General features: G+C 51.6%; 1 protein-coding gene across 1 annotated transcript; it reads left to right on the top strand.

The window, feature by feature from the left end:
• The first annotated feature begins 224,998 nt into the window (after positions 1-224,998).
• Positions 224,999-225,493, top strand: LOC140392344 (histone H2A.V-like). The gene has a single exon (XM_072477651.1). The coding sequence runs from the start codon at positions 225,024-225,026 to the stop codon at positions 225,408-225,410; it is 387 nt and encodes a 128-aa protein (XP_072333752.1). The 5' UTR covers positions 224,999-225,023; the 3' UTR covers positions 225,411-225,493.
• Positions 225,494-571,503: the final 346,010 nt, after the last annotated feature.

The following is a 571,503-nucleotide window of genomic DNA, read 5'->3' as shown; positions in this document are numbered from 1 at the left end:
ATATAAGGAAAGTAGGAAGGAACTTAAGCAAGGAGTCAGGAGGGCTAGAAGGGGTCACGAAAAGTCATTGGTAAATAGAGTTAAGGAAAATCTGAAGGCTTTTTACACGTACATAAAAAGCAAGAAGGTAGCCAGGGAAAGGTTTGGCCCACTGAAGGATAGGCAAGGGAATCTATGTGTGGAGCCAGAGGAAATGGTCGAGGTACTAAATGAATACTTTGCATCAGTATTCACCAAAGAGAAGGAATTGGTAGATGTTGAGTCTGGAGAAGGGTGTTTAGATAGCCTGGGTCACATTGAGATCCAAAAAGACGAGGTGTTGGGCGTCTTGAAAAATATTACGGTAGATAAGTCCCCAGGGCCTGATGGGATCTACCCCAGAATACTGAAGGAGGCTAGAGAGGAAATTGCTGAGGCCTTGACAGAAATCTTTGGATCTTCACTGTCTTCAGGTGATGTCCCGGAGGACTGGAAAATAGCCAATGTTGTTCCTCTGTTTAAGAAGGGTAGCAAGGATAATCCAGGGAACTACAGGCCGGTGAGCCTTACATCAGTGGTAGGGAAATTACTGGAGAGAATTCTTCGAGACAGGATCTACTCCTATTTGGAAGCAAATGGACTTATTAGTGAGAGGCAGCATGGTTTTGTGAAGGGGAGATCGTGTCTCACTAACTTGATAGAGTTTGTGAGGAGGTCACAAAGGTGATTGATGCAGGTAGGGCAGTGGATGTTGTCTATATGGACTTCAGTAAGGTCTTTGACAAGGTCCCTCATGGTAGACTAGTACAAAAGGTGAAGTCACACGGGGTCAGAGGTGAGCTGGCAAGGTTGATACAGAACTGACTAGGTCATAGAAGGCAGAGAGTAGCAATGGAAGAATGCTTTTCTAATTGGAGGGCTGTGACTTTGCTGTTTGTAGTATATATAAATGATTTGGAGGAAAATGTAACTGGTCTGATTAGTAAGTTTGCATTGCGGATAGCGATGAGGACTGTCAGAGGATATAGCAGGATTTAGATTGTTTGGAGTCTTGGGCGGAGAGATGGCAGATGGAGTTTAATCCGGACAAATGTGAGGTAATGCATTTTGGAAGGTCAAATGCAGGTAGGGAATATACAGTGAATGGTAGAACCCTCAAGAGTATTGAAAGTCAGAGAGATCTAGGTGTACAGGTTCACAGGTCGATGAAAGGGGCAACACAGGTGGAGAAGGTAGTCAAGAAGGCATACGGCATGCTTGCCTTCATTGGCTGGGGCATTGAGTATAAGATTTGGCAAGTCATGTTGCAGCTGTATAGAACCTTAGTTGGGCCACACTTGGAGTATAGTGTTCAATTTTGGTCGCCACACTACCAGAAGGATGTGGAGGCTTTAGAGAGGATGCAGAAGAGATTTACCAGAATGTTGCCTGGTATGGAGGGCATTAGCTATGAGGAGCGGTTGAATAAACTCGGTTTATTCTCACTGGAACAACGGAGGTTGAGGGTTGACCTGATAGAGGTCTACAAAATTATGAGGGGCATAGACAGAGTGGATAGTCAGAGGCCTTTCCCCAGGGTAGAGGGGTCAATTACTAGGGGGCATAGGTTTAAGGTGCGAGGGGCAAGGTTAAGAGTAGATGTACGAGGCAAGTTTTTTTACACAGAGGGTAGTGGGTGCCTGGAACTCGCTACCGGATAGTGACATTTAAGGGGCATCTTGACAAATACATGAATAGGATGGGAATGGAGGGATAAAGACCCAGGAAGTTCAGAAGATTGTAGTTTAGTCGGGCAGCATGGTCGGCACGGGCTTGGAGGGCCGAAGGGCCTGTTCCTGTGCTGTACTTTTCTTTGTTCTTTGTTCTAAACAATTGAAATTTGGGTCATAAATGTCTTTTCAGCCTTGAACTAATTGAAATATTCCCCTCAGTAAGACTGAGTGAGTATTGTGTTTGGAAAATAATGCAATATTTCCCTCCCAAACAAGACTAGAATGTTGCAAAACTCAATTAATTAATCGATCAATTAAATTAATCAATTCGGCCAAACAATGCTATGACATGTGTATCACCAACAAAAGGGATCTAATAACAAACAAGTTTCAGTTCTGTAATCAAATTCTTTAATAGGTAGATAAAACAAGTATACCTAGGGGTCCATCATCAAAACAATCTTCAATGTTGAATCCACATTCAACAGATGACACCCAAAGCAGACATCCAAAGCCTTGGATTTCTGAGAAGGGATCTTTGATATCGTAATGAAAATATCAGAGTTACAGCTTGTTAAATACATTTTCATCCAATCTTGAGTATGCAAGTTGTGTGTGGGATCCTTGTAAATTTGGGTTGTGTTTACAGTAAACATTGTGTTCTGTTAAACAATAGGGCAAAGTACTGGCAGCGGCAGGTATGCCACTGGTAGTGGTAATAATGGGAACAGATAATAATGGGAGGTGCTGAATTGAGAGCACCAGATGAGCACAATATCAAACCATATTTGTTTTGGCGCAATTATTCCAGTACTGTGCTGGTACCAATATGTTACATAAACCTGGAGAGAAAACTGATGAGTATCACAACCTATCTCTCCTGCTTCCCTTGATGATTGGTGGTCCATTTTGGCTCTTTCCTCAACAACTAACTTCTCTCTTTTCGCAACATAAATCTATATTCATTCCAAGTCATATTAATTTCTGCTTGTTACAGTTCAGACAGTAAAGGAAAAGTTGATCTAAACAATGAAAATCAATGCCCTATTTGCCCAGCAGCCAAAAGTTGCAAACAATGTCCTCATGTCACTTTCACATTTCTATTGCCCAATAGAAGTGATGCAGATAAATAGCAACAAAATGCTTAAGTTAGTTTTTTTCTATAAATTTAGAGTACCCATTTCTTTTTTTTTTACAATTAAGGGGCAATTTAGCATTGCCAATCTACCTACAATGCATATATTTTGGGTTGTGGGGGTGATGCCCACGCAGACAGGGGGAGAATGTGCCAACTCCACACGGTCAGTGACCCGTGGCCGGGATCGAATCCGGGTCCTCGGTGACGTGAGCCAGCAGTGCTAACCACTGCACCCCTGTGCCATAACTGAGATTGGTTTATCCTGGTGTAGAGCCAGGAGAGATTTTTCATAGTTGAACATTTTCTTCCTGTCTTAAACTTGAGACTTTGAATTCAGTAGTATGCTTGACCCAGGATAGTTTCCCGTACAAGTGAGATTTAATGCATGCATCTGTGCTTTGCTTCCAATGCAGAGGATTGTGAATAACATTTTTAAATTTTGTTCTTTTGGCTGAATATGAACTAAAGACATTCTGGTGTTGGTCATTTCGGACTGAGGCAACAAATATTTCCGTTCGGGGCTTGTGAATTTTTTGGCTTCCTGAACTGGGAGGGCTGTGAATGTTCAGTCATTAGAATGTATTCAAGAATGGGATCGGTTAGATTTTTGTATACTGGATAACACAAAGGGGATATGGGAATAAGGCAGCAAATTATATTTGAGGTGGAAGGTCAGCCAAAATCTTATTCGTTGTTGGAAAAGGCTTCTCATGTTATTTTTTGAATGTTCTTGGGACCTCCTGCTAAGTTTATCGTATTCTGTTTGCCTGAATGTTAAATTCCACTCTGCTGGGTGCAAAGAGGTTTCCTTTTAATGTGTGATTGTGTTCATAAAGGAGGTAAACCTGTGACAGGTTTCCTGAAAAGTAATTATATCCTTATCCATATTTATCTTCTGCAAGATACAATGGAGAAATCAACAGCTCAGACCTTTCTGTGGGACAGCAGCAATGAAGGAACATGCTGAAGGTCTTTGACTGATTTTCAACCTAAATCTGTGCAATCCAGTCTGGATAACAGAGCATGATAGCTTATCCACTGCCCAAGAAAACTGGCACCAAAGCCCATATTACCAGTAACACTGCCCAACTGCGATCAGCTCACTCCATATGAATCAATGATGGAATATGGAGCCTTCGATATATCTCAGCTACACAGATCATTGGGAAGTTCAATCAGATTATAGTTTATTTTGAAGGTGATGCATCCTGTGAAGGATGGGATTGGATTTGGTGCATATTCCAGTTATTAAATGAAACTGTTTTGAGTAAGAGCAATGACATCGCCAGGAGGCCTGTGAGGGAACTAAGACCTCACACTGTATATTTTCATAAAATAGATATATGTTAAATATATATAAATATCCTTACAGCTACTTCTAAAACAATTTAAACTGGACAAAGACCTTTTAAAATGGCTGAACTTGTGTCCGTCTATGACCCTCGGTGAAAAGGAGCTACCTGGCAGCATTGTGGAACCTTGCACCTTGTTATCCCTGAAGAGACATTAATGACCCCCTGGTCAGCTGCTCAGACCAAATTCAAAGAGGAATGTACAAAGTCCATCTGCATTTCAGAGCCCAGGCTTGCCAACCAGAGTCTACTCATCTGCTAGGACAAAGGCCCCTCTGCAATCTTCCTTTCAATTCTTAATGGTAGCATTTAACAATCTTGGGGACCCAGATTGTCAAAGGTGGTGTGGAGTGATGGGAGTCAAGTGACATGGACCTGTAGCTGTGGCACCAGTTATATTGCCTTTCTGTACTGCAAACCCAGTCTGCCATTTAACTAGAAGCGTCACAGAAAAGGAGCTCTGCCTAGATTGAATACCTGGCCCCATCTATGCTATTTCTGCTGGAACTTCTGTATCATTGCTAACAAGACTGATTAATCTCTGTGTGTTTCACTCATCATGTGAAGTCAACTCTACTGGAAAAGTGAATTATACAGCATAGGTTTTCGGATGCCGACCTCCATGGAGGAATACTTATTGGACTTGCTTGTGGACCCAAGTGAAACAACATTTCTTTTCTCTGTGGTCTCTGCACTGTAAAACGTTTTTTTCTCTAATGCTCTTTTACTGTATGAGTACAAAGGGGGCAATGTTGTAACCCTCCTCCTGGGCTTTGACTGTGTGCAAATAAACAAGCCCTATGAGTTCAGCTTCTCTTGGGTTTGCTGTGGAGTTATTAATAGAAAATTGGATCATGCCGAGACTGAGGGGTTGGGAAATACATCATCGCTTATAAAGAGGAAAGCAAATCAAAACACCTTTCTGTTCATGGATGGGTGGTGAGAAAGAAATTAGTGATGTTTAAATTAACCTTGCTTCCTGCCTGTAACAGCTTTTTGTTTTCTTACCCATGAGAATTGTATTTTCTTAAGCTTGGAATTTAAAACAATTTTTTTTATGCAGTGAACGTTTTTATTTTTTTAGTGAAATGGACTGCAAAGCTGGATTTCTTTGGAATGTCCTCTTCTTTGCCCCACTGAGTTTGCCGAAAGATAGAAACAACAATCAGATCTGATCTGTGTTGACGAGAGATATGAAAAGCGAAGGGTGCTATGTTATTCCTCAGGAGGGAAGGAAAATCAGGAGAGGGACCATTACATCTCGGGAGTGGCGACCAGTGGTCTAAGAGTAATTTGTGCTTTGGCTTCAGATGTGGGAAGAAAAGGGGGCAATAATAAATAAGGAACTTGGACATTAAAAAAACTCGGAAAATTGCGACCCGGTTTTTGGGGTCTAGTTGCTTTCTTTAAGATTTTAGGGTGAATGCTTCTGAAGTGAAATGCCAGACCGAATGCACATGTTCCTGTACATGTCTACAGCAAGTCCACAGTTCCATGAAGTTTTTTCATGGAATTGCATGATCCACTGTGGCAGTTGTAATTTCCTTAGCCACCTGGGTAATTTGTCTGTTTGTGTATCATAGGAACCTAGGAGCAGGAGTAGGCCATTCGGCCCTTCGAGCCTGCTCCACCATTCAATAAAATCATGGCTAGTCTGCTTGTGGTCAGTCTTATTTCTCACCTATTCTCCCTTGGAAAGTTGAAGCTGATGTATCAAATTAAGTGCTTCCAGTAATGCAAAATGGTGGATTCTCTATACTAGTCTATCAGTTGTACACTAATTTCACTAGCACACAAAAATGACCAATATAAGATGACTGCCCAACATCATCCTACAGTTAACCAAAAAGTAGAAAATATTGACAAAACTGGCAATATGTTTTCCCTGTAAAAATGTTAATTAATAAAGTATTCCATGGAACTTGCCCTGCTGCAACTTTTCCATTTTCCTTGGCCATGTAATACCTCTCTACCTTGTTATATGTTTTTTCCAACCTCTGCAGATTGAAACAATATTTTACACTTCACACTTGTTTTTATATTTTGAGCGTAGCATGGGAGTATAATGTGGGTTTCTAATTTTAACTTTCTTAATTATGTTGTTTATGTTGGCATGTGTTTGTGATTTGTACAGAATGTTTTCATTTTGCTGCACTTAGTTCAATAAAATTGAACTTTATTAGTTCAGCTCAGGGGGATCTGAGAAGTAACAACTTCTGGGGACTGTTACCCTTCGTCTGCTGAAACATGAGAACAGAAACTGGCGGAATTGGTATTTCTCAGGTTTTCCTCCTATCCTCACCAGCTCTTATTTATTCATTTAACCCGTTTTAAGTTTCCAATGCTTCATTAAACTCCTCCAACGGCGAGAACAGTCTTGTACTTGTTGTCAGGCTTCAGATAATTCTTTTAACCTTTTCAGAAATGTTGATTTATAGAGGATCGTCTTTTTACAGACGATTGATTTTATTTACTCCCCCCGCTCCATACCATTGTCTGGTGGAGGCACGATGGGCTGATTGGACTTTTTCTGCGTCATAACATTAATGTGGATGTTTGGTCTTGGCAACTCCCTTTGAACGCAGTTTTTTGTTTCTGGTTTTTAGCTGGCAGATTAGAGGGTCACAAGAAAATGCAGCCGTGAACACCTGAGCTGAAACTGTTGTGTACTTTTGTGACACTGACATTTGATATTTAATTAACTAATTTTGTTCTCACTCCTGTAAGTCACTTTGAGGCATTACCAAATGAATGATGCTTTATAATAGCCAATTTTTTTGTGATGAAAAATAATGCCCATCTACAAATGCTAAATATATTATTCAAGAAAAGTTTTCAATGCTGTAGCATTAAGAGGGAAAAGTGACAGGTGTGAAACCTGAAGGAATCTAAATGGGTATAAATTGAGGGTGAGCATAAAACAGTTAATTATTTCCTCCAAGTACTAGCAATAATCCAAATAGAGTTCATGACTTCAACGTAAATGGAATGGACATTCTAGACTGGCTAAAGGAGCTGAAATCCCGAGAGATGAATGATATTCCTGCAAAAGCCCTCTCTTGTGGCTATTTGTGCATGTATGTATATAAGCAAACCAGAATAAACCAGTTTCAGTGGATCCTTGAACTTTTGCGCGTGCAACAGTCTCTTTCAGAAAATATCACAATTCATCCATAGTGAGATTAATGAATGAGATTTTTTGAGAGGTTGATGATTTTTAGGAAGAATTCCAGGAACACTGGTTAAGTTGTGGTAGATTGAAAATACCTATTTTAAAGACTGGTGATAAAACAGATTGAGACGAGTATAGTCCTGTGAGTCTTGCTTTAGAGGCAAAGACCCTGCCTGAAAATCTTCCTTGATTTAGTTTTTTGCTCCTGGAAAGCCTGTTGAGAATTTAGGTGAATATTATGAAACAGTGGGTGTTTGTTAAAGGTGATACGACCAGGTGGGAGCTTGATAAAAGCTGATTATGAAACCACGGATAATTTGTGAGATCCCTGACTATTTCTAAATTAGTGTACAGGCATGGACCAAAGCCCAGTATAAATGCATCACATTTACAGATGATACCAAGAAAGAGGGACACTTGAATCTAAGAGACAGTTTGGGAACTACAAAATGAGTTAAACGAAGAAGCTTTGGGCAGAGTGAAGGCAAGTAAAATGTAAAATGTGTGTGTGTAACGTACCTCACATGAGGAAAAATTGGATGAATAGTGTTGAAAATTCTTCAGGGAGAATCTGAAAGTAGTATAGAGATTTGAGTGGATTTTGGCCCTCTCCCCCCCACACACACACACTTAACCTTAACCAGGCTCTACAGAACAGCAATTTAAAAAGCTAGTGAGCCAGAACAATCAACTCCAAGTCAGAGAACTCCATGCTTAATTTGTGCAATGTATCGATTAGACCACACTTGTAAAATGTATTGAAATGGTAAATCTGAGAAGCTTGTTAAAACTAAAAGATACCATTCAGATTGGGGGATAAAAACAGAAAATGTTGGAAAGACTCAACAGGTTTGGCAGCGTCTGTGGAGAGAGAAACAGAGTTCATGTTTCCAGTCCTGTTGACTCTTCAGAGCTAGGATGAGGGGGGGGCATAGATTTCAAAATAATGGAAGGCAAATTTAGAATTGGTATTAGGAAGTTTAGCTTCACTGTGAAGGATGGGTATCCATTCCAAACATCTGGATCAGATCGTGGTGCAACAACATGGATTTAAGAAACAATTGGATGTTGTGCTTAGAAGGGATGGACTGAAATTGTTTTCAGGATAGAAGAATGCATCTCCATTTATCCTTGGATTGACCTTCCCACTCTCATCCTTCCTGCATGTTACAATGTCCTCTCCAATATTACAGCAGTCATTGGAAACTCAGTTTGTGGGGAATCTTGAGCGTACTTTTGTGCCTTGTCTATCTATGGAGCCACCCATTGGAGTTCTTGCTGCTTAATATCCACTCGACATTTAATAGAATCATAGAGGCCGCTCTGCCTTTGACATTCAATTTAGTTGTCACTTAATGACTTCTGAATTATATGGACAATGGGGATAGTCATAACTATCTTTAAGTTGCAACTTCAATAAAACATTAATCTTTAATTTAGAGGATAAAAACATGTGCAAGGATGTGACTTGTTCACCAAATCTTGTGGAACTCTGATCACATGTTCATAATCGAATAACGAAAACTGCCGTAGTTGATAACGGTGAACCTTTTGAAAACTATTGTTGCCTTTTGGATGAATGTTGGGCTGAATGAGCTACCTTTCCTCTACTGATGTCTGCGAGCAACTTAGAGCAATATAATAATCAGAACTGTGAATGTTGTAATCTGAAATGGAAGCACAAAATCCTCAGACGACAGTGGCTCATCTGAAATATTAACTTGTCCTTTCACTTTCGTATTCACAGACCATCTGTGCGTTTACAATATTTTATGTTTCTGCACCACAATTAGGTTTACCAAGGGAAAATCTTCTGATAAGATCCTTCATTATATCCTTCAAGTTTCCTATTTTCATCATCTTTATTTACTGTACTTTCAAATAGTCTGCCACTCTGTGGGACATTGCAGGGATTAATCTGCATACATTGCAGCACATTACAGCAAAATGTGCATTTAAACATCCAGCAATATTGGGGACTTCCGGTGACGGCAGACGGGAGGCAGCCGCGCGTTGGAGGGCTCCCGTTCAGGAACGGCATTGTCGGGGGTTAACGCCCAGTCCTAGGGCCAGCGAAGGCAGTAAAAGTCAGGAGACAGCACAGAGGAGGGGAATGTCGAAGACCAGCAAAAAAACGGCTGTGAAAAAAGTGGCTGAAAGTCCGTCGGGGAGTGGAAAGGTCACCGCGGGGTCAGTAAAGAAAATGGAGGCTGGAGTACCAGGGGAGGCCGCAGTGCTTACGGCTGAAGGAATAACTAAGGTGATGGCTGCGGAATTCAAAAGGCAGTTTGCGAAATGCATGGAGACGGTGAGGAAGGAGATGAGGGAGGTTTTGAGTGCGCTGGTGGAGGAGGCGATTTCCCTGGTGATGACGGCGGTGGCGAGCGCAGTGGCGGAGGTGCGAGAGCAAGGGGAGGCGCTGAAGGAAGTGGAGGAGACGTTATTGCAGCACGGTGATCAACTTGCCTCGATGGAGAAGGAGATGCGGAAGGTGATGGACATTAACAAGGATCTGCTAGGAAAAATGGAAGATCTGGAAAACAGATCCAGGCAACAGAATTTGAGGATTGTGGGGCTGCCCGAAGGAGTTGAAGGACCGAAGCCGACTGAGTATTTTGCTGTGATGCTGGCAAAACTATTAGGGGAGGGAGAGGATCCCTTTCATATGAACTGGATCGGGCTCATCGGTCGTGGAGGCCTGTACCAAAGGCGAGTGAGCCGCCAAGGGCAGTGACTCTGTGCTTCCATAGGTACAGGGTGAAGGAGAAGGTCCTGAGCTGGGCCAAGCAGAAGCGGGTGGTGCAGTGAGCTGGAGCTGGTATACGTGTATACCAGGACGTTACGGTGGAGCTGGCGAGGAGGCGGGCTGCCTTCAACCGGGTGAAGAGGGCACTGTACATTAGCAAGGTGCGGTGCGGCATTGTATATCCAGCGAAGCTGAGGGTGACTTATAAGCTCAGGGACTTTTATTTTGGAACGGCGGAAGCAGCGGAGGAGTTTGCGAAGGCAGAAGGACTGTGGCAGAACTGAGAAATTGAGAAATGGCCATGTGCCGATGTAACCTCATGACTGTATTTTCTTCTTTTATGTTTCACTGCGTGCGGGTGTATGGGCTAATGGAGCAAATGTTGTGTATATTTGGACAAGGGAAGGGATGGGACTTTCACTCAAAATGAGGGCTCTTTGGGGTGTAGGTGGATATGCGGGGTGTGTATGCTAAAAGGGGATCTCTGGGCTTTCCTCGGGCCGGGAAAGGGGGAAAGGGACCCGGGCGGGGGCCTCCTAAACCGGCCAGTGAACGGGAGTGAGGTGGGGGGAGGGGCTGCGGCCATCGGAGCCTGGCAGAACAGGGTCTGAGTGGTCTAGCCGGGGTGGAAAGTTGGGGGGAAGGAAACGAGGTTGGGAGGAGGAGTTTTACGAGAGGCAGTGGACGGGAGGAGCTGGAGACTTGGGGGGTTGGGGGGGGTGTACAACTCTTGGGTATCATGTGCGGTACTCTTTCAGAGGTTGGAGGGCGTTGAGTGTAGCGGGGAGAGGGGGAGTGGACTCTATAGGTCAATGGTGACCTTGGGCGGTCCCGGACTCCTTTTTCTTTTTCTCCTTTGTTTTCTGTTTCCACCGTGGAAGGGTTTGGTTTATTGGATGCATATATTGACAGGTGGGCTGTTGTTTGGGGTGGTGGGAGGATGGGATCGTTGGTATTGTTAAGGGGATTGATTTTGGATTTGTTACCATTTACTGTTTGTGGGTGGGGTGTAAACTTTTGAAGGAAAATGTGAAAATGTAGAATAAAATTAAAAAAAAAAACATCCAGCAATATTTTCACCTGGACGTCAGTCAAATATTTCATGTTTTGAGATCAGTTTACTTTTCTAAAATACTTCAATTATTAATTCTTATACTTGTTTTCACCAGAACTTTAAAATATTAAAGCAGTGCACATTCTTCAACTCAGGGTAGAGGGACTGTCTTAGCATTTATAGATGAACACCATAGTTATTAACTAATGTAATTTCATTTTCATTTTCACACCACTGTCAAGTACCAGTATTGCCGTGCTCCATCTTGATTCCCAGATGTTTTTTCTCTTGTTACGATACCCTGAACTAGTGCACGGTCGATTCCAGCCCCACAGTCCATTGAGTCCCAACACAAGTGAATTAATGTTTATTTATATTTATTTATTTATAACAGGAATAAATACAGTAGGTTAATGGCAAGCTAAACTACTACCCCCCTTTTACTGTCCTACCCTCTACCCACACACACAAGACAGGCAAACACAGAGGGGTGGAAAGGGGTAAGAATAATAAGGATTAAAGTAAAAGACGGGCAGCACGGTAGCCTTGTGGATAGCACAATTGCTTCACAGCTCCAGGGTCACTGTCTGTGCGGAGTCTGCACGTCCTCCCCGTGTGTGCGTGGGTTTCCTCCGGGTGCTCCGGTTTCCTCCCACAGTCCAAAGATGTGCAGGTTAGGTGGATTGGCCATGATAAATTGCCCTTAGTGTCCAAAATTGCCCTTAGTGTTGGGTGGGGTTACTGGGTTATAGGGATAGGGTGGCGGTGTTGACCTTGGGTAGGGTGCTCTTTCCAAGAGCCAGTGCAGACTCGATGGGCCGAATGGCCTCCTTCTGCACTGTAAATTCTATGATAATCTAAAAAAAAAATTCTATGATAAAAGAAAGGCAAGAGTCCTTGGTTTCGATGTTGAATTCTTCACAGCAGGCTTCCCTTCCAGCACGCTGATTGATCGAAACCACTGGTATACAGTTGGTGATGGTCTTCTTGCAGAACCACATTCAGTACTCACAGGCAGAAGGATTTCTTCTGAAGAGCCACTTTAGCCTTTATTAAACTGGGTCGTCAACTCAAAGTTCCACCTTTAAGTCCACTTCTCTCTTAAGACTCTTTGACTCACCTCAAACTCAGCTTCCAGCCGGAGATTTAATCTTAACCCTTTATAGTTTCATTAAAATGATATCCAGCCTTACTGGAGAGAGAGAAGAATTCTTACATTGGATTGTTCGAGAGATTTCATCATATCAGAAAAAGAAAATCAACGATGCTTCTTCCAGCTTCTGAACTGCAAGTGAAAACTAAAACAACCCAGGCAAAGTCTGCGTTAAAGTCACAGGCTAATTAATCATCCATGGATAAAAATTGTAATGCCAAAAAATAAAAGGTAGTGCAAAACAAGGAGCAAACAGGATCTAGACAACAGGATCCTGACACTTTACTGTCCCTGCAAATTCATCTGCTGCTCCCCTGAAGATATTGACTCCTCCTTGGATACAGTTGCACTGATGAATCTGTGTCACCTAAGTTGCTGTTTGTGTGCGATCTTAAACGGTGAATGATGGAAGGCTCTCCGGGATAACAACTAACCTGTCTAATCTTGTGTCCACACTGAGGCACTTCACAGCAAGGGGTCACTGGTGATCAGTAAGAAGTTGGAACCGCAGCTGATTTTTCCGCTGTCTATACTGTGAATGCTGAGGGTACTTGTACCCTCATCCCATCTCTCCTGATATCCCCAAAACAAAGACTTTCTGATCCATATGCTCCAATTGTTTTTATAACTAAACTAGTTGGGAGCTGTGGTTTTCAAAAAACTCAGAGAAAATGTCTGTCTTCCTTTTTGTTTTTAAAAAATAAATTTAGAATACCCAATTCTTTTTTCCAATTAAGGTTCAATTTAGCGTGGCCAATTCACCTACCCTGCACATCTTTTTGTGTTTGGGGGGTGAGACCCATGCAGACATGGGGAGAATGTGCAAACTCCACAGTGACCCGGGGCCGGGATCGAGCCATGATCCTGGCGCCATGAGGCAGCAGTGCTAACCACTGGGCCACCGTGCCGCCCCAATGCTTTCCCCTCCTTGCTTTAACACAGTGTACTTTTATTGTTGAATTACCACAGCCCTTCTTTCATCCCACCATTCTGTCGCAACCATGTACCTACATCTAATAATTTCATTATCAAATGGTGACAAATGTGAAATCTAGTACTGTGAGAAATAGAAATGAGCATGGCAATGCTGCTATTATTTCCATGTTTCTCTACAACTTTGTATGTGGTCGAGATATTTTGCTTGATAAATAGAGCAAAACAGTAATTCTTGAATTATTGTAACTAGCAATAACCGTTCCAACCTGCCTCCATTTTAAAGTTGTTCATGGCCCAACATGCTGTGATGGTTTTGAATGGATGTGCAGTTCCCACTTTGTCCAGTATTTTATTTAAGAACTTAAGTGTCACATCCTTGGACGGATACACTAAATAAGATTAGCTGCTTCATTTCTTTTCTGTTTTCATTTTTCTGAATGCTCATTAGACAGATGACCTGGATTGAATTCACTGACAATCTGTATAGTCTGCATGTTTTGAGAGCAAGTATAAGTGACAAGCAAATCCAGTGTTCTCCAGCGAAGGAGAATTGCAGCAGATGGAAGATGAGGTTTCAGGAAGGAGATAGCTGGATTACATATGACTCCCAGTCTTGAGTAACAAATAACAAACTATCACCTGGCATGATGCCTGCACACTCAGTAGTAGGGTTTCAGCTCCTTGAATCATTCTAGCTTTCTGAAGATAAAAAAAGACAACAAAACAACCTTTTTAAATTGCAGTTCAAAACTAATAATGACCAGGCAATCCTCCCGTCCCACTCTCGACTCCAACACACCATTTTCACAGCAAGCTGCACACCTACATGCAACTCCATTTTCAGACGTCATGCAAGTTCCAGTTAAACTGTCATTCGGAAAAAGTTGGGATATTTATTTACAGTTTGGTTTACATTGGTTAGCAATCATCCTGGAAATTTAAAGTATACATTGACAAACACATTAGGCACTGCCCTGTTCTTTCAAGCCAGCATCATTGAAACCATCCTCCAAAGGTCCATATTTTGCATGGCCAACTTTAGCCTTCCCCTTTTCTTTGGTATTATTGCCTCCCGGTTCTGTGTTCGTGGCTCCATGTCTTTTTGTCCAGCTGTTGACCTGCTCACAGCACCAGAATTGTAAGTGGAGTGACATCAGAAGAATCATCCTTTGCGCTCATGGTGCATTATTCCTCTCCATTCTCAAAGCTTTAGTAGTGCTCAATACGGAAATTACATTTCCTCTTGGTTGTACATTCCTGTGAGATGATACTTGCCTGGTTCCATTGCTACCTGTCCAAACACACCCAAAGCATCTGGAGACATTCTTTCCTGCTCTAATGCATTTGCCTCAAGCATCTGTCCTTCTTTCTTTACTCTCATCTATATAATGCACATTGATGATGTTATCCTCACTCACATGATCGGTATAATTGTGGCCCGTGCTCACTCTCAGCTGTACCTGAACTATCTTTTGCCTCAATCTTGCAACAACCAGTGTGCTGTGAGACTGACGGGGGGGACATCAAGTTGTGGACAACCTAAAATTTCAGTCGACTGAATGATCAAAGCCATCAATTTTATTCTCCCTTGCTACTTATTCCAATGTCCCTCTGGCCACTTGCATTGGCTAAATCAAATGTAAGATCTTGACTTCTGGTTTGATTTGGTCACATTTGCTTCAATGGATTAAAATTCAATAGCAACCATAGTTAAAATGGAAAGCAATTTTGAGAAGATGTTGGTTTGACAGAAGAACCTGGAGTTTAGCTTCAATTTCTGGAATGATTTTGAAGTAGTGAGCTCAATAATGCTTGATGTCATTCAGCCAGACGTGGTGATTGATACCTTATCCAGTGAAGTGCTGGACATACTCAAATCTTCAACATCTTTCTTAGATTTTAGGAAGTGAAGGTGGGGGGTCATAATATGAGAATGACTAGGATGGGAGCGAGTAAAGGTTTTACTGGGGAAATAAAGGCCGCCAAAAGTGGAGGCGAGAGAATGGTTGATCAGATTGATCACTGCAGAAGCGTCGTGGTGTCAGGGCCAAAGGCTTGCACATTGAAAGTTTGAAGAATGTGGGTAGTGAGGGATATAAAGTGGCCATGTCTGTGATTGGGAGCAAGAAAAAAACAGAACATGAAAGACTGAAAGATGGAAATGACTGTTTTTGGGGGAAGAGGTTTAGCAAGGAATAGAATAGACTGAATTCTGAAGCGAGGCAGTCAGGGTCGCTGAGACAGACCTTGAAGTTCCCAAGGATGAGGAGTCAGCACAGAGACTGTAGGAGGAAAGGGAGAAGGATATCTTAGGGTGGGGCTAGAAGGGCAGCAAACGGTGAGGAGTTTAAAGGAGAGATGGGCAGAGTTCAACAAGGTAGTGTTCAAAGGAGAGGCAGCTAGCAGAGAAGTATGGATAAAAAAACAAAGTGTGGGGTTTGATGATGAATGCCATAAAGCCACCATGACTGTTTGAACAAGGCTGGTAGAATGTATGATGTGGGTGAGATTTTCAGTGAGGGGCAAATTATTGCTACCTAGGAGCCAAGTTTCAGTTAAAGCCAGGATGTCAGTGCTGATATCTACAATAAAGTTGTGTGGATAGCAAGACCTTGTTCATGAAAGGCGATTCTGAGAAAAGGCAGAGCGGAATAATGACAAAGCACTTGAATTCATATCCATCTGACTCGGGCAAGCCTGCTGATATCAGGGTACAAATATATTGCATGATCATGTACATCCTGTGTTGTACTGGCAGAGTCCAAGGGGCAGAAAGGAGATTGGTGAAGTTAACCTGGATTAACTTGTCAGAAATAAAGCCATCTGGGATTTATGCTTTTAAAAAGAGTATTAGATGCTCAGCGGGAGTCTTCAAAGTATGCTGAGAGGCACAGATGATTGCTTTGAGCTTAATCACAGGTGTTGTTAGGAAAACAGAGGTAGTTTTAAGGAATTTGTATTTTGTGTTGGTAAACATTAGAAATAAGGTATAGTTTTAAGTGGGTATAATTTAATGTTTCTGCACCTGGAAGGGTAAAACCTACAGTTCGATTCATGCTGGACAAATGTATTTGTCTGTGTGGGGGTTGGTTAAGTTTCAACTGTGTTTCAGTTGTGCTTAGAAAGGGCTACAGCATGAGAATAAATAAAAGGCATAAGCATGTGGGTGTTGTTTAGCAACTGGACTCCTGTAAAATAGAGAAGCTTTTAAGTTGTAGTTTCAGCTGAAGTTGGAGGTAGGACACTACGAGTGAACTTTTCTTAACTCTGTCAGGAGAAGCTAGACAGGACATGGGCGATGCAAAGATGCAAGCTTCCTAAGGAACAAGATAAAATCCAGATAACCAGGGAATTGGGACAGAAAGAACGTTGAAAACACCTGAAGGTAAGAGAACAGAGACCAAGATATTGTTCAGAAGAATTCAAGGACGTGTAAACAAAATGTTCTGAGTTAAAGAGAATTGCAATAACTAGATTTAAAGTAGGACAGAAGACTTCAGAGGTAGATGTAACGTTTGATGTCAATTTAATACAATCTGGGAATCAAGAGTTAAAGCAATTGTGAGCAGTTTGCACATCATTCAAGATAAAGAAATCCGAAAGAGGTTGGTATAAAATCCTGGACTGGATTCGCTGTTAAAAGCAGAAGCTTTGTTTGAAAGTGTCATTTGGAAAACCTGGCCTGAATTTAGGCATGCAAACCATTAATGGAAAGCATACTTACGAGAGAAGATTTTGAAGTGTGCTTTTGGGAACCGAGTTTGGAAACTCATGTGTGACAATCATCTGGGGGGATTCTGAGCAGACATTCCTAAACATTCACTTGGGGTTCAGAGTCGAGGGTATAGAGTCATAGAATTTACAGTGCAGAAGGAGGCCATTCGGCCCATCGAGTCTGCACCAGCCCTTGGAAAGGCCCACACCTCCACCCTATCCTCTTAACCCAGTAACCCCACCAAACATTTGGACACTAAGGGCAATTTAGCATGGCCAATCCACCTAACCTGCACGTCTTTGGACTATGGGAGGAAACCTGAGCACCTGGAGGAAACCCATGCAGACATGGGGAGAAAGTGCAGACTCCACATAAACAGTGACCCAAGCCGAGAATCGAACCTGGGTCTCTAGAGCTGTGAAGCAACAGCGCTAACCACTGTACTACCGTACCGCCAATATATTTGCCCACAGTCATCTTGTGTGCTTAGAAAGGACTTTTTGTTTCACAGGACAGAATTGCTACAGTGATGAAGGAGGCCATTCGACCCAAGCATTTGGTCACCTGACGGAACATCCCCTTATATTACTCAGTGTCAAGTTTGTTTGATTACAGTCCTGTTAAACTCATTGAAACTCTTTTCTTTAACAATGTTAAAGGTGCTATATAAGCACAGGTTGTTGTTCCGCAAAGCACTTGCGTCCATGACCACCTTACTCGAGCAAGCCTGCTGACGTCAGAGTATGCTTGTGTACATCATGTGCAAATGCAACATGGGCCTCACGGTTGTTCACCTGCTTAGAAATCCTAATGCAGCTGGGCTATATGCAGTCCCTGTTGTGGTGCAGTTCATGTCTGAGGTAATTAATCATTGCTATACCTGTATTACCCCTACATTACTTTAATCTTCCAGTGCTTCTTAACAAAGAATCAAATCTTTAAACAAAAAAACATTCAAAATGTCATTGGCAATATCAAACATCTCTACAAATCACTTATTCTAATAAATAATTCTTTGCAATAAGGAAATTTTATATTCTGCCAAATATAGCAAGGAGTGAATTAATTGACAGTCATTCCATCTTCGAGTACCGTAAGCAATGTGTTCAGCTGATGTCAAAAGTACCGACTTGAAGTAGCTTTCAGAATACTTGTTCCTTTTCATCACTGCTGTTCCCCAATTCTTGTATTCAAAAGCTATTACCTTATTCTGTTATTTTTATAAAAACATTTTACTAGTTATTACTAGTAAAGTTTATAGTGGTGTTAGATTGATTATGGTTTCTTTAATCTGTAAGCAAACACCACAAAGTAGTCATTTATTCAATATTTAGCTACGCTGCGTTTATTAATTGTTATGCTACAGGGCATTTTCAGTGCTTCTGTACGTAGCATATTTGTAGAGCGTTTGTGGTTTCTTGAAGCTATTTCAGTAATTTGCCCTCAAATACCTGTTGAGGCTCATGGTGATTCTTTGTTCCATTCATCCAACCATTTCCGAAGGAACTTTGCTTTTTTCGAAAAAGGGAGTGGTAGTAATTTAGTCCTACTCCGAGTGCACGTGGAACTATATTGTGTATTGGTGAATTTTCCTCTGAACTCAAATAGTTTTCATTATGAATTCGTATTCCAGCTGGGAGCTGTATATATTCAGTTGCCATCCGCCCGCCCCACCTTGCTCAGTTGGCTCATTTGCTGATCTACCTCCAGGCCATTACAGTGAATCTTACGATCCGGTGCTGGAAGCTGTGTAATGTTATGGAGATGTGTTTTCCAATTTTTCCTCTCCCCATTTGGATCCTGCGGACTGGAGGTTTGAAGGTAAGTTCTTGAAGGGGCTTTGGTGTAATAATCTTTATTAGTGTCATAAGTAGGCTTACATTAACACCGCAATGAGGTTACTGTGAAAATCCCCAAGTCGCCACATTCCGGCGCCTGTTCGGGTATACTGAGGTAGAATTCAGAATGTACAATTTACCGAACAGCACGTCTTTCGGGACTTATGGGAGGAAACCGGAGCACCCGGAGGAAACCCACGCAGACACGGGGAGAACATGCAGACTCTGCACAAACAGTGACCCAAGTGGGAATCGAACCTGGGACCCTGACGCTATGAATCAACAGCGCTAACCACTATGCTCCTGTGCCGTCCTTCTCAGCTCAAACTTAAAATTCCCATTCCTTTATCTTTTTCCTCAAATTCTCTCTCCTTCTGTTCCTGCACCCCCCTCTCTTTTTCCCTTTCCTTAAATTTCTGTTCCAATTTCCACTGCTCCAAGCTCAATTTCTCTGTTGCTAATTTATTGGTTTCCATGTCCTCAACTTCCACCTCCAAATGTTTTGGCAGCCATTTAAAAATGATTGTTTTGGGTGGCACGGTGGCACAGTGGTTAGCACTGTTGCATATGGCGCTGAGGACCCGGGTTCGAAAGGGTTGGGGGCTTGTCTAGAGGAGGAAGGAGTTGGTGGAGGTCAGTGGGGAGTCTGGAGTCAGTTAGTACATTTACCCAGGAGTTAAACTTGTTTTGTTCTGCTGTCCAAAGTCTCAGCTCTGACTCAGACTTGGAAATTGTTTTTGGAGGTCCCGGGAACCAGAGGAATTGCCCATTGGAAGTTGAAACTTCCCAAGCAATTCCCGCAGAGACGTTGCGTTGGTAGTTCCAAAGAATCCCAGAGCGCATCTTCCAGGGTATGTCCAGTCTCCGACCATCTGGAGACCAGAAGATTTGTGCCCATGTTTTTTGCATATACTTGGTATGCAAGTTGCCACTACGCCCCCCCCCCCCCCCCCCAACCACCACCACCTCCCCAACCCTTACTTTTCACTCCACTCAAAATACATGTTTTACTTGAGATCAAGCAGTTGATATAGAACATGCAGTGCAGAAGGAGGGCATACGGCCCACCGACCCACTTAAGCCCTCACTTCCACCCTACCCCCTCAACCCAATAACCCCTCCTTTTTAAAAAATAAATTTAAAGTACCCAATTATTTTTTCCAATTAAGGGGCAATTTAGCAAGGCCAATCCACCTAACGTGCACATCTTTGGACTGTAGGAGGAAACCAGAGCACCCGGAGGAAACCCACGCAGACATGGGGAGAACGTGCAGACTCCGCACAAGCAGTGACCTAGCAGGGGATCAACCTGGGACCCTAGCGCTGTGAAGCCGCAGTGCTAACCACCGTGCTGCCCAGGTGGGCTGTGTTGCGAAGATGCACAGAAGTTTAAGGCACGTCCACTCTGTGTCAGAAACCAATAACATTTCAAAATGGTGACTACCCATGCCACTGGTTTACTTTATACTTGACACATAAGTCAACCACCATTTTAGCAGGCATTGTTCAAGGCTTTAAAAGTCAACTTCTACATCTACAGCAGCATACTTGGATTTCAAAAAGGCATTCAACAAAATGCGACACAAAGGTTAATACCCAAGCTGAGGGCTTATGAAGTTGGGGTAATAATATTGATAGAGGATGGACAGGAAGCTGAGAGAGTAAGGATAAAGGGGGCATTTTCAATTTGGCAAGTATAACCAGTGGAGTGTTGTAAGGATGAGTGCTGAAGCCTCAGCAAATTACAATCTATATTCATGGCTTGGATGAAGAAACGGAGAGTAATGTATCCAAGCTTGCTGAGGTGGGAATGTGAGCTGTTAGGAGACCCAAAAAGACTTCTGAGAGATGTATAGAATTGTTGAGTCGGCAACAAAATGGCAGATGAAATATTATGTGGGGAAGTGTGAGGTTATTCATTTTGGTAGAAATAATAGAAAAACAGAGTATTTTTAAAGGTTGTGAAACTTGTAACGGTTCATGTTCAGAGAAACTGGGGTGTACTTTGTACTTGAACGCATAGCTAGCATGTAGGTATAACAAGCAATTAGGAAGGCAAATGGCATGTTGGCCTTTATTGCAAGGGGATTGATGTGCAAGAATAAGAAATTCTGACTACAAATGTACAGAAATTTGGTCAGACCACATCTGAAATTTTGGTCCGCATATCTAAGAAAGGAAAAACTTGCATTGGAGGCGGTATGATGAAGGTTCACTAGATTGGTTACTGCATTAAGAGGGTTATCCTGTGATGAGAGGTTGAGTAAATTGGGTCGATGCTCTCCGGCATTCAGAAGAGTAAGAGGAGATCCCATAGAAACATAGAAGATTCTGAAGGACCTAGACACGGCACAGACTGAGAGGTTGTTTCGACTGGCTGGGGAATCTCGAAAATGGGGGCGTTGTCTCAGAATAAGGGGCAGATCATTTTGGACTAAAATGAAGAGTAATTTCCTCACTCAAAGGATTGTAAATTTTTGAAGTAATTTACCCCAGTTGGTTGTTGATGCTCCATCGTTGAGTAAATTCAAGGCAGAGATAGACAGATTGTTGGTTTCAGGAAATCGAGGGATAAGCGGAGCGGACAAGACAGTGGAGATCCAACAGAAGATCAGCTGTGATTATATTGAATGTCAGAGTTGACTCGAGGGACCATATGTTCCACTCCTGTTTCTTACGTTCTGATGAGATTGTAGGGTGTGATCCTTAATGCAGTGGTTCACAAATACATCTAATAAAAATGAAATCTGGCTCACTCAGTCCAAAATAAGGTTTGTTTTGATTATACATCACCCTCCACTAAATGTAATGTAAGCATGCCAGGTGAAGTGGAGACTTTAAAATAGGAGGAAAGGTACAATATTAGATTCACTGGCAGTTCTGCTTCTAAGTTGGCATGAACACACTGTGATGAAGTTAAAAAGGGGAAAATGCTCAAAATAGGAAATGCAGAATCCCACATCATCTGAGAAAAGAAATGAGAGGTTATCATCTGTATGTCAACATCAGTTCTTCACCAAAACGTTATCTTATTTTTCTTTTCAGCTACTGCCAGACCTGTTGTATAAATCCAGCAGAGATTTCCAGCGTTCATTGCTTTCTGTACAACAGTCACACGGCGATGGGATTGATTCAATCTGAATTTATATAACTGAGCTGAAATTGGTAATTTGCTGGGAAGTGAACAATTCAGCTTGGGAAGATTTTTTTGAAGTAGGAGTGTGGAGAAGTAACCAGTGCTACTGGGCATGAGATACAGCTTTGAGCTTTGCAGGAGGTTAGCCTTAAAGAGACTAGAAGCAGCTGTGTCATCTTGGAACTTTCATGGAGGCTTCACACCAAGAACAATCATCACTTTCTGATTTGCCTCACTGTCGTTCCTATTATTTTCAACCCGTGATGCTGTCCTGCAACATGGTCCCTCGTCCTTAATTCAGATTTCTTGATAAAAACAAGCTTCAAAGTTTTGCGAGTGACTGAATCTGCGCAAAGGTGGTGCATTTTTAACAGGAGATCACATCAACCATTTCATTCGCATACTGCTAAATGTAGTGTAGATGGAAATAATGTTTCCAAAATTATAAAGCATTTGCATCAATGTCTTTTCCTTGGAGTTCGCAGAAACATCAGTGGTGGGATTCTCCCGCAATTGGCGGGGTGGCCCGACGCTGGAGTGGTTTGCGCCGTTCTTGGCGCCGGCATCGGGCCATCTCGCCAGTTGCATGAGAATCCCGCCCCTGATGTTTCTGCGAACTCCAAGGAAAAGACATTGATGCAAATGCATTGACTCCAGTTGTGCTGGGGCTCCTTGATGCTTTACTCAGTCAAATGCTGCCTTGATGTCAAGGGCAGTCACTCTCACCTCACCTCTAGCATTCAGCTCTTTTGTCCATGTTTGAACCAAGGCTGTAATGAGGTCAGGAGCTGAATGACCCTGGCAGAACACAAACTGAGTGTCCGTGAGCAGGTTATTGCTGAGCAAGTGCCGCTTGATAGCACTGTTGATGACTCCTTCCATCACTTTGCTGATGATGGAGTAGACTGAGAGGATGGTTATTGGCTGGGTTGGATTTGTATTGTTTCTTGTGTACAAGACACACCTGAGCAATTTTCCACATTGCTGGGTAGATGCCAGTGTTGTAGCTGTCCTGGAACAGCTTGGCTAGGGGAGCGGCAAGTTCTAAAGCACATGTCTTCAGTGCTATTGCTGGAATATTGTCAGGGCCCATAGCCTTTGCAGTATCCAGTGCCTCCAGCCATTTACAGATATCGTATTGGCTGAAGACTGACATCTTTGACACATGGGACCTCTGGAGGAGACTGTTTGCAAAGGATCATAGACAGGTTAAGTAGGAGCAGCGTGGTGGCACAGTGGTTAGCACTACAGCCTCACGGCGCCGAGGTCCAAGATTCGGTCCAGGCCCCGGGTCACTGTCCATGTGGAGTTTGCACATTATTCCCATGTCTGCGTGGGTCTCACCCCCACAACCCAAAGATGTGCAGATTGGTGGATTGGCCATGCTAAATTGCCCCTTAATTGGAAAAATATGAATTGGGTACTCTAAATTTATTTTTAAAAAACAGACAGGTTAAGTGTGGAGGCAATATTTTGGCAGGTGGAATATAATATGTGAAAATGTCAACTTGTCCACTTTGGCAGGAAAAATTATAAAAGCAGCAAATTATTTAAATGGAGAAAGATTGCAGACCTCTGAGATTCAGAGAGATCTGAGTGTCCTGGTCTATGAATCACAAAATGTTAGTATGCAGGGACAGCAAGTGATTAGGAAGGCAAATGGAATTGTGTAGTTTATTGCAAAGGGAGTGGGCCATAAAAGTAGGCATGATTTGCTACAGTTCTACAGGGTATTGGTGGAACCGCACCTGGAGTAATGTGCACAGTTTTGGTCTCCTAATTTAAGAAAGAATGTAAATGTATTGGAAGCAGTTCAGAGGAGGCTCACTTCAGTAATACCTGGGATGGGGGGGGAGGTTATCGTACGAGGAGTGGACAGAATGGGCCTGCATCCACTGAAGCTTAGAAGAATGAGAGATGATCATATTGAAACATATATGATCCTGAAGAGACTTGATAGGCTGGATGCTGAGAGGATGTCTCCCTTTGTGGGAGAGACTAGAACCAGTGGACACCGTTTAAAAACAAGGGGCCTCCCATTTAAGATGGAGATGAAATGAAACTTTTTCTCCGAGGGTCGTGAGTCTTTGGAACTCTCTTCCCAAGAAAGTGGTGAAGGCACTAATATTTTTAAGGTCTCGGTAGATATATTCTTGACTAACAAGGGAGTCAAAAGTTATCAAAGGTAGGTGTAGTATGGAATTGAGGCCACAATCAGATCAGCCATGATCTTATTGAATGTCAGAGCAGGCTTGAGGGGCCAAACGGCCTACTCCTAATTTGTATGTGGTCTCAGTGAAGCCCTGCATAGCTGCAGTAAAACTTCCCTACTTTTATATTCCATTCCCCTTGCAATAAACGCTAACATTTCATTTGCCCTCCCAATCACCTGCTTAGCCTTTTCTGAATCATGTACCAGTACGCAAGGCCCCTCTGTACTTCTACAATCTCTCTCAATTTGAATAGTGTACGGCTTTTCTATTCCTCCTGTCAAAGTGGACAAGTTCATATTTTCCCACAGCATAATCCGTCTGCCAGATTTTTGCCCTCTCACTTAAGCTGCCTACTATATCCCTTTGTAGACTCTCTACCTCCTCTTGACAACTTACTTTCCTCCCCATCTTGGTGTCATCAGCAAATTAGGCAATCATACATTCAGTCCCTTCATCAAAGTTATTGATGTAGATTGTAAATAGTTGAGGCTCCAGTACTGATTCTTGTCAACCTGAAAAATATCTATTTATTTCTACTCGGGACTGTGGTTAGCACTGCTGCATCACAGTGCCAGGGACCCGTGTTCAATTCAGGACTTGGGTCACTGTCTGTATGGAATTTGCACGTTTTCCCCGTGTCTGCTTTGGTTTCCTCTGGTGCTCCGGTTTCCTCCTACGGTCCAAACATGTGCAGGTTAGGTGGATTGACCATGCTTAATTGCGCTTTAGTGTCCAAATAATATCGGTGAAGGGATTATTGGGAAAGGACGGAAGAGTCAGAAGGTCAGTGCAGAAAGGGGAGATGGCCTGCTTCTGCACTGTCGAGATTCTATGATTCCATACTCTCCGCTTCCTGTTAGCTAATCAATCTTTTATCCATGCTAATATGTTACCCCTCTATACCATATTCTCTTATTTTGTGTAGTAACGTTTTATGTGGCCCCTTATCAAATGCCTTCTGGAAATCTAAGTATACCACCACCGCAAGCACTCCTTTATCCAGTGTGCTTGGTACATGCTCATAAAACTCTTACAAATTAATTAAACATGATTCGCCTTTCACAAAAGCCATGTTGACTCTGCCTGATCACATTATGATGTTCTCAGTATCCTGCTATAAATTCTTTAATAATGGATTCTAACAATTTCCTTATGACAGATGTTAGCTTAACTAACCTGTAGCTTCCTGATTCCTGTCTACCTCCTTTCATGAATTGCGCTTTGTTACATTGTTACATTGGCTATTTTCCAGTCCATTGGGACCCTTCTAGAATCTCAGGAATTTTGGAACATTATGATGGAGATATGTAATGCCTTCCAGGATGAATTTTCCCCCTTCACATTAGAGAATCAAGAAAACAGTTGATTTGAAAATTATTTGTGTGGGCATTACAAAGAGCTATATCTTCAAAAAATACTTTGATAAATTGCAATCATATTGATGTTGCAGCATTGCCAATGGATACTGTAGAGGGCAGCAATCCCACAGTGACCAAATGAACTTGCTCCCCCCCCCCCCCCCCCGAGAAATATCTTTGCAGCTCAGCCAAGTGTTCTCTGTTTTATAGCATCATTCTACCTAATGGAAGAAAAATTATGGTATATCAGATATCAATTTTTAATTCATTGTTTAAAAATAGTTAATCTTGCCATATGGGCATTTCAGGCACTTTATTGTCCATCCCTTTGAGTCAGGATGGTGTGTGGTTTGGAGGGGATCTTGGAGCAGATAGTGTTCACATGTACCTACTGCCCTTGTACTTCCAGTTAGCCGTGGTTGTGGGTATTAGAATTTCTGCCAAAGAAGCATTGGCCTACAGTCCACTCTATGGACAGTACACATTGCAGCTACGATATGCAGTGGTGAAGGGCGTTAAAGCTTAAGGTGATTGATGGAGTGCTGTACAAGTGGACTGCTTTGTTTTGGATGGTGTTGAGCCTTTTGAGTGTTGTTGCAGTGCACCCATCCAGGAAAGCCGAGTTATTCCATTATATTCCTGCCTGGTGCATCATCAACAGTGGAGAGGCTTTGATGAGTCACACCACAGAATATCCACCTGCTGACCTAACATAGATACCCACAACACTTGCTTTGCTGGTTCAGTTGTGATTTTGGTCACTGATGTGAACACAGTATGTTGATGGTAGACACTTTGTGATGGTAATACCACTGATAATAGGAGGTGGTTAGACTTGCTGTTGTTGGAAATTGTCATTGCATCACAAATGTTAGTTGCCATTTGTCAGCCCAATCCTGCATGTTGTCCAGGTCTTGCTGCGTGCAGCATGGATTGCCCCACCATCTGAGAATTGCAAATGTAAACTTGTGCAATCATTGTCATTGTTGACTTCATGATGAGTGAAGGACATTGAAGAAGCAGCTGAAGATGGTTGAAACTAGAATGCAGGATCTCCTGCAGAGATCCCCTAAGGCTGAGTGATTATTGTGTCAGGTATGACTCCACTTAACTGGAATTCTCTCCTTCACCGTCATTGACTGGTGTTTTAGGAAGTCTCCTTGGTGCCCCGTGGTCAAATGCTGCCTATATGTCCAGACACACTCGGCTCGTCTGCAGAATTCATTATGCTCTTATGTTTACTTGGGCCAATGTAATGAGCTGCAGAAGGGTCCGTTTGATTTGTCCTGCTTTTCATGGATAGAACATACCTGTGTAATTTTCTGTCGTGTTGCTCGACACTGATATTGCTGTACTGGAACTTGGTTTGGCCGGAGGTGGTGTTAGTTCTGCAGCTTGTCTATGTCGTGTTAATCGCCCTGGGGTAACACGGACTGCAACTGGATGCAGTTGTACTTGAAAGTAGACTCCAAGCTTGGGTGTTGGTTCAATACACTTTATTGAACTTTGTTAAGCAGTGCACACAGTTCACTGTGGGTTTGACACTCTACTAATCTAAGCATGCTTACTATAACTAATGAGACCAGACTAGCTCTGAGCCACGTGTGGAAGGTGCTAACTGATATATACACCTTGACTGTCACTACAGTTGTCATCAGTGGAAAGAGGCAGAGTGTTGATGCCTCGTGTGTTTTATAGTGGGAGACCACCTTCTAGTGTTCTGCCGGGTGACTGGTTGTGTTCTGTCCTGTGTGTTGATTGGTTGTACTGGGTGTCTGTCACTGCCTGTCTGTATCTCATTATGTGCATGAGTGCATATCATGACAGTCTCTAGCAATGCAGCTTAGATGTTGTTGGCTTCCATAATCTTTACTGTATCCAATGCACTTAACGTCATGTGGAGTGAATTGAATAACCTGAAGACTTGTACCTGTGACGGTCGGGACCTCAGGAGGAGGCTGAGAAGGATCTTCCTCTGTACATATTTGATTGAAGATGTTTGCAAATGCCTGAGCTCAGTCTGTAGCATGCTTCTTCTGTAGATATCACCCTTTTGTTTCTGGCAATGAAAGCACAGCTGGCCTAAGAGTGTCTGGGCAGTTTTACATGTGTCTTACAGCTGGTTGAACCAGCATCTGTATCATGCAAAATGTAAAAGCAACTTTAATCTTGCGTGCTCACAACCTGATGTCCCAGTACAGATGACTTGAGCTAGATTTTATCTTTGTAGACTTTATCAGAACCATAACATTTTATGAAAATGATTCTGCCACATGGAAGATATTTTATCTTATGGCAGTTTAGTTTTCAGGACTAATCCATCCTGGCAGTCTTAATAGCAGATAATACAGCAAATCTATCATCAACGGCTTGTAAAAAAGTAGACAGCAATTTATATTGTTTTAATTGCGCTGGTTACGATTCGAAGATGACACATTGTGTTTCTTCAATAAATCTGTCATCTCAAATCCAGGAGGGGACCAGATCTCCACTTCTCCTACCCCACAGCCTGTCCCTATATTTCTTGCGCTGCCTGATATGTAAAACAACTCAGAAGGCTCTCTGTCTTATCCTTCGCTGCTGATAATCTAGGATGACGGCAGGAGGACTGGACACAAATATATGAATGCATGTCTCCTAAAAATGTGCCATTTTACTTTAAAAGGCAAATTAAGCAATTTACCATCATTTCAGATCAAGGGCTTTCTTTTACATTTTAATTAATTTTTTAAAATGTTAAACATTCCTACTCCTTTAAGTGGGTTTTGCTGTGTTCTTAACGTGTGCCACTTGAGCTTAACAACAGCAGCAGTTGCCAGGCGAAGGAAGAACGGGTTCTGGCCCTAGTTTTCTGACACTAATTGGTTTAGTTTCCTGTTTTTTTAAACAATACTTCTTTCCAAATCTTTTGGTAAGTTTGAATTTGTAAGGAATTCAGCTGTAACCAATGCAAATATGGTGGGGCAATCTGCTTTCTGATATAATCTGATTTACTAAAGTATTACCTGAGCTGCTTCAGTTGTAAAAGTTGCCATTTTTCTGACCAATATTGTGCCTGTCAGGAATGGTTGTTACAAAGAGTATGCCTCTTGCAATCTGATATGCACAGTATTGCGAAGCTCACCAGTCACTGTTTTTCTCTTTCTTTTGAAATGTTGTATTTTTCTTTCCCTATGTTTGTTTTCCTGTGGTGTGCACACATTTGCCAGCTGGGAAGGACAGCGGGTATGAACAAAATGTAATAAGCCTCTGCCAGTGCTGCCATCTAATTTTTCCTTTGATCGCTACATCTCTGGTCTTGGGAGGCTCAGGTTTCTGTTTTTCACCCTGCCACCTTCATTCACATTACTTCCCACAGTGGAGCACCTCACCATTGCCCCTGCCATTATCAGCATGGGTAAGAAGTCATGGGTGGAATACTTGATCTAACACTCTGCAGCATGGTGCATTGTACTTCAGTCACAATTATGTTGCAGTGTTGTTTGAAGAAAATATATTGACGTGGATGTTTGAAGAACTTCCCTGCTTTACTTTGAATAGTACCATGGAATCTCTTGCATCCGCCGTAGAGGGCACATGGGGCCTCAGTTTAAAGTCTCATCCAGAAGTCTTCACCTCTGCCAGTGCAGCACTCCCCCAGGACTGAACTGATGTGTCAACCTAAATAATCTGCATAGGTTCCGGGGTGGAGTTTGAATCATGACTCATGACGCAGCGCTGAAATTGTACCAAAGCTCGCACCTAATACCGTAATGATGGCTTGTTGCATTTTAATGCAATGTTCCCTTCAACCACATAAAATGCCCAATTCAGAGATTCTGGATTGAATCTCGAAATAGCATTTGAGCTGTATAATGGGGTGAAGTATTTTAGCAAGATCAGTTTGAGCCAACAAATTAGGAGAACCAGATAAGGAATGTAGTGGCACAGCATTTAATTTTTTTGATTTGGTTAAGGAGTGATTTTCCAATTCCCCCCTCCCCGCACCCAGTTTTGTATTTTAATAAAAAATGAATTTAGAGTATCCAATTAATTTTTTCCAATTAAGAGGCAATTTAGCGTGGCCAATCCACCTACCCTGCACATGTTTGGGTTGTGGGGGCAAAACCCACGCAAACACGGGGAGAATGTGCAAAATCCACATGGACAGTGACCCAGAGCCGGGATCGAACCTGGGACCTCGGTGCGATGGGGCAGCAGTGCTAACCACTGCGCCACAGTTTTGTATTATGACCAATTCACTAAACTCAGTGAAATCTGTGAGGGGTGGGTACCGTGTGTTTGTTTTGTGAAAATGAGCTGATCTAGCTTTGTATTGGCACCAATATAGAATGGTGCCGTTTCCTTGTTGTTTAATGGTTAGTGTGATATGTGGAATGCTACGTGATTGATTTTCAAATCTTTGTTACTGTTGACCATTTAATAAACAAAATATTCTCAACACTTTGGCAACACTGCTAATTAGCCCAGAGCTGTAGTCAAAGGGAATGTATTAGAGGAAGGATAGTGTGTCATAAAGTAATATATTTTCATAGTTGAGGGAACAGTCCAAGTTCTCTTTCTAACCAAGCTCAAAGGATAGGAATTTGCTTTAGGCCAACATAGAGACAAAAATAAAGTTGTTCCATTTACTTGTTCTACCCCGGTGCTGCAGAAAATGAAGCTGGCCTGTGTGTACCTCGGGCAGTACAATAACCAAGCTGGTAATTTCTGCCATCTGACTCAGAGAGCTATGCATTTTTAATTGACGTGTTTAAACAAAAGGAAGGTAAAACAAAATGACTGGGTTCACATTATGGCAATGCTTGAATAATTGGAAATGCTCATTCCACAATATCTCTTTCAACAGATTAAGGATTTGGAAAACTATTTATTTTAACAATTCAGTATCCTAACAACTCCAAGAAGAACAACAGCTATATTGATATGCCCGGAGTGCCTCGGGATAATGCTATTTAATTATGTAAAATATACACTGCACACTATTTAGTCTGTATTTTAACATGTAGGATTTTCTTGGTGTTCTGCGGATTGTACAAGGTAAGTAGGTTTTTTTTTTATTCCTAGCCTCGGAACGGTGTGGAAATTCTTGTGATGTTTTGATTCATGGCTGTTCATCCTCCTCGGGTTTCTTACAAATTCACTGCAGGGTTCAGGACTCAGAATCTGAAATAGAAAACTGAGTCAGGCATGAAGATTTGAAAATCCTGCTTTGAACAAAAGGCAAAGGAAGACTTGAGGCAACGTGTCAATACATCCTGTAAGAATTTCCATACTGTGCTGAAGCCAGAATGAGAGAGCCCAACACAGCAATTTAATATGAGAAATGCCAGGGATACTCTTCAGAACACATTCAATGTGTCTTCATTATTCCCTCTGCATCTGTAGCTTGTTACACATATTTTAGTAATTCGTTTTTGATTCTACTGTTCCTTTATTCTTGAGCTGGGAGGAAGGAACTTGATTTGGAGGGTTGAGACTAATACATGATGGCTTATCATTCCATAGAAAGACATTTTAATTTATCTTGGCTCTTCCATCCAGAAAAACAAAAATGATGTACGGTTTACCCTGCTCTCCGCATCCACCTGTTTCCTTCTTTGCTTTTACGCTTTTACCATCCTAGTTAGACACCCAGTCTATCTTTTGATTGCATGAAAATATCCTAAAGTCATTCCCATGTCATGTGCTTCCCCCCCCCCCCCCCCCCCCCCAGTTTAAATCTGTAACCCTTTGTCCTGAAACCATGGTTTAATTTGAGGTCAAGCTTTACATTGACCTTTCTGTTCCATTTACGATCTTGTGTAGCTCTGAGTTCTCAGAAACGTTTGTAACTCAGTCTTCTGGCGATAAAGGTCCTCGTCTCCTGGCACTTCTCCGAATCAAATTCAAGGTCAAAGAATCTCCCTTATATCTTGGTGTCTATACTTGGGTGCAGAAGAACAAATGTGCTCTGACCAGAGCAAGACACATTACAAACAATTCTTTTGCCTCGTTTCTGGCGACACATTTACTTGCTAAGCTCTGGACGAACTCTATGGCATCTGGTAGCACAAATTCCCTTTAAAGAAGGCAACCTACTGCCCCTAAACTGGCCTGGTCTGCATATGACTCCAGTCTCACCCACATTAAAGTTGGCTCATGAATGCAAACCAGAATAAATATTGCCCAGCCGGCATCATTCATGTCCCAAAACACACATTTATAAGAAACTTGGAGAATCCTATTATTTGAGAGCAGCACACAAAATATGCTGTAACACAGGACAAGAAGCAAGCAATTTCATGAAAAGGGTGGAATCTGAAGCTTTTAAACGGAGGATTTTTTGAACAGGGCACTGTGATAGTTGCAGAGGCCGGAGGACTTAGCGGTGAATGCCAACATTTTGTGATTGATTGGTGATTCCCCCTCATTTTTTTCATGTATTCACTTGCCAACCTTTCTCTGTTCTTCAGTCTGTTTCTTGTTCTTTCATTACTCTGCCTCCAATATTTGGAGATTTGCTTAAGATCAAGCGAATAGCTTAAAGCCTGGAGTCTGTAGATGAAAACTGTAGACGTAGCAGGTTGGTTGTTATGGAGTTGTCCAGGAAAATGACATTGCGGTGTCCAAACTGAATTTTAATCTTGTGCACCTGAAACCTTTTTTTGAAGACTTGAACATTGTAAGAAGATATTGTACATGCGTGAATAAAAAAAGTTAGAAATTTGAAGGACGTGACTAATGGTTCTAGCTTTTAGAAATCAGACATTTGAAAAATTTGTTTTTCTTACCTTCTGAAGGTTATTTTTCCCCCTGTAAATATACCACTGCTGATAACATGGTTTGTCCCAAAAATTATAAATGTGACGTCCTTGACTTTAAAATACAGATGAATTGAGTATTTAAAACCTAGAATCAGTCTGGTATGATTTTCCCTTACTGTCATTGGATAAAGCGTTTATCTTTTCACTAGTTTTAGCAAAGTGCCTCCCTGTCGGCATAAATTATTAGTTGCATTTCTCAAGAGACAGGGTGTTGAACTTAGTTAAGATATTGGCCCAGGTTCTCCTAATGACTCAGTTGGTGCAGGGAGTCCAATTGAGCCAAATAGACGAAAAGGTTCAGAAGATTCATTCTTGGTCTGTGCTGAGTTAGCTATCTCGCAAGAATAACATTAGATGCTGATGCCATCTTTGGTTGTTAACACAAGACTTCTGAGCTAAAGGTTCTTAGTTCAGGCCTTACAGTAGGCTGGAGCACATAGTCCATACCAGAACTTGTGTTCCTAATTGAATGAATTTACATTGGCAGATCAAATATTAATCTGAGGTTCTATGAGAAAGGGATTTTCTCTGTGTCTTGCCCAGAATTCTTCACCCACTACCAAAGTAGGTAATCTGGTCAGTTATTTATTCATTGATATTAGGACTTTATTGTGCATAAAATTGGCTGACGTTAGCTGACAGAATTTTTTTAAAAAGTAAACCTTTGTTGTAAATTACTTCTGGATTACTCCTGAGGATGTGAAAGATGCTACATAAATTCAGTACCAAATGAGTTTCCCATAATTTGTCTTGTAATTGAGCGGTTTCAATCAAGCCACAAAGAAGGCTTTTGTGAGAAATTCCATAGAATTCCTACAATGCAGAGGAGGCTATTCGGCACATCGAGTCTGCACTGACCCTCTGAAAAATCCATGCATTGATCATGGCAATCCACCTAACGTGCATATCTTTGGACACAAAGGGGCAATTTAGCATGGTCAATCCACCTAACCTGCACATCCTTTGGACTGTGGGAGGAAACCGGAACACCTGGAGGAAACCCACACAGATACGGGGAGAACGTGCAAACTCCACACAGATAGTCACCCAAGGCCGGAATTGAATCCAGGTCCTTGGTGCTGTGAGGCAGCAGTGTTAACCACTGTGCCATAGTGCCAGATGAATATAGCAGGATGTTTTACAAATGGAGAGAGAAAAATGGCCAAAATTATCTTGTGATTCTGGCAATCACCAGGATGAATTTTATAAACTGCCTTTCTTTGTTAGCTGCCGCAAGTTCAAATGTTGTTAACTTCTAAAACTGTTGCTATTCCCTTTGTTAAAGCTATTGTACGTTTTTGTAAGGGCGACATGGGGAACAATGGTTAGCACTACTTCCTCACACACCAGAGACCTGGGTTCAAATCCAACTTTGGGCGATTGTATGTGTGGAGTTTGCACTTTCTCCCATGTCTGCGTGGGTTTCCTTTGGATGCTCCGGTTTCCTCCCATAGTCCAAAGATGTTCCAGTGAGGTGAACTGGCCATCTTTGATTGCCCCTTCGTGTCCAGGGATGTGCAGGTTAGGTGGAATTATGGGGTTACGGGTTAGGGTGGGTGGAGTGGGCCTAAGTATGGTGACCTTTCAGTGGGTTGGTGCAGACTCGATGGGCCGAATGGACTGTAGGACATCTGTGGTGTAGCATACTACAAGTTGCGACACGTGTGGAATGCCTCAGGAGATCACTTTCCTCACATAAGACATACTGGAGCATTCATCCCACAACAAGTGGGCTGGTTCAGATGTGGCGTAGAGAGGAAGTATTTTCATGGAGGCTGCATGACTCTCTGCTCCCACCTCTCTGATCACTATTGTTGTAATTAGCGTACATACCTGATGAAAAACTATCGGCCTGAAGTATTAACTTTGTTTCTCTCTGCAGAGATACTACCTAACCTGCGGAGTATTTTCAGAGTATTCTGCTTTTATTTCACATTTTAAGAATCCCCTTTATTTGCTTTTGTACAGATCTCGATTCAGTACATTACTAAAGATTGTATATTTCAAAAGCTGGAAGGCTATAGTTTTTGTCTGCATGTAAATAGGGTTGGATTGGTATACACTGATGTATAAAAATCTGTTTTTCGAGCGGCCTTGACAAGGTATTGTGCAGCCCAGTACTGCTGGATTCTTCTAATGGGATGCCATAATGGACAGTGAAGGTGGAGCTTCTGCATACTGCAGAGAAACCAATGGGCCAGAGATTGGGTCGTGTTATGTGCCTCAGAACAAATAGAAACAAGGCCAAAGATTAAGAGTTATGGCAAAGCCAAAAATGTGCCTGAACCAATGAAATTGCATGACTAGGACCAGAAACTGCTGAAGAATGATGCAAGATTTTTTAATATGATAAATTGTGAAGCTCATTTGTAATGTGTTGGCAGCTTTCTCCATGTTGCACTGAATTGTATTCCCAGATGATGCACTCACCTATTTAATATGTAATAATTAATATGATGTATGTACTGTTATTGTCAATAAGAAAACATATTCTTTCACTGACTATTGTTTGCCTAATTTGATCTTTGAAACTGCTGTTATTTTACCCTAATCATCCATAATATGAGATTTTTTTTTTTTGCAATGTGTATAACAATGCATCCTTCTTGCTGTGTTACTGTACGGAAATGGCCATGTCAAGGCAACACTGCAAATCCCATTTACTGAACCCATATAGTTTGTAACTATTAACTGTAATGTTTTTACAAAGTATTACAATTTCAAAGTAATTACAGCAGAGTCATTCAGCTCAATATATCCCATTACAGTGTTTATGTTTCACATGAGCCTCCTCCCGCCCGTCTTCATCTAACCCCATAAATATATATTCATCTATTCATTTCTCCTTTATGTACTTTTCTAGCTTTCCCTTGAATGCATCCACGCTATCCGTCTCAACTGCGTAGCATATTCAACATTCTGAGTACATAAGTTCACCCTGACCCTTTTGGATTACCAGTGACCGTCATATATTTTATGGCCCTTAATTCTGATCTTGCCCACAAGCGGAAACATCTTCTCCATGTCAAATCCTTTCGTAATCTTGGAAGTTTCATGGTTATCAGGTGGAGGAAGATTTATTAATACTGCCACACAGATTTTCGAAGCACACCCGATCGCACACTTTGAAGGACTGGAGATTTGCTGCTAAAGTGCAAGAGCATTCACCAGACACCTGACTAAAACAAACTAATACTTTGCATGTGTAGTTGACGGATTCAACACCAAGCAGCATTGGGATTAAAATTCTCAAGGACAGTGTTGTCAACCAAAGCAAAGTGCTGGAACTGTGTAGCAATCAGACAGGAGGAAGCCCCTTCATCAGAGTTCTGACCGGTTCTAATGAGAAGCTGCAACCTAGCATTAATTTGTCTTTGAAATGCTGATTTAGCCCACTGCGTATTTTCAAGATTTTCTGTTTTAGATTTCCAACGTTTGCCATTTTTCTTCTCTTCTTGAATTGATGTTAATTCGTGCAAGGAAAAGAAAATTGGCAACTTTAAATGTTATTCCTGGGTAAATTACACATTTCTGCAGGCTCTTCTCACTCTGTTTTGTAGATTATAAGTGAAATAATTTTTAAAATACAGATTGGTGACATCTTGGTAACTAACTTAGTGATGGAGCTTGTGTTAGCTACAATATTACCTGCAATTCCACCCACTGGAGATGGGTGGAGGAGCAGGCGGACAAATGAGGTAGAAGATGTGAAATGGCTGAGTTTAATAGGCACAAATTAAGAGTGCAATAAACTGAATATATATCCATTCAGTGTCCTTACAGACATGTTATCAAGCAGGGAACACCACACCATATCTAATTTGGCCATATTTATAAAGGGTTCAGATAGCAGTTCTAAAAGTTGAGTAAATTGGTAAGACAGCCTACTGAAAAGGGAAAGTGCGTGTTTATTGCATGATAATCAAAAGGGATCGCTTTTTGTTTCAGAAGTAAGGCACTACCATCCTTATAAATGTTTGATATCCTTTGGTATGATTTTTTTATTGAAAAATATATTTTTTGAAAATTTAAGTTTCATCAAGTCTAGCATCCCCTTTAGGAAGAGCATTGCTTTTGCACAGAATAAGATGTTGTCTAGCTGCTGAAATGATGGAGTAGGAATGACAACATGATTTATAATACTTGTCATAATTGTAGAGCCTCTGTTGTGGTTTATCATGGTTCAATATTATAGTAATATCTCTACAACTATACTTCAAGGTGATATAATATCAGAATGACATTGCTGATGTTTGACAGTTGCAGGGTTGGAAAATAGTTGAATTTTTCATGCAAAATAAAATGTTACGTTTGAGAAACAAAATTCTCTAATATGATGAAGCTATATTTTGCAACAGAGCTCACACCATTTTTTTTATAATCTGATACAGTAATTGTGTTTGGTGTACCCTGAATAAATGAAGGAGTTCCAAGATGATTCAATTACTGAGCCCGGAGAGACGAACAGTAGCATATCTATGAACTGCACAAGAAAATGTGTTTATGTTAGCGTATTCGATTTATTCTGCAAGCGCTATTCACCCTTTCCAGACCAAGTTTCACTGTGGCTTGCAATGGAAGGTTCACGTCTGCCATTTCAAGGATTTCTTTAAATCGCGGGGTAAGCCGATAATTTTGGGAAAGGCGTAGCTATTGGATTGTTCGGAAGTTTTACTCTTCACCAGACGGGAGTACAACAACAACTTGCAGTTATACCGTGCGTTTCAAGTAGCAAAATGTCCTAAGAGGCTTCACAGATGTTTTATGGGACAACGTTCTGACACCGAGCTGCATAAGGGAATGTAGGACAAATAACCAAATGCTTGATCAAGGAGATGGATTTTAAGGAGTGTCTTAAAAGGAGGAACGAGGCAGCCAGGCTTTAAGCCGTAGTGCACTCAAATTCTTTACTTTGCAAAATGCACTTTCAAAAATGTAGAAGCCTGATGTCAAAGTGGAAAGCAGGTTTGTTAATGTTTTCTAATTGAATGTGCCTCAGATAATGAGAATCAATTTGGGGTGCCTTTGTGCATTGGAAGAATTGAGGGAAATCAAGCAAATGGAACCAGAACCAAATCTTCAAATCTGAATGTTCCCCATCAGGCCACATGTTTGAGATTATTCGTGGTTATATTCCAGACAGCCAGTTGGTGAAGGATGGAACTGAAACCATTCTTTACCCAATTTTATAAGCTTTTATTTGCAGAGTCACACATAACAAACTAGTACCTCCGAACCCCAACAACCACCGTTTCATATTGTCTATTTACAGGGGGTGCAAGTGAATTAATGCTCACAAATTATTCATAATTAATATACAATTAACAGTCAATTCCCAAATGCAAATAGGTACCAGAGATGAAAAGCAGCTTTTTGCAAATGTCCTGCACTCAGCTCGTGGACTTCTGCGAATTGCAACTTTGATCTTAAAATCTTACTTTTATGAAAAATTCACTGCAGAATTTGGATGCTCTTTTCATAGTTAAAGTACATTTTAACTGTTCTTCAGCAAGGGAGTTATTTGTCCGAAATCATTCACTTCTGCTCGCTTTGTACTTTCCACAGATGGGAAATGCCAATTTCCACAAATATGTCTTAGAATTTGGGCATAGATAATTGAGTTGTGGTACAAGCCCCCAGAAAAGAGCATTCCAGTGCAGAGGATAAATGAAACCAAAATAATTTGATGCATTTCTATTGAGAGAAAAGGATTAAGGGAATAGAATCTTAGAAGTTACAGTGTAGAAGGAGTCCATTCGGCCCATCGAGTCTGCACCGGCTCTTGGAAAGAGCACCCTACCCAAGCCCACACCTCCACCCTATCCCCATAACCCAGTAACCCCACCCAACACTAAGGGCAATTTTGGACACCAAGGGCAATTTAGCGTGGTCAATCCACCTAACCTGCACATCCGCACAGACAATGACCTAAGCCGGGAATCGAACCTGGGACCCTGGAGCTGTGAAGCAATTGTGCTAACCACTATGCTACCGTGCTGCCCACGGAGAAATGAGAAGATGGATCTGCAGGGTTCAACCCTGGAAAATGGGATGGACTTGTTGGTCCTGACAATTTTTTCTTCTTTTGATGAAAGAGTTTAATTACTGTGTATAATTTCAGTTGACTTAGAGTTCTCCCATTAGCTGGACAATGTGTATTCTCCATGTCCAGTCTCTTTCTGATGCTGACCACCTCCATTTTGAATCCTTATCAAGCAGACTTCCCATGAATGCTACGGTTGTCTTTGACTCATGTTATAACCCTCAGGGAGGTCACAAGATCAGGACAATCAGATTCCAGATGCCCTCCTGTGAATATGAGTTCCCCCGGTAATGAGGGGCAAGATATCCCCCTTAACTGAGAGCTCAGCTCTCCAGTATACAATCCCCAGCCTGGGAGCAGGTCGAGGAGGAGGCCCTTCGGGGAGTGGAGAGTGTAATATTGGGAATAAATAAAATCTTTGTTTTCTACCTGGCTGACCCGTGTGTCCTGCTTTTGTGGATCCTACACTGGCGATGATAATAAAGTGGAGCTGCCGCTGACACCAGATACTACGCTACAGCGCCACGTTGTCTCGGCCAAGAGAGGCCTCTCATCCATCCGCTGACATGCCACACATTGGTAAGCTCGAACCTTTTCAAGCAGAGGTCGGTGACGGGCCAGTATGTCGAATGAATGCTGTACTTTTTTCGTACAAATGGGAACGACAGGGGCGGGCGGCAGACAATGGCGTTGCTTACGGCTTGTGGGGGGCCCTCTTAGAGCCTCATTAAGAGCCTCACCCCCTCCACAGCCGCTGGATACCTGGTCGTTCGTCGTGTTGGTGGCCTCAGTGAAGGGAGATCTAGACCTGCAACTGCCATTAATCGTCCAAAGGTTCTGATTTCACACAGCTGCTCCGGCTTAGCTCCATAGACAACGGGCTGTATTCTCCGTTTCAGCGACTATGTGTTGACGCCAACAGAGCATGTGCGATCTTTTATGACCAACAATACAGCGTGAAACCCTCACTGATTCCGGGACCAGTGAGGGGCTAGCAGAGGCGCCGGGTGAAACTCCCGGCTCCTGCACCGAAAACGGCCGGAAAATGGCCGGGTTCCTGACTGCACATACGCATGGCTGGCGACCTGCAGCGGTCGCACCGTACAACATGGCGGCAGCTGTGTGCGGACCCAACCCGAAATCCGCGACCCTACACCCTGGCCATCCCCCACCAGTCCACCCAACCCTCGCGTAAGCCCCCTGGCCAGCGGCAGGAACCCTGGCTGAGTGTGGCAGAGTATGGCGGCGTTGGACACAGTCAGCAGCCGTCACGCCGGGTTCCTGCATGGCTGAGACGACGGCCGGAAATTCTCCGAGCCCGCACCGCCGGGGGGGCGGGGGCGCGAATCCCGCTACGCCGCTCCGATGCTGGGCCGCCGATTCCCCAGCGACCAGAGAATCGGTGGAAATCGCACCGGCGCGGTCGCTGCGGCGCGGGTCAGGGGCCGTTGAAAGCGGCCCAGTGGTGATTTTGCACGCTCAACAAGCCGAGTGCCTGCCGAGTCCCGCCAGTGTCGTTTGCGTATGGTCCTACCCGGCGGGACCTCGGCATTCTGGCTGCGGGTGGAGCCGACTCCGGGCGGGGGCCCCCACGGTGGCCAGGCCCGCGTTCGGGGGCAACCGATCGGCGGGCGTGCTAATTCCGGGGGGGGGGGGGGGCTATGTTCCTCCGTGCCAGGCCCCGCCATGTTGCCCAGGGCTGTTGTGGAGACGGCCGTGGCGCGCATGCGTGGACCCGTGCCGGCAATGGCGGGCCGGCTTTTGGCGCCGGAGCAACGCACAGCACTGCGGCGCTGTTCTAGGCCCTGAGGACGGGGACAATGACTGGGCCTGGAGGCCCATTGACGCCGGCGTCAACACTTGGCCGGGAATTCGGAGAATCCCGGCCCACGTGTCCCGCGCCATCAGGAACTCGGCCCATCGGGGGTGGAGTATTGCGGGTGGGCGGCCGGTGACGCGCCTACGCCGTTACAGCGGCGCGCAATACGTGATGCCATTTCAGAGGGGGCGAATCATGCTGACCGCCGTCAGACCAGCACCGGCCCCGATTTGGGTGTGGGAGGCGATTCTCCGCCCGATCACCGATTATGATATCAGTGTCGGGCAACGCATAATACAGCCCACAATATTTCAGTGCCTGAAATCCAAAGCAACACCTCTGGTGCTGCTGCTGAATGGGGTTTCTCACAGGAGGCATGCTTTGTTTTTCCTGTGGTATAATGTTGCCTGTAGGTTTAGTGCTAGAAAGAGTGTTTGGATATTAAATTTGCCTTTTGTTGGTTTTGACAAAAAAATGGTGCGTTAGCAATTTCCCCATTTATTTCCATTATGCACCTATATTTCCAAGAGGAAATATTTCACCATCAGTATACCACGTCTATTATGTTAGTGTTCCCTTTTCAGTCATTGCAAGTTGATATAGGGTAAAATATACTGACTTTGTTGCAGGGCGAGTAATCCAGAGACCTAAAGTATAATTCCAAAGGACACAAGTTCAAATCCCACCTCAGCAGTTTGAAAATTTAAATTCTGTTTAAAAAGAAAAGCTGGAAATAAAAACCTGTTATCCATAAAGTGAACATGAAGCTGTCTGCTTCTGGTAAAAACCCACTGGTTTATTAACATCCTTCAGGAAAGGAAACCTGATGCCCTTACCTGGTGTGACCTATATGTGACTCCTGTCTAACTCCAGCATGATTGGCACTTAACTCTTAATTGCCCTCCTAATTGTGACAAACTCTATATTTGGCAAAAAGTTAGTATCTGTGAATTATCCCTTTAAAGCCAATGTGAAGCTAAGACATTTAGAAAAAGTGGGTGGGAGGGTTATTGGATTTCTTGGTTGTGACATCACTTTTTAACAAGAACTTCCTAACATATGGAAATCAGACTAAACAAGTAACATTTTTGCTAATTGCAAAACCAAGTTTCATCCAACTTGACCTCTCTTTTAAAAATTTTTTTTTTGATTTTCCCTTGTATTTCTAACAAAAAAAGATAAGACACAGGAAATAAAAACAGAAACACGAGGCATATTATCAGTAAACTCCAAATGAACGGTTACAACAACTATACCTTTACCAGTATATACATGCTACCCCATGGTATGAAAACATACTGGGGGGGGGGGGGGTTTGAGACAACAAGGGGGTAACCTATTAGTTGCCGTGGCAGCATTAAAGGTTTTTTCCCCTCCCTCAGTATATTTTAACCCACTGTACTTGCTTCGCATGCACTCTGGGTGTTGCCTCTTCTTCTGTCCCCCCCTTTTTCCCCTGGTTAGCTCGCTCCCCCCCCGCCCTCGTGGCAATTCGAGAAAGGCTGGTGAATTACCTACTGGTGAATTACCTACATGTAATGTGGAAGCCTTCTTCCACCCCCTGATGGCAAACTTTATTTTCTCCAACTTGAAGAATTTCTCCCAAGTCGGACAGCAAGGGTGGTTTTGCTGAGCTCCAGCTGAGCAGGAGTCTCTGGTGGGCGATCAGGGAGGAAAAGGCTGGAGCATCTGCCCTTCTCCCTGTCGAGAGCTGTGGCCTATCCGTCACCCCGAAACTGCCACCAGCGGGCATGGCTCCACCCTCACTCTTTCAACCCTGGACATGGCTTCAAAAAAGGCAGTCCAGTGCCCGACAAGTTTGAGGCAGGCCCAGAACATGTGGGTATGGTTGGCCGGGCCGCCCTGACGCCATTCACATTTGTCCTCCACCTCCGGAAAGAACAAACCCATGTGTGTTCTGGTCAGGTGTGCCCTGTGCACCACCTTTAACTGTGTTCGGCACAGCCCTGCGCATGAGGAGGTGGAGTTCGCCCAATGCAGTGCTTTGATCCAGAGTCCTCCCCCTATCTCTATGCCCACCTCCGCTTCCTACCTTTCCCATGTCTCGTCCAGCGGAACTCTAGCCTCCTGTAGCATTCGCCGATGCCAGTAGTCTGTCCAGGAGGGTGTGTCGGGGTGGCTGAGGAGATTCTGCGGTCTCCTTGCGGAGGAAGTTCCTCAGTTGCAGGCTTCAGAGTGTGTTCCCTTTCGGGACCTGGAGATTTCTGTTAGTTGCCCCATGGTCGCTACTCTGCCCTCTACATACAGATCCCCTTCTATCAGTACCCCTTTGTCCTATCTCCATGTTTTGAAGGAGGCGTCTATTGTTGCCGGGATGAATTTTGCAGATGGAGGCCGTAGCAGACATTGCACCAAAGTTGAAATAGTGCCTAAGCTGGTCCCGGGTTCTTTGCGTGGTCACCACCACTGCATTTCTCGAGTATTTGGCTGGGGAAATGGGAGTGGGGTTGTGGCCAGTGTTCGGAGGGATGTCCCCAGTCAGGGTTACTCTTTCATTTGCACCCATTCCGCCTCTGGCAATTTCATCCACCCCCATACCCTTTCTGCATTTGCCACCCAGTGGTAGAATAGAGGGTTCAGCAGAGCCAATCCCCCCATATTCCTCCTCCTTTGTAGGACGCTTTTCAGGATCCTGTTTTTTTTTCTTGTCCACACAAATGCCATAATTAATTTATCTACCTTGGTGAAGAAGGCCTTGGGGATGAAGATTGGTAGGGACCTGAATAGGAAGAGGAATCTTGGCAGCACATTCATTCTCATTGTCTGCGCTCTTCCCACCAGGAAGAGTGGGAGCAAGTCCCACCTCCACTGGTCTCTCTTTACCTCTTCCACTAGGCTAGGCAGGTTCCACTTTTGGATCCATGTCCAGTTGTGGGCTATTTGGGTTCCCCAGGTATTGGAACTTGGTTTGGGCCAGTTTGAATGGCAGTGTCCTCAGCTCTGATTCTGCCCCCTGGGGGTTCACAGGGAAGATTTTGTTCTTGCTCAGGTTAGGTTTGTAACTTGAGAAGGTTCCGAACTCCCCCAGAGTTCCAGTACTTCCCCCATGCTGGCTAGGGAGTTTGAGACATAGAGGAGTAGGTCATCCGCATAGAGTGAGACTCTGTGCTCTCTGTTTCCACTTCGGTTGCCTTTCCACCCCTTCGTCCTGAGGGCGATCAGCAGGGCAAATAGAAGCGGGGACAATGGGCATCCCTTATTCGTGCCTCTGTGCAGCCGAATTATTCAGAGCTGGTGTTGTTCATCCGTACGCTCGCCATGGGAGAACTGTGCAGTAGATTCACCCACTAGGTGAACCCTGGCCCAAACCCAAACCGTTCCAGCACGTCCATTTGACTCTGACGAAGGCCTTCTCTGCGTTCGGGGAGATGATCACTTTTGGTGCCTCCTCCCCAGGTAGGATCATCATCGCATTTAGCAGGCATCTGATGTTCGCCGTTAGCTGTCTGCCTATGACAAATCCTGTCTGATCTTCTGCGACTACCTCTGGCACGCAACTCTCCAGTTGCCTCGCCAGGGCCTTCGCCAGGACTTTGTTCAGTAGTGAGATGGGTCTGTATGACCCGCAGTGCTAACCACTGTGCCACCGTACCGCCTTCTCCAGATCCTGCACCACCGCTTCCTGGATCTCCAGTCTCTGCTCCGCTCTGTCTATTGCCTCCTTTATGGGGGCCAGTGCTGCTTCTATTGCTGACCTCATGGCCGACATAAGGTCGTCATTTATTGAGTTCCTCTGTCAAAAGAAGCTTCATCAACTGCTCCATCGTCAGGTGGGCCGGCACTTGTGTTGGTGACCCTGCACAGTCTGCCAGGGTCCCTTTTGTTTTGCCCCGCGTCTCCCCTCATTCTGAGGTTGGGGTGTTCCTTTCACGACTTTTGCTGTTTTTACGGCTCCATGGCTGGTTTGACTGCATTCCGGTCGGTTGGGGTGAAGCTGAGGGCATTTTGTGTTGTTTTTGTGCCTGTTTGATGGGTTAAAAGTGCCTGGTAAGACATTCCCAAGAGAAAGTCACTTTTCGTGGGCCCGCTCAGATCTTGGCCGCCACCGAAAGTCGTGACGGCACTTCTGAGAAGTTAGACTCTGTTGAGATTGTTTTGGGGATTAAAATTTCAAAAAAGGCTTATTGAAGCTAATTAAGACGTGCTATGTCTCAGTTTGTTCTGCTGCACTAGCCCACAGTTGGAGAACACAATTCTGTAAGGAGGAAGAGGCAAATCTCTCTTCGGAAAGTGTCAGTTTTCTGTTTGCTAGTAAGAAATGTGGGACTCCAGAAACTCTTGGTGAAATGAAATGAAAATCGCTTATTGTCACAAGTAGGCTTCAAATGAAGTTGCTGTGAAAAGCCCCTAGTTGCCACATTCCAGCGTCTTGTTCGGGGAGGCTGGTACAGGAATTGAACCGTGCTGCTGGCCTGTCTTGATCTGCTTTCAAAGCCAACGATTTAGCCCAGTGTGCTAAACAGCTAAAGCAATGGCGGGAATAGCTCAGGCATGCCAAAGAGCTGAGTCTACCAGAGAGTCAGACTGTGAACTGAATGTTATTTGGTTGGTTGAAAAGGAAGTCTGGAAATCTATGCCATCCAGACTGACATGATCCAATTGAGAAAGTGTTTGCAGACATGCACCTTGTTGGTGTTAACCGTATCCCCCAGATAGAAGACAGCTGACTTGAGGGCCAAATCCATTGAGAGATGTTAAATGAGACTAAGCTAGAAACTGAGAAATTGTACATGGTGTCTCATTTGTGTGGGGAGTGATGCAAGTGCTTTTGTGCAGTGTATCTTTGCTGCATCGATTATTGAAAATGGAAATTCACCTTTTCGAGTGAAATATCATTTACCTGTTGATACATGTTTAACTTTACGTTGGTTTTGGGTTTGATTGTCACAGCAAAAGTTTTTAAAAGTGCAATCTTGCCCATCAATTCTTTTCTTTGAATCTGTTTGTGGATTCCGTTTCAGGATATTGGTCTCGATGAGGCTTACAACTAATGGACTCTGTTATATTACTAACCTCTCTCAGCAAATTGGGAATGACATTCACAAGAATTTTTTGAAATGATAATATTACTAAATGTTTCATGTCAAAGGCCTCTTTCTGTGCTGCAAAGACAATCGAACAGAAAACAAAAGCTGGACCAGATTTTCCTTTTTAGGAAGTGTAAATGTTAAATCACAGATTTCTAAACTGATGAAATATTGTTAATTGATTCTTCCTTTCACCCACTTTTGCATATGGTCATACAAAGTTTGGGCATTCCATTCAAATGTGAACCATTTATTATTTTGCTTTATGCCTTTTTGTTGAGCGGTACTCTTAGGAATAGTAATACAGTAGCAGAGGTTCTCTGCAGCATTGTCATTTAGAATTGTTTTCCTCCATCTTCACATCTGTTGGATAATGAGTTTCAAAAGGTGATGTAATGCAAAAGTATTTTACTTAATGTTTAATCAAAAACATTTGAATTTAACAAATATACCAAAATCACCGTTTGAAAACCTTTTAACTTGCCACTTGATTGCTGTTGCAAATGATTGAAAACTATTGATGTTTTGGCTGAGAGGGGAAGTCATTTCTTTCTGTTAATACAAACACAGTAAAATGTGTTTGCTTCTGTGCTGCAGATTTAAACAGTGTCGTAACTCAAAAAGCCTGAACATCTGCCTCCCAAATGTATTGTCATTTAGAGTCCCAGGGCTGCCTGTCATTCAAGTTTTAACTCCCTTTAAAGGATGTGTTGCATTGTCCTAACAGCGTTACTCAGTATCCCAAATAATACCAAACTCGTATACCATCCTCACTGATGTTGCAACAAAATGCTCGATGAAATAACAGACTCAAGTCTGTACTTGCAATTTTCTTATGCTGTGACCTCCTGATGTCAATCATGCCACCATAACCAGTAACCAATTGGATTCCGGTCGCAGCCAACAAAAACAAGCGATTCCTTTCACATCCTTCAAATACTGGGTAATTCTCACCTTTTATAATAATAATCTTTATTGTCACAAGTAGGCTTACATTAACACTGCAATGAAGTTACTGTGAAAAGCCCTTAGTCACCACATTCCAGCGCCTGTTCAGGTACACAGAGGGAGAATTCAGAATGTCCAAATTTCCTAACAGCACATCTTTCGGGACTTGTGGAAAGAAACCGGAGCACCCGGAGGAAACCAGGGAGAACATGCAGAGTCCACACAGACAGTGGCCCAAGCCGGGAATCGCACCTGGGACTGTGGAGCTGTGAAGCAACAGTGCTAACTACGATGCTGCTGTGCCGCAATTCTTTTGTTTCTCACTGAAGATGCTAAATGGAAAGAAAAGGATCCACTCCGAACTTGGCACCATATCGCGGGCAAGCTATGAATAAAGACGGACAGGCGGTTAGAGTAGCAGGGCAGCCGGCGGCATGGTGGTGCAGTGGTTAGCACTGCTGCCTCATGGCATTGAGGACCTGAGTTCGATCCCAACCCCGGATGACTGCCCGTGTGGAGTTTGCACATTCTTCCTGTGACTGCGTGGGTCTCACCCCCACAACCCAAAGATGTACCACGTTAAATTGCCCCTTAATTGGAAAAACTTTTAAAAAAAGAACAGCAGGTCAGCTGAGGACTGTGTATAATGAGAAGTGGTTGCAATGACCCCTCGATCCTGTTTTTTTGAGTAACAATGATATGGAGAAAGACATTAAATATTGGCCAACTGCTTAGCTAGCATAGTTCTCGGTCTAGTTTGAAAGCACATTCATCTTCCACTACTTGCTTTCCCTATTTAGTCAGCAGCATGTATAATCCTATTGGAATCTAAAGGCATATTATTTTTCAATTTATTTCATATTTTGAGATTGGTTTTGCATTCTGCTTTGTAATTGGAAATTTGCAATGTCACTGTAGTACTAACACTAAGAACATCTCCATGAGTATCTTCTAACCACTTCCGCTTATTCCGCATTAATCATAGAATTTACAACGCAGAAGGAGACCATTCGGCCCATCGTGTCTGCACAGGTCCTTGGAAAGAGCACCCTACTTAAGCCCATGTCTCCACCCTATCCTCTTAACCCAGTAACCCCACCTAACATTTTTGGACACTCAAGGGGCAATTTAATATGGCCAAACCACCTAACTTGCACGTCTTTGGACTTTGGGAGGAAACCGGAGCACCCGGAGAAAACCCACGCAGACATGGGGAGAAAGTGCAAACTCCACACAGACGAGGCCTGGGGCCCTGGAGCTGTGAGGCAGCAGTGCTAACCACTGTGTCACCATGCATTCCAAAAGACATTAACTATTCCTCAGTATACGATCCCACAAGTGTTGGTAACCCATTGATACTCACCAAGTGGCCATTATTCTTTTAAGCCTGGGAAGTTTGAGTTTTGCAAGCTACTCAAACATGGATCAGGATCGACTTTTTAGCAGGGATTGAGGTGGCACAGTTCTTCAATTGCCGCCTTGGGTGATTGTCTCTGTGGAGATTGCAATTTCTCCCCATGTCTGTGTGCGTTTCCTCCCACAGTCCAAAGACGCGCAGGTTAGGTGGATGCGCCATGCTAAATTGCCCCATAGTGTCCAAAGATGTGCAGGTTAGGTTGAGGGGTTATTGGGAAAGAGCGGTGGTGTGTTCTTTCAGAGGGTTGGTGCATACTTGATGGGCCAAATGGCCTCCGCCTGCACTGCAGGGATTCTATGATTGCTGGATCGCAATCAGAATGTGAATCCTTGTTAATCTTTTCTTCCCTACCCCATGGACTCTTAGGGTAATTGCAGCACCACTGTGCCACCCTGATTGAGGTCCACTAACTTGACACGGACCTGAAATCAAACTTAGGATCTTATGATTGGCTAGTTTAGTGTTATAGTGGGTGCAGCCCCTACTCACTTGGCCATTGGAGAGACATGTCTGCTTCTTTTCCCTTGTTTTGAGTCTGCTTTTCATTTGAGAAAAGCAATTAAAGTGCACAGCTGCTTAATTAAACTTTTAGAAAGTTGCTGGTGATTGCTGCAGGCATTTCCCAATGGTGCATGATCATTATCATTTAATGCACCTGGTAATGACTTTCGCACTGCTCAAATACTTCATTCTTGTCATCCTTAAACCATATTCAGATGAGAAGAAATATTAGCACTGACTGTATGAGAAGGGAAGCCCTCATCCAACAGTTTTCCCACAGCATCTCCCAAAATTTAAGCACAGAATAATGATGAGCCAATTAACTCAAAAAAAAATTGGTGATCACAAACGATTGCACCCAGCACCATTTTAGAAGTGCCAACGCCTTGAATGTTGAATATTTCCTTTCAATCTTATATTTTGGATTAATTTTTGTCACAGTATCAAGATAGAAATGGGATAGTTTTCTACATGTTAATGCAAAACCTCTCCACATAGTTCAGATGCAAACACAGCCTAACAATGTGCCCTTTGCCTCTGTCAGAAGAATACTCCTTATTGCATCAATTTGATTTCCTTTCTGGATTTCCCATACAAATTGTTGCCACCGTTCTGACTAATCTTGCTTTCCATGTGCCAGTTTGTGTGTCTAATATTGTGTTATCGGTTTGGTATGTGACTAAGGACATTTCACATTGGACTCATCCAGATCCTTCCCATGTGGTTTGCTTTGGAAGCTTCACAAAAACCATTTTGTGGCAAAAAGTGGGCAATAAAACACAATAATATGAGGGAAAGGAACAAGGGCAGCACGGCAGCATTGTGGATAGCACAATTGCTTCACAGCTCCAGGGTCCCAGGTTCGATTCCGGCTTGGTTCACTGTCTGTGCGGAGTCTGCACATCCTCCCCTTGTGTGCGTGGGTTTCCTCCTGGTGCTCCGGTTTCCTCCCACAGTCCAAAGATGTGCAGGTTGGGTGGATTGGCCATGCTAAATTGCCCTTCATGTCCAAAATTGCCCTTCGTGTTGGGTTGGGTTATGGGGATAGGGTGGAGGTGTTGACCTTGGGTCGGGTGCTCTTTCCAAGAGCCGGCGCAGACTCGATGGGCCGAATGGCCTCCTTCTGCACTGTAAATTCTATGATTTTCATTAAACTTGACGTTATTGATCAGCGAGCTGTAAACAGTGGGTTCACAGACTTACAAAGAAGTTGATAATCACGAGATGCAAATTCCAGAATTTTAATTTTACAATCTTCCTTGCTGAGTGTTGTGTGTGTTTCCCCACCGTATTACTTTTGTGTCTTAAACGTATTTGTACAATAATTTTTTTTTAATAACCTCCTAATGACTGCTATGTCGAGATGATTTAGTATACAACCTTAACTTGATTCTGTGAAGTCTTAACAGTGGAGTGTGAAAAGAAAGAAAGACTTGGATTTATGTGGTACCTTTCATGACCGTAGGATATTCCAGTCCCCGTTACAGCTGACAATATACTTTTGAAGTTCCAATCCTATTGTAGAAACAGTGGCAGTCAGTTTGCCCACAGACAGCACTGTGATACTGAATGAAGAATCTGTTTCTGTGACGTTGGTTGAGGCATAAATATTGGTTAGGACACCAGCGAGACCCCCCCTGCTTTTCTCTCAAATAGTTCCATGGGATCTTTTATGTCCACCTTAGAGGACAAACAGGGCCTTGGGTTAATGTGTCAATTCAAAGACATGGGGCGGGATTCTCCGACCCGAGAGATTCGGCGGGGGCAGGTATCGCGCCGCGGCGGTCGGCGGGCCCACCCCCGGCGATTCTCCGGCCCGCGATGGGCCGAAGTCCCGCCGCTGTCAACCCTCTCCAGCCGGCGTGGATTAAACCACCTACCTTACCGGCGGGACCAGGCGGCGAGGGCAGGCTCCGGGGTTCTGGGGGGGGCGACCTGGCTCCGGGGGGGTGCCCCCACGGTGGCCTGGCCCACGATTGGGGCCCACCGATCCGCGGGCGGGCCTGTGTCGTGGGGACACTCTTTTCTTCCGCCTTCGCCATGGTCTTCACCATGGCGGAGGCGGAAGAGACCCCCTCCACTGCGCATGCGCGGGGATGACGTTAGCAGCCGCTGACACTCCTGCGCATGCGTGGACTTATGCAGGCCGGTGAAGTCCTTTCGGCCCTGTCTGGCATGGCGCCAAAGGCCTTCTATGCCAGCCAGTGGAGCGGAACCCACTCCAGCACGGGCCTAGCCCCTCAAGGTGAGGGGCGGCCCGACGCCGGAGTGGTTCCCGCCACTCCATTACGCCGGGACCCCCCTGCCCCGCTGGGTAGGGGAGAATCCCGCCCGTGGTTTGTATTCACCTTGAGGGGCTAGGCCCGCGCCGAAGTGGTTTGCGCTTCACCGGCTGGCGTGAAAGGCCTTTGGAGCCACGCCAGACAGGGCCGAAAGGATTTCGCCGGCCTGCGTAAGTCCACGCATGCGCGGGAGCGTCAGCGGCTGCTAATGGCATCCCCGCGCATGCGCAGGGGAGGGGGGTCTCTTCCGCCTCCGTCATGGTGAAGACCATGGCGAAGGCGGAAGAAAAAGAGTGTCCCCAAGGCATAGGCCCGCCCGCGGATCAGTGGGCCCCGATCGCGGGCCAGGCCACCGTGGGGGCTCCCCCCGGGGCCAGATCGCCCCGCGCCTCCCCCCCCCAGGACCCCGGAGCCCGCCCGCGCCACCTGCTCCTGCCGGTAAGGTAGGTGGTTTAATCCACGCCGGCGGGGGAGGGTTGACAGCGGCGGGACTTCGGCCCATCGCGGGCTGGAGAATCGGCAGGGGTGGGCCCGCCTACCGGAGCGGCGCGATTCCCACCCCCGCCAAATCTCTGGTGGCGGAGAATTCGGGACACGGTGGGGGCGGGATTCACGCCAGCCTCCAGCGATTCTCCGACCCGGCGGGGGGGTTGGAGAATCCCGCCCGAGGATAGATTTTGTAACTATTTTTAATACAGGTGGTTATGGAGTGGACATAAAAGGGTCAGGAGGAAAGTGAAAGAAGGCAAATTTCTTCACCCGAACAGTTTTAAGATTGTAGAGAATCGCGAGATGTGGGGATATGTAGTCTGCTAAGAAGGGTTGTAATATCTGTGCTTTTAAAAACACAGAAAAGGATGGAAATGTGCAGAACAGATTTTCCAAGGCCACCCAAAATGTTAACCTATCTTTTTCATTTGCATACTAATCAATTTACAGTTTGTTTCTTTTCGAACTATATTGACATTTGATGGATTTGTACACGATTGTTGGTACATGGTACATATGTGGCAGTTGAAAAAAATACAAATTGCAGAAACAAAAGGGAAAATGTATTTGTCCATTTTACTGAGGGCCCATTTCACATCATATGGCAAATGTAAAAAGAACATTGAATTAGCAATGTCATCATGTGTTGACATTCAATGCCACTGTACCAAGGTCGAAATTCATGAATTCACATGGAAGATTCCATCAACAGCAAGCCTCTGGTCTCGGTTATGTGGTAAGTAGAGACAGAGTTCAACAGATTGTGAAGAAAAGTGGGCAGAACAGTCACTGTACACCCATCCCAAATCTCTGGATCAAAAATATCAGAGGGACAAGAGAGTATCCCATCTGGCAGGAGAGAGGGTGCCGTTTAAGACGGAGATGAGAAATGTCTTCACTTGAAATGTAGTGTATCTTTGGGATTCCTGGAGAGCCGTGGATGCTCATGTCCGAGGTTGTTAGATTTTTGGGAAAGGGAGTAACGACGGTTAAATAATGGGAAATGAGCAAAATTATATCCTCAGACAATGAAAGAGAAGAGCAAGTTAAAGCTCTCTGTTTTCAATTGAAGTGAGCATTTGACTGTCCACCTTGCACAAAACATTATGGTTCATTTTGGAGTTTATTTGTGTGGTAATAAAATGTGTCCATCATCTGCTTTATTAATACCTGGTGGGAAAGCAGCATTTAAGATTGTTTTAAATGCCTTCCCTGACCAGAAAGGTTAGACCTCAATATTTTTCACGATTGGATCTTTATGTAATGAAAACTGTCACCAGCATGAGGATTTATATAAAAACAGAAGCAAAAGAAGAAAGTCATACTTCAGTGGTGCTTTGATGTGCACAGGGACCAGTTAATGATAATAAATGGAATAAAATAGCTCCTAAGCCCCTCGCTTAGAGAGAAGAAAGATCAGGCAGTGTTTCTACTCTTCGTCATTATATAGTGACTTGCTGGAAAGGCAGGTGAACGAAGAAATAGCTGTCACTGTGATGTTCCTCCATTGTTTCAGTGCTGGCAGTCCCTTGCAGCCTAGGGCAGGGTAATAGGTGGTGACTTGGGTGCTTACTGTAGTTCGAACAATATATCAGAGGTATTGCCTTCAGGAGAGAAGAACAGTTGCAAATAATTGAAATATCAGAAAACAAAATGCCTAGCAGCAATTTAAGCATCTTGACTGGCCAGGTTTTGGACAGATCTACAATAATATGGCCTGCTCGTTTTTTATCCTGACCAACATTTCTCCCTCAATAACATCACTAAGACAGACAATCTGGCCATCATCACATTGCTGTTTGTGGAATCTTGCTGTGTAGAAATGGATGCCATGTTTTCTACTTTGCAACAGTCACTGTGCTAAATTAATTTCATCGAAAAAAAAAAAGCTTTTGAGTCATCCTGTGGATATGAAAGGGGCTTTATAAATTCAAGTGCTTCCTTCACATGAATTGACTTAGTTTTGTTTCTTGATACTTTACGAAGAGGATGGTGTGCTGTCAAAAAAACTGCAGCGATCTGTGTCCCTGGTTTGAAATGGGGCGGGCTTCTTTAGAGGCACGTTTTTTTTTCCCCCAAAAAATAAATTTAGAGTACCCAATTATTTTTTTTTTCAATTAAGGGCCAATTTAGAGTGGCCAATCCACCTAACCTGCACATCTTTGGGTTGTGGGGGTGAAAGCCACGCAGACACAGGGAGAATGTGCAAACCCCTTAAGGACAGTGACCCAGGAGCGAGATTCGAACCCGGGTCCTCAGCGCCTTAGTCCCAGTGCTAACCACTGCGCCACACATGCCGCCCCCTGAGGCACGTTTTTCTGAGGTAGGAAATGGAAGTTACATCACAGAAACAGTTCATTTGATGTAACCAGTTCATTTTGTAATCTAACTTCCACGCGATGTATCATGCTTGTTTCTGAATGTTGGTTTTGTTTAGCACCCATTCATAGGCCTTTCGAACACTCATGGTCACGGAATTGATTCCTTTCAAGGAAAAGGTATTGTCTACGTGACGGAACCAGACCAGGTAATATCAACTTGGATCAGTTGTCAGCATTAAGATTGTAGCTTCAAACTTCAGTGCAGGCTAACAGTCCCGATCACTTCTGCCAGAGTGCAACATTTTCAGATGAGACATTAAATAGAGACATTATTGGGTTTGTTCAAGTGGATGTTAAAGATCGCATGGCATGTTTCAAATCGAGGGACTCTCCCAGGGTTCTGGCTGAAAACAAGGCTATCTCACTGAGGTGATGTCCTGTGTAGCAAATGAATGACTCGTTTGCCTCCTAACTTCATATTAATCTGTTGTAAGTGAAGCACTCAAATGTTCCAGAGAGACACCATAAGATGGTATATCAATGCAAGTCTGTCTTGTTTGGACAGGTAATAAATGGTATCCTGTCAAGATTCCGTCCCTTCAGGGTAAGAGAGTAGAATCCTGGAGAGGGGAAAATTAGGGGATGTAATTTCTTTTGTCAATAATTTAAGTGAAATGAGAGTGACGTTTCATCACAAGAAATGCAAAAGCTATCGACGGGAAGTTGTTTCCTCAACCTCAAAGTGATAACGCAATTTTCACAAAGATATTGGAAGTAGCTCCGAAAAGAGGGATGAGTATGATTTGGGAATTTGCTGCTCTAAGTTATGAAGACGGACTTGCAAAATCAGATTATTTTCCATTAAAATATAGAAACGTGGAAAATGGGTGCAGGAGTAGGCCCTTCGTGTCTGTACCAACATTCAATATGATCATGGTGATCGTGCAAATTCAATATTTCATTCCCGCTTTCTCTCCATACCCCTTGACTCCTTTAGCTGCAAGGGTCATGTCCAGCTCCCTCTTGAATATATCCAACAAACCGGCCCCAACAACTTCCTGTGGTGGAGAATTCCACAAGTTCACAACTGTCTGAGAGAAGTTCTTCCTCATCTCAGTGAATGGCTTACCCCTTATTCTTAGGCTGTAACCCCTAGTTCTGGACGTCCCCAACATCGGGAACATTCTTTCCGCATCTACCCTGCCCAGTCCCATCAGGATTTTATATGTTTCTATGAGATTCCCCTCTCATTCTTCTAAACTCCAGTGAGTACAAGCCCAGTCGATCCAGTCTTTCTTCATATATCAGTCCTGCCATCCCAGGAATTAGTCTGGTGAACCTTCACTGGGCACCTTCAATAGCAAGAATGTCCTTCCTCAAACTAGGAGATGAAAACTGCACACAATACTCAAGGCGCGGTCTCGCCAAGGCCCTGTATAACTGCAGCAAGACATCCCTACTCCTTTTCTCAAATCCTCTCACTATGAAGGTCAACTTGCCATTAGCTTTCCTCACCGCCCGCTGTACCTGCATGCCAACCCTCAGCGACTGTTCCACCATGACACTCCGGTCTCGTCGCAGTTCCCTTTTTCCTAAACTGCCACCATTCAGATAATTTGTCTTCCTGTTTTTGACACCAAAGTGGATAACCCCACATTTACTCACATCATGTTGCATCTGCAAGTATTTGTCCACTCAACCAGTCTGTCCAAGTCACCCTGCAGCCTCTTTGCATCCTCCTCACAGCACACACTGCCACCCAGTTTCATGTCGTCTGAAAATTTGAAGATATTGCATGCAATTCCTGCGTCCAAATCATTAATGTATATTGTGAACAGCTGGGGTCCCAGCACTGAACCCTGCGGTAACCCACTAGTCACTGCTTGCCACTCTGAAAAGGACCCATTTGTTCATACTCTCTGCTTCTTGTCTGCCAACCAGTTCTCTTTCGACGTCAAAACATTACCCCCAATACCATGAGCTTGAATTTTGCTTACTAATCTCTTGCATGGGACCATGTCAAAAGCCTTTTGAAAGTCCAGATACACAACATCCATTGACTCACCCTTGTCCACTCTACTGGTCACATCCTCAAAACATTCCAGAAGATTTATCAAGCATGATTTCCCTTTAGTGAATCCATGCACACTTTCCAAATGCTCAGTCATTTCATCCTTAATAATTGACTCCAGCATCCCCCCCCCCCCCCCCCCCCACCACCACCACTGATGTCAGGCTAACCGGTCTATAATTCCCTCTTTTCTCTCTCCCTTCTTTTTCAAAAAATGGGGTTACATTAGCTCCCTCAAATCCATTGGAACTCTTACAGAGTCTATAGAATGCTGGAAAATGATCATTAATCCACTATTTCTAGGGCCATTGAGATACAGAGCATCAGGCCCTGGGACTGATCGGGTTTTAATCCCATCAATTTCCCCAATACAATTTCCTGACATAATAAAGATTTCCTTCAGTTCCTCCTTCATGCTAGACTTTCCAGAAGGTTATTTATATCCTCCTTGGTGAATGATGTGGAGATGCCAGCGTTGGACTGGGGTGGGCACAGTAAGAAATCTTACAACACCAGGTTAACGTCCAACAGGTTTGTTTCGAATCACTAGCTTTCGGAGCGCAGCTCCTTCCTCGGGTGAATGAAGAGGTGGGTTCCACCTCATGTGTTTCTGGAACCCACCTCTTCTTTCAGTCCAATTCTCGAAAGTCCATAATGAATAACGCCCATGAATTGTAGAACCCCTCCATCCTTCCCCTCAGTTCAAATTTGACCTTTTCAAGCATCAAGAATTCCAGCAGGTCCCCCCCGCCACGCCAGGGCACAGGGTGGAGAGGTTAATCTCCATCCTAACTGGATTCGCCTTTGGGTGATCAATGAGACGAAGGCTACAACATCTGCCTCTGCACCCATTTCTAACCCCGGCTGATCCGACACCCCGAATATGGCCTCCTGAGGGCCTGGGCCCAGTTTCATGTGTACCACTTTAGAGATTACCCTAAACACCTTCTTCCAGTAATCCTCCAGATTTGGACAGGACCAAAACATATGAACGTGGTTTGCGGCACCCCCTGCAACATTCACACACATCTTCTACCCCCTCAAAGAGCCGGCTCATCCTCGCCCTTGTAAGGTGTGCTCTATACACCACCTTCAGCTGTATCAGCCCCAACCTCGCACACGAGGTGGCTATATCTTTTTCTAACAAATTATTAAATACGTAGAGTGATGCCTCTGCTATTTCTTTCCTAGATTATTTTTGAAATATGTGGTGCAAACCAATCTGGACCAGGATCCTTACTAAGTTTGTTGAGTTTATTCAATACATTCCCTTTTTCTAAAATTTTAAATACATATATCTCGTTGTTCATCTCATCATTCAAAGTCCTGTCTTACCTGTTCTTTCTCCTAGCTAAATACCAAAGTGAAATAATTACTTAATATATTAATATATCATCTGTGGAGTGATGACCTCTTGAAGCATAACAATGACCTCTTGAAGCTGAAATGCCTTCAGGGATTTGGGGGCAAGACAAAATAAGTCTCACAAAATCTAGTAAGAGTCCTGATTATTGATTTTCAAACGTTGAACACAGTTTTATCAAATGTAATTTTGGCTTGACTCGGAAAGATTAGATACCGCCTGTTAAAGTTCTACAATTTAAAAAAATTAATTCTTGGGACGTGTCACTGGCATGGCAAGCATATATTGCCCATCCCTAATTGCTCTTTAGAAAATTGTGGTGAGCTAACATCTTGAATTGCTGCAGTCCATCTGGGTACACCCACAGTGTTGGGGAGAAAGCTTCAGAACATTGACCCGGCGACATGGAAGGAACGGTTGTCATAGATCCAAGTGAGGATGGCGTGTGATTCAGAGAGGGCATTGCAGGTGTCAGTGTTTCCATCCATCTGTTCCTATTGTTTTTGAGGTGGTGAAGGTCGTGGGTTTGGAAGGTGCTGACAAAGAAGTCTTGACAAGTTGTTGCAAAGCAAATCAGATATTGTATACACTGCTGCCACTGTGTGTCACTGGTGGAGGTAGTGAATGTCGAAGGTGGTGGGTGAAGTGAAGATAAAGCGGGTTACTTTTTCATATATGGTGTTGAACATCTTGAATATTGTTGGAACTACAGTAATCCAAGCAACGTGGAGAGTATTCCATCATGCTTGTGCCCTGCAGATGCAAGACGGACTTTGGGGAGTCCAGAGGTGAGATACTCGCTGCAGATTTCCCAGTCACTGATCTGCTGTTTCAGCCACAGTATTTATATTTATATGGCTGGTCCAGTTCAATTTCTGATTAATATGGTAACCCTCAAGATGTCGATGGTCGGGGATTCAGTGATAATAATACGATTGAATGTCAAGGGCAATGATTTGATTCTCTGGTTGGAGATGGTCGCTGTGTGGTGTGGTGCAGATGTTGCTTGTCAGTTGTCATCTTAAACCTGAATATTGTCCAGGTCTTTGTTATTTGCACGGACTGCGTCAGTATCTGAGGAGTTACAAACCGTATTGAACGCTGCACAATCATCAGTGATAATCCCCACTTTTTACCTCATGTTGGAGGGACATAATTTATGAAGCAGCTGGGGATGGTTGGCTTGAGGACATGGCCCAGAGGAACTCCTGGGACTGAGATGATTGGCTTCCAACAATGTAAACCATTTTCCTTTGTGCTAACTATGACTCCAACATTGGGAGAGTTTTACCCCCGAGTCCCATTGACTTCAATTTTGCTAGGGCCCCTTGGTGGCACACTATTTATTGTTAGGTTTCCTAAGTGTTATTGAGCAAGTTTGCTTCTCAAGGTAACTGACACTGCTTGTGAATTTTAATTTCCCTTTCAATTTCCGCCCTATCTCTTGAAGGCGCTAAATGGTCTTAGCTTGTGATGGCTTACGGAGAATGGCTGCATTCAGTAGATGACCAAATTGGTCACTCTCTGACAGTTGTGAAGAAGGATGTGCTGGATAGTTACATACCAGTGGACCATGTTTATTTAGCAGGAGTCCATCACAGCCAAGTCTTCATTTGAAACAACTACAGCGAACTATATATGTATCATACAAATGACTTGGATGAAGAGACTTAAGATATGGTTGATGACTCAAAAGATAGGTAGGAAAGTAAATTGTGAAGATGTAAGGAGGTTACTAAAGGGATATATATATAGGTTATGTGAGTGGGCAGGGGGCAGCACTTTGGCGCTGTGGTTAGCAGTGATGCCTCACGGCGCCGAGGTCCCAGGTTCAATCCCGGCTCTGGGTCACTGTCGTGTGGAGTATGCAGATTCTCCCCGTTTTTGCGTGGGTTTTGCCCCCACAACCCAAAGATGTGCAGGGTAGGTGGATTGGCCAAACTAAATTTCCCCTTCATTGGAAAAAATGAATTGGGTACACTAAATTTATATTGAAAAAAATGTGAGTGGGCAAAATCTGGCAAATGGAATATAATGTGGGCAAGTGTGTAATCATCCATTTTGGCAGGAAGAATAAAAGATTATTACCTAAATGGTGAGAGATTACTGAGCTCTGAGGTGCAGAGGGATCTGGGTATCCCAGTGCATGAATCACAAAAGGCTAGTATACAGGTATAGCAAATAATTAGGAAAGCTAAATAGAATGTTAGAATTTATTGTGTGGGGGATTGATTACAAAGGGAGGGAGGTTAGGCTTAAGTTGCACAGGGTATTAGTGAGACCACATGTGGAGTACTGTGTACAGTATTGGTTGTCTTATTTACCAACATTTCTAAATGCATTAGACACAGTTCAGAGAAGGTTTACTAAACTAATTCCAGAAATGGCCACTTTGTCTTGGAAGGAAAGGTTGGAACGGTTAGATTTGTACCCATTCGAATTTAGAAGAGTAAGAAGCGACTTGATCCCGAGGGGCATTGGCAGGGTGGATGTGGAGCAGATTTTTCCTCTTGTCAGAGAATATAGAATCAGGGGTCAATGTTTAAAAATAAGGGGTCGCTCATTTAGTTTGGAGATGATAATGGTTCTCCTCTGAGGGTTGTGAGTGTCTGGAACACTCTTCCTGAAAAGGCAGTGGAAACAGAGCTTTATGGCGGAGCTAGATAAATTCTTGATTAACAAGGAGTGAAAGGTTATTGGGGGTGGTAAGGAAGGTGGGGTTGAGGTTACAATCCGATCATCCATGATCATGAATGGGGGAGCAGGCTCGAGGGGCCGAGTGGCCTACTCCTAATTTACTCCTAAACTGTCGCATTGCGTACACGGCATACCACCCAAGTTCTCGTTCAAGAGCAAATTACGTTGGTGACCATTTTGCATCCTTGTATACATAATGTTATGGTTGGGCAACTGCAATTCAGGTCGAAGATATTTTTAAACCGTTTCCAGTGGTCTTCTATTGGGAATATGCAGTAGAAAGAAGACTTGGAGCCATGTTGTTAACTGTAGACTTGTGAATGAAGAAAGATGGAGTGTGATTCATTCCAGCACCTCACTGTTGTATTAAAGAAGCTATATTGTCTTGTAGTCCCTTACTATTTTGCATTCTGTTCCTTTTGAGAAAGTAGTGAATATATTAAAATTGCATTGCACAGGCTCTTAAATCGTGCAACCATAATTCATGAGGTGCCAAGTAAACTGTATGACCAGTTAAGAAGCAGTGTCAGTCTGAGAAACATGGGCTAATTGAAATTCCTCACTTGCTGCACAAGCTTTTACTAACGTTTTCCAATTAGAAAATGTACAAAAGCCAAAAATTCCATATTGAATTGTAAGTTTTTGGTTACAATGAAATGTGTGTCATTGCAGTGTGCGATGTTATCTGTGTCTCAGTATCCCTTTACAGTACCAGGCAGCACAAGTGGCTAGCACTGTGGCTTCACAGTGATAGGGTCCCAGGTTCAATTCCCCGTTGGGTCACTGTCTGTGTGGAGTCTGCACGTTCTCCCAGTATCTGCGTGGGTTACCTCCTGAAACTCCGGTTTCCTCCCACAGTCCAAAGACATGCAGGTTAGGTGGATTGGGCATGCTAAATTTCCCTTAGTGTCCAAAAAGGTTAGGAGGGATTATTGGGTTATGGGGATAGGGTGGAAGTGAGTGAGGGCTTAAGTTGGTCGGTGCAGATTCGATGGGCCGAATGGCCTCCTTCTGCACGGTCTGTTCTATATCTATAACTCGTATGATTGGGCAGGTCAATGAAGAGAGGAAATTAAGGGGGAAAATATGAAACCGATTATAAAGTGAAAGGAAGGAAATACATGGCAATGTATGCCAATAGATTGATGAACTAAGGCGATGCTACAAGTTAGATGGTGTTTTGTGCCCATTACGATATTTGTATTGGATTACAGCCAAAAAGAGCAATATTGTTCCTCAAGGTGCTTCCAAGTATTGTCATGAGTCTGAGGTGTTAGGCCTTTCAATGTACAACCTGTTCAGGAGATATTAATCAAGGGCCTCTCGGGACATTACACTTGATCCTACTGCATGTCGGGGTGGATTTACAATGAAACACACACCATGCCATGGCGGGAGAGTTGCTGCAACTTTGCAATAAAAGCTGGTGTTAGGTCCACTGAGATTCTCCCGAGAATCACCATATGCTCGGGCGCTGGATATGGGATGTTCAAAGACCCGAGTGTCACTCAGCTCCTGATATACCCGAGCGTGTTATACCGCCTATATTAGAATGATCAACTCGTGAAATACTCTCAGATTGACTCAATTTCAGTGAGAGACATTAACCCTTGCAAAAGCTCCTCTCAATGCCCAGAATTAGAAACTGCAGTGGGATTTTATCCTTGTGAAAGAAACTGCTCAAAACCGTCAAAAAAAATAACATCTGAGTAACAGTCTGCAAATAATGATGCCCTCAAAGTTCCCGGCAGAATTTTGTTTCAAAGGTCTGAATCTGAGAATAGGTCTAGTACTATACTGAGCACAGAACTTCCCTGCATATCTCTCCCTATGAGCTCATTACCCGTCTCTGCAATCCTGAGCACGGGATGGTGAGGGTGGCTTGCTGCGTTTTGCCTGTTGAATTGGTGAGCTGGGCTGGCGCTTTCCACCCGCTGACTCTGCACCTAATCCTTAACGACGCTTCGGTCCGAGGAGGATGAACTTCGCTGTCACGTGCGCGTGCCCACGTCCCAGCGAGAAGAGAACAACAAATTCCTTGTTGCAGAAGTTGGAGCAACTGGCGCAGCAGCAACGTCAGGCGGAGCACAGTGACCCCTCTGGCCGAACAGTCCCAGCTTGGCGTGGTCCTGTTTACCGTTGCAGCTTTTAACAGGCAAATCGCAATCAGGCGCTCCCCACTGTGAGACATGTGCAACATGATTTGATTATCAATTAACCCAGAGAAGGACCATTCCCCAGAGTCATCCACACTCAAAACATAGAACATACAGTGCAGAAGGAGGCCATTCTGCCCATCGCGCCTGCACCGACCCACTTAAGCCCTCACTCCCACCCTATCCCCGTAACCCAATAAGCCCATCTAAAAACGTTGGTCACTAAGGGCAATTTAGCATGGCCAATCCACCTAACCTGCACGTCTTTGGACTGTGGGAGGAAATCGGAGCACCCGGAGGAAACCCATGCAGACACGGGGAGAACGTGCAGACTCCGCACAGACAGTGACGCAGCAGGGAATCGAACCTGGGACCCTGGCGCTCTGAAGCCACAGTTCTAACCACTGTGCTACCGTGCTGCCCTCAATGTTGGCTCCCTTCTCTCTCCACAGATGCTGTCCGACCTGCCGAGATTGTCCAGTATTTTCTGCTTTTGTTCCTTTCCCCAGCAAATGGACAAGGGGGGGCTCCAGGGATGAAAGACAGCCATTTAAAAAAAATCTAAGAAAGCAATTTAAAAAATCAAATTGCGAGTCCAAAATGGTAAAATTAATGAAGACCTGAACACTGTGCGTGTGAAAATGCATATGGTAATGCGCATTGGTCATTATGTGACTGAAAAAGTAATTGAAATAACCATTGCCCCGTATTTTTGGGCTGTGTGCAGGGGTGGGGAGAGGCTGAACACTGGGCCCCACTATCTGCAAATCCGCCACTGGTGTGTGTGTGTGTGTGTGTGTGGAGCACATTTGTAAAGTCATGAGAAGCGAAGTGAAATAGAAGTATTTCCACAGTTCTCTACACCATATGTGTGGTATAAATAATACATTTTGTCAGTTAATATGCTCAGAAGGCAGCATTACTGGAAGTCATTTAAAATTCAGTGGGCATTATTTTTAACAGAGGAGTTTGTAGCAGTATCTCTGACCTGTCTGACGTTTGTTGTATCTCTTATTTTGTTGGTAATTGTGCTTTTTTTAAGAAACTGGTATTATTTGACATTATCTGTTGCATGTTTCATTAATAATAAATATAACACTGGGTGAACTCCGCTCTTGCTGTGGTGCCATGAGATCTTGAGTGCCCACATGTTTAAATGTTTAATTTGAAGTAAGGCACTTACATAGAACATACAGTGCAGAAGGAGGCCATTCAGCCCATTGGGTCTGCACCGACCCACTTAAGCCCTCACTTCCACCCTATTCCCCTAACCCAATAACTCCTAACCTTTTTGGACACAAGGGGCAATTTAGCATGTTCAATCCACCTAACCTGCACGTCTTCGGACTGTGGGAGGAAACCGGAGCACCCGGAGGAAACCCACGCAGACACAGGGAGAATGTGCAGACTCCGCACAGACAGTGACCCAGCAAGGAATCGAACCTGGGACCCTGGCACTGTGAAGCCACAGTGCTAACCACTATGCTACCGTGCTGTCCCATTCTAACAATGCAGCACATAATCTGGACTAGCCCAGATTATGTGCTGAGGGGACGGAGCTTGAACCCACGACAAACAGGCTACGAGTGAATGGTGCCCCTAACGAACCCACACTGACTCATCTCGATCTAAGGATGAGACTTGGGGCTCAAATTATATACATTCATAATCTAGATATTTTTGAATGGGTAAACTCAATCCTTTAGTCAGCTGAATCTGGGGGAGTATTTCTTTTGCTTCACAAAGCCACTCTCTGTTTCGACATTATTGCCAGACTTCAAGATTGTGTTTTAATTTTTTTCCCTGAACCTTTTGGGTTTAAATTTCTAGCCTGCTTTTTTTGTAGTCCTATTTGAAGGAGAATACCTGCTTTCAGCTGAAACATCAATGCTTCGAATATTTCCATGTAGCAAACAATGGAAAGATTGAAGTACATCTGTATAGATAAAGGAGAAATTAGCTTGAAACAACTAGAGTAAGAACTGCATTTATTTTTAGATAATTTGAATGCCTGGTTCATTATGGTATTGTGCAGAACTGTGCAAGTTATCAGTGTTCTATGTTTGCAATACATTAGGTCACGATATGGATCACTGAAGGAAAACATCATCCCCAACAGATAATTGCTTTGAAAAAATTCAAACAAAATGCTCTTGGTTGTCTTTGCATACTTTAATTTGATTTTTCACCTCCCCCTCCCTTCCCTACTGCCATTTTAACTATCTCCTCAGATTTCCTGTTCCCTACAGTACAGGTATTCCCAAAGTGACATTCTGATCCTGGACCCCGGATTCTCTGTAATTGGTTGCCAAGTTGTAAGAATCCTCCTGTTAAATCTGGTTTCCCTTGTGTATTCCTTTTATGTTCTGTTATTCTTTGTATCTATAACTTTTGTGCCTGGGCAGTTGCTGGGATTTATGCCTTTCAGATGGATGGCACTTTTAATTTTAAAACAAAACGGGACACCCACCTCCCCCCACCAGACGTTGTGCTTTTTGTTCTGATCTCAGGACGCCCCCCCGGTGAGATGGGCTGCTTGGTTTGGCCCAATGATGACTCATCTTGATGGACTTGGATGGCAGCCAATCAGTTACTTTAACTTCCTGGGACTCAACAGATCCTCGATGCTGATTGGTGCTCATCGTTCCAGAAAGTTCCTTGCTGTGTGAGACTGTTCTCATCTCAGTTTCGATTTGCACTCAGAGCTGAACAGAATTCTTTTGAATGTCTTTCCCAGAAAGGGTGGAACTCTCTCTAATACCCTGGCTGGGGCTCACTCCAGGCAAACGAAGCAGCCAATGTTTTTCTCCCTGTCCAGCTTGTGAGGGTTTAAAGCTAGAAGACAGAGTTGGGGGGAACTTTCCGGATTTGCCTGTAAGATTACCAGATCACAGGTTACAGTCGTCGTGGAAGCTGCAACTCTGATATTCTGTTTATCTGAGACGAACTGTTGGTCAGTCTGCTAGAGCTGGCATATTAATTTACAGAATGGTAGGATGCTATTCTGGAGATTCAGTTACCAACCCACAACAAATAAGAAACTCCAAACCTGGAGTGCACCTTCTGTGTGAAGGTCCAGGTTAATACAAGTTAAAATGACTCCCTTGAGGGATCCCACAACCTGAGGATCTGACCTGAATGTTCAAGCCAGAAGATCCAAACCAAATGGTGGTTTCAGCACTCCATGTCTTGGGAAGATAGCTGGCTACAACGGTCTCAAATATCAGCAACAAGGATACTTATCTCTCTCTCTGCCATTTTAATCCAGATCATGTTACCCCTTTCCCATTTCCCTGTATGTGTTTCTGTCTTGTGCGTGTATTTAGGTAGAGGGTGGGATGGAAAGCGGGTTGCGGGGGGCGGGGGAAGTAATAGATTAGCTGGCCGATATTCTGTGATAATCATCGCATGTCTTATCTCTTCTGATGTTACAAATAAACATTTTTTGTGTGTTTCACTTACAAGTCTGGTTACTGTAAGTCATTGAAGCAGTCAAGGGTCAAAGATCTCAGAAACGTTCTACAAATTGTTGGTTAATTCACTTGTATTGGGACTTTGGGCCTGTGGGACTGGTTTTGACCGTGCACTCGCTCAGGGTGTCATAACAAAGTTGACTAACCCGCCTCCCATTATCCAAACTCTGATCTTGTGCTCCATAAACTGCTTGTTTCCAGTTAAGATCGCCTCCAGTTTATCCATCAGTCATTGGGATTTTTCTGGGTGGATTGGTAAGTGAATCCCCAGATTAGCATCCTCCCATTCTGCAGATTAATATGTTGACTCATCACACCACCCTACCTGCTGTTTAGGCTGAACTGAGTTATCTAGAAAGATCAGGCTGCTCTGCTTTCAAGCCCCTACAAGCAGTTAAGGATAAATCTTGTGATGCTGTGTTCCAGGTAAGTCGGTATGAATGTGCAATGAGTGCTGAAGTAATACAAAATAGGGAGGGTGTTCAGTTCTGAAGATGTAGTTTGCAGAATTAAAGCCCATGTGCCCATTTGATACTGGGCCTCCCAAGGCCCAATATCTGATGGTAAACACGCGATGAACTCCTTAATATTTTGCTCTTGCAACAGATTTGGCCTTTTTAGCATTGTGATTGCGTTTTGAGACTTGTTCCCCTATTTCTGATATATTGGGCGAGATTCTCCGACCCCCCCGCCAGGTCGGAGAATCGCCGGGAGCTGCCGTGAATCCCGACCCCGCCGGTTGCCGAATTCTCCACCACCGGATATTCGGCGGGGGCGGGAATCGCGCTGCGCCGGTTGGCGGAACCCCCGCGATTCTCCATCCCGGATGGGCCGAAGTCCCGCTGCTAGGATGCCTGTCCCGCCGGCGTAGATTAAACCACCTACCTTACCGGCGGGACAAGGCGGCGCGGGCGGGCTCCGGGGTCCTGGGGGGGGGGCACGGGGCGATCTGGCCCCGGGGGGTGCCCCCACGGTGGCCTGGCCCGCGATCGGGACCCACCAATCCGCGGGCGGGCCTGTGCCGTGGGGGCACTCTTTCCCTTCCGCCTTCGTCACGGTCTCCACCGTGGCGGAGGCGGAAGAGACTCCCTCCACTGCGCATGCGCGGGAATGCCGTCAGCGGCCGCTGACACTCCCGCGCATGCGCCGCCCGGAGATATCATTTCCACGCCAGCTGGCGGGGCACCAAAGGCCTTTTCCGCCAGCTGGCGGGGCGGAAATCAGTCCGGCGCCGGCCTAGCCCCTTAAGGTTGGGGCTCGGCCCCCAAAGATGCGGAGAATTCCGCACCTTTGGGGCGGCGCGATGCCCGACTGATTTGCGCCGTTTTGGGCGCCAGTCGGCGGACATCGCGCCGTTCCCGGAGAATTTCGCCCATTATGTGGAAACATAGACAATAGGAGCAGGAATAGACCATTCAGTCCTTCAAGCCTGTCCGGCATCGTTATGATCATGGTTGATCGTCCAACTCAGTAACCTGCTCCTACTTTCCCTCCGTATCCTTTGATCCCTATAGCCCCAAGAGCTTTATATAAGAACTAGGAGCAGGAGTAGGCCATCTGGCCCTTCGAGCCTGCTCCTTCTTGAAAAGATTTTTGACTTTGTGTGATAGCAAATTCCACAGGCTCACCACTCTGGAGAAGGAATTTCTCCTCACCTCAGTTCTAAATGGTTTACCGCGCATCCTTCATTGTGACCCCTGGTTCTGGACTCCCCTCGCCATCAGGAAGTCATCCTTGCATCTACCCTGTCTCGTCCTGTTAGAATTTTATAGTTTACAGTTTTTGAAGTCAATTTTATTTGCTAATTCTTGATAAATACATTTTTAAATGAATAAAGTACATTATGGTTGAAGTAGTACATGATAGAACCATAGAAGGTTTACTATGCAAGAGGAGGCCACTTGGCCCATTGTCCCGTCCCTGTCCTTTCCCCCAAACAATCTACATTTCCCCTTTTTAAAAACTCTTACGAATTCTGTTTCCACCGTGTCTTCTTCTGGGACATTCCATGTCCCAACAATCTGCCACAGAAACAAAACTTTCCTAACAGCTCCCTTGGTTTTTTTAGTGCCAATTTGAACGCAGCACCCTCTAGGTAACCAACTCGCAGTCAGTGGAAATTGGCCTTTTCAAAACTTTCAATTAACTAAAAGGAGTTTGAGTTTCTCCATTCTCTGTTCGCAATTAAATAGTCTAATCTTGGGGATCATTTTAGTGAATCACTTCTGCATTGGGACATTGAAGAGACGGTTGTAGAACTCTACCATCTGAAGCAAAAACAATGTTAACCAACTTGCAGCAAAAGTATTGCACTGCCAGTAACTCACCGGGTGGTCATTGCTCTCAACTGTTCTGCCTCCACCTTATTCCTGCTATCGCTGCATTATCAACAAATGTGCTGCCCATTGATATATAAAATGATGACTATTGCATTGATGCAATTTTCATCTCCCTTCCCACACAATAGCACGATAAGGCTGCCTAAATTCAGCATATTGGCGCATTTTCCAAAGTATGTGTGATCACTTAGTAGCCATGTACTCGAGCTTGGCCCACCGTGGGTGTTTGTAAATTACTCTGATGTGGAAATTAGATTGAGACCAAATTGAGGCGAGTTGCCAGTGAAAATGCCTAATGAGGTTGTGAATGGCAAATTAAACCACCATATCATTGAGATAGTGCTGGCAGGCTGCAGCTACCATTCATAGCCTCGGGCACCTCGCTAGTGAGGGTGTAGAAGGTGGAGCAGCAAAATCAACTGGCCAAGATCCTACATGGGTGGGGGCTGTTGTGAGCATTGGCCAGCTGAGGCCCACTGTCTTAAAGTGGAGAATTCCTGTTACACAACAAAGCTACATTTTAGAAACCAACCTTGAACCTGATTGGTACCCACCAGCAGTCCCTTTTAAGAATAATTGGTTTGGTTGCTAAGTGTCTGAAGAAACTGAGCATAGTGTCTGTTATGGTTATTCATGATCCAAGGAACCGAAACCAGACATTATATTACATCTCAGGTTTACATAGACCGTCTGTCTCATAGCAATTTAAGATATGCACCCTGGATGTCGACTGAGCAGCCAATAATATTGATGTCAGTAAGCTTCCAGCCTGGAATGATCGTGTATTCCAGTTGTTAAGCCCTTTCAGGTGCTTATTTTGCACATGTATAATGGATGCAGTGCAATTGCGTTTCTATGTTTGTGTTGCAACGATTTGCTGTGTGGACCTTTGAAGATGTCCCTGTGACGAGGGACATTAATTAGGGGCAGCACGGTAGCACAGTGGTTAGCACAATTGCTTCACAGCTCCAGGGTCCCAGGTTCGATTCCCGGCTTGCGTCACTGTCTGTGCGGAGTCTGTACACTCTCCCCGTGTTTGCGTGGGTTTCCTCCGGGTGCTCCAGTTTCCTCCCACGGTCCAAAGATGTGCAGATTAGGTGGATTGGCTATTCTAAATTGCCCTTAGTGTCCAAAAAGGTTAGGTAGGGTTACTGGGTGACAGGCTAGGTTGGAAGTGTGAGCTTAAATGGGGTGCTCTTTCCAAGGGCCGGTGCAGACTCGATGGGCCAAATGGCCTGTGTAGTAAATTCTGTGAATTGTATGTTGTAACTTGACCCGAGTGCTGGCTGGAATGTGGACTTGATGTAGCTGAGCAGTATATTGAAACTGGTTGACAGGAACCCACTTTATGGCATGGATATTGAGTTAGAGGCTTGATAACTAGCAATGTTAAGTATTTGTTTTTCACTAGCTTCTTCGAAATGTGCCATCCTCTCCTGCACCTGTTCTCAAGCTTTGTTGTAGTGGAGTCGTCACTGAACCTGGTTACTACGTCCTGCCTTTGGAGAAGGTTTCCTGGAGTGCCAAACATGGAGAAATGTCACACCCACCTCTTGCAACTATGTATTCTTTTTGCTATCAAATGGAATCAACCACCCCATGTCCACAACTCAATTTGTACCTCCACATTGAGTTTTCCATCTCTTTGTTTGTTCTTTTACCTTCCCCTGTAGTCTAAATTGAGATTAACAGAATCAAAACCTGCCTTTTGGGCCTTATGCTGCCACACAACCTGAGTGGTCAGATTGGCCTAAATTTGCTGCAGCCTCTTTTAAGGTCCGTTAACTCAATAGATTTCCTGACGTTGCCAACTGCCTTCCAATTTGGTTGCCTCCCCAACAGAAAGCTGAAGCTGCGCAGGAAGCGTGGTAAATTGGTTGATTGTATTGGGCTAACCTTGAAGAATTGAATGAGATCTGCACCCTTGCTACTACCATTCTTGATGCAATGTTGTCCTGCTGTTCCTTTTCGTAGGATTGGAAACTCTCCTCTTCCATGTCTAAGTTTACGCTTGAAGAATGGCTATTTGGGAAAGGTACCAAGGGGGGCATAATCCCATCAAGGAATGCGCATCATGGGGAAAGGACAGGAAACTGGAATAACACAAAAGATGTTATGTATCTACTTAATGAGAAGAAAACACGCAGTTATCTATCAGTTGACGGGTATTGTACCTTAATGCACACAGTATACGGAACAAGGTAAATGAACTTGTTGCGCACATTGAAATTGGCTAGTACGATGTTGTGGGCATCATAGAGACGTGGCTGCAAGGGGATCAGGGTTGGGATCTAAATGTACAAGGATATGTGTCCTATCAAAAGGACAGGCAGATGGGCAAAGGGGGCAGGATTGCATTGTTAGTAAGGAATGAAGTTAAATCGATAGCAAGGAGCGATATAGAATCAGAAGGCATAGAATCTCTGTGGGTAGAGTTGAGGAATCACAAAGGTAAAAAACCCTGATGGGAGTTATGTCCAGGCCCCATAGCAGTAGTCAGGATTGGGGCAGAAAATAAATCAGGAGATAGAGAAAACCTGTAAAAAAAAAGGCAATATCACAATAATCATGGGGGACTTCAATATGCACGTGGACTGGGAAAATCAGGTTGGTAGTGGATCCCAAGAAAAGGAATTTGTGGAATGTTTAAGAGATTTTTTTTGGAGCAGCTTGTGGTAGAGCCCACTAGGGAACAGGTCATTCTGGATTTGGTGATCTGTAATGAGGCAGACTTGATGAAGGAACCCTTCGGGAGCAGTGACCACAATATGCTAGAACTTACCCTGCAGTTTGAGAGGGAGAAGCTGGAGTCAGATGTAACGGTATTACAATTAAATAAGGGTAACTACAAAGACATGAGGGAGGAGCTGGCCAGAGTTGATTGGAAAAGGAGCCTAGCAGGGAAGACAGTGGAACAGCAATGGCAGGAGTTTTTGGGGGTTATTCGGGAGGCACAGCAGAAATTCATCCCAAGGAGGAGGAAAGGGCAGGATAAGGCATCCATGGTTGACGAAAGAAGTCAAGGACAGCATAAAAGCAAAAGAAAAAGCATACAAAGTGGCAAGGATTAGTGGGAAGCCAGAGGATTGGGAATCCTTTGAAAGTGAGCAGAGAACAACTAAAAAGCAATAAGGGGAGAGAAGATGAAATATGAGTGCAAGCTAGCTAGTAATATAAAAGAAGATAGGAAGAGTTTCTTTCAGTATATAAAAGGTAAAGAAGAGGCAAAAATAGACATTGGACCACTGGAAAACGTGGCTGGAGAAGTAATAATAGGAAACAAAGAAATGGCAGATGAACTGAATAGTTACTTTGCATCAGTCTTCATGGTGGAAGACACCAGTGGGATGCCAGAGCTCCAGGAGAAGCAGGAGGCAGAGGTGAGTGAAGTGGCCATCACCAAGGAGAAGGTTCTGGGGAAACTGAAAGGTCTGAAGGTGGATAAATCACCTGAACCGGATGGACTACACGCCAGGGTCCTAAAAGAGATAGCTGAGGAGATTGTGGAGGCATTGGTGGTGATCTTTCAGGAATCAACGAAGGCAGGAAGGGTCCCAGAGGATTGGAAAGTGGCTAATGTAACACCACTGTTTAAGAAACGAGGGAGGCAGAAGACAGGAAATTATAGGCCGGTTAGCCTGACTTCGGTCATTGGTAAGATTTTTGAGTCTGTAATTAAAGAAGAGATCACGGAGTACTTGGAAGTGCATGGTAAAATAGGACTGAGTCAGCACATCTTTGTCACAGGGAGGTCATGTCTGACAAATCTGTTAGAGTTCTTTGAGGAAGTAACAAGGAAGTTAGACAAAGGAGAACAGTGGACGTGATTTATTTAGATTTCCAGAAGGCCTTTGACAAGGTGCCGCATAGGAGATTGCTAAATAAGTTGAGCCCATAATGTTCCTGGCATGGATAGAGGATTGGCTGACTGGCAGAAGGCAGAGAGTGGGGATAAAGGGATCTTTTTCAGGATGGCAGCCGGTGACTAGTGGTGTGCCTCAGGGGTCGGTGCTGGGACCACAACTTTTCACAGTATACATTAATGATCTGGAAGAAGGAACTGAAGGCACTGCTAAGTTTGCAGATGATACAAAGATCTGCAGAGGGACAGGTAATATTGAGGCAGCAAGGGGGCTGCAGAAGGATTTGGACAGGCTAGGAGAGTGGACAATGAAGTGGCAAATGAAATACAATGTGGAAACGGATGACGTTATGCACTTTGGAAGGAGGAATTTAGGCATAGACTATTTTCTAAATGGCAAAATGCTTAGGAAATCAGAAGCACAAAGGAACTTGGGAGTCCTTGTTCATAATTCTCTTGAGGTAAACGTGCAGGTTCAGTCAGCAGTTAAGAAGGCAAATGCAATGTTTGCATTCATGTCAAGAAAGTTAGAATACAATAGCAGGGATGTACGTCTGAGGCTGTATAAGGCTCTGGTCAGACCCCATTTAGAGTATTGTGAGCAGTTTTGGGCCCGTATCCAAGGAAGGATGTGCTGGCCTTGGAAAGGGTCTAGAGGAGGTTCACAAGAATGATCCCTGGAATGAAGAACTTGTCGTATGAGGAACGGTTGAAGACTCTGGGTCTGTACTCGTTGGAGTTTAGAAGGATAAGGGGGATTATTATTGAAACTTACAGGGTACTGTGAGACGTGGATAGAGTGGACGTGGGGAGGATGTTTTCACTTGTAGGAAAAACGAGAACCAGAGGACACAATCTCAGATTAAAGGGACGATCCTTTAAATTAGAGATGAGGAGGAATTTCTTCAGCCAGAGGGTGGTGAATCTGTGGAACACTTTGCCGCAGAAGGCTGTGGAGGCCAAATCACTGAGTGTCGTTAAGACAGAGATAAATAGGTTCTTGATTAATAAGAAGATCAGGGGTTATGGGGAGAAGGCAGGAGAATGGGGATTAGAAAAATATCAGCCATGATTGAATGGAGGAGCAGACTTGATGGGCTGAGTGGCCTAATGCTGCTCCTATGTCTTATGGGTGGAGGAGGAAAGAAAATGAGTGACGGGATAGGATGTCTGGAGCAAGGCAAAGGATGCTGTTTCTTCATTTATCAAATTGCTACACTGCAGCAGGAGAATTCTCCCACTGAAAATGCATCGAAAATCCCCACTAGCCTTCAAAATATCAAAGCTGGAAAATCTGCATATGGGTCTCATTTATCCCTTAAGAAGAGGATTTTTTTTTAATGCTGTGAAATTTACATGCTTCCAGCTGATGAAACAAGCGCGCAGATATTTATTCTTCCAGCACCCGCAACAGCTGAGAAGCAATGAAAGTCATTTAATTTTCATGCCACATCACGTCCTTGCACCCAATCTCTTTCCCCAGCCTTGCTGCTAGGACTGTCAAAAGCACACTTCATTTTAAGACAATTTGCTTATCAGGAAGGAGAGGGAGAGAACGAGAGCATTGTCCTGAAATAAATTAACTCTCTTCCAACAGAATGGTTCAATCCTGCAAAACACTAACAAATGCCAATTTTTAAAAAAATTATTAACTCTTGTTCTGCATGTTTTACAGTAGGCTTCATATCCAGCACTATGAGACAGATTATTTCAGATTGTACGTTGTATTTTAATAGGATTGCTCTTTTGTATGTTGCCCCGTGCTGTGCATGATCTCTTGTTATTGAGGCAATATAGCCTTTTATTTTGCTGTTACGATTGGCCATCTTTGGACGCTGACATCACTGGACATGTTTGTAGAGAGTGATATCAGTGAGAATTGTTGCGAAGTGTTGGCCACTGCTGACATGGAACACAGACTGTAGTTTGTACGCTCCAAATGACATGTTGTCTTCCCCATACTACCCCTCCCAGACATGCATTCAAATGTGTCTCATCGTAGGTCAAAGTGCTCAATGTACAGCGAGTTAATCAGTTGGAGGGTGGGGGGTCTGCAGTGTTGGCTTGCAGGATGCAGGAGTGACAATTGTAAAACTATTAGGGTGATACCAACAATTTGCATTTATACATTGCCGCTGCAGAGCACTTTTAACAGGAACAAATCTGGGGGATCAAAGGCACAATCAAAAAGGCACAACTAGATTTTCTGACGCATATTGAAGCGAGGCACATTTCGTGAGGTGGCAAGGTTTTGGGAAAGAATTCCAGAGTATGTTTTTTAAAAAATTGTTCTTGGAGTGTGAGGAATGCTGATAAGCCACCAATTTTGCCCATTTCCTAATTTGCTCCTGCAGTCTGTGTGAGGTGGGTACACCCACAGTGCTCACCTGGAGCGGTTTTAGACAATGGAAGAGTCAACAACAATGTTGTGGAGCTAGAGTTGAGTGTAGGCCAGACCAGGCAAGGGTGGCAGATTTCCCCAGAAAGTCATTTGTGAACAAGATAGGTTTTGTGTGATCCGGCAGTTTCATGATCATTATTAATGAGACTAGCATTTTCCTCCAGTGGTGTTAATTCATTGAATTTAAATTCCCCCAGCTCTCACGGGATTTCTACTCTTGCTTGCGGAGCAGTTGTGTGGGCCCCTCTGGATTACTATTCCAGTAACATTACTGCTCTCTGACCTAAGCAGTCAGTCACCATTGGTGGTGTGGATGAGTTGGGGAAGAGTGGTAAGTTAGAGTTGAGGGAGCTGGATGCGGCCGGCGAAGATGGAGAGATGGAGCAGCATAACTTTGCTGCAGCATTTCTAAGGTCTGTTCACTCAGATTTCCTGACCCTGCAATCTGCTTGCAAAATTAATTGCCTTCCCAACAGAAAGCTGCAGAAATTGAAAAAGGGACTGAGTGCCAATGGGACCTAGCAGGGAGAGAATATCCAGGACTTTGTCCAGAGAGATGATACAGCTGCAACATTCCGATTTTGTGACAGATGGAGGAGAGGCTAATGTGCAAAGCATTTCAGGATTCTGAGGTATGGATCAGGGATTTGGTTGTGGGCGGAGCGAAGTATGGAAATGTTGTGAAGATGCAAAAATGGAGTTTGAGAGTCACTGATGTAGTTTGTAATGCGATTGGGCACAAATGAATCCTGTTCAATGTACATTTTTCTGGAAATGGCGGAGTTGGCAACCTGCGATATAATTGTTGAATAATATTTCTGTGATAACTCCTGTATTTATCATGCAACTCGATGGACTTCGCATCCATTTTTATCACATCCCTAACCCGCTATGGAATAAAACTGTCTTAAAACAGAAAGTAAGAAAGGCTCCTAATTAATAAATGATGTGAGAAATTAAAGTTTTTATTCTGTTTCATGAAGTCTTAAAGGACACCTTTGTACATGACATATTGTAGCAAATGTGGTACAAGTCTGGAGATCACTTGTTTGACAGAAGATATTTTGTATAGATTCACCTCATTATTCAGGACAAGCACTTCTCGTAGTCCCAGAAGAAAGGATTCTGCACAAAATGTGAAATTTCACATGCCTTACAAAAGCAATATGGAAGCATAAAACAGGAGCAAGGAAAGAGACTAAAAGATAGGAACCAATATGCAGATCTATCTCCACATTCAGAAATGTGTGCAATTTACCAAAATACTCTGTGCCTTTTAAACTGGTTGGGGTATACATGAGAAATAATGAGACCAATTAGAGCCTCTTAGAGCTAGTTATTATGTAATTAGGTGGGATGTACTGTATCATTAAAAAATTATATGATGACTTTTAGATGTAACCTTTCTAAAATAACATCACACAGAATTTTATTGCAGAACTTGTCAAAGCATTTTGTTTCTCTTTGCTCTGTGCAGACATTATTTAAATAACATAGCCGGGAACGCCAACAACTTGGATTTATATAGGAGGCCATTCAACAACAAGTCGACATGTTTAACAGATATGGTAACACAGTGGTTAGCACTGTTGCTTCACAGTTCCAGGGTCCCAGGTTCGATACTAGGATTGGGTCACTGTCTGTGCGGAGTCTGAACGTTCTCCCCGTGTCCTCCAGGTTCTCCGGTTTCCTCCCACAAGTCCAGAAATGTGCAGGTTAGGTGGATTGGCCACGCTAAATTGCCCTTAGTGTCCAAAAAGGTTAGGCAGGGTAACTGGGTTACGGGGATAGGGTGGAGGTGTGGGCTTAAGTAGGGTGCTCTTTCCAAGGGCCGGTGTAGACCCGATGGGCCCAATGACCTCTTTCTGCGCTGTAAATTCTATGAAAAGGAACAGATGACATTTTGTTTGAGCGGTGTTAGGGGAGATGGTTTAAACCTTGCTTAGAGAAATGGATTTTGAGAACGCTTTCAAAGGATGCGAGAGAGGTAGAGAATCTGAGATATCTTGGGACAGGACAGAGGATAGATCTGAGATGGCCAAAGTTTTGGATGTGTGATACAGCAAGCCAACCCGAAGGAAGATAGCAAAGATAGGATGGGCAAAGATGTAATTTGTGGGCAATATGGAAAATTGCCCATATGCAAATGCCCTGTCAACAAAAGGCAGGACAAAGACCATCTAGCTAATTACCACCCCATAAATTTGATCATCTGAAAAGTGATGGAAGGTGTCGTTGATAGTGCCAGCAAGCGGCAACTACACAGCAAAAACCTGCTTTCTGATGCTGAGCTAGGGTTTTGCCAAAGCTACTGGGCTCCGCATCTCATCACAGCTTTTGTTTAAGCAGAGACTTGGTTCATAAAAAGAGCTGAATTCGAGTGAGATGAGAGTGACTGACCTTGACATCAAGGCAGCCTTTAACCGAGTTCAGCTTCAAATATTCCCAGCAGAATTTTCAATCGGAGTTGGGGGAAACCAGTCTCCACTGGTTGAAGTCATACCTAGCACAAAGGAAGATGGTTGTGGTTCTCTGGAGGTCAAGCATCTTACTGCTGCATGAGTTCCTCAGGATGGTGCCCTCAGCCCAACCATCTCCAGCTGATTCCCTCCATCATTAGGTAGAAATGGGAGATGTTCGCTGGTGGTTGCACAGTGAGAAGTACTGTTCTCAACTCCTCAGATATTGAAGCAGTAACATACAGACAACACATGTCACAGGCAATGACCATCTCCAACCATCGCCCCATGATATTCAACGGCATTACCATTTCTGAACTCCCATCAAGATCCTAGGGGATTACTTGTGACCAGAAACTTAGTTGCATTAGCCATATAAATACTGTGGTTACAAGTGCAGCTAGTTAATGTCCTCCTAACTCCCCAAACCCTGTCTGCCATCCATAAGGTATAAGTCAGGAGTATTATGGAATGCTCTCCACTTGTCTGGTTGAGTGTAGCTCCGGCCAAAAAGCTCAACATCAGCTCGGGCAAAGCAGCCCACATGATTGGCACCCTGTCCACCACCTTAAAACATTCATTTCCTGCATCGCAGTTACCCAGTGGCAGCAGTGTGTTCCATCCACAGGATGCACTGCAGCACCTCGTTAAGGCTCCTCAACACCACCTTCCATTACAATAACAGGAGAGAAAATTGGCAAAACAAATCAGCTGGGAAAATAATTACTGGAGGCTTTGGTCTAGTTTGCATAGTACTGCTTTGCATCTATCACATTATCAGATGTGGCTGCAATATGGATAATTCTGCACTGAACAGCAATTGGGGAAAATTAAATGTAAGAAGGCTGTTGTTTAATGTGTTGGAAGTCTAAATGAATATCAATAGTTTGATTTTTATTCTCGACATTTAAAAGTAAATTCCAAGGTACAGTCTCTTTGGGGTATTGCGTTGATGTTGTAAGGTTACTTTCTAGATTAATGTTGTGAAATGTTCAGGTTGTGAGATTGTCATGTAGCTGAGCCTTGCAGAATTTGGGGTTAACACCTGCTCAGATGGAATACAATGTTGACAAATGTGAGGTTATCCATTTTGGTAGGAATAACAGCAAAAGGGATTATTATTTAAATGATAAAATATTAAAACATGCTGCTGTGCAGAGAGACCTGGGTGTGCTAGTGCATGAGTCGCAAAAAGTTGGTTTACAGGTGCAACAGGTGATTAAGAAGGCAAATGGAATTTTGTCCTTCATTGCTAGAGAGATGGCGTTTAAGACTAGGGAGGTTATGCTGCAATTGTATAAGGTGTTAGTGAGGCCACACCTGGAGTATTGTGTTCAGTTTTGGTCTCCTTACTTGAGAAAGGACGTACTGGCACTGGAGGGTGTGCAGAGGAGATTCACTAGGTTAATCCCAGAGCTGAAGGGGTTGGATTACGAGGAGAGGTTGAGTAGACTGGGACTGTACTCGTTGGAATTTAGAAGGATGAGGGGGATCTTATAGAAACATATAAGATTATGAAGGGAATAGATAGGATAGATGCGGGCAGGTTGTTTCCACTGGCGGGTGAAAGCAGAACTAGGGGGCATAGCCTCAAAATAAGGGGAAGTAGATTTAGGACTGAGTTTAGGAGGAACTTCTTCACCCAAAGGGTTGTGAATCTATGGAATTCCTTGGCCAATGAAGCAGAAGAGGCTCCTTCATTAATGTTTTTAAGATAAAGATAGATAGTGTTTTGAAGAATAAGGGGATTAAGGGTTATGGTGTTCGAGCCGGAAAGTGGAGCTGAGTCCACAAAAGATCAGCCATGATCTCATTGAATGGTGGAGCAGGCTCGAGGGGCCAGATGGCCTACTCCTGCTCCTAGTTCTTATGTTCTTATGTATTCAGTTGGCTGAGCTACATTGGGACAATGGAGGCATTAAAATTGGGCTTGTTAGGCACAGGGAAATAATGCTGGATCCCATTTCTGATCCCTGCTGGCTTGGATGTGATGCTATCATAATGGAATAACAACTGTCACATGAATAATTTCTCCTTGGGTCAGATGGCTAAAAAGCACCTGATGCCTGGGAACCTGGACCTAATCAAGATTCCATGGGATGGATTCTCCGCCCCGCCCACCACATTTCTATTTCACCCCGCCGGCGGGATGCTCCATTACGCCGACCGGTCAATGGGGTTTCCTATTCATAGAATTTACAGTGCAGAAGGAGGCCATTCGGCCCATCAAGTCTGCACCAGCTCTTGGAAAGAGCACCCTACCCACGGTCAACACCTACACCCTATCCCCATAACCCAGTAACCCCAGCCAACACTAAGGGCAATTTTGGACACTAAGGGCAATTTATCATGGCCAATCCACCTAATCTGCACATGTTTGGACTGTGGGAGGAAACCGGAGCACCCGGAGGAAACCCACGCACACACGGGGAGGGGAGGATGTGCAGACTCCGCACAGACCAGTGACCCAAGCCGGAATCGAACCTGGGACCCTGGAGCTGTGAAGCAATTGTGCTATCCACAATGCTACCGTGCTGCCCAGTTTTGTGGGGCAGCCCCACACCGTCGGGAAACCCCCGTGCTGCCGCCAAAATGGAGCATCCTGCCGGCGGAGAATCCAGCCCCACATCTACAGAAGAAGAGGATGAGGACAGCAAACCTTTCTAGTTGATAGATGCCACTCTCCCTGCACACATAGCCTCTATTAGGCAATTCCCCTTGCATAAAAACACAATTTTTACAGAATAAAACAGGGTAATAACCAGCAAAGAAGTATGAGGTTCACCATCCTTTTATATGGTTTGAACAAGTTGGGCTCGAAGTAGTACTAACATTTACAAAAAATATTGTGATCCAGTTCTATTTTATTTAAAATTATAACATTGAAAGATATGATTTGGTAACCATTGCGCACCACCGTGCCGCCCCAGTCGTGTATTCTTTAAGGATCCACGAGGAATGTATTTGAGAGTAACGAGTATCTGGGCTGTATCGGAAACTCTGTCACAAACGCAAATGATTTGAATTACCAAACAAGCCACCACAGTAGATTTTAGACATCAGCCTCTTAAAAATGTGTTACAGCCTTGAGCAGGCTCTGAACCATGGCTTTATTATTTATAATAATGCATATCGTTTTCCAATAATTAGACTTTCCAAATGTTGATCCCTCATTTCCATTACCAGCTTCTTTATACAGCCACTGTTGAGGTTCGCTGTACAAATCATATTTCTAGTTGGAAATCTAATAATATTGCTTCACATTTATTTTTCTGACGATAGACCGGGAGTTTTACTGCCTCCACTAACGGGGAGAGTTTGAGAGAGGTGTGTTCTTGCAAGATAGTGTAAAGTTACTCAAAAACCTATTTGTCAAGGGTACCACAGCCCTGGTGTTTATCCCTGTTTCCCTTTGTAGCCCAACTCCAGCAACCTGCTAGTTGGCCTTTGATGACTACCCACAAACATGGACATCAGCACATCTAGTTGCATAGAGTACAAAACAAGAAGGCAACAATGAACTTTTACAATGTATTTCCACCCCCCCCAATCATGAATACTTTGTAGTTGTAGAAAGTTGTACAGAGAAAATGACATATATTCACCACAATAATGTCTGGGGGAAAACGCATGGTAATATTTTATCTCAAGGGGTCTGGAATATAAAGGGGCGACAGCTATGTTAGAGTTCTTTAAAGCTCTGGTTAGACTGATATTGTTTTGTTAGACAAGGGTATCAGTAGTTATGGAGCCAAGGCAAGTAGATGGAGTTAGGAATACACAACCTCCATGATCTAACTGTATTGTGGAATAGACTTGTAGAACTGAATGGCCGCCCCCTGTTCCTATGAAGAACTCAAGATACTGAGATGATTTCCGTTGGAGCAGAGAAGGCTACTTCCTCTACTGGAGGGGGGGGTGGGGGGGGGTGGGGAGTTTGTGGTGATTGACAGTTTAAAATGCCCACAAGAGGAGGAGGAGCGATGAGTGACATTTCTGTACATAAAATTGCTGGAGCACCGAAATGGCAGAGATCATAGCCAATTTTATTTCCATTTTTAAAAATGCAAAACATTTGAAGCAGAGGGAAATATAGGGTTATAGGAAGTGGGCAAGGCAATGGAAATTTTTTTTGTTACGTCGAAAAGGGTTGTCACAGAGACAATGGTGAATGACCTCTTCAGGTATGTTAAACTTCTCCCAGTGTCCCAGGGGGCATCCGAGGGAGGAGATGGTGTGCAATGGACCCCAGCTGCACTGAAGGACAATGGATACCAGGGCAATGACATGGAACTGAAAGAAACATTTGTCTTCGAGTCCACTTTAACACTATAGACCTTTAACACTAAAGCTGACTTTTCCCAAATTAGCTGTCCTGATAAAGAACAATGACCAGCTTACAATCAGTTGGAAATGGCAATTCAATGGAACCATAAATCAGTTGTTTGTTTTCTTCCTAAAACACAAAACCAAATGATATATATGAACCATCACGCACATTTGTTAAAGGAAAAAAATAGCTATTGACATTGCGATGTACCAATGAGCTTTAAAGTTAATGAAGTGCAGTCACTGTTGTAATATGAAACACAGCAGCCAATTTGCACACAGCAAATCTGTTTTTGCGATGTTGATTAAAATATATATTGGCCGGAACACTGGGGATAACTGCTCTTCTTTTATTGAATCATAGAATCCCTACAGTGCAGGAGGAGACAATTTGGTCCATCGAGTCTGCACCGACACTTTGAAAGAGCACTTCACCAAGCTCACTCCCCCGCCCTACCCCAATAACCCCTTAACCAAACCTACACATCCTTGGTCACTAAGGGGCAATTTCTCACGGCCAATCCACCTGTGAACTGCAAACCATATTTGGTCCAAATTGCAACCAACAGCTACACAGAACAGCCCCAGGATTTCTGAGTCCTGACTGACTCGAGCCTGCTGACAGTAGCACCCTTTTAGTATCCAGCCTCTTCCCCTGCTACAGAACGCTCAGATCAATTGAACTCACACAACCTTTTTAAGCCTCAGCTATTTCAGTGACAATGCTTTTAAACAAATTTAGCTCTCCAGCTAAATAAACCTCCTGACGTTTTAGGATTTTACCTTTATAGCTACTTAAGTCAGCATGGCCCGAACATGTTAAGTGTAATAGACTCCAAGCTGCTTTAGTTGCGTTTATCTAATTTTCTACAGTTAAACTTTAATTGGCCCAGAACTAAATATTACCTCTGAAATATGAACACGGACCACGAGCTAGATATTTATGCCAAGTGAGACATGAACCCTCAACCTTTTGATCAGATGAGACTGCAACCGATTGAACCACAACATACCTTAAATATTCTAATCAACTTAATGTCTACACTCGAATGCTTCCTAACAGGAGTTACTGTTTATCAATGGAACAGAAATTCTGGCTCTTCCCTTTTCTCCTTTGTCATCCTGGAGTATTGAGATCAGTCGTAGGATCCCGAACATGTTACTTTGGTTGAAGTCACCTACCTCAGTAAAGAGCAAGAATTGAATCTGGGACCTTGCTGTCTGTGAGGTTCAGCAACTTGGCCATTTAGATGAAAGCTAATTTTATTTGCGAGCATATGGTAGAAGTTTATAGTATGCCACTGAAGCAGTCAATCCTAATTACTGTAGTCACACTGTAAATTTGAATTTTTAAAATCATGACAAAAAGCTAGGATTAGCATTCAACACGGGGAAGAATTGACAGTCATCACTCAATGTAATGCGAGCCACCCACTGACTAAATCCCTCATCCATCAGCAGAGACTCTGTTTACTCTCAGACTGGATCCTTTTGCAGTCTGCCCCAGGACTCATCGTAAAGAGTTTCCATTCCCAGATCCCAGATTCCAGTTGCAAGCACCTTCTTTCGCCTGCAGTGATTTCCTTGTCTTATACGGCTAACTATTCTCATAGCCCAAAGGTTTCTTGGGAAACTAAACAGGACTTTCCCTGCATTAGAATAAATAACGTTGTCGCCAATTACAGGGGACTTAACTAATTTCAAGATATGTTATTGGCTAATTGTGACGACCAATTCTGGACTCTTTCCATTGTGCCAGGGTCATGTGAAACTTACGTGAGTGAGGAATTAAATTAGTGACAAACTTTATTGTTCCTCTTTTGTCCTTCTATTATTTTTTCACCTACCCATTCCCTCTCTGCTCCAAAATACTAGACCATAATTCAACTGAATATTCCTCATGTGAGGCAATACAGTGAATGTATGCAGGATATTTGGCTGCCAAGGTCACCTACATTGACTAATTCTGCTCTCGCCCAATTTGCGTATGCTCAGTTCCAGCAGATATCATAATTATGATAATCTTTATTAGTGTCACAAGTAGGCTTACATTAACTTTTAAAAACAATTTAGAGTATCCAATGTTTTTTTTTCCAATTAAGGGGCAATTTAGTGTGGACAATCCACCTACCTTGCACATCTTTGGGTTGTGGGGGTGAGACCCACGCAGACACGGGGAGAATGTGCAAACTTCGCACAGACAGTGAACCGGGGCTGGGATCGAACCCGGTCCTCGACGCTGTGAGGCTGCAGTGCTAACCACTGCGCCACCGTGCTGCCCTAGGTTTACATTAACACTGCAAAAAGTTATTGTGAAAACCCCCTAGCTGCCACACTATGGTGCCTGTTCGGGTACACGGAGGGAGAATTCACCTAACAGGACGTCTTTTGGGACTTGTGGGAGGAAACCGGAGCACCCGGAGGAATCTCACGCAGACACGGGGGGACCGTGCAGACTTCCCGCAGACAGTGAACCAAGACGGGAATCGAACCCGGGTCCCTGGCGCTGTGAAGCAACTGTGCTAACCACTGTGCCACACTAGATTAAAACTGGGATTTAGGCTGAACTCTTTTCTCTTCCTGAGGGGAATCTGTTTAAAATCAAATCAAATGGGAAGCTTGGGCAATATTTTTAAATGGGACAATGAAACAGATTAGCAGCAGGAGTGTGGAACAGAGAGCCAGGGCAGGCTTTAATGAAAGGGAAGAATGCATTCCTGTTAGGAAAGGAGATACAGATGAATAATTCCAGAATCGCAGCTGGAGGTTTTTATGGTCTAGTTGGATCATAGAACCAAGTTCTGTCATGTATATGAGTTTTCGAGGCAGGGTCAATGACTCTGCTGATGGGAGGACCTTCAATGGGCACCCTTTTTGATTTGTCGTCTCAATTCTTGTGTTTGCTGTTAGCACAGGATTTTGAAAGACTAGGGCACATATATTTGTGTCTTGCAGGCGCAATAATCTGCATTCAAACCCATAGCTAGCTAAATTAATGATTTTTTAAAAAATCAATCCAGGCTGAAAATAATTTTTGGGGCTTGATTGGTAGGGCTACTTCACCTAGCTGAAAACCAATTAGCAAACCTCGAAACAACAAGCTGTGCTTCCCTGGAGGCTGTAGATTTTCGGACTGCCTCTAGCTTCCAGTTATGTATTTGAACCACCATCAGCTGGCCTCTGTGCCATTTCCCATGACCTTTCTTACTTCCTGTTAAGTGCTGAAGTCTGCAATTAGCCATTGCTTCTCAATCACTAAATTCTGATGACTATTCATGTTTTATTTTGTATATCCCAATTTTCTGAGGAACCAAGACCTAAATGTAACCTTCAGGTAAAGCAGTGTTATAGGGAAAGGGATCATTCTGCATTGTAAATTCTATGATAATCATTGGATCAGGATGTATTCACGTCATTCAGTCCCAATTTTAACGACAATTGTTTTGCTCTTATTGCATTATTATCTATAGTGAGCAGTAGAGTTAATTAGAACAGGGACATGATGGGTTGTATTTAATGTGGCCAATGAGGATCTCGCCCACCGGCTGGAGAACAGGTGAGAGGCTCATACCACTTTTTTGAGAAGGCAGTAAGTTGCAATCTGGCACTTAACTGGGCAGCAGCGGACCTCTCCAGGGTTCAGGATCCCAAGGGATGGAAGTTCTGCCCGCCAATAGCTGCCTGCCTCTGGGGAGGTGGTGCTGCTGATGATGCACCCAGCCTAGGCCCAGGATCGCAGAGAGACCCAAGCAACAGGTGAGTGGTGGCGGTGGGGAAGGTAGGCATGAGGAGGTTGACAGCAAGGTAGGGAGGGGAGTAGCTCTTCACAGGGACCTCACTTCACAATGCTTGCTGCATCAAGCACTAAGTGCCTTTGAGGATTTGCTTCTCTGGTTTCCCGCATGGTGAATACCAGTGGTGGCCAGATGAGACACTTGAGTGGATATTAATTGCCCATTTAATGGCCTCAATTGGCGATGAGATGGGAGGCTTTCCAACCATAGACTTATTTATGGCAGAGGCAGGAAGGTGGCAGGGTCCACACCTGTCACCTTTTGCCCCATCTCTGGGGGAACCCCCCACTTGCCCCCCCCCTTCAAAATGAACTTAACCTCCTCCAAGTACAGGAACTCCATCAAGTTCCCAAGCCACACTGAGGCACAGGGTGGAGAGATTGACCTCCACCCCAACAGGACCCGCCCGCGAACAATCAATGAGGCAAAGGGCAAATCATCTGCCCTCACTCCCTCCGACAAGTTCGACATCCCAAACATCGTTCCCAGGGGACTGACCTCCAAATCCGCATGCAGGATCGCCAGCATGGAGCTGAAAAACACCCTCCAGGATTTCTCCAACTTCGGGCGGGCCAGAACATATATGTGATTGGCCCGGACCCCTGCCACACTGTCCACAAATGTCCTCCACCCCCTGAAACAACTTTGTCGGGAGCGCTCTATGTACCACTTTTAGCTGCATCAGCCCAAGCCTCGCACACGAGGTTGAGGCATTCACCCTCCGCAACACCTCCCGCCAGAACCCCTCCTCCAGCGCCATCCGCAGCTTCTCCTCCCACTTGGCCTTAACCCCCTCCAACGCAGCCACATCCTCCACCAAACTCCTCCCGCAGATCACCGAGATGACTCTTCCCCACTCCCCTCCAGCTCCATCACCGACAGCACCCCCTCCAACAACGAGGAGGGTGGCGCCAGCGGAAAATTCAGGAGAACCTTCTTCGCGAAATCCTGCACCTGGCTATACCTAAAACTCCGTTTAAGAGGCATCTTGACGAATACATGAATCGGATGGGAATAGAGGGTTATGGACCCCGGAAGTGCAGAAGGTTTTAGTTTAGACAGGCATCATGTGCGGGGCAGGCCTGGAGGACCGAGGGGCCTGTTCCTGTGTTGTTCTTTGTTCTTTCTTGTTCTTGTAGCTTGAAATACTAAGACAAAGGGCCAGGATTCAATGCTGGACAAGACCAAGGCTGCACAAGCCTAATAGTATTTAGGTTTTGCAACAGTTGGATTTTAAAATTGCGCAAAATATAGAAGGATTGTTGGTTGAGCTTTTGCAGCTATTGTAAGGATGTATCTGAGTTTATTATTTAATTTACACATTGTGTTTTTTTTAAATAGCAATTGCTATTTTTCTCTCTCTTCCATGGAGCATCCCCAGAAGCCAGATTAATGATATGGATGTTGACACAACACCAAAGGTTTAAACTGTGAGGTATGTCAGGATATCTTCCATGATGTGTTTGAAAACCTGCTGAAGGATGCAACAGCAATACAATCCATGCCAAATGGGTTTCAAATCAAAATATTTAAAACTTAATAACAATGAATGGCTTCATTTTGGGGCTTATTTTCTGCAGTTTTCTTTCTCTTTGAAATACAAAACGGATAGAATTTTCCAGTAGATCAGAAAGTTTGCCCATTCAGTAGAGCCACCTTTTTCAGTCCTTCCCCTGTCCCTAATTTGTCAAATTGTTTGTCCAACATCCAGTGTGCGATGACAGATTTTCTTTTAAGGGCTCGGAGTGTTGCTGGCAAGGTGCTAGCATCTGTTGCCAAATTGGCCTGGAGGAGGTGGTGGTGAGCTGCCTTCTTGAACCCCTGCAGTCCATCTGCTGCAGGTACACCCACCGTGCTGTTGGAAGGGAGTTTCAAGGTTTTGACAGTGAAGGGAAGGTAATATAAATCTAAGTCAGGATGCTGTGTGACTTGGAAGGGAATTTATATGTGGTGGTTCCCAGATTTTCTCCAGCTAACTTTGGGAAATGCTGAAGCGGTTGTCTTTTGTTGCTGTCAAAATGCATTTGTTAACAACTAATTACATCCTGATTTCTCACTAATGTCTTAGCCTGAACCAAATGAATGGTCATCCACACCATCACTATGATTCCCTATTCTCACCTCCATAACATCAAAGAACAACAAAGAACAAAGAAAAGTACAGCACAGGAACAGGCCCTTCGGCCCTCCAGGCCCGTGCCGACCATGCTGCCCGACTAAACTACAATCTTCTACACTTCCTGGGTCCGTATCCCTCTATTCCTATCCAATTCATTTATTTGTCAAGATGCCCCTTAAATGTCACTATCGTCCCTGCTTCCACCACCTCCTCCGGTAGCGAGCTCCAGGCGCCCACTACCCTCTGTGTAAAAAAACTTGCCTCGTACACCTCCTCTAAACCTTGCCCCTTGCACCTTAAACCTATGCCCCCTAGTAATTGACCCCACTACCCTGGGGAAAAGCCACTGACTATCCACTCTGTTTCCCTCATAATCTTGTAGACCTCTATCAGGTCGCCCCTCAACCTCTGTCGTTCCAGTAAGAACAAACCAAGTTTATTCAACCTCTCCTCATAGCTAATGCCCCCCATACCAGGCAACATCCTGGTAAATCTCTTTTGCAACCTCTCTAAAGCCTCCACATCCTTCTGGTAGTGTGGCAACCAGAATTGAACACTATACTCCAAGTGTGGCCTAACTAAGGTTCTAAACATCACCTGACTTCATCCCTGCCTCAGCTCATATGCTGCTGAAACTCTCATTCTTTGTTATCTCCAGACTTGACTATTCCAATCGACTGTTGGCTGGCCTCCCACTTTCTACCCTCCATAAACTTGAGGCTGTTTGAGGCCCAACTCCCACCAAGTCCTGTTCACTCATCACCTCTAATCGTCGACCTGCAATGGTTCCCGGTTAAACAATGCCTACATTGTACAATTCTCACCCTCATTTTCAAACCCATCCACGGCTTCACCCCTCCCTTTCTCTGTAACCTCCAGCCCTACAGTCCTCTGAGATACCAGCACTCATCTAATTCTGATCCCCTAAGTATCTCTGATGTTAATCGCTCTGTCATTTGGGCCAGGGTGTTGCTATATTTACTTGCTATAAATATGGCAGTCAATCAGGTTGCCCTTCTTTTGTCTAGATATTGATATTATATTGCTTTCAGAGTCGCCAGGTATCAAATGATACCACCACAAGGTTCAACTGGATATAAATCAAAGACACAACAACCAGTTTGTTAGTTCAAGTTCAATAATACTTTATTTACACACAAGATTAACTATACATGCAACATAAACACTACGAGCTAAATTTCACCTAACAGTATGACGACCTGTACTTAACTTCAGGTCCCCAGCTTAGGTCAGAGGAACAGTGGCCTTTGTTCGAATCTGGATCTGCTGGGTCTGGAGAAATAACTGTGGTTCAGCTGGGCTCATCCGTCTGGTGTCGAGCGTTGAACTTGAACTTGCTTCTGGTGGTGCTGCAATTGGAGGTGGACGTTGCCGGAGCGCCAGGTCCAAAAGAGGTCGAACACATGGCGGTCTCTCTCTTTATCCTTGGGGTTTCGTGCTCTTTTGGCCGGTCCTTAGGTTTGGACCCAATAATTCGGCAGCCTTCGATCACTGCCTTCGATCTGAGCCAATAAAGGGGCGGGTGCCTTGATGGCTGGGCGTGTCCTAAGCGGTCATTGACCTTGGCTGTTTGGGCTTCCTGAGTAAAAGGAGTGGCGCCGATGTGTCTGGAATTGTATCGGTTACCTGAGTACCAGTCCTTTGTCCTAGGGAAATGGGTCATGAATGCAATGGGAAATGGAATGCAAATCGGCTGGGGGTTTCGATGCTGTCTGGTTCTCTGCTTACAAATATACATTTAGGCTCTGAGCCTGCCTGAATCTTGTATTGGCCATATTTCCCATGAGTCTTTGCAAATGTCCATGTTTCTTTGTAAGTGGCCATCCTAGATGGCTACAAGGGCCAAGGCTTTGGAATTTCCTCCCTAACTTTCTCCACCTTTCCAACTCTCTTTTCTTCTTTAAGATAGTTACTGAGAAACCGGAATTGCCCTGGAGAGTTTCACACCCACAGTGCTGCGAAGAAGGGAGTTCCAAAATTTAGATCCGCAGATGGTGAAGGAACAGAGATAAAGTTCCAAGTCAGGATGGTTACATGGCTTGGTGTCAAATTTTGTTTAATAATACTTCTGTGACGCTCGTTGGGCCATTTTACTGCAGTAAAAGCTCGATCTAAATGCAAGTTTTGTTGATAAAATGACTATGGGGTGCTTGATAATGTGCTTCTGGAGGTATGCAGGCCTTGTGCAATTGTGTGGGAATGTACTCCAAAGGAACTGAAATGTCCTATAAATGTTAGCAAACTTGAATACTATCAATTATTATGCTCCATTTATCAGTTTTATTTGTGGTATAATTCCCGTTCTGTTTATTTTTCTAATAAAACATTGAAGCAAGCGGAGATGGAGTTTCCCAAAATGTATTTTTAAATTCTGCCCCCTGCCACCACCCCACAAATACTTCCCTTTCCCCCCGCCTCTTGGGAACACGCTGACTCACAATAAAGTACTATTTTACAGCTACAGTTGCCCTACCATTCCTCACCCAAGGTCATTATTGAAGTCTGAGCTTGGGCGGAGAATGTTGGCAGATTATTTGATGGTTGATGGAGAATCACAGCCAAGTCAGTCCGTATGCTCGTCGCTGGTTAGAAATTTCTCCTTGCCTTGTGTTTATCCACAGCCAAACATAATTGCAGAATCTTAACAGCACAAAAGGAGGCCGTTTGGCCAGGGGTTCCTTTGCTGGCTTTTTGAAAATACAGTTATGCTTTGTCCTCCCCATCTCTTTCATTATTTTCTAACCCTATCAGTTCCACATCCTCAAGAACTGTGCACGACACTAATGCACATGTGTAATGAGTACTGGGTTTTCTCATGTTAAATTTAGCACACGTAGGAATCTCTATTTAACCCTGACCACACATATATCCTTTCAAGGAGGAGTTACTGGAAAGAGATACAGAGCATGAATATTGATCAATTATTCATCCCACTGCTGGAATGCCTGTCCCGCCGGCGAGAATCAAAGCACTTCTCTTACCGGCAGGACTAGGCGGCGCAGGCGGGCTCCGGGGTCCTGGGGGGGGGGGGGCGATCTGGCGATCGGGGCCCACCGATCCGCGGGCGGGCCTATGCCGTGGAAGCAATCTTTTCCCTCCACCTCGGCCACAGCCTTCACCATGGCCGACGCGTAAGAGACATCCCCCCCCCCCCCCCCCCACGCATGCGCGGGGATGATGTCAGCAGCCGCTGACGCTCCCGCGCATGCGCGGACTTCAGCTGGCCAGCGAAGTCCTTTTGGTCCTGGCTGGCATGGCGCCAAAGGCCTTTCCCGCCGGCCGGCGTCTCGCCAGCCACTCCAGAGCGGGCCTAGCCCCTCAAGGTGAGGCCTTGGCCCCTGTTCTCCGCACCTTTGGGGCGGCCCGACGCTGGAGTGGTTCCCGCCACTCCATCACGCCAGGACCCCCCGCCCCGCCGGGTAGGGGAGAATCCCAGCCCAGATTTGTAAGTAAAACACAAAAAAACGTTATTTATAGCAAGAGAAGAAATAAACATGTAATGGTGATAATAGAACAATGGGCTGCTAATCTAAGTACTACCCTTCACCGTCCCACTCTACCCACATACACACACAAGACAGTCGTACAGTCGGAAGTGGAAGGATTAAAATAATGTGGATTAAAAGGGCGTGGTGTTCTTGGACCAGTCTAAATAGCACATTCTACTGAAGTGTTCCTCTTCAAAGAATAACGGTTGGGGTACTGTAGAAGCCAGCAAAACAGAAAATAAAGGAACTACAGGACAGAGAGGTAGCATTTTAAGTGCTGGTGGAGATTGCTATTATGATTGCTTCTCTTGGGCAGCAGTTGGTGTCACTTGATATAACATGAAAGTTTGTGAACAAGTGTAAGATTGGTCAATGAATTGACATAAATTAAATCTGTCAGTACTGAAATGACAAACGCAAAGCAGCCCTGTTCATGCGCTACCAGCATCCATTCGGTTTGGTGTTTGGCCTATCAAAGGCAGATTCATGAAAAATGCCTTGGTACTTTGTATACCTCACGGCCAATTCTGGAGCAGAGGTTTCACCTCAAGGCCACTATCCTTTGGTGAGGGCTTACAGCAGCTATTGTGAAGCACTGTAAAAGGTTTTGTGGCTTGTAAGTGTGGCACGCTGCTCCTGGTTTACAAATACAGCTCTAAAAAGATAAAGAAAAACTATCTATTTGTTTATCCACTCCAATAACTGGGGTAATTGCTGACATATGTTGCCAAAACCACGCAAGGGTTTTGTGCAGAATATGAGATTTGGGGATTTTTAGCTGGCATAACTGTTTGAGCTTTGATAAAATCAAATTAATTCTCAAGTCGTTGCTGAAGTGGGATAAAATGTACATTTTCGCAGATTGAGAAAACCACCCAGCCGTCACAAACAGGTCACTTTTGATTGCGCAACCGGTGCTGAATTTATTGCAATGTAACAGTGATGATGGGTAATTACTCAAAGAGAGACCATGAGGAAACGTGAAAAGATATCACTGGCGCAGCTGTGATTTTCTTTTATTACGCTACTATCCTCCTCGTTCAGATATTCTGCCTTTGCTGAGGTTCAGACCTACAGAACTCATCTACCCTTTGGTACCCCTTCAAAGTGGCTACTCTTAATGCGTAGGCCTAGAAAGCAACCACCAGCAGGCTGCTGTTGTGTTACAGGCCTCGCAGTTGAGCCCAATTCAGCACTCGCCCAACATTCCGTGACACACTCGCTCACTCACGCCTTCCCTCACTGACTCACCCGTTCACTCACTCTTTCCAGCTGGAGTCATTAGGAGCATGAATCCTGATTGTTTTTACTTTCCAAATCGGTCCAGATATTTCCGGAAAATTGCCATGTCCCAACTTTGTTGAGCACGGGTATATCAGTAGAGATCAGCGACAGGATAAAAGGCAAAAGCCTCTTTTAAGGGAAATTTGGATAAATATTTGAAAGGAATAAAGGTGCAGGTTTGTGGGGAAGTGGGTGTGGGTAGTGGGATTATTTTGGATTGATTTAGGAAAGGTGCAGTTGGCACTTTATGGATCAAATGGCCTCCTTTGCTGTAAACATATATCATTCAAAACATCAGAAAGAAAGGTTCATACTGCGGTAATTTAATCTGTTTTCTAATTCTTTGTGAATGTGTCCTTGGTTATGAAGGGGCTTCGTTCCAACAAAGAAAGATAAACGATAATCTCAGGTGTGGGTGTATAACTCTGAAAGAGGTACGCATACTCTGTGTTCAAAACCCTCCATTGCATCTCCCCTCCCTGTCTGTACTTGTAACTTCCGTTAACCGTACAATCTTCTGAGATGAATGAAATGAAATGAAAATGAAAATCGCTTATTGTCACAAGTAGGCTTCAAATGAAGTTACTGTGAAAAGCCCCTAGTCTCCACATTCCGGCGCCTGTTCGGGGAGGCTGTTACGGGAATCCATGTACGATCTCCATACTCTGATTCGAGCCTCTCTCACACCCAAACCACTGATTTTCATCACTCCACCATTGGTGACCATAGTTTCAGCTGCCGAGGCCACCAGCTCCATAATTTACTCCTTTAAACTCATGGCCTCATTAGCTTTCCTCTTCGTTTAAGGTGTTCCTTAAAATCTGCATCTTTGACTAAGGTTTGAGGTACCAGTCCTAATGTCTCTCTATGGCTTTTTTGCTTGATAATGCTCCCGTGAAGAAGATAATGCTTCTGGGGAAGTTTTAGTATGTAAGAGACACCAACAGAAATGCAAGTTGTTGTTAAGAGGGATCCCAGATTGTTTTTTTTCACTATGAAATAACAATAGAGTGCACAGGAGTCTTCTAATGTGATTTACTGGTCTATTCCTTTGCGTTGATTCCAAACGAGCACTTAATTTTGAAGAGACTTTGTTTCCTCGGGTAGTTATTGTTTCCTCACTCATTGCTTCCTAGCCATAAACATAGGTGAAAAGAATTTAATGGCTGTACGTAAGATCACTGTGGTCTGGGAGTGCATATTTAAAACAGCTGCACCTGTTGGGATTGTGGTGTCCAAGGGGTCAGAAGTTATAGAATCCCTACAGTGCAGAAGGAGGCCATTCGGCCCATCGAGACTGCACCCCACCCAGGCCCACTCCCCCGCCCTATCCCCACCTAACCTGTACATTCCTGGACAATTTAGCATGGCCAATCCACCTAACCTGCTCATCTTTGGACTGTGGGGGCAAACCAGAGCACCCGGAGGAAACCCACACAGACACGGGGAGAAAGTGCGAACCCCAAACAGACAGTCAGCCGAGGCTGGAATCGAACCCGGGTCTCTGGTGTTGTGAGGCAGCAGTGTCACCTTGTTTGTGGTCGCAGGTTTGTTTTCTTCCTCAAGAGTTTGTTTATATGATGATGAGAAAAAATAATTTGCAACGGCCGTTAAAATATATGCAGAAGCTTGAGATTACCAGCAGAAGCAGTACATTTTTGCCAGAATTCTGTCCTTTTTTTGAAGGAATAACATAAAATGCACACTGTGAAAATGATCAGATTTGTCTTTTAAGTGTTAATAGCTTCTAGAAGTTCAAATCATACCTACATTTATTTTTACACGTGCCTGCTGTTTGTAGTTTCTAACAGGTAATTTAAAAAGCCTTTAAACTTGAGTGTTAAAGTGCTCTGTGTCTAATAAAGTGTGAAATGGACTTCCTTTGTAAGTTATAGTTAAAAATTGATTCTTTATTGCTATGGGCACTGAGGGGAAACGAACACAACCAAATATTTAAATTTGAAGCAACATAAATTATTTTCAAGTCTTGAATATCCATGATTCATTGATTTTGGCACTTCTATCGGTGCTATTGATATGAAAAAGTCTTCCTTTCACTGTTGACATGTGAGACTGATTGATACTGCCTTTGAGACTGACCTTATGTCTTGGATAAGCATAATTTATATAGCCAGAGGGGTTCACTAGTGAAACCCTCAGAAGTTAGAGCCTTTTAATGAAATATCGTCATCCTTATCACGTAGATTTCACTTGCCAAGCCAAAGGAGCAAATTTGCCGCATGGCAATTTGCCGCATTGAGTTAGGCAACTTGGGGCTCTCCTCTAAGATTATGAGAGAGTTTACGATGCAAAGACAAAGAGTGTAATATAGAGGAGGCTGAGATATCCCACATGGTGTCTATCATGCCACATGGTTAGGACATCAATGGCATTTTCATCTGCCGGTATCAGGGTGCCCAAAGTTGTATTGCTGGCTCCAGATGGCTAATCCTGAGGTGCCGTCAACACAGAGCTTTCGTCAAAAATGTGCGGTCTTTGACTACCTTGGGCAGTAATAATGAAAAGACCAGGGTTTAATGCAGGGGATGGTTCCATACATATTCTCTGTAAGTACAGGAAGCTCGGTGTCTTAGTCTCTTGCTCGCCCAGTGCTGATCAAACAAGGTGAGCTGTTATTCCAGTCTGCTCACAGATGACCTATCATTTGAGCTGTGTATTCAATGACTGACTTGTATTCAATGAGAGATTTCAATGACTTGTGGAATTTCCTGACGGTTGACATGTAAATGAAGCCAGACTCTATCCTTCACCTATAAAGACTATTGTCTGCCACGTGACAAAAAATGACAACCTTTTCTGTAACATTTTTAAAATATGACTAGGAAATGCAAACTGCTGTTTTTGGTAAACTGTTATTTAAGACAACTTTGCTAGATAGATTCAGTGCCTCTTCCTTTATCGCCTCCTCCTCTCCTGTCAGTTTTCCTTTCATCACTCCCCCTTTCTTAAAATCTCTGGAGTGCAGTTCTTCAATCTCATCCTTTATGTGCATCTAGTATCGGTGGGAAGTGGGCAGTGGAGGGCATCACACCCAGGTCAGGACGTGTTTTAACCCCTTGTCTGGATCAACACTTTCCAGCAGGGATCATTGGACAGCAAGCAGGAACCCCAGCTGTTTTTTCAGTCCAGGTGCAGCTCTCTGCCAACACCTTGGCTGAGAGCAGTTAACTCGGCACAGTCTGCGAATAGAGCCTGGAATCTTCCTCGTGTGTGGTTCAGATCTCACACCCTTTAATAGCTGGTTGGATGGACAGACTCCTTTTCCACTTCCTGTCATCTAATGAACCAAAGTTGGTATAGTCACGATAATGTGTTGTGTGCAATAGAACGATACAGCGCAGTACAGGCCCTTCGGCCCACGATGTTGCACCAAAACAAAAGCCATCTAACCTACACTATGCCATTATCATCCATATGCTTATCCAATAAACTTTTAAATGCCCTCAATGTTGGCGAGTTCACCACTGTTGCAGGTAGGGCATTCCACGGCCTCACCACTCTTTGCGTAAAGAACCTACCTCTGACCTCTGTCCTATATCTATTACCCCTCAGTTTAAAGCTATGTCCCCCTCGTGCCAGCCATTTCCATCTGCGGGAGAAGGCTCTCACTGTCCACCCTATCTAACCCCCTGATCATTTTGTATGCCTCTATTAATCATTTGTTTAATCGGCTGGCATGGTGGCACAGTGGTTAGCACTGCGGACTCACTGCGCCAGGGACCCGGGTTCAATTCTGACCTTGGGTGACTTTGCATCTTCTCCCCGTGCCTGTGTGGATTTCATCCCGCTGCTCCGGTTTCCTCTCACAGTCCAAAGATGTTGGGTTAGGTGGGGTTGTGGGCCGAGGTCGCGTGCTCTTTCGAGGGGGTCAGTACAGGGCTGAATGGCTTCCTTCTGCAGTGTAAGGCCTCTATGGATTCTATGGTTGGTGTACTGTCTTGGATTCTTTGAAAAAAGCAAAAGAAACAGGTAGAGCTGCAAAGATACTGTGGCTAGATAATGGCTGCAGAAGTCACCGGAACTACAAATTGGTCAAATTTCTAGACGCCTCTGAACATGGATTACCAAGGTCATGTCTAGGTGACTCCGTAATGGATGCCACACCTGCCATTGTCTGAACTCTTGGCAAATAAAGAAGGACAATAGGCCACCAGGCTTCCTGGCTCCAGAAACTGCCAGGAATGAGACTAACAAATCGTATTATTCGGGGGGGAGGGGGGGGGGGGGGGGGGGGGGGGATACGAAGGACCCTCATTGGCACCTTGATAGTTTCATTGGCATCTTGATAGTTTTTACAATGGGGGAATCAAAGCCTCTTTGTTAATATGGATTGTCCTCCATTTTGTGCCAATAGCAACTGTTACATGTACTTGTGAAAACCTATGGTTCTACGTTATCTGTAGCAGCAAAAGAAGAACCTGCAGATGGGGTCAGTAACATCCAGAGAAGATTGTAGAATGTAACACCATCTCTCTCTCCCTGCTATTGTCAAGTTTCGCCCCTCTATCTATTCAATTTTGGAACACAGAAATTGACAATTTTAATCGAAAGGAAGTGTCGTGGTATCCACTTTGGGAAAGGGATTACGGTTTAAAAAGAACCTGTCTCCAGAAAAACAATCAGCATACATCAGCTGCAACACCCCTGAAATTTCAAGACCACCAAAGGAATGCTGGGACATATATTTATTTTCTTTCCTTCTGGACTTTTAACTCTTATCGATTCACCACTGTTTTGCATGCTAGTGTGCTTGTACTTGTCGCCAGATTGAGGGTGTGTTTCCACCTTTCTGATAAATCTTATACTTTTACCTGAGTAATTTGGAATAATAATAACTAAATCCTTCCTTGTTGACGCAAGAGAGATGGTTGGCTTATTTCTTCACACAGCTTTACACATAGCCAGGCACTGAATTGAAAAATAATAACAAAAAAAAAAATTCAAAGTCGCTTCTGACCAACTTGCAGAGTAGAAAACAGTCGTCCCTCCAGACTTGGTTGTAACATTATTATTACCTACAGGTGAGAAAGGTGCACAACACTTGAGCACAAAAACCTGTGTACAGGTGCATAACTTGAGGTGCCATCCTTTCGGGGTGAGGTGTTAATCTGAGCCTTTATTTGTTCTGATAGAGGTAGCTAATTCATTAACACTAATCGGTGGAAAGCAGACAGCCTCTCCTTTATCCTGGTCAACATTACCCCCTTAATCACTGGTGCACTATCAATTACGACGAGACGAGAGTAGAATGTAATCGAGGCTTTATTACACAGAGATGTGTGGTCTCCTACAGCAGCTTACAAAATGGCTGCTGTTCGGAGAGCACACACATTTATACTCCGCCTACTGGGCGGAGCCAGCAGGCAGGGATCTACCCCTGTACCTGTAGTACAGGGGCCTTACCGTAATACCCATATATACAATATAATACAACAGTGGTGCCTACCACAACCACCATCACCAAAAATAGATTGTCTGGTTACCAATATGTTTTCTGTTCATAGGATCTTCCTGAATGCAAAATTGGCTGCTGTGTTTACTGAGACAGTAACTGAACTTCAAAAATAAGATGCTTTGGAAGCATGATGAGATGTTATAAATCGAGTGCAAGCCTTTCTTTCAAACTACCGTCCTTCCATTTCAGCTTGCTTTAAAAAATAACCAACTCCCTCCCAAAATGAACTGTCCCAGCACTGAGTGGAGCACTGGAATCATTCCTTCTTTGCTACTTCCACCATGAGAACCAGGAACCTGTTTAAGGAATTATTTTAAAATGTATGTTAAATGGAATATTACTCATTACATTGTAAAACAATCTGATGTAGCTGACCTCACCTTAAGTAGGATCTGGATATCATATTTGGTCTCAGCACTCCCTGGATTGGAGAGAAGAAAACTAGCTTGAAGCACAAGGTAAAGGACTAAACTCTGGTGACCCTGGATTGTGCCCAACATGAATCAGCATCATTCTGAAATGAGACAATTGGAGGCCAAAGATCAAATTTTGTACTGGTAGCTCTTCTTGTAAACTGTGAAAATAACCGAATGAATGGTGGAATAATTGTTCTTTACCTTTCTGAAGTTTAATTGCAGGTTACCATTCTGGCAGTAACATTCACTCCTTTGCTGAATCAACAGGACAATTGAATATCAAGGCCCTCCTCAGCAATTTTAATTGCTGCATCATTGAGGGTCGTAGCTTTAGCTGCTATGATCCGAAGCTCTGGAATTCACTTCCTAAATCTTTCTGCCTCTGGCTCTTTTAAATGCATCTTAAACCCATTTCTTTGACCAAATTTATGGCCTCTTGTACCTCTTCTGTTTGATAACGCTCCTGTGAAGCACTTTGGAACATGTTTATAATATTTTTTTTAATTTGCATTTATCCAATGCCTTTTACGACCAATGGACATTTCAAAGAGCTTTACGGCCAATTAAATACTTTTTGAAATATCAACACTGTTATAATGTGGGCAGCCAATTGCACACACCAAGGTCCCACAGATAGCAATGAGATAGCAATGAAGCTCTGGAATTCACTTCCTAAATCTTTCTGCCTCTGGCTCTTTTAAATGCATCTTAAAACCATTTCTTTGACCAAATTTATGGCCTCTTGTACCTCTTCTGTTTGATAACGCTCCTGTGAAGCACTTTGGAACATGTTTATAATATTTTTTTAAATTTGCATTTATCCAATGCCTTTTACGACCAATGGACATTTCAAAGAGCTGTACGGCCAATTAAATACTTTTTGAAATATCAACACTGTTATAATGTGGGCAGCCAATTGCACACACCAAGGTCCCACAGATAGCAATGAGATAATGATCAGATCATCTGTTTTTATTGATGTTGGTTGAAAAATGAATATTAGCCTCAGGACATGGGAGATAACGTCCCTGCTCTTTGAAATAGCGCCATGAGATCTTTTACTTGCTCGCCAATATTGTTAAGAGAACAGACGGGACCTCGGTTTTACTTCTCATCTGAAAGATGGCAACTCCAACTCTGCTGCACTCCCTCCATCGCAGAGGCAGCCACACTTTTTGCGATCAAGCTCCGTCGTGGGATATGAACCCAGAACTTTGTGACCCAGAGTTGAGAATGCGGCTCACGCGATATAAATGCAATTTAGTGTTGTTGATTTTCCAGATAGCTGGAGAGAGAAGAACTTTAAGAGGAATCTTTACTCTGCTTTAAAGCAATCGATCCCTAAGCCGTAGCACTCTTACAATCTGGTGCATGTAGCTCGGTATCTGATCACCAAGTACCTTTATCAGCGGTAGAATTTGCAGCGTCCTGGAGAGTTACTTTGTCCACCCAATATAATTGTGTGAAGGTTAAATCATGTTTCGAATTTTTTTTTCCTTTTCAAGATATGTCGTGATTTTAAAAACTGCCAGTCTTCCACAGTGAAAGGTAACATGTTATCATTGTGAGAGAAGATCAGGCAGCACCTATGAAGCAAGGCTGGGCAGCTTAAAACTTAATTGCTCTCTGCAGTAAAAATTATTATTGCCTGTTGGGATTTTAAAAAACTTGTTTGCTGTTTTGCAGGCCACTTCTCCAACTGCACAGGGCTAAATAGCTGGTTTCTAAAGCAGACTAAGGCAGGCCAGCAGTGCGGGTTCAATTCCCGTACCAGCCTCCCCGAACAGGCGCCGGAATGTGGCGACTAGGGGCTTTTCACAGTAACTTCATTTGAAGCCTACTTGTGACAATAAGCGATTTTCATTTCATTTTTCATAACCCCTTCTGTATCCACCCCTGGAAAAATCTATGCTGCACTTCACATGCAACAGCACTTTGAAAATCCCACTGTCTAGCCTTTGGCCCTCTGTTAGCCACAGCATTTCTGCAGCTCCTGATTTGCATAGTTTCACCCCCAATTCCACCTTGAATTTCCGAATAAATCAATTTTTCTCTCTCCCGCTCACCCTGGTTGTTTTTCCTGGTACAGAGACCCATCTTTGCGCCCTTAAGCAGGCTTGGACATGGTGGACAACTGACTCGGCCATCCACTGCTAATCTGGCTGAACCCACATAAAACACTATGGGATTCTGCTCAAACCGCTCAATATTCCAGGGCTTGCAATGACTTTTTTTTCCTGTTGAAAACTGACTTCTTAAAACCCTCTCCCCTGTCTCATCCACCTTCATGAAATGAAAATCGCTTATTGTCACAAGTAGGCTTCAAATGAAGTTACTGTGAAAAGCCCCTAGTCGCCACATTCCGGCGCCTGTTCGGGGAGGCTGTTACGGGAATTGAACCGTGCTGCTGGCCTGCCTTGGTCTGCTTTCAAAGCCAGCAATTTAGCCCAGTGTGCTAAACAGCCCCTATGTGCTAAACAGCCCCTGTTCACCAACAATATGTGAGAGGAGCTCATGGACGTTTTTGTGATCAAGATCACCCAATTAGCTGTCTCTGCTGTGGACCTCCCTTTCATAGCCGACCGGGCCAAATTTCCTATAAAGCCCCCCCCCCCCCCCCCCCCCCCCCCACCTTAGTCCTGACCTCGCAGCTTTCCCTTTCTTTTCCATCTCACCTCATACATTCACTGAGCTCATCTTGTCCATTAAACCTTATCTCTGTCCTGTCAACAGTATTTCCACTAAACTGCAGACCTTCCAACTTCCCCTCCCTGTCTCCATGTTAGCCGATATTGTTAATGGCTCTCTCCATGTTTTGTCCTACTCCCCTTTGAATCTGCTGCTGTCACCACCTTCCTCAAAAAATCTAGCCCTTGACCTGACCATCCTTGCAACCTACTGCCCATCCCCAACCTCCTTCTCTTCTCTAAAGTCTTTGAATATGTTTTCGCCAAGTACATTCCCACCTTTCCCGCAACTCCGTGTTTGAATCCCTCCAATCAGATTTCCTTTGCCATCACAGTACTGAAACAGCTCTTCGCAAAGTCCTGAATGACATTCTGTGTGACTGTGATAAGAGTAAACTTTCCATTGTCCTTCTTGACCTGCCTGCAGCCTTTGGCATGGTTGACCACACCATCTTCCTCCAACGTCTCTCCATAGTTGTTCAACTGGCTGGAGCTACTCTCACTTGGTTCCATTCTTATTTATCTAATTGTATCCAAATGATCACTTGTTATGACTTTACTTCCTGCTCCTGCACCATTACCCCTGATGTCCCTGAATGATCCAACCTTGTCCTCCTTTTCTTAGCTGCAGGCTGCTGCTCGGCAACACTTTCTGAAGACACTGTGCAAGTCACCACCTCTCTTGACAGCTCTGCTTTTGCTAAATTATCAGACTGCTTAACCTACACCCAGTACTGGACGAGCAGAAATTTCCTCCAGTTCAATATTGGCAAGACTGAAGCCATTGCTTTACGTCCCCGGTCCAAAATTCCTGACTACCAACTCCATCTGTCTCTCTGGCAACAGCCTGGGATTGAACCAGCCTGTTGCAACCTTGGTGAGGCGTTTGTGCCCAAGATGAGCTTCTAATTACATGTTTGCGCTGCCATTACAACTGCTTCTTTCTACCTCTGTAACATTGCCTGTCTCAGCTCACCTGCTTCTGAAACCTTCTTTTGTGCTTTAGCTACTTCTAGACTTAATTATTCTAATGCATTCCTGGCTGGTCTCCCACATTCTACACTCCACTGTCTTGAGGTCACCCAAAACTATGCTGCCCATGTTTTAAATTGCATCAAGTCCTGTTCACCTATCACCCTTGTGCCAGCATTAGCTTTCAGCAAGCAACGTCTTCATTTTAAAATTCTCATCCTTGTTTGGAAATTCCTTCATGGCTTCACCTTTACAGCTGTCCTCATGTGTTCCAGCCCCATAAGCCTCGAAGATCATTTTGGCCTCTTGATCATTCCTGATTTTAATTGCTCCTCCATTGGTGGTAGCGTCTTCTGCTGTCTAGACTCTGGAGTTCTCTTGCTACACCTTTCCTTTCCTCCTTTAGAACACCCCTTGGATCAAGCTTTTGGTCACCTGTCCTAATGTCATCTTCATTGAATCTTAGAATCACTACAGTGCAGAATCAGGCACTTCAGCTCAACGAGTCTGCATCAATCCCCTGAAAGAGCACCCTATCTAGGCCCACTCCCCTGCTGTCTCCCCATAACCCATCTAACCTTTGGACCTGAAGGGCAATTCAGCCAATCCACCTAACCGGCACATCTTTGGACTGTGGGGGGAAACCGGAGCACCCGGAGGAAACCCACGCAAACAAGTGAAGAATGTGCTAACTCCACACAGTCGGCCAACATTGGAATCAAACTCGGGTCCCTGGCGCTGTGAGGCAGCAGTGCAAACCACTGTGCCACCGTGCTGCCCTTGTGTGACCAATATCGCCAGGTGTGACTCAATGCTTTTATAATGCTACTGTGAAACACCTTGAGACATTTCAATTAGTGAAAGACACTGGGCGCGATTCTCCGATCGCGGGACAGTGTCTGCGCCGTCGTGAACGCCGTCGCGTTTCACGACAGCGTGAAACGGGCGCAGGCACTAGCGATTCTGTCCCCCACAGGGGGCCAGCACGGCGCTGGAGCGGTACACGTCGCTCCAGCCTCACTTCCTGGCGTGCACTGGGGGCGGCACCAACCCGCGCAGGCGCAGTGGCGATGTGCCAACCCGTGCATGCGCGGTGGCTTTACGGAACGCGCCGGCCCCAATGCAACATGGCGCGGGGGTTCTAGGGTCGGACGTGCAACAAAGTAGGCCCGGGGGGGGCAGAGGTCGGCCCGCCGATTGGTGGGCCCCGATCATGGGCCAGACCCCATCGGAGGACCCCCCGGGGAAGGAGCCCCCCTCCCCCCTCAGGCCGCCCACCTGACCCTTCGTGCAGAGTTCCCGCTGGCAGCGACCAGGTGTGGACGGTGCCGGCGGGACTCTGCTTTTTCCGCGCAGCCGCTTGGCCCCTCTGGCCTGGCCTCGTACAGCGGCCCACGACCGGCGCCGTGCCAAATGCGGCAGCGCAAATGGCGTCCATTTTCCGCACCTCGGAGAATCGCACGCCGGCGTCGGGGCGCGTGGCGCAGTTGCGTCGATTCTCCGGCCCGGTGCGGGGCTGGGAGAATCGCGCCCACTATATAAGTGTTAGATATTGTTTTTCTTGTTAATGCCCAAGACTGCTCAGAACCAAAAACATTGTCTGGAATGGTGCAAGCTTTTATGGCCTGCACAATGGTTATCTGAAGTGTTAATTAGCCGTTCACCCTGAGGCCATTACTTGTGAATACAGACATCTTTGCCATTGTGAAAGACTGGCTGTGCATTCATTACTGATGAATGGCTGTTTTACATAACTTATTTATGAAAGATCTGACCTCGCCAAGGTTCTGAGGTGAAACCCCATCATCTTGCGCAGATGGGAGGATGCCAAGAAATTTATGAGTGATGCACCATTACTGATTTTGTTCGAGAATAACAGCAATAGCAACCTGCATTTTATTCAGCCCCCTTAATAAAACGTCCCAAGACACTTCTCAGGTATGTTATAAAGCAAAGTTTGACGAAGAGCCGCATTAGGGCAGACGGCCTAACGTTTAGTGAAATCGGTAGATTTTAGAAGTTCTTAAAGGAGGAGAGAGGTTTGGAGGGGGAACTCCAAAGCTGAGGATCTTGGCAGCTGAAGACACAACCGCCAATGATGAAGCAAATAAAATCAGGGGTGCTCACCAGGCTGAGAAATGTCCATGTCTTGGAGAGCTGTGCAGTAGGAGGTAATTACACTGATGGAGGTAAAACCACGGAGACTAGCGAGAGGGGAATGGTCTCATCCTACTTGATGGAGATCAAAGGATTTTGTTCAAAAAGGGGAGCAGAGACAACCCCGGCAACTATAGACCGGTGAGCCTCACGTCTGTAGTGGGTAAAGTCTTGGAGGGGATTATAAGGGACAAGATTTATAATCATCTAGATAGGAATAATATGATCAGGGATAGTCAGCATGGCTTTGTGAAGGGTAGGTCATGCCTCACAAACCTTATTGAGTTCTTTGAGAAGGTGACTGAACAGGTAGACGAGGGTAGAGCAGTTGATGTGGTGTATATGGATTTCAGCAAAGCGTTTGATAAGGTTCCCCACGGTAGGCTATTGCAAAAAATACGGAGGCTGGGGATTGAGGGTGATTTAGAGATGTGGATCAGAAATTGGCTAGCTGAAAGAAGACAGAGGGTGGTGGTTGATGGGAAATGTTCAGAATGGAGTACAGTCACAAGTGGAGTACCACAAGGATCTGTTCTGGGGCCGTTGCTGTTTGTCATTTTTATCAATGACCTAGAGGAAGGCGCAGAAGGGTGGGTGAGTAAATTTGCAGACGATACTAAAGTCGGTGGTGTTGTCGATAGTGTGGAAGGATGTAGCAGGTTACAGAGGGATATAGATAAGCTGCAGAGCTGGGCTGAGAGGTGGCAAATGGAGTTTAATGTAGAGAAGTGTGAGGTGATTCACTTTGGAAGGAATAACAGGAATGCGGAATATTTGGCTAATGGTAAAGTTCTTGAAAGTGTGGCTGAGCAGAGGGATCTAGGTGTCCATGTACATAGATCCCTGAAAGTTGCCACCCAGGTTGATAGGGTTGTGAAGAAGGCCTATGGAGTGTTGGCCTTTATTGGTAGAGGGATTGAGTTCCGGAGTCGGGAGGTCATGTTGCAGCTGTACAGAACTCTGGTCCGGCCGCATTTGGAGTATTGCGTACAGTTCTGGTCACCGCATTATAGGAAGGACGTGGAGGCTTTGGAGCGGGTGCAGAGGAGATTTACCAGGATGTTGCCTGGTATGGAGGGAAAATCTTATGAGGAAAGGCTGACGGACTTGAGGTTGTTTTCGTTGGAGAGAAGAAGGTTAAGAGGAGACTTAATAGAGGCATACAAAATGATCAGGGGGTTGGATAGGGTGGACAGTGAGAGCCTTCTCCCGCGGATGGATATGGCTGGCACGAGGGGACATAACTTTAAACTGAGGGGTAATAGATATAGGACAGAGGTCAGAGGTAGGTTCTTTACGCAAAGAGTAGTGAGGCCGTGGAATGCCCTACCTGCTACAGTAGTGAACTCGCCAACATTGAGGGCATTTAAAAGTTTATTGGATAAACATATGGATGATAATGGCATAGTGTAGGTTAGATGGCTTTTGTTTCGGTGCAACATCGTGGGCCGAAGGGCCTGTACTGCGCTGTATTGTTCTATGTTCTATGTTCTATGATTTGCCCCAGCCAGAGTTAATGAGATGATTAAAGTCTCTTTGTGCCACTACTGAGATGGAATTACTGGTAGTAGTCTTTGAGCTGACAGTAATTAGTTTGGGTGCTGGGTGCAGCCAGTTGCAGTTACAGTCAGTATCTTACTCGTGTGACCAATCCACAGAACTGCTACAGTGCAGAAGGAGGCCATTTGGCCCATCGAAACTGCACCAACCCTCTGAAAGAGCACCTTACCTATGCCCACCCCCCTGCCCTATCCCCGTAACCCCACCTAACTGCACATTTTTGGACACTAAAGGGCAATTTAGCATGGCCAGTTCACCTAACCTGCACATTTTTGGACTGTGGGAGGAAACCGGAGCACCCGGAGGGAACCCACGCAGACACGAGGAGAACGGGTAAACTCCACACAGACAGTCACCCAAGGTTGGAAGTGAACCTGGGTCCCTGGAGCTGAGGCAGCTGTGCTAACCAATGACGCTGGAGGAATGTGTATTTTCTGGTTTTGTTCTCGCCAGGATGTTGGGGCAGACCGAAGTCACGGTAAATCAACTTCTGTTCAAAGTCAATTTTTCGAAAGTGATGTCTTTGTTATTTGACAATAAACTCACCTACCCCTGGCTGGAGACAATCCTTTGATCTACATCAAGTGGACTGAGAACATTTGCTTCTTGCTAATATCCTGTGACCTTGCCCCTCCCTGTCTCTGTAATCTCTTCCAACCACACAGCTCTCTAAAATAACTAAATTCCTCTGGCTCTAAACTCTTGAGCATCCTTGGTTTTATTTGCTTCATCATTGATGGCCATGTCGGCAGCTGCCAAAGTCCTAAGCTTTGGATGAAAGCAAAATGGTATAGATGCTGGAAATCAGAAATAAAAACAAATTCTGGAGATACTCCAAATACTCTTGTGGTGAAGAGTCATATTTGACTCGAAACATTAACTCTGCTTCGTTCTCCATAGATGCTGCCAGGCCTCCTGAGTATTTCCTTGTTTGGCAGTTTGTTTTCATTCGTAAGTTTCTCTCCCGAAATCTCATCGCTTCTCGGCCTCTCTACCCTCAAAGTATTCCTTTGAACCAATGTTATTGACCAAGCTTTTTGTCATTGTCTTTCCATGTGACATGTCAAATTTTGAGTTAACATGTTTCTGTGAAGTGCCTTAGGGTTGTTTTAATATATTGAAGGGGAGACTGGGGGAGGGGAGGTCAGATAAATATTCAAATCAATGTACTTTTGTTGTAAGGCCCAGGTTCACGATGTGACACAGTTGGCAGTGCAACACGGGCATTACTGTTTTCAAATTGTGTTCTGCATCTGCCGATCTTAAGCCAGTAATAGGGTAATTGCACAGACCAGTTGCCTCTGCCCAATACTTCGCAATGTTGTGCACTAACATAAAGGGTCACCAAGGCTGCTGGGTTAATCAAGTATGTGAAATCGATAAAACATGCTGCAATCAGCATAACACGCGGCTCCCATTGATTGTAAAAAGTGATAGAACACAATCAATTGTAACTGGCATCATTTAACTTGTAGTGTGTGCCTCGGGCCCTTTTGAATGGCACTTTAAGACATTGGGTAACCTTCTGAAGGACTGCACATCCTTCTAGTATTTATAACCTTTGAAACATTTGGCTCCAGAATTCCAATAATCGAAACTCAAATTCTAGGGACAAGGGTTTAAAAGTAGAAAGTAAGGAGCTATCACACGATATTGGGCAGCATGGTAGCATAATGGTTAGCTCAGTTGCTTCACAGCTCCAGGTCACAGGTTTGATTCCCTGCTTGGGTCACTGTCGGTGCGGAATCTGCACGTTCGCCCCGTGCCTGTGTGGGTTTCCTCCGGGTGCTCTGGTTTCCTCCCACAGTCCAAAGATGTGCAGGTTAGGTGGATTGGCCATGATAAATTGCCCTTAGTGTCCAAAAAAGGTTGGGTGGGGTTACTGGGTTACGGGGATAGGGTGGAGGTGTGGGCTTGGGTAGGGTGCTCTTTCGAAGGGCTGGCGCAGACTCGATGGGCCGAATGGCCTCCTTCTGCACTGTAAATTCTATGATTCTATGATTGCAGAACTTGAGTATTCCTGATTTAAAAAAAGACTTGCTGTTGAGGCGTTCCATCTTACACTCAGCAAGGCTTTTTCAGAAACACTAAAGTAAGGAATGGAGGGAGGTCAACTGGAATGTCTTCACCCCTCGGGAACATGGAGCTTGCATTAAGTCACTGTGGAAAAGCGATTGAAACATAAAGTGCAAATAGGTTAAAGACATTTGCATTCTTTCCTGGAGAAGGGCTTGATGAATATAGTGGAAAGATGCATAGGTGGGATTTGCTTGAGAAGAGGACGGGCCATTAGCACTGAACAATCTTTACTTCCGAAAAGGTTGGCATGTTCTCACAAAATGTACACGTGTTCCCATTGTTGTCTGATATGTTTATATATTCTCACAGCAAATGTTGTTTTTCCCGCGGTTCTGTGTCTGCAGAGGTAACTTGCAGCAACTGTCTGATCTGCAAAACGTTTTCTATAGTAACCTGTAAATCCTCTTACCGTAAAGACTTGTTTTTTTATACTGAATTCAACACTTTGCAGAACTAAACCATACCATGGGCAGGAAGGAACAGTAAACATCACCATCTAAACTCGAACTGACAGTAGGAGCAATGGACTCAACCTTTAAAAGCATATTTAGCGACTTGTGATTTGCTCAGCACAAATTTGCCAAAATGTAGCGAGTAATCAGCGTTCAACTGTAAAAATCGCATTTGAAATAACCCTTGGAACTCAAACCCACACAGCCGTCACAAGGTTTTGCAAAGCTGATATTGTGTAGAGACACCTGAATGAGTTCTCTTAATTTCTTGGCCCTCAGAGGAATACATTGAGACATTTCAGGAATATGCCAATGTCTTTACTTCATGGGCGGGATTCTCCCATTCGGCAGCAGAGTGTCCACGCCGTCGTGAAACCCGACCGCGTGAACGGGCCGCTGGGAGTACCGATTCTGGCCCCTACAGGGGGCCAGCAGGGCCTTGGAGCGGTTCACGCCGAGGGGGTTCAGTGGCCAGCGCGTAAGAAAATAGGCCTGGGGAGCGAGGGGCCGTCCCGCCGATCGGCGGGCCCCGATCGCGGGCCAGGCCACATCGGAGGCACCCCCCGGAGTCGGAGCCCCCTGACCCTGCGCGCAGAGTTCCCGCCGGCTGTGACCAGGTGTGGACGGCGCCGGCGGGACTCTGCCTTTTTAGAGCGGCCGCTCAGCTCATCCGGCCTGGAGAATCGGCAGCCTAGAGTGGCCCGCAACCAGCGCCGCACCAAACACGCCGGCGCCAATTACACCGATTCGCCGTTGCGCGGAGAATCGCGTGCCGGCGTTGGGGTGGCGTGGCGGGGTTGCGGGGATTCTCTGGCCCAGCGCGGGGCTGGGAGAATCCCACCCCATATTCCTACATCAAAATCCCATTTAAAGCAAATTGGTTGTGAAGTATTTCCATGAAATTGTTGCTGTATGGTTGTGCTGAGGCATCCTGGCTTGGTTCTGGTTCTAAAAAGGATTTTTTAGAACCTCGCACTGAGGTTATGTTTCTGTTTCTGTGAAAAGCAGACATTTTAGATCAACTATTTTAGTGCAGCGAGGAACTCTGGAACTGCTGCATGGTTCCCAAAGGGAATTTATGAAAACACTGCCCCTGGGATCCCTTGCATTTCTAGCAGAAAGTATAACGTGTGAAGGCGTAGATGTGTCATTGACAGAGTCCTAGGAGCAACTTGACCGCTGTCACCTCCAGGATTGAGGAGAAAATGAAAGATTTGATACTTCTTAAAAGAATAAGTTGGATTGGATTGGATTGGATTGGTTTATTGTCACGTGTACCGAGGTACAGTGAAAAGTATTTTTCTGCAAGCAGCTCAACAGATCATTAAATACATGAAAAGGAAGTAAAAGAAAATATATAATAGGGCAACACAACATATACAATGTAACTATATAAGCACTGGCATCGGATGAAGCATACAGGGTGTAGTGTTAATGAAATCAGTCCATAAGAGGGTCGTTTAGGATCTGGGGACGGGGAAGAAGCTGTTTTGAGTCTGTTCGTGCGTGTTCTCAGACTTCTGTATCTCCTGCCCGATGGAAGAAGTTGGAAGAGTGGGTAAGCCAGGTGGGAGGGATATTTGATTATGCTGCCCGCTTTCCCCAGGCAGCGGGAGGTGTAGATGGAGCTTGATAAGAACACGTGGAGCATGATAAAACATAACTTGCAAAAGCAGCATGCCTTTATACTCCTTCAAGTCTGCTGTTACTTTTCAGTCAGATCATGGCTGATCCTCTACCTCAACTCCAGTTTCCTACCTTATCCCCATATTCCTTGATGATGTCATTGGTGGTACAGCGAAGATTCACTAAATTGCTCTCGGGGAGTTACCATTGACCAGAATCTGAACTGGACGAGCCATCTAAATACTGCAGCAACAACAATAGGTCTGAGGCCCGGAATCATGCAGCAAGCAACTCACCTCCTGATTCCCCAAAGCCTGTTCACAATCTACAAGGTGCAAGTCATGGCTATGATGGAATTATTTCCCCTTGCCTGGACGAGTGCAGCTCCAACAACACCGAAGAAACTTCACACCATCCAGGACAAAACAATCTGCTTGATTGGCACCCATTCACTCGCTCCACATTGACACACAGTGGCAGCAGTGTGTGCCATCTGCAAGATGCACTGTATGAACACACAAAGACCAAAGTTCCTTAGGCAGCACCTTCCAAACCCACAACCACTCCCATCTAGAAGGGAAAGGTCAGTAGATACATGGGAACCCCACCACCTGGAAGTTCCCCTCCAAACCACTCATCATTATGTCTTGGAAATACAATCACGTTCCTTCACTGGGGTTGGGTCAAAATCCTGGAACTCCCTCCCTAACAGCACATGGACTGCAGCGGTTCAAAAAGGCAGCGCACCATCACCGTCACCAGGGCAATTTGGGATGAATGGCAAATCTGGCCTAGACAGCGAAGCCCATGTCCATTGAATGAATAAAAAAAGGGCAAAGCCTCACCCCCATGTTGAGCAAATTGGGCTTGTATTCTGTGGCGTTTATCTCATTAAAACCTTCAAAATACTGAACAAGCTTGATAGGGTAGATGCTAACATTGTTTCCAATAGTTGGGGGATCTAAATCATGGGGGCACAGTCTCAGGATAAGGAGTCAATGACTTGGGACTAAGCTGAATAGAAATTACTTCACTCAAAGGCTGGTGAATATTGTGGATTTCTCTATCCCAGAGAGTAATTTAATACAGCACACAGGTGCAGCAGGTAATCAGGAAGACTAATGGAATTTTGGCCCTTATTCCAAGGAAGTTGGCGAATCAGAGTCGGGAAGCCTTGTTGCAACTGTACAAGGTACTGGTGAGACCACATCTGGAGCACTGTGAGCAGTTTTGGGCCTCTTATTTAAGGAAAGATATTATTTCAGTAGAGGCGGTTCAGAGAAGGTTCACTCGGATGATCCCCAGTATGGGGTAGGGCGGGATTGTCTAATGAGCAAAGGTTAAACAGGTTGGGACTCCTGTTTCCCCACATGGGAGAGTCTAGGACCAGAGGGCAAAGTATCAGGGATGCCAAGTTAATACCGAGATGAGGAGGAATTTCTTCTCTTACAGAGTTATGAGCCTTTGGAACTCCTTACCGCAGAGAGCGGATTCCTTGTGTGTATTTAAGGCTGAGATAGATTCCTGATCAGTGAGGGAATCAAGGGAAAGGGCAGGAAAGTGGACATGAGGAAAGTCGGAATAGCCATGATCCTATTGAATAGCGGGGCAGGCTCGAGGGGCCAAATGGCCTAGTCCCGTTCCTATTTCTTATGCTCTTAGACCATTTGCCGTACTGATTGCCTGCTGTCCCTGCATGTTAACCTTTTGTGATTTATATACAAGGACACCCACGTCCCTCTGAATACCAATGTTTGCTGGCGTCTCACCTTCAAAAAAAAAAACGGCTTTCTATTCTTCCTTTCAAAGTGGATTATTTAACTTCCCCACATAAGACTTTCATTTGCCATCCTCTTGCCCACTCGCTGAACATGTGATAAGGAATAATTGATTGTAATTTATTGTCCTTTTACCAGTGGGACCTTGACTTGAGTTCAGCACAGACAGAAAGAATGAATGCTTCTCCCCTACAGAAAGAAGGTAAAACAGCGCCCACACTATCAATTCTATTCTTTTTGGTAGTTGGCTACTGAAACACATTTATTGTGAACTGTTTGCAGTAAATCCGATAGGAGTGGAGGAATCATTAATCCTTACCACTGGACTAAACATAAAACCCTGTCTCAGTGGAGGGCCCAGTTTACAGAGCAGAGAATGACCAAGGTTGAAAAAAGTGGGTGAAAAGATAGCATAAATCAGCAGAACCTCCCAGCCGGGCACTTCAATTCAAGAAGGGTAAGAGTAGCCAGATCAGTTCCATTCCTAATTACAACCTGATATTACCTACTTAATGTCATCAGAGGGGCAGCATTGTCACGCAAGCTGTAGTAGTTCAAGAACGGTCACAACCACATTACATAAGAACATTAGGGGCAGGATTCTCCATTCCCTGATGCTGACTTCGTAATTATCGATCGGGCGGAGAATCCCTTTTTACGACCGAATCAGGGGCGGGGCCGGTTTTCGGATGCTCCGCTCCCTCCATCGGGGAGTATGCCGCACGCCGTTGGGACTGCCTCAGGCCATTACCTGAAGGCCCTCCCTCGATGCTCCGCCCCCGATAAGCGGAGTTCACGACGGCGGGGGGGGTGGGGCATGTGTGCTCTCAGTTTTCTGTGTCCAGCGCCGCCACAGTCGTGGGGAGGCGAGGGGGTGGTAGCCGTGCCACTTGCCGGGGGGGCTTCGCCGAGGGCTGGGGGGGGGGGGGGGGACTGGTTGGGGGGGGGGGGGGTCCGGGGGTGGCGAGGCGGTGTCCAGGGGGGCACTATCTGGCAGGTGGGTCCGAGCGCGGCCAGCGCCATGTTGTACGGCACGACCGCTGCAGGTCATCGTCGCATGCACAGCCACGGACCTGGCTGTTGTCCGGCCATTTATTTCGTAAAGGCCGTGTGTTTTCCGTGGCGAGGCTGCTAGCCCCTCACCAATCGGAGGGTCAGTGCTGGGGCCTCGCCGATTTTTTCATTGTAGGACTAGACACATTCTCCGGACAAAGCCTCAACAGCAGAGAATCCAGCCCGAGGTATAGAAGCAGGAATATATTTTTGGCCACTTGATCCTGCTCCTCCATTGAATATGATTATGGCTGATCTTTGACTGCAACAATTCTCTGCCCTAAATCCAGTCCTCTTGATTCCTTTGCAACTCAAAAATTTAGTACTTAACCACTGAGCGTCCACTACCCACATCCATAATCTTTTCAAAGAAGCAATCAATGCAGCCTTGCCAGAGTCTTAATGAGAAAATAAAAATACATTGCAGCGAATGGGTGATGCTAAGTTGCACCTTGCCCTGTAGATTGTCAGGAAGGCTGTGGGAGGTAAGATGTTGCGAGAGTTGGATAACGCCTTTAACTTCTCGAGCACTTCACAGTTGGCGATCAGATGCAAGTGTGCAACATCTCTGGATTTCAGTGCAATGAAGGTGCGGGGGGAGGAGTCACCAGAGTATATTTGGAGTTTGAGAAACTGGGGAAGCAGGTTCAGAGAATCATAGCAGTGAATGGATGGCGTTTGGCTGGATAGTGGTTGAATTATCTGCTACAGTGGACATTCTCCAGTACCGTCAGATCCTCATAAACGTTTATGCCAGAAATGGTTTTAGTTTGGGATTACATTTGTAAAATGCAGCATGGTAGCACAAGTGGCTAGCACTGTGGCTTCACCGCGCCAGGGGCCCAGGTTCGATTCCCTGCTGGGTCACTGTCTGTACGGAGTCGGCACGTTCTCCCCGTGTCTGCGTGGGTTTCTCCGGGTGCTCCGGTTTCCTTCCACAGTGCAAAGACGTGGTTAGGTGGATTGGCCATGATAAATTGCCCTTAGTGACCAAAAAGGTTAGGAGGGGTGGTTTCATTACGGGAATAGGGTGGACGTGAGGGCTTAAGTGGGTCGGTGCAGACTCGGTGGGCCGAATGGCCTCCTTCCGCACTGTATGTTCCATGTTCTATGTTCTAAAACCTGCAGATGGGAATAGAAAATGTATAAACTGTTGTTCCACAGCAATCACCGAGCAGTGCAATGAGAACAAGGACCAGAAACCTCTTCGAAAATACCTTTTACACAAGAGGAATTTAAAGCTGCAGTGGCTTGGTAATATCTGGCAGTGAGTTGATTACTGCTGAGCATTAAGAACAGTTAATTGGGCGATGTTTTGCACCAGGATCACAATTTTTTATTACAAGTGCTACACCTGGATACTCTATTTCATGTAGTCAGAGTAAATTCAAAGTGGTTCAGTGCAACAAAATATATTGAGGGTGGGTCAGGTCGAGTTGCTTTGTTGACCGTGAGATTTATCAGATTTCCTTTGGCAATGTCCATGTTTGAGGTGCAACGTTCTTGATGGAAAGCCACATCGCTGATGTATCTGCCTTACTCAATAAAAAACGCCAAAAGGCCGTAGGTTATGTTCCTTACAGGACGGCTAAATTATTAAACGTCTCCTACCATCTCATCCTGCTTTTCCCAGTGAACAATTACAAAGACACAAAGCTCACTTAGTGGAATTGAATCCTGCCTGTGTGCGACTTATTTTTCTTTTAACTGGGAAGCCAGTGCAAATGTAACATATCTGCTGGTAATGAGGTGGACCAAATGCGCACCCACACACATTGGAAGCTGCTTTCTTTGTTTCTAATCCGCTTCTATTCAGCGAGCTGTTTTTGTTCAGGTCTCCGAAAAATTGAAATCTTTCCCAGACGGTGGAAAGAAAATCAAAAGACAGACCATTGGACCAATGTGCCGGTGTAAGCAACCAGAGACAGATTAAAGTTTAGAAGGAGGAGAAGCAAAGTGTCTGTGACAAGGATTTGGAAGGAAGTATTGATTGAAATGTCGACGGTATTAGTGTAATAGCAAGCTGAGCACTGGGGGCCGAGGGCCATGTGTGTGGCTTTTTGTTTTGGTGAGGGGAGTGAAGAGCTTTATAATCCTCTCCTGGGCCACCTTGCAGCAGATGTTTTGAGTGGTTATCATGGTATAATATGATTTGGAGTAAAATGATTTTGAGAGCATGAAACCTGAAACCGTTTTAATAATTTAACAAATGTGCTGTATTAGCGAGGCGGATAAGTTGACAAAAATGTAAAGTTACAATTGGCCACTTTAAAAAATAATAATAATCATTATTGTCACACGTCGGCTTACATTACACGAAGTTACTGTGACAACCCCCCCAGTCGCCACATTTTGGCGCCTGTCCGGGTACACGGAGGGAGAATTCAGAATGCCCAATTCACCTAACAAGCGCGTCTTTCGGGTCTTGTGGGAGGAAACCGGAGCACCCGGAGGAAACCCAAGCAGGCACGGGGAGAACGTGCAGACTCCGCACAGACAGTGACCCAAGCTGGGAATCGAACCTGGGACCCTGGCGCTGTGAAGCAACTGTGCTAACCACTGAGCTACCGTGCTGCAAAAGAAGAGCTCCACTTGTCTTCCCTTCTTTCAGGGAGGTGCGATTCCACTAGTTAAATATTACTCACATACAAGCTCAGATTGAGAGTTTGCCGGTTATTCAGTCAGGTGGGGATTCATATCTGAGAAGAATCTCATCCTTGTTCCCAGATCTATACACCCACTTACCAGCAGGGGTCACTGCACTGAGACAGCCCGAAATGATGCTTCCTCCCCACAATACCCTCCCAACCACTGCAGTTCAGAGTTTTGAAGGTGATTGTAGTACTTTTGTTCAGATCATCTAACACTGCAACCAGGGACTTCCTCGTCTCTCGGGCTTAGTAACATGCCTCGGCAACGCCTGCAAGCACTGTGCCACTCTGGGTGTTGTGCCTTCGCTTTTTTCTTGTCCTTCCTTGTCTGCTTTATGTGCCTCTCTAGAAATTCTTCTACGTTTCTTCTTCCCAAGGCAGTACAATGATGAAATGTATCTCTGAGCAATCTATCAACAAAAGAATTGTTTCAGACAGTTCCTTCTGTCGCAACCCGTTGTATGTAATTTATTAGGTGTAGTTAACATACAAGTATGTAATTTATACAGCAATCCTATTGGGCTTTCTCGGGTTTAAATGGGGCCAGGGACCTCCAGACTCTCTCAGCCATGACTGGTTGAAAGTCAATGTTGCTGTTCATACAGTACGGTTGTCATAAGCCACCCCAGCAGATTTGTCAGAACTGTTCAGTGTTATTGCTGAGACTATTCATATTGCTCATCGCCAGAGGTGAAATGTGGCTTACAACATTTATCTGAACACTGTGGACAGATGAGTTAACTCAGCATTTAATAAACTGCTTATTACAGGGTCATTCACTTAGCAAGATAAAAAGATTCTTTCATATTGCCTGTAAAAATGATTATATTAAAAAAAATCATTGCTGCCCTATGTCATAAGTTAAAAGTAATTGGAAGTATTTAATCTGGGGTTCAACACGATCTGACAGAATGATATCTCACTTGCATTTATGTGTGATTTTTCACTATTTTCTTGGCAACTATCCTTTTGTGCAGATCCCAGATCTGACTGGTCTGCAGCTACAGGTTAATTTTCGGAGGAAGGCTTTGATGGTTAGCAGCGCCTTGCTTGAGGACCACTCTGTAATTGAGTTTGCTTCTAGCCAATCTTTGAACAGGCCAATATTAATCTTCCAAATGACATCATTAGATCAGATTATCTGACCATTAACACATTGTGTTTGAAGGAGCTTGCTGTGCACAAACTGGTCGCCTTGTTTCCGACATTAAAGCGATAGCTGTGTTTCAAAAACACTCATTTGACTATCACTTAAAATTAATTTGTGGGATATGAGAGAAGGTGGCGGCGAGCTGCCTTCTTGAGCTGTTGCAGAATATGGTGAATCTGCTTCCACAACCCTGTTAGGTGGGCGTTAGATCCAAGGTCAGCAGTCACGCATGAGCCGTAGGTTAGGGCACAAAGAGGTATTATTACTTACAATCAAATCACCAGGAGGGTTTCCTTCCCCGACCTGGGTTTTTATGTGGAGGGGCTACTCTGCCCCTCAGCATAAAAGCTCCGCCCCTTTGCCGGGGAAGTTCATGTTCCCCGGAGGGCACAGGAAACCTGATGGTTCCTATCCTGTGACCTCCGCTGGGGTTATCACAGCAGGGAATTCCAGGACTTTGACCCAGTGACGATGTAGGAATGACATATATATTTCGAGGTTAGGATTTGGAGGGCAACCTGGAGGTGATTAGTGTTCCTCTGCACCTCACGACCGTGTGGTGGTGGAGGTCACATGATGAGAACTGCCCCCATGGAAGCCTTGGCAAGTAGCTGCAGTGCTTCTTGTCGATGGTACACATTGTAGCCACATTGCCTTAGTGGTGGAGGGAATGAATGTTAAGTTGTTGTCGGATTGTCAATCAAGCTGTAAAATGCTTTGTGTTGTGAAAGGTGCTATGTAAGTGCAAGTTCTTTCTTTCTCTGCCCCTGTCTGGTTTTGGATATGGTTGTGGATATGGCAGAAAGTTGGGAATTGTATCAGTTGGTAGTTTGCATCCCTCTTTGCCTCAAAACAGACTTATTGTATCAATGACACCACATTGCAGAGTTACTTGTGCAGCCATGTTGATCATAGAATTTACAGTGCAGAAGGAGGCCATTCGGCCCATCGAGTTACCACAGGCCCTTGGAAAGATCACCCTATCTAAGGCCACACCTCCACCCTATCCCCGTAACCCAGTAACCCCATCTAACCTTTTAGGACACTAAGGGCAATTTAGCATGGCCAATCCACCTAACCTGCACATCTTTGGACTGTGGGAGGAAACCGGAGCACCCGGAGGAAACCCACGCAGACACGGGGAGACCGTGCAGACTCCGCGCAGACAGTGACCCAAGCCAGGAATCGAACCTGGGGCCCTGGAGCTGTGAGGCAACTGTGCTAACCACCGTGCTACTGTGCCGTTTCATTTGTGTTGAAATCGCCCCGCCGCACTCGCCTGCTTTCTGATGGAGCAGTGAAGTGACCTTCTGTTTTGTCTTCGTTTCTCTGCTCAGTTGAACACGGGACCGATTTTCCATTATGGATTGGAAAGAATAAAGGTTGTGCACGTAAAAGGTAACATTTGCATTCTCACCAGCAAGACATTACTCCTTTGTGCAGGTCATTTTATTTGAAACAAAGTTCAGAGAAGTTGGCCATGTAACTCTGGAGAGCAGGAGAGGAACCAGGAGCAGAACTGAATGCCAGTTCCAGCAATATCTCATTGCAGGTGAATTGCGCAGAGGAACCCAGAGATGCCTTGATCAAGTTGCCATAGACGCAAAGGTGTAAGTAGCCCAGATGACTGACAAAATGTAAGAAATAGGAGCAGGAATAGGCCACACAGTCAAGTCCAGGTGTAGCAGGCATGGATGAAAATTTAAACGGCAAGAGAACTGATGCAGAAGCAGAGTAGGGCAGCGTTATGCAGGTGTGCAGGCCCCCTCCCCTGGGTGACTAAATCCGGGACATTGTTGAACAATCAAAGGTTGAGTTCACCTTGGGCAGGAAAAAAGTATATGGAAAAGACAAATCAATGGACTCCCCCAAGGCTCAGGACTGGCTTCAACTCTGTTCAACTTGTACTCGGAGGATCTTACAAAAACTACCACCCTAAAATTGATATATGTCGACAATACCTGCTTCACAACTCAAGCCCCTGATGGCAACGCCTCAGACCGGACTCTAAATGATGACTTGTCACCACTTGATCAATACTGCAACACACGGTGACTCAAGCCAAGCTTTGCAAAACTGTATCCAGCTTATTCCATGTTTACAATGCAAAATCCAATAAAGAGCTTAACATGCAAATGAATGGCTGCAAGTTAAACCCCCACACAACTCCAAACATGCGTCGGAGTGACCTTAGATGGTACACTGACCTTCAGGGAACATCTAGAAAGCACTGCCGCCAAGGTCAAGTACAGAAAAAACTTGATTGCTGAACTAGCTGACTCAACATGGGATGCTGCTATCACCACCCGCCGAACCTCCGCAGTCGCACTCTAACACTCAGTAGCAGAATGTGTGCCCGTTTGGTCAAGATCATCAACACAAACACACACACACACACACACACACACACACACACAGATTTGACACCCAGCTGAATGCTACCATGTGTATTATTACTGGAACAATATGCTCAACACCACTCCCTGCCCTGGCAAAACTTAACTCATCCACACATCTGCCGACTTGCAACAATCCACAAATATATAGATAAAGTTCGCAATTCCCCCCTGCTGCCAGTTCATGCTGATCTATTCAGCCCACCCTAGGTCTAACTCCCATCAAGAAGGCCGATTTGGGAAAACCCTCCCACACAGAACTTCAAAGAACAATACAGCACAGGAACAGGCCCTTCGGCCCTCCAAGCCTGTGCCGATCATGTGTCCTATCTAGACCAACCGCCTGTATCCTTCTATACCCATTCTGTTCATGTGTCTTTCTAGATAAGTCTTAAGGTCTTAAGTCTTAAGGTTGCTAACGTATCTGCCTCAACCACCTCACTTGGCAGAGCATTCCAGGCCACCACCATCCTCTGTGTAAAAAAACTCCCCTGCACATCTCCACTGAACCTATCCCCCCCTCACCTTGAACTTGTGCCCCCGTGTAATTGTCGTTTCCGCCCTGGGAAAAAGCCTCCAGCTGTTCACCCTATCTATACCCCTAATAATTTTATAAACTTCTATCAGGTCGCCCCTCAGCCTCCATCTCTCTAGGGAGAACAATCCCAGTTTATTCAATCTCTCCTCATAGCTAATACCCTCCATACAGTCAGTATTCCACTGGGATAAATGAACGGGAATTATTGGACAATGACAAACAAGTGCCTGGCCTCAAACCCAACAGCTGCCTGGTTTCAACCTTCCAAGAAAAGAGCGATCCACCCTCAACAGATTCAGGACCAGCCACGGCCCCTGCTTGGCCAAACTCCACAGATAGGGCATTAGCGCCAGCCCCCTATGTGCGCCTGGGAAAGAGCAAACATCACCAAATGATGTCCAATCCACACACTCCGCAGTGGCCTATCCGCGCTCAACACAACGGGACTGGGAGAAATTGCTTGGCTACGGGGCTTTGCAATCACCAAATAAATAGAGGTGGAAGTCGGTGGTCTTGGTGGTAGTGCGCACATGTGGTCAAAAGCTTGTGGTAAAGGGTCTGGCATAGAAAGCATTAACAGTACCATCCACCATGTGATGTAAAGAAACACATGACCCGGATCTAGAGAACAGCCTTGTACTGGACAGAGGCTTGTGTAGAGGCAAGCATGGAGATGGCTCTTAGCTTAGACTTTGTACTCTATATATGTATATAGTTTCAAGTAATTAATAGGCACTTTTAAACTATACAAGACTCAGAACCTCTTCATAAGACCTACCAAACTATGCACACCATCTTACAATAAAGCTCATTTAAGTTTCAATGAAAACCTTAGGCAATTGGCAGGGAGGGAAATTAATTGGTGCCTGGGGAATAGAGTATGTAGCAGGGCCAAAAGACAGTGGGGTTGGTCTTCCCAATATGTAATTGGAGGAAATTTCTGTTTGTCCAATACTGGATATCAGAGAAGCAGTTTAATAATTTCATAGCACTTGAGTTGGTGAGAGAGTGGGGTGGTGAGGTAGAGCTGGATCTCATCAGTGTGTGTGTCACTTTGCACCAGGAACTGTACAGGTGTATTATTAGTACTGATGGTGATGCTCGTGCCTGATTGTTCAATTTGGTGAGGTCAAGGTTCATTTTCACGTTCATGTAAATTGAGCTAAATTTCTCTTGCAAGCAACTATCCTCAGTTCACAGACTTCTGAGGGAGGTCATTTGTTTCCGAAACTCAACTTGGCATCCTCAGAAGCTCGCTCAGATGGTGGAACTGCAGCAGTCCAAGGAGAAGGCCCACAGCCATCTTAGTTAGGGGAACGGGGGGGGGGGGGGGGGGGGATGTGCAGCAAATGCAACCTTGCCTGTGCCATCCACACCCTGAGAGCAAATGCTACAAACTAGGGCATGACAGTGTAGGGTTTAGAGTTCTGAACTGGTGACTCCAAGGCAATGCTTTCAAACACCACTGTGGCAAACTGAGATTGAATTCGATAAATCTGGTCATTCATGGACTTGCCCTCAAAACAATGATCACAAAACTGGCAGATTGTACAATTAAAAAGCAACTGGTTCAGTCATGTCCTTCAGAGAAATGAATCTGCCACTTCTACCCTTTCTGTCTTAGTCATCATTCCAGTCCCACAAAATGTGGCTGACTTTTAAATGCTCTCTGAAGAGCAATTGGTGATAATGACAGCCCTACCAATGTTGCCCATGTCCCCAGAATAAATAAGAAAAAAATGCACTGTTTCATAGCACTGTCTGCACACAAAGGCAAAGTCTCAAATATGATCCCAGGTCTCAATTGAGTTAGCTGATGTCAGCCAGGGACAAGTAGCAATGCTACAATTTTCCATGATACCCTTTGGACTAAAGGAAAACAAATGTCAGCCATTTTCTTTTGCAGTTGTTGCCATTCCCACCCATCTCCAAGAAGAATGGCGTTTGAAGGATGTTGGAAGTTGTGATGTTATGTAGGTTATTGTTATGCATTCTTTATGCTAGCATGTAAAGAATAGCTACTTAACAAGGTACTGGGGACCAATATAATTAGTTAGGGTTTTCAGGTGTAAACTGAAGGAGCAGGAAAGGGGCATTTAAAAGACAACGCGAGTGTCAGACAAATTTAAGCACGTGTAAAATTTACCTACAGTGATGGCATGAAACCACAGCCATCTTGTTCTGATATATCCTATTGAAATATCCTTATTGCATTTGTCTGTATTAAAACCTATGCTCATCTATTACTTTATTTTGCTGTGATTATGAAGTCCAAACTTGTGTAACACGTACAGTGAAAAGTGCATTATATGTAAGTACCGGCTGACAGTAATACTTCTCTTAAAAGCAAGTGGTTTAGAAACAATTTATCTCTCAATATTAGTTCAAGGATCAGTTACTAACAGTGTGAACTGGGGCTCCTAATATCAGCAAGCAGCCTTTTTCTTGGTAAATTGGAAATCATGTTTATAGAAATTTACTGTCCTTTTATTTGGTTGCTAAGAACCATTGTAATTTCCATATTTTAGTAATAGCTACAGCACAATTTGCGGAATACTTACTGAAGTGTAATGTAGTACGACTCATTTTTCAGCTGCTAGCTTCGTTTTTTTTCTCTTTTTTAATTCTTTCACAGGATGTGAGCATCACTGGCGAGGCCAGCATTTGTTGCCCATTCCTAATTGCGCTTGATGAGGTTCTTTAACCTTGTGCAGCATTGTGCTTTTATGAAATTGTTATTCATCTGGCTACCTAACTGCTAGTATCCTAACAATTGAGATTTACAGATAGATAGAAATATTGCATTGGCCTTGTACCCTCTGTCCATGAACCTTATTTCCTGTTGTCAAGACTCTTGGTCATGCATTTATCACGAATCCTGTTGTAAATTACTGTATCAACATTTCCCATTTAATTTTGCTATGCCATCTGTCACGGTTTAATTGAAGGGTCTGCCCACTAGATTGCTGTGTGGAGCAAGTACTGAGACTCCCTTCTCAACTCTGGCATTATCTTCGGAATAAAGACTTGTATCCGTCCATTGTCCATGGGCAGTAACACACTGATCATTTACGTGTTTGTCTTTATAGTATCACAGAATTCCTACAGTGCAGGAGGAGGCCGATCAGCCCATCGAGTCTGCACTGGCCCTTGGAAAGAGCATCCTATTCAAGCCCACGCCTCCTCCCTATCCCCGTCACCCCCTCCTAACCTTTTAGACACTAAAGGGCAATTTAGCATAATCCACCTAACCTGCACATCTTTGGATTGTGGGAGGAAACCGGAGCACCCGGAGGAAATCCACGCAGGCACGGGGAGAACGTGCAAACTCCCCGCAGACAGTCACCCGAGGCTGGAATTGAACCCAGGTCCCTCGAGCTGTGAGGCAGCAGTGCTAACCATTGAGCAACCATGCCGTCCCAAATCCACTGCTCCCTCGCACGGTTTGGACAATGAATGCCAATTCAACAGTATTCAAAATATATAAAAGAAAACTGTTGCTTCCCATTTAGTTTGATTTCATGGTAATCTTTCCCTCAAAAGATGAACAAAGTGGTTGCTCAAGATGGAGAAAGTTTTGCAAACAGGAGCAATTTGTCCTCCTGCTGTGTCGATTTGAACCATTTCACAGTAGCTAATCAATGATAGGCCAAGGCCAAGTTTTAAAAAAATGAATATTTTTATTACATTTTCCATTTTATAAAACACAAGATAAACAAAACCATACAAATGAAATTCCATTTACAAACCCCAGCCCTTGGGGGGGGGGGGGGGGGGGGGGGAACCAAACCACAAACCCCACTTAACATCCCCCCCCCGCCCCCCCCCCCCCTCCCCACCCCAACCACTGACTATGACCAATTCCTAAAGATAGAAAACAAAGGTTACCACCTCCAGTAGGCCCGGGCCTAGGGCCCACCTGAGACAGCCACCAACCCCGTCCCTAAGACGGGACAAAGAGAAGCCCTTGGGCCCAGTCAGATACCTACCCCTTCTCCCTCCTGGATTATACATATTGGTTGAAAAGAAACAGAATTAGTAATAACACCACTAGATAGAGTGGCTGAGCTACAACATTCTCACTTTCAACAGGAGTCACACACACACTAGAATGCATGGAGGAGCTGTGCAGGAATTTACAGGCATGTAGCTGACTCTCGATACCTAGAGAGTGGGAGAAAACAATGGAAGGCCCTGGAGGCAAAACACTCTACGCTTTCATCAATACACTGAAAATTCTCTGGCAAAACGAATAACACCTCAGCCACAACTGCAAGGCAAATTATAGACCAACCCCACAGGCAGGTGAGCTGCAAAACAACTAAGTGAAACACAGGACAAAGAAATTTTCAGTAATACCACAAGTTGAATGTGACTTGGGTGATCTTCTCAGTATTTTAGCCATGTTTATATTTGTGTCACGGATAATGGCTCCTACCTGAAACTCCCACATCCAGGATCTCCTCTGCGAAGTACATTGCTCATTACGGGCAATCAATATACATTGAATATGTGATGTTGGGCACATTGGTCACTTTTTCTCGAATATTAAACCAGATATGGGGTGGAACATCCTTAAAATAAGGTTGTGAGCACTTGCAAAACAAGACCCAGTCATTGTGTGCACATCAGGCCTTTTCGATGTTGTGTACAACCTCTTTATACATTTCAAGCATTAGAAAACTAGGCCTTTTGCTGTCAAATTTTCAATTATTTTAAGATACCTCGGTTACTATTGAAAGCCTTGGGCCATTTAAAATAACAAACAAACAATGGGATTCATCGGAGCAGTGGGTAATGGTGTTCACCTTGGAGCTAAAATCATTGGGTAATCCATCCAGTATCACTGCCACACATCCATCTTGTAACTAGAGTTAGAATTTGAACAGCCATGCTTATTTGCTGCCATGGTATATTGCCAGTGAACGCCTGCTTTATAAGCAGCAAAAAGGTCAGATACTAAAAATATATATTGGGAAACATGGTGACATACTGGTAATGTCACTGGATTGGCAAGCTTCCCGCCGGATTGCAGCTAAACTAAAGAACAAATGGGAATCTATTCAACCTGCCTCACCTGCAGGCCAAGTCTAAGGTTGTTCCTCCTCCGTCATTGAACTATAGTATGCAGATAGTGCTTGCGTCTGCACGCAGTCAGAGTCTGGGCTCCAAACTGTCATCAACACCTTCACTGAGGCATAGGAGAGCATGGTTCTTACATTAAACATCCATAAGACAAAGGCCCTCTATCAACCTGCCCCCGCTCCTCAGTACTGCTCTCCAGTTATCGGCGGGGGCGGGGGCGGGATTCACGGCGGCCAACGGCCATTCTCCGACCCAGTGGGGGGGTCGGAGAATGACGCCCGTGAATCCCGCCCTGACGCCGGCTGTCGTATTCTCCGGCGCGTTTTTCGGGCGGGGTTCACGCCGCGCTGGTCGGGGGCCGTTGGCAGCGCCCCCCCCCCGGCAATTCTCAGGGCCCCGATGGGCCGAGCGGCCGTCTATTTTTGGCCAGTCCCACCGGCATAGGTTACGCATGGTACCACACGGCGGGACCTGGCAGGTAAGTCGGCTGGGGCGGTCCTCGTGGGGGGGGGGGGGGGGGGGGGGGGGTGCGCAGGGGGGTCCAAACCCGGGGAGGGGACCTCCACGGTGGCCTGGCCCGCGATCAGGACCCACCGATCTGCGGGCGCGCCTGAGCCGTGGGGGCACTCCTTCCTTCTGCGCGGCCCCTGTAGGGCTCCGCCATGGCCGGCGCAGAGGAGAACCCCCCACGCATGCGCCAAAACACGGCGGCGGTTCCGCGCATGTGCGAGATCACACTGGCCCTCTGGCACATGTGCGGACTCGTGCAGTCCCTTCGGCGCCAGCTGGAGCAGCGCCAACCCCTCCGGCGTCCACCTAGCCCCCGAGACAGGTGCGAATTCCTCACCTTGGGGGCCCGTTGACGTTGGAGTCATTGGCGCGGTTTTCCCACAGGCATGGGGACTTCGTCTCCGGAAAGGAGAATCCCGCCTGTTAAGTGCATTTATGCGCAGTGTCTTCTGGTTCTGAGGAATTTGTATTCCCACAGTTAGGAATGAAATCAATACACTGCGTAAGTGAAGAAGATCTAAATGTGTTTATTTCTGTACAATAGGCAATACTGCTGTCATTTTCCTTAACACTGGGCTAGAGAAGGAAAATTTATCTTAATTTTCTTGTGTGCACTGAAACTCCTCCTGGTTTCTTATTGGCACTGATTATGGTCTTTCCTTGCAAGCGTATCGACCCCGCAGCAATGACACCATCCTTAATCTGACACTATGCATTGATTTAAATCCAGCTTCCAGTGAACTCCTTTTCAGCAGACAATCCAGATTGGTTTGCTGAGTGCTTTTGCTTTTCAATCATCTTGCATAGTCATAAGCAAGGTTTTACATTGCGGCTGGATTTTAGCAAGGTGAATGTGATCTTGATGGCCCCTGCCCATATTAGGTGAGATTGGGTAAATTGCAGAGGCAGGTATGGGTGCCTCTTGGGTCCTGTGAAAGGAATGACTCATTGTGCACATGCACACAACGTACCGCTAGGGTTTGTCTTGTTAAGTTTTTTAAAATTATTATGACTCATTGGAAATGTTCAGAGAATTCCTCTTGAGTAGAGGCTGTACATACAAAACAGGCTTCTGCCTTTCATTTGTGAAGCTTCAAACCCACAATAATAGAGCACAGGCATGCGTGGGTGTCTTCAATTAACAGCTTTCAGAGCTCTATGTGAAAATATTTCTGAAGCACTTGGTGGAAGCTGGGCTTTACTGAGGGATTCAGCTGTCAGAATGCCAGAAATGTGTTTCACCTTCCTTTAGTTTAAATGCTGCTTCAGTGAACCTTCTGCCTCGGAGAGAGATACTATTATTATGGGTAACCTGTAGATTAGAAGTAATGTAATATTGATGTGAAGTAGTTTGGGAGCGCTTTCCCCTTGGTCCCCCTCTCTACGGTGGAAAGCCTGTTCTTTGTTTCATTTAATCCTAAATATATTTCTCTCAAAATAGATTTGAAAACTCCCAAAATAGATTTGAAAAATCCCGAAATTGACCCCCAGGTAAATGCAGCACATTGTTTGTCATATTGACCGGAAAATTTCATGTCTCATGGTCTGTTGAATTAGCTGATTTCCATTCGGGCAGCAGATGAGGTGTTACAGTTGGCCTCAGTGCCCCTAGTTTAATTGGTAAAAGTTAACTAATGTTCCTGCTGATTTCTGCCATGGACCACTGAAAAGTACACGTGGTGATCAGGTGAAGACTATCCAACTCTGCTATAGTTTAATCCTCCAACACCACAAATAATTAATAAATTGTTACTACAGACTGTACTTGCAAGACTTGGTGAAGCTCTGCGGGATGACCTATGGAATTGTGCCCCAGCATTGACCCATATTCTATGAAGAGGCACTAATTAGGGTGAGGGAGAGAGCCAAAACAGGACCACTTCATACTTTGCCAGCTTGCTGGAAATGTGCTTTGGATTGATACGGTGATGTTGGGTGTTATCCACAGGCAAGGTAGAAAAAAAGCATCTGCATCTGTATCGTGCCTTTCACCACCTTAGCACCTCACGAAACATTTCACTGCCAATGAATTGTAGTCAGTGTTATAATGTCGGAAATTCAACAGCTGATCTTCACATAGCAACGCCCTGCATACAGCTATGTGATAAATGACGAGGCAATCTCTCTTTTGGTGATATTGATTCATAGAATCATAGAATTTACAGTGCAGAAGGAGGTCGTTGGGCCCATCGAGTCTGCACCAGCTCCTGGAAAGAGCACCCCACCTAAGACCACGCCTCCACCTTAATCCTGTAACCCAGTAACTCCACCTAACCTTTTTGGACACTAAGGGCAATTTATCATGGCCATTCCACCTCACCCGCACATCTTTGGACTGTGGGAGGAAACCGGAGCACCCGGAGGAAACGCATGCACACATGGGGAGAACGTGCAGACTCCGCACAGACAGTGACCCAAGCCGGGAATCGAACCTGGGACCCTGGAGCTGTGAAGCAACTATGCTACCGTGCTGCCAAGTGTTGGTCAGGACACGGAGAAAGCTCTCCTGTACCTCCTTCAGGTGCCGTGGGATCTTTTACTTCCACATGATAGGGCAGGCACATTCAACATTTCCTCCAAAAGTTGACACCTCTGCTTAGATTGATTATGTTGTTATAATTGAATTGTAACCTGGATTTTGGGCTCAGATCCCTGAAGGTAGAATCTTACAGCCATGATTTTCTGACTCGGGTGAGTGCAGTGAGAGGCAATTGTCCTTGGCCATTCTGTGGAACCTTTAGAGCTCTATGGACAAAAGCTTCAGGAGGTTTTTCTATAGTCCTTGACACAGATGGTGTGTGGCACAAAATCAAAGCATGGCAAACAAAATAAATTATCTTCTAAAAATTGAAAAAAACAACTTTGAAGAAAATTGAGACGTTTTGATGATGGCCCAAGCCCCATAGAGTAGGGCAGCAGTACTGTTAATGAGAGAAGATGAATTGAATTGAGCACTAATTGTGTCCAAGTGTGGAATCTAACAAAACCCCCATTCCACAGTTTTGAGATCATGTGAATCTGTTAAATTAGAAGAGGGTGCAATTAATCTTGATTTTACCAGTCAGGATGCATGGGAGGAGGAAGAGTGTAGAGGGTGGGATTTTTCCTACTGAGAATGAGCAAGAGGACAGTTGAGAGGTGCAGCGATCACAGTGTGTATAATAGAACAGGCAAGAAACTGTGTGAGGGAGCAAGTGAGCTGGAGGCTGGAACTGAGGAGAGGGATAATGTAGGAAATGGAGCGGACTATTTAACCTCTCAAACTCATTGTGCTCCATATCTTTCAATACCTTTCATAGAATTAACAGTGCAGAAGGAGGCCATTCGGCCCATCGAGTCTGCACCGGCCCTTGGAAAGAGCACCCTACTTAAGCCCACACCTCCACCCTATCCCCGTAACCCAGTAACCCCACCTAACCTTTTTGGACACTTAAGGGCAATTTGCATGACCAGTCCACTTAACCTGCACATCTTTGGACTGTGGGAGGAAACCCACGCAGACACGGGGAGAACGTGCAGACTCCGCACAGACAGTGACCCGAGCCGGGAATCAAACCCGGGACCCTGGAACTGTGAAGCAAAAGTGCTAACCACTGTGCTACCATGCCACCGTTAACATAAATCTGTCAATCTTTGATCCAAAATTTACAATTGATCTAGCACCAATTCCTATTTGCAGAAAAAAGTTCCAGACTTTCTCTAAGTATATTGCATGCAGAAATGGTTCCTAATCTTGCGTCTGAAACACCTGGCTCTGATTTGTAGTCCATGTCTCCTAGCCTTGGATTTTCCAACCAGTGGAAATAATTTTTGATCTATCTTGACAGTTTTCCCCCAGTAAGAACAGAAATAAGGAGCTGGTCATTGACTTCAGGAAGCGAAGTGTCGTACACACCCCTGTCTGCATCAATGGTGTTGTGGTGTGGATAGTTGACAGCATCAAATTCCTAGTCTGTACATCACCAACAATCTGTCCTGGTCTACCCACATCGACGCTACTACCAAGAAAGCACAACAGTGCCTATACTTCCTCAGTAAACTAAGGAAATTTGGCATGCCCACATTGACTCTTAACAATTTTTACAGATGCACCAAAAAATACATCCTGTCTGGGTGCTTGACAGCCTGGTATGGCAACTGCTCGGCCCAAGACCGTAAGAAACTACAGAGTCATGAACACAGCCCAGTCCATCACGCGAACCCGCCTCCCATCCATTGACTCTGTCTACACCTCCCGCCTCCTGGGGAAAGCGGGCCGCATAGTCAAAGACCCCTCTCTTCCAACCTCTTCCATCGGGTAGGAGATACAAGAGTCTGAGAGCACGTACTAATAGGTTCAAAATCAGCTTCTTCCCACTGCTACCAGATTCCGGGATCACCCTCTTATGGACTGAACTGATCCCTCTACACATCTTCTCTACTGAGTCGCACTACACTCTGTATGCTTCACCCGATGTCTATGTCCATTTATTTACATTGTGTGTTTATCGTATGTCCTGTGTTTTTCATGTATGGAACGATCTGTCCAGACTGTACACAGAACAATACGTTCCACTGTACCTCGGTACACATGACAATACATCTAAATCTAAATAGGAACAGGAGAGGACATATGGCCCACTTTGCCTGCTCTGCCATTCATTACAATCATGGCTGAACCTCTGACTCAATTCCACTTCCCTGCCCACTCCCCATATCCCTCAGGTCCCCGGGAGACCAGAAGTCTGTCTATTTCATCCTGAAATATATTCAGTGATTGAGTATCTGGGGTAGAGAATTTCAAAGATTCAACACCCTTTCAGTGAAGACATTTCTCCTCATCTAAGTCCTAAATTATAGGTTTGCAATCTTGAAACTGTGCTCCATTGTCTAGACTCCCCGCCAGGGCAAATAACCTCTCCGTATCTACCCTCCAGAATCTTGAATCTTTCAATGAGATTACCTCTCATTCTCCTCTACTCCATGGAACTAATTTACTCAGCTTTTCACCGTTGGTTCCTCGTGAGCCCATTTATTGCCTCCAATGCAAAATCTCCTATGATTTTGAGGCCACAATTGCACACAGTATTTTAGGTGTGGTCTCACTAAAGCCCTGTAACAACTTAAATAAGACTTCTTTATTCTTGTACTCCAATCTTGAAGACTTGATCAAATCGTCCTTTAATTTTCTGAATTCCAAGGAATTAGTACTCAGTTTGCATAACCTGTCTTCATAATTGAATCTTTGGAGTCCATTACCATTTTGCTAGATCACCTTACTGCTCAATAATGAAATATCCCAAGGTGCTTCACAGGAACGTTATAAAACAAAGAATGAGCTACATCTGGAGATATTTGGTCAGATGACCAAAAGCTTGGTCAAAGGGGTGGGTTTTAAGGAGCCTCTTAAAAGGTGACAGTGAGGTAGGTTTTGATTTGATTTATTGTCTCATGTACTGAAGTACAGTGAAAAATATTTTTCTGTGGCCAAGGGAACGTACACAGTACGTACATAGTAGACAAAAAGGAAAAATCGACAGAGTACATTGACAAATGGTACATCGACAAACAGTGATTGGTTACAGTGTGGAACAAGGGGCCAAACAAAGCAAATACATGAGCAAGAACAGCATAGGGCGTTGTGAATAGTGTTCTTACAGGGAACAGATCAGTCCGAGGGGGAGTCGTTGAGGAGTCTTGTAGCTGTAGGGAAGAAGCTGTTCCTATGTCTGGATGTGCGAGTCTTCAGACTTCTGTACCATCTGCCTGATGAAAGGGTCTGGAAGAGGGCAAAGCCTGGGTGGGAGGGGTCTCTGATAATGCTGTCTGCCTTCGTGAGGCAGCAGGAGGTGTATACAGAATCAATGTGAGGATGGTAAGCTTGTGTGATGCGTTGGGCTGAGTTCACCACACTCTGCAGTTTCTTGCGTTGTTGGGCTGAGCAGTTGCCATACCAAGCTGTGATGTAGCCAGATAGGATGCTCTCTGTGACACATCTGTAGACGTTTGTGACAGTCGATACAGGCATGCCGAATTTCTTTAGCTTCCGTGCCTTCCGTACCGTATAGAGGTGTAGAGAGGGTACTCCAGAGCTTGGGGTTGAGGCAGCTGAAAGCATGGCCGCCATTAGTGGAGCAATTAAGATAGGGATGCACAAGAGGCCAGAACTGGAGGAGTGCAGATATCTCAGGGTTGTGGTGCCGGAGGAGATGGCAGAGATAAGGAAGGGAGAGGCCATGGAAGGATGTGAAAGCACAAATGAGAATTTTAAAACCAAGTTACTGCTTGACCAGAAGCCAATGTAGGTCGGTGAGTACAGGTATGATGGAGGAACTCACTGCAAGTTAAGACGCGTAGCATTTTTGGATGACCTCAAGTTTACGGAGGGCAGAATGTGGGCAACAAGCCAGGGGTGTGTTGGTAGAGCTGAATTTAGAGGTAGCAGATGAGAGGAGGCGGGATGAAGTTGAGCAATGTTTTGGAAGTGGAAATGGGCAAGCTCCTCTCCGTATGAGCTCCCCTGAAGTGTGACAACAAGGTTGCCAACAGACTAGCCGTATCTCACTGTTGCCAGGGAGGGGGAATGGCTGGGGAACTCCCTCAGAAACCAATCTAACTTTCTTCATGAATCAAAATTCAAACATTTTACATCCTGTTCAAAAGCAGGAGATGGAAGTGTTTGAAGAGCCAAATAATTACTGGGAAAGTAATCAAACCATGGCCGGAATTGTGTTTTATAAAGAGTTATGGCTTATTGTAAAAATCTACGTATGTGTGATACAAAATCAAATAAAGGCACTGCCTGCGGTGTTATTTAAGAGTTCTAAACTTTCCTTTTACACGAGGACAGGTGCAGTAGAAACAAATTTTAAACTTTTTTTCTTGAACACATTTATCAAAATGAAATCCTATGGTATGCCGCTGAGATTGAAGTCCAGTGATTCAACAAGCAGAGATTATTTCACAATTGCTGCCTATTTGAATCATGGCCCTACCAGGCCTTGTCACAGCCCTGGTGGTTTTTTATGATCTGAAATTGAATAATCACAACCCCTCGGCACCTTGATTCTATTCCTGTTGCAAGCCAGGTAAAGAACGCATCTCATTAATTCTATTGTTGCAGATAGTTTCAGGCCCTGTTTAGGGATTCTGGCCACTGATCCTTCCACAGGGAAAGATGTGGATGTGAATGGAGCGTTTCAGCTCTGCACTTGCAATCCAGGTATGACTATTGCAGACCTCCGTTAAAGAGGCCCTTCACTCTGTGGGGGGGGGGGGGGGGGGGGGGTTACATAATAGAGTATCAAGTTTTATTATAAGTATTTTTCAGAATTGGAAGTGGTCAAAGAATCCAATACTTTTTTGCCAGAACTGAATTCCACCTCTTTTCATCACATTACTCTTGAAAAACCCATGTAATTGCCTCTGGGCAGTTTATACTGCCGACGTCTATTTCTGTGCTAATTTATTCTGTAATTCTATTACTCTTTGGGTGAAAAATACCTCTGGTTTCTCTTTACTGCTCCTAGCTTTTGGGTGGTGACCCGTACAGTAATCCAAGAATGTGCCTGATCAATTCTGTGTTTTATTTCCTTTCACACTTGGAGTATAGTGTTCACACACTTGGAGTATAGTGTTCAATTCTGGTCGCCACACTACCAGAAGGATGTGGAGGCTTTACAGAGGGTGCAGAAGAGATTTACCAGAATGTTGCCTGGTATGCAGGGCATTAGCTATGAGGAGCGGTTGAATAAACTCGGTTTGTTCTCACTGGAATGACAAAGGTTGAGGGGCGACCTGATAGAAGTCTACAAAATTATGAGGGGCATAGACAGAGTGGATAGTCAGAGGCTTTTCCCCAGGGTAGAGGGGTCAATTACTAGGGGGCATAGGTTTACGGTGCGAGGGGCAAGGTTTAGAGTAGATGTACGAGGCAGGTTTTTTTACACAGAGGGTAGTGGGTGCCTGGAACTCGCTGCCGGAGGAGGTGGTGGAAGCAGGGACGATAGTGACATTTAAGGGGCACCTTGACAAATACATGAATAGGATGGGAATAGAGAGATACGGACCCAGGAAGTGTAGAAGATTGTAGTTTAGTCGGGCAGCATGGTCGGCACAGGCTTGGAGGGCCAAAGGGCCTGTTCCTGTGCTGTACTTTTCTTTGTTCTTGTTCTTTGTTCTTTATTTTGGAAGGTGGAACCCTGGTTGTAAATTGTAATAACAACCTGACAGCTGTACACATTTCCTGGTACACTAGACACATTTGGGAATGTCAGCTCACCTTGAAGATTGCTCTGGGGCAGCACGGTAGCATAGTGGTTAGCACTGTGGCTTCACAGCGCCAGGGTCCCAGGTTCGATTCCCGCTTGGCTGTGTGGAGTCTGCACATTCTCCCCGTGTCTGCGTGGGTTTCCTCCGGGTGCTCAAGTTTCCTCCCACAGTCCAAAGATGTTCAGGTTAGATGGATTGGCCATGCTAAATTGCCCTTGGGTTAGATGGGGTTGCTGGGTTCCGGGGATAGGGTGGAGGTGTGGGCTTGGGTAGGGTGCTCTTTCCAAGAGCCGGTGCAGACTCAATAGGCTAAATGGCCTCCATCTGCACTGTAAATTCTATGATTCTATGATCCAAAATGTCTGTTGACCAGGAGCACAGTGTGTGGTTTCTGTTATTTGCAGGGGATTGTAAATGTGCATCAGATGAAATGGTCTTCAGGTACTCCTATGTACTAATGACAACATTTCGGTAAATGCCCTGGTTAGATGTCCCCTGGTTAGATGAGCAAACAGAATTTCCACGGATTCTTTGCCGAATTAGCAACAGAAATTCCTGACACGAAGCTCTGGAAACATTGCATCTATTATGTTCCATACTTAAATATTTAAAATACAACAAATTATTTACAACCTGAGAAACTCCACAAAGGACATTGTCAACTGACGATGGTCGTAATGATTGTATCCTTTGACTGATTTTACGAATGACATGAGCCTTGATTTCAAGAATGTGGAGCAATTACACCATATGGCCTTAAATGGACACATGTTGACACCTTAGCCACAAAAGAATCCTTTTTTCTATGGGTGTGGAGAATGGTGGTGCGCACATTCTGATTAGAGGACACTTTTGTTCTCAGAAATATATTCTGTTCGTAAACAAAATTGGAAAATTACATTTCCTAACAGTTCAAGTTGGACATTACCAAAAATCCAAACAAGTTCTTTCCCACACAGCACTTGGCACTCCGAGGTGTCGCAATACAATTGCAATTACATGTGATATTTAGAATATACTTTCCATGGGTTTTACGCCATTTCCAACACTTTGGTGTACCATGGCAGGTGAACCTTAGATTGTGGCTTTGTAGTGGCTGCACTGGGCCTGCATCCCTCAACATGTAGTCCTTGGAATGTGGCAATTTGCATTATTCAGTTGTGGGCAACTCTTTAGACTGGAAAAACCAACAGATTTCAGGAAGACCAAAGAGTGATTTTTATAGTGTTGATGATCCTCCAACAACAACATGTGTTTGTCTCTGCGTGTGTCCCCAGGAAGGGAACAGCCCCGAGAGCACAGAGTCCTTATTAGAGGATGTGTTCCCACTGTCAACTTTCACACTTGTGGGTTTCTATTACCAGAATGACACCAGACATTGAATATTCTGAAACGCAGTTGTTTCCAAGCTTTCGTTTGGCTGATGGACCCCAGCCTCCCATCTAAATTATATCCTGTAAAACCCGCAATATGAAAATGATACATGTATCGAGTGTTTTAGTAATGCTTTCAAGAAAACAGGTATTTACTTGCAGGTATCAATGAAATGGGTAGACCTGATCCTCAGTGTAGAATCTGCCCATCCTTGGTGTGATGTTGGCCGCACTCCACCCCCATCTTGCATCAAATTTGCCTCATTATTACTTTCGGCTTACACAACAGCCGTCAAGAGCCTCAACGCCCACTTGATTGGCATCCGGTCCACTACCTTAAACTTTCACTCTCTCCACCACTGTCACAAATTACTGTAGTATGGCGATCTACAAGACGCGCTGCAGGGACATGCCAAGGTTTCGTCAACAGTATCTTTCAAATCCGTGACCTCTATCACCTAGAATGATAAGGGTAGCAAGCATCTCCCAAGTTCCCTTCAAGTTACACGCCATCCTGACTTGGACTCCTCACCATTGCTTCATCATCACTGGGTCAAAATCTTGCAAGTTCACTGACTACCTAACAGTGCTAGCACCTTCACGCCATACCTGCAAGGAGGCAGCTCGTCACCATTATCTCAAGGCAGTTACAGATGTACAATGAAAAGTTGGCCCTGCCAGCAGACCCACATCTCTGATTGAATAAATTACAACAACAAATATTTTTTTCTAAAAGTACTCAATGAGGATGAGCACTGTATTTAACACAAAAATGATTAACTGGGACAAAGGAGTGGAGTGTAAAGATAATTCAGGCAGTGATCTTGCTTTGCTTACATGCCAAATGGATGTAAATGGTCAAAGATTGAAGTTGTTGAATTTGGATGTATTTAAGACATTGTGACATAATGCAGCATGAGCTGAACCTACTATTAGAAAGCTCATAAGTGACTCTAAATGTTGTCATTTTGTTCCATGTGACTCAGATATGAGCCCACAGCAGGCAAGTGAGTTAATGGCTCAATCTAGCCTCAAGAAAGGTCAAATGCTTGTGATTAATTTGATTCAAGCCTCAGAAGGACTTGTGGGATCTGGTTATTTTTATAATAGGATAATTTCATGGTAATCGACACGGTGAATCAAATTTACCAAAACCGTTATAGCAGCGTGTAGCCGCAACATTTTTTCTCTCAAGATAATCTCTCCTTCCCCCTTCATGTGCTTAACCCAGTTGGGGGAGGAGACAAGTGGCAGAGTGCCTTTGATTAACTTTTATTTTGTTCCACTCGTCTCCCTTTCCTCTCCAAAAAATATTGTCCCTTGTGCGGATCCTCATTCTTTAATGGTTGACTCTTGCATGCGATCATGCAAATAGACCCAAAACAACTCGTTCATGAAGGGCATCGCAACTGAGCCCAATCCTGCCCTTGCGCAACATTCACATAATTACTTAGCAGTAGGATGGTTTATTTAAGCAGCCGAGTGCTCCAGGGAGTCGGTGTTGCAAATGAGGCATCCCGTGCAGTATAGCTCAAGGAGGCTGGAGACGGCACAGTGGCATATCCACCCAGTGACGGAGGAGTCTACATTCTGCTTTCTCAACAAATGTACAATGTGGAGGTGGGAAAGTGAAGGATGTGAAGATACAGAAAGCTGGAGAATTGAATCATATCTTGTCAGCAAGCCAGGCTCTGAAACACGCCGTGTACCACGAGTACTTGAACACATATTTGATGTCAACTTTCCGAAATGTTTTGCAGAAGCCAGCCTGTATGTGAATGTTTTTGCCATTTATTGCTTCACCTCCCACTTGACAGTTTGTGTTGTAGTGTCAGAAATGGATGATCCGAACAATCTTTGGTTGGTTGCACAGGAGGTGAGAGCCTGCAGTGCAAAATGCTCAACTTGTGATAATCCTGAAAGGAATTCTGGCTAATGGCTCCAAATATCTATTTTCAGTGGTCCCTCATAACAGGGCAAGGCCTTGCATAAAACTAAAATTCTTTTCTTCTGTCCTTTTCTAAGGGAAGACTCTAAACTGTGAAGAGTTCTAAAAAATGCGTTGCACTCCAGGAATTTTAAAAGCTGTTGTGATTGATTTGGGCAATTAAGAAAAAGAAATTGAAAAAAAAAGGACACTCAATTAATGTTGCATTGCTGTCCAGTCAAGTAGTTCCAGCTCACTTTGTGGTTAATCGGGTTCTCCCAAGTCCAAAACAAACAAGACACATAGGATGGACCAAGGATGGTGGGATTGTGACTTAGTCAGTGTTTCGTTGTGGCTCTTTTCTCTCCTGTAGGTGCTGAATTCTGGCTGGGGTCTCCCAACTAAGAATACCTAATAATACCTACAAACCTAAATTGTAAGTGCCAGTAGTCTATTCAACCTCAGGAGGCACCACAGCCTCACCCTGACCCATTACATGCACATGTGGGAATGTCCAACAGCTCTATAGTGGTCAGCAGGAGTGGGCAAATCTGTCTGGTTTGTTTTTGAGACCTTTGCTGACTTCGAGCGCCAAGGTCTCCTTTGCTTGCTCAGGAGAGGAGAGATTCTTTGAACCTTTCTGCTGGTGTAACTCAATATAAGAATTTAAAAATGTTTAATTTAGCTCAAGTGTTGCGTTCCGGTGACTTTGTTAATTGGAACCAAATGAAATAACTCTTAATTCAGTTTGTGTAAAGCTTCTGAGCATGACAGAAGGGAATTCCCGCCTCCTGGTCCCCACCAGTGTTGTTGAGTTAAAGAAAAGCCTTTTGTGTTTCCAGGCTGATGACGGTCACTAATGGCTTCTGTGATGAAAGATGCTGGATGACAAAATGGCTGAATAGTGGTTGCAGACAGGTTGTTTCCCCTGACCTTGTCTCTGAGTGACTAAAACAGCACCCTTTCACAAGATTCTCATTTTAACACCAGCCCGTGTGGCTCTTTTCCTCTCCAGTGTCAGTCTGGAATGCTGGCTGGAAATGAAATTCCATATTTATCGCCATTGCGTTTGCTATCCATATGCACCTGAAATATTGCACAGCCAGTCCTGTCCTCCCAACACTTCTTTATGATATGAAATGAAATTTCTCAATTGAGGTCGGGCTACCTCATTGGGATAAAAACGGTCTGAGGCCAACTTTCTGTTCACTTACTTGCCATAGCTGAGGCCAATCATCTTTCAAAGACTCAATTCTCATTCGATTACAGATAACCTTCATCGCGTCCCACACTCTGAATAGTAATCTATATTTAATATCGCCTTCTGTCTTGTCACAGACCACACTGAGGGATGTTTGCTCAGTCTGATGAGGTACCTGGTTTGTGTTTTGCTATGCTTATTAAGCTGAGGGCCAAGAATGCTGAAGAATGGATTTTTTAAAAAATTGTTTAGACTCGGTGCTGAGGGTTCTGCCTTCGTGTAGACTGTAGCACTGTTACAGTCTCTTTCTGTTCCCCTGCCAATGTGACTCGCTGCTAATCCCAGTCTCACTTGAGCACTTCCAGGCGACATTTCTGCCCTCTGGTATCTGTGCTCCAAACGGCAGAGCTGGGGCTGCTGCACTCATTGCCGTGGTTAGGGCAACTTGTGGTTGTGCGTCCCATATTCACCTGCTTTCACTGACACACTCCATCATTCCTCTCATTTGATCACTCATTCACTCAGTTGCTTGCTCTCATGCATTCATTCGCTCACCTCATGCATTCGGTACAAACCGTTAAAGTTGTCCCTCTATCCTTGGGGCTCGATTTCCCTGGATTGTTAGAATTGAGATTGCAAAGCGCGAATTGTGGATTGCTACTGCACAGAAACAGGCCAATTGACCCATCAAATCGGTGCATTTTGTTTTATCGTACAGGGGTGCTGTGAACATTCATGGCAGGCCAGCATTTATTACCCATCCCTAAATGCCCTTGAGAAGGTGGTGGTGAGTTACTCCACATAAGCCACTAAACATAACTCCACTCTCCCTGCCTGTTCCTTGTATCATTTAACATTGTTCTTTGTCATGCAAATAGCTGAAGAATTTATGGACTCTCCTGCAGCAAAGGCAGAAAATTCAGCATTTTAGCCGCCCCCTGTGCAAAGAATTCTTTTCTCAGCCTCCCTATCAATTCGTCTTCTGTTTGAGCTTAAATTTGGGCCCCCTCATTTTAGTTTTGCCGACTCGGAGAAACATGGATTTTATTTTAACCTTTCATTAATTGGACAACCTTGATCTGGTCACCTCTTCACCTCCTGAATCTTAACATTAACCCCCTCCCTCATTTTTGCTCGCCTCTGCAGGCCCTCATTTCTGGCAACATTCTGATGGATAGACTAGGTAGGGAGCAACTGTTTTCACTAGCAGGAGAGTCAGTAATTAGAAGACACATTTAAAATAATTGGCAAAAGAGCCTGAGGGGAAATGAGTATTTTCTTTTTACGCCATGAGTTATTATGATATGGAAGGGTGGTAGAAGCAGTTTCAATAATAATTTGCAGAAGAGAGTTAGATAAATACTCACAGCAAAGTTTTGCTGGGCTCTCTGGCGGGGGGAAACAGGGAAGTTGAACTAAACGGGTAGCTCGTTCAAAGAGCATGATGGACTGAATGGTCTCATTTAGTACTAGATGATTGTTGAAGTGAAGCTCTGCTGCATTTTCTAAGTTTCCTATAATACAGGCTCTACAAATCACTCTGGTGACGTCTGGATGGTGTGCAGTGCCAGGTGAGGACGTGATCAGGTTCCAGTGTGACTCCTTCTGATGTAGAATAACACTCGCAGGAAGATGAGAGGCTCTGGGAGGTGCTGGTGGGGTGCCTGAACCTGTGGAAATGAACCTCAGTCAAGAGTCAATGTCTTGAGGGAAAGAAGTGATTTATTTTTAAATAGTGTCGCTATTGTGTGAGTCACATGTTGCTGCCTTACTGCTCTGGCTCAGCTGTCTCATACGTGTGTGGGCACCCATCTGATAGTCTGGCCACTCGGTTGGTTTGCTTCATTGAGTAAGTTATGCAGAATTCCGAGAATAATGAACAGGAATGTGTTCAGTCCAAAATGTTTTTTTTTCTCTCTTGTTGCTAGGATACAGTTTCCTGGGCACTGGCAGCCCTTTGGTGCCTCACTCAAATGGCCGCACTTTATCTGTGAGCCCAGACTCATTCATAGAGCTAGATATATTTTTGATCAATAAGGGGATCAGGGGTTATGGGGAGAAGGCAGGAGAATGGGGGTGAGAAAATATCAGCCATGATTGAATGGCGGAGCAGACTCGATGGGCCGAGTGGCCTAATTCTGCTCCTATGTCTTATGGTCTTGTATCCAGAATCTCTCCGACCAGCAATGTGTACTGTGCCCACATGAGACATATTACCAGTCTCCTTGGCAGAGGAAAGTTAAAAGAAAGATTTATCTTTATGCAGAACCTTTTCCCATCCCATTCTTCACACAATTTACTTTTGAAGTGCAGTCACTGTTATGTGGGCAAATGAAACAGCCAATTCGTGCACACAAGTCCCACAGAGAGAATGAAGATGGAACAATGAATGATGTTGGGTGAGGGATGAATGTTGACAAGGACACCAAGCATTCTCTTGTTCAAGCAATACCGTGGGATCTTTAACTGAGGACCAGTATGGTGGATATTAGCTTCTCACCCAAAGACAGCATCTCCAATGTGCTGTATTCCCTCGGCACTGCACTGGGAGTGTGTGCTTAGATAGTGCTCAAGTGAGTGGACTGGGGCTTATATCCACAACCTTTGGACTCCGAGATGAGAATGCTGCCCCCATTGAACTACTCAAATTTTGAAATAACTAAAAGCACAAATGTATCCGCTGTGGTAAAATAAGCAAAGTCGCCAGTCTCTGCTGACCATAGGCTGCTTTCCCCTTTGACGGGTGGGGGTTGGGGGGGGGGGGGGGGGGAGAAGAGCTGACCGGTGGTGATTTAATCTGAGGACCACCACACCCCAGGCGAGGGGCAAGGTTGAGAAGACAGGGCCTCAGCTGGTACAGGAGAACCTGCACTGCTGGCTTTACTCTGCATCACAAGCCAGCTGTCCAGCCATCTGAGCTAAACCACTGTAGTGGGACCATTAGAATTGATCTCAGTGCTTCTGAGGGGACAGTCAACTGCACTGCTATCCAGTGAGTCTCTACTGGAAAGAGTGCATGCAGAGATGCTCAGTGGAGGCAGGATCCGACTAGCTGTGATGTGGACTACAGCTATCGAGACTGCTGAAAGTCTTAAGTCCACTTAACGAGGAAGGTCACTTGAAAGAAGGAATAAAATGCCTTTATGTGGCACCTTTCATGACCTTCATGTGCAAAGGCTCTGTGTGTCAATTAAGTACTTTTGAAATCTAATCACTGTTATAAAGTAAGAAACGCTACACCAATTTGCACTCAACCATCTACCACAAATGACAGTATGAAAATGACCAAATAATGTTGGTTAAGGTGAGGACACTTGGGAGAACTCACCTCTTTTTCAAAATAGCACTGTGGATATTTTACATTAACCTGAGAGATAGCAGCTCCGACATGGCAGAACTCCTTCAATATTGCACTGGAGTGATAATCTAGTGTTGCCATGACAATGGATCGTAGCCCCGAATTACATACATTTTTAAATAAGATGTGTTTTTTTTAAGATGTTGAAAAAATTTTAAGTTGTTTTTTTGCAAGCAAAAACTCACTGACTTGAGACTACATAGTAACCACTTGCTGGGATTCCGAGGTGGATTATACCTCACCCTGAGAGAGACAACGGAATGTTGCATCCTTGTTTCGGGCAGAGACGCTTCAAAGGAAGTGAGGCATTGCAAAAACTGAACTGTAATCTCTTGTGGAGGTAATGGAAGCTGATTACCACCTCAGTAGGAACAATACAAAGAACAAAAAACAATACAGCACAGGAACAGACCCTTCGGCCCTCCAAGCCTGTGCCGATCATAGAATGATAGAATTTACAGTGCAGAAGGAGGCCATTCAGGTCATTGAGTCTTCACCGGCCCTTGGAAAGAGCACCCTACTTAAGCCCCACACCTCCACCCTATCCCCTTTTATCCCCGTAATCCAGTAACCCCCACCTAACCTTTTCAGACACTAAGGGCAATTTTGAATAGCCAATCCGCCTAACCTGCACATCTTTGGACTGTGGGAAACTGGAGCACCTGGAGGAAACCCATGCAGACACTGGTAGAACGTGCAGATTCCGCACAGGCAGTGACCCAAGCCGGGAATCTAACCTGGGACCCTGGAGCTGTGAAGCAACTGTGCTAACCACCATGCTACCGTGCTTCCCGGATCACATGTCCTATCTAGACCAACTGCCTGTATCCTTCTATACCCCGTCTGTTCATGTGCCTATCCAGATAACTCTTAAAGGTCGCTAACGTATCTGCGTCACGCACCTCACTTGGCAGTGCATTCCAGGCCACCACTCTCTGTGTAAAACACCTCCTCCACACATCTCCGCTGAACCTTTCCCCCCTCACCTTGAACCTGTGCCCCCTTGTAATTGTCATTTCCGCCCTGGGACAAAGCCTCCACTGTTCACTCTATCTATACCACTAATAATTTTATAAACTTCTACCAGGTCACCCCTCAGCCTCTGTCTCTCTCGGGAGAACAGGGATAGTAGGGACAATATTCTGGCAATAGACTTGTGCTCCAGAACTGCTGCACCTATAGCCATGCTGGTCCAGTACAGCTACAACACTGCATCTACCCGGCAAGTGTAAAATTACCCAGTGTGTAAACAAGAAACAAGAAGACAAATCCAACCCAGCCAATAACCATCCTATCAGTCAACTCTCCATCATCAGCAAAGTGATGGAAGGAGTCATCAACAATGCCATGAAGTGGCACTTACTCAGCAATTACCTGCTCACAGACGCTCAGTTGAGTTCTGCCAGGGTCACTCAGCTCCTGACCTCATTGCAACCTTGATTCAAACATGGGTAAAAAGAATTGAATCCCAGAGGTGAGGTGGGAGTGACTGCCCTTGACGGCAAGGCAGCATTTGACTGAGTTTGGCATCCTGATAATAAAAAAGTCTCCTTCTCTCTGATTGCTGGAAATAAGTCAAATCAGCAAAGCCACAGTCAAAATGGAAGTGGGGGACAACTCCTTTCAGCCAACCTACAGAGTCAAGAATCTCCGAACCAACTGCTCAACTGCTGAAGTCAGCACCCCATTTAAAACATAAATACATTTGGACTGGGAAAAGGCATCCGCGAGGACAGGGATCCTTTTAAAATTTGGAGGTATCCCGTCTGGAATCATAACAAAGTAGGGGGGGGGGGGATCTCGCCCACAAGCAGTCGTAACAATGCTCAGAACTCTGAACCCTACAGGCCAGCACTCTTGCAACTGTTCCAGCTTCTGTTATCACTTTTGGCACAGTGAATATCTCCCAGAAGGTGTGATTTTTTTTCCTCTATATTATTTTATGCTGGCTGAATTAGGGGGAGGTGCTTTGTACCATACCACCTCCTTTGAAAGTGCAAATGCTCTTGCATGGTGCACATAATTTAACTTTTACGTTGGCGGTTTACACAAAAAACGTGGATAATAGGTTATTTGTTCTGCCTACTCCCCGCTTCTCATTTACCAGCACTGCACGCAACTCTGAGCCCTCGGAGAATTCCTCACTGTCAGTAGGTCAGGAGAGATGGAACTGGAGCTTTATGCTGTTGGTAAGGAGGGGCGACCTGCCACCAAGTACAAGTTTGAGTATTGGTGTTGATTGTGTCTGGACCTGTAACTACAGGCCGGAGGAACCAAGCTCTGAATCAGCAGAACCCCCGGAGAGTCATTTCGTAGGGGTGACTGCTGAGTTAGAAAACCAAAATGAAGCTCTTCCTCCTGCATCACACAATTTCAACCAAAACCTGCTGTATGCTTTTACTATTTTTCAACATCCCTTTGCAGTTTCTTGTATAACAAAATACACTGCTCAAGTTCATTAATGCCCAGTGATCGGAAGGTAAAAGGGGGACTGACTGATAATTGCATTACTTCCCTCCTGTGTCTGTAATGTGGGAAATGTCAAACACTGTCGGGTGACATTTCAGGAGAGCCTCAAGTTATATTGACAATTTCTGACACTTCTGGTACGATCAGGAAACACATTAAAAACAGGCAAAGGCCAAAGCCCCTGATGTAAGTAGAGATAAAGTTCGGAAGGTGCGCTAGACTCGGCTGCCTCCATGAGGAGGAACCTCAAAAGCTGGTGCGCAAGCTGGGCTTTGTGGTGCCGTGTCAAGGGACATGAATGGCCTGGTTAAAACTGTCAGTGAATGTGATTTTGGCCAGGCGGTTTGGTCACACAACTATAGCTTTACTCCGGACTAGTTCTGAAAAGAAAAACTCCATGCTTGTTAAAAAGTTGGAAGTGCTTCCTTTCAGAAGGCTGATTGGTAATTAAACATCCGTGATTGGATAGCCAGGTTTCAGCTTCATTCCCCAGTCTGTCTTGCGTTGGCCTTTTTCAGGGATGCAAAATGATAGAATCATAGTTTTACACAGCACGAAGAGTGTGTCCAGCTCTTTATGGCTGTCTCTCCCTAACCACGCCACAGCAGTTAGCTCTGCTGCCTCACAGCACCAGGGACCTGGGTTCAATTCCGGCCTTGTGTGACTCTTTGGCGTTTTCACGTTCTCCCCGTGACTGCGTGGGTTTCCTCCAGGTGCTCTGGTTTCCTCCCACAGTCCAAAGACATGCAGGTTAGGTAGATTAGTCGTGTTATAGTCCCGAAAGATGTGCTATTAGGTGAATTGGACATTGTAAATTCTCCCTCTGTGTACTTGAACAGGTGGTGTAGTGTGTCGACTAGGAGATTTTCACAGTCACTTCATTGCAGTGTTAACGTAAGCCTACTTGTGACACTAATAAAGAGTATTATGACTATTATTATGATTAAATTTCCCCCTAGTGTCTCAGGATGTGTAGGTGAGGTTGGTTTATGGGGTGGGGAGTGGGCATTGGAAGGGTGGTCTTTCGGAGGGCCGGTGCAGACTTGACGGACTGAATGGCCACTGTAGGGATTCCAGGGAGTGGTAACCTCACCTATTTGTGAATACTTCCCAGTGACAAAAGGAGAAAGTTTGACACGAGTGCTGCTCACAGCCTCTCATGTCAAGAAGGAACACCTGGACCAGGTATCGGAGCAGTGGGTAATGCCAGTGGAACTGTCCGCCAGCAACAGTCAGCTCCATCTGGCAGAATCATAGAATTTACAATGCAGAAGGAGGCCATTTGGCCCATCGAGTCTGCATTGGCCCTTGGAAAGAGCACCACACTTAAGCCCACCCTGTCCCAGTAACCCCACCCAACCTTTTTTTTTGGATACTAAGGGGCAATTTAGCAAAGCCAATCCACCTAACCTGCATATCTTTGGACCTTGGGAGGAAACCTGAGCACCCGGAGGAAACCCACGCAGACACGGGGAGAACGTGCAGACTCCACACAGACACCCAAGCCGGGAATCGAACCTGGGACCCTGGAGCTGTGAAGCAACTGTGCTAACCACTGTGCTACTGTGCTGCACACGAATAAAACTGCTGGGGAGATGCAATCTCTCAGCCAGTGAATTTTGAGGGGAGGGCTGGTGCTTAGGAACAAAATGGGAGGGTGCAGAGAGAGGGAACATTGTTGAAAGAGCATTCAGGGAGGGTGGGGGAATAAAATCTAGACAATATATAATTGCAGGCTCTGACTCTTGTTCTCTGCGGCAACACAGCTTTTTCACACACATGCCCTGTACGAATGGAATTAGAGCTCATCACACGCACATCTCGATATAATCATGGGCTGTGACTAGCTGTGTATCTTAATCATATTATGCAGGTCTTTATGGACTCAAGGACAGGAGTTTGGTGGCTGGCTGCATAAAAAGGGTAATTATGGTAAGTAGATAAGACCGGATGAGCGCACACATCTCCTTCATCCTTATGCAGGGGCTGAAGGCCGGCATTTGCTGTCGCGTTCTGATTCCGGAGATGTCAAGCTCTCAATCAGCCCGAGGAATAACTGAAAATACCAAGCCGTCCTCTGAGACATCACAGCTACATCTGTCAGATGCTGCAAACCCCTGCCCAGTATATTAGAAGGGGAAAGAGGTCAATGTTAATTGGTCTGCTGGGAACTGGCTGCCATTTTCAGACCATCACAGATGCCTTGTTTACATTAGTGAACGACAATTTGTATTTAATTATAATTACATTATATTCTTAGTCGTGCCACGGTTATTTATGTATTCTTGAACTATTTAATTTTCTCCAGTGGTTTCATGCCGACTCTCCAGTTTTGTTTCTGGTTATTACCGTCCCACCCACTAATTCCTGCACCTCCAGAGAGTGAAGGAAGGAGCGATTGGAAAACGTGCTAAACGCCCGTGGGGGGGGGGCGGGGAGTCTGCTGATTTTGGTCTGACCTTGCCCCCTGACGATTTGGTTTGTTTGTCTATCTATGCATCCATTTTATGAATTCATTTTTGAGTCCCACTTCTGACAATTGGTTGCCGTCCTGTGCCGTACCCATGTGGACATATTTTTATGGCTGAACCTGAACTTTGGATGGCATCGGGGGAGGCATGTGAGGTATCATACACGAGCCATCCAACATGCACACACGCACATAGTGTACAACAGGATAGCCATGGAGACCAGGGATTTCCCTCACTCCCCCCCCCCCCCCCCCCCAACCACACACACACACACACACACACACCCTCCTCCCACTTCCCTCTGTTCTTATACTAGGATTATAAGGAGTGTAAGCCCCCCCTTTCTCTACCAAACTGAGATCCGTTTACCAGGATGGACTGGAGTAATCATACCTGGGACCTTCCCGTCTGTGTAGCTTATTTTAGTAGTCAGTTTATCATGTGTTGCACTCAATGCATCAGACGTGTATGTATATCAGACAGGTGGATATATGTTTCGCTTGTAACAGTAGCTAAATTACAGCTAAACTGTTCAGCCCTCTAGATAATCAATTGTCTCAGTTCATGATCTAAACTGGTGTCCAAAGAGATTCTGATGAGTCAGCTTGTGCTTTCAAAACCATGTGGCGAGTTTTGCTTTAATACGTGGAGTGAAGGTGGGTTTAATTACTGGTAAGAATGTCTAATCTGGCCTTTCATCTGATGATTGGATGCCTACTTCCATTGTCCATTGAATCGCAAGAACATATATCAAGATAAGTATTTTTCAAAATTACTGGCAGTAAAATATTTCAATGTTAAGATTTCTTGCCCTTCCATCCCTCACCAAGTATGATGGCCATTCAACTAGCCTTCAATACTAACCTCACCTCAGCGACTGCCCACCCTGATCGTAAGTTAAATTTGGATAATTGACGTGACTATCAGTTTACAGTGGAGTGCAATTATTCAGGACTGAAGACAATCTGTGATCGTATTGATGGAATAGCAAATTGCTTCTAATGCTTGTAATGAATATATAATGCTTCATCGCAAGCATTCAGCAATGTCTCGGATGCATCACCAACAATACGGTACTTTGAAGTTCATTGACAGTTGTTGCGTAAGCAAAATTATTGGTTCAGCCTAAACTGGAGTATCATGTCCAATTCTGAATACCACACTTTAGTAAGGACGTCAAGGCTTTGTAACGGGTGCAGAGGAGATTTTATGAGGTTGACAAGGGACTCCATTTATGCGGAGAGGTTGGAGAAGCTGAGAAGTGTCAGGACCCAGAGGACACAGGTTTACGTTAATTGACAAAAGAATCAAAATGGAGATGAGAGTTATTTTTATGCAGCAAGTTATGACCTGAAGCACTTTACCAGGAAGGCTGGTGGAAGCAGATTCAGTCGTAACTTTCAAAAGGCAAATGGAGGAATACTCTGAAGAAAGAAACAAGGCAGGACGATGGGGGAAAGAGCAGGGGGAGTGATTGTTAACTTTTTCAAAGAGCTGGTTTACTCACGAGAGGCCAAAGTGGCCTCCTGTGCTAGATGATTGCATTAAACGTATGCACCGTGCGATCGCACAAACGGCTATGAGAAGAACAATCAGCTCATCTGTTTTTGATGCTATTGGCAGGAAGAGGAATGTTAGACAAGGCACGAAGAGGAGAACCTGCTGTTGCTGTCTTTAACACTGGCCAAGAGAATCGTGATGTAATGGGTGCGATTTAATGGCTGTGTTGTGCTTAAGTGAGAGCACGATGAGACCGTTAAATTGTGGGAGAGGCCAAAAATGAAAATCATGCCAGGAGCCGATCTGTCTAACCGGCCAGCCGCCATAGGCAAAATCAGGATCCTACTGTAGCGTGGCGAGAAACTAATAATCACCACTGAGACTTCCGGTTGCGGCTATGCGGAGCTAAGTCGCATGTTCGGCAGCTCCTGTTAAAAACGGACTTTTGGGCTCTTTTTAGGGCCCGTAACGGCGCTTGTTCGACGTTTCCCGGTGTGGGAAGGGGACAGCAACATTCCCCCAATAGTGTATGGATTGGACCAGGAATGGTGCGATTTAAAAAAAAAAAGTGGCATTGAAGCAAAGAAAGGTGCGAGGGAGGAGGACCAAGATGGCGGCGGGCGGAGGCCAGGCAGCGTGGAGGCAGTGGGCGCAAGAGCAGCAGGAGCTTCTCCAGCGCTGTTTTAAGGAACTGAAAGCAGAGCTGCTGGAGCCGATGAAGACTTCAATCAATAAGCTGCTGGAGACCCAGACGGCCCAAGGGGCGGTGATCCGGGAGGTCCGGCAGAAGGTCTCGGAGAACGAGGATGAGATCCTGGGCCTGGAGGTGAAGGTGGAGGTGCACGAGGCGCTCCACAAGAAATGGCAGGCGAGATTAGAGGAGATGGGGAACCGGTCGAGGCGGAAAAACCTGCGGATCCTGGGTCTCCCGGAGGGGCTGGAGGGATCGGACTTTGGGGCCTACGTGGTCACCATGCTGAATTCGCTCATGGGAGCGGGGGCCTTTCAGGGGCGCTTGGATCTGGAGGGGGCCCACCGAGTGCTGGCGAGGAGGCCCAAGCCCAGCGAGCCGCCGCGGGCGGTGCTGATGTGGTTCCACCTGTTTGCTGATCGAGAGTGTGTGTTAAGGTGGTCCAAGAAGGAGCGGAGCAGCAGGTGGGAGAACGCGGAGGTCCGGATCTACCAGGATTGGAGCACGGAGGTGGCGAAGAAGAGGGCCGGTTACAACCGGGTGAAGGCAGTGCTGCACAGGAAGGGGGTGAAGTTTGGTATGCTGCAGCCGGCGCGTCTGTGGGTCACCTATAAGGATCGACACCATTATTTTGAGTCCCCGGAGGAGGCGTGGGCCTTTGTTCAGGGCGAAAAACTGGACTCAGACTAAGGGTCGGGGACGAGGGGCCGCGGTGGAGGGATGGTTGGGGATTGTTGGGTTGTGTTTCGAGGGGGGTTCCTTGTTTTTTGGGGGTTGATTGGGCATTGTTTTAATTAGGTCCGCCAGGTGGGCTTGTGGGAGGGGTAGGTTAACTGCTTGGAGGGTTGATGGTCGGTAGGGGAGATGGGGCCCCGCGCGGTTGGTGGGGGAAGAGGCCTGAGTTGGGGGTAGTGGGACCGGGTCTGGAAAGGGCGCTGCGCCAGGGGAGGCGGGGCCGGGCGAGTGGAAAGCGCGGGCTTTTCCCCGCGATTAGGGCTGAAGGGGCGGGGCCGGAGCTGGGAAGCGCGGGCTTTTTCTCCCGCGCTGGGAGTGGAATGGATGAGATCCTGCTGGTGGACAAGGTGGGGGAGGGGAAGTTCCACACTAGGGGGGGTCGATGGAGCGGCGGGAGTGGCCAGGGTCAGCAGGAGTCAGCTGACTTGCAGGGGTGCAATGGGGGGAGCAATGCAGCTAGGGGGGGTCCTAGCTGGGGGAGGAGTTGGGGGGGGGGGCGGGTTGCTGTTGGCATGGCCAAGGGGGAGCTGGATTTGGTAGAGGAGGTCGGGGCGGGGGTCTGCCGCTGTGGGGAACAGGTTGTGCGGGGGGCGTGGGCACGTGGCTGGCCTAGGAAGGGCTATGGCTAGTCGGCGGGGGAGGGGGGTGAGAAGCCCCCATATCCGGCTCATAACCTGGAATGTAAGGGGACTGAATGGGCCGGTCAAGCGGGCTCGGGTGTTCGCGCACCTGAAGGGGCTGAAGGCGAATGTGGCCATGCTTCAGGAGACGCACCTGAGGGTGGCGGATCAGGTAAGGTTGAGGAAGGGGTGGGTAGGACAGGTGCTTCATTCGGGTTTGGATGCAAAAAATCAGGGGTGGCGATCTTGGTGGGGAAGAGAGTGTCGTTCGAGGCGTCGAGCATCGTGGCAGATAATGGCAGTAGGTATGTGATGGTAAGTGGCAAGCTGCAGGGGGAGCGGGTGGTGTTGGTCAATGTATATGCCCCGAATTGGGACGATGCGGGGTTCATGCGGCGTATGCTGGGCCGGATTCCGGACCTGGAGACAGGGGGCCTGATAATGGGGGGGGGGGATTTCAACATGGTGCTGGACCCGGCACTGGATTGCTCTAGGTCTAGGACGAGCAGGAGGCCAGTGGCGGCCAAGGTGCTGAGGGGGTTCATGGACCAGGTGGGAGGGGTGGATCCATGGAGGTTTGCGAGGCCTGGGAATTTTCATTCTTCTCCCATGTCCACAAGGCTTACTCCCGGATTGACTTTTTTGTCATGAGCAGGGCGCAGATTCCGAGGATGGAGGTTAATGAGTACTCGGCGATAGCCATTTCTGATCATGCTCCGCACTAGGTGGACCTTGAGTTGGGGGAGGAGAGGGACCAATGCCCGCTGTGGCGCCTAGAGGTGGAGTTGCTGGCGGACGAGGAGGTGAGCGGGCGGGTCCAGAAGTGTGTAGAGAGGTTCCTGGAGGCTAATGACAATGGGGAGGTGCAAGTAGGGGTGGTCTGGGAGGCGCTGAAGGCGGTGGTCAAAGGAGAGCTGATCTCCATTAGGGCACAAAAGGAGAGGGGGAGAGGAGAGAGAGGGAGAGGTTGGTGGGGAAGATGGGGAGGGTGGATAGGAGGTACGCGGAGGCCCCGGAGGAGGGATTGCTTAGGGAGCGACGTAGCCTCCAGGCTGAGTTTGATTTGTTGACCACCAGGAAGGCGGAGGCACAGTGGAGGAAGGCGCAGGGGGCGGTATATGAATATGGAGAAAAGGCGAGCTGGATGCTGGCACACCAGCTCCGGAAGCGAGAGGCAGCTAGGGAGATCCGGGGAGTTAGGGATGGAGGAGGGAGCACGGTGCGAAGTGCGGTGGGTATCAATGGGCTTCAGGGACTTCTACGAGGAACTGTACCGGTCTGAGCCTCCACTGGAAGAGGGAGGGATGGGTTGCTTCCTGGACCGGCTGAAGTTTCCGAGGGTGGAGGAGGAGCAGGTGGCGGGGTTGGGGGCGCCGGTTGGGTTGGCGGAGTTGGTCAAAGGGATAGGGAACATGCAGGCAGGGAAGGCACTGGGGCCGGATGGGTTCCCGGTTGAATTTTACAAGAAGTATGCGGACCTGCTGGGCCCGCTGTTGGTAAGGACCTTCAACGAGGCAAGGGAAGGGGGGGCTCTGCCCCCGACGATGTCTAGAGCACTGATTTCCCTGATCCTGAAGCGGACAAGGATCCCCTACAGTGTGGGCCATATAGGCCGATCTCACTTTTAAATGTTGATGCAAAGTTGCTGGCAAGGATTTTGGCCATGAGGATCGAGGACTGTGTGCCGCAGGTCATACACGAGGATCAGACGGGGTTCGTGAAAGGGAGGCAGTAAAATACTAATGTACGGAGGCTCTTGAATGTTATAATGATGCCGGCGATGGATGCGGAGAAGGCCTTTGATAGGGTAGAGTGGGGGGGTACCTATGGGTGGTGTTGAAAAGGTTCGGGTTCGGGGAGGGGTTCGTCAGGTGGGTGAGGCTGCTGTATGGGACCCCGGTGGCGAGTGTGGCCACAAACAGAAGGAGGTCAGAGTATTTCCGGCTACACCGGGGGACGAGGCAGGGGTGTCCCCTGTCCCCCCTGCTCTTTGCGCTGGCGATTGAACCCCTGGCCATGGCGTTGAGGGAGTCGAGGAACTGGAGGGGGCTGGTGCGGGGTAGGGAGGAGCATCGGGTGTTGCTCTATGCGGATGATTTGCTGCTATATGTGGCGGACCCGGTGGGGGGAATGCCGGAGGTGATGAGGATCCTTAGGGAGTTTTGAGATTTCTCCAGGTACAAGCTTAATATGGGGAAGAGCGAGTTGATCGTAGTGCACCCGGGGGACCAGGAGAGGGGGATTGGTGAGCTCCCGCTAAAAAGAGCGGAGAGGAATTTAAGGTACCTGGGGGTCCAGGTGGCTAGGAGCTGGGGGGCCCTGCATAAGCTTAACTTCACGAGGCTGGTGGAGCAGATGGAGGAAGCTTTTAAGAGGTGGGACGTGCTGCCACTCTCCCTGGCGGGTAGGGTGCAGTCAGTTAAAATGACGGTACTCCCGAGGTTTTTGTTCCTGTTCCAATACCTCCCCATCCTGCTCCCTAGGGCCTTCTTCAGGCGGGTTAACAGGAGCGTTATGGGGTTTGTGTGGGCGCAGAAGACCCCGAGGGTGAGAAGGGTGTTCCTGGAGCGGTGCAGGGATGGGGGGGGGGGGTTGGCGCTGCCTAACCTCTGTGGGTATTATTGGGCCGCCAATGTGGCGATGGTGCGTAAGTGGGTGATGGAGGGGGTGAGGCGGCATGGAAGGGGGGAGGTTGGTCTTTTATTTCTGTATTTTGTTGTTGATATTTTGTGAAAATTTGAATAAAAATTATTTTTAAAAAAACTAATAATCACCACGTAAGCCTAATGGATGGATTTGTTTATTGTTACGTGTACCGAGGTACAGTGAAAAGTATTTTTCTGCGGGCAACTCAAACAGATTATTAAGAACGTGAAAATAAAATAAAATAAAAAGAAAATACATAATAGGGCAACACAAGGTACACAATGTAAATACACAGATATCGGCATTGGGTGAAGCATACAGGGTGTAGTCTTAATGAGGTCAGTCCATAAGAGGGTTGTTTAGGAGTCTGGTAACAGCGGGGAAGCTGTTTTTGAGTCTGTTCGTGCGTGTTCTCAGACTTCTGTATCTCCTGCCCGATGGAAGAAGTTGGAAGAGTGAGTAAACCAGGTGGGAGGGGTCTTTGATTATGCTGCCCACTTTCCCCAGGCAGCAGGAGTTGTAGATGGAGTCATTAACGGGAGCGACGCCCTATCTAACAGTCCCCCCGTGATCTAACGGCCTCCCCAGCAAGTGGTCATGCGGGCGCCGATTAGTGCTCCTTTTTAAAAATGTGAAGCTCGCAGGAGGGCTGCTGCGGGGACCCGAGGAGGGGAGTAGCCATCTTCGCTCACAGGCAAAGAGCCCGGGGGTGGGTTGTTGCGCCGGTGCTCGGAGGGGGAAGGGGGAACCACTGTGGGGGCCTGCCTCAGTTGGGCCATCACCGGGGGAGGTTGCGGAGCAGGCGGGTGGCCACTCATGGCCTGGGCTAGGCTTGGGGGAGGGGGAGGGGGAGAGAAGATGGGTGTCTCAGTGACCCTGGGCTCACCATGCAAACCCCTGGACTGTGTAGCCCAGTTCCGGGGGCAGCCACAGCCCGCCTGCCCCACCCACCACCTGTAACTCCTACTGACTGCGGACGCCTCTGGCCGTGCGGCTGGAGGCGTTTGCTAATTGGGAATTGGCAATCATAGTTAAGTGAGCCCTTCAAACATCCCAAGTGGATGGGCGTGCCATGGAGCGAGCGGGAGTTATTGCCCAGCAGTGATGCCTGGACACTGCGGGAAGCAACACCTAGGACGTAGCGGGCAACATCTGAACACCCAGGGGCTCTGCAACCAGAGGGTATGTACACTGGGGAGGGAACCAATGCCTGGTCCAGGTAATGTTACGCGCAGGTGCCTGGGGTACAGGGTCTGTGGTCCGTTTACCAAGGGACCCTGCAGTGGCCAGGAATGTGTGGGCAGGGGGGGGCAATGGGGGTACTGGGGAGTCCCGGAGTGGAAGACACCACTGGTTGTCAGTCTCACGCCGTCACCAATCCCTTACAGATATTGCACGGGATGGACGATCTCTTAGACCCCCGCGGACGCTGCCCTAGGAGTGCTGCTAACAGCCAGGCAGCCAGACGCCGGAGAAGGCAGCGGCAGCAACGTTGACACAGGCTCGAGGCGGCGGCTCATGTGCAGGGCCCCACCCCGGGCGCCCATCGGCCGGGGAGGGACCCAGAGGGGGAGGCGTGCAAAGGCCCAAGGTATACAAACATCGCTGGTCTTTCAAACAGATGACGGACAGCATATGCTGCAGGAAACTCTGCCTCAACAAGGGGACGGTGCGGCACCTATGTCATGTCCTTGCGGTCTTAGTGTCACCTAGACGAGGAGGACACCCGCTCCCAGTGCCCGTTAAGGTCACCGCATCCCTGAACCTCTACGCCTCAGAGCACGAGCAGACTGCAAAATTACGATATTTCTTAAATAACTACTGAAACAGATCTGCTGCCATACCTTTTGGCCAGTAATGTAGTGTCCTGTTTATAGTTTATTGGCCACTAAAAACAGTTTTTACAACATTCCAGCTGTCTGCAAAAAATATTTATTTTTAATACCTATTGATGAGGACCTTTACAGTCTATGGCCTTTGTTCGATGAGCAACGTCAGAACTCATTGAGTTTCTGTTATGAAGCAGAAAATAATCAATATAGGAATAAAATCCTTAGCAAGCACAAACTTATTTTGGTCTTTGGCGGCCCCAGTGGTTTTTAATGCTGAAGTAGATGTTCTTTGTTCTGAACTAGAAGAAAAATGGGATTCTCCAGCATTGAAACTATAAATTAAATGTAACTTGTTTTCTTCTGGAAGCTTCTTACCTGCCGGGAAATTCTTTGTTCAGTTCCAGCCTAATATTCCTCTCCCTTGAGCTATATTGACCATCATTTTTCTTGATTCTATCACTGTTACAGTCGTTCCACCTCCAAACAGCCCCTCTTGTTCCTCCCAAAGTCTGTGTACACAATCTTCATCTCAAAACTAGAGTTCCCAACCCTCCACGATCGGCCTGGAGTTTCAAGGAATTGAAGATCAATCTCGAGGACACTGCTTCTTCGCAACCCTGGAGAAATATGCTCCAGACATTAAAAAAGATTGCTTTTTCTCGTCATTTCCTTTGAGCATTTCTCTTCACCAGATATAAAAATATTGAAAGTAGAAAAAACTGTCCATTTGGCTAACAGCCAAACATTATCCAATTCGACGAAGAGTTTTGCTAGTTTCCAAGTAGTGTGGGAAGGCAGCGGGTTACAAGGCTGGGTGTGTTGGCTGACTAATGGCCGGAACTTGGGGGCGAGTCATGTGATCAAACCTCCCGGAATACATTTAATCGTAGCTGGCAACCCTGCTCAAAACTGTGGAACTGCTGCCCACACTCCGCCGTCTAGTCGTCTACGGTCTTGAACCTTGGTGTCACTCAGGAATTGGACAGAGATTGTCCAAACATGATTGGGAGAAAGTTTGAGTGCCTGGCTGGAGGTTTGGGTACCTGCATTTGCATTTATGACTAGATCTTTCGCCGTCCTCAACAATCAATTAATCCCTAGCGTCCTTCTTAAGTGCATCGACTTCGAACATGCAAAAGACTTGATCATTCTTAGCGATGTTGTTAGAAATTGCATTTGTTGTCAATTCATTCTGGGGATTTGACTGTCATGAGCATAACCATCCAAAGTTGCCCCTTGAAAGGGTAATATTGGGCCGCCTTCCTGACTGCTGTAGTGCGTGGGATGCAGCGGCTCTCAGTGCAGTTAGCTAGCGAGTTCCAGGATTTTGTCCCAAGGACAATGAAGAAACAGCAATATATGTCCAAGTCAGGATGGTGTGTGATTTGAAGGGAAACGATTTCCTCCTTACTGTTGTGATGTCAAAAAGTCCGACTAAACCCAGCATATGGACAGTGCTCTTTAAATGTGGAGGAGGTCTCTGTGCTCCAGAGCTGCCAACATTTGACAAACCCAAGGCGAGAGATTTTCAGTCATGGATCATTAACTGTGGCCATCTCAAGAGTCTGGGGTAAATTAATCTATTCTACATTTTCTCCCTTTTCTTGATTTCACTTTCCGTCTTTCACAGCCCATTTTTGCAATATTTTTTTTCTTGCATCCCTGAGTTGGAGGGTGAAAGATTGCAAAGGAAGGACGCTCCATTCAGCATCCATAAGTGGTGCAAACCACATAATTTTAAGAGGTGGCTTTCTTTATTACTTTGAATGTTGGCACAGGCATATCTTCAAAGGGATTGCTTGCAGGAGGCTCAGGAGATAGTGATTCCCACATGAGACGCATGATAACATCACAGGCCGTGATCCTCACCAACGGAAACCACCACCAACGCTCTCACAGTGAAGAATGGGGTTAAGCGAGGTTGTGTCATCGCACTAAATCCCTTCTCTATTTTTCTCTCTGCAAAGCTGTACCTCACCTCCATCAAAGTACCCACCAGCATGGAGCTAATCTACAGGACATATTCAGCCTTCACCACCTTCAATCCAAAACCAAAATCACCCCATAGAACTTCTGTATGCAGATGACTCCTGTGTGCATGTTTACTCAGAAACTGAGCTTCAGCTCCAGGTCATTGTTGATTCCTTCTCCGAAGCTCGTGAGATGGTGCATCTTTCACGACCAGCTCCCACAGTACCACATTTCTACCAGTTGATTAAGATCAACATTGAGATCCTGGAAAATGTGGACGATTTTCCATATCTTGGGGGCCTTCTCTTGAAGGAGGCAGACATAAGAGGTGAAATCCATCACCGCCTTTGGCTGACTGACAAAAAGAATATTTGAGGCCTGGGATCTCAAATTGGAGACTAAGGTCATGGTTTACCAGGCATTAGTGATCCCTGTGCTCCTACCTCTTCGGAGACATGGGCGATCTAGAGCAGACACCTCAGAGAACCGGTGAAGTACTATCAGCGGTGCTTCCACAAGCTTCCCCAGAACGGCGCGAACAGCAGCAGCATCTCCCAAGGCAGCATTGAGGCACTAATCTCTCAAAACAGCTCCCCTGGGTGGGGAATGTCATTGGTATGCCTGATGCCAGACTGCCGAAGCAATTGTTCTACTCGATCCCTTTGGTCCCAAGAGCTATATCTAATTTTTTCTTGAAACTACATAACCGAAAGAACTACATAACACAAATTATGTACAACACAGTTTCTTCGCGTTATTTGTGTAAAGTTGTCCTTTCTTTAAAGGTAACGGTTTCTTTCACATTCCTTTAAGTGTATCTGTAGCTAACTATTGTACGAAATACTGAGTGCCATCAGCGTTAGTGGAACCATCCCAGTTTCAAGAGCGAAGGGGTAAAGGGAGCAGCTCGGAGCGAAAAGTTGGTGATGGTGGCATATTTGGTATTCAGTTTACAGTATCTTAAGCATATAAATTATCTCTGTGGTTAGCACTGCTACATCACGAGATCAAGGGTCCGTGTTAGATTGTGGCCGTGGGTCACTGTCTGTGTGGAGTTTGCACGTTCTCCCCTTGTCTGTGTGGATTTCTTCCGGATGCTCCTGTTTCCTTCCCCAGTCCAAAGATGTGCAGGTTAGGTGTGGTTACGGGGATAGGCCGAGGGAGTGGGCCTAGGTAGGGTGCTCTTTCGGGGAGGGGGATCAGTGCAGATTCGATGGGCCGAATGGCCTCCTTCTCGGGATGCTATGGATTCTATGGAACTTAGTCGTGGCAGGAGACCCACAGGAGGATGGCGGAAAAGCTTCAGAGATATCCTGAAAGCATCCCGAGAAGAGATCAAATGTACTTCCTACTCATGGGAACCCCTGGATCATGAACATAGAACATACAATGCAGAAGGAGGCCATTCAGCCCATCGAGTCTGCACCGACCCACTTAAGCCCTCACTTCGACCCCATGCCCGCAACCCAACAACTCCTCCCAACCTTTTTAGTCACCAAGGGCAATCCACCATGGCCATTCCACCTAACCTGCACGTCTTTGGACTGTGGGAAGAAACCGGAGCACCCGGAGGAAACCCACGCAGGCACGGGGAGAACGTGCAGACTCCGCACAGACAATGTCCCAAGCCGGGAATCGAACCTGGGGCCCTGGAGCTGTGAAGTAACTGTGCTAACCACTGTGCTACCGTGCCGTTTCATTTGTGTTGAAATCGCTCCGCCGCACTCGCCTGCTTTCTGATGGAGTAGTGAAGTGACCTTCCGTTTTGTCTTTGTTTCTCTGCTCAGTAATTGTGCCTGTTGAACACGGGACCGATTTTCCATTATGGATTGGAAAGAAAAAAGGTTGTGCACGTAAAAGGTAACATTTGCATTCTCACCAGCAAGACATTACACCTTTGTGCCGGTCATTTTATTTGAAACAAAGTTCAGAGAAGTTGGCACATTGAAACAGAGTGGAAGCAAGCCACTCTCGAACCCAAGAGATTGCCTCAGGAAAAGATGAATGTGTCACTGTCTCTGTGCTGGGTAAGTACTTAGACAAGCATTAGCAATTCTGCTTCACTTGAGTTTACTGCATTTTATTTGTATAGCAATAAATTTTCAAGATGGTCACATCTTGTCAGCAAGACTGTAAAGATCTTTCTATTTCACGCTATGAATGGATAACTTTAAAAAAAAATCAAAGAAATAAAAACCATAAAAGTGATAAAAAGAAAGCTTCATTCGTCAGCATTGAATAGTAGGGTATATCTCAGTTTAGAACATTTGTATTCCTTTCCTTCCATTTTTCAATCCGTTTTATTAGCTTTTCCAAGCTTGCCTCAATCAATGCAATTGCCTCTTTCTGTTTGTCGAAGGAAGGGATTATGGTTGTGACTCTTGCACCCAGTGTGACAGTGAAGACTCGCCTCTCCGACTGTCTAGTTGGATTATGGGAGGGACGAGTATGTGCATTAGAGCTGGGCCTTTATTTCAGAATCTCATCCACAAAATTTTATATTGCTTTCTGTCTTCCTGGCGTCGCCATTTCTTGGAATCCTCTGCAGATTGACCATACATGGATATGATCAAGGCTGGCTAATTGTTTTAAGAAAATTAGATTTTCTATCACTTGTTCTGCCTTGTGTCTTTCCTTCTTCCCAACACCACCCTTCCAATTGATCTTCATTTTTCTCTCTCCCCTTTATTCCCTCTTTATCTCTGTCCTATTCTCCCATTTACCTCCACTCCTTCCTCTTTTGAAGTTAAATGAAGGAAGGTGAGAGGGGCATAAACACTGATATGGACCCGTTCACGGTAGCACGGTGGCTAGCACTGTTGCTTCACAGCGCCAGGGTCCCAGGTTCGATTCCCGGCTTGGGTCACTGACTGTGCGGAGTCTGCACGTTCTCCCCGTGTCTGCGTGGATTTCCTCCGGGTGCTCCGGTTTCCTCCCACAAGTCCCGAAAGATGTGCTGTTAGGTGATTTGGACATTCTGAATTCTCCCTCAGTGTGCCCGAACAGGCGCCGGAATATGGCGACTAGGGGATTTTCACAGTAACTTCATTGCAGTGTTAATGTAAGCCTACTTGTGACAATAAAGATTATTATTATTATATGATGAACAGCCCGATTCGGTACTGTAAATATTTCAGAATCTTACATTACTATATTTATCCTCTCTGGTCTCGCATATGCCTCCTAATGTTCTAGATTCTTCCCCTCTCAGCTTCTCCATTACTCCCTTAAAGCTGCTTGCTGTCTATTTGTAATTCTACCCCCCTCTGACTTTTTCTTTCTGCCTTCCCATCTTTATCTTCTCTCCATTACTGGATTCAAATATTTAATGAGGCTGGTACTAAGCAAGGTCACCATTGTGACCTAATTGCTCCCTTTCTCAACCCCTCTCTATTGCATCCTGATTCTTGCTGCTCTCTTCCTCCACCCACAATTACTTTCCCTCTGGCCTGACTGTGGATGACCTCAAACATATTACAAGAAATATAATCTTGCCAGAAGTGATCTCCCCATGTACACAGGGAATGACCCATTGTTACTTTAAATGCATTATTCTGCTGCCCTGAGCAGTTTACATGTTCTATATTATGATGCTGCATCAGGTTCTGGGAGCTCTGAAGCAAATAACAACTTAATAAATGTTTCTCAGGAACAAAGGAATAATAAGAGTATAAATATTTTAGACCTTGCAGGATAAATTTGATTACACCCACTTTGTATCAGTACTGCGGCTACACAGGACATCAGGCAAATACCAGGTAACCTGTGACCTCTTCCTGAACCATTGGCTGCATTCCTGCTGCCATAACCTGCGTTTGTGGCTATTACCTATAGATTCAACAATATCAGTACACTCCTGGCTGGCTCCCGAGGTACTACCCTCCGTAAGCTTGAGGTCATCCAAAGGTCTGTTGCTATGTCCCGACTCACACCAAACCTTGTTCGCCCATCTGCTTGCTGACCTCTATTGGCTCCTGGTTAAGAAATGCTTCAAGTGAAAAAAAATTCCCATTCTGATTCTCGAATCCATTCTCTGGGCGAGATTCTCCGACCCCCCCGCCGGGTCGGAGAATCGCCGGGGGCTGGCGTGAATCCCGCCCCCGCCGGTTGCCGAATTCTCCGGCACCGGAGATTCGGCGGGGGCGGGAATCGCGCTGCACTGGTTGGCGGCCCCCCCCCCCCTCGATTCTCCGGCCCGGATGGGCTGAAGTCCCGCTGCTAGAATGCCTGTCCCGCCGGCGTGGATTAAACAACCTCTCTTACCGGCGGGACAAGGCGGCGCGGGTGGGCTCCGGGGTCCTGGGGGGGGGGGGGGGGGTGCGGGGCGATCTGGCCCCGGGGGGTGCCCCCACGGCGGCCTGGACCGCGATCGGGGCCCACCGATCCGCGGGTGGGCCTGTGCCGTGGGGGCACTCTTTTCCTTCCGCCTTTGCCATGGTCTCCACCATGGCGGAGGCGGAAGAGACTCCCTCCGCAGCGCATGCGCGGGGATGCCGTGAGCGGCCGCTAATGCTCCCTTGCATGCGCCGCCCGGCAATGTAATTTCCACGCCAGCTGGCGGGGCACTTCCGCCAGCTAGTGGGAGGGAAATCAGTCCGGCGCGGGCCTAGCCCCTCAAGGTTAGGACTCGGCCGGTCAAGGGGCGGAGGATTCCGCACCTTTGGGGCGGCGCGATGCCGGACTGATTTGTGCCGTTTTTGGCGCCGGTCGGCGGACATCGCGCCGATACTGGAGAATTTCGCCCCGTATCGCTGTAATCTTCTCCAGCCCCACAACCCTCCCAAGATTCTTTACTCCTCTAGTTCTGGTTTCGCGAGGTGCTCCATGAATAGGAGGTTTTGTTGTCCGTGCTCTGAACTATGCATTGTTTGCATTCACCTCCAGGATTTTCCAGATTTTTTCCTTTGGCCAGAATCTGAGACATCCAGTTTGCAGTGCAGTGTATTGGAACAATGTATTGCAGAGACGTCTACTCTGTTCTTTTTCTGGAAAGGTATACTGAAGGGATTTAATTCCTGACAGTTGCAGTATGATGCCACAGCAGGGTGAGACTTAAAATAGAAACTAATTTATTTCCCTTTTTAATTTGTTTTGTTAATTTTTGTGTTGATGGAATTGAGAGGTTTTTCGATTTCTGGCAGCCGCTCTCTGTAACACACACTCCTGGTTATGTGCTGAATGGCTTAGATGCAGACTGGAGAAGTACCACCAGCGGTGCCTTCACAAGATCCTCAAAGTCAGGTGGCAAGAAAGGTGGTTCAACAGCAGCGTCCTCGCCCCAAGCCAATCTGCCCAGCATCGAGGTGCTATCACTCAAAACCAGCACCACCAGATGGGACTTCATTCATAAGCCTGACACCTGGGGCGTCATTCTCCGACCCCCCGCCGGGTCGGAGAATGGCCGTTGGCCGCCGTGAATCCCGCCCCGCCAAAGTCTCCGGTACCAGAGATTGGGCGGGGGTGGGAATCGGGCTGCGCCGGTTGGCGGGACCCCCCCGCTCAATTCTCCGGCCCGGATGGGCCGAAGTCCCGCCCAGAAATTGCCTGTCCCGCCGGCATAAATGAAACCTGGTATTTACCGGCGGGACCAGGCGGCGTGGGCGGGCTCCGGGGTCCTGGGGGGGGCGTGGGGCGATCTGACCCCGGGGGGTGCCCCCACGGTAGCCTGGCCCGCGATCGGGGCCCATCGAGCCGCGGGTGAGCCTGTGCCGTGGGGGCACTCTTTCCCTTCTGCCTCCGCCACGGCCTCCACCATGGCGGAGGCAGAAGTGACTCTCCCCACTGCGCATGCGCGGGAAACTGTCAGCGGCTGCTGACGCTCCCGCGCATGCGCCGCATTTCCGCGCCAGCTGGCGGGGCAACAAACGCCATTTCCGCCAGCTGGCGGGGCGGAAATCCCTCTGGCATCGGCCTAGCCCCTCAATGTTGGGGCTCGGCCCCCAAAGATGCGGAGCATTCCGCACCTTTGGGGCGGCGCGATGCCCGTCTGATTGGCGCCGATTTGGGCGCCTGTCGGCGGACATCGCGCCGTTGGGGGAGAATTTCGCCCCAGACTCCCGAAGCAACTGCTCTACCCTGACCTCTATAGCAACAGAAGACTCCCAGGAGAATGGTGGAAATGCTTTAGGGATGTTGTCAAAGCATCCCTGATAAACTCAAACATACAAATGTCAAACGGGGTGGCACAATGGTTAGTACTGCCGCTTCACAGCGTCAGGGACCCTGGTTCGATTCCAACCTTGGGTGACTGTCTGTGTGGAGTTTACACATTCTCCCTGTGCCTGCATGGGTTTCTTCCGGGTGCTCCGATTTCCCCCCCACAGTCCAAAGATGTGCAGGTTAGGTAGATTGGCCATGCTAAATTGCCCCTTAGTGTCCAAAGGGTTAGGTGGCGTTGTGGGGGAGTGGACCGAGGTAAGGTGCTCTTTCAAGGGTCGGTGCAGACTCATTGGGCTGAATGGCCTCTTTCTGCACTGTAGGGATTCCATGATTTCTATACCTGCTGACCCATATGGGACCCTGGCTTGTGACTGGCCAAAATGGAGACGGCTCATTTGAGAAGGCACAAACACATCCAAGAGACTTTGGCCATGTGCAGGTGCAAAGTTGAGGTGTCAGAGCGGGCACATGAACCTCCATACAACCCACCTACCAACCCCTCAATCAGTACCTGCCTCACATGTGGCAGAGTTTGCAGATCATGCATCGGACTTGTCAGCCATCTCAGAACCTATCGAATCAGAGTGGGTGCAAGTCATCCTCGATCTTGAGGGATTGCCCAGGGAGAAAGGATGTAGATTGAAGCTCCAGCTACAGATTTCTCCCATTGGTGCAAGTGTGTATATAGAGAGGCTAACAGACCTTGATGGTTCAATCTCCAGGGTATGTCAAATTGTCCATTATTGTGCTCAGTGCCCATGGGTTGGCAATGGGGAATTTCAGCCTGAGTCTGATCCAGATTATTAACCAGTGACCCCCCTCCTGGAAGTACAGGGGAAGTAGAGAAGAGAGGATTGGTATTGGCTGTAATGTCCATCCCAATGTGACACTTGTGTCTAGGTTTTGTACGGAAAGTTTTACGAACTTGCTTGAGATGCCAGAGATGTTGGAACCGGACCTCAGCAAGCATTCATCACCTTGGAGATGGGGAGGGAGAAGATTGGCAGGAATGACAATCAAGCATCCTGCACTCGCCAGTAATTAGTCACATGGCAGTACCTCAGAGGATCACTCTTGTTGTACACCATTATTCCATTACTCATATGTGCAGCTTCTGTGAGTGACAGTGCTGGACCTTATCAGACAACACACACTGGTGCTGTGACCTCTGCCCTTCTAACCAGTAGATACAATTAGTCTGGCTTGGCAACAAGCCAAAATTCCAGAGATGAAATCACAGCTTCTAGCCTCCTGGCTCCTTAAAAATGCCTAGTTTGACCAGTTTCCTATGTATTAGAGTTGCAACTAAATCCTGTTAACGAAAGGGAAATTTGTCGCAACAAAATTTGACTCAACAACATTCCTTGGACGAGAATCTCCTTTCTTCATTGCAGAATGGTTTTCATTACGAATAATTTGGGAAAGAGAAAGGAAGGGAAATGTCAACCAGTTTTGCATATTTCTTGGTGCCATTATGTGAAGAATGCTTTCTTTCAAAGGACAGACCCGAGAAAGAAAAGATTTGCATTTACATACGTTGCAACGGTGAATACGCTTCACAAATACTGTAAAGTGCTTTGGGACGTCCTGAGGTTATGGAAGGCATTATATAATTGCAAGATCTTCTTCTTTTCCCCCTTTATGTGGCATCTCACGCATCTCAGGATGTTCTAAAACACTCACTCGCATGCAAACACTAATGCCAATTCGCGCACAGCAACAAGATAGGCAGTTAATTGGTTTTAATGTTGCTTCAAGGATGAATGTTAGCTCGGACACTCTAAGAACCGCCCTACTCTTTTGAAAATAACCAATGGGATCTTGTACATCCACCTGAGGATGCGCAGGGATCTCATTCAAAACACAACACCTCTGACAAAGCAGTCGTTCCTCAGCATTTCACTGAAATATCAGCAAAGATTATGTGGAGGTACTCAAGCCGTGGCCTGTAACCTGGCAACTAAGTTTGCCTTTGCACGTATTGCTTATTTGTAGAATTTTGTGGGATTGTAGGTTTCAAAAGGGCTGCCCTTAGTCTTGTTATCCCAAAATCCTGAGTTAGAACACCAGGATCTGTTAGTATCAGTAACGTGAGGTATATGAGTTAATGGTAATCTGGTTTTAAATCTTACGTAATACTCAGAAGAGAGATAAAAAACCTACAGTGCAGAAGGAGGCCATTTGGCCCATCGAGTTTGCACTGACCCTCTGAAAGAGCACCCTACCCAGGCAGACTCCCCGCCCTATCCCTGTAACCCCAGACCCCATCTACCCTGCACATCTTTGGACTGTGGGAAGAAACTGGAGCATCCGAAGGAAACCCACGCAAACACGGGGAGAAAGTGCAAACCCCACACACACAGCCATCAAAGGCCAGAATTGGACTCGGGTCCCCAGCGCTGAGGCAGCAGTGCTAACCACTGTGCCACCTTGCCACCCATATGTGGACCACAAAGACTTGACATGCCTGCTTCAAAGTTATTGAGTGCAACTTTCCTAACATCTCGCTATCCCAGGAGATAGAACTGTTGTTTATCTTTTCCAAACACGTCTTGTTATTTATTTATTTATGTATACAGAACATATTTGATATAAAAAAAAGTCATAAAAATGTAACTACATCGTATAGTGTTTTGGGACTTCGGGTAAATCATTTGGAGGACATTATTATGCTCAAGTACTGAAGTCCACAATCTGGCTTCTATCCTGAAACACTACACAGTGCTTCGAAAATAAAAACCCACTCCAGATATTGTGCAGTCTTATTCACGCTAAGTTCACACAGTGTAATGAGCTTCAACTACTGAAGTCTGCAGATTTCTAAGTTTTGTTTCCAGAGGATGTGCAATGGGCTGGGTTGCAAGCGTTGGTTCTGTTCAGATACTTTCAGTTCATTTATTAAATTGGGCAAAAATCTCAGCCCCTGCAACTGGTGTTCGGTTGACCTGTTTCATGTAATGAGAATTCTCAAAATAGCGGCAGCCTAGCATACCAAGATACAGCACCATGGAGTGACGGGACAGGGTGCAGTATTTCAACCCCACACAACCCTAACCCCACTAAACCAAGATGGGAATCAGTCAGGTTTAGCAAGTGCCAACTTGTTTCATTTAGTAGCACTGACCCTCTAAATCAGAATTCATGGAACCTACACATGAGGATGACGCATTTCAGCCCATCGTGCTTGTGATGGTTTTTTGCCCAGGATCCATTTTTACCAACCGGCCATCCTTCGCGACCCATGCCGGCCAACCTTCACGACTCACTCTGGCCAACCTTCACGACCCACTCTGGCTGACCTTCACGACTCACTCTGGCTGACCTTCACGACCCACCCTGGCTGACCTTCACGATCCATGCCACCTGAACTTTGCAACCCACCATTTTCACTTACCTTTAATGCGCCAGCTGAGCCTGCTCGGTCCTCACAATCTCACTTGCTTTGTTATTCAATGTTACATTTCTGATAAGGACTTCAGCTGATGATATAAGTTCTCACTGCATCCGTTGAAAAACATCAAGAGGTTTGTCATCGAACGCGCCATACTTAGTCTTCAAATGCCTTTTAAGATTTGAGGGTTTTAATTTTTCATTTGCTCATACTTCCCTGCATATAACACACATGGGCTTTGGATCCTGATTTGCATTGGCACAATTAATAAACCCATTCCTCAAGATATCATCTTTATATTGATCCGAACAGCATCTTGCGGAGATAGCACAGGCAAATCGGTAGCATGAGCATCGTACGTCAGCTTTTGCCGGTTCCTGAGTTGCTGCACCTTTTGCAGCACTGGGAGGTGATCCAGGTCTGGTAAGTGTATGGCTGGAACAGTCGTCCGCAGGTCTCTATTCATGAGGAGTTGAGCTGGAGACATCCGGTGGATAGAGGGGTTGCCCTGTACGTCAACAGCGCAAGGTTGAAGTCAGAAGCAGAGTCCGCAGCCTTGCAGAGCAGTTGCTTCACTATATGGACCCCTTTCTCAACCTTCCCATAAGACCATAAGACATAGGAGCGGAAGTAAGGCCATTCGACCCATCGAGTCCACTCCACCATTCAATCATGGCTTATTTCAACTCCATTTACCCGCTCTCTCCATAACCCTTAATTCCTCGAGAAATCAAGAATTTATCAACTTCTGTCTTAAAGACACTCAACGTCCCAGCCTCCACCGCCCTCTGTGGCAATGATTTCCACAGACCCACCACTCTCTGGCTGAAGAAATTTCTCCTCATCTCTGTTCTAAAGTGACTCCCTTTTATTCTAAGGCTGTGCCCCCGGGTCCGAGTCTCCCCTGCTAATGGAAACAACTTCCCTACGTCCACCCTATCTAAGCCATTCATTATCTTGTAAGTTTCTATTAGATCCCCCCTCAACCTCCTAAACTCCAATGAATATAATCCCAGGATCCTCAGACGTTCATCGTATGTTAGGCCTACCATTCCTGGGATCATCCGTGTGAATCTCCGCTGGACCCGCCCCAGTGCCAGTATGTCCTTCCTGAGATGTGGGGCCCAAAATTGCTCACCGTTGGACTGCGGGTAGTGTGGGCTTGAGGTGATGTGGTTGAATTGGTACGACTTAGCGAAATTGGACCATTCTTGGCTGTGGAAGGAGGGACCATTGTCACTCATGACAGTGAGGGGAATACCATGCCTGGCAAATGTTTCCTTGCAGGCCTTGATCACTGTCCTTGATGTGAGGTCTGACAGCTTCACAACTTCCGGGTAATTTGAGAAGCAATCTATGATGAGCACATAGTCATGCCCATTGGCGTGAAAAAGGTCGATTCCCACCTTGGACCACGGAGAGGTCACGATCTCGTGTTGCTGGAGTGTTTCTTTTGTTTGAGCAGGCTGGAAACGCTGGTAGGCCGCACAATTGAGGACCATGTTGGATATGTCCTGGCTGATTCCAGACCAATAGACAGCCTGCCGGGCCCTGCGCCTCCACTTTTCGACACCTAGGTGTCCCTCGTGGATTTGTTTGAACACTAAGCTCTGCAGACTGTGAGGAATAACGATGCCTGGTGTGTATACTAACTCAAAATCGTACCTTCGGAGTCGAAGGAGAATGCACTGAAACCTGGGCGTCATGTCATTCAAGTCCTTATGAATGATATGGACCAAGGGTCTGTGGTCAGTCTCCACTGTGAATGTAGGTAGACCGTAGACGTAGTCATAGAACTTTACAATGCCAGTTAGGAGGCCCAGGCACTCTTTTTCTATTTGGCATACCTCTGTTCAGTAGGAGTCATGGCCCTTGACGCATAAGCAACTAGAGCCCAGGACGAGGAGTCATCCCTCTGGAGGAGCACCGCGCCAATGCCGTCCTGGCTTGCATCTGTGGAGATTTTTGTGTCCGGGTCAAAAAACGCTAGTACCAGAGCAGTGGTGAGCTTTGCTTTGAGTTCGAGCCACTCTGCTTGATGTGTGGGTAGCCACTGGAATGCAGTGGACTTCTTCACCAGATGCCTGAGTGCCGTGGTGTGTGAGGCCAAGTTGGGAATGAATTTTCCCAAGAAGTTCACCATGCCAAGGAAGCGTAGTACCGCCTTCTTGTCTTCCGGGGTCTTCATGGCGTTAATGGCCTTGACCTTGCACATCGAACGTGCTTGGGTTGGAATTGGGATTGCTGACTCTTGACTGGTGGTGCAGACCTGCACAAGGCTGCATAATGTCCAGGCTTCCCGCAAGTTAAACATCGGCTGCCTTTTGCAGGGCATTGCCGCTTTAAGTGGGCAGTGCCGCAGCTCGGGCACGTCATGACGTTGACGTCATTACGCTCCGTGCGTCGTCGCACATGCGCAGTGCGGTCAGCCGACGTTTGCACCTGTGCAGGTTGGTTTTCGGCCGCTTCGTTCTCCCGTTCGTGTTGTGCATACGTGGGGCCCCGGGAAAAGCGAGCGAAATGGTCGCTTTGATCGATACGGAGGCGCTGCACCCGGGCGATGGCCTGTACACTCTCTGACTCGTTTTTCGTATTCTGCTGATTTGAAACGGGATTACCAATTTCTCGCATGCTCATGCGCTATACTGCACCATAATTGCAGGACTGCACTAATATACAGAGATGAGTTAGAAAGGATTGGAACGGTTCATCCTTAGCATGAAGGCGTTGCTGGAAGATATAGCGCTCAAAGATCTTGTTTGTTTCGACGTCACAGTGACTGTCGAACTTCTCCAAAACGGTCTTGAATTTGGTCTTGTCCTGGCCCTCGGTAAAATTAAGCAAGTTGAAAATCTGGATGGCTTGGTCCCCCGCAGTTGATAGGAACAGCGTGATTTTTCTGGCATTGGACGCATCCTCGAGGTCAGAGGCCTCAATGTAGAGAAGGAACCTTTGCTTGAAGACCCGCCAGTTGGCGCCGAGTTTGGCGAAGATCCGATCCTGTGGAGGGGCCTGGATCTTCTCCATGCCGCTGGAAGGCACTTGCTGGTCATCACGGAATCACTCGAGGTAAACCACTTAGAGATAGTAGACAACTGGTACCATGTTGTGTTAATCACCCTGGGGTAACACGGACTGCAACTGGATGCAGATGTACTTGAAAGTAGACTCCAAACTTTGGTGTTGTTTCAATACGCTTTATTGAACTTGTTAAGCAGTGCACACGGTTCGCTGTGGGTTTGACACTCTACTAACCTAAGCGTGCTTACTATAGCTAACTAGACCAGACGAGCTCTGAGCCACGTGTAGAAGGTGCTAACTGATATATACACCCTGACTGTCACTACAGTTGTCACTGTAGGAAAGAGGCAGAGTGTTGATGCCTCGTGTGTTTTATAGTGGGAGACCACCTTCTAGTGTTCTGCCTGGTGACTGGTTGTGTTCTGTCCTGTGTGTTGATTGGCTGTACTGGGTGTCTGTCAGTGCCTGTCTGTATCTCATTATGTGCATGAGTGCATATCATGACAGGAGGCTGCATCGATTTTTAAAAAGAATCTGTTCCTGGGTTAGCGCACTGACGTCTGAGGAGGCGGTCTGCCCTGCTGGGCTCCAGGCCTGCGCACCGCCGAGGGGGCATGCATGTGCGGGGCGGCTGGCATTCTGAAAACCGGTTGTCGCCGGCATTCCTAACCCCCCCGAATGGATGCATTGTTTGTTTGTATCTGCGGAGGGTGGATTGGAGGGGAAGGAAGGAATGAGAGGATCCAATTACCATGTTTGTGCACCTCAGCCTGCACGAGAACCTGTTTTTTAAGCCTTAATGAAATTAAGTCAGTTTTTCTGAGACCGGAGCAGAAGGCATTTACCAGTGGAGTACGGCATTCCCCTCAGCATTAAGGCATGCTCCTTATTTATTCTGAGCACTGCCCTGACTAACAGCGATTTAGATTAATAACATTCAGCCTAAGGAAGTAATTTCCTTTTGAGAAAATGATTTACATTCATCCTGCCAAATTCACAGCCACCATTCACTTGTCTTGTCAGCTCAAATAATCAAGTTTAAAATAACACAGAAGGTTAATAGGTGCATCTTATCTCTCCAAAACTGCAAAGGAAGATTTACATTCAAAACCGCTTTGTGTTTCCCTGATCAGAATTTTCTGACTAATGTATCCTTCACCTCCTGTCCTGAAGGTGTTGACTCTTTGCTGGGATCAGTTGGGCAGAGTCTGGTCACCAAGTCTTCACCTTTGAACTTTGGGGTGATTGACTTGACAGAAAGCCGAGAATGCTGGGCGGGATTCTCTAATCCTGAGGCTAAGTGTTGACGCCAATGGAAACGTTGTTGCGTCTCTCAACGGCGTCAATACGGCCTCAGGAACAGCAATTCTGGCCCCTACAGGGGGCCAGCACGGTACTGGAGCGGCCCACGCCACTCCAACTGCCGTTCCCAGCGTCAACTTGGCACCGCGGGGTCCACGCATGCGCAGTGGCACCGGCGCCAACGCGTGCATGCTCAGTGGCTCCCTTCTCCGCGCCGGCCCTGATGCAACATGGCGTAGGGCTAAAGGGGCCGGCACGGAAGAACGGAGGCCCCCAGCCCGAGAGGCCGGCCCGGCCGATCGGTGGGCCCCGATCCAGGGCCAGGCCACAACGGAGGCCCCCCCGGGGTCAATCCCCCTCCCCCTCTGACAGGCTGCCCCAGACCCTTCCACGCCGAGGTCCTGCCAGCTGAGAGCAGGTTAGAACGGCGCCGGCGGGACTCGCGTTTCTTGCTACGGTCGCTCGGCCCATCTTGGGCCGAGAATCGCCGAGGGGGCCGGGTAGAGCGGCCCCCGACTGGTGCTGCGCCGACCACGGCGGCGCCGATTCTGCGGAGAATCGCGTTCCGGTGGCGTGGCGCGATTCGTGCCGGTTGCGGGGATTCTCCAGCCCCGGGCTGAGAGAATCTTTCCCCCTGTTCTCCCTCCGATGCTCACTCATGCACAACTTCCAGAGTTCATGCAGTATCAACACTCATCCACCAAACCAGCGCATTACCGATCGAAAAAGCAATGGAATTGTCGGCCTCGCTCAGAACAGCCACAGGTGTACTGCTGCTGGAGATACAACAACACCACACTGGTGTGATCGCAGCATGCCCCTCTTAAGGTTTTGGTTAAGCTGTGCTGTCAAAGCAAAATGGAAGAGCTCTACTCTATATTTAACTTTGCTGTATTTGAGCTGAGGCTGGGTAACAAATGGAGAGGTTTCCATTCCCAGCAGTAACTTTGAAGAGCAGAAAATTCACAAAAGGGAACAAAACTCTATGCTTGCGTTACAATTCAGGCACCTTTCCAATCCTTCGGTACTTGTTGTCCCTGTAAAATAAGAATAATAATCTTTATTGTCACAAGCATAATAATAATAATCTTTATTGTCACAAGTAGGCTTACATTAACACTGCAATGAAGTTACTGTGAAAAGCCCCCAGTCGCCACATTCCGGCACCTGTTCGGGAAAACGGAGGGAAAATTCAGAATGTCCAAATTACCTAACAGCACGTCTTTGGGGACTTGTGGGAGGAAACCGGAGCATCCGGAGGAAACCCCGCAGACTCCGCACAGACAGTGACCCAAGCTGGGAATCGAACCCGGAACCCTGGTGCTGTGAAGCAACAGTGCTAACCACTGTGCTCCCGTGCCGCCCTAATGGCACCTTTAATAGTGAGAATACATTCCCCATAATCTTAAATTTAACATTTTGCCTTTAATATAGCCTGCCAGCAGGAAAATAGTGCTGACATTCATTTTAAATCCGCTGCCACATAGTGGGTAGGAATCTGTCTCCTCTCGCTTTAAGTGTGGATAATACAAGCCACACCAGCCACTTTTCATAACAGGCAAACCTATCAAAAAGTTTATTTCTATAGAGGATTATTTACAGAAATTAGCATCATAGAAGGAATATTAGACAATCCAACACAGTGCCAGACTTTTGGAAGCAGTTCACAAAGGGTTAATCGAACAGTACAGTTGGACAAGATCTTTTGAGTTATCCTTGCAGTACTCGAGATCAGGAAGACATAAAAGGCCTTGTTGCACAGTACGTTCTTTGTAGGGAAATTCTCTGCAGGTTTACGGCGTTTAATCCATTCCGTGCACCAGGGCGTCATAAACCAAACTGAATCATAAGTGACAGTGTAATATTTCTGGGCAAGTTCCCACTCTAATCTGAAAGCAGTTTTCCTGAGATACTCCTGAGGACATTACAGGGCGAGTGCATTATTTTCAAAGCAATTCAGCAAGGTAAAGAGGGACTATCTGGCAAATTAAAATGATGGGAGGCACCAATGTAACAGGAACTTTGCAGCAGCAGTTCTCAACTTTGCAATCAAGAATCCCGTATACCCAGACACTTAGTTCGCCTGAAGAGAAAGTACCGCAGTGAAGTGGGGTTCTCGTATTCGAGCAAACTTTCCTTGACAGTTTAGTTGAAAACCAAATAGCAAACTTTTTTTGCCACAGCCTTTATCCCTAAACCCTGTGGAAACCTGACTGAGCCTATCTTTTTCTACCCTCAATTGAACCCAGTCAATCTTATCTCCTGAGAAATGAACTCTTCCATCTTCTTGCAGTTTAGATTTTTGCTGGATTCTATTTTATTTTCATTTCTTGTTGGGTAATATTTAAGGATAGATTTGATCAAATACGAATACGGCATTTGTTTAAGCTAAAGAAGTCCAAGTAAAGCTTTGAGATGGCTGGATCAATGGTAGCTAGCAAAAAGAAATCCAAAGACAAGGTAGCAATGATTTTTCAGCTGGATGGTGAGATCCCAAATCCTCTGACCTGGTTGTGGCCAATTTTTGATGGTGCAGACAAATTCCTGACTGCTCTCCTTATCTGGTGTAAAAGCAATCACATTGCAGCCTCACGCCTTCGCTGTCACTACCTTACTTTGTAATGTTATCGGTTGCTATGTCACAAAGATTGTAGTACCTGAAACATCCACTCTTTCCATGAGCAATACACTGTGTCTGAATTGTGTACCATCTAGATGTACTGCAGCAACTCACCCAGGCTTTTTTGATAGCACCTTTCAAGCCTGCGCCCTCACCGCCTAGACGAACAAGGGCAGCAGGCACATGGCAACAGCATCACCTGCAAGTTCTCCTCCAACTCGCACTCTATCCTGAATCTTCATCTTCTTCATCACTGAGTCAAATTCCTGGAACTCCTTCCCTGGCAGCACTGTGGGAAGAGCATCATCACCCAAACTGCAGGGGTTCATGGAGAAGACTCACCATCACCTCCTCGAGAGCAGCAAGTGCTGGCCTGGCCAGAAATGCCCACGTCCCCACAATGAATCAATAAAAATTGTTGACCAAGAGATGTGCCCTTGGAAGCAATAGACTGGCAACCTACTTGCAGGTGTGGTCCTGTGTGCGAAGAGCCACGATGACAGAAGGGATGAAAGTACATCTGAAGCAGTCAGTGCATTGTGCATCTCTCAGAATTTAATACTCACATCATTTGATCTAGGCAGGTCGCAAGGGAAGACCGAGGGTGAGAAAGATCAGGAAGTGACGATCAGGCGACTCCAAATTTGGTGTTAAATTATTTCAAAATGTGGGGAAGGGGAACTGGTGGAGTTGGGGAATTCTATGGTTTTGAGATCCTCAGAAAGAATATGTTTGAGGAAAATGAATCTTGATTTAAACGCATTGAGGATGGAGTAAGGATAAAAATATGTAAGGTGAGATATTTGCAGTTTCAAATGGACAAAACGAGAAAGCTCAGAAGAATAATGACCATAAACTTTTATTTAAAACATCTGAATGCAATGCAAATTAAATAAAATACACAAACGCCTGGAAATTCTAAGCTAGAAACTGAACCACACGACCCTTTCCATTGCTGGCCATCACTGGGTATGAATTCAACAGTCGGCCTTGAAGGTTTGTGATTCAGTCAGCTGCACAAATTGTGCATGTGGTGTTGCATTCTGCAAATCCCTGGCCTCTCCAAAATATGATCCCACTTTGCTGTCTGCTGTCCTTTCAGAACTTGGCAATGATGCAGCATCACACAATGATACATCCTCGGAGGGTGGTGCAAAAATGCCTCAGTGCTCTTACTACAACTAACACACCGAGAAATACACGTACACACAATCATTTCCACACTCTGGACGCAGTTCTCACTAAAAATGAGTCGGGGCGCGATCCAATGGCCATGCTGCATCAGAAAAGCAGCTCACAACGTGGCCAATAAAAGCTGGGAGGCCCTGTTCCCGGGACCTACCTTGCTCGCAACGCCTTGCGAGATCCATCACAATCTCATGAGATGTTGCAAAGTAAATTCCTGTCCCATTGTGGGCGGGATCACTTTCTGGCAAATCTGCATATTAAAGCGAGACAGCTAGACTCACTCTAATCCGCAGGTTCCCGAGGTACCTGAGGCGTTGGGATTCCTCTCCTTCACCTTGGAGACCTTGGGCAAGCGCTGTTCAGTACTGGTCCCCACAAATGGGAACTGGGCCGACCGGTCCTTTGACCCCTTCACTGTCAGGTCAGATTCCCTGAAGATGCTGGGGATATGGTTCGGAGCGGCTGGGGCGTGCACCAAAAACTGGGAGGAGCGCATTTGCCAAGGTAAGACAGAAACTGGGCTGGTGGGAGCAACGCTCCCCCTCCATTGCGGGCAAAACCTTGGTCATCAGGTGTGAGGCACTCTCGGTGTTACTGTACGTAGCGCAGGTCTGGCCCATTACCCGACCCTACGCCGCAGCAGTCACCCGGGCCATCTTCAAATTCATCTGGAGATCCAAGATGGACCGTATCCGAAGGGACACCATGTACAAACCTCTGGATAAGGGAGGGAGAAACTTACTCAACGTCTCCCTCATCCTGATGGCCACCTTTGTGTGCAGCTGCATCAAGCTGTATGTGGAACACGGTATGCAAACACCAAGTGTCACTACAGACTGAGATTCTACCTGTCCCCGGTGTTATGGAGGATGGGCCTGGCCTCATTGCCGTGGAACGCTCCAAGTAGTTGGACCGTGCCGTGCCACCTGTCCCTCGTGGAAAAGTGTTTGAAGAAAAACACCTTTGACCACAAGGCAATGAAGCAGTGGTCAGCACGTAATGTCCTCGAGGCCCTCAGGGAAAAGGAGACTGTGGAGGACGCTGGATGGTTCCCTGAGCAGACTGAGTCATCTGGCAGAACGCCTCATCACCAGAACTTACAAACAAGACCTAGCTTGGCTGGTGTTGAGAAGGGCCCTCCCCGTCAGATTCTTCATGTACACCCGAAGGTTCTGCGCCGTTGCACGCTGCCCTCGGAGTGGCTGTGGGGGAAATGAGACGGTCACCCACCTCCTTGAGAAATGTGCCTTTGCAAAGAAGGTCTGGAGAGAGATGCAGTGGTATTTGTCAAGGTTCATCCCGAGCAGCTCTATGACACAGGACTCTGTGCTCTACGGACTGTTTCCAGGGACACACACCGAGACAAACATCAACTGCTGCTGGAAGGTCATCAACTAGATGAAAGATGTTCTTTGGTCTGCCCGAAACTTGCTGATCTTCCAGTGCAAAGAGCTGTCCTCGACTGACTGTTGCAGACTGGCACATTCCAAGGTCCAGGACTACGTGCTGAGGGACGCGCTCAAGCTTGGGGCAGCGGCCGCCAAGGCGCAATGGGGAAAGACCACTGTGTAAGGTCTTACCAGCAAATGTATACTGAGGGGCGGGTAGCAGTGTAAACCCCCCTCGGTCTGGGTCATTAACACTCCAATCTATAAAAGAAACATGACAATGTAAATGTTTAAGAAAGAATTGTAACGTAAAGAGGGATATGTGGGTAATGTCATCCCGATTGAATGGAAGAAAGTCAAGAGAATGTGTAACTCTGATGAAAATGTACAGTCAAGACAATCCAAAATGTTCTGTAAGGTTTATTATAGATTTTATGAATAAAGTATATTTTTAGTTTAAAAAAACTGGTCCCCACAAATGGGAGCAGATGGAATGGCACTCATGAGAGTCTCCCAGCAGATTGGAATCTCCCAGTTGAATGCCCTTTGGGCAGGGTGGTCCCTGACACTGCTTGTGCCACCTTGGCAATGTCAGCCTGGCACCTTGGCAGTACTACCTGGGTGCCAGTCTGGCACTGCCAAGGTGCTTAGGTGGCACTGCAAGCTGGCATGGGCACAGCCAGGGTGCCATGTTGGTAGTGCCAAGCTGGCATTTTCCATGTGATATTGGGCTGGGGGTTCCCTGTGGGGAGAGGGGGTCCAGGAACCCTCCTGTAGTGCATTTGGGCAGGGAGGGGGTCAGGGATCGGTTTGGGGGCCTCGCTATACTGGAGCGTCCGGCGTGTCTATACAACGGGACTATGTGTGGCCTTGGCCACATGCTCCCTTATTAAATGCATGATGTGGAGATGCCGGCGTTGGATTGGGGTGAGCACAGCGTCTGCATGGTCTCGCCAATGTACCACGCTTCGGGACATCCTTTCCTGCAGCGTATGAGGTCGACAACGTTGGCCGAGTCGCACGAGTATGTACCATGTACCTGGTGGGTGGTGTTCTCACGTGTAATGGTGGTATCCATGTCGATGATCTGGCACGTCTTGCAGAGATTGCCATGGCAGGGTTGTGTGGTGTCGTGGTCACTGTTCTGAAGGCTGGGTAGTTTGCTGCAAACAATGGTTTGTTTGAGGTTGCGCGGTTGGTTGAATGAACGGACATCGCGCGACAATCACCAGGCAGGAATGTTCCCTTCCAGTCGGGGAACACTTCAGCAGTCAAGGGCATTCAGCCTCTGATCTCCGGGTAAGCGTTCTCCAAGGCGGCCTTCAGGACGCGCGACAACGCAGAATCGCCGAGCAGAAACTTATAGCCAAGTTCCGCACACATGAGTTCGGCCTCAACCGGGACCTGGGATTCATGTCGCATTATATTCATCCCTCACCATCTGGCCTGCGAAATCCTACCAACTGTCCTGGTTTGACACAATTCACACCTCTTTAACCTGGGGTTACCCCATCTCTGGATCTGTAAAGATTTAATCACCTGCTAATGCTCGCATTCCAAGCATTGTCTGGCATCTTTGAATCTGTCTATATATATGTTTCTGGAACATAGCTCTCCATTCACCTGAGGAAGGAGCAGCGCTCCGAAAGCTAGTGACATCGAAGCAAACCTGTTGGACTTTAACCTGGTGTTGTAAGACTTCTGATTAAATGCAAGTCGCATTGTATAGCCATGTGTTTCTCGGTGCTGCGAACGTCAGGAAACATGCGGCTAAACACGCTCGCTATGGGACTTTGTTCCCTTTCAATTAAATGGAGCCCTAAGTGTCATTTTGGGTGGATCTTGTGGGGTGATACCCGCCAGTTATTTGGGCACGATTCAGATATGCATTCACCCAGGCTTAGTCATTTTTTTTGGTGCTGGGGGGGTTTCTCAATATAAAATCCCACACTTAGAATTATTTTTTTTTTAAATATATTTTTTATTATCCTCCTTTTTCACATTTTCTCCCAAATTTACACCCACCAACAATAAACAATAATCAGTAACAAATATGACAATCCCCATATCAAAAACAACGATCCCATCCTCCCACCAAACCCCAAACATTAGCCCGCATGTTCACACGAACAAATGACAAAAAGGAATTAGGGATCACCCATAGTCGCCATTAACACACACAGCCCCCCTCCCCCCAACCCTCCCACCCGCCCCAACTAATGTTCGATGTTATCCAGTTCTTGAAATTGCACAATGAACAATGCCCATGATTTGTAGAACCCCTCCATCCTTCCCCTCAGTTCAAACTTAACCTTCTCAAGAGTCATGAATTCCAACAGGTCCCCCTGCCACGCCAGGGCACAGGGTGGAGAGGTTCCTCTCCAATCTATCAGGATCCGCCTTCAGGCGATCAATGAGGCGAAGGGTACAGCATCTGCCTCCGCACCCGTTTCCAACCCTGGCTGGTCCGACACCCCGAATATGGCCTCCCGGGGACACGGGTCCAGTTTTACGTGCACCACTTTAGAAATTACCCGAAAAACCTCCTTCCAGTAATCCTCTAGCTTTGGACAGGACCAAAATATATGAATGTGATTAGCCCCCCCCACCCCCCCCCCCCCCACCCCCTGCAACGCTCACACACATCTTCTACTCCTTCAAAGAATTGGCTCATCCTCGCCCTCGTGAGGTGTGCTCTGTATACCACCTTCAGCTGTATCAGCCCCAACCTCGAGCACGAGGTGAAGGCATTCACTCTCCGGAGCACCTCACACCAGAAACCCTCCTCTATAGGGAAAATGCTGGAATCTATCATTAAGGAGGAAATAGCGGGGCACCTGGAGGGAAATTGTCCCATTGGGCAGACGCAGCATGGGTTCATAAAGGGTAGGTCGTGTCTGACTAATTTGATAGAATTTTTTGAGGACGTTACCAGTGCAGTAGATAACGGGGAGCCAATGGATGTGGTATATCTGGATTTCCAGAAAGCTTTTGACAAGGTGCCACACAAAAGGTTGCTGCATAAACTAAAGATGCATGGCATTGAGGGTAAAGTGGTAGCATGGGTAGAGGATTGGTTAACTAACAGAAAGCAGAGAGTGGGGATAAATGTGTGTTTCTCTGGTTGGCAACCTGTAACTAGTGGGGTCCCTCAAGGATCAGTGTTGGGCCCGCAGTTGTTCACAATTTAAATAGATGATTTGGAGTTGGGGACCAAGGGCAATGTGTCCAAGTTTGCAGACGACACTAAGATAAGTGGTAAAGCAAAAAGTGCAGAGGATACTGGAAGTCTGCAGAGGGATTTGGATAGGCGAAGTGAATGGGCTAGGGTCTGGCAGATGGAATACAATGTTGACAAATGTGAGGTTATCCATTTTGGTAGGAATAACAGCAAAAGGGATTATTATTTAAATGATAAAATATTAAAACATGCTGCTGTGCAGAGAGACCTGGGTGTGCTAGTGTATGAGTCGTAAAAAGTTGGTTTACAGGTGCAACAGATGAATAAGAAGGCAAATGGAATTTTGTCCTTCATTGCTAGAGGGATGGAGTTTAAGACTAGGGAGGTTATGCTGCAATTGTATAAGGTGTTGGTGAGGCCACACCTGGAGTATTGTGTTCAGTTTTGGTCTCCTTACTTGAGAAAGGACGTACTGGCACTGGAGGGTGTGCAGAGGAGATTCACTAGGTTAATCCCAGAGCTGAAGGGGTTGGATTACGAGGAGAGGTTGAGTAGACTGCGACAGTACACGTTGGAATTTAGAAGGATGAGGGGGGATCTTATAGAAACATATAAAATTATGAACGGAATAGATAGAATAGATGGGGTCAGGTTGTTTCCACTGGCGGGTGAAAGCAGAACTAGGGGGCATAGCCTCAAAATAAGGGGAAGTAGATTTAGGACTGAGTTTCAGAGGAACTTCTTCGCCCAAAGGGTTGTGAATCTATGGAATTCCTTGCCCAGTGAAGCAGTAGAGGCTCCTTCATTAAATGTTTTTAAGATAAAGATAGATAGTTTTTTGAAGAAAAAGGGATTAAGGGTTATGGTGTTCGGGCCGGAAAGTGGAGCTGAGTCCACAAACGATAAGCCATGATCTCATTGAATGGTGGAGCAGGATCGAGGGGCCAGATGGCCTACTCCTGCTTCTAGTTCTTATGTTCTTATTTGTATAACCACACACATGCAAGACTTTTTATCAACTACAAACATAAGTAGCCCACACAGCTACAGTAATCTATTTATAACCCTTAATGACTCCCCCTTAACTGTTCCAATTTAATAATAGCCAAATACAAAAACAGAATCCCCTTTTCAAAGGTGTGGCCCAGCATATGGCACTCTTATTGGTATAAGACTTGGTATGCATACTCTTGTTTCCTTTCAAAAACAGTATGTTTGAATTCCATCCGGAAAGCAGATATCTCTTTTAGGTTATCAAGTAGTCTGGAAACAGCTTTTAAAATGAAGATAGAGAGACAGGCCAAGGTACTTCTCTGTCTGTACTTCAGCAGCCAAATGTGAAAACGAAAGCAAAAACTCAGAGCCACAACCAGCTCCAAACCAAAGTGAAAGTAAAACCAACTCCCAGAGCCCCAGCTCCACCCACACAATGACATCACTGAAGCCATGTGATAAGACAAAAACATTTCTTAAAGGGACACTCACATGACAATCTCACACTCGCTGAGTGGCTGACTGCCCCAATCACACACGCTGTTAGCTTAGCTCAACTCTTTCACAAAACACGCAAATTCTGCGTCTGTCTCTGCCTGGCTCAGACACAAATTATGTGCCTATGCCTAACACAACATATACACACACACACACTGTCTCTCCCTCTCACAACGCATTAGTGTCTCACACACACACACTATGGATGGAATATACGGAGGGCAGCAGGGAACAGAGGTCCATCACCAAAGCTGCCAGCACCCCCATCAGCTCTGGGCAGGGGTGGGGCATTACATTCTGCCCTGTTTGTTTGTCTCAGTCCTCGCAGCACACGCAAACTATATGGGCTGAACTTTTTGTTCCAGTCCCTCCGTAAGGAGGGGATGTAGGTTGGGAACCCAAAATGCCAGACCCGAGACCATAGAGCCATATAATTCCGACAGTGCAGAAGGAGGCCGTTCGGCCCATTGAGTCTGCAATGACCTTCTGAAATAGCACCCTGCCTAGGCCCACTCCCATGTCCTATCCCTGCAACCCCACCTAACCTGCACATCTTTGGACACTAAGGGGCAATTTAGCATGGCCAATCCACCAAACCTGCACAATGTTGGAGTGTGGGAGGAAACAGGAGCACCAGGAGGAAACCCACACAGACACGGGGGAAAGTGAAAACTCCACACAGGCAGTCACCCAAGGCCGGAATTGAACTCTGGTCCCTGGCGCGGTGAAGCAGCAGTGATAACCATTGTGCTGCCACAGTGACCAGGTGGGCAATTTTCAGGGAGGTGGCCAACTAGCCAGCTAACCAATTCACCAACTCTGGGAGTACTGCCCAATTTAATGAGGGCAGCAGGGGGCCGGATCTGCGGGTGTCCCGAGGGAATTATGTCCCTAATTGGCAGTGGGAACCTGTCGCTTTGGCCTTCACCAGGATTTAACGTGGGACCCCTGGAGAAAGATAAGTGACAGTAGGATGGGGGTCACTGGCAAGGGCGGGGTAGGGTGGGCATCTGAGGCAGGAAAGCCACTAGAAAGGAAGGAAGCACTCAAACATTGAACAATTGGTAGCCCCACATTTAGAGGAGGGAGTTAACAATTAAGTGGGAAAGCGAGAGGGTGCTTCAAGGTGGAGAACTTTTACAAGGATTCAAATACACAAATGGCCACAGCTGCCAGATGTTATTGTGGGAAGTGAACCCCTCCAGCACGACGAGTGGCTGGAACTGTAGGACCCTTTGAAAATTGTGGCTGTGGAGTAAGGGTTAAATTCAATGAGACATCGATGGCATTCATCTGCCCTGATTTGGCCTCAGTGGGCGGCCTACTTGCGTATCTGAAAGATTCCAGGCAGCTTCTAAGAAGTGCCCTCGGTGGTCAATTTAAATTGGCTACCTGTTGCTGGTGGGTGGATAATAATCAACCCCTTCTCTCACTCCCTCGCACCCCAATCGCACCTAGTGCAGTCTCAATGGAAATTTCCTGGAAGTGGGACCATGGTGACAGACCGTGTGGGAGCGGAGAATTGTGGGTTCTCCCGCCTCTGCCTCCCATCAAAAACTCCGTTTCTTGTGTCTCGGTCTCACATTCTGTCACTCCTTGCTGCTTCACGCGTTCAATTGATTACTCCGACATTTCCTTTGGTCTATATATGTCTGCATTGCCCTGTTACTTTCTCACTCATTCTCATACCCACTTGCCCTTTCTTCTACCCGCTCTCTCCCTTTTGTTTTCTGTCTCTCTCTCTGTCGATCTGTCTTTCTTCTTCTGTCCTGGAACAGCTACATGCTTGAGAATTGCTGCGAGCATTTTCTTTGATGCTACTCAAGCAGCAAGTATTCCCCATCCTCCACATTCTCAATCGAATGTTTATTTATCAAACCTGTACCACACCAAAAAAAGCCAATATCTTCCTTGGCTGCAGTGAAAAGTGATATTATAACAGGATTGCAATAGCCGATATATTCTGTAATTGAATGGTTCATTGATCACTGATAAGATTAATTAAATATTGCGATATATTAAACTTCAGGAAAATCCTTCTGGCTGTGTGTTCCATACCGACATGGTAATGTAGAGTTTTGACAAAGACCAGTACGGCCTCCATGTAAATCAGGTAGGTCCAACAAAACCCGTTTCTTTTGCGTCTCTTTCCCAGACACCACCTGCGGTTTGGACAGGTAATCTGCTCACACATTCCCACTGCTGATGTTCTCGAGATAGCTGCCTTGATGCACGGTACTGCTCATACTTGACTTCCAATCACCTTTCCCTTTCCAAGTCCTGATAAGTTAGATGCCGTCTACCTGACTGGAAGACAGATGACGAGTGTAGCTGCCTCTCTGCACCTGCTGACTCATTTGCTTTCTGCTTTTGAAATGATTTCCCTCCAGTCCCACTTTCCTCCCAATCTCCCCTAAAAGAATGGCGACCGCAGAATCGCCGCCAGGGGCCGTTCAAAGAGGCCCCCGCGGCGATTCTCCACGGCCGACCTGCCGAGTTCACGTGGTTCACGTATGGCTCCACCCGGCAGGAGCTCGGAGTCGCGGCTGCGGTGGCGGTCCGGCCCGGGGTGCGGGATCAGTCACCAGGGGCCTCCACGAAGGCCGGGCCCGCGATCGGGCGCCACCGATCGGCAGGCACGCGCGGTCTGGGGGTGGCCTACCTCTTCGGCACCAGGGCCAGCGCCGCACGGTGCCGCGGCCGGACGTGCAGGACCCCATATCGGCAGCCGGAGCTGCGTGGAGCACTCGGGGGCACTGAGGGCAAGCCACGTTCAAAATGGAGAATCAGTCCGGACTTTCTAGAAAAAAGCCCGGAGAGTTTCGCTCCTGTTTTCTTGCTGGTGTGGGGCCATAGCCCCATTATTGCAGAATCACGCCCATTGACTCTCAGCCGTTGCCATGGCTGGATATGGCATGATCTACAGTCAAGTGGCCACCCTTCATGAATAAGCCTTGAGAATGAGTACCGTCAGGCTATTCGCTCCCAAGAGCATCACAGTTGACCTGTTCCTGTCACCCACCCATTATACATGCAAGTTCATTTTCACGCAGGAGAGACTGCTCAGGGCGAACCTTACTCGACTTTGCTCTTTCCAGCTTGGGTCAGTGAGCACCCCACTGGATCAGATCTGGTATTTTCTGGTCTGCGGTTACACCATAAAGGTAAAGTCACCATAGTCCCAGATGACCATAGGCTGCCATCCCCTTTGAGGGGGAGAGCTGACTGGCAGTGATTTAACCTGAGGGTCACCACACTTCAGGCGAGGGGCAAGGTTGAGAAGGCGGGGCCTTCATGAATAACCTCAGCCGGTACGGGAATTGAACCCGCGCTGCTGGCTTCACACTACATCACGAATCAGCCCCCACTATACACTTGTATCAACGTATTCTATTTCCCAAAACTTCATAATCCTCAATTAAATCCCAACCTTGAACTCACTGCTGGGCATCTATATATAAATTACCACAAACCCATCGATTTAGATTCCAGCCTGTCACACAATTAGATTCCAACCTGTGACTTGTGCCTGCGCTGCCAGTCCCTTGTCCAAGTTTCCATTCTGTGATCCTCTTCTCATACACCGTATTTTCCAGGATTATGTACAAGGGCAGGATTTTCTTGCCTTTCCTTTCTGTTCCTAACCCAGGAATGTTGAAACCTGTTCTAGTCCCACTGCTACCCTAGCAGAGATCAGCTAACTCAGCAGAAGATTGGAGATTGAACCCGAGACCTTTTGGTCTCTATGGCTCAACTATATGCTGTGTTAACCATGAGAGCCATCGGGGATCTCCTAACAGCTTGAAATGATATAAATAAATCCTCAGCAATAATACTGACTGTATCTAACATCAGTCCCTGAAGTAGGTTATCCTTTTCAAATGGATTTATGTTTTTAAGTCTCTCGAAAGAAAATTCAACTTACTGCATTCCATGATGATTTTTTCCCCTCACTCCATTTAAAAGCAAGGACAGTTATTCTGACCTGATGACGCCATCAGCTATTAAGTGATGACCTTCAGCAGTACTTGAAGCCCCCCCCAACTCCCTCAAAAACCTGAGGTGGGGGTAAGGGGGGACACTAAGTAGGGTTGCCAGCTGTGATTAATTGTACTCGTGGAATTATCATCATATGACTTACCCCCACCCTCCAGTCATTCATTGGTTGACACATCCATGCTTGTGACGCACTGCGTTCCACTGCCGATTGGAAAGCAAAAAGGCTGATTACCCAATTGGATGATGTCAGCCAAACAGCTCTTTTTCCCCCTCCATTTTCAGTATTTTTCGTTCTTCTAAAGGGAAATGCTCAAAGATGTTTTTGAAAGCCATCTTCTTTAATGCCCTTATGGTTTTTTTTGCAGGATTGCACAGAGGAGTGTTCCAGAGATTGACCTTTCATTCCAATTCCTGGAGGCTCCAGGCTAATCTTGGAGGGTTGACATCCTCAGACTGAGCCCAATTGTAGCTCCCTTGGCTGGGACCAGTTGACTCGGCACAGGCTGGCTTTTGCATCTGGACCCTCCTGGGTTCCATTGACGCCATCCAACCCAATCATAGCCATTAGCTTTATTAGTGGGGATATTATTAGAGCTGCTAAACCATATAATCATACAATGATTCAGTACGGTACGGAGAGAGAGCATTTACCACTTTGTGCCAGCTCAATCTCTTTGTTAGAGATCTACCCAATTAATCACACTCCTGTGCTCTTTCCCCAAATTCCTGTCATTTTGTCCCCTTCAATACATCGCCGGTATCAACATTTTTTTCACTGTTTCCGGGTCAAAATCCTGGAACTAACCCCCTAACTTCATTGTAGGTGTACCTACACCACGTGGACTGCAAAAGTTCAAGACGGTAGCTCACTATCACCTTCTCAAGGGCAATTAGGGATGGGCAGTAAGCTGGTCTAGCCATCAATGCCCACATCCCATGAATGAAGAAAAAAAAAACCTCTCCAATTCCTTTTCATGATTGAATTAGTTTCTACCACCCTTTCAGACAGTGCATTCTACATCAGCATAACTCTTGGTGTAAAAGATAAATCTTTCAGCATTGCTGACAGGCCATTAAACATTGACACTGGTTCTCGCTCCACTATAGCTGCCTGACCAACTGAGTATTTTCCATAATTTCCTGATTTTGTTTTAATTTAACTTTTTTTATTGTATGTGGACTTGTGCAATCCGAATAATGCTCCATTATACTGTTACAGGAGATACTTTTTTTTTGCTAAGTTGAATTTCAGAAACAGACCCACTGTAAAGGTGAGAATGTCCATTGCGCTACAGTTATCATGATGAGGCCATGACCCTGCTGATTTCCCCCAGATCGAGTGCGTGCTTTCGGTTATCATAGAATCTCTACAGTGCATAAAGAGGCCATTCGGCCCATCAAGTCTGCACCGACGGTTGGAAAGAGCACTCTACCTAGGCCCACATCCCCACCCTATCCCCGTAACCCAGTAACTCCATCAAACCTTTTGGATGTTAAAGGGCAATTAAGCATGGCCAATTCACCTAACCTGCACAGCTTTGGACTGTGGGAGGAAATCGGAGCACCCGGAGGAAACACACACACACACACACACACACAAGGAGAACGTGCAGACTCCACACAGACAGCCACCCGAGATTGGAATTGAACCCGGGTCCCTGACGCTGTGAGGCAGCAGGGCTAACCACTGTCCCACCTCCGTGCCGCCTGGCACTGTGCCAATGTAGGCAGGCTTTAAATGACTTAAATCAGTTATTTCTGAAACAAATCACAGAGATATACAAGGGAAGGGAATACACTTCGATGGTGGAGGAAGCAAGAAAAAGTGGGACCTTGAAATCAAAGCCAGGATAAAGCTTTAAGCACAGGAGAAGCCATTCATCCCATCGTGCCTGCTTCTTGCTCTTCAAAAGAGCTATTAAATTAGTCCCACTCTCCCTGATCTTGCCCTGTCGCTCTGCAAATTGCCCCTTTTCAGGTGTACAATTCGATTTTGCAAGTTTTGATGAATCTACTCCCCACCACCCTTTCAGGCGGTGCATTCCAGATCACTCACTATGTAAAAACCTTTCCCCTCACGCAGTTAGAAAACACAGCAGGTCTCTCCTGGCCCCATCTACAAATTGCTGTTAAACGCTTAGTTTCAACTTGGGAGAAGTTACTGAGTCCAAAAAGGATGCTCAGCTCTTTTTGTCTTGTGAAACAAAAGTTGTGATTCGGAGTTTGCTCCCGGGTTCTTGCTGTTGATCCTGAGCTGCAGCTTGCAGAGAAATGAAACAAGGAATATTTGCATTTTTATTGTCAGTACGGGGTGTCACAGTGTGCCCTGTCTTCTGTGATTTATGCAACGGTAGATCCCTCAATATTTTGCTTCAAAAGAATCAGTCACCCACCAGGAGTGTGTGGAATAGGCGAGCAGGCTGGCTGCTGGTGGTGGCACAGTACACAAAGGAGGGATGTGTGTCTCACAGCACAGGTTTTGGCTGTTGTGATGGCTGTATTGGTGAGTTATCAATCCAGTGTGTAGTTTAGTCATACTCAGCAGAAAGTTTGCACTTCCAGTCCCTGTTCTGTGTCAAATTGTACCCTTGTGGTCAGAGTCTGTAGATGGCGCCATAAGCCGTTAGCCTCAGCACCCTTTGGGTTATGTGCATGCTGATTTCCTGTTCCTGATCACCGCAGGGCGACCTCTCCTGTGAAAAGGGACATATGTGCACTTTGGGGAAAACAGCAGGGTCCAACTGTTGTCCCCCCTGCCCTGGCTCCATCCAGCTATTTGCTGTCAGATACTTGTGCAGGGTCAGAACATGTTCTGCACACAGTGAGATCATGGCTAACTAACCTGTGACCTAACTTCGGGTACCAATGGTTCCCTGGCTCCAGTGGAATCTTTCCCCAGCCCTCCAGATGTCAAAGGAGCAACATTGTGAGAGAGAAAGGAAAAGGATTTGCTGTTTGCAATTTGGCTGCAGCATTCCCTAAATTACAAAAGTAACTGCACTTCAAAAAGTATTTAATTGGTTGTAAAGAACCTTGGGACATTGTGAGGTCATGGAAGGCAATGTAAATGCAGAGGATCTTTCTGTTGTTTCAGGTAGAGCTGTCCGCACCATAAACCATACACACCAATCCTGTGCTATTAAGCTTGGGATTTAAAAGCCATGTTGATTATAGATTGGAGGAAATAGGAAAGGCTGACTGAGATTAAGGAGCTGTAAATTGCTCGGAAAGAATGATTTAGGAGTCTTATTTTCAAAACAATGAGAAAGGACGAGGATGGAGCAACAGAGATACCATTAAAATGAAAATGAGAAGGGTTGTGTCAGATACAGCTGAGATTAGAAAATTCCCAAATGCGGAATCATAGCTCACAGTGCGGAGTGAGGGCGCATAGGGTCAAAACAATTGGAAAAATTCACAACTATGTGAAGCATAAATTGAAAGTTAAATAGTGGTTGAGGTCACAATGTCTAGGTTACAAGAAGATTAATATTGCACGCTCTGCATTGATTGCTCTTATTATAGATCGGTAAATTTATTGGAATGAAATCCCTGGTGATGGTTAGTTTCCCCCTACCTATCCCCCACCGTTATAAATAGTTTCTGCCTCGCTATCTGACGGTCAATTATTGGATGAAAAAAAGGGCTGGTTTTCGCTTAATTAGAGCATGAGGGTGACGGGCCAAGGCCCATTGCAGAGGAACCTTGATAAGTATGTACCTGTCAGGCAGGGAGGAAGTGGCCGAGTGAGGGAACCGTGGTTTACTAAAGCAGTCAAAACACTTGTCAAGAGGAAGAAGGAGGCTTATGTAAAGATGAGGCATGAAGGTTCAGTTAGGGCGCTCGAGAGTTACAAGTTAGCTAGGGAGGACCTAATGAGAGAGCTAAGAAGAGCCAGGAGGGGACATAAGAAGTCTTTGGCAGGTAGGATCAAGGATAACCCGAAAGCTTTCTATAGATATGTCAGGAATAAAAGAATGACACGGGTAAGAGTAGTGCCAGTCAAGGACAGTAGTGGGAAGTTGTGCGTGGAGTCCGAGGAAATAGGAGAGGTGCTAAATGAATATTTTTCGTCAGTATTCACACAGGAAAAAGACAATGTTGTCGAGGAGAATACTGAGATTCAGGCGACTAGACTAGAAGGGCTTGAGGTTCATAAGGAGGAGGTGTTAGCAATTCTGGAAAGTGGGAAAATAGATAAGTCCCCTGGGCCGGATGGGATTTATCCTAGGATTCTCTGGGAAGCTAGGGAGGAGATTGCTGAGCCTTTGGCTTTGATCTTTAAGTCATCTTTGTCTACAGGAATAGTGCCAGAAGACTGGAGGATAGCAAATGTTGTCCCCTTGTTCAAGAAGGGTAGTAGAGACAACCCCGGTAACTATAGACCAGTGAGCCTTACTTCTGTTGTGGGAAAATTCTTGGAAAGGTTTATAAGAGATAGGATGTATAATCATCTGGAAAGGAATAATTTGATTAGAGATAGTCAACACGGTTTTGTGACGGGTAGGTCGTGCCTCACAAACCTTATTGTGTTCTTTGAGAAGGTGATCAAACAGGTGGATGAGGGTAAAGCAGTTGATGTGGTGTATATGGATTTCAGTAAAGCGTTTGATAAGGTTCCCCACGGTAGGCTACTGCAGAAAATACGGAGGCATGGGATTCAGGGTGATTTAGCAGTTTGGATCAGAGGTTGGCTAGCTGGAAGAAGACAAAGGGTGGTGGTTGATGGGAAATGTTCAAACTGGAGTCCAGTTACCAGTGGTGTACCACAAGGATCTGTTTTGGGGCCACTGCTGTTTGTCATTTTTATAAATGACTTGGAGGAGGGCGTAGAAGGATGGGTGAGTAAATTTGCAGATGACACTAAAGTCGGTGGAGTTGTGGACAGTGCGGAAGGATGTTATAAGTTCCAGAGGGACATAGATAAGCTGCAGCGCTGGGCTGAGAGGTGGCAAATGGAGTTTAATGCAGAAAAGTGTGAGGTGATTCATTTTGGAAGGAATAACAGGAAGTCAGAGTACTGGGCTAATGGTAAGATTCTTGGTAGTGTTGATGAGCAGCGAGATCTCGCTGTCCATGTACATAGATCCCTGAAAGTTGCCACCCAGGTTGAGAGGGTTGTTAAGAAGGCGTACGGTGTGTTAGCTTTTATTGGTAGAGGGATTGAGTTTCGGAGCCATGAGGTCATGTTGCAGCTGTACAAAACTCTGGTGCGGCCGCATTTGGAGTATTGCGTGCAATTCTGGTCGCCGCATTATAGGAAGGATATGGAAGCATTGGAAAGGGTGCAGAGGAGATTTACCAGAATGTTGTCTTGTATGGAGGGAAGATCTTATGAGGGAAGGCTGAGGGACTTGAGGCTGTTTTCGTTAGAGAGAAGAAGGTTAAGAGGTGACTTAATTGAGGCAAAGAAGATGATCAGAGGTTTGGATAGGGTGGACAGTGAGAACCTTTTTCCTCGGATGGTGATGTCTAGCACGAGGGGACATAGCTTTAAATTGAGGGGAGATAGATATAGGACAGATGTCAGAGGTAGGTTCTTTACTCAGAGAGAAGTGAGGGCATGGAATGCCCTGCCTGCAACAGTAGTGGACTCGCCAACACTAAGGGCATTCAAATGGTCATTGGATAGACATATGGACGATAAGGGAATAGTGTAGATGGGCTTTAGAGTGGTTTCACAGGTTGGCGCAACATCGAGGACCGAAGGGCCTGTACTGCGCTGTAATGTTCTATGTTCTGTGTTCTATAACCATCAAAGGATGAGGGGGAAAGTGGGTGGGAGTGAACTGACGCCTGGCTGCCTCTAATACTGAGGGTGATGTTTTCTCGGCTGAGAGTACAGCTGTAATGAGGAACAATTATCATTACACTTTCTTGCATGTGAAATGGAGTGGATAAGAAGTGTACTCCAAAGTGACTGATGGTATGAGTCAATGCTACAGAAACTGCTCTAGAATCAGAGAATTGTGCCCTGAAAGAAACCATTCAACCCATTGAGCCTGGGCTGGTTCCTTTGTTGAGCAATCCAGTTATTCCTCAGCTCTTCCCCTGTTTGCCTGCAATTTTTTTCCCATTAAAATATTTGTCCACTTCCTTTGTGAAGACTGTTGAATTTGTACCCACCCCCATATCACCCTCGCAGCTGCGGAGTCACCCAATCACGCAAATGAGATCTTTCAAGCCAAGAAATTGCCATTTAGAAAGAAAATCAGCCCCCTAGAACAATAAATCCAGTGACCAAGTCAATGCAGTGTCTCATTTTGTGAGAAAATCAGTTGTATTGAATCTTTCCTTCCTAGGATCCCAAAGGGCCAGCAACCAACTTTGACAAACTGACCATCTTTCATCTGTCAGTTTAAGCAGAACGCACTGGGTGGATACTCAACTGCCGTAGGCATCAGAGCTCGATCCCAACCTGTTATTGGCTAATGTCAATGGGCAAGTAATTTCTAATGGAGGCCATTGTATGATGGTCAGAAGGCGTTGAATTTTCCCCTCCCTTACCTCACTGATCACGGTCTGAACATGTCGACAATGTCACGTGAGGTTGCCTGATAGATAAATTCACCAATGGAAGTGGGGAGGGGGGCACCTTGTGCATTCTCCAATTCTGACAGAAAAAAATAACATTAGCATTAACTGTTTGGTGAATGCGTTAAGACTGCTCAGCCAGTGTCTCATCGTGACATACAGGGAGACAGGGAGAACACAATAGAAAGGGAGGAAGATGGGAAATGGCAAAGAATATGTGAGGAAAAGGAAAGAGGATAAAATAGAGAAAGGAACTGTGACCAGGCATGTAGAAAAAAAACAGGCAGCTCCAATCAAAAGAGGAGATCAGCGTGTCTGCGGCTGTGTGGAAAGGTACAGCAGTCACCGCTCCGAATCTGCGGTTAAGCTGCATCAGCCTTCAGTGACAAATGTTGTTTACCTCATAGGAACTTGATTAAGGCACCATTACTTAAAAAACACCAAATGGTGTCCAAAACGCCGATCTGTCATATTTCAAATGAATGCATTATGATCTTGTGCCGAACTCTCTCCCATCGTAAAGGCTTTCATCCAAAGGGTTAAAATGGCGGACAGAGGAATACGATGGGGCTGTGAGCATGTTCATTATTACTGTTGTTGAGTCTGTTTTGCTGTTCCCAGGAAGAGGCACTTCACGAGCACACGATCAATATCTCTCAGCGTATAAAATTTTATTACAAGATAATAAGAAAGCAACACAGATTCCAATACGTTTAGGGTTTTGTTATGGATGGAAGGGTTAATTTAAACAGCACTAATTTCTCCTCTGACCGCCCATCCGTAAACAGAAAGGTGTTTTGATTTGTTTCCCTCTTCAGAGGCGGGTATTCCCCAACCCCTCGGTTTTGGGGCGATCTCATTTTCTATTCATAATCCCACAGCAAACTCGAGACAGGGTGAACTCAAAGGCTTGGCTTATTTGCACACACCAAACGTGGGTGAAAAGTAGCAACATCACTTCCACACTCAGACAGTGAAGAGGGTGGCAGAGAGGAAGGATTTACAGTACACAGACCATGGAGAAAATAAATATTGGTTCATGTGGGTTCTCGAGTCCAGAATCCAATGGGGTATTTCTTCGCAGAGGTTGGTGTCAACTTTATCTATATATATGTTTCTGGAACCCACCTCTTCATTCACCTGAGGAAGGAGCCGTGCTCCGAAAGCTGGTGATTCGAAACAAACCTGTTGGACTTTAACCTGGTGTTGTAAGACTTCTTACTGGACAACAAGTTAGTTCTCCTTTCCCTTCACAACCACAGGAGCAGACACGTTACTGATTATTTAGGAATGATCAGGACAGGATGCCGAACATTACGTTCCCCCTTTTATATGATTCCCATTTTGACCTCCCTTCCCAGACTTTGGGCACGATTTTCCCAAAAGGGAATGAAGTCCTCTAGCGAACGCAAGCATTTAGCCTCTTGTTTCCTGGCACTCGCAGTGCCGAGAACCACATGACTAGTCGCGTTGAATAAGGATCCTGAATGAGGAACGTGCGGCCGACCCAAACATAGCCCCGTTTTGTACAGTGGGGAGCTCCGTGAACTCCGCTCGCTGGAACTCACCAATGCAGCGAGAGATTTCCCGATCTCTGAGCCCCCCAAAACGATACCCGACCTCGCACCCAACCTGAATGCACAATGGGAGGGTCCCTAGCTCCCCCCCAAACACTGGGCAACCCCAGCACGATCACATGCGCGCAAAAAATGCCAGCTTGGCAGTGCCAGGCTGGCACCCAGGTGGCACTGCCAGGGTGCCCAAGTGGCACCAGCAGTGCCAGGGCATCACTATGCCCAAAAGGCATGCAGCTGTGGGGCCTCCGATTATTTTGGAGACCCCCACAAGTGCCATTCAGTCTGGTTCCCGTTTGCACTCATCTGAAGTCTCAGAGGTGAAGGGGTTGGATCCCAAAGCCTCAGGTACCTCGGGAATCTGCACATTAAAGTGAGGCTTACTGCCTCGCTCTAATATGCAGATGTGCAAAAATGTGGGCGGGATTCAGATCGCAACGTCTCGCGATCTGAAACTTTTAGCCGGCCACGCAGCTCCGCGGCGAGCTGCTTTTCCTGCGCAGCGTGGCCATTGGATCATGCCCTTTATCTATGGATGGCTCAGATTACCTGAATTCAAATGTTAATCAAATCTTAACAATTGCTTGGATCACCTCTGCCTTGGCTCATCTGACACTGAAATCCTCTTCCTTCCTTTGTTACTTCTAGAATTGACTTTTCCAATCCACTCCTGACCAAACTTCCTCCATCAACCTGTTGCTAACTTTGGCTGTTTCTTAATTTGGCTCTGTTTAATTACGTTTGCTCAAGAGTCGCCAGGTATCTTTCGACACCACCACAAGGTTCAGAACCGAATACTGATCAAAGACTCGATACACCAGTTAGTAAGTTCAAAAGCAATGCTCATTTATTTACACACAGTCAAATCTACTCATGTATAAACTCTACAAACTAAACCAGCGCTATTGCTAAAGCCTATACTTAGCTTCGGGTGCCCACTCAGTCAGAGGAACAATGGCCGTTGTTCGGTTCTGAGGCTGCTGGGTTGAGCTGTTTACAGGGTAGCAACTAGGAGCGTCTATCTCGTAACGTGCGTTGACTTGGAACTTACTTGGTCTGATGTAGCTGCTAGGCTGGTCTCTCTCTTCGGTGAGAGCCAAAGCCAAAGGAGGAAGATTCTCCCTTGGGGAATACCCTTTATACTAAAAAGGGCTTCGCGCGCTTTTGGGCGGGCCTTGAACTTGGCCTCAATTAATTGGGTCTTTCCCAATCATTTGGATCGATCTTCCTCCAATAGACGGGTGGTTCCTTGATTGTTGGGCGTGTCCTAGTGACTGTTGGTCTGCTTTGTTTTAGTCTTTTCTGGCGCCGGGGTGTCTGCCTTAACATTGTGTATCTAAATGTTTCTCTTTTGTCCCCGGAGATGGCTCATTAGTATGTAGATTGCTTGGCAGTTTCTGTCCTGTCTGAGAGCTTAAGGTTCTAATCAACAGACAGACCTTGCACCTGCTCGTCTCTTAGTATTGTCCAATTTTCCCTGCATACTTTGCAAGTGTCCATTTTGTAATCGGGATGTGGCCATCCCAGATGGCTACCTAAAACCCTTCATAAACTTAAAACCTACCTTTTTGACCAAGAGTTCAGTCACCTCTCTGAATAACTTTTTACGTGACTTGGTTTCATTTTTCTTTCATAATGCTCTTGTAAAGTACCTCAGATCATTTTGCTGTGTTCAAGGTGCTATCTTAATGCAAGTTTTAAATGTGTTCTAACGCCAGAACCCCTAAAATAATGAGTGTAGCGTTATGACAACTAAATTTAAGAAGGAAAATTGGGAACTTCCAAACTAAAAAAAAATCGGAGGGGTAATATATTGTCTGGGATGAAGACACTGTGTGCCTTGGCGAGAAGTGGAGATCGTGCTTTAGATGCTGAAGCAGATGCAGAGAAGCTGATAAGGATTTAGTAGATTATAAATCCAGCCAGCAGCAATACCGAGAGCTAACTCAATGCAGGACATTCCACAGAGTACAGTTGATCTAGCTGTTTACCGTGCTTAAAGGGAGTTTGCAGACTGATGTTCAATGTGCAGGAAGCGATGCAAAGCTCTCGGAAACTGCCGTGTGCCTGCTTGACTTAGTTGGGAACACGTCTGGCTCTTGAGGTAGAAGTTTGTGCACATGAGCCCCGCTGTGGATTTAAGCATGTAATGTAATCTGACAGTTCAGGGCAGTAGAAATACAGGACTGCAGGATGAAAATAGGCCAGGGTTCATTTAGTTCACCTTCTGGGAGTTGCATGATGCAATGATAATGCAGTTGTTGAGTAATCATAGCAATCGATGATGATGACCATCGATTAGACAGCAACAGACCCAAACATTCCATATCCACCAGTAGTGGAGAGTTCTAGGAACCATGGATCCAAAGTTATCTGTCCTTCACAAACATATTACACTCGCTATATGTTAAATCACACATTAGTCACATATATCCAAACATATAATTTTCTGAAAGAAATCTAATTTGCATTGGAATGAATCAATACTAACTGCTTCCTCCATCTCCCTACGGAGTTTGTTCCATGGATTTACCATTTGCAGACTGAAATAATGTTTCCACAGGTTACCTTTCTTCAAGTTCAGTCTATGTTGCCCACTTCCACTGTGTTCTGGACAAAGCACCTTTTAAAGTCCAAAGAACAACAATCGTACCATCTATCAATGTTCTCTTTTTCAGTGAGAACATGTCCAATTTACATAATTGCCTCTCATAATCCAGTCCCTCCAGCCTCTCAATCACTCTGATTGTTCTTTTTGTATCCTTTCAATCGCCGCAAAATCTTTTCTGTACTACAGCAACCAGGACTGTACACAGTATTCCAAGTGCAGTTACACCACTAATTCAGCTCAGTGTTGACCTTTTAATGCATCCCCGCTGTCTGATCTACCTTATTCTCTGCCACCATGCATTGTTGTGACAGAGTCAATTTATTGTCAGGACCGTCATCTCTTTCATTATTCACGGACATTATTTTCTCTTTATTTAAGTAATGCTGAAAGATTCCTGCATTGCCAGAGATACTGGCCGGAAGTCTCCAATCCCGCGCCAGGTCGGAGAATCAGCAGAGGGGGGGGGGGGGGGGGGGGGGCGCGTGAATCGCACCAAGCTGTTGCAATGCCAGGCCGGCGATCCTCCGGAGACCGGAAAATCGGCGCCAATTGCGCCTGCGGGATCGCCGGCGCGCCAGTCAGGGGCCGTTAAAAGCGGCCCTCCCCGGCGATTCTCCATGCCTCGACGGGCCGAGTGGCTGCCGAGTTCAGCCGAGTCCTGCCAGCGTGGGTTACGTATGGTCCTACCCGGCGGTACCTTGGATAGTCCTATGGTCCCACCCTGTGGGGGCCATCCTGGTAGGGGGGGCGGGGGGGGGGGATCTGACTCCAGAGGGGAGCTCCACGGTGGCCAGGCCCGCGATTGGGGCCTACCGATTGGCGGGCGGGCTAATTCCATGGGGGGCCTATGTTCCTCCGCTCCGGGCCCCTGTAGGGCTCCGCCATATTTCCCAGGGGGCCGGTGCGGAGATGGCAACCCACACGCATGCGCGGACCCGCGACGGCCGTGGCGCGCATGCACGGACCCGCGCCGGCCGTGGCGTGCCGGCTTTCGAGCGCCGGAGCAGCGAATACCACTCCGGCGCTGTACTAGCCCCCTAAGAAGGGGTGAATGCCTGGGCCTGGAGGCCAGTTGACGCCGGAGTGGCTTGTGCCGCTTTTGACGCCAGCGTCAGTACGTGGCCGCGAGATCAGAGAATCCCGTCCACTGTTTCACAAAGTGATGTTGAACCTAAGCTCGAATTGCCACCTAAGGTGAACAATAGTATGGCAATTGTGTTTGATGAATGTAGTTTTTTTTGCTAATTTCTCCTCTCCAAGCCTGAAGATGCTGACCCATGCTGGCGAATGGCTTCACTGTTGCTTGCTTATCCGAGGGGTTCCTACCATGTGTCAGCCCTGACAGTGAGTGTTAGTAAGCTATTGTACCAAGAGCTTTTGGAATGAAGCTTAACCTTGATCTCAGCCAAAGCACACAAACCTGTTATTTCCATTGGTCATCACAAGTTAGCAATCAACAGAGCTTGGACTATTGCTTTTATCTTTGACACCCAACAGTAGCGAGTACAGATGTAAGACCCTAACTATGATCAGCTCAGCCAGCACACTCCATGTAAGGAATTTGGACTCACTGCCCCTGCGAGAGGGAGATCAGTAGACAAATACTCCAAGAACAAGCTAACTCTGTAACTGTCGCCCCCCATTTTGGTATTTGTGTATTGTAGGGGTCTCCCAAGTTTAAACACCACTGGTCTATTACATAGTTGAACTCCTGGGTTTGTTCCACAGTTTGAACTCCCCACGTTTATTCATCTGTCACTCAGATGAACATATAACGGAGCCCCAACATGCTGTGTCATTGTTCAGTTCGACAGGTTAATTCTCTGAGATGGGGACCACAATGCAGATTAATGTGTGGGAGTGTACATCTATATATTAAAGAAAGTATTTGATAGCAGCACTTTTTACAGCTCAGGGGTCTCAGTAAACTCAGACTTGAGCTGTTCACTAATAATGTTTGACAATGTCAGCATTTAATTGGTTTCCCAGTGGGTTACTGTTCATTTGATTATGATGAAATGATCATGGGTTAAAATATATCACGTTCAGTCTTTTTAAACAGTATTAAATTATATGTCAGGGCGAAGGCTTTGCGTTCCTCGTGAGAGAAGTGGAACCTATTTTAATGCATGCAGAAGCAGTTAGTTTTGGCATTGTAAAACTGAATAACTTTGCACTAAAATAATGACAGGAGTACGTAATAAGAGTTGGACTCAGGCTGTCTGAAAATATACAGGGAAAACCTGAGAAATGTACTTATTCCGTGTCTATTATAATTTGAGCTACTTTGGCGAAGGGCCAAAGCCTATAAGCGAAACACATTTGGAAAGACGAGGAGAGTTGGAGAAGACAAGGTAATTCAGGAAATAAAGAACTGCGTTCATGAAGCTTCTTGTCATGATTTTCAGTAACTTCCAAGTGTGTCCCATTGCGATAGAGTGCATGCAATGGCTGTTGTTGTGTTGGCAAGGCGGCACACAGCATGATCTCCCCCAAAAAACAGTGATCGACCCCCACCCCCCCAAACAGTGATCGACCAAATGAACAGTTAGCCTGTTTTTGGTGGCTTTGGTTAGGAGAGGAATGTTTGCCAGAGAAAGAACTCCCTGTTCTCCTTTAAAAAGTGCCCTGAGATCTTTGCCAACTGCCTGAATCTCTGGGATAGAAATGTATAGATTATAAACTCATATCCTTGTGTTCAGCGGGAACACTGATCCAAAGATAAGAGCACTATCAACTGAGCCAAGGTGATAATTTATTCCCATCTCCATTTCTGTTTCTTTTTTAATCGTATTGATTATTTTCCCCGCATGCCTCGAAATATTCCCTGTCTACCACTTTTAAAAATAGACACAGCTCCATCTGTTAAAGTGGCATTGTAGTGTGTGTCAATATTGCTCATCAGATATGTCACTCTTAATACATCCCTGATCTGACAGTTTAACAACAGTGCCGGCCAGTGTTGAACAATTACTATTCTGGAAAGACTTGCATTCGGACGCAAATGGGTTTGACCCTTCTTGACTCCACTGCCTGTCTGCTGTTTGGACCCTGTTCATTACCCTCGTTACACCAAATGAATTCAAAACAATTATCTGTCTCCTAGTTTTTTTTCTTTGAAGTCGAGAAAAACCATTCCTCATTATTTCCAGTCATTATTTCCAGGCAGCAAATCCCGTTGAACAACAAATTAATTCTTATTGCCCTTATTTATAAGGTTTTCATCTGTTTAGACCTGCCTTGTGAAGGCCATTATACTAATCAGTCATGAAACCTCAATACTGTCAGCTTGATTTAAAAAATTGATCATTTCTTATTAAGGGCAATCTTTGATCAATTGTCAATAATTTAAAGGGGCAGGACGCCTTGATTGGTGTTAGTGGAACTTTTAAACATTGTGACCCTTCCACCACCCACCAGTGATCACCAAATTAAAACCTGGAATTAACAGAATCAACATTTTTACCCTCCTAATTATTTTGTGAGGCGTCATGCTTTTATCAGAGCCAATGTCAGGGCTGCAAAGGTTTTCCCCTTACAATTTCTTCTAATTCCTGTTTTTGAGATAGTGGGCGGGATAGTTAGAGGTGTGAACAAACTCACTGTTGCAACTGTCAACCAAGGTGATTAGAAAGGGGCACGAACCCATGCAAAGGGGAATCAATTCCCTAATTATTTCGGGATTTAAGTCATTGTGTAAAAAATCTGTTTGAATTAAAATGTACTGTCGGGAAGAATGAGAAGGCATCAAAGGTCCTTGAACTTCTTTTGATTTTTTTCTAATTCAACAAAATTGTGCACAAATATTCAAATTCTTGATCACCGTGAGACCTTCATGTTGCTGGAACTCTAGAGAGGAGAGGAGTGTAAAAACGCAGGGACTGGGTAAAACTAACTGGCCAAACGAGTCACCCAGTAATTCATCAGACCATACGAGGGTAGTTCCAGAGGAAACCTCCTGGCTCCTGTACTGAATATCAGGTGGCAGGACTTTACTGGGCCCAAATTGGTTGCCACATTTCTCTACATTACAACAATGACAACACTTTAACGGGTCGTTTATTGATTGTGCAGCTGTTTGGGTAGTCCGGAGGACATAAAATTAGCTATATAAATGCAAGTCATTTTCTTTCCTGAAGATAATAGAGTGAACACTTCAGAATCTCAATATTATGGCAAGCTGCATTTCATCGATTACATTTCCACCATCAACAGAAGTGCAAACAGAGTGCCCTGTGGGGCAGCACGGTGGCGCAGTGGGTTAGCCCTGCGGCCTCATGGTGCCGAGGTCCCAGGTTCGATCCCAGCTCTGGGTCACTGTCTGTGTGGAGTTTGCACATTCTCCCCATGTTTGCGTGGGTTTCGCCCCCACAACCAAAGATGTGCAGGGTAGGTGGATTGGCCACGCTAAATTGCCCCTTAATTGGAAAAAATGAATTGGGTACTCTAAATTTATTTTTTTTAAAACAGTGCTCTGTGGAAATTTGACCATCTTTGCCCTTCGTTGCCTCCAAAGGGCAGCACAGTAGCATAGTGGTTAGCACAATTGCTTCACAGCTCCAGGATCCCAGGTTCGATTCCCGGCTTGGGTCACTGTCTGTGCGGAGTCTGCACGTTCTCCCCGTGTGTGCGTGGGTTTCCTCCGGGTGCTCCGGTTTCCTCCCACAGTCCAAAGATGTGCAGGTTAGGTGGATTGGCCATGCTAAATTGCCCTTAGTGTCCAAAATTGCCCTTAGTGTTGGGTGGGGTTACTGGGTTCTGGGGATAGGGTGGAGGTGTGAGCTTGGTAGGGTTCTCTTTCAAAGAGCCGGTGCAGACTCGATGGGCCGAATGGCCTCCTTCTGCACTGTAAAGACTATGATAATCCTCATCAGTCCCTTCTGGCCAGTCTGACATTCAGAACCTGACCAGTGATCAAGATTCATTGGTTATTTTGCCATTCTCTGTTGTTGTCTTGGGCTCAGTGCCCCTGTCAGTCTCAACAAGTCTGCTTCACGTGGCCCACTTTAGCAGCAGAAAGGGTGCAAACCTGGAAGCAACACAACCAGAGGTTACAATCAGTGTGAAGCTGTGTTAATATCTGTACAGGAGTTCAATTTACAGTCAGTAATGGCTGCTGCTGATAGTATAAAGCCTTGATAATCAGTGTGCGCATCCATAACGTGAACTTTACACCAACAGAGAACTCGCAGAATAATTTTTCGTTTTACATTCACTGGATAGTTACTTGATTGAGGAGAGGTCAACAGGTCCAGGATAGGAGATTATAGTCTCAGAATGTTAGATGAATTTTCTAGACGATGGACTTGGACCAACACACATAGGCTCCTGGAGCCTGATAGAGTTAAGATGCTGTGAATTGGAATGTACTGATTTGGGGGAATATAAAGTGCTTTGGACTGCTGAGGGAACAGATACGTTTTGGTGGAAATTGGATTGTCATTGAACATGAAAAATAAAAAATGTGTGTGGTTGTCAACACTTTGGGAAAGGGATTGGTTTTGTGAAGGATGATACTGTGAGTATTTTGGTGTCAGAGATTGAGCTGCGCTCTGAGGTGTATTGAAGACCAGTGAGACAGACTGATGTAACAATGATCCTTTAGAGTCACCACCATCACACTGCCCGCTCGTGACTGCTTTGCAGCAATTTGTGACAAATAATGGGCTGGATTTTTCAAAGGGTTGGGGTCTGGATTTGAGGAGCAAGCCACGTAAGATCAATTATTTTCAAGTGTTATGGGCCATGGTTTAGAGAACCCCAAAGTATATCATGGAGTTCACCTGACCCACAACTTTTAATAGATTGTGGTATGGGGAGTGTGGTATGGGGAGCACACGGCCCACTCTACAGGTGTGGTACAGCAGAAACAGAAAATATTTTTTAAAGTAAAACAATGTTTATTCTATGAACTCAAGTTAACCTTTTTAAAACATACAGTGAACATCTTAGCAACCATTAATTCAAATACAACCCCAAAAGAATACAACACTAAGTAATGCTTAACTTCCCAAACAACATCCAGGAGACAGAAGAAACACCTTTCAACAGAAGCACATTAGGTTAAAGTCATTACTCGGAACATTTATAATTCTGAATTCACCAAATGATCAAGAGACAGTCTTTAGATGACAGAGAGAAACTCATACACCTTCTGCCTGTGACTGCAGCTATCCAGCTCTGAAAGCGAAACTAAAACACACCCTGCAGCCTGCTCAAAGATGAAAGTAAAGAGCCGATAGGACAGCCCAGCTCCACCCACACTCTGACATCCCTGCAGTAATATGAGCAGCCAAACATTTCTTAAAGCGACATTCTCATGACACCTCCCCCCAAGGAAAACAAAACCCATCAACTTCAGGATGGTTTCATTTTTCACCTTTTCACTATCCTTTATGGAATTCACACAGTAAATATACTTTTCATTTCAAAAAAACAACACATTCAAACAGGTATAACAATATGGTCCATTTTTTTTTTGTTCTTCCTCCTCCAACTGAAATTGCTTCCGTTCATCACATTCGTGACAAAGCTTCGGCTATCATGTTTTCTCATCCTGCCACATGTACTATTTTTAAATGAAATGGCTGTAACAGTAAACTCCAGCGAAACAGCCTTGCATTGTTATTCCAGAATCGCTCCAAAAACGTCAACGGATATGATCAGTATAGATAACGGTGTCAGACGGATTGCTGGTCACATAAATGTGAAAATGTTGCAAAGCCAGCACCAAACTCAAAGTCTTCTTCTCAATCGTGGAATATTTTTTCTGGTGAGAATTCAATTTCTTTGAAAAATAACCAACAGGCCGCTCTAGCCCTTCGTCGTCGTCTTGTAGAAGCACTGCACCTACACCCACATCACTCACATCAACCGCCACTTTGAATGGTTTCGTATAATTTGGGATGGCTACCGAGGAGCAGTGGTTAACACCGCCTTCAGACCGTCAAATGCCTGTTGACACTCCGCTGTCCACTGGAATTTCTTACGCTTCTTGAGCAAGTCCGTCAGTGGAGTGACCACATTGCTAAAATTGGGTACAAATTTCCGATAAAATCCACTCATACCAAGAAATCGCATTATTTCCTGTCGTGTCGAGGGTATCGGAAACTCCCCAATAACTTTAGTTTTCACACCCCGTGGGACCATTCGACCCTGTCCGATTGTATGGCCAAGGAAAGTGACTTGGGCTTTTCCAAATTCACTTTTGGCTAGGTTTATCACCAAACCTGCCTCCTGAAGTCGATCGAATACCTCCATCAGAGGTGTTAGTTAACGGTTGAAATGTGGCTAGGGCATTTTTCATGCCAAATGGCATAACTTTGAATTGGTATATACCATCTGGAGTCACAAAAGCTGAAATCTCCTTCGCCCTTTCGGATAAAGGTACCTGCCAGTAACCTTTAAGTAAATCCAGTTTGGAAATAAACGCTGATTGTCCCACTTTCTCAATGCAATCCTCCAAACATGGGATAGGATAAGAGTCCTCTTACCTCATGACCAGAAATTAGTTCAAAAGGACAAAATTTGGTTGACTCATTGGATGCATCCCTAATTACAAACAGTACGAATGGAATTCCCAATCCTCTAGATAATCGTGACAATAAGCCTTCAACATTGCCTTTAATGTCTGATGGCACCTTTTTAACGCTCCCTGTGATTCTGGATGGTACGCAGTTGATTTAAATTGTGTTATCCCTAAACTATCCATTACTTCTTTGAATAACCTGGAGGTAAAATTTGATCCTTGATCCGATTGTATTTCTGTGGGTAGTCCATATCTCATAAGAATTTAAGTAATTCCTCCACAATCTTTTTAGTACTGGAATGGCCTCTGGAAACCACGTAGCCACATCCATTATTGTCAAAAGATATTGATCCCCACTTTTTGTTTCAGGAAGCGGTCCTACGCAATCAATTCGAACCCTTGTAAAAGGTTCCTCAAATGCTGGAATGGGTATTAAGGGCGTTGGTTTTATCACTGCTTGAGGTTTCCCCATCACTTGACATGTGTGACATGATTGACAAAATTTAACTACATCTTTATGTAGTCCAGGCCAATAAAAATGTTTTTGGCGTTGAGCTTGAGTTTTCCTTATTCCAAATGACCTCCCACTGGTACCTCATGTGCAACTCGCAACACCTCCTTTCTATACCCTACCAGCAATACTACTTGATGAACTTCGGCCCACTTTTCATCCGCCTGCATATGTAAAAGTATCCATTTTCTCATCAAACATTACTTTTACGGTAATAGCACTCTGGTATACACTCAGATTCCTCTTCCGTGTATGCTTTCTGATACATCCGTTTTATTTCTATATCTTTTTGTTGTAACTTCGCCAATTTTCCTGAACTAAAAATATCCACCTCATCCTCTACCTGTTCTTGTTCTTTTTCAACCACCTGATCAAAAATCATTTCTGATAATTGCACTTCCACTTCATCTTCACTCTTTGATTTCTCCTCTTGTCTTAACCTGTGACTTTGCGACCTTATTACTACACAATCCGGAAAAGTCCCAGGATATCCGTCCTTCAACACTTCAGTTGTCTCATTTGCCACTGGCTTATCAACGACAGTAGGCATCACTCCCACCTGCAATCCAGCTATATCATTACCCAAGATAAACCGTATTCCTGGACAAGATAGTTTCTCTATTACTCCTACTACCATTTCACCACTCTTCACTGGACTTTCCAACCTTACCTTTTATAATGGAACACTACAGTTCCATTATAAAAGCAAGGAGTCAGGAGGGCTAGAAGGGGGTCACGAAAAGTCATTGGCAAATAGGGTTAAGGAAAATCCCAAGGCTTTTTACACGTAAAAAGCAAGAGGGTAGCCAGGGAAAGGGTTGACCCACTGAAGGATAGGCAAGGGAATCTATGTGTGGAGCCAGAGGAAATGGGCGAGGAACTAAATGAATACTTTGCATCAGTATTCACCAAAGAGAAGGAATTGGTAGATGTTGAGTCTGGAGAAGGGTGTGTAGATAGCCTGGGTCACATTGAGAGCCAAAAAGACAAGGTGTTGGGCGGCTTGAAAAATATTAAGGTAGATAAGTCCCCAGGGCCTGATGGGATCTACCCCAGAATATTGAAGGAGGCTAGAGAGGAAATTGCTGAGGCCTTGACAGAAATCTTTGGATCCTCACTGTCTTCAGGTGATGTCCCGGAGGACTGGAGAATAGCCAATGTTGTTCCTTTGTTTAAGAAGGGTAGCAAGGATAATCCAGGGAACTACAGGCCGGTGAGCCTTACGTCAGTGGTAGGGAAATTACTGGAGAGAATTCTTCGAGACAAGATCTACTCCCATTTGGAAGCAAATGGATGTATTAGTGAGAGGCAGCATGGTTTTGTGAAGGGGAGGTCGTGTCTCACTAACTTGATAAGAGTTTTCCGAGGAGGTCACAAAGATGATGGATGCAGGTAGGGCAGTGGATGTTGTCTATATGGACTTCAGTAAGGCCTTTGACAAGGTCCCTCATGGTAGACTAGTACAAAAGGTGAAGTCACACGGGATCAGGGGTGAGCTGGCAAGGTGGATACAGAACTGGCTAGGTCATAGAAGGCAGAGAGTAGCAATGGAAGGATGCTTTTCTAATTGGAGGGCTGTGATCAGTGGTGTTCCACAGGGATCAGTGCTGGGACCTTTGCTCTTTGTAGTATATATAAATGATTTGGAGGATAATGTAAGTGGTCTGATTAGTAAGTTTGCAGACAACACAAAGGTTGGTGGAAAATTGCGGATAGCGATGAGGACTGTCAGAGGATACAGCAGGATTTAGATTGTTTGGAGACTTGGGCGGAGAGATGGCAGATGGAGTTTAATCTGGACAAATGTGAGGTAATGCATTTTAGAAGGTCTAATGCAGGTAGGGAATATACAGTGAATGGTAGAACCCTCAAGAGTATTGAAAGTCAGAGAGATCTAGGTGTACAGGTCCGCAGGTCACTGAAAGGGGCATCACAGGTGGAGAAGGTAGTCAAGAAGGCATACGGCATGCTTGCCTTCATTGGCCGGGGCATTGAGTATAAGAATTGGCAAGTCATGTTGCAGCTGTATAGAACCTTAGTTAGGCCACACTTGGAGTATAGTGTTCAATTCTGGTCACAACCCTACCAGAAGGATGTGGAGGCTTTAGAGAGGGTGCAGAAGAGATTTACCAGAATGTTTCCTGGTATGGAGGGTATTAGCTATGAGGAGTGGTTGAATAAACTCGGTTTGTTCTCACTGGAACGACGGAGGTTGAGGGGCGACCTGATAGAGGTCTACAAAATTATGAGGGGCATAGACAGAGTGGATAGTCAGAGGCTTTTCCCCAGGGTAGAGGGGCCACTTACTAGGGGGCATAGGTTTAAGATGCGAGGGGCAAGGTTTAGAGGAGATGTACGAGGCAAGTTTTTTACACAGAGGGTAGTGGGTGCCTGGAACTTGCTATCGGAGGAGGTGGTGGAAGCAGGGACGATAGTGACATTTAAGGGGCATCTTGACAAATACGTGAAGAGGGTGGGAATAGAGGGATACAGACCCAGGAAGTGTTGAAGATTGTAGTTTAGTCAGGCAGCATGGTCGGCACGGGCTTGGAGGGCCGAAGGGCCTGTTCCTGTGCGATACTTTTCTTTGTTCTTTGTACTCCTCTCACCCCGAATTCCACATATTTCCACCTTTTCTAGCAACATTCTTCCCAACCTACATAACTCCTCATCTCTTACCATTAAAGATTGACTAGCTCCCGTATCTCTTAAAATTGTGACTTCTTTACCTGCTCCTCCTGATGCACAGGAGTAAACTTTATCCACACAAGTAAATTTTTTAAAGAGATCTGGCACCTTCTTATCAATCACCTCTTGATCAGGCTGTACAATCTTTTGCACCTTCTTCGCTTCACTTGGGCTTTCCTTTACCACCTTAACAACCCGCACTGTCTTATCCTGTTTTACCACATCAGCCTTCCCAGTGCTTTTCTTCAACCACCAACACTGTGACTTTACATGGCCTAGGTGATTACAGTGAAAACATTTGAAACTTTTCATTTCTTTTCACCCTCCTGGATTTCTTTTTTAATCTGAGGTACATTCTCCTTAAAATCTCCCATCAGATCACCTTTATCTTTACCACTTGAGTATTTCTCATGTCTCCAGTTTCCATACTTCACAGGCTGAAATTGATGTCGGAAACCAAGCTTTGATTTATTAACTAATTCATAATCATCTGCCATTTCTGCTGCTAATCTCACAGTTTTAACCCTCTGTTCTTCCACAGGAGTTCTCATTACATCAGGAATTGAATTTTTAAATTCCTCCAAAAGTATAATTTCTCTGAGAGCTTCATACGTTTGGTCTATTTTCAAAGCCCTTATCCACCTATCAAAATTACTCTGATCCTTCCAAACTCCATGTATGTTTGACCAAATTCTTTCCTTAAATTTCTAAACCTTTGTCTGTAAGCTTCAGGCACTAGTTCATATGCACCCAAGTTTGATTTTTTCACCTCCTCATACGTCCCAGATACCTGCTCCGGTAGCGATGCAAATACTTCACTCGCCCTACCTACCAGCTTTGTTTGAATCAGCAATACCCACATGTCCTGTGGCCATTTCATTTGTTTAGCTACCTTCTCAAATGAAATGAAAAAGGCTTCCACTTCCTTCTCATCAAACCTTGGCAATGCTTGGACATATTTAAATAGATCCCCACCACGCCTTTGACTTTGACACTCTTTCTCACTATCCTCATCACTATCATCCAACTGTATGTTTTCCTTTACGTCTGCCAATTTTAACTGACTATTATGTTTCATAGCCATTTTCTGAAGTTCAAACTCTCTCTCTTTTTCCCTTTCCTCTCTGTCTCTTTCTTTTTGTTGTGCTAGGGCTATTCTTTCTTTGTTTCTTTCTTCTCTCTCCTTTTCTTTTTCCCCGATTTGTATTACACTCTCTCTTTCTTTTTCTCTCATTGCATATTCAAACTGCTTTAATTCTTTTTCATGTTCAAGTTGCTTAATCTGCAACTGGATCTTTGCCATTTCTAATGAGTCAGACTGTATCTCAGGCAACTTTAAATGCTTAGCCACCGTCATAACTACCTCATCTTTTCACATTTTGTCAGGTAATGTTAACTGCAATGTTTTTGCCAAATCTAACAGTCTGCTTTTAGTCTCTGTCTGTAAGGTACTGCGTGTGACAGTCTCCACCCTCAAAAACTTCAGAGCCTCTGAAAGAGCCATTGTCCACAACACACTCCCTACTTAAACTAAAATACCACACCTGAAAAGCAACCACAATATGCTCACCCCTCACTGTCTTCTTGAATTAAAGCAAACAGTGGGGGTTTCTATTTTGTTTTTAAGTTTCCCTGAGATTCTTAATCACAAATCCAGCTGAAAAAGGTTTAATTTGTGCAGTTAGAGTGTGGGGTTTGGGGCTGCTTGCTTTGAGGTTACGTAACTGATCTAATTCATGTGTTCTGCAGACAAGGTAATGCATTGGGTTAACATATTAACCCTTTACTGCTGGGATGTGAGTTGCATCCAGTACTGATCAGATAAAGGTTTCCACCAGTTGGATGCAAACGGTTGTTCTGAAATGATTTGATAATAAGAATCTTTATTAGTGTCACAAGTAAGCTTACATTAACACTGCAATGAAGTTACTGTGAAAAGCTCCTAGTCACCACATTACAACGCCTGTTTGATACACTGAGCGAGACTTCAGGATGTCCAATTCACCTAACAGCACGTCATTCAGGATTTGTGGGAGGAAACCGGAGCTCCCGGAGGAAACCCACGCGGGCACTGGGAGAATTTGCAGACTCCGCACAGACAGTGACCCAAGACGGGAATCGAATCCGGGTCCCTGTGAAGCAACAGTGCTAACCACAGCACTACCATGCCATCTTGTTCCCCCCTTGGTGAAACTGTGGAAGTCTGGAGTGCAAAGGAACATGCAATTTATTTAACTCGAAATCACTGAGGGGGTCATGGAATGACCTCTGTGGAAGATTGAACAATTTGACATTGGTGCAATATGGGGAGCTCTTGTGAGGCACATTATTGGGGAAGAGTAGAAGATGCTTTGCAAGATTTCCTATCCCTGTGAGTGCCGAATACACAACTGGGGCCCCATTTGAAACACAATTCCATTCCTGGCAGAGATAGCCCTCACTGTGATGAGTATAAATTACTTCTGGTTTTACAAACTACAACATGTTTCAATATGTTGACACACTGAATGGTAAAAACGATACACAAAATGACGGCTGGAAGAAGCTACATCAGTCGGACATCTCATACACTGCCTTTGTTAGCACATAAAACTGTAGAATTTGTCGGTTTCGTATTGCAGGTTTGATCGCCCATGAAAATGTGGTTTTAGTTACACATCTAACCCTCGATTGTACCCTTCAGCTACTAAAATATGCAGGGAAAGTGATGCCGGAGACATTAGGAATTAATGATTAGTTACTTTCTAATCAATAGCGGGAGGTAAGAAAAGTAATTCTGGTACTGTGATAGTACAGAAATAAGGAATAAGAGTATTTAGCAATGTATTAAAATGCTGCTGTTCCTGCCTCAGCCCTCTCTCTCTCTTAGGCACACACACACACTCAGAATAGCTGCTGTGATGCCATATTTGTAGTCTTGAATATTCTATTGATGAATGAGGCAGCAGTGAGGTACTGACAGTGAGTAATGTCACAGTGCTATCTAACAGGACAGAGGCAGATCCCTCCTGAGCTCCCATGATCAGCTGATGCAAGGGAAGACCGAAATAGTCGGCATCCTCAATAGCCTCTCCATCCCTTTCCTCTCAACCGGAGTGGTGGAATATAGATTGACAAAAAAAATCCCAACACTTGGTGGGAAAGAGGAACTTATTCAAGAACGACAAACAGAAAGCAAAGCTCTGAGGTTGCTGGTCCTTTTATTTCCTCTATAATTGGTAAAAAGACATTCTGCTGAAGGCAGTGCGTCATTCAGGTCTCCTGTGACAGATTTTAATTTTTCTCGTCCTTCATGGTGATTGGAAGAGCAGCTCTCCAATTTTGTGTGTGTAATTGAATTCTATTATGCTCCAGCATTGTACAGTGACTGACTCTGATTGGAATCAACCATTGCAGCTTAAACATGCAACCAGTCCTCGAGCTGCCTCCAGAGGAACGGTGCAGTTTGTTGGGGCCTGACTAGTTTATATGTTTGATTTAACTCCATTGCGTTTCAATTTTGTTTGCGAAGCCTAGGCATTTCAAAACTGTGGAAGAACCAAAAAAAAAACAATCCCACTGTGATGGTATCACAGAACATCCTAATAGGCCCAGCCCTTCAGTCTTTTTAGAGAAACCTTCACCGTGAACAAGTATCTAGGTTCTGTTTAGCGAGAGCCATTCATTATTCTGGCCACAACTGTGCCAATCTGCAAGTATTGCCATTGTTGTTTCCTCTCTCCCTGGTGAGATTGATTCTTGCTGGATAATGTTCTACAGGCACTGGTATCTCGGCCTATGCTTCACATGTGAGCTGAGACGGTGGGCGCCAACAGCCTATTTGACTGCAGGGAGCATCGCAATTCTACATCGCTAAGCTATTGGGGAAACTGGTGATACATGCTGACAACATTTGCATCCTTGTGTCAAGTGTTTACCAAACACTTTGAAGGGGAACCCTTCAAAGCTGTACTGCTGCCAAACAGTGCTGTGGCAGGCAGCGTTGTTGTGGTAAGATGCAAGTTTAGCTGCTGTGGTTTTCACGATGTCCTGATTTTATGAAAGATGGGTTTAGGGTGCAGAATTTTGATAAGGAGAAGGGAATATCCTGGACCTGTCCTGCACATGTTTTGCTGCTTTGCTTAGAAACCTCCAAAGATGTACAGGTCAGGTGGATTGGCCATGTGAAATTGGCCCTTAGTGTCCAGGGATGCACAGGTTAGGTTATAAGGATCGGGCGGGGGGATGGACCTGGATGGAGTGCTGTTTCCGAGGGTCGGTGCAGACCCGATGGGCAAATGGCCTACTTCTGCACTCTAGGGATTCTATCCTATTCTATTCTGTTCTGTCGCACAGTGGTTAGCACTGTAGCTTCACAGCACCAGGTTCCAGGTTCAATACTCGGCTTGGGTCACTGTGTGCGGAGACTGCACGTTCTCCCCGTGTCTGCGTGGGTTTCCTTCGTGTGCTCCGGTTTCCTCCCACAAGTCCCGAAAGACGTGCTTGTTAGGTAATTTGGACATTCTGAATTCTCCTTCAGTGTACCCGAACAGGCGCCGGAATGTGGCGACTAGGGGCTTTTCACAGTAACATCATTGTAGTGATAATGTAAGCCTGCCTACTTGTGACAGTGAAGATTATTAAATTATTATTCTATTTTGTTTTATTCTATTCTATTCCAAGTCTAGAAACAGTCATTTCCCCATCACTCTGGTTGATGTCACTGGGGAGAAAAATAGAAAAAATAATTTTAAATAGTGTGAATCACTTTGAGAAATTATTTAATTTTACTTTAATACTCTTTTTGAACAATTCTAATTTTGTGTGATCACTACAAATAATTTCCTACCATTGCTGAAGCAAACTTTGAAAACTGCTGTTGCTCATCACACTTAAAATGATAGTCAAGGTCAACACAGTTTGACCCATTTTTTAATTGGTCAGTGTGTCAGTGATCATTATAGATTCAACAATTAACATCCCTGCAGATTTACAAGAGGAACTAGTCGTGAATCTGGCCTCCATCAATTCTAATAAGCTTTTTCCAATCACTTGACCCAATCATTTCCTGTCACTGGGCTTCACCTCCCTCAGCCACCAGCCTCAGTCTGCTCCAGTTATCAGCTTCTCCAATCTTTGGCCACCTCCAAACACCACCTTGTCCAGTTATGAGCCCCAATCTTCCTCACTTACCAACCATAACCTTTTCCAAAACCATTTCCAACCTTCTCAACAATCCTCCACCAGACTGGGCATTCTGGAGTGTGAGGAGCGATAACTGTGAGGCCACTCTGTGCATCATCACGCTATGCTGGTTTGTTGCGAGAGTGGAATAGAACAGAGCTGAATTGTTTTCTGGTTGTGAAATTAGAAAGTTAAGGAGGGAACTTTTTTACTTTGAAGTCAACATTGTTGAGACCATCCCACAAAATGACACATTTTGTTAATGGACAAAGAAGAGGCAGATTTGTCAGATTTTGGACAGTTGCTGTAAGTAACCAGCAAGCTGATGAGTGGCCACCAGGCTGAGCTATGCATTTTGTGTCCGAATTTAGTTCCACCTGGGGCTGCAGCTTTCACTCAGCAATGTGCATGACCCACTTTCCAAAAGCTTGCCCCGAAAAGCCACATTACTATTCTGTTGCGGGAAATGGGGCTGCAGTTTTGATTTAACAAGGTGATATTTCCTCAGTAGTGGGGTTGCAAGCTTCAATGCTTTTCTGCTTGTCACATCTACGTCAGGAATAGAGCATTAAGTGAAATTGAAAAAGTTCATCTTAATAAAAATTTGTGGTGACAAAGTCTATTCAAAATTGGCAGTGACTGATTATAACTGGGGCACTTCAATCACATTTAACAGGCCAGAGGTTCTGATAGCTTCTGTCACTCAATTAGGACGAGGGAGGCAGCTGCACCATTTAACTCATTTACATGTGTGCCTCTAATCTGAGGTGACACCAACTTTATTTTGATAGGGTCACACATTACACAGAACACTGCTCTCTGAAACATCTCAATCAAGAAGGTCCTGGGAACAGACTTGTCAACTGATTTGGTGTGAGACAAACACATCTGTGTTTCAAGATTTAACCAATTTCACAGATTCAAGCGTTTCAAGATCTGACTCAGAATTTTGATCATATAAATCTTTCTCTTAACATCGAAATAAAATTGGAAATACACAGTGGGAATTCCATTCTGGAAAAAACGAAAATGCAGTTTGACGTTTCGGATCGAGCCCCTTTGGCAGTCAGTCAGCTTGGACCATAGGGGTGATCACGTTGCCTCAGAGTCAGAACGCTGGGTGGGTATGGGGCGAGGAGGGAGTTTTTTTTTTCTACAATCCTGTGGTTGAAACATTGCATTGCTTAAAGCTTCCAAGTGAAAGTTATTTAAAAGTACCTAGCTTTTTTCATGTAATTTGCTAATGTTTCAAATTTTAAAAATCCATATCCCTGATCATTTAATCGCTCTTAATTGCTCCTGGAATAAAATTTGGGAATTTCAGATTGGCTCATTGGATTCAAATCTATAAAACCTTATGGTGTCCGTTTCCTGGTGATGACAAATCAACAGTAGAAGATGTCCAATCAGTATACACCTTATTGACAGGAAGTCTGTTTACAGAGATTTTACGCAGGATAGGTCTATTTTCATCTTTACCATCTGGAATGATATATTAATAGGGTGAGATGAAAAAGGGTGAGGGGGAACTTGGATGAAGTATAAACATTGTATTATACCAACCACTTGGGCCTGTGCTGTGAGTTAAATGTAAAAATCAGTGTGTGTACTAATTGGAGCGATTGTGTACTGCAATGTTGTTTTTTTTTCAAAAGTGGGTAAAGGAATTCCATCTAAATGCATTTCTACCACCGCTCATCTTTGGTGACCGTTAGACTTGTTGGTACTGATTCAAAGAGCCAGTAAATGGGTGGTGTTTGATGTGTTATGTACTCTGGGATAACACAGGCTGCAACTGGATGCAGCTTTGACCAAAAGATACCCCAGACCTTGAAGTTAGTTCAATCTGATTTATTGAACCAGTAGCACAGTTAGCACAGTTCTCTATGAGTTTGACTCTCTGCTAACCTAAGTGTGGTTATTCTGTCTGACTGAACCAGACTAGCTCTTAGCCACGTGCTGGAGGTGTGATACTGTACATACACCCTGACTCACTCTGTCGATGTTCATCAGTGGAAAGAGGCGGAGTGTGAGTGCCTCATGCCTTTTATAGTGAGATACCACCCGAGTGTCCTCCCTGCTCATTGGTCATGTCCTGTTCTCTGTGTTCATTAGCTGCCTGTCTGTATATCATTATCTGCATGTTTGCATATCATGCATTATGTAAAAGCTGCACAGAGGTGAAAATTGCTGGAAGATGTCAGAGTTCAGGCTGTGAAAATACATGTGAAAGAGCTGTCTAAGGTCACTTGTGGTATTCAATGTGGTTGTCCCATGGGGAGATGCTCAGGAGAGGCTGTGGTGTGAGAAGGCCTGAAAATAGATAACAATTGCTTTCGGCTCCCTTTCAGTCAATCATTTTATTTTTCTTTATATTAAAAAATAATTGGATTTAAATTTATAAGTGTTTTGCCAATGTAGCTGGAGCTCCTTATTTTGCTTTTATTACTTGCTGGGAAAAGAATTGTGCAGCTTTAGAAATGCGCCTTGAGTTTGACTGTCTAATGTTTGAACAACATTCCCCAGATAATGGTGTCTACACCAGCCTGACCCCTCCAATACACATTCCAGTGATCTTCTTCACTTCTTTAAGAACAACCTCAGAATTAATGCCAATTGTATTGATTGTATTGAATCATAAGGCTAGTTTTGCACTTGTCGATGACGCCCACTGGGAGCTCGAGTGGTGATGCTGCTCACATACGTATTGCTTTGGACCCTTAAATGTCCATTAAACAGAAGAGACGTTCATCTCATGCATAATGAGCCACTGTCCTGGAGGAGAAGGAATTGCAGGAGTCTGGCTGGCTCACCAGGTCAAGCTACATTCCTGACAGGATTACCAATTGGCAGCACTCCAGAGAGATGGAGATGGCTTAACAAAACTAAGAATTAATAACAATTTTTTTTATATATACCCTTGGGATGCTGTCTGTCACTTACCTTGTTAAGGCTTGTGAGGAGTTCTACTTTTGTTTTTTGTTTTCCTATTCTTTTCTGTTTCTTCAATTTTCCCTTTCTCTTCAGTATTCTCTCATTATTTTTTCCTTATCTCTCTGTTTGTTTCTTTCTGTTTCTCTGTGCTATCTTTTCTGTGCTTAAATTCTCTCTCCTATGGTATATCATATCCGTGCACTGTTGCCCTGAAGACTACATATTTTGTGGTCACTGAAGAGCTGAATTTGTCCTATCATCGGCCTCTTGCTCTTTGCAATTCGACTGTTGCCCATTACTGAACTAGGTGAGAAACTGGGAGTCAGTGCCCTGCTCACGGCTTTGAGATGAGAGTATCTTTGCAAGTAATTAAGTTTGGAATATGATTCTAGAACATAGAACATTACAGTGCAGTACAGGCCCTTCGGAACTCGATGTTGCGCCGACCTGTGAAGCCACTCTAAAGCCCATCTACACTATTCCCTTATCGGCGATATGTCTATCCAAAGACCATTTGAATGTCCTTCGTGTTGGTGAGTCCACTACTGTTGCAGGCAGGGCATTCCATGCCCTCACTACTCTCTGAGTAAAGAACCTACCTCTGACATCTGTCCTATATTTATCTCCCCTCAATTTAAAGCTATGTCCCCTCGTGCTAGACATCACCATCCGAGGAAAAAGGCTCTCACTGTCCACCCTATCCAATCCTCTGATCATCTTGTATGCCTCAATTAAGTCACCTCTTAACCTTCTTCTCTCGAACGAAAACAGCCTCAAGTCCCTCAGCCTTCCCTCATAAGATCTTCCCTCCATACCAGGCAACATTCTGGTAAATCTCCTCTGCACCCTTTCCAATACCTCCACATCCTTCCTATAATGCGGCGACCAGAATTGCACGCAATACTCCAAATGCGGCCGCAACAGAGTATTGTACAGCTGCAACATGACCTCATGGCTCCGAAACTCAATCCCTCGACCAATAAAAGCTAACACACCGTACACCTTCTTAACAACCCTCTCAACCTGGGTGGCAACTTTCAGGGATCTATGTACATGGACACCGAGATCTCTCTGCTCATCCACACTACCAAGAATCTTACCATTAGCCCAGTACTCCTCTGTCTTCCTGTTATTCCTTCCAAAATGAATCACCTCACACTTTTCTCCCTTAAACTTAATTTGCCACCTCTCAGCCCAGCGCTGCAGCTTAACTATGTCCCTCTGGAACTTGTAACATCTTTTCGCACTGCCCACAACTCCACCGACTTTAGTGTCATCTGCATATTTACTCATCCATCCTTCTACACCCTCCTCCAGGTCATTTATAAAAATGACAAACAGCAGTGGCCCCAAAACAGATCTTTGTGGTACACCACTAGTAACTGGACTCCAGTCTGAACATTTCCCATCAACCACCACCCTTTGTCTTCTTCCAGCTAGCCAACGTCTGATCCAAACTGCTAAATCACCCTGAATCCCATGCCTCCGTAGTTCTGCAGTAGCCTGCCGTGGGGAACCTTATCAAATGCTTTACTGAAATCCATATACACCACATCAACAGCTTTACCCTCATCCACCTGTTTGGGCATCTTCTCAAAGAACTCAATAAGGTTTATGAGGCACGACCTACCCTTCACAAAACCGTGTGGACTATCTCGAATCAAATTATTCCTTTCCAGATGATTATACATCCTATCTCTTATAAACCTTTCCAAGACTTTGCCCACAACAGAAGTAAGGCTCACTGGTCTATAGTTACCGGGGTTGTCTCTACTCCCCTTCTTGAACAAGGGGACAACATTTGCTATCCTCCAGTCTTCTGGCACTATTCCTGTAGACAAAGATGACTTAAAGATCAAAGCCAAAGGCTCAGGAATCTCCTCCCTAGCTTTCCAGAGAATCCTAGGATAAATCCCATCCGGCCCAGGGGACTTATCTATTTTCACACGTTCCAGAATTGCTAACACCTCCTCCTTATGAACCTCAAGCCCTTCTAGTCTAGTAGCCTGAATCTCAGTATTCTCCTCGACAACATTGTCTTTTTCCTGTGTGAATACGATGAAAAATATTCATTTAGCACCTCTCCTATCTCCTCGGACTCCCTGCACAACTTCCCACTACTGTCCTTAACTGGCTCTACTCTTACCCTAGTCATTCTTTTATTCCTGACATATCTATAGAAAGCTTTAGGGTTATCCTTGATCCTACCTACCAAAGACTTCTCATGTCTCCTCCTGGCTCTTCTTCACTCTCTCTTTAGGTCCTTCCTAGCTAACTTGTAACTCTCGAGCGCCCTAACTGAAACTTCATGTCTCATCTTTACATAAGCCCCCTTCTTCCGCTTGACAAGTGTTTCGGCTACTTTAGTAAACCACGGTTCCCTCGCTCGACCACTTCCTTCCTGCCTGACAGGTACGTACTTATCAAGGACACGCAGTAGCTGTTCCTTGAACAAGCTTCACATTTCCATTGTGCCCATCCCCTGCAGTTTTCCTCTCCATCCTATGCATCTTAAGTCTTGCCTCATCGCATCATAATTGCCTTTCCCCCAGATATAACTCTTGCCCTGCGGTATATACCTATCCCTTTCCATCACTAAAATAACGTAATCGAATTGTGGTCACTATCACCAAAGTGCTCACCTACCTCCAAATCTAACACCTGTCCTGGTTCATTACCCAGTACCAAATCCAATATGGCCTCGCCTCTCATTGGCCTATCTACATACTGTGTCAGGAAACCATCCTGCACACATTGGACAAAAACGGACCCATCTAAAGTACTCGAACTATAGCGTTTCCAGTCAATATTTGGAAAGTTAAAGCCCCCCATAACAACTACCCTGTTGCTTTCGCTCCTATCCAGAATCATCTTTGCAATCCTTTCCTATACATCTCTGGAACTTTTTGGAGGCCTATAGAAAACTCCTAACAGGGTGACCTCTCCTTTCCTGTTTCTGACCTCAGCCCATACTACCTCAGTAGACGAGTCCTAATCAAACGTCTTTTCTGCCACCGTAATACTGTCCTTGACTAACAATGCCACCCCTCCCCCTCTTTTACCACCTTCCCTGAGCTTACTGAAATATCTAAACCTCGGCACCTGCAACAGCCATTCCTGTCCCTGCTCTATCCATGTCTCCGCAATGGCCACAACATCAAAGTTCCAGGTACCAACCCATGCCGCAGGTTCACCCACCTTATTCCGGGTGCTCCTGGCATTGAAGAAGACACACTTTAAACCACCTTCCTGCCTGCCAGTACACTCCTGCAACTTTGAAACCTTACTCATGACCTCACTACTCTCAACCTCCTGTATACTGGAGCAACAATTCAGGTTCCCAATCCCCTGCTGAACTAGTTTAAACCCTCCCAAAGAGCATTCGCAAATTTCCCCCCCAGGATATTGGTACCCCTCTGCTTCAGCTGTAGACCATCCCCTTTGTAGAGGTCCCACCGACCCCAGAATGAACCCGAATTATCCAGAAATCTGAAACCCTCCCTCCTGCACCATTCCTGTAGCCACGTGTTCAACTCCTCTCTCTCCCTATTCCTCATCTCGCTAGCACGTGGCACGGGTAACAACCCAGAGATAATAACTCTGTCCTAGATCTAAGTTTCCACCCTAGCTCCCTGAATTCCTGCCTTACATCCCTATCCCTTTTCCTACCTATGTCGTTGGTACCTATGTGGACTTTGTACCTATGGGAATTTTTAGTGTTATGCTTCTGCAGTGGTATGACCGTTAAACTGCCAAGAGGTGTCAATGTGTAAATCTCTCACCTCTGAGTCAGAAGATTGTGAGTCGAAATCCCGCTCCAGAAACTTGAACATACAATCCATGTCGACACTCCCAATGCAGTACTGAGGCAGTATTGCACAGTTCGAGGCCCCGACTCTCTGCTGATGCTTTAAGTCAGAGCCGCATCTGTCCTCTCGGATGTAGAAGGTAAACAGACAAACAGAGGATTTCATCCTGGTACCCTGGACTAATATTTATCCTTCAACTTACATTACTTAAAACAAATTATCTGATCATTATCACATTGCTGTTTATGGGAGCTTGCTGTGTGCCACTTGGCTGCTGCCTTTCCTACATTACTTGTGACGACAGCTCCAAAGTAATTAATTGGTGGTAAAGTACTTGAGGACATCCTGAGGTTACGAAAGGTGCAATGCCAAGTTCTTTATTTTCTTTTAAATGAGATTCATCCTCACTGATGAAATCTTCGCCCTTGGCGACACACCTGTGCACCCAGTTAGTGATGTCACTTGAGACCACTTGAGAGCAGTAGGAATTCCCCAGTGCACAAGAGGAAGCACTAAAGTTTGTTTAATGACACGAGACAAGTTGTAGCTGGGATATTTTATTACACTGAAGAGCACCTGGAACCACTTAATCGCGTTCGCACAAAGTTAAACCCGTCGGCAGTGACAGAATGAACCACATGTCCAATGAGCATTTTAGCTGACAAGGATAGAAGGATACTGGTTCACCTACAGGCCAGCCTGTTGCTGTCTCGAACAAGATGGGCGAGAGCACAGATGCTCAGGCACTAGGTAACACTAACGCATTTATGAATACTTTATCCAGGCCTATTGATGGAATGTGCCTTGGGGCCGAGCATGTTTGCTGCACCATCTTGTCCGCATTAACTTCTTGGCTCCGATACAAGGGCTGCTGGAAATTGGATGTGGCAGTCACAATCCTGGATCAGCAGTTACAAAACGGAACAAATCACTGAACCAATAAGTATTAGAAGATTTTGTTTCCCTAGCTACCCTGACCTGTCGGCGCTGCGTGCCATATGAGAAGGGAAGAGCAGCCAACACTTCAAACAGACAGATGGCAGCTATTCCCGAATCATCCTGGTGCTGAGAGATCAACAATTGTGCTGACACACTGGTGCAATGCATTTGACCCATGATAATAGCAAGGAGTTTGCAGCCTTTCCCCAGCAGGTGCCATTGACTTCAGCCGCAGCACAGCCGGTAGCACACGCGCCTCAGACAAAAAGATTGTGGGTTCAAGCCCCACTCTGGAGCTTTGAGCATTAATTCTAGGTTTACACTCCAGTACTAAAGGCAGCCATCTTTCAGATGAACTGGGGCTCCGTGTATCCTGTCAGGTGGGCATAAAGGATCCAATAGCTTTATTTAGAAGAAGAGGAGAGGGTGTTGTCTCTGATGTCGTGGCCAATGTTTAATAATCAATCAGCACCACTAAAACCGAATCTGGTCAATATAGCGTTGTTATTTTTGGGGACTTTACGTATGTTGTTGTGTTTCCCACATGACAGCAGTCACTGCACATCAAAAGTATTTAATTGCCTGTGAAACACTTTAGGATGTCCTCAGGTTGTGACAGGTACTATATAAATGAAAGTTTTTTTCTTTTTTCTTAGATCAGTGGTTTGTGTCGTAAGCATTCTTTCAGGAATCTAACTGTAGGATGGTTTAAGACCAGCTTTGAATTGTAGCTTCCAGCATTATTTTTCCTTCAATCTTATCAAATTTATGGGGTTTTTTGCCTTCTTCCTCCTAATACCTGAGCTCAAATAACAAGGGATACAGGTTAAAAAGTAGGGAATAGGAACTGAATGACACAGCGCTTTAGATACTAGCCTTTCACTCTTAGTTGTGAGTGCAAATCCAGCTCCAATTGATGGGATGTCAGTGATATCCATCTGTCAGCTACAAGGGCTCATGGAATCAGTTTGAGTAGGATCAATCCAAAATTGTCCAAATTCAGTGCTAATCTCAATCTCACTCAGGGAAGATGGTGAAAGCATCAACAAAAGCCACACTGGTACAGAAAAGACTGCTCTTTGGCTAAAGCACAGTGTGGTAGGGGCTGTATCTGAGCTGCGAGTGTTTGGTGGAATAGTATAGAAGCACCTTGCTCTGGATTTAGCCCCTGCTGTTCCTGCCATGGGCATGTTTGACGATGACTTTGTTACATATGATGGAAAGCTCTATTCCCCAGCATCAACATAATACAGTGTTATAGATATCTTGGAAACATAATCAACAAAGAATCATTGTAGCCGACTGTGACTGGGTTGAAGAGGCAGTTTTTCCCACTGGAGAGGAAAGAGAATGAAGCATTTTGTGAGAGGGAAGCTGACGTGTTGACCTTTCAAAACATTGTTCTGATTCCTAAACTGTTTTTAATCTTATCACAACTTGAGGAGATGAGCAAGTGAGACTTTTGCTATCGCTGGTTGTGGACAGGAGTAGGATGATAGCCTTGTTTGTACAGAGGGTGGATTCTCCATTTTGAGACGAAGTGCGGTGGCAGGGCACTGTGGTGGTGCCTTTGTTACTGACCAGAATGGCAGGGGGTCCAGTGCCAGATTCTGCACTTTGTCTTTGACAGGTGAGCTCCCCTCTGAATCTCCTGATGGGTTGGCAGCTGATTCGTCTACCCGCCCTCAGCTGGTGGGTTTGAAGGTCCCGACATCATATCTAAACACCAGTCCAGCACACTTATACACTTTCTCCAGCCCGCCTGTCTTCACCAGACCATGCAGGACGGCAGCAACCCAGAGGAAGAAGACGAGAACCTCAAGAAGTCAGTTCCTCGATTCATACACCCTGAGCCCATCACCTGCGAGCAGGCCATGCCCCATTTGGACCCCGACACAAGGTATCAGGAGTATTCGTGAATCCCCTTACAGTAAGCAGTGGTATCCCTTTGGCCCCCCTTGTTTGTGAACTTTTCAAAAGCCTTCTCTGGGTCCACTTTCCCTCCCTTTGGTTCCCCCCTCTGTCTTCTATTGTTCGTCTTCGTTATCCACTTCCTTGCCTCCCTTCTCCCCTCCTTGCACAGCCCCCCTTGCACATTGCCCCCTGCTCTATGCCAAACCACATGTTGACTCTCCCTCCCTCGCACTCCATCCCTGGTTGAACTTTGGACCTTTGTTGTGCTGACTCCATGAGTCCTATAGCACAGTCCTGTCTGATAGACAGTGGGGTGTGACAGGAGGGGAAGAGGACTCCTGTACTCCCCAATCCCAGGCGCTGTACTGATCCAAGTGGGTGACACAGGAGGATCCAGTAGCAGGGTGCTGTCCATGAAGACCAGCTCGGCATGGAGATGGAGGGCAGGGCCTGGTCTGCCTCAGCGAAGTGGTGTATAGTGCACCAGGAGCAGCTCAGCACTATGACAGAAAATCTCAAAGTCCCTTGCAAACTGAGGACTGCCTTGTGCTCTTCAGCAACCTGGTTTTAGACTGATGTAATTCCCTGCTGGCATGATGCAAGATTGGGAGGCTTGGCGCGATGCCGCTGGGCTGCTGTTTATATGAGCAGTCATGAGATGCAAATGGAATTCACACCAGAAGCCAGCAGGAAGACCGACCCACCATTGGAAGAATTGAAATGTGATTTTGCGCCAGTGGGTTTCCGAGTTTTTGGCTCCTACCAGATTCTCCATTCCCGCCCGCCACCAGATCCACCAGGGGTGGGTTGGGAGAATTCCATCCAGAAAGTTACATGACCTTGCATTAGAACCATATCATCATGGAGAAGCCGTAATCAGATAAATGCCCTCTAGAGTCTAGACAATCCAGCGTGAACCACTTCTCTCTCTAACAAGTTAGAACGTCTCTGTGCCACTACACAACTTACAAAATACTCAGTGAGCAATAAGAGTCCTTGAAATGTTAATGTGCTGCTGTGTAACATATTTAACATGTCATGCGCCTTTAAATCATTCGATGTTAAGCTGGCCCATTCAAAGCTGCTGTACCTCAAAATGGCTGGAACATTAGTATATATTTTAAGCGAGGAATGAGGAAATCCATCTTGTTAGAGCTTTGTGGCTGACAGGTCCTCTTCCACTGGTGCAGTTTCTAAGTACAGTGCTCATATAGTCAAAAGGGCCACGTTTGATACCCAATCTGTAACTATCCTCAGTTGTCCTCAGCATCACTGGACCAGGGAAAGGCAAGTCAGCTCAGCTTTCCTCTGCTAACTTTTATCCAGTGATTCCTGCTGGAAAGTCTGCCTGTGTAGTCAGTATCGGGCTAAGCTATGATTCCCCACTGCAGTTAAGTTCCCCAGTGGTACTCATTTTACTTGGCTCACGGCTGAGGTATGATCGGGAGGGCTGCGAGTGGAACAGTCATCACCTTGAGGAAGAGGGGGAGTTTGATTGCAAAACCAATGTTCTCTGCTCCCTGTTCTGAGATCACCCATTCAAATTGACTTTTGGAGCATGGGTTTGCTGACCTCCTCTGTTCTGTAATACTGGCAGGAACCCAAGGGAAAACAATAGAGGTCAGTGGCTTGAGTACACAAACTGTGAGTTTCTGAAGATGAGCTCTGGTGACAACCTCAACATCTTTATTACTGACAGCACTGGGACAAACAGCTTGGCTGCACTTTGATCAGGGTCTGGGGACGTAACTGGTGGTAGGAACTGCCTGTGACATTGCAATAGGCTGAAGCAATTCTAAGGTGCAGCATTGAATAAAATGTACTTTTATTTTTAAAGAAATATCATAACCACTGTCTCTTGAGGGTCGATCAAGAGAATTTTCTGAAATAATTTCTCCATTACTGACCTGACCTTTTGCCATCCTTTTCCACAGAGCTGAGCACTGTGTGAAATAGGTGTGCTTCATCCTAACTTGCAAATTTTTAAATTTGAGCCCATGGTCTGTTTTTGTTTAAATCTCCTCCAGATCTCTGCAACCCTCTGAGATAATAATCGTAATAATCTTTATTATCACAAGTAGGCTTACATTAACACTGCAATGAAGTTACTGTGAAAAGCCCCTAGTCGCCACATTCCGGCTCCTGTTCAGGTACACAGAGGGAGAATTCAGAATGTCCAATTCACCTAACAAGCACGTCTTTGGGGACTTGTGGGAGGAAACCGGAGCACCCGGAGGAAACCCACGCAGACACGGGGAGAACGTGCAGACTCCGCACTGACTGTGACCCAAGCCGGGAATCGAACCTGAGACCCTGGCGCTGTGAAGCAACAGTGTTAACCGCAGTGCTACAATGCCGCCCAATTGTGCTTCTCCAACTCTGGCCTCTTGGGTATCTCTGATTTTAATCGCTCTAACCATTGGTGGAGCAGCCTACAGCTGCCTAGCAACTAAATGCTTGCATTCCCTCCTTGATTCTCGTTTGACTGCTCCAGCTCTCTCTCATTCACTCCTCTTTTGTCCTATATTTCCTTCTATGGCCTGGTGTCAAATTCTGTCTGATAATTGCTCCAGTGCAGTGCCATGGAATGTTATTAAACGTCCCATTAAAAGCTACATTAAAGCTGCTATATAAATGCAATTTGCTGTTTGTAGTTATTGTAACTCGATCGGACAATTAACAAATCTCTGATACGCACCGTCACTACCAGCAGTTACTGACTCAGGAGACAAGTATATCAGTGCACCTTAACACTGCTCTAACTCCCAGAATTTGTCTTCAGGGATAGCCACTTGGTGAAGCTCACTTGCTATCGGTCTCTCTTTCATCTCTGGTTTCCACACTGAACATTCCAAATCTATCCATCAGAACTATTGTGATTGCTACTTTGTATTTTCCTCTCTCTCATTGCTCCTAAACTCCCAATCCTGTGTTCTACCCACTATTAAACCTCGCTGTCTATTCACTAAATTGTCATAATCTGGACCGCGTTGCATGAAAGGGTGGTGGAAGCAGGTTCAGTGATAACTTTGAAAAGGGACTTGTAGGGAGACATTTTTCACAGCTATTGACTCAGAGCTGGGGGAGTGAGATGAATTGGACAGCTCTACTAAAGAACCGCCCCTGACACGATAAGGCTGAATGACCTCCTCTGACGCTGAAATGAAAACTCGGTCTCACACTGTAACTCACGTATTACCAAAATGTAAAAATGTGGAACTGACTTCTTTTTGTAGGCTTCGAAAATCCAATTGGGTGGGCCAACTGATTCTTCATTTATCCTATAACCTTTTCAGTTTTGTACTGCGCTGACCTTTGGCTCTTGACCTTTCACCTGTGTTCCTCAGTTAAATGCGGTTAAGCGCTGTGTCATGTATGACGAGGTGCACGTTTGACTCCACTAATACCAGCTTTTTATTGGCAGAATGTTTGTAATTGAATTAAAATTCCCAAATTGCCACAGGCAGATTTGAACTTATGTGCTGTTAGATCATTAGTCTGGCTCTCCAGTAATATAACTCATGTGTTGCTGTCTCATAACTCATGTGTCTCATAACCAACAAACTGCAACAAATGGACAATCCTGACTATTAGATGATGCCACCCCAGTATTGCCATGACAGATATTGGTGGTGCCAACTTGTGATTGAAAGTGTGTCACATACTGCCACTTTTGATTGAAATGTCAGTTGCAATCTTCACCTGAAAGCTCTCACATCGATACTGGAGGATGAGCTTTATGGGAAATCCCTTATTATTAACACATCTCATGTCTACCAATTATTTTGATCGTAATTCTGGGACCCCAGCAATACTCTGGGGACCAGTTTTGGTTTAAAGTGATTCAGCAGGAGGGGAGGGGTGTTTTACTCAGCATGTTCTCTGTTTACACAGGATGGAGCTTTGATCTGCTTCGTGCATGTACATTGCATTGCGCGGATGTGCATATTAACTAGACAACAGGTTCATCCATCTGACCTTCTTGTAATCAGTCAAGCAGAAATCCTGCAATTAGCATTCGCCACCTCGCCTCTTCCTTGAGGATTATTGAAGGAATGAGAACATGTAGGAAAAGCAACGTTAAACTTTCTGACTATCACTGCAAGCATTGGAAAATAATTCTGAGATCTGTTAAATGCCCAACGGAAGCTTGCCTTTTGTATCACTTGACCTGTGAGTCTGAGTCTCTGGTCTGTTGAAACCTGCCTCAAGGGGCAAGGTTTTTATTTGATTTTAATTCTAGCCCCCATCCCCTAATGCGGCTAACTCCTTTTTGGTTCCAGTTCCATGGACTCTAGGTACCAGCAGCTATCTCTTGCAAGCCCATGTGCTCTTTCTTAATGTGAAATAAATATGGATTTACCTTTCATGGCCCAATATGATTCACAGCCAGTGAATTTCTTTTGAATAGACACTGTTGTAATGTCGAAAACGTAGCAACCAACTTGTACACAAAGCAAGCTGCCACAGGTAGACATGTGACAGTGACCAGATAATTTATTGAGAGATAAATATTGGCTAGGGCATGAGAGCAAACGTCCATGATCCTCTTCAGAATGGTTCCATGGGATCTTTCATTTCCACATGTGAGATTAGAAAGGGCTATGGTTTCACTTTCACCTGAAGGACGTCAATACTACACAGGAGTGTCAGCCTAGCTGGTTATGCTCAAGTATTTGGAGTGAGACTGCAACCCACAATATTTACACCCAAAGACAAGAGAGCTACTCACTGACTCACTGTTGACACCCAATGTGTCAGGCTAGGCAGTGAGTGTTAGTATTTGTCTATGATGAACACCACAGTCTTCACCCAATTCTTATGTTAATGCACGTTCATGAATAGAATGTATCTGCTCTCTTATTGACCTTAATGAGTATGTTTTGTATGGAACGAGGGAAGTATTTTCTTACCCTTAGAACGTGTATTCCAATTAGATAATTCAGTAGCAAGCCTTCGTGAATTTTAAATTAAGAAGGTTATTTGTTCTCACATACCTACCCCGAATTAATGCAACGTTCAATCACTCACGCGCACCCACTCACACAGACACGTGCACATACACACTAAGATTGGATACAGTTTACAGATTACAGTTAATTCAGTTTCCTACGTGGCAGGCCAGTTGTTTATTGAATGGATTTGATTTAAACAATATTGAAATGAGGGTCTTGTAAAGCAGAGTGTTCATCAGAGGTTGTGAGGTTTCTTGTAGTCAAATAACTAGCAAGTTGGTTCTTTGAAACTGGATCAGCTTTAGCTACGTAATGTCTTTCAGTTGGTTTCAGAGTCTGGTTCTCAGACGGTCTGACAAAGATAGTTCTGATGATATTGGGGATCCTGGGGTATAAGGGTGTAGACCCTGAAACCAGTTTTGGTCACATGTCAGCAGGGTTAATACGTCTGAGGTCAATTCAGTTTAGTTTGGCGAAGCCATTGTGATGCAACAGGACATTGATAGTGGCCATTGAGTTTCCATCTTCCTTTTCGTCCAGTATGAAACTTGGAAACTCCATGGTTTTTGGATGTTGGCCCACCCTTAAACAATGAGATGTGTGAATTCCACAAATGGCTGTGAAGCACCCTCACCTATGTCCATATTTAATTAGGTATTAGCTGGAGATTTGATATATTCTATTGTCCAGGTGCCAAAGTCACATGATTCCAGCAGCCATCTTAAAAGCTTGTTTGGGTCCAATTTGTAATTGTATTTAATTAAAGTTCATAATATGTCTTTACTCAGCATGACAACACTTTCCAGCAGGTCACAATTAGGAACAGATGGCCTTGCTGTTTCATTTCCTCTGTGACCAAGGGCACCTCTGCTGGCCAGGGGAAATTGGTTATTCAGCACAGAGCACAAATTATAGCTGGATCGTCTGTGTTCTGGTGGCTGAGTACTGGCTACAACAGAAAAGTGGCCAGTTGAACCTCAGGAGTTCTGAGAGACTTGGCGAACTCAGTACTGATTAAAGAAACAAGTGCTGTACATGTGAGCTATTTATTGGGGAAGCCCAGAGGTTGTTACTAGGAGGCCTGTGGCCTAGATTTCCTAGCTAAGACTTGGGCAGGAGAAAATTAAATTAAAGTAATAGTTATTTCTATAAGGTAATTCATGAATTCAGTATCTGACTCTTTGAAGCACAGAAGGAAAAAACTTTCCATCAAACTATGTGGGATAGGCTCATAGAACAATGTTTAATTATAGCTTGTGATCGGAGGCTGAACATTTTCCAAGTGCTATTGAATTGGCATGCCATATCTTTTAGCATTGAGTCAATGGAAATGGTTTGGACCTAGTCTAGGTTCAAAGTATTGCTTCAACAGGTTAATATTGTTCCAGCTGATTGTCCTCAGAAACATTAAGAAGGAAAGCTTTGCATTATGAAAAGCCAGAGCGGAGCAGACACGAGGCGATGGCTGGCGGTAAAGCGGGTAAAGACTCGGGCAAGGCCAAGGCCAAAACGGTTTCCCACTCGCAGCGAGCCGGGCTGCAGTTCCCGGTCGGGCGCATCCATCGCCACCTGAAGACCCGGACCACCAGCCACGGCCGGGTGGGCGCCACGGCGGCCGTCTACAGCGCAGCCATTCTGGAGTACCTGACAGCTGAGGTACTGGAATTGGCAGGAAATGCCTCCAAAGACTTGAAGGTGAAGCGCATCACCCCTCACCACTTGCAGCTCGCCATCCGTGGAGATGAAGAATTGGATTCCTTAATCAAAGCTACCATTGCTGGTGGTGGTGTCATTCCTCACATTCACAAGTCCCTCATTGGCAAAAAGGGCCAACTGAAGACCATTTGAGGTTGGAAGCTCTCCTTTTTTAGGTTTGTTATCTCAGGACTCCATCTCCAATTAATCAACTGTAGAATGTTTGGAGGATGTGGCCGGAAAGACACTGGACTTCAGAAATGTGATGCATAGAAAAACACTTTTTTACCTCAATAGTATTTTTTAAAGTAAATTAAATTATCTCCCTTCCATGTGCACTGGTCTGGGACATTATCTTCTATGGTGGAACTGTATCCGAGTGACCTGGAAGCATTTCCTGGTTACAATGTTTTAAATGCAGGACAAACTCATTGCTTGTATAACTTTTATTTTTGGAGTGGATTTAAATCTGGATGGTTTGTTCTGACTGCCTACTGGTGGATGAAGTTTTCTTTCATGGGGCGGGATTCTCCCCTACCCGGCGGGGCGGGGGGTCCCGGCGGGAGGGAGTGGCGTGAACCACTCCGGCGTCAGGCCGCCCCAAAGGTGCGGATTTCTCTGCACCTTTAGGGGCCAAGCACTCACCGCAAGGGGCTAGGCGTGCGTCGGAGTGGTTGGCGCGCCGTCGACCGGCGGGAAAGGCCTTTGGCGCCATGCCAGCCGGGGCCGAAAGGACTTCGCCCGGCGGTGGAAGTCCGAGCATGCGCGGGAGCATCAGCGACTGCTGACGTCATCCCCGCGCATGCACAGGGGGGGTGTCTCTTCCGCGTCGGCCATGGTGAAGACTGTGGCCGACGCGGAGGGGAAAGAGTGCCCCCATGGCACAGGCCAGCCCGCGGATCGGTGGGCCTCGATCGCGTGCCAGGCCACCGTGGGAGCACCCCCCGGGGCCAGATCGCCCCGCGTCCCCCCCCCCAGGACCCCGGAGCCCCCGCCTAGTCCCGCTGGGAAGAGAGGTGATTTGATTCTCGCCGGCGGGACAGGCATTCCAGCAGCGGGACTTCGGCCCATTGCGGGTCGGAGAATTGCCGGGGTGGGGGGCTCGCTGACCGGTGCGGCGCGATTCCCGCCCCCGCCGAATATCAGGTGCCGGAGAATTCGGCAACCGGCGGGGGCGGGATTCACGCCAGCCTCTGGCGATTCTCTGAACCGGCGGGGGGTCGGAGAATCCCGCCCTGATCTTTGGATGACCAAACTGCTTTACATGTAAGTAAGTACTTTCCGGGAGTGTAATCGCTGTTGTGATGCAGAAAATGTGACAACCAGTTTGTGCACAGCAAAGTCTGAAAAGAGCAAGTTGACAGTGATTAGATAATCTGTTTCTCTAGCGTTGGTTGTGGGATTAAATAATTGCTCAGAGAAGTGTGGAGAACCCTCTCGTTCTTCTTCAAAATAGTGCCGTGGATACATTTACATCTACCTGGGAGGGCAGATGCGCCCTCGGTTTAATGCCTCACCTGAAAGACGTCTGGTGATTCTGTTGCTGTTTTAAAGACCCTCGTGTTGTAGCTTTCTTCATGCTTTACTTGTGCGCTGAGTTCGAAATTGCCCATGTTTCGATCACATGATGATTTTGCAGCACCACAGAAGCAACTGAGCGCGTAGAAGATTTGAAGTCTGGGGACGGTAGCATTGCAATTTCGGTACTGGCAATTTGGAAGCCTGGAGGAATGCTCTGGAGACAGGAGTTCAAACCCCACCGCAGCATGGGGAATTTAAATTCAACGAATTAATAAATCTAGAATGAAATGCTAGTCTCATTCATAATGATCATGGACATAGCGGATTGCTGTGAAAACCCATCTGGTCCATGAACGTCCTTCAAGGGTGAAAATCTGCCACCCTTAGCCGGTCTGGCTGACATATGACTCCAGACCCACGCAATGTGGTTGACTCTGAACTGTCCTCAGTTGTAGTGGGTGGGATTCCCCGACTCCCCGCCGGGCCGGAGAATCGCCGAGGGGCAGCGTGAATCCCTCCCTGCCGCCCCGCGCTGGCTGCCGAATTCTCCGCCATCGTTGCTTTGGCGGGGCCAGGAATCGCGTCGTGCCAGTCGGGGGCTGTTGGCAGCGCCCACCCCCCGGCGATTCTCCGGCCCCCGATGGGCTGAACGGCCGCCCGTTTTCAGCCAGCCCCGCCGGCGTAAATTACACAAGGTTTGTACCGGCAGGACCTGGCTCTGTGGGCGGCCTGCGGAGTCCTCGGGAGTGGGGATCTGCCACCGGGTGGGGATTCCGCACCTTCCAGGCGGCCCGACGCCTGAGTGGCTCGCGCCACTCTTTGGCGCCGGTACGACCCGCCCGCCGGATACCGGAGAATCCCGCCCACTGTCTCAGCACCACGCAATGCAATGGGCAATAGTGACGGTTACATCCCAAGAGTAGATCAAAAATAGGTTCCTCGTGGTACACCATTTTCAGTGATAGTGAGGCTAGTTTGCATTCGGCAGGAACACAAACCTAATTGTTGGTGCTTATGGGGGAGCCGACAGCTCATCCTGCTCGCAGCCTCACCATTCATATTTGGCCGTTTTCTTGGCAACCCATTGAAGACTGCATGTGACATCAGCACAGCACTGGATTTAGTCCAGGGTGCAATTCATTAAATCTTATGGCACAGAAGGAGGCCATTCATCCCATCATGCCTATGCTGACTCTTCAGGGGAACCATCCAAATTAGTCCCATACCCCTACTCTTTTTTTCCCCCAAGTGCAATTCCAATTTGAAAGTTACTTTCGAATCTGCTTGCTTTCAGACAATGCATTCTAGATCAATCATCTTGCTGCAGAGAAAAATTCTGCTCACCTTCACTCTGCTTCTTTGTTTACGGCAATCATCTCAAATCTGCATCCTCCGGTTACCGGCTCTTCCTGCCAGTGGAAAGGGCTTCTCCTTATTCATGCCAGAAAACACCCTCACGATTTTGCATGCCTCTTTTAAATCTTGATTCAACCTTCTCTGCTCCACCGATAATAACCCCACTTTTTTGGCTTTCAGGCACCAATCGGCGGTGAGTGTGCGAATGGGACTGAGTTGTGGGAGCAGCCTCTTCTATAAACCTGTCCTAACTTGGCTGCCATGGCCAGCCTGTATTCGAGCAGTGGACATGGCTGCCTCGGCATGGACCAATATTAATGGTGGTCTTCACATTTTTGTCAGAGTTACATTTATACCCACTGAGGGAAAAAAACAAGTGGCCGCAAGCATATGTGTCACATGATTTCCCCTCTTCTCCGCCTCCTTCCCACTTGTGGCATCTTGCCCGTGGTGCCTCAGACAGGGGATTGAATATGCCACCAAACCCTCTGAAAAAGAAAAGGGGTAAGGTTTTTTTATTCGCTCATGGGACGTGGGCGCCGCAGGCTGTGCCACCATTTATTTCCCATTCCTAATTGCCCTTGAGGGAGCAGTTAAGAGTCAACCGCATTGCTGTTGGGCGCACATGTCGGCCAGACCAGGTAAGGACGGCAGATTTCCTTCCCTAAAAGACATTCGTGAACCAGATGGGATTTTACTACAATCAACAATAATTTCATGGTCATCATTAGACTTTTGATTCCAGGGTCGAAATTCTCCCGAAACGGCGCGATGTCCGCCGACTGGCGCCCAAAACGGCGCCAATCAGACGGGTATCGCGCCGCCCCAAAGGTGCGGAATGCTCCGAATCTTTGGGGGCCGAGCCCCAACATTGAGGGGCTAGGCCGGTGCAGGAGGAATTTCTGCCCCGCTGGCTGGCGGAAACGGCCTTTGTTGCCTCGCCAGCTGGCGCGGAATTGACATCTACGGGCGGCGCGTGCGCGGGAGCGTCAGCGGCCGCTGACAGTTCCCCACGCATGCGCAGTGGAGGGAGTCTTTTCCGCCTCTGCCATGGTGGAGACCGTGGCGGAGGCGGAAGGGAAAGAGTGCCCCCACGGCACAGGCCCGCCCGTGGATTGGTGGGCCCCGATCGCGGGCCAGGCCACCGTGGGGGCACCCCCCGGGGCCAGATCGCCCCGCGCCCCCCCCCCCCCAGGACCCCGGAGCCCGCCCACGCCGCCTTGTCCCGCCGTTCAAAAGGTGGTTTAATCCACGCCGGCGGGACAGGCAATTTATCGGCGGGGCTTCGGCCCATCCGGGCCGGAGAATCCAGCGGGGGGGGCCCGCCAACTGGCGCGGCCCGATTCCCTCCCCCGCCAAATATCTGGTGCCGGAGACTTTGGCAACCGGCGGGGGCGGGATTCACGCCAGCCCCCGCCGATTCTCCGACCCGACGGGGGGTCGGAGAATGACGCCCCTAATTTTCATTGAATTCAAATTTTACCATCTGCGGTGGTGGGATTTGAAACTGGGTCCCCAGAGCATTACTCTGGGTCTCGCATTTACTAGTCCAGTGACAATACCGCGATGCCACTGCTTCCAAAGTGTATAAATAATGTTCACTCTATTCAAAATAAAATGTGTCTCAAGCTGTCGATGGAAAAATACTGCCCGAATCTGGAAGGGAATTATTGCAAAATTGCCAGTGCTCACTGCTGATGTATTAAAATTCATCTGAAAAGTTGAACGCACAAGGAATTTGTAATTCACATTCACGGGGTAAGGCTGCAATTGACATACTGCATCTGCGGTACTGAGACAGAATTTGAATAGAAAAGAAGGAACTGAGCCAGTCGAATGCAATCGATTAGAAATTTTAATCAACAGAATATCAACTACCTCACTGGTGATCTCGGGCTTGATTATCTGGGGAGAGCTGAGCTGGTACATGCCGTACCCAGCACTTGAACCTGTCGCACACCAACTTGTTCTACACAAGACTGCTGCCACTGTGATAACAAACCAGCCACCAAGATAGGCTTATTTATTAACTGAACAATTAACAGGGATTGATTGAAGCTACTAAGTCATATTGCACTTTCAATAAAGAAAAGCCTCATTGAATTTGGCAGCTGAGTCACTTTGTACTTAAGAACCCCACGGGCCAAATATCAGTTGGTTGCTCAGAATTTAGGCTTTAATTAAAGGAATACAATTTTTATATTTACCTTTTATTTCTCTCTCCCACACTCCCATTTTCCCTGCTCCTCATGTATAGGATATAATCCACTTAGTGCCTCTCTCCAAGGTGAAATCCATCATGTTTAAGCCCACATGCTGCATGTAATTGGGCTATTCAACTGTGCAGGCCATCACAGTCAAGCTTGACCCTGCTGGTTCCCAACATCCTGACTTTCTGGTGTAGCAGGAATGGGACCCTAGAGTGGATGTTTTAATTGCCCTTCCTGGCCAAGGTAGGAATGGAAAAATGAATCTGTATCTCCGTCAGCCTGACTACTTTATAAAATTATCTTTTTCTCTGTTTTTCAAAATGGATAATTGCTGGGCTGCTAAAATGTCTCCAGCTGATCACATCCTAGCTTCTGGAAGTTTCTGAGAAGTTTGAAGGTGAACCAAGGTTAACACCTCAAACTTCCAGGAACATAACAGCTCTTGCATTGCATGAACATCCCAGCCAAGCTAGTGCAATGGTCTTGCAGATGAGAGATACCTGCCCCAGCCAGCAATGAACAAAGGCAGCTGTTTGCAACTCCTCGTCTCCAATCTGGTGCTAACGGGGACCTGTTCCAACACACAATGGCTTTTAACCAGGGGCCTCACCTCGTTTAGTCAACCTAAAATCATTTTCTTCAAGAAGAAAAGAAACCCTGCCTCCTAATAAGCACCTCAAGATTCCAGGCCTGGGAAAATCCATCCTTTGTCCAACTGACCATGAGAGGTGATGGGAGGTATGTCACCTGACCTCCCCCAAGCTGCTAGCACTTGCAATATTGCTCTGGGGAGCTGAACTCAGACAGTTTTGGTTTGACCTTTGAAAAGAAAGAATAGTTCCAGTGTCATGTGAGAGTACCTTTAGTAAGTGGGTGTTTATAAATGGGTATGTATATAAATATCTGTAGTGAGAGTACCTTTAAGAAATGGGTGTTTATTACTGCAGTGATGTCAGAGAGTGGGTGGAGCTGGGATGTCTGTCAGCTTTTTACTTTCGTTTTAGGCTGTTTGTTGCAGGGTGTGTTTTAGTTTAGTTTTCAGAGCTGGATAGCTGCAGTCACAGCCAGAAGGTGTATGAATCTCTCTCTGTAATCTAAAGACTGTAAATCGATCCTGGTGATTTAAAACTAATAACAGTAGTGACTTTGACCTGATGTGCTTTTGGCAAAGGTGTTTTCAGTCTTATGGATGTTAAAAGGAAAGCTTAAAGGATTACTTAGTGTTGTATTCTTTGGGGGTTGTATTTGAATTGATGGTTGCTAAGATGTTCACTGTATGTTTTAAAAAGGTTAACTTGAATTCATAGAATAAACATTGTTCTGCTTAAAAAATACATTTCCATTTCTGCTGTGCCACACCTGTAGAGTGGGCCGTGTGCTCCCCGTACCACAATCTATTAAAAGTTGTGGGTCAGGTGAACTCCATGATACACTTTGGGGTTCTCTAAACCCTGGCCCATAACACCAGACAGGTATCCTCCGCTGCCGGCCATCTTATCATCAAGCTGTTGGCAGCAGAGAGAACTAATCAAAACTGTGAACTATTGGAACATGTGCCTCCATGACTAACACAACTCAACATTCCTCTCCTCTGGTGTCACCTCCATTTCTGGAAAAGCTGATCACCTTGCAGCAGGCAACGTCCCCTCAGAAGAAACATTCCATCAGACGTTTGATTCTGGACCCTGGACTAACGTAAAACCTTAACTTGCATTTTATTGTGGTCGGACCCTGAACTTCCTTCCTTTCCCTTATCGCTCTTTGGATTGTGTGAGTTCAAAGAGGCGGCACGGCAGCAGACTGGTTAGCACTGCTGCCTCACAGCGCCAGGGACCCGGGTTCGATTCCGACCTCGGGTGACAGTGTGGAGTTTGCACATTCTCCGCGTGTCTGCGTGGCTTTCCTTCAGGTGCTCCGGTTTTACAGGGCGGGGGATTGGGCCTAGGAAGGGTGGTCTTTCGAAGTGTCGCTGCAGACTCGATGGGCCAAATGGCCTTTTTTTGCACTGTCGGGATTCTATGATTTTATGAATCATAGAATCCCTACAATGCAGAAGGAGGCCCATCGACTCTGCACCGACTCTTCAAATGAGCAATCTACCCACACCCACTTTCCCCCTATTCCCGTAACCCCACAGCCTAAACTGCACATCCCTGGACACTATGAAAAGGAGCAGAATTTGCAAAACCCCTCTCTGCATTTTGGTGTGAAATAAAACAACCTCTTTATCATATCTCGAGTTTGCTGTGCAAGTTTTTCAGAAGAGGACTGGAACACTTAAGGGTTGAAGGAAACACGCCACCACCTATAAAAAGGGGAAATCAAAAGTAAAAGAATAAAGTAGACGAGCAGTGAGAGGAGAAATCAGGGCTGTTTAAAAGGGGGCAGCACGGTAGCACAGTGGTTAGCACAATTGCTTCACAGCTCCAGGGTCCCAGGTTCGATTCCCGGCTTGGGTCACTGTCTGTGCGGAGTCTGCACGTTCTCCCCGTGTGTGCGTGGGTTTCCTCCGGGTGCTCCGGTTTCCTCCCACAGTCCAAAGGTGTGCAGATAGGTGGATTGGCCATGCTAAATTGCCCTCAGTGTTCAAAATTGCCCTTAGTGTAGGGTGAGGTTACTGGGTTAGAGGGAAAGGGTGGAGGTGTGGGCTTGGATAGGTGATTTTTCCAGGAGCCGGTGCAGACTCGATGGGCCGAATGGCCTCCTCCTGCTCTGTACATTCTGTGAAAATAACCCCTCTTTCTGTCCTTAACGTTAGTCAAGGAGGTTCATTATATAGATCCCCCTCAAGCTCGTTTCTAAAAACAAATTTATTCATTGTGGAATATAGCCGTCGCTCACAAGGCTGGAAATTGTTGCCCATTCCTAATTATCCTTGAGAAGATGATGGTGAATCGCTACCTGGAATACGTGTGGTGAAGAAATTCCTGTTAGATAGGGGATTGCCGGATTTTGCCCCAGCGATGGTTAAGGAACAAAGCCAGATGTTCAAGCAAGCTGTGACTGGTTGACTCAGCACAGACCTGAATCCACCTGTTGAGTAGCAGTGACATCAGAAGCTCATCAATATAAAAAGAAATGAGTACTCCCTGAACCACTGAAAATCAAACAAGCAATTTGTTAGCCGTTCCCTTTCTCATCTTTCACAGGCTCACATCATTTACCTTTGTGTGATATGAGGTAGGACATTATACTTGATGAGGACCTACTCCGAGTTTTCCAGCTGGAGACCATTGGAGCAATGTAGCCCCGATCCTCTTGTTTTTCCGTGTCTATTCTGATCTCAACATTTAGAAAGCCGAGGAAATGTGTCATGGGAAAAAAAATGGAGGAAGCAGTTTGAGCTTTTTGATTGGCTTGGAGAATTGATGATTGGTAGCTTTGAAAACATTTCAACGACTTGCTTGGTTTGTTTTTCCTGAGTTAGTTGCTTTTCCTTGCAGTTAGCTTTGCGTGACCAACTTATTGCGTGTGTAATGCTTTGAAGTGTGGTAGACCACAGCCCACACACAATGGGCGCACTTTAGATATGGAACATTTAATGATATAGTTCAATCGCAATGCAATAGAGCAACACACTTCTTTGTTTTTGTAAATATAGAGTACCCAATTAATTTTTTCCAATTAAGGGGCAATTTAGCATGGCCAATCCACCTACCCTGCACATCTTTGGGTTGTGGGGGCGAAACCCACGGGGAGAATGTGCAAACTCCACACAAACAGTGACCCAGAACCGGGATCGAACCTGGGACCTCGGCTCCGTGAGGTAGCAGGGCTAACCCACTGCGCCACCGTGCTGCCCCAGAGCAACACACGTCTAGTTCTCTTTCTTTACTTTCCTGTGCCAAATATAGTTCGCAGCCTAAAAAAACTGCCTTCTCCGCCCCCACCCTCTTTCCTAAAACTGTCCACAGGGGCATATTTCATTGCCTCAGATTGACTCTAGCTGATTTATGCTTCTTTGTTGTCAGTCTTTGTTGAGTTAGCTGATTGAAATTTGAGCAGCTTTCGGTAGCCTTCGCAGTAGCCTTCACCACTTGAAAAATACTTGGAGATGTTGGAGGGTGATGGGCAAGGGAATGGGAATAACTCTACCCAAAAGGCTGGTACAAGCACAATGGGCCGAGTGGCCTCCTTCTGGAGGTATAACTTCATGATTTCTGGATTAGTGAGGTGAATAAAATCAGACGAGGTGCTCACTGCTGAAAGGTGTATCTGTGTAGGTAGAACACTGGCTTTGCTCAGTGGTTAGTCTCTTGTCACAGGGTCAAAGTGTTGTAGGGCTTGAACACATAATCTAGGATGACCCTGTAGTTAAGCAGTTGCTGCACTTTAAATAAGGCATTTAGCCAAGGCCCCAGAATCCTGTTTGTGTCCTATCGTATTATTTGCTGTTGGAAGGTGTTTTTTAAGTTGAAGCAGACATTTAAACAGAATCACCAAAAATTAGAGTTGATTTGCTGTTTGCGGATATGCAAATTGTCTTCAGGACAACAGCCATTTTAAAGTAACTTATTTCGAGACATTTTAATATAACTTGATGGGCAATAATCCCATGGGATCAAATGAAACACAGTTTGAATTAAATAGAGAGCAAACCCAGGTTGGATGTCGAACCAGCGTTGCACCCAGTCCTGTCCGTTTCTCCACTGGCAGGATAGGTTGCCCCTATTGTGGGCATAGTATTGAGAGTTATTTCTGATAAACAGCACTGTATGAACAGCGAGTATGTAGGGACAGGAGTAAGCCATTGAGTCCCTTGATCCATCATTGGATCAGATCATGGCTTGATCTGTACCCATTGACCATTGGTCCATTGACCCGCCTTTGCTCCATGATACCGCTTCGCTAACAAAAATCTAGCCATCGAAGACTGGAAAATTGAACTCCCCCCAGTATCTTTCCTTTGGGGCTGTGGTGTGATGCCCCCTCATGCTGTCAAAATACTTCTTGTCTCGACTCAGGTGAGGTGACATGGCAGCCTGCTGCTAGACCCTAACATAAGCCATTGATTTTGGAGTGTGGGGGGTGGGGGAGAAAATCGAAGGAAGGATAATAAAGGAGGAACAGAGATGCTTGCCCAATATCAGCATGGACTCATCTCAAACATTTTGACGATGGAGCACGAGAAGACAGCATTTGGGGAATGTAAATTCAGTTGTTTATTTTTTAATAGTCCCAGAAAAATGCTTGGTGGAAAATCACAACAGAAGACTGTTCAACATAACTGCAAAAATGATGGTTATAGGCAGGTTCATTACAGGAAAAGTGAACTGGTACTTAACATTTTTTAAGAGGACATTTCCATTTTAATGGTGCTTCAGAAACACATTAAGGTGTGCATGAGCTGACACACTTGGTTGCATTCAAACCATTTTAAAAGCTGTGGATGGTATTATTCTGGATAAGCATATTTCACTGAAAAAATTACCAAATTACAGCAGAAAATACAGGTTTATTCCCCTTGAACTGTCTTTGTAGTAACTGATATACAGGACGTTTGCCAAAATATGACACTCCTGTGAATTGTTGTTTATTGCAGATTGGCTTGGGGAAATTGAGCGCAAGAAATTCACGTATTTAATATAACGTCTAGGCAGTTGCAAATAAAATAGAGGAGAAATTATGCACTGCCTGATGTTTTATTTATGTAGGGATGTACTTCAAAGCGATGAAATTTGTAAGATAGTTAGCTTTAGATCGCCACAAGTATCTAATGGACCAAACTATTTCAATTAACACATTCTATGCAGAATCCAGCCAGTTCTTCTGAATCACTCCATTTGTAGATCATCCCAATGGAATAAATTGTTCGCAGTTGCCCCCATGGTATTGAATTTCAGTTGATGAAGCCACTTTGCATTCAGTCCTCATGTATGAAATTCCAGTGAATTGAACCTCTTCCCATTGACTCTTATGGTATAGAATTGTAATGGACCCAATCCTTTGCTTTTCAGTTCCATTTTACACACTCCCAATAAGCCACGCCACTTTCAATTTATTCCCATAGTATAGACGGCCAGTTGACCAAATCCTTTTTCCTCTTCACTGCCATGCTGTAGAACTCAAATTAGCCTCAAATTATTTTCTATTATTCCCATTCTATAGAATTCCCGTGGAGCAAAAATCACCCCATTTACTCGCGTGGGACAGAATCGCTGACTCGAGCATCCCACTTCGAAACAAAACCCTGATGAAAGCATAAAATTTGTCCTGGTTATCCATTTAATTCTCAGAGTATTAAACAGGGTCAGCTGTCTGCCAGAATTTAACAAGGGACTGCAGTCCATTTTAGAATTGTAATCACTTCTACATGAAATAAATTGTCTTTGTTTGCTCTGAATGGCTGAGTGAGTGAATGATTAAGCGAGCTGAGGATTTTCCAAACGAGCTATTTTTATCCACAGTTCACAGAACTCCTTGTCTGAGCCCAATCCTGGTTCAGGCATGACATTTCTTGGCAAAGTACTTGTGCATTCATCAAGATCCCAACAGATTGTCAAAATTTAAAAAAAGAAATCTTGTCAGAGTTTGGGCGAATTTAACACTTCCATCCGACTCTGGCATCAAATGGGATGAAAGCAGTGTTGCTTAATATATTTGGAGACGTACTTCACTGCAATGAAATTTGTAGGCAGATACAAGTATCCAATGGATCAAACATTAACAGATGCTATGCAGAATCCAGATGGGCCAAATGCCTTCCAATCCATTCCAATTGTAGATAATCCCAATGGTATAAACCGTTTTGCATTTACTTCCATTGCTGTACTGTCAACTCATTTGGTTCCATGGTTGGATGGAAGTGTTAATTTCACTCGCACACCTGCAACATTTTTGTTAGTCTTGACAATCCGCGGGGATCTTGATAAATGCATAAGTGCTTGGCCAAGGAATTGTCATGCTCTTCTCCTGTCTCCTCCATTCATTGTTTGCTCCGATAGGGTTCCAAACTCACCTCTGGTATCACATGTGTCCATGTGTGAGCCCTCACAATGAGAATCACAGGCTCTTTCATAACCGAGTCTGGTTCTCCCCTGGGCCCATTTCCAGCAGTGGCCACTGGATTATAATCAGGACTGAGGATTGTGACTGGTGCTCCCCCCTCCTTTCCCAGTGGATGCTGAGGCCAAATTTTTGTTCGTGTCAAACCGCTGGATGACAAAATGAGCAAGTTCTCCTTGAGCTCACCGACCATTCTGGCAGTCACGCGACACGCGATACGTGAAGTTGTTGGCTAATCGTGACTATCAATCTATCAAATTAGCCGAGAACAAACCCAACACAGAAAACCAAGAACAAAGAAAACCCCATTGGGCGGAAACCGGTTCGCAGTCACCTGTTCCTCCCAACCATGCTGTGTTGACCAAGTCTTGTTTCCAATCACTCGAATTATGGGGGCGATTCTCCGAGACCCGCGCCGGGCCAGAGAATCGCCACAACCGCGCTCCGACGCCGGCGCGCAATTCTCCGAGGTGCGGAGAATCGCCGCCATTTGCGCCGGCGCGTTTGGCGCGGTGGGGAGGCGGGGTGGCCGATTCTTCGGCTCTGATGGGCCGCGTGGCCGCGCCGATACGACAGAGTCCCGCTGGCGCTGTTCACCCCTGGTCGCTGCCGGTGGGAACTCTGCGCGAACGGTCGGGGTGGGCAGCCTTGTGTGTGAGGGGGTGGATGGGCTCCTTCACCGGGGGGGGCCTCCGATGGGGTCTGGCCCGCGATCGGGGCCCACCGATCGGCGGGCCGGCCTCTCGCCCCCCAGGCCTACATTCTGGCGCGGCCGGCCCCTGAACACCGACGCCATGTTCAGTCGGGGCCCGCGCGCTAAAGAAGTCCCCCGCGCATGCGCAGGTTGGCGCAGCGCCCATGTGGCACCACAAAAGGAGGCTGGAGCGGCGTGAACCGCTCCAGTGTTGTGCTGGCCCCCTGTGGGTGCCAGAATCGGTCGTACCAGGGCCCGGTTCGTGCCGTCGTGAAACGCGACGGCATTCACGATGGCGCGAACACTTGGGCTCCATATCGGAGAATCGCCCCCAAGATCCCCAAACATTATTTCCTGAAAGGATTTAATTTTGAATGAATCAGTGCGAACTGCTTTCACTGTCTCCCTCTGGAGCCTGTACCATAGATTTACCACTCATTCCCTGAAATAATGTTTTGTCAGGCTAGTTTTGAATTTAACCCCCCCCCCCCCCCCCCCCCCCCCCCCCGGGGATGCAGGGCAATGTCCTCTGCGTCCATTACTCTGGACAAGGTGAAACAGCTGGTCATAGTCTACAATATGTAGTCTGTGTAAAACCCTGAAGATAGCAATCAGACCTGTAGGAATATCAATATGTTTGTACATTGTTTTAGCTTAAATAGAGGCTGAACTGTAATGTGGAAAGGATTTGTTTGAATCATGTCCCTGAAAAAGCCTTTTTCCTTGTCGTGTTCTCAAAGGTCCTTCTCACAACTGCTGATAAGGGAAGCTTTTGAAAGAAAGGCTTTTATCACCGCTGAAGGTGCCACGAGTTCACACATATCAGAAGATTGTTTACCTCAGAGTATGGTTTGTGGGGAGATGGGCTGGTCGATGGACGCAATAAATAAGAATTGTCACTCTGATTTTAACGAGGGCATGAATGAAGCTTCTCACCTGTGTTTGGTAAACTACTTGAAGCAAATGGGTAGTTCTAAAACATACATAGAAAGTAGAAGCAGGAGGAGAGCATTCCACCCTTCGAACCTGCTCCACCATTCATTATGATCAGGGCTGCTCATCATTGAATTAAGGGCGAGATTTAGCAGGAAGGTAGCCAAAATGGCATAAGATAGCTCCCATGTTTAACAAAGAGAGAAGGGGAAAGGCGAGCCCAGGAACCTGCATTAACTGGTTCACTGCTCCTCTAACCACTGACCACAACCAAAGAAGCCATAGGGAAAGTATGAGAATAAGAATCCTACCCATGGTACGCAGTCTTTAAAGTGAGATTTGCACTGATTGACATGGATAAATGTATCTGAAGCACTTTAGGTCGTTTGAGTTCTGTCAAGTTCACTTTGATGATAAAAGGCGAAGCAATTCTTCAGGATATTAACAGAAATGTAGGTTAAACAGACTCAGGCATTCGGGTCTTTTATCACTGGAGCGAAGAAGATGAAGGGGTAACCTGATAGAGGTCTTCAACGTTATGACAGGGTAACTGGTGTTCAATTAGCCCGGGTCTTAGAGACACGAGGCCACACGGGTGGCACGATGGCACAGTGGCTAGCTCTGTTGCTTCAGAGCTCCAGGATCCCAGGTTCGATTCCCGGCTTGGGTGACTGTCTTGTGGAGTCTGCACGTTGTCCCCGTGTGTGCGTGGGTTTCCTCCGGGTGCTCCGGTTTCCTCCCACAGTCCAAAATTGTGAAGGTTAGCTGGGTTGGCCAAGCTAGATTGCCCTCAGTGTCCAAAAAGGTTGGGTGGTGTTCCTGATTGGGGTTTTGCAAAGAGGAGTGAGATAAATTGAGGAAAATCCTCATCCTCGTTTGACTGTGGCAGTCGGAGTAGGCTGGGGTGGGGACCAGCTCGCAGTGACAGTATTGCTGGTTGGTGGGCTTTCGTCTCGCCGGTGCTGTGTGCATCTGGAATATTGGCCGCCATTGAGAATGTTGTTCTGGATGAAGATCTCGGCTCTGTGGTGCATGTCTTTTAGAGCTCACTTTGAAGAATTGCGAGGTATCCTTGGGAGAATGGTGGAGTTGCACCAGAGTGTTCGTATATTCAAAAGGGCACGTTCCCTGCTAAAGGCCCGCTTTTGAGATGTTGAGCTTCAGCTGCAAGGTGTATTGTTTATCCTGATGGGTTCAGGTGGTAGGGGCCGGGCAAGGTGTGTCCATGAGCCCGGTCCCTGGCGAGAGTGGGAGGCGAGTTCCCGATTGATATTGAAAAATAGCTGCCATGCTTTAGTAATGTTGATTTGGTGGCTGGGTGCATCACCTTCGATGAAGCACAGCGTATCCGGTCTTCGATGAAGCACAGAGTATCCGGTCTTCGATGAAGCACAGCGTATCCGGTCTTCGATGAAGTACAGCGTATCCGGTCTTCGATGAAGCACAGCGTATCCGGTCTTCGATGAAGCACAGCGTATCCGGTCTTCGATGAAGCACAGCGTATCCGGTCTTAGATGAAGCACAGCGTATCCGGTCTTCGATGAAGCACAGCGTATCCGGTCTTCGATGAAGCACAGCGTATCCGGTCTTCGATGAAGCACAGCGTATCCGGTCTTCAATGAAGCACAGCGTATCCGGTCTTCGATGAAGCACAGCGTACCCGGTCTTCGATGAAGCACAGCGTACCCGGTCTTCGATGAAGCCTAGCGTGTCCGGTCTTCGATGAAGCCTAGCGTATCCCGTATCCAGTCTTCAATGAAGCTGATCTGAATGGTGGCGCACGCTAAGGTGGGTTTGATTAATCCTTGGTTGGTCTGTTGAAGAGAGAGATTGTTTGCCATGGTTTTGCATTGTCGGAGCCAGTCCCCTACTATAAGGGCAGTAAGGGTAGGTTTGATGGGGAGTCGGGCACCCTCTTCCTCATAGTCTTATATGGTCTTCTGAGTATCCCCCTCGTTGAGGTTGGGTTTTCCATGTGGAAGCAGTGCTTATTTATCTGTTGAGGTTATATTTTGTGGTATATTTCCTATGATGGCGGTCAGTGCTGGGTGGTGGTTGATATGTTTTGGTCAGTTTGGGCATTCCTTAGCGTTTTTTTTCTTCTTCCCTTCATCTGGGTCCTAATCCTGGTCTGGTCTGGTGGTTCAAGGGTTGTTTCCTCGGTTGTACCTGGGAGAAGGGAATCAGCCTCACCCCTTCCCCCTCGACCCAAGGCGCCCAATTGTTGGGTGAACTGACGATTCTGCTTCTCTTCAGTGATGGGGTCTCTCCGGCTGGGGCTGGCCCAATTATCCCTTTTTTACGGGTGTGAATGGAAGCGGTGCATTGCCTGGATGTGGTTGGAGAGGTGGAAGACTGGCTGGGGTGTAGATTTTATGGTGTACTGGACCACTTGAGGGAATCAATTCCCGTGTGTCAGGATGTGCTGGGCTAGGCGAAGACCGGTGTTGTGGCTGGTATCCTGTCATCCCCTGGAGCTTGGGATGTCCCATCTCAAAGGCACCTATTAAGCTCATCCTTAGAGGCCGGGTTTTGCTTCATCAGAGCCTGGGGGGGTCTGGGGTTGAGACGAGTCCTGATGCCCCGTGAGGGGGTGGGACGCTTTCTTGTTTGGATGAGCAGCTTATTCTCTTCTTTATTAATGGGTGATTGGCGTGCACCGGGAGATATGGAAGCATGGTTGAGTCCTGATCATTTGTTATTCTGTGGTCTGCCTCTGGTAGCCCTAGCTCTTCTTCTTTTCTGTTTTTCTTGGGAGACCCTGAAGGTGTTGATCATAATCTGAGCCTGTTGTTGCCGGTCCTCTCTGTACAAATGTATGGAATGGTGTTGGTTCTGTACTGGGCCTGAGACTGGGGTTAAACCATGTTGTGCGGTGTATATGTAACTCCTCTTTAGAAACTGGGGTTCTCGTGTATTTTCTTTGTTCATTTTTTTTGTAAGGGTGAATATAAAGAATCTCTGATTGACTCCTGCATGGGTGCAGATGGGTCTGGGATCCAAGCAGAATAGGCTGTGGTGGGTTATTGGTGTCTTTGGTGCTGCTAGAGTTGAAGGAGATACATAGCGTGAAAACTCTATTCTGAACTCTCGTGGTAATTGCGGGCTGACGTTTGTGGGAGGGTGCCCACCATTTTACCATGGTGTTCAGGGTTTCATCTTGTTTCTCCCTTGGCCTCTGGTGGGGCTCATAGAGGCATATACCTTTGTCTAATGATTGTATCGAGCCAGTCACACCGTGGTTCTTCTGTCCCCCTCTGTATTCATGTATGGTGAGCCGCTATTCTTGCTTACTGTGATGTATCATTTTTGTAATTTGGTCGCGTTTGCAAAAATGTAAAACCTCAATAAACGTAAGTTCCAAAATAAAAATCAGCACAAGGTCTATCGGAAACTATTGAGCCAACAGTTAAGTGGTCAGAAAGGCAGACCATGAGCTAGCTGCAAGTCACCAAACAGCCAAGGTAATTAGCAGTAATACCTTGAAAGCAGGAGATCTCAACAGAGAGGACTCTCCCAACTTCAAGTTCACCCAAAACCCAACCTTTTCGAAATTCGACTGCAAGAAACCTCAGAACCTGTTGAGATTTCTTTGCCACAAGGGAGAATGGAAACTGTAAAATCGGACTGAGATAAAGATAAGCTGTAGAAGCACATTACCTTCACCTGTACATTTGAGCACGTGTGAGCGTGTGTGTGTGAGAGATGTGTGTTTAAATTTGGCGTAAATGTGTGAAGAAATAACCTTCGTTCTCGAACTCACAAAATCTTGCTGCTGAAGTTCTTTCATTGAGAGACACACTGCAAAGGGGGTAAGAAAACCCACACCCTTTTCACACAAGACATACTTATCATGGAAAGTAAGAGCATGCATGTATTCTGTCCGTGACAACTGTACTTTAAATGCTTAAATTCTGTGAGTAACTCAGTCTCGGAGCTGAGGGTTCCCGGCAGCCAGTCTGAATGGTGATTTCTGTAAAAGAGTAATGTGTGAGCCTTTCCACTGCATCACCAGCCGTCAGTTGAAATAGTTAAAGCAACTTCCGACTCTCTATTGGATTTTGCTTTGCACAGACAGCATCAGATTTTTTTTCCCTCCCTCCTCTGTTCTCACCTGCTGCGTAAGTTGAATTGATTCTGCCTTTGAGCTTTACAGAGAGTGCTGCTCAGCTCCCTGTGGGCATGTGGTGATGTTACTGCACCAGTAGTTCAGAAAAGAAAAGGAGGGGATACAGCCCAACATTCCTTGCATGGTAGGATCACGGTTTCAACTTCAAGAAAAGGGTGAATTAATCAAGTGAATTCGGAGTGTACGGGGAAGGAAAGAGAGGGAGATAAATGGCTAAGTCTCAATCCAATCCCTCCCCCTCCCAGTTTACAGGTCTCCGGTATCTGTGAGCAGAAACCCTGCAAATACTGACATACTCTCAGAATCCTTTGTAAATATTGCCGCTTTCAGACCCCCCCCCCCCCCCCCCCCCCCCGCCATTGTAAATACTGATAAACTTCTAACCCAGCACCACGATTACTGGAACTATTTATAATGAATGGTTGGATGCGCAGTCCGGTTGGTCCAGGTGGACCGAAATTTCATGACTCGTGGATCCTGTGGGATCTCAGCATAGACCCTGGATCCTGCCTGTACTCTGAGGTGGTTTTAACGCCCCAGCTGCCGAAAAGAAGACGGGCGCATTACAGCCTGTCAGAAGTGAACATGGCACCTGGGGGTGGGGGAGAGAGATGTGATCTTACTCCTGTGCAGCGGTGCCTGGTTCTTTTGCACAAGACTGTATAGTTTTGGGCACAGAATTAAGCAGTGCCGTCAGACCTTTGGTTGTCAGTTGCTATCACAAATCCTAGTATTCTCCTGTGGTGGCTAATTGTCAATGAAGTACTGTTTCCACTGCTTATTCTCTTCTGTCTTGCTGCTCTGCCCTCCAGTTGGGACAGCATAAGTATATGGGGAGTCAGAGGTTAAAATGGAGCAAGTATAATAATAAGGATCTTTATTGTCACAAGTAGGCTTACATTAATGTTAGATGTTTTAGTTGCTGTGAAATGAAGAGTCTAAAGTTCTTGTTCCTTTTCACCAAACACCATTTATTTCTCTTCCACAGCCTCTGCACAAAACTCTTAACAACACACCACCTGCCCGAGGCCACCTGAAGCCCCTTTACATATCAGTATCAATTAATGGATACTTAACATAAATGAGACAACTAATTGCAATGTCTCTTAACCCATTACTTAACAGTCTCCCCTTCCTTGGAGAAAAAAAATACTTAGGTGAAAACAACATTTTTTATTATTTTTTTGGGACGAGAAAAAAAAACAGTCACAGAAACAAGCGCCCATCATTATCAATATCCAAAAGTTTCTGTGAACTCGCCCCTTTTTTCGTAAAACAGTCTGACAGTTGATAGCTCCTGTCGACCCATTTAATTTTTGTTATTTCCCCTCTGTCCAACATCTGCTTCAAACTTGCGATGTCTATCCGTAACCTCTTTTCATTGACACTTTTTGTAGAGTGCACATTTTCCCACAGGGATTTATTGTCAATGTGACAGTCAATAGGTATATTACCCAGATCCCCTCATCCCAAAATTTCTGTCAATATCATACTTATATAAAAAGCCATATCCACCGCCTCTACAAGGCTTAACGTCTCAGCAGCCAAAGTGCTTTTTACCACTCTCCTTATTTTCTTTGTTTCCCACACAAGTGGGCAACATTTACCATTGTTCCCCAAAAGGAAAATTATAAAACCTCCTGCGCTTGAAACCCCATCACATAAATTTGTGTAGGACGCATCACTATAAACTATGAGTTTTAAGGTCACCTAAAACCGGGAACTTCAAAACACACTCCTGCATTTTTAGTTTGGCCAACGCTTTATTTGCTCTTATTATGTCTTCCACTTTGGGATCATTCATTTTTGTACTCAACTCTAAGACATCAAAACTCACGTCCGGTCTAGTCTGTCTACCTAACCAGTTCAGTTGCCCAATTAAACTTCGCAGTTACTCTTTTTCTATCTTTGAAACCATTGCGTCTTTTTGTGAAACTCGGCCACGACTAATTTCTATTGGGGTGATGCTTTCCAAATAAAATTGCTGACGTAAAGTTGCCCCTAACTTAGTCTGTGTAATTTCCAGTCCAATATAATTAAATGCACCGGAAGCCTGACTTCCAACCCTGAATTATTTCCTCAAACCAGAGATTACAATAGCTTCAAAATCACTAGTCCCACCCCACAAAAAATCATCGACATGCATCATAAAAATGCCAGAAAGGTTTCCTTTATAGTGCCAGTAAAACATTACAGGATCTGCTTTCAACTGTCACAGCCTAACTTTAACAAAACTGACCTTACCGAAAAATACCAGACTCTAGATGCATCATTTAATCCATATACACATTTGTTCAACTTCCAGAGTACCCCTTCTGTGTTAGCTGCTTCTTTAGGAGGACAGAGAAAAATGTCTCTCTGGAGCTGATGCCCCTGCAAAAAGGCAGCTTTTATATCTACAGATTTGCATTCCCATGCCTTTGTGGCTAATAGAGCCAAGAAGATCTTTAAAATAACCTTTCCTGCTGTAGGTGAATCTACCCTTAAATCCTGATCTTCTAAGTTTTCTTCAAATCCCCTTGCCACGAGCCTGGCCTTTGCCTTATAAGTTCCATCCGGAAGAACCTTTTCCGTGCAAATCCATCTGTGGGATAGAGCTCTTTGTCCCCTATCCGGTACTTCCGTGTATACCCCAAATTCACTCCAACTATGCAATTCTTGCTGTTTAGCTTCTTTAATAACTTTTTCATTTAATTTATTTGAAGCCACCAAAATCTCACGTGCATGTGGGCTTCTACTCCTATTAGTATTCGTAGTCTTACTCATGTTCCGAGATCTTGACAAACTACCTCCCCTCTCCCGCCTGGTATCTCGTTCTGTACTGCTACTGCTTGATCTTTCCCTTCTGCTGTGGGATGTCCTTTCAATAGTTCTCGACCTTTTCCTGTGGACCTGTTCACTATCCAATGTACTATCTGAACTGGCACTGCGTTTCTGGGCCCTCCATTTTTGAACTTTGTTTTCCCAATCCATTGTCTTGACTCCTTCCCCTGAATGCTGTACATTCAACCAATGTTTATACTTTCCAGTGGCCTTCCCTGCTCTACTAATAACAGTTGCATCCTTCCATTGACTAGACCCTTCAGGCAAGTATGTCACTTTTGTACCAACTTTTGGCTGTTGCCCTTTTGGAAAAATGGCCTGTTTCAATTCACCAGAAGTATTGTGTTCCTCCACAGAAACCCTGTCTATATCAGTTAATTGGTCCTCATAGTTCTGTAACACATGCGTACCAGATGACTCTGGTTCCTCGTCATGTCTGTCTGCTCTGTCTAAATTTGAAAATTTGTAATCTGTACCCATTATCCTTGATGAATGGACCCTAACAGTTTGATTACCATGTTGCAAAATAATTGTTTTGCCATCTATGCCTATGATCTTCCCTGGGCCTTTCCATTCATTAGAATTGTCTCTCTTATAGTATACCATGTCTCCTTGCTGAAAAATGGCATCTGATGGCCGTACGTTATGTCTTAAAGCTCTGTGAATTCTTTCATAGACTTCTGCTTCCAAAAAAGCTTTTCTACTGCTATGTAATGCATTTAAATGTTCAGCAAAACCAGAGCTAATTGTCGCCCTCTCCCAAGCTGGAGGCTGGTCATCCAAAATGGACGGAATTTTAGGATTTCTACCAAACACTAATTGATAAGGACTATAGCCCCCAACCATCTGCAATGAATTCTTTGCGTGTACTGCCCATGCTAAAGCTGAATTTAGCTTGCAGTTTGGTTGATCTGCCAAAATTTTCCGAAGCATGTCATCGATGACAGCATGATTTCTTTCACAGACACCATTACTAAATGGGCTTTCTGCAGCCGTATTCATAACTCTGATATTCATGTTTTCACACATATCCCTAAACTCATCAGCAGCAAATTCTCCCCCATTGTCCGTAAGAAATTTTGCCGGTGGACCCATTCCTGTCCCTATCCATTTTTCCATGATTTGATCCAGAATGACTCTCTTTTCTTTACTTCGTACAATCGTGGATTGACTAAATCTGGTTGCTAAATCTACAAAATGCAAAACAAATATATTATTTGCTTTATCCCAGATCTTAAGGTCCATGGCCACAATGTTGTTAAAATCCCTGGCCAAAGGTAGGGTTACTATCGGTCGTGCTGGTGTCCTTCTGTACTTCCTACAAACTTCACAGCGGCCACTAACCTGTTCTATCAGTTTAGTATAGTCGTCATCCCTTACCCCTGCATCCTTTAATAAATTTTTCAGATTCCGAGGAGACGGATGTGCAAATTGCCGATGCAGTTTGAATACCACAAGCTTTTTATCAGCTAAAATCCCATTTTCAACTGCCATTAACACATCCTTAACCACTCTACTTGAAAAATTATTTGTCAGTAATGGAATACAATAGTGTCCCGACTGTGTAAATTCTAAGTCCACAGTCTTTCCAAAAACTGTTGCCTTATCCTGTTCCATATCCAGTTTCATGTGTGCTTTCTTCATCGATGGTCTGCTCAGAAGCAAAGGTATCTCACTTGATACAACATTCGTGCTAATGAAATAATTCACTCCGGCAATATTGCAAGGGATCACCACTCTTTTCAGCGACTTCAGAGTATTATCATCCCCAAACCTGAAACTTGTGGAACTTTCAAATTCCTTAAGCTTCTTACGATTTTCAGCATTCAAAGAGTCCAGGTAACATTTTAACCAATCAATTCCACAAACAGTAGATGTGCAGCCACTGTCCAATACAGCACAGTTGAAGGATTCTGCAATCAACACCCTCATTACCGGCGTAAAACTGCTTGTCAATAGGACAATGCCTTTGTTCTGGTCACTATATTTTTCCTCTTCTGACTCTTCCGTGTCATGTGTCGCTTCGAACACTCTTATCATAACGAGTTGGACAGTTGAAAGCATAATGGTATTGAGAGTCACATCGAAAACATCGATTTATCATGCCCCATGCATTTCTGGGGTTCATCTTTCTATTGTAGGTTCTAACTGGGTTTCTGTCCTCATAATTTCCTTGTCTCGGTCTCCGTCTATAGTCTTGAGCCCTGTTCGTAGCCATACGATTTTGCCATCCTGTTACTAGTGTAGCTTCCATATTCTGCCTTATTGCAGGCTCAGCTATTTGGGTCATCAGAGCCATCGGAATCGAATGTTTCCCCAGAAACTTTTGTAAAGCTTTTGTCATCTGTTCGAATAAGGTATCCTTATCAGTAAACTGAAAACCAGGAGCCTATCCATGTTGCTCACTCTAGCACAGTCAAGTAATTTAAAGGCCAACACAGACAGTGGAAATTCCAGGTTGTGTTTCTGCAGCCTTTTATATAGTCTGCCAAATTCCATTATATAGTCTTCCATGGAGATATCCTCCATTTTCCGGAACTTATCAAAATCCGACCATGCTTTCATATGCACTTAACAAGTCATCTTTCTTATAAATCTTATCCATATAATGTAATAAAGTCTTCAGACCGTCTTCTGAGTCTAACTCTTCCAATTCCAGCTCAGAAAGCGCTTTGTTTCGGATTTTACTGCCATATGGTAGAGAAAGAGCCAATGCCATACCTTGTTTTCTCTTTCCCAAAGCAGTTACTTTAGTCCACATAACTACTGCACTTCTCCATTGGTCATACGATTCCCTTTCAGAAAATAAGGGAGGATAGTCATATCCAGCCATCTTTATCCTGGGTTCAGCCACGTATCTTTTTTTTGTTCCCCTTCTCACTCACTCCTTGGTTTGATCAGGAAAAGTTGTATCTTTCAAACCTTCACATTTGCACAGCAACCATCCTCTGCTGCCACTGTTAGACGTTTTAGTTGCTGTGAAATGACGAGTCTAAAGTTCTTGTTCCTTTTCACCAAACACCATTTATTTCACTTCCACAGCCTCTGCACAAAACTCTTAACAACACACCACCTGCCCGAGGCCACCTGAAGCCCCTTTACATATCAGTGTCAATTAATGGATACTTAACATAAATGAGACAACTAATTGCAATGTCTCTTAAGCCATTACTTAACAATTAACATTGCAATGAAATTACTGTGAAAAGCCCCTAGTCGCTGCACTCCAGCACCTGTTCGGGTATACAGAGGGTTAATTCAGGATGTCCAAATTACCCAAAAGCACGTCTTTCGGGACTTGTGGGAGGAAACCGGAGCACCCGGAGGAAACCCACGCAGACACGGGGAGAACGTGCAGACTCTGCACAGGCAGTGACCCAGCAGGGAATCGAACCTGGGACCCTGGCGCTGTGAAGCAATAGTGCTAACCACTGAAACAAAGCAGTCAGGTGGACGGGCCAGAAGGTGGGAGATGTAAAAATGATCCACTTTGGGAGGAAGAATAGAAAAACAGGATGGTTTTGAAAAGATGCATGGCATGGCTGATAAATGCTGGCTTGCAAGGGATTTGGATTCCTTGCGCATGGATCAAAGAAGGTTGACATGCAGGTACAGCAGGCAATTTGGAAGGCAAATGATGTATTGCTTTCATTCCAAGGTAGTTGGAGTAAGAAAGTCTTTCTGCAATTATGTAGGGTATTTGTGAGACCACAGCTGGAGTATTATGTACAATGTTGGTTTCTCTTACTAAAGGAAGGTTATTCTTTCTTTTGAGGTGGGTGCAACAAAGGTTTACTAGATTGATTCCTGAAATGAATAGGTTGTTCTATGAGGCGAGGTTAAGAAGAATGAGTTTATATTTTCTGGAAGTTTAGAAGAGTGATGTGATTTAATTGAAATACCTAACATTCTTAGAGCCTGGATAGGGTTGTTGCAGGGACGCTCCCCTTGATTGGAGAGTCATGAACAAGGGGTCATTGCGTTAGGATAAGGGGTCGGACATGTAGCATTGAGATGAGGTGTAATCTCTTGACTTGGAGTGTTAATCTTTGGAATCTTGCATCACAGAGGCCCGTGGATGCTCATAACACTATGAAAATCAAGGGACATTAGTTTCAGGGACGAAAGTGGAGTTCAAGCCAATGGTCAGCCATTATCTTATTGAATGGTAGAGTATGTTCAAGCATGTGAAAACTTGCTGGCCTCATTTCCACCATTTGCTCTTGAACCCATTTACACTGTCTGCTTCAATTGCCTTCCTTCATAACATTATTCCGCTACTATCCCATACTTTGGATGGACTAGCTTTTCTTGACGTCCTTTCTTATCCCTAACTTGCACACTTTATAAACTTCATTTACTGGTATGGCCAAGAGGCGCTGAGAATGTTTCGTAAATGTCTCAATTTAACAAAATGCTGAAATCCTGAATAACAAAGGAGTACATACACCAAAGAAAATGATAAACCTTTTTATGATTCTTCTGAGTACATTAAAAGCTGCCTTTAAACTCAGTTTTTCTAATGCCAAAAGGTTGCTGTATCCCAACAGGAGATGTCCTAAATTTCTCATTTGACAGAAAGATTTTTCTCCAATTTCCGATGGATTAGAGTACAAATCAGCTGGAAAATATTGAGAAAGCAGCTCTTACTCTTTACATAGAAACAGACACAGCAAATAGGAGCGGCAGGAGGCCATTCGGCCCTTCAAGCCTGCTCTGCCATTCATTATCATCATAGCTGATCATCAAATTCAATACTCTGATCGTTCAATACCCTGATCCCGCCTTCCCCTGATATCCCTTGGTCCCTGTAGCCCAGGAGCTACATCTTTAAAAAAAAATTTAAATAAATTTAGCATGTCCAATTATGTTTTTCCCCAATTAAGGGGCAATTTAATGTGGCCAATCCACCTACCCTGCACATTTTTGGGGTTGTGGGAGTGAGACCCACGCAGACACGGGGAGAATGTACAAACTCCACACAGACAGTGACCCAGGGTCGGGATCAAACCTGGGACCTCTGTGCCAAGAACTAGAACTAATTCCTTCTTGAAATCACACTACGCTTTGGTCTCAACTACTTTCTGTGGTAGTGAATTCCACAGACTCACCACTCTCTGGGTGAAGAAATTCCTCCTCATCTTAGTCCTAAGGGTTTACCCCTTATCCTCAAACTATGACCCCTAGTTCTGGTCTCCCCCACCATCGGGAATATTCTTTCTGAATTTACCCTGTCTAATCCTGTTAGAATTGTATAATTTTCTATGAGATTCCCTCTCACTCTTCCAAACGCCAGCAAATATAATCCTGATCGATTTTGCCTCTCCTCATATGTCAGTCCCACCATCCCAGGAATAAGCCTGGTAAACCTTCGCTGCACTCCCTCCGTAGCAAGAACATCCAACGGCACCAAAACTGCACACAATACTTTAGGTCTTTACACTTTGCTAAATACACTGGGATGTGATTATCCTTAGATCTCCATAGACAAAGACTCAATTACTGCAGAGCATCCAAAAGTTTGGCGTGGTTTTGAATGTATCTGTTACAGATGGTAAGCTGTGGTTACACTTCGTATCCCAACCTGATACCAACTTATGTTCCAAATACATCATTGGATGCACAGACCAAAGCTATACTGCCAGTCAGACTGCCAAAATGTGACCTGGCCGAAGGACTTGCTCATGTTACAGTCAGGAATGAAGGCATCATAGCAAAAGCAAGTAATGCAAGTAATATAATGATGACTAGTTTAGATCAGTTGGGTAGACAATTGGTTTGTGATGGGGAGCGAGGCCAGCAGCGTAGGTTCCATTCCCATACCGGCTGAGGTTATTGATGAAGCCCTCGCCTTCTCATCCTTGCCCTTCGCCTGGGGTGCGGTGATCCTCAGGTTAAATCATCACCAATCAGCTCTCCCCCTCAAAGGAGAAAGCAGCCTATGGTCATCTGGGACTATGGCGACTTTACCTTACCTTAACTAGGGTGGCACGGTGACACAGTGGTTAGCTCTGCTGCCTCACAGTGCCAGGGCCCCGGGTTCGATTCCGACCTCGGGCTACTGTCTATGTGGAGTTTTCACATTCTCCCCGTGTCTGCGTGGGTTTCCTCCAGGTGCTCCGGTTTCCTCTCACAGCCCAAAGATGTGCAGGTTAGGTGGATTGGCCGTGATAAATTACCCCTAAATGTCCAAAGGTTGGGTGGTGTTACAGGGATATGGTGGGGGGAATTGGGCTTGGTAGAGTGTTCTTTCGAAGGGTCGTTGCAGACTCGACGGGCCGAATGGCCTCTGTCTGCACTGTAGGGATTCTGCGATTCTAAGTGAAAATGTGGAGGAAAGGTAGATTATATGGTCACTGATTTCTTTGGGACCTAGCTATGTGCTAATTGGCTGCCTACAACCTGCATTAGTGTTTCCTACATTATGACACAAAATCACACTTCAGCCATTTTTTCATTGCGTTTTGGCGGGTATTGTGGTCATTTGAAGCACAATAATAATGCAGGTTTCCTTTCTTTTGTAACGTTTCTTTTCCTTCTCACCTTTGCAGTATCGCAGCAGCAGAAGAGTGTCACTGAGTTAGTTTGAAGCTGCTATGCCGGTGGGGGGGTTTGCTTTCCCTTTCCAGCTGCAGGATCTGGAAACATTCAGCAAGTCAGTCACCCACCCATGGAGAGAGCAGACGGGTTAGTGTATCAGGTGTGGACCCCTCATCTGAAGTGAAGAAGGGTCCACAGTTGAAACATTGACTCTTATCTCCCCGTTGATGCTGAGTGTTTCCAGCGCTCTCTGCTTTTGAGGCAGTATTTCAGCACTAGATCCAGATTTGCTAGCAGGGCGCTGTCCATGGTGCTGATCCTGCCTGGCTAAGATAGCACCCATTTCTGCTGCTGTGCCACCCTGTGGTGGAAGTCGGGTACTTCACAATAGCCCAGGCACCTCCTCAGAGGGAGAGCTTCAACTAGTCTACCCATTGTTTGCTTGTTTATGCCTGCTCAAGCTACTGACTCTTAATTGTATGTGGGATCATTTTGAATTAAAATGATCACTTAATTAATTGTAGTTGCCCTGCTGCCTACGACCACATTCTAGTGTTATAGCTTGAATATTCATGTAGATTTAGCTTAATTAATTATTGTCTCTCTTTCCAAATGAGGCAAATTCCCCCCCGATGTTTTTCTGCCATTTTAATTTCCAGGAATTCCATTATATTTTTCCAGCTCCTCCACTTGCTGCATTAGTTTCCAAATTCTAACTTAACAAATGGTGGTAATATGTCCCCTTCATCTCATATATTCGCATTACAATGTGGAAGTAGGCCATTCAGCTACACCAGAACATGTCAGTGTTTCTGGATTCATAGAAAGGTATAGCAGAGAAGGTGGGTGTAGACTATGCTTCTTCCAACACCCCTGCTTTTTTCAGGAACCCTGTAAATTCCTTATCCCTCCTGTTGTCGACGCTACAACCAAGAAAGCACAACAGCGCCTGTATTTCCTCAGGAAACTAAGGAAGTTCGGCATGTCCACATTGACTCTTACAATTTTTATAGGTGCACCATAGAAAGCATCACAGCCTGGTATGGCAACTGTTCGGCCCAAGACAGGAAGGATCTACAGAGAGTCGTGAACATCGCCCAGTCCATCACCCAAACCCGCCTCTCATCTGTTGACTCTGTCTACACCTCCCGCTGCCTCTCTGGCAGCATAATCAAAGATCCCTCCCGCCCGGATTATTCGCTCTTCCAACTTCTTCCATCAGGCAGGAGATACAAAAGTCTGAGACACAGCAGATTCAAAAACAGCTTCTTCCCCGCTGTTACCAGACTCCTAAACGACCCTCTTATGGACTGATGGACTTATGGACTGATCTGATCTGACCTCTTCTCACATCTTCACCCGAAGCCCGTGTCTATGTATTTACATTGTGTACTTTATGTTTTCACTATTATATATTTCTTTTCCTGTATGGAATTATCTGTTTGAGCTGCACAGAACAATACTTTTCACTGTACTTCGGTACACGTGACAATACACTAATCCAATCCAATCCTTTGAAAGTTAAATGTGGAATTAGCTTCCACTACCCTTTCAGATAGAGCTTTCCAGATGCTGAATACTCAGTGAAAAGATTTTCCCTCTTCTACCCTGTAGATGATTTTGCCAATGTTATTAAATCTGTGATCTCTCTGTCATTGACCCCGCACCAAAGGGAATAGATTTTCTCTACTCTCATCATGTTGAAACTTTCTGCTCCACCTTTTCATCTTCTCTGCTCCAAGGGAAACTGTCCTAACTTTTCCAACCTCTCCTCCTAAGGTTGTCCTCTGTGTGTACTCACTGACTTGACAGAGATGATGGTTAAAAAGCACTATCATGCACTACCTCCGAAGCTTTTCCAACTACGTTCTGTCGCTCGAGAACAGCGCTGCCAAAAGTGGGGTTATTGTGTAATTTCCTAAAACCAAGTGGCTGGAATGGGAAAGTATTTTATTCTCCTGCTGTAATATCCAGCATGGTGACGAGTCCATAAATGCATTGAAAGGGAGCCCAAAGTGTTTTGCTACATGGCTAAGGGGAGTGAGTCGGTCAGTGGAATTTGTTTTGATTATTCTGTCGGTGTGCTGTAAGCTTTTATACTTTTATGGGGAAGTATATGGCGTCACAAGTGGAGGGGTTAGATGGTCTGTGGCTTTCTCCCCCTTGAATGCTTGGTTTGATGGAGGCACTATTTCCACGTACATGTCCTTGTTTAGTGATCCTTGCTTACATAGAGAATCCTGTTAGTTCTGCTGCTGCACTGGTTAATGGCTTCGTAATGAGTGATGGAAATTTAATTTTGAAACTGCTTAGTGAGTGTTTTTTCGTATTTGGCTTTACATTGTGAAATGGTTTTCTGAAATCTTATTAGAAAACATAATTTTATTTTATTTTATTGTCATATTCATCTTCTTGCAATCTACTCAATTCACTGTCCAACTCCAGTATGAAGATCTAATTGACAAAGTGAGTGGGTGGGAGGTATGGACTCATCCTATCGAATGCAGCAGTGGTGGTCTCAGAATTATTGCAGGAGAAGGCTTATGCTTGCCTGGAAATAGATGTTTTGATAAGTTAGGTTCCTATCATTTTATGACAGTGAGATTAATGGATACCCGGGAGAGATGCAGGCTGGAAGCTAATTGACGGGTTCTGAGGGATTATATATGGAATAATGGATACCTTGAAGTCAGTTACAGGTTGAAATCTAATCAAGCGGTTTACATGGTTTCTATGTAGAATAACTGATATGTGGGAGAGAATTACAGATTGATTACTAGTCAAGATGTTTGAATGGTTTATATATAGAAGAATGGATACTTGGGAGGGGGTTACAGGCTGGAATCTAGTTGAGGGTTCATTTTTTTTTGGAAGCAATGGAATTCAATATTTTGAGTTATAGGCTGGAAATAAATCAAGCTAGTTATTCTTTCTAAATATTATATATTCTGCATATCAATTATAGATCAAATAATGGATATTTGGAGTTAGTTACTGGTTGGAGGGTAACTGAGGGACATTAAAAGATGGAAACTGATTTGTGGGTGAAACTTGAAACTGAGTGTTGAGGATATCCATCCATTGGGAAGGTGTGCCGTACATCGTAAACAGTGGCAAAGCCAAATAAATGGTGCCCCAAAGTTAAATGGAATGTTGCAAAATCTGAACTAGTAATTCTCACTCTGCTAGGAGAGAAACAATGTGCAAGGATTGGGAGATGGGCGGCCAAAGGTCATTTCTACTTTGTGGGAACATTTGGGTGATCTGATAGTTTGGATCACCAGCCAAAACAGGCCATCACAGAGCAGTTCAGCTTGGATTTGTGCTCATGACTCTTCAGGCCATTGGATTTCCGTATCCCACAGGGATAGTCAGGTGTGGAATTTTCCGTCAGCTGCTCTTGTGGGCCCCCAAGGATTCAGCCTCAGAGCTTCATAAGTGGCAGGTTTGGGAAAAGGTTATTGGATGAAGGAAGGGGAGAGAGGAAGTTGAAGACTGCATGATAGAGTCAGGTAGCATTTCACTGTATTTCCACATCTGGGGCAAGACAAGTTAGAGTGATGGGATGAAGGAATCCAGTGTCTCGTGGTTGTAACAGACCTACCTGAGATCAGTTTAAGGCAGCAATGTACCAGTTCCTAGGGTGCAGGCCCTCACCACACCGAGCTTCTTCCTCATTGCTGCCAACCTTGTAATTTAACTCACACTAGGAGACCTGAGCTGGACGTGGAAAAGGGAACAAGGAAAAACTTGCCCATAGTTTTAGAAGAGTAGTGAGAACTTTGCTCAACTTTGCTGAGATTCGTGGAATAAATGCCGTTTTAGCTCAGTGGATGGAAAATCTGTTAATTTGCCTGAAATGGGGATGTAGAAATTAAACATCAGTTTCAAGACCAGCCACTGTGCCACTCCCACAAGCTGCTGTCTCCTTTCAAACAATTTATAGTTTCATAACGTTATCTATTTTGTTTCTGTTTTGACTGATGTGCCCTGCTGAAAGAAGGGTTAAAGCAACGATTCTGGTCTGAGAAAACGGAGAGATGTGGATAGAACGAGACCAGAGTGGTTGGGCAAGAAGATCTACATTAAAAAAGGGCCAAGCAAAAATATTTTTCAGAACAAAACGTTCAAGATGCTGACAACTGCGATTTGTACAAAGCAGTGAGAATATTAAACTCTCTAAATAGTAGAGAGATAGATGGTTCTTTCAAGAAGGATTTGTAAAGAAAAGGGCCATACTTCTTGCAACTCTTTAAGGAGCTAATTAAATCTGTGGTGAGGGCCATCCAGTCGACAGAAATTACTTTGATTTTCAGAAAGCATTTTCTGCAGTTCCACATGTGTGACTTTTTCTGAAAGGAAAACTGGTGTAATGAATGTAGTTTCGCTGCCTGGCATGGAAACATGCTGGGAAGCAGATGGTATAACAAATTTGATCCTTTTTCTCCAAAGCATCTCACAGTATACAACATGAAATTAATTATTTTAAGGGTATGCTGTTTTACATCGGGAAAGCAGCAGTTGTTTAAAGTTGTTTTGCACACTTTAAACACCACCAAGGTCCATGTCCGAGGAGCAGTGGATTTCACAGAGTTCTGTGTTTACACTATGCATTAGGGTCCAGTGTAGGTGCTTTTTGCAAGAATGTTGTAACGGTAGCTTATGGCATGAAGCTATGTGGTCAGATGAGGGATGACATTGAATACAAATTGGAAATGTTACATGGAGGGGCGAAGGAATAGCAGATGGATTTTAATTTGGGCAAGCGTGTAATGCATATATAGGAATAAAACATTTGAATACATCATTGTGAGCAAGATGGAGGGTTCTTGTTAATGAGAGCAAAGGAGAGATTTGAGGTTATTACTGACCATTTATTGAAAACACGTAGTCAATGTGGAGCTATCATCATCAAAGAAAGACGGGAAGAACTTTCATTTTTATAGTAACTTTCACGTCTGCAAGACAAAGTGTTTCATAGCCAATTAATTACTTTAAATTAAGTAACTTTCTTGGTAAATATAGGAACTATTTTGTGCAGAGCAAAGTTCCACAAACAACAGTGAGATAAATGATCGGATAATCTGTTTTGGAGGTGCGAAGTGTAACCTGAAAAAAGTGGCTGTAAGATTTTATATATTGGTGACTGGTGGATCCGTGCTTGGAATATCATGAGAAGCTTTGGCCAATGCACCATCAAAAGATTATTGATACATTAAAGAGTGTTCTGCAAGGAATGTTAAGAACCATTTCAGGACATATGGCGTCAATTGTAAAAAGGTTCTTCGAACCGAACCTGCTGGCACTGGAAAAAATAAAGATTGAGAGAACAATGATCTAGATCTTTGAATTGATGAGAGGAATAGCTAATGTAGATCCTTTTAACTTAAACTGTGAACATGGAACACTAGAGGACACGAAGTACAAAGTTAACATGCCTCAAGCAAGACTGGAGATTAGAAGAAATTACTTTTCTTGCAGAGTAGTGGATCTATGGAACAGAGTGCCAGCCAAAGCAGTTTATAACACTGAATAACCGCTTTAAAATGCGACGGATAAATATCTGGGTAGCAATAGAAAAAAACGTCTAAATGCTGAGAGAATGTCTAAATATTCCACAGGACCTGAGAATTCTGGAGTTGCTGAGGGCATGGGGCATTGGTATTAGTCGATTGGATAATTCTCGAAAGAAACCAGAACATTTTTATCCCCCACCTCCAATTTCTTTATAATTAGTGCATTAATGTGTTTTACGTAAATGAAAAAGAAAACATTTTTTGTTCAATACCCCGGTGAGTTTTCTTCTCCCTAAGTAGTTTGCAACGCTGTCTTGGAGATTAATCTTCAATTCCTGGAGACTCCCGGACAATCCTAACCCTATAAATCCTAATACAGTAGATCTTCGAGCTACACAGCTTACTCACTATTGTGCCACTTGTGTGCTGACATCAATCCTAGAATTATAAATGACAACCGTCCCAATCCCTGGTCTGATGCGGATTTACGCTTATAAAGCATGAGTATGGTTCTGATTTTCAACCCTTCTTATAAGAACATAAGAACATAAGAACTAGAAGCAGGAGTAGGCCATCTGGCCCCTCGAGCCTGCTCCACCATTCAATGAGATCATGTCTGATCTTTTGTGGACTCAGCTCCACTTTCCGGCCCGAACACCATAACCCTTAATCCCTTTATTCTTCAAAAAACTATCTGTCTTTATCTTTAAAAACATTTAATGAAGGAGCCTCTACTGCTTCACTGGGCAAGGAATTCCATAGATTCACAACCCTTTGGGTGAAGAAGTTCCTCCTAAACTCAGTCCTAAATCTACTTCCCCTTATTTTGAGGCTATGCCCCCTACTTCTGCTTTCACCCGCCAGTGGAAACAACCTGCTCGCATCTATCCTATCTATTCCCTTCATAATCTTATATGTTTCTATAAGATCCCCCCTCATCCTTCTAAATTCCAACGAGTACAGTCCCAGTCTACTCAACCTCTCCTCGTAATCCAACCCCTTCAGCTCTGGGATTAACCGAGTGAATCTCCTCTGCACACCCTCCAGTGCCAGTACGTCCTTTCTCAAGTAAGGAGACCAAAACTGAACACAATACTCCAGGTGTGGCCTCACTAACACCTTATACAATTGCAGCATAACCTCCCTAGTCTTAAACTCCATCCCTCTAGCAATGAAGGACAAAATTCCATTTGCCTTCTTAATCACCTGTTGCACCTGTAAACCAACTTTTTGCGACTCATGCACTAGCACACCCAGGTCTCTCTGCACATCAGCATGTTTTAATATTTTATCATTTAAATAATAATCCCTTTTGCTGTTATTCCTACCAAAATGGATAACCTCACATTTGTCAACATTGTATTTCATCTGCCAGACCCTAGCCCATTCACTTAGCCTATCCAAATCCCTCTGCAGACTTCCAGTATCCTCTGCACTTTTTGCTTTACCACTTATCTTAGTGTCGTCTGCAAACTTGGACACATTGCCCTTGGTCCCCAACTCCAAATCATCTATGTAAATTGTGAACAGTTGTGGGCCCAACACTGATCCCTGAGGGACACCACTAGCTACTGATTGTCAACCAGAGAAAAACCCATTAATCCCCACTCTTTGCTTTCTATTAATTAACCAATCCTCTATCCATGCTACTACCTTCCCCTTAATGCCATGCATCTTAATCTTATGCAGCAACCTTTTGTGTGGCACCTTGTCAAAGGCTTTCTGGAAATCCAGATATACCACATCCATTGGCTCCCCGTTATCTACCGCACTGTTAATGTCCTCAAAAAATTCCACTAAATTAGTTAGGCACGACCTGCCCTTTATGAACCCATGCTGCGTCTGCCCAATGGGACAATTTCCATCCAGATGCCTCGCTATTTCTTCCTTGATGATAGATTCCAGCATCTTCCCTATTATGGACTTAGAATAAATGAACTCCCTATCCTGGTGTCACACAGACCAGGAGGATTCCATGGGCGCGATTCTCTGAAATGGAGACTAAGTGTTTGCGCCGTCGTGAACGCCGTCGCGTTTCACAACAGCGCGAAACGGGCGCGGGGACGACTGATTCTGGCCCCCATAGGGGGCCAGCACGGCCCTGGAGCAGTTCACGCGACTCCAGCCTCCCTTCCCGGCGCAAAATGGGCGCCGCACCAACCCGCGCATGCGCAGTTAGGCCGCGACAACCCGCAGATGAGCGGGGGACTTCTTCAGCCCGCCGGCTCCGACGCAACATGGCGTGGGGTTCAGGAGCCGGCCGCGCAACAACGTAGGCCCGGGGGGGGGGGGAGAGGCCGGCCCGCCGATCGCTGGGCCCCGATCACGCGCCAGACCCCATCGGAGGCCCCCCCGATGAAGGAGCGCTTTTCCCCACCCCACAGGCCGCCCCCGACCCTTCGCGCAGAGTTCCCGCCGGCAGCGACCAGGGGTGAACGGCACCGGCGACACTCTGCTTTGTCCGTGCGGCCGCTCGGCCCATCCCGGCTGGAGAATCGGCGGCCCCGCCGATTCCAGCTGCCCGCAGCCAGGGCGGCGTCAAACGTGCCGGCGTAAATGGTGGCAATTCTCCGCACCTTGGAGAATCACGCGCTGGCGTCTGGGTGGTGTGGCGCAATTGTGGCAATTCTCCGGCCCGACGCAGAGCTCGGAGAATCGCGGCCCCTATTTTCCACTCGGGTTGGCTGACCTCAATTGATCTCGACGATAATAGTTGTATGGTTATGATCATATCAGCTCCCCTGGGCAAAGGGGCAGGGTGGGTGTTTGAGAGGTGGTTGTTGGTGTGATGAATGTAGGAGTTTCAGATATATTGTATTGTGTGTATTTGGTGCAGTAAGGGTTAAAAGCCTGGGTTAGTGTGTGTATGACTGCTGCAGTTGTGGTTTTAGAAATTCTGGTTTGCAAGACAGTGAGGCTTTTTGGGAGCTAGGGGTGTGATTAAAGCATCGTAAAAGTTTGGACAAATGGATTTTGTTTGTATTAAGAGAGTTCCCTGTGGAGTAGTTAACTAGAGACATTGGCCGAGATTCTCCAACCCCGCACCGGGGACTTGGAAGTTGTGTCTGCGGGGGCCGTCCTGCTGGGGGGGGGTAATCCGACCCCGGCGGGGGGCCTCCACGGTGGCTTGGCCCGCGATCGGGGCCTACCAATCGGCGGGCGGGCTGGCTGGTTCCGTGGGGACCCACGTCAACGCTACGACCAAGAAAATACAACAGCGCCTTTACTTCCTTCGGAAATTCTTCGGCCCGTCAACAATGGCTTTTACCAATTTTTACAGATGTACCATAGAAAGCATCCTATCTGGCTGCATCACAGCCTGGTATCGTTACTGCTCAGACCAAGAAGGTAGAAACTACAGAGAGTCGTGAAATCAGCCCAGTCCATCACACAAACCCGCCTCCCATCCATTGACTCTGTCTCCACCTCCGCTGCCTTGGGAAAGCGGGCAGCCTGATCAAAGACCCCTCCCACCTGGGTTATTCTCTCTTCCAACCTCTTCCATTGGGCAGAAGATATAAAAGTCTGAGAACACGCACCAACAGATTCAAAAATAGCTTCTTCCCCGCTGTTACCAGACTCCTGAATGGCCCTCTTATAGCCTGAACCGATCCCGCCACACATCTTCTCTACAGTTGTAGCACTATATTCCATATGCTGCAACCAATGTCTGTGTATTTACATTGTGTATTCATAGTATGTTCTATGTATTCATGTGTGGAACGATCTGCCTGGACTGTACACAGAACAATACTTTTCACTGTAACCTCGGTACATGCGACAATAAATCTAAATCTAATCTAATCTAATCTACTTTGAAAAGGGAATTAGGTAAATGCTCGAAGGGGAGAAAATTGCAGAGCTCTGTGGAAAGAGCAGAGTGGGTATGACTAATTGGACATGAATTCAAAGAATCAGCACTGGCATAAGGGCCAAATGGTCACCTTCTGTGTAATAAGATTCTATGGTTGTATGGTGGGTGAAATATATATTCTATAATGCATCTGCTGAGCGTATGTACATGATTAAGCTTCATTTGTATTGCACAAGTAGTGAATCATTAAACAGGGAGAGTAAAAATGACTCGAGCCTAGACAGCAACAGAAAGATAGAGTCAAATACTTTTTTTTACAGAGGGAGTGTTACTGATGGGTTGGTTCCTTCCAACGGAGCTGTATTTCGGAGGTTGACAAATGAGCCATTTAGCTTTGATTGCTGGTTATTTTGGTGGCAACTGCTGTCCAGCTCCCCCGAAGGCTGAAACAAGTCTTTCGGAATTTAATTTGTAATTCTTTTAACAAGAAAAATACTTCTGCCCCTTGAGCTGAGCCCTTGAGATCCTCCAGCCCATGTTCCATAGCGGACAAGTGCGCTGTTACTGAAAGAGAGTTTCCGCAGGCCAACAGGAAAATATATTTTTCGCCACAATCAGAATTGTGAGTTATTCTCTGTGGAGAGCAATAAGGCGTTTACTGCAGTATCTGGGGAGTCTCTTGTCTAAAAGTATAAATTGAGCTGAAACAGTGATGCAATAATTTCTTTGTTGTGCAAATAAAGGGTTTGCTGCTGTTTGACCAGGAGACAGCAGGCTGATTTTTTGTTTGTAGACGATTAATGTTTTATTGAGTGCCCATTGTTAATCCGAACCTCCACTATTCACGGAGGAAGTGATACCACCGGGAGTAAATCATTTTTAACCACTCATTTTAAGTGACAGTTACTTCTACCCCCGCCCCATCTGTCCATTATATTTAATATCAAACTATTTGAAGGTCACCTTAAGACTGATTACCAAGATGTTCTTCACAGCCCCAGCTCCCCACCTGATCATGACTTGGAATGGATTTCTAGAGAGGGGCGGGGGCAAAAGCTCTTGAATCATTTTCGAGATTATTGGGAGTGTTATGGGCGAGGTGTTTTCAGAACCCCAAAATGTATCATGGAGTTCAACCAACCTCTCCCTTTAATGGATTTGTTACTTTTCCTAGCACACTGCTTTTTCCCTAGGTGTGGGATTACAATTATGGACACGTGGGGTTTTAAACCCAAAACACTGTTTATTCCATGAACTCAACTTAACATCTTAAATAAACATTGGATCTCTTAACACCCCTTACTTCATTGATAACTCAGAAAATATTGCAGCAGTAAATAATTCCTTAAAATGTTCCTTCAAACTTCCAAGAGACTTAACACCTTTAAACAAAATCACATCAGGTTAAAGGCTTTACTTTAAATCACCCAAATGATCCAGAGATAGTCTTTCATGGCAGAGATCCAGCTCACTGTAAACACAGACACACACCCAGCTCTTTTCCAAACCAGAACTTCTCAAGCTGCTGTCTCAAACTGGTTTTCAATCAGTAACACCCACATGTCCTGTGGCCATTTCATTTGTTTAGCTACCTTCTTAAATGAAATGTGAAAGGCTTCCACGTCCTTCTCGTCAAACCTTGGCAATGCTTGGACATATTTAAATAGATTCCCACCAAGCCTTCGACTATGACGCTCTTTCTCACTACCCTCATCACTATCATTCAACTGTACATTTCCCTTTACGTCTGCCAATTTTAACTGATTGTCATGTTTCATGGCCATTTTCTGAAGTTCAAACTCCCTCTCTTTACCTTTTTCCCTGATCTGTATCTCCCTTTTTTTTTTCTTTTTGTTCTGCTAGGGCTATTCTTTCTTTTCTCCTTTCTTCTCTCTCCTTTTTTTCCCCTCTCTCTCTCTTTCCCCTCTCACTCTCGTATGCCAGCCGCTTTAATTCTTTCTCATGTTCCATTTGTTTAATTTGCAACTGAATTTTTGCCATTTCCAATGAGTCAAACCCGATCTCAGGCAACTTTAAATGCTTAACCACTGCCATAATTACCTCATCTTTTCGCATTTTGTCAGGTAATGTTAGTTGCAATGTTCTTGCCAAATCTAACAGTTTGCTTTTTGTTTCTGTCCGTAAAGTACTACGTGTGACATTCTCCACCCCCAAAAACTTCTGAGCCTCTGAAAGAGCCATCGTTCACAACACTCTCCCCACTTAAACTAAAATACTACACCGGAAAAGCAACAATCCTTCACTGTCTTTAAGTTCACAAAAGCCAATCCAATAGAAAGACTTTTATCCCCCTCGAGCCCCCAATTGTTATGGGCGAGGCGTTTTCAGAACCCCAAAATGTATCATGGAGTTCAGCCAACCTCTCCCTTTAATGGATTTGTTGCTTTTTCTAGCACACGGCTTTTTCCCTAGGTGTGGGATTACAATTATGGACACGTGGGGTTTTAAACACAAAACACTGTTTATTCCATGAACTCAACTTAACATCTTAAATAAACATTGGATCTCTTAACACCCCTTCAAAGATAACTCAGAAAATATTGCAACAGTAATTAATTCCTTAAAATGTTCCTTCAAACTTCCAAGAGACTTAACACCTTTAAACAAAATCACATCAGGTTAAAGGCTTTACTTTAAATCACCCAAATGATCCAGAGATAGTCTTTCATGGCAGACATCCAGGTCACTGCAAAACACAGGCACACACCCAGCTCTTTTCCAAACTAGAACCTCTCAAGCTGCTGTCTCAAACTGGCTTTCTCTTTTTAATCAGCTCACAGCAAACCAGAACTTCTCAAGCTGCTGTCTCAAACTGGCTTTCTCCTTTTAATCAGCTCACAGCAATACAGCCAGGCACTTTTAAACTGCTCTCAGCAAAACTAGCCAGGCACTTTTCAAAACTGAAACTTCGAAATGGCTGAACTGAGCTGAGCTCCACCCACTCTCTGACATCACTGTTTTCTTTAAGGTATATTGCTTAAACAGCCATGTCTTAAAGGCATTCTCACATGACAGGATATTTTAACATCTCTGGAAGAAAGATTTAGGATGTCCACCCTGACCTGAGATTATCTAGCGATCTATCCGATGAAAGGAAAGATGTTGCCGAGGATCCCTGTAGGATTTTGCCACACTGACTAGTTTTTAAACCCACTTTATATTTCGATGGGTGTTTTGTTAACAAAGAATGATCCAGTTGTTTACATTTGCCCAATGAATCGCTAAGGAGCTCACAATGTGGGGAGCTACTAGATCTGAAGCAATGTCTTGACATCTGCAATAAAGCCTGTTGGAAATCAGAATTCTTAGACAATGCAGTGGCCTCTTGGGTGTATTATTAATTGTATTTTTGATAAGTCAGGGTCAGTGATACAGGGCACCGTGTACGTGCCAAGACTGAAGGGGAAAACATTGGTGCGTGGGTGGGCGGGGGGCTCATTTACTGTGCTGACCACCATTTTGATGGTTCGGAGACAGTAATGACTTGCATTTATAGACTGCCTTCAACATAGTAAAAATACCAAGGTTCTTCACAAGAAAATACAATTTCACACCAAGCTGTTTCACGAGTTATAAGGAAGGTTGACCTAAAACTTGGCATATGAGGTAGTACACATTGTTCATAGATCATAGAATTTACAGTGCAGAAGGAGGCCATTTGGCCCATCGAGACTGCACCAGCCCTTGGGAAGTGCACTGTACTTAGGACCACGCCTCCACCCTATCCCCGTAACCCTGTAACCCCACCAACCTTTTGTACAATAAGGGGCAATTTAACATGACCAATCCACCTAACCTGCACATCTTTGGTCTGCGTAAGGAAACCGGAGCACTCGGAGGAAACCCACGTAGACACGGCGAGAAAGTGCAAACTCCACACAGACACCAGAGGCTGGAATTGAACCTGGGTCCCGGAGCTGTGAGGCAGCAGTGCTCATTCTTTTCAAATAAAGTGGCAATTTAGTGTGGCCAATCCACCTACCCTTTGGGGTGTGGGGGTGAAACCCACGCAAACACGGGGAGAATGTGCAAGCTCCACACTGACAGTGACACGGGGCCGGGATCGAACCCGGGTCCTCATTACCATAGGCAGCAGTGCTAACCACTGCGCCACCATGCCGCCCAGGTATGGAGCATCTTAAAGGACGAAAGAGAGGCTGAGAGGTCGGGGAGGAAAGTCCAGAGTTCACGGCCAAGGCAACTGAAGGCACGGCCACAAATGGTGTGGCACGGAAGGTCCTGGCTGCACAAGAGGAAAACTATGCCTGCTGGTGGTGGGAAGCCGTGAGTACAGAAATGGAACGTTTTGAGCAGTGGATCAGGAAATGGTTAGGGGACATCAAGCTTGTGGTATAATTAACCTGGAGGTTAATTAATCCACAGCTTTTGAATTCAACAAAGATTGAATTAGAAGCAAAGGCAGGCGAATGACCCTGAATTACTAAACATGATGTAAAGAGGAGGCAATAGGTGTGGCCGGAAGGCTGAGATATTGTAGAAACAGAAAATACCAGCGCAGACTCAATGGGCCAATTGGCCTCCTTCTGTAATGCTCCAATCTGTGATTTTTATAGCGTAGGTAGTGTTTTTAGTGTTCAGGGAGAATGATGGAGGAAAGATGGATAGCAATATGGGATGAAGGAGACAAGAAAATATTGGATAGTCTTGAGTTGTACTTTCAAAGTGAGCATTGAAGTATGAGAGATTCCGATAGAGCTGTTCACTGTTACAGTGACTGCATTCTCCATTCCATCACATGGTCAGACTGCACATTCCTGATATGACAAAACTCTCAATATGCTAATGTTTATTGTGGCAATTAGGATTTTACTATCAAAAGGTTCTGCTCCATTGCTTTTTCAACCTTAAACAGTAGAAGTAGCTCTCAAGCCAAAGCTTATGGTATTTCTCACAAAGATATGATACCATGTATCCAGTAAACAATGGCATAGTGATGTACTCATGTGAGTGACAGTTACAATATTGTTATTTTATAAAAAGTAAAAGTGATTGATTTGTTCTTATTTTAAACTTTAAAAATTTGTACGAAAGGTCAAGATAATATTATTTCCTTCCAGTTCTTCCCCCTCTCTTGAAAATGCCATACCCTCACTAAACTTTGGTAACTTTGATGCAAGTCATCCTTTGGAATCTCAGTCCTATTTGCGATACCTCCGTCCAGCAGTTCCACAACGTGTGAGCTCGATGAGTGTTGAAACAATATTCGACTGTCAGAAGATCATCGAATGGTGTACACACCCATATCTCTTTCCGGGAGCAGGAATTCTCTCTGTTTTATTGCCTTTCCTATTCCCAGGAAACTGACACCTACTGGAACATCTACAACCTTGGTGAAGTCAGTAACTCACCGAAGACTGATACTCTCCTGTTGGTTTGTCCTTCCTCCCTGATTTAATGGATTGAGCTTATAATATATTGGACCCGAATGCCAAAGTACTGGGACTGCATAGTCTAAAGGTGTTGAGGTTTACGTTGCAGGAACAAAGGCATGTAAAGAAAAAGTGCATCCTCAGATGTGGGTTAGATGGATGACTCCGCTCTCAATGCCAAGACAAACAATAACAAAGTCAGAGGAATGAGTTTCCCATTAATGGGGGAACAGGATAGGCTTGTGAGTCCTACGAAACCAATTCAGAAAGTGTTCTTATGGGGTGGATGAAATAACCCGGTAGCTATGGTTTCGCCCAATTATTTAGTGTCCCCACTACTCAGTAACACCCCATAACATAGCTAATAGTATGGGGAGGCTGCTCGGGCCCAGGATCTTTGATACTGCCTCTCCTCAATCAGCTGCTCATAAATAGACAAGCATGGGATAGGCATTGTTGTTCTTGCTTAGGTTGCCTCATCTCATGGGGCACATCTGGCCTCCACTCTACATCAGTCGCACAATGCTCTGGGTCAGCAAATGAATGTACAAAGCGTTGGAGAAATTATGAGTGTAAACAATGACAGATTTCTGTGATGCAACATCATCCCACCGGTGTTTGAATTTCATTCCCCTTGGGGTGAGGGACAATAATGTTGAGGAACTGAAACACTTCCTGTTCAGCACTCACAGATCCGGTATAACACTGGTATAATGTTTGCACCATCTCTGCAATGTGCCTCATCCCCATCTTCAGAAAGGTGCCTCACTACACCAGCACAACATTTTTCTACTTCCCACATCCGTCCAATAGAATCTTTGAATTAGATTATCAATTTAATGTTGGGTTATGGACTCGTGGCCACTGGCCGTTATTGACTCATTCAAACTCATTTCACCATTGCAGGTGACCTGTAACTTTAATCTGCTTAGGTTTGTTGTGTGACATTTGAAAGGGCTTGGCTGGGATAACTGTAGTGCATCACTGAAATTCATTCCTAATCTCTTAGGAAGCCAGTTATGGCTACAAAAACTACCGGTTCCTCCCTTCAATTCCATTTTGCCTTCAGTTGTTTTGTCGATCTCTGCATGTTGGTACTGGTTTGGTACAGTACATTAGACCTTTGATGAGCTGAAATGAGTTAAAAGTCCCTGGGTGCTGCCTGTTGATGTAGATTAATACTTCAGATCCAGTACTGTGAATAGAAGTCTGTTCAAATAAGACTTTGAACAGCAACATCATTCTCCCAAGTGATCTACCATTTCAAGTTGATGCCTCAAATACACAGAACTCTTTGAGCCAACCACACTGGATCATTTTCTTTCATCAACTTGCACAGTTAGATGGATGGATGCAAACCAATTACCACGGCTCGCTGCTCGGCCTAAGCAGCCAAAGCAACCCTGTGGGATTCGGATTAGGCTGGAACTGATGTCCCAGGAATAGGTAGTTAGCTTTGAGGGGTAGGTATTGACTGTTTTACTGTGACATCAGAAGGAAATATTCCACAACTTTCAACGTTAAGTCTGACGCATTTATTTTGTTGAACGCAGAGGAACCTCAACCAACACTTTCACTGAAAAAAAAATGAGGCTGGTGATTTGACTCTTACTATTTTCCCGTTTGCTCCCCTCCTTCTCTGAAAAGTTGACTTGACATGAGTAACAGTTTCATGGGCTCATGTGTGAGTCTAGGCAGTAAACGAAAATGTCTTTGTGTGATGCACAATCCTGCATTCTTCATTGATGAATTAGCACTCTTGCTGAATATCACTTGGAAGAAGCAGGGATACTGTCGTCTGGGTGGGGGACATCAATGTCCAGCACTGAATGAGTCAGTAGCCCCTCCATTCACTGGACTGGCTGTGTCCTGAGCAAAGGACTACCACACTAGGTGGACCCCTGGTGGTGAAGTGGTCAACATGAGCAAGTTGGTCAGGTCCTCACCACCTGAGCTGTCACTGTCATATATTTCCATAATAGCATTGGTGGCAATGACCTAAGCAGAGGCCATGTGTAGACAACGTCTGATCTCCATTATGTGGTTTGACACTTCCGCTGATCTACTTGGGACAGATGGGAATAGATACCCATAAAAATTGGCAAGTCATGTTGCAGCTGTACAGGACCTTAGCTAGGCCTCATTTGGAATATTGTGTACAATTCTGGTCACCACACTATTAGAAGGGGTGTGGATGCTTTGGAGAGGGTACAGAAGCGGTTTACTATGATGTTGCCTGATATGGAGGGCATAGTAATAATAATAATAATAATCGCTTATTGGAGAGGTTAGATAAATTCGGTCTGTTCTCACTGGAACGACGGAGGTTGAGAGGCGACCTGACAGAGGTCTACAAGATTATGAGTGGCATGGACAGAGTGGATAGTCAGATGCTCCTTCCTCAGGTAGGAAAGTCAAGTACTAGGGGACATACGTTTAAAGTGCATGGGGAAAAGTTTAAAACAGATTGCGAGGCAAAGTTTTATTTACGGAGGATGGTAAATATATGGAATGCGCTGCCTGGGGAGGTGGTGGGAGCAAGTACGATAGTGCCATTTAAGGGACATCTAGACAAATGTAGGGTGGGGTGCAGAGTCATCCTTCTCTTGATGTGGTCTCACCAAATCCATATACAATTGTCGCAGGACTTTTATTTTATTCCTGTACTCCAATCTCTTTGAAATAAAAAACAATGTGCCATTTGCCTTCCTAATTGCTTGTAATACTTGCATGTTAATTATCTATGTTCCTCTGTACGAGTGCATCCAAGTCTATTTGAACGTCAACACTTATAAAGTTTCTCACTTTAAAAAAAAAAGATTCTGCTTTTCCATTTTTATGAGCAAAATGAATAACTTCAGACTTCTCGACATTATACTCCTTCTGCTATCTTTTGCCACTCACTTAGCCTGTCTATATATCTTTGCAGCCATTCCCTGTCCTCCTCACAGCTTATCTTTCCACCTGACTTTGTATCATCACCAAATTTGGATACTTACTCTCTGTTTCTTCATCTAAGTCATTAATATAGATTGTAAATAGTTGGGGCCTAGCTCTAATCCTTGTGGCACCTGCCAACTTGAAAATGCTGCGTTTATGCCCATCTCTGCTTCCTGTCCATTAACTATAATCCATGATCCATGCTAATATATGATGTCCAACTCCACAATCCCTTATCTTGCCTGCTAGCTTTTTGTGTGGCACCTCATCAAATGTCATTTGGAAATCTAGGTATACTGCTCTTACCTGTTCCCCTTTATCGACCCTACTCGTTCCATTCTCAAACATCTCCAATAAATTTGTCCAATAGAATTTCCGTTTCGTAAAACCATGTTGACTTGTTAATAATAATAATCGCTTATTGTCACAAGTAGGCTTCAGTGAAGTTACTGTGAAAAGCCCCTAGTCGCCACATTCCGGCGCCTGTTCGGGGAGGCTGGTACGGGAAATCATACAATGCTTAAGTACATTGTTAAAACTCCCTCAATAATAGTTTCCAACCTTTTCCCAATGACTGATGTTAGACTAACTGGCCTGCAGCTTACTATTTTCTCTCTCCCTCTTCTTACAAAGCGGTTTAACATTTGCCAACATCCAATTGATGGGCCCATTGCTTAATCTAAGGAATTTTAGAAAATCATAGCTAGTACATGAACTATCTTTGCTGCTATCTCCTTTAAACCTTTAGGGTGTAGGCCATCAGGTCCCGGGGATTTGTTGGATTTTAGTCCCTTAAGTTTCTCGAATATTTTATCTCTGCTGATATTAATTTCCCTAATTTTCTCACTTTTTAGCCCCTAGATTACCAGCTATCTCTGGTATGGGACTTGTGCCTTCTACTGTGAAAATAGACACAAAATATTTGTTCACTGCCACTGTCATTTCTTCTTTCCCCATGGTAATTTCTCCTGCCTCCGGCTGCAAGGGACCAATGTTTGCCGTAGCTACATTTCTTTCCTTTTTACATACTTATACAAGCTCTTACACTCGGTTTTAAACATCTGGATAATTACTCATATAATTTTTTCCCCCTTTATCAGCTTTTTGGTGGCCTTTTGTTCATTTCCAAAACACTCCAAAACCTCACACTTGCTGCTATTTTTTGTAATACTATCCTTAACCTCCTACATGACCCGAGAATGCGACTTTCTTGCTGAGTTTTTGTTTTCAATGGGATATTTTTTTTTGAACATTTTGAATTGTTTATTTAAATGATTAATTAAATTATTAAAATCTCACTGTTCGTTTGCCACCATTCCTTTCAATCTATTTGCTCAATTAATCATAGCCAGTTCTCCCCTCTTACCTATGTAATTGGCTTTGTTTACGTTTAAGATTCCTGTTTGTGGTTTAAGTATGTCACTTTCAAACTTAAAATTAAATTCAATGAGATTATGATCACTATTTCCCAGTTGATCTTTTACTATGACATTGTTAATTAACCTGCTTCAATTCACAGTACTCGATCTAAGATAACTTTATTCCTTGACGGTGTTCCACAATGTATTGCTCCAAGAAACAGTCACAAAAACATTCAACAAATTCATCTTCTAGTTCACTCTTGTGAATTTGATTGTACCAGACTATATGAAGGTTAAAGTCCCCCACAATTATTATCTTTCCTTTGTTATATGCTCCAATGATTTCTTGTTTAGTGCTCTGCCCAATAGCATTACTGCTGTTTGGGGCCTATAAACTCCTCGAATCAACGCTTTCTGACTCTTGCTATTCCTAATTTCCACTCGTACTGATTCTACTTCATGATCTTCTGAAGCCAGATCCTTTCTCACTAATGTCCTTATCTCATCCTTCACTATCAGGGCTACCCCTCTTCCTGCCATTTTGTCTGTCTTTCTGAAATATTGTGCACCTTGGAATATTTATTTCTCAACCTTGCTCACCCTGTAACCATGTTTCTCTAATCCCACTATGGCAGCTAGTGGAATTTACATTCAATTGATGAAAATATCGAATTGTAAAATAGTCCATGGTGACCATGAAACTATTATTGGTTCCTGTAAAAAATAATGTCCTTTGGGGAAGGAAATCCTTATCCAGTCTAGTTTCAGCAATGTGGTTGATTCTTAACTAACCCCTGAAATGGGCGAGCAAGCCACTCAGTTCAAGGGCAATTAGGGATGGGTAACAAACGCGTGCCTTCCCCCAGCGATGCCCATGTCACAAAATAATATATATTTTAAAATGTACAATCTACAGGAAGCAGTGCAGTAACTCAATAACGTCGCTTTGACAACACCTTCCATTCTCACAGCCTCTTGTTGATGAGAAGTCCAAGAGTCACAATATTGAGAGATCATCACCTCCACATTTCCTTCCAAGGTGCACGTCATTGTGATTTGGATATATTTTGCTGTTCCTTCATTATTGTTCAGCGAAATCTCCTACCCAACACCATTAGGGGGAACACCATCAACACAAGGACTGCAGGGAGCGGTTCAGAGAGATGGCCCACCATCACGGCAGCACAGTAGCATAGTGGTTAGCACAATTGCTTCACAGCTCCAGGGTCGATTCCCAGCTTGGGTCAGTGTCTGTGCGGAGTCTGCACGTTCTCCCCGTGTGTACATGGGTTTCCTCCGGGTGCTCCGGTTTCCTCCCACAGTCCAAAGATGTGTAGGTTAGGTGGATTGGCCATGCTAAATTGCCCTTAGTGTCCAAAATTGCCCTTAGTGTTGGGTGGGGTTACTGGGTTATGGGGATAGGGTGGAATTGTGAGCTTGGGTGGGGTGCTCTTTCCAAGAGCCGGTGCAGACTCGAAGGGCCGAATGGCCTCCTTCTGTACTGTAAATTCTATGATCACCACCTCAGTGAAAAGGTCAATCTGTACAGCATTTAGTCTGTCTCCCAGAATCATCTCAAAAAGGTTCACAGACAATGGATTACTTTGAACTGCAATGGCCGTCGATTATGAGGGGGGAATAAAAAAATCACATTTTAATTTCCAAATAATTTATCATTTTTAAAAATAAGGAAAAGCAAAATAGGCTTGTCTTGTCTTTCCAGAAAGACTGCAGTCAGAGCCGAGTGATGAAGTTCCTGCCAACAGAGGCACTGAGTCTTATGCATACGACACAATAGTAATTTTCCTCCAATTATATTATAATATCTTCTGTCAATTGCTCTTCCTGCCCAATTATATTACAATGTACCATCAATGGAAGATCTGTAGTGACTGCCTTTTACTTTGTGCACACTCTAATACCTGCTATTGCAGGCAACCTTTCAGTTCTTTAAACTGTTCAAGTTGAAATCAATTTTACAAACAATAAGCTACCAAGCTCTCAAAACCTATTCCTACGTTGTTGAAATAACTTTTGACTGCGCCTGATGGAGTATTGTCAATGCAAACCAATCATCTGATCTCTGAGAAAGGCACAGTCTTGTCTTATGTAGCTGAAAGGCAGCCTCTGAACATGTAACATAGACATCCTGAGGGTGAGGACTCTTGCAACCAGCTACTCAAAGCGATTTTTGTGTACAATATATTCCCTCTTTCCCTTTCCTCCACACCCTGACTCTTCTTTCTGGATCCGCTGCCACCTTTGGGCGAGTGTGTGTTGGTAAAGGGAGAGGGATGGCAGTCTTATCCAAGGCCTTTGCTACTGTCCCTCTGGAGGGGCATACAAGCTAAATGGGGGGGGGGGGGCAGTTCTAAATCTAATTTTTCCATATGTCATTGTGAAAAAGCATTTGGATTTTGTTACTGCCTAAACGTAGTGACAGGAGATTGGGAACTTAGTGAGTGAGGGCATTAACACAATGTAAATGCCATTCACCCAATCCCCATTCACCCAATCCCCATTCACCCAATCCCCATTCACCAATCCCCATCTCACCATTCACCCAATCCCCATTCACCATTCACCCAATCCCCATTCACCCAATCCCCATTCACCCAATCCCTATCTCACCATTCACCCAATCCCCATCTGACCATTTACCCAATCCCCATCTCACCATTCACCCAATCCCCATTCACCATTCACCCAATCCCCAGTCACTCAATCCCCATCTCACCATTCACCCAATCCCCATTCACCATTCACCCAATCCCCATCTCACCATTTACCCAATCCCCATCTCACCATTTACCCAATCCCCATCTCACCATTCACCCAATCCCTATCTCACCATTCACCCAATCCCCATTCACCCAATCCCCATTCACCCAATCCCCATTCACCCAATCCTTATTTACCCAATCCCCGTTCACCAATCCCCTTTTACCCAATCCCCATTCACCCAATCGCCATTTACCCAATCCCCATTCACCATTCACCCAATCCCCATCCCTATTTTCCACAAGTGGTAATGCAGATGAACAAAATCATGTGCCAGAAATGCAACCTCAGATCTGAAATTTTATATAGAGAATGCAATGTTGTTTGTGAACTAAAGAAGTGTTTCGGCGCATGTAGAACGCTCCAGCAATACAGTAACACCCCCCCCCCCCTTCCTCCCACCGTGACATCCCCCAATCCACCATCCAATTCTCAGTAGATAAAGGGTATGAAAGTCTCCAAATATATTTGTGTGGTACAGCAATGCTCAGGGATCAAGAGGAGTACAACACAATAATTGCTTATTGTCACAAGTAGGCTTCAATGAAGTTACTGTGAAAATCCCCTAGTCGTCACATTCCGGCGCCTGTTCGGGGAGGCTGGAACGGGAATTGAACCCGCGCTGCTGGTCTTGTTCTGCATTACAAGCCAGCTGTCTTAGCCCACTGTGCTAAACCAGCCACAGATTAAAAACCAGCCGCAGATACATTCGCAACATTGTCATTTTGTTCACCTCGAAAAGGAACACGTGCAGGAAGTCCTGGTAGTTTGTGTGCAGGGCAGGTGAAGAAAGTGGTTAAATAGTCATGTGAGATCCTGTGCTTCGGAGCACATTTTAGAAATGAAACTGGACAGACCACCTGGCATCAACCCAGCCATCGGAAATAGCAATGGCACAACCAGCCCCTTCAACCCTGCAAAGTCCTCTTTGCTAAATTCTATGGACTTGTGCCCAAATTAGGAGACTGTTCCACAGACTAGCCAAGCAACAGCCTGACATAGTCATACTCTAGAATCACACCTTACAGACAATATCCCAGCCACCACCATCCCTGGGTAGACCCTGGGCGGGATTCTCCAAAAAATGGGGCTATGTCCCCAAGCTGACGTTTCACTCTGGACTTTCCTTAAGCAAGTCCTGAGTGATTCTTCCATCTGCAGGGGGCTGGCAGGGCCCCAGAGAGGTTTTCGCAGCTCTGGCTGCAGATACGGAGCCCCGCACTTCCGGCCGGGAGTCCGCGCATGTGCACAGCGGTGGCCTGCGGCAGGCGCGCCGTGTGACCTGGCGGACTCAGCCTGGACCAGAAAAGAAGGTCCCAATGATTGGCTCCCCGCTGCTCCATATTACCCGTCAGAGCGCACCCCCCCAGCCGCCCATAAGGCCCCCCCCCCAGTACTTGATCCCCCTGCCCCCCACCAGGTCAGCCGCAGACTGAGTCCGCAGCCGCCATCCAAGGTTCTCGACGGCCAATTCGTGGTTAGAAGCATGCCGTCGGGAACTCGGGCAGTTGCGTGCGAGAATCACGGGGGGGGGGGGGGGGTGGGCTTTGTCAATGGCCCCCTACCCGGGCTGCATAGATCGCACACACGCGCGTTCCTGAGCGATTCTCCGGGGACCACTTCAGCAATGCCGGGCACGATTCCCTAGTGAATGTCCATTCTCCACCCCCGTGTCGAACGTGATTTTGGGGCGGAGGCTCGGAGTATCCAGCCCTCTGTCTCACTGGCAGGAGGTGGCGGAGGCACAGGAGGGAGTAGCTCTGGAAGTTCTCAACATTGGCTGTTATGGTACCTGGACCAGACTCCAATTTATATTAGGAAACCTGACAAGACCCCGACAATTTTTCAATTTGTAAACTGTGAAGAAAGGATACTTCTCTGCAGGAGTATCTTGGGATCTTTTATATTAAAACAAATTTTATTATTAACACAGGATTAACCCCATTAGCATCCAAGGAACAAAACAGCTTCTCAATTAACACTTCAACAGTTCTTTCAAAAGAAGAAAAAAAGGTCTTTGAACTCACTTTCCCATCTACTTCTAAACTTTCAATTAAGCAAACCCCACGCACACAGGTCAAATGCCACTTATTAATAAAGTTAACACTGAGTGCCTTACAAAATGCTTGTGAGAGAAGCTTTCAGAAGTTAGTCTGAAAAACACACCACCTTTTCTCAGAAGCCAGGGCAGAACTGTAAAAATGAAATTGAAAACAACAGACACAGGGCAGGGCTGAAAACAAAACTAAAAACAGACCTAGTCCCACCCATGAGTGACATCACAGCTTGCCTAGCTGTTAACCCATTAATCACAGCTTTAGCAGACACATTGGGTGGGATTCTCCCATCCCGCGGCAGAGTGTCCACGCTGTCGTAAACCCGACGGCGTGAACGGGCCACTGCCAGGAGTAATACTGGCCCCTACAGGCGGCCAACACGGCACTGGAGCGGTTTGCGCTGCTGCTGCCGATCCCGGCGCGAACTGTGTGCTGCGGGGTCTGCGCATGCGCAGTGGCGCCAGCTCAGAGCAGGTTAGAACTGTGCCAGTGGGACTAGGATTTTTTTTAAATGACCGCTCGGCCCGTCCGAGCCGGAGAATCGCGGGGGTGCTCTGTAGAGCGGCTCCCGACCGGCGCCGCGCCAGCCACAGTGCTGCCGATTCTCTGCTCTGTGGAGAATTGCGTCCCGGCGTCGGGGCGGCGTGGCGCGATTCGCTGGGCCCGCCAGTGATTCTCCGACCCGGTGCGGGGTCCGAGAATCGCGCCCAGAATCTGGATACCTTAACCCAAGTTATTCTAAAACATGACTGCAACATAATACACTATATATAAAAGTTACCTGCAATCATCACAGGGCCCCATGAAGTCTCATGGCATCAGGTCCAACATGGGCAAGGAAATATCCTGCTGGTTACCATCTAAAGCCCCCCTCCCACCTCCGCAGCCCCAGCTAACGAATCAGTACTCCTCCATGTTGAATACAATTCGGAAGAAGCACTGAGGATGGCAGGGGAACAGAACATACTGTGGGTGGGGGCCTTCACTGTCCATCACCCAGAGTGGCTCAGTTAGCACCACGACTGAACAAGCTGGCCGAGTCCCAGAAACTTACTTGACCTTGGCCTCACCAACCTACCCTGTCGAGGTGCACCAGTCCACGATAGAATTGGTAGACCACCGCACAGTCTTAAGTCCTATCTTCACATTGAGGATATCCTCCAGCGTGTTGTGTGAAATTACCACTGTGCTAAATGGGATAGATTTTGAACAGATCACTGGGCAACTCTGAGGCAGTGTGTGCCTTCAGCAGCAGCAGAATCATATACAAGTACAATCTGTACCCACATGGCCCCGTATATTCCCCACTCTACTATTACCATCAAACCGAGGATCAACCCTGGCTCAATGAGTGCAGGAGGGCATGCCAGGAGCAGTGCCAAGCATACCTAAAAATTAGCTGTCGACCTGGTAAAGTTGCAACACAGGACTATTTCATGCCAAACGGCAGAAGTAGCATGCAATAAATGGCAGTACTAATGCCATCATTACCTAGCTTCACCCAAGCCACCATTGATGTGTTGGGTGTTCTGGATCCGTGGAACACATACAGGCCACCTTGAAATAGTGCAACACCATTTTATTAAGTTAGAAACTGTTGAACATACTTTCACTGTGGGTTAACATTATGTTAGATTAAACTAAACACCTATGCCTGTCCGAACCAGTCTATGCACTCAGCACATGGTGAGGACCTGTGCTGTAAGCTGTAAGCTCTGTTCTTGTAGGAGGCTGCATCCCGAATGAGTGGGAACTCTAATGCCCCCTGTCTTTATAGTGAGTGTGCTCTAACTGGTGATTGGCTGTGGTGTTGTGTGTGTTGATTGGTCTTGCTGTGTGTCCATCAGTGTGTGTGTATCTGCACCATGATGTACTGGTGTATATCATGACAACCATCAACACACAATTTCAGCAGGTTATACAATCTACAAGATCCACCACAGTATCTCACCAAAGCTCCTTCGACAGCATCTTTGAAACTATGACTTCTACACCTAGAAGGACAAGTGTGGCACCTGTGCAAGTTTCCCTCCAAGCCACAAACTATCCTGATTTGGAAATATATCGCCGTTCCTTCACTGCCGTTGGATCAGAATCCTGGAACTCTCTCCCTGGCAACACTGTGTGTGTTCCTAAACCACATGGCTGCAGTGGATCATAAAGGCAGTTCACCACCACCTTCTGAAGGGCAATTAGGAATGGGGAGTAAATGCTGGCCCAGCCAGCGATGTTTTAAATAAACAGAGGCATGGAGTACAAAAGCAATAAAGTTATGATCAACCTTTATAAAATACTGGATTGGCCTCAGCTTGAGTATTGTTTCCAATTCTATGAGCTCCACTTCAAGAAGGATATGAAAAGATTCCCGAGAATGGTTTCAGGAATGAGAGACTGCAGCTACATGAATTGTTTGGATGGTTCTCCTTAGAGATAGATGTGTTAAAAGCCAGGGGGGGCATGTAGACAGGGTGGATACAGAGGAAAGGTTCCCTTGGCGGAAGGATCCGAGGATACTGACATGAGGTGTGTAGCAAAAAAAACAGTAGTGACATGAGGAAAATTAACGCAGTGAATAGATTTGGAATGCACTGGCTGAGAGTGCGGTGGAGGCAGAGAATCATTTCACCTCAGTTTGCTAGGTGGTCCTGTCAAGCATGGTAAAAAAATGTTTTATTCATTCATGGGATGTGGGGGCCTCTGGCCGGGCCAGCATTTAGTGCCCATAAATAATTTCCCTTTAACAGTCAAGCACATTGTGGATCTGGAGTCACAAGTAGGCCAGACCAGGTAAAGACGTTTCCTTCCCCAGAGGGCATTAGTGAACCAGATGGGTTTTTGTTTTATTTGTTTTATTGAATTCAAATTTCACTGTGGTGGGCTTCGAATCTGGGTCCCTAGTGCATTACCCTGGATTACTAATCAATGACACAACCACAACCTCTCCAGAATAAAGAAGTGTCTACCCCACCCCAATCTATCTGCCTTGGTTTAATGTGTTGTTGGCGTTCCCTGAGTAAATTAAAGTGAATTAGTAAATTGCAAACACAACAATCATCACAAAAATGGGTCAGATGGCACTTTGATAAAGCAGATTCCCAGTGATGTGTTGGGTGTTCTGGATCACAAACAGGTCACCAACACTGGAAGTGGTGCAACTCTATTTTATTACAAGGTTAACTATTTAAACATAATTGAACTGTGGGTAAATACGATACCAGCTTTAACTATAGACCTTCGCCTAGTCCTAACCAGTTGATGCACTCAGCACATGGTGAATGTCTGTGTTGCAGGCTGCGAGCTCTGTGCTCCTTGCTGGCTGCTACTCCCAAGAGCGGGAACTCTGATGCCCCCTGTCTTTATAGTGTGTGTGCTCTCACTGGTGATTGGCTGCGGTGTTGTGTATGTTGATTGGTCCCACTGTGTGTCCATCAGTGTGTGTCTGCACCATGATATACTAGTGTATATTATGGCACCCAGTTTTATCTATTTTAATTGTACTTATTCAACTCACCTAGTCTTACGTACAGACTGAGAACTATATCTGATAGAGGTCGTTAAGAATTTGAATATTTTTGATGTGGTAGGGAATAGTTGAGCTGAATGGCATTGATGCCTTAAGGCGAAGCTGGATGAATACATGAGGATTAAAGGAAAATAACGATATGCTCAAAGGTTACCTGGAGAGGGAAGGGAGATGACTTGTGTGGAGCATAAACCAGTTCATCCAAATGACTTGTTTCTGTGCTCTGGATTGTATGTCATCAGTGTGGACCTTTATAGCTCAGAAAGAGCGAAGAGTATCAACTCCTTAGTATGGATTTGAAGCTAGGGCCCAAGCAATCACAGTCTGAGGTAATAGTACCATGCAGTTACCCTGAATCTCAGTCATATCAGGAGGTAGCAGATTGGTCAGCTGAAATCAGTACACCTTCGGTGGAGATTTGAGAGCAGGTCTACTGCATTGTCTTAATCATCCAGGGTCTGTTCTTTATTTGTTTTATGGGATGTGCCAGCATTTATTGCCCTTCCCTGAGGGCATTTAAGAGTCAACCACATTGCTGTGGGTCTGGAGTCACGTGTAGGCCAGACCAGGTAAGGACGGCAGATTTCCTTCCCTAAAGGACATTAGTAAACCAGGTGGGTCTGTGATGCGCATACAACCAGCTGGTGTTTGTGGCATTAAATAATGAAAAACCTGACAGACCATGGCCTCCTGGTTCTTTCCCCATCCCAAACTCGGGGCACTGTGCTGTCCTCGTTGTAAAATGGAGCTCTTGACGCGTGAATGCACACCTGACATAAAATCGGGAGATCAGAAACTATTTTGGGGGCTGATGTCAAAATTGAAGTTGACAAAGTTTGTCGGTACAGAAGTAAAAAAGGTCACGAAATTGATAGGGATTGAAATGGATCAAGTTACCCTTGGAGATACCTGGAGGAGATTGGCAGGAACTGAATAAAGGGGAAGATTGTTGAACCTCAGCCCTACTCTGTTACCTCCACGGAGGAGATGAACAAAGTTTTGTCCAGGGCCAGCATTGGAAGTGATGGATCAGTCAGCCTGCAGCTCGTAATATTCACTATCTTCCAATGGTATATTGTGATATTGGCCAATCGATCTCAATAAGTCTATTCACAGTACCCCTTCAAATCTCTGTAAGATATGCTCCCATACGAAGGGTAAATCTTTGACCTCTGTTATACTTGTCAGATATGGATTTGTTAATCTGTAAAGAGATTAAAAAATCCAGGAGCGCAGAGTAGAGACAGATTCAGCAACATTGAAATACCCACAGGACATTAAATTCCCTTCTTAAAGTAGGAGTATCGGAGACGAGATATTTTTTACTAGTCATTTGGGAGTAATATAATTGCAGTTTGTGACTGTAGCAGATGCTGAAGACAGCTGGCAGAAGAGAGATTGCCCATTTTTCTCATCATTGAAAGAGTACAGATAAACCCATACACTGAAACCTCGTAAAACTCTTATTAGGTTTGGCTGAAGGAGCTAAGGTGTGTGAGTGCATGTCTGCACACCAAGTATCTGGCTGCTTTTAAGCTACGATAGACGTTTCATTATAAACCAGGGTGCTGCCGTTTGCTGTGAAGGCAGTTCTGAAGTTGAGGGGAATGCCCGCTTGGGAGTATAAATCTCGTACATCATATTGTTAGACATGAGTATAAATGTATCCAAGTGAAAACTCCTGTAAGTGGAACGCAAATAATGAATGAGATCTATTAATACCCTGATGTATTGTGCCGTGTGTGAATGATGAAATATGACAGGCTACAGGAGAGAGAGACGATATACGAGGAACTATATCCTCTCACCCCCACCACCCCCCAACTCTCCAAACATGTTCTTCCTTTCTCCCTCGACATTGCTGACTAATGCTTTGTACGGTTTCACAGCTGCCTTCTCGTGGCCCATTCTTCATGTTTCAAGTTGGGCAGAGAAAGTTAATGCGTCAGTTAACCATGGAAGCATCACAGCCCAATCCTGATCCTATCCAATCTGCTCTCAATTGGTTACCTCCTCCTGTGCCATGTGGGAATTCAGTGGCATAGTGGTAAAGTCACTAGACTAATTCAGGGACCCATGCAGCTAAAGCAAGGGGACATGGGTTTAAATTCCATCATGGCAGCCAGAGGAGTTTGAAATCAGTTAATAAATGTGGAATTTAATGCTGGTCTCAGTAATGAAACTCTCATTGACTGTTGTAGGAATCTGGCTCACTGTGACTCCAGATCTGCAGCAATGTGGTAGGCTTCTAACTTCCCTCTGGAATGGCTTAGCCATTTACCAAAGCCACTGGGTTCAAGTCAATTAGGAATGGGTAACAGTGATGGCCACATCCCATTTTTTAGCGGGGATCACTGATCCCTGTCAGGAGGAGGCAGACTGCTGATTGGTTGCCATTTTCCCCAGCAAAAAGTAGCTCCTTGCTGCCTAAGCTGAGACCCACTAACTGTGCTTATCCTGGGAGACACCTGGCCTTTTCCAGTAGAACTGTACATTTCAATAAATAATTTGTATTCATTTAGGATTTCTCCACCGCTGCAACTGCCCATCCTCCATTTTTCTCAGTCCTCTCTTTCTCGCTCCCTTTAACCACCCAGATTTTCCACAAAAGGGTTAAAGTTGACGAGTACTCTGAAACCACATTGAGCGATCCAGCAGAGCGGTGAAGGGTACGTTACACCCCTTCTACCTCAAGGGTAGGATGCATCCCGACCCTGACACATATTGGCCATTCCCTCATCACCACTAGGTTCAAATCTGGAACTCGTGGACGAATAGTCCTGTGGTGCCCCTTCACCACATAGATTGCAAGGAGGCCAACCACCACTTTCTCAGGGTGACCAAGGATGGGCATTGAATGCCAGTCCTGCCAGCGACACCCATATCCCGTGACTGAAGAAATTGTAAAAAGTTGCTTGTAAGCCACCTCCCATGGCAGTTTCCAAATTAGAATTTTGTCTTTAAAAATGATGGGAATAGAAAGCTGGGGCGGGATTCTCCGACCTCCCCCCCGGCCGTGTAGAAGAGAATCCCGCCCCTGGTATCAGTGAAGATCACAGTGAAGCTGTCGATTGTAAAAACCCAACTGGTTCCGTCAGAGAAGGTCATCTGTTTTCCTTACCCAGTCTGGGCCTGTCTTGGAATCCAGTTCAACACGAGTGTGGTTGCCCCTTAACTGCTGCTGATGTGACCGACTCAGTTGTATTAAACTGATACCAGCACCTCACAAGTTAAGTGGTTTATAGCTATGTTGTTAAGTCTCTTGGTATTCTTTTCTGGAAAAGGTCAATTGATGCAGCTTTTTGCATATGGACTGAAAATTAAATGCAAACAGTCTGTACAAGAATTTCAAAGAGAAATAAATACATTCATTATTGGAAATACATACATATGTTGATAACAGAACACTGTCGAAAAAAGTGTTACGTTTGCACCATTTTTGTGCATCGCCAGGGGCACTGAGGGAGCCATTTTGAGAAAATTAAATTCTGACTCAGGAGCAAAGTAGACTCCTCCAGCACTGCCTGAGGATCTTTCAAGATCCCAAGGATTTGGGTTGGGATCGGTCTTGGCTGTGATAGGTAGCCTGCCAGCACTCATTGTCCAGGCTCACCTATCAAGAATGATGTGGAGATGCCGGCGTTGGACTGGGGTGAGCACAGTAAGAAGAGCACAGTAAGAATCACAAGCTTTCGGAGCGCTGCTCCTTCCTCAGGTGAAGGAAGGGGCAGCGCTCCGAAAGCTAGTGACATCGAAACAAACCTGTTGGACTTTAACCTGGTGTTGTGAGACTTCTTACTGCTATCAAGAATGGGCATTTGTCTTGAGTTGCTGAGAGGGTGCCCTGTATCAGTGGGCTTGTACCCAGCAGAAGTCAGTGCCTTTGAGAGAGGGAGAGAAGTGTGGCAGTCACACCGACAAATACTGTGCCGTTAACCCTGGTGCCTGAAACTGAGAGTGGGCATTAGTTGACAACACAATTCTCCATTCGGCAAGTTGAACAAGTCAATGGTTACATCAATATCTAGCAACCAATTGTAATAATTTACATCTCATTTTAACAAGTAATATGCGGGACCAAGCAAACCACCTCAGACACAGAGCACTTTAATAAGCTCCCTGACCCCCTTTTATAACCTAAGACACTCTATAAGCATCATGTGGTTGTATTTCCAGGGCTACATAGACTGACTGCACTGGACCTGTCACAATTGGAATGCTGTGTTCCTATTAGGACATTCTATTTTTAAATTGCATTGTGTTACTTGCCCAAAGGGGCTTGGTCTGATTGGAGGAGAGATCCATGGGCACAGACTGGCGGCTATTCTTTACATAAACCTTTAACATTGTGTGTGGGCACTGTTCAACTGTGGCAGGCCTCATTACCAAGCCCAATGTCGTCCTCACACTTCTGTCCACAAATTCCGACTTACCGTTTTAAAAAATTTCTTTCATCCAAGCTGAACACTGCTGGCAAGTCTGAACTAGTTAGGAGCGTGAACCCTAGCTCGTGGTTCCCTTACCTTGCTCACGGGCACTGAGGCGCGTTTGTAGTGCCGATCCCACTGAGCACATCAAAGACAACGTACCCTGGGACTCTCCTGCCTGTGTAGGGTTGGTGGCACATCGGCAGTGAGGTGGCTGTAAAATACCGTGGAATAAGTTCCCTTTTAGGTGTTGGCTAACTCTGTGTCAGATTTCAAAACTAGTTTCTTCTTTAATTCAGGTCAAATTTACGGCACCAGCAATAAAATCACTGTTTTACTTTTTAAAGACTTATATTCATCTCCCCTCTGATGGCTCAGTAGGTAACTGCTTCCCCTGGTCCCAGGCCGGGCGGACGGCTCTGGTTCAACGTTTGGTCTCTGCTCGAGGCTTGTTGCATTTGTTAAAATTGGTCCCCTGCACCCTTGGGTTAAGGATGTTTGGGTTGCTGATCCTGCTCAGGGTTTGGTGACCCCCCCCCCCCCCCCCCCCCCCCCCCCCCCGGACAGGACAGATGTACCGGGCGGCATTGTAGCACAGTGGGTAGCACAGTTGCTTCACAGCTCCAGGGTCTCAGGTTCGATTCCCGACTTGGGTCACTGTCTGTGCGGAGTCTGCTCGTTCTTCCCGTGTCTGCGTGGGTTTCCTCCGGGTGCTCCGGTTTCCTCCCACAAGTCCCGAAAGACTACCTTGCTCCCCTCAGCTTTCCCCACTCGACCACCCTGTGCATTTAAACTGTTAAGTGGCTTCAGTGCCTGGATTCACCTCGAACATGATGCAGCGTGGACGGAGGATATTCATGCCGTTGTCCCTTTGCCGGCTCTTTTGATAGAGCTATCCATCACACAGCCCTGCAATCCTTTCCCTGTCAAGTACTTATCATAGAAAACACAGTGCAGAAGGAGGCCATTCTGCCCATCGAGTCTGCACCAACCCACTAAGCCCTCACTTCCACCCTATCCCCGTAACCCAATAACCCCTCCTAACCTTTTTGGTCTTTAGGGGCAATTTATCATGACCAATCCACCCAACCTGCATGTCTTTGGACTGTGGGAGGAAACCGGAGCACCCGGAGGAAACCCACGCAGCCAGGTGTGAATGTGCAGACCTCTCACATACAGTGACCCAGCGGGGAATCGAACCCTAAGGGTTACCGACCCTTCTGCACTGGAGACAGTTTCTCCTGACCTTCTCTTTCAAACCCTTGTGAACGTCACCAAATCTCCTCTCAGCCTTCACCCCCCTCAAGTGGTTCTCCCTTTCATTTTCCTCTCCTCATTCTTCCGACCAAAATGCATCACCACGCACGTGGCGCTGTTAAATTTAATCTAATAGGTGAGCACGTGGATAAATTGTTGAGGGGTGACGGGCGGCTGAAGAGTTTTGCTGCTGGGTTAGTCAGAGGAGGAGCGAAGCTGCACAATGAGGATTGTAAAGGAGCGGATTTGCCAGGTCCTGTCGCTCACTCCTCTCCTGCTGTCACAGATATCCAACCCATCCAAAACTAATCATATCCCTGCTGAGTTGAATCTTCACCAATCTTAAGGCAGCAGCTGTACATGAAACATTTTTTCTCGGCTGTGCACATCTGTTAAAAAATGGAGTGGAACAGTACCTACAAATTGCCCTTTCCCTTGAGGGAGCATTAATTTCTAAAAATATATCTCAGCTTCTTGTTCTTTTAGATTGTTAGCTTTCCCCTAAACTCATATTGATTCTGGTCAAGTCCCTGAAGGAACCGCTTCCACAGTAATGATAGGTTCCTTGATACCATGTAACATGGAGCAGTGATACCGAGAAGATCAAAGGTGCCAGCCTTGTGTGGGTGAGTGCACTGCCCGGTGTGGGTGAGTACTCTGCCCCGTGTGGGTGAGTGCGCTGCCCGGTGTGGGTGAGTGCGCTGCCCGGTGTGGGTGAGTGCGCTGCCCGGTGTGGGTGAGTGCGCTGCCCGGTGTGGGTGAGTGCGCTGCCCGGTGTGGGTGAGTGCGCTGCCCGGTGTGGGTGAGTGCGCTGCCCGGTGTGGGTGAGTGCGCTGCCCGGTGTGGGTGAGTGCGCTGCCCGGTGTGGGTCAGTATGCTGCCCGGTGTGGGTGAGTACGCTGCCCGGTGTGGGTGAGTACTCTGCCCGGTGTGGGTGAGTACTCTGCCCGGTGTGGGTGAGTGCGTTGGCCGGTATGGGTGAGCACTCTGCCCGGTGTGGGTCAGTACACTGCCCGGTGTGGGTGAGTACTCTGCCCGGTGTGGGTGAGTGCGTTGCCCGGTATGGGTGAGTACTCTGCCCGGTGTGGGTGAGTACTCTGCCCGGTGTGGGTGATTACACTGCCCGGTGTGGGTGAGTACACTGCCCGGTGTGGGTGAGTAGGTCTGGGTGAGTACGCTGCCCGGTGTGGGTGAGTACACTGCCCGGTGTGGGTGAGTACACTGCCCGGTGTGGGTGAGTACTCTGCCCCGTGTGGGTGAGTACACTGCCCGGTGTGGGTGAGTACGCTGCCCGGTGTGGGTGAATACGCTGCCCGGTGTGGGTGAGTACACTGCCCGGTGTGCGTGAGTACTCTGCCCGGTGTGGGTGAGTTCGCTGCCCGGTGTGGGTGAGTACTCTGCCCGGTGTGGGTGAGTTCGCTGCCTGGTGTGCGTGAGTACTCTGCCCGGTGTGGGCGAGTACGTTGCCCGGTATGGGTGAGTGCTCTGCACGGTATGGGCGAGTACTCTGCCCGGTGTGGGTGAGTTCGCTGCCCAGTGTGGGTGAGTGCTCTGCCCGGTGTGGGTGAGTGCTCTGCCCGGTGTGGGTGAATACGCTGCCCGGTGTGGGTGAGTACTCTGCCCGGTGTGGGTGAGTACTCTGCCCGGTGTGGGTGAGTGCTCTGCCCGGTGTGGGTGAGTGCTCTGCCCGGTTTGGGTGAGTACACTGCCCGGTATGGATGAGTGCTCTGCCCGGTGTGGGTGAGTACGCTGCCCGGTGTGGGTGAGTACACTGCCCGGTATGGGTGAGTGCTCTGCCCGGTGTGGGTGAATACGCTGCCCGGTTTGGTTGAGTACGCTGCCCGGTGTGGGTGAGTACGCTGCCCAGTGTGGGTGAGCACGCTGCCCGGTTTGGGTGAGTTCGCTGCCCGGCGTGGGTGAGTACGCTGCCCGGTGTGGGTGAGTACACTGCCCGGTGTGGGTGAGTACTCTGCCCGGTGTGGGTGAGTACACTGCCCGGTGTGGATGGGTACACTGCCCGGTGTGGGTGAGTACTCTGCCCGGTGTGGGTGAGTACACTGCCCGGTGTGGGTGAGTACTCTGCCCGGTGTGGGTGAGTACGTTGCCCGATGTGGGTGAGTACGCTGCCCGGTGTGGGTGAGTACGCTGCCCGGTGTGGGTGAGTACGTTGCCCGGTGTGGGTGAGTACGTTGCCCGGTGTGGGTGAGTAAGTTGCCCGGTGTGGGTGAGTAAGTTGCCCGGTGTGGGTGAGTTCGCTGCCCGGTGTGGGTGAGTACTCTGCCCGGTGTGGGTGAGTGCTCTGCCCGGTGTTGGTGAGTACTCTGCCCGGTGTGGGTGAGTACACTGCCCGGTGTGGGTGAGTACACTGCCCGGTGTGGGTGAGTGCTCTGCCCGGTGTGGCTGAGTGCTCTGCCCGGTTTGGGTGAGTACACTGCCCGGTATGGGTGAGTACGCTGCCCGGTGTGGGTGAGTACGCTGCCCGGTGTGGGTGAGTGCTCTGCCCGGTGTGGGTGAGTGCTCTGCCCGGTGTGGGTGAGTGCTCTGCCCGGTGTGGGTGAGTGCACTGCCCGGTGTGGGTGAGTACACTGCCCGGTATGGGTGAGTGCTCTGCCCGGTGTGGGTGAGTACTCTGCCCGGTGTGGGTGAGTGCTCTGCCCGGTGTGGGTGAGTACTCTGCCCGGTATGGGTGAGTGCTCTGCCCGGTGTGGGTGAGTGTGCTGCCCGGTGTGGGTGAGTACTCTGCCTGGTGTGGGTGAGTACTCTGCCTGGTGTGGGTGAATACTCTGCCCGGTGTGGGTGAGTACACTGCCCGGTGTGGGTGAGTACACTGCCCGGTGTGGGTGAGTACTCTGCCCGGTGTGGATGAATACTCTGTCCGGTGTGGGTGAGTACACTGCCCGGTGTGGGTGAGTACACTGCCCGGTGTGGGTGAGTACACTGCCCGGTGTGGGTGAGTACTCTGCCCGGTGTGGGTGAGTACTCTGCCCGGTGTGGGTGAGTGCGCTGCCCGGTGCGGGTGAGTACACTGCCCGGTGTGGGTGAGGACTCTGCCCGGTGTGGGTGAGTTCGCTGTCCGGTGTGGGTGAGTACTCTGCCCGGTGTGGGTGAGTACGCTACCCGGTGTGGGTGAGTACTCTGCCCGGTGTGGGTGAGTACGCTGCCCGGTGTGGGTGAGTACGCAGCCCTGTATGGGTGAGTACGCTGCCGGGTGTGGGTGAGTACTCTGCCCGGTGTGGGTGAGTACACTGCCCGGTGTGGGTGAGTGCGCTGCCCGGTGTGGGTGAGTGCGCTGCCCGGTGTGGGTGAGTACGCTGCCCGGTGTGGGTGAGTACGTTGCCCGGTGTGGGTGAGTGCTCTGCCCAGTGTGGGTGAGTACGCTGCCCGGTGTGGGTGAGTACGCTGCCCGGTGTGGGTGAGTACGCTGCCCGGTGTGGGTGAGTTCGCTGCCCGGTGTGGGGGAGTACGTTGCCCGGTGTGGGTGAGTGCTCTGCCCGGTGTGGGTGAGTACTCTGCCCGGTGTGGGTGAGTACACTGCCCGGTGCGGGTGAGTACACTGCCCGGTGTGGGTGAGTACACTGCCCGGTGTGGGTCAGTACTCTGCCCGGTGTGGCTGAGTGCTCTGCCCGGTTTGGGTGAGTACACTGCCCGGTATGGGTGAGTACGCTGCCCGGTGTGGGTGAGTACGCTGCCCGGTGTGGGTGAGTACACAGTCCGGTGTGGATGAGTACACTGCCCGGTTTGGGTGACTACGCTGCCCGGTGTGGGTGAGTACTCTACCCGGTGTGGGTGAGTACTCTACCCGGTGTGGGTGACTACACTGCCCGGTGTGGGTGACTACACTGCCCGGTGTGGGTGAGTACACTGCCCGGTGTGGGTGAGTACTCTGCCCGGTGTGGGTGAGTACACTGCCCGGTGTGGGTGAGTACACTGCCCGGTGTGGGTGAGTACACTGCCCGGTGTGGGTGAGTACGCTGCCCGGTGTGGGTGAGTACGCTGCCCGGTGTGGGTGAGTACGCTGCCCGGTGTGGGTGAGTACGCTGCCCGGTGTGGGTGAGTCTACTGCCCGGTGTGGGTGAGTCCGTTGCCCGGTGTGGATGAGTACGCTGCCCGGTGTGGGTGAGTACACTGCCCGGTGTGGGTGAGTACTCTGCCCGGTGTGGGTGAGTACACTGCCCTGTGTGGGTGAGGACACTGCCCGGTGTGGGTGAGTACGCTGCCCGGTTTGGATGAGTACACTGCCCGGTGTGGGTGAGTACACTGCCCGGTGTGGGTGAGTACTCTGCCCGGTGTGGGTGAGTACACTGCCCGGTGTGGGTGAGTACTCTGCCCGGTGTGGATGAGTACGGTGCCGGGTGTGGGTGAGTACGCTGCCCGGTGTGGGTGAGTACACTGCCCGGTGTGGGTGAGTACTCTGCCCGGTGTGGATGAGTACGCTGCCCGGTGTGGGTGAGTACACTGCCCGGTGTGGGTGAGTACGCTGCCCGGTGTGGGTGAGTACACTGCCCGGTGTGGGTGAGAACACTGCCCGGTGTGGGTGAGTACTCTGTCCGGTGTGGGTGAGTACACTGCGCGGTGTGGGTGAGCACTCTGCCCGGTGTGGGTGAGTACTCTGTCCGGTGTGGGTGAGTACACTGCCCGGTGTGGGTGAGCACTCTGCCCGGTGTGGGTGAGTACTCTGTCCCGTGTGGGTGAGTACACTGTCCGGTGTGGGTGAGTACACTGCCCGGTGTGGGTGAGTACTCTGTCCGGTGTGGGTGAGCACTCTGCCCGGTGTGGGTGAGTACTCTGTCCGGTGTGGGTGAGTACACTGCCCGCTGTGGGTGAGCACTCTGCCCGGTGTGGGTGAGTACTCTGTCCGGTGTGGGTGAGTACACTGCCCGGTGTGGATGAGTACGCTGCCCGGTGTGGGTGAGTACTCTGCCCGGTGTGGATGAGTACGCTGCCCGGTGTGGGTGAGTACGCTGCCCGGTGTGGGTGAGTACACTGCCCGGTGTGGGTGAGTACACTGCCCGGTGTGGGTCAGTACACTGCCGGGTGTGGGTGAGTACACTGCCCGGTGTGAGTGAGTACTCTGCCCGGGGTGGGTCAGTACGCTGCCCGGGGTGGGTCAGTACGCTGCCCGGTGTGGGTGAGTACGTGGCCCGGTGTGGATGAGTACACTGCCCGGTGTGGGTGAGTACACTGCCCGGTGTGGATGAGTACACTGCCCGGTGTGGATGAGTACACTGCCCGGTGTGGGTGAGTACTCTGCCCGGTGTGGGTTAGTACGCTGCCCGGTATGGGTGAGTACACTGCCCGGTGTGGATGAGTACTCTGCCCGGTGTGGGTGAGTACACTGCCCGGTGTGGGTGAGTACGCTGCCCGGTGTGGGTGAGTACACTGCCCGGTTTGGGTGAGTACACTGCCCGGTGTGGGTGAGTACACTGCCCGGTGTGGGTGAGTACGCTGCCCGGTGTGGGTGAGTACACTGCCCGGTGTGGGTGAGTACTCTGCCCGGTGTGGGTGAGTACTCTGCCCGGTGTGGGTGAGTACTCTGCCCGGTGTGGATGAGTACGGTGCCGGGTGTGGGTGAGTACACTGCCCGGTGTGGGTGAGTACTCTGCCCGGTGTGGGTGACTCCACTGCCCGGTGTGGGTGAGTACACTGCCCGGTGTGGGTGAGTACTCTGCCCGGTGTGGGTGAGTACACTGCCCGGGGTGGGTGACTCCGCTGCCCGGTGTGGGTGAGTACGCTGCCCGGTATGGGTGAGTACTCTGCCCGGTGTGGGTGAGTACACTGCCCGGTGTGGGTGAGTACACTGCCCGGTGTGGGTGAGTACACTGCCCGGTGTGGGTGAGTGCTCTGCCCGGTGTGGGTGAGTACGCTGCCCGGTGTGGGTGAGTACGCTGCCCGGTGTGGGTGAGTACACTGCCCGGTGTGGATGGGTACACTGCCCGGTGTGGCTGGGTACTCTGCCCGGTGTGGATGAGTACGGTGCCGGGTGTGGGTGAGTACACTGCCAGGTGTGGGTGAGTACTCTGCCGGGTGTGGGTGACTCCACTGCCCGGTGTGGGTGAGTACGCTGCCCGGTGTGGGTGAGTACGCTGCCCGGTTTGGGTGAGTACGCTGCCCGGTGTGGGTGAGTACGCTGCCTGGGGTGGGTGAGTCCACTGCCCGGTGTGGGTGACTCCACTGCCCGGTGTGGGTGAGTACGCAGCCCGGTGTGGGTGAGTACTCTGCCCGGTGTGGGTGAGTACGCTGCCCGGTGTGGGTGAGTACGCTGCCCGGTGTGGGTGAGTACGCTGCCCGGTATGGGTGAGTACGCTGCCCGGTATGGGTGAGTACTTTGCCCGGTGTGGGTGAGTACACTGCCTGGTGTGGGTGAGTACGCTGCCCGGTATGGGTGAGTACTCTGCCCGGTGTGGGTGAGTACACTGCCCGGTGTGGGTGATTACGCCGCCCGGTGTGGATGAGTACGGTGCCCGGTTTGAGTGAGTACTCTGCCCGGGGTGGGTCAGTACGCTGCCCTGGGTCGGTCAGTACGCTGCCCGGTGTGGGTGAGTACACTGTCCGGTGTGGGTGAGTACACTGCCCGGTTTGGGTGAGTCCTCTGCCCAGTGTGGATGAGTACTCTGACCAGTATGGGTGAGTACTCTGCCCTGTATGGGCGAGTACTCTGCCCAGTGTGGGTGAGTACTCTGCCCGGTGTGGGTGAATACTCTGCCCGGTGTGGGTGAGTACACTGCCCGGTGTGGGTGAGTACTCTGCCCGGTGTGGGTGAGTACTCTGCCCGGTGTGGGTGAGTACTCTGCCCGGTGTGGGTGAGTACACTGCCCGGTGTGGGTGAGTACAATGCCCGGTGTTGGTGAGTACGCTGCCCGGTGTGGGTGAGTACGCTGCCCGGTATGGGTGAGTACACTGCCCGATGTGGGTGAGTACTCTGCCCGGTGTGGGTGAGTACTCTGTCCGGTGTGGGTGAGTACTCTGCCCGGTGTGGGTGAGTACGCTGTCCGGTGTGGGTGAGTACACTGCCCGGTGTGGATGAGTACTCTGCCCGGTGTAGGTGAGTACTCTGCCCGGTGTGGGTGAGTACTCTGCCCGGTGTGGGTGAGTACTCTGCTCGGTGTGGGTGAGTACGCTGTCCGGTGTGGGTGAGTACGCTGCCCGGTGTGGGTGAGTACGCTGCCCGGTGTGGGTGAGTACTCTGTCCGGTGTGGGTGAGTGCTGTGTCCGGTGTGGGTGAGTACGCTGCCCGGTGTCGGTGAGTACTCTGCCCGGTGTGCGTTAGTACTCTGCCCCGTGTGGGTGAGTACTCTGCCCGGTGTGGGTTAGTACTCTGCCCGGTGTGGGTCAGTACGCTGCCCGGTGTGGGTGAGTACTCTGCCCGGTGTGGGTGAGTACGCTGCCCGGTGTGGGTGAGTACGCTGCCCGGTGTGGGTGAGTACGCTGCCCGGTGTGGGTGAGTACGCTGCTCGGTGTGGGTGAGTACGCTGCCCGGTGTGGGTGAGTACGCTGCCCGATGTGGGTGAGTACGCTGCCCGGTATGGATGAGTACGCTGCCCGGTGTGTGTGAGTACACTGCCCGGTGTGGGTGAGTACACTGCCCGGTGTGGGTGAGTACACTGCCCGGTGTGGGTGAGTACGCTGCCCGGTATGGATGAGTACGCTGCCCGGTGTGTGTGAGTACACTGCCCGGTGTGGGTGAGTACACTGCCCGGTTTGGGTGAGTACTCTGCCCAGTGTGGGTGAGTACATTGCCCGGTGTGGGTGAGTACGCTGCCCGGTGTGGGTGAGTACGCTGCCCGGTGTGGGTGAGTACACTGCCCGGTGTGGGTGAGTACTCTGCCCGGTGTGGGTGAGTACTCTGCCCGGTGTGGGTGAGTACTCTGCCCAGTGTGGGTGAGTACATTGCCTGGTGTGGGTGAGTACACTGCCCGGTATGGGTGAGTACACTGCCCGGTGTGGTTGAGTACGCTGCCCGGTGTGGGTGAGTACACTGCCCGGTGTGGGTGAGTACGCTGCCCGGTGTGGGTGAGTACACTGCCCGGTGTGGGTGAGTACACTGCCCGGTGTGGGTGAGTACACTGCCCGGTGTGGGTGAGTACACTGCCCGGTGTGGGTGAGTACGCTGCCCGGTGTGGGTGAGTACGCTGCCCGGTGTGGGTGAGTACGCTGCCCGGTGTGGGTGAGTACGCTGCCCGGTGTGGGTGAGTACGCTGCCCGGTGTGGGTGAGTACGCTGCCCGGTGTGGGTGAGTACGCTGCCCGGTGTGGGTGAGTACGCTGCCCGGTGTGGGTGAGTACGCTGCCCGGTGTGGGTGAGTACTCTGCGCGGTGTGGGTAAGTGCTCTGCCCGGTGTCGGCGAGCACACTGCCCGGTGTGGGTGAGTACGCTGCCCGGTGTGGGTGAGCACACTGCCCGGTGTGGGTGAGCACACTGCCCGGTGTGGGTGAGTACGCTGCCCGGTGTGGGTGAGTACACGTCCCGGTTAGAGTGAGTACGCTGCCCGGTGTGGGTGAGTACACTGCCCGGTGTGGGTGAGTACGATGCCCCGTATGGGTGAGTACACTGCCCGGTGTGGGTGAGTACACTGCCCGGTTTGGGTGAATACGCTGCCCGGTGTGGATGAGTACGCTGCCCGGTGTTGGCGAGTACACTGCTCGGTTTGGGTGAGTACGCTGTCCGGTGTGGGTGAGTACGCTGCCCGGTGTGGGTGAGTACGCTGCCCGGTGTGGTTGAGTACACTGTCCGGTGTGGGTGAGTACGATGCCCGGTGTCGGTGAATACGCTGCCCGGTGTGGGTGAGTACACTGCCCGGTGTGGGTGAGTACGCTGCCCCTTGTGGGTGAATACGCTGCCCCTTGTGGGTGAGTACTCTGCCCGGTGTCGGCGAGCACACTGCCCGGTGTGGGTGAGCACGCTGCCCGGTGTGGGTGAGCACACTGCCCGGTGTGGGTGAGCACACTGCCCGGTTTGGGTGAGCACACTGCCCGGTGTGGGTGAGTACGCTGCGCGGTGTGGGTGAGTACACGTTCCAGTTAGAGTGAGTACGCTGCCCGGTGTGGGTGAGTACACTGCCCGGTTTGGATCAGTACGATGCCCCGTATGTGTGAGTACTCTGTCCGGTGTGGGTGAATGCTCTGTCCGGTGTGGGCGAGTACTCTGCCCGGTGTGGGTGACTACACTGCCCGGTGTGGGTGAGTACGCTGCCCGCTGTGGGTGAGTACTCTGCCCAGTGTGGGTGAGTACGATGCCCCGTATGGGTGAGTACTCTGTCCGGTGTGGGTGAGTACACTGCCCCGTGTGGGTGAGTACTCTGCCCGGGGTGGGTGAGTACGATGCCCGGTGTGGGTGAGTACTCTGCCCGGTGTGGGTGACTGCACTGCCCGGTGTGGGTGAGTACGATGCCCGGTGTGGGTGAGTACTCTGCCCGGTGTGGGTGACTGCACTGCCCGGTGTGGGTGAGTACACTGCCCGGTGTGGGTGACTACACTGCCTGGTATGGGTGAGTACTCTGCCCGGTGTGGGTGAGTACTCTGCCCGGTGTGGGTGAGTTCGATGCCCCGTATGGGTGAGTACTCTGTCCGGTGTGGGTGAATACACTGCCCGGTGTGGGTGAGTACTCTGCCCGGTGTGGGTGACTACACTGCCCGGTGTGGGTGACTACACTGCCCGGTGTGGGTGACTACACTGCCCGGTGTGGGTGACTACACTGCCCGCTGTGGGTGAGTACTCTGCCCGGTGTGGGTGAGTACGATGCCCCGTATGGGTGAGTACTCTGTCCGGTGTGGGTGAGTACACTGCCCCGTGTGGGTGAGTACTCTGCCCGGTGTGGGTGAGTACGATGCCCCGTATGGGTGAGTACACTGCCCCGTGTGGGTGAGTACTCTGTCCGGTGTGGGTGAGTACTCTGCCCGGTGTGGGTGAGTACTCTGCCCGGTGTGGGTGACTGCACTGCCCGGTGTGGGTGAGTACACTGCCCGGTGTGGGTGACTACACTGCCTGGTATGCGTGAGTACTCTGCCCGCTGTGGGTGAGTACTCTGCCCGGTGTGGGTGAGTACGATGCCCCGTATGGGTGAGTACTCTGTCCGGTGTGGGTGAGTACACTGCCCGGTGTGGGTGAGTACTCTGCCCGGTGTGGGTGACTACACTGCCCGGTGTGGGTGACTACACTGCCCGGTGTGGGTGACTACACTGCCCGGTGTGGGTGACTACACTGCCCGGTGTGGGTGACTACACTGCCCGGTGTGGGTGACTACACTGCCCGGTGTGGGTGACTACACTGCCTGGTATGGGTGAGTACTCTGCCCGGTGTGGTTGAGTACGCCGCCCGGTGTGGATGAGTACGCTGCCCGGTGTGGGTGAGTACTCTGCCCGGTATGGGATGTACTCTGCCCGGTGTGGGTGAGTACACTGCCCGGTTTGGGTGAGTATACTGCCCGTTGTGGGTGAGTACACAGCCCGGTGTGGGTAAGTATATTGCCCGGTGTGGGTGACTACACTGCCCGGTGTGGGAGGGTGCTCTGCCCGGTGTGGGTGAGTACACTGCCCGGTTTGGGTGAGTACTCTGCCTCGTGTGGGTGAGTACTCTGCCCAGTGTGGGTGAGTATGCTGCCCGGTGTGGTTGAGTACACTGCCCGGTGTGGGTGAGTACTCTGCCTCGTGTGGGTGAGTACTCTGCCCCGTGTGGGTGAGTATGCTGCCCGGTGTAGGTGAGTACACTGCCCGGTTTGGGTGAGTACTCTGCCTCGTGTGGGTGAGTACTCTGCCCAGTGTGGGTGAGTACTCTGCCTCGTGTGGGTGAGTACTCTGCCCAGTGTGGGTGAGTACTCTGCCCAGTGTGGGTGAGTACTCTGCCTCGTGTGGGTGAGTACTCTGCCCAGTGTGGGTGAGTACACTGCACGGTGTGGGTGGGTACTCTGCCCAGTGTGGGTGAGTACACTGCCCGGTTTGGGTGAGTACTCTGCCCCGTGTGGGTGAGTACTCTGCCCCGTGTGGGTGAGTACTCTGCCCGGTGTGGGTTAGTACTCTGCCCCATGTGGGTGAGTACTCTGCCCCGTGTGGGTGAGTATGCTGCCCGGTGTAGGTGAGTACACTGCCCGGTTTGGGTGAGTACTCTGCCCCGTGTGAGTGAGGACTCTGCCCCGTGTGGGTGAGTACTCTGCCCCGTGTGGGTGAGTACTCTGCCCCGTGTGGGTGAGTATGCAGCCCGGTGTGGGTGAGTACACTGCCCGGTTTGGGTGAGTACTCTGCCCCGTGTGGGTGAGCACTCTGCCTGGGGTGGGTGAGTACGCTGCCTAGGGTGGGTGAGTACTCTGCCCGGTGTGGGCGACTACACTGCAAGGTGTGGGTGAGTACTCTGCCCGGTGTGGGTGAGTACAGTGCCCGGTATGGGTGAGTACTCTGTCCGGTGTGGGTGAGTACTCTGCCCGGTGTGGGTGAGTACCCTGCCCATGTGGGTGAGTACGCTGCCCAGTGTGGGTGAGTACGCTGCCCGGTGTGGGTGAGTGCGCTGCCCGGTGTGGGTGAGTGCGCTGCCCGGTGTGGGTTAGTACGCTGTCCGGTGTGGGTGAGTACGCTGCCCAGTGTGGGTGAGTACGCTGCCCAGCGTGGGTGAGTACGCTGCCCAGTGTGGGTGAGTACGCTGCCCGGTTTGGGTAAATACGCTGCGCGGTGTGGGTGAATACTCTGCCCGGTTTGGGTGAGTACTCTGCCCGGTGTGGGTGAGTACTCTGCGCGGTGTGGGTGAGTACTATGCCCGGTGTGGGTGAGTACACTGCCCGGTGTGGGTGAGTACGCTGCCCGGTGTGGGTGAGTACGCTGCCCGGTGTGGGTGAGTACTCTGCCCGGTGTGGGTGAGTACACTGCCCGGTGTGGGTGAGTACTCTGCCCGGTGTCGGTGAGCACACTGCCCGGTTTGGGTGAGTACTCTGCCCGGTGTGGGTGAGTACTCTGCTCGGTGTGGGTGACTACACTGCAAGGTGTGGGTGAGTACTCTGCCCGGTGTGGGTGAGTACGCTGCCCGGTATGGATGAGTACGCTGCCCGGTATGGATGAGTACGCTGCTCGGTATGGATGAGTACGCTGCCCGGTATGGGTGAGTACTCTGCCCTGTCTGGGTGGGCGACACAGCCAGGTGTGGGTGAGTACACTGTCCGGTGTGGGTGAGTACACTGTCCGGTGTGGGTGAGTACGCTGCCCGGTGTGGATGAGTACGCTGCCCGGTGTTCGCGAGTACACAGCCCGGTTTGGGTGAGTACGTTGCCCCGTGTGGGCGAGTACTATGCCCGGTGTGGGTGAGTACTCTGCCCGGTATCGGTGAATACGCTGCCCAGTGTGGATGAGTACTCTGCCCGGGATGGGTGAGTACTCTGCCCTGTATGGGCGAGTACTCTGCCCAGTGTTCGTGAGTACTCTGCCCGGTGTGGGTGAATACGCTGTCCGGTGTGGGCGAGTGCTCTGCCCGGTGTGGGCGAGTACACTGCCCGGTGTGGGTGAATACACTGTCCGGTGTGGGTGAATACACTGTCCAGTGTGGGTGAGTACTCTGCCCGGTGTGGGTGAGTACGCTGCCCGGTATGGGTGAGTACACTGCCCGGTTTGGGTGAATACGCTGCCCGGTTTGGGTGAGTACTCTGCCCGGTGTGGGTGAGTACGATGCCCCGTATGGGTGAGAACTCTGTCCGGTGTGGGTGAGTACACTGCCCGGTGTGGGTGAGTACTCTGCCCGGTGTGGGTGAGTACTCTGCCCGGTGTGGGTGACTGCACTGCCCGGTGTGCGTGAGTACACTGCCCGGTGTGGGTGACTACACTGCCTGGTATAGGTGAGTACTCTGCCCGGTGTGGGTGAGTACGATGCCCCGTATGGGTGAGTACTCTGCCCGGTGTGGGTGACTACACTGCCCGGTGTGGGTGAGTACGCTGCCCGGTGTGGGTGAGTACGCTGCCCGCTGTGGGTGAGTACTCTGCCCGGTGTGGGTGAGTACGATGCCCCGTATGGGTGAGTACTCTGTCCGGGGTGGGTGAGTACACTGCCCGGTGTGGGTGACTACACTGCCCGGTGTGGGTGACTACACTGCCCGGTGTGGGTGACTACACTGCCCGGTGTGGGTGACTACACTGCCCGGTGTGGCTGACTACACTGCCCGGTTTGGGTGACTACACTGCCCGGTGTGGGTGACTACACTGCCCGGTGTGGGTGACTACACTGCCCGGTGTGGGTGAGTACGCCGCCCGGTGTGGATGAGTATGCTGGCCGGTGTGGGTGAGTACGCTGCCCGGTCTGGGTGACTACACTGCCCGGTGTGGGAGGGTGCTCTGCCCGGTGTGGGTGAATACACTGCCCGGTTTGGTTGAGTACTCTGCCTCGTGTGGGTGAGTACTCTGCCCAGTGTGGGTGAGTATGCTGCCCGGTGTGGGTGAGTACACAGCCCGGTTTGGGTGAGTACTCTGCCTCGTGTGGGTGAGTACTCTGCCCAGTGTGGTGAGTACTCTGCCCAGTGTGGGTGAGTACTCTGCCCAGTGTGGGTGAGTACTCTGCCCAGTGTGGGTGAGTACACTGCACGGTGTGGGTGGGTACTCTGCCCAGTGTGGGTGAGTACACTGCCCGGTTTGGGTGAGTACTCTGCCCCGTGTGGGTGAGTACTCTGCCCGGTGTGGGTGAGTACTCTGCCCCGTGTGGGTGAGTACTCTGCCCCGTGTGGGTGAGTACTCTGCCCCGTGTGTGTGAGTACACTGCCCGGTTTGGGTGAATACGCTGCCCGGTTTGGGTGAGTACTCTGCCCGGTGTGGGTGAGTACGATGCCCGGTGTGGGTGACTGCACTGCCCGGTGTGGGTGACTACACTGCCCGGTGTGCGTGAGTACACTGCCCGGTGTGGGTGACTACACTGCCTGGTATAGGTGAGTACTCTGCCCGGTGTGGGTGCGTACGATGCCCCGTATGGGTGAGTACTCTGCCCGGTGTGGGTGACTACACTGCCCGGTGTGGGTGAGTACGCTGCCCGGTATGGGTGAGTACGCTGCCCGCTGTGGGTGAGTACTCTGCCCGGTGTGGGTGAGTACGATGCCCCGTATGGGTGAGTACTCTGTCCGGTGTGGGTGAGTACACTGCCCGGTGTGGGTGACTACATTGCCCGGTGTGGGTGACTACACTGCCCGGTGTGGGTGACTACACTGCCCGGTTTGGGTGACTACACTGCCCGGTGTGGGTGACTACACTGCCCGGTGTGGGTGACTACACTGCCCGGTGTGGGTGAGTACGCCGCCCGGTGTGGATGAGTATGCTGGCAGGTGTGGGTGAGTACGCTGCCCGGTCTGGGTGAGTAATCTGCCCGGTGTGGGTGAGTACACTGCCCGGTTTGGGTGAGTATACTGCCCGTTGTGGGTGACTACACTGCCCGGTGTGGGAGGGTGCTCTGCCCGGTGTGGGTGAATACACTGCCCGGTTTGGTTGAGTACTCTGCCTCGTGTGGGTGAGTACTCTGCCCAGTGTGGGTGAGTATGCTGCCCGGTGTGGGTGAGTACACAGCCCGGTTTGGGTGAGTACTCTGCCTCGTGTGGGTGAGTACTCTGCCCAGTGTGGGTGAGTACTCTGCCCAGTGTGGGTGAGTACTCTGCCCAGTGTGGGTGAGTACTCTGCCCAGTGTGGGTGAGTACACTGCACGGTGTGGGTGGGTACTCTGCCCAGTGTGGGTGAGTACACTGCCCGGTTTGGGTGAGTACTCTGCCCCGTGTGGGTGAGTACTCTGCCCGGTGTGGGTGAGTACTCTGCCCCGTGTGGGTGAGTACTCTGCCCGGTGTGGGTGAGTACTCTGCCCCGTGTGGGTGAGTACTCTGCCCCGTGTGGGTGAGCACTCTGCCTGGGGTGGGTGAGTACGCTGCCCAGGGTGGGTGAGTACTCTGCCCAGTGTGGGCGACTACACTGCAAGGTGTGGGTGAGTACTCTGCCCGGTGTGGGTGAGTACACTGCCCGGTGTGGGTGAGTACTCTGTCCGGTGTGGGTGAGTACTCTGCCCGGTTTCGGGGAGTACGCTGCCCTGTGTGGGTGAGTACTCTGCCCAGTGTGGGTGAGTACGTGCCCGGTGTGGGTGAGTACACTGCACGGTTTGGGTGAGTACCCTGCCCGGTGTAGGTGAGTACCTTGCCCGTGTGGGTGAGTACGCTGCCCAGTGTGGGTGAGTACGCTGCCCGGTGTGGGTGAGTGTGCTGCCCGGTGTGGGTTAGTACGCTGCCCGGTGTGGGTGAGTACGCTGCCCAGTGTGGGTGAGTACGCTGCCCAGCGTGGGTGAGTACGCTGCCCGGCGTGGGTGAGTACGCTGCCCGGTTTGGGTGAATACGCTGCCCGGTGTGGGTGAATACTCTGCCCGGTTTGGGTGAGTACTCTGCCCGGTGTGGGTGAGTACTCTGCGCGGTGTGGGTGAGTACGCTGCCCGGTGTGGGTGAGTACGCTGCCCGGTGTGGGTGAGTACGCTGCCCGGTGTGGGTGAGTACGCTGCCCGGTGTGGGTGAGTACTCTGCCCGGTGTGGGTGAGTACTCTGCCCGGTGTCGGTGAGCACACTGCCCGGTGTGGGTGAGTACTCTGCCCGGTGTGGGTTAGTACGCTGCCCGGTGTGGGTGAGTACTCTGCCCGGTGTGGGTGAGTACACTGCCCGTTGTGGGTGAGTACACTGCCCGTTGTGGGTGAGTATACTGCCCGGGGTGGATCAGTACGCTGCCCGTCTGGGTGAGTACTCTGCCCGGTTTGGGTGAGTACACTGCAAGGTGTGGGTGAGTACTCTGCCCGGTGTGGGTGAGTACGCTGCCCGGCATGGATGTGTACGCTGCCCGGTATGGATGAGTACGCTGCCCGGTATGGGTGAGTACTCTGCCCTGTCTGGGTGGGGGACACAGCCAGGTGTGGGTGAGTACACTGTCCGGTGTGGGTGAGTACGCTGCCCGGTGTGGATGAGTACGCTGCCCGGTGTTCGCGAGTACACAGCCCGGTTTGGGTGAGTACGTTGCCCCGTGTGGGCGAGTACTCTGCCTGGTGTGGGTGAGTACTCTGCCCGGTATCGGTGAATACGCTGCCCAGTGTGGATGAGTACTCTGCCCGGTATGGGTGAGTACTCTGCCCTGTATGGGCGAGTACTCTGCCCAGTGTTCGTGAGTACTCTGCCCGGTGTGGGTGAATACGCTGTCCGGTGTGGGCGAGTGCTCTGCCCGGTGTGGGCGAGTACACTGCCCGGTGTGGGTGAATACACTGTCCAGTGTGGGTGAGTACTCTGCCCGGTGTGGGTGAGTACGCTGCCCGGTATGGGTGAGTACACTGCCCGGTTTGGGTCAATACGCTGCCCGGTTTGGGTGAGTACGCTGCCCGGTATGGGTGAGTACGCTGCCCGGTATGGGTGAGTACGCTGCCCGGTATGGGTGAATACGCTGCCCGGTGTGCGTGAATACTCTGCCCGGTGTGGGTGAGTACACTGCCCGGTGTGGATGAGTACACTGCCCGGTGTGGATGAGTACTCTGCCCGGTGTGGGTGAGTACTCTGCCCGGTGTGGGTGAGTACGCTACCCGGTGTGGACGAGTACTCTGCCCGGTGTGGACGAGTACTCTGCCCGGTGTGGACGAGTACTCTGCCCGGTGTGGGTGAGTACACTGCCCGATGTGGGTGAGTACGCTGCCCGGTGTGGGTGAGTACTCTTCCCGGTGTGGGTCAGTACACTGCCCGATGTGGGTGAGTACGCTGCCCGGTGTGGGTGAGTACACTGCCCGGTGTGGGTGAATACTCTGCCCGGTGTGGGTGAGTAGTCTGCCCGGTGTGGGTGACTACTCTGCCCGGTGTGGATGAGTACGTTGCCCGGTGTGGATGAGTACGCTGCCCGGTGTGGTTGAGTACTCTGTCCGGTGTGGGTGAGTACTCTGCCCGGTGTGGGTGAGTTCGCTGCCCAGTGTGGGTGAGTACACTGCCCGGTTTTGGTGAGTACACTGCCCGGTGTGGGTCAGTACTCTGCCCGGTGTGGTTCAGTACACTGCCCAGTGTGGGTGAGTACATTGCCTGATGTGGGTGAGTACTCTGCCCGGTGTGGGTGAGTACGCTGCCCGGTGTGGGTGAGTACGCTGCCCGGTGTGGGTGAGTACGCTGCCCGGTGTGGGTGAGTACGCTGCCCGGTGTGGGTGAGTACGCTGCCCAGCGTGGGTGAGTACGCTGCCCGGTGTGGGTGAATACGCTGCCCGGTGTGGGTGAATTCGCTGCCCGGTGTGGGTGAATACCCTGCCCGGTGTGGGTGAATACGCTGCCCGGTTTGGGTGAGTACTGTCCCCGGTGTGGGTGAGTACTCTGCCCGGTGTGGGTGAGTACTCTGCCCGGTGTGGGGTAGGTCGCTGTCCGGTGTGGGTAGTACAATGCCCGGTGTGGGTGATTACGCTGCCCGGTGTGGGCGAGTACTCTGCCCGGTGTGGGTGAATACGCTGCCCGGTGTGGGTGAGTACACTGCCCGGTGTGGGTGAGTACGCTGCCCGGTGTGGGTGAGTTCGCTGCCCGGTATGTGTGAGTACGCTGCCCGGTGTGGGTGAGTACGCTGCCAGGTGTGGGTGAGTACGCTGCCCGGTGTGGGTGAGTACGCTGCCCGGTATGGGTGAGTACTCTGCCCGGTGTGGGTGAGTACGCTGCCCGGTGTGGGTGAGTACGCTGCCCGGTATGGGTGAGTACGCTGCCCGGTTTGGGTGAATATGCTGCCCGATGTGGGTGAGTAAACTGCCGGGTTTGCGTGAGTACGCTGCCCGGTATGGGTGAGTACACTGCCCGGTTTGGGTGAATACGCTGTCCGGTGTGGGTGAGTACACTGCCCAGTGTGGGTGAGTACACTGCCCGGTGTGGGTGAATACACTGCCCTGTGTGGGTGAGTACTCTGCCCAGTGTGGGTGAGTACGCTGCCCGGTGTGGGTCAGTACACTGCCCGGTGTGGGTGAGTACGCTGCACGGTGTGGGTGAGTACGCTGCCCGGTGTGGGTGAGTACTCTGCCCGGTGTGGGTCAGTACACTGCCCGGTGTGGGTGAGTACGCTGCCCGATGTGGGTTAGTACGCTGCCCGGTGTGGGTGAGTACACAGCCCGGTGTGGGTGAGTACGCTGCCCGGTTTGGGTGGGTACGCTGCCCGGTGTGGGTGAATACTCTGCCCGGTGTGGGTGAGTACTCTGCCCGGTGTGGGTGAGTACTCTGCCCGGTGTGGGTGAGTACACTGCCCGGTGTGGATGAGTACGCTGCCCGGTGTGGGTGAGTACTCTGGCCAGTGTGGGTGAGTACTCTGGTGTGGGGGAGTACTCTGCCCGGTGTGGGTGAATACGCTGCCCAGTGTGGGTGAGTACACTGCCCGGTGTGGGTGAGTACGCTGCCCGGTGTGGGTGAGTACACCGCCCGGTGTGGGTCAGTACGCTGCCCGGTGTGGGTCAGTACACTGCCCGGTGTGGGTGAGTACGCTGTCCAGTCTGGGTGAGTACTCTGCCCGGTGTGGGTGAGTACACTGCCCGGTTTGGGTGAGTACGCTGTCCGGTCTGGGTGAGTACTCTGCCCGGTGTGGGTGAGTACGCTGCCCGGTGTGGGTTAGTACGCTGCCCGGTTTGGGTGAATACGCTGCCCGGTGTGGGTGAATACGCTGCCCGGTGTGGGTGAATACGCTGCCCGGTGTGGGTGAATACGCTGCCCGGTTTGGGTGAGTACTGTGCCCGGTGTGGGTGAGTACTCTGCCCGGTGTGCGGGAGTACGCTGTCCGGTGTGGGTAGTACGCTGCCCGGTGTGCGTGAGTACTCTGCCCGGTGAGGGTAATTACGCTGCCCGGTGTGGGCGAGTACTCTGCCCGGTGTGGGTGTGTAGTCTGCCCGGTGTGGGTGAGTACACTGCCCAGTGTGGGTGAGCACTCTGCCCGGGGTGGGTCAATACACTGCCCGGTTTGGGTGAGTACGCTGCCCGGTGTGGGTGATAACTCTGCGCAGTGTGGGTGAGTACGCTGCCCGGTGTGGGTGAGTACTCTGCCCGGTGTGGGTGAGTACTCTGCCCGGTGTGGGTGACTACACTGCCCGGTGTGGGTGAGTACGCTGCCCGGTGTGGGTGACTACGCTGCCCAGTGTGGGTGACTACGCTGCCCGGTATGGGTGAGTACGCTGCCCAGTGTGGGTGAGTACTCTGCCTCGTGTGGGTGAGTACTCTGTCCAGTGTGGGTGAGTATGCTGCCCGGTGTGGGTGAGTACACAGCCCGGTTTGGGTGAGTACTCTGCCTCGTGTGGGTGAGTACTCTGCCCAGTGTGGGTGAGTACTCTGCCCAGTGTGGGTGAGTACTCTGCCCAGTGTGGGTGAGTACACTGCACGGTGTGGGTGGGTACTCTGCCCAGTGTGGGTGAGTACACTGCCCGGTTTGGGTGAGTACTCTGCCCCGTGTGGGTGAGTACTCTGCCCGGTGTGGGTGAGTACTCTGCCCCGTGTGGGTGAGTACTCTGCCCGGTGTGGGTGAGTACTCTGCCCCGTGTGGGTGAGTACTCTGCCCCGTGTGGGTGAGCACTCTGCCTGGGGTGGGTGAGTACGCTGCCCAGGGTGGGTGAGTACTCTGCCCAGTGTGGGCGACTACACTGCAAGGTGTGGGTGAGTACTCTGCCCGGTGTGGGTGAGTACACTGCCCGGTGTGGGTGAGTACTCTGTCCGGTGTGGGTGAGTACTCTGCCCGGTTTCGGGGAGTACGCTGCCCTGTGTGGGTGAGTACTCTGCCCAGTGTGGGTGAGTACGTGCCCGGTGTGGGTGAGTACACTGCACGGTTTGGGTGAGTACCCTGCCCGGTGTAGGTGAGTACCCTGCCCGTGTGGGTGAGTACGCTGCCCAGTGTGGGTGAGTACGCTGCCCGGTGTGGGTGAGTGTGCTGCCCGGTGTGGGTTAGTACGCTGCCCGGTGTGGGTGAGTACGCTGCCCAGTGTGGGTGAGTACGCTGCCCAGCGTGGGTGAGTACGCTGCCCGGTGTGGGTGAGTACGCTGCCCTGTTTGGGTGAATACGCTGCCCGGTTTGGGTGAGTACTCTGCCCGGTGTGGGTGAGTACTCTGCGCGGTGTGGGTGAGTACGCTGCCCGGTGTGGGTGAGTACGCTGCCCGGTGTGGGTGAGTACGCTGCCCGGTGTGGGTGAGTACGCTGCCCGGTGTGGGTGAGTACTCTGCCCGGTGTGGGTGAGTACTCTGCCCGGTGTCGGTGAGCACACTGCCCGGTGTGGGTGAGTACTCTGCCCGGTGTGGGTTAGTACGCTGCCCGGTGTGGGTGAGTACTCTGCCCGGTGTGGGTGAGTACACTGCCCGTTGTGGGTGAGTACACTGCCCGTTGTGGGTGAGTATACTGCCCGGGGTGGGTCAGTACGCTGCCCGTCTGGGTGAGTACTCTGCCCGGTTTGGGTGAGTACACTGCAAGGTGTGGGTGAGTACTCTGCCCGGTGTGGGTGAGTACGCTGCCCGGCATGGATGAGTACGCTGCCCGGTATGGATGAGTACGCTGCCCGGTACGGGTGAGTACTCTGCCCTGTCTGGGTGGGGGACACAGCCAGGTGTGGGTGAGTACACTGTCCGGTGTGGGTGAGTACGCTGCCCGGTGTGGATGAGTACGCTGCCCGGTGTTCGCGAGTACACAGCCCGGTTTGGGTGAGTACGTTGCCCCGTGTGGGCGAGTACTCTGCCTGGTGTGGGTGAGTACTCTGCCCGGTATCGGTGAATACGCTGCCCAGTGTGGATGAGTACTCTGCCCGGTATGGATGAGTACTCTGCCCTGTATGGGCGAGTACTCTGCCCAGTGTTCGTGAGTACTCTGCCCGGTGTGGGTGAATACGCTGTCCGGTGTGGGCGAGTGCTCTGCCCGGTGTGGGCGAGTACACTGCCCGGTGTGGGTGAATACACTGTCCAGTGTGGGTGAGTACTCTGCCCGGTGTGGGTGAGTACGCTGCCCGGTATGGGTGAGTACACTGCCCGGTTTGGGTCAATACGCTGCCCGGTTTGGGTGAGTACGCTGCCCGGTATGTGTGAGTACGCTGCCCGGTATGGGTGAGTACGCTGCCCGGTTTGGGTGAATACGCTGCCCGGTGTGGGTGAATACTCTGCCCGGTGTGGGTGAGTACACTGCCCGGTGTGGATGAGTACTCTGCCCGGTGTGGGTGAGTACTCTGCCCGGTGTGGGTGAGTACGCTACCCGGTGTGGACGAGTACTCTGCCCGGTGTGGACGAGTACTCTGCCCGGTGTGGACGAGTACTCTGCCCGGTGTGGGTGAGTACACTGCCCGATGTGGGTGAGTACGCTGCCCGGTGTGGATGAGTACTCTTCCCGGTGTGGGTCAGTACACTGCCCGATGTGGGTGAGTACGCTGCCCGGTGTGGGTGAGTACACTGCCCGGTGTGGGTGAATACTCTGCCCGGTGTGGGTGAGTAGTCTGCCCGGTGTGGGTGACTACTCTGCCCGGTGTGGATGAGTACGTTGCCCGGTGTGGATGAGTACGCTGCCCGGTGTGGTTGAGTACGCTGTCCGGTGTGGGTGAGTACTCTGCCCGGTGTGGGTGAGTTCGCTGCCCAGTGTGGGTGAGTACACTGCCCGGTTTTGGTGAGTACACTGCCCGGTGTGGGTCAGTACTCTGCCCGGTGTGGGTGAGTTCACTGCCCGGTGTGGGTGAGTACGCTGCCCGGTGTGGGTCCGTACTCTGCCCGGTGTGGTTCAGTACACTGCCCAGTGTGGGTGAGTACATTGCCTGATGTGGGTGAGTACTCTGCCCGGTGTGGGTGAGTACGCTGCCCGGTGTGGGTGAGTACGCTGCCCGGCGTGGGTGAGTACGCTGCCCGGCGTGGGTGAATACGCTGCCCGGTGTGGGTGAATACGCTGCCCGGTGTGGGTGAATACCCTGCCCGGTGTGGGTGAATACGCTGCCCGGTTTGGGTGAGTACTCTCCCCGGTGTGGGTGAGTACTCTGCCAGGTGTGGGTGAGTACTCTGCCCGGTGTGGGGTAGGTCGCTGTCCGGTGTGGGTAGTACAATGCCCGGTGTGGGTGATTACGCTGCCCGGTGTGGGCGAGTACTCTGCCCGGTGTGGGTGAATACGCTGCCCGGTGTGGGTGAGTACACTGCCCGGTGTGGGTGAGTACGCTGCCCGGTGTGGGTGAGTTCGCTGCCCGGTATGTGTGAGTACGCTGCCCGGTGTGGGTGAGTACGCTGCCCGGTGTGGGTGAGTACGCTGCCCGGTGTGGGTGAGTACGCTGCCCGGTATGGGTGAGTACTCTGCCCGGTGTGGGTGAGTACGCTGCCCGTTGTGGGTGAGTACGCTGCCCGTTGTGGGTGAGTACGCTGCCCGGTTTGGGTGAATATGCTGCCCGGTGTGGGTGAGTAAACTGCCGGGTTTGCGTGAGTACGCTGCCCGGTATGGGTGAGTACACTGCCCGGTTTGGGTGAATACGCTGTCCGGTGTGGGTGAGTACACTGCCCAGTGTGGGTGAGTACACTGCCCGGTGTGGGTGAATACACTGCCCTGTGTGGGTGAGTACTCTGCCCAGTGTGGGTGAGTACGCTGCCCGGTGTGGGTCAGTACACTGCCCGGTGTGGGTGAGTACGCTGCACGGTGTGGGTGAGTACGCTGCCCGGTGTGGGTGAGTACTCTGCCCGGTGTGGGTCAGTACACTGCCCGGTGTGGGTGAGTACGCTGCCCGATGTGGGTTAGTACGCTGCCCGGTGTGGGTGAGTACACAGCCCGGTGTGGGTGAGTACGCTGCCCGGTTTGGGTGGGTACGCTGCCCGGTGTGGGTGAATACTCTGCCCGGTGTGGGTGAGTACTCTGCCCGGTGTGGGTGAGTACTCTGCCTGGTGTGGGTGAGTACACTGCCCGGTGTGGATGAGTACGCTGCCCGGTGTGGGTGAGTACTCTGGCCAGTGTGGGTGAGTACTCTGGTGTGGGGGAGTACTCTGCCCGGTGTGGGTGAATACGCTGCCCAGTGTGGGTGAGTACACTGCCCGGTGTGGGTGAGTACGCTGCCCGGTGTGGGTGAGTACACCGCCCGGTGTGGGTCAGTACGCTGCCCGGTGTGGGTCAGTACACTGCCCGGTGTGGGTGAGTACGCTGTCCAGTCTGGGTGAGTACTCTGCCCGGTGTGGGTGAGTACACTGCCCGGTTTGGGTGAGTACGCTGTCCGGTCTGGGTGAGTACTCTGCCCGGTGTGGGTGAGTACGCTGCCCGGTGTGGGTTAGTACGCTGCCCGGTTTGGGTGAATACGCTGCCCGGTGTGGGTGAATACGCTGCCCGGTGTGGGTGAATACGTTGCCCGGTGTGGGTGAATACGCTGCCCGGTTTGGGTGAGTACTGTGCCCGGTGTGGGTGAGTACTCTGCCCGGTGTGGGGGAGTACGCTGTCCGGTGTGGGTAGTACGCTGCCCGGTGTGCGTGAGTACTCTGCCCGGTGAGGGTAATTACGCTGCCCGGTGTGGGCGAGTACTCTGCCCGGTGTGGGTGTGTAGTCTGCCCGGTGTGGGTGAGTACACTGCCCAGTGTGGGTGAGCACTCTGCCCGGGGTGGGTCAGTACACTGCCCGGGGTGGGTCAATACACTGCCCGGTTTGGGTGAGTACGCTGCCCGGTGTGGGTGAGTACTCTGCGCAGTGTGGGTGAGTACGCTGCCCGGTGTGGGTGAGTACTCTGCCCGGTGTGGGTGAGTACTCTGCCCGGTGTGGGTGACTACACTGCCCGGTGTGGGTGACTACACTGCCCGGTGTGGGTGAGTACGCTGCCCGGTGTGGGTGACTACGCTGCCCGGTGTGGGTGAGTACGCTGCCCGGTATGGGTGAGTACGCTGCCCAGTGTGGGTGAGTACTCTGTCCGGTATGGGTGAGTACTCTGCCCAGTGTGGGTGAGGATGCTGCCCAGTGTGGGTGAGTACACTGCCCGGTGTGTGTGAGTACTCTGCCCAGTGTGGGTGAGTACGCTGCCCAGTGTGGGTTAGTACGCTGCCCAGTGTGGGTGAGTACGCTGCCCAGTGTGGGTGGGTACACATCCCGGTTTGGGTGAGTACGCTGTCCGGTGTGGTTGAGTACTCTGCGCAGTGTGGGTGAGTACTCTGCCCGGTGTGGGTGAGTACTCTGCCCGTTGTGGGTGAGTACACTGCCCGGTGTGGGTGAATACACTGCCCGGTGTGGGTGAGTACTCTGCCCGGTGTGGGTGAGTACTCTGCCCGGTGTGGGTGAGTACTCTGCCCGGTGTGGGTGAGTACGCTGCACGATGTGGGTGAGTACGCTGCACGATGTGGGTTAGTACGCTGCCCGGTGTGGGTGAGTACACTGCCCGGTGTGGGTGAGTACACTGCCCGGTTTGGGTGGGTACGCTGCCCGGTGTGGGTGAATACTCTGCCCGGTGTGGGTGAGTACTCTGCCCGGTGTGGGTGAGTACACTGCCCGGTGTGGGTGAGTACGCTGCCCGGTTTGGGTGGGTACGCTGCCCGGTGTGGGTGAATACTCTGCCCGGTGTGGGTGAGTACTCTGCCCGGTGTGGGTGAGTACTCTGCCCGGTGTGGGTGAGTACACTGCCCGGTGTGGATGAGTACGCTGCCCGGTGTGGGTGAGTACTCTGGCCAGTGTGGGTGAGTACTCTGGTGTGGGAGAGTACTCTGCCCGGTGTGGGTGAATACGCTGCCCAGTGTGGGTGAGTACACTGCCCGGTGTGGGTGAGTACGCTGCCCGGTGTGGGTGAGTACACCGCCCGGTGTGGGTTAGTACGCTGCCCGGTGTGGGTCAGTACACTGCCCGGTTTGGGTGAATACGGTGCCCGGTGTGGGTGAATACGCTGCCCGGTGTGGGTGAATACGCTGCCCGGTGTGGGTGAATACGCTGCCCGGTTTGGGTGAGTACTGTGCCCGGTGTGGGTGAGTACTCTGCCCGGTGTGGTGGAGTACGCTGTCCGGTGTGGGTAGTACGCTGCCCGGTGTGGGTGAGTACTCTGCCCGGTGTGGGTAATTACGCTGCCCGGTGTGGGCGAGTACTCTGCCCGGTGTGGGTGAGTACTCTGCCCAGTGTGGGTGAGCACTCTGCCCGGGGTGGGTCAGTACACTGCCCGGGGTGGGTCAATACACTGCCCGGTTTGGCTGAGTACGCTGCCCGGTGTGGGTGAGTACTCTGCGCAGTGTGGGTGAGTACGCTGCCCGGTGTGGGTGAGTACTCTGCCCGGTGTGGGTGAGTACTCTGCCCGGTGTGGGTGACTACACTGCCCGGTGTGGGTGACTACACTGCCCGGTGTGGGTGACTACGCTGCCCGGTGTGGGTGACTACGCTGCCCGGTGTGGGTGACTACGCTGCCCGGTGTGGGTGACTACACTGCCCGGTGTGGGTGAGTACGCTGCCCGGTATGGGTGAGTACGCTGCCCAGTGTGGGTGAGTACTCTGTCCGGTATGGGTGAGTACTCTGCCCAGTGTGGGTAAGCATGCTGCCCAGTGCGGGTGAGTACGCTGCCCAGTGTGGGTGAGTACGCTGCCCAGTGTGGGTGAGTACGCTGCCCAGTGTGGGTGAGTACACATCCCGGTTTGGGTGAGTACGCTGTCCGGTGTGGTTGAGTACTCTGCCCAGTGTGGGTGAGTACTCTGCCCGGTGTGGGTGAGTACTCTGCCCGTTGTGGGTGAGTACTCTGCCCGTTGTGGGTGAGTACGCAGCCCGGTGTGGGTTAGTACTCTGCCCGGTGTGGGTGAGTACGCTGCCCGGTGTGGGTGAGTATGCTGCCCGGTGTGGGTGAGTACGCTGCCCAGTGTGGGTGAGTACTCTGCCCGTTGTGGGTGAGTACTCTGTCCGTTGTGGGTGAGTACACAGCCCGGTGTGGGTGAGTACGCTGCCAGTGTGGGTGAGTACTCTGCCCAGTGTGGGTGAGTACTCCGCCCGTTGTGGGTGAGCACTCTGCCCGTTGTGGGTGAGTACTCTGCCCGTTGTGGGTGAGTATGCTGCCCGGTGTGGGTTAGTACGCTGCCCGGTGTGGGTGAGTAGGCTGCCAGTGTGGGTGAGTACTCTGCCCGTTGTGGGTGAGTACTCTGCCCGTTGTGGGTGAGTACGCAGCCCGGTGTGGGTTAGTACTCTGCCCGGTGTGGGTGAGTACGCTGCCCGGTGTGGGTTAGTACGCTGACCGGTGTGGGTGAGTACGCTGCCCGGTGTGGGTGAGTATGCTGCCCGGTGTGGGTGAGTACGCTGCCAGTGTGGGTGAGTACTCTGCCCGGTTTGGGTGAGTACACTGCCCGGTATGGGTGAATACTCTGCCCGGTTTGGGTGAGTGCTCTGCCCGGTGTGGGTGAGCACGCTGCCCGGTTTGGGTGAGGATGCTGCCCAGTGTGGGTGAGTACTCTGCCCGGTGTGGGTGAGTACACTGCCCGGTTTGGGTGAGTACTCTGCCCAGTGTGGGTGAGTACTCTGCCCGGTCTGGGTTAGTACGCTGTCCGGTGTGGGTGAGTACCCTGCCCGGTGTGGGTGAGTACTCTGCCCGGTCTGGGTTAGTACGCTGTCCGGTGTGGGTGAGTCCCCTGCCCGGTGTGGGTGAGTACTCTGCCCGGTCTGGGTTAGTACGCTGTCCGGTGTGGGTGAGTCCCCTGCCCGGTGTGGGTGAGTACTCTGCCCGGTCTGGGTGAGTACGCAGCCCGGTGTGGGTGAGTACGCTGCCCGGTGTGGGTGAGTATGCTGCCCGGTGTGGGTGAGTACACTGCCCGGTTTGGGTGAGTACGCAGCCCGGTGTGGGTGAGTACTCTGCCCGGTGTGGGTGAGTACGCAGCCCGGTGTGGGTGAGTACACTGCCCGGTGTGGGTGAGTACACTGCCCGGTGTGGGTGAGTACACTGCCCGGTGTGGGTGAGTACGCAGCCCGGTGTGGGTGAGTACGCAGCCCGGTGTGGGTGAGTACGCTGCCCGGTGTGGGTGAGTATGCTGCCCGGTGTGGGTGAGTACTCTTCCCGGTGTGGGTGAGTACTCTGTCCGGTTTGGGTGAATACACTGCCCGGTGTGGGTGAGTACTCTGTCCGGTGTGGGTGAGTACTCTGTCCGGTGTGGGTGAGTACACTGCCCGGTTTGGGTGAGTACGCAGCCCGGTGTGGGTGAGTACTCTGCCCGGTGTGGGTGAGTACGCAGCCCGGTGTGGGTGAGTACGCTGCCCGGTGTGGGTGAGTACACTGCCCGGTGTGGGTGAGTACACTGCCCGGTGTGGGTGAGTACGCAGCCCGGTGTGGGTGAGTACGCAGCCCGGTGTGGGTGAGTACGCTGCCCGGTGTGGGTGAGTATGCTGCCCGGTGTGGGTGAGTACTCTTCCCGGTGTGGGTGAGTACTCTGTCCGGTTTGGGTGAATACACTGCCCGGTGTGGGTGAGTACTCTGTCCGGTGTGGGTGAGTACTCTGTCCGGTGTGGGTGAGTACACTGCGCGGTGTGTGTGAGTACTCTGCCCGGTGTGGGTGAGTACACTGCCTGGTGTGGGTGAGTACACGTCCCGGTGTGGGTGAGTACCCTGCCCGGTGTGGGTGAGTACGCAGCCCGGTGTGGGTGAGTACGCAGCCCGGTGTGGGTGAGTACGCAGCCCGGTGTGGGTGAGTACGCAGCCCGGTGTGGGTGAGTACGCTGCCCGGTGTGGGTGAGTATGCTGCCCAGTGTGGGTGAGTACTCTGCCCGGTTTGGGTGAGTACTCTGCCTGATGTGGGTGAGAACTCTGCCCGGTGTGGGTGAGTACTCTGCCCGTTGTGGGTGAGTACGCTGTCCGGTGTGGGTGAGTAAACTGCCCGGTGTGGGTGAGTATGTTGCCCAGTGTGGGTGAGTACTCTGCCCGGTTTGGGTGAGTACTCTGCCTGATGTGGGTGAGTACTCTGCCTGATGTGGGTGAGTACTCTGCCCGTTGTGGGTGAGTACGCAGCCCGGTGTGGGTGAGTATGTTGCCCAGTGTGGGTGAGTACTCTGCCCGGTTTGGGTGAGTACTCTGCCTGATGTGGGTGAGTACTCTGCCCGGTGTGGGTGAGTACTCTGCCCGTTGTGTGTGAGTACGCTGCCCGGTGTGGGTGAGTATGCTGCCCTGTGTGGGTGAGTACTCTGCCCGGTCTTGGTTAGTACTCTGCCCGGTGTGGGTTAGTACGCTGCCCAGTGTGGGTGAGTACTCTGCCCGGTGTGGGTGAGTACTCTGCCCGATGTGGGTGAGTACCCTGCCCGTTGTGGGTGAGTACTCTGCCCGTTGTGGGTGAGTACGCAGCCCGGTGTGGGTGAGTACACTGCCCGGTGTGGGTTAGTACGCTGCCCGGTGTGGGTGAGTACTCTGCCCGGTGTGGGTGAGTACTCTGCCCGATGTGGGTGAGTACGCAGCCCGGTGTGGGTGAGTACTCTGCCCGGTGTGGGTTAGTACGCTGCCCAGTGTGGGTGAGTACTCTGCCCGGTGTGGGTGAGTACTCTGCCCGATGTGGGTGAGTACCCTGCCCGTTGTGGGTGAGTACTCTGCCCGTTGTGGGTGAGTACGCAGCCCGGTGTGGGTGAGTACACTGCCCGGTGTGGGTTAGTACGCTGCCCGGTGTGGGTTAGTATGCTGCCCAGTGTGGGTGAGTACTCTGCCCAGTGTGGGTGAGTACTCTGCCCGGTGTGGGTGAGTTATCTGCCCGGTGTGGTTGAGTACGCTGCCCTGTGTGGGTGAGTACGCTGCCCTGTGTGGGTGAGTACTCTGCCCGGTGTGGGTGTGTACACTGCCCGGTGTGGGTGAGTACTCTGCCCGGTGTGGGTGAGTACTCTGCCCGGTGTGGGTGAGTACTCTGCCCGGTGTCGGTGAGCACACTGCCCGGTGTCGGTGAGCACACTGCCCAGTGTGGGTGAGTACACTGCCCGGTTTGGGTGAGCACTCTGCCCGGTGTGGGTGAGCACTCTGCCCGGGGTGGGTCAGTACACTGCCCGGGGTGGGTCAATACACTGCCCGGTTTGGGTGAGAACGCTGCCCGGTGTGGGTGAGTACTCTGCGCAGTGTGGGTGAGTACGCTGCCCGGTGTGGGTGAGTACACTGCCCGGTGTGGGTGACTACACTGCTCGGTGTGGGTGAGTACTCTGCCCGGTGTGGGTGAGTACGCAGCCCGGTGTGGGTGAGTACGCAGCCCGGTGTGGGTGAGTACGCAGCCCGGTGTGGGTGAGTACGCTGCCCGGTGTGGGTGAGTATGCTGCCCGGTGTGGGTGAGTACTCTTCCCGGTGTGGGTGAGTACTCTGTCCGGTTTGGGTGAATACACTGCCCGGTGTGGGTGAGTACTCTGTCCGGTGTGGGTGAGTACTCTGTCCGGTGTGGGTGAGTACACTGCCCGGTGTGTGTGAGTACACTGCCCAGTGTGGGTGAGTACTCTGCCCGTTGTGGGTGAGTACACTACCCGGTGTGGGTGAGTACACGTCCCGGTTTGGGTTAGTACTCTGTCCGGTGTGGGTGAGTACACTGCCCGGTGTGTGTGAGTACTCTGCCCGGTGTGGGTGAGTACGCTGCCCAGTGTGGCTGAGTACACTGCCTGGTGTGGGTGAGTACATGTCCCGGTTTGGGTGAGTACGCTGTCCGGTGTGGGTGAGTACCCTGCCCGGTGTGGGTGAGTACGCAGCCCGGTGTGGGTGAGTACGCAGCCCGGTGTGGGTGAGTACGCTGCCCGGTGTGGGTGAGTATGCTGCCCAGTGTGGGTGAGTACTCTGCCCGGTTTGGGTGAGTACTCTGCCTGATGTGGGTGAGAACTCTGCCCGGTGTGGGTGAGTACTCTGCCCGTTGTGGGTGAGTACGCTGTCCGGTGTGGGTGAGTAAACTGCCCGGTGTGGGTGAGTATGTTGCCCAGTGTGGGTGAGTACTCTGCCCGGTTTGGGTGAGTACTCTGCCTGATGTGGGTGAGTACTCTGCCCGATGTGGGTGAGTACTCTGCCCGTTGTGGGTGAGTACGCAGCCCGGTGTGGGTGAGTATGCTGCCCAGTGTGGGTGAGTACTCTGCCCGGTTTGGGTGAGTACTCTGCCTGATGTGGGTGAGTACTCTGCCCGGTGTGGGTGAGTACTCTGCCCGTTGTGGGTGAGTACGCTGTCCGGTGTGGGTGAGTACACTGCCCGGTGTGGGTGAGTATGTTGCCCAGTGTGGGTGAGTACTCTGCCCGGTTTGGGTGAGTACTCTGCCTGATGTGGGTGAGTACTCTGCCCGTTGTGGGTGAGTACTCTGCCCGTTGTGTGTGAGTACGCTGCCCGGTGTGGGTGAGTATGCTGCCCTGTGTGGGTGAGTACTCTGCCCGGTCTTGGTTAGTACTCTGCCCGGTGTGGGTTAGTACGCTGCCCAGTGTGGGTGAGTACTCTGCCCAGTGTGGGTGAGTACTCTGCCCGGTGTGGGTGAGTACTCTGCCCGATGTGTGTGAGTACTCTGCCCGGTGTGGGTGAGTAATCTGCCCGGTGTGGGTGAGTACACTGCCCGGTGTGGGTTAGTACGCTGCCCGGTGTGGGTGAGTACTCTGCCCAGTGTGGGTGAGTACTCTGCCCGGTGTGGGTGAGTACTCTGCCCGATGTGGGTGAGTACCCTGCCCGGTGTGGGTGAGTACTCTGCCCGTTGTGGGTGAGTACGCAGCCCGGTGTGGGTGAGTACACTGCCCAGTGTGGGTTAGTACGCTGCCCGGTGTGGGTTAGTACGCTGCCCGGTGTGGGTGAGTACTCTGCCCAGTGTGGGTGAGTACTCTGCCCGGTGTGGGTGAGTTATCTGCCCGGTGTGGTTGAGTACGCTGCCCTGTGTGGGTGAGTACGCTGCCCTGTGTGGGTGAGTACTCTGCCCGGTGTGGGTGTGTACACTGCCCGGTGTGGGTGAGTACTCTGCCCGGTGTGGGTGAGTACTCTGCCCGGTGTGGGTGAGTACTCTGCCCGGTGTCGGTGAGCACACTGCCCGGTGTCGGTGAGCACACTGCCCAGTGTGGGTGACTACGCTGCCCGGTGTGGGTGAGTACGCTGCCCGGTATGGGTGAGTACACTGCCCGGTGTGGGTGAGTACTCTGTCCGGTGTGGGTGAGTACTCTGCCCAGTGTGGGTGAGGATGCTGCCCAGTGTGGGTGAGTACTCTGTCCGGTGTGGGTGAGTACTCTGCCCAGTGTGGGTGAGGATGCTGCCCAGTGTGGGTGAGTACACTGCCCGGTGTGTGTGAGTACTCTGCCCAGTGTGTGTGAGTACTCTGCCCAGTGTGGGTGAGTACGCTGCCCAGTGTGGGTGAGTACGCTGCCCAGTGTGGGTGAGTACACATCCCGGTTTGGGTGAGTACGCTGTCCGGTGTGGGTGAGTACGCTGCCCAGTGTGGGTGAGTATGTTGCCCAGTGTGGGTGAGTACGCAGCCCGGTGTGGGTGAGTACGCAGCCCGGTGTGGGTGAGTACGCTGCCCGGTGTGGGTGAGTACGCTGCCCGGTGTGGGTGAGTATGCTGCCCGGTGTGGGTGAGTACGCTGCCCTGTGTGGGTGAGTACGCTGCCCGGTGTGGGTTAGTACGCTGCCCGGTGTGGGTGAGTACGCTGCCCGGTGTGGGTTAGTACGCTGCCCGGTGTGGGTGAGTACGCTGCCCGGTGTGGGTGAGTACGCTGCCCGGTGTGGGTGAGTACGCTGCCCGGTGTGGGTGAGTATGCTGCCCGGTGTGGGTGAATACACTGTCCCGTGTGGGCGAGTACGCTGCCCGGTTTGTGTGAGTACACTGCCCGGTGTGGGTGAATACTCTGCCCGGTTTGGGTGAGTACTCTTCCCGGTGTGGGTGAGTACTCTGCCCAGTGTGGGTGAGTACGCTGCCCAGTGTGGCTGAGTACACTGCCTGGTGTGGGTGAGTACACGTCCCGGTTTGGGTGAGTACGCTGTCCGGTGTGGGTGAGTACCCTGCCCGGTGTGGGTGAGTACTCTGCGCGGTGTGGGTGAGTACTCTGCCCGGTGTGGGTGAGTACTCTGCCCGGTGTTGGTGAGTACTCTGCCCGGTGTGGGTGAGTACTCTGCCCGGTGTGGGTGAGTACGCTGCCCGGTGTGGGTGAGTACGCTGCCCGGTGTGGGTGAGTACGCTGCCCGGTGTGGGTGAGTACGCTGCCCGGTGTGGGTGAGTACGCTGCCCGGTGTGGGTGAGTACGCTGCCCGGTGTGGGTGAGTACGCTGCCCGGTGTGGGTGAGTAAACTGCCCGGTGTGAGTGAGTACACTGCCCGGTGTGGATGAGTACACTGCCCGGTGTGGGTGAGTACGCTGCCCGGTGTGGGTGAGTACTCTGCCCGGTGTGGGTGAGTACTCTGCCCAGTGTGGGTGAGTACGCTGCCCGGTGTGGGTGAGTGCTCTGCCCCATGTGGGTGAATACACTGCCCGGTGTGGGTGAGTATTCTGCCCGGTGTGGGTGAGTACTCTGCCCGGTGTGGGTGAGTACTCTGCCCGGTGTGGATGAGTACGCTGCCCGGTGTGGATGAGTACACTGCCCGGTGTGGGTGAGTACACTGCCCGGTGTGGGTGAGTACACTGCCCGGTGTGGGTGAGTACGCTGCCCGGTGTGGGTGAGTACGCTGCCCGGTGTGGGTGAGTACGCTGCCCGGTGTGGGTGAGTACGCTGCCCGGTGTGGGTGAGTACGCTGCCCGGTGTGGGTGAGTACGCTGCCCGGTGTCGGTGAGTACGCTGCCCGGTGTGGGTGAGTACGCTGCCCGGTGTGGGTGAGTAAACTGCCCGGTGTGGGTGAGTACACTGCCCGGTGTGGATGAGTACACTGCCCGGTGTGGGTGAGTACGCTGCCCGGTGTGGGTGAGTACTCTGCCCGGTGTGGGTGAGTACTCTGCCCGGTGTGGGTGAGTACGCTGCCCGGTGTGGGTGAGTGCTCTGCCCCATGTGGGTGAGTACTCTGCCCGGTTTGGGTGAGTACGCTGTCCGGTGTGGGTGAGTACTCTGGCCAGTGTGGGTGAGTACTCTGGCCAGTGTGGGTGAGTACTCTGCCCAGTGTGGGTGAGTACGCTGCCCGGTGTGGGTGAGTGCTCTGCCCGGTCTGGGTGAGTACTCTGCCCGGTTTGGGAGAGTACGCTGTCCGGTGTGGGTGAGTACTCTGGCCAGTGTGGGTGAGTACTCTGGCCAGTGTGGGTGAGTACTCTGGCCAGTGTGGGTGAGTACTCTGCCCGGTGTGTGTGAGTACTCTGCCCGGTTTGGGTGAGTACGCTGTCCGGTGTGGGTGAGTACTCTGGCCAGTGTGGGTGAGTACTCTCCCCAGTGTGGGTGAGGATGCTGCCCAGTGTGGGTGAGTACACTGCCCGGTGTGGGTGAGTACACTGCCCGGTGTGGGTGAGTACACTGCCCGGTGTGGGTGAGTACACTGCCCGGTGTGGGTGAGTACTCTGCCCGGTTTGGGTGAGTACGCTGTCCGGTGTGGGTGAGTACTCTGGCCAGTGTGGGTGGGTACTCTCCCCAGTGTGGGTGAGGACGCTGCCCAGTGTGGGTGAGTACACTGCCCGGTGTGGGTGAGTACACTGCCCGGTGTGGGTGAGTACACTGCCCGGTGTGGGTGAGTACACTGCCCGGTGTGGGTGAGTACGCTGCCCGGTGTGGGCCTGTACTCTGCCCGGTTTGGGTGAGTACGCTGTCCGATGTGGGTGAGTACTCTGCCCGTTGTGGGCGAGCACGCAGCCCGGTGTGGGTTAGTACTCTGGCCAGTGTGGGTGAGTACGCTGCCCGGTGTGGGTGAGTACGCTTCCCGGTGTGGGTGAGTACGCTTCCCGGTGTGGGTGAATACGCTGCCCAGAGTTGGTGAGTACGCTGCCCAGAGTTGGTGAGTACGCTGCCCAGTGTGGGTGTGTACGCTGCCCAGAGTTGGTGAGTACGCTGCCCGGTGTGGGTGAGTACTCTGCCCGGTGTGGGTGATTACGCTGCCCGGTGTGGATGAGTACGCTGCCCGGTGTGGGTGAGTACGCTGCCCGGTGTGGGTGAGTAAACTGCCCGGTGTGGATGAGTACACTGCCCGGTGTGGGTGAGTACGCTGCCCGGTGTGGGTGAGTACGCTGCCCGGTGTGGGTGAGTACGCTGCCCGGTGTGGGTGAGTACTCTTCCCGGTGTGGGTGAGTACTCTTCCCGGTGTGGGTGAGTACTCTGCCCGGTGTGGGTGAGTACTCTGCCCAGTGTGGGTGAGTGCTCTGCCCCATGTGGGTGAGTACTCTGCCCGGTTTGGGTGAGTACGCTGTCCGGTGTGGTTGAGTACTCTGGCCAGTGTGGGTGAGTACTCTGGCCAGTGTGGGTGAGTACTCTGCCCGGTGTGGGTGAGTACTCTGCCAAGTGTGGGTGAGTACGCTGCCCGGTGTGGGTGAGTGCTCTGCCCGGTGTGGGTGAGTACTCTGCCCGGTTTGGGTGAGTACGCTGTCCGGTGTGGGTGAGTACTCTGGCCAGTGTGGGTGAGTACTCTGGCCAGTGTGGGTGAGTACTCTGCCCGGTGTGGGTGAGTACTCTGCCCGGTTTGGGTGAGTACGCTGTCCGGTGTGGGTGAGTACTCTGGCCAGTGTGGGTGAGTACTCTCCCCAGTGTGGGTGAGTACTCTCCCCAGTGTGGGTGAGGATGCTGCCCAGTGTGGGTGAGTACACTGCCCGGTGTGGGTGAGTACACTGCCCGGTGTGGGTGAGTACTCTGCCCGGTGTTGGTGAGTACTCTGCCCGGTTTGGGTGAGTACGCTGTCCGGTGTGGGTGAGTACTCTGGCCAGTGTGGGTGAGTACTCTCCCCAGTGTGGGTGAGGATGCTGCCTAGTGTGGGTGAGTACACTGCCCGGTGTGGGTGAGTACACTGCCCGGTGTGGGTGAGTACACTGCCCGGTGTGGGTGAGTACGCTGCCCGGTGTGGGCCTGTACTCTGCCCGGTTTGGGTGAGTACGCTGTCCGATGTGGGTGAGTACTCTGCCCGTTGTGGGCGAGCACGCAGCCCGGTTTGGGTTAGTACTCTGGCCAGTGTGGGTGAGTACGCTGCCCGGTGTGGGTGAGTACGCTTCCCGGTGTGGGTGAATACTCTGCCCGGTTTGGGTGAGTACGCTGCCCAGAGTTGGTGAGTACGCTGCCCAGTGTGGGTGAGTACTCTGCCCGGTGTGGGTGAGTACGCTGCCCAGAGTTGGTGTGTACGCTGCCCGGTGTGGGTGAGTACTCTGCCCGGTGTGGGTGAGTACGCTTCCCGGTGTGGGTGAGTACGCTGCCCGGTGTGGGTGAATACTCTGCCCGGTTTGGGTGAGTACTCTGCCCGGTGTGGGTGAGTACGCTGCCCGTTTTGGGTGAATACGCAGCCCGGTGTGGGTTAGTACTCTGGCCAGTGTGGGTGAGTACGCTGCCCAGAGTTGGTGAGTACGCTGCCCGGTGTGGGTGAGTACTCTGCCCGGTGTGGGTAAGTGCTCGGCCCGGTGTGGGCGAGTACGCTGCCCGGTGTGGGTGAGTACGTTGCCCGGTGTGGGTGAGTACGTTGCCCGGTTTGGGTGAGTACTCTGCCCGGTTTGGGTGAGTACTCTGCCCGGTTTGGGTGAGTACTCTGCCCGGTGTCGGTGAGTACGTTGCCCGGTTTGGGTGAGTACGCTGCCCGGTTTGGGTGAGTACTCTGCCCGGTGTGGGTGAGTACTCTGCCCGGTGTGGGTGAGTACGATGCCCCGTATGGGTGATTACACTGCCCGGTTTGGGTGAGTACGCTGTCCGGTGTGGGTGAGTACGCTGCCCGGTGTGGGTGAGTACTGTGCCCGGTGTGGGTGACTACACTGCCCGTTGTGGGTGGGTACACTGCCCGGTGTGGGTTGGTACACTGCCCGGCGTGGGTGAGTACTCTGCCCCGTGTGGGAGAGTACTCTGCCCCGTGTGGGTGAGTACTCTGCCCGGTGTGGGTGAGTACACTGCCCGGTGTGGGTGAGTACACTGCCCGGTGTGGGTGAGTACTCTGCCCTGTGTGGGTGAGTACTCTGCCCCGTGTGGGTGAGTACACTGCCCGGTGTGGGTGAGTACACTGCCCGGTGTGGGTGAGTACACTGCCCGGTGTGGGTGAGTGCACTGCCCGTTGTGGTTGAGTACTCTGCCCGGGGTGGGTCAGTACGCTGCCCGGTGTGGGTGAGTACACTGCCCGGTGTGGGTGAGTACACTGCCCGTTGTGGTTGAGTACTCTGCCCGGTGTGGGTGAGTACGCTGCCCGGTGTGGGTGAGTACACTGCCCGGTGTGGGTGAGTACACTGCCCGGTGTGGGTGAGTACTCTGCCCGGTTTGGGTGGGTACGCTGCCCGGTGTGGGTGAATACTCTTCCCGGTGTGGGTGAGTACTCTGCCCGGTGTGGGTGAGTACTCTGCCCGGTGTGGATGAGTACGCTGCCCGGTGTGGGTGAATACGCTGCCCGGTGTGGATGAGTACGCTGCCCGGTGTGGGTGAGTACACTGGCCAGTGTGGGTGAGTACGCTGCCCGGTGTGGGTGAGTACTCTGCCCGGTGTGGGTGAGTACTCTGCCCGGTGTGGGTGAGTACACTGCCCGGGGTGGGTCAGTACGCTGCCTGGTTGGGTGAGTACTCTGTCCGATGTGGGTGAGTCCGCTGCCCGGTGTGGGTGAGTACGCAGCCCGGTGTGGGTGAGTACGCTGCCTGGTTTGCCTGAGTACACTGCCCGGTTTGGGTGAATACGTTGTCCGGTGTGGGTGAGTACACTGCCCGGTGTGGGTGAGTACACTGCCCGGTGTGGGTGAGTACACTGCCCAGTGTGGGTGAATACTCTGCCCGGTGTGGGTGAGTACTCTGCCCGGTGTGGGTGAGTACTCTGCCCGGTGTGGGTGAGTACTCTGCCCGGTGTGGGTGAGTACACTGCCCGATGTGGGTTAGTACGCTGCCCGGTGTGGGTGAGTACACTGCCCGGTGTGGGTGAGTACACTGCCCGGTTTGGGTGGGTACGCTGCCCGGTGTGGGTGAATACTCTGCCCGGTGTGGGTGAGTGCTCTGCCCGGTGTGGGTGAGTACTCTGCCCGGTGTGGGTGAGTACTTTGACCGGTGTGGATGAGTACGCTGCCCGGTGTGTGTGAGTACAATGCCCGGTGTGGATGAGTACACTGGGCAGTGTGGGTGAGTACGCTGAACGGTGTGGATGAGTACTCTGGCCAGTGTGGGTAAGTACTCTGCCCGGTGTGGGTGAGTACGCTGAATGGTGTGGGTGAGTACTCTGGCCAGTGTGGGTAAGTACTCTGCCCGGTGTGGGTGAGTACGCTGCCCAGTGTGGGTGAGTACACTGCCCGGTGTGGATGAGTACTCTGCCCAGTGTGGTTGAGTACTCTGGCCAGTGTGGGTGAGTACTCTGTCCGGTGTGGGTGAGTCCTCTGCCCGGTGTGGGTGAGTACGCTGCCCAGTGTGGGTGAGCACACTGCCCGGTTTGGCTGAGTACTCTGCCCGGTGTGGGTGAGTACTCTGCCCGGTGTGGGTGAGTACACTGCCCGGTGTGGGTGAGTACGCTACCCGGTGTGGGTGAGAACACTGCCCAGTGTGGGTGGGTACGCTGCCCGGTGTGGGTGAATACTCTGCCCGGTGTGGGTGAGTACTCTTCCCGGTGTGGGTGAGTACTCTGCCCGGTGTGGGTGAGTACTTTGCCCGGTGTGGATGAGTACGCTGCCCGGTGTGGGTGAGTACACTGCCCGGTGTGGATGAGTACACTGGGCAGTGTGGGTGAGTACGCTGAACGGTGTGGATGAGTACTCTGGCCAGTGTGGGTAAGTACTCTGCCCGGTGTGGGTGAGTACACTGCCCGGTTTGGGTGGGTACGCTGCCCGGTGTGGGTGAGTACACTGCCCGGTGTGGGTGAGTACTCTGCCCGGTGTGGGTGAGTACTCTGCCCGGTGTGGGTGAGTACGCTGCCCAGTGTGGGTGAGTACACTGCCCGGTGTGGATGAGTACTCTGGCCAGTGTGGTTGAGTACTCTGGCCAGTGTGGGTGAGTACTCTGTCCGGTGTGGGTGAGTCCTCTGCCCGGTGTGGGTGAGTACGCTGCCCAGTGTGGGTGAGCACACTGCCCGGTTTGGGTGAGTACGCTGTCCGGTGTTGGTGAGTACACTGCCCGGTGTGGGTGAGTACGCTGTCCGGTGTTGGTGAGTACACTGCCCGGTTTGGGTGAATACGCTGCCCGGTGTGGGTGAGTACGCTGCCCGGTTTGGTTGAGTACTCTGCCCGGTGTGGGTGAGTACTCTGCCCGGTGTGGGGGAGTACACTGTCCGGTGTGGGTAGTACAATGCCCGGTGTGGGTGATTACGCTGCCCGGTGTGGGCGAGTACTCTGCCCGGTTTGGGTGAGTACTCTGCCCCGTGTGGGTCAGTACGCAGCCCGGGGTGGGCCAGTGCGCAGCCCGGGGTGGGTCAGTACACTGCCCGGTTTGGGTGAGTACTCTGCCCGGTGTGGGTGACTACACTGCAAGGTGTGGGTGAGTACACTGCCCGGTATGGGTGAGTACTCGGTCCGGTATGGGTGAGTACTCTGTCCGGTATGGGTGAGTACTCTGCCCGGTTTGGGTGAGTACGCTGACCTGTGTGGGTGAGTACTCTGCCCAGTGTGGGTGAGGATGCTGCCCAGTGTGGGTGAGGATGCTGCCCAGTGTGGGTGAGTACACTGCCCGGTGTGTGTGAGTACTCTGCCCAGTGTGGGTGAGTACGCTGCCCAGTGTGGGTGAGTACGCTGCCCAGTGTGGGTGAGTACGCTGCCCAGTGTGGGTGAGTACACTGCCCGGTGTGGGTGAGTACTCTGTCCGGTGTGGGTGACTACACTGTCCGGTGTGGGTGAGTACCCTGCGCGGTGTGGGTGAGTACGCTGCCCGGTGTGGGTGAGTACTCTGCCCGGTGTGGGTGAGTACTCTGCCCGGTGTGGGTGAGTGCTGTGTCCGGTTTGGGTGAGTACGATGCCCCGTATGGGTGAGTACTCTGTCTGGTGTGGGCGAGTACGCTGCCCGGTGTGGGTGAGTACTCTGCCCGGTGTGGGTGAGTACTCTGCCCGGTGTGGGTGAGTACACTGCCCGGTGTGGGTGAGTACACTGCCCGGTGTGGGTGAGTACACTGCCCAGTGTGGGTGAGTACACTGCCCGGTTTGGGTGGGTACGCTGCCCGGTGTGGGTGAATACTCTGCCCGGTGTGGGTGAGTGCTCTGCCCGGTGTGGGTGAGTACTTTGCCCGGTGTGGATGAGTACGCTGCCCGGTGTGGGTGAGTACACTGCCCGGTGTGGGTGAGTACACTGGGCAGTGTGGGTGAGTACGCTGAACGGTGTGGATGAGTACTCTGGCCAGTGTGGGTAAGTACTCTGCCCGGTGTGGGTGAGTACGCTGAATGGTGTGGGTGAGTACTCTGGCCAGTGTGGGTAAGTACTCTGCCCGGTGTGGGTGAATACAGTGCCCGGTGTGGATGAGTACTCTGGCCAGTGTGGTTGAGTACTCTGGCCAGTGTGGGTGAGTACTCTGTCCGGTGTGGGTGAGTCCTCTGCTGGTGTGGGTGAGTACGCTGCCCAGTGTGGGTGAGCACACTGCCCGGTTTGGGTGAGTACTCTGCCCGGTGTGGGTGAGTACTCTGCCCGGTGTGGGTGAGTACACTGCCCGGGGTGGGTCAGTACGCTGCCCGGTTGGGTGAGTACTCTGTCCGATGTGGGTGAGTCCGCTGCCCGGTGTGGGTGAGTACGCAGCCCGGTGTGGGTGAGTACGCTGCCTGGTTTGCCTGAGTACACTGCCCGGTTTGGGTGAATACGTTGTCCGGTGTGGGTGAGTACAGTGCCCGGTGTGGGTGAGTACACTGCCCGGTGTGGGTGAGTACACTGCCCGGTGTGGGTGAGTACTCTGCCCGGTGTGGGTGAGTACTCTGCCCGGTGTGGGTGAGTACACTGCCCGATGTGGGTTAGTACGCTGCCCGGTGTGGGTGAGTACACTGCCCGGTGTGGGTGAGTACACTGCCCGGTTTGGGTGGGTACGCTGCCCGGTGTGGGTAAATACTCTGCCCGGTGTGGGTGAATACTCTGCCCGGTGTGGGTGAGTACTCTGCCCGGTGTGGGTGAGTACTCTGCCCGGTGTGGGTGAGTACTCTGCCCGGTGTGGGTGAGTACTTAGCCCGGTGTGGATGAGTACACTGCCCGGTGTGGGTGAGTACACTGCCCGGTGTGGGTGAGTACACTGGGCAGTGTGGGTGAGTACGCTGAACGGTGTGGTTGAGTACTCTGGCCAGTGTGGGTGAGTACTCTGCCCGGTGTGGGTGAGTACGCTGAACGGTGTGGGTGAGTACGCTGAACGGTGTGGGTGAGTACTCTGGCCAGTGTGGGTAAGTACTCTGCCCGGTGTGGGTGAGTACGCTGAACGGTGTGGGTGAGTACTCTGGCCAGTGTGGGTAAGTACTCTGCCCAGTGTGGGTGAGCACGCTGAACGGTGTGGATGAGTACTCTGGCCAGTGTGGGTAAGTACTCTGCCCGGTGTGGGTGAGTACGCTGAACGGTGTGGGTGAGTACTCTGGCCAGTGTGGGTAAGTACTCTGCCCGGTGTGGGTGAGTACACTGCCCGGTGTGGATGAGTACTCTGGCCAGTGTGGTTGAGTACTCTGGCCAGTGTGGGTGAGTACTCTGTCCGGTGTGGGTGAGTCCTCTGCCCGGTGTGGGTGAGTACACTGCCCCGTGTGGGTGAGCACACTGCCCGGTTTGGGTGAGTACGCTGTCCGGTGTTGGTGAGTACACTGCCCGGTGGGTGAGTACGCTGTCCGGTGTTGGTGAGTACACTGCCCGGTTTGGGTGAATACGCTGCCCGGTGTGGGTGAGTACGCTGCCCGGTTTGGGTGAGTACTCTGCCCGGTGTGGGTGAGTACTCTGCCCGGTGTGGGGGAGTACACTGTCCGGTGTGGGTGACTACACTGCAAGGTGTGGGTGAGTACACTGCCCGGTATGGGTGAGTACTCTGTCCGGTATGGGTGAGTACTCTGCCCGGTTTGGGTGAGTACGCTGACCTGTGTGGGTGAGTACTCTGCCCAGTGTGGGTGAGGATGCTGCCCAGTGTGGGTGAGGATGCTGCCCAGTGTGGGTGAGTACACTGCCCGGTGTGTGTGAGTACTCTGCCCAGTGTGGGTGAGTACGCTGCCCAGTGTGGGTGAGTACACTGCCCGGTGTTGGGTGAGTACTCTGTCCGGTGTGGGTGACTACACTGCCCGGTGTGGGTGAGTACCCTGCGCGGTGTGGGTGAGTACGCTGCCCGGTGTGGGTGAGTACTCTGCCCGGTGTGGGTGAGTACTCTGCCCGGTGTGGGTGAGTACTCTGCCCGGTGTGGGTGAGTGCTGTGTCCGGTTTGGGTGAGTACGATGCCCCGTATGGGTGAGTACTCTGTCTGGTGTGGGCGAGTACGCTGCCCGGTGTGGGTGAGTACGTTGCCCGGTGTGGGTGAGTACTCTGCCCGGTGTGGGTGAGTACGCTGCCCGGTGTGGGTGAGTACTCTGCCCGGTTTGGGTGAGTACTCTGCCCGGTGTGGGTGAGTACTCTGCCCGGTGTGGGTGAGTACTCTGCCCGGTGTGGGTGAATACTCTGCCCAGTGTGGGTGAGTACTCTGCCCAGTGTGGGTGAGTCCACTGCCCGGTGTGGGTTAGAACGCTGCCCGGTGTGGGTGAGTACTCTGCCCGGTGTGGGTGAGTACACTGCCTGGTGTGGGTTAGTACGCTGCCCAGTGTGGGTGAGTACACTGCCCAGTGTGGGTGAATACTCTGCCCAGTGTGGGTGAATACTCTGCCCAGTGTGGGTGAGTACACTGCCCGGTGTGGGTGTGTACTCTGCCCGGTGTGGGTGAGTACGCTGCCGGGTTTGCGTGAGTACGCTGCCCAGTTTGTGTGAATACACTGCCCAATGTGGGTGAGTACACTGCCCAGTGTGGGTGAATACGCTGCCCAGTGTGGGTGAGTACTCTGCCCGGTGTGGGTGAGTACTCTGCCCGGTGTGGGTGAGTACGCTGCCCGGTGTGGGTGAGTACACTGCCCGGTGTGGGTGAGTACGCTGCCCGGTTTGGGTGGGTACGCTGCCCGGTGTGGGTGAATACTCTGCCCGGTGTGGGTGAGTACGCTGCCCGGTGTGGGTGAGTACACTGCCCGGTGTGGGTGAGTACGCTGCCCGGTTTGGGTGGGTACGCTGCCCGGTGTGGGTGAATACTCTGCCCGGTGTGGGTGAGTACTCTGCCCGGTGCGGGTGAGTACTCTGCCCGGTGTGGGTGAGTACTCTGCCCGGTGTGGGTGAGTACTCTGCCCGGTGTGGGTGAGTACTCTGCCCGGTGTGGTTGTGTACGCTGCCTGGTGTGGGTGAGTACTCTGCCCGGTGTGGGTGAGTTCTCTGCCCAGTGTGGTTGAGTGCTCTGCCCGGTGTGGGTTAGTACGGTGCCCGGTGTGGGTGAGTACGGTGCCCGGTGTGGGTGAGTACGGTGCCCGGTGTGGGTGACTACACTGCCCGGTGTGGGTGAGTACGCTGCCCGGTGTGGGTGAGTACTCTGCCCGGTGTGGGTGAGTGCTCTGCCCGGTGTGGGTGAGTACGCAGTCCGGTGTGGGTGAGTGCTCTGCCCGGTGTGGATGAGTACACTGGGCAGTGTGGGTGAGTACGTTGCCCGGTGTGCGTGAGTACTCTACCCGGTGTGGGTGAGTACGATGCCCCGTATGGGTGAGTGCTCTGCCCGGTGTGGGTGACTACACTGCCCGGTGTGGGTGGGTACATTGCCCGGTGTGGGTGGGTGCACTGCCCGGTGTGGGTGAGTACTCTGCCCCGTGTGGGTGAGTACTCTGCCCCGTGTGGGTGAGTACTCTGCCCCGTGTGGGTGAGAACTCTGCCCGGTGTGGGTGAGTACTCTGCCCGGTGTGGGTGAGTACACTGCCCAGTGTGGGTGAATACACTGCCCGGTGTGGGTGAGTATACTGCCCGGTGTGGGTGAGTACACTGCCCGGTGTGGGTTAGTACGCTGCCCGGTTTGAGTGGGTACACTGCCCGGTGTGGGTAAGTACGCTGCCCGGTTTGAGTGGGTACGCTGCCCGGTGTGGGTGAATACACTGCCCGGTGTGGGTGAGTATTCTGCCCGGTGTGGGTGAGTACTCTGCCCGGTGTGGGTCAGTACTCTGCCCGGTGTGGGTGAGTACTCTGCCCGGTGTGGGTGAGTACACTGCCCGGTGTGGGTGAGTACACTGCCCGGTGTGGGTGAGTACACTGCCCGGTGTGGGTGAGTACGCTGCCCGGTGTGGGTGAGTACGGTGCCCGGTGTGGGTGAGTACGGTGCCCGGTGTGGGTGACTACACTGCCTGGTGTGGGTGAGTACGCTGCCCGGTGTGGGTGAGTACTCTGCCCGGTGTGGGTGAGTGCTCTGCCCGGTGTGGGTGAGTACGCAGTCCGGTGTGGGTGAGTGCTCTGCCCGGTGTGGATGAGTACACTGGGCAGTGTGGGTGAGTACGTTGCCCGGTGTGCGTGAGTACTCTGCCCGGTGTGGGTGAGTACGATGCCCCGTATGGGTGAGTGCTCTGCCCGGTGTGGGTGACTACACTGCCCGGTGTGGGTGGGTACATTGCCCGGTGTGGGTGGGTGCACTGCCCGGTGTGGGTGAGTACTCTGCCCCGTGTGGGTGAGTACTCTGCCCCGTGTGGGTGAGTACTCTGCCCCGTGTGGGTGAGAACTCTGCCCCGTGTGGGTGAGTACTCTGCCCGGTTTGGGTGAGTACGCTGCCCGGTTTGGGTGAATACGCTGTCCGGTGTGGGTGAGTACACTGCCCGGTGTGGGTGAGTACTCTGCCCGGTGTGGGTGAGTACACTGCCCAGTGTGGGTGAATACACTGCCCGGTGTGGGTGAGTATACTGCCCGGTGTGGGTGAGTACACTGCCCGGTGTGGGTTAGTACGCTGCCCGGTTTGAGTGGGTACACTGCCCGGTGTGGGTAAGTACGCTGCCCGGTTTGAGTGGGTACGCTGCCCGGTGTGGGTGAATACACTGCCCGGTGTGGGTGAGTATTCTGCCCGGTGTGGGTGAGTACTCTGCCCGGTGTGGGTGAGTACTCTGCCCGGTGTGGGTGAGTACTCTGCCCGGTGTGGGTGAGTACACTGCCCGGTGTGGATGAGTACACTGCCCGGTGTGGGTAAGTACACTGCCCGGTGTGGGTGAGTACGCTGCCCGGTGTGGGTGAGTACACTGCCCGGTGTGGGTGAGTACACTGCCCGGTGTGGGTGAGTACGCTGCCCGGTGTGGGTGAGTACGCTGCCCGGTGTGGGTGAGTACGCTGCCCGGTGTGGGTGAGTATGCTGCCCGGTGTGGGTGAGTACGCTGCCCGGTGTGGGTGAGTACGCTGCCCGGTGTGGATGAGTACGCTGCCCGGTGTGGGTGAGTACGCTGCCCGGTGTGGGTGAGTACTCTGCCCGGCGTGTGTGAGTACGCTGCCCGGCGTGGGTGAGTACTCTGCCCGGTGTGGATGAGTACGCCGCCCGGTGTGGATGAGTACGCCGCCCGGTGTGGGTGAGTACTCTGGCCAGTGTGGGTGAGTGCTCTGCCCGGTGTGGATGAGTACGCCGCCCGGTGTGGGTGAGTACTCTGACCAGTGTGGGTGAGTACTCTGCCCTGTTTGGGTGAGTACGCTGCCCTTTGTGGGTGAGTACTCTCCCCAGTGTGGGTGAGGATGCTGCCCAGTGTGGGTGAGTACACTGCCCGGTGTGGGTGAGTACACTGCCCGGTGTGGGTGAGTACGCTGTCCGGTGTGGGTGAGTACTCTGCCCGGTGTGGGTCTGTACTCTGCCCGGTGTGGGTGAGTACACTGCTCGGTGTGGGTCTGTACTCTGCCCGGTGTGGGTGAGTACACTGCCCGGTTTTGGTTAGTACACTGTCCGATGTGGGTGAGTACACTGCCCGGTGTGGGTTAGTACTCTGTCCGGTGTGGGTGAGTACTCTGTCCGGTGTGGGTGAGTACACTGCCCCGTGTGGGTGAGTACTCTGCCCGGTGTGGGTTAGTACTCTGTCCGGTGTGGGTGAGTACTCTGTCCGGTGTGGGTGAGTACACTGCCCCGTGTGGGTGAGTACCCTGCCCGGTGTGGGTGAGTACTCTGTCCGGTGTGGGTGAGTACACTGCCCCGTGTGGGTGAGTACGCTGCCCGGTGTGGGTGAGTACTCTGCCCGGTGTGGGTGAGTACGTTGCCCGGTGTGGGTGAGTACGTTGCCCGGTGTGGGTGAGTACGTTGCCCGGTGTGGGTGAGTACTCTGCCCGGTGTGCGTGAGTGCTCAGTCCGGTTTGGGTGAGTACGATGCCCCGTATGGGTGAGTACTCTGTCCGGTGTGGGTGAGTACGCTGCCCGGTTTGGGTGAGTACTCTGCCCGGTGTGGGTGAGTACTCTGTCCGGTGTGGGTGAGTACTCTGCCCGGTGTGGGTGAGTGCTCTGCCTGGTGTGGGCGAGTACGCTGCCCGGTGTGGGTGAGTACGTTGCCCGGTGTGGGTGAGTACTCTGCCCGGTGTCGGTGAGTACGCTGCCTGGTGTGGGTGAGTACTCTGCCCGGTTTGGGTGAGTACTCTGCCCGGTTTGGGTGAGTACTCTGCCCGGTGTGGGTGAGTACTCTGCCCGGTGTGGGTGAGTACGATGCCCCGTATGGGTGAGTACACTGCCCGGTTTGGGTGAGTACGCTGTCCGGTGTGGGTGAGTACTCTGCCCGGTGTGGGTGACTACACTGCCCGGTGTGGGTGAGTACTCTGCCCGGTGTGGGTGACTACACTGCCCGGTGTGGGTGGGTACACTGCCCGCTGTGGGTTGGTACACTGCCCGGTGTGGGTTGGTACACTGCCCCGTGTGGGTGAGTACTCTGCCCCGTGTGGGTGAGTACTCTGCCCGGTGTGGGTGAGTACACTACCCGGTGTGGGTGAGTACACTGCCCGGTGTGGGTGAGTACACTGCCCGTTGTGGTTGAGTACTCTGTCCGGGGTGGGTCAGTACGCTGCCCGTGTGGGTGAGTACACTGCCCGGTGTGGGTGAGTACACTGCCCGTTGTGGTTGAGTACTCTGCCCGGGGTGGGTCAGTACGCGGCCCGTGTGGGTGAGTACTCTGCCCGGTGTGGGTGAGTATGCTGCCCGGTTTGGGTGAATACTCTGCCCGGTGTGGGTGAGTACTCTGCCCGGTGTGGCTGAGTACTCTGCCCGGTGTGGATGAGTACGCTGCCCGGTGTGGGTGAATACGCTGCCCGGTGTGGGTGAATACGCTGCCCGGTGTGGGTGAGTACGCTGCCCGGTGTGGGTGAGTACACTGGCCAGTGTGGGTGAGTACGCTGCCCGGTGTGGGTGAGTACTCTGCCCGGTGTGGGTGAGTACTCTGCCCGGTGTGGGTGAGTACGCTGCCTGGTTTGCCTGAGTACACTGCCCGGTTTGGGTGAATACGTTGTCCGGTGTGGGTGAGTACACTGCCCAGTGTGGGTGAGTACGCTGCCCAGTGTGGGTGAGTACACTGCCCAGTGTGGGTGAGTACACTGCCCAGTGTGGGTGAATACTCTGCCCGGTGTGGGTGAGTACTCTGCCCGGTGTGGGTGAGTACTCTGCCCGGTGTGGGTGAGTACTCTGCCCGGTGTGGGTCAGTACACTGCCCGGTGTGGGTGAGTACACTGCCCGATGTGGGTTAGTACGCTGCCCGGTGTGGGTCAGTACACTGCCCGGTGTGGGTGAGTACACTGCCCGGTTTGGGTGGGTACACTGCCCGGTGTGGGTGAATACTCTGCCCGGTGTGGGTGAGTACTCTGCCCGGTGTGGGTGAGTACTTTCCCCGGTGTGGATGAGTACGCTGCCCGGTGTGGGTGAGTACACTGCCCGGTGTGGGTGAGTACACTGCCCGGTGTGGGTGAGTACACTGCCCCGTGTGGATGAGTACACTGGGCAGTGTGGGTGAGTACGCTGAACGGTGTGGATGAGTACTCTGGCCAGTGTGGGTGAGTACGCTGTCCGGTGTGGGTGAGTACTCTGCCCGGTGTGGGTGAGTACGCTGTCCGGTGTGGGTGAGTACTCTGCCCGTTGTGGGTGAGTACGCTGCCCGGTGTGGGTGAGTACTCTGTCCGGTGTGGGTGAGTCCTCTGCCCGGTGTGGGTGAGTACGCTGCCCAGTGTGGGTGAGCACACTGCCCGGTTTGGGTGAGTACGCTGTCCGGTGTTGGTGAGTACGCTGCCCGGTGTGGGTGAGTACGCTGCCCGGTGTGGGTGAGTACGCTGCCCGGTGTGGGTTAGTACACTGCCCGGTTTGGGTGAATACGCTGCCTGGTGTGGGTGAGTACGCTGCCCGGTGTGGGTGAGTACTCTGCCCGGTGTGGGTGAGTACTCTGCCCGGTGTGGGGGAGTGCACTGTCCGGTGTGGGTAGTACAATGCCCGGTGTGGGTAGTACAATGCCCGGTGTGGGTGAGTACTCTGCCCGGTGTGGGGGAGTACACTGTCCGGTGTGGGGGAGTACACTGTCCGGTGTGGGTAGTACAATGCCCGGTGTGGGTGATTACGCTGCCCGGTGTGGGCGAGTACTCTGCCCGGTGTGGGTGTTTACTCTGCCCGGTGTGGGTGAGTACGCTGCCCGGTGTGGATTAGTACACTGCCCGGTTTGGGTGAATACGCTGCCCGGTGTGGATTAGTACACTGCCCGGTTTGGGTGAGTACTATGCCCGGTGTGGGTGAGTACTCTGCCCGGTGTGGGTGAGTACGCTGCCCGGTGTGGATTAGTACACTGCCCGGTTTGGGTGAGTACTCTGCCCGGTGTGGGTGTGTACTCTGCCCGGTGTGGGGGAGTACACTGTCCGGTGTGGGTAGTACAATGCCCGGTGTGGGTAGTACAATGCCCGGTGTGGGTGATTACACTGCCCGGTGTGGGCGAGTACTCTGCCCGGTGTGGGTGTTTACTCTGCCCGGTGTGGGTGAGTACACTGCCCGGTTTGGGTGAGTACTCTGCCCCGTGTGGGTCAGTACGCAGCCCGGGGTGGGTCAGTACGCAGCCCGGGGTGGGTCAGTACACTGCCCGGTTTGGGTGAGTACTCTGCCCGGTGTGGGTGACTACACTGCAAGGTGTGGGTGAGTACACTACCCGGTATGGGTGAGTACTCTGTCCGGTATGGGTGAGTACTCTGCCCGGTTTGGGTGAGTACACTGCCCGATGTGGGTTAGTACGCTGCCCGGTGTGGGTGGGTACGCTGCCCGGTGTGGGTGAATACTCTGCCCAGTGTGGGTGAGTACTCTGCCCAGTGTGGGTGAGTACACTGCCCAGTGTGGGTGAGTACACTGCCCAGTGTGGGTGAGTACACTGCCCGGTGTGGGTGAGTACACTGGCCAGTGTGGGTGAGTACACTGTCCGGTGTGGGTGAGTACGCTGCCCAGTGTGGGTGAGTACACTGCCCGGTGTGGGTGACTCCACTGCCCGGTGTGGGTGAGTCCACTGCCCGGTGTGGGTGCGTACCCTGCCCAGTGTGGGTGAGTACTCTGCCCGGTTTGGGTGAGTACGCTGCCCGGTTTGGGTGAGTACTCTGCCCGGTGTGGGTGAGTACGCTGCCCGGTGCGGGTGAGTACTCTGCCAGTGTGGGTGAGTACACTGCCCGGTGTGGGTGAGTCCTCTGCCAGTGTGGGTGAGTACACTGCCCGGTGTGGGTGAGTACTCTGCCCGGTGTGGGTGAGTACACTGCCCGGTTTGGGTGAGTACGCTGCCCGGTGCGGGTGAGTAAGCTGCCCGGTGCGGGTGAGTGCTCTGCCCGGTGTGGGTGAGTACGCTGCCCGGTGTGGGTGAGTACGCTGCCCGGTGTGGATGAGTACGCTGCCAGTGTGGGTGAGTACGCTGCCCGGTGTGGGTCAGTACGCTGCCCGGTGTGGGTGAGTACGCAGCCCGGTGTGGGTCAGTACGCTGCCCGATGTGGGTGAGTACACTGCCCGGTGTGGGTGAGTACACTGCCCGGTGTGGGTGAGTACGCTGCCCAGTGTGGGTGAGTACGCTGCCCGGTGTGGGTGAGTACGCTGCCCGGTGTAGGTGAGTACTCTGCCCAGTGTGGGTGAGTACTCTGCCCGGGGTGGGTCAGTACGCAGCCCGGGGTGGGTCAGTACACTGCCCGGTGTGGGTGAGTACTCTGCCCCGTGTGGGTGAGTACGCTGTCCGGTGTGGGTGAGTACGATGCCCGGTGTGGGTGAGTACTCTGTCCGGTGTGGGTGACTACACTGCCCGGTGTGGGTGAGTACGCTGCTCGGTGTGGGTGAGTACGCTGTCCGGTGTGGGTAGTACAATGCCCGGTGTGGGCGAGTACTCTGCCCGGTGTGGGTGTGTACTCTGCCCGGGGTGGGTCAGTACGCAGCCCGGGGTGGGTGAGTACACTGCCCGATGTGGGTTAGTACGCTGCCCGGTGTGGGTGAGTACACTGCCCGGTGTGGGTGAGAACGCTGCCCGGTTTGGGTCGGTACGCTGCCCGGTGTGGGTGAATACTCTGCCCAGTGTGGGTGAGTACTCTGCCCGGTGTGGGTGCGTACTCTGCCCGGTGTGGGTGAGTACTCTGCCCGGTGTGGGTGAGTACACTGCCCGGTGTGGGTGAGTACACTGCCCGGTTTGGGTGAGTACACTGTCCGGTGTGGGTGAGTACGCTGCCCAGTGTGGGTGAGTACTCTGCCCGGGGTGGGTCAGTACGCAGCCCGGGGTGGGTCAGTACACGGCCCGGTGTGTGTGAGTACTCTGCCCGGTGTGGGTGAGTACGCTGTCCGGTGTGGGTGAGTACGCTGCCCGGTGTGGGTGAGTACGCTGCCCGGTGTGGGTGAGTACGCTGCCCGGTGTGGGTGACTACGCTGCCCGGTGTGGGTGACTACGCTGCTCGGTGGGGTGAGTACTCTGCCCGGTGTGGGTGTGTACTCTGCCCGGTGTGGGTGAGTACTCTGCCCAGTGTGGGTGAGTACTCTGCCCGGGGTGGGTCAGTACGCAGCCCGGGGTGGGTCAGTACGCAGCCCGGGGTGGGTGAGTACGCTGTCCGGTGTGGGTGAGTACTCTGTCCGGTGTGGGTGAGTACTCTGCCCGGTTTGGGTGACTACGCTGACCTGTGTGGGTGAGTACGCTGCCCAGTGTGGGTGAGTACACTGCCCGGTGTGGGTGAGTACACTGCCCGGTGTGGGTGAGTACTCTGCCCGGTGTGGGTGAGTACTCTGCCCGGTGTGGGTGAGTACTCTGCCCGATTATGTGAGTACTCTGCCCGGTGTGGGTGAGTACTCTGCCCGGTGTGGGTGAGTACTCTGCCCGGTGTGGGTGAGTACTCTGCCCGGTGTGGGTGAGTACTCTGCCCGGTGTGGATGAGTACACTGCCCGGTGTGGATGAGTACACTGGCCAGTGTGGGTGAGTACGCTGCCCGGTGTGGGTGAGTACTCTGCCCGGTGTGGGTGAGTACTCTGCCCGGTGTGGGTGAGTACTCTGCCCGGTGTGGGTGAGTACACTGCTCGGGGTGGGTCAGTACGCTGCCCGTTTGGGTGAGTACTCTGTCCGATGTGGGTGAGTACGCTGTCCGATGTGGGTGAGTACGCTGCCCGTTGTGGGTGACTTCGCTGCCCGGTGTGGGTGAGTGCGCTGCCCGGTGTGGGTGACTACACTGCCCGGTGCGGGTGAGTACGCTGCCCGGTGCGGGTGAGTACACTGCCCGGTGTGGGTGAGTGCGCTGCCCGGTGTGGGTGAGTGCGCTGCCCGGTGTGGGTGAGTGCGCTGCCCGGTGTGGGTGAGTATGCTGCCCGGTGTGGGTGAGTACGCTTCCCGTTGTGGGTGAGTACTCTGCCCGGTGTGGGTGAGTACGCTGCCCGGTGTGGGTGAGTACGCTGCCCGGTGTGGGTGAGTACGCTGCCCGGTGTGGGTGAGTACTCTGTCCGGTGTGGGTGACTACGCTGCCCGGTGTGGGTGACTACGCTGCTCGGTGTGGGTGAGTACTCTGCCCGGTGTGGGTGTGTACTCTGCCCGGTGTGGGTGAGTACTCTGCCCAGTGTGGGTGAGTACGCAGCCCGGGGTGGGTCAGTACGCAGCCCGGGGTGGGTGAGTACGCTGTCCGGTGTGGGTGAGTACTCTGTCCGGTGTGGGTGAGTACTCTGCCCGGTTTGGGTGACTACGCTGACCTGTGTGGGTGAGTACGCTGCCCAGTGTGGGTGAGTACACTGCCCGGTGTGGGTGAGTACACTGCCCGGTGTGGGTGAGTACTCTGCCCGGTGTGGGTGAGTACACTGCCCGGTGTGGGTGAGTACTCTGCCCGGTGTGGGTGAGTACTCTGCCCGGTGTGGGTGAGTACTCTGCCGGTGTGGATGAGTACACTGCCTGGTGTGGGTGAGTACACTGGCCAGTGTGGGTGAGTACGCTGCCCGGTGTGGGTGAGTGCACTGCCCGGTGTGGGTGAGTACTCTGCCCGGTGTGGGTGAGTACTCTGCCCGGTGTGGGTGAGTACTCTGCCCGGTGTGGGTGAGTACTCTGCCCGGTGTGGGTGAGTACACTGCCCGGGGTGGGTCAGTACGCTGCCCGTTTGGGTGAGTACTCTGTCCGATGTGGGTGAGTACGCTGTCCGATGTGGGTGAGTACGCTGCCCGTTGTGTGTGACTTCGCTGCCCGGTGTGGGTGAGTGCGCTGCCCGGTGTGGGTGAGTACGCTGCCCGGTGTGGGTGAGTACACTGCCCGGTGTGGGTGAGTGCGCTGCCCGGTGTGGGTGAGTGCGCTGCCCGGTGTGGGTGAGTGCGCTGCCCGGTGTGGGTGACTACACTGCCCGGTGTGGGTGAGTATGCTGCCCGGTGTGGGTGAGTACGCTGCCCGGTGTGGGTGAGTACACTGCCCGATGTGGGTTAGTACGCTGCCCGGTGTGGGTGAGTACACTGCCCGGTGTGGGTGAGAACGCTGCCCGGTTTGGGTGGGTACGCTGCCCGGTGTGGGTGAATACTCTGCCCAGTGTGGGTGAGTACTCTGCCCGGTGTGGGTGAGTACTCTGCCCGGTGTGGGTGAGTACTCTGCCCGGTGTGGGTGAGTACACTGCCCGGTTTGGGTGAGTACGCTGTCCGGTGTGGGTGAGTACGCTGCCCAGTGTGGGTGAGTACGCTGCCCGGTGTGGGTGAGTACACTGCCCGGGGTGGGTGGGTACACTGCCTGGTGTGGGTGAGTACACTGCCCGGTGTGGGTGAGCACTCTGTCCGGTGTGGGTGAGTAAACTGCCCGGTGTCGGTGGGTACACTGCCCGGTGTGGGTGAGTACACTGCCCGGTTTGGGTGAGCACTCTGCCCGGTGTGGGTGAGTTCGCTGCCCGGTGTGGGTGAGTACTCTGCCCGGCGTGGGTGAGTACTCTGCCCGGTGTGGGTGAGTACACTGCCCGGTATGGGTGAGTACTCTGCCCGGTGTGGGTGAGTGCTCTGCCCGGTGTGAGTTTGTACGCTGCCCGGTGTGGGTGAGTACGCAGCCCGGTGTGGGTGAGTACTCTGCCCGGTGTGGGTGAGTACTCTGCCCGGTGTGGGTGAGTACTCTACCCGGTGTGGGTGAGTACTCTGCCCGGTGTGGGTAAATGCTCTGTCCCGTTTGGGTGAGTACGATGCCCCGTATGGGTGAGTACTCTGTCCGGTATGGGTGAGTGCCCTGCCCGGTGTGGGCGAGTACGCTGCCCGGTGTGGGTGAGTACTCTGCCTGGTGTGGGTGAGTACGCTGCCCGGTGTGGGTGAGTACTCTGCCCGGTGTGGGTGAGTACACATCCCGGTGTGGGTGGGTACACTGCCCGGTGTGGGTGAGTACTCTCCCCGGTGTGGGTGAGTACGCTGCCCGGTGTGGGTGAGTACTCTGCCCGGTGTGGGTGAGTACTCTGCCCGGTGTGGGTGAGAACTCTGCCCGGTGTGGGTGAGTACACTGCCCGGTGTGGGTGAGTACGCTGCCCAGTGTGGGTGAGTGCGCTGCTCGATGTGTGTGAGTACTCTGCAGGTGTGGGTGAGTACTCTGCCGGTGTGGGTGAGTACTCTGTCCCATGTGGGTGAGTAAACTGCCCGGTGTGGATGAGTACGCTGCCCGGTGTGGGTGAGTACACTGCCCGGTTTGGGTGAGCAGTCTGTCCGGTGTGTGTGAGTACTCTGCCCGGTGTGGGTGAGTACTCTGCCCGGTGTGGGTGAATGCTCTGTCCCGTTTGGGTGAGTACGATGCCCCGTATGGGTGAGTACTCTGTCCGGTATGGGTGAGTGCCCTGCCCGGTGTGGGCGAGTACGCTGCCCGGTGTGGGTGAGTACTCTGCCCGGTGTGGGTGAGTACGCTGCCCGGTGTGGGTGAGTACTCTGCCCGGTGTGGGTGAGTACACATCCCGGTGTGGGTGGGTACACTGCCCGGTGTGGGTGAGTACTCTCCCCGGTGTGGGTGAGTACGCTGCCCGGTGTGGGTGAGTACTCTGCCCGGTGTGGGTGAGTACTCTGCCCGGTGTAGGTGAGTACTCTGCCCGGTGTGGGTGAGAACTCTGCCCGGTGTGGGTGAGTACACTGCCCGGTGTGGGTGAGTACGCTGCCCAGTGTGGGTGAGTGCGCTGCCCGATGTGTGTGAGTACTCTGCAGGTGTGGGTGAGTACTCTGCCGGTGTGGGTGAGTACTCTGTCCCATGTGGGTGAGTAAACTGCCCGGTGTGGATGAGTACGCTGCCCGGTGTGGGTGAGTACACTGCCCGGTTTGGGTGAGCAGTCTGTCCGGTGTGTGTGAGTACTCTGCCCGGTGTGTGTGAGTACTCTGCCCGATGTCGGTCGGTACACTGCCCGGTGTGGGTCAGTACTTTTCTCGGTGTGGGTGAGTACTCTGCCCGGTGTGGGTGAGTACGCTGCCCGGTGTGGGTCGGTACACTGCCCGGTGTAGGTCAGTACTTTGCCCGGTGTGGGTGAGTACGCTGCCCGGTGTGGGTGAGTACGCTGCCCGGTGTGGGTGAGTACGCTGCCCGGTGTGGGTGAGTACGCTGCCCGGTGTGTGTGAGTACGCTGCCCAGTGTGGGTGAGTACGCTGCCCAGTGTGGGTGAATACGCTGCCCGGTATGGGTGAGTACGCTGCCCGGTTTGGGTGAATACGCTGCCCGGTGTGGGTGAGTACTCTGCCCGGTGTGGGTGAGCACACTGCCCGGTGTGGGTGAGTACGCTGCCCGGTGTGGGTGAGTACTCTGCCCGGTGTGGGTGAGTACACTGCCCGGTGTGGGTGGGTATACTGCCCGGTGTGGGTGGGTACACTGCCCGGTGTGGGTGAGTACTCTGCCCGGTGTGGGTGAGTACTCTGCCCGGTGTGGGTGAGTACTCTGCCCGGTGTGGGTGAGTACTCTGCCCGGTGTGGGTGAGTACTCTGCCCGGTGTGGGTGAGTACTCTGCCCGGTGTGGGTGAGTACTCTGCCCGGTGTGGGTGAGTACTCTGCCCGGTGTGGGTGAGTACTCTGCCCGGTGTGGGTGAGTACTCTGCCCGGTGTGGGTGAGTACGCTACCCGGTGTGGGTGAGAACACTGCCCGGTGTGGGTGAGTACGCTGCCCGGTGTGGGTGAGTACGCTGCCCGGTGTGGGTGAGAACACTGCCCGGTGTGGGTGAGAACACTGCCCGGTGTGGCTGAGTACGCTGCCCGGTGTGGGTGAGAACACTGCCCGGTGTGGGTGAGTACGCTGCCCGGTGTGGGTGAGTACGCTGCCCGGTGTGGGTGAGTACGCTGCCCGGTGTGGGTGAGTACGCTGCCCGGTGTGGGTGAATACGCTGCCCGGTATGGGTGAGTACGCTGCCCGGTTTGGGTGAATACGCTGCCCGGTGTGGGTGAGTACGCTGCCCGGTGTGGGTGAGTACGCTGCCCCGTGTGGGTGAGTACGCTGCCCAGTGTGGGTGAATACGCTGCCCGGTATGGGTGAGTACGCTGCCCGGTTTGGGTGAATACGCTGCCCGGTGTGGGTGAGTACGCTGCCCAGTGTGGGTGAGTACGCTGCCCAGTGTGGGTGAATACGCTGCCCGGTATGGGTGAGTACGCTGCCCGGTGTGGGTGAGTACGCCGCCCGGTGTGGGTGAGTACGCTGCCCGGTGTGGGTGAGTACACTGCCCGGTGTGGGTGAGTACTCTGCCCGGTGTGGGTGAGCACTCTGCCCGGTGTAGGTGACTACTCTGCCAGTGTCGGTGAGCACACTGCCCGGTGTGGGCTAGTACGCTGATCGGTGTGGGTGAGTACTCTGCCCGGTGTGGGTGAGTATGCTGCCCGGTGTGGGTGAGTACTCTGCCCGGTGTGGGTGAGTACGCTACCCGGTGTGGGTGAGAACACTGCCCGGTGTGGGTGAGTACGCTGCCCGGTGTGGGTGAGTACGCTGCCCGGTGTGGGTGAGAACACTGCCCGGTGTGGGTGAGTACGCTTCCCGGTGTGGGTGAGTACGCTGCCCAGTGTGGGTGAATACGCTGCCCGGTATGGGTGAGTACGCTGCCCGGTTTGGGTGAATACGCTGCCCGGTGTGGGTGAGTACGCTGCCCGGTGTGGGTGAGTACGCTGCCCCGTGTGGGTGAGTACGCTGCCCAGTGTGGGTGAATACGCTGCCCGGTATGGGTGAGTACGCTGCCCGGTTTGGGTGAATACGCTGCCCGGTGTGGGTGAGTACGCTGCCCAGTGTGGGTGAGTACGCTGCCCAGTGTGGGTGAATACGCTGCCCGGTATGGGTGAGTACGCTGCCCGGTGTGGGTGAGTACGCCGACCGGTGTGGGTGAGTACGCTGCCTGGTGTGGGTGAGTACACTGCCCGGTGTGGGTGAGTACTCTGCCCGGTGTGGGTGAGCACTCTGCCCGGTGTAGGTGACTACTCTGCCCGTGTCGGTGAGCACACTGCCCGGTGTGGGCTAGTACGCTGATCGGTGTGGGTGAGTACTCTGCCCGGTGTGGGTGAGTATGCTGCCCGGTTTGGGTGAGTACGCTGCCCGGTGTGGGTGAGTACGCTGCCCGGTGTGGGTGAGTACGCTGCCCGGTCTGGGTGAGTACGCTGCCCGGTGTGGGTGAGTACGCTGCCCGGTGTGGGTGAGTACGCTGCCCGGTGTGGGTGAGTACGCTGCCCGGTGTGGGTGAGTACGCTGCCCGGTGTGGGTGAGTACTCTGCCCGGTGTGGGTGAGCACGCTGCCCGGTGTGGGTGACTACTCTTCCCGTGTCGGTGAGCACACTGCCCGGTGTGGGTGAGTACGCTGCCCGGTGTGGGCGAGTACGCTGCCCGGTGTGGGCGAGTACGCTGCCCGGTGTGGGTGAGTACGCGGCCCGGTGTGGGTGAGTACGCTGCCCGGTGTGGGTGAGTACTCTGCCCGGTTTGGGTGAGTACTCTGCCCGGTGTGGTTGAGTACTCTGCCCGGTGTGGGTGAGTACGATGCCCCGTATGGGTGAGTACACTGCCCGGTGTGGGTGAGTACGCTGCCCGGTGTGGGTGAGTACACTGCCCGGGGTGGGTGGGTACACTGCCCGGGGTGGGTGGGTACACTGCCTGGTGCGGGTGAGTACTCTGCCCGGTGCGGGTGAGTACGCTGCCCGGTGTGGGTGAGTAAACTGCCCGGTGTCGGTGGATACACTGCCCGGTTTGGGTGAGCACTCTGCCCGGTGTGGGTGAGTACACTGCCCGGGGTGGGTGGGTACACTGCCCGGTGTGGGTGAGTTCGCTGCCCGGTGTGGGTGAGTACTCTGCCCGGTGTGGGTGAGTACTCTGCCCGGTGTGGGTGAGTACACTGCCCGGTATGGGTGAGTACTCTGCCCGGTGTGGGTGAGTACTCTGCCCGGTGTGGGTGAGTGCTCTGTCCCGTTTGGGTGAGTACGATGCCCCGTATGGGTGAGTACTCTGTCCGGTATGGGTGAGTGCCCTGCCCGGTGTGGGCGAGTACGCTGCCCGGTGTGGGTGAGTACTCTGCCCGGTGTGGGTGAGTACGCTGCCCGGTGTGCGTGAGTACTCTGCCCGGTGTGGGTGAGTACGCTGCCCGGTGTGGGTGAGTACTCTGCCCGGTGTGGGTGAGTACTCTGCCCGGTGTGGGTGAGTACGATGCCCCGTATGGGTGAGTACACTGCCCGGTGTGGGTGAGTACACTGCCCGGTGTGGGTAGGTACACTGCCCGGTGTGGGTGAGTACTCTGCCCGGTGTGGGTGAATACTCTGCCCGGTGTGGGTGAGAACACTGCCCGGTGTGGGTGAGTACACTGCCCGGTGTGGGTGAGTACGCTGCCCAGTGTGGGTGAGTGCGCTGCCCGATGTGTGTGAGTACTCTGCCGGTGTGGGTGAGTACTCTGTCCCATGTGGGTGAGTAAACTGCCCGGTGTGGATGAGTACGCTGCCCGGTGTGGGTGAGTACGCTGCCCGGTGTGGGTGAGTACGCTGCCTGGTGTGGGTGAGTACGCAGTCCGGTGTGGGTCAGTACGCTGCCCGGTGTGGGTGAGTACGCTGCCCGGTGTGGGTCAGTACGCTGCCCGGTGTGGGTGAGTACACTGCCCGGTGTGGGTGAGTTCGCTGCCCGGTGTGGGTGAGTACGCTGCCCGGTGTGGGTGAGTACGCTGTCCGGTGTGGGTGAGTACACTGCCCGGTGTGGGTGAGTACGCTGCCTGGTGTGGGTCAGTACTCTGCCCGGTGTGGGTGAATACACTGCCCGGTGTGGGTCAGTACACTGCCCGGTGTGGGTGAGTACGCTGCCCGGTTTGGGTGAGTACGCTGCCCGGTGTGGGTCAGTACTCTGCCCGTTGTGGGTCAGTACACCGCCCGGTGTGGGTGAGTACGCTGCCCGGTTTGGGTGAGTACGCTGCCCGGTGTGGATGACTACTCTGCCCGGTGTGGGTGAGTACGCTGCCCAGTGTGGGTGAGTACGCTGCCCGGTGTGGTTGAATACTCTGCCCGGTTTGGGTGAGTACTCTGCTCGGTGTGGGTGAGTACACTGCCCGGTGTGGGTGAGTACTCTGCCCGGTGTGGGTGAGTACACTGCCCGGTGTGGGTGAGTACGCTGCCAGGTGTGGGTGAGTACTCTGCCCGGTGTGGGTGAGTTGTCTGCCCGGTGTGGGTGAATACTCTGCCCGGTGTGGGTGAGTAGGCTGAGCGGTGTGGGTGAGTACGGTGCCCGGTGTGGGTGACTACGCTGCCCAGTGTACGTGAGAACACTGCCCGTTGTGGGTGAGTACTATGCCCGGTGTGGGTGAGTACGCTGCCCGGTGTGGGTGAGTACTCTGCCCGGTGTGGGTCAGTACTCTGCCCGGTGTGGGTCAGTACTCTGCCCGGTGTGGGTCAGTACTCTGCCCGGTGTGGGTGAGTACGCTGCCCGGTGTGGGTGACTACGCTGCCCGGTATGGGTGAGTACGCTGCCCGGTGTGGGTGAGTACGCCGCCCGGTGTGGGTGAGTACGCTGCCAGGTGTGGGTGAGTACACTGCCCGGTGTGGGTGAGTACTCTGCCCGGTGTGGGTGAGCACTCTGCCCGGTGTAGGTGACTACTCTGCCCGTGTCGGTGAGCACACTGCCCGGTGTGGGCTAGTACGCTGATCGGTGTGGGTGAGTACTCTGCCCGGTGTGGGTGAGTATGCTGCCCGGTTTGGGTGAGTACGCTGCCCGGTGTGGGTGAGTACGCTGCCCGGTGTGGGTGAGTACGCTGCCCGGTGTGGGTGAGTACGCTGCCCGGTGTGGGTGAGTACTCTGCCCGGTGTGGGTGAGCACGCTGCCCGGTGTGGGTGACTACTCTTCCCGTGTCGGTGAGCACACTGCCCGGTGTGGGTGAGTACGCTGCCCAGTGTGGGCGAGTACGCTGCCCGGTGTGGGCGAGTACGCTGCCCGGTGTGGGTGAGTACGCGGCCCGGTGTGGGTGAGTACGCTGCCCGGTGTGGGTGAGTACTCTGCCCGGTTTGGGTGAGTACTCTGCCCGGTGTGGTTGAGTACTCTGCCCGGTGTGGGTGAGTACGATGCCCCGTATGGGTGAGTACACTGCCCGGTGTGGGTGAGTACGCTGCCCGGTGTGGGTGAGTACACTGCCCGGGGTGGGTGGGTACACTGCCTGGTGCGGGTGAGTACTCTGCCCGGTGCGGGTGAGTACGCTGCCCGGTGTGGGTGAGTACACTGCCCGGGGTGGGTGGGTACACTGCCCGGTGTGGGTGAGTTCGCTGCCCGGTGTGGGTGAGTACTCTGCCCGGTGTGGGTGAGTACTCTGCCCGGTGTGGGTGAGTACACTGCCCGGTATGGGTGAGTACTCTGCCCGGTGTGGGTGAGTACTCTGCCCGGTGTGGGTGAGTGCTCTGTCCCGTTTGGGTGAGTACGATGCCCCGTATGGGTGAGTACTCTGTCCGGTATGGGTGAGTGCCCTGCCCGGTGTGGGCGAGTACGCTGCCCGGTGTGGGTGAGTACTCTGCCCGGTGTGGGTGAGTACGCTGCCCGGTGTGCGTGAGTACTCTGCCCGGTGTGGGTGAGTACGCTGCCCGGTGTGGGTGAGTACTCTGCCCGGTGTGGGTGAGTACTCTGCCCGGTGTGGGTGAGTACGATGCCCCGTATGGGTGAGTACACTGCCCGGTGTGGGTGAGTACACTGCCCGGTGTGGGTAGGTACACTGCCCGGTGTGGGTGAGTACTCTGCCCGGTGTGGGTGAATACTCTGCCCGGTGTGGGTGAGAACACTGCCCGGTGTGGGTGAGTACACTGCCCGGTGTGGGTGAGTACGCTGCCCAGTGTGGGTGATTGCGCTGCCCGATGTGTGTGAGTACTCTGCCGGTGTGGGTGAGTACTCTGTCCCATGTGGGTGAGTAAACTGCCCGGTGTGGATGAGTACGCTGCCCGGTGTGGGTGAGTACGCTGCCCGGTGTGGGTGAGTACGCTGCCTGGTGTGGGTGAGTACGCAGTCCGGTGTGGGTGAGTACGCTGCCCGGTGTGGGTGAGTACGCTGCCCGGTGTGGGTCAGTACGCTGCCCGGTGTGGGTGAGTACACTGCCCGGTGTGGGTGAGTTCGCTGCCCGGTGTGGGTGAGTACGCTGCCCGGTGTGGGTGAGTACGCTGTCCGGTGTGGGTGAGTACACTGCCCGGTGTGGGTGAGTACGCTGCCTGGTGTGGGTCAGTACTCTGCCCGGTGTGGGTGAATACACTGCCCGGTGTGGGTCAGTACACTGCCCGGTGTGGGTGAGTACGCTGCCCGGTTTGGGTGAGTACGCTGCCCGGTGTGGGTCAGTACTCTGCCCGTTGTGGGTCAGTACACCGCCCGGTGTGGGTGAGTACGCTGCCCGGTGTGGTTGAATACTCTGCCCGGTTTGGGTGAGTACTCTGCTCGGTGTGGGTGAGTACACTGCCCGGTGTGGGTGAGTACTCTGCCCGGTGTGGATGACTACTCTGCCCGGTGTGGGTGAGTACGCTGCCCAGTGTGGGTGAGTACGCTGCCCGGTGTGGTTGAATACTCTGCCCGGTTTGGGTGAGTACTCTGCTCGGTGTGGGTGAGTACACTGCCCGGTGTGGGTGAGTACTCTGCCCGGTGTGGGTGAGTACACTGCCCGGTGTGGGTGAGTACGCTGCCAGGTGTGGGTGAGTACTCTGCCCGGTGTGGGTGAGTTGTCTGCCCGGTGTGGGTGAATACTCTGCCCGGTGTGGGTGAGTAGGCTGAGCGGTGTGGGTGAGTACTCTGCCCGGTGTGGGTGAGTGCTCTGTCCCGTTTGGGTGAGTACGATGCCCCGTATGGGTGAGTACTCTGTCCGGTATGGGTGAGTGCCCTGCCCGGTGTGGGCGAGTACGCTGCCCGGTGTGGGTGAGTACTCTGCCCGGTGTGGGTGAGTACGCTGCCCGGTGTGCGTGAGTACTCTGCCCGGTGTGGGTGAGTACGCTGCCCGGTGTGGGTGAGTACTCTGCCCGGTGTGGGTGAGTACTCTGCCCGGTGTGGGTGAGTACGATGCCCCGTATGGGTGAGTACACTGCCCGGTGTGGGTGAGTACACTGCCCGGTGTGGGTGAGTACACTGCCCGGTGTGGGTGAGTACTCTGCCCGGTGTGGGTGAATACTCTGCCCGGTGTGGGTGAGAACACTGCCCGGTGTGGGTGAGTACACTGCCCGGTGTGGGTGAGTACGCTGCCCAGTGTGGGTGATTGCGCTGCCCGATGTGTGTGAGTACTCTGCCGGTGTGGGTGAGTACTCTGTCCCATGTGGGTGAGTAAACTGCCCGGTGTGGATGAGTACGCTGCCCGGTGTGGGTGAGTACGCTGCCCGGTGTGGGTGAGTACGCTGCCTGGTGTGGGTGAGTACGCAGTCCGGTGTGGGTCAGTACGCTGCCCGGTGTGGGTGAGTACGCTGCCCGGTGTGGGTCAGTACGCTGCCCGGTGTGGGTGAGTACACTGCCCGGTGTGGGTGAGTTCGCTGCCCGGTGTGGGTGAGTACGCTGCCCGGTGTGGGTGAGTACGCTGTCCGGTGTGGGTGAGTACACTGCCCGGTGTGGGTGAGTACGCTGCCTGGTGTGGGTCAGTACTCTGCCCGGTGTGGGTGAATACACTGCCCGGTGTGGGTCAGTACACTGCCCGGTGTGGGTGAGTACGCTGCCCGGTTTGGGTGAGTACGCTGCCCGGTGTGGGTCAGTACTCTGCCCGTTGTGGGTCAGTACACCGCCCGGTGTGGGTGAGTACGCTGCCCGGTGTGGTTGAATACTCTGCCCGGTTTGGGTGAGTACTCTGCTCGGTGTGGGTGAGTACACTGCCCGGTGTGGGTGAGTACTCTGCCCGGTGTGGATGACTACTCTGCCCGGTGTGGGTGAGTTGTCTGCCCGGTGTGGGTGAATACTCTGCCCGGTGTGGGTGAGTAGGCTGAGCGGTGTGGGTGAGTACGGTGCCCGGTGTGGGTGACTACGCTGCCCAGTGTGCGTGAGAACACTGCCCGTTGTGGGTGAGTACTATGCCCGGTGTGGGTGAGTACGCTGCCCGGTGTGGGTGAGTACTCTGCCCGGTGTGGGTCAGTACTCTGCCCGGTGTGGGTCAGTACTCTGCCCGGTGTGGGTGAGTACGCTGCCCGGTGTGGGTGACTACGCTGCCCGGTATGGGTGAGTACGCTGCCCGGTGTGGGTGAGTACGCCGCCCGGTGTGGGTGAGTACGCTGCCTGGTGTGGGTGAGTACACTGCCCGGTGTGGGTGAGTACTCTGCCCGGTGTGGGTGAGCACTCTGCCCGGTGTAGGTGACTACTCTGCCCGTGTCGGTGAGCACACTGCCCGGTGTGGGCTAGTACGCTGATCGGTGTGGGTGAGTACTCTGCCCGGTGTGGGTGAGTATGCTGCCCGGTTTGGGTGAGTACGCTGCCCGGTGTGGGTGAGTACGCTGCCCGGTGTGGGTGAGTACGCTGCCCGGTGTGGGTGAGTACGCTGCCCGGTGTGGGTGAGTACGCTGCCCGGTGTGGGTGAGTACTCTGCCCGGTGTGGGTGAGCACGCTGCCCGGTGTGGGTGACTACTCTTCCCGTGTCGGTGAGCACACTGCCCGGTGTGGGTGAGTACGCTGCCCGGTGTGGGCGAGTACGCTGCCCGGTGTGGGCGAGTACGCTGCCCGGTGTGGGTGAGTACGCGGCCCGGTGTGGGTGAGTACGCTGCCCGGTGTGGGTGAGTACTCTGCCCGGTGTGGGTGAGTACTCTGCCCGGTGTGGTTGAGTACTCTGCCCGGTGTGGGTGAGTACGATGCCCCGTATGGGTGAGTACACGGCCCGGTGTGGGTGAGTACGCTGCCCGGTGTGGGTGAGTACGCTGCCCGGTGTGGGTGAGTACTCTGCCCGGTGTGGGTGAGTACTCTGCCCGGTGTGGTTGAGTACTTTGCCCGGTGTGGGTGAGTACGATGCCCCGTATGGGTGAGTACACTGCCCGGTGTGGGTGAGTACGCTGCCCGGTGTGGGTGAGTACACTGCCCGGGGTGGGTGGGTACACTGCCTGGTGCGGGTGAGTACTCTGCCCGGTGCGGGTGAGTACGCTGCCCGGTGTGGGTGAGTAAACTGCCCGGTGTCGGTGGATACACTGCCCGGTTTGGGTGAGCACTCTGCCCGGTGTGGGTGAGTACACTGCCCGGGGTGGGTGGGTACACTGCCCGGTGTGGGTGAGTTCGCTGCCCGGTGTGGGTGAGTACTCTGCCCGGTGTGGGTGAGTACTCTGCCCGGTGTGGGTGAGTACACTGCCCGGTATGGGTGAGTACTCTGCCCGGTGTGGGTGAGTACTCTGCCCGGTGTGGGTGAGTGCTCTGTCCCGTTTGGGTGAGTACGATGCCCCGTATGGGTGAGTACTCTGTCCGGTATGGGTGAGTGCCCTGCCCGGTGTGGGCGAGTACGCTGCCCGGTGTGGGTGAGTACTCTGCCCGGTGTGGGTGAGTACGCTGCCCGGTGTGCGTGAGTACTCTGCCCGGTGTGGGTGAGTACGCTGCCCGGTGTGGGTGAGTACTCTGCCCGGTGTGGGTGAGTACTCTGCCCGGTGTGGGTGAGTACGATGCCCCGTATGGGTGAGTACACTGCCCGGTGTGGGTGAGTACACTGCCCGGTGTGGGTGAGTACACTGCCCGGTGTGGGTAGGTACACTGCCCGGTGTGGGTGAGTACTCTGCCCGGTGTGGGTGAATACTCTGCCCGGTGTGGGTGAGAACACTGCCCGGTGTGGGTGAGTACACTGCCCGGTGTGGGTGAGTACGCTGCCCAGTGTGGGTGAGTGCGCTGCCCGATGTGTGTGAGTACTCTGCCGGTGTGGGTGAGTACTCTGTCCCATGTGGGTGAGTAAACTGCCCGGTGTGGATGAGTACGCTGCCCGGTGTGGGTGAGTACGCTGCCCGGTGTGGGTGAGTACGCTGCCTGGTGTGGGTGAGTACGCAGTCCGGTGTGGGTCAGTACGCTGCCCGGTGTGGGTGAGTACGCTGCCCGGTGTGGGTCAGTACGCTGCCCGGTGTGGGTGAGTACACTGCCCGGTGTGGGTGAGTTCGCTTCCCGGTGTGGGTGAGTACGCTGCCCGGTGTGGGTGAGTACGCTGTCCGGTGTGGGTGAGTACACTGCCCGGTGTGGGTGAGTACGCTGCCTGGTGTGGGTCAGTACTCTGCCCGGTGTGGGTGAATACACTGCCCGGTGTGGGTCAGTACTCTGCCCGTTGTGGGTCAGTACACCGCCCGGTGTGGGTGAGTACGCTGCCCGGTTTGGGTGAGTACGCTGCCCGGTGTGGATGACTACTCTGCCCGGTGTGGGTGAGTACGCTGCCCAGTGTGGGTGAGTACGCTGCCCGGTGTGGTTGAATACTCTGCCCGGTTTGGGTGAGTACTCTGCTCGGTGTGGGTGAGTACACTGCCCGGTGTGGGTGAGTACTCTGCCCGGTGTGGGTGAGTACACTGCCCGGTGTGGGTGAGTACGCTGCCAGGTGTGGGTGAGTACTCTGCCCGGTGTGGGTGAGTTGTCTGCCCGGTGTGGGTGAATACTCTGCCCGGTGTGGGTGAGTAGGCTGAGCGGTGTGGGTGAGTACGGTGCCCGGTGTGGGTGACTACGCTGCCCAGTGTGCGTGAGAACACTGCCCGTTGTGGGTGAGTACTATGCCCGGTGTGGGTGAGTACGCTGCCCGGTGTGGGTGAGTACTCTGCCCGGTGTGGGTCAGTACTCTGCCCGGTGTGGGTCAGTACTCTGCCCGGTGTGGGTGAGTACGCTGCCCGGTGTGGGTGAGTACTCTGCCCGGTGTGGGTGAGTACTCTGCCCGGTGTGGGTGAGTACGCTGCCCGGTGTGGGTGAGTGCACTGCCCGGTGTGGGTGTGTCCGCTGCCCGGTGTGGCTGAGTACTATGCCCGGTGTGGGTGAGTACTCTGCCCGGTGTGGGTGAGCACGCTGCCCGGTGTGGGTCAGTACTCTGCCCGGTGTGGGTCAGTACTCTGCGCGGTGTGGGTGAGTACTCTGCCCGGTGTGGGTGAGGCACTGTCTCTCCCGATTCACTCTCTCTCCGGGCTCACTCTCTCTCCGGGCTCACTCTCTCTCCGGGCTCACTCTCTCTCCGGGCTCACTCTCTCTCCGGGCTCACTCTCTCTCCGGGCTCACTCTCTCTCCGGGCTCACTCTCTCTCCGGGCTCACTCTCTCTCCGGGCTCACTCTCTCTCCGGGCTCACTCTCTCTCCGGGCTCACTCTCTCTCCGGGTTCACTCTCTCTCCGGGTTCCCTGTCCCTGGATTGTCACTCTCTCTCCGTGTTCACTGCGTCTCTGGAGGTTCCCTGGCTCTCCGGGATCACTGTCTATCTGGGCTCACTGTCTATCTGGGCTCACTGTCTATCTGGGCTCACTGTCTATCTGGGCTCACTGTCTATCTGGGCTCACTGTCTCTCTGGAAGTTCACTGTCTCTACGGGCTCACTGTCTCTCCCGTGGTTCATTGTCTCTCTGGGTTCACTGTCTCTCTGGAAGTTCACTGTCTCTCCCGTGGTTCATTGTCTCTCTGGGTTCACTGTCTCTCTGGAAGTTCACTGTCTCTCCCGTGGTTCATTGTCTCTCCGTGTTCGCGCTCTCTCCGGGTTCACTGTCTCTCCGGGTTCACTGTCTCTCCGGGTTCACTGTCTCTCCGGGTTCACTGTCTCTCCGGGTTCACTGTCTCTCCGGGTTCACGGTCTCTCCGGGTTCACGGTCTCTCCGGGTTCACGGTCTCTCCGGGTTCACGGTCTCTCCGGTTTCACTGTCTCTCCGGGTTCACTGTCTCTCCGGGCTCACTCTCTCTCCGGGCTCACTCTCTCTCCGGGCTCACTCTCTCTCCGGGCTCACTCTCTCTCCGGGCTCACTCTCTCTCCGGGCTCACTCTCTCTCCGGGCTCACTCTCTCTCCGGGCTCACTCTCTCTCCGGGCTCACTCTCTCTCCGGGCTCACTCTCTCTCCTGGGCTCACTCTCTCTCCTGGGCTCACTCTCTCTCCTGGGCTCACTCTCTCTCCTGGGCTCACTCTCTCTCCTGGGCTCACTCTCTCTCCTGGGCTCACTCTCTCTCCTGGGCTCACTCTCTCTCCTGGGCTCACTCTCTCTCCTGGGCTCACTCTCTCTCCTGGGCTCACTCTCTCTCCTGGGCTCACTCTCTCTCCTGGGCTCACTCTCTCTCCTGGGCTCACTCTCTCTCCTGGGCTCACTCTCTCTCCTGGGCTCACTCTCTCTCCTGGGCTCACTCTCTCTCCTGGGCTCACTCTCTCTCCTGGGCTCACTCTCTCTCCTGGGCTCACTCTCTCTCCTGGGCTCACTCTCTCTCCTGGGCTCACTCTCTCTCCTGGGCTCACTCTCTCTCCTGGGCTCACTCTCTCTCCTGGGCTCACTCTCTCTCCTGGGCTCACTCTCTCTCCTGGGCTCACTCTCTCTCCTGGGCTCACTCTCTCTCCTGGGCTCACTCTCTCTCTTGGGCTCACTGTCTCTCTTGGGCTCACTGTCTCTCTTGGGCTCACTCTCTCTCCGGGCTCACTCTCTCTCCGGGCTCACTCTCTCTCCGGGTTCACTCTCTCTCCGGGTTCACTCTCTCTCCGGGTTCACTCTCTCTCCGGGCTCACTCTCTCTCCGGGTTCACTGTCTCTCCGGGTTCACTGTCTCTCCGGGTTCACTGTCTCTCCGGGTTCACTGTCTCTGCGTTCTCACTGTCTCTTCGGGTTCAGTTTCTCCGGGTTCACTGTCTAGATGCCTTTCTAAAGAATAAAGGGATTTGGGGATATGGTGTGCGGGCCGGAGAGAGGAGCTGAGTCCACAAAGATCAGCCATGATCTCATTAAATGGCGAAGCAGGCTCGAGGGGCCAGATGGCCTACTCCTGTTCCTAGTTCTTATGTTCACTGTCTATCCGGCTTCACTGTCTCTCCGGGCTCACCGTCTCTCCGGGCTCACCGTCTCTCCGGGCTCACCGTCTCTCCGGGCTCACCGTCTCTCCGGGCTCACCGTCTCTCCGGGTTCACTCTCTCTCCGGGTTCACTCTCTCTCCGGGTTCACTCTCTCTCCGGGTTCACTCTCTCTCCGGGTTCACTGTCTCTCCGGGTTCACTGTCTCTCCGGGTTCACTCTCTCTCCGGGTTCACTCTCTCTCCGGGTTCACTCTCTCTCCGGGTTCACTCTCTCTCCGGGTTCACTCTCTCTCCGGGTTCACTCTCTCTCCGGGTTCACTCTCTCTCCGGGTTCACTCTCTCTCCGGGTTCACTCTCTCTCCGGGTTCACTCTCTCTCCGGGTTCACTCTCTCTCCGGGTTCACTCTCTCTCCGGGTTCACTCTCTCTCCGGGTTCACTCTCTCTCCGGGTTCACTCTCTCTCCGGGTTCACTCTCTCTCCGGGTTCACTCTCTCTCCGGGTTCACTCTCTCTCCGGGTTCACTCTCTCTCCGGGTTCACTCTCTCTCCGGGTTCACTCTCTCTCCGGGTTCACTCTCTCTCCGGGTTCACTCTCTCTCCGGGTTCACTCTCTCTCCGGGTTCACTCTCTCTCCGGGTTCACTCTCTCTCCGGGTTCACTGTCGCTCCGGGTTCACTGTCGCTCCGGGTTCACTGTCTCTCCGGGTTCACTGTCTATCCGGGTTCCCTGTCCCTCGATTGTCACTCTCTCTCCGGGTTCACCCCGTCTCTGGAGGATCACTGTCTATCCGGGCTCACTGTCTATCTGGGCTCACTGTCTATCTGGGGTCACTGTCTATCTGGGGTCACTGTCTGTCTGGGCTCACTGTCTGTCTGGGCTCACTGTCTGTCTGGGCTCACTGTCTATCTGGGCTCACTGTCTATCTGGGCTCACTGTCTATCTGGGCTCACTGTCTCTCTGGAAGTTCACTGTCTCTACGGGCTCACTGTCTCTCCCGTGGTTCATTGTCTCTCCCGTGGTTCATTGTCTCTCTGGAAGTTCACTGTCTCTCCCGTGGTTCATTGTCTCTCCGTGTTCACTGTCTCTCCGCGTTCACTGTCTCTCCGGGTTCACTCTCTCTCCGGGTTCACTCTCTCTCCGGGTTCACTCTCTCTCCGGGTTCACTCTCTCTCCGGGTTCACTCTCTCTCCGGGTTCACTCTCTCTCCGGGTTCACTCTCTCTCCGGGTTCACTCTCTCTCCGGGTTCACTCTCTCTCCGGGTTCACTCTCTCTCCGGGTTCACTCTCTCTCCGGGTTCACTCTCTCTCCGGGTTCACTCTCTCTCCGGGTTCACTCTCTCTCTGGGTTCAATGTCTCTCTGGGTTCAATGTCTCTCTGGGCTCACTGTCTCTCCGGGTTCTCTGTGTCTCTCTGGGTTCACTGCCTCCCTGGAAGTTCACTGTCTCTCCGGGTTCACTCTCTCTCCGGGTTCACTCTCTCTCCGGGTTCACTGTCTCTCCCGTGGTTCATTGTCTCTCCGTGTTCACTCTCTCTCCGGGTTCACTGCGTCTCTGGAGGTTACCTGGCTCTCCGGGATCACTGTATATCTGGGCTCACTGTCTCTCTGGAAGTTCACTCTCTCTCCGGGCTCACTCTCTCTCCGGGCTCACTCTCTCTCCGGGCTCACTCTCTCTCCGGGCTCACTCTCTCTCCGGGCTCACTCTCTCTCCTGGGCTCACTCTCTCTCCTGGGCTCACTCTCTCTCTTGGGCTCACTCTCTCTCTTGGGCTCACTCTCTCTCCGGGCTCACTCTCTCTCCGGGCTCACTCTCTCTCCGGGCTCACTCTCTCTCCGGGCTCACTCTCTCTCCGGGTTCACTCTCTCTCCGGGTTCACACTCTTTCCGGGTTCACTGTCTCAACGGGTTCTTTGTCTCTCTGGGTTCACTGTCTCTCCGGGTTCACTCTCTCTCCGGGTTCACTCTCTCTCCGGGTTCACTCTCTCTCCGGGTTCACTCTCTCTCCGGTTTCACTCTCTCTCCGGGTTCACTCTCTCTCCGGGTTCACTCTCTCTCCGGGTTTACTCTCTCTCCGGGCTCACTGTCTCTCCGGGTTCACTGTCTCTCCGGGTTCACTGTCTCTGCGTTCTCACTGTCTCTCCGGGTTCAGTTTCTCCGGGTTCACTGTCTAGATGCCTTTCTAAAGAATAAAGGGATTCGGGGATATGGTGTACGGGCCGGAGATTGGAGCTGAGTCCACAAAGATCAGCCATGATCTCATTAAATGGCGGAGCAGGCTCGAGGGGCCAGATGGCCTACTCCTGTTCCTAGATCTTGGGTTCACTGTCTCTCCGGCTTCACTGTCTATCCGGCTTCACTCTCTCTCCGGGTTCACTCTCTCTCCGGGTTCACTCTCTCTCCGGGTTCACTCTCTCTCCGGGTTCACTCTCTCTCCGGGTTCACTCTCTCTCCGGGTTCACTCTCTCTCCGGGTTCACTCTCTCTCCGGGTTCACTCTCTCTCCGGGTTCACTCTCTCTCCGGGTTCACTGTCTCTCCGGGTTCACTGTCTCTCCGGGTTCACTCTCTCTCCGGGTTCACTCTCCGGGTTCACTGTCTCTCCCGTGGTTCATTGTCTCTCTGGGTTCACTGTCTCTCTGGAAGTTCACTGTCTCTCCCGTGGTTCATTGTCTCTCCGTGTTCACTCTCTCTCCGGGTTCACTGTCTCTCCGGGTTCACTCTCTCTCCGGGTTCACTCTCTCTCCGGGTTCACTCTCTCTCCGGGTTCACTCTCTCTCCGGGTTCACTCTCTCTCCGGGCTCACTCTCTCTCCGGGCTCACTCTCTCTCCGGGCTCACTCTCTCTCCTGGTTCACTCTCTCTCCGGGCTCACTCTCTCTCCGGGCTCACTCTCTCTCCGGGCTCACTCTCTCTCCGGGTTCACTCTCTCTCCGGGTTCACACTCTTTCCGGGTTCACTGTCTCAACGGGTTCTTTGTCTCTCTGGGTTCACTGTCTCTCCGGGTTCACTCTCTCTCCGGGTTCACTCTCTCTCCGGTTTCACTCTCTCTCCGGGTTCACTCTCTCTCCGGGTTCACTGTCTCTCCGGGCTCACTGTCTCTCCGGGCTCACTGTCTCTCCGGGTTCACTGTCTCTCCGGGTTCACTGTCTCTCCGGGTTCACTGTCTCTGCGTTCTCACTGTCTCTCCGGGTTCAGTTTCTCCGGGTTCACTGTCTAGATGCCTTTCTAAAGAATAAAGGGATTTGGGGATATGGTGTACGGGCCGGAGATTGGAGCTGAGTCCACAAAGATCAGCCATGATCTCATTAAATGGCGGAGCAGGCTCGAGGGGCCAGATGGCCTACTCCTGTTCCTAGATCTTGGGTTCACTGTCTCTCCGGCTTCACTGTCTATCCGGCTTCACTCTCTCTCCGGGTTCACTGTCACTCCGGGTTCACTGTCTCTGGGTTTACTGTCTCTCCGGGTTCACTCTCTCTCTGGGTTCAATGTCTCTCTGGGCTCACTGTCTCTCCGGGTTCTCTGTGTCTCCGGGTTCACTCTCCCTCCGGGTTCACTGTCTCTCCCGTGGTTCATTGTCTCTCCGTGTTCACTCTCTCTCCGGGTTCACTGCGTCTCTGGAGGTTACCTGGCTCTCCGGGATCACTGTCTATCTGGGTTCACTCTCTCTCCGGGCTCACTCTCTCTCCGGGTTCACTCTCTCTCCGGGTTCACTCTCTCTCTGGGTTCAATGTCTCTCTGGGCTCACTGTCTCTCCGGGTTCTCTGTGTCTCTCTGGGTTCACTGCCTCCCTGGAAGTTCACTGTCTCTCCGGGTTCACTCTCTCTCCGGGTTCACTCTCTCTCCGGGTTCACTGTCTCTCCCGTGGTTCATTGTCTCTCCGTGTTCACTCTCTCTCCGGGTTCACTGCGTCTCTGGAGGTTACCTGGCTCTCCGGGATCACTGTCTATCTGGGCTCACTGTCTCTCTGGAAGTTCACTCTCTCTCCGGGCTCACTCTCTCTCCGGGCTCACTCTCTCTCCTGGGCTCACTCTCTCTCCTGGGCTCACTCTCTCTCTTGGGCTCACTCTCTCTCTTGGGCTCACTCTCTCTCCGGGCTCACTCTCTCTCCGGGCTCACTCTCTCCCCTGGTTCACTCTCTCTCCGGGCTCACTCTCTCTCCGGGTTCACTCTCTTTCCGGGTTCACTGTCTCAACGGGTTCTTTGTCTCTCTGGGTTCACTGTCTCTCCGGGTTCACTCTCTCTCCGGGTTCACTGTCTCTCCGGTTTCACTCTCTCTCCGGGTTCACTCTCTCTCCGGGTTCACTCTCTCTCCAGGTTCACTCTCTCTCCGGGCTCACTGTCTCTCCGGGTTCACTGTCTCTCCGGGTTCACTGTCTCTGCGTTCTCACTGTCTCTCCGGGTTCAGTTTCTCCGGGTTCACTGTCTAGATGCCTTTCTAAAGAATAAAGGGATTCGGGGATATGGTGTACGGGCCGGAGATTGGAGATGAGTCCACAAAGATCAGCCATGATCTCATTAAATGGCGGAGCAGGCTCGAGGGGCCAGATGGCCTACTCCTGTTCCTAGATCTTGGGTTCACTGTCTCTCCGGCTTCACTGTCTATCCGGCTTCACTGTCTATCCGGCTTCACTGTCTCTCCGGGCTCACTCTCTCTCCGGGCTCACTCTCTCTCCGGGCTCACTCTCTCTCCGGGTTCACTCTCTCTCCGGGCTCACTCTCTCTCCGGGCTCACTCTCTCTCCGGGTCCACTCTCTCTCCGGGTCCACTCTCTCTCCGGGTTCACTCTCTCTCCGGGTTCACTGCCTCTCCGGGCTCACTGCCTCTCCGGGCTCACTGCCTCTCCGGGCTCACTCTCTCTCCGGGCTCACTCTCTCTCCGGGTTCACTGTCTCTCCGGGCTCACTCTCTCTCCGGGTCCACTCTCTCTCCGGGTCCACTCTCTCTCCGGGTCCACTCTCTCTCCGGGTTCACTCTCTCTCCGGGTTCACTCTCTCTCCGGGCTCACTGTCTCTCCGGGTTCACTGTCTCTCCGGGTTTTATTGTCTCTTCGGGTTCAGTTTCTCCGGGTTCACTGTCTAGATGCCTTTCTAAAGAATTAAGGGATTCGGGGATATGGTGTACGGGCCGGAGAGTGGAGCTGAGTCCACAAAGATCAGCCATGATCTCATTAAATGGCGGAGCAGGCTCGAGGGGCCAGATGGCCTACTCCTGTTCCTAGATCTTGGGTTCACTGTCTCTCCGGCTTCACTGTCTCTCCGGCTTCACTGTCTATCCGGCTTCACTCTCTCTCCGGCTTCACTCTCTCTCCGGCTTCACTCTCTCTCCGGCTTCACTCTTTCTCCGGCTTCACTCTCTCTCCGGCTTCACGCTCTCTCCGGCTTCACGCTCTCTCCGGCTTCACGCTCTCTCCGGCTTCACGCTCTCTCCGGCTTCACGCTCTCTCCGGCTTCACGCTCTCTCCGGCTTCACGCTCTCTCCGGCTTCACGCTCTCTCCGGCTTCACGCTCTCTCCGGCTTCACGCTCTCTCCGGCTTCACGCTCTCTCCGGCTTCACTCTCTCTCCGGCTTCACTCTCTCTCCGGCTTCACTCTCTCTCCGGCTTCACTCTCTCTCCGGCTTCACTGCCTCTCCGGGCTCACTGCCTCTCCGGGCTCACTGCCTCTCCGGGCTCACTCTCTCTCCGGGTCCACTCTCTCTCCGGGTCCACTCTCTCTCCGGGTTCACTCTCTCTCCGGGTTCACTCTCTCTCCGGGCTCACTGTCTCTCCGGGTTCACTGTCTCTCCGGGTTCACTGTCTCTCCGGTTTCACTCTCTCTCCGCGTTCACTCTCTCTCCGCGTTCACTCTCTCTCCGGGTTCACTCTCTCTCCGTGTTCACTCTCTCTCCGCGTTCACTCTCTCTCCGCGTTCACTCTCTCTCCGGTCTCACTGTCTCTCCGGTCTCACTGTCTCTCCGGTCTCACTGTCTCTCCGGTCTCACTGTCTCTCCGGTCTCACTGTCTCTCCGGTCTCACTGTCTCTCCGGTCTCACTGTCTCTCCGGTCTCACTGTCTCTCCGGATTCACTGTCTCCGGGTTCGCTGTCTCTCCAGATTTGCTGTCTCTCCGGATTCACTGTCTCTGGGTTCACTGTCTCTCCGGGTTCGCTGTCTCTCCAGATTTGCTGTCTCTCCGGATTCACTGTCTCTGGGTTCACTGTCTCTCCGGGTTCGCTGTCTCTCCAGATTTGCTGTCTCTCCGGCTTCACTGTCTCTCCGGGTTCACTGTCTCTGGGTTCACTGTCTCTCCGGGTTCACTGTCTCTCCGGGTTCACTGTCTCTCTGGGTTCACTGTCTCTCCGGTCTTACTGTCTCTCCGGTCTCACTGTCTCTCCGGATTCACTGTCTCTGGGTTCACTGTCTCTCCGGGTTCGCTGTCTCTCCAGATTTGCTGTCTCTCCGGATTCACTGTCTCTGGGTTCACTGTCTCTCCGGGTTCGCTGTCTCTCCAGATTTGCTGTCTCTCCGGCTTCACTGTCTCTCCGGGTTCACTGTCTCTGGGTTCACTGTCTCTCCGGGTTCACTGTCTCTCCGGGTTCACTGTCTCTCTGGGTTCACTGTCTCTCCGGTCTTACTGTCTCTCCGGTCTCACTGTCTCTCCGGATTCACTGTCTCTGGGTTCACTGTTTCTCCGGGCTCACGGTCTCTCTGGGTTCACTGTCTCTCCCGGTTCACTGTTTCTCCGGGCTCACGGTCTCTCTGGGTTCACTGCCTCTCCGGGTTCACTGTCTCTCTGGGTTCACTTTCTCTCCGGGTTCACTGTCTCTCCGGGTTCACTGTCTCTCTGGGTTCACTCTCTCTCCGGGTTCACTCTCTCTCCGGGTTCACTGTCTCTCTGGTCTCACTGTCTCTCTGCGTTCACGCTCTCTCCGGGTTCACTGTCTGTAGCGCACAATGACTTACGAGAGAGACGAGTAGTGATGAAGTCGATGAGGCTTTATTAAGCGAGACTTGTCCCCAGCAGTTCAGCAACAGAATGAGGCGGCGGGGAGAAGCTCGGGTTCTTATACTCCGCCTTCAGGGCGGAGCCAGGAGTCAACAGCCAACCAGGACCCGGGATCTGTCAGCCAATAGCATCACGGCTTCACAGTCCCACATGATCCCTAATACATACCACCACATTCACCCCTTGTTAAAAAGGAACCAGGCGGGGTGGTGGTTCGCATGGTGGCAGGGGTTTACAAGGCTGGTCCTGGGAGGAAAATTTCGGGCATGTTACTACAGTTTTAGCCCTACACTGCGCTATGTACAAAGTTTGTCAAACTATTTACAATATTAGTAAGAGGAAAATTTTTTTTTGTTACAATCCAACAACATTCTTGGTGTCACGCCGATGCCACGAGTCGAGCAGGCGGTCTGGTCTTCCTCGTCGATCACCTTAGCCCCGGTGGTGGTGCAGGTGCTTGTTCAGGCGTTGTCGTCTCCGGGAGCGTTTCGGTGTTCGTTCCTGTTTCACTCCTGGGCGGGCACGGGAGGAGGACCGATCCTCCTGGGAAGGGGACGGTCGCGGGGTGCGCCGGTGGTAGGGAGGGGATGATCGGTGTCGGGGAGGGTGTGTGTGTTGCCGGCGGGCGCCAGGTCCCGCAGGGAGACCGTGTCCTGTCGGCCGTCAGGGTACGCCACGTAGGCATACTGCGGGTTCACGTGGAGAAGGTGAACCCTCTCGACCAACGGGTCCGATTTGTGCGCCCGCACATGTTTCCGGAGCAAGATGGGTCCTGGGGCCGCCAGCCAGGTCGGCAGTGACGTTCCGGAGGAGGACTTCCTGGAGAAGACAAGGAGACGCTCATGAGGCGTTTGGTTAGTGGTGGTACACAGCAGCGACCGGATGGAGTGGAGAGCATCCGGGAGTACCTCCTGCCACCGGGAAACTGGGAGATCCCTGGACCGTAGGGCCAGCAGGACGGTCTTCCAGACCGTGCCGTTCTCCCTCTCTACTTGCCCGTTCCCCTGGGGGTTGTAGCTGGTCGTCCTGCTCAAGGCTATGCCCTTGCTGAGCAGGAACTGGCGCAGCTCGTCACTCATGAAGGAGGACCCCCTGTCGCTATGGATATATGCGGGGCAACCGAACAGTGTGAATATGGTGCCAAGGGCTTTAATGACTGTGGCCGCTGTCATGTCAGGGCAGGGGATGGCGAAGGGAAAACGGGAGTATTCGTCCACCACGTTCAGGAAGTATGCGTTGCGGTCGGTGGAGGGGAGGAGCCCTTTGAAATCCAGACTGAGGCGTTCAAAGGGGCGGGAAACCTTGATCAGGTGGGCTCTATCCTGCCTGAAAAAGTGCGGTTTGCACTCCGCGCAGATGTGGCAGTTCCTGGTGACTGTACGGACCTCCTCCACAGAGTAGGGGAGGTTCCGTTACTTTATGAAATGGTAGAACCGAGTGACCCCCGGGTGGCAGAGGTCCTCGTGGAGGGCTTGGAGACGGTCTATTTGTGCGTTGGCACATGTGCCGCGGGATAGGGCATCGGACGGCTCGTTCAGCTTTCCGGGACGGTACAAGATCTCGTAGTTGAAGGTGGAGAGCTCGATCCTCCACCTTAAGATCTTGTCATTTTTAATTTTGCCCCGCTGTGCATTATCGAACATGAAAGCTTCCGACCGTTGGTCAGTGAGGAGAGTGAATCTCCTGCCGGCCAGGTAATGCCTCCAATGTCACACAGCTTCCACTATGGCTCGGGCTTCCTTTTCCACTGAGGTGTGGCGGATTTCTGAGGCGTGGAGGGTTCGGGAGAAAAAGGCCACGGGTCTGCCCGCTTGGTTAAGGGTGGCCGCTAGAGCTACGTCGGATGCGTCGCTCTCGACCTGGAAGGGGAGGGACTCGTCAATGGCGCGCATCGTGGCCTTTGCGATATCCGCTTTGATGCGGCTGAAGGCCTGGCGAGCCTCTGTCGACAGGGGGAAGGTAGTGGTCTGTATTAGCGGGCGGGCCTTGTCTGCATACTGGGGGACCCACTGGGCGTAATATGAAAAGAACCCCAGGCAACGTATCAGGGCTTTGGAGCAGTGGGGGAGGGGAAATTCCATAAGGGGGCGCATGTGTTCGGGGTCGGGGCCTATTATCCCATTGCGCACTACGTATCCCAGGATGGCCAACCGGTTTGTGCTAAAAACGCACTTTTCCTCGTTGTATGTGAGGTTCAAGGCGTTAGCGGTCTGGAGGAATTTTTGGAGGTTGGAGTCGTGGTCCTGCTGATCGTGGCCGCAGATGGTTACGTTGTCGAGATACGGGGACGTGGCCTGCAACCCGTGCTGGGCAACCATTCGGTCCATCTCCCGTTGGAAGACCGAGACCCCGTTCGTGACACCAAATGGGACCCTTAGGAAGTGGTATAGACGCCCGTCTGCCTTGAAGGCTGTGTACTTGCGGTCACCTGGGCGGATGGGGAGCTGGTGGTAGGCGGACTTGAGGTCCACGGTGGAGAAAACCTTATACTGGGCAATCCGATTTACCATGTCGGATATGCGGGGGAGAGGGTACGCATCTAGCTGTGTGTACCTGTTGATGGTCTGGCTATAGTCTATGACCATCCTTTGCTTCTCCCCGGTCTTTACTACTACCACCTGGGCTCTCCGGGGACTATTGCTGGCCTGGATTATGCCTTCCTTCAGCAACCGCTGGACTTCAGACCGAATAAATATCCGGTCCTGGGCGCTGTACCGTCTGCTCCTAGTGGCGACGGATTTGCAATCCGGGGTGAGGTTTGCAAACAAGGACGGCGGTTCAACCTTGAGAGTTGCGAGGCCGCAGATAGTGAGTGGGGGTGTCGGGCCGCCGAATTGAAATGTTAGGCTCTGCAGGTTACACTGGAAATCTAATCCCAGTAATGTGGGCGCGCAGAGTTGGGGAAGGACGTAGAGCCTGTAGTTCTTAAACTCCCTTCCTTGCACCGTTAGGTTCGCGATGCAGAACCCTTTGATCTCTATGGAGTGGGATCCTGCAGCTAGGGAAATCTTTTGCGTACTTGGATGGATGGTCAGAAACATCGTCTTACCGTGTCTGGGTGAATGAAACTTTCGGTGCTCCCGGAGTCGATCAAGCATGATGTCTCGTGTCCGTTGATCAGCACCGTTGTTGTCGTCGTCTGGAGCGTCCGGGGCCGTGATTAATCCAGAGTCACCAAAGCCAGTTGTGGTAGTAGTGTCGCGGCGTCTTCTTCGGACCCCGTGGAGCCGTCGATGCTGGGGTCCTTTGTTGTCATCCAAGATGGTGGCGTCCATGAATCTCACGCGGCCGGGGGTGGACAAAATGGCCGCCCCATGGATCGCACGTGGTTGGGGTGGACAAAATGGCCGCCCCCATGAATCGCACGTGGCTGGGGGTCACAAGATGGCGGCGCCCATCCTCCCCTCGTGGTGCCCGGGACCCAAAATGGCGGCGCCCGCAGATCGCACATGGGGCGCTGGGGGGGGGCGTTGAGGAGCGTTTGGGCTATGCTGGGCTCGTTCTTCTCCGGGGATTGCGGCGACCCCCCGGGACCGGCACACAGCCGCGTAATGGCCCTTCTTGCCGCAGCTTTTACAAATAGCTGCGCGGGCCGGGCAGGGCTGCTGGGGGTGTTTCGCTTGCCCGCAGAAATAGCAGCGGGCCCCCCCGGGATGGTCTGGCGCTTTAACCGCGCAAGCCTGTGAGGGAGGGGGGGGCGTTTGTCGTGACGGGGGTCCACGGAGCCCAAGGGGCTGCCGCGCGGTCGGGGCCGTAGGCGCGGGCGTTTTGCGAGGCCACATCTAGGGAAGCTGCAAGGGCCCGTGCCTCAGAGTCCTAACGACTCTCTTTCTAAAAGTCTTTGGCGGATTTGGGGAGAGTTCATACCTGCCACAAACGCATCGCGAATTAGCAAGTCCGTGTGTTCGATCGCGTTCACCGGCGGGCAGCTGCAGCCCCGTCCCAAAATTAGCAGCGCGGCGTAGAATTCTTCTAGCGATTCTCCGGGACTTTGCCATCTCGTTGCGAGTTGGTAGCGCGCGTAGACCTGGTTCACAGGGCGAACGTAGATGCTCTTCAGTAATGCGAGCGCCGTCGGGAAATCCTCTGCGTCTTCTATGAGAGGGTAAATTTCCGGGCTTACCCTCGAATGCAGGACCTGCATTTTCTGGTCTCCTGTGATCTGGCCGGGAGCCGTTCGGAGGTAGCCTTCAAAACACGCTTGCCAGTGTTTAAATACTGCTGCCGAGTTCGCTGCGTGGGGGCTGATCCGCAGGCATTCCGGGGCGATCCGGAGCTCCATAGTCCTTTAAGCTCGCTTAATAAATTGTAGCGCACAATGACTTACGAGAGAGACGAGTAGTGATGGAGTCGATGAGGCTTTATTAAGCGAGACTTGTCCCCAGCAGTTCAGCAACAGAATGAAGCGGCGGGGAGAAGCTCGAGTTCTTATACTCCGCCTTCAGGGCGGAGCCAGGAGTCAACAGCCAACCAGGACCCGGGATCTGTCAGCCAATAGCATCACGGCTTCACAGTCCCACATGACCCCGAATACATACCACCACACTGTCTCTCAGGGTTCACTGTCTCTCAGGGTTCACTGTCTCTCAGGTTTCACTGTCTCTCCGGGTTCACTGACTCTCCGGGTCACTGTCTCTCTGGATCCACTCTCTCTCCGGGTTCACTGTCTCTCCGGGTTCACTGACTCTCTGGGTTCACTGTCTCTCCGGGTTCACTGTCTCTCCGGGTTCACTGACTCTCTGGGTTCACTCTCTCTCCTGGTTCACTGTCACTCCCGGGGTTCACTGTCTCTGCGGGTGCACTGTCTCTGCGGGTGCACTGTCTCTGCGGGTGCACTGTCTCTCCGGGCTCACTGTCTCTCCCGCTTCACTGTCTCTGGGTTCACTGTCTCTCCGGCTTCACTGTCTCTGGGTTTACTGTCTCTCCGGGCTCACTGTCTCTCCGGGTTCACTGTCTCTCCGGAAGTTCACTGTCTCTCCAGGTTCACAGTCTCTCCGGGTTCACTGTCTCTCTGGGTTCACTGTCTTTCCGGGCTCACTGTCTCTCCGTGTTCACTGTCTCTCCCGGTTCACTGTCTGTTATAACCTGCCTACTGACGATTGGCTGGGGACTAATAACTATCCCACAATCCTATGGGAGTATGAACTTCCCTAATGAGGGGGGCGGAGAAACTCCTACTATAAATAAGCTAGCCAGTCCAGGAACCAGGAGGAAGGAGAAGGTAGCAAGGGAAGTTACTGCTACGGCTATGTATATATTGTTATAGTAAATAAACTTTATTATTTTGTATCCTTAAAACTCGTGCTGGATTCTTCGGGGCCCTTACAAAACTGTCTCTCTGTGTTTACTGTCTCTCCGTGATCACTGTCTCTCCGTGTTCACTGTCTCTCCAGAGTCATTGACTCTCTGGAGGTTCACTGTCTCTCGGGGCTCACTGTCTCTCCGGGTTCATTGTCTCCCCGCGTTCACTGTCTCTCTGGGTTCACTGACTCTCTGGAGGTTCACTATCTCTCCGTGTTCACTGTCTCTCCGGGTTCACTGTCTCTCCGGGTTCACTGTCTCTCTGGGTTCACTGTCTCTCTGGGTTCACTGTCTCTCTGGGTTCACTGTCTCTCTGGGTTCACTGTCTCTCTGGGTTCACTGTCTCTCTGGGTTCACTGTCTCTCTGGGTTCACTGTCTCTCTGGGTTCACTGTCTCTCCGGGTTCACTGTCTCTCCGGCTTCACTGTCTCTCCGGCTTCACTGTCTCTCCGGCTTCACTGTCTCTCCGGCTTCACTGTCTCTCCGGCTTCACTGTCTCTCCGGCTTCACTGTCTCTCCGGCTTCACTGTCTCTCCGGCTTCACTGTCTCTCCGGCTTCACTGTCTCTCCGGCTTCACTGTCTCTCCGGCTTCACTGTCTCTCCGGCTTCACTGTCTCTCCGGCTTCACTGTCTCTCCGGGTTCACTGTCTCTCCGGGTTCACTGTCTCTCCGGGTTCAATGTCTCTGTGGGTTCACTGTCTCTGTGGGTTCACTGTCTCTGTGGGTTCACTGTCTCTTCGGGTTCACTGTCTCTTCGGGTTCACTGTCTCTTCGGGTTCACTGTCTCTTCGGGTTCACTGTCTCTTCGGGTTCACTGTCTCTTCGGGTTCACTGTCTCTTCGGGTTCACTGTCTCTTCGGGTTCACTGTCTCTTCGGGTTCACTGTCTCTTCGGGTTCACTGTCTCTTCGGGTTCACTGTCTCTTCGGGTTCACTGTCTCTTCGGGTTCACTGTCTCTTCGGGTTCACTGGGCTCACTGTCTCTCCGGGCTCACTGTCTCTCTGGGCTCACTGTCTCTCTGGGCTCACTGTCTCTTCGGGTTCACTGTCTCTTCGGGTTCACTGGGCTCACTGTCTCTCCGGGCTCACTGTCTCTCTGGGCTCACTGTCTCTCTGGGCTCACTGTCTCTCTGGGCTCACTGTCTCTCTGGGCTCACTGTCTCTCTGGGCTCACTGTCTCTCTGGGCTCACTGTCTCTCTGGGCTCACTGTCTCTCTGGGCTCACTGTCTCTCTGGGCTCACTGTCTCTCTGGGCTCACTGTCTCTCTGGGCTCACTGTCTCTCCGGGCTCACTGTCTCTCCGGGCTCACTGTCTCTCCGGGCTCACTGTCTCTCCGGGCTCACTGTCTCTCCGGGCTCACTGTCTCTCCGGGCTCACTGTCTCTCCGGGCTCACTGTCTCTCCGGGCTCACTGTCTCTCCGGGCTCACTGTCTCTCCGGGCTCACTGTCTCTCCGGGCTCACTGTCTCTCCGGGCTCACTGTCTCTCCGGGCTCACTGTCTCTCCGGGCTCACTGTCTCTCCGGGCTCACTGTCTCTCCGGGCTCACTGTCTCTCCGGGCTCACTGTCTCTCCGGGCTCACTGTCTCTCCGGGCTCACTGTCTCTCCGGGCTCACTGTCTCTCCGGGCTCACTGTCTCTCCGGGCTCACTGTCTCTCCGGGCTCACTGTCTCTCCGGGATTACTGTCTCTCCGGGCTCACTGTCTCTCCGGGCTCACTGTCTCTCCGGGCTCACTGTCTCTCCGGGCTCACTGTCTCTCCGGGCTCACTGTCTCTCCGGGCTCACTGTCTCTCCGGGCTCACTGTCTCTCCGGTTTCACTGTCTCTCCGGGCTCACTGTCTCTCCGGGCTCACTGTCTCTCCGGGCTCACTGTCTCTCCGGGCTCACTGTCTCTCCGGGCTCACTGTCTCTCCGGGCTCACTGTCTCTCCGGGCTCACTGTCTCTCCGGGCTCACTGTCTCTCCGGGCTCACTGTCTCTCTGGGCTCACTGTCTCTCTGGGCTCACTGTCTCTCTGGGCTCACTGTCTCTCTGGGCTCACTGTCTCTTCGGGTTCACTGGGCTCACTGTCTCTCCGGGCTCACTGTCTCTTCGGGTTCACTGTCTCTCTGGGCTCACTGTCTCTCTGGGCTCACTGTCTCTCTGGGCTCACTGTCTCTCTGGGCTCACTGTCTCTTCGGGTTCACTGGGCTCACTGTCTCTCCGGGCTCACTGTCTCTTCGGGTTCACTGTCTCTCTGGGCTCACTGTCTCTCTGGGTTCACTGTCTCTCTGGGTTCACTGTCTCTCTGGGTTCACTGTCTCTCTGGGTTCACTGTCTCTCTGGGCTCACTGTCTCTCTGGGCTCACTGTCTCTCTGGGCTCACTGTCTCTCTGGGCTCACTGTCTCTTCGGGTTCACTGGGCTCACTGTCTCTCCGGGTTCACTGTCTCTGCGGGTTCACTGTCTCTGCGGGTTCACTGTCTCTGCGGGTTCACTGTCTCTGCTGGTTCACTGTCTCTCCGCGTTCACTCTGTCTCCGGGTTCACTCTGTCTCCGGGTTCATTGTCTCTCCTCTCCGGGTTCACTCTCTCTCCTCTCCGGGTTCACTCTCTCTCCTCTCCGCGTTCACTCTCTCGCCTCTCCGCGTTCACTCTCTCGCCTCTCCGCGTTCACTCTCTCGCCTCTCCGCGTTCACTCTCTCGCCTCTCCGCGTTCACTCTCTCGCCTCTCCGCGTTCACTCTCTCGCCTCTCCGCGTTCACTCTCTCGCCTCTCCGCGTTCACTCTCTCGCCTCTCCGCGTTCACTCTCTCGCCTCTCCGCGTTCACTCTCTCGCCTCTCCGCCTTCACTCTCTCGCCTCTCCGCCTTCACTCTCTCGCCTCTCCGCGTTCACTCTCTCGCCTCTCCGCGTTCACTCTCTCGCCTCTCCGCGTTCACTCTCTCCCCTCTCCGCCTTCACTCTCTCGCCTCTCCGCCTTCACTCTCCTCTCCGCCTTCACTCTCTCCCCTCTCCGCCTTCACTCTCTCCCCTCTCCGCCTTCACTCTCTCTCCTCACCGCCTTCACTCTCTCGCCTCTCCGCGTTCACTCTCTCGCCTCTCCGCGTTCACTCTCTCGCCTCTCCGCCTTCACTCTCTCGCCTCTCCGCGTTCACTCTCTCGCCTCTCCGCGTTCACTCTCTCGCCTCTCCGCGTTCACTCTCTCGCCTCTCCGCGTTCACTCTCTCGCCTCTCCGCGTTCACTCTCTCGCCTCTCCGCGTTCACTCTCTCGCCTCTCCGCGTTCACTCTCTCGCCTCTCCGCCTTCACTCTCTCGCCTCTCCGCCTTCACTCTCTCGCCTCTCCGCCTTCACTCTCTCGCCTCTCCGCCTTCACTCTCTCGCCTCTCCGCCTTCACTCTCTCGCCTCTCCGCCTTCACTCTCTCGCCTCTCCGCCTTCACTCTCTCTCCTCTCCGCCTTCACTCTCTCTCCTCTCCGCCTTCACTCTCTCTCCTCTCCGCCTTCACTCTCTCTCCTCTCCGCCTTCACTCTCTCTCCTCTCCGCCTTCACTCTCTCTCCTCTCCGCCTTCACTCTCTCTCCTCTCCGCCTTCACTGTCTCTCCTCTCCGCCTTCACTCTCTCTCCTCTCCGCCTTCACTCTCTCTCCTCTCCGCCTTCACTCTCTCTCCCCTCCGGCTTCACTGTCTCTCCTCTCCGCCTTCACTGTCTCTCCTCTCCGCCTTCACTCTCTCTCCTCTCCGCCTTCACTCTCTCTCCTCTCCGCCTTCACTCTCTCTCCTCTCCGGCTTCACTGTCTCTCCCCTCCGGCTTCACTGTCTCTCCCCTCCGGCTTCACTGTCTCTCCCCTCCGGCTTCACTGTCTCTCCCCTCCGGCTTCACTGTCTCTCCTCTCCGGCTTCACTGTCTCTCCTCTCCGGCTTCACTGTCTCTCCTCTCCGGCTTCACTGTCTCTCCCCTCCGGCTTCACTGTCTCTCCCCTCCGGCTTCACTGTCTCTCCCCTCCGGCTTCACTGTCTCTCCCCTCCGGCTTCACTGTCTCTCCCCTCCGGCTTCACTGTCTCTCCCCTCCGGCTTCACTGTCTCTCCCCTCCGGCTTCACTGTCTCTCCCCTCCGGCTTCACTGTCTCTCCCCTCCGGCTTCACTGTCTCTCCCCTCCGGCTTCACTGTCTCTCCCCTCCGGCTTCACTGTCTCTCCCCTCCGGCTTCACTGTCTCTCCCCTCCGGCTTCACTGTCTCTCCCCTCCGGCTTCACTGTCTCTCCCCTCCGGCTTCACTGTCTCTCCCCTCCGGCTTCACTGTCTCTCCCCTCCGGCTTCACTGTCTCTCCCCTCCGGCTTCACTGTGTCTCCCCTCCGGCTTCACTGTGTCTCCCCTCCGGCTTCACTGTGTCTCCCCTCCGGCTTCACTGTCTCTCCCCTCCGGCTTCACTGTCTCTCCCCTCCGGCTTCACTGTCTCTCCTCTCCGGGTTCACTGTCTCGGTGTTTACTGTCTCTCTGGGTTCACTGTCTCTCTGGGTTCACTGTCTCTCTGGGTTCACTGCCTCTCTGGGTTCACTGCCTCTCTGGGTTCACTGCCTCTCTGGGTTCACTGCCTCTCTGGGTTCACTGTCTCTCTGGGTTCATTGTCTCTCTGGGTTCATTGTCTCTCTGGGTTCATTGTCTCTCTGGGTTCACTGCCTCTCTGGGTTCACTGTCTCTCCGCGTTCACTGTCTCTCTGGGCTCACTGTCTCTCTTCGTTCACTCTCTGTAGCGCACAAAGACTCCGTGAGACGAATAGAGTGAATTCGATGAGGCTTTATTAAGCGTGTCTGTTCCCCAGCAGCTCGACAGTAAACTGGCCTGCGGGGGAAGACACCGGCTTCTTATATTTCGCCTTCAGGGCGGAGCTTGAGGTCAACGGCCAACCAGGACCCGGGATCTGTCAGCCAATGATATTAGGGCTTCCAGTCCCACATGACCCCCAATACATACTACCACATTCACCCCTTGTCAGAAATGAACCCGGCGGGGTGATGCTTCGTATAGTGGTAAGAGTTTACAGGGCTGGTCCTGGGAGGATAGAACATTCACATGGTAGTACAGTATTGGACAGTTTCGTCCTGTTGCAACTATTTACAGAGGGTATAGGAAAAAACAAAATGTTCTTTGAACAGTCCATCTTTGTTTTACATCGACGCCACGAGTCGGTCGGGTGGTCTGGTCGTCCGTGTCGATCGCCTCGGCCCCGGCGGTGGTGGTGGTGCTTGTACCAGTGTTGTCGCCTCCAGGAGCCGTACGGTTTCAGCTGTCGGTGCAAAGGGGAGGGGGACTGATCCTCCTGGGAAGGGGCGGTCGCGGGGTGCGGTGGTGGCAGGAAGGGGGGCGGTTGGGTTGATGGTGTCGGGGGGGGGGGTGTGCGTGGTGCCGGCGGGCGCCACATCCCGCAGGGAGACCGTGTCCTGTCGGCCGTCGGGGTACTCCACGTAGGCGTACTGGGGGTTTGCGTGGAGGAGGTGAACCCTTTCGACCAACGGGTCCGCCTTATGTGCCCGCACGTGCTTTCGGAGCAGGATGGGTCCTGGGGCCGCCAGGCAGGTCGGCAGCGACGTTCCAGAGGAGGACCTCCTAGGGAAGACAAGGAGACGCTCGTGAGGCGTTTGATTAGTGCTTGTACATAATAACGACCGGATGGAATGGAGAGCGTCCGGGAGGACCTCCTGCCACCGTGAAACTGGGAGATCCCTGGACCGTAGGGCCAGTAGGATGGCCTTCCAGACCGTGCCGTTCTCCCTTTCTACTTGCCCGTTCCCCCGGGGGTTGTAGCTGGTCGTCCTGCTTGAGGCTATGCCCTTGCTGAGCAGGAACTGGCGCAGCTCGTCACTCATGAAAGAGGACCCCCTGTCGCTGTGGACGTATGCGGGGTAACCGAACAGCGTGAAGATGCTGTTCAGGGCTTTAATGACTGTGGCCGCGGTCATGTCGGAGCAGGTAATGGCGAAAGGGAAGCGGGAGTATTCGTACACTTCATTAAGAAAATATGCGTTTTGGTCGGTGGAGGGGAGGGGCCCTTTGAAATCGAGACTGAGGCGTTCAAAGGGGCGTGAAGCCTTAATCAGGTGCGCTCCATCTGGCCTGAAAAAATGCGGCTTGCATTCCGCGCAGATGTGGCAGTCCCTTGTGACTGTACGGACCTCCTCTAAAGAGTATGGGAGGTTGCGGGACTTGAAGTGGTAAAACCGAGTGACCCCTGGGTGGCAGAGGTCCTCGTGGAGGGTTTGGAGGCGGTCAATTTGTGCGTTGGCACATGTGCCGCGGGATAGGGCATCGGACGGCTCGTTCAGCTTTCCGGGCCGGTACAAGATCTCATAGTTGAAGGTGGAGAGCTCGATCCTCCACCTTAAGATCTTGTCATTTTTAATTTTGCCCCGCTGTGCATTATCGAACATGAAAGCTTCCGACCGTTGGTCAGTGAGGAGAGTGAATCTCCTGCCGGCCGGGTAATGCCTCCAATGTCGCACAGCTTCCACTATGGCTTGGGCTTCCTTTTCCACTGAGGAGTGGCGGATTTCTGAGGCGTGGAGGGTTCGGGAGAAAAAGGCCACGGGTCTGCCCGCTTGGTTAAGGGTGGCCGCTAGAGCTACGTTGGAGGCGTCGCTCTCGACCTGGAAGGGGAGGGACTCGTCGATGGCGCGCATCGTGGCCTTTGCGATGTCCGCTTTGATGCGGCTGAAGGCCTGGCAAGCCTCTGTCGACAGAGGGAAGGTCGTGGTCTGTATTAGGGGGCGGGCCTTGTCTGCGTACCGGGGGACCCACTGGGCGTAATATGAAAAGTACGAAAAGAACCCCAGGCAGCGTTTCAGGGCTTTTGGGCAGTGCGGGAGGGGAAATTCCATGAGTGCGCGCATACGTTCGGGGTCGGGGCCTATTATCCCATTGCGTACTATGTAGCCCAGAATGGCTAGCCGGTCGGTGCTAAAAATGCACTTGTCCTCGTTGTACGTGAGGTTCAAGGCTTTGGCGGTCTGGAGGAATTTTTGGAGGTTGGCGTCGTGGTCCTGCTGATCGTGGCCGCAGATGGTTACATTGTCGAGATACGGGAACGTGGCCCGTAACCCATGTTGATCAACCATCCGGTCCATCTCCCGTTGGAAGACCGAGACCCCGTTTGTGACGCCAAAAGGGACCCGTAGGAAATGGTATAATCGCCCGTCTGCCTCGAAGGCTGTGTACTTGCGGTCACTTGGGCGGATGGGGAGCTGATGGTAGGCGGACTTGAGGTCCACGGTGGAGAAGACTTTATACTGGGCAATCCGACTGACCATGTCGGATATGCGGGGGAGAGGGTACGCGTCTAGTTGTGTGTACCTGTTGATGGTCTGGCTATAGTCAATGACCATCCTTTGTTTCTCCCCTGTCTTCACTACTACCACCTGCGCTCTCCAGGGACTATTGCTGGCCTGGATTATGCCCTCCTTTAGTAGCTGCTGGACTTCGGACCGAATGAAGGTCCGGTCCTGGGCACTGTACCGTCTGCTCCTAGTGGCGACGGGTTTGCAATCCGGGGTGAGGTTCGCAAACAAGGACGGGGGTTGGACCTTGAGGGTAACGAGGCCGCAGATAGTGAGTGGGTGTATGGGGCCGCCAAATTTAAACGTAAGGCTCTGTAGATTACATTGGAAATCTAATCCCAGCAAGGTGGGGGCACAGAGTTGGGGAAGGACGTTAAGTTTGTAGTTTTTGAACTCCCTCCCCTGTACCGTTAGGGTAACTATGCAGAATCCCTGGATCTGTACGGAGTGGGATCCTGCAGCTAGGCAAATCTTTTGTGCGCTGGGATAGGTGGTCAAGGAACAGCGTCTTACCGTGTCGGGGTGTATAAAACTTTCCGTGCTCCCGGAGTCGACTAGGCATGGCGTCTCGTGGCCGTTAATTAGGACCGTTGTCGTCTGGAGTGTCCGGGGCCGAGCCTGATCGAGCGTAACCGAAGCGAGCCGTGGTTGTAGTAGTGGGGTGGGGTCCGTTGTTGCCGTCCAAGATGGCGTCGGGGATGGACAAAATGGCCGCCCCCATACATCGCACGTGGCTGGGGGGTCACAAGATGGCGGCGGGGGTGGACAAAATGGCCGCCCCATGCGTCGTACAGGTCGGGGGCGGTCCAAGATGGCGGCGCCCCTCCTCCCCTCGTGGTGGTCGGGACCCAAAATGGCGGCGTCTGCGGGTCGCACATGGTGTGCTGGGGGGTCTGGGGAGCGCTAGGACCGCGCGGAGCTCCCTCACCGCGAGCGCTAGGACCGCGAGCGCTAGGACCGCGCGGAGCTCCCTCGCCGGGGACAGCGGTGGTCGGGGCCCAAGTCGGCGGCGCTGGCGGGTCAGGCGTGGGGCCGCGAGCGCGAGGAGCTCCCTCACCGGGGACAGCGGTGGTCGGGGTCCATGTAGGTGGCGCCGGCGGGTCAGGCGTTAGGCGCGGGACGGGGGCGAGGGTGGTGTTAGGGACGCGAAAAACTCCCTCCTCTCCGTGGAGAGTGTTGGCCAGGACCCAAAGCGGTAGCGCCGGCGGCGGGTCGTACATGGACTGCGGGGAGGGGGGTTGGGGAGCGTAGGCGGCGTGCAGGGCTCCCAGTTCTCCCGGGACCGCGGTGGCCGGGACCCAGAGCGGCTGCGCCTGCGGGTCGCACATGGCGTGCTGGGGGGGTTGGGACGCATAGACTGCTTGTAGGGCTCCCTGTGGCCCCGGGACGGCGGCGACCTCGCGGGATCGGCACACCACCGCATAATAGCCCTTTTTCCCGCAGCTTTTGCAGATGGCTGCGCGGGCCGGACACCGTTGTCGGGGGTGTTTCGCCTGGCCGCAGAAATAACAGCGGCCGCCCCCGGTGCGACTCGGCGTTTGGACTGCGCAAGCCTGTGGGGTGTCCGGGGGGGGGGGGGTAGGGGGTTTGGCGCGAGGGTACGTATGGGGCCCAATGGCCTGCCGCGCGGTCGGGGCCGTAGGCGCGGGTATTACGTGCGGTCACGTCTAGGGAGGCTGATAGGCCCGTGCCTCAGAGTCCTAGCGACTCTTTTTCTAGAAGTCTTTGGCGGATTTGGGAGGATTGCATACCTGCCACAAAAGCGTCGCGCATTAACATGTCCGTGTGTTCGTTTGCATTCACCGACGGGCAGCTGCAGGCTCGTCCCAAAATCAGCAGCGCGGCGTAGAACTCGTCCATCGATTCTCCGGGAGCTTGCCGTCTTGTCGCGAGCTGGTAGCGAGCGTAGATTTGGTTAACTGGGCGAACGTAGAGACTTCTGAGAGCTGTGAACGCCGCCTGGAAATCGTCGGTGTCTTCAATGAGGGTGAAAATCTCCGTGCTCACCCTCGAGTGCAGGACCTGCAGTTTTTGTTCGTCTGAGACTCGGCCGGTGGTCGTTCTGATGTCGGCCTCGAAGCAAGTCTGCCAGTGTTTGAAGGCTGCTGCTGCATTCACTGCGTGGGGGCTGATCCTCAGGCATTCTGGAATGATCCTGAGCTCCATAGTCCTTTTTAGACACGCTTAATAAATTGTAGCGCACAAAGACTCCGTGAGACGAATAGAGTGAAGTCGATGAGGCTTTATTAAGCGTGTCTGTTCCCCAGCAGCTCAACAGTAAACTGGCCTGCGGGGGAAGACACCGGCTTCTTATACTTCGCCTTCAGGGCGGAGCTTGAGGTCAACGGCCAACCAGGACCCGGGATCTGTCAGCCAATGACATTAGGGCTTCCAGTCCCACATGACCCCCAATACATACTACCACACTCTCTCTCTGGGTTCACTGTCTCTCCGGGTTCACTGTCTCTCTGGGAGTTCACTGTCTCTCTGGGAGTTCACTGTCTCTCTGGGAGTTCACTGTCTCTCTGGGAGTTCACTGTCTCTCTGGGAGTTCACTGTCTCTCTGGGAGTTCACTGTCTCTCTGGGAGTTCACTGTCTCTCTGGGAGTTCACTGTCTCTCTGGGAGTTCACTGTCTCTCTGGGAGTTCACTGTCTCTCTGGGAGTTCACTGTCTCTCTGGGAGTTCACTGTCTCTCTGGGAGTTCACTGTCTCTCTGGGAGTTCACTGTCTCTCCGGGTTCACTGTCTCTCCGCGTTCACTGTCTCTCTGGGTTCACTGTCTTTCTGGTTCTCTGTCTCTCCGGGTTCACTTTCTATCCGGGTTCACAGTCTCTCCCGCTTCACTGACTCTCCGGGTTCACTCTTTCCGGGTTCACTCTTTCCGGGTTCACTCTTTCCGGGTTCACTCTTTCCGGGTTCACAGTCTCTCTGGGTTCACTGTCTCTCCGGCTTCACTGTCTCTGGGTTGCCTGTCTCTCCGGATTCACTGTCTCTGGGTTCACTGTTTCTCCGAATTCACTGTCTCTCCGGATTCACTGTCTCTCCGGATTCACTGTCTCTCCGGGTTCACGGTCTCTCCGGGTTCACGGTCTCTCCGGGTTCACGGTCTCTCCGGGTTCACGGTCTCTCCGGGTTCACGGTCTCTCCGGGTTCACGGTCTCTCCGGGTTCACGGTCTCTCCGGCTTCACGGTCTCTCCGGCTTCACGGTCTCTCCGGCTTCACGGTCTCTCCGGCTTCACGGTCTCTCCGGCTTCACGGTCTCTCCGGCTTCACGGTCTCTCCGGCTTCACGGTCTCTCCGGGTTCACGGTCTCTCCGGGTTCACGGTCTCTCCGGGTTCACGGTCTCTCCGGGCTCACGGTCTCTCCGGGCTCACGGTCTCTCCGGGCTCACGGTCTCTCCGGGCTCACGGTCTCTCCGGGCTCACGGTCTCTCCGGGCTCACGGTCTCTCCGGGCTCACGGTCTCTCCGGGCTCACGGTCTCTCCGGGCTCACGGTCTCTCCGGGCTCACGGTCTCTCCGGGCTCACGGTCTCTCCGGGCTCACGGTCTCTCCGGGCTCACGGTCTCTCCGGGCTCACGGTCTCTCCGGGCTCACTGTCTCTCCGGGCTCACTGTCTCTCCGGGCTCACTGTCTCTCCGGGCTCACTGTCTCTCCGGGCTCACTGTCTCTCCGGGCTCACTGTCTCTCCGGGCTCACTGTCTCTCCGGGCTCACTGTCTCTCCGGGCTCACTGTCTCTCCGGGCTCACTGTCTCTCCGGGCTCACTGTCTCTCCGGGCTCACTGTCTCTCCGGTCTCACTGTCTCTCCGGTCTCACTGTCTCTCCGGTCTCACTGTCTCTCCGGTCTCACTGTCTCTCCGGTCTCACTGTCTCTCCGGTCTCACTGTCTCTCCGGTCTCACTGTCTCTCCGGTCTCACTGTCTCTCCGGGTTCACTGTCTCTCCGGGTTCACTGTCTCTCTCGGTCTCACGGTCTCACTGTCTCTCCGGTCTCACTGTCTCTCCGGTCTCACTGTCTTTGGCGGATTTGGGAGGATTGCATACCTGCCACAAAAGCGTCGCGCATTAACATGTCCGTGTGTTCGTTTGCATTCACCGACGGGCAGCTGCAGGCTCGTCCCAAAATCAGCAGCGCGGCGTAGAACTCGTCCATCGATTCTCCGGGAGCTTGCCGTCTTGTCGCGAGCTGGTAGCGAGCGTAGATTTGGTTAACTGGGCGAACGTAGAGACTTCTGAGAGCTGTGAACGCCGCCTGGAAATCGTCGGTGTCTTCAATGAGGGTGAAAATCTCCGTGCTCACCCTCGAGTGCAGGACCTGCAGTTTTTGTTCGTCTGAGACTCGGCCGGTGGTCGTTCTGATGTCGGCCTCGAAGCAAGTCTGCCAGTGTTTGAAGGCTGCTGCTGCATTCACTGCGTGGGGGCTGATCCTCAGGCATTCTGGAATGATCCTGAGCTCCATAGTCCTTTTTAGACACGCTTAATAAATTGTAGCGCACAAAGACTCCGTGAGACGAATAGAGTGAAGTCGATGAGGCTTTATTAAGCGTGTCTGTTCCCCAGCAGCTCAACAGTAAACTGGCCTGCAGGGGAAGACACCGGCTTCTTATACTTCGCCTTCAGGGCGGAGCTTGAGGTCAACGGCCAACCAGGACCCGGGATCTGTCAGCCAATGACATTAGGGCTTCCAGTCCCACATGACCCCCAATACATACTACCACACTCTCTCTCTGGGTTCACTGTCTCTCTGGGTTCACTGTCTCTCTGGGTTCACTGTCACTCTGGGCTCACTGTCTCTCTGCGTTCACTCTCTCTCCGGGTTCACTGTCTCTCTGGGCTCACTGTCTCTCTGCGTTCACTCTCTCTCCGGGTTCACTGTCACTCCGGGTTCACTGTCACTCCGGGTTCACTGTCACTCCGGGTTCACTGTCACTCTGGGTTCACTGTCTCTCCGGGTTCACTGTCTCTCTGCGTTCACTCTCTCTCCGGGTTCACTGTCTCTCTGGGCTCACTGTCTCTCTGCGTTCACTCTCTCTCTGGGTTCACTGTCTCTCTGGGTTCACTGTCTCTCTGGGTTCACTGTCTCTCTGGGTTCACTGTCTCTCCGGGTTCTCTGTGTCTCACTGGGTTCACTGTCTCACTGGGTTCACTGTCTCACTGGGTTCACTGTCTCTCTGGGAGTTCACTGTCTCTCCGGGTTCACTGTCTCTCCGGGTTCACTGTCTCTCCGGCTTCACTGTCTCTCCGGGTTCACTGTCTCTCCGGGTTCACTGTCTCTCCGCGTTCACTGTCTCTCCGCGTTCACTGTCTCTCCGCGTTCACTGTCTCTCCGCGTTCACTGTCTCTCCGCGTTCACTGTCTCTCCGCGTTCACTGTCTCTCCGCGTTCACTGTCTCTCCGCGTTCACTGTCTCTCCGCGTTCACTGTCTCTCCGCGTTCACTGTCTCTCCGCGTTCACTGTCTCTCCGCGTTCACTGTCTCTCCGCGTTCACTGTCTCTCCGCGTTCACTGTCTCTCCGCGTTCACTGTCTCTCCGCGTTCACTGTCTCTCCGCGTTCACTGTCTCTCCGCGTTCACTGTCTCTCCGCGTTCACTGTCTCTCCGCGTTCACTGTCTCTCCGCGTTCACTGTCTCTCCGCGTTCACTGTCTCTCCGCGTTCACTGTCTCTCCGCGTTCACTGTCTCTCCGCGTTCACTGTCTCTCCGCGTTCACTGTCTCTCCGCGTTCACTGTCTCTCCGCGTTCACTGTCTCTCCGCGTTCACTGTCTCTCCGCGTTCACTGTCTCTCCGCGTTCACTGTCTCTCCGCGTTCACTGTCTCTCCGCGTTCACTGTCTCTCCGCGTTCACTGTCTCTCCGCGTTCACTGTCTCTCCGCGTTCACTGTCTCTCCGCGTTCACTGTCTCTCCGGCTTCACTGTCTCTCCGGCTTCACTGTCTCTCCGGCTTCACTTTCTCTCCGGGTTCACTTTCTCTCCGGGTTCACTGTCTCTCCGGCTTCACTGTCTCTCCGGCTTCACTGTCTCTCCGGCTTCACTGTCTCTCCGGCTTCACTTTCTCTCCGGCTTCACTTTCTCTCCGGGTTCACTTTCTCTCCGGGTTCTCTTTCTCTCCGGGTTCACTGTCTCTCCGGGTTCACTGTCTCTCCGGGTTCACTGTCTCTCCGGGTTCACTGTCTCTCCGGGTTCACTGTCTCTCCGGGTTCACTGTCTCTCCGGGTTCACTGTCTCTCCGGGTTCACTGTCTCTCCGGGTTCACTGTCTCTCCGGGTTCACTGTCTCTCCGGGTTCACTGTCTCTCCGGGTTCACTGTCTCTCCGGGTTCACTGTCTCTCCGGGTTCACTGTCTCTCTGGGTTCTCTGTCTCTCTGGGTTCTCTGTCTCTCCGGATTCACTGTCTCTGGGTTCACTGTCTCTCCGGGTTCACTGTCTCTCCGGGTTCACTGTCTCTCCGGGTTCACTGTCTCTCCGGGTTCACTGTCTCTCCGGGTTCACTGTCTCTCCGGGTTCACTGTCTCTCCGGGTTCACTTTCTCTCCGGGTTCACTGTCTCTGGGTTGACTGTCTCTCCGGATTCACTGTCTCTGGGTTCACTGTCTCTCCGGGTTTACTGCCTCTCCGGGTTCGCTGTTTCTCCGGGTTCACAGTCTCTCCGGGTTCACAGTCTCTCCGGGTTCACTGTCTCTGGTTTCACTGTCTCTGGGTTGCCTGTCTCTCTTGGTTCACTGTCTCTCCGGCTTCACTGTCTCTGGGTTGCCTGTCTCCGGATTCACTGTCTCTGGGTTCACTGTCTCTCCGGGTTTACTGCCTCTCCGGGTTCGCTGTTTCTCCGGGTTCATTGTCTCTCCGGCTTCACTGTCTCTGGGGTTACTGTCACTCCGGGCTCACTGTCTCTCCGGGTTCACAGTCTCTCCGGATTCACTGTCCCTCCTCTCTGGGTTCACTGTCTCTCTGGGTTGACTGTCTTTCCGGGCTCACTGTCTCTCCAGATTCACTGACTCTCTGGAGGTTCACTGTCTCTCGGGGCTCACTGGCTCTCCGGGTTCACTGTCTCTCTGGGTTCACTGTCTCTCTGGGAGTTCACTGTCTCTCCGGATTCACTGTCCCTCCTCTCTGGGTTCACTGTCTCTCTGGGTTGACTGTCTTTCCGGGCTCACTGTCTCTCCAGATTCACTGACTCTCTGGAGGTTCACTGTCTCTCTGGGTTCACTGTCTCTCTGGGTTCACTGTCTCTGGTTTCACTGTCTCTGGGTTCACTGTCTCTCCGGGTTCACTGTCACTCCGGGTTCACTGTCCCTCCTCTCTGGGTTCACTGTCTCTCTGGGTTGACTGTCTTTCCGGGCTCACTGTCTCTCCAGATTCACTGACTCTCTGGAGGTTCACTGTCTCTCCGGGTTCACCGTCTCTCCGGGTTCACCGTCTCTCCGGGTTCACTGTCTCTAAGGGTTCACTCTCTCTCTCCAGGTTCGCTGTCTCTCCGGCTTCACTGTCTCTGGGTTCACTGTCTCTCTGGGTTCACTGTCTCTCTGGGTTCACTGTCTCTCTGGGTTCACTGTCTCTCTGGGTTCACTGTCTCTCTGGGTTCACTCTCTCTCCAGGTTCACTGCCTCTCCGGGTTCACTGCCTCTCTGGGTTCACTGCCTCTCTGGGTTCACTGCCTCTCTGGGTTCACTGCCTCTCTGGGTTCACTGCGTCTCTGGGTTCACTGCCTCTCTGGGTTCACTGCCTCTCTGGGTTCACTGCCTCTCTGGGTTCACTGCCTCTCTGGGTTCACTGCCTCTCTGGGTTCACTGCCTCTCTGGGTTCACTGCCTCTCTGGGTTCACTGCCTCTCTGGGTTCACTGCCTCTCTGGGTTCACTGCCTCTCTGGGTTCACTGCCTCTCTGGGTTCACTGCCTCTCTGGGTTCACTGTCCCTCTGGGTTCACTGTCCCTCTGGGTTCACTGTCCCTCTGGGTTCACTGTCCCTCTGGGTTCACTGTCCCTCTGGGTTCACTGTCTCGCCGGGTTCACTGTCTCTCCGGGTTCACTGTCTCTCCGGGTTCACTGTCTCTCCGGGTTCACTGTCTCTCCGGGTTCACTGTCTCTCCGGGTTCACTGTCTCTCCGGGTTCACTGTCTCTCCGGGTTCACTGTCTCTCCGGGTTCACTGTCTCTCCGGGTTCACTGTCTCTCCGGGTTCACTGTCTCTCCGGGTTCACTGTCTCTCCGGGTTCACTGTCTCTCCGGGTTCACTGTCTCTCCGGGTTCACTGTCTCTCTGGGTTCACTGTCTCTCTGGGTTCACTGTCTCTCTGGGTTCACTGTCTCTCTGAGTTCACTGTCTCTCTGAGTTCACTGTCTCTCTGAGTTCACTGTCTCTCCGGCTTCACTGTCTCTGGGTGGCCAGTCTCCGGATTCACTGTCTCTGGGTTCACTGTCTCTCCGGGTTTACTGCCTCTCCGGGTTCGCTGTTTCTCCGGGTTCATTGTCTCTCCGGCTTCACTGTCTCTGGGGTTACTGTCACTCCGGCTTCACTGTCTCTCCGGGTTCACTGTCTCTCCGGGTTCATTGTCTCTCCGGCTTCACTGTCTCTGGGCTCACTGTCTCTCCGGCTTCACTGTCTCTCCGGGTTCACTGTCTCTCCGGGTTCACTGTCTCTCCGGGTTCACTGTCTCTGGGTTCACTGTCTCTGGGTTCACTGTATCTCCGAGTTCACTGTATCTCCGAGTTCACTGTATCTCCGAGTTCACTGTATCTCCGGCTTCACTGTATCTCCGGCTTCACTGTATCTCCGGCTTCACTGTCTCTCCGGCTTCACTGTCTCTCCGGCTTCACTGTCTCTCCGGCTTCACTGTCTCTCCGGCTTCACTGTCTCTCCGGCTTCACTGTCTCTCCGGCTTCACTGTCTCTCCGGCTTCACTGTCTCTCCGGCTTCACTGTCTCTCCGGCTTCACTGTCTCTCCGGCTTCACTGTCTCTCCGGCTTCACTGTCTCTCCGGCTTCACTGTCTCTCCGGCTTCACTGTCTCTCCGGCTTCACTGTCTCTCCGGCTTCACTGTCTCTCCGGCTTCACTGTCTCTCCGGGTTCACTGTCTCTCCGGGTTCACTGTCTCTCCGGGTTCACTGTCTCTCCGGGTTCACTGTCTCTCCGGGTTCACTGTCTCTCCGGGTTCACTGTCTCTCCGGGTTCACTGTCTCTCCGGGTTCACTGTCTCTCCGGGTTCACTGTCTCTCCGGGTTCACTGTCTCTCCGGGTTCACTGTCTCTCCGGGTTCACTGTCTCTCCGGGTTCACTGTCTCTCCGGGTTCACTGTCTCTCCGGGTTTACTGCCTCTCCGAGTTCGCTGTTTCTCCGAGTTCATTGTCTCTGGGGTTACTGTCACTCCGGGCTCACTGTCTCTCCGGGTTCACAGTCTCTCCGGATTCACTGTCCCTCCTCTCTGGGTTCACTGTCTCTCTGGGTTGACTGTCTTTCCGGGCTCACTGTCTCTCCAGATTCACTGACTCTCTGGAGGTTCACTGTCTCTCGGGGCTCACTGGCTCTCCGGGTTCACTGTCTCTCTGGGTTCACTGTCTCTCTGGGAGTTCACTGTCTCTCCGGATTCACTGTCCCTCCTCTCTGGGTTCACTGTCTCTCTGGGTTGACTGTCTTTCCGGGCTCACTGTCTCTCCAGATTCACTGACTCTCTGGAGGTTCACTGTCTCTCTGGGTTCACTGTCTCTCTGGGTTCACTGTCTCTGGTTTCACTGTCTCTGGGTTCACTGTCTCTCCGGGTTCACTGTCACTCCGGGTTCACTGTCCCTCCTCTCTGGGTTCACTGTCTCTCTGGGTTGACTGTCTTTCCGGGCTCACTGTCTCTCCAGATTCACTGACTCTCTGGAGGTTCACTGTCTCTCCGGGTTCACTGTCTCTCCGGGTTCACCGTCTCTCCGGGTTCACCGTCTCTCCGGGTTCACTGTCTCTCTGGGTTCACTCTCTCTCTCCAGGTTCGCTGTCTCTCCGGCTTCACTGTCTCTGGGTTCACTGTCTCTCTGGGTTCACTGTCTCTCTGGGTTCACTGTCTCTCTGGGTTCACTGTCTCTCTGGGTTCACTGTCTCTCTGGGTTCACTCTCTCTCCGGGTTCACTGCCTCTCCGGGTTCACTGCCTCTCTGGGTTCACTGCCTCTCTGGGTTCACTGCCTCTCTGGGTTCACTGCCTCTCTGGGTTCACTGCCTCTCTGGGTTCACTGCCTCTCTGGGTTCACTGCCTCTCTGGGTTCACTGCCTCTCTGGGTTCACTGCCTCTCTGGGTTCACTGCCTCTCTGGGTTCACTGCCTCTCTGGGTTCACTGCCTCTCTGGGTTCACTGTCCCTCTGGGTTCACTGTCCCTCTGGGTTCACTGTCCCTCTGGGTTCACTGTCCCTCTGGGTTCACTGTCCCTCTGGGTTCACTGTCCCTCTGGGTTCACTGTCCCTCTGGGTTCACTGTCCCTCCGGGTTCACTGTCTCTCCGGGTTCACTGTCTCTCCGGGTTCACTGTCTCTCCGGGTTCACTGTCTCTCCGGGTTCACTGTCTCTCCGGGTTCACTGTCTCTCCGGGTTCACTGTCTCTCCGGGTTCACTGTCTCTCTGGGTTCACTGTCTCTCTGGGTTCACTGTCTCTCTGGGTTCACTGTCTCTCTGGGTTCACTGTCTCTCCGGCTTCACTGTCTCTCCGGCTTCACTGTCTCTGGGATGCCTGTCTCTCCGGCTTCACTGTCTCTGGGTTCACTGTCTCTCCGGCTTCACTGTCTCTCCGGCTTCACTGTCTCTCCGGCTTCACTGTCTCTGGGTTCACTGTCTCTCCGGCTTCACTGTCTCTCCGGCTTCACTGTCTCTCCGGCTTCACTGTCTCTCCGGCTTCACTGTCTCTCCGGGTTCACTGTCTCTCCGGGTTCACTGTCTCTCCGGGTTCACTGTCTCTCCGGGTTCACTGTCTCTCTTGGTTCACTGTCTCTCCGGCTTCACTGTCTCTGGGTTGCCTGTCTCTCCGGATTCACTGTCTCTGGGTTCACTGTCTCTCCGGTTTTACTGCCTCTCCGGGTTCGCTGTTTCTCCGGGTTCACAGTCTCTCAGGATTCACTGTCTCTCCGGGTTCACTGTCCCTCCTCTCCGGATTCACTCTCTCTGGGTTCACCGTCTCTCCGGGTTCACTGTCTCTCCGGGTTCACTGTCTCTCCGGGTTCACTGTCTCTCCGGGTTCACTGTCTCTCCGGGTTCACTGCCTCTCTGGGTTCACTGCCTCTCTGGGTTCACTGCCTCTCTGGGTTCACTGCCTCTCTGGGTTCACTGCCTCTCTGGGTTCACTGCCTCTCTGGGTTCACTGCCTCTCTGGGTTCACTGCCTCTCTGGGTTCACTGCCTCTCTGGGTTCACTGCCTCTCTGGGTTCACTGCCTCTCTGGGTTCACTGCCTCTCTGGGTTCACTGCCTCTCTGGGTTCACTGTCCCTCTGGGTTCACTGTCCCTCTGGGTTCACTGTCCCTCTGGGTTCACTGTCCCTCTGGGTTCACTGTCCCTCTGGGTTCACTGTCCCTCTGGGTTCACTGTCCCTCTGGGTTCACTGTCTCTCCGGGTTCACTGTCTCTCCGGGTTCACTGTCTCTCCGGGTTCACTGTCTCTCCGGGTTCACTGTCTCTCCGGGTTCACTGTCTCTCCGGGTTCACTGTCTCTCCGGGTTCACTGTCTCTCCGGGTTCACTGTCTCTCCGGGTTCACTGTCTCTCCGGGTTCACTGTCTCTCCGGGTTCACTGTCTCTCTGGGTTCACTGTCTCTCTGGGTTCACTGTCTCTCCGGCTTCACTGTCTCTCCGGCTTCACTGTCTCTGGGATGCCTGTCTCTCCGGCTTCACTGTCTCTGGGTTCACTGTCTCTCCGGCTTCACTGTCTCTCCGGCTTCACTGTCTCTCCGGCTTCACTGTCTCTGGGTTCACTGTCTCTCCGGCTTCACTGTCTCTCCGGCTTCACTGTCTCTCCGGCTTCACTGTCTCTCCGGCTTCACTGTCTCTCCGGCTTCACTGTCTCTCCGGCTTCACTGTCTCTCCGGGTTCACTGTCTCTCCGGGTTCACTGTCTCTCCGGGTTCACTGTCTCTCTGGGTTCACTGTCTCTCTGGGTTCACTGTCTCTCCGGCTTCACTGTCTCTCCGGCTTCACTGTCTCTGGGATGCCTGTCTCTCCGGCTTCACTGTCTCTGGGTTCACTGTCTCTCCGGCTTCACTGTCTCTCCGGCTTCACTGTCTCTCCGGCTTCACTGTCTCTGGGTTCACTGTCTCTCCGGCTTCACTGTCTCTCCGGCTTCACTGTCTCTCCGGCTTCACTGTCTCTCCGGCTTCACTGTCTCTCCGGGTTCACTGTCTCTCCGGGTTCACTGTCTCTCCGGGTTCACTGTCTCTCCGGGTTCACTGTCTCCCTTGGTTCACTGTCTCTCCGGCTTCACTGTCTCTGGGTTGCCTGTCTCTCCGGATTCACTGTCTCTGGGTTCACTGTCTCTCCGGTTTTACTGCCTCTCCGGGTTCGCTGTTTCTCCGGGTTCACAGTCTCTCAGGATTCACTGTCTCTCCGGGTTCACTGTCCCTCCTCTCCGGATTCACTCTCTCTGGGTTCACCGTCTCTCCGGGTTCACTGTCTCTCCGGGTTCACTGTCTCTCCGGGTTCACTGTCTCTCCGGGTTCACTGTCTCTCCGGGTTCACTGTCTCTCCGGGTTCACTGTCTCTCCGGGTTCACTGTCTCTCCGGGTTCACTGTCTCTCCGGGGTCACTGTCTCTCCGGGGTCACTGTCTCTCTGGGGTCACTGTCTCTCCGGGGTCACTGTCTCTCTGGGGTCACTGTCTCTCCGGCTTCACTGTCTCGGGGTTGACTGTCTCTCCGGATTCACTCACTCTGGGTTCACTGTCACTCTGGGTTCGCTGTTTCTCCGGGTTCACTGTCTCTCCGGCTTCACTGTCTCTAGGTTGACTATCTCTCCGGATTCACTGTCTCTGGGTTCACTGTCTCTCCGGGTTTACTGCCTCTCCGGGTTCGCTGTTTCTCCGGGTTCACTGTCTCTCCGGCTACACTGTCTCGGGGTTTACTGTCTCTCCGGGCTCACTGTCTCTCCGGGCTCACTGTCTCTCCGGGCTCACTGTCTCTCCGGGCTCACTGTCTCTCCGGGCTCACTGTCTCTCCGGGCTCACTGTCTCTCCGGGCTCACTGTCTCTCCGGGTTCACTGTCTCTCCGGGTTCACTGTCTCTCCGGGTTCACTGTCTCTCCGGGTTCACTGTCTCTCCGGGTTCACTGTCTCTCCGGGTTCACTGTCTCTCCGGGTTCACTGTCTCTCCGGGTTCACTGTCTCTCCGGGTTCACTGTCTCTCCGGGTTCACTGTCTCTCCGGGTTCACTGTCTCTCCGGGTTCACTGTCTCTCCGGGTTCACTGTCTCTCCGGGTTCACTGTCTCTCCGGGTTCACTGTCTCTCCGGGTTCACTGTCTCTCCGGGTTTACTGCCTCTCCGAGTTCGCTGTTTCTCCGGGTTCATTGTCTCTGGGGTTACTGTCACTCCGGGCTCACTGTCTCTCCGGGTTCACAGTCTCTCCGGATTCACTGTCCCTCCTCTCTGGGTTCACTGTCTCTCTGGGTTGACTGTCTTTCCGGGCTCACTGTCTCTCCAGATTCACTGACTCTCTGGAGGTTCACTGTCTCTCGGGGCTCACTGGCTCTCCGGGTTCACTGTCTCTCTGGGTTCACTGTCTCTCTGGGAGTTCACTGTCTCTCCGGATTCACTGTCCCTCCTCTCTGGGTTCACTGTCTCTCTGGGTTGACTGTCTTTCCGGGCTCACTGTCTCTCCAGATTCACTGACTCTCTGGAGGTTCACTGTCTCTCTGGGTTCACTGTCTCTCTGGGTTCACTGTCTCTGGTTTCACTGTCTCTGGGTTCACTGTCTCTCCGGGTTCACTGTCACTCCGGGTTCACTGTCCCTCCTCTCTGGGTTCACTGTCTCTCTGGGTTGACTGTCTTTCCGGGCTCACTGTCTCTCCAGATTCACTGACTCTCTGGAGGTTCACTGTCTCTCCGGGTTCACTGTCTCTCCGGGTTCACCGTCTCTCCGGGTTCACCGTCTCTCCGGGTTCACTGTCTCTCTGGGTTCACTCTCTCTCTCCAGGTTCGCTGTCTCTCCGGCTTCACTGTCTCTGGGTTCACTGTCTCTCTGGGTTCACTGTCTCTCTGGGTTCACTGTCTCTCTGGGTTCACTGTCTCTCTGGGTTCACTGTCTCTCTGGGTTCACTCTCTCTCCAGGTTCACTGCCTCTCCGGGTTCACTGCCTCTCCGGGTTCACTGCCTCTCCGGGTTCACTGCCTCTCCGGGTTCACTGCCTCTCTGGGTTCACTGCCTCTCTGGGTTCACTGCCTCTCTGGGTTCACTGCCTCTCTGGGTTCACTGCCTCTCTGGGTTCACTGCCTCTCTGGGTTCACTGCCTCTCTGGGTTCACTGCCTCTCTGGGTTCACTGCCTCTCTGGGTTCACTGCCTCTCTGGGTTCACTGCCTCTCTGGGTTCACTGTCCCTCTGGGTTCACTGTCCCTCTGGGTTCACTGTCCCTCTGGGTTCACTGTCCCTCTGGGTTCACTGTCCCTCTGGGTTCACTGTCCCTCTGGGTTCACTGTCCCTCTGGGTTCACTGTCTCTCCGGGTTCACTGTCTCTCCGGGTTCACTGTCTCTCCGGGTTCACTGTCTCTCCGGGTTCACTGTCTCTCCGGGTTCACTGTCTCTCCGGGTTCACTGTCTCTCCGGGTTCACTGTCTCTCCGGGTTCACTGTCTCTCCGGGTTCACTGTCTCTCCGGGTTCACTGTCTCTCTGGGTTCACTGTCTCTCTGGGTTCACTGTCTCTCTGGGTTCACTGTCTCTCCGGCTTCACTGTCTCTCCGGCTTCACTGTCTCTGGGATGCCTGTCTCTCCGGCTTCACTGTCTCTGGGTTCACTGTCTCTCCGGCTTCACTGTCTCTCCGGCTTCACTGTCTCTCCGGCTTCACTGTCTCTGGGTTCACTGTCTCTCCGGCTTCACTGTCTCTCCGGCTTCACTGTCTCTCCGGCTTCACTGTCTCTCCGGCTTCACTGTCTCTCCGGCTTCACTGTCTCTCCGGCTTCACTGTCTCTCCGGCTTCACTGTCTCTCCGGGTTCACTGTCTCTCCGGGTTCACTGTCTCTCCGGGTTCACTGTCTCTCCGGGTTCACTGTCTCTCTTGGTTCACTGTCTCTCCGGCTTCACTGTCTCTGGGTTGCCTGTCTCTCCGGATTCACTGTCTCTGGGTTCACTGTCTCTCCGGTTTTACTGCCTCTCCGGGTTCGCTGTTTCTCCGGGTTCACAGTCTCTCAGGATTCACTGTCTCTCCGGGTTCACTGTCCCTCCTCTCCGGATTCACTCTCTCTGGGTTCACCGTCTCTCCGGGTTCACTGTCTCTCCGGGTTCACTGTCTCTCCGGGTTCACTGTCTCTCCGGGTTCACTGTCTCTCCGGGTTCACTGTCTCTCCGGGTTCACTGTCTCTCCGGGTTCACTGTCTCTCCGGGTTCACTGTCTCTCCGGGGTCACTGTCTCTCCGGGGTCACTGTCTCTCCGGGGTCACTGTCTCTCCGGGGTCACTGTCTCTCTGGGGTCACTGTCTCTCCGGCTTCACTGTCTCGGGGTTGACTGTCTCTCCGGATTCACTCACTCTGGGTTCACTGTCACTCTGGGTTCGCTGTTTCTCCGGGTTCACTGTCTCTCCGGCTTCACTGTCTCTAGGTTGACTATCTCTCCGGATTCACTGTCTCTGGGTTCACTGTCTCTCCGGGTTTACTGCCTCTCCGGGTTCGCTGTTTCTCCGGGTTCACTGTCTCTCCGGCTACACTGTCTCGGGGTTTACTGTCTCTCCGGGCTCACTGTCTCTCCGGGCTCACTGTCTCTCCGGGCTCACTGTCTCTCCGGGCTCACTGTCTCTCCGGGCTCACTGTCTCTCCGGGCTCACTGTCTCTCCGGGTTCACTGTCTCTCCGGGTTCACTGTCTCTCCGGGTTCACTGTCTCTCCGGGTTCACTGTCTCTCCGGGTTCACTGTCTCTCCGGGTTCACTGTCTCTCCGGGTTCACTGTCTCTCCGGGTTCACTGTCTCTCCGGGTTCACTGTCTCTCCGGGTTCACTGTCTCTCCGGGTTCACTGTCTCTCCGGGTTCACTGCCTCTCCGGGTTCACTGCCTCTCCGGGTTCACTGCCTCTCCGGGTTCACTGCCTCTCCGGGTTCACTGTCTCTCCGGGTTCACTGTCTCTCCGGGTTCACTGTCTCTCCGGGTTCACTGTCTCTCTGGGTTCACTGTCTCTCTGGGTTCACTGTCTCTCTTGGTTCACTGTCTCTCCGGCTTCACTGTTTCTGGGTTGCCTGTCTCTCCCGCTTCACTGTCTCTGGGTTCACTGTCTCTCCGGGTTTACTGCCTCTCCGGGTTCGCTGTTTCTCCGGGTTCACAGTCTCTCCTCTCTGGGTTCACTGTCTCTCCGGGTTTACTGTCTCTCCGGGTTCACTGTCTCTCTGGGTTCACTGTCTCTCTGGGTTCACGATCTCTCTGGGTTCACTGTCTCTCCGGCTTCACTGTCTCTGGGTTGCCTGTCTCTCCGGATTCACTGTCTCTCTGGGTTCACTGTCTCTCCGGGGGTTCACAGTCTCTCCGGATTCACTGTCTCCCCGGGTTCACTGTCTCTCCGGCTTCACTGTCTCTCCGGCTTCACTGTCTCTCCGGCTTCACTGTCTCTCCGGCTTCACTGTCTCTCCGGCTTCACTGTCTCTCCGGCTTCACTGTCTCTCCGGATTCACTGTCTCCGGGTTCACTGTCTCTCCGGGTTCACTGTCTCTCCGGGTTCAATGTCTCCTGCTTCACTGTCTCTCCTGCTTCACTGTCTCTCTGGGTTCACTGTCTCTCCGGGTTTACTGTCTCTCCGGGTTCACTGTCTCTCCGGGTTCACTGTCTCTCCGAATTCACCGTCTCTCCGGGTTTACTGTCTCTCCGGGTTTACTGTCTCTCCGGGTTTACTGTCTGTCCGGGTTTACTGTCTCTCCGGGTTTACTGTCTCTCCGGGTTTACTGTCTCTCCGGGTTTACTGTCTCTCCGGGTTCACTGTCTCTCCGGGTTCACTGTCTCTCCGGGGTCACTGTCTCTCCGGGGTCACTGTCTCTCCGGGGTCACTGTCTCTCCGGGGTCACTGTCTCTCCGGGGTCACTGTCTCTCCGGGGTCACTGTCTCTCCGGGGTCACTGTCTCTCCGGGGTCACTGTCTCTCCGGGGTCACTGTCTCTCCGGGGTCACTGTCTCTCCGGGGTCACTGTCTCTCCGGGGTCACTGTCTCTCCGGGGTCACTGTCTCTCCGGGGTCACTGTCTCTCCGGGGTCACTGTCTCTCCGGGGTCACTGTCTCTCCGGGGTCACTGTCTCTCCGGGGTCACTGTCTCTCCGGGGTCACTGTCTCTCCGGGGTCACTGTCTCTCCGGGGTCACTGTCTCTCCGGGGTCACTGTCTCTCCGGGGTCACTGTCTCTCCGGGGTCACTGTCTCTCCGGGGTCACTGTCTCTCCGGGGTCACTGTCTCTCCGGGGTCACTGTCTCTGGGTTCACTGTCTCTCCGGTTCACTGTCTCTCCGGCTTCACTGTCTCTAGGTTGACTATCTCTCCGGATTCACTGTCTCTGGGTTCACTGTCTCTCCGGGTTTACTGCCTCTCCGGTTTCGCTGTTTCTCCGGGTTCACTGTCTCTCCGGCTACACTGTCTCGGGGTTTACTGTCTCTCCGGGCTCACTGTCTCTCCGGGCTCACTGTCTCTCCGGGCTCACTGTCTCTCCGGGTTCACTGTCTCTCCTGATTCACTGTCTCTCCGGATTCACTGTCTCTGGGTTCTCTGTCTCTCCAGGTTTACTTTCTCTCCGGGTTCACAACCTCTCCGGGTTCACAGCCTCTCCGGGTTCACTGTCTCTCCGGGTTCACTGTCTCTCCGGGATCACTGCCTCTCCGGGTTCACAGCCTCTCCGGGTTCACAGCCTCTCCGGGTTCACAGCCTCTCCGGGTTCACTGTCTCTCCGGGTTCACTGTCTCTCCGGGTTCACTGTCTCTCCGGGTTCACTGTCTCTCCGGGTTCACAGTCTCTCCGGGTTCACTGTCTCTCCGGGTTCACAGTCTCTCCGGGTTCACAGCCTCTCCGGGTTCACAGTCTCTCCGGGTTCACAGTCTCTCCGGGTTCACAGTCTCTCCGGGTTCACAGTCTCTCCGGGTTCACAGTCTCTCCGGGTTCACAGTCTCTCCGGGTTCACTGTCTCTCCGGGTTCACTGTCTCTCCGGGTTCACTGTCTCTCCGGGTTCACTGTCTCTCCGGGTTCACTGTCTCTCCGGGTTCACTGTCTCTCCGGGTTCACTGTCTTTCCGGGTTCACTGTCTCTCCGGGTTCACTGTCTCTCCGGCTTCACTGTTTCCCTGGGTTCGCTGTTTCTCCGGGTTCACTGTCTCTCCGGCTTCACTGTCTCTAGGTTGACTATCTCTCCGGATTCACTGTCTCTGGGTTCACTGTCTCTCCGGGTTCACTGTCTCTCCGGCTACACTGTCTCGGGGTTTACTGTCTCTCCGGGCTCACTGTCTCTCCGGGCTCACTGTCTCTCCGGGCTCACTGTCTCTCCGGGCTCACTGTCTCTCCGGGCTCACTGTCTCTCCGGGCTCACTGTCTCTCCGGGCTCACTGTCTCTCCGGGCTCACTGTCTCTCCGGGCTCACTGTCTCTCCGGGCTCACTGTCTCTCCGGGCTCACTGTCTCTCCGGGTTCACTGTCTCTCCTGATTCACTGTCTCTCCGGATTCACTGTCCCTGGGTTCTCTGTCTCTCCAGGTTCACAGCCTCTCCGGGTTCACAGCCTCTCCGTGTTCACTGTCTCTCCGGAATCACTGTCTCTGGGTCCACTGTCTCTCCGGATTCACTGTCTCTGGGTTCACTGTCTCTCCGGGTTTACTGCCTCTCCGGGTTCGCTGTTTCTCCGGGTTCACTGTCTCTCCGGATTCACTGTCTCTCCGGGTTCACTGTCTCTCCGGATTCACTGTCTCTGGGTTCACTGTCTCTCCGGGTTCACTGTCTCTCCGGCATCACTGTCTCTCCTAGTTCACTGTCTCTCCGGATTCACTGTCTCTCCGGATTCACTGTCTCTCCGGGTTCACTGTCTCTCCGGGTTCACTGTCTCTCCGGGTTCACTGTCTCTCCGGGTTCACTGTCTCTCCGGGTTCACTGTCTCTCCGGGTTCACTGTCTCTCCGGGTTCACTGTCTCTCCGGGTTCACTGTCTCTCCGGGTTCACTGTCTCTCCGGGTTCACTGTCTCTCCGGGTTCACTGCCTCTCCGGGTTCACTGTCTCTGGGTTCACTGTCTCTGGGTTCACTGTCTCTCCAGGTTTACTGTCTCTCCGGGTTCACTGTCTCTCCGAATTCACTGTCTCTCCGGGTTTACTGTCTCTCCGGGTTTACTGTCTCTCCGGGTTCACTGTCTCTCCGGGTTCACTGTCTCTCCGGGTTCACTGTCTCTCCGGGTTTACTGTCTCTCCGGGTTCACTGTCTCTCCGGGTTCATGTCTCTCCGGGTTCGCTGTTTCTCCGGGTTCACTGTCTCTCCGGCTTCACTGTCTCTGGGTTGACTGTCTCTCCGGATTCACTCTCTCTGGATTCACTGTCACTCTGGGTTTACTGCCTCTCCGGGTTCGCTGTTTCTCCGGGTTCACTGTCTCTCCGGCTACACTGTCTCGGGGTTTACTGTCTCTCCGGGCTCACTGTCTCTCTGGGCTCACTGTCTCTCCGGGCTCACTGTCTCTCCGGGTTCACTGTCACTCTGGGTTCTCTGTCTCTCCAGGTTTACTTTCTCTCCGGGTTCACAGGCTCTCCGGGTGCACTGTCTCTCCGGGTTCGCTGTCTCTCCGGGCTCACTGTCTCTCCGGGTTCACTGTCTCTCCTGATTCACTGTCTCTCCGGATTCACTGTCTCTGGGTTCTCTGTCTCTCCAGGTTTACTTTCTCTCCGGGTTCACAGCCTCTCCGGGTTCACAGGCTCTCCGGGTTCACTGTCTCTCCGGGTTCACTGTCTCTCCGGGTTCACTGTCTCTCTGGGTTCACTGTCTCTCCGGCTTCACTGTTTCCCTGGGTTCACTGTCTCTCTGGGTTCACTGTCTCTCCGGGCTCACTGTCTCTCCGGGCTCACTGTCTCTCCGGGCTCACTGTCTCTCCGGGCTCACTGTCTCTCCGGGCTCACTGTCTCTCCGGGCTCACTGTCTCTCCGGGCTCACTGTCTCTCCGGGCTCACTGTCTCTCCGGGCTCACTGTCTCTCCGGGCTCACTGTCTCTCCGGGTTCACTGTCTCTCCTGATTCACTGTCTCTCCGGATTCACTGTCTCTGGGTTCTCTGTCTCTCCAGGTTCACAGCCTCTCCGGGTTCACAGCCTCTCCGTGTTCACTGTCTCTCCGGAATCACTGTCTCTGGGTCCACTGTCTCTCCGGATTCACTGTCTCTGGGTTCACTGTCTCTCCGGGTTTACTGCCTCTCCGGGTTCGCTGTTTCTCCGGGTTCACTGTCTCTCCGGATTCACTGTCTCTCCGGGTTCACTGTCTCTCCGGATTCACTGTCTCTGGGTTCACTGTCTCTCCGGGTTCACTGTCTCTCCGGCATCACTGTCTCTCCTAGTTCACTGTCTCTCCGGATTCACTGTCTCTCCGGATTCACTGTCTCTCCGGGTTCACTGTCTCTCCGGGTTCACTGTCTCTCCGGGTTCACTGTCTCTCCGGGTTCACTGTCTCTCCGGGTTCACTGTCTCTCCGGGTTCACTGTCTCTCCGGGTTCACTGTCTCTCCGGGTTCACTGTCTCTCCGGGTTCACTGTCTCTCCGGGTTCACTGTCTCTCCGGGTTCACTGTCTCTCCGGGTTCACTGTCTCTCCGGGTTCACTGCCTCTCCGGGTTCACTGTCTCTGGGTTCACTGTCTCTGGGTTCACTGTCTCTCCAGGTTTACTGTCTCTCCGGGTTCACTGTCTCTCCGGGTTCACTGTATCTCCGGGTTCACTGTCTCTCTTGGTTGCCTGTCTCTCCCGCTTCACTGTCTCTGGGTTCACTGTCTCTCCGGGTTTACTGCCTCTCCGGGTTCGCTGTTTCTCCGGGTTCACAGTCTCTCCGGATTCACTGCCTCTCCGGGTTCACTGTCCCTCCTCTCCGGGTTCACTGTCTCTCCGGGTTTACTGTCTCTCCGGGTTCACTGTCTCTCCGGGTTCACGATCTCTCTGGGTTCACTGTCTCTCCGGCTTCACTGTCTCTGGGTTGCCTGTCTCTCCGGATTCACTGTCTCTCTGGGTTCACTGTCTCTCCGGAAGTTCACTGTCTCTCCGGGTTCACAGTCTCTCCGGGTTCACAGTCTCTCCGGGTTCACAGTCTCTCCGGGTTCACAGTCTCTCCGGATTCACTGTCTCTCCGGATTCACTGTCTCTCCAGGTTCACTGTCTCTCCGGCTTCACTGTCTCTCCGGGATCACTGTCTCTCCGGATTCACTGTCTCTGGGTTCACTGTCTCTCCGGGTTCACTGTCTCTCCTGGTTCAATGTCTCCTGCTTCACTGTCTCTCCTGCTTCACTGTCTCTCCTGCTTCACTGTCTCTCTGGGTTCACTGTCTCTCCGGATTCACTCTCTCTGGGTTCACTGTCTCTCCGGGTTTACTGTCTCTCCGGGTTCACTGTCTCTCCGAATTCACTGTCTCTCCGGGTTTACTGTCTCTCCGGGTTTACTGTCTCTCCGGGTTCACTGTCTCTCCGGGTTCACTGTCTCTCCGGGTTTACTGTCTCTCCGGGTTCACTGTCTCTCCGGGTTCATGTCTCTCCGGGTTCGCTGTTTCTCCGGGTTCACTGTCTCTCCGGCTTCACTGTCTCTGGGTTGACTGTCTCTCCGGATTCACTCTCTCTGGATTCACTGTCACTCTGGGTTTACTGCCTCTCCGGGTTCGCTGTTTCTCCGGGTTCACTGTCTCTCCGGCTACACTGTCTCGGGGTTTACTGTCTCTCCGGGCTCACTGTCTCTCTGGGCTCACTGTCTCTCCGGGCTCACTGTCTCTCCGGGTTCACTGTCACTCTGGGTTCTCTGTCTCTCCAGGTTTACTTTCTCTCCGGGTTCACAGGCTCTCCGGGTTCACTGTCTCTCCGGGTTCGCTGTCTCTCCGGGCTCACTGTCTCTCCGGGTTCACTGTCTCTCCTGATTCACTGTCTCTCCGGATTCACTGTCTCTGGGTTCTCTGTCTCTCCAGGTTTACTTTCTCTCCGGGTTCACAGCCTCTCCGGGTTCACAGGCTCTCCGGGTTCACTGTCTCTCCGGGTTCACTGTCTCTCCGGGTTCACTGTCTCTCTGGGTTCACTGTCTCTCCGGCTTCACTGTTTCCCTGGGTTCACTGTCTCTCTGGGTTCACTGTCTCTCTGGGTTCCCTGTCTCTCCGGGTTCACTGTCTCTCCGGGTTCACTGTCTCTCTGGGTTCACTGTCTCTCCGGCTTCACTGTCTCTGGGTTGACTGTCTCTCCGGATTCACTGTCTCTGGGTTCGCTGTCTCTCCGGGTTTACTGCCTCTCCGGGTTCGCTGTCTCTCGGTTCACTGTCTCTCTGGGTTCACACTCTCTCCGTGTTCACTGTTTCTCCGAGTTGACTGTCTCTCCGGGTTCAGTGTCTCTCCGGGTTCAGTGTCTCTCCGGATTCACTGTCTCTCTGGGTTCACTGTCTCTGGGTTCACTGTCTCTCCAGGATCACTGTCTCTCTGGCTTCACTCTCTCTCCGTGTTCACTGTCTCTCCGGAATCACTGTCTCTGGGTCCACTGTCTCTCCGGATTCACTGTCTCTGGGTTCACTGTCTCTCCGGGTTTACTGCCTCTCCGGGTTAGCTGTTTCTCCGGGTTCACAGTCTCTCCGGGTTCACTGTCTCTCCGGATTCACTGTCTCTGGGTTCACTGTCTCTCCGGGTTCACTGTCTCTCCGGCATCACTGTCTCTCCTAGTTCACTGTCTCTCCGGATTCACTGTCTCTCCGGGTTCACTGTCTCTCCGGGTTCACTGTCTCTCCGGGTTCACTGTCTCTCCGGGTTCACTGTCTCTCCGGGTTCACTGTCTCTCCGGGTTCACTGTCTCTCCGGGTTCACTGTCTCTCCGGGTTCACTGTCTCTCCGGGTTCACTGTCTCTCCGGGTTCACTGTCTCTCCGGGTTCACTGTCTCTCCGGGTTCACTGTCTCTCCGGGTTCACTGTCTCTCCGGGTTCACTGCCTCTCCGGGTTCACTGTCTCTGGGTTCACTGTCTCTCCGGGTTCACTGTCTCTCCGGGTTCACTGTCTCTCCGGGTTCACTGTCTCTCCGGGTTCACTGTCTCTCTTGGTTCACTGTCTCTCCGGCTTCACTGTTTCTGGGTTGCCTGTCTCTCCCGCTTCACTGTCTCCGGGTTCACTGTCTCTCCGGGTTTACTGCCTCTCCGGGTTCGCTGTTTCTCCGGGTTCACAGTCTCTCCGGATTCACTGCCTCTCCGGGTTCACTGTCCCTCCTCTCCGGGTTCACTGTCTCTCCGGGTTTACTGTCTCTCCGGGTTCACTGTCTCTCCGGGTTCACTGTCTCTCCGGCTTCACTGTCTCTGGGTTGCCTGTCTCTCCGGATTCACTGTCTCTCTGGGTTCACTGTCTCTCCGGAAGTTCACTGTCTCTCCGGGTTCACAGTCTCTCCGGGTTCACAGTCTCTCCGGGTTCACAGTCTCTCCGGGTTCACAGTCTCTCCGGGTTCACAGTCTCTCCGGGTTCACAGTCTCTCCGGGTTCACAGTCTCTCCGGGTTCACAGTCTCTCCGGGTTCACAGTCTCTCCGGGTTCACAGTCTCTCCGGGTTCACAGTCTCTCCGGGTTCACAGTCTCTCCGGGTTCACTGTCTCTCCGGATTCACTGTCTCTCCGGGTTCACTGTCTCTCCGGCTTCACTGTCTCTCCGGGATCACTGTCTCTGGGTTCACTGTCTCTCCGGGTTCACTGTCTCTCCGGGTTCAATATCTACTGCTTCACTGTCTCTCCTGCTTCACTGTCTCTCCTGCTTCACTGTCTCTCCGGGTTCACTGTCTCTCCGGATTCACTCTCTCTGGGTTCACTGTCTCTCCGGGTTTACTGTCTCTCCGGGTTCACTGTCTCTCCGAATTCACTGTCTCTCCGGGTTCACTGTCTCTCCGGGTTCACTGTCTCTCCGGGTTCACTGTCTCTCCGGGTTCATGTCTCTCCGGGTTCACTGTCTCTCCAGGTTCACTGTCTCTCTGGGGTCACTGTCTCTCCGGCTTCACTGTCTCTGGGTTGACTGTCTCTCCGGATTCACTCTCTCTGGATTCACTGTCACTCTGGGTTTACTGCCTCTCCGGGTTCGCTGTTTCTCCGGGTTCACTGTCTCTCCGGCTACACTGTCTCGGGGTTTACTGTCTCTCTGGGCTCACTGTCTCTCTGGGCTCACTGTCTCTCCGGGCTCACTGTCTCTCCGGGTTCACTGTCACTCTGGGTTCACTGTCTCTCGGGGTTTACTGTCTCTCCGGGTTCACTCTCTCTCCGGGTTCACTCTCTCTCCGGGTTCACTCTCTCTCCGGGTTCACTCTCTCTCCGGGTTCACACTCTCTCCGGGTTCACTCTCTCTCCGGGTTCACTCTCTCTCCGGGTTCACTCTCTCTCCGGGTTCACTCTCTCTCCGGGTTCACTCTCTCTCCGGGTTCACTCTCTCTCCGGGTTCACTCTCTCTCCGGGTTCACTCTCTCTCCGGGTTCACTGTCTCTCCGGGTTCACTGTCTCTCCGGGTTCACTGTCTCTCCGGGTTCACTGTCTCTCCGGGTTCACTGTCTCTCCGGGTTCACTGTCTCTCCGGGTTCACTGTCTCTCCGGGTTCACTGTCTCTCCGGGTTCACTGTCTCTCCGGGTTCACTGTCTCTCCGGGTTCACTGTCTCTCCGGGTTCACTGTCTCTCCGGGTTCACTGTCTCTCCGGGTTCACTGTCTCTCCGGGTTCACTGTCTCTCCGGGTTCACTGTCTCTCCTAGTTCACTGTCTCTCCGGATTCACTGTCTCTCCGGGTTCACTGTCTCTCCGGGTTCACTGTCTCTCCGGGTTCACTGTCTCTCTGGGTTCACTGTCTCTCCGGGTTCACTGTCTCTCTTGGTTCACTGTCTCTCCGGGTTCACTGTCTCTCCGGGTTCACTGTCTCTCCGGGTTCACTGTCTCTCTGGGTTCACTGTCTCTCCGGCTTCACTGTCTCTGGGTTGCCTGTCTCTCCCGCTTCACTGTCTCTGGGTTCACTGTCTCTCCGGGTTTACTGCCTCTCCGGATTCACTGTCTCTCCTCTCTGGGTTGACTGTCTCTCTGGGTTGACTGTCTTTCCGGGCTCACTGTCTCTACAGATTCACTGACTCTCTGAAGGTTCACTGTCTCTCGGGGTTCACTGTCTCTCGGGGTTCACTGTCTCTCGGGGTTCACTATCTCTCCGGTTTCACTGTCTCTCTGGGTTCACTGTCTCTCTGGGTTCACTGTCTCTCTGGGTTCACTGTCTCTCTGGGTTCACTGTCTCTCTGGGTTCACTGACTCTCCGGGTTCACTGACTCTCCGGGTTCACTGTCTCTCCGGTTTCACTGTCTCTCTGGGTTCACTGTCTCTCCGGGTTCACTGTCTCTCCGGGATCACTGTCTCTCCGGATTCACTGTCTCTGTGTTCACTGCTTCTCCGGGTTCACTGTCTCTCCGGATTCGCTGTCTCTCCGGATTCGCTGTCTCTCCGGATTCGCTGTCTCTCCGGATTCGCTGTCTCTCCGGATTCGCTGTCTCTCCGGGTTCACTGTCTCTCCGGGTTCACTGTCTCTCCGGTTTCACTGACTCTCCGGTTTCACTGTCTCTCCTGCTTCACTCTCTCTCTGGGTTTACTGTTTCTCCAGGTTCACTGTTTCTCTGGCTTCACTCTCTCTCCGTGTTCACTGTCTCTCCGGATTCACTGTCTCTGGTTTGACTGTCTCTCCGGATTCACTGTCTCTCCGGATTCACTGTCTCTCCGGATTCACTGTCTCTACGGATTCACTGTCTCTACGGATTCACTGTCTCTACGGATTCACTGTCTCTCCGGATTCACTGTCTCTCCGGATTCACTGTCTCTCCGTGTTCACTGTCTCTCCGGTTTACTGTCTCTCCGGATTCACTGTCTCTCCGGATTCACTGTCTCTCCGGATTCACTGTCTCTCCGGATTCACTGTCTCTCCGGGTTTACTGTCTCTCCGGGTTTACTGTCTCTCCGGGTTCACTGTCTCTCCGGGTTCACTGTCTCTCCGGGTTCACTGTCTCTCCGGGTTCACTGTCTCTCCGGGTTCACTGTCTCTCCGGGTTCACTGTCTCTCCGGATTCACTGTCTCTCCGGATTCACTGTCTCTCCGGGTTTACTGTCTCTCCGGGTTCAGTCTCTCTCTGGGTTCACTGTCTCTCCTGGTTCACTGTCTCTCTTGGTTCACTGTCTCTCCGGCTTCACTGTCTCTGGGTTGCCTGTCTCTCCCGCTTCACTGTCTCTGGGTTCACTGTCTCTCCGGGTTTACTAGCTCTCCGGATTCACTGTCTCTCCGGGTTCACTGTCTCTCCTCTCTGGGTTGACTGTCTCTCTGGGTTGACTGTCTTTCCGGGCCCACTGTCTCTACAGATTCACTGACTCTCTGAAGGTTCACTGTCTCTCGGGGTTCACTGTCTCTCGGGGTTCACTGTCTCTCGGGGTTCACTGTCTCTCGGGGTTCACTGTCTCTCCGGTTTCACTGTCTCTCTGGGTTCACTGTCTCTCTGGGTTCACTGTCTCTCTGGGTTCACTGTCTCTCCGGGTTCACTGACTCTCCGGGTTCACTGACTCTCCGGGTTCACTGACTCTCCGGGTTCACTGTCTCTCCGGTTTCACTGTCTCTCTGGGTTCACTGTCTCTCCGGGTTCACTGTCTCTCCGGGATCACTGTCTCTCCGGATTCACTGTCTCTGTGTTCACTGCTTCTCCGGGTTCACTGTCTCTCCGGATTCGCTGTCTCTCCGGGTTCACTGTCTCTCCGGGTTCACTGTCTCTCCGGGTTCACTGTCTCTCCGGTTTCACTGACTCTCCGGTTTCACTGTCTCTCCTGCTTCACTCTCTCTCTGGGTTTACTGTTTCTCCAGGTTCACTGTTTCTCTGGCTTCACTCTCTCTCCGTGTTCACTGTCTCTCCGGATTCACTGTCTCTGGTTTGACTGTCTCTCCGGATTCACTGTCTCTACGGATTCACTGTCTCTACGGATTCACTGTCTCTACGGATTCACTGTCTCTACGGATTCACTGTCTCTACGGATTCACTGTCTCTACGGATTCACTGTCTCTACGGATTCACTGTCTCTCCGGATTCACTGTCTCTCCGTGTTCACTGTCTCTCCGGTTTACTGTCTCTCCGGGTTCACTGTCTCTCCGGGTTCACTGTCTCTCCGGGTTCACTGTCTCTCCGGGTTCACTGTCTCTCCGGGTTCACTGTCTCTCCGGGTTCACTGTCTCTCCGGGTTCACTGTCTCTCCGGATTCACTGTCTCTCCGGGTTTACTGTCTCTCCGGGTTTACTGTCTCTCTGGGTTCACTCTCTCTCTGGGTTCACTCTCTCTCCGGGTTCACGGTCTCTAAAGGTTCACTGTCCCTCCGGGTTCACTGTCTCTCTGGGTTCACTGTCTCTCTGGGTTCACTGTCTCTCCCGGTTCACTGTCTCTCCGGGTTCTCTGTGTCTCTCTGGGTTCACTGTCTCTCTGGGATTTCGCTGTCTCTCCGGGTTCACTGTCTCTCCGCGTTCACTACCTCTCCGGGTTCTCTGTCTCTCTGGGTTCACTGTCCCTCTGGGTTCACACTCTCTCCGTGTTCACTGTTTCTCCGAGTTGACTGTCTCTCCGGCTTCACTGTCTCTCCGGGTTCACTGTCTCTCCGGATTCACTGTCTCTCTGGGTTCACTGTCTCTGGGTTCACTGTCTCTCCAGGATCACTGTCTCTCTGGCTTCACTCTCTCTCCGTGTTCACTGTCTCTCCGGATTCACTGTCTCTGGGTCCACTGTCTCTCCGGATTCACTGTCTCTGGGTTCACTGTCTCTCCGGGTTTACTGCCTCTCCGGGTTCGCTGTTTCTCCGGGTTCACAGTCTCTCCGGATTCACTGTCTCTCCGGATTCACTGTCTCTCCGGGTTCACTGTCTCTCCGGATTCACTGTCTCTGGGTTCACTGTCTCTGGGTTCACTGTCTCTGGGTTCACTGTCTCTCCGGGTTCACTGTCTCTCCGGCATCACTGTCTCTCCTAGTTCACTGTCTCTCCGGATTCACTGTCTCTCCGGGTTCACTGTCTCTCCGGGTTCACTGTCTCTCCGGGTTCACTGTCTCTCCGGGTTCACTGTCTCTCCGGGTTCACTGTCTCTCCGGGTTCACTGTCTCTCCGGGTTCACTGTCTCTCCGGGTTCACTGTCTCTCCGGGTTCACTGTCTCTCCGGGTTCACTGTCTCTCCGGGTTCACTGTCTCTCCGGGTTCACTGTCTCTCCGGGTTCACTGCCTCTCCGGGTTCACTGTCTCTGGGTTCACTGTCTCTCTTGGTTCACTGTCTCTCCGGCTTCACTGTTTCTGGGTTGCCTGTCTCTCCCGCTTCACTGTCTCTGGGTTCACTGTCTCTCCGGGTTTACTGCCTCTCCGGGTTCGCTGTTTCTCCGGGTTCACAGTCTCTCCGGATTCACTGCCTCTCCGGGTTCACTGTCCCTCCTCTCTGGGTTTACTGTCTCTCCGGGTTTACTGTCTCTCCGGGTTCACTGTCTCTCCGGGTTCACAATCTCTCTGGGTTCACTGTCTCTCCGGCTTCACTGTCTCTGGGTTGCCTGTCTCTCCGGATTCACTGTCTCTCTGGGTTCACTGTCTCTCCGGAAGTTCACTGTCTCTCCGGGTTCACAGTCTCTCCGGGTTCACAGTCTCTCCGGGTTCACAGTCTCTCCGGGTTCACAGTCTCTCCGGGTTCACAGTCTCTCCGGGTTCACAGTCTCTCCGGGTTCACAGTCTCTCCGGGTTCACAGTCTCTCCGGGTTCACAGTCTCTCCGGGTTCACAGTCTCTCCGGGTTCACAGTCTCTCCGGATTCACTGTCTCTCCGGATTCACTGTCTCTCCGGGTTCACTGTCTCTCCGGCTTCACTGTCTCTCCGGGATCACTGTCTCTCCGGATTCACTGTCTCTGGGTTCACTGTCTCTCCGGGTTCACTGTCTCTCCGGGTTCAATGTCTCCTGCTTCACTGTCTCTCCTGCTTCACTGTCTGTCCGGGTTCACTGTCCGTCCGGGTTTACTGTCTCTCCGGGTTCACTGTCTCTCCGAATTCACCGTCTCTCCGGGTTTACTGTCTCTCCGGTTTTACTGTCTCTCCGGGTTTACTGTCTCTCCGGACACACTGTCTCTCCGGGTTCACTGTCTCTCCCGGGTTCACTGTCTCTCCGTGTTCACTGTCTCTCCAGGTTCACTGTCTCTCTGGGGTCACTGTCTCTCCGGGTTCACTGTCTCTCTGGCTTCACTGTCACTCTGGGTTCACTGTCTCTCCGGCTTCACTGTCTCCCTGGGTTCACTGTCTCTGGGTTCACTGTCTCTCCGGGTGTACTGCCTCTCCCTGTTCGCTGTTTCTCCGCGTTCACTGTCTCTCCGGATTCACTGTCTGTCCGGGTTCACTGTCTCTCCGAATTCACTGTCTCTGGGTTCACTGTCTCTCCGGGTTCACTGTCTCTCCTAATTCACTGTCTCTCCTGATTCACTGTCTCTCCGGATTCACTGTCTCTCCGGATTCACTGTCTCTCCGGGTTCACTGTCTCTCCGGGTTCACTGTCTCTCCGGGTTCACTGTCTCTCCGTGTTCACTGTCTCTCCGGGTTCACTGTCTCTCTGGGTTCACTGTCTCTCCGGGTTCACTGTCTCTCCGGGTTCACTGTCTCTCCGGGTTCACTGTCTCTCCGGGTTCACTGTCTCTCCGGGTTCACTGTCTCTCCGGGTTCACTGTCTCTCCGGGTTCACTGTCTCTCCGGGTTCACTGTCTCTCCGGGTTCACTGTCTCTCCGGATTCACTGTCTCTGGGTTCACTGTCTCTCTGGGTTCACTGTCTCTCTGGGTTCACTGTCTCTCTTGGTTCACTGTCTCTCCGGCTTCACTGTCTCTGGGTTGCCTGTCTCTCCGGCTTCACTGTCTCTGGGTTCACTGTCTCTCCGGGTTTACTGCCTCTCCGGGTTCGCTGTTTCTCCGGGTTCACAGTCTCTCCGGATTCACTGTCTCTCCGGGTTCACTGTCCCTCCGCACTGGGTTCACTCTCTCTCTGGGTTCACTCTCTCTCCAGGTTCACTGTCACTCTGGGTTCACTGACTCTCTGGGTTCACTGACTCTCTGGGTTCACTGCCTCTCTGGGTTCACTGCCTCTCTGGGTTCACTGTCTCTCTGGGTTCACTGTCTCTCTGGGTTCACTGTCTCTCTGGGTTCACTGTCTCTCTGGGTTCACTGTCTCTCTGGGTTCACTGTCTCTCTGGGTTCACTGTCTCTCTGGGTTCACTGTCTCTCTGGGTTCACTGTCTCTCTGGGTTCACTGTCTCTCTGGGTTCACTGTCTCTCTGGGTTCACTGTCTCTCTGGGTTCACTGTCTCTCTGGGTTCACTGTCTCTCTGGGTTCACTCTCTCTCCGGGTTCACTCTCTCTCCGGGTTCACTGTCTCTCTGGGCTCACTGTCTCTCTGCATTCACTCTCTCTCCGGGTTCACTGTCTCTAAAGGTTCACTGTCCCTCTGGGTTCACTGTCTCTCCCGGTTCACTGTCTCTCCGGGTTCTCTGTGTCTCTCTGGGTTCACTGTCTCATTGGGATTTCGCTGTCTCTCCGGGTTCACTGTCTCTCCGCGTTCACTACCTCTGCGGGTTCTCTGTCTCTCTGGGTTCACTGTCTTTCTGGGTTCTCTGTCTCTCTGGGTTCACTGTCTCTCCAGGATCACTGTCTCTCTGGCTTCACTCTCTCTCCGTTTTCACTGTCTCTCCGGGCTCACTGTCTCTCTGGGATTTCACTGTCTCTCCGGGTTCCCTGTCTCTCCGCGTTCACTGTCTCTCCGGATTCGCTGTCTCTCCGGGTTCACTGTCTCTCCGGGTTCACTGTCTCTCCGGGTTCACTGTCTCTCCGGGTTCACTCTCTCTCCGGGTTTACTGTCTCTCTGGGTTCACTGTCTCTCTGCGTTCACTCTCTCTCCGGGTTCACTGTCTCTCTGGGCTCACTGTCTCTCTGCATTCACTCTCTCTCCGGGTTCACTGTCTCTACAGGTTCACTGTCCCTCCGGGTTCACTGTCTCTCTGGGTTCACTGTCTCTCTGGGTTCACTGTCTCTCCCGGTTCACTGTCTCTCCGGGTTCTCTGTGTCTCTCTGGGTTCACTGTCTCATTGGGATTTCGCTGTCTCTCCGGGTTCACTGTCTCTCCGCGTTCACTACCTCTCCGGGTTCTCTGTCTCTCTGGGTTCACTGTCTTTCTGGGTTCTCTGTCTCTCTGGGTTCACTGTCTCTGGGTTCACTGTCTCTCCAGGATCACTGTCTCTCTGGCTTCACTCTCTCTCCGTTTTCACTGTCTCTCCGGGCTCACTGTCTCTCTGGGATTTCACTGTCTCTCCGGGTTCCCTGTCTCTCCGGGTTCCCTGTCTCTCCGCGTTCACTGTCTCTCCGGATTCGCTGTCTCTCCGGATTCGCTGTCTCTCCGGATTCGCTGTCTCTCCGGGTTCACTGTCTCTCCGGGTTCACTGTCTCTCCGGGTTCACTGTCTCTCCGGGTTCACTGTCTCTCCGGGTTCACTGTCTCTCCGGGTTCACTGTCTCTCCGGTTTCACTGCCTCTCCGGTTTCACTGTCTCTCCGGGTTCACTGTCTCTCTGGGTTCACTGTCTCTGGGTTCACTGTCTCTCCGGGTTCACTGTCTCTCTGGGATTTCACTGTCTCTCCGGGTTCCCTGTCTCTCCGCGTTCACTGTCTCTCCGGGTTCGCTTTCTCTCCGGGTTCACTGTCTCTCCGGTTTCACTGCCTCTCCGGTTTCACTGTCTCTCTGGGTTCACTGTCTCTCCGGGTTTACTGCCTCTCCGGGTTCGCTGTTTCTCCGGGTTCACAGTCTCTCCGGATTCACTGTCTCTCCGGGTTCACTGTCCCTCCGCTCTGAGTTCACTGTCTCTCTGGGTTCACTCTCTCTCCAGGTTCACTGTCACTCTGGGTTCACTGTCTCTCTGGGTTCACTGTCTCTCTGGGTTCACTGACTCTCTGGGTTCACTGCCTCTCTGGGTTCACTGTCTCTCTGGGTTCACTGTCTCTCTGGGTTCACTGTCTCTCTGGGTTCACTGTCTCTCTGGGTTCACTGTCTCTCTGGGTTCACTCTCTCTCCGGGTTCACTGTCTCTCTGGGTTCACTGTCTCTCTGCGTTCACTCTCTCTCCGGGTTCACTGTCTCTCTGCATTCACTCTCTCTCCGGGTTCACTGTCTCTATGGGTTCACTGTCCCTCCGGGTTCACTGTCCCTCCGGGTTCACTGTCCCTCCGGGTTCACTGTCTCTCCCGGTTCACTGTCTCTCCCGGTTCACTGTCTCTCCCGGTTCACTGTCTCTCCGGGTTCTCTGTGTCTCTCCCGGTTCTCTGTGTCTCTCTGGGTTCACTGTCTCTCTGGGATTTCGCTGTCTCTCCGGGTTCACTGTCTCTCCGGGTTCTCTGTCTCTCTGGGTTCACTGTCTCTCTGGGATTTCGCTGTCTCTCTGGGATTTCACTGTCTCTCCGGGTTCCCTGTCTCTCCGCGTTCACTGTCTCTCCGCGTTCACTGTCTCTCCGGATTCGCTGTCTCTCCGGATTCGCTGTCTCTCCGGATTCGCTGTCTCTCCGGGTTCGCTGTCTCTCCGGGTTCACTGTCTCTCCGGGTTCACTGTCTCTCCCGTTTCACTGCCTCTCCGGTTTCACTGCCTCTCCGGTTTCACTGCCTCTCCGGTTTCACTGCCTCTCCGGTTTCACTGTCTCTCCTGCTTCACTCTCTCTCCAGGTTCACTGTTTCTCCAGGTTCACTGTTTCTCTGGCTTCACTCTCTCTCCGTGTTCACTGTCTCTCCGGATTCACTGTCTCTGGGTTGACTGTCTCTCCGGATTCACTGACTCTCCGGATTCACTGTCTCTACGGATTCACTGTCTCTCCGGATTCACTGTCTGTCCGTGTTCACTGTCTCTCCGGGTTTACTGTCTCTCCGGATTTACTGTCTCTCCGGGTTCACTGTCTCTCCGGCTTCACTGTCTCTCCGGGATCACTGTCTCTCCGGATTCACTGTCTCTGGGTTCACTGTCTCTCCGGGTTCAATGTCTCTGGGTTCACTGTCTCTCTGGGTTCACTGTCTCTCTGGGTTCACTGTCTCTTTGGGTTCACTGTATCTCTGGGTTCACTGTCTCTCTGGGCTCACTCTCTCTTCGGGTTCACTGTCACTCTGGGTTCACTGTCTCTCTGTGTTTACTGTCTCTCTGGGTTCACTCTCTCTCCAGGTTCGCTGTTTCTCCGTGTTCACTGTCTCTCCGGATTCACTGTCTCTCCGGATTCACTGTCTCTCCGGATTCACTGTCTCTCCGGATTCACTGTCTCTACGGATTCACTGTCTCTACGGATTCACTGTCTCTCCGGATTCACTGTCTCTCCGGATTCACTGTCTCTCCGGATTCACTGTCTCTCCGGATTCACTGTCTCTCCGTGTTCACTGTCTGTCCGTGTTCACTGTCCCTCCGGTTTACTGTCTCTCCGGGTTCACTGTCTCTCCGGGTTCACTGTCTCTCCGGGTTCACTGTCTCTCCGGGTTCACTGTCTCTCCGGGATCACTGTCTCTCCGGGTTCACTGTCTCTCCGGGTTCACTGTCTCTCCGGGTTCACTGTCTCTCCGGGTTCACTGTCTCTCCGGGTTCACTGTCTCTCCGGGTTTACTGCCTCTCCGGGTTCGCTGTTTCTTCGGGTTCACTGTCTCTCCGGCTTCACTGTCTCTGGGTTTACTGTCTCTCCGGGCTCACTGTCACTCCGGGTTCACTGTCTCTCCGGATTCACTGTCTCTCCGGGTTCACTGTCTCTCTGGGTTCACTGTCTCTGGGTTGACTGTCTCTCTGGATTCACTGTCTCTCTGGGTTGACTGTCTCTGGGTTCACTGTCTCTCCGGGTTTACTGCCTCTCCAGGTTCGCTGTTTCTCCGGGTTCACAGTCTCTCCGGATTCACTGTCTCTCCGGGTTCACTGTCTCTCTGGATTCACTGTCTCTGGGTTCACTGTCTCTCCGGGTTCACTGTCTCTCCGGATTCACTGTCTCTGTGTTCACTGTCTCTCCGGGTTTACTGTCTCTCTGGGTTCACTGTCTCTCTTGGTTCACTGTCTCTCTTGGTTCACTGTCTCTCCGGCTTCACTGTCTCTGGGTTCACTGTCTCTCCGGGTTTACTGCCTCTCCGGGTTCGCTGTTTCTCCGGGTTCACAGTCTCTCCGGATTCACTGTCTCTCCGGGTTCACTGTCCCTCCGCTCTGGGTTCACTGTCTCTCTGGGTTCACTCTCTCTCCAGGTTCACTGTCACTCTGGGTTCACTGTCACTCTGGGTTCACTGACTCTCTGGGTTCACTGCCTCTCTGGGTTCACTGTCTCTCTGGGTTCACTGTCTCTCTGGGTTCACTGTCTCTCTGGGTTCACTGTCTCTCTGGGTTCACTGTCTCTCTGGGTTCACTGTCTCTCTGGGTTCACTGTCTCTCTGGGTTCACTGTCTCTCTGGGTTCACTGTCTCTCCGGGTTCACTCTCTCTCCCGTTTCGCTGTCTCTCTGGGCTCACTGTCTCTCTGCGTTCACTCTCTCTCCAGGTTCACTGTCTCTCTGGGCTCACTGTCTCTCTGCATTCAGTCTCTATCCGGGTTCACTGTCCCTCCGGGTTCACTGTCCCTCCGGGTTCACTGTCCCTCCGGGTTCACTGTCTCTCTGGGTTCATTGACTCTCTGGGTTCACTGTCTCTCCCGGTTCACTGTCTCTCCGGGTTCTCTGTGTCTCTCTGGGTTCACTGTCTCTCTGGGATTTCGCTGTCTCTCCGCGTTCACTACCTCTCCGGGTTCTCTGTCTCTCTGGCTTCACTCTCTCACCGTGTTCACTGTCTCTGGGTTCACTGTCTCTCCGGGCTCACTGTCTCTCTGCGTTCACTCTCTCTCCGGGTTCACTGTCTCTCTCTGGGGTTCACCGTCTCTCCGGGTTCACTGTCTCTCTGGGTTCACTGTCTCTCTGGGTTCACTGTCTCTCTGGGTTCACTGTCTCTCTGGGTTCACTGTCTCTCCCGGTTCACTGTCTCTCTGGGTTTTCTGTGTCTCTCTGGGATTTCACTGTCTCTCTGGGATTTCACTGTCTCTCCGGGTTCCCTGTCTCTCCGGGTTCCCTGTCTCTCCGGGTTCACTGTCTCTCCGGGTTCATTGTCTCTCCGCGTACACTATCTCACCGGGTTCACTGTCTCTCTGGCTTCACTGTCTCTGAGTTCACTGTCTCTCCACGTTTACTGTCTCTGGCTTCACTCTCTCACCGTGTTCACTGTCTCTGGGTTCACTGTCTCTCCGGGCTCACTGTCTCTCTGCGTTCACTCTCTCTCCGGGTTCACTGTCTCTCTCTGGGGTTCACCGTCTCTCCGGGTTCACTGTCTCTCTGGGTTCACTGTCTCTCTGGGTTCACTGTCTCTCTGGGTTCACTGTCTCTCTGGGTTTTCTGTGTCTCTCAGGGTTCACTGTCTCTCCGGGTTTACTGCCTCTCCGGGTTCGCTGTTTCTCTGGGTTCACTGTCTCTCCGGCTTCACTGTCTCGGGGTTTACTGTCTCTCCGGGCTCACTGTCTCTCCAGGTTCACTGTCTCTCCGGGTTCACTGTCTCTCCGGGTTCACTGTCTCTCTGGGTTCACTGTCTCTCTGGGTTCACTGTCTCTCTGGGTTCACTGTCTCTCTGGGTTTTCTGTGTCTCTCAGGGTTCACTGTCTCTCCGGGTTTACTGCCTCTCCGGGTTCGCTGTTTCTCTGGGTTCACTGTCTCTCCGGCTTCACTGTCTCGGGGTTTACTGTCTCTCCGGGCTCACTGTCTCTCCAGGTTCACTGTCTCTCCGGGTTGACTGCCTCTCTGGGTTCATTGTCTCTCCGGCTTCAATATCTTTGGGTTGACTATCTCTCCGGATACACTGTCTCTCCGGGTTCACTGTCTCTCCGGGTTCACTGTCTCTCCGGATTCACTGTCTCTCCAGGTTTACTTTCTCTCCGGGTTCACTGTCTCTCCCGGGTTCACTGTCTCTCCCGGGTTCACTGTCTCTCCCGGGTTCACTGTCTCTCCCGGGTTCACTGTCTCTCCCGGGTTCACTGTCTCTCCGGGATGACTGTCTCTCCGGGTTGACTGTCTCTCCGGGTTCACTGTCTCTCCGGGTTCACTGTCTCTCCGGGTTCACTGTCTCTCCGGGTTCACTGTCTCTCCGGGTTCACTGTCTCTCCGGGTTCACTGTCTCTCCGGGTTCACTGTCTCTCCGGGTTCACTGTCTCTCCGGGTTCACTGTCTCTCCGGGTTCACTGTCTCTCCGGGTTCACTGTCTCTCTGGGTTCACTGTCTCTCTGGGTTCTCTGTGTCTCACTGGGTTCACTGTCTCTCTGGGATTTCGCTGTCTCTCCACGTTCACTACCTCTCCGGGTTCTCTGTCTCTCTGGGTTCACTGTCTTTCTGGGTTCTCGGTCTCTCTGGGTTTACTGTCTCTGGGTTTACTGTCTCTCCGGGTTCACAGTCTCTCTGGGCTCACTGTCTCTCTGCGTTGACTCTCTCTCCGGGTTCACTGTCTCTCTGGGTTCACTGTCTCTCTGGGTTCACTGTCTCTCTGGGTTCACTGTCTCTCTGGGTTCACTGTGTCTCTGGGTTCACTGTCTCTCCGGGTTCACTCTCTCTCTGGGTTCACTGTCTCTCTGGGTTCACTGTCTCTCTGCGTTCACTCTCTCTCCGGGTTCACTGTCTCTCTGCATTCACTCTCTCTCCGGGTTCACTGTCTCTATGGGTTCACTGTCTCTCTGGGTTCACTGTCTCTCCCGGTTCACTGTCTCTCCCGGTTCACTGTCTCTCCGGGTTCTCTGTGTCTCTCTGGGTTCACTGTCTCTCTGGGATTTCGCTGTCTCTCCGGGTTCACTGTCTCTCCGCGTTCACTACCTCTCCGGGTTCTCTGTCTCTCTGGGTTCTCTGTCTTTCTGGGTTCTCTGTCTCTCTGGGTTCACTGTCTCTGGGTTCACTGTCTCTCCAGGATCACTGTCTCTCTGCCTTCACTCTCTCTCCGTGTTTACTGTCTCTCCGGATTCACTGTCTCTGGGTTCACTGTCTCTCCGGGCTCACTGTCTCTCCGGGCTCACTCTCTCTCCGGGTTCACCGTCTCTCCGGGTTCACCGTCTCTCTGGGTTCACCGTCTCTCCGGGTTCACTGTCTATCTGGGTTCACTGTCTCTCTGGGTTCACGTTCTCTCCCGATTCACTGTCTCTCTGGGTTCTCTGTGTCTCTCAGGGTTCACTGTCTCTCTGGGATTTCACTGTCTCTCCGGCTTCCCTGTCTCTCCGCGTTCACTGTCTCTCCGGATTCGCTGTCTCGCCGGGTTCACTCTCTCTCCGGTTTCACTGCCTCTCCGGTTTCACTGCCTCTCCGGTTTCACTGCCTCTCCGGTTTCACTGCCTCTCCGGTTTCACTGCCTCTCCGGTTTCACTGTCTCTCCTGCTTCACTCTCTCTCCGGGTTCACTGTCTCTCTGGGTTCACTGTCTCTGGGTTCACTGTCTCTCCAGGATCACTGTCTCTCTGGCTTCACTCTCTCTCCGTGTTCACTGTCTCTCCGGATTCACTGTCTCTGGGTTCACTGTCTCTCCGGGCTCACTGTCTCTCTGCGTTCGCTCTCTCTCCGGGTTCACTGTCTCTCTGGGTTCACCGTCTCTCCGGGTTCACTGTCTCTCTGGGTTCACTGTCTCTCTGGGTTCACTGTCTCTCTGGGTTCACTGTCTCTCTGGGTTCACTGTCTCTCTGGGTTCACTGTCTCTCTGGGTTCACTGTCTCTCTGGGTTCACTGTCTCTCCGGGTTCACATTCTCTCCAGTTTCGCTGTCTCTCTGGGCTCACTGTCTCTCTGCGTTCACTCTCTCTCCAGGTTCACTGTCTCTCTGGGCTCACTGTCTCTCTGCATTCACTCTCTATCCGGGTTCACTGTCTCGATGGGTTCACTGTCTCGATGGGTTCACTGTCCCTCCGGGTTCACTGTCTCTCTGGGTTCATTGTCTCTCTGGGTTCACTGTCTCTCCCGGTTCACTGTCTCTCCGGGTTCTCTGTGTCTCTCTGGGTTCACTGTATCTCTGGGATTTCGCTGTCTCTCCGCGTTCACTACCTCTCCGGGTTCTCTGTCTCTCTGGGTTCACTGTCTTTCTGGGTTCTCTGTCTCTCTGGGTTTACTGTCTCTGGGTTCACTGTCTCTCCAGGATCACTGTCCCTGGCTTCACTCTCTCACCGTGTTCACTGTCTCTGGGTTCACTGTCTCTCCGGGCACACTGTCTCTCTGCGTTCACTCTCTCTCCGGGTTCACTGTCTCTCTTTGGGGTTCACCGTCTCTCCGGGTTCACTGTCTCTCTGGGTTCACTGTCTCTCTGGGTTCACTGTCTCTCTGGGTTCACTGTCTCTCTGGGTTCACTGTCTCTCTGGGTTCACTGTCTCTCCCGGTTCACTGTCTCTCTGGGTTTTCTGTGTCTCTCAGGGTTCACTGTCTCTCTGGGTTCACTGTCTCTCCGGGTTCATTGTCTCTCCGCGTACACTATCTCACCGGGTTCACTGTCTCTCTGGCTTCACTGTCTCTGAGTTCACTGTCTCTCCAGGTTTACTGTCTCTCCGGATTCACTGTCTCTCTGGGTTCACTGTCTCTCCGGCTTCACTGTCTCTCCGGGATCACTGTCTCTCCGGGATCACTGTCTCTCCGGGATCACTGTCTCTCCGGGATCACTGTCTCTCCGGGATCACTGTCTCTCCGGGATCACTGTCTCTCCGGATTCACTGTCTCTTCGGGTTTACTGTCTCTCCGGGTTCAATGTCTCTCCGGGTTCGCTGTCTCTCTGGATTCACTGTCTCTGGGTTCACTGTCTCTCCGGTTTCAATGTCTCTCCGGTTTCACTGTCTCTCCGGGTTCACTGTCTCTCCGGGTTTGCTGTCTCTCCTGCTTCACTGTATCTCTGGGTTCACTGTCTCTCTGGGTTCACTCTCTCTCCAGGTTCACTGTCACTCTGGGTTCACTGTCTCTCTCGGCTCACTGTCTCTCTGCGTTCACTCTCTCTCCGGGTTCACTGTCTCTCTGGGCGCACTGTCTCTCTGCGTTCACTCTCTCTCCGGGTTCACTGTCTCTCTGGGTTCACTGTCTCTCTGGGTTATCTGTGTCTCTCCGGGTTCGCTGTTTCTCCGGGTTCGCTGTTTCTCCGGGTTCGCTGTTTCTCCGGGTTCACAGTCTCACCGGGTTCACAGTCTCTCCGGATTCACTGTCTCTCCGCTCTGGGTTCACTGTCCCTCCGCTCTGGGTTCACTGTCTCTCTGGGTTCACTCTCTCTCCAGGTTCACTGTCACTCTGGGTTCACTGACTCTCTGGGTTCCCTGTCTCTCTGGGTTCCCTGTCTCTCTGGGTTCACTGTCTCTCTGGGTTCACTGTCTCTCTGTGTTCACTGTCTCTCTGTGTTCACTGTCTCTCTGGGTTCACTGTCTCTCTTGGTTCACTGTCTCTCCGGCTTCACTGTCTCTGGGTTCACTGCCTCTCCGGATTTACTGCCTCTCCGGATTCGCTGTTTCTCTGGGTTCACTGTCCCTCCTCTCTGGGTTCACTGTCTCTCTGGGTTGACTGTCTTTCCGGGCTCACTGTCTTTCCGGGCTCACTGTCTCTCCGGGTTCACTGTCTCTCCGGGTTCACTGTCTCTCCTGGATCACTGTCTCTCCGGGATCACTGTCTCCGGGTTCACTGTCTCTCCCGGTTCACTGTCTCTCCGGGTTCTCTGTGTCTCTCTGGGTTCACTGTCTCTCTGGGATTTCGCTGTCTCTCCGGGTTGACTGTCTCTCCGCGTTCACTACCTCTCCGGGTTCTCTGTCTCTCCGGGTTCTCTGTCTCTCTGGGTTCACTGTCTCTGGGTTCACTGTCTATCCAGGATCACTGTCTCTCTGGCTTCACTCTCTCTCCCTGTTCACTGTCTCTCCGGATTCACTGTCTCTGGGTTCACTGTCTCTCCGGGCTCACTGTCTCTCCGGGCTCACTCTCTCTCCGGGTTCACCGTCTCTCTGGGTTCACCGTCTCTCTGGGTTCACCGTCTCTCCGGGTTCACTGTCTCTCTGGGTTCACTGTCTCTCTGGGTTCACTGTCTCTCTGGGTTCACTGTCTCTCTGGGTTCACGTTCTCTCCCGGTTCACTGTCTCTCTGGGTTCTCTGTGTCTCTCAGGGTTCACTGTCTCTCTGGGATTTCACTGTCTCTCCGGGTTCCCTGTCTCTCCGCGTTCGCTGTCTCTCCGGATTCGCTGTCTCTCCGGATTCGCTGTCTCTCCGGATTCGCTGTCTCTCCGGGTTCACTGTCTCTCCGGTTTCACTGCCTCTCCGGTTTCACTGCCTCTCCGGTTTCACTGTCTCTCCTGCTTCACTCTCTCTCCGGGTTTACTGTTTCTCCAGGTTCACTGTTTTTCTGGCTTCACTCTCTCTCCGTGTTCACTGTCTCTCCGGATTCACTGTCTCTGGGTTGACTGTCTCTCCGGATTCACTGTCTCTCCGGATTCACTGTCTCTCCGGATTCACTGTCTCTCCGGATTCACTGTCTCTCCGGATTCACTGTCTCTCCGGATTCACTGTCTCTCCGGATTCACTGTCTCTACGGATTCACTGTCTCTACGGATTCACTGTCTCTCCAGATTCACTGTCTGTCTGTGTTCACTGTCTGTCCGGGTTTACTGTCTCTCCGGGTTTACTGTCTCTCCGGATTTACTGTCCGGATTTACTGTCTCTCCGGGTTTACTGTCTCTGTGGGTTCACTGTCTCTCCGGGATCACTGTCTCTCCGGATTCACTGTCTCTCCGGGTTCACCCTCTCTCTGGGTTCACTGTCTCTCCGGGTTCACTGTCTCTCCGGGTTCACTGTCTCTCCGGGTTCACTGTCTCTCCGGGTTCACTGTCTCTCTGGGTTCACTGTCTCTCTGGGTTCACTGTCTCTCTGGGTTCACTGTCTCTCTGGGTTCACTGTCTCTCTGGGTTCACTGTCTCTCTGGGTTCACTGTCTCTCTGGGTTCACTGTCTCTCCGGGTTCAGCGTCCCTCCGGGATCACTGTCTCTCTGGGTTCACTGCCTCTCTGGGTTCACTCTCTCTCCGGGTTCACTGTCTCTCTGGGCTCACTGTCTCTCTGCGTTGACTCTCTCTCTGGGTTCACTGTCTCTCTGGGTTCACTGTCTCTCTGGGCTCACTGTCTCTCTGCGTTCACTCTCTCTCCGGGTTCACTGTCTCTCTGGGCTCACTGTCTCTCTGGGTTCACTGTCTCTCTGGGTTCACTGTCTCTCTGGGTTCACTGTCTCTCTGTGTTCACTGTCTCTCTGTGTTCACTGTCTCTCTGGGTTCACTGTCTCTCTTGGTTCACTGTCTCTCCGGCTTCACTGTCTCTGGGTTCACTGCCTCTCCGGATTTACTGCCTCTCCGGATTCGCTGTTTCTCTGGGTTCACTGTCTCTCTGGGTTTACTGTCTCTCCGGGTTCACTGTCCCTCCTCTCTGGGTTCACTGTCTCTCTGGGTTGACTGTCTTTCCGGGCTCACTGTCTTTCCGGGCTCACTGTCTCTCCGGGTTCACTGTCTCTCCTGGATCACTGTCTCTCCGGGATCACTGTCTCCGGGTTCTCTGTGTCTCTCTGGGTTCACTGTCTCTCTGGGATTTCGCTGTCTCTCCGGGTTCACTGTCTCTCCGCGTTCACTACCTCTCCGGGTTCTCTGTCTCTCTGGGTTCTCTGTCTCTCTGGGTTCACTGTCTTTCTGGGTTCTCTGTCTCTCTGGGTTCACTGTCTCTGGGTTCACTGTCTATCCAGGATCACTGTCTCTCTGGCTTCACTCTCTCTCCCGGTTCACTGTCTCTCCGGATTCACTGTCTCTGGGTTCACTGTCTCTCCGGGCTCACTGTCTCTCCGGGCTCACTCTCTCTCCGGGCTCACTCTCTCTCCGGGCTCACTCTCTCTCCGGGTTCACTGTCTCTCTGGGTTCACTGTCTCTCTGGGTTCACCGTCTCTCTGGGTTCACCGTCTCTCCGGGTTCACTGTCTCTCTGGGTTCACTGTCTCTCTGGGTTCACTGTCTCTCTGGGTTCACTGTCTCTCTGGGTTCACGTTCTCTCCCGGTTCACTGTCTCTCTGGGTTCTCTGTGTCTCTCAGGGTTCACTGTCTCTCTGGGATTTCACTGTCTCTCCGGGTTCCCTGTCTCTCCGGATTCGCTGTCTCTCCGGATTCGCTGTCTCTCCGGATTCGCTGTCTCTCCGGATTCGCTGTCTCTCCGGGTTCACTGTCTCTCCGGTTTCACTGCCTCTCCGGTTTCACTGCCTCTCCGGTTTCACTGTCTCTCCTGCTTCACTCTCTCTCCGGGTTTACTGTTTCTCCAGGTTCACTGTTTCTCTGGCTTCACTCTCTCTCCGTGTTCACTGTCTCTCCGGATTCACTGTCTCTGGGTTGACTGTCTCTCCGGATTCACTGTCTCTCCGGATTCACTGTCTCTCCGGATTCACTGTCTCTCCGGATTCACTGTCTCTCCGGATTCACTGTCTCTACGGATTCACTGTCTCTACGGATTCACTGTCTCTCCCGATTCACTGTCTCTCCAGATTCACTGTCTGTCTGTGTTCACTGTCTCTCCGGGTTTACTGTCTCTCCGGGTTTACTGTCTCTCCGGGTTTACTGTCTCTCCGGATTTACTGTCTCTCCGGATTTACTGTCTCTCCGGGTTTACTGTCTCTGTGGGTTCACTGTCTCTCCGGGATCACTGTCTCTCCGGATTCACTGTCTCTCCGGGTTCACCCTCTCTCTGGGTTCACTGTCTCTCCGGGTTCACTGTCTCTCCGGGTTCACTGTCTCTCCGGGTTCACTGTCTCTCCGGGTTCACTGTCTCTCCGGGTTCACTGTCTCTCCGGGTTCACTGTCTCTCCGGGTTCACTGTCTCTCCGGGTTCACTGTCTCTCCGGGTTCACTGTCTCTCCGGGTTCACTGTCTCTCCGGGTTCACTGTCTCTCTGGGTTCACTGTCTCTCTGGGTTCACTGTCTCTCTGGGTTCACTGTCTCTCTGGGTTCACTGTCTCTCTGGGTTCACTGTCTCTCTGGGTTCACTGTCTCTCCGGGTTCAGCGTCCCTCCGGGATCACTGTCTCTCTGGGTTCACTGCCTCTCTGGGTTCACTCTCTCTCCGGGTTCACTGTCTCTCTGGGCTCACTGTCTCTCTGCGTTGACTCTCTCTCTGGGTTCACTGTCTCTCTGGGTTCACTGTCTCTCTGGGCTCACTGTCTCTCTGCGTTCACTCTCTCTCCGGGTTCGCTGTCTCTCCGGGTTCACTGTCTCTCTGCGTTCACTCTCTCTCCGGGTTCACTGTCTCTCTGGGTTCACTGTCTCTCCGGGTTTACTGCCTCTCCGGGTTCGCTGTTTCTCTGGGTTCACTGTCTCTCCGGCTTCACTGTCTCGGGGTTTACTGTCTCTCCGGGCTCACTGTCTCTCCAGGTTTACTGTCTCTCCGGGTTCACTGCCTCTCTGGGTTCATTGTCTCTCCGGCTTCAATATCTCTGGGTTGACTGTCTCTCCGGATACACTGTCTCTCCGGGTTCACTGTCTCTCCGGATTCACTGTCTCTGGGTTCACTGTCTCACCAGGTTTACTTTCTCTCCGGGTTCACTGTCTCTCCCGGGTTCACTGTCTCTCCGGGTTCACTGTCTCTCCGGGTTCACTGTCTCTCCGGGTTCACTGTCTCTCCGGGTTCACTGTCTCTCCGGGTTCACTGTCTCTCCGGGTTCACTGTCTCTCCGGGTTCACTGTCTCTCCGGGTTCACTGTCTCTCCGGGTTCACTGTCTCTCTGGGTTCACTGTCTCTCTGGGTTCACTGTCTCTCCGGCTTCACTGTCTCTCTGGGTACACTGTCTCTCTGGGTTCACTGTCTCTCTGGGTTCACTGTCTCTCCGGATTCACTGTCTCTGGGTTCACTGTCTCTCCGGGTTTACTGTCTCGCCGGGTTCAATGTCTCTCTGGGTTCAATGTCTCTCTGGGTTCAATGTCTCTCTGGGTTCACTGTCTCTCTGGGTTCACTGTCTCTCTGGGTTCACTCTCTCTCCGGGTTCACTGTCACTCTGGGTTCACTGTCTCTCTGTGTTTACTGTCTCTCTGAGTTCACTGCCTCTCTGGGTTCACTCTCTCACCGGGTTCACTGTCTCTCTGGGCTCACTGTCTCTCCGGGTTCACTGTCTCTCTGGGTTCACTCTCTCTCCAGGTTCGCTGTTTCTCCGGGTTCGCTCTCTCTCCGGCTTCGCTGTCTCTGGGTTCACTGTCTCTCTGGGTTCACTGTCTCTCCGGGTTCACTGTCACTCTGGGTTCACTGTCTCTCGGGGTTTACTGTCTCTGTGGGTTCACTACCTCTCTGGGTTCACTCTCTCTCTGGGTTCACTCTCTCTCCGGGTTCACTCTCTCTCCGGGTTCACTCTCTCTCCGGGTTCACTCTCTCTCCGGGTTCACTCTCTCTCCGGGTTCACTCTCCGGGTTCACTCTCTCTCCGGGTTCACTCTCTCTCCGGGTTCACTGTCTCTCCGGGTTCACTGTCTCTCCGGGTTCACAGTCTCTCTGGGCTCACTGTCTCTCTGCGTTGACTCTCTCTCCGGGTTCACTGTCTCTCTGGGTTCACTGTCTCTCTGGGTTCACTGTCTCTCTGGGTTCACTGTCTCTCTGGGTTCACTGTCTCTCTGGGCTCACTGTCTCTCCGGGTTCACTCTCTCTCCGGGTTCACTGTCTCTCTGGCTTCACTGTCTCTCTGCGTTCACTCTCTCTCCGGGTTCACTGTCTCTCTGCATTCACTCTCTCTCCGGGTTCACTGTCTCTATGGGTTCACTGTCCCTCCGGGTTCACTGTCTCTCTGGGTTCACTGTCTCTCCCGGTTCACTGTCTCTCCGGGTTCACTGTGTCTCTCTGGGTTCACTGTCTCTCTGGGATTTCGCTGTCTCTCCGGGTTCACTGTCTCTCCGCGTTCACTACCTCTCCGGGTTCTCTGTCTCTCTGGGTTCACTGTCTATCTGGGTTCACTGTCTATCTGGGTTCACTGTCTCTCTGGGTTCACGTTCTCTCCCGGTTCACTGTCTCTCTGGGTTCTCTGTGTCTCTCAGGGTTCACTGTCTCTCTGGGATTTCACTGTCTCTCCGGGTTCCCTGTCTCTCCGCGTTCACTGTCTCTCCGGGTTCGCTGTCTCTCCGGGTTCACTGTCTCTCCGGTTTCACTGCCTCTCCGGTTTCACTGCCTCTCCGGTTTCACTGTCTCTCCTGCTTCACTCTCTCTCCGGGTTCACTGTCTCTCCGGGTTCACTGTCTCTGGCTTCACTCTCTCTCCGTGTTCACTGACTCTCCGGATTCACTGTCTCTGGGTTCACTGTCTCTCCGGGCTCACTGTCTCTCTGCGTTCACTCTCTCTCCGGGTTCACTGTCTCTCTGGGTTCACCGTCTCTCCGGGTTCACTGTCTCTCTGGGTTCACTGTCTCTCTGGGTTCACTGTCTCTCTGGGTTCACTGTCTCTCTGGGTTCACTGTCTCTCTGGGTTCACTGTCTCTCTGGGTTCACTGTCTCTCTGGGTTCACTGTCTCTCCCGGTTCACTGTCTCTCTGGGTTCACTGTCTCTGGGTTCACTGTCTCTCCAGGATCACTGTCTCTCTGGCTTCACTCTCTCTCCGTGTTCACTGTCTCTCCGGATTCACTGTCTCTGGGTTCACTGTCTCTCCGGGCTCACTGTCTCTCTGGGTTCACCGTCTCTCTGGGTTCACCGTCTCTCCGGGTTCACTGTCTCTCTGGGTTCACTGTCTCTCTGGGTTCACTGTCTCTCTGGGTTCACTGTCTCTCCCGGTTCACTGTCTCTCTGGGTTATCTGTGTCTCTCCGGGTTCGCTGTTTCTCCGGGTTCGCTGTTTCTCCGGGTTCGCTGTTTCTCCGGGTTCACAGTCTCTCCGGATTCACTGTCTCTCCGGGTTCACTGTCCCTCCGCTCTGGGTTCACTGTCTCTCTGGGTTCACTCTCTCTCCAGGTTCACTGTCACTCTGGGTTCACTGACTCTCTGGGTTCCCTGTCTCTCTGGGTTCACTGTCTCTCTGGGTTCACTGTCTCTCTGGGTTCACTGTCTCTCTGGGTTCACTGTCTCTCTGTGTTCACTGTCTCTCTGTGTTCACTGTCTCTCTGTGTTCACTGTCTCTCTGTGTTCACTGTCTCTCTGGGTTCACTGTCTCTCTTGGTTCACTGTCTCTCCGGCTTCACTGTCTCTGGGTTGCCTGTCTCTCCGGCTTCACTGTCTCTGGGTTCACTGCCTCTCCGGATTTACTGCCTCTCCGGATTCGCTGTTTCTCTGGGTTCACTGTCTCTCCGGGTTTACTGTCTCTCCGGGTTCACTGTCGCACCTCTCTGGGTTCACTGTCTCTCTGGGTTGACTGTCTTTCCGGCCTCACTGTCTCTCCGGGTTCACTGTCTCTCCTGGATCACTGTCTCTCCGGGATCACTGTCACCGGGATCACTGGCTCCGGGTTCACTGTCTCTCCCGGTTCACTGTCTCTCCGGGTTCTCTGTGTCTCTCTGGGTTCACTGTCTCTCTGGGATTTCGCTGTCTCTCCGGGTTCACTACCTCTCCGGGTTCTCTGTCTCTCTGGGTTCACTGTCTTTCTGGGTTCTCTGTCTCTCTGGGTTCACTGTCTCTGGGTTCACTGTCTATCCAGGATCACTGTCTCTCTGGCTTCACTCTCTCTCCCTGTTCACTGTCTCTCCGGATTCACTGTCTCTGGGTTCACTGTCTCTCCGGGCTCACTGTCTCTCGGGGCTCACTGTCTCTCCGGGCTCGCTGTCTCTCCGGGCTCACTCTCTCTCCGGGCTCACTCTCTCTCCGGGCTCACTCTCTCTCCGGGTTCACTGTCTCTCTGGGTTCACCGTCTCTCTGGGTTCACCGTCTCACCGGGTTCACTGTCTCTCTGGGTTCACTGTCTCTCCGGATTTACTGTCTCTCCGGATTTACTGTCTCTCCGGATTTACTGTCTCTCCGGATTTACTGTCTCTCCGGGTTTACTGTCTCTGTGGGTTCACTGTCTCTCCGGGATCACTGTCTCTCCGGATTCACTGTCTCTCCGGGTTCACCCTCTCTCTGGGTCCACTGTCTCTCCGGGTTCACTGTCTCTCCGGGTTCACTGTCTCTCTGGGTTCACTGTCTCTCTGGGTTCACTGTCTCTCTGGGTTCACTGTCTCTCTGGGTTCACTGTCTCTCTGGGTTCACTGTCTCTCTGGGTTCACTGTCTCTCTGGGTTCACTGTCTCTCTGGGTTCACTGTCTCTCTGGGTTCACTGTCTCTCCGGGTTCAGCGTCCCTCCGGGATCACTGTCTCTCTGGGTTCACTGCCTCTCTGGGTTCACTCTCTCTCCGGGTTCACTGTCTCTCTGGGCTCACTGTCTCTCTGCGTTGACTCTCTCTCCGGGTTCACTGTCTCTCTGGGTTCACTGTCTCTCTGGGTTCACTGTCTCTCTGGGCTCACTGTCTCTCTGCGTTCACTCTCTCTCCGGGTTCACTGTCTCTCTGGGTTCACTGTCTCTCCGGCTTCACTGTCTCGGGGTTTACTGTCTCTCCGGGCTCACTGTCTCTCCAGGTTCACTGTCTCTCCGGGTTCACTGCCTCTCTGGGTTCATTGTCTCTCCGGCTTCAATATCTCTGGGTTGACTGTCTCTCCGGATACACTGTCTCTCCGGGTTCACTGTCTCTCCGGATTCACTGTCTCTGGGTTCACTGTCTCTCCAGGTTTACTTTCTCTCCGGGTTCACTGTCTCTCCCGGGTTCACTGTCTCTCCGGGTTCACTGTCTCTCCGGGTTCACTGTCTCTCCGGGTTCACTGTCTCTCCGGGTTCACTCTCTCTCCGGGTTCACTGTCTCTCCGGGTTCACTGTCTCTCCGGGTTCACTGTCTCTCCGGGTTCACTGTCTCTCCGGGTTCACTGTCTCTCCGGGTTCACTGTCTCTCTGGGTTCACTGTCTCTCAGGGTTCACTGTCTCTGCTTCACTGTCTCTGGGTTCACTGTCTCTCCGGGTTTACTGCCTCTCCGGGTTCGCTGTTTCTTCGGGTTCACTGTCTCTCCGGCTTCACTGTCTCTGGGTTTACTGTCTCTCCGGGCTCACTGTCACTCCGGGTTCACTGTCTCTCCGGATTCACTGTCTCTCCGGGTTCACTGTCTCTCTGGGTTCACTGTCTCTGGGTTGACTGTCTCTCCGGATTCACTGTCTCTCTGGGTTCACTGTCTCTGGGTTGACTGTCTCTCCGGGTTTACTGCCTCTCCGGGTTTACTGCCTCTCCAGGTTCGCTGTTTCTCCGGGTTCACAGTCTCTCCGGATTCACTGTCTCTCCGGGTTCACTGTCTCTCTGGATTCACTGTCTCTGGGTTCACTGTCTCTCCAGGTTCACTGTCTCTCCGGGTTCACTGTCTCTCCTGGTTCACTGTCTCTCCGGGTTCACTGTCTCTCCGGATTCACTGTCTCTGTGTTCACTGTCTCTCCGGGTTTACTGTCTCTCTGGGTTCACTGTCTCTCCGGGTTCACTGTCTCTCCGGGTTCACTGTCTCTCTTGGTTCACTGTCTCTCCGGTTTCACTGTCTCTGGGTTGCCTGTCTCTCCGGCTTCACTGTCTCTGGGTTCACTGTCTCTCCGGGTTTACTGCCTCTCCGGGTTCGCTGTTTCTCCGGGTTCACAGTCTCTCCGGATTCACTGTCTCTCCGGGTTCACTGTCCCTCCGCTCTGGGATCACTATCTCTCTGGGTTCACTCTCTCTCCAGGTTCACTGTCACTCTGGGTTCACTGACTCTCTGGGTTCACTGACTCTCTGGGTTCACTGACTCTCTGGGTTCACTGACTCTCTGGGTTCACTGCCTCTCTGGGTTCACTGTCTCTCTGGGTTCACTGTCTCTCTGGGTTCACTGTCTCTCTGGGTTCACTGTCTCTCTGGGTTCACTGTCTCTCTGGGTTCACTGTCTCTCTGGGTTCACTGTCTCTCCGGGTTCACATTCTCTCCAGTTTCGCTGTCTCTCTGGGCTCACTGTCTCTCTGCGTTCACTCTCTCTCCAGGTTCACTGTCTCTCTGGGCTCACTGTCTCTCTGCATTCACTCTCTATCCGGGTTCACTGTCTCGATGGGTTCACTGTCTCGATGGGTTCACTGTCCCTCCGGGTTCACTGTCTCTCTGGGTTCATTGTCTCTCTGGGTTCACTGTCTCTCCCGGTTCACTGTCTCTCCGGGTTCTCTGTGTCTCTCTGGGTTCACTGTATCTCTGGGATTTTGCTGTCTCTCCGCGTTCACTACCTCTCCGGGTTCTCTGTCTCTCTGGGTTCACTGTCTTTCTGGGTTCTCTGTCTCTCTGGGTTTACTGTCTCTGGGTTCACTGTCTCTCCAGGATCACTGTCCCTGGCTTCACTCTCTCACCGTGTTCACTGTCTCTGGGTTCACTGTCTCTCCGGGCACACTGTCTCTCTGCGTTCACTCTCTCTCCGGGTTCACTGTCTCTCTTTGGGGTTCACCGTCTCTCCGGGTTCACTGTCTCTCTGGGTTCACTGTCTCTCTGGGTTCACTGTCTCTCTGGGTTCACTGTCTCTCTGGGTTCACTGTCTCTCTGGGTTCACTGTCTCTCCCGGTTCACTGTCTCTCTGGGTTTTCTGTGTCTCTCAGGGTTCACTGTCTCTCTGGGTTCACTGTCTCTCCGGGTTCATTGTCTCTCCGCGTACACTATCTCACCGGGTTCACTGTCTCTCTGGCTTCACTGTCTCTGAGTTCACTGTCTCTCCAGGTTTACTGTCTCTCCGGATTCACTGTCTCTCTGGGTTCACTGTCTCTCCGGCTTCACTGTCTCTCCGGGATCACTGTCTCTCCGGGATCACTGTCTCTCCGGGATCACTGTCTCTCCGGGATCACTGTCTCTCCGGGATCACTGTCTCTCCGGGATCACTGTCTCTCCGGATTCACTGTCTCTTCGGGTTTACTGTCTCTCCGGGTTCAATGTCTCTCCGGGTTCGCTGTCTCTCTGGATTCACTGTCTCTGGGTTCACTGTCTCTCCGGTTTCAATGTCTCTCCAGTTTCACTGTCTCTCCGGGTTCACTGTCTCTCCGGGTTTGCTGTCTCTCCTGCTTCACTGTATCTCTGGGTTCACTGTCTCTCTGGGTTCACTCTCTCTCCAGGTTCACTGTCACTCTGGGTTCACTGTCTCTCTCGGCTCACTGTCTCTCTGCGTTCACTCTCTCTCCGGGTTCACTGTCTCTCTGGGCGCACTGTCTCTCTGCGTTCACTCTCTCTCCGGGTTCACTGTCTCTATGGGTTCACTGTCTCTCCGGGTTCACTGTCTCTCTGGGTACACTGTCTCTCTGGGTTCACTGTCTCTCTGGGTTCACTGTCTCTCTGGGTTCACTGTCTCTCCGGGTTCACTGTCTCTCTGGGTTCACTGTCTCTCTGGGTTCACTGTCTCTCTGGGTTCACTGTCTCTCTGGGTTCACTGTCTCTCTGGGTTCACTGTCTCTCTGGGTTCACTGTCTCTCTGGGTTCACTGTCTCTCCCGGTTCACTGTCTCTCCCGGTTCACTGTCTCTCCCGGTTCACTGTCTCTCCCGGTTCACTGTCTCTCCGGGTTCATTGTCTCTCCGCGTACACTATCTCACCGGGTCCACTGTCTCTCTGGCTTCACTCTCTCTCCGTGTTCACTGTCTCTCTGGCTTCACTCTCTCTCCGTGTTCACTGTCTCTCCGTGTTCACTGTCTCTCCGGGTTCACTGTCTCTCTCGGCTCACTGTCTCTCTGCGTTCACTCTCTCTCCGGGTTCACTGTCTCTCTGGGCGCACTGTCTCTCTGCGTTCACTCTCTCTCCGGGTTCACTGTCTCTATGGGTTCACTGTCTCTCCGGGTTCACTGTCTCTCTGGGTACACTGTCTCTCTGGGTTCACTGTCTCTCTGGGTTCACTGTCTCTCTGGGTTCACTGTCTCTCCGGGTTCACTGTCTCTCTGGGTTCACTGTCTCTCTGGGTTCACTTCTCTCTGGGTTCACTGTCTCTCTGGGTTCACTGTCTCTCTGGGTTCACTGTCTCTCTGGGTTCACTGTCTCTCCCGGTTCACTGTCTCTCCCGGTTCACTGTCTCTCCCGGTTCACTGTCTCTCCGGGTTCATTGTCTCTCCGCGTACACTATCTCACCGGGTCCACTGTCTCTCTGGCTTCACTCTCTCTCCGTGTTCACTGTCTCTCTGGCTTCACTCTCTCTCCGTGTTCACTGTCTCTCCGGGTTCACTGTCTCTCCGCGTTCACTACCTCTCCGGGTTCTCTGTCTCTCTGGGTTCTCTGTCTCTCTGGGTTCACTGTCTTTCTGGGTTCTCTGTCTCTCTGGGTTCACTGTCTCTCTGGGCTCACTGTCTCTCTGCGTTCACTCTCTCTCCGGGTTCACTGTCTCTCTGGGCTCACTGTCTCTCCGCGTTCACTACCTCTCCGGGTTCTCTGTCTCTCTGGGTTCACTGTCTTTCTGGGTTCTCTGTCTCTCTGGGTTCACTGTCTCTGGGTTCACTGTCTCTCCAGGATCACTGTCTCTCTGGCTTCACTCTCTCTCCGTGTTCACTGTCTCTCCGGATTCACTGTCTCCGGATTCACTGTCTCTCCGGGCTCACTGTCTCTCTGCGTTCACTCTCTCTCCGGGTTCACTGTCTCTCTGGGTTCACTGTCTCTCCGGGTTCACTGTCTCTCCGGGTTCACTGTCTCTCCGGGTTCACTGTCTCTCTGGGTTCACTGTCTCTCTGGGTTCACTCTCTCTGGGTTCACTGTCTCTCCGGATTCACTGTCTCTGGGTTCACTGTCTCTCCGGGTTTACTGTCTCTCCGGGTTTACTGTCTCTCCGGGTTCCCTGTCTCTCCGGGTTCCCTGTCTCTCCGGGTTCCCTGTCTCTCCGGGTTCCCTGTCTCTCCGGGTTCCCTGTCTCTCCGGGTTCCCTGTCTCTCCGGGTTCCCTGTCTCTCCGGGTTCACTGTCTCTCCGGGTTCACTGTCTCTCCGGGTTCACTGTCTCTCCGGGTTCACTGTCACTCCGGGTTCACTGTCTCTCCGGGTTCACTGTCTCTCTGGGTTCACTGTCTCTCCGGGTTCACTGTCTCTCTGGGTTCACTGTCTCTCCGGCTTCACTGTCTCTGGGTTGCCTGTCTCTCCGGATTCACTGTCTCTCCGGATTCACTGTCTCCCGGTTCACTGTCTCTCCCGGTTTACTGTCTCTCCTGGTTCACTGTCTCTCCGGCTTCACTGTCTCTCCGTGATCACTGTCTCTCCGTGTTCACTGTCTCTCCAGATTCACTGACTCTCTGGAGGTTCACTGTCTCTCGGGGCTCACTGTCTCTCCGGGTTCACCGTCTCTCCGGGTTCACTGTCTCTCTGTGTTTACTGTCTCTCCGTGATCACTGTCTCTCCGGGTTCACTGTCTCTCCAGATTCACTGACTCTCTGGAGGTTCACTGTCTCTCAGGGCTCACTGTCTCTCTGGGTTCACCGTCTCTCCGGGTTCAATGTCTCTCTGTGTTTACTGTCTCTCCGGATTCACTGTCTCTCCGGATTCACTGTCTTTCCGGGCTCACTGTCTCTACATGTTCACTGTCTCTCTGGGTTCACCGTCTCTCCAGATTCACTGATTCTCTGGAGGTTCACTGTCTCTCGGGGCTCGCTGTCTCTCCGAGTTCACCGTCTCTCCAGGTTCACTGTCTCTCTTCGCTCAGTGTCTCGCTGGGTTCACTGTCTCTCCGGGTTCACTGTCTCGCTGGGTTCACTGTCTCTCTGGGCTCAGTGTCTCGCTGGGTTCACTGTATCTCTGGGTTCACTGTCTCTCCGGGTTCACTGTCTCTCCGGGTTCACTGTCTCTGGGTTCACTGTCTCTCCGGGATCACTGTCTCTCCGGGTTCACTGTCTCTCCGGGTTCACTGTCTCTCCGGGTTCACTGTCTCTCCGGCTTCCCTGTCTCTCCGGCTTCACTGTTTCTCCGGCTTCACTGTTTCTCCGGCTTCGCAGTCTCTCCGGATTCACTGTCTCTCCGGGTTCACTGTCCCTCCGCTCTGGGTTCACTGTCTCTCTGCGTTCAGTCTCTCTCTGCGTTCACTGTCTCTCTCTGGGGTTCACCGTCTCTCCGGGTTCACTGTCTCTCTGGGTTCACTGTCTCTCTGGGTTCACTGTCTCTCTGGGTTCACTGTCTCTCTTGGTTCACTGTCTCTCTGGGTTCACTGTCTCTCTGGGTTCACTGTCTCTCTGGGTTCACTGTCTCTCTGGGTTCACTGTCTCTCTGGGTTCACTGTCTCTCTGGGTTCACTGTCTCTCTGGGTTCACTGTCTCTCTGGGTTCACTGTCTCTCTGGGTTCACTGTCTCTCTGGGTTCACTGTCTCTCTGGGTTCACTGTCTCTCCGGGTTCACTGTCTCTCCGGTTCACTGTCTCTCCCGGTTCACTGTCTCTCCCGGTTCACTGTCTCTCTGGGTTCTCTGTCTCTCTGGGTTCTCTGTGTCTCTCAGGGTTCACTGTCTCTCTGGGATTTCACTGTCTCTCCGGGTTCCCTGTCTCTCCGCGTTCACTGTCTCTCCGGGTTCATTGTCTCTCCGCGTACACTATCTCACCGGGTTCACTGTCTCTCTGGCTTCACTGTCTCTGAGTTCACTGTCTCTCCAGGTTTACTGTCTCTCCGGATTCACTGTCTCTCCGGGTTCACTGTCTCTCCGGGATCACTGTCTCTCCGGGATCACTGTCTCTCCGGGTTCGCTGTCTCTCTGGGTTCACTGTCTCTCTGGGCTCACTGTCTCTCCGGGTTCGCTGTCTCTCTGGATTCACTGTCTCTGGGTTCACTGTCTCTCCGGTTTCAATGTCTCTCCGGTTTCACTGTCTCTCCGGGTTCACTGTCTCTCCGGGTTCACTGTCTCTCCGGGTTCCCTGGCTCTCCGGGTTCACTGTCTCTCCGGGTTCACTGTCTCTCCAGGTTCACTGTCTCTCCGGGTTTGCTGTCTCTCCTGCTTCACTGTCTCTCTGGGTTCACTGTCTCTCTGGGTTCACTCTCTCTCCAGGTTCACTGTCACTCTGGGTTCACTGTCTCTCTGGGTTCACTGTGTCTCCGGGTTCACTCTCTCTCCGGGTTCACTGTCTCTCTCGGCTCACTGTCTCTCTGCGTTCACTCTCTCTCCGGGTTCACTGTCTCTCTGGGCGCACTGTCTCTCTGCGTTCACTCTCTCTCCGGGTTCACTGTCTCTATGGGTTCACTGTCTCTCCGGGTTCACTGTCTCTCTGGGTACACTGTCTCTCTGGGTTCACTGTCTCTCTGGGTTCACTGTCTCTCCCGGTTCCCTGTCACTCCGGGTTCTCTGTGTCTCTCTGGGTTCACTGTCTCTCTGGGATTTCGCTGTCTCTCCGGGTTCACTGTCTCTCCGCGTTCACTACCTCTCCGGGTTCTCTGTCTCTCTGGGTTCACTGTCTCTCTGGCTTCACTCTCTCTCCGGGTTCACTGTCTCTCTGGGTTCACTGTCTCTCTGGGTTCACTGTCTCTCTGGGTTCACTGTCTCTCTGGGTTCACTGTCTCTCCCGGTTCACTGTCTCTCCCGGTTCACTGTCTCTCCGGGTTCATTGTCTCTCCGCGTACACTATCTCACCGGGTGCACTGTCTCTCTGGCTTCACTCTCTCTCCGTGTTCACTGTCTCTCTGGCTTCACTCTCTCTCCTTGTTCACTGTCTCTCCGGGTTCACTGTCTCTCCGGGTTCACTGTCTCTCCGCGTTCACTACCTCGCCGGGTTCTCTGTCTCTCTGGGTTCACTGTCTTTCTGGGTTCTCTGTCTCTCTGGGTTCACTGTCTCTCTGGGCTCACTGTCTCTCTGCGTTCACTCTCTCTCCGGGTTCACTGTCTCTCTGGGCTCACTGTCTCTCCGCGTTCACTACCTCTCCGGGTTCTCTGTCTCTCTGGGTTCACTGTCTTTCTGGGTTCTCTGTCTCTCTGGGTTCACTGTCTCTGGGTTCACTGTCTCTCCAGGATCACTGTCTCTCTGGCTTCACTCTCTCTCCGTGTTCACTGTCTCTCCGGATTCACTGTCTCCGGATTCACTGTCTCTCCGGGCTCACTGTCTCTCTGCGTTCACTCTCTCTCCGGGTTCACTGTCTCTCTGGGTTCACTGTCTCTCCGGGTTCACTGTCTCTCCGGGTTCACTGTCTCTCTGGGTTCACTGTCTCTCTGGGTTCACTCTCTCTGGGTTCACTGTCTCTCCGGATTCACTGTCTCTGGGTTCACTGTCTCTCCGGGTTCCCTGTCTCTCTGGGTTCACTGTCTCTCTGGGCTCACTGTCTCTCTGCGTTCACTCTCTCTCTGCGTTCACTGTCTCTCTCTGGGGTTCACCGTCTCTCCGGGTTCACTGTCTCTCCGGGTTCACTGTCTCTCTGGGTTCACTGTCTCTCTGGGTTCACTGTCTCTCTGGGTTCACTGTCTCTCTGGGTTCACTGTCTCTCTGGGTTCACTGTCTCTCTGGGTTCACTGTCTCTCTGGGTTCACTGTCTCTCTGGGTTCACTGTCTCTCTGGGTTCACTGTCTCTCCGGGTTCACTGTCTCTCCCGGTTCACTGTCTCTCCCGGTTCACTGTCTCTCCCGGTTCACTGTCTCTCCCGGTTCACTGTCTCTCCCGGTTCACTGTCTATCCCGGTTCACTGTCTCTCCCGGTTCACTGTCTCTCCCGGTTCACTGTCTCTCCCGGTTCACTGTCTCTCTGGGTTCTCTGTGTCTCTCAGGGTTCACTGTCTCTCCGCGTTCACTGTCTCTCCGGGTTCATTGTCTCTCCTCGTACACTATCTCACCGGGTTCACTGTCTCTCTGGGTTCACTGTCTCTCTGGGTTCACTGTCTCTCTGGGTTCACTGTCTCTCCGGGTTCACTGTCTCTCCGGGTTCACTGTCTCTCCGGGTTCACTGTCTCTCCGGGTTCACTGTCTCTCTGGGTTCACTGTCTCTCCGGGTTCACTGTCTCTCTGGGTTCACTGTCTCTCTGGGTTCACTGTCTCTCCGGCTTCACTGTCTCTGGGTTGCCTGTCTCTCCGGATTCACTGTCTCTCCGGATTCACTGTCTCCCGGTTCACTGTCTCTCCCGGTTTACTGTCTCTCCCGGTTTACTGTCTCTCCCGGTTCACTGTCTCTCCCGGTTCACTGTCTCTCCGGCTTCACTGTCTCTCCGTGATCACTGTCTCTCCGTGTTCACTGTCTCTCCAGATTCACTGACTCTCTGGAGGTTCACTGTCTCTCGGGGCTCACTGTCTCTCCGGGTTCACCGTCTCTCCTGGTTCACTGTCCCTCCGCTCTGGGTTCACTGTCTCTCTGGGTTCACTCTCTCTCCAGGTTCACTGTCACTCTGGGTTCACTGCCTCTCTGGGTTCACTGCCTCTCTGGGTTCACTGTCTCTCTGGGCTCACTGTCTCTCTGCGTTCACTCTCTCTCTGCGTTCACTGTCTCTCTCTGGGGTTCACCGTCTCTCCGGGTTCACTGTCTCTCCGGGTTCACTGTCTCTCTGGGTTCACTGTCTCTCTGGGTTCACTGTCTCTCTGGGTTCACTGTCTCTCTGGGTTCACTGTCTCTCTGGGTTCACTGTCTCTCTGGGTTCACTGTCTCTCTGGGTTCACTGTCTCTCCGGGTTCACTGTCTCTCCCGGTTCACTGTCTCTCCCGGTTCACTGTCTCTCCCGGTTCACTGTCTCTCCCGGTTCACTGTCTCTCCCGGTTCACTGTCTCTCCCGGTTCACTGTCTCTCCCGGTTCACTGTCTCTCCCGGTTCACTGTCTCTCTGGGTTCTCTGTGTCTCTCAGGGTTCACTGTCTCTCCGCATTCACTGTCTCTCCGGGTTCATTGTCTCTCCTCGTACACTATCTCACCGGGTTCACTGTCTCTCTGGCTTCACTGTCTCTGAGTTCACTGTCTCTCCAGGTTTACTGTCTCTCCGGATTCACTGTCTCTCCGGATTCACTGTCTCTCCGGGTTCACTGTCTCTCCGGGTTCACTGTCTCTCCGGGTTCACTGTCTCTCCGGGATCACTGTCTCTCCGGGATCACTGTCTCTCCGGGATCGCTGTCTCTCCGGGTTCGCTGTCTCTCCGGGTTCACTGTCTCTCTGGGCTCACTGTCTCTCCGGGTTCAATGTCTCTCCGGGTTCACTGTCTCTCTGGGTTCACTCTCTCTCCAGGTTCGCTGTTTCTCCGGGTTCGCTGTCTCTCCGGCTTCGCTGTCTCTGGGTTCACTGTCTCTCCGGGTTCACTGTCACTCTGGGTTCACTGTCTGTCGGGGTTTACTGTCTCTGTGGGTTCACTACCTCTCTGGGTTCACTCTCTCTCCGGGTTCACTCTCTCTCCGGGTTCACCCTCCCTCTGGGTCCACTGTCTCTCCGGGTTCACTGTCTCTCCGGGTTCACTGTCTCTCTGTGTTCACTGTCTCTCTGGGTTCACTGTCTCTCTGGGTTCACTGTCTCTCTGGGTTCACTGTCTCTCTGGGTTCACTGTCTCTCCGGGTTCAGCGTCCCTCCGGGATCACTGTCTCTCTGGGTTCACTGCCTCTCTGGGTTCACTCTCTCTCCGGGTTCACTGTCTCTCTGGCCTCACTGTCTCTCTGCGTTCACTCTCTCTCCGGGTTCACTCTCTCTCTTGGTTCACTCTCTCTCCGGGTTCACTGTCTCCCTGGGCTCACTGTCTCTCTCCGGGTTCACTGTCTCTCCGGGTTCACCGTCTCTCCGGGTTCACTGTCTCTCCGGGTTCACTGTCTCTCCGGGTTCACTGTCTCTCCGGGTTCACTGTCTCTCCGGGTTCACTGTCTCTCTGGGTTCACTGTCTCTCTGGGTTCACTGTCTCTCTGGGTTCACTGTCTCTCCGGGTTCACTGCCTCTCCGGGTTCACTGTCTCTCCGGCTTCACTGTCTCGGGGTTTACTGTCTCTCCGGGCTCACTGTCTCTCCAGGTTCACTGTCTCTCCAGGTTCACTGTCTCTCCAGGTTCACTGTCTCTCCGGGTTCACTGCCTCTCTGGGTTCACTGTCTCTCTGGGTTCACTGTCTCTGGCTTCACTGTCTCTGGGTTCACTGTCTCTGGGTTCACTGTCTCTGGGTTCACTGTCTCTGGGTTCACTGTCTCTGGGTTCACTGTCTCTGGGTTCACTGTCTCTCCGGGTTTACTGCCTCTAGGGGTTTACTGCCTCTCCAGGTTCGCTGTTTCTCCGGGTTCACAGTCTCTCCGGATTCACTGTCTCTCCGGGTTCACTGTCTCTCCGGGTTCACTGTCTCTCCGGATTCTCTGTCTCCGGATTCACTGTCTCCGGATTCACTGTCTCTGGGTTCACTGTCTCTCCGGCTTCACTGTCTCTCCTAATTCACTGTCTCTCCTAATTCACTGTCTCTCCGGATTCACTGTCTCTCCGGGTTCACTGTCTCTCCAGGATCACTGTCTCTCTGGCTTCACTCTCTCTCCGTGTTCACAGTCTCTCCGGATTCACTGTCTCTCCGGGTTCACTGTCTCTCCGGGTTCACTGTCTCTCCGGGTTCACTGTCTCTCCGGGTTCACTGTCTCTCCGGGTTCACTGTCTCTCCGGGTTCACTGTCTCTCCGGATTCACTGTCTCTGGGTTCACTGTCTCTCCGGCTTCACTGTCTCTCCTAATTCACTGTCTCTCCGGATTCACTGTCTCTCCGGGTTCACTGTCTCTCCAGGATCACTGTCTCTCTGGCTTCACTCTCTCTCCTTGTTCACTGTCTCTCCGGATTCACTGTCTCTGGGTTCACTGTCTCTCCGGGCTCGCTGTCTCTCTGCGTTCACTCTCTCTCCGGGTTCACTGTCTCTCTGGGTTCACTGTCTCTCCTGGTTCACTGTCTTTCCGGGTTCACTGTCTCTCCGGATTCACTGTCTCTGGGTTCACTGTCTCTCCGGGTTTACTGTCTCTCTGGGTTCACTGTCTCTCCGGGTTCACTGTCTCTCCGGGTTCACTGTCTCTCTTGGTTCACTGTCTCTCCGGCTTCACTGTCTCTGGGTTGCCTGTCTCTCCGGCTTCACTCTCCGGGGTAACTGCCTCTCCGGGTTTACTGTCTCTCCGGGTTCACAGTCTCTCCGGGTTCGCTGTCTCTGGGTTCACTGTCTCTCTGGGTTCACTCTCTCTCCAGGTTCACTGTCACTCTGGGTTCACTGACTCTCTGGGTTCACTGCCTCTCTGGGTTCACTGTCTCTCTGGGTTCACTGTCTCTCTGGGTTCACTGTCTCTCTGAGTTCACTGTCTCTCTGGGTTCACTGTCTTTCTGGGTTCACTGTCTCTCTGGGTTCACTCTCTCTCCGGGTTCACTCTCTCTCCGGGTTCGCTGTCTCTCTGGGCTCACTGTCTCTCTGCGTTCACTCTCTCTCCAGGTTCACTGTCTCTCTGGGTTCACTGTCCCTCCGGGTTCACTGTCTCTCTGGGTTCATTGTCTCTCTGGGTTCACTGTCTCTCTTGGTTCACTGTCTCTCCGGGTTCTCTGTGTCTCTCTGGGTTCACTGTCTCTCTGGGATTTCGCTGTCTCTCCGCGTTCACTACCTCTCCGGGTTCTCTGTCTCTCTGGGTTCACTGTCTTTCTGGGTTCTCTGTCTCTCTGGGTTTACTGTCTCTGGGTTCACTGTCTCTCCAGGATCACTGTCTCTCTGGCTTCACTCTCTCTCCGGATTCACTGTCTGTGGGTTCACTGTCTCTCTGGGTTCACTGTCTCTCTGGGTTCACTGTCTCCCCCGGTTCACTGTCTCTCTGGGTTCACTGCCTCTCTGGGATTTCACTGTCTCTCCGGGTTCCCTGTCTCTCCGCGTTCACTGTCTCTCCGGGTTCATTGTCTCTCCGCGTACACTATCTCACCGGGTTCACTGTCTCTCTGGCTTCACTGTCTCTGAGTTCACTGTCTCTCCAGGTTTACTGTCTCTCCGGATTCACTGTCTCTCCGGATTCACTGTCTCTCCGGATTCACTGTCTCTCCGGATTCACTGTCTCTCCGGGTTCACTTTCTCTCCGCGTTCACTACCTCTCCGGGTTCTCTGTCTCTCCGGGTTCACTGTCTTTCTGGGTTCTCTGTCTCTCTGGGTACACTGTCTCTCTGGCTTCACTCTCTCTCCGTGTTCACTGTCTCTCCGGATTCACTGTCTCTGGGTTCACTCTCTCTCCGGGTTCACTGTCTCTCTGGGCTCACTGTCTCTCTGCGTTCACTCTCTCTCCGGGTTCACTGTCTCTCTGGGCTCACTGTCTCTCCGCGTTCACTACCTCTCCGGGTTCTCTGTCTCTCTGCGTTCACTGTCTTTCTGGGTTCTCTGTCTCTCTGGGTTCACTGTCTCTGGGTTCACTGTCTCTCCAGGATCACTGTCTCTCTGGCGTCACTCTCTCTCCGTGTTCACTGTCTCTCCGGATTCACTGTCTCTGGGTTCACTGTCTCTCCGGGCTCACTGTCTCTCCGGGCTCACTGTCTCTCTGCGTTCACTCTCTCTCCGGGTTCACTGTCTCTCTGGGTTCAGTGTCTCTCCGGGTTCACCATCTCTCCGGGTTCACTGTCTCTCTGGGTTCACTGTCTCTCTGGGTTCACTGTCTCTCTGGGTTCACTGTCTCTCTGGGTTCACTGTCTCTCCCGGTTCACTGTCTCTCCCGGTTCACTGTCTCTCCCGGTTCACTGTCTCTCCCGGTTCACTGTCTCTCTGGGTTCTCTGTGTCTCTCTGGGTTCACTGTCTCTCTGGGATTTCACTGTCTCTCCGGGTTCCCTGTCTCTCCGGGTTCCCTGTCTCTCCGGGTTCCCTGTCTCTCCGTGTTCACTGTCTCTCCGTGTTCACTGTCTCTCTGGGTTCACTGTCTCTCTGGGTTCACTGTCTCTCTGGGTTCACTGTCTCTCCGGATTCACTGTCTCTGTGTTTACTGTCTCTCCGGGTTTACTGTCTCTCCGGGTTTACTGTCTCTCCGGGTTTACTGTCTCTCCGGGTTCACTGTCTCTCCGGGTTCACTGTCTCTCCGGGTTCACTGTCTCTCCGGGTTCACTGTCTCTCCGGGTTCACTGTCTCTCCGGGTTCACTGTCTCTCCGGGTTCACTGTCTCTCCGGGTTCACTGTCTCTCCGGGTTCACTGTCTCTCCGGGTTCACTGTCTCTCCGGGTTCACTGTCTCTCCGGTTTCACTGTCTCTCCGGGTTCACTGTCTCTCCGGGTTCACTGTCTCTCCGGGTTCACTGTCTCTCCGGGTTCACTGTCTCTCCGGGTTCACTGTCTCTCCGGGTTCACTGTCTCTCCGGGTTCACTGTCTCTCCGGGTTCACTGTCTCTCTGGGTTCACTGTCTCTCCGGCTTCACTGTCTCTGGGTTGCCTGTCTCTCCGGATTCACTGTCTCCCGGTTCACTGTCTCTCCCGGTTCACTGTCTCTCCCGGTTCACTGTCTCTCCGGCTTCACTGTCTCTCCGTGATCACTGTCTCTCCGTGTTCACTGTCTCTCCGGGTTCATTGTCTCTCCGGGTTCACTGTCTCTCTGGGTTCAGTATCTCTCCGGCTTCACTGTCTCTGGGTTCACTGTCTCTCCGGATTCACTGTCTCTGTGTTCACTGTCTCTCCGGGTTTACTGTCTCTCCGGGTTTACTGTCTCTCCGGGTTTACTGTCTCTCCGGGTTCACTGTCTCTCCGGGTTCACTGTCTCTCTGGGCTCAGTGTCTCGCTGGGTTCACTGTATCTCTGGGTTCACTGTATCTCTGGGTTCACTGTATCTCTGGGTTCACTGTATCTCTGGGTTCACTGTCTCTCCGGGTTCACTGTCTCTCCGTGTTCACTATCTCTCCGGGTTCACTGTCTCTCCGAGTTCACTGTCTCTCCGGCTTCACTGTCTCTCCGGATTCACTGTCTATGGGTTCACTGTCTCTCTGGGTTCACTGTCTCTCCGGATTCACTGTCTCTCCGGCTTCACTCTCTCTCCGGGTTCACTGTCTCTCCGGGTTCACTGTCTCTCCGGGTTCACTGTCTCTCCGGGTTCACTGTCTCTCCGGGCACACTGTCTCTCCGGGTTCACTGTCTCTCCGGGTTCACTGTCTCTCCGGGTTCACTGTCTCTCCGGGTTCACTGTCTCTCCGGGTTCACTGTCTCTCCGGGTTCACTGTCTCTCCGGGTTCACTGTCTCTCTGGCTTCACTGTCTCTCTGGCTTCACTGTCTCTCTGGCTTCACTGTCTCTCCGGGTTCACTGTCTCTCCGGGTTCACAGTCTCTCCCTGTTCACTGTCTCTCCGGATTCACTGTCTCTCTGGGATTTCACTGTCTCTCTGGGATTTCACTGTCTCTCCGGGTTCACTGTCTCTCCGGGTTCACTGTCTCTCCGGGTTCACTGTCTCTCAGGGTTCACTGTCTCTGGGTTCACTGTCTCTCCAGGATCACTGTCTCTCTGGCTTCACTCTCTCTCCGTGTTCACTGTTTCTCCGAGTTCACTGTCTCTCCGGCTTCACTGTCTCTCCGGCTTCACTGTCTCTCCGGAATCACTGTCGATGGGTTCACCGTCTCTCCGGGTTCACTGTCTCTCCGGGTTCACTGTCTCTCCGGGTTCACTGTCTCTCCGGGCTCACTGTCTCTCCGGGTTCACTGTCTCTCCGGGTTCACTGTCTCTCCGGGTTCACTGTCTCTCCGGGTTCACTGTCTCTCCGGGTTCACTGTCTCTCCGGGTTCACTGTCTCTCCGGGTTCACTGTCTCTCCGGGTTCACTGTCTCTCCGGGTTCACTGTCTCTCCGGGTTCACTGTCTCTCCGGGTTCACTGTCTCTCCGGGTTCACTGTCTCTCCGGGTTCACTGTCTCTCCGGGTTCACAGTCTCTCCCTGTTCACTGTCTCTCCGGATTCACTGTCTCTCTGGGATTTCACTGTCTCTCCGGGTTCACTGTCTCTCCGGGTTCACTGTCTCTCCGGGTTCACTGTCTCTCCGGGTTCACTGTCTCTCCGGGTTCACTGTCTCTCCGGGTTCACAGTCTCTCCCTGTTCACTGTCTCTCCGGATTCACTGTCTCTCTGGGATTTCACTGTCTCTCTGGGTTCACTGTCTCTCCGGGTTCACTGTCTCTCCGGGTTCACTGCCTCTCCGGGCACACTGTCTCTCCGGGTTCACTGTCTCTCCGGGTTCACTGTCTCTCCGGGTTCACTGTCTCTCCGGGTTCACTGTCTCTCCGGGTTCACTGTCTCTCCGTGCTCAGTGTCTCGCTGGGTTCACTGTCTCTCTGGGCTCAGTGTCTCTCTGGGTTCACTGTATCTCTGGGTTCACTGTCTCTCCGGGTTCACTGTCTCTCCGTGTTCACTATCTCTCCGGGTTCACTGTCTCTCCGGGTTCACTGTCTCTCCGGGTTCACTGTCTCTCCGGGTTCACTGTCTCTCCGGGTTCACTGTCTCTCCTCTCTGGGTTAACTGTCTCTCTGGGTTAACTGTCTTTCCGGGCTCACTGTCTCTACATGTTCACTGTCTCTCTGGGTTCACCGTCTCTCCAGATTCACTGATTCTCTGTAGGTTCACTGTCTCTTGGGGCTCACTGTCTCTCCGGGTTCACTGTCTCTCCGGGCTCAGTGTCTCGCTGGGTTCACTGTCTCGCTGGGTTCACTGTCTCTCTGGGCTCAGTGTCTCTCTGGGTTCACTGTATCTCTGGGTTCACTGTCTCTCTGGGTTCACTGTCTCTCCGTGTTCACTATCTCTCCGGGTTCACTGTCTCTCCGGGTTCACTGTCTCTCCGGGTTCACTGTCTCTCCGGGTTCACTGTCTCTCCGGGTTCACTGTCTCTCCGGGTTCACTGTCTCTCCGGGTTCACTGTCTCTCCGGGTTCACTGTCTCTCCGGGTTCACTGTCTCTCCGGGTTCACTGTCTCACCGGAGTTCACTGTCTCTCCGGGTTCACTGCCTCTCAGGGTTCACTGTCTTTCTGGGTTCTCTGTCTCTCCGGCTTCATTTTCTATCCGGGTTCACTGTCTCTCCTGCTTCACTGACACTCCGGGTTCACTCTCTCCGGGTTCACTGTCTCTCCGGATTCACTGTCTCTGGGTTCACTGTTTCTCCGGGTTTTCTGTCTCTCCGGGTTTTCTGTCTCTCCGGGTTCACTGTCTCTCCGGGTTCACTGTCTCTCCGGGTTCACTGTCTCTCCGGGTTCACTGTCTCTCCGGGTTCACTGTCTCTCCGGGTTCACTGTCTCTCTGGGTTCACTGTCTCTGGGTTCACTGTCTCTCCAGGAGCACTGTCTCTCCGGGTTCTCTGTGTCTCTCTGGGTTCACAGTCTCTCCCTGTTCACTGTCTCTCTGGGATTTCACTGTCTCTCCGGGTTCACTGTCTCTCCAGGATCACAGTCTCTCTGGCTTCACTCTCTCTCCTTGTTCACTGTTTCTCCGAGTTCACTGTCTCTCCGGCTTCACTGTCTCTCCGGATTCACTGTCTCTCCGGATTCACTGTCTATGGGTTCACTGTCTCTCCGGGTTCACTGTCTCTCCGGGCACACTGTCTCTCCGGGCACACTGTCTCTCCGGGTTCACTGTCTCTCCGGGTTCACTGTCTCTCCGGGTTCACTGTCTCTCCGGGTTCACTGTCTCTCCGGGTTCACTGTCTCTCCGGGTTCACTGTCTCTCCGGGTTCACTGTCTCTCCGGGTTCACTGTCTCTCCGGGTTCACTGTCTCTCCGGGTTCACTGTCTCTCCGGGTTCACAGTCTCTCCCTGTTCACTGTCTCTCCGGATTCACTGTCTCTCTGGGATTTCACTGTCTCTCCGGGTTCACTGTCGCTCCGGGTTCACTGTCTCTCCGGGTTCACTGTCTCTCAGGGTTCACTGTCTCTGGGTTCACTGTCTCTCCAGGATCACTGTCTCTCTGGCTTCACTCTCTCTCCGTGTTCACTGTTTCTCCGAGTTCACTGTCTCTCCGGCTTCACTGTCTCTCCGGCTTCACTGTCTCTCCGGATTCACTGTCGATGGGTTCACTGTCTCTCCGGGTTCACTGTCTCTCCGGGCACACTGTCTCTCCGGGTTCACTGTCTCTCCGGGTTCACTGTCTCTCCGGGTTCACTGTCTCTCCGGGTTCACTGTCTCTCCGGGTTCACTGTCTCTCCGGGTTCACTGTCTCTCCGGGTTCACTGTCTCTCCGGGTTCACTGTCTCTCCGTGCTCAGTGTCTCGCTGGGTTCACTGTCTCTCTGGGCTCAGTGTCTCTCTGGGTTCACTGTATCTCTGGGTTCACTGTCTCTCCGGGTTCACTGTCTCTCCGTGTTCACTATCTCTCCGGGTTCACTGTCTCTCCGGGTTCACTGTCTCTCCGGGTTCACTGTCTCTCCGGGTTCACTGTCTCTCCTCTCTGGGTTAACTGTCTCTCTGGGTTGACTGTCTTTCCGGGCTCACTGTCTCTACATGTTCACTGTCTCTCTGGGTTCACCGTCTCTCCAGATTCACTGATTCTCTGTAGGTTCACTGTCTCTTGGGGCTCACTGTCTCTCCGGGTTCACTGTCTCTCCGGGCTCAGTGTCTCGCTGGGTTCACTGTCTCGCTGGGTTCACTGTCTCTCTGGGCTCAGTGTCTCTCTGGGTTCACTGTATCTCTGGGTTCACTGTCTCTCTGGGTTCACTGTCTCTCTGGGTTCACTGTCTCTCCGTGTTCACTATCTCTCCGGGTTCACTGTCTCTCCGGGTTCACTGTCTCTCCGGGTTCACTGTCTCTCCGGGTTCACTGTCTCTCCGGGTTCACTGTCTCTCCGGGTTCACCGTCTCTCCGGATTCACTGTCTCTGGGTTTACTGTCTCTCCGGGCTCACTGTCACTCCGGGCTCACTGTCTCTCCGGGTTCACTGTCTCTCCGGATTCACTGTCTCTGGGTTCACTGTCTCTCCGGGTTCACTGTCTCTCCGGCTTCACTGTCTCTCCGGGTGCACTGTCTCTCCGGATTCACTCTCTCCCGGTTTACTGTCTCTCCCGGTTTACTGTCTCTCCCGGTTTACTGTCTCTCCCGGTTCACTGTCTCTCCCGGTTCACTGTCTCTCCGGCTTCACTGTCTCTCCGTGATCACTGTCTCTCCGTGATCACTGTCTCTCCGTGTTCACTGTCTCTCCAGATTCACTGATTCTCTGGAGGTTCACTGTCTCTCGGGGCTCACTGTCTCTCCGGGTTCACCGTCTCTCCGGGTTCACTGTCTCTCTGTGTTTACTGTCTCTCCGTGATCACTGTCTCTCCGGGTTCACTGTCTCTCCAGATTCACTGACTCTCTGGAGGTTCACTGTCTCTCGGGGCTCACTGTCTCTCTGGGTTCACCGTCTCTCTTGGTTCAATGTCTCTCTGTGTTTACTGTCTCTCCGGATTCACTGTCTCTCCGGGTTCACTGTCTCTCCTCTCTGGGTTAACTGTCTCTCTGGGTTGACTGTCTTTCCGGGCTCACTGTCTCTACATGTTCACTGTCTCTCTGGGTTCACCGTCTCTCCAGATTCACTGATTCTCTGGAGGTTCACTGCCTCTCGGGGCTCACTGTCTCTCCGGGTTCACCGTCTCTCTGGGTTCACTGTCTCTCTGGGCTCAGTGTCTCGCTGGGTTCACTGTCTCTCTGGGCTCAGTGTCTCGCTGGGTTCACTGTATCTCTGGGTTCACTGTCTCTCCGGGTACACTGTCTCTCCGTGTTTACTATCTCTCCGGGTTCACTGTCTCTCCGGGTTCACTGTCTCTCCGGGTTCACTGTCTCTCCGGGTTCACTGTCTCTCCGGGTTCACTGTCTCTCCGGGTTCACTGTCTCTCCGGGTTCACTGTCTCTCCGGGTTCACTGTCTCTCCGGGTTCACTGTCTCTCCGGAGTTCACTGTCTCTCCGGGTTCACTGCCTCTCAGGGTTCACTGTCTTTCTGGGTTCTCTGTCTCTCCGGCTTCATTTTCTATCCGGGTTCACTGTCTCTCCCGCTTCACTGACACTCCGGGTTCACTCTCTCCGGGTTCACTGTCTCTCCGGATTCACTGTCTCTGGGTTCACTGTTTCTCCGGGTTTTCTGTCTCTCCGGGTTCACTGTCTCTCCGGGTTCACTGTCTCTCCGGGTTCACTGTCTCTCCGGGTTCACCGTCTCTCCGGGTTCACTGTCTCTCTGGGCTCAGTGTCTCGCTGGGTTCACTGTCTCTCTGGGCTCAGTGTCTCGCTGGGTTCACTGTATCTCTGGGTTCACTGTCTCTCCGGGTACACTGTCTCTCCGTGTTTACTATCTCTCCGGGTTCACTGTCTCTCCGGGTTCACTGTCTCTCCGGGTTCACTGTCTCTCCGGGTTCACTGTCTCTCCGGGTTCACTGTCTCTCCGGGTTCACTGTCTCTCCGGGTTCACTGTCTCTCCGGGTTCACTGTCTCTCCGGAGTTCACTGTCTCTCCGGGTTCACTGCCTCTCAGGGTTCACTGTCTTTCTGGGTTCTCTGTCTCTCCGGCTTCATTTTCTATCCGGGTTCACTGTCTCTCCGGGTTCACTGTCTCTCCGGGTTCACTGTCTCTCCGGGTTCACTGTCTCTCCGGGTTCACTGTCTCTCTGGGTTCACTGTCTCTCCGGGTTCACTGTCTCTCCGGGTTCACTGTCTCTCCGGGTTCACTGTCTCTCTGGGTTCACTGTCTCTGGGTTCACTGTCTCTCCAGGAGCACTGTCTCTCCGGGTTCTCTGTGTCTCTCTGGGTTCACAGTCTCTCCCTGTTCACTGTCTCTCCGGATTCACTGTCTCTCTGGGATTTCACTGTCTCTCCGGGTTCACTGTCTCTCTGGGTTCACTGTCTCTGGGTTCACTGTCTCTCCAGGATCACTGTCTCTCTGGCTTCACTCTCTCTCCGTGTTCACTGTTTCTCCGAGTTCACTGTCTCTCCGGCTTCACTGTCTCTCCGGATTCACTGTCTCTCCGGATTCACTGTCTATGGGTTCACTGTCTCTCCGGGTTCACTGTCTCTCCGGGCACACTGTCTCTCCGGGTTCACTGTCTCTCCGGGTTCACTGTCTCTCCGGGTTCACTGTCTCTCCGGGTTCACTGTCTCTCCGGGTTCACTGTCTCTCCGGGTTCACTGTCTCTCCGGGATCACTGTCTCTCCGGGTTCACTGTCTCTCCGGGTTCACTGTCTCTCCGGGTTCACTGTCTCTCCGGGTTCACTGTCTCTCCGGGTTCACTGTCTCTCCGGGTTCACTGTCTCTCCGGGTTCACTGTCTCTCCGGGTTCACTGTCTCTCCGAGTTCACTGTCTCATCGGGTTTACTGTCTCTCCGGGTTTTCTGTCTCTCTGGGTTCACTGTCTCTCCGGGTTCACTGTCTCTCTGGCTTCACTGTCTTTCCGTCTTCAGTGTCTCTGGGTTGACTGTCTCTCCGGATTCACTGTCTCTGGGTTCACTGTCTCTCCGGGTTTACTGCCTCTCCGGGTTCGCTGTTTCTCCGGGTTCACTGTCTCTCTGGCTTCACTGTCTCTGGGTTTACTGTCTCTCTGGGTTTACTGTCTCTGGGTTCACTGTCTCTGGGTTCACTGTCTCTCCGGCTTCACTGTCTCTCCGGCTTCACTGTCTCTCCGGCTTCACTGTCTCTCCGGCTTCACTGTCTCTCCGGGTTCACTGTCTCTCCAGATTCACTGACTCTCTGGAGGTTCACTGTCTCTCAGGGCTCACTGTCTCTCTGGGTTCACCGTCTCTCCGGGTTCAATGTCTCTCTGTGTTTACTGTCTCTCCGGATTCACTGTCTCTCCGTGTTCACTGTCTCTCCAGATTCACTGATTCTCTGGAGGTTCACTGTCTCTCGGGGCTCACTGTCTCTCCGGGTTCACCGTCTCTCCGGGTTCACCGTCTCTCCGGGTTCACTGTCTCTCCGGCTTCATTTTCTATCCGGGTTCACTGTCTCTCCCGCTTCACTGACACTCCGGGTTCACTCTCTCCGGGTTCACTGTCTCTCCGGATTCACTGTCTCTGGGTTCACTGTTTCTCCGGGTTTTCTGTCTCTCCGGGTTTTCTGTCTCTCCGGGTTCACTGTCTCTCCGGGTTCACTGTCTCTCCGGGTTCACTGTCTCTCCGGGTTCACTGTCTCTCCGGGTTCACTGTCTCTCCGGGTTCACTGTCTCTCTGGGTTCACTGTCTCTGGGTTCACTGTCTCTCCAGGAGCACTGTCTCTCCGGGTTCTCTGTGTCTCTCTGGGTTCACAGTCTCTCCCTGTTCACTGTCTCTCCGGCTTCACTGTCTCTCCGGGTGCACTGTCTCTCCGGATTCACTCTCTCCCGGTTTACTGTCTCTCCCGGTTTACTGTCTCTCCCGGTTTACTGTCTCTCCCGGTTCACTGTCTCTCCCGGTTCACTGTCTCTCCGGCTTCACTGTCTCTCCGTGATCACTGTCTCTCCGTGATCACTGTCTCTCCGTGATCACTGTCTCTCCGTGTTCACTGTCTCTCCAGATTCACTGATTCTCTGGAGGTTCACTGTCTCTCGGGGCTCACTGTCTCTCCGGGTTCACCGTCTCTCCGGGTTCACTGTCTCTCTGTGTTTACTGTCTCTCCGTGATCACTGTCTCTCCGGGTTCACTGTCTCTCCAGATTCACTGACTCTCTGGAGGTTCACTGTCTCTCGGGGCTCACTGTCTCTCTGGGTTCACCGTCTCTCTTGGTTCAATGTCTCTCTGTGTTTACTGTCTCTCCGGATTCACTGTCTCTCCGGGTTCCCTGTCTCTCCTCTCTGGGTTAACTGTCTCTCTGGGTTGACTGTCTTTCCGGGCTCACTGTCTCTACATGTTCACTGTCTCTCTGGGTTCACCGTCTCTCCAGATTCACTGATTCTCTGGAGGTTCACTGCCTCTCGGGGCTCACTGTCTCTCCGGGTTCACCGTCTCTCTGGGTTCACTGTCTCTCTGGGCTCAGTGTCTCGCTGGGTTCACTGTCTCTCTGGGCTCAGTGTCTCGCTGGGTTCACTGTATCTCTGGGTTCACTGTCTCTCCGGGTACACTGTCTCTCCGTGTTTACTATCTCTCCGGGTTCACTGTCTCTCCGGGTTCACTGTCTCTCCGGGTTCACTGTCTCTCCGGGTTCACTGTCTCTCCGGGTTCACTGTCTCTCCGGGTTCACTGTCTCTCCGGGTTCACTGTCTCTCCGGGTTCACTGTCTCTCCGGGTTCACTGTCTCTCCGGAGTTCACTGTCTCTCCGGGTTCACTGCCTCTCAGGGTTCACTGTCTTTCTGGGTTCTCTGTCTCTCCGGCTTCATTTTCTATCCGGGTTCACTGTCTCTCCCGCTTCACTGACACTCCGGGTTCACTCTCTCCGGGTTCACTGTCTCTCCGGATTCACTGTCTCTGGGTTCACTGTTTCTCCGGGTTTTCTGTCTCTCCGGGTTCACTGTCTCTCCGGGTTCACTGTCTCTCCGGGTTCACTGTCTCTCCGGGTTCACCGTCTCTCCGGGTTCACTGTCTCTCTGGGCTCAGTGTCTCGCTGGGTTCACTGTCTCTCTGGGCTCAGTGTCTCGCTGGGTTCACTGTATCTCTGGGTTCACTGTCTCTCCGGGTACACTGTCTCTCCGTGTTTACTATCTCTCCGGGTTCACTGTCTCTCCGGGTTCACTGTCTCTCCGGGTTCACTGTCTCTCCGGGTTCACTGTCTCTCCGGGTTCACTGTCTCTCCGGGTTCACTGTCTCTCCGGGTTCACTGTCTCTCCGGGTTCACTGTCTCTCCGGAGTTCACTGTCTCTCCGGGTTCACTGCCTCTCAGGGTTCACTGTCTTTCTGGGTTCTCTGTCTCTCCGGCTTCATTTTCTATCCGGGTTCACTGTCTCTCCGGGTTCACTGTCTCTCCGGGTTCACTGTCTCTCCGGGTTCACTGTCTCTCCGGGTTCACTGTCTCTCTGGGTTCACTGTCTCTCCGGGTTCACTGTCTCTCCGGGTTCACTGTCTCTCCGGGTTCACTGTCTCTCCGGGTTCACTGTCTCTCTGGGTTCACTGTCTCTGGGTTCACTGTCTCTCCAGGAGCACTGTCTCTCCGGGTTCTCTGTGTCTCTCTGGGTTCACAGTCTCTCCCTGTTCACTGTCTCTCCGGATTCACTGTCTCTCTGGGATTTCACTGTCTCTCCGGGTTCACTGTCTCTCTGGGTTCACTGTCTCTGGGTTCACTGTCTCTCCAGGATCACTGTCTCTCTGGCTTCACTCTCTCTCCGTGTTCACTGTTTCTCCGAGTTCACTGTCTCTCCGGCTTCACTGTCTCTCCGGATTCACTGTCTCTCCGGATTCACTGTCTATGGGTTCACTGTCTCTCGGGGTTCACTGTCTCTCCGGGCACACTGTCTCTCCGGGTTCACTGTCTCTCCGGGTTCACTGTCTCTCCGGGTTCACTGTCTCTCCGGGTTCACTGTCTCTCCGGGTTCACTGTCTCTCCGGGTTCACTGTCTCTCCGGGATCACTGTCTCTCCGGGTTCACTGTCTCTCCGGGTTCACTGTCTCTCCGGGTTCACTGTCTCTCCGGGTTCACTGTCTCTCCGGGTTCACTGTCTCTCCGGGTTCACTGTCTCTCCGGGTTCACTGTCTCTCCGAGTTCACTGTCTCATCGGGTTTACTGTCTCTCCGGGTTTTCTGTCTCTCTGGGTTCACTGTCTCTCCGGGTTCACTGTCTCTCTGGCTTCACTGTCTTTCCGTCTTCAGTGTCTCTGGGTTGACTGTCTCTCCGGATTCACTGTCTCTGGGTTCACTGTCTCTCCGGGTTTACTGCCTCTCCGGGTTCGCTGTTTCTCCGGGTTCACTGTCTCTCTGGCTTCACTGTCTCTGGGTTCACTGTCTCTGGGTTCACTGTCTCTGGGTTCACTGTCTCTCCGGCTTCACTGTCTCTCCGGCTTCACTGTCTCTCCGGCTTCACTGTCTCTCCGGGTTCACTGTCTCTCCAGATTCACTGACTCTCTGGAGGTTCACTGTCTCTCAGGGCTCACTGTCTCTCTGGGTTCACCGTCTCTCCGGGTTCAATGTCTCTCTGTGTTTACTGTCTCTCCGGATTCACTGTCTCTCCGTGTTCACTGTCTCTCCAGATTCACTGATTCTCTGGAGGTTCACTGTCTCTCGGGGCTCACTGTCTCTCCGGGTTCACCGTCTCTCCGGGTTCACCGTCTCTCCGGGTTCACTGTCTCTCCGGCTTCATTTTCTATCCGGGTTCACTGTCTCTCCCGCTTCACTGACACTCCGGGTTCACTCTCTCCGGGTTCACTGTCTCTCCGGATTCACTGTCTCTGGGTTCACTGTTTCTCCGGGTTTTCTGTCTCTCCGGGTTTTCTGTCTCTCCGGGTTTTCTGTCTCTCCGGGTTTTCAGTCTCTCTGGGTTCACTGTCTCTCCAGGAGCACTGTCTCTCCGGGTTCTCTGTGTCTCTCTGGGTTCACTGTCTCTCCGGATTCACTATCTCTCTGGGATTTCACTGTCTCTCCAGGTTCACTGTCTCTCCGGGTTCACTGTCTCTCCGGGTTCACTGTCTCTCCGGGTTCACTGTCTCTCCGGGTTCACTGTCTCTCCGGGTTCACTGTCTCTCCGGGTTCACTGTCTCTCCGGGTTCACTGTCTCTCCGGGTTCACTGTCTCTCCGGGTTCACTGTCTCTGGGTTCACTGTCTCTCCGGGTTCACTGTCTCTCTGGGATTTCACTGTCTCTCCGGGTTCACTGTCTCTCCGGCTTCACTGTCTCTCCGGCTTCACTGTCTCTCCGGCTTCACTGTCTCTCCGGCTTCACTGTCTCTCCGGCTTCACTGTCTCTCCGGCTTCACTGTCTCTCCGGGTTCACTGTCTCTCCGGGTTCACTGCCCTGGGTTCACCGTCTATCCGGGTTCACTGTCTCTCCGGGTTCACTGTCTCTCCGGGTTCACTGTCTCTCCGGGTTCACTGTCTCTCTGGGTTCACTGTCTCTGGGTTCACTGTCTCTCCAGGAGCACTGTCTCTCCGGGTTCTCTGTGTCTCTCTGGGTTCACAGTCTCTCCCTGTTCACTGTCTCTCCGGCTTCACTGTCTCTCCGGGTGCACTGTCTCTCCGGATTCACTCTCTCCCGGTTTACTGTCTCTCCCGGTTTACTGTCTCTCCCGGTTTACTGTCTCTCCCGGTTCACTGTCTCTCCCGGTTCACTGTCTCTCCGGCTTCACTGTCTCTCCGTGATCACTGTCTCTCCGTGATCACTGTCTCTCCGTGTTCACTGTCTCTCCAGATTCACTGATTCTCTGGAGGTTCACTGTCTCTCGGGGCTCACTGTCTCTCCGGGTTCACCGTCTCTCCGGGTTCACTGTCTCTCTGTGTTTACTGTCTCTCCGTGATCACTGTCTCTCCGGGTTCACTGTCTCTCCAGATTCACTGACTCTCTGGAGGTTCACTGTCTCTCGGGGCTCACTGTCTCTCTGGGTTCACCGTCTCTCTTGGTTCAATGTCTCTCTGTGTTTACTGTCTCTCCGGATTCACTGTCTCTCCGGGTTCCCTGTCTCTCCTCTCTGGGTTAACTGTCTCTCTGGGTTGACTGTCTTTCCGGGCTCACTGTCTCTACATGTTCACTGTCTCTCTGGGTTCACCGTCTCTCCAGATTCACTGATTCTCTGGAGGTTCACTGCCTCTCGGGGCTCACTGTCTCTCCGGGTTCACCGTCTCTCTGGGTTCACTGTCTCTCTGGGCTCAGTGTCTCGCTGGGTTCACTGTCTCTCTGGGCTCAGTGTCTCGCTGGGTTCACTGTATCTCTGGGTTCACTGTCTCTCCGGGTACACTGTCTCTCCGTGTTTACTATCTCTCCGGGTTCACTGTCTCTCCGGGTTCACTGTCTCTCCGGGTTCACTGTCTCTCCGGGTTCACTGTCTCTCCGGGTTCACTGTCTCTCCGGGTTCACTGTCTCTCCGGGTTCACTGTCTCTCCGGGTTCACTGTCTCTCCGGAGTTCACTGTCTCTCCGGGTTCACTGCCTCTCAGGGTTCACTGTCTTTCTGGGTTCTCTGTCTCTCCGGCTTCATTTTCTATCCGGGTTCACTGTCTCTCCCGCTTCACTGACACTCCGGGTTCACTCTCTCCGGGTTCACTGTCTCTCCGGATTCACTGTCTCTGGGTTCACTGTTTCTCCGGGTTTTCTGTCTCTCCGGGTTCACTGTCTCTCCGGGTTCACTGTCTCTCCGGGTTCACCGTCTCTCCGGGTTCACTGTCTCTCTGGGCTCAGTGTCTCGCTGGGTTCACTGTCTCTCTGGGCTCAGTGTCTCGCTGGGTTCACTGTATCTCTGGGTTCACTGTCTCTCCGGGTACACTGTCTCTCCGTGTTTACTATCTCTCCGGGTTCACTGTCTCTCCGGGTTCACTGTCTCTCCGGGTTCACTGTCTCTCCGGGTTCACTGTCTCTCCGGGTTCACTGTCTCTCCGGGTTCACTGTCTCTCCGGGTTCACTGTCTCTCCGGAGTTCACTGTCTCTCCGGGTTCACTGCCTCTCAGGGTTCACTGTCTTTCTGGGTTCTCTGTCTCTCCGGCTTCATTTTCTATCCGGGTTCACTGTCTCTCCGGGTTCACTGTCTCTCCGGGTTCACTGTCTCTCCGGGTTCACTGTCTCTCCGGGTTCACTGTCTCTCTGGGTTCACTGTCTCTCCGGGTTCACTGTCTCTCCGGGTTCACTGTCTCTCCGGGTTCACTGTCTCTCTGGGTTCACTGTCTCTGGGTTCACTGTCTCTCCAGGAGCACTGTCTCTCCGGGTTCTCTGTGTCTCTCTGGGTTCACAGTCTCTCCCTGTTCACTGTCTCTCCGGGTTCACTGTCTCTCTGGGTTCACTGTCTCTGGGTTCACTGTCTCTCCAGGATCACTGTCTCTCTGGCTTCACTCTCTCTCCGTGTTCACTGTTTCTCCGAGTTCACTGTCTCTCCGGCTTCACTGTCTCTCCGGATTCACTGTCTCTCCGGATTCACTGTCTATGGGTTCACTGTCTCTCCGGGTTCACTGTCTCTCCGGGCACACTGTCTCTCCGGGTTCACTGTCTCTCCGGGTTCACTGTCTCTCCGGGTTCACTGTCTCTCCGGGTTCACTGTCTCTCCGGGTTCACTGTCTCTCCGGGTTCACTGTCTCTCCGGGATCACTGTCTCTCCGGGTTCACTGTCTCTCCGGGTTCACTGTCTCTCCGGGTTCACTGTCTCTCCGGGTTCACTGTCTCTCCGGGTTCACTGTCTCTCCGGGTTCACTGTCTCTCCGGGTTCACTGTCTCTCCGAGTTCACTGTCTCATCGGGTTTACTGTCTCTCCGGGTTTTCTGTCTCTCTGGGTTCACTGTCTCTCCGGGTTCACTGTCTCTCTGGCTTCACTGTCTTTCCGTCTTCAGTGTCTCTGGGTTGACTGTCTCTCCGGATTCACTGTCTCTGGGTTCACTGTCTCTCCGGGTTTACTGCCTCTCCGGGTTCGCTGTTTCTCCGGGTTCACTGTCTCTCTGGCTTCACTGTCTCTGGGTTTACTGTCTCTCTGGGTTTACTGTCTCTGGGTTCACTGTCTCTGGGTTCACTGTCTCTCCGGCTTCACTGTCTCTCCGGCTTCACTGTCTCTCCGGCTTCACTGTCTCTCCGGCTTCACTGTCTCTCCGGCTTCACTGTCTCTCCGGGTTCACTGTCTCTCCAGATTCACTGACTCTCTGGAGGTTCACTGTCTCTCAGGGCTCACTGTCTCTCTGGGTTCACCGTCTCTCCGGGTTCAATGTCTCTCTGTGTTTACTGTCTCTCCGGATTCACTGTCTCTCCGTGTTCACTGTCTCTCCAGATTCACTGATTCTCTGGAGGTTCACTGTCTCTCGGGGCTCACTGTCTCTCCGGGTTCACCGTCTCTCCGGGTTCACCGTCTCTCCGGGTTCACTGTCTCTCCGGCTTCATTTTCTATCCGGGTTCACTGTCTCTCCCGCTTCACTGACACTCCGGGTTCACTCTCTCCGGGTTCACTGTCTCTCCGGATTCACTGTCTCTGGGTTTTCTGTCTCTCCGGGTTTTCTGTCTCTCCGGGTTTTCTGTCTCTCCGGGTTTTCAGTCTCTCTGGGTTCACTGTCTCTCCAGGAGCACTGTCTCTCCGGGTTCTCTGTGTCTCTCTGGGTTCACTGTCTCTCCGGATTCACTATCTCTCTGGGATTTCACTGTCTCTTCAGGTTCACTGTCTCTCCGGGTTCACTGTCTCTCCGGGTTCACTGTCTCTCCGGGTTCACTGTCTCTCCGGGTTCACTGTCTCTCCGGGTTCACTGTCTCTCCGGGTTCACTGTCTCTCCGGGTTCACTGTCTCTGGGTTCACTGTCTCTCCGGGTTCACTGTCTCTCCGGGTTCACTGTCTCTCCGGGCTCACTGTCTCTCTGGGATTTCACTGTCTCTCCGGGTTCACTGTCTCTCCGGGTTCACTGTCTCTCCGGGTTCACTGTCTCTCTGGGATTTCACTGTCTCTCCGGGTTCACTGTCTCTCCGGCTTCACTGTCTCTCCGGCTTCACTGTCTCTCCGGCTTCACTGTCTCTCCGGCTTCACTGTCTCTCCGGGTTCACTGTCTCTCCGGGTTCACTGCCCTGGGTTCACCGTCTATCCGGGTTCACCGTCTCTCCGGGTTCACTGTCTCTCTCTGAGCTCAGTGTCTCGCTGGGTTCACTGTCTCTCCGGGCTCACTGTCTCTCTGGGTTTACTGTCTCTCTGGGTTCACTGTCTCTCCGGGTTCACTGTCTCTCCGGAGTTCACTGTCTCTCCGGGTTCACTGCCTCTCAGGGTTCACTGTCTTTCTGGGTTCTCTGTCTCTCCGGCTTCATTTTCTATCCGGGTTCACTGTCTCTCCCGCTTCACTGACACTCCGGGTTCACTCTCTCCGGGTTCACTCTCTCTCCGGATTCACTGTCTCTGGGTTCACTGTTTCTCCGGGTTTTCTGTCTCTCCGGGTTCACTGTCTCTCCGGGTTCACTGTCTCTCCGGGTTCACTGTCTCTCCGGGTTCACTGTCTCTCCGGGTTCACTGTCTCTCCGGGTTCACTGTCTCTCCGGGTTCACTGTCTCTCCGGGTTCACTGTCTCTCCGGGTTCACTGTCTCTCCGGGTTCACTGTCTCTCCGGGTTCACTGTCTCTCCGGGTTCACTGTCTCTCCGGGTTCACTGTCTCTCTGGGTTCACTGTCTCTGGGTTCACTGTCTCTCCAGGAGCACTGTCTCTCCGGGTTCTCTGTGTCTCTCTGGGTTCACAGTCTCTCCCTGTTCACTGTCTCTCCGGATTCACTGTCTCTCTGGGATTTCACTGTCTCTCCAGGATCACTGTCTCTCTGGCTTCACTCTCTCTCCGTGTTCACTGTTTCTCCGAGTTCACTGTCTCTCCGGCTTCACTGTCTCTCCGGATTCACTGTCTCTCCGGATTCACTGTCTATGGGTTCACTGTCTCTCCGGGTTCACTGTCTCTCCGGGTTCACTGTCTCTCCGGGCACACTGTCTCTCCGGGTTCACTGTCTCTCCGGGCTCACTGTCTCTCCGGGTTCACTGTCTCTCCGGGTTCACTGTCTCTCCGGGTTCACTGTCTCTCCGGGTTCACTGTCTCTCCGGGTTCACTATCTCTCCGGGTTCACTGTCTCTCCGGGTTCACTGTCTCTCCGGGTTCACTGTCTCTCCGGGTTCACTGTCTCATCGGGTTTACTGTCTCTCCGGGTTTTCTGTCTCTCCGGGTTCACTGTCTCTCTGGCTTCACTGTCTCTCCGTCTTCAGTGTCTCTGGGTTGACTGTCTCTCCGGATTCACTGTCTCTTGGTTCACTGTCTCTCCGGGTTTACTGCCTCTCCGGGTTCGCTGTTTCTCCGGGTTCACTGTCTCTCTGGCTTCACTGTCTCTGGGTTTACTGTCTCTCTGGGTTTACTGTCTCTCTGGGTTCACTGTCACTCCGGGTTCACTGTCTCTGGGTTCACTGTCTCTGGGTTCACTGTCTCTGGGTTCACTGTCTCTGGGTTCACTGTCTCTGGGTTCACTGTCTCTGGGTTCACTGTCTCTGGGTTCACTGTCACAGGGTTCACTGTCTCTCCGGCTTCACTGTCTCTCCGGCTTCACTGTCTCTCCAGATTCACTGACTCTCTGGAGGTTCACTGTCTCTCAGGGCTCACTGTCTCTCTGGGTTCACCGTCTCTCCGGGTTCAATGTCTCTCTGTGTTTACTGTCTCTCCGGATTCACTGTCTCTCCGGATTCACTGTCTCTCCGGGTTCACTATCTCTCCTCTCTGGGTTAACTGTCTCCCTGGGTTGACTGTCTTTCCGGGCTCACTGTCTCTACATGTTCCCTGTCTCTCTGGGTTCACCGTCTCTCCAGATTCACTGATTCTCTGGAGGTTCACTGTCTCTCAGGGCTCACTGTCTCTCTGGGTTCACCGTCTCACCGGGTTCAATGTCTCTCTGTGTTTACTGTCTCTCCGGATTCACTGTCTCTCCGGATTCACTGTCTCTCCGTGATCACTGTCTCTCCGGGTTCACTGTCTCTCCAGATTCACTGACTCTCTGGAGGTTCACTGTCTCTCGGGGCTCACTGTCTCTCTGGGTTCACCGTCTCTCCGGGTTCAATGTCTCTCTGTGTTTACTGTCTCTCCGGATTCACTGTCTCTCCGGGTTCACTGTCTCTCCTCTCTGGGTTAGCTGTCTCTCTGGGTTGACTGTCTTTCCGGGTTCACTGTCTCTACATGTTCACTGTCTCTCTGGGTTCACCGTCTCTCCAGATTCACTGATTCTCTGGAGGTTCACTGCCTCTCGGGGCTCACTGTCTCTCCGGGTTCACCGTCTCTCCGGGTTCACTGTCTCTCTGGGCTCAGTGTCTCGCTGGGTTCACTGTCTCTCTGGGCTCAGTGTCTCGCTGGGTTCACTGTATCTCTGGGTTCACTGTCTCTCTGGGTTCACTGTCTCTCCGGGTACACTGTCTCTCCGGGTACACTGTCTCTCCGTGTTCACTATCTCTCCGTGTTCACTGTCTCTCCGGGTTCACTGTCTCTCCGGGTTCACTGTCTCTCCGGGTTCACTGCCTCTCAGGGTTCACTGTCTTTCTGGGTTCTCTGTCTCTCCGGCTTCATTTTCTATCCGGGTTCACTGTCTCTCCCGCTTCACTGACACTCCGGGTTCACTCTCTCCGGGTTCACTGTCTCTCCGGATTCACTGTCTCTGGGTTCACTGTTTCTCCGGGTTTTCTGTCTCTCCGGGTTCACTGTCTCTCTGGGTTCACTGTCTCTCTGGGTTCACTGTCTCTCCGGGTTCACTGTCTCTCCGGAGTTCACTGTCTCTCCGGGTTCACTGCCTCTCAGGGTTCACTGTCTTTCTGGGTTCTCTGTCTCTCCGGCTTCATTTTCTATCCGGGTTCACTGTCTCTCCCGCTTCACTGACACTCCGGGTTCACTCTCTCCGGGTTCACTGTCTCTCCGGATTCACTGTCTCTGGGTTAACTGTTTCTCCGGGTTTTCTGTCTCTCCGGGTTCACTGTCTCTCCGGGTTCACTGTCTCTCCGGGTTCACTGTCTCTCCGGGTTCACTGTCTCTCCGGGTTCACTGTCTCTCTGGGTTCACTGTCTCTGGGTTCACTGTCTCTCCAGGAGCACTGTCTCTCCGGGTTCTCTGTGTCTCTCTGGGTTCACAGTCTCTCCCTGTTCACTGTCTCTCCGGATTCACTGTCTCTCTGGGATTTCACTGTCTCTCCGGGTTCACTGTCTCTCTGGGTTCACTGTCTCTGGGTTCACTGTCTCTCCAGGATCACTGTCTCTCTGGCTTGACTCTCTCTCCGTGTTCACTGTTTCTCCGAGTTCACTGTCTCTCCGGCTTCACTGTCTCTCCGGATTCACTGTCTCTCCGGATTCACTGTCTATGGGTTCACTGTCTCTCCGGGTTCACTGTCTCTCCGGGCACACTGTCTCTCCGGGTTCACTGTCTCTCCGGGCTCACTGTCTCTCCGGGTTCACTGTCTCTCCGGGTTCACTGTCTCTCCGGGTTCACTGTCTCTCCGGGTTCACTGTCTCTCCGGGTTCACTGTCTCTTCGGGTTCACTGTCTCTCCGGGTTCACTGTCTCATCGGGTTTACTGTCTCTCCGGGTTTACTGTCTCTCCGGGTTTACTGTCTCTCTGGGTTCACTGTCTCTCCGGGTTCACTGTCTCTCTGGCTTCACTGTCTCTCCGTCTTCAGTGTCTCTGGGTTGACTGTCTCTCCGGATTCACTGTCTCCGGGTTTACTGTCTCTCCGGGTTTACTGTCTCTCCGGGTTTACTGCCTCTCCGGGTTCGCTGTTTCTCCGGGTTCACTGTCTCTCTGGCTTCACTGTCTCTGGGTTAACTGTCTCTCTGGGTTTACTGTCTCTCTGGGTTCACTGTCTCTCCAGATTCACTGATTCTCTGGAGGTTCACTGTCTCTCGGGGCTCACTGTCTCTCCGGGTTCACCGTCTCTCCGGGTTCACTGTCTCTCTGTGTTTACTGTCTCTCCGGATTCACTGTCTCTCCGGGTTCACTGTCTCTCCGGGTTCATTGTCTCTCCGGGTTCACTGTCTCTCCGGGTTCACTGTCTCTCCGGGTTCACTGTCTCTGGGTTCACTGTCTCTCCGGGTTCACTGCCTCTCTGGGTTCACTGTCTTTCTGGGTTCACTGTGTCTCTCTGGGTTCACTGTGTCTGGGTTCACTGTCTCTCCAGGAGCACTGTCTCTCCGGGTTCTCTGTGTCTCTCTGGGTTCACTGTCTCTCCGGGATTTCACTGTCACTCCGGGTGCACTGTCTCTCCGCGTTCACTGTTTCTCCGGGTTCATTGTCTCTCCGCGTTCACTATCTCTCCGGGTTCACTATCTCTCCAGGTTCACTGTATCTCTGGGCTCACTCTCTCTCCAGGTTCACCGTCTCTCCGGATTCACTGTCTCTGGGTGCACTGTTTCTCCGGGTTCACTGTCTCTCCGGGTTCACTGTCTCTCCGGGTTCACTGTCTCTCCGGGTTCACTGTCTCTCCGGGTTCACTGTCTCTCCGGGTTCACTGTCTCTCCGGGTTCACTGTCTCTCTGGGTTCCCTGTCTCTGGGTTCACTGTCTCTCCAGGATCACTGTCTCTCTGGCTTCACTCTCTCTCCGTGTTCACTGTTTCTCCGAGTTCACTGTCTCTCCGGCTTCACTGTCTCTCCGGGTTCATTGTCTCTCCGGGTTCACTGTCTCTCCGGGTTCACTGTCTCTCCGGCTTCACTGTCTCTCCGGGTTCACTGTCTCTCCGGGTTCACTGTCTCTCTGGGTTCATTGTCTCTCCGGGTTTACTGCCTCTCCAGGTTCGCTGTTTCTCCGGCTTCACTGTCTCTGGGTTTACTGTCTCTCCGGGCTCACTGTCTCTCCGGGCTCACTGTCTCTCCGGGCTCACTGTCTCTCCGGGCTCACTGTCTCTCCGGGTTCACTGTCTCTCCGGGTTCACTGTCTCTCCGGGTTCACTGTCTCTCCGGGTTCACTGTCTCTCCGGGTTCACTGTCTCTCTGGGTTCAGTGTCTCTCTGGGTTCAGTGTCTCTCCGGCTTCACTGTCTCTGGGTTGACTGTCACTCCGGATTCACTGACTCTCTGGAGGTTCACTGTCTCTTGGGGCTCACTGTCTCTCTGGGTTCACCGTCTCTCCGTGTTCAATGTCTCTCTGTGTTTACTGTCTCTCCGGATTCACTGTCTCTCCGGGTTCACTGTCTCCCCTCTCTGGGTTAACTGTCTCTCTGGGTTGACTGTCTTTCCGGGCTCACTGTCTCTACATGTTCACTGTCTCTCAGGGTTCACCGTCTCTCCAGATTCACTGATTCTCTGGAGGTTCACTGCCTCTCGGGGCTCACTGTCTCTCCGGGTTCACCGTCTCTCCGGGTTCACTGTCTCTCTGGGCTCAGTGTCTCGCTGGGTTCACTGTCTCTCTGGGCTCAGTGTCTCGCTGGGTTCACTGTATCTCTGGGTTCACTGTCTCTCCGGGTACACTGTCTCTCCGTGTTCACTATCTCTCCGGGTTCACTGTCTCTCCGGGTTCACTGTCTCTCCGAGTTCACTGTCTCTCCGGGTTCACTGTCTCTCCGGGTTCACTGTCTCTCCGGGTTCACTGCCTCTCAGGGTTCACTGTCTTTCTGGGTTCTCTGTCTCTCCGGCTTAATTTTCTATCCGGGTTCACTGTCTCTCCCGCTTCACTGACACTCCGGGTTCACTCTCTCCGGGTTCACTGTCTCTCCGGATTCACTGTCTTTGGGTTCACTGTTTCTCCGGGTTTTCTGTCTCTCCGGGTTTTCTGTCTCTCCGGGTTTTCTGTCTCTCCGGGTTTTCTGTCTCTCCGGGTTTTCTGTCTCTCCGGGTTCACTGTCTCTCCGGGTTCACTGTCTCTTGGTTCACTGTCTCTCCAGGAGCACTGTCTCTCCGGGTTCTCTGTGTCTCTCTGGGTTCACAGTCTCTCCCTGTTCACTGTCTCTCCGGATTCACTGTCTCTCTGGGATTTCACTGTCTCTCCGGGTTCACTGTCTCTCCGGGTTCACTGTCTCTCCGGGTTCACTGTCTCTCTGGGTTCACTGTCTCTGGGTTCACTGTCTCTCCAGGATCACTGTCTCTCTGGCTTCACTCTCTCTCCGTGTTCACTGTTTCTCCGAGTTCACTGTCTCTCCAGCTTCACTGTCTCTCCGGCTTCACTGTCTCTCCGGATTCACTGTCTATGGGTTCATTGTCTCTCCGGGTTCACTGTCTCTCCGGGCACACTGTCTCTCCGGGCTCACTGTCTCTCCGGGTTCACTGTCTCTCCGGGTTCACTGTCTCTCCGGGTTCAATGTCTCTCCGGGTTCACTGTCTCTCCGGGTTCACTGTCTCTCCGGGTTCACTGTCTCTCCGGGTTCACTGTCTCTCCGGGTTCACTGTCTCTCCGGGTTCACTGTCTCTCCGGGTTCACTGTCTCTCCGGGTTCACTGTCTCTCCGGGTTCACTGTCTCTCCGGGTTCACTGTCTCTCCGGGTTCACTGTCTCTCTGGCTTCACTGTCTCTCTGGCTTCACTGTCTCTCTGGCTTCACTGTCTCTCCGTCTTCAGTGTCTCTGGGTTGACTGTCTCTCCGGATTCACTGTCTCTGGGTTCACTGTCTCTCTGGGTTTACTGCCTCTCCGGGTTCACTGTCTCTCCGTGATCACTGTCTCTCCGTGTTCACTGTCTCTCCAGATTCACTGATTCTCTGGAGGTTCACTGTCTCTCGGGGCTCACTGTCTCTCCGGGTTCACCGTCTCTCCGGGTTCACTGTCTCTCTCTGTTTACTGTCTCTCCGGCTTCACTGTCTCTCCGGCTTCACTGTCTCTGGGTTGACTGTCACTCCGGATTCACTGTCTCTGGGTTCACTGTCTCTCCGGGTTCACTGTCTCTCCGGGTTCACTGTCTCTCCGGATTCACTCTCTCCCGGTTTACTGTCTCTCCCGGTTTACTGTCTCTCCCGGTTTACTGTCTCTCCCGGTTCACCGTCTCTCCGGGTTCACTGTCTCTCTGTGTTTACTGTCTCTCCGTGATCACTGTCACTCCGGGTTCACTGTCTCTCCAGATTCACTGACTCTCTGGAGGTTCACTGTCTCTCTGGGTTCACCGTCTCTCTGGGTTCACCGTCTCTCCGGATTCACTGTCTCTCCGGGTTCACTGTCTCCCCTCTCTGGGTTAGCTGTCTCTCTGGGTTGACTGTCTTTCCGGGCTCACTCTCTCTACATGTTCACTGTCTCTCCGGGTTCACCGTCTCTCCGGGTTCACTGTCTCTCTGGGCTCAGTGTCTCGCTGGGTTCACTGTCTCTCTGGGCTCAGTGTCTCGCTGGGTTCACTGTATCTCTGGGTTCACTGTCTCTCCGGGTACACTGTCTCTCCGTGTTCACTATCTCTCCGGGTTCACTGTCTCTCCGGGTTCACTGTCTCTCCCGCTTCACTGACACTCCGGGTTCACTCTCTCCGGGTTCACTGTCTCTCCGGATTCACTGTCTCTGGGTTCACTGTTTCTCCGGGTTTTCTGTCTCTCCGGGTTTTCTGTCTCTCCGGGTTCACTGTCTCTCCGGGTTCACTGTCTCTCCGGGTTCACTGTCTCTCCGGGTTCACTGTCTCTCTGGGTTCACTGTCTCTTGGTTCACTGTCTCTCCAGGAGCACTGTCTCTCCGGGTTCTCTGTGTCTCTCTGGCTTCACTGTCTCTCCGTCTTCAGTGTCTCTGGGTTGACTGTCTCTCCGGGTTTACTGCCTCTCCGGGTTCACTGTCTCTCCGTGATCACTGTCTCTCCGTGTTCACTGTCTCTCCAGATTCACTGATTCTCTGGAGGTTCACCGTCTCTCCGGGTTCACTGTCTCTCTGTGTTTACTGTCTCTCCGGATTCACTGTCTCTCCGGGTTCACTGTCTCTCATCTCTGGGTTAACTGTCTCTCTGGGTTGACTGTCTTTCCGGGCTCACTGTCTCTACATGTTCACTGTCTCTCTGGGTTCACCGTCTCTCCAGATTCACTGATTCTCTGTAGGTTCACTGTCTCTTGGGGCTCACTGTCTCTCCGGGTTCACTGTCTCTCCGGGCTCAGTGTCTCGCTGGGTTCACTGTCTCTCTGGGCTCAGTGTCGCTCTGGGTTCACTGTATCTCTGGGTTCACTGTCTCTCCGGGTTCACTGTCTCTCCGTGTTCACTATCTCTCCGGGTTCACTGTCTCTCCGGGTTCACTGTCTCTCCGGGTTCACTGTCTCTCCGGGTTCACTGTCTCTCCGGGTTCACTGTCTCTCCGGGTACACTGTCTCTCCGGGTTCACTGCCTCTCTGGGTTCACTGTCTTTCTGGGTTCTCTGTCTCTCCGGCTTCATTTTCTATCTGGGTTCACTGTCTCTCCCGCTTCACTGACACTCCGGGTTCACTCTCACCGGGTTTACTGTCTCTCCGGATTCACTGTCTCTGGGTTCACTGTCTCTCCGGGTTTTCTGTCTCTCCGGGTTTTCTGTCTCTCCGGGTTTACTGTCTCTCCGGGTTCACTGTGTCTGGGTTCACTGTCTCTCCAGGAGCACTGTCTCTCCGGGTTCTCTGTGTCTCTCTGGGTTCACAGTCTCTCCCTGTTCACTGTCTCTCCGGATTCACTGTCTCTCTGGGATTTCACTGTCTCTCCGGGTTCACTGTCTCTCCGGGTTCACTGTCTCTCCGGGTTCACTGTCTCTCCGGGTTCACTGTCTCTCCGGGTTCACTGTCTCTCTGGGTTCACTGTCTCTCCGGGTTCACTGTCTCTCTGGGATTTCACTGTCACTCCGGGTTCACTGTCTCTCCGCGTTCACTGTTTCTCCGGGTTCATTGTCTCTCCGCGTTCATTATCTCTCCGGGTTCACTATCTCTCCAGGTTCACTGTCTCTCTGGGCTCACTCTCTCTCCAGGTTCACCGTCTCTCCGGATTCACTGTCTCTGGGTGCACTGTTTCTCCGGGTTCACTGTTTCTCCGGGTTTACTGCCTCTCCGGGTTCACTGTCTCTCCGGGTTCACTGTCCCTCCGGATTCGCTGTCTGTGGGTTCACTGTCTCTCCGGGTTCACTGTCTCTCTGGGTTCACTCTCCGTGTTCACTGTTTCTCCGAGTTCACTGTCTCTCCGGCTTCACTGTCTCTCCGGGTTTACTGCCTCTCCGGGTTCGCTGTTTCTCCGGGTTCACTGTCTCTCTGGCTTCACTGTCTCTGGGTTAACTGTCTCTCTGGGTTTACTGTCTCTCTGGGTTCACTGTCTCTCCAGATTCACTGATTCTCTGGAGGTTCACTGTCTCTCGGGGCTCACTGTCTCTCCGGGTTCACCGTCTCTCCGGGTTCACTGTCTCTCTGTGTTTACTGTCTCTCCGGATTCACTGTCTCTCCGGGTTCACTGTCTCTCCGGGTTCATTGTCTCTCCGGGTTCACTGTCTCTCCGGGTTCACTGTCTCTCCGGGTTCACTGTCTCTGGGTTCACTGTCTCTCCGGGTTCACTGCCTCTCTGGGTTCACTGTCTTTCTGGGTTCACTGTGTCTCTCTGGGTTCACTGTGTCTGGGTTCACTGTCTCTCCAGGAGCACTGTCTCTCCGGGTTCTCTGTGTCTCTCTGGGTTCACTGTCTCTCCGGGATTTCACTGTCACTCCGGGTGCACTGTCTCTCCGCGTTCACTGTTTCTCCGGGTTCATTGTCTCTCCGCGTTCACTATCTCTCCGGGTTCACTATCTCTCCAGGTTCACTGTATCTCTGGGCTCACTCTCTCTCCAGGTTCACCGTCTCTCCGGATTCACTGTCTCTGGGTGCACTGTTTCTCCGGGTTCACTGTCTCTCCGGGTTCACTGTCTCTCCGGGTTCACTGTCTCTCCGGGTTCACTGTCTCTCCGGGTTCACTGTCTCTCCGGGTTCACTGTCTCTCCGGGTTCACTGTCTCTCCGGGTTCACTGTCTCTCTGGGTTCCCTGTCTCTGGGTTCACTGTCTCTCCAGGATCACTGTCTCTCTGGCTTCACTCTCTCTCCGTGTTCACTGTTTCTCCGAGTTCACTGTCTCTCCGGCTTCACTGTCTCTCCGGGTTCATTGTCTCTCCGGGTTCACTGTCTCTCCGGGTTCACTGTCTCTCCGGCTTCACTGTCTCTCCGGGTTCACTGTCTCTCCGGGTTCACTGTCTCTCTGGGTTCATTGTCTCTCCGGGTTTACTGCCTCTCCAGGTTCGCTGTTTCTCCGGCTTCACTGTCTCTGGGTTTACTGTCTCTCCGGGCTCACTGTCTCTCCGGGCTCACTGTCTCTCCGGGCTCACTGTCTCTCCGGGTTCACTGTCTCTCCGGGTTCACTGTCTCTCCGGGTTCACTGTCTCTCCGGGTTCACTGTCTCTCCGGGTTCACTGTCTCTCTGGGTTCAGTGTCTCTCTGGGTTCAGTGTCTCTCCGGCTTCACTGTCTCTGGGTTGACTGTCACTCCGGATTCACTGACTCTCTGGAGGTTCACTGTCTCTTGGGGCTCACTGTCTCTCTGGGTTCACCGTCTCTCCGTGTTCAATGTCTCTCTGTGTTTACTGTCTCTCCGGATTCACTGTCTCTCCGGGTTCACTGTCTCCCCTCTCTGGGTTAACTGTCTCTCTGGGTTGACTGTCTTTCCGGGCTCACTGTCTCTACATGTTCACTGTCTCTCAGGGTTCACCGTCTCTCCAGATTCACTGATTCTCTGGAGGTTCACTGCCTCTCGGGGCTCACTGTCTCTCCGGGTTCACCGTCTCTCCGGGTTCACTGTCTCTCTGGGCTCAGTGTCTCGCTGGGTTCACTGTCTCTCTGGGCTCAGTGTCTCGCTGGGTTCACTGTATCTCTGGGTTCACTGTCTCTCCGGGTACACTGTCTCTCCGTGTTCACTATCTCTCCGGGTTCACTGTCTCTCCGGGTTCACTGTCTCTCCGAGTTCACTGTCTCTCCGGGTTCACTGTCTCTCCGGGTTCACTGTCTCTCCGGGTTCACTGCCTCTCAGGGTTCACTGTCTTTCTGGGTTCTCTGTCTCTCCGGCTTAATTTTCTATCCGGGTTCACTGTCTCTCCCGCTTCACTGACACTCCGGGTTCACTCTCTCCGGGTTCACTGTCTCTCCGGATTCACTGTCTTTGGGTTCACTGTTTCTCCGGGTTTTCTGTCTCTCCGGGTTTTCTGTCTCTCCGGGTTTTCTGTCTCTCCGGGTTTTCTGTCTCTCCGGGTTTTCTGTCTCTCCGGGTTCACTGTCTCTCCGGGTTCACTGTCTCTTGGTTCACTGTCTCTCCAGGAGCACTGTCTCTCCGGGTTCTCTGTGTCTCTCTGGGTTCACAGTCTCTCCCTGTTCACTGTCTCTCCGGATTCACTGTCTCTCTGGGATTTCACTGTCTCTCCGGGTTCACTGTCTCTCCGGGTTCACTGTCTCTCCGGGTTCACTGTCTCTCTGGGTTCACTGTCTCTGGGTTCACTGTCTCTCCAGGATCACTGTCTCTCTGGCTTCACTCTCTCTCCGTGTTCACTGTTTCTCCGAGTTCACTGTCTCTCCAGCTTCACTGTCTCTCCGGCTTCACTGTCTCTCCGGATTCACTGTCTATGGGTTCATTGTCTCTCCGGGTTCACTGTCTCTCCGGGCACACTGTCTCTCCGGGTTCACTGTCTCTCCGGGTTCACTGTCTCTCCGGGTTCACTGTCTCTCCGGGTTCACTGTCTCTCCGGGTTCACTGTCTCTCCGGGTTCACTGTCTCTCCGGGTTCACTGTCTCTCCGGGTTCACTGTCTCTCCGGGTTCACTGTCTCTCCGGGTTCACTGTCTCTCCGGGTTCACTGTCTCTCCGGGTTCACTGTCTCTCCGGGTTCACTGTCTCTCCGGGTTCACTGTCTCTCCGGGTTCACTGTCTCTCTGGCTTCACTGTCTCTCTGGCTTCACTGTCTCTCTGGCTTCACTGTCTCTCCGTCTTCAGTGTCTCTGGGTTGACTGTCTCTCCGGATTCACTGTCTCTGGGTTCACTGTCTCTCTGGGTTTACTGCCTCTCCGGGTTCACTGTCTCTCCGTGATCACTGTCTCTCCGTGTTCACTGTCTCTCCAGATTCACTGATTCTCTGGAGGTTCACTGTCTCTCGGGGCTCACTGTCTCTCCGGGTTCACCGTCTCTCCGGGTTCACTGTCTCTCTCTGTTTACTGTCTCTCCGGCTTCACTGTCTCTCCGGCTTCACTGTCTCTGGGTTGACTGTCACTCCGGATTCACTGTCTCTGGGTTCACTGTCTCTCCGGGTTCACTGTCTCTCCGGGTTCACTGTCTCTCCGGATTCACTCTCTCCCGGTTTACTGTCTCTCCCGGTTTACTGTCTCTCCCGGTTTACTGTCTCTCCCGGTTCACCGTCTCTCCGGGTTCACTGTCTCTCTGTGTTTACTGTCTCTCCGTGATCACTGTCACTCCGGGTTCACTGTCTCTCCAGATTCACTGACTCTCTGGAGGTTCACTGTCTCTCTGGGTTCACCGTCTCTCTGGGTTCACCGTCTCTCCGGATTCACTGTCTCTCCGGGTTCACTGTCTCCCCTCTCTGGGTTAACTGTCTCTCTGGGTTGACTGTCTTTCCGGGCTCACTCTCTCTACATGTTCACTGTCTCTCCGGGTTCACCGTCTCTCCGGGTTCACTGTCTCTCTGGGCTCAGTGTCTCGCTGGGTTCACTGTCTCTCTGGGCTCAGTGTCTCGCTGGGTTCACTGTATCTCTGGGTTCACTGTCTCTCCGGGTACACTGTCTCTCCGTGTTCACTATCTCTCCGGGTTCACTGTCTCTCCGGGTTCACTGTCTCTCCCGCTTCACTGACACTCCGGGTTCACTCTCTCCGGGTTCACTGTCTCTCCGGATTCACTGTCTCTGGGTTCACTGTTTCTCCGGGTTTTCTGTCTCTCCGGGTTTTCTGTCTCTCCGGGTTCACTGTCTCTCCGGGTTCACTGTCTCTCCGGGTTCACTGTCTCTCCGGGTTCACTGTCTCTCTGGGTTCACTGTCTCTTGGTTCACTGTCTCTCCAGGAGCACTGTCTCTCCGGGTTCTCTGTGTCTCTCTGGCTTCACTGTCTCTCCGTCTTCAGTGTCTCTGGGTTGACTGTCTCTCCGGGTTTACTGCCTCTCCGGGTTCACTGTCTCTCCGTGATCACTGTCTCTCCGTGTTCACTGTCTCTCCAGATTCACTGATTCTCTGGAGGTTCACCGTCTCTCCGGGTTCACTGTCTCTCTGTGTTTACTGTCTCTCCGGATTCACTGTCTCTCCGGGTTCACTGTCTCTCATCTCTGGGTTAACTGTCTCTCTGGGTTGACTGTCTTTCCGGGCTCACTGTCTCTACATGTTCACTGTCTCTCTGGGTTCACCGTCTCTCCAGATTCACTGATTCTCTGTAGGTTCACTGTCTCTTGGGGCTCACTGTCTCTCCGGGTTCACTGTCTCTCCGGGCTCAGTGTCTCGCTGGGTTCACTGTCTCTCTGGGCTCAGTGTCGCTCTGGGTTCACTGTATCTCTGGGTTCACTGTCTCTCCGGGTTCACTGTCTCTCCGTGTTCACTATCTCTCCGGGTTCACTGTCTCTCCGGGTTCACTGTCTCTCCGGGTTCACTGTCTCTCCGGGTTCACTGTCTCTCCGGGTTCACTGTCTCTCCGGGTACACTGTCTCTCCGGGTTCACTGCCTCTCTGGGTTCACTGTCTTTCTGGGTTCTCTGTCTCTCCGGCTTCATTTTCTATCTGGGTTCACTGTCTCTCCCGCTTCACTGACACTCCGGGTTCACTCTCACCGGGTTTACTGTCTCTCCGGATTCACTGTCTCTGGGTTCACTGTCTCTCCGGGTTTTCTGTCTCTCCGGGTTTTCTGTCTCTCCGGGTTTACTGTCTCTCCGGGTTCACTGTGTCTGGGTTCACTGTCTCTCCAGGAGCACTGTCTCTCCGGGTTCTCTGTGTCTCTCTGGGTTCACAGTCTCTCCCTGTTCACTGTCTCTCCGGATTCACTGTCTCTCTGGGATTTCACTGTCTCTCCGGGTTCACTGTCTCTCCGGGTTCACTGTCTCTCCGGGTTCACTGTCTCTCCGGGTTCACTGTCTCTCTGGGTTCACTGTCTCTCCGGGTTCACTGTCTCTCTGGGATTTCACTGTCACTCCGGGTTCACTGTCTCTCCGCGTTCACTGTTTCTCCGGGTTCATTGTCTCTCCGCGTTCATTATCTCTCCGGGTTCACTATCTCTCCAGGTTCACTGTCTCTCTGGGCTCACTCTCTCTCCAGGTTCACCGTCTCTCCGGATTCACTGTCTCTGGGTGCACTGTTTCTCCGGGTTCACTGTTTCTCCGGGTTTACTGCCTCTCCGGGTTCACTGTCTCTCCGGGTTCACTGTCCCTCCGGATTCGCTGTCTGTGGGTTCACTGTCTCTCCGGGTTCACTGTCTCTCTGGGTTCACTCTCCGTGTTCACTGTTTCTCCGAGTTCACTGTCTCTCCGGCTTCACTGTCTCTCCGGCTTCACTGTCTCTCCGGATTCGACTTCTATGGGTTCACTGTCTCTCCGGGTTCACTGTCTCTCTGGGTTCTCTGTCTCTCCGGGTTCACTGTCTCTCCGGCTTCACTGTCTCTCCGGGTTCACTGTCTCTGGGTTCACTGTCTCTCTGGGTTCACTGTCTCTCTGGGTTCACTGTCTCTCCGGGTTCACTGTCTCTCCGGCTTCACTGTCTCTCCGGGTTCACTGTCTCTGGGTTCACTGTCTCTCCGGCTTCACTGTCTCTCCGGCTTCACTGTCTCTCCGGATTCGCTGTCTATGGGTTCACTGTCTCTCCGGGTTCACTGTCTCTCCGGGTTCACTGTCTCTCTGGGTTCACTGTCTCTCTGGGTTCACTGTCTCTCCGGGTTCACTGTCTCTCCGGGTTCACTGTCTCTCCGGGTTCACTGTCTCTGGGTTCACTGTCTCTCCGGGTTCACTGTCTCTCCGGGCACACTGTCTCTCCGGGCACACTGTCTCTCCGGGCACACTGTCTCTCCGGGCACACTGTCTCTCCGGGCACACTGTCTCTCCGGGCACACTGTCTCTCCGGGTTCACTGTCTCTCCGGGTTTACTGTCTCTCCGGGTTCACGGTCTCTCCGGGTTCTCGGTCTCTGGGTTCACTGTCTCTGGGTTGACTGTCACTCCGGATTCACTGTCTCTGGGTTCACTGTCTCTCCGGCTTCACTGTCTCTCCGGCTTCACTGTCTCTCCGGCTTCACTGTCTCTCCGGCTTCACTGTCTCTCCGGCTTCACTGTCTCTCCGGCTTCACTGTCTCTCCGGCTTCACTGTCTCTCCGGCTTCACTGTCTCTCCGGCTTCACTGTCTCTCCGGGTTCACTGTCTCTCCGGATTCACTGTCTCTGGGTTCACTGTCTCTCCGGGTTCACTGCCTCTCTGGGTTCACTGTCTCTCCGGCTTCACTGTCTCTGGGTTGCCTGTCTCTCCGGATTCACTGTCTCCGGGTTCACTGTCTCTCCGGGTTCACTGTCTCTCCGGGTTCACTGTCTCTCCCGGTTCACTGTCTCTCCCGCTTCACTGTCTCTCCGGCTTCACTGTCTCTCCGTGATCACTGTCTCTCCGTGTTCACTGTCTCTCCAGATTCACTGATTCTCTGGAGGTTCACTGTCTCTCGGGGCTCACTGTCTCTCCGGGTTCACCGTCTCTCCGGGTTCACTGTCTCTCTGTAGTTTAACTGTCTCTCCGGGATCACTGTCTCTCCAGCTTCAATATCACTCCGGGTTCACTGTCTCTCTGGAGTTTAACTGTCTCTCTGGGTTCACTGTCTCTCTGGGTTCACTGTCTCTCTGGGTTCACTGTCACTCTGGGTTCACTGTCTCTGGGTTCACTGTGTCTCCAGGTTCACTGTCTCTCGGAGCTCACACTCTCTCTGGGTCCACTGTCTCTCCGGGTTCACTGTAACTCCGGGTTCACTGTCTCTCCGGGTTCACTGTCTCTCCGGATTCCCTATCTCCGGGTTCACTGTCTCTCTGGAGTTTAACTGTCTCTCCGGGTTCACTGTCTCTCCGGGTTCACTGTCTCTGGGTTCACTGTCTCTGGGTTCTCTGTCTCTGTGTTCACTGTCTCTCCAGGTTCACTGTCTCTGCGGGTTCACAGTCTCTCCGGATTCACTGTTTCTCCGGGTTCACTGTCTCTCCGGCTTCACTGTCTCTGGGTTTACTGTCTCTCCGGGCTCACTGTCTCTCCGGGCTCACTGTCTCTCCGGGCTCACTGTCTCTCCGGGATCACTGTCTCTCCGGGATCACTGTCTCTCCGGGATCACTGTCTCTCCGGGATCACTGTCTCTCCGGGATCACTGTCTCTCCGACTTCACTGTCTCTGGGTTTACTGTCTGTCCGGGCTCACTGTCTCTCCGGGTTCACTGTCTCTCCGGTTCACTGTCTCTCTGGGTTCACTGTCTCTCCGGCTTCACTGTCTCTGGGTTGCCTGTTTCCGGATTCACTGTCACTGGGTTCACTGTTTCTCCGAGTTCACTGTCTCTCCGGCTTCACTGTCTCTCCGGATTCACTGTCTCTCCGGATTCATTGTCTCTGGGTTCACTCTCTCTCCGGGTTTACTGTCTCTCCAGATTCACTGTCTCTCCGGGTTCGCTTTGTCTCCGGAAGTTCACTGTCTCTCCGGGTTCACAGTCTCTCCGGATTCACTGTCTCTCCGGGTTCACAGTCTCTCCGGATTCACTGTCCCTCCGGGTTCACTGTCTCTCCTCTCTGGGTTCACTGACTCTCTGGGTTCACTGTCTTTCTGTGTTTACTGTCTCTCCATGATCACTGTCTCTCCGGGTTCACTGTCTCTCCAGATTCACTGACTCTCTGGAGGTTCACTGTCTTTCGGTGTTCACTGTCTCTCGGTGTTCACTGTCTCTCCGGGTTCACTGTCACTCCGGGTTCACTGACTCTCCGGGTTCACTGTCTCTCCGTGTTCACTGACTCTCTGGGTTCACTGTCTCTCTGTGTTTACTGTCTCTCCATGATCACTGTCTCTCCGGGTTCACTGTCTCTCCAGATTCACTGACTCTCTGGAGGTTCACTGTCTCTCGATGTTCACTGTCTCTCGGTGTTCACTGTCTCTCCGGGTTCACTGTCACTCCGGGTTCACTGACTCTCCGGGTTCACTGCCTCTCCGGGTTCACTGTCTCTCCGGGTTCACTGTCTCTCCGGGATCACTGTCTCTCCGGGATCACTGTCTCTCCGGGATCACTGTCTCTCCGGGATCACTGTCTCTCCGGGTTCACTGTCTCTCCGGGTTCACTGTCTCTCCGGGTTCACTGTCTCTCCGGGTTCACTGTCTCCGGGCTCACTGTCTCTCCGGGCTCACTGTCTCTCCGGGCTCACTGTCTCTCCGGGCTCACTGTCTCTCCGGGCTCACTGTCTCTCCGGGCTCACTGTCTCTCCGGGTTCACTGTCTCTCCGGGTTCACTGTCTCTTCGGGGTCACTGTCTCTCTTGCTTCACTGTCTCTCCGGCTTCAGTGTCTCTGGGTTCATTGTCTCTCCGGGTTTACTGCCTCTCCAGGTTCGCTGTTTCTCCGGGTTCACTGTCACTCCGGCTTCACTGTCTCTGGGTTTACTGTCTCTCTGGGCTCACTCTCTCTCCAGGGTCACCGTCTCTCCGGATTCAGTGTCTCTGGGTTCACTGTTTCTCCGGGTTTACTGTCTCGCCGGGTTCACTGTCTCTCCGGGTTCACTGTCTCTCCGGGTTCACTGTCTCTCCGGGTTCACTGTCTCTCCGGGTTCACTGTCTCTCCGGGTTCACTGTCTCTCCGGGTTCACTGTCTCTCCGGGTTCACTGTCTCTCCGGGTTCACTGTCTCTCCGGGTTCACTGTCTCTCCGGGTTCACTGTCTCTCCGGGTTCACTGTCTCTCCGGGTTCACTGTCTCTCTGGCTTCTCTGTCTCTCCGGGTTCACTGTCTCTCCTCTCTGGGCTCACTGTCTCTCCGGGTTCACCGTCTCTCCAGGTTCACTGTCTCTCTAGGTTCACTGTCTCCGGGTTCACTGTCTCTCTGGGATTTCACTGTCTCTCCAGCTTCACTGTCTCTCCGGGTTCACTGTCTCTCCTCTCTGGGCTCACTGTCTCTCCGGGTTCACTGTCTCTCCGGGTTCACTGTCTCTCCTCTCTGGGCTCACTGTCTCTCCGGGTTCACCGTCTCTCCAGGTTCACTGTCTCTCTAGGTTCACTGTCTCCGGGTTCACTGTCTCTCCGGGCTCACTGTCTCTCCGGTTCACTGTCTCTCCGGGTTCACTGTCTCTCTTGGTTCAGTGTCTCTCCGGCTTCACTGTCTCTGGGTTGACTGTCTCTCCCGCTTCACTGTCTCTGGGTTCACTGTCTCTCCGGATTCACTGTCTCTGGGTTCACTGTCTCTCTGGGTTCACTGTCTCTCTGGGTTCACTGTCTCTCTGGGTTTACTGTCTCTCCGGGTTCACTCTCTCTCCGGGTTCACTGTCTCTCCGGGTTCACTGTCTCTCTGGGTTCACTGTCTCTCCGGCTTCACTGTCTCTGGGTTGCCTGTCTCTCCGGATTCACTGTCTCCGGGTTCACTGTCTCTCCCGGTTCACTGTCTCTCCCGGTTCACTGTCTCTCCCGGTTCACTGTCTCTCCGGCTTCTCTGTCTCTCCGGCTTCTCTGTCTCTCCGGCTTCTCTGTCTCTCCGGGTTCACTGTCTCTCCTCTCTGGGCTCACTGTCTCTCCGGGTTCACCGTTTCTCCGGGTTCACTGTCTCTCTGTAGTTTAACTGTCTCTCCGGGATCACTGTCTCTCCAGCTTCACTATCACTCCGGGTTCACTGTCTCTCTGGAGTTTAACTGTCTCTCTGGGTTCACTGTCACTCTGGGTTCACTGTCTCTGGGTTCACTGTGTCTCCAGGTTCACTGTCTCTCGGAGCTCACTCTCTCTCTGGGTCCACTGTCTCTCCGGCTTCACTGTAACTCCGGGTTCACTGTCTCTCCGGGTTCACTGTCTCTGGGTTCATTGTCTCTGGGTTCACTGTCTCTGTGTTCACTGTCTCTCCAGGTTCACTGTCTCTGCGGGTTCACAGTCTCTCCGGATTCACTGTTTCTCCGGGTTCACTGTCTCTCCGGCTTCACTGTCTCTGGGTTTACTGTCTCTCCGGGCTCACTGTCTCTCCGGGCTCACTGTCTCTCCGGGCTCACTGTCTCTCCGGGCTCACTGTCTCTCCGGGCTCACTGTCTCTCCGGGATCACTGTCTCTCCGGGATCACTGTCTCTCCGGGATCACTGTCTCTCCGGGATCACTGTCTGTCCGGGTTCACTGTCTCTCCGGGTTCACCGTCTCTGCGGGTTCACTGTCTCTCTGGGTTCACCGTCTCTGCGGGTTCACTGTCTCTCTGGGTTCACTGTCTCTCCGGCTTCACTGTCTCCGGGTTGCCTGTCTCTCCGGATTCACTGTCTCTGGGTTCACTGTCTCTCCGGGTTTACTGCCTCTCCAGGTTCGCTGTTTCTCCGGGTTCACTGTCTCTCCGACTTCACTGTCTCTGGGTTTACTGTCTGTCCGGGCTCACTGTCTCTCCGGGTTCACTGTCTCTCCGGTTCACTGTCTCTCTGGGTTCACTGTCTCTCCGGCTTCACTGTCTCTGGGTTGACTGTCTCTCCGGATTCACTGTCACTGGGTTCACTGTTTCTCCGAGTTCACTGTCTCTCCGGCTTCACTGTCTCTCCGGGTTCACTGTCTCTCCGGATTCATTGTCTCTGGGTTCACTGTCTCTCCGGGTTTACTGTCTCTCCAGATTCACTGTCTCTCCGGGTTCACTTTGTCTCCGGAAGTTCACTGTCTCTCCGGGTTCACAGTCTCTCCGGATTCACTGTCTCTCTGGGTTCACTGTCTCTCTGTGTTTACTGTCTCTCCATGATCACTGTCTCTCCGGGTTCACTGTCTCTCCAGATTCACTGACTCTCTGGAGGTTCACTGTCTCTCGGTGTTCACTGTCTCTCGGTGTTCACTGTCTCTCCGGGTTCACTGTCACTCCGGGTTCACTTTTACTCCGGGTTCACTGACTCTCCGGGTTCACTGCCTCTCCGGGTTCACTGTCTCTCCGGGATCACTGTCTCTCCGGGATCACTGTCTCTCCGGGATCACTGTCTCTCCGGGATCACTGTCTCTCCGGGATCACTGTCTCTCCGGGTTCACTGTCTCTCCGGGTTCACTGTCTCTCCGGGTTCACTGTCTCTCCGGGTTCACTGTCTCTCCGGGTTCACTGTCTCTCCGGGTTCACTGTCTCTCCGGGTTCATAGTCTCTCCGGGTTCACTGTCTCTCCGGGTTCACTGTCTCTCTGGGTTCACTGTCCCTCTGGGTTCACTGTCTCTCTGGGTTCACTGTCAATCTGGGTTCACTGTCTCTCCGGGTTCACTGTCTCTCTGGAGTTTAACTGTCTCTCTGGAGTTTAACTGTCTCTCCGGGTTCACTGTCTCTACAGGTTCACTATCTCTCCGGGTTCACTGTCACCCTGGAGTTTAACTGTCTCTCCGGGTTCACTTTCTCTCCATGTTCACTGTCTCTCCGGGTTCACTGTCTCTGGGTTTACTGTCTCTGGGTTCACTGTCTCTCCGGCTTCACTGTCTCTCCGGGTTCACTGTCTCTCCGGGTTCACTGTCTCTCCGGGTTCACTGTCTCTCCGGGTTCACTGTCTCTCCGGGTTCACTCTCTCCGGGTTCACGGTCTCTCCGGGTTCACGGTCTCTCCGGGTTCACGGTCTCTCCGGATTCACTGTCTCTGGGTTCACTGAATCTCCGGGTTTACTGCCTCTCCGGGTTCGCTGTTTCTCCGGGTTTACTGCCTCTCCAGGTTCGCTGTTTCTCCGGGTTCACTGTCTCTCCGGCTTCACTGTCTCTGGGTTTACTGTCTCTCTGGGCTCACTCTCTCTCCAGGGTCACCGTCTCTCCGGATTCAGTGTCTCTGGGTTCACTGTTTCTCCGGGTTTACTGTCTCTCCGGGTTCACTGTCTCTCCGGGTTCACTGTCTCTCCGGGTTCACTGTCTCTCCGGGTTCACTGTCTCTCCGGGTTCACTGTCTCTCCGGGTTCACTGTCTCTCCGGGTTCACTGTCTCTCCGGGTTCACTGTCTCTCCGGGTTCACTGTCTCTCCGGGTTCACTGTCTCTCCGGGTTCACTGTCTCTCCGGGTTCACTGTCTCTCCGGGTTCACTGTCTCTCCGGGTTCACTGTCTCTCCGGGTTCACTGTCTCTCCGGGTTCACTGTCTCTCCGGGTTCACTGTCTCTCCGGATTTACTGTCTCTCCGGATTCACTGTCTCCGGGTTCACTGTCTCTCCCGGTTCACTGTCTCTCCCGGTTCACTGTCTCTCCGTGATCACTGTCTCTCCAGATTCACTGACTCTCTGGAGGTTCACTGTCTCTCGGGGCTCACTGTCTCTCTGGGTTCACCGTCTCTCCGGGTTCAATGTCTCTCTGTGTTTACTGTATCTCCGGATTCACTGTCTCTCCGGGTTCACTGTCTCTCCTCTCTGGGTTAACTGTCTCTCTGGGTTGACTGCCTTTCCGGGCTCACTGTCTCTACATGTTCACTGTCTCTCTGGGTTTACCGTCTCTCCAGATTTACTGATTCTCTGGAGGTTCACTGTCTCTCGGGGCTCACTGTCTCTCCGGGTTCACCGTCTCTCCGGGTTCACTGTCTCTCTGGGCTCAGTGTCTCGCTGGGTTCACTGTCTCTCCGGGTTCACTGTCTCTCCGTGTTCACTGCCTCTCCGGGTTCACTGTCTCTCCGGGTTCACTGTCTCTCCGGGCTCTCTGTCTCTCCGAGCTCTCTGTCTCTCCGGGCTCTCTGTCTCTCCGGGCTCTCTGTCTCTCCGGGCTCTCTGTCTCTCCGGGCTCTCTGTCTCTCCGGGCTCTCTGTCTCTCCGGGCTCTCTGTCTCTCCGGGTTCACTGTCTCTCCGGGTTCACTGTCTCTCCGGGTTCACTGTCTCTCCGGGTTCACTATCTCTCCGGGTTCACTATCTTTCCGGGTTCACTGTCTCTCCGGGTTCACTGTCTTTCCGGGCTCGCTGTCTCTCCGTGTTCACTGTCTCTCTGTGTTTACTGTCTCTCCGTGATCACTGTCTCTCCGGGTTCACTGTCTCTCGAGATTCACTGACTCTCGGGAGGATCACTGTCTCTCCGGGTTCACTGTCTCTCCGGGTTCACTGTCTGTCCGGCTTCACTGTCTGTCCGGCTTTACTGTCTCTCCGGGTTTACTGTCTCTCCGGGTTTACTGTCTCTCCAGGTTCACTGTCTCTCCAGGTTCACTGTCTCTCTGGGTTGACTGTCTCTCCGGGTTCACTGTCTCTCTGGGTTCACTGTCTCTCCGGCTTCACTGCCTCTGGGTTGACTGTCTCTCCGTATTCACTGTCTCTCCGGGTTCACTGTCTCTCCGGGTTCACTGTCTCTCCGGGTTCACTGTCTCTCCGGGTTCACTGTCTCTCCGGGTTCACTTTCTCTCCGGGTTCACTCTCTCTCCGGGTTCACTGTCTCTCCGGGTTCACTGTCTCTCCGGATTCACAGTCTCTGTGTTCACTGTTTCTCCGGGTTTACTGTCTCTCCGGGTTCACTGTCTCTCCGGGTTCACTGTCTCTCCGGGTTCACTGTCTCTCTGGGTTCACTGTCTCTCCGTCTTCACTGTCTCTCTGGGTTCACTGTCTCTCTGGGTTCACTGTCTCTCCGTCTTCACTGTCTCTGGGTTGCCTGTCTCTCCGGGTTTACTGTCTCTGGGTTCACTGTCTCTCCGGGTTCACTGTCTCTCCGGGTTCACTGTCTCTCTGGGTTCACTGTCTCTCCGTCTTCACTGTCTCTGGGTTGCCTGTCTCTCCGGGTTTACTGTCTCTGGGTTCACTGTCTCTCCGGGTTTACTGTCTCTCCGGGATTACTGCCTCTCCGGATTATGCTGTTTCACCGGGTTCACTGTCTCTCCGGCTTTACTGTCTCTGGGTTCACTGTCTCTCCGGCTTCACTGTCTCTCCGGGTTCACTGTCTCTCCGGATTCACTGTCTCTCCGGGTTCACTGTCTCTCCGGGTTCACTGTCTCTCCGGGTTCACTGACTCTCCGGGTTCACGGTCTCTCCGGGTTCACGGTCTCTCCGGGTTCACGGTCTCTCCGGATTCACTGTCTCTGGGTTCACTGACTCTCCGGGTTTACTGCCTCTCCAGGTTCGCTGTTTCTCCGGGTTTACTGCCTCTCCAGGTTTGCTGTTTCTCCGGGTTCACTGTCTCTCCGGCTTCACTGTCTCTGGGTTTACTGTCTCTCTGGGCTCACTCTCTCTCCAGGGTCACCGTCTCTCCGGATTCAGTGTCTCTGGGTTCACTGTTTCTCCGGGTTTACTGTCTCTCCGGGTTCACTGTCTCTCCGGGTTCACTGTCTCTCCGGGTTCACTGTCTCTCCGGGTTCACTGTCTCTCCGGGTTCACTGTCTCTCCGGGTTCACTGTCTCTCCGGGTTCACTGTCTCTCCGAGTTCACTGTCTCTCCGGGTTCACTGTCTCTCCGGGTTCACTGTCTCTCCGGGTTCACTGTCTCTCCGGGTTCACTGTCTCTCCGGGTTCACTGTCTCTCCGGGTTCACTGTCTCTCCGGGTTCACTGTCTCTCCGGGTTCACTGTCTCTCCGGGTTCACTGTCTCTCCGGGTTCACTGTCTCTCCGGGTGCACTGTCTCTCCGGGTGCACTGTCTCTCCGGGTTCACTGTCTCTCCGGGTTCACTGTCTCTCCGGGTTCACTGTCTCTCCGGATTTACTGTCTCTCCGGATTCACTGTCTCCGGGTTCACTGTCTCTCCCGGTTCACTGTCTCTCCCGGTTCACTGTCTCTCCGGCTTCACTGTCTCTCCGTGATCACTGTCTCTCCAGATTCACTGACTCTCTGGAGGTTCACTGTCTCTCGGGGCTCACTGTCTCTCTGGGTTCACCGTCTCTCTGTGTTTACTGTCTCTCCGGATTCACTGTCTCTCCGGGTTCACTGTCTCTCCTCTCTGGGTTAACTGTCTCTCTGGGTTGACTGTCTTTCCGGGCTCACTGTCTCTACATGTTCACTGTCTCTCTGGGTTTACCGTCTCTCCAGATTTACTGATTTTCTGGAGGTTCACTGTCTCTCGGGGCTCACTGTCTCTCCGGGTTCACCGTCTCTCCGGGTTCACTGTCTCTCTGGGCTCAGTGTCTCGCTGGGTTCACTGTCTCTCTGGGCTCAGTGTCTCGCTGGGTTCACTGTCTCTCCGTGTTCACTGCCTCTCCGGGTTCACTGTCTCTCCGTGTTCACTGCCTCTCCGGGTTCACTGTCTCTCCGGGCTCTCTGTCTCTCCGGGCTCTCTGTCTCTCCGGGCTCTCTGTCTCTCCGGACTCTCTGTCTCTCCGGGCTCTCTGTCTCTCCGGGTTCACTGTCTCTCCGGGTTCACTGTCTCTCCGGGTTCACTGTCTCTCCGGGTTCACTATCTCTCCGGGTTCACTATCTCTCCGGGTTCACTATCTCTCCGGGTTCACTGTCTCTCTGGGTTCACTGTCTTTCCGGGCTCGCTGTCTCTCCGTGTTCACTGTCTCTCTGTGTTTACTGTCTCTCCGTGATCACTGTCTCTCCGGGTTCACTGTCTCTCGAGATTCACTGACTCTCGGGAGGATCACTGTCTCTCGGGGCTCACTGTCTCTCCGGGTTCACCGTCTCTCCGGGTTCACTGTCTGTCCGGCTTCACTGTCTCTCCGGGTTTACTGTCTCTCCGGGTTTACTGTCTCTCCGGGTTTACTGTCTCTCCAGGTTCACTGTCTCTCCGGGTTCACTGTCTCTCTGGGTTGACTGTCTCTCCGGATTCACTGTCTCTCCGGATTCACTGTCTCTCCGGGTTTGCTGTTTCTCCGGGTTCACTGTCTCTCCGGCTTCACTGTCTCTGGGTTTACTGTCTCTCCGGGCTCACTGTCTCTCCGGGCTCACTGTCTCTCCGGGTTCACTGTCTCTCCGGGTTCACTGTCTCTCTGGGTTCACTGTCTCTCCGGCTTCACTGCCTCTGGGTTGACTGTCTCTCCGTATTCACTGTCTCTCCGGGTTCACTGTCTCTCCGGGTTCACTGTCTCTCCGGGTTCACTTTCTCTCCGGGTTCACTCTCTCTCCGGGTTCACTGTCTCTCCGGGTTCACTGTCTCTCCGGATTCACAGTCTCTGTGTTCACTGTTTCTCCGAGTTCACTGTCTCTCCAGCTTCACTGTCTCTCCGGGTTCACTGTCTCTCCGGGATCACTGTCTCTCCGGGATCACTGTCTGTCCGGGTTCACTGTCTCTCCGGGTTCACCGTCTCTCCGGGTTCACTGTCTCTCCGGGATCACTGTCTCTCCGGGATCACTGTCTGTCCGGGTTCACTGTCTCTCCGGGTTCACCGTCTCTGCGGGTTCACTGTCTCTCCGGGATCACTGTCTCTCCGGGATCACTGTCTGTCCGGGTTCACTGTCTCTCCGGGTTCACTGTCTCTCTGGGTTCACCGTCTCTGCGGGTTCACTGTCTCTCCGGGTTCACTGTCTCTCTGGGTTCACTGTCCCTCTGGGTTCACTGTCTCTCTGGGTTCACTGTCAATCTGGGTTCACTGTCTCTCCGGGTTCACTGTCTCTCTGGAGTTTAACTGTCTCTCTGGAGTTTAACTGTCTCTCCGGGTTCACTGTCTCTACAGGTTCACTATCTCTCCGGGTTCACTGTCACCCTGGAGTTTAACTGTCTCTCCGGGTTCACTTTCTCTCCATGTTCACTGTCTCTCCGGGTTCACTGTCTCTGGGTTTACTGTCTCTGGGTTCACTGTCTCTCCGGCTTCACTGTCTCTCCGGGTTCACTGTCTCTCCGGGTTCACTGTCTCTCCGGGTTCACTGTCTCTCCGGGTTCACTCTCTCCGGGTTCACGGTCTCTCCGGGTTCACGGTCTCTCCGGGTTCACGGTCTCTCCGGATTCACTGTCTCTGGGTTCACTGAATCTCCGGGTTTACTGCCTCTCCGGGTTCGCTGTTTCTCCGGGTTTACTGCCTCTCCAGGTTCGCTGTTTCTCCGGGTTCACTGTCTCTCCGGCTTCACTGTCTCTGGGTTTACTGTCTCTCTGGGCTCACTCTCTCTCCAGGGTCACCGTCTCTCCGGATTCAGTGTCTCTGGGTTCACTGTTTCTCCGGGTTTACTGTCTCTCCGGGTTCACTGTCTCTCCGGGTTCACTGTCTCTCCGGGTTCACTGTCTCTCCGGGTTCACTGTCTCTCCGGGTTCACTGTCTCTCCGGGTTCACTGTCTCTCCGGGTTCACTGTCTCTCCGGGTTCACTGTCTCTCCGGGTTCACTGTCTCTCCGGGTTCACTGTCTCTCCGGGTTCACTGTCTCTCCGGGTTCACTGTCTCTCCGGGTTCACTGTCTCTCCGGGTTCACTGTCTCTCCGGGTTCACTGTCTCTCCGGGTTCACTGTCTCTCCGGGTTCACTGTCTCTCCGGGTTCACTGTCTCTCCGGGTTCACTGTCTCTCCGGATTTACTGTCTCTCCGGATTCACTGTCTCCGGGTTCACTGTCTCTCCCGGTTCACTGTCTCTCCCGGTTCACTGTCTCTCCGGCTTCACTGTCTCTCCGTGATCACTGTCTCTCCAGATTCACTGACTCTCTGGAGGTTCACTGTCTCTCGGGGCTCACTGTCTCTCTGGGTTCACCGTCTCTCCGGGTTCAATGTCTCTCTGTGTTTACTGTATCTCCGGATTCACTGTCTCTCCGGGTTCACTGTCTCTCCTCTCTGGGTTAACTGTCTCTCTGGGTTGACTGCCTTTCCGGGCTCACTGTCTCTACATGTTCACTGTCTCTCTGGGTTTACCGTCTCTCCAGATTTACTGATTCTCTGGAGGTTCACTGTCTCTCGGGGCTCACTGTCTCTCCGGGTTCACCGTCTCTCCGGGTTCACTGTCTCTCTGGGCTCAGTGTCTCGCTGGGTTCACTGTCTCTCCGGGTTCACTGTCTCTCCGTGTTCACTGCCTCTCCGGGTTCACTGTCTCTCCGGGTTCACTGTCTCTCCGGGCTCTCTGTCTCTCCGAGCTCTCTGTCTCTCCGGGCTCTCTGTCTCTCCGGGCTCTCTGTCTCTCCGGGCTCTCTGTCTCTCCGGGCTCTCTGTCTCTCCGGGCTCTCTGTCTCTCCGGGCTCTCTGTCTCTCCGGGTTCACTGTCTCTCCGGGTTCACTGTCTCTCCGGGTTCACTGTCTCTCCGGGTTCACTATCTCTCCGGGTTCACTATCTTTCCGGGTTCACTGTCTCTCCGGGTTCACTGTCTTTCCGGGCTCGCTGTCTCTCCGTGTTCACTGTCTCTCTGTGTTTACTGTCTCTCCGTGATCACTGTCTCTCCGGGTTCACTGTCTCTCGAGATTCACTGACTCTCGGGAGGATCACTGTCTCTCCGGGTTCACTGTCTCTCCGGGTTCACTGTCTGTCCGGCTTCACTGTCTGTCCGGCTTTACTGTCTCTCCGGGTTTACTGTCTCTCCGGGTTTACTGTCTCTCCAGGTTCACTGTCTCTCCAGGTTCACTGTCTCTCTGGGTTGACTGTCTCTCCGGGTTCACTGTCTCTCTGGGTTCACTGTCTCTCCGGCTTCACTGCCTCTGGGTTGACTGTCTCTCCGTATTCACTGTCTCTCCGGGTTCACTGTCTCTCCGGGTTCACTGTCTCTCCGGGTTCACTGTCTCTCCGGGTTCACTGTCTCTCCGGGTTCACTTTCTCTCCGGGTTCACTCTCTCTCCGGGTTCACTGTCTCTCCGGGTTCACTGTCTCTCCGGATTCACAGTCTCTGTGTTCACTGTTTCTCCGGGTTTACTGTCTCTCCGGGTTCACTGTCTCTCCGGGTTCACTGTCTCTCCGGGTTCACTGTCTCTCTGGGTTCACTGTCTCTCCGTCTTCACTGTCTCTCTGGGTTCACTGTCTCTCTGGGTTCACTGTCTCTCCGTCTTCACTGTCTCTGGGTTGCCTGTCTCTCCGGGTTTACTGTCTCTGGGTTCACTGTCTCTCCGGGTTCACTGTCTCTCCGGGTTCACTGTCTCTCTGGGTTCACTGTCTCTTCGTCTTCACTGTCTCTGGGTTGCCTGTCTCTCCGGGTTTACTGTCTCTGGGTTCACTGTCTCTCCGGGTTTACTGTCTCTCCGGGATTACTGCCTCTCCGGATTATGCTGTTTCACCGGGTTCACTGTCTCTCCGGCTTTACTGTCTCTGGGTTCACTGTCTCTCCGGCTTCACTGTCTCTCCGGGTTCACTGTCTCTCCGGATTCACTGTCTCTCCGGGTTCACTGTCTCTCCGGGTTCACTGTCTCTCCGGGTTCACTGTCTCTCCGGGTTCACGGTCTCTCCGGGTTCACGGTCTCTCCGGGTTCACGGTCTCTCCGGATTCACTGTCTCTGGGTTCACTGACTCTCCGGGTTTACTGCCTCTCCAGGTTCGCTGTTTCTCCGGGTTTACTGCCTCTCCAGGTTCGCTGTTTCTCCGGGTTCACTGTCTCTCCGGCTTCACTGTCTCTGGGTTTACTGTCTCTCTGGGCTCACTCTCTCTCCAGGGTCACCGTCTCTCCGGATTCAGTGTCTCTGGGTTCACTGTTTCTCCGGGTTTACTGTCTCTCCGGGTTCACTGTCTCTCCGGGTTCACTGTCTCTCCGGGTTCACTGTCTCTCCGGGTTCACTGTCTCTCCGGGTTCACTGTCTCTCCGGGTTCACTGTCTCTCCGGGTTCACTGTCTCTCCGAGTTCACTGTCTCTCCGGGTTCACTGTCTCTCCGGGTTCACTGTCTCTCCGGGTTCACTGTCTCTCCGGGTTCACTGTCTCTCCGGGTTCACTGTCTCTCCGGGTTCACTGTCTCTCCGGGTTCACTGTCTCTCCGGGTTCACTGTCTCTCCGGGTTCACTGTCTCTCCGGGTGCACTGTCTCTCCGGGTGCACTGTCTCTCCGGGTTCACTGTCTCTCCGGGTTCACTGTCTCTCCGGGTTCACTGTCTCTCCGGATTTACTGTCTCTCCGGATTCACTGTCTCCGGGTTCACTGTCTCTCCCGGTTCACTGTCTCTCCCGGTTCACTGTCTCTCCGGCTTCACTGTCTCTCCGTGATCACTGTCTCTCCAGATTCACTGACTCTCTGGAGGTTCACTGTCTCTCGGGGCTCACTGTCTCTCTGGGTTCACCGTCTCTCTGTGTTTACTGTCTCTCCGGATTCACTGTCTCTCCGGGTTCACTGTCTCTCCTCTCTGGGTTAACTGTCTCTCTGGGTTGACTGTCTTTCCGGGCTCACTGTCTCTACATGTTCACTGTCTCTCTGGGTTTACCGTCTCTCCAGATTTACTGATTTTCTGGAGGTTCACTGTCTCTCGGGGCTCACTGTCTCTCCGGGTTCACCGTCTCTCCGGGTTCACTGTCTCTCTGGGCTCAGTGTCTCGCTGGGTTCACTGTCTCTCTGGGCTCAGTGTCTCGCTGGGTTCACTGTCTCTCCGTGTTCACTGCCTCTCCGGGTTCACTGTCTCTCCGTGTTCACTGCCTCTCCGGGTTCACTGTCTCTCCGGGCTCTCTGTCTCTCCGGGCTCTCTGTCTCTCCGGGCTCTCTGTCTCTCCGGACTCTCTGTCTCTCCGGGCTCTCTGTCTCTCCGGGTTCACTGTCTCTCCGGGTTCACTGTCTCTCCGGGTTCACTGTCTCTCCGGGTTCACTATCTCTCCGGGTTCACTATCTCTCCGGGTTCACTATCTCTCCGGGTTCACTGTCTCTCTGGGTTCACTGTCTTTCCGGGCTCGCTGTCTCTCCGTGTTCACTGTCTCTCTGTGTTTACTGTCTCTCCGTGATCACTGTCTCTCCGGGTTCACTGTCTCTCGAGATTCACTGACTCTCGGGAGGATCACTGTCTCTCGGGGCTCACTGTCTCTCCGGGTTCACCGTCTCTCCGGGTTCACTGTCTGTCCGGCTTCACTGTCTCTCCGGGTTTACTGTCTCTCCGGGTTTACTGTCTCTCCGGGTTTACTGTCTCTCCAGGTTCACTGTCTCTCCGGGTTCACTGTCTCTCTGGGTTGACTGTCTCTCCGGATTCACTGTCTCTCCGGATTCACTGTCTCTCCGGGTTTGCTGTTTCTCCGGGTTCACTGTCTCTCCGGCTTCACTGTCTCTGGGTTTACTGTCTCTCCGGGCTCACTGTCTCTCCGGGCTCACTGTCTCTCCGGGTTCACTGTCTCTCCGGGTTCACTGTCTCTCTGGGTTCACTGTCTCTCCGGCTTCACTGCCTCTGGGTTGACTGTCTCTCCGTATTCACTGTCTCTCCGGGTTCACTGTCTCTCCGGGTTCACTGTCTCTCCGGGTTCACTTTCTCTCCGGGTTCACTCTCTCTCCGGGTTCACTGTCTCTCCGGGTTCACTGTCTCTCCGGATTCACAGTCTCTGTGTTCACTGTTTCTCCGAGTTCACTGTCTCTCCAGCTTCACTGTCTCTCCGGGTTCACTGTCTCTCCGGGATCACTGTCTCTCCGGGATCACTGTCTGTCCGGGTTCACTGTCTCTCCGGGTTCACCGTCTCTGCGGGTTCACTGTCTCTCTGGGTTCACCGTCTCTGCGGGTTCACTGTCTCTCTGGGTTCACTGTCTCTCCGGCTTCACTGTCTCCGGGTTGCCTGTCTCTCCGGATTCACTGTCTCTGGGTTCACTGTCTCTCCGGGTTTACTGCCTCTCCAGGTTCGCTGTTTCTCCGGGTTCACTGTCTCTCCGACTTCAATGTCTCTGGGTTTACTGTCTGTCCGGACTCACTGTCTCTCCGGGTTCACTGTCTCTCCGGTTCACTGTCTCTCTGGGTTCACTGTCTCTCCGGCTTCACTGTCTCTGGGTTGACTGTCTCTCCGGATTCACTGTCACTGGGTTCACTGTTTCTCCGAGTTCACTGTCTCTCCGGCTTCACTGTCTCTCCGGGTTCACTGTCTCTCCGGATTCATTGTCTCTGGGTTCACTGTCTCTCCGGGTTTACTGTCTCTCCAGATTCACTGTCTCTCCGGGTTCACTTTGTCTCCGGAAGTTCACTGTCTCTCCGGGTTCACAGTCTCTCCGGATTCACTGTCTCTCTGGGTTGACTGTCTTTCCGGCCTCACTGTCTCTCCGTGTTCACTGACTCTCTGGGTTCACTGTCTCTCTGTGTTTACTGTCTCTCCATGATCACTGTCTCTCCGGGTTCACTGTCTCTCCAGATTCACTGACTCTCTGGAGGTTCACTGTCTCTCGGTGTTCACTGTCTCTCGGTGTTCACTGTCTCTCCGGGTTCACTGTCACTCCGGGTTCACTTTTACTCCGGGTTCACTGACTCTCCGGGTTCACTGCCTCTCCGGGTTCACTGTCTCTCCGGGATCACTGTCTCTCCGGGATCACTGTCTCTCCGGGATCACTGTCTCTCCGGGTTCACTGTCTCTCCGGGTTCACTGTCTCTCCGGGTTCACTGTCTCTCCGGGTTCACTGTCTCTCCGGGTTCATAGTCTCTCCGGGTTCACTGTCTCTCCGGGTTCACTGTCTCTCTGGGTTCACTGTCCCTCTGGGTTCACTGTCTCTCTGGGTTCACTGTCAATCTGGGTTCACTGTCTCTCCGGGTTCACTGTCTCTCTGGAGTTTAACTGTCTCTCTGGAGTTTAACTGTCTCTCCGGGTTCACTGTCTCTACAGGTTCACTATCTCTCCGGGTTCACTGTCACCCTGGAGTTTAACTGTCTCTCCGGGTTCACTTTCTCTCCATGTTCACTGTCTCTCCGGGTTCACTGTCTCTGGGTTTACTGTCTCTGGGTTCACTGTCTCTCCGGCTTCACTGTCTCTCCGGGTTCACTGTCTCTCCGGGTTCACTGTCTCTCCGGGTTCACTGTCTCTCCGGGTTCACTCTCTCCGGGTTCACGGTCTCTCCGGGTTCACGGTCTCTCCGGGTTCACGGTCTCTCCGGATTCACTGTCTCTGGGTTCACTGAATCTCCGGGTTTACTGCCTCTCCGGGTTCGCTGTTTCTCCGGGTTTACTGCCTCTCCAGGTTCGCTTTTTCTCCGGGTTCACTGTCTCTCCGGCTTCACTGTCTCTGGGTTTACTGTCTCTCTGGGCTCACTCTCTCTCCAGGGTCACCGTCTCTCCGGATTCAGTGTCTCTGGGTTCACTGTTTCTCCGGGTTTACTGTCTCTCCGGGTTCACTGTCTCTCCGTGTTCACTGTCTCTCCGGGTTCACTGTCTCTCCGGGTTCACTGTCTCTCCGGGTTCACTGTCTCTCCGGGTTCACTGTCTCTCCGGGTTCACTGTCTCTCCGGGTTCACTGTCTCTCCGGGTTCACTGTCTCTCCGGGTTCACTGTCTCTCCGGGTTCACTGTCTCTCCGGGTTCACTGTCTCTCCGGGTTCACTGTCTCTCCGGGTTCACTGTCTCTCCGGGTTCACTGTCTCTCCGGGTTCACTGTCTCTCCGGGTTCACTGTCTCTCCGGGTTCACTGTCTCTCCGGGTTCACTGTCTCTCCGGATTTACTGTCTCTCCGGATTCACTGTCTCCGGGTTCACTGTCTCTCCCGGTTCACTGTCTCTCCCGGTTCACTGTCTCTCCGGCTTCACTGTCTCTCCGTGATCACTGTCTCTCCAGATTCACTGACTCTCTGGAGGTTCACTGTCTCTCGGGGCTCACTGTCTCTCTGGGTTCACCGTCTCTCCGGGTTCAATGTCTCTCTGTGTTTACTGTCTCTCCGGATTCACTGTCTCTCCGGGTTCACTGTCTCTCCTCTCTGGGTTAACTGTCTCTCTGGGTTGACTGCCTTTCCGGGCTCACTGTCTCTACATGTTCACTGTCTCTCTGGGTTTACCGTCTCTCCAGATTTACTGATTCTCTGGAGGTTCACTGTCTCTCGGGGCTCACTGTCTCTCCGGGTTCACCGTCTCTCCGGGTTCACTGTCTCTCTGGGCTCAGTGTCTCGCTGGGTTCACTGTCTCTCCGGGTTCACTGTCTCTCCGTGTTCACTGCCTCTCCGGGTTCACTGTCTCTCCGGGCTCTCTGTCTCTCCGAGCTCTCTGTCTCTCCGGGCTCTCTGTCTCTCCGGGCTCTCTGTCTCTCCGGGCTCTCTGTCTCTCCGGGCTCTCTGTCTCTCCGGGCTCTCTGTCTCTCCGGGTTCACTGTCTCTCCGGGTTCTCTGTCTCTCCGGGTTCACTGTCTCTCCGGGTTCACTATCTCTCCGGGTTCACTATCTCTCCGGGTTCACTATCTTTCCGGGTTCACTGTCTCTCTGGGTTCACTGTCTTTCCGGGCTCGCTGTCTCTCCGTGTTCACTGTCTCTCTGTGTTTACTGTCTCTCCGTGATCACTGTCTCTCCGGGTTCACTGTCTCTCGAGATTCACTGACTCTCGGGAGGATCACTGTCTCTCCGGGTTCACTGTCTCTCCGGGTTCACTGTCTGTCCGGCTTCACTGTCTGTCCGGCTTTACTGTCTCTCCGGGTTTACTGTCTCTCCGGGTTTACTGTCTCTCCAGGTTCACTGTCTCTCCAGGTTCACTGTCTCTCTGGGTTGACTGTCTCTCCGGGTTCACTGTCTCTCTGGGTTCACTGTCTCTCCGGCTTCACTGCCTCTGGGTTGACTGTCTCTCCGTATTCACTGTCTCTCCGGGTTCACTGACTCTCCGGGTTCACTGTCTCTCCGGGTTCACTGTCTCTCCGGGTTCACTGTCTCTCCGGGTTCACTTTCTCTCCGGGTTCACTCTCTCTCCGGGTTCACTGTCTCTCCGGGTTCACTGTCTCTCCGGATTCACAGTCTCTGTGTTCACTGTTTCTCCGGGTTTACTGTCTCTCCGGGTTCACTGTCTCTCCGGGTTCACTGTCTCTCCGGGTTCACTGTCTCTCTGGGTTCACTGTCTCTCCGTCTTCACTGTCTCTCTGGGTTCACTGTCTCTCTGGGTTCACTGTCTCTCCGTCTTCACTGTCTCTGGGTTGCCTGTCTCTCCGGGTTTACTGTCTCTGGGTTCACTGTCTCTCCGGGTTCACTGTCTCTCCGGGTTCACTGTCTCTCTGGGTTCACTGTCTCTCCGTCTTCACTGTCTCTGGGTTGCCTGTCTCTCCGGGTTTACTGTCTCTGGGTTCACTGTCTCTCCGGGTTTACTGTCTCTCCGGGATTACTGCCTCTCCGGATTATGCTGTTTCACCGGGTTCACTGTCTCTCCGGCTTTACTGTCTCTGGGTTCACTGTCTCTCCGGCTTCACTGTCTCTCCGGGTTCACTGTCTCTCCGGATTCACTGTCTCTCCGGGTTCACTGTCTCTCCGGGTTCACTGTCTCTCCGGGTTCACTGTCTCTCCGGGTTCACGGTCTCTCCGGGTTCACGGTCTCTCCGGGTTCACGGTCTCTCCGGATTCACTGTCTCTGGGTTCACTGACTCTCCGGGTTTACTGCCTCTCCAGGTTCGCTGTTTCTCCGGGTTTACTGCCTCTCCAGGTTCGCTGTTTCTCCGGGTTCACTGTCTCTCCGGCTTCACTGTCTCTGGGTTTACTGTCTCTCTGGGCTCACTCTCTCTCCAGGGTCACCGTCTCTCCGGATTCAGTGTCTCTGGGTTCACTGTTTCTCCGGGTTTACTGTCTCTCCGGGTTCACTGTCTCTCCGGGTTCACTGTCTCTCCGGGTTCACTGTCTCTCCGGGTTCACTGTCTCTCCGGGTTCACTGTCTCTCCGGGTTCACTGTCTCTCCGGGTTCACTGTCTCTCCGGGTTCACTGTCTCTCCGGGTTCACTGTCTCTCCGAGTTCACTGTCTCTCCGGGTTCACTGTCTCTCCGGGTTCACTGTCTCTCCGGGTTCACTGTCTCTCCGGGTTCACTGTCTCTCCGGGTTCACTGTCTCTCCGGGTTCACTGTCTCTCCGGGTTCACTGTCTCTCCGGGTGCACTGTCTCTCCGGGTTCACTGTCTCTCCGGGTTCACTGTCTCTCCGGGTTCACTGTCTCTCCGGATTTACTGTCTCTCCGGATTCACTGTCTCCGGGTTCACTGTCTCTCCCGGTTCACTGTCTCTCCCGGTTCACTGTCTCTCCGGCTTCACTGTCTCTCCGTGATCACTGTCTCTCCAGATTCACTGACTCTCTGGAGGTTCACTGTCTCTCGGGGCTCACTGTCTCTCTGGGTTCACCGTCTCTCTGTGTTTACTGTCTCTCCGGATTCACTGTCTCTCCGGGTTCACTGTCTCTCCTCTCTGGGTTAACTGTCTCTCTGGGTTGACTGTCTTTCCGGGCTCACTGTCTCTACATGTTCACTGTCTCTCTGGGTTTACCGTCTCTCCAGATTTACTGATTTTCTGGAGGTTCACTGTCTCTCGGGGCTCACTGTCTCTCCGGGTTCACCGTCTCTCCGGGTTCACTGTCTCTCTGGGCTCAGTGTCTCGCTGGGTTCACTGTCTCTCTGGGCTCAGTGTCTCGCTGGGTTCACTGTCTCTCCGTGTTCACTGCCTCTCCGGGTTCACTGTCTCTCCGTGTTCACTGCCTCTCCGGGTTCACTGTCTCTCCGGGCTCTCTGTCTCTCCGGGCTCTCTGTCTCTCCGGGCTCTCTGTCTCTCCGGACTCTCTGTCTCTCCGGGCTCTCTGTCTCTCCGGGTTCACTGTCTCTCCGGGTTCACTGTCTCTCCGGGTTCACTATCTCTCCGGGTTCACTATCTCTCCGGGTTCACTATCTCTCCGGGTTCACTGTCTCTCTGGGTTCACTGTCTTTCCGGGCTCGCTGTCTCTCCGTGTTCACTGTCTCTCTGTGTTTACTGTCTCTCCGTGATCACTGTCTCTCCGGGTTCACTGTCTCTCGAGATTCACTGACTCTCGGGAGGATCACTGTCTCTCGGGGCTCACTGTCTCTCCGGGTTCACCGTCTCTCCGGGTTCACTGTCTGTCCGGCTTCACTGTCTCTCCGGGTTTACTGTCTCTCCGGGTTTACTGTCTCTCCGGGTTTACTGTCTCTCCAGGTTCACTGTCTCTCCGGGTTCACTGTCTCTCGGGGTTTACTGCCTCTCCGGGTTTGCTGTTTCTCCGGGTTCACTGTCTCTCCGGCTTCACTGTCTCTGGGTTTACTGTCTCTCCGGGCTCACTGTCTCTCCGGGCTCACTGTCTCTCCGGGTTCACTGTCTCTCCGGGTTCACTGTCTCTCTGGGTTGACTGTCTCTCCGGCTTCACTGCCTCTGGGTTGACTGTCTCTCCGTATTCACTGTCTCTCCGGGTTCACTGTCTCTCCGGGTTCACTGTCTCTCCGGGTTCACTTTCTCTCCGGGTTCACTCTCTCTCCGGGTTCACTGTCTCTCCGGGTTCACTGTCTCTCCGGATTCACAGTCTCTGTGTTCACTGTTTCTCCGAGTTCACTGTCTCTCCAGCTTCACTGTCTCTCCGGGTTCACTGTCTCTCCGGATTTACTGTCTCTGGGTTCACTGTCTCTCCGGGTTTACTGTCTCTCCGGGTTTACTGTCTCTCCGGGTTCACTGTCTCTCCGGGTTCACTGTCTCTCATGGTTCACTGTCTCTCCGTCTTCACTGTCTCTGGGTTGCCTGTCTCTCCGGGTTTACTGTCTCTGGGTTCACTGTCTCTCCGGGTTCACTGTCTCTCTGGGTTCACTGTCTCTCCGTCTTCACTGTCTCTGGGTTGCCTGTCTCTCCGGGTTTACTGTCTCTGGGTTCACTGTCTCTCCGGGTTCACTGTCTCTCCGGGTTCACTGTCTCTCTGGGTTCACTGTCTCTCCGTCTTCACTGTCTCTGGGTTGCCTGTCTCTCCGGGTTTACTGTCTCTGGGTTCACTGTCTCTCCGGGTTTACTGTCTCTCCGGGATTACTGCCTCTCCGGATTATGCTGTTTCACCGGGTTCACTGTCTCTCCGGCTTTACTGTCTCTGGTTTTACTGTCTCTCCGGGCTCACTGTCTCTCCGGTTCACTGGCTCTGGGTTGACTGTCTCTCCGGATTTACGGTCTCTGGGTTCACTGTCTCTCCGGGTTTACTGCCTCTCCGGGTTCGCTGTTTCACCGGGTTCACTGTCTCTACGGCTTCACTGTCTCTGGTTTTACTGTCTACCCGGGCTCACTGTCTCTCCGGGTTCACTGTCTCTCCGGTTCACTGTCTCCCTGGGTTCACAGTCTCTCCGGATTCACTGTCTCTCCGGATTCACTGTCTCTCCGGTTTCACTGTCTCTCTGGGTTAACTGTCTGTCTGGGTTCATTGTCTCTGCGTTCACTGTCTCTCTGGGTTCACTGTCTCTCTGGGTTCTCTCTCTCTCTGGGTTCTCTCTCTCTCTGGGTTCACTGTCTCTCCGGCTTCACTGTCTCTCCGGGTTCACTGTCTCTCCGGATTCACTGTCTCTGGGTTCACTGTCTCTCCGGGATTACTGTCTCTCCGGGATTACTGTCTCTACGGGATCACTGTCTCTCCGGGTTCACTGTCTCTCTGGGTTCACTGTCTCAGGGTTCACTGTGTCTGTGTTCACTGTCTCACCAGGGTCACAGTCTCTCCGGGTTCACAGTCCCTCCGGATTCAATGTCTCTCCGGGTTCACTGTCTCTCTGGGTTCACTGTCTCTGGGTTCACTGTGTCTGTGTTCACTGTGTCTGTGTTCACTGTCTCACCAGGGTCACTTTCTCTCCGGGTTCACAGTCTCTCCGGGTTCACTGTCTCTACAGGTTCACTATCTCTCCGGGTTCACTGTCTCCCTGGAGTTTAACTGTCTCTCTGGGTTCACTGTCTCTCCGGGTTCACTGTCTCTCCATGTTCACTGTCTCTCCGGGTTCACTGTCTCTCCGGCTTCACTGTCTCAGGGTTTAATGTCTCTCTGGGCTCACTGTCTCTCCGAGTTCACTGTCTCTCCGGGTTCACTGTCTCTCCGGGTTCACTGCCTCTGGGTTTACTGTCTATCCGGGGTCACTGTCACACCGGGCTCACTGTCTCTCCGGGTTCACTGTCTCTCCGGGTTCACTGTCTCTCCGGGTTCACTGTCTCTCCGGGTTCACTGTCTCTCCGGGTTCACTGTCTCTCCGGGTTCACTGTCTCTCCGGGTTCACTGTCTCTCCGGGTTCACTGTCTCTCCGGGTTCACTGTCTCTCCGGGTTCACTGTCTCTCCGGGTTCACTGTCCCTCCGGGTTCACTGTCCCTCCGGGTTCACTGTCCCTCCGGGTTCACTGTCCCTCCGGGTTCACTGTCTCTCTGGGTTCACTGTCTGTCCGGCTTCAATGTCTCTGGGTTGCCTGTCTCTCCGGATTCACTGTCTCCGAGTTCACTGTCTCTCCCGGTTCACTGTCTCTCCCGGTTCACTGTCTCTCCCGGTACACTGTCTCTCCGGGTTCACTGTCTCTCCGGGTTCACTGTCTCTCCGGGTTCACTGTCTCTCCGGGTTCACTGTCTCTCCGGGTTCACTGTCTCTCCCGGTACACTGTCTCTCCCGGTTCACTGTCTCTCCCGGTACACTGTCTCTCCCGGTTCACTGTCTCTCCGGGTTCACTGTCTCTCCGGGTTCACTGTTTCTCCGGGTTCACTGTCTCTCCGGCTTCACTGTCTCTGGGTTTACTGTCTCTCTGGGCTCACTCTCTCTCCAGGGTCACCGTCTCTCCGGATTCAGTGTCTCTGGGTTCACTGTTTCTCCGGGTTTACTGTCTCTCCGGGTTCACTGTTTCTCCGGGTTCACTGTCTCTCCGGGTTCACTGTCTCTCCGGGTTCACTGTCTCTCCGGGTTCACTGTCTCTCCGGGTTCACTGTCTCTCCGGGTTCACTGTCTCTCCGGGTTCACTGTCTCTCCGGGTTCACTGTCTCTCCGAGTTCACTGTCTCTCCGGGTTCACTGTCTCTCCGGGTTCACTGTCTCTCCGGGTTCACTGTCTCTCCGGGTTCACTGTCTCTCCGGGTTCACTGTCTCTCCGGGTTCACTGTCTCTCCGGGTTCACTGTCTCTCCGGGTTCACTGTCTCTCCGGGTTCACTGTCTCTCCGGGTTCACTGTCTCTGGGTTCACTGTCTCTCCGGATTTACTGTCTCTCCGGATTCACTGTCTCCGGGTTCACTGTCTCTCCCGGTTCACTGTCTCTCCGGCTTCACTGTCTCTCCGTGATCACTGTCTCTCCAGATTCACTGACTCTCTGGAGGTTCACTGTCTCTCGGGGCTCACTGTCTCTCTGGGTTCACCGTCTCTCTGTGTTTACTGTCTCTCCGGATTCACTGTCTCTCCGGGTTCACTGTCTCTCCTCTCTGGGTTAACTGTCTCTCTGGGTTGACTGTCTTTCCGGGCTCACTGTCTCTACATGTTCACTGTCTCTCTGGGTTTACCGTCTCTCCAGATTTACTGATTTTCTGGAGGTTCACTGTCTCTCGGGGCTCACTGTCTCTCCGGGTTCACCGTCTCTCCGGGTTCACTGTCTCTCTGGGCTCAGTGTCTCGCTGGGTTCACTGTCTCTCTGGGCTCAGTGTCTCGCTGGGTTCACTGTCTCTCCGTGTTCACTGCCTCTCCGGGTTCACTGTCTCTCCGTGATCACTGTCTCTCCGGGTTCACTGTCTCTCAAGATTCACTGACTCTCGGGAGGATCACTGTCTCTCGGGGCTCACTGTCTCTCCGGGTTCACCGTCTCTCCGGGTTCACTGTCCGTCCGGCTTCACTGTCTCTCCGGGTTTACTGTCTCTCCGGGTTTACTGTCTCTCCGGGTTTACTGTCTCTCCAGGTTCACTGTCTCTCCAGGTTCACTGTCTCTCTGGGTTGACTGTCTCTCCGGATTCACTGTCTCTCGGGGTTTACTGCCTCTCCGGGTTTGCTGTTTCTCCGGGTTCACTGTCTCTCCGGCTTCACTGTCTCTGGGTTTACTGTCTCTCCGGGCTCACTGTCACTCCGGGTTCACTGTCTCTCCGGGTTCACTGTCTCTCCGGGTTCACTGTCTCTCCGGGTTCACTGTCTCTCCGGGTTCACTGTCTCTCCGGGCTCACTGTCTCTCCGGGTTCACTGTCTCTCCGGGTTCACTGTCTCTCTGGGTTCACTGTCTCTCCGGCTTCACTGCCTCTGGGTTGACTGTCTCTCCGTATTCACTGTCTCTCCGGGTTCACTGTCTCTCCGGGTTCACTGTCTCTCCGGGTTCACTTTCTCTCCGGGTTCACTCTCTCTCCGGGTTCACTGTCTCTCCGGGTTCACTGTCTCTCCGGATTCACAGTCTCTGTGTTCACTGTTTCTCCGAGTTCACTGTCTCTCCAGCTTCACTGTCTCTCCGGGTTCACTGTCTCTCCGGATTTACTGTCTCTGGGTTCACTGTCTCTCCGGGTTTACTGTCTCTCCGGGTTCACTGTCTCTCCGGGTTCACTGTCTCTCCGGGTTCACTGTCTCTCCGGGTTCACTGTCTCTCCGGGTTCACTGTCTCTCTGGGTTCACTGTCTCTCCGTCTTCACTGTCTCTGGGTTGCCTGTCTCTCCGGGTTTACTGTCTCTGGGTTCACTGTCTCTCCGGGTTCACTGTCTCTCCGGGTTCACTGTCTCTCTGGGTTCACTGTCTCTCCGTCTTCACTGTCTCTGGGTTGCCTGTCTCTCCGGGTTTACTGTCTCTGGGTTCACTGTCTCTCCGGGTTTACTGTCTCTCCGGGATTACTGCCTCTCCGGATTATGCTGTTTCACCGGGTTCACTGTCTCTCCGGCTTTACTGTCTCTGGGTTTACTGTCTCTCCGGGCTCACTGTCTCTCCGGTTCACTGGCTCTGGGTTGACTGTCTCTCCGGATTTACGGTCTCTGGGTTCACTGTCTCTCCGGGTTTACTGCCTCTCCGGGTTCGCTGTTTCACCGGGTTCACTGTCTCTACGGCTTCACTGTCTCTGGTTTTACTGTCTACCCGGGCTCACTGTCTCTCCGGGTTCACTGTCTCTCCGGTTCACTGTCTCCCTGGGTTCACAGTCTCTCCGGATTCACTGTCTCTCCGGATTCACTGTCTCTCCGGTTTCACTGTCTCTCTGGGTTAACTGTCTGTCTGGGTTCATTGTCTCTGCGTTCACTGTCTCTCTGGGTTCACTGTCTCTCTGGGTTCTCTCTCTCTCTGGGTTCTCTCTCTCTCTGGGTTCACTGTCTCTCCGGCTTCACTGTCTCTCCGGGTTCACTGTCTCTCCGGATTCACTGTCTCTGGGTTCACTGTCTCTCCGGGATTACTGTCTCTCCGGGATTACTGTCTCTACGGGATCACTGTCTCTCCGGGTTCACTGTCTCTCTGGGTTCACTGTCTCAGGGTTCACTGTGTCTGTGTTCACTGTCTCACCAGGGTCACAGTCTCTCCGGGTTCACAGTCCCTCCGGATTCAATGTCTCTCCGGGTTCACTGTCTCTCTGGGTTCACTGTCTCTGGGTTCACTGTGTCTGTGTTCACTGTGTCTGTGTTCACTGTCTCACCAGGGTCACTTTCTCTCCAGGTTCACAGTCTCTCCGGGTTCACTGTCTCTACAGGTTCACTATCTCTCCGGGTTCACTGTCTCCCTGGAGTTTAACTGTCTCTCTGGGTTCACTGTCTCTCCGGGTTCACTGTCTCTCCATGTTCACTGTATCTCCGGGTTCACTGTCTCTCCGGCTTCACTGTCTCAGGGTTTAATGTCTCTCTGGGCTCACTGTCTCTCCGAGTTCACTGTCTCTCCGGGTTCACTGTCTCTCCGGGTTCACTGCCTCTGGGTTTACTGTCTATCCGGGGTCACTGTCACACCGGGCTCACTGTCTCTCCGGGTTCACTGTCTCTCCGGGTTCACTGTCTCTCCGGGTTCACTGTCTCTCCGGGTTCACTGTCTCTCCGGGTTCACTGTCTCTCCGGGTTCACTGTCTCTCCGGGTTCACTGTCTCTCCGGGTTCACTGTCTCTCCGGGTTCACTGTCCCTCCGGGTTCACTGTCCCTCCGGGTTCACTGTCCCTCCGGGTTCACTGTCTCTCTGGGTTCACTGTCTGTCCGGCTTCAATGTCTCTGGGTTGCCTGTCTCTCCGGATTCACTGTCTCCGAGTTCACTGTCTCTCCCGGTTCACTGTCTCTCCCGGTTCACTGTCTCTCCCGGTACACTGTCTCTCCCGGTTCACTGTCTCTCCGGGTTCACTGTCTCTCCGGGTTCACTGTCTCTCCGGGTTCACTGTCTCTCCGGGTTCACTGTCTCTCCGGGCTCACTGTCTCTCTGGGCTCACTGTCTCTCCGGGTTCACAGTCTCTCCGGATTCACTATCTCTACGTGTTCACTGTCTCTCCTCTCTGGGTTCACTGTATCTCTGTGTTTACTGTCTCTCTGTGATTACTATCTCTCCGGGTTCACTGTCTCTCCAGATTCACTGATTCTCTGGAGGTTCACTGTCTCTCGGGGCTCACTGTCTCTCCGGGTTCACCGTCTCTCCGGGTTCACCGTCTCTCCGGGTTCACCGTCTCTCCGGGTTCACCGTCTCTCCGGGTTCACCGTCTCTCTGTGTTTACTGTCTCTCCGTGTTCACTGTCTCTCCGTGTTCACTGTCTCTCCGGGTTCACTGTCTCTCCGGGCTCACTGTGTCTCCGGGTTCACTGTCTCTCTGGGTTCACTGTCTCTCCGGGTTCACTATCTCTCCGGGTTCACTCTCTCTCTGGGTTCACTGTCACTCCGGGTTCACTGAGTCTCCGGGTTCACTGAGTCTCCGGGTTCACTGTCTCTCCAGGTTCACTGTCTCTCCGGGTTCACTGTCTCTCTGGGTTCACTGTCTCTCCGGGTTCACTGCCTCTCCGGGTTCACCGTCTCTCCGGGTTCACCGTCTCTCCGGGTTCACTGTCTCTCCGGGTTCACTGTCTCTCCGGGTTCACTGTCACTCCGGGTTCACTGTCACTCCGGGTTCACTGTCACTCCGGGTTCACTGTCACTCCGGGTTCACTGTCTCTCCGGGTTCACTGACTCTCCGGGTTCACTGACTCTCCGGGTTCACTGACTCTCCGGGTTCACTGACTCTCCGGGTTCACTGTCTCTCCGGGTTCACTGTCTCTCCGGGTTCACTGTCTCTCCGGGTTCACTGTCTCTCCGGGTTCACTGTCTCTCCGGATTCACTGCCTCTCCCGATTCACCGCCTCTCCGGGTTCACTGTCTCTCCAGGTTCACTGTTTCTCTGGGTTCACTCTCTTTCCGTGTTCACTGTCTCTCTGCGTTCACTGTCTCTCCGGGTTCATTGTTTCTCCGGGTTCACTGTCTCTCCGGGCTCAGTGTCTCGCTGGGTTCACTGTCTCTCTGGGTTCACTGTCTCTCCGGGTTCACTGTCTCTCCGTGTTCACTATCTCTCCGTGTTCACTGTCTCTCCGGGCTCACTGTCTCTCCGGGTTCACTGTCTCTCCGGGTTCACTTTCTCTCCGGGTTCACTCTCTCTCCGGGTTCACTGTCTCTCCGGATTCACAGTCTCTGTGTTCACTGTTTCTCCGAGTTCACTGTCTCTCCAGCTTCACTGTCTCTCCGGGTTCACTGTCTCTCCGGATTTACTGTCTCTGGGTTCACTGTCTCTCCGGGTTTACTGTCTCTCCGGGTTTACTGTCTCTCCGGGTTCACTGTCTCTCCGGGTTCACTGTCTCTCCGGGTTCACTGTCTCTCCGGGTTCACTGTCTCTCTGGGTTCACTGTCTCTCCGTCTTCACTGTCTCTGGGTTGCCTGTCTCTCCGGGTTCACTGTCTCTGGGTTCACTGTCTCTCCGGGTTCACTGTCTCTCCGGGTTCACTGTCTCTCCGGGTTCACTGTCTCTCTGGGTTCACTGTCTCTCCGTCTTCACTGTCTCTGGGTTGCCTGTCTCTCCGGGTTTACTGTCTCTGGGTTCACTGTCTCTCCGGGTTTACTGTCTCTCCGGGATTACTGCCTCTCCGGATTATGCTGGTTCACCGGGTTCACTGTCTCTCCGGCTTTACTGTCTCTGGTGTTACTGTCTCTCCGGGCTCACTGTCTCTCCGGGTTCACTGTCTCTCCGGTTCACTGGCTCTCTGGGTTCACTGTCCCTCCGGCTTCACTGTCTCTGGGTTGACTGTCTCTCCGGATTTACGGTCTCTGGGTTCACTGCCTCTCCGGGTTTACTGCCTCTCCGGGTTCGCTGTTTCACCGGGTTCACTGTCTCTACGGCTTCACTGTCTCTGGTTTTACTGTCTCCCCGGGCTCACTGTCTCTCCGGATTCACTGTCTCTCCGGTTTCACTGTCTCTCTGGGTTAACTGTCTGTCTGGGTTCATTGTCTCTGCGTTCACTGTCTCTCCGGGTTCACTGTCTCTCCGGGTTCACTGTCTCTCCGGGTTCTCTCTCTCTCTGGGTTCACTGTCTCTCCGGCTTCACTGTCTCTCCGGGTTCACTGTCTCTCCGGATTCACTGTCTCTGGGTTCACTGTCTCTCCGGGATTACTGTCTCTCCGGGATTACTGTCTCTCCGGGATTACTGTCTCTCCGGGATCACTGTCTCTCCGGGATCACTGTCTCTCCGGGTTCACTTTCTCTCTGGGTTTACTGTCTCAGGGTTCACTGTGTCTGTGTTCACTGTCTCACCAGGGTCACAGTCTCTCCGGGTTCACAGTCTCTCCGGATTCACTGTCTCTCCGGGTTCACTGTCTCTCTGGGTTCACTGTCTCTGGGTTCACTGTGTCTGTGTTCACTGTGTCTGTGTTCACTGTCTCACCAGGGTCACTTTCTCTCCGGGTTCACAGTCTCTCCGGGTTCACTGTCTCTACAGGTTCACTATCTCTCCGGGTTCACTGTCTCCCTGGAGTTTAACTGTCTCTCCGGGTTCACTGTCTCTCCATGTTCACTGTCTCTCCGGGTTCACTGTCTCTCCGGCTTCACTGTCTCAGGGTTTAATGTCTCTCTGGGCTCACTGTCTCTCCGAGTTCACTGTCTCTCCGGGTTCACTGTCTCTCCGGGTTCACTGCCTCTGGGTTTACTGTCTATCCGGGGTCACTGTCACACCGGGCTCACTGTCTCTCCGGGTTCACTGTCTCTCCGGGTTCACTGTCTCTCCGGGTTCACTGTCTCTCCGGGTTCACTGTCTCTCCGGGTTCACTGTCTCTCCGGGTTCACTGTCTCTCCGGGTTCACTGTCTCTCCGGGTTCACTGTCTCTCCGGGTTCACTGTCTCTCCGGGTTCACTGTCTCTCCGGGTTCACTGTCCCTCCGGGTTCACTGTCCCTCTGGGTTCACTGTCCCTCCGGGTTCACTGTCTCTCTGGGTTCACTGTCTGTCCGGCTTCAATGTCTCTGGGTTGCCTGTCTCTCCGGGTTCACTGTCTCTCCGGGTTCACTGTCTCTCCGGGTTCACTGTCTCTCCGGGTTCACTGTCTCTCCGGGTTCACTGTCTCTCCGCGTTCACTGTCTCTCCCGGTTCACTGTCTCTCCCGGTTCACTGTCTCTCCCGGTTCACTGTCTCTCCCGGTTCACTGTCTCTCCCGGTTCACTGTCTCTCCCGGTTCACTGTCTCTCCGGGTTCACTGTCTCTCCGGGTTCACTGTCTCTCCGGGTTCACTGTCTCTCCGGGCTCACTGTCTCTCTGGGCTCACTGTCTCTCCGGGTTCACAGTCTCTCCGGATTCACTATCTCTACGTGTTCACTGTCTCTCCTCTCTGGGTTCACTGTCTCTCTGTGTTTACTGTCTCTCTGTGTTTACTGTCTCTCCGTGATCACTGTCTCTCCGGGTTCACTGTCTCTCCAGATTCACTGATTCTCTGGAGGTTCACTGTCTCTCGGGGCTCACTGTCTCTCCGGGATCACCGTCTCTCCGGGTTCACCGTCTCTCCGGGTTCACCGTCTCTCCGGGTTCACCGTCTCTCTGTGTTTACTGTCTCTCCGTGTTCACTGTCTCTCCGTGTTCACTGTCTCTCCGGGTTCACTGTCTCTCTGGGTTCACTGTCACTCCGGGTTCACTGAGTCTCCGGGTTCACTGAGTCTCCGGGTTCACTGTCTCACCGGGTTCACTGTCTCTCCGGGTTCACTGTCTCTCCGGGTTCACTGCCTCTCTGGGTTCACCATCTCTCCGGGTTCACCGTCTCTCCGGGTTCACCGTCTCTCCGGGTTCACTGTCACTCCGGGTTCACTGTCACTCCGGGTTCACTGTCACTCCGGGTTCACTGACTCTCCGGGTTCACTGACTCTCCGGGTTCACTGACTCTCCGGGTTCACTGACTCTCCGGGTTCACTGTCTCTCCGGGTTCACTGTCTCTCCGGGTTCACTGTCTCTCCGTATTCACTGCCTCTCCCGATTCACCGCCTCTCCGGGTTCACTGTCTCTCCGGGTTCACTGTCTCTCCGGGTTCACTGTCTCTCCTCGTTCACTGTCTCTCCGGGTTCACTGTCTCTCCGGGTTCACTGTCTCTCCGGGTTCACTGTCTCTCCGGGTTCACTGTCTCTCTGGAGTTTAACTGTCTCTCCGGGTTCACTGTCTCTCCAGGTTCACTGTTTCTCTGGGTTCACTCTCCGTGTTCACTGTCTCTCCGGGCTCACTGTCTCTCTGGGTTCACTCTCTGTCCGAGTTCACTGTCTCTCTGCGTTCACTGTCTCTCCGGGTTCATTGTTTCTCCGGGTTCACTGTCTCTCTGGGCTCAGTGTCTCGCTGGGTTCACTGTCTCTCTGGGTTCACTGTCTCTCCGGGTTCACTGTCTCTCCGTGTTCACTATCTCTCCGTGTTCACTATCTCTCCGTGTTCACAGTCTCTCCGGGTTCACTGTCTCTCCGGGTTCACTGTCTCTCCGGGTTCACTGTCTCTCCGGGTTCACTGTCTCTCCGGGTTCACTGCCTCTCCGGGTTCACTGCCTCTCTGGGTTCACTGTCTTTCTGGGTTCTCTGTCTCTCCGGCTTCATTTTCTATCCGGGTTCACTGTCTCTCCCGCTTCACTGCCACTCCGGGTTCACTCTCTCTGGGTTCACTATCTCTCCAGGTTCACTGTCTCTCTGCGTTCACTGTCTCTCCGGGTTCATTGTTTCTCCGGGTTCACTGTCTCTCTGGGCTCAGTGTCTCCCTGGGTTCACTGTCTCTCTGGGCTCAGTGTCTCGCTGGGTTCACTGTCTCTCCCGGTTCACTGTCTCTCCGGATTCACTGTCTCTCTGGGATTTCACTGTCTCTCCGGGTTCACTGTCTCTCCGGGTTCACTGTCTCTCCGGGTTCACTGTCTCTCCGGGTTCACTGTCTCTCCGGGTTCACTGTCTCACCGGGTTCACTGTCTCTCTGGGTTCACTGTCTCTGGGTTCACTGTCTCTGTGTTCACTGTCTCTCCGGGTTCACTGTCTCTCTGGGATTTCACTGTCTCTCCGGGTTCACTGTCTCTCCGGGTTCATTGTCTCTCCGCGTTCACTATCTCTCCGGGTTCACTATCTCTCCAGGTTCACTGTCTCTCTGGGCTCACTCTCTCTTCAGGTTCACCGTCTCTCCGGATTCACTGTCACTGGGTTCACTGTCTCTGGGTTCACTGTTTCTCCGGGTTCACTGTTTCTCCGGGTTCACTGTCTCTCCGGGTTCACTGTCTCTCCGGGTTCACTGTCTCTCCGGGTTCAATGTCTCTCTGGGTTCACTGTCTCTGGGTTCACTCTCTCTCTGGGTTCACTGTCTCTCTGGGATTTCACTGTCACTCCGGGTTCACTGTCTCTGGGTTTACTGTCTCTCCGGGTTCACTGTCTCTCCGGGTTCACTGTCTCTCCGGGCTCACTGTCTCTCCAGGATCACTGTCTCTCTGGCTTCACTCTCTCTCCGTGTTCACTGTTTCTCCGAGTTCACTGTCTCTCCGGCTTCACTGTCTCTCCGGCTTCACTGTCTCTCCGGCTTCACTGTCTCTCCGGATTCACTGTCTATGGGTTCACTGTCTCTCCGGGTTCACTGTCTCTCCGGGTTCACTGTCTCTCCGGGTTCACTGCCTCTCTGGGTTCACCATCTCTCCGGGTTCACCGTCTCTCCGGGTTCACCGTCTCTCCGGCTTCACAGTCTCTCCGGGTTCACTGTCTCTCCGGGTTCACTGTCACTCCGGGTTCACTGTCACTCCGGGTTCACTGTCACTCCGGGTTCACTGTCACTCCGGGTTCACTGTCACTCCGGGTTCACTGTCACTCCGGGTTCACTGACTCTCCGGGTTCACTGACTCTCCGGGTTCACTGTCTCTCCGGGTTCACTGTCTCTCCGGGTTCACTGTCTCTCCGGGTTCACTGTCTCTCCGTATTCACTGCCTCTCTCGATTCACCGCCTCTCCGGGTTCACTGTCTCTCCTCGTTCACTGTCTCTCCGGGTTCACTGTCTCTCCGGGTTCACTGTCTCTCTGGGTTCACTGTCTCTCTGGCTTCACTGTCTCTCCGGGTTCACTGTCTCTCTGGAGTTTAACTGTCTCTCCGGGTTCACTGTCTCTCCAGGTTCACTGTTTCTCTGGGTTCACTCTCTTTCCGTGTTCACTGTCTCTCCGGGCTCACTGTCTCTCTGGGTTCACTCTCTGTCCGAGTTCACTGTCTCTCTGCGTTCACTGTCTCTCCGGGTTCATTGTTTCTCCGGGTTCACTGTCTCTCTGGGCTCCGTGTCTCGCTGGGTTCACTGTCTCTCTGGGTTCACTGTCTCTCCGGGTTCACTGTCTCTCCGTGTTCACTGTCTCTCCGTGTTCACTGTCTCTCCGGGTTCACTGTCTCTCCGGGTTCACTGTCTCTCCGGGTTCACTGCCTCTCCGGGTTCACTGCCTCTCTGGGTTCACTGTCTTTCTGGGTTCTCTGTCTCTCCGGCTTCATTTTCTATCCGGGTTCACTGTCTCTCCCGCTTCACTGCCACTGCGGGTTCACTCTCTCTGGGTTCACTATCTCTCCAGGTTCACTGTCTCTCTGCGTTCACTGTCTCTCCGGGTTCATTGTTTCTCCGGGTTCACTGTCTCTCTGGGCTCAGTGTCTCCCTGGGTTCACTGTCTCTCTGGGCTCAGTGTCTCGCTGGGCTCAGTGTCTCGCTGGGTTCACTGTCTCTCTGGGTTCACTGTCTCTCCGGGTTCACTGTCTCTCCGTGTTCACTATCTCTCCGTGTTCACTGTCTCTCCGGGTTCTCTGTGTCTCTCTGTGTTCACTGTCTCTCCCGGTTCACTGTCTCTCCGGATTCACTGTCTCTCTGGGATTTCACTGTCTCTCCGGGTTCACTGTCTCTCCGGGTTCACTGTCTCTCCGGGTTCACTGTCTCTCCGGGTTCACTGTCTCTCCGGGTTCACTGTCTCTCCGGGTTCACTGTCTCTCCGGGTTCACTGTCTCTCCGGGTTCACTGTCTCTGGGTTCACTGTCTCTGGGTTCACTGTCTCTCTGGGTTCACTGTCTCTCTGGGATTTCACTGTCACTCCGGGTTCACTGTCTCTGGGTTTACTGTCTCTCCGGGTTCACTGTCTCTCCGGGTTCACTGTCTCTCCGGGCTCACTGTCTCTCCAGGATCACTGTCTCTCTGGCTTCACTCTCTCTCCGTGTTCACTGTTTCTCCGAGTTCACTGTCTCTCCGGCTTCATTGTCTCTCCGGCTTCACTGTCTCTCCGGCTTCACTGTCTCTCCGGCTTCACTGTCTCTCCGGATTCACTGTCTATGGGTTCACTGTCTCTCCGGGTTCACTGTCTCTCCGGGTTCACTGTCTCTCCGGGTTCACTGTCTCTCCGGGTTCACTGTCTCTCCGGGTTCACTGTCTCTCCGGGTTCACTGTCTCTCCGGGTTCATTGTCTCTCCGCGTTTACTATCTCTCCGGGTTCACTATCTCTCCAGGTTCACTGTCTCTCTGGGCTCACTCTCTCTTCAGGTTCACCGTCTCTCCGGATTCACTGTCTCTGGGTTCACTGTTTCTCCGGGTTCACTGTTTCTCCGGGTTCACTGTCTCTCCGGGTTCACTGTCTCTCCGGGTTCACTGTCTCTCCGGGTTCAATGTCTCTCTGGGTTCACTGTCTCTGGGTTCACTCTCTCTCTGGGTTCACTGTCTCTCTGGGATTTCACTGTCACTCCGGGTTCACTGTCTCTGGGTTTACTGTCTCTCCGGGTTCACTGTCTCTCCGGGTTCACTGTCTCTCCGGGCTCACTGTCTCTCCAGGATCACTGTCTCTCTGGCTTCACTCTCTCTCCGTGTTCACTGTTTCTCCGAGTTCACTGTCTCTCCGGCTTCACTGTCTCTCCGGATTCACTGCCTCTCCCGATTCACCGCCTCTCCGGGTTCACTGTCTCTCCTCGTTCACTGTCTCTCCGGGTTCACTGTCTCTCTGGGTTCACTGTCTCTCTGGGTTCACTGTCTCTCTGGCTTCACTGTCTCTCTGGGTTCACTGTCTCTCTGGAGTTTAACTGTCTCTCCGGGTTCACTGTCTCTCCAGGTTCACTGTTTCTCTGGGTTCACTCTCTTTCCGTGTTCACTGTCTCTCTGCGTTCACTGTCTCTCCGGGTTCATTGTTTCTCCGGGTTCACTGTCTCTCTGGGCTCAGTGTCTCGCTGGGTTCACTGTCTCTCTGGGTTCACTGTCTCTCCGGGTTCACTGTCTCTCCGTGTTCACTATCTCTCCGTGTTCACTGTCTCTCCGGGCTCACTGTCTCTCCGGGTTCACTGTCTCTCCGGGTTCACTGCCTCTCCGGGTTCACTGCCTCTCTGGGTTCACTGTCTTTCTGGGTTCTCTGTCTCTCCGGCTTCATTTTCTATCCGGGTTCACTGTCTCTCCCGCTTCACTGTCTCTCCGGGTTCACTGTCTCTCCGGGTTCACTTTCTCTCCGGGTTCACTCTCTCTCCGGGTTCACTGTCTCTCCGGGTTCACTGTCTCTCCGGATTCACAGTCTCTGTGTTCACTGTTTCTCCGAGTTCACTGTCTCTCCAGCTTCACTGTCTCTCCGGGTTCACTGTCTCTCCGGATTTACTGTCTCTGGGTTCACTGTCTCTCCGGGTTTACTGTCTCTCCGGGTTTACTGTCTCTCCGGGTTTACTGTCTCTCCGGGTTCACTGTCTCTCCGGGTTCACTGTCTCTCCGGGTTCACTGTCTCTCCGGGTTCACTGTCTCTCTGGGTTCACTGTCTCTCCGTCTTCACTGTGTCTGGGTTGCCTGTCTCTCCGGGTTCACTGTCTCTGGGTTCACTGTCTCTCCGGGTTCACTGTCTCTCCGGGTTCACTGTCTCTCTGGGTTCACTGTCTCTCCGTCTTCACTGTCTCTGGGTTGCCTGTCTCTCCGGGTTTACTGTCTCTGGGTTCACTGTCTCTCCGGGTTCACTGTCTCTCCGGGTTCACTGTCTCTCCGGGTTCACTGTCTCTCCGGGTTCATTGTCTCTCCGGGTTCACTGTCTCTCCGGGTTCACTGTCTCTCCGGGTTCACTGTCTCTCCGGGTTCACTGTCTCTCCGGGTTCACTGTCTCTCCGGGTTCACTGTCTCTCCGGGTTCATTGTCTCTCCGCGTTTACTATCTCTCCGGGTTCACTATCTCTCCAGGTTCACTGTCTCTCTGGGCTCACTCTCTCTTCAGGTTCACCGTCTCTCCGGATTCACTGTCTCTGGGTTCACTGTTTCTCCGGGTTCACTGTTTCTCCGGGTTCACTGTCTCTCCGGGTTCACTGTCTCTCCGGGTTCACTGTCTCTCCGGGTTCAATGTCTCTCTGGGTTCACTGTCTCTGGGTTCACTCTCTCTCTGGGTTCACTGTCTCTCTGGGATTTCACTGTCACTCCGGGTTCACTGTCTCTGGGTTTACTGTCTCTCCGGGTTCACTGTCTCTCCGGGTTCACTGTCTCTCCGGGCTCACTGTCTCTCCAGGATCACTGTCTCTCTGGCTTCACTCTCTCTCCGTGTTCACTGTTTCTCCGAGTTCACTGTCTCTCCGGCTTCACTGTCTCTCCGGATTCACTGCCTCTCCCGATTCACCGCCTCTCCGGGTTCACTGTCTCTCCTCGTTCACTGTCTCTCCGGGTTCACTGTCTCTCTGGGTTCACTGTCTCTCTGGGTTCACTGTCTCTCTGGCTTCACTGTCTCTCCGGGTTCACTGTCTCTCTGGAGTTTAACTGTCTCTCCGGGTTCACTGTCTCTCCAGGTTCACTGTTTCTCTGGGTTCACTCTCTTTCCGTGTTCACTGTCTCTCTGCGTTCACTGTCTCTCCGGGTTCATTGTTTCTCCGGGTTCACTGTCTCTCTGGGCTCAGTGTCTCGCTGGGTTCACTGTCTCTCTGGGTTCACTGTCTCTCCGGGTTCACTGTCTCTCCGTGTTCACTATCTCTCCGTGTTCACTGTCTCTCCGGGCTCACTGTCTCTCCGGGTTCACTGTCTCTCCGGGTTCACTGCCTCTCCGGGTTCACTGCCTCTCTGGGTTCACTGTCTTTCTGGGTTCTCTGTCTCTCCGGCTTCATTTTCTATCCGGGTTCACTGTCTCTCCCGCTTCACTGTCTCTCCGGGTTCACTGTCTCTCCGGGTTCACTTTCTCTCCGGGTTCACTCTCTCTCCGGGTTCACTGTCTCTCCGGGTTCACTGTCTCTCCGGATTCACAGTCTCTGTGTTCACTGTTTCTCCGAGTTCACTGTCTCTCCAGCTTCACTGTCTCTCCGGGTTCACTGTCTCTCCGGATTTACTGTCTCTGGGTTCACTGTCTCTCCGGGTTTACTGTCTCTCCGGGTTTACTGTCTCTCCGGGTTTACTGTCTCTCCGGGTTCACTGTCTCTCCGGGTTCACTGTCTCTCCGGGTTCACTGTCTCTCCGGGTTCACTGTCTCTCTGGGTTCACTGTCTCTCCGTCTTCACTGTGTCTGGGTTGCCTGTCTCTCCGGGTTCACTGTCTCTGGGTTCACTGTCTCTCCGGGTTCACTGTCTCTCCGGGTTCACTGTCTCTCTGGGTTCACTGTCTCTCCGTCTTCACTGTCTCTGGGTTGCCTGTCTCTCCGGGTTTACTGTCTCTGGGTTCACTGTCTCTCCGGGATTACTGCCTCTCCGGATTATGCTGGTTCACCGGGTTCACTGTCTCTCCGGCTTTACTGTCTCTGGTGTTACTGTCTCTCCGGGCTCACTGTCTCTCCGGGTTCACTGTCTCTCCGGTTCACTGGCTCTCTGGGTTCACTGTCCCTCCGGCTTCACTGTCTCTGGGTTGACTGTCTCTCCGGATTTACGGTCTCCGGTTTCACTGTCTCTCTGGGTTAACTGTCTGTCTGGGTTCATTGTCTCTGCGTTCACTGTCTCTGCAGGTTCACTGTCTCTCTGGGTTCACTGTCTCTCTGGGTTCTCTCTCTCTCTGGGTTCACTGTCTCTCCGGCTTCACTGTCTCTCCGGGTTCACTGTCTCTCCGGATTCACTGTCTCTGGGTTCACTGTCTCTCCGGGATTACTGTCTCTCCGGGATTACTGTCTCTCCGGGATCACTGTCTCTCCGGGATCACTGTCTCTCCGGGTTCACTTTCTCTCTGGGTTTACTGTCTCAGGGTTCACTGTGTCTGTGTTCACTGTCTCACCAGGGTCACAGTCTCTCCGGGTTCACAGTCTCTCCGGATTCACTGTCTCTCCGGGTTCACTGTCTCTCTGGGTTCACTGTCTCTGGGTTCACTGTGTCTGTGTTCACTGTGTCTGTGTTCACTGTCTCACCAGGGTCACTTTCTCTCCGGGTTCACAGTCTCTCCGGGTTCACTGTCTCTACAGGTTCACTATCTCTCCGGGTTCACTGTCTCCCTGGAGTTTAACTGTCTCTCCGGGTTCACTGTCTCTCCATGTTCACTGTCTCTCCGGGTTCACTGTCTCTCCGGCTTCACTGTCTCAGGGTTTAATGTCTCTCTGGGCTCACTGTCTCTCCGAGTTCACTGTCTCTCCGGGTTCACTGTCTCTCCGGGTTCACTGCCTCTGGGTTTACTGTCTATCCGGGGTCACTGTCACACCGGGCTCACTGTCTCTCCGGGTTCACTGTCTCTCCGGGTTCACTGTCTCTCCGGGTTCACTGTCTCTCCGGGTTCACTGTCTCTCCGGGTTCACTGTCTCTCCGGGTTCACTGTCTCTCCGGGTTCACTGTCTCTCCGGTTTCACTGTCTCTCCGGGTTCACTGTCTCTCCGGGTTCACTGTCTCTCCGGGTTCACTGTCTCTCCGGGTTCACTGTCCCTCCGGGTTCACTGTCCCTCTGGGTTCACTGTCCCTCCGGGTTCACTGTCTCTCTGGGTTCACTGTCTGTCCGGCTTCAATGTCTCTGGGTTGCCTGTCTCTCCGGGTTCACTGTCTCTCCGGGTTCACTGTCTCTCCGGGTTCACTGTCTCTCCGGGTTCACTGTCTCTCCGGGTTCACTGTCTCTCCGAGTTCACTGTCTCTCCCGGTTCACTGTCTCTCCCGGTTCACTGTCTCTCCCGGTTCACTGTCTCTCCCGGTTCACTGTCTCTCCCGGTTCACTGTCTCTCCCGGTTCACTGTCTCTCCCGGTTCACTGTCTCTCCCGGTTCACTATCTCTACGTGTTCACTGTCTCTCCTCTCTGGGTTCACTGTCTCTCTGTGTTTACTGTCTCTCTGTGTTTACTGTCTCTCCGTGATCACTGTCTCTCCGGGTTCACTGTCTCTCCAGATTCACTGATTCTCAGGAGGTTCACTGTCTCTCGGGGCTCACTGTCTCTCCGGGATCACCGTCTCTCCGGGTTCACCGTCTCTCCGGGTTCACCGTCTCTCCGGGTTCACCGTCTCTCTGTGTTTACTGTCTCTCCGTGTTCACTGTCTCTCCGTGTTCACTGTCTCTCCGGGTTCACTGTCTCTCTGGGTTCACTGTCACTCCGGGTTCACTGAGTCTCCGGGTTCACTGAGTCTCCGGGTTCACTGTCTCTCCAGGTTCACTGTCTCTCCAGGTTCACTGTCTCTCCGGGTTCACTGCCTCTCTGGGTTCACCATCTCTCCGGGTTCACCGTCTCTCCGGGTTCACCGTCTCTCCGGGTTCACTGTCACTCCGGGTTCACTGTCACTCCGGGTTCACTGTCACTCCGGGTTCACTGACTCTCCGGGTTCACTGACTCTCCGGGTTCACTGACTCTCCGGGTTCACTGACTCTCCGGGTTCACTGTCTCTCCGGGTTCACTGTCTCTCCAGGTTCACTGTCTCTCCGTATTCACTGCCTCTCCCGATTCACCGCCTCTCCGGGTTCACTGTCTCTCCGGGTTCACTGTCTCTCCGGGTTCACTGTCTCTCCTCGTTCACTGTCTCTCCGGGTTCACTGTCTCTCCGGGTTCACTGTCTCTCTGGGTTCACTGTCTCTCTGGCTTCACTGTCTCTCCGGGTTCACTGTCTCTCTGGAGTTTAACTGTCTCTCCGGGTTCACTGTCTCTCCAGGTTCACTGTTTCTCTGGGTTCACTCTCTTTCCGTGTTCACTGTCTCTCCGGGCTCACTGTCTCTCTGGGTTCACTCTCTGTCCGAGTTCACTGTCTCTCTGCGTTCACTGTCTCTCCGGGTTCATTGTTTCTCCGGGTTCACTGTCTCTCTGGGCTCAGTGTCTCGCTGGGTTCACTGTCTCTCTGGGTTCACTGTCTCTCCGGGTTCACTGTCTCTCCGTGTTCACTATCTCTCCGTGTTCACTGTCTCTCCGGGTTCACTGTCTCTCCGGGTTCACTGTCTCTCCGGGTTCACTGTCTCTCCGGGTTCACTGCCTCTCCGGGTTCACTGTCTCTCCGGGTTCACTGTCTCTCCGGGCTCACTGTCTCTCCAGGATCACTGTCTCTCTGGCTTCACTCTCTCTCCGTGTTCACTGTTTCTCCGAGTTCACTGTCTCTCCGGCTTCATTGTCTCTCCGGCTTCACTGTCTCTCCGGCTTCACTGTCTCTCCGGATTCACTGTCTATGGGTTCACTGTCTCTCCGGGTTCACTGTCTCTCCGGGTTCACTGTCTCTCCGGGTTCACTGTCTCTCCGGGTTCACTGTCTCTCCGGGTTCACTGTCTCTCCGGGTTCACTGTCTCTCCAGGTTCATTGTCTCTCCGCGTTTACTATCTCTCCGGGTTCACTATCTCTCCAGGTTCACTGTCTCTCTGGGCTCACTCTCTCTTCAGGTTCACCGTCTCTCCGGATTCACTGTCTCTGGGTTCACTGTTTCTCCGGGTTCACTGTTTCTCCGGGTTCACTGTCTCTCCGGGTTCACTGTCTCTCCGGGTTCACTGTCTCTCCGGGTTCAATGTCTCTCTGGGTTCACTGTCTCTGGGTTCACTCTCTCTCTGGGTTCACTGTCTCTCTGGGATTTCACTGTCACTCCGGGTTCACTGTCTCTGGGTTTACTGTCTCTCCGGGTTCACTGTCTCTCCGGGTTCACTGTCTCTCCGGGCTCACTGTCTCTCCAGGATCACTGTCTCTCTGGCTTCACTCTCTCTCCGTGTTCACTGTTTCTCCGAGTTCACTGTCTCTCCGGCTTCACTGTCTCTCCGGATTCACTGCCTCTCCCGATTCACCGCCTCTCCGGGTTCACTGTCTCTCCTCGTTCACTGTCTCTCCGGGTTCACTGTCTCTCTGGGTTCACTGTCTCTCTGGGTTCACTGTCTCTCTGGCTTCACTGTCTCTCCGGGTTCACTGTCTCTCTGGAGTTTAACTGTCTCTCCGGGTTCACTGTCTCTCCAGGTTCACTGTTTCTCTGGGTTCACTCTCTTTCCGTGTTCACTGTCTCTCTGCGTTCACTGTCTCTCCGGGTTCATTGTTTCTCCGGGTTCACTGTCTCTCTGGGCTCAGTGTCTCGCTGGGTTCACTGTCTCTCTGGGTTCACTGTCTCTCCGGGTTCACTGTCTCTCCGTGTTCACTATCTCTCCGTGTTCACTGTCTCTCCGGGCTCACTGTCTCTCCGGGTTCACTGTCTCTCCGGGTTCACTGCCTCTCCGGGTTCACTGCCTCTCTGGGTTCACTGTCTTTCTGGGTTCTCTGTCTCTCCGGCTTCATTTTCTATCCGGGTTCACTGTCTCTCCCGCTTCACTGTCTCTCCGGGTTCACTGTCTCTCCGGGTTCACTTTCTCTCCGGGTTCACTCTCTCTCCGGGTTCACTGTCTCTCCGGGTTCACTGTCTCTCCGGGTTCACTGTCTCTCCAGGTTCACTGTCTCTCCGTATTCACTGCCTCTCCCGATTCACCGCCTCTCCGGGTTCACTGTCTCTCCGGGTTCACTGTCTCTCCGGGTTCACTGTCTCTCCTCGTTCACTGTCTCTCCGGGTTCACTGTCTCTCCGGGTTCACTGTCTCTCTGGGTTCACTGTCTCTCTGGCTTCACTGTCTCTCCGGGTTCACTGTCTCTCTGGAGTTTAACTGTCTCTCCGGGTTCACTGTCTCTCCAGGTTCACTGTTTCTCTGGGTTCACTCTCTTTCCGTGTTCACTGTCTCTCCGGGCTCACTGTCTCTCTGGGTTCACTCTCTGTCCGAGTTCACTGTCTCTCTGCGTTCACTGTCTCTCCGGGTTCATTGTTTCTCCGGGTTCACTGTCTCTCTGGGCTCAGTGTCTCGCTGGGTTCACTGTCTCTCTGGGTTCACTGTCTCTCCGGGTTCACTGTCTCTCCGTGTTCACTATCTCTCCGTGTTCACTGTCTCTCCGGGTTCACTGTCTCTCCGGGTTCACTGTCTCTCCGGGTTCACTGTCTCTCCGGGTTCACTGCCTCTCCGGGTTCACTGTCTCTCCGGGTTCACTGTCTCTCCGGGCTCACTGTCTCTCCAGGATCACTGTCTCTCTGGCTTCACTCTCTCTCCGTGTTCACTGTTTCTCCGAGTTCACTGTCTCTCCGGCTTCATTGTCTCTCCGGCTTCACTGTCTCTCCGGCTTCACTGTCTCTCCGGATTCACTGTCTATGGGTTCACTGTCTCTCCGGGTTCACTGTCTCTCCGGGTTCACTGTCTCTCCGGGTTCACTGTCTCTCCGGGTTCACTGTCTCTCCGGGTTCACTGTCTCTCCGGGTTCACTGTCTCTCCAGGTTCATTGTCTCTCCGCGTTTACTATCTCTCCGGGTTCACTATCTCTCCAGGTTCACTGTCTCTCTGGGCTCACTCTCTCTTCAGGTTCACCGTCTCTCCGGATTCACTGTCTCTGGGTTCACTGTTTCTCCGGGTTCACTGTTTCTCCGGGTTCACTGTCTCTCCGGGTTCACTGTCTCTCCGGGTTCACTGTCTCTCCGGGTTCAATGTCTCTCTGGGTTCACTGTCTCTGGGTTCACTCTCTCTCTGGGTTCACTGTCTCTCTGGGATTTCACTGTCACTCCGGGTTCACTGTCTCTGGGTTTACTGTCTCTCCGGGTTCACTGTCTCTCCGGGTTCACTGTCTCTCCGGGCTCACTGTCTCTCCAGGATCACTGTCTCTCTGGCTTCACTCTCTCTCCGTGTTCACTGTTTCTCCGAGTTCACTGTCTCTCCGGCTTCACTGTCTCTCCGGATTCACTGCCTCTCCCGATTCACCGCCTCTCCGGGTTCACTGTCTCTCCTCGTTCACTGTCTCTCCGGGTTCACTGTCTCTCTGGGTTCACTGTCTCTCTGGGTTCACTGTCTCTCTGGCTTCACTGTCTCTCCGGGTTCACTGTCTCTCTGGAGTTTAACTGTCTCTCCGGGTTCACTGTCTCTCCAGGTTCACTGTTTCTCTGGGTTCACTCTCTTTCCGTGTTCACTGTCTCTCTGCGTTCACTGTCTCTCCGGGTTCATTGTTTCTCCGGGTTCACTGTCTCTCTGGGCTCAGTGTCTCGCTGGGTTCACTGTCTCTCTGGGTTCACTGTCTCTCCGGGTTCACTGTCTCTCCGTGTTCACTATCTCTCCGTGTTCACTGTCTCTCCGGGCTCACTGTCTCTCCGGGTTCACTGTCTCTCCGGGTTCACTGCCTCTCCGGGTTCACTGCCTCTCTGGGTTCACTGTCTTTCTGGGTTCTCTGTCTCTCCGGCTTCATTTTCTATCCGGGTTCACTGTCTCTCCCGCTTCACTGTCTCTCCGGGTTCACTGTCTCTCCGGGTTCACTTTCTCTCCGGGTTCACTCTCTCTCCGGGTTCACTGTCTCTCCGGGTTCACTGTCTCTCCGGATTCACAGTCTCTGTGTTCACTGTTTCTCCGAGTTCACTGTCTCTCCAGCTTCACTGTCTCTCCGGGTTCACTGTCTCTCCGGATTTACTGTCTCTGGGTTCACTGTCTCTCCGGGTTTACTGTCTCTCCGGGTTTACTGTCTCTCCGGGTTTACTGTCTCTCCGGGTTCACTGTCTCTCCGGGTTCACTGTCTCTCCGGGTTCACTGTCTCTCCGGGTTCACTGTCTCTCTGGGTTCACTGTCTCTCCGTCTTCACTGTGTCTGGGTTGCCTGTCTCTCCGGGTTCACTGTCTCTGGGTTCACTGTCTCTCCGGGTTCACTGTCTCTCCGGGTTCACTGTCTCTCTGGGTTCACTGTCTCTCCGTCTTCACTGTCTCTGGGTTGCCTGTCTCTCCGGGTTTACTGTCTCTGGGTTCACTGTCTCTCCGGGTTCACTGTCTCTCCGGGTTCACTGTCTCTCCGGGTTCACTGTCTCTCCGGGTTCATTGTCTCTCCGGGTTCACTGTCTCTCCGGGTTCACTGTCTCTCCGGGTTCACTGTCTCTCCGGGTTCACTGTCTCTCCGGGTTCACTGTCTCTCCGGGTTCACTGTCTCTCCGGGTTCATTGTCTCTCCGCGTTTACTATCTCTCCGGGTTCACTATCTCTCCAGGTTCACTGTCTCTCTGGGCTCACTCTCTCTTCAGGTTCACCGTCTCTCCGGATTCACTGTCTCTGGGTTCACTGTTTCTCCGGGTTCACTGTTTCTCCGGGTTCACTGTCTCTCCGGGTTCACTGTCTCTCCGGGTTCACTGTCTCTCCGGGTTCAATGTCTCTCTGGGTTCACTGTCTCTGGGTTCACTCTCTCTCTGGGTTCACTGTCTCTCTGGGATTTCACTGTCACTCCGGGTTCACTGTCTCTGGGTTTACTGTCTCTCCGGGTTCACTGTCTCTCCGGGTTCACTGTCTCTCCGGGCTCACTGTCTCTCCAGGATCACTGTCTCTCTGGCTTCACTCTCTCTCCGTGTTCACTGTTTCTCCGAGTTCACTGTCTCTCCGGCTTCACTGCCTCTCCGGATTCACTGCCTCTCCCGATTCACCGCCTCTCCGGGTTCACTGTCTCTCCTCGTTCACTGTCTCTCCGGGTTCACTGTCTCTCTGGGTTCACTGTCTCTCTGGGTTCACTGTCTCTCTGGCTTCACTGTCTCTCCGGGTTCACTGTCTCTCTGGAGTTTAACTGTCTCTCCGGGTTCACTGTCTCTCCAGGTTCACTGTTTCTCTGGGTTCACTCTCTTTCCGTGTTCACTGTCTCTCTGCGTTCACTGTCTCTCCGGGTTCATTGTTTCTCCGGGTTCACTGTCTCTCTGGGCTCAGTGTCTCGCTGGGTTCACTGTCTCTCTGGGTTCACTGTCTCTCCGGGTTCACTGTCTCTCCGAGTTCACTATCTCTCCGTGTTCACTGTCTCTCCGGGCTCACTGTCTCTCCGGGTTCACTGTCTCTCCGGGTTCACTGCCTCTCCGGGTTCACTGCCTCTCTGGGTTCACTGTCTTTCTGGGTTCTCTGTCTCTCCGGCTTCATTTTCTATCCGGGTTCACTGTCTCTCCCGCTTCACTGTCTCTCCGGGTTCACTGTCTCTCCGGGTTCACTTTCTCTCCGGGTTCACTCTCTCTCCGGGTTCACTGTCTCTCCGGGTTCACTGTCTCTCCGGATTCACAGTCTCTGTGTTCACTGTTTCTCCGAGTTCACTGTCTCTCCAGCTTCACTGTCTCTCCGGGTTCACTGTCTCTCCGGATTTACTGTCTCTGGGTTCACTGTCTCTCTGGGTTCACTGTCTCTCTGGCTTCACTGTCTCTCCGGGTTCACTGTCTCTCTGGAGTTTAACTGTCTCTCCGGGTTCACTGTCTCTCCAGGTTCACTGTCTCTCTGCGTTCACTGTCTCTCCGGGTTCATTGTTTCTCCGGGTTCACTGTCTCTCTGGGCTCAGTGTCTCGCTGGGTTCACTGTCTCTCTGGGTTCACTGTCTCTCCGGGTTCACTGTCTCTCCGTGTTCACTATCTCTCCGTGTTCACTGTCTCTCCGGGCTCACTGTCTCTCCGGGTTCACTGTCTCTCCGGGTTCACTGCCTCTCCGGGTTCACTGCCTCTCTGGGTTCACTGTCTTTCTGGGTTCTCTGTCTCTCCGGCTTCATTTTCTATCCGGGTTCACTGTCTCTCCCGCTTCACTGTCTCTCCGGGTTCACTGTCTCTCCGGGTTCACTTTCTCTCCGGGTTCACTCTCTCTCCGGGTTCACTGTCTCTCCGGGTTCACTGTCTCTCCGGATTCACAGTCTCTGTGTTCACTGTTTCTCCGAGTTCACTGTCTCTCCAGCTTCACTGTCTCTCCGGGTTCACTGTCTCTCCGGATTTACTGTCTCTGGGTTCACTGTCTCTCCGGGTTTACTGTCTCTCCGGGTTTACTGTCTCTCCGGGTTTACTGTCTCTCCGGGTTCACTGTCTCTCCGGGTTCACTGTCTCTCCGGGTTCACTGTCTCTCCGGGTTCACTGTCTCTCTGGGTTCACTGTCTCTCCGTCTTCACTGTGTCTGGGTTGCCTGTCTCTCCGGGTTCACTGTCTCTGGGTTCACTGTCTCTCCGGGTTCACTGTCTCTCCGGGTTCACTGTCTCTCTGGGTTCACTGTCTCTCCGTCTTCACTGTCTCTGGGTTGCCTGTCTCTCCGGGTTTACTGTCTCTGGGTTCACTGTCTCTCCGGGTTTACTGCCTCTCCGGGATTACTGCCTCTCCGGATTATGCTGGTTCACCGGGTTCACTGTCTCTCCGGCTTTACTGTCTCTGGTGTTACTGTCTCTCCGGGCTCACTGTCTCTCCGGGTTCACTGTCTCTCCGGTTCACTGGCTCTCTGGGTTCACTGTCCCTCCGGCTTCACTGTCTCTGGGTTGACTGTCTCTCCGGATTTACGGTCTCTGGGTTCACTGCCTCTCCGGGTTTACTGCCTCTCCGGGTTCGCTGTTTCACCGGGTTCACTGTCTCTACGGCTTCACTGTCTCTGGTTTTACTGTCTCCCCGGGCTCACTGTCTCTCCGGATTCACTGTCTCTCCGGTTTCACTGTCTCTCTGGGTTAACTGTCTGTCTGGGTTCATTGTCTCTGCGTTCACTGTCTCTGCAGGTTCACTGTCTCTCTGGGTTCACTGTCTCTCTGGGTTCTCTCTCTCTCTGGGTTCACTGTCTCTCCGGCTTCACTGTCTCTCCGGGTTCACTGTCTCTCCGGATTCACTGTCTCTGGGTTCACTGTCTCTCCGGGATTACTGTCTCTCCGGGATTACTGTCTCTCCGGGATCACTGTCTCTCCGGGATCACTGTCTCTCCGGGTTCACTTTCTCTCTGGGTTTACTGTCTCAGGGTTCACTGTGTCTGTGTTCACTGTCTCACCAAGGTCACAGTCTCTCCGGGTTCACAGTCTCTCCGGATTCACTGTCTCTCCGGGTTCACTGTCTCTCTGGGTTCACTGTCTCTGGGTTCACTGTGTCTGTGTTCACTGTGTCTGTGTTCACTGTCTCACCAGGGTCACTTTCTCTCCGGGTTCACAGTCTCTCCGGGTTCACTGTCTCTACAGGTTCACTATCTCTCCGGGTTCACTGTCTCCCTGGAGTTTAACTGTCTCTCCGGGTTCACTGTCTCTCCATGTTCACTGTCTCTCCGGGTTCACTGTCTCTCCGGCTTCACTGTCTCAGGGTTTAATGTCTCTCTGGGCTCACTGTCTCTCCGAGTTCACTGTCTCTCCGGGTTCACTGTCTCTCCGGGTTCACTGCCTCTGGGTTTACTGTCTATCCGGGGTCACTGTCACACCGGGCTCACTGTCTCTCCGGGTTCACTGTCTCTCCGGGTTCACTGTCTCTCCGGGTTCACTGTCTCTCCGGGTTCACTGTCTCTCCGGGTTCACTGTCTCTCCGGGTTCACTGTCTCTCCGGGTTCACTGTCTCTCCGGTTTCACTGTCTCTCCGGGTTCACTGTCTCTCCGGGTTCACTGTCTCTCCGGGTTCACTGTCCCTCCGGGTTCACTGTCCCTCTGGGTTCACTGTCCCTCCGGGTTCACTGTCTCTCTGGGTTCACTGTCTGTCCGGCTTCAATGTCTCTGGGTTGCCTGTCTCTCCGGGTTCACTGTCTCTCCGGGTTCACTGTCTCTCCGGGTTCACTGTCTCTCCGGGTTCACTGTCTCTCCGGGCTCACTGTCTCTCTGGGCTCACTGTCTCTCCGGGTTCACAGTCTCTCCGGATTCACTATCTCTACGTGTTCACTGTCTCTCCTCTCTGGGTTCACTGTCTCTCTGTGTTTACTGTCTCTCTGTGTTTACTGTCTCTCCGTGATCACTGTCTCTCCGGTTCACTGTCTCTCCAGATTCACTGATTCTCTGGAGGTTCACTGTCTCTCGGGGCTCACTGTCTCTCCGGGTTCACCGTCTCTCCGGGTTCACCGTCTCTCCGGGTTCACCGTCTCTCTGTGTTTACTGTCTCTCCGTGTTCACTGTCTCTCCGTGTTCACTGTCTCTCCGTGTTCACTGTCTCTCCGGGTTCACTGTCTCTCTGGGTTCACTGTCACTCCGGGTTCACTGAGTCTCCGGGTTCACTGAGTCTCCGGGTTCACTGTCTCTCCAGGTTCACTGTCTCTCCAGGTTCACTGTCTCTCCGGGTTCACTGCCTCTCTGGGTTCACCATCTCTCCGGGTTCACCGTCTCTCCGGGTTCACCGTCTCTCCGGGTTCACCGTCACTCCGGGTTCACTGTCACTCCGGGTTCACTGTCACTCCGGGTTCACTGTCACTCCGGGTTCACTGACTCTCCGGGTTCACTGACTCTCCGGGTTCACTGACTCTCCGGGTTCACTGACTCTCCGGGTTCACTGTCTCTCCGGGTTCACTGTCTCTCCAGGTTCACTGTCTCTCCGTATTCACTGCCTCTCCCGATTCACCGCCTCTCCGGGTTCACTGTCTCTCCGGGTTCACTGTCTCTCCGGGTTCACTGTCTCTCCTCGTTCACTGTCTCTCCGGGTTCACTGTCTCTCCGGGTTCACTGTCTCTCTGGGTTCACTGTCTCTCTGGCTTCACTGTCTCTCCGGGTTCACTGTCTCTCTGGAGTTTAACTGTCTCTCCGGGTTCACTGTCTCTCCAGGTTCACTGTTTCTCTGGGTTCACTCTCTTTCCGTGTTCACTGTCTCTCCGGGCTCACTGTCTCTCTGGGTTCACTCTCTGTCCGAGTTCACTGTCTCTCTGCGTTCACTGTCTCTCCGGGTTCATTGTTTCTCCGGGTTCACTGTCTCTCTGGGCTCAGTGTCTCGCTGGGTTCACTGTCTCTCTGGGTTCACTGTCTCTCCGGGTTCACTGTCTCTCCGTGTTCACTATCTCTCCGTGTTCACTGTCTCTCCGGGTTCACTGTCTCTCCGGGTTCACTGTCTCTCCGGGTTCACTGTCTCTCCGGGTTCACTGCCTCTCCGGGTTCACTGCCTCTCTGGGTTCACTGTCTTTCTGGGTTCTCTGTCTCTCCGGCTTCATTTTCTATCCGGGTTCACTGTCTCTCCCGCTTCACTGCCACTCCGGGTTCACTCTCTCTGGGTTCACTATCTCTCCAGGTTCACTGTCTCTCTGCGTTCACTGTCTCTCTGGGCTCAGTGTCTCCCTGGGTTCACTGTCTCTCTGGGCTCAGTGTCTCGCTGGGTTCACTGTCTCTCCCGGTTCACTGTCTCTCCGGATTCACTGTCTCTCTGGGATTTCACTGTCTCTCCGGGTTCACTGTCTCTCCGGGTTCACTGTCTCTCCGGGTTCACTGTCTCTCCGGGTTCACTGTCTCACCGGGTTCACTGTCTCTCTGGGTTCACTGTCTCTGGGTTCACTGTCTCTGTGTTCACTGTCTCTCCGGGTTCACTGTCTCTCTGGGATTTCACTGTCTCTCCGGGTTCACTGTCTCTCCGGGTTCATTGTCTCTCCGCGTTCACTATCTCTCCGGGTTCACTATCTCTCCAGGTTCACTGTCTCTCTGGGCTCACTCTCTCTTCAGGTTCACCGTCTCTCCGGATTCACTGTCACTGGGTTCACTGTCTCTGGGTTCACTGTTTCTCCGGGTTCACTGTTTCTCCGGGTTCACTGTCTCTCCGGGTTCACTGTCTCTCCGGGTTCACTGTCTCTCCGGGTTCAATGTCTCTCTGGGTTCACTGTCTCTGGGTTCACTCTCTCTCTGGGTTCACTGTCTCTCTGGGATTTCACTGTCACTCCGGGTTCACTGTCTCTGGGTTTACTGTCTCTCCGGGTTCACTGTCTCTCCGGGTTCACTGTCTCTCCGGGCTCACTGTCTCTCCAGGATCACTGTCTCTCCGGGTTCACTGTCTCACCGGGTTCACTGTCTCTCTGGGTTCACTGTCTCTGGGTTCACTGTCTCTGTGTTCACTGTCTCTCCGGGTTCACTGTCTCTCTGGGATTTCACTGTCTCTCCGGGTTCACTGTCTCTCTGGGATTTCACTGTCTCTCCGGGTTCACTGTCTCTCCGGGTTCATTGTCTCTCCGCGTTCACTATCTCTCCGGGTTCACTATCTCTCCAGGTTCACTGTCTCTCTGGGCTCACTCTCTCTTCAGGTTCACCGTCTCTCCGGATTCACTGTCACTGGGCTCACTGTCTCTGGGTTCACTGTCTCTCCGGATTCACTGTCTATGGGTTCACTGTCTCTCTGGGTTCACTGTCTCTCCGGGTTCACTGTCTCTCCGGGTTCACTGTCTCTCCGGGTTCACTGCCTCTCTGGGTTCACCATCTCTCCGGGTTCACCGTCTCTCCGGGTTCACAGTCTCTCCGGGTTCACTGTCTCTCCGGGTTCACTGTCACTCCGGGTTCACTGTCACTCCGGGTTCACTGTCACTCCGGGTTCACTGTCACTCCGGGTTCACTGACTCTCCGGGTTCACTGACTCTCCGGGTTCACTGTCTCTCCGGGTTCACTGTCTCTCCGGGTTCACTGTCTCTCCGGGTTCACTGTCTCTCCGGGTTCACTGTCTCTCTCGATTCACCGCCTCTCCGGGTTCACTGTCTCTCCTCGTTCACTGTCTCTCCGGGTTCACTGTCTCTCCGGGTTCACTGTCTCTCTGGGTTCACTGTCTCTCTGGCTTCACTGTCTCTCCGGGTTCACTGTCTCTCTGGAGTTTAACTGTCTCTCCGGGTTCACTGTCTCTCCAGGTTCACTGTTTCTCTGGGTTCACTCTCTTTCCGTGTTCACTGTCTCTCCGGGCTCACTGTCTCTCTGGGTTCACTCTCTGTCCGAGTTCACTGTCTCTCTGCGTTCACTGTCTCTCCGGGTTCATTGTTTCTCCGGGTTCACTGTCTCTCTGGGCTCCGTGTCTCGCTGGGTTCACTGTCTCTCTGGGTTCACTGTCTCTCCGGGTTCACTGTCTCTCCGTGTTCACTGTCTCTCCGTGTTCACTGTCTCTCCGGGTTCACTGTCTCTCCGGGTTCACTGTCTCTCCGGGTTCACTGCCTCTCCGGGTTCACTGCCTCTCTGGGTTCACTGTCTTTCTGGGTTCTCTGTCTCTCCGGCTTCATTTTCTATCCGGGTTCACTGTCTCTCCCGCTTCACTGCCACTGCGGGTTCACTCTCTCTGGGTTCACTATCTCTCCAGGTTCACTGTCTCTCTGCGTTCACTGTCTCTCCGGGTTCATTGTTTCTCCGAGTTCACTGTCTCTCTGGGCTCAGTGTCTCCCTGGGTTCACTGTCTCCCTGGGTTCACTGTCTCTCTGGGCTCAGTGTCTCGCTGGGCTCAGTGTCTCGCTGGGTTCACTGTCTCTCTGGGTTCACTGTCTCTCCGGGTTCACTGTCTCTCCGTGTTCACTATCTCTCCGTGTTCACTGTCTCTCCGGGTTCTCTGTGTCTCTCTGTGTTCACTGTCTCTCCCGGTTCACTGTCTCTCCGGATTCACTGTCTCTCTGGGATTTCACTGTCTCTCCGGGTTCACTGTCTCTCCGGGTTCACTGTCTCTCCGGGTTCACTGTCTCTCCGGGTTCACTGTCTCTCCGGGTTCACTGTCTCTCCGGGTTCACTGTCTCTCCGGGTTCACTGTCTCTGGGTTCACTGTCTCTGGGTTCACTGTCTCTCTGGATTCACTGTCTCTCTGGGATTTCACTGTCACTCCGGGTTCACTGTCTCTGGGTTCACTGTCTCTCCGGGTTCACTGTCTCTCCGGGTTCACTGTCTCTCCGGGCTCACTGTCTCTCCAGGATCACTGTCTCTCTGGCTTCACTCTCTCTCCGTGTTCACTGTTTCTCCGAGTTCACTGTCTCTCCGGCTTCATTGTCTCTCCGGCTTCACTGTCTCTCCGGCTTCACTGTCTCTCCGGATTCACTGTCTATGGGTTCACTGTCTCTCCGGGTTCACTGTCTCTCCGGGTTCACTGTCTCTCCGGGTTCACTGTCTCTCCGGGTTCACTGTCTCTCCGGGTTCACTGTCTCTCCGGGTTCACTGTCTCTCCGGGTTCACTGTCTCTCCGGGTTCACTGTCTCTCCGGGTTCATTGTCTCTCCGCGTTTACTATCTCTCCGGGTTCACTATCTCTCCAGGTTCACAGTCTCTCTGGGCTCACTCTCTCTTCAGGTTCACCGTCTCTCCGGATTCACTGTCTCTGGGTTCACTGTTTCTCCGGGTTCACTGTTTCTCCGGGTTCACTGTCTCTCCGGGTTCACTGTCTCTCCGGGTTCACTGTCTCTCCGGGTTCAATGTCTCTCTGGGTTCACTGTCTCTGGGTTCACTCTCTCTCTGGGTTCACTGTCTCTCTGGGATTTCACTGTCACTCCGGGTTCACTGTCTCTGGGTTTACTGTCTCTCCGGGTTCACTGTCTCTCCGGGTTCACTGTCTCTCCGGGCTCACTGTCTCTCCAGGATCACTGTCTCTCTGGCTTCACTCTCTCTCCGTGTTCACTGTTTCTCCGAGTTCACTGTCTCTCCGGCTTCACTGTCTCTCCGGCTTCACTGTCTCTCCGGCTTCACTGTCTCTCCGGCTTCACTGTCTCTCCGGCTTCACTGTCTCTCCGGCTTCACTGTCTCTCCGGCTTCACTGTCTCTCCGGCTTCACTGTCTCTCCGGCTTCACTGTCTCTCCGGATTCACTGTCTATGGGTTCACTGTCTCTCCGGGTTCACTGTCTCTCCGGGTTCACTGTCTCTCCGGGTTCACTGTCTCTCCGGGTTCACTGCCTCTCTGGGTTCACCATCTCTCCGGGTTCACCGTCTCTCCGGGTTCACTGACTCTCCGGGTTCACTGTCACTCCGGGTTCACTGTCACTCCGGGTTCACTGTCACTCCGGGTTCACTGTCACTCCGGGTTCACTGACTCTCCGGGTTCACTGACTCTCCGGGTTCACTGACTCTCCGGGTTCACTGACTCTCCGGGTTCACTGACTCTCCGGGTTCACTGACTCTCCGGGTTCACTGTCTCTCCGGGTTCACTGTCTCTCCGGGTTCTCTGTCTCTCCGGGTTCACTGTCTCTCCGGGTTCACTGTCTCTCCGGGTTCACTGTCTCTCCGTATTCACTGCCTCTCCCGATTCACCGCCTCTACGGGTTCACTGTCTCTCCTCGTTCACTGTCACTCCGGGTTCACTGTCTCTCCGGGTTCACTGTCTCTCCGGGTTCACTGTCTCTCTGGGTTCACTGTCTCTCTGGCTTCACTGTCTCTCCGGGTTCACTGTCTCTCTGGAGTTTAACTGTCTCTCTGGAGTTTAACTGTCTCTCCGGGTTCACTGTCTCTCCAGGTTCACTGTTTCTCTGGGTTCACTCTCTTTCCGTGTTCACTGTCTCTCCGGGCTCACTGTCTCTCTGGGTTCACTCTCTGTCCGAGTTCACTGTCTCTCTGCGTTCACTGTCTCTCCGGGTTCATTGTTTCTCCGGGTTCACTGTCTCTCTGGGCTCAGTGTCTCGCTGGGTTCACTATCTCTCCGGGTTCACTGTCTCTCCGGGTTCACTGTCTCTCCGGGTTCACTGTCTCTCCGGGTTCACTGCCTCTCCGGGTTCACTGCCTCTCCGGGTTCACTGCCTCTCTGGGTTCACTGTCTTTCTGGGTTCTCTGTCTCTCCGGCTTCATTTTCTATCCGGGTTCACTGTCTCTCCCGCTTCACTGCCACTCCGGGTTCACTCTCTCTGGGTTCACTATCTCTCCAGGTTCACTGTCTCTCTGCGTTCACTGTCTCTCCGGGTTCATTGTTTCTCCGGGTTCACTGTCTCTCTGGGCTCAGTGTCTCCCTGGGTTCACTGTCTCTCTGGGCTCAGTGTCTCGCTGGGTTCACTGTCTCTCTGGGTTCACTGTCTCTCCGTGTTCACTGTCTCTCCGTGTTCACTATCTCTCCGTGTTCACTGTCTCTCCGGGTTCTCTGTGTCTCTGGGATTTCACTGTCTCTCCGGGTTCACTGTCTCTCCGGGTTCACTGTCTCTCCGGGTTCACTGTCTCTCCGGGTTCACTGTCTCTCTGGGTTCACTGTCTCTGGGTTCACTGTCTCTGGGTTCACTGTCTCTCCGGGTTCACTGTCTCTCTGGGATTTCACTGTCTCTCCGGGTTCACTATCTCTCCAGGTTCACTGTCTCTCCGGGTTCATTGTCTCTCCGCGTTCACTATCTCTCCGGGTTCACTATCTCTCCAGGTTCACTGTCTCTCTGGGCTCACTCTCTCTTCAGGTTCACCGTCTCTCCGGATTCACTGTCTCTGGGTTCACTGTCTCTGGGTTCACTGTTTCTCCAGGTTCACTGTCTCTCCGGGTTCACTGTCTCTCCGGGTTCACTGTCTCTCCGGATTCACTGTCTCTGGGTTCACTGTCTCTGGGTTCACTGTTTCTCCGGGTTCACTGTCTCTCCGGGCACACTGTCTCTCCGGGCACACTGTGTCTCCGGGTTCACTGTCTCTCCGGGTTTACTGTCTCTCCCTGTTCACTGTCTCTCCGGGTTCACTGTCTCTCTGGCTTCACTGTCTCTCCGGCTCCAGTGTCTCTGGGTTGACTGTCTCTCCGGATTCACTGTCTCTGGGTTCACTGTCTCTCCGGGTTTACTGCCTCTCCGGGTTCGCTGTTTCTCCGGGTTCACTGTCTCTCCGGCTTCATTGTCTCTGGGTTTACTGTCTCTCCGGGTTCACTGTCTCTCTGGGTTCACTGTCTGTCCGGGTTCACTGTCTCTGGGCTAACTGTCTCTGGGTTCACTGTCTCTCCGGGTTCACTGTCTCTCCGGCTTCACTGTCTGTCCGGGTTCACTGTCTCTCCGGATTCACTGTCTCTGGGTTCACTGTCTCTCCGGGTTCACTGTCTCTCCGGGCTCACTGTCTCTCCGGTTTCACTGTCTCTGGGTTCACTGTCTCTCCGGGTTCACTGTCTCTCCGTGTTCACTATCTCTCCGTGTTCACTGTCTCTCCGGGTTCTCTGTGTCTCTCTGTGTTCACTGTCTCTCCCGGTTCACTGTCTCTCCGGATTCACTGTCTCTCTGGGATTTCACTGTCTCTCCGGGTTCACTGTCTCTCCGGGTTCACTGTCTCTCCGGGTTCACTGTCTCTCCGGGTTCAGTGTCTCTCCGGCTTCACTGTCTCTGGGTTCACTGTCTCTCCGGATTCACTGTCTCTGGGTTCACTGTCTCTCCGGGTTTACTGTCTCTCCGGGTTCACTGTCTCTCCGGGTTCACTGTCTCTCCGGGTTCACTGTCTCTCTGGGTTCACTGTCTCTCCGGCTTCACTGTCTCTGGGTTGCCTGTCTCTCCGGATTCACTGTCTCCGGATTCACTGTCTCCCGGTTCACTGTCTCGCCCGGTTCACTGTCTCTCCCGGTTCACTGTCTCTCCCGGTTCACTGTCTCTCCCGGTTCACTGTCTCTCCCGGTTCACTGTCTCTCCCGGTTCACTGTCTCTCCGGCTTCACTGTCTCTCCGTGTTCACTGTCTCTCCGTGTTCACTGTCTCTCCGGGTTCACTGTCTCTCTGTGTTTACTGTCTCTCCGTGATCACTGTCTCTCCGCGATCACTGTCTCTCCGGGTTCACTGTCTGTCCAGATTCACTGTCTCTCTGGGTTCACTGTCTCTCTGGCTTCACTGTCTCTCCGGGTTCACTGTCTCTCTGGAGTTTAACTGTCTCTCCGGGTTCACTGTCTCTCCGGGCTCACTGTCTCTCTGGGTTCACTCTCTGTCCGAGTTCACTGTCTCTCTGCGTTCACTGTCTCTCCGGGTTCATTGTTTCTCCGGGTTCACTGTCTCTCTGGGCTCAGTGTCTCGCTGGGTTCACTGTCTCTCTGGGTTCACTGTCTCTCCGGGTTCACTGTCTCTCCGTGTTCACTATCTCTCCGTGTTCACTGTCTCTCCGGGTTCACTGTCTCTCCGGGTTCACTGTCTCTCCGGGTTCACTGCCTCTCCGGGTTCACTGCCTCTCCGGGTTCACTGCCTCTCTGGGTTCACTGTCTTTCTGGGTTCTCTGTCTCTCCGGCTTCATTTTCTATCCGGGTTCACTGTCTCTCCCGCTTCACTGACACTCTGGGTTCACTATCTCTCCAGGTTCACTGTCTCTCTGCGTTCACTGTCTCTCCGGGTTCATTGTTTCTCCGGGTTCACTGTCTCTCTGGGCTCAGTGTCTCCCTGGGTTCACTGTCTCTCTGGGCTCAGTGTCTCGCTGGGTTCACTGTCTCTCCGGATTCACTGTCTCTCCGGGTTCACTGTCTCTCCGTGTTCACTATCTCTCCGTGTTCACTGTCTCTCCGGGTTCTCTGTGTCTCTCTGTGTTCACTGTCTCCCGGTTCACTGTCTCTCCGGATTCACTGTCTCTCTGGGATTTCACTGTCTCTCCGGGTTCACTGTCTCTCCGGGTTCACTGTCTCTCCGGTTTCACTGTCTCTCCGGGTTCACTGTCTCTCCGGGTTCACTGTCTCTCCGGGTTCACTGTCTCTCCGGGTTCACTGTCTCTGGGTTCACTGTCTCTGGGTTCACTGTCTCTCCGGGTTCACTGTCTCTCTGGGATTTCACTGTCTCTCCGGGTTCACTGTCTCTCCGGGTTCACTGTCTCTCCGGGTTCACTGTCTCTCCGGGTTCATTGTCTCTCCGCGTTCACTATCTCTCCGGGTTCACTATCTCTCCAGGTTCACTGTCTCTCTGGGCTCAATCTCTCTTCAGGTTCACCGTCTCTCCGGATTCACTGTCTCTGGGTTCACTGTCTCTGGGTTCACTGTCTCTGGGTTCACTGTCTCTGGGTTCACTGTTTCTCCGGGTTCACTGTCTCTCCGGGTTCACTGTCTCTCCGGGTTCAATGTCTCTCTGGGTTCACTGTCTCTGGGTTAACTGTCTCTCCAGGATCACTGTCTCTCTGGCTTCACTCTCTCTCCGGGTTCACTGTCTCTCCGGGTTCACTGTCTCTCCGGGTTCACTGTCTCTCCGGGTTCACTGTCTCTCCGGCTTCACTGTCTCTCCGGCTTCACTGTCTCTCCGGCTTCACTGTCTCTCCGGATTCACTGTCTATGGGTTCACTGTCTCTCCGGGTTCACTGTCTCTCCGGGTTCACTGTCTCTCCGGGTTCACTGTCTCTCCGGGTTCACTGTCTCTCCGGGTTCACTGTCTCTCCGGGTTCACTGTCTCTGGGTTCACTGTCTCTGGGTTCACTGTCTCTCTGGATTCACTGTCTCTCTGGGATTTCACTGTCACTCCGGGTTCACTGTCTCTGGGTTCACTGTCTCTCCGGGTTCACTGTCTCTCCGGGTTCACTGTCTCTCCGGGCTCACTGTCTCTCCAGGATCACTGTCTCTCTGGCTTCACTCTCTCTCCGTGTTCACTGTTTCTCCGAGTTCACTGTCTCTCCGGCTTCATTGTCTCTCCGGCTTCACTGTCTCTCCGGCTTCACTGTCTCTCCGGATTCACTGTCTATGGGTTCACTGTCTCTCCGGGTTCACTGTCTCTCCGGGTTCACTGTCTCTCCGGGTTCACTGTCTCTCCGGGTTCACTGTCTCTCCGGGTTCACTGTCTCTCCGGGTTCACTGTCTCTCCGGGTTCACTGTCTCTCCGGGTTCATTGTCTCTCCGCGTTTACTATCTCTCCGGGTTCACTATCTCTCCAGGTTCACTGTCTCTCCGGGTTCACTGTCTCTCTGGGCTCACTGTCTCTCCGGGTTCATTGTCTCTCCGCGTTTACTATCTCTCCAGGTTCACTGTCTCTCCGGGTTCACTGTCTCTCCGGGTTCACTGTCTCTCCAGGTTCACTGTCTCTCCGGGTTCATTGTCTCTCCGCGTTTACTATCTCTCCGGGTTCACTATCTCTCCAGGTTCACTGTCTCTCCGGGTTCACTGTCTCTCCGGGTTCATTGTCTCTCCGCGTTTACTATCTCTCCGGGTTCACTATCTCTCCAGGTTCACTATCTCTCCAGGTTCACTGTCTCTCTGGGCTCACTCTCTCTTCAGGTTCACCGTCTCTCCGGATTCACTGTCTCTGGGTTCACTGTTTCTCCGGGTTCACTGTTTCTCCGGGTTCACTGTCTCTCCGGGTTCACTGTCTCTCCGGGTTCACTGTCTCTCCGGGTTCAATGTCTCTCTGGGTTCACTGTCTCTGGGTTCACTCTCTCTCTGGGTTCACTGTCTCTCTGGGATTTCACTGTCACTCCGGGTTCACTGTCTCTGGGTTTACTGTCTCTCCGGGTTCACTGTCTCTCCGGGTTCACTGTCTCTCCGGGCTCACTGTCTCTCCAGGATCACTGTCTCTCTGGCTTCACTCTCTCTCCGTGTTCACTGTTTCTCCGAGTTCACTGTCTCTCCGGCTTCACTGTCTCTCCGGCTTCACTGTCTCTCCGGCTTCACTGTCTCTCCGGCTTCACTGTCTCTCCGGCTTCACTGTCTCTCCGGCTTCACTGTCTCTCCGGCTTCACTGTCTCTCCGGCTTCACTGTCTCTCCGGCTTCACTGTCTCTCCGGATTCACTGTCTATGGGTTCACTGTCTCTCCGGGTTCACTGTCTCTCGGGGTTCACTGTCTCTCCGGGTTCACTGTCTCTCCGGGTTCACTGCCTCTCTGGGTTCACCATCTCTCCGGGTTCACCGTCTCTCCGGGTTCACTGACTCTCCGGGTTCACTGTCACTCCGGGTTCACTGTCACTCCGGGTTCACTGTCACTCCGGGTTCACTGTCACTCCGGGTTCACTGACTCTCGGGTTCACTGACTCTCCGGGTTCACTGACTCTCCGGGTTCACTGACTCTCCGGGTTCACTGACTCTCCGGGTTCACTGACTCTCCGGGTTCACTGTCTCTCCGGGTTCACTGTCTCTCCGGGTTCTCTGTCTCTCCGGGTTCACTGTCTCTCCGGGTTCACTGTCTCTCCGGGTTCACTGTCTCTCCGTATTCACTGCCTCTCCCGATTCACCGCCTCTACGGGTTCACTGTCTCTCCTCGTTCACTGTCACTCCGGGTTCACTGTCTCTCCGGGTTCACTGTCTCTCCGGGTTCACTGTCTCTCTGGGTTCACTGTCTCTCTGGCTTCACTGTCTCTCCGGGTTCACTGTCTCTCTGGAGTTTAACTGTCTCTCTGGAGTTTAACTGTCTCTCCGGGTTCACTGTCTCTCCAGGTTCACTGTTTCTCTGGGTTCACTCTCTTTCCGTGTTCACTGTCTCTCCGGGCTCACTGTCTCTCTGGGTTCACTCTCTGTCCGAGTTCACTGTCTCTCTGCGTTCACTGTCTCTCCGGGTTCATTGTTTCTCCGGGTTCACTGTCTCTCTGGGCTCAGTGTCTCGCTGGGTTCACTATCTCTCCGGGTTCACTGTCTCTCCGGGTTCACTGTCTCTCCGGGTTCACTGTCTCTCCGGGTTCACTGCCTCTCCGGGTTCACTGCCTCTCCGGGTTCACTGCCTCTCTGGGTTCACTGTCTTTCTGGGTTCTCTGTCTCTCCGGCTTCATTTTCTATCCGGGTTCACTGTCTCTCCCGCTTCACTGCCACTCCGGGTTCACTCTCTCTGGGTTCACTATCTCTCCAGGTTCACTGTCTCTCTGCGTTCACTGTCTCTCCGGGTTCATTGTTTCTCCGGGTTCACTGTCTCTCTGGGCTCAGTGTCTCCCTGGGTTCACTGTCTCTCTGGGCTCAGTGTCTCGCTGGGTTCACTGTCTCTCTGGGTTCACTGTCTCTCCGTGTTCACTGTCTCTCCGTGTTCACTATCTCTCCGTGTTCACTGTCTCTCCGGGTTCTCTGTGTCTCTGGGATTTCACTGTCTCTCCGGGTTCACTGTCTCTCCGGGTTCACTGTCTCTCCGGGTTCACTGTCTCTCCGGGTTCACTGTCTCTCTGGGTTCACTGTCTCTGGGTTCACTGTCTCTGGGTTCACTGTCTCTCCGGGTTCACTGTCTCTCTGGGATTTCACTGTCTCTCCGGGTTCACTATCTCTCCAGGTTCACTGTCTCTCCGGGTTCATTGTCTCTCCGCGTTCACTATCTCTCCGGGTTCACTATCTCTCCAGGTTCACTGTCTCTCTGGGCTCACTCTCTCTTCAGGTTCACCGTCTCTCCGGATTCACTGTCTCTGGGTTCACTGTCTCTGGGTTCACTGTTTCTCCAGGTTCACTGTCTCTCCGGGTTCACTGTCTCTCCGGGTTCACTGTCTCTCCGGATTCACTGTCTCTGGGTTCACTGTCTCTGGGTTCACTGTTTCTCCGGGTTCACTGTCTCTCCGGGCACACTGTCTCTCCGGGCACACTGTGTCTCCGGGTTCACTGTCTCTCCGGGTTTACTGTCTCTCCGTGTTCACTGTCTCTCCGGGTTCACTGTCTCTCTGGCTTCACTGTCTCTCCGGCTCCAGTGTCTCTGGGTTGACTGTCTCTCCGGATTCACTGTCTCTGGGTTCACTGTCTCTCCGGGTTTACTGCCTCTCCGGGTTCGCTGTTTCTCCGGGTTCACTGTCTCTCCGGCTTCATTGTCTCTGGGTTTACTGTCTCTCCGGGTTCACTGTCTCTCTGGGTTCACTGTCTGTCCGGGTTCACTGTCTCTGGGCTAACTGTCTCTGGGTTCACTGTCTCTCCGGGTTCACTGTCTCTCCGGCTTCACTGTCTGTCCGGGTTCACTGTCTCTCCGGATTCACTGTCTCTGGGTTCACTGTCTCTCCGGGTTCACTGTCTCTCCGGGCTCACTGTCTCTCCGGTTTCACTGTCTCTGGGTTCACTGTCTCTCCGGGTTCACTGTCTCTCCGTGTTCACTATCTCTCCGTGTTCACTGTCTCTCCGGGTTCTCTGTGTCTCTCTGTGTTCACTGTCTCTCCCGGTTCACTGTCTCTCCGGATTCACTGTCTCTCTGGGATTTCACTGTCTCTCCGGGTTCACTGTCTCTCCGGGTTCACTGTCTCTCCGGGTTCACTGTCTCTCCGGGTTCACTGTCTCTCCGGGTTCAGTGTCTCTCCGGCTTCACTGTCTCTGGGTTCACTGTCTCTCCGGATTCACTGTCTCTGGGTTCACTGTCTCTCCGGGTTTACTGTCTCTCCGGGTTTACTGTCTCTCCGGGTTCACTGTCTCTCCGGGTTCACTGTCTCTCTGGGTTCACTGTCTCTCCGGCTTCACTGTCTCTGGGTTGCCTGTCTCTCCGGATTCACTGTCTCCGGATTCACTGTCTCCCGGTTCACTGTCTCGCCCGGTTCACTGTCTCTCCCGGTTCACTGTCTCTCCCGGTTCACTGTCTCTCCCGGTTCACTGTCTCTCCCGGTTCACTGTCTCTCCCGGTTCACTGTCTCTCCGGCTTCACTGTCTCTCCGTGTTCACTGTCTCTCCGTGTTCACTGTCTCTCCGGGTTCACTGTCTCTCTGTGTTTACTGTCTCTCCGTGATCACTGTCTCTCCGCGATCACTGTCTCTCCGGGTTCACTGTCTGTCCAGATTCACTGTCTCTCTGGGTTCACTGTCTCTCTGGCTTCACTGTCTCTCCGGGTTCACTGTCTCTCTGGAGTTTAACTGTCTCTCCGGGTTCACTGTCTCTCCGGGCTCACTGTCTCTCTGGGTTCACTCTCTGTCCGAGTTCACTGTCTCTCTGCGTTCACTGTCTCTCCGGGTTCATTGTTTCTCCGGGTTCACTGTCTCTCTGGGCTCAGTGTCTCGCTGGGTTCACTGTCTCTCTGGGTTCACTGTCTCTCCGGGTTCACTGTCTCTCCGTGTTCACTATCTCTCCGTGTTCACTGTCTCTCCGGGTTCACTGTCTCTCCGGGTTCACTGTCTCTCCGGGTTCACTGCCTCTCCGGGTTCACTGCCTCTCCGGGTTCACTGCCTCTCTGGGTTCACTGTCTTTCTGGGTTCTCTGTCTCTCCGGCTTCATTTTCTATCCGGGTTCACTGTCTCTCCCGCTTCACTGACACTCTGGGTTCACTATCTCTCCAGGTTCACTGTCTCTCTGCGTTCACTGTCTCTCCGGGTTCATTGTTTCTCCGGGTTCACTGTCTCTCTGGGCTCAGTGTCTCCCTGGGTTCACTGTCTCTCTGGGCTCAGTGTCTCGCTGGGTTCACTGTCTCTCCGGATTCACTGTCTCTCCGGGTTCACTGTCTCTCCGTGTTCACTATCTCTCCGTGTTCACTGTCTCTCCGGGTTCTCTGTGTCTCTCTGTGTTCACTGTCTCCCGGTTCACTGTCTCTCCGGATTCACTGTCTCTCTGGGATTTCACTGTCTCTCCGGGTTCACTGTCTCTCCGGGTTCACTGTCTCTCCGGTTTCACTGTCTCTCCGGGTTCACTGTCTCTCCGGGTTCACTGTCTCTCCGGGTTCACTGTCTCTCCGGGTTCACTGTCTCTCTGGGTTCACTGTCTCTGGGTTCACTGTCTCTGGGTTCACTGTCTCTCCGGGTTCACTGTCTCTCTGGGATTTCACTGTCTCTCCGGGTTCACTGTCTCTCCGGGTTCACTGTCTCTCCGGGTTCACTGTCTCTCCGGGTTCATTGTCTCTCCGCGTTCACTATCTCTCCGGGTTCACTATCTCTCCAGGTTCACTGTCTCTCTGGGCTCAATCTCTCTTCAGGTTCACCGTCTCTCCGGATTCACTGTCTCTGGGTTCACTGTCTCTGGGTTCACTGTCTCTGGGTTCACTGTCTCTGGGTTCACTGTTTCTCCGGGTTCACTGTCTCTCCGGGTTCACTGTCTCTCCGGGTTCAATGTCTCTCTGGGTTCACTGTCTCTGGGTTAACTGTCTCTCCAGGATCACTGTCTCTCTGGCTTCACTCTCTCTCCGGGTTCACTGTCTCTCCGGGTTCACTGTCTCTCCGGGTTCACTGTCTCTCCGGGTTCACTGTCTCTCCGGCTTCACTGTCTCTCCGGCTTCACTGTCTCTCCGGCTTCACTGTCTCTCCGGATTCACTGTCTATGGGTTCACTGTCTCTCCGGGTTCACTGTCTCTCCGGGTTCACTGTCTCTCCGGGTTCACTGTCTCTCCGGGTTCACTGTCTCTCCGGATTCACTGTCTCTCGGGGTTTACTGCCTCTCCGGGTTTGCTGTTTCTCCGGGTTCACTGTCTCTCCGGCTTCACTGTCTCTGGGTTTACTGTCTCTCCGGGCTCACTGTCTCTCCGGGTTCACTGTCTCTCCGGTTTCACTGTCTCTCTGGGTTAACTGTCTGTCTGGGTTCATTGTCTCTGCGTTCACTGTCTCTGCAGGTTCACTGTCTCTCTGGGTTCACTGTCTCTCTGGGTTCTCTCTCTCTCTGGGTTCTCTCTCTCTCTGGGTTCACTGTCTCTCTGGGTTCACTGTCTCTCCGGGTTCACAGTCTCTCCGGGTTCACAGTCTCTCCGGATTCACTGTCTCTCCGGGTTCACTGTCTCTCTGGGTTCACTGTCTCTGGGTTCACTGTGTCTGTGTTCACTGTGTCTGTGTTCACTGTCTCACCAGGGTCACTTTCTCTCCGGGTTCACAGTCTCTCCGGGTTCACTGTCTCTACAGGTTCACTATCTCTCCGGGTTCACTGTCTCCCTGGAGTTTAACTGTCTCTCCGGGTTCACTGTCTCTCCATGTTCACTGTCTCTCCGGGTTCACTGTCTCTCCGGCTTCACTGTCTCAGGGTTTAATGTCTCTCTGGGCTCACTGTCTCTCCGGGTTCACTGTCTCTCCGGGTTCACTGTCTCTCCGGGTTCACTGCCTCTGGGTTTACTGTCTATCCGGGGTCACTGTCACACCGGGCTCACTGTCTCTCCGGGCTCACTGTCTCTCCGGGCTCACTGTCTCTCCGGGTTCACTGTCTCTCCGGGTTCACTGTCTCTCCGGGTTCACCGTCTCTCCGGGTTCACCGTCTCTCCGGGTTCACCGTCACTCCGGGTTCACTGTCACTCCGGGTTCACTGTCACTCCGGGTTCACTGTCACTCCGGGTTCACTGACTCTCCGGGTTCACTGACTCTCCGGGTTCACTGACTCTCCGGGTTCACTGACTCTCCGGGTTCACTGACTCTCCGGGTTCACTGACTCTCCGGGTTCACTGTCTCTCCGGGTTCACTGTCTCTCCGGGTTCACTGTCTCTCCGGGTTCACTGCCTCTCCCGATTCACCGCCTCTCCGGGTTCACCGTCTCTCCTCGTTCACTGTCTCTCCGGGTTCACTGTCTCTCCGGGTTCACTGTCTCTCTGGGTTCACTGTCTCTCTGGCTTCACTGTCTCTCCGGGTTCACTGTCTCTCTGGAGTTTAACTGTCTCTCCGGGTTCACTGTCTCTCCAGGTTCACTGTTTCTCTGGGTTCACTCTCTTTCCGTGTTCACTGTCTCTCCGGGCTCACTGTCTCTCTGGGTTCACTCTCTGTCCGAGTTCACTGTCTCTCTGCGTTCACTGTCTCTCCGGGTTCATTGTTTCTCCGGGTTCACTGTCTCTCTGGGCTCAGTGTCTCGCTGGGTTCACTGTCTCGCTGGGTTCACTGTCTCGCTGGGTTCACTGTCTCGCTGGGTTCACTGTCTCGCTGGGTTCACTGTCTCTCCGGGTTCACTGTCTCTCCGGGTTCACTGTCTCTCCGGGTTCACTGTCTCTCCGGGTTCACTGCCTCTCCGGGTTCACTGCCTCTCTGGGTTCACTGTCTTTCTGGGTTCTCTGTCTCTCCGGCTTCATTTTCTATCCGGGTTCACTGTCTCTCCCGCTTCACTGCCACTCCGGGTTCACTCTCTCTGGGTTCACTATCTCTCCAGGTTCACTGTCTCTCTGCGTTCACTGTCTCTCCGGGTTCATTGTTTCTCCGGGTTCACTGTCTCTCTGGGCTCAGTGTCTCCCTGGGTTCACTGTCTCTCTGGGCTCATTGTCTCGCTGGGTTCACTGTCTTTCCCGGTTCACTGTCTCTCCGGATTCACTGTCTCTCTGGGATTTCACTGTCTCTCCGGGTTCACTGTCTCTCCGGGTTCACTGTCTCTCCGGGTTCACTGTCTCTCCGGGTTCACTGTCTCTCCGGGTTCACTGTCTCTCCGGGTTCACTGTCTCTCCGGGTTCACTGTCTCTCCGGGTTCACTGTCTCTCCGGGTTCACTGTCTCTCCGGGTTCACTGTCTCTCCGGGTTCACTGTCTCACCGGGTTCACTGTCTCTCTGGGTTCACTGTCTCTGGGTTCACTGTCTCTGGGTTCACTGTCTCTCCGGGTTCACTGTCTCTCTGGGATTTCACTGTCTCTCCGGGTTCACTGTCTCTCCGGGTTCACTGTCTCTCCGGGTTCATTGTCTCTCCGCGTTCACTATCTCTCCGGGTTCACTATCTCTCCAGGTTCACTGTCTCTCTGGGCTCACTCTCTCTTCAGGTTCACCGTCTCTCCGGATTCACTGTCTCTGGGTTCACTGTCTCTGGGTTCACTGTTTCTCCGGGTTCACTGTCTCTCCGGGTTCACTGTCTCTCCGGGTTCACTGTCTCTCCGGGTTCACTGTCTCTCCGGGTTCACTGTCTCTCCGGGTTCAATGTCTCTCTGGGTTCACTCTCTCTCTGGGTTCACTGTCTCTCTGGGATTTCACTGTCACTCCGGGTTCACTGTCTCTGGGTTTACTGTCTCTCCGGGTTCACTGTCTCTCCGGGTTCACTGTCTCTCCGGGCTCACTGTCTCTCCAGGATCACTGTCTCTCTGGCTTCACTCTCTCTCCGTGTTCACTGTTTCTCCGAGTTCACTGTCTCTCCGGCTTCACTGTCTCTCCGGCTTCACTGTCTCTCCGGCTTCACTGTCTCTCCGGCTTCCCTGTCTCTCCGGATTCACTGTCTCTCCGGATTCACTGTCTATGGGTTCACTGTCTCTCCGGGTTCACTGTCTCTCCGGGTTCACTGTCTCTCCGGGTTCACTGTCTCTCCGGGTTCACTGTCTCTCCGGGTTCACTGCCTCTCTGGGTTCACCATCTCTCCGGGTTCACTGTGTCTCCGGGTTCACTGTCTCTCCGGGTTCACTGTCACTCCGGGTTCACTGTCACTCCGGGTTCACTGTCACTCCGGGTTCACTGACTCTCCGGGTTCACTGACTCTCCGGGTTCACTGACTCTCCGGGTTCACTGACTCTCCGGGTTCACTGACTCTCCGGGTTCACTGACTCTCCGGGTTCACTGACTCTCCGGGTTCACTGTCTCTCCGGGTTCACTGTCTCTCCGGGTTCACTGTCTCTCCGTATTCACTGCCTCTCCCGATTCACCGCCTCTCCGGGTTCACTGTCTCTCCTCGTTCACTGTCTCTCCGGGTTCACTGTCTCTCCGGGTTCACTGTCTCTCCGGGTTCACTGTCTCTCTGGGTTCACTGTCTCTCTGGCTTCCCTGTCTCTCTGGAGTTTAACTGTCTCTCCGGGTTCACTGTCTCCCCAGGTTCACTGTTTCTCTGGGTTCACTCTCTTTCCGTGTTCACTGTCTCTCCAGGCTCACTGTCTCTCTGGGTTCACTCTCTGTCCGAGTTCACTGTCTCTCTGCGTTCACTGTCTCTCCGGGTTCATTGTTTCTCCGGGTTCACTGTCTCTCTGGGCTCAGTGTCTCGCTGGTTCACTGTCTCTCTGGGTTCACTGTCTCTCCGGGTTCACTGTCTCTCCGTGTTCACTATCTCTCCGTGTTCACTGTCTCTCCGGGTTCACTGTCTCTCCGGGTTCACTGTCTCTCCGGGTTCACTGCCTCTCCGGGTTCACTGCCTCTCTGGGTTCACTGTCTTTCTGGGTTCTCTGTCTCTCCGGCTTCATTTTCTATCCGGGTTCACTGTCTCTCCCGCTTCACTGCCACTCCGGGTTCACTCTCTCTGGGTTCACTATCTCTCCAGGTTCATTGTCTCTCTGCGTTCACTGTCTCTCCGGGTTCATTGTTTCTCCGGGTTCACTGTCTCTCTGGGCTCAGTGTCTCCCTGGGTTCACTGTCTCTCTGGGCTCAGTGTCTCGCTGGGTTCACTGTCTCTCTGGGTTCACTGTCTCTCTGGGTTCACTGTCTCTCCGGGTTCACTGTCTCTCCGTGTTCACTATCTCTCCGTGTTCACTGTCTCTCCGGGTTCTCTGTGTTCACTGTCTCTCCCGGTTCACTGTCTCTCCGGATTCACTGTCTCTCTGGGATTTCACTGTCTCTCCGGGTTCACTGTCTCTCCGGGTTCACTGTCTCTCCGGGTTCACTGTCTCTCCGGGTTCACTGTCTCTCCGGGTTCACTGTCTCTCTGGGTTCACTGTCTCTCCGGGTTCACTGTCTCTCCGGGTTCACTGTCTCACCGGGTTCACTGTCTCTCTGGGTTCACTGTCTCTGGGTTCACTGTCTCTGGGTTCACTGTCTCTCCGGGTTCACTGTCTCTCTGGGATTTCACTGTCTCTCCGGGTTCACTGTCTCTCCGGGTTCACTGTCTCTCCGCGTTCATTGTCTCTCCGCGTTCACTATCTCTCCGGGTTCACTATCTCTCCAGGTTCACTGTCTCTCTGGGCTCACTCTCTCTTCAGGTTCACCGTCTCTCCGGATTCACTGTCTCTGGGTTCACTGTCTCTGGGTTCACTGTTTCTCCGGGTTCACTGTCTCTCCGGGTTCACTGTCTCTCCGGGTTCACTGTCTCTCCGGGTTCACTGTCTCTCCGGGTTCAATGTCTCTCTGGGTTCACTCTCTCTCTGGGTTCACTCTCTCTCTGGGTTCACTGTCTCTCTGGGATTTCACTGTCACTCCGGGTTCACTGTCTCTGGGTTTACTGTCTCTCCGGGTTCACTGTCTCTCCGGGTTCACTGTCTCTCCGGGCTCACTGTCTCTCCAGGATCACTGTCTCTCTGGCTTCACTCTCTCTCTGGCTTCACTCTCTCTCCGTGTTCACTGTTTCTCCGAGTTCACTGTCTCTCCGGCTTCATTGTCTCTCCGGCTTCACTGTCTCTCCGGCTTCACTGTCTCTCCGGATTCACTGTCTATGGGTTCACTGTCTCTCCGGGTTCACTGTCTCTCCGGGTTCACTGTCTCTCTGGGATTTCACTGACTCTCCGGGTTCACTGTCTCTCCGGGTTCACTGTCTCTCCGGGTTCACTGTCTCTCCGGGTTCATTGTCTCTCCGCGTTCACTATCTCTCCGGGTTTACTGTCTCTCTGGGCTCACTCTCTCTTCAGGTTCACCGTCTCTCCGGATTCACTGTCTCTGGGTTCACTGTCTCTGGGTTCACTGTTTCTCCGGGTTCACTGTCTCTCCGGGTTCACTGTCTCTCCGGGTTCACTGTCTCTCCGGGTTCAATGTCTCTCTGGGTTCACTCTCTCTTCAGGTTCACCGTCTCTCTGGGCTTACTCTCTCTTCAGGTTCACCGTCTCTCCGGATTCACTGTCTCTGGGTTCACTGTCTCTGGGTTCACTGTTTCTCCGGGTTCACTGTCTCTCCGGGTTCACTGTCTCTCCGGGTTCACTGTCTCTCCGGGTTCAATGTCTCTCTGGGTTCACTGTCTCTGGGTTCACTCTCTCTCTGGGTTCACTGTCTCTCTGGGATTTCACTGTCACTCCGGGTTCACTGTCTCTGGGTTTACTGTCTCTCCGGGTTCACTGTCTCTCCGGGTTCACTGTCTCTCCGGGCTCACTGTCTCTCCAGGATCACTGTCTCTCTGGCTTCACTCTCTCTCCGTGTTCACTGTTTCTCCGAGTTCACTGTCTCTCCGGCTTCACTGTCTCTCCGGCTTCACTGTCTCTCCGGCTTCACTGTTTCTCCGGATTCACTGTCTCTCCGGATTCACTGTCTCTCCGGGTTCACTGTCTCTCCGGGTTCACTGTCTCTCCGGGTTCACTGCCTCTCCGGGTTCACTGCCTCTCTGGGTTCACCGTCTCTCCGGGTTCACAGTCTCTCCGGGTTCACTGTCTCTCCGGGTTCACTGTCTCTCCGGGTTCACTGTCTCTCCGGGTTCACTGTCTCTCCGGGTTCACTGTCTCTCCGGGTTCACTGTCACTCCGGGTTCACTGTCACTCCGGGTTCACTGTCACTCCGGGTTCACTGTCACTCCGGGTTCACTGACTCTCCGGGTTCACTGACTCTCCGGGTTCACTGACTCTCCGGGTTCACTGACTCTCCGGGTTCACTGACTCTCCGGGTTCACTGACTCTCCGGGTTCACTGCCTCTCCGGGTTCACTGCCTCTCTGGGTTCACTGTCTTTCTGGGTTCTCTGTCTCTCCGGCTTCATTTTCTATCCGGGTTCACTGTCTCTCCCGCTTCACTGCCACTCCGGGTTCACTCTCTCTGGGTTCACTATCTCTCCAGGTTCACTGTCTCTCTGCGTTCACTGTCTGTCCGGGTTCATTGTTTCTCCGGGTTCACTGTTTCTCTGGGCTCAGTGTCTCCCTGGGTTCACTGTCTCCCTGGGTTCACTGTCTCCCTGGGTTCACTGTCTCTCTGGGCTCAGTGTCTCGCTGGGTTCACTGTCTCTCTGGGTTCACTGTCTCTCCGGGTTCACTGTCTCTCCGTGTTCACTATCTCTCCGTGTTCACTGTCTCTCCGGGTTCTCTGTGTCTCTCTGTGTTCACTGTCTCTCCCGGTTCACTGTCTCTCCGGATTCACTGTCTCTCTGGGATTTCACTGTCTCTCCGGGTTCACTGTCTCTCCGGGTTCACTGTCTCTCCGGATTCACTGTCTCTGGGTTCACTGTCTCTCCGGGTTCACTGTCTCTCCGGGTTCACTGTCTCTCCGGGTTTACTGTCTCTCCGTGTTCACTGTCTCTCCGGGTTCACTGTCTCTCTGGCTTCACTGTCTCTCCGGCTCCAGTGTCTCTGGGTTGACTGTCTCTCCGGATTCACTGTCTCTGGGTTCACTGTCTCTCCGGGTTTACTGCCTCTCCGGGTTCGCTGTTTCTCCGGGTTCACTGTCTCTCCGGTTTCATTGTCTCTGGGTTTACTGTCTCTCCGGGTTCAGTGTCTCTCTGGGTTCACTGTCTCTCCGGGTTCACTGTCTCTGGGCTAACTGTCTCTGGGTTCACTGTCTCTCCGGGTTCACTGTCTCTCCGGCTTCACTGTCTGTCCGGGTTCACTGTCTCTCCGGATTCACTGTCTCTGGGTTCACTGTCTCTCCGGGTTCACTGTCTCTCCGGGCTCACTGTCTCTCCGGGCTCACTGTCTCTCCGGTTTCACTGTCTCTGGGTTCACTGTCTCTCCGGGTTCACTGTCTCTCCGGGTTCACTGTCTCTCCGGCTTCACTGTCTCTCCGGGTTCACGGTCTCTCCGGGTTCACGGTCTCTCCGGGTTCACGGTCTCTGGGTTCACTGTCTCTCTGGGTTCACTGTCTCTCTGGGTTCACTGTCTCTCTGGGTTCACTGTCTCTCTGGGTTCACTGTCTCTCCGGGTTCACGGTCTCTCCGGGTTCACGGTCTCTCCGGGTTCACGGTCTCTGCGTTCACTGTCTCTCCGGGTTTACTGCCTCTCCAGGTTCACTGCTTCTCCGGGTTCACTGTCTCTCCGGCTTCACTGTCTCTGGGTTTACTGTCTCTCCGGGCTCACTGTCTCTCCGGGCTCACTGTCTCTCCGGGCTCACTGTCTCTCCGGGCTCACTGTCACTCCGGGCTCACTGTCTCTCCGGGTTCACTGTCTCTCTGGGTTCAGTGTCTCTCCGGCTTCACTGTCTCTGGGTTCACTGTCTCTCCGGATTCACTGTCTCTGGGTTCACTGTCTCTCCGGGTTTACTGTCTCTCCGGGTTCACTGTCTCTCCGGGTTCACTGTCTCTCTGGGTTCACTGTCTCTCCGGCTTCACTGTCTCTGGGTTGCCTGTCTCTCCCGGTTCACTGTCTCTCCCGGTTCACTGTCTCTCCCGGTTCACTGTCTCTCCCGGTTCACTGTCTCTCCGGCTTCACTGTCTCTCCGTGATCACTGTCTCTCCGTGTTCAATGTCTCTCCAGATTCACTGATTCTCTGGAGGTTCATTGTCTCTCGGGGCTCACTGTCTCTCCGGGTTCACCGTCTCTCCGGGTTCACTGTCTCTCTGTGTTTACTGTCTCTCCGTGATCACTGTCTCTCCGCGATCACTGTCTCTCCGGGTTCACTGTCTGTCCAGATTCACTGACTCTCTGGAGGTTCACTGTCTCTCGGGGCTCACTGTCTCTCTGGGTTCACCGTCTCTCCGGGTTCAATGTCTCTCTGTGTTTACTGTCTCTCCGGATTCACTGTCTCTCCGGGTTCACTGTCTCTCCTCTCTGGGTTAACTGTCTTTCTGGGTTGACTGTCTTTCCGGGCTCACTGTCTCTACATGTTCACTGTCTCTCTGGGTTCACCGTCTCTCCAGATTCACTGATTCTCTGGAGGTTCACTGTCCCTCGGGGCTCACTGTCTCTCCGGGTTCACCGTCTCTCCGGGTTCACTATCTCTCTGGGTTCACTGTCTCCCTGGAGTTTAACTGTCTCTCCGGGTTCACTGTCTCTCCATGTTCACTGTCTCTCCGGGTTCACTGTCTCTCCGGGTTCACTGTCTCTCCGGGTTCACTGTCTCTCCGGGTTCACTGTCTCTCCGGGTTCACTGTCTCTCCGGGTTCACTGTCTCTCCGGGTTCACTGTCTCTCCGGGTTCACTGTCTCTCCGGGTTCACTGTCTCTCCGGGTTCAATGTCTCTCCGGGTTCACTGTCTCTCCGGGTTCACTGTCTCTCCGGGTTCACTGTCTCTCCGGGTTCACTGTCTCTCCGGGTTCACTGTCTCTCCGGGTTCACTGTCTCTCCGGGTTCACTGTCTCTCCGGGTTCTCTGTCTCTCCGGGTTCACTGTCTCTCCGGGTTCACTGTCTCTCCGGGTTCACTGTCTCTCTGGGTTCACTGTCTCTCCGGCTTCACTGTCTCTGGGTTGACTGTCTCTCTGGGTTCACTGTCCCTGCGTTCACTGTCTCGCCAGGTTCACTCTCTCTCCGGGTTCACTCTCTCTCTGGGTTCACTGTCTCGCCAGGTTCACTCTCTCTCTGGGTTCACTCTCTCTCTGGGTTCACTCTCTCTCTGGGTTCACTGTCTCTCCAGATTCACTGATTCTCTGGAGGTTCATTGTCTCTCCGGGTTCACTGTCTCTCTGTGTTCACTGTCTCTCTGTGTGTACTGTCTCTCCGTGATCACTGTCTCTCCGCGATCACTGTCTCTCCGGGTTCACTGTCTGTCCAGATTCACTGACTCTCTGGAGGTTCACTGTCTCTCGGGGCTCACTGTCTCTCTGGGTTCACCGTCTCTCCGGGTTCAATGTCTCTCTGTGTTTACTGTCTCTCCGGATTCACTGTCTCTCCGGGTTCACTGTCTCTCCTCTCTGGGTTAACTGTCTCTCTGGGTTGACTGTCTTTCCGGGCTCACTGTCTCTACATGTTCACTGTCTCTCTGGGTTCACCGTCTCTCCAGATTCACTGATTCTCTGGAGGTTCACTGTCCCTCGGGGCTCACTGTCTCTCCGGGTTCACCGTCTCTCCGGGTTCACTATCTCTCCGGGTTCACTGTCTCCCTGGAGTTTAACTGTCTCTCCGGGTTCACTGTCTCTCCATGTTCACTGTCTCTCCGGGTTCATTGTCTCTCCGGGTTCACTGTCTCTCCGGGTTCACTGTCTCTCCGGGTTCACTGTCTCTCCGGGTTCACTGTCTCTCCGGGTTCACTGTCTCTCCGGGTTCACTGTCTCTCCGGGTTCACTGTCTCTCCGGGTTCACTGTCTCTCCGGGCTCACTGTCTCTCCAGGTTCACTGTCTGTCCGGTTCACTGTCTCCCTGGGTTCACAGTCTGTCCGGTTTCACTGTCTCTCCGGGTTCACTGTCTCTCCGGGTTCACTGTCTCTCCGGGTTCACTGTCTCTCCGGGTTCACTGTCTCTCCGGGTTCACTGTCTCCCCGGGCTCACTGTCTCTCCAGGTTCACTGTCTCTCCGGTTCACTGTCTCCCTGGGTTCACAGTCTGTCCACTTTCACTGTCTCTCTGGGTTCACTGTCTCTCTGGGTTCACTGTCCCTGCGTTCACTGTCTCGCCAGGTTCACTCTCTCTCTGGGTTCACTCTCTCTCTGCGTTCACTCTCTCTCTGGGTTCACTCTCTCTCTGGGTTCACTCTCTCTCTGGGTTCACTCTCTCTCTGGGTTCACTGTCTCTCCGGCTTCACTGTCTCTGGGTTCACTGTCTCTCCGGGATTACTGTCTCTCCGGGATTACTGTCTCTCCGGGTTCACTGTCTCTCCGGGTTCACTGTCTCTCCGGGTTCACTGTCTCTCCGGGTTCACTGTCTCTCCGGGTTCACTGTCTCTCTGGGTTCACTGTCTCTCTGTGTTTACTGTCTCTCCGTGATCACTGTCTCTCCGTGATCACTGTCTCTCCGGGTTCACTGTCTCTCGAGATTCACTGACTCTCTGGAGGTTCACTGTCTCTCGGGGCTCACTGTCTCTCTGGGTTCACCGTCTCTCCGGGTTCAATGTCTCTCTGTGTTTACTGTCTCTCCGTGTTTACTGTCTCTCCGTGTTCACTGTCTCTCCGTGTTCACTGTCTCTCCGTGTTCACTGTCTCTCCGTGTTCACTGTCTCTCCGTGTTCACTGTCTCTCCGGGTTCACTGTCTCACCGGGTTGACTGTCTCTCCGGGCTCACTGTCTCTCTGGGTTGACTGTCTCTCTGGGTTGACTGTCTCTCTGGGTTGACTGTCTCTCCGGGTTCACTGTCTCTCCGGCATCACTGTCTCTGGGTTTACTGTCTCTCCGGCCTCACTGTCTCTCCGAGTTCACTGTCTCTCCGGGTTCACTGTCTCTCCGTTTTCACTGTCTCTCCGGGTTCACTGTCTCTCTGGGTTCACTGTCTCTCCGGCTTCACTGTCTCTGGGTTGACTGTCTCTCCGGATTCACTGTCTCTCCGGATTCACTGTCTCTCCGGGTTCACTGTCTCTCCGGGTTCACTGTCTCTCCGGGTTCACTGTCTCTCCGGCTTCACTGTCTCTCCGGCTTCACTGTCTCTCCGGCTTCACTGTCTCTCCGGATTCACTGTCTCTGGGTTCACTGTCTCTCCGGGATTACTGTCTCTCCGGGATTACTGTCTCTCCGGGATTACTGTCTCTCCGGGATTACTGTCTCTCCGGGATCACTGTCTCTCCGGGTTCACTGTCTCTCCGGGTTCACTGTCTGTCAGGATACACTGTCTCTCCGGGTTCACTGTCTCTCCGGGTTCACAGTCTGTCAGGATTCACTGTCTCTCCGGGTTCACTGTCTCTCTGGGTTCACTGTCTCTGGGTTCACTGTGTCTGTGTTCTACTGTCTCTCCAGGTTCACAGTCTCTCCGGGTTCACAGTCTCTCCGGGCTCACTGTCTCTCCGGGCTCACTGTCTTTCCGGGCTCACTGTCTCACCGTGTTCACTGTCTCTCTGGGTTCACTGTCTCTCCGAGTTCACTGTCACTCCGGGTTCACAGTCTCTCCGGGTTCACAGTCTCTCCGGGTTCACTGCCTCTCCGGGTTCACTGCCTCTCCGGGGTCACTGCCTCTCCGGGGTCACTGCCTCTCCGGGTTCACTGTCTCTCCGGATTCACTGTCTCTCCGGGTTCACTGTCTCTCTAGGTTCACTGTCTCAGGGTTCACTGTGTCGGTGTTCACTGTCTCTCCAGGTTCACTGTCTCTCCGGGTTCACAGTCTCTCTGGGTTCACTGTCTCTCCGTGATCACTGTCTCTCCGGGTTCACTGTCTCTCGAGATTCACTGACTATCTGGAGGTTCATTGTCTCTCGGGGCTCACTGTCTCTCTGGGTTCACCGTCTCTCCGGGTTCAATGTCTCTCTGTGTTTACTGTCTCTCCGTGTTCACTGTCTCTCCGTTTTCACTGTCTCTCCGGGCTCACTGTCTCTCCGGGCTCACTGTCTCTCCGGGCTCACTGTCTCTCCGGGTTCACTGTCTCTCCGGGTTCACTGTCTCTCCGGGTTCACTGTCTCTCTGGGTTCACTGTCACTCTGGGTTCACTATCTCTGGGTTCACTGTCTCCCCAGGTTCACTGTCTCTCGGAGCTCACTCTCTCTCTCGGTCCACTGTCTCTCCGGCATCACTGTCTCTCCGGCATCACTGTCTCTCCGGCATCACTGTCTCTCCGGCATCACTGTCTCTCCGGGTTCACTGTCTCCCCGGATTCACTGTCTCTGGGTTCACTGTCTCTACTGGATTACTGTCTGTCCGGGTTCACTGTCTCTCCGGGTTCACTGCCTCTCTGGGTTCACTGTCTCTGGGTTCACTGTCTCTGTACACTGTCTCTCCGGGTTTACTGTCTCTCCGGGTTTACTGTCTCTCCGGGTTTACTGTCTCTCCGGGTTCACTGTCTCTCTGGGTTGACTGTCTCTGGGTTCACTGTCTCTGGGTTCACTGTCTCTCCGGGTTTACTGTCTCTCCGGGTTCACTGTCTCTCTGGGTTGACTGTCTCTCTGGGTTGACTGTCTCTCTGGGTTGACTGTCTCTCTGGGTTGACTGTCTCTCTGGGTTGACTGTCTCTCTGGGTTGACTGTCTCTCTGGGTTGACTGTCTCTCTGGGTTCACTGTCACTCTGGGTTCACTATCTCTGGGTTCACTGTCTCCCCAGGTTCACTGTCTCTCGGAGCTCACTCTCTCTCTGGCTCCACTGTCTCTCCGGCATCACTGTCTTTCCGGATTCACTGTCTCTGGGTTCACTGTCTCTCCGGGTTTACTGTCTCTCCGGGCTCACTGTCTCTCCGGGTTCACTGTCTCTCCGGGTTCACTGTCTCTCCGGGTTCACTGTCTCTCCGGGTTCACTGTCTCTCCGGGTTCACTGTCTCTCCGGGTTCACTGTCTCTCCGGGTTCACTGTCTCTCCGGGTTCACTGTCTCTCCGGGTTCACTGTCTCTCCGGGTTCACTGTCTCTCCGGGTTCACTGTCTCTCCGGGTTCACTGTCTCTCCGGGTTCACTGTCTCTCCGGGTTCACTGTCTCTCCGGGTTCACTGTCTCTCCGGGTTCACTGTCTCTCCGGGTTCACTGTCTCTCCGGGTTCACTGTCTCTCCGGGTTCACTGTCTCTCCGGCTTCACTGTCTCTCCGGCTTCACTGTCTCTCCGGCTTCACTGTCTCTGGGTTCACTGTCTCTCCGGGTTCACTGTCTGTCCGGGTTCACTGTCTCTCTGGGTTCACTGTCTCTCCCCTTTCACTCTCTCTCCGGGTTCACTGTCCCTCCGGGTTCACTGTCTCTCCGGATTCACTGTCTCTGTGTTCACTGTTTCTCCGAGTTCACTGTCTCTCCGGCTTCACTGTCTCTCCGGGTTCACTGTCTCTCTGGATTTACTGTCTCTGGGTTCTCTGTCTCTCCGGGTTTACTGTCTCTCCGGGTTTACTGTCTCTCCGGGTTCACTGTCTCTCCGGGTTCACTGTCTGTCTGGGTTCACTGTCTCTTCGGCTTCACTGTCTCTGGGTTGCCTGTCTCTCCGGATTCACTGTCTCTCGGTTCACTGCGTCTCCGGGTTTACTGCCTGTCTGGGTTCACTGTCTCTTCGGCTTCACTGTCTCTGGGTTGCCTGTCTCTCCGGGTTCACTGTCTCTCGGTTCACTGCCTCTCCGGGTTCGCTGTTTCTCCGGGTTCACTGTCTCTCCGGGTTCACTGTCTCTGTGTTTACTGTCCCCCGGGCTCACTGTCTCTCCGCGTTCACTGTCTCTCCGGTTCACTGTCTCTCTGGGTTCACAGTCTCTCTGGGTTCACAGTCTCTCCGGATTCACTTTCTCTCCGGTTTCACTGTCTCTTTGGGTTCACTGTCTCTCTGGGTTCACTGTCTCTGCGTTCACTGTCTCTCCAGGTTCACTGTCTCTCTGGGTTCACTGTATCTCCGGGTTCACTGTCTCTCCGGATTCACTGTCTTTGGGTTCACTGTCTCTCCGGGATTACTGTCTCTCCGGGATTACTGTCTCTCCGGGATTACTGTCTCTCCGGGTTCACTGTCTCTCCGGGTTCACTGTCTCTCCGGGTTCACTGTCTCTCCGGGTTCACTGTCTCTCCGGGTTCACTGTCTCTCCGGGTTCACTGTCTCTCCGGGTTCACTGTCTCTCCGGGTTCACTGTCTCTCCGGGTTCACAGTCTCTCCGGCTTCACTGTCTCTCCGGTTTCACTGTCTCTCCTCTCTGGGTTGACTGTCTCTCTGGGTTGACTGTCTTTCCGGCCTCACTGTCTCTCCGTGTTCACTGTCTCTCCGTGTTCACTGTCTCTCCGTGTTCACTGTCTCTCCGTGTTCACTGTCTCTCCGGATTCACTGTCTCTCTGGGTTCACTGTCTCTCCGGCTTCACTGTCCCTTGGTTGCTTGTCTCTCCGGATTCACTGTCTCTCCGGGTTCACTGTCTCTCCGGGCTCACTGTCTCTCCGGATTCACTGTCTCTCCTGGTCCACTCTCTCTCTGGGTCCACTGTCTCTCCGGCTTCACTGTCACTCCGGGTTCACTGTCTCTCCGGATTCACTGTCTCTGGGATCACTGTCTCTCCTGGATTACTGTCTGTCCGGGTTCACTGTCTCTCCGGGTTCACTGTCTCTCTGGGTTCACTGTCTCTGGGTTCACTGTCTCTGTGTCCACTGTCTCTCCTGGTTCACTGTCTCTGCGGGTTCACAGTCTCCCCGGATTCACTGTTTCTCCGGGTTCACTGTCTCTCCGGCTTCACTGTCTCTGGGTTTACTGTCTCTCCGGGCTCACTGTCTCTCCGGGCTCACTGTCTCTCCGGGCTCACTGTCTCTCCGGGCTCACTGTCTCTCCGGGATCACTGTCTCTCCGGGATCACTGTCTCTCCGGGATCACTGTCTCTCCGGGATCACTGTCTCTCCGGGATCACTGTCTCTCCGGGATCACTGTCTCTCCGGCATCACTGTCTCTCCGGGTTCACTGTCTCTCCGGGTTCACTGGCTCTCCGGGTTCACTGTCTCTCCGGATTCACTGTCTCTGGGTTCACTGTCTCTCCGGGTTTACTGCCTCTCCGGGTTCGCTGTTCATCCGGGTTCTCTGTCTCTCCGGCTTCACTGTCTCTGGGTTTACTGTCTCTCCGGGCTCACTGTCTCTCCGGGCTCACTGTCTCTCCGGTTCACTGTCTCTCCGGTTCACTGTCTCTCCGAGTTCACTGTCTCTCCGGCTTCACTGTCTCTCCGGGTTCACTGTCTCACCGGATTCCTTGTCTCTGGGTTCACTCTCTCTCCGGGTTTAATGTCTCTCCGGGTTCACAGTCTCTCCGGATTTACTGTCTCTCCGGATTTACTGTCTCTCCGGGCTCACTGTCTCTCCGGGCTCACTGTCTCTCCGGGCTCACTGTCTCTCCGGGCTCACTGTCTCTCCGGGCTCACTGTCTCTCCGGGCTCACTGTCTCTCCGGGCTCACTGTCTCTCCGGGCTCACTGTCTCTCCGGGCTCACTGTCTCTCCGGGCTCACTGTCTCTCCGGGCTCACTGTCTCTCCGGGCTCACTGTCTCTCCGGGATCACTGTCTCTCCGGGATCACTGTCTCTCCGGGTTCACTGTCTCTCCGGGTTCACTGTCTCTCCGGGTTCACTGTCTCACCGGATTCCTTGTCTCTGGGTTCACTCTCTCTCTCCGGGTTTAATGTCTCTCCGGGTTCACAGTCTCTCCGGATTTACTGTCTCTCCGGATTCACTGTCTCTCCGGATTCACAGTCTCTCCGGATTCACAGTCTCTCCGGATTCACAGTCTCTCCGGATTCACTGTCTCTCCGGGTTCACTGTGTCTCCGGGTTCACTGTCTCTCCTCTCTGGGTTCACTGTCTCTCTGGGTTGACTGTCTTTCTGGCCTCACTGTCCCTCCGTGTCTACTGTCTCTCCGGGTTCACTGTCTCTCCGGGTTCACTGTCTCTCCGGGTTCACTGTCTCTCCGGGTTCACTGTCTCTCCGGGTTCACTGTCTCTCCGGGTTCACTGTCTCTCCGGGTTCACTGTCTCTCCGGGTTCACTGTCTCTCCGGGTTCACTGTCTCTCCGGGCTCACTGTCTCTCCGGGCTCACTGTCTCTCCGGTTCACTGTCTCTCTGGGTTGACTGTCTCTCTGGGTTGACTGTCTCTCTGGGTTGACTGTCTCTCCGGATTCACTGTCTCTGGGTTCACTGTTTCTCCGAGTTCACTGTCTCTCCGGCTTCACTGTCTCTCCGGGTTCACTGTCTTACCGGATTCCTTGTCTCTGGGTTCACTCTCTCTCCGGGTTTAATGTCTCTCCGGGTTCACAGTCTCTCCGGATTTACTGTCTCTCCGGATTTACTGTCTCTCCGGATTTACTGTCTCTCCGGATTCACTGTCTCTCCGGCTTCACTGTCTCTCCGGGTTCAATGTCTCTCTGGGTTCACTCTCTCTTCAGGTTCACCGTCTCTCTGGGCTCACTCTCTCTTCAGGTTCACCGTCTCTCCGGATTCACTGTCTCTGGGTTCACTGTCTCTGGGTTCACTGTTTCTCCGGGTTCACTGTCTCTCCGGGTTCACTGTCTCTCCGGGTTCACTGTCTCTCCGGGTTCAATGTCTCTCTGGGTTCACTGTCTCTGGGTTCACTCTCTCTCTGGGTTCACTGTCTCTCTGGGATTTCACTGTCACTCCGGGTTCACTGTCTCTGGGTTTACTGTCTCTCCGGGTTCACTGTCTCTCCGGGTTCACTGTCTCTCCGGGCTCACTGTCTCTCAAGGTCACTGTCTCTCTGGCTTCACTCTCTCTCCGTGTTCACTGTTTCTCCGAGTTCACTGTCTCTCCGGCTTCACTGTCTCTCCGGCTTCACTGTCTCTCCGGCTTCACTGTCTCTCCGGATTCACTGTCTCTCCGGATTCACTGTCTCTCCGGGTTCACTGTCTCTCCGGGTTCACTGTCTCTCCGGGTTCACTGTCTCTCCGGGTTCACTGCCTCTCCGGGTTCACCGTCTCTCCGGGTTCACAGTCTCTCCGGGTTCACTGTCTCTCCGGGTTCACTGTCTCTCCGGGTTCACTGTCTCTCCGGGTTCACTGTCTCTCCGGGTTCACTGTCTCTCCGGGTTCAATGTCTCTCCGGGTTCACTGTCACTCCGGGTTCACTGTCACTCCGGGTTCACTGTCACTCCGGGTTCACTGTCACTCCGGGTTCACTGTCACTCCGGGTTCACTGACTCTCCGGGTTCACTGACTCTCCGGGTTCACTGACTCTCCGGGTTCACTGACTCTCCGGGTTCACTGACTCTGCGGGTTCACTGACTCTCCGGGTTCACTGACTCTCCGGGTTCACTGCCTCTCCGGGTTCACTGCCTCTCTGGGTTCACTGTCTTTCTGGGTTCTCTGTCTCTCCGGCTTCATTTTCTATCCGGGTTCACTGTCTCTCCCGCTTCACTGCCACTCCGGGTTCACTCTCTCTGGGTTCACTATCTCTCCAGGTTCACTGTCTCTCTGCGTTCACTGTCTGTCCGGGTTCATTGTTTCTCCGGGTTCACTGTCTCTCTGGGCTCAGTGTCTCCCTGGGTTCACTGTCTCCCTGGGTTCACTGTCTCCCTGGGTTCACTGTCTCTCTGGGCTCAGTGTCTCGCTGGGTTCACTGTCTCTCTGGGTTCACTGTCTCTCCGGGTTCACTGTCTCTCCGTGTTCACTATCTCTCCGTGTTCACTGTCTCTCCGGGTTCTCTGTGTCTCTCTGTGTTCACTGTCTCTCCCGGTTCACTGTCTCTCCGGATTCACTGTCTCTCTGGGATTTCACTGTCTCTCCGGGTTCACTGTCTCTCCGGGTTCACTGTCTCTCCGGATTCACTGTCTCTGGGTTCACTGTCTCTCCGGGTTCACTGTCTCTCCGGGTTCACTGTCTCTCCGGGTTTACTGTCTCTCCGTGTTCACTGTCTCTCCGGGTTCACTGTCTCTCTGGCTTCACTGTCTCTCCGGCTCCAGTGTCTCTGGGTTGACTGTCTCTCCGGATTCACTGTCTCTGGGTTCACTGTCTCTCCGGGTTTACTGCCTCTCCGGGTTCGCTGTTTCTCCGGGTTCACTGTCTCTCCGGTTTCATTGTCTCTGGGTTTACTGTCTCTCCGGGTTCAGTGTCTCTCTGGGTTCACTGTCTCTCCGGGTTCACTGTCTCTGGGCTAACTGTCTCTGGGTTCACTGTCTCTCCGGGTTCACTGTCTCTCCGGCTTCACTGTCTGTCCGGGTTCACTGTCTCTCCGGATTCACTGTCTCTGGGTTCACTGTCTCTCCGGGTTCACTGTCTCTCCGGGCTCACTGTCTCTCCGGGCTCACTGTCTCTCCGGGCTCACTGTCTCTCCGGTTTCACTGTCTCTGGGTTCACTGTCTCTCCGGGTTCACTGTCTCTTCGGGTTCACTGTCTCTCCGGCTTCACTGTCTCTCCGGGTTCACGGTCTCTCCGGGTTCACGGTCTCTCCGGGTTCACGGTCTCTGGGTTCACTGTCTTTCTGGGTTCACTGTCTCTCTGGGTTCACTGTCTCTCTGGGTTCACTGTCTCTCTGGGTTCACTGTCTCTCCGGGTTCACGGTATCTCCGGGTTCACGGTCTCTCCGGGTTCACGGTCTCTGCGTTCACTGTCTCTCCGGGTTTACTGTCTCTCCGGGTTTACTGTCTCTCCGGGTTTACTGCCTCTCCAGGTTCACTGCTTCTCCGGGTTCACTGTCTCTCCGGCTTCACTGTCTCTGGGTTTACTGTCTCTCCGGGCTCACTGTCTCTCCGGGCTCACTGTCTCTCCGGGCTCACTGTCTCTCCGGGCTCACTGTCTCTCCGGGCTCACTGTCACTCCGGGCTCACTGTCTCTCCGGGTTCACTGTCTCTCTGGGTTCAGTGTCTCTCCGGCTTCACTGTCTCTGGGTTCACTGTCTCTCCGGATTCACTGTCTCTGGGTTCACTGTCTCTCCGGGTTTACTGTCTCTCCGGGTTCACTGTCTCTCCGGGTTCACTGTCTCTCTGGGTTCACTGTCTCTCCGGCTTCACTGTCTCTGGGTTGCCTGTCTCTCCGGATTCACTGTCTCCGGATTCACTGTCTCCGGATTCACTGTCTCCCGGTTCACTGTCTCTCCCGGTTCACTGTCTCTCCCGGTTCACTGTCTCTCCCGGTTCACTGTCTCTCCGGCTTCACTGTCTCTCCGTGATCACTGTCTCTCCGTGTTCAATGTCTCTCCAGATTCACTGATTCTCTGGAGGTTCATTGTCTCTCGGGGCTCACTGTCTCTCCGGGTTCACCGTCTCTCCGGGTTCACTGTCTCTCTGTGTTTACTGTCTCTCCGTGATCACTGTCTCTCCGCGATCACTGTCTCTCCGGGTTCACTGTCTGTCCAGATTCACTGACTCTCTGGAGGTTCACTGTCTCTCGGGGCTCACTGTCTCTCTGGGTTCACCGTCTCTCCGGGTTCAATGTCTCTCTGTGTTTACTGTCTCTCCGGATTCACTGTCTCTCCGGGTTCACTGTCTCTCCTCTCTGGGTTAACTGTCTCTCTGGGTTGACTGTCTTTCCGGGCTCACTGTCTCTACATGTTCACTGTCTCTCTGGGTTCACCGTCTCTCCAGATTCACTGATTCTCTGGAGGTTCACTGTCCCTCGGGGCTCACTGTCTCTCCGGGTTCACCGTCTCTCCGGGTTCACTATCTCTCTGGGTTCACTGTCTCCCTGGAGTTTAACTGTCTCTCCGGGTTCACTGTCTCTCCATGTTCACTGTCTCTCCGGGTTCACTGTCTCTCCGGGTTCACTGTCTCTCCGGGTTCACTGTCTCTCCGGGTTCACTGTCTCTCCGGGTTCACTGTCTCTCCGGGTTCACTGTCTCTCCGGGTTCACTGTCTCTCCGGGTTCACTGTCTCTCCGGGTTCACTGTCTCTCCGGGTTCACTGTCTCTCCGGGTTCACTGTCTCTCCGGGTTCACTGTCTCTCCGGGTTCACTGTCTCTCCGGGTTCACTGTCTCTCCGGGTTCACTGTCTCTCCGGGTTCACTGTCTCTCTGGGTTCACTGTCTCTCCGGCTTCACTGTCTCTGGGTTGACTGTCTCTCCGGATTTACTGTCTCTGGGTTCACTGTCTCTCCGGGTTTACTGTCTCTCCGGGTTTACTGTCTCTCCGGGTTCACTGTCTCTCCGGGTTCACTGTCTCTCTGGGTTCACGGTCTCTCCGGCTTCACTGTCTCTGGGTTGCCTGTCTCTCCGGGTTTACTGTCTCTGGGTTCACTGTCTCTCCGGGTTTACTGCCTCTCCGGGTTCGCTGTTTCACCGGGTTCACTGTCTCTCCGGCTTCACTGTCTCTGGTTTTACTGTCTCCCCGGGCTCACTGTCTCTCCGGGTTCACTGTCTCTCCGGTTCACTGTCTCCCTGGGTTCACAGTCTGTCCGGTTTCACTGTCTCTCTGGGTTCACTGTCTCTCTGGGTTCACTGTCCCTGCGTTCACTGTCTCGCCAGGTTCACTCTCTCTCCGGGTTCACTCTCTCTCTGGGTTCACTGTCTCGCCAGGTTCACTCTCTCTCTGGGTTCACTCTCTCTCTGGGTTCACTCTCTCTCTGGGTTCACTCTCTCTCCAGATTCACTGATTCTCTGGAGGTTCATTGTCTCTCCAGGTTCACTGTCTCTCTGTGTTCACTGTCTCTCTGTGTGTACTGTCTCTCCGTGATCACTGTCTCTCCGCGATCACTGTCTCTCCGGGTTCACTGTCTGTCCAGATTCACTGACTCTCTGGAGGTTCACTGTCTCTCGGGGCTCACTGTCTCTCTGGGTTCACCGTCTCTCCGGGTTCAATGTCTCTCTGTGTTTACTGTCTCTCCGGATTCACTGTCTCTCCGGGTTCACTGTCTCTCCTCTCTGGGTTAACTGTCTCTCTGGGTTGACTGTCTTTCCGGGCTCACTGTCTCTACATGTTCACTGTCTCTCTGGGTTCACCGTCTCTCCAGATTCACTGATTCTCTGGAGGTTCACTGTCCCTCGGGGCTCACTGTCTCTCCGGGTTCACCGTCTCTCCGGGTTCACTATCTCTCCGGGTTCACTGTCTCCCTGGAGTTTAACTGTCTCTCCGGGTTCACTGTCTCTCCATGTTCACTGTCTCTCCGGGTTCACTGTCTCTCCGGGTTCACTGTCTCTCCGGGTTCACTGTCTCTCCGGGTTCACTGTCTCTCCGGGTTCACTGTCTCTCCGGGTTCACTGTCTCTCCGGGTTCACTGTCTCTCCGGGTTCACTGTCTCTCCGGGTTCACTGTCTCTCCGGGTTCACTGTCTCTCTGGGTTCACTGTCTCTCCGGCTTCACTGTCTCTGGGTTGACTGTCTCTCCGGATTTGCTGTCTCCGGCTTCACTGTCTCTGGTTTTACTGTCTCCCCGGGCTCACTGTCTCTCCAGGTTCACTGTCTCTCCGGTTCACTGTCTCCCTGGGTTCACAGTCTGTCCGGTTTCACTGTCTCTCCGGGTTCACTGTCTCTCCGGGTTCACTGTCTCTCCGGGTTCACTGTCTCTCCGGGTTCACTGTCTCTCCGGGTTCACTGTCTCCCCGGGCTCACTGTCTCTCCAGGTTCACTGTCTCTCCGGTTCACTGTCTCCCTGGGTTCACAGTCTGTCCGGTTTCACTGTCTCTCTGGGTTCACTGTCTCTCTGGGTTCACTGTCCCTGCGTTCACTGTCTCGCCAGGTTCACTCTCTCTCTGGGTTCACTCTCTCTCTGGGTTCACTCTCTCTCTGGGTTCACTCTCTCTCTGGGTTCACTCTCTCTCTGGGTTCACTCTCTCTCTGGGTTCACTGTCTCTCCGGCTTCACTGTCTCTGGGTTCACTGTCTCTCCGGGATTACTGTCTCTCCGGGATTGCTGTCTCTCCGGGTTCACTGTCTCTCCGGGTTCACTGTCTCTCCGGGTTCACTGTCTCTCCGGGTTCACTGTCTCTCCGGGTTCACTGTCTCTCTGTGTTTACTGTCTCTCCGTGATCACTGTCTCTCCGTGATCACTGTCTCTCCGGGTTCACTGTCTCTCGAGATTCACTGACTCTCTGGAGGTTCACTGTCTCTCGGGGCTCACTGTCTCTCTGGGTTCACCGTCTCTCCGGGTTCAATGTCTCTCTGTGTTTACTGTCTCTCCGTGTTTACTGTCTCTCCGTGTTCACTGTCTCTCCGTGTTCACTGTCTCTCCGTGTTCACTGTCTCTCCGTGTTCACTGTCTCTCCGTGTTCACTGTCTCTCCGGGTTCACTGTCTCACCGGGTTGACTGTCTCTCCGGTCTCACTGTCTCTCTGGGTTGACTGTCTCTCTGGGTTGACTGTCTCTCTGGGTTGACTGTCTCTCCGGGTTCACTGTCTCTCCGGCATCACTGTCTCTGGGTTTACTGTCTCTCCGGCCTCACTGTCTCTCCGAGTTCACTGTCTCTCCGGGTTCACTGTCTCTCCGTTTTCACTGTCTCTCCGGGTTCACTGTCTCTCTGGGTTCACTGTCTCTCCGGCTTCACTGTCTCTGGGTTGACTGTCTCTCCGGATTCACTGTCTCTCCGGATTCACTGTCTCTCCGGGTTCACTGTCTCTCCGGGTTCACTGTCTCTCCGGCTTCACTGTCTCTCCGGCTTCACTGTCTCTCCGGCTTCACTGTCTCTCCGGATTCACTGTCTCTGGGTTCACTGCCTCTCCGGGATTACTGTCTCTCCGGGATTACTGTCTCTCCGGGATTACTGTCTCTCCGGGATTACTGTCTCTCCGGGATCACTGTCTCTCCGGGATCACTGTCTCTCCGGGTTCACTGTCTCTCCGGGTTCACTGTCTGTCAGGATTCACTGTCTCTCCGGGTTCACTGTCTCTCCGGGTTCACAGTCTGTCAGGATTCACTGTCTCTCCGGGTTCACTGTCTCTCTGGGTTCACTGTCTCTGGGTTCACTGTGTCTGTGTTCTACTGTCTCTCCAGGTTCACAGTCTCTCCGGGTTCACAGTCTCTCCGGGCTCACTGTCTCTCCGGGCTCACTGTCTTTCCGGGCTCACTGTCTCACCGTGTTCACTGTCTCTCTGGGTTCACTGTCTCTCCGAGTTCACTGTCACTCCGGGTTCACAGTCTCTCCGGGTTCACAGTCTCTCCGGGTTCACTGCCTCTCCGGGTTCACTGCCTCTCCGGGGTCACTGCCTCTCCGGGGTCACTGCCTCTCCGGGGTCACTGCCTCTCCGGGTTCACTGTCTCTCCGGGTTCACTGTCTCTCCGGGTTCACTGTCTCTCTAGGTTCACTGTCTCAGGGTTCACTGTGTCGGTGTTCACTGTCTCTCCAGGTTCACTGTCTCTCCGGGTTCACAGTCTCTCTGGGTTCACTGTCTCTCCGTGATCACTGTCTCTCCGGGTTCACTGTCTCTCGAGATTCACTGACTATCTGGAGGTTCATTGTCTCTCGGGGCTCACTGTCTCTCTGGGTTCACCGTCTCTCCGGGTTCAATGTCTCTCTGTGTTTACTGTCTCTCCGTGTTCACTGTCTCTCCGTTTTCACTGTCTCTCCGGGCTCACTGTCTCTCCGGGCTCACTGTCTCTCCGGGCTCACTGTCTCTCCGGGTTCACTGTCTCTCCGGGTTCACTGTCTCTCCGGGTTCACTGTCTCTCTGGGTTCACTGTCACTCTGGGTTCACTATCTCTGGGTTCACTGTCTCCCCAGGTTCACTGTCTCTCGGAGCTCACTCTCTCTCTCGGTCCACTGTCTCTCCGGCATCACTGTCTCTCCGGCATCACTGTCTCTCCGGCATCACTGTCTCTCCGGCATCACTGTCTCTCCGGGTTCACTGTCTCCCCGGATTCACTGTCTCTGGGTTCACTGTCTCTACTGGATTACTGTCTGTCCGGGTTCACTGTCTCTCCGGGTTCACTGCCTCTCTGGGTTCACTGTCTCTGGGTTCACTGTCTCTGTACACTGTCTCTCCGGGTTTACTGTCTCTCCGGGTTTACTGTCTCTCCGGGTTTACTGTCTCTCCGGGTTCACTGTCTCTCTGGGTTGACTGTCTCTGGGTTCACTGTCTCTGGGTTCACTGTCTCTCCGGGTTTACTGTCTCTCCGGGTTCACTGTCTCTCTGGGTTGACTGTCTCTCTGGGTTGACTGTCTCTCTGGGTTGACTGTCTCTCTGGGTTGACTGTCTCTCTGGGTTGACTGTCTCTCTGGGTTGACTGTCTCTCTGGGTTGACTGTCTCTCTGGGTTCACTGTCACTCTGGGTTCACTATCTCTGGGTTCACTGTCTCCCCAGGTTCACTGTCTCTCGGAGCTCACTCTCTCTCTGGCTCCACTGTCTCTCCGGCATCACTGTCTTTCCGGATTCACTGTCTCTGGGTTCACTGTCTCTCCGGGTTTACTGTCTCTCCGGGCTCACTGTCTCTCCGGGTTCACTGTCTCTCCGGGTTCACTGTCTCTCCGGGTTCACTGTCTCTCCGGGTTCACTGTCTCTCCGGGTTCACTGTCTCTCCGGGTTCACTGTCTCTCCGGGTTCACTGTCTCTCCGGGTTCACTGTCTCTCCGGGTTCACTGTCTCTCCGGGTTCACTGTCTCTCCGGGTTCACTGTCTCTCCGGGTTCACTGTCTCTCCGGGTTCACTGTCTCTCCGGGTTCACTGTCTCTCCGGGTTCACTGTCTCTCCGGGTTCACTGTCTCTCCGGGTTCACTGTCTCTCCGGCTTCACTGTCTCTCCGGCTTCACTGTCCCTCCGGCTTCACTGTCTCTCCGGCTTCACTGTCTCTGGGTTCACTGTCTCTCCGGATTCACTGTCTGTCCGGGTTCACTGTCTCTCTGGGTTCACTGTCTCTCCCCTTTCACTCTCTCTCCGGGTTCACTGTCCCTCCGGGTTCACTGTCTCTCCGGATTCACTGTCTCTGTGTTCACTGTTTCTCCGAGTTCACTGTCTCTCCGGCTTCACTGTCTCTCCGGGTTCACTGTCTCTCTGGATTTACTGTCTCTGGGTTCTCTGTCTCTCCGGGTTTACTGTCTCTCCGGGTTTACTGTCTTTCCGGGTTCACTGTCTCTCCGGGTTCACTGTCTGTCTGGGTTCACTGTCTCTTCGGCTTCACTGTCTCTGGGTTGCCTGTCTCTCCGGATTCACTGTCTCTCGGTTCACTGCGTCTCCGGGTTTACTGCCTCTCCGGGTTCGCTGTTTCTCCGGGTTCACTGTCTCTCCGGGTTCACTGTCTCTGTGTTTACTGTCCCCCGGGCTCACTGTCTCTCCGCGTTCACTGTCTCTCCGGTTCACTGTCTCTCTGGGTTCACAGTCTCTCTGGGTTCACAGTCTCTCCGGATTCACTTTCTCTCCGGTTTCACTGTCTCTTTGGGTTCACTGTCTCTCTGGGTTCACTGTCTCTGCGTTCACTGTCTCTCCAGGTTCACTGTCTCTCTGGGTTCACTGTATCTCCGGGTTCACTGTCTCTCCGGATTCACTGTCTTTGGGTTCACTGTCTCTCCGGGATTACTGTCTCTCCGGGATTACTGTCTCTCCGGGATTACTGTCTCTCCGGGATTACTGTCTCTCCGGGTTCACTGTCTCTCCGGGTTCACTGTCTCTCCGGGTTCACTGTCTCTCCGGGTTCACTGTCTCTCCGGGTTCACTGTCTCTCCGGGTTCACTGTCTCTCCGGGTTCACTGTCTCTCCGGGTTCACAGTCTCTCCGGCTTCACTGTCTCTCCGGTTTCACTGTCTCTCCTCTCTGGGTTGACTGTCTCTCTGGGTTGACTGTCTTTCCGGCCTCACTGTCTCTCCGTGTTCACTGTCTCTCCGTGTTCACTGTCTCTCCGTGTTCACTGTCTCTCCGTGTTCACTGTCTCTCCGGATTCACTGTCTCTCTGGGTTCACTGTCTCTCCGGCTTCACTGTCCCTTGGTTGCTTGTCTCTCCGGATTCACTGTCTCCGGGTTCACTGTCTCTCCGGGTTCACTGTCTCTCCGGGTTCACTGTCTCTCCGGGCTCACTGTCTCTCCGGGCTCACTGTCTCTCCGGGCTCACTGTCTCTCCGTGTTCACTGTCTCTCTGGGTTCACTGTCTCTCTGTGTTTAATGTCTCTCCGTGATCACTGTCTTTCCGGGCTCACTGTCTCTCCGGATTCACTGTCTCTCCTGGTCCACTCTCTCTCTGGGTCCACTGTCTCTCCGGCTTCACTGTCTCTCCGGGTTCACTGTCTCTCCGGATTCACTGTCTCTGGGATCACTGTCTCTCCTGGATTACTGTCTGTCCGGGTTCACTGTCTCTCCGGGTTCACTGTCTCTCTGGGTTCACTGTCTCTGGGTTCACTGTCTCTGTGTCCACTGTCTCTCCTGGTTCACTGTCTCTGCGGGTTCACAGTCTCCCCGGATTCACTGTTTCTCCGGGTTCACTGTCTCTCCGGCTTCACTGTCTCTGGGTTTACTGTCTCTCCGGGCTCACTGTCTCTCCGGGCTCACTGTCTCTCCGGGCTCACTGTCTCTCCGGGATCACTGTCTCTCCGGGATCACTGTCTCTCCGGGATCACTGTCTCTCCGGGATCACTGTCTCTCCGGCATCACTGTCTCTCCGGGTTCACTGGCTCTCCGGGTTCACTGGCTCTCCGGGTTCACTGGCTCTCCGGGTTCACTGTCTCTCCGGATTCACTGTCTCTGGGTTCACTGTCTCTCCGGGTTTACTGCCTCTCCGGGTTCGCTGTTCATCCGGGTTCTCTGTCTCTCCGGCTTCACTGTCTCTGGGTTTACTGTCTCTCCGGGCTCACTGTCTCTCCGGGCTCACTGTCTCTCCGGGCTCACTGTCTCTCCGGTTCACTGTCTCTCCGGTTCACTGTCTCTCTGGGTTGACTGTCTCTCCGGATTCACTGTCTCTGGGTTCACGGTTTCTCCGAGTTCACTGTCTCTCCGGCTTCACTGTCTCTCCGGGTTCACTGTCTCACCGGATTCCTTGTCTCTGGGTTCACTCTCTCTCCGGGTTTAATGTCTCTCCGGGTTCACAGTCTCTCCGGATTTACTGTCTCTCCGGGCTCACTGTCTCTCCGGGCTCACTGTCTCTCCGGGCTCACTGTCTCTCCGGGCTCACTGTCTCTCCGGGCTCACTGTCTCTCCGGGCTCACTGTCTCTCCGGGCTCACTGTCTCTCCGGGCTCACTGTCTCTCCGGGCTCACTGTCTCTCCGGGATCACTGTCTCTCCGGGATCACTGTCTCTCCGGGTTCACTGTCTCTCCGGGTTCACTGTCTCTCCGGGTTCACTGTCTCACCGGATTCCTTGTCTCTGGGTTCACTCTCTCTCTCCGGGTTTAATGTCTCTCCGGGTTCACAGTCTCTCCGGATTTACTGTCTCTCCGGATTCACTGTCTCTCCGGATTCACAGTCTCTCCGGATTCACAGTCTCTCCGGATTCACTGTCTCTCCGGGTTCACTGTGTCTCCGGGTTCACTGTCTCTCCTCTCTGGGTTCACTGTCTCTCTGGGTTGACTGTCTTTCTGGCCTCACTGTCCCTCCGTGTTTACTGTCTCTCCGGGTTCACTGTCTCTCCGGGTTCACTGTCTCTCCGGGTTCACTGTCTCTCCGGGTTCACTGTCTCTCCGGGTTCACTGTCTCTCCGGGTTCACTGTCTCTCCGGGTTCACTGTCTCTCCGGGTTCACTGTCTCTCCGGGTTCACTGTCTCTCCGGGTTCACTGTCTCTCCGGGCTCACTGTCTCTCCGGGCTCACTGTCTCTCCGGTTCACTGTCTCTCTGGGTTGACTGTCTCTCTGGGTTGACTGTCTCTCCGGATTCACTGTCTCTGGGTTCACTGTTTCTCCGAGTTCACTGTCTCTCCGGCTTCACTGTCTCTCCGGGTTCACTGTCTTACCGGATTCCTTGTCTCTGGGTTCACTCTCTCTCCGGGTTTAATGTCTCTCCGGGTTCACAGTCTCTCCGGATTTACTGTCTCTCCGGATTCACTGTCTCTCCGGATTCACTGTCTCTCCGGATTCACTGTCTCTCCGGATTCACTGTCTCTCCGGGTTCACTGTGTCTCCGGGTTCACTGTCTCTCCTCTCTGGGTTCACTGTCTCTCTGGGTTGACTGTCTTTCTGGCCTCACTGTCCCTCCGTGTTCACTGTCTCTCTGGGTTCACTGTCTCTCTGTGTTTACTGTCTCTCCGGGTTCACTGTCTCTCCGGGTTCACTGTCTCTCCGGGTTCACTGTCTCTCCGGGTTCACTGTCTCTCCGGGTTCACTGTCTCTCCGGGTTCACTGTCTCTCCGGGTTCACTGTCTCTCCGGGTTCACGGTCTCTCCGGGTTCACTGTCTCTCCGGGTTCACGGTCTCTCCGGGTTCACGGTCTCTCCGGGTTCACGGTCTCTCCCGGTTCACGGTCTCTCCGGGTTCACGGTCTCTCCGGGTTCACGGTCTCTCCGGGTTCACGGTCTCTCCGGGTTCACGGTCTCTCCCGGTTCACGGTCTCTCCGGGTTCACGGTCTCTCCGGGTTCACGGTCTCTCCGGGATCACGGTCTCTACGGGTTCACGGTCTCTCCGGGTTCACGGTCTCTCCGGGTTCACGGTCTCTCCGGGTTCACTGTCTCTCCGGGTTCACTGTCTCTCCGGGTTCACTGTCTCTCCGGATTCACTGTCTCTGTGTTCACTGTTTCTCCGAGTTCACTGTCTCTCTGGGTTCACTGTCTCTCCGGCTTCACTGTCTCTGGGTTGACTGTCTCTCCGGATTCACTGTCCCTCCGGATTCACTGTCTCTCTGGGCTCCCTGTCTTTCCGGGCTCACTGTCTCACCGTGTTCACTGTCTCTCTGGGTTCACTGTCTCTCTGTGTTTACTGTCTCTCTGGGCTCCCTGTCTTTCCGGGCTCACTGTCTCACCGTGTTCACTGTCTCCCTGGGTTCACTGTCTCTCTGTGTTTACTGTCTCTCCGTGATCACTGTCTCTCTGAGTTCACCGTCTCTACGGGTTCAATGTCTCTCTGTGTTTACTGTCTCTCCGTGTTCACTGTCTCTCCGTGTTCACTGTCTCTCCGTGTTCACTGTCTCTCCGTGTTCACTGTCTCTCCGGGTTCACTGTCTCTTCGGGTTCAATGTCTCTCTGGGTTCACTGTCTCTGGGTTCACTCTCTCTCTGGGTTCACTGTCTCTCTGGGATTTCACTGTCACTCCGGGTTCACTGTCTCTGGGTTTACTGTCTCTCCGGGTTCACTGTCTCTCCGGGTCCACTGTCTCTCCGGGTTCACTGTCTCTTCTGGTTCAATGTCTCTCTGGGTTCACTCTCTCTCTGGGTTCACTGTCTCTCTGGGATTTCACTGTCACTCCGGGTTCACTGTCTCTGGGTTTCCTGTCTCTCCAGGATCACTGTCTCTCTGGCTTCACTCTCTCTCCGTGTTCACTGTTTCTCCGAGTTCACTGTCTCTCCGGCTTCATTGTCTCTCCGGCTTCACTGTCTCTCCGGCTTCACTGTCTCTCCGGATTCACTGTCTATGGGTTCACTGTCTCTCCGGGTTCACTGTCTCTCCGGGTTCACTGTCTCTCTGGGATTTCACTGTCTCTCCGGGTTCACTGTCTCTCCGGGTTCACTGTCTCTCCGGGTTCATTGTCTCTCCGCGTTCACTATCTCTCCGGGTTCATTGTCTCTCCGGGTTCACTGTCACTCCGGGTTCACTGTCACTCCGGGTTCACTGTCACTCCGGGTTCACTGTCACTCCGGGTTCACTGTCACTCCGGGTTCACTGACTCTCCGGGTTCACTGTCTCTCCGGGTTCACTGTCTCTCCGGGCTCACTGTCTCTCCGGGCTCACTGTCTCTCCGGGCTCATTGTCTCTCCGGGCTCACTGTCTCTCCGGGCTCACTGTCTCTCCGGGCTCACTGTCTCTCCGGGCTCACTGTCTCTCCGGGCTCACTGTCTCTCCGGGATCACTGTCTCTCCGGGATCACTGTCTCTCCGGGTTCACTGTCTCTCCGGGTTCACTGTCTCTCCGGGTTCACTGTCTCTCCGGATTCACTGTCTCTGGGTTCACTGTCTCTCTGGGATTTCACTGTCACTCCGGGTTCACTGTCTCTGGGTTTACTGTCTCTCCGGGTTCACTGTCTCTCCGGGTCCACTGTCTCTCCGGGTTCACTGTCTCTTGTGGTTCAATGTCTCTCTGGGTTCACTCTCTCTCTGGGTTCACTGTCTCTCTGGGATTTCACTGTCACTCCGGGTTCACTGTCTCTGGGTTTCCTGTCTCTCCGGGTTCACTGTCTCTCCGGGTTCACTGTCTCTCCGGGTTCACTGTCTCTCCAGGATCACTGTCTCTCTGGCTTCACTCTCTCTCCGTGTTCACTGTTTCTCCGAGTTCACTGTCTCTCCGGCTTCATTGTCTCTCCGGCTTCACTGTCTCTCCGGCTTCACTGTCTCTCCGGATTCACTGTCTATGGGTTCACTGTCTCTCCGGGTTCACTGTCTCTCCGGGTTCACTGTCTCTCTGGGATTTCACTGTCTCTCCGGGTTCACTGTCTCTCCGGGTTCACTGTCTCTCCGGGTTCACTGTCTCTCCGCGTTCACTATCTCTCCGGGTTCATTGTCTCTCCGGGTTCACTGTCACTCCGGGTTCACTGTCACTCCGGGTTCACTGTCACTCCGGGTTCACTGTCACTCCGGGTTCACTGTCACTCCGGGTTCACTGTCACTCCGGGTTCACTGACTCTCCGGGTTCACTGTCTCTCCGGGTTCACTGTCTCTCCGGGCTCACTGTCTCTCCGGGCTCACTGTCTCTCCGGGCTCACTGTCTCTCCGGGCTCACTGTCTCTCCGGGCTCACTGTCTCTCCGGGCTCACTGTCTCTCCGGGCTCACTGTCTATCCGGGCTCACTGTCTCTCCGGGATCACTGTCTCTCCGGGATCACTGTCTCTCCGGGTTCACTGTCTCTCCGGGTTCACTGTCTCTCCGGGTTCACTGTCTCTCCGGATTCACTGTCTCTGGGTTCACTGTCTCTCCGGGTTTACTGCCTCTCCGGATTTACTGTCTCTCCGGGCTCACTGTCTCTCCGGGCTCACTGTCTCTCCGGGCTCACTGTCTCTCCGGGCTCACTGTCTCTCCGGGCTCACTGTCTCTCCGGGCTCACTGTCTCTCCGGGCTCACTGTCTCTCCGGGCTCACTGTCTCTCCGGGCTCACTGTCTCTCCGGGATCACTGTCTCTCCGGGATCACTGTCTCTCCGGGTTCACTGTCTCTCCGGGTTCACTGTCTCTCCGGGTTCACTGTCTCACCGGATTCCTTGTCTCTGGGTTCACTCTCTCTCTCCGGGTTTAATGTCTCTCCGGGTTCACAGTCTCTCCGGATTTACTGTCTCTCCGGATTCACTGTCTCTCCGGATTCACAGTCTCTCCGGATTCACAGTCTCTCCGGATTCACTGTCTCTCCGGGTTCACTGTGTCTCCGGGTTCACTGTCTCTCCTCTCTGGGTTCACTGTCTCTCTGGGTTGACTGTCTTTCTGGCCTCACTGTCCCTCCGTGTTTACTGTCTCTCCGGGTTCACTGTCTCTCCGGGTTCACTGTCTCTCCGGGTTCACTGTCTCTCCGGGTTCACTGTCTCTCCGGGTTCACTGTCTCTCCGGGTTCACTGTCTCTCCGGGTTCACTGTCTCTCCGGGTTCACTGTCTCTCCGGGTTCACTGTCTCTCCGGGTTCACTGTCTCTCCGGGCTCACTGTCTCTCCGGGCTCACTGTCTCTCCGGTTCACTGTCTCTCTGGGTTGACTGTCTCTCTGGGTTGACTGTCTCTCCGGATTCACTGTCTCTGGGTTCACTGTTTCTCCGAGTTCACTGTCTCTCCGGCTTCACTGTCTCTCCGGGTTCACTGTCTTACCGGATTCCTTGTCTCTGGGTTCACTCTCTCTCCGGGTTTAATGTCTCTCCGGGTTCACAGTCTCTCCGGATTTACTGTCTCTCCGGATTCACTGTCTCTCCGGATTCACTGTCTCTCCGGATTCACTGTCTCTCCGGATTCACTGTCTCTCCGGGTTCACTGTGTCTCCGGGTTCACTGTCTCTCCTCTCTGGGTTCACTGTCTCTCTGGGTTGACTGTCTTTCTGGCCTCACTGTCCCTCCGTGTTCACTGTCTCTCTGGGTTCACTGTCTCTCTGTGTTTACTGTCTCTCCGGGTTCACTGTCTCTCCGGGTTCACTGTCTCTCCGGGTTCACTGTCTCTCCGGGTTCACTGTCTCTCCGGGTTCACTGTCTCTCCGGGTTCACTGTCTCTCCGGGTTCACGGTCTCTCGGGGTTCACTGTCTCTCCGGGTTCACGGTCTCTCCGGGTTCACGGTCTCTCCGGGTTCACGGTCTCTCCCGGTTCACGGTCTCTCCGGGTTCACGGTCTCTCCGGGTTCACGGTCTCTCCGGGTTCACGGTCTCTCCGGGTTCACGGTCTCTCCCGGTTCACGGTCTCTCCGGGTTCACGGTCTCTCCGGGTTCACGGTCTCTCCGGGATCACGGTCTCTACGGGTTCACGGTCTCTCCGGGTTCACGGTCTCTCCGGGTTCACGGTCTCTCCGGGTTCACTGTCTCTCCGGGTTCACTGTCTCTCCGGGTTCACTGTCTCTCCGGATTCACTGTCTCTGTGTTCACTGTTTCTCCGAGTTCACTGTCTCTCTGGGTTCACTGTCTCTCCGGCTTCACTGTCTCTGGGTTGACTGTCTCTCCGGATTCACTGTCCCTCCGGATTCACTGTCTCTCTGGGCTCCCTGTCTTTCCGGGCTCACTGTCTCACCGTGTTCACTGTCTCTCTGGGTTCACTGTCTCTCTGTGTTTACTGTCTCTCTGGGCTCCCTGTCTTTCCGGGCTCACTGTCTCACCGTGTTCACTGTCTCCCTGGGTTCACTGTCTCTCTGTGTTTACTGTCTCTCCGTGATCACTGTCTCTCTGAGTTCACCGTCTCTACGGGTTCAATGTCTCTCTGTGTTTACTGTCTCTCCGTGTTCACTGTCTCTCCGTGTTCACTGTCTCTCCGTGTTCACTGTCTCTCCGTGTTCACTGTCTCTCCGGGTTCACTGTCTCTTCGGGTTCAATGTCTCTCTGGGTTCACTGTCTCTGGGTTCACTCTCTCTCTGGGTTCACTGTCTCTCTGGGATTTCACTGTCACTCCGGGTTCACTGTCTCTGGGTTTACTGTCTCTCCGGGTTCACTGTCTCTCCGGGTCCACTGTCTCTCCGGGTTCACTGTCTCTTCTGGTTCAATGTCTCTCTGGGTTCACTCTCTCTCTGGGTTCACTGTCTCTCTGGGATTTCACTGTCACTCCGGGTTCACTGTCTCTGGGTTTCCTGTCTCTCCAGGATCACTGTCTCTCTGGCTTCACTCTCTCTCCGTGTTCACTGTTTCTCCGAGTTCACTGTCTCTCCGGCTTCATTGTCTCTCCGGCTTCACTGTCTCTCCGGCTTCACTGTCTCTCCGGATTCACTGTCTATGGGTTCACTGTCTCTCCGGGTTCACTGTCTCTCCGGGTTCACTGTCTCTCTGGGATTTCACTGTCTCTCCGGGTTCACTGTCTCTCCGGGTTCACTGTCTCTCCGGGTTCATTGTCTCTCCGCGTTCACTATCTCTCCGGGTTCATTGTCTCTCCGGGTTCACTGTCACTCCGGGTTCACTGTCACTCCGGGTTCACTGTCACTCCGGGTTCACTGTCACTCCGGGTTCACTGTCACTCCGGGTTCACTGACTCTCCGGGTTCACTGTCTCTCCGGGTTCACTGTCTCTCCGGGCTCACTGTCTCTCCGGGCTCACTGTCTCTCCGGGCTCATTGTCTCTCCGGGCTCACTGTCTCTCCGGGCTCACTGTCTCTCCGGGCTCACTGTCTCTCCGGGCTCACTGTCTCTCCGGGCTCACTGTCTCTCCGGGATCACTGTCTCTCCGGGATCACTGTCTCTCCGGGTTCACTGTCTCTCCGGGTTCACTGTCTCTCCGGGTTCACTGTCTCTCCGGATTCACTGTCTCTGGGTTCACTGTCTCTCTGGGATTTCACTGTCACTCCGGGTTCACTGTCTCTGGGTTTACTGTCTCTCCGGGTTCACTGTCTCTCCGGGTCCACTGTCTCTCCGGGTTCACTGTCTCTTGTGGTTCAATGTCTCTCTGGGTTCACTCTCTCTCTGGGTTCACTGTCTCTCTGGGATTTCACTGTCACTCCGGGTTCACTGTCTCTGGGTTTCCTGTCTCTCCGGGTTCACTGTCTCTCCGGGTTCACTGTCTCTCCGGGTTCACTGTCTCTCCAGGATCACTGTCTCTCTGGCTTCACTCTCTCTCCGTGTTCACTGTTTCTCCGAGTTCACTGTCTCTCCGGCTTCATTGTCTCTCCGGCTTCACTGTCTCTCCGGCTTCACTGTCTCTCCGGATTCACTGTCTATGGGTTCACTGTCTCTCCGGGTTCACTGTCTCTCCGGGTTCACTGTCTCTCTGGGATTTCACTGTCTCTCCGGGTTCACTGTCTCTCCGGGTTCACTGTCTCTCCGGGTTCACTGTCTCTCCGCGTTCACTATCTCTCCGGGTTCATTGTCTCTCCGGGTTCACTGTCACTCCGGGTTCACTGTCACTCCGGGTTCACTGTCACTCCGGGTTCACTGTCACTCCGGGTTCACTGTCACTCCGGGTTCACTGTCACTCCGGGTTCACTGACTCTCCGGGTTCACTGTCTCTCCGGGTTCACTGTCTCTCCGGGCTCACTGTCTCTCCGGGCTCACTGTCTCTCCGGGCTCACTGTCTCTCCGGGCTCACTGTCTCTCCGGGCTCACTGTCTCTCCGGGCTCACTGTCTCTCCGGGCTCACTGTCTATCCGGGCTCACTGTCTCTCCGGGATCACTGTCTCTCCGGGATCACTGTCTCTCCGGGTTCACTGTCTCTCCGGGTTCACTGTCTCTCCGGGTTCACTGTCTCTCCGGATTCACTGTCTCTGGGTTCACTGTCTCTCCGGGTTTACTGCCTCTCCGGGTTCGCTGTTCCTCCGGGTTCTCTGTCTCTCCGGCTTCACTGTCTCTGGGTTTACTGTCTCTCCGGGCTCACTGTCTCTCCGGGATCACTGTCTCTCCGGGCTCACTGTCTCTCCGGGCTCACTGTCTCTCCGGGCTCACTGTCTCTCCGGGTTCACTGTCTCTCCGGTTCACTGTCTCTCCGGTTCACTGTCTCTCTGGGTTGACTGTCTCTCCGGATTCACTGTCTCTGGGTTCACTGTTTCTCCGAGTTCACTGTCTCTCCGGCTTCACTGTCTCTCCGGGTTCACTGTCTCACCGGATTCCTTGTCTCTGGGTTCACTCTCTCTCCGGGTTTAATGTCTCTCCGGGTTCACAGTCTCTCCGGATTTACTGTCTCTCCGGATTCACTGTCTCTCCGGATTCACTGTCTCTCCGGATTCACAGTCTCTCCGGATTCACAGTCTCTCCGGATTCACTGTCTCTCCGGGTTCACTGTGTCTCCGGGTTCACTGTCTCTCCTCTCTGGGTTCACTGTCTCTCTGGGTTGACTGTCTTTCTGGCCTCACTGTCCCTCCGTGTTCACTGTCTCTCTGGGTTCACTGTCTCTCTGGGTTCACTGTCTCTCTGTGTTTACTGTCTCTCTGTGTTTACTGTCTCTCTGTGTTTACTGTCTCTCCGGGTTCACTGTCTCTCCGGGTTCACTGTCTCTCCGGGTTCACTGTCTCTCCGGGTTCACTGTCTCTCCGGGTTCACTGTCTCTCCGGGTTCACTGTCTCTCCGGGTTCACTGTCTCTCCGGGTTCACTGTGTCTCCGGGTTCACTGTCTCTCCTCTCTGGCCTCACTGTCCCTCCGTGTTCACTGTCTCTCTGGGTTCACTGTCTCTCTGTGTTTACTGTCTCTCCGGGTTCACTGTCTCTCCGGGTTCACTGTCTCTCCGGGTTCACTGTCTCTCCGGGTTCACTGTCTCTCCGGGTTCACTGTCTCTCCGGGTTCACTGTCTCTCCGGGTTCACGGTCTCTCCGGGTTCACGGTCTCTCCGGGTTCACGGTCTCTCCGGGTTCACTGTCTCTCCGGGTTCACTGTCTCTCCGGGTTCACTGTCTCTCCGGATTCACTGTCTCTGTGTTCACTGTTTCTCCGAGTTCACTGTCTCTCTGGGTTCACTGTCTCTCCGGCTTCACTGTCTCTGGGTTGACTGTCTCTCCGGATTCACTGTCTCTCCGGATTCACTGTCTCTCCGGATTCACTGTCTCTCCGGGTTCACTGTCTCTCTGGGCTCCCTGTCTTTCCGGGCTCACTGTCTCACCGTGTTCACTGTCTCTCTGGGTTCACTGTCTCTCTGTGTTTACTGTCTCTCCGTGATCACTGTCTCTCCGGGTTCACTGTCTCTCGAGATTCACTGACTCTCTGGAGGTTCACTGTCTCTCGGGGCTCACTGTCTCTCTGGGTTCACCGTCTCTCCGTATTCACTGCCTCTCCCGATTCACCGCCTCTCCGGGTTGACTGTCTCTCCTCGTTCACTGTCTCTCCGGGTTCACTGTCTCTCCGGGTTCACTGTCTCTCCGGGTTCACTGTCCCTCTGGGTTCACTGTCTCTCTGGCTTCACTGTCTCTCTGGAGTTTAACTGTCTCTCCGGGTTCACTGTCTCTCCAGGTTCTCTGTTTCTCTGGGTTCACTCTCTTTCCGTGTTCACTGTCTCTCCGGGCTCACTGTCTCTCTGGGTTCACTCTCTGTCCGAGTTCACTGTCTCTCTGCGTTCACTGTCTCTCCGGGTTCATTGTTTCTCCGGGTTCACTGTCTCTCTGGGCTCAGTGTCTCGCTGGGTTCACTGTCTCTCCGGGTTCACTGTCTCTCCGTGTTCACTGTCTCTCCGTGTTCACTATCTCTCCGGGTTCACTGTCTCTCCGGGTTCACTGTCTCTCCGGGTTCACTGTCTCTCCGGGTTCACTGTCTCTCCGGGTTCACTGTCTCTCCGGGTTCACTGCCTCTCCGGGTTCACTGCCTCTCCGGGTTCACTGCCTCTCTGGGTTCACTGTCTTTCTGGGTTCTCTGTCTCTCCGGCTTCATTTTCTATCCGGGTTCACTGTCTCTCCCGCTTCACTGCCACTCCGGGTTCACTCTCTCTGGGTTCACTATCTCTCCAGGTTCACTGTCTCTCTGCGTTCACTGTCTCTCCGGGTTCATTGTTTCTCCGGGTTCACTGTCTCTCTGGGCTCAGTGTCTCCCTGGGTTCACTGTCTCTCTGGGCTCAGTGTCTCGCTGGGTTCACTGTCTCTCTGGGTTCACTGTCTCTCCGGGTTCACTGTCTCTCCGTGTTCACTATCTCTCCGGGTTCACTGTCTCTCCGGGTTCACTGTCTCTCGGGGTTCACTGTCTCTGGGTTCACTGTCTCTGGGTTCACTGTCTCTCCGGGTTCACTGTCTCTCTGGGATTTCACTGTCTCTCCGGGTTCACTGTCTCTCCGGGTTCATTGTCTCTCCGCGTTCACTATCTCTCCGGGTTCACTATCTCTCCAGGTTCACTGTCTCTCTGGGTTCACTGTCTCTGGGTTCACTCTCTCTCTGGGTTCACTGTCTCTCTGGGATTTCACTGTCACTCCGGGTTCACTGTCTCTGGGTTTACTATCTCTCCGGGTTCACTGTCTCTCCGGGTTCACTGTCTCTCCGGGTTCACTGTCTCTCCGGCTTCACTGTCTCTCCGGCTTCACTGTCTCTCCGGATTCACTGTCTATGGGTTCACTGTCTCTCCGGGTTCACTGTCTCTCCGGGTTCACTGTCTCTCCGGGTTCACTGTCTCTCTGGGTTCACTGTCTCTCCGGGTTCACTGCCTCTCCGGCTTCACTGTCTCTCCGGGTTCACTGTCTCTCCGGATTCACTGTCTCTGGGTTCACTGTCTCTCCGGGTTCACTGTCTCTCCGGGCACACTGTCTCTCCGGGCTCACTGTCTCTCCGGGTTCACTGTCTCTCCGGGTTTCCTGTCTCTCCGTGTTCACTGTCTCTCCGGGTTCACTGTCTCTCTGGCTTCACTGTCTCTCCGGCTCCAGTGTCTCTGGGTTGACTGTCTCTCCGGATTCACTGTCTCTCCGGGTTCACGGTCTCCGGGTTCACGGTCTCTGGGTTCACTGTCTCTCTGGGTTCACTGTCTCTCTGGGTTCACTGTCTCTCTGGGTTCACTGTCTCTCCGGGTTCACGGTCTCTCCGGGTTCACGGTCTCTCCGGATTCACTGTCTCTGCGTTCACTGTCTCTCCGGGTTTACTGTCTCTCCGGGTTTACTGTCTCTCCGGGTTCACTGTCTCTCCGGGTTTACTGCCTCTCCAGGTTCACTGCTTCTCCGGGTTCACTGTCTCTCCGGCTTCACTGTCTCTGGGTTTACTGTCTCTCCGGGCTCACTGTCTCTCCGGGCTCACTGTCTCTCCGGGCTCACTGTCTCTCCGGGCTCACTGTCTCTCCGGGCTCACTGTCTCTCCGGGCTCACTGTCACTCCGGGCTCACTGTCTCTCCGGGTTCACTGTCTCTCTGGGTTCAGTGTCTCTCCGGCTTCACTGTCTCTGGGTTCACTGTCTCTCCGGATTCACTGTCTCTGGGTTCACTGTCTCTCCGGGTTCACTGTCTCTCCGGGTTCACTGTCTCTCCGGGTTCACTGTCTCTCTGGGTTCACTGTCTCTCCGGCTTCACTGTCTCTGGGTTGCCTGTCTCTCCGGATTCACTGTCTCCGGATTCACTGTCTCCGGATTCACTGTCTCCCGGTTCACTGTCTCTCCCGGTTCACTGTCTCTCCCGGTTCACTGTCTCTCCCGGTTCACTGTCTCTCCGGCTTCACTGTCTCTCCGTGATCCCTGTCTCTCTGTGTTTACTGTCTCTCCGTGATCACTGTCTCTCCGCGATCACTGTCTCTCCGGGTTCACTGTCTCTCCAGATTCACTGATTCTCTGGAGGTTCATTGTCTCTCGGGGCTCACTGTCTCTCCGGGTTCACCGTCTCTCCGGGTTCACTGTCTCTCTGTGTTTACTGTCTCTCCGTGATCACTGTCTCTCCGCGATCACTGTCTCTCCGGGTTCACTGTCTGTCCAGATTCACTGACTCTCTGGAGGTTCACTGTCTCTCGGGGCTCACTGTCTCTCTGGGTTCACCGTCTCTCCGGGTTCAATGTCTCTCTGTGTTTACTGTCTCTCCGGATTCACTGTCTCTCCGGGTTCACTGTCTCTCCTCTCTGGGTTAACTGTCTCTCTGGGTTGACTGTCTTTCCGGGCTCACTGTCTCTACATGTTCACTGTCTCTCTGGGTTCACCGTCTCTCCAGATTCACTGATTCTCTGGAGGTTCACTGTCCCTCGGGGCTCACTGTCTCTCCGGGTTCACCGTCTCTCCGGGTTCACTGTCTCTCCGGGTTCACTGTCTCCCTGGAGTTTAACTGTCTCTCCGGGTTCACTGTCTCTCCGGGTTCACTGTCTCTCCGGGTTCACTGTCTCTCCGGGTTCACTGTCTCTCCGGGTTCACTGTCTCTCCGGGTTCACTGTCTCTCCGGGTTCACTGTCTCTCTGGGTTCACTGTCTCTCCGGCTTCACTGTCTCTGGGTTGACTGTCTCTCCGGATTTACTGTCTCTGGGTTCACTGTCTCTCCGGGTTTACTGTCTCTCCGGGTTTACTGTCTCTCCGGGCTCACTGTCTCTCCGGGTTCACTGTCTCTCTGGGTTCACGGTCTCTCCGGCTTCACTGTCTCTCCGGGTTCACTGTCTCTCCGGCTTCACTGTCTCTGGGTTCACTGTCTCTCCGGGTTTACTGTCTCTCCGGGCTCACTGTCTCTCCGGGTTCACTGTCTCTCTGGGTTCACGGTCTCTCCGGCTTCACTGTCTCTCCGGCTTCACTGTCTCTCCGGGTTCACTGTCTCTCTGGGTTCACGGTCTCTCCGGGTTCACTGTCTCTCCGGGTTCACTGTCTCTCTGGGTTCACTGTCTCTCCGGCTTCACTGTCTCTGGGTTGCCTGTCTCTCCGGGTTTACTGTCTCTGGGTTCACTGTCTCTCCGGGTTTACTGCCTCTCCGGGTTCGCTGTTTCACCGGGTTCACTGTCTCTGGTTTTACTGTCTCCCCGGGCTCACTGTCTCTCCGGGTTCACTGTCTCTCCGGTTCACTGTCTCCCTGGGTTCACAGTCTGTCCGGTTTCACTGTCTCTCTGGGTTCACTGTCTCTCTGGGTTCACTGTCCCTGCGTTCACTGTCTCGCCAGGTTCACTCTCTCTCTGGGTTCACTCTCTCTCTGGGTTCACTCTCTCTCTGGGTTCACTCTCTCTCTGGGTTCACTGTCTCTCCAGATTCACTGATTCTCTGGAGGTTCATTGTCTCTCGGGGCTCACCGTCTCTCCGGGTTCACCGTCTCTCCGGGTTCACTGTCTCTCTGTGTTTACTGTCTCTCCGTGATCACTGTCTCTCCGCGATCACTGTCTCTCCGGGTTCACTGTCTGTCCAGATTCACTGACTCTCTGGAGGTTCACTGTCTCTCGGGGCTCACTGTCTCTCTGGGTTCACCGTCTCTCCGTATTCAATGTCTCTCTGTGTTTACTGTCTCTCCGGATTCACTGTCTCTCCGGGTTCACTGTCTCTCCTCTCTGGGTTAACTGTCTCTCTGGGTTGACTGTCTTTCAGGGCTCACTGTCTCTACATGTTCACTGTCTCTCTGGGTTCACCGTCTCTCCAGATTCACTGATTCTCTGGAGATTCACTGTCCCTCGGGGCTCACTGTCTCTCCGGGTTCACCGTCTCTCCGGGTTCACTATCTCTCCGGGTTCACTGTCTCCCTGGAGTTTAACTGTCTCTCCGGGTTCACTGTCTCTCCATGTTCACTGTCTCTCCGGGTTCACTGTCTCTCCGGGTTCACTGTCTCTCCGGGTTCACTGTCTCTCCGGGTTCACTGTCTCTCCGGGTTCACTGTCTCTCCGGGTTCACTGTCTCTCCGGGTTCACTGTCTCTCCGGGTTCACTGTCTCTCCGGGTTCACTGTCTCTCCGGGTTCACTGTCTCTCTGGGTTCACTGTCTCTCCGGCTTCACTGTCTCTGGGTTGACTGTCTCTCCGGATTTACTGTCTCCGGCTTCACTGTCTCTGGTTTTACTGTCTCCCCGGGCTCACTGCCTCTCCGGGTTCACTGTCTCTCCGGTTCACTGTCTCCCTGGGTTCACAGTCTGTCCGGTTTCACTGTCTCTCTGGGTTCACTGTCTCTCTGGGTTCACTGTCCCTGCGTTCACTGTCTCGCCAGGTTCACTCTCTCTCTGGGTTCACTCTCTCTCTGGGTTCACTCTCTTTCTGGGTTCACTCTCTCTCTGGGTTCACTCTCTCTCTGGGTTCACTGTCTCTCCGGCTTCACTGTCTCTGGGTTCACTGTCTCTCCGGGATTACTGTCTCTCCGGGATTACTGTCTCTCCGGGATTACTGTCTCTCCGGGTTCACTGTCTCTCCGGGTTCACTGTCTCTCCGGGTTCACTGTCTCTCCGGGTTCCCTGTCTCTCCGGGTTCACTGTCTCTCTGGGTTCACTGTCTCTCTCTGTTTACTGTCTCTCCGTGATCACTGTCTCTCCGGATTCACTGTCTCTCCGGGTTCACTGTCTCTCCGGGTTCACTGTCTCTCCGGGTTCACTGTCTCTCCGGGTTCACTGTCTCTCCGGCTTCACTGTCTCTCCGGCTTCACTGTCTCTGGGTTCACTGTCTCCGGGATTACTGTCTCTCCGGGATTACTGTCTCTCCGGGATTACTGTCTCTCCGGGATTACTGTCTCTCCGGGATTACTGTCTCTCCGGGATCACTGTCTCTCCGGGTTCACTGTCTCTCCGGGTTCACTGTCTGTCAGGATTCACTGTCTCTCCGGGTTCACTGTCTCTCCGGGTTCACAGTCTGTCAGGATTCACTGTCTCTCCGGGTTCACTGTCTCTCTGGGTTCACTGTCTCTGGGTTCACTGTGTCTGTGTTCTACTGTCTCTCCAGGTTCACAGTCTCTCCGGGTTCACAGTCTCTCCGGGCTCACTGTCTCTCCGGGCTCACTGTCTTTCCGGGCTCACTGTCTTTCCGGGCTCACTGTCTCACCGTGTTCACTGTCTCTCTGGGTTCACTGTCTCTCCGAGTTCACTGTCACTCCGGGTTCACAGTCTCTCCGGGTTCACTGCCTCTCCGGGGTCACTGCCTCTCCGGGGTCACTGCCTCTCCGGGTTCACCGTCTCTCCGGATTCACTGTCTCTCCGGGTTCACTGTCTCTCTGGGTTCACTGTCTCAGGGTTCACTGTGTCGGTGTTCACTGTCTCTCCAGGTTCACTGTCTCTCCGGGTTCACAGTCTCTCAGGATTCACTGTCTCTCCGGGTTCACTGTCTCTCTGGGTTCACTGTCTCTCCGTGATCACTGTCTCTCCGTGATCACTGTCTCTCCGGGTTCACTGTCTCTCGAGATTCACTGACTATCTGGAGGTTCATTGTCTCTCGGGGCTCACTGTCTCTCCGGGCTCACTGTCTCTCCGGGTTCACTGTCTCTCCGGGTTCACTGTCTCTCCGGGTTCACTGTCTCTCTGGGTTCACTGTCACTCCGGGTTCACTGTCACTCCGGGTTCACTGACTCTCCGGGTTCACTGTCTCTCCGGGTTCACTGTCTCTCCGGGTTCACTGTCTCTCCGGGTTCACTGTCTCTCCGGGTTCACTGTCTCTCCGGGTTCACTGTCTCTCCGGGTTCACTGTCTCTCCGGGTTCACTGTCTCTCTGGGTTCACTGTCTCTCTGGGTTCACTGTCTCTCCGGGTTCACTGTCTCTCCGGGTTCACTGTCTCTCCGGATTCACTGCCTCTCCGGATTCACTGTCTTTCCGGGTTCACTGTCTCTCCGGGTTCACTGTCTCTCCGGGTTCACTGTCTCTCCGGGTTCACTGTCTCTCCGGGTTCACTGTCTCTCCGGGTTCACTGTCTCTCCGGGTTCACTGTCTCTCCGGGTTCACTGTCTCTCCGGGTTCACAGTCTCTCCGGGTTCACTGTCTCTCCGGGTTCACTGTCTCTCCGGGTTCACTGTCTCTCCGAGTTCACTATCCCTCCAGTTTCACTGTCTCTCCGGGTTCACTGTCTCTCTGGGTTCACTGTCTCTCTGGGTTCACTGTCACTCTGGGTTCACTATCTCTGGGTTCACTGTCTCCCCAGGTTCACTGTCTCTCGGAGCTCACTCTCTCTCTCGGTCCACTGTCTCTCCGGCATCACTGTCTCTCCGGCATCACTGTCTCTCCGGCATCACTGTCTCTCCGGCATCACTGTCTCTCCGGGTTCACTGTCTCTCCGGGTGCACTGTCTCCCCGGATTCACTGTCTCTGGGTTCACTGTCTCTACTGGATTACTGTCTGTCCGGGTTCACTGTCTCTCCGGGTTCACTGCCTCTCTGGGTTCACTGTCTCTGGGTTCACTGTCTCTGTACACTGTCTCTCCGGGTTTACTGTCTCTCCGGGTTCACTGTCTCTCTGGGTTGACTGTCTCTGGGTTCACTGTCTCTGGGTTCACTGTCACTCCGGGTTTACTGTCTCTCCGGGTTTACTGTCTCTCTGGGTTGACTGTCTCTCTGGGTTGACTGTCTCTCTGGGTTGACTGTCTCTCTGGGTTGACTGTCTCTCTGGGTTGACTGTCTCTCTGGGTTGACTGTCTCTCTGGGTTGACTGTCTCTCTGGGTTCACTGTCACTCTGGGTTCACTGTCTCCCCAGGTTCACTGTCTCTCGGAGCTCACTCTCTCTCTGGCTCCACTGTCTCTCCGGCATCACTGTCTTTCCGGATTCACTGTCTCTGGGTTCACTGTCTCTCCGGGTTTACTGTCTCTCCGGGCTCACTGTCTCTCCGGGTTCACTGTCACTCCGGGTTCACTGTCTCTCCGGATTCACTGTCTCTGGGATCACTGTCTCTCCTGGATTACTGTCTGTCCGGGTTCACTGTCTCTCCGGGTTCACTGTCTCTCTGGGTTCACTGTCTCTGGGTTCACTGTCTCTGTGTCCACTGTCTCTGTGTCCACTGTCTCTCCAGGTTCACTGTCTCTGCGGGTTCACAGTCTCTCCGGCTTCACTGTCACTCCGGGTTCACTGTCTCTCCGGATTCACTGTCTCTGGGATCACTGTCTCTCCTGGATTACTGTCTGTCCGGGTACACTGTCTCTCCGGGTTCACTGTCTCTCCGGGTTCACTGTCTCTCCGGGTACACTGTCTCTCCGGGTTCACTGTCTCTCCAGGTTCACTGTCTCTGCGGGTTCACAGTCTCTCCGGATTCACTGTCTCTCCGGGATCACTGTCACTCTGGGTTCACTATCTCTGGGTTCACTGTCTCCCCAGGTTCACTGTCTCTCGGAGTTCACTCTCTCTCTGGGTCCACTGTCTCTCCGGCTTCACTGTCTCTCCGGGTTCACTGTCTCTCCGGGTTCACTGTCTCCCTGGATTCACTGTCTCTGGGTTCACTGTCTCTCCTGGATTACTGTCTGTCCGGGTTCACTGTCTCTCCGGGTTCACTGCCTCTCTGGGTTCACTGTCTCTGGGTTCACTGTCTCTGTGTACACTGTCTCTCCGTGTTTACTGTCTCTCCGGGTTCACTGTCTCTCTGGGTTGACTGTCTCTCCGGATTCACTGTCTCTGGTTTCACTGTCTCTGGGTTCACTGTCTCTGGGTTCACTGTCTCTCCGGGTTCACTGTCTCTCCGGGTTCACTGTCTCTCCGGGTTCACTGTCTCTCTGGGTTCACTGTCTCTGGGTTCACTGTGTCTGTGTTCACTGTCTCTCCGGGTTCACAGTCTCTCCGGGTTCACAGTCTCTCCGGGTTCACAGTCTCTCCGGATTCACTGTCTCTCCGGGTTCACTGTCTCTCCTCTCTGGGTTGACTGTCTCTCTGGGTTGACTGTCTTTCCGGGCTCACTGTCTCTCCGTGTTCACTGTCTCTCCGTGTTCACTGTCTCTCCGGATTCACTGTCTCTCTGGGTTCACTGTCTCTCTGGGTTCACTGTGTCTCCGGCTTCACTGTCCCTGGGTTGCTTGTCTCTCTGTGTTTACTGTCTCTCCGTGATCACTGTCTCTCCGGGCTCACTGTCTTTCCAGGCTCACTGTCTCTCCGGATTCACTGTCTCTCCGGGTCCACTGTCTCTCTGGGTTCACTGTCACTCTGGGTTCACTGTCACTCTGGGTTCACTGTCTCTGGGTTCACTGTCTCTCCAGGTTCACTGTCTCTCGGAGCTCACTCTCTCTCTGGGTCCACTGTCTCTCCGGCTTCACTGTCACTCCGGGTTCACTGTCTCTCCGGATTCACTGTCTCTGGGATCACTGTCTCTCCTGGATTACTGTCTGTCCGGGTTCACTGTCTCTCCAGGTTCACTGTCTCTC

This window comes from Scyliorhinus torazame, chromosome 16 (genome assembly GCF_047496885.1).
Source record: "Scyliorhinus torazame isolate Kashiwa2021f chromosome 16, sScyTor2.1, whole genome shotgun sequence".
Taxonomy (NCBI): domain Eukaryota; kingdom Metazoa; phylum Chordata; class Chondrichthyes; order Carcharhiniformes; family Scyliorhinidae; genus Scyliorhinus; species Scyliorhinus torazame.
This window is presented reverse-complemented; position numbering and strand designations above follow the sequence as displayed.

Coding starts and splice junctions, on each gene's coding strand:
- LOC140392344 (XM_072477651.1), top strand. CDS start 225,024: ATGGCTGGCGGTAAAGCGGGTAAAGACTCGGGCAAGGCCAAGGCCAAA.